Here is a 511,501-nt window from a genome sequence, read left to right as displayed (position 1 = left end):
ATTTGTAAATGAAAGGAAAATGGTACGAATGACATTGTAGATCACATGACACTGTCATCATAAATGAAGTATATTCAGGTTGCACTTGTACTACACACATGCATACTTATATAGAACATGCTTTCCTAACAATTGTGAAGTTCTTTCTTTAAATAATATTTATAATTTATCATAATTTATATTAATATTATTATTATAAAATGTAAAATGAAATCCTGTTATGCGAGGAATGAGGTATAAAAGTAATTGTAGAGTTGTCCTAAATCTAAACAGTGTTTCTCTTCTTTTAAAAAGAAGGCCAAACCTAGTAGATTTATGGCTTCAATATCTAATTTAATTGGTGTTATGTAGATATGTTTAAAGAGAGAATATGCAGCAAGTCACAAATCTCTACATATCTAACATAAATCACCTATCACATAGCTTACATAAAAAATTCAGACAAATGAGACACAACCATTTCTATTATTAATTCTAGTATATTAGCTACTTTGAGTTGGTTTACACTATTCTGACCTCATTTAAATCCATTACAAATCAACTGACCTCTGCTTGAGTTCAGGAGTGCTAATTTAGGCTCCCGGTCCGGAATCGCTTTTATGTATGACTCCCCAGTCCATGTACAGTATTCTTAGGATTAACTAAAGTTCTTTGTGGACAATGTTTTCCCTGTTTACCTCTGGGTGCCTTTACCAGTTGAAGTATTTCCTGCCAACTGCTCCTCGACCACAATCTCCAGCCCTTTTTATCACCAGAAACAGTAAATTTACTGATCGATATGAGATCACACACACTCAGCGCATTGTTGTTTTCATATACTCTCCATTAAATATTTGCACTTTACTTGTGGGTCTTGAATCAATATTGATCAATGGAGTAGTGAAAAATGTGACTCTTACCATTCGCCCAAAGGTGCTCATGTCAAGCTTTCTGTAAATATCTCTCTCATGTCTCTTCGTTGAGTATTCACGGAGTAACAGTTCATTTTAATGATGTGTTTGTAAATGAAGATCAGCGCAGACAAAGGCTGCAGAAAGCACACCTTGTTTGTTATCTTTATTTTATAAGTGCACAAAGTTTTGTTGTTATTATGTCTGTATCCAAAAAAAGTAGACCCTTTACAGATTCGATTGATGTATTGCTCTTATCTGTACGATTAAAACTGAAAGTGTAATTTAAGTTCTTTTCGGGGTTATCAGGAGAAAATGACTCAAAACGTGTATCCGCGTTAATCGACTCCAGAGGGTTAAACCAGTAAGCTCTATGAGATTACACCTCGAAATGCAGTACCCGGCAGTGTCTATGGAAACCACAGCGGCTGGAATAAGTTTCCATTAAAATGTTTACACAAAAGGCTCTTTTTTCAGTAGCAGCAGTTGCATCTATATTATTGCTCTGTAATAGTCAGCTGAACTTCAGACTCTCTCTTGCTTTTTCACCCACTTGTTCTTCTTCAGGATCAAGCATGTTAACTGATGAAAACTTATTGTAATTGAGATGTGAATGAGTGCCATCACAGTGCATCTAATTTCTCAGATCCAATTTTTGCTGCCCCCATGAATCACAGAACAATTATTGCCCAGGCCAACGACCTCAAATGTGTCTTAGTTTTTTTTTCTGGATCAATCTTTGGACCATACACCTTTTTGAACCATTCTGGCACTCACGTATGAGCGCTGACTGGTGGCATTGGACGGTTCCAATGTTTCCACCTGTGATACATAATAATAGCAGGACATACTTGAAGAGGGGTGCAATTACAGATGAGGCACATGCTGTGGACCATTAAAAAATGCAGTTAAACATACCTGCCACTCTTCTGCACTGGGTACTGCACTGCAAGGATCATTTCACACCATAAATACCCTTTCAGCAGCTGAGTTTCCCGGTGTACATGATTTACAGGACTTCTTTTGATTGGTGAGGGGGTGTTGATTCTCTATCTCTTTACAATAGGTTCGATCTGCATCAGTACCTGTAACTGTAATTACCATGCAAAGCAATAGAGGTGGCCTTGAGTTACTGCATCAGAGACATTGCAACACAGCATGATGAGATCCCTCTGTCCTCTCCCTGACCCAGCAGCACTGACGTGTTTGACCTCTCTGCTAATGTAACAAGGTAAAAGACATTTTTCACTGGAAAATAAAAACTTGAGTTCTGATTGGCCGAAAATGTATGATCAAAAATGTACTTATGGGAAAGATGAAGAAGAAATGAGGCAAGTTTACAGAAATCTTCCCAAAGGAAAAGCCATTTATTAGTCATGGAGCTTTTCTTAAAGAGAGTCTATGAAGAGTAAATCACAAGAATATTTGAAATTTGCCTTTTAAAAGATAAACCATAATTATACTGACTGCAAACTTTTGAACAGAAGTGTGTGTATTTGGTCATAATTCAAACACAATATACTGTACGCTTGCATTCAAAAGTTTGCAGTCAGTAAAACTTTTTTGCCAACACTTGATAGTCCACTTTAGGGATTCTACTGCCTATAAGTAATTTTGCAACTAACTAGCAGTCATTAGAGTATTAGTAGAATGTCTGCTTAATATTTGCTAACACTTTATTTTGTGGCTTCTCAACAGACATTCTACTGACTATAAGTAACTTTGCAAGTACGGCAACTTATTCTACTAACCCTAACCTAACAGTCTACAAATGTTCTAATGAGAGTTAGTTGACATGTTGCAAAGTTAATTACATACAGTATAGTTAGTAGAATGTCTAGAGTTGACTCAAAATAAAGTATAACCAATTTTTTTTTTATATAAATTAAGATTTTATTCAGCAAGGATGCATTACATTGAGACAGGTAATGTTTTTACATTATTACAAAAATATATATATATTTTAAATAAATACTGTTTTCTTTTTACTTGCAGTTCAAAGAATCCAAAAAAAAACAAAGAAAAAGAAGAAGACATTACAACTTAAATAATAATAAGAATTTTTCTTAAGCACCAAATCAGCATATTACAATGATTTCTGAAGGATCAAGTGACACTGAGAACTGGAGTAATGAGGAATACATTAGTTTAACTTGTATTAAAATGTGGTATTCTTGTGTTAAAAAATTATAATTAAAAAAATTGAATGCAACAACATTAATGCAGTATGACTTAAGTGTCCAAATACTTTTCTATTTGCATGAAAAATTACAGACTATGGATGCTTACAACCCACTAATGCCAATTTCTTTCCACTCTATTGCTTGCATCTTTGGTTGTGGTCACCTTGATCTCATTTTTGAGAATGGATGAGGAATCCCAGGCAATTTCTTTCTCAAGGTTGTTACAGCCTTGCAGTCAGGCCAAGACCTTGCACAGATACACAACAACTAATCGAATGTGAATGTGACATAAGTCTAAAATGACAGCAAGGCCAAGCATAACCTGCCCTCTTTCTTGTGCATTCAAAGAAAGTGAATGTAGAACTCGTGCAATCTTATATCACTCATGCAGTTTATTAGGTTTGATGCAGGAATTTAAAGGTTATATTAAAGTAAAAGACACCAGTTATTTTTTAACACTGCTACTTGACCAATACAATATGATGATATCTTGTTTATATTTATTTCAATGTACTATATGTATGGCAATAACCTTTTGAGGGACACCATTACATAACCCTGGATGCCATGGTATCTGAAAAGCCTATTTATTTCCAGAAACCCATACCTCACTGCTTGACTAAACTAATGAGATTACGGAGTATATTTTGAAGCATGAATAATTAAAAACTCCTGGTGTAATCCCAAAGGCTGAGGCACTATTGCCATTTCTGAATTCCCAAATCAACAGGAATCTCTGGGTATATTGTGTTTCAAAGTACTAAGTGCATAAACAGCAGATGATCATCTGTAATATTGATCATGATGATCTTATAATGTGCAGGACAATTGCTGGGTAAGTGCAAGGAGAAAATCCAATTTTAATACAAATGAGACTGGAAACAATTAGCTTTGGCTGACAATATTTCCGAAAACCACTGATTGATTCCAGTCCTGTTAACATATTGTCATATATGCATGCAGGTTGTTTATGATTTAATAAAACATTTATGGGCAGTTAATGGTGTGATTATACATAAACGTGCACTATACTTCCCACTAGATAAATGGATTGCATTTGCTTTTATCACAGTAGATTTATCCATAAAAAAACTTTACAACAGTGCAAACAAATTTAAACATCAAGACACAATGCCTTGGATTTGTTTGTCATTGTGTGTACAGCACAAGTGATAAAGAGTACATCTGGACCCTGGTGTGATGTAAAATGAGGTGAAAAAGACCGAAGGGCAGGCAGAATCTCTCTCAGCTCTCCACAGTGTGGGAGGACAGATAGACGCTCACTCAACAGCACTATGAACACCTAACACATTTATGCACACAAAAACACTGGGCCTTAGGACATGCATGAACATTAAACTCAATGAAAAATGAAGTGAAATGGCGAATGGAGTCCATTTCTATGCAATTTTACTGTGAAGGCAAATATTCTTCTTCATTTCAGCTCACTACAGATCAGTATTTCACTCAGACTCACAGGGCTTATGATGTTTAAACTCCTGGTGCCTCATTAAGCTCAGAAAAAGAGCTAGCCTTACATGAATGTAAAATGTATTGATGTCCTCATATAACACACAAGACCTACTAACAATAAAGAAGAATATTTAGGGATAAATAAATAAATGTTACATTTATTTTTTATTTTTATAAATTAAATAATTAATTATTGTGTATAATTACTGTGGTGGGGCCAGGGAAATTTAATTTAATTTAATTTAAGTATTTTAAAGTATTTGTTTACTAAAAAAATTCATTTTTGTTGTGGGGCAAGAGAAAAATATTATCAGCAAAAAAAAGAAAACATAGTAATAATAATAATAATAATAATAATAATAATAATAATAATAATAATAACTTATTCGCCTTCCAGTTGTTCCTAACCTGTATGAATTTCTTTCAGCTGTTGGACACAAAATAATATATTTTGAAGAATATGGCCAAACAGTTTACAGTAGCCAATTACTTCTACAGTGTAAAAATAATGATGAAAATCAATGGCTACCGTCAACTGTTTTGATACCAACCTTCTTCAAAATATCTTGTTTTGTTTTCAGCAGAAGAAACTCATACAGGTTTGGAACAACATGAGACTGAGTAAAAGATGACAACATTATTATTTTTGGGTGCAACCAATTCTATATTACTTATTTCTTAAACCCTTTCATGGCACTAAGCATCACAACCTGTTTCACAACACTAAAAAACAACCATATTCCCCACAGCATTATGACAGATGCCATACATTAGAGAAATCTGTTATGCAGTTTTACTTATTTATTTCAAATCACTATGAAAACCTTGCTGAGAAAGGGGTAAATGAGATTGGCTGTTAGTGCGTCGAAGAAATGTGTATAACACCAAGTGTATGAGAGCAGAGAATAAAGATGTGGTTCTTCACAGTACTGAAACCACTAGTTTGTGCAGTTTTTATTGCTGCATTGAAATGAAGATACAAATTGTGAAATGTATAAAGTTTGATCACAGACATAAATGGAAAAACCTCTAAAGACAAACAACACATGACCCTGAGACCTTCTAAAATTAGTTGTTTTTTTGACTTTGCATAACTTCATTATCTCTCCCCTGAGACAATATATCTCTTTGTCTCCAATTCTCACTCCCTTTTTACTGTCATTGATTCTGCAAACACAATCTGTCTCTCCGCTGAAGCAACCAGTAACAGTGAACCCTCATGGTGTCCACAACAGAAGACTTAAGCTTAAAAGCCGTTTATTTCCATTAAAGTAAGGTGTGTTTTTTTCATTAAAACCAACAAGGCTTTGGTGACCCTAACCCATAATTCTATATGACTGCCTCTTCGAATAACATTGTATTATTTATAACGCTATTAATTCTTAATGGCAGATAAAAGCATTGAAGTACCTCTAGAATGTCTACGGCTTTGATTCAAGGTAATTCATATCAATAAAAAAAAAGAAAGAAAAAAAAGATTAAACAGAATAATATACAGGTGCATCTCAAAAAAATTTGAATGTAATGGAAAAGTTAATCTATTTCCGTAAGTAGTTTAAGTCTTTGGTTCTTTTAATTGTGATGATTTTGACTCACATTTAACAAAATCCCACCAATTCACTATCTCAACAATTTAGAATATGGTGACATGCCAGTCAGCTAATCAACTCAAAAAACCTGTGTGGCGGTTTAAGACTAGGGGTACACTAAAATTTAGGAGAGTCACCGACAACGCCACCCCGGGGCCTCTTTCCGGGGAAATGCCCTTTAAACGAGAGCAAGGCTCAGAGGTTTGTTATATCAGAGTCAGGTATCAGACATGGGTTGAGTGTAAAACAAAAACTACTTTCATTAATGAGAAAAATATCAAATTTTATTTAACACGACAACACCAATAAATCAAAAGAATCTACACACAAAATGACACCAACGCTCACTTCAGGATGGGGCGCCTTGGCAGAAATGATACAGCAATCATACATGCACACACACTGCACACTCACGCCACACCTCACTGTGAGCACAGCACTCGAGCGAAAGAACCCACCACCGCAATAGGGAAGAGAGATCTTCTGCAACTAGCTGCCCCAATTCTGAAAGTAAGAAAAACAAAGTAACAAAACACACAAAATAAACCAATTATATCCACAACATTAAACGGAGCTCCAAATAATCTAAAACTATTTTAAAAGAGTTCACCACATCAGTTTGGCTTGTCGAATCAAGGTGCCACGTGCGGTCACCCGAAAATGCTAGTATGGACAGAAATAGGCAAACACAGCTAACAAGATCACAAGAAGAAAACACATTCTATAGGCTACCCTTAGGTTGCCCACACATAAGAAATAAACAAACCAAAAAATAGACTTAAATCACACAAAAAATATATATATATATATTTATGAATAATATACCCCACACAACTGAAATCAATGAAAAAAAAATATAAACCACACAACAACAATCAACTCACAAGAAAATCAAATAATGTTTAAAGAAAACAAAATGCAGGAAGAAATGGTGACAGTTGGCTGATCTAATATTTGGACGCCACTGGAGGCTTTCGATTTAACTTGGTTACCCACAGCACCTAAGCAATGATACAAGCACCCCGCCAACGGCCCGCAATCATCGGTCCAGCTGATGTAGTGCGTTCAACACCATGCACGTGACCAATGGGCGAGAGATCAAGCACAACGCGTCAACACGCGAGCTGAAACAGAGTTAATGATGCTCGTCTGCCGGTTCAATAGAGCAGACAAACTCGTACAGTCCTGTCTCAATTTGGATCCTGAAAACAGGATATAATTACTATGCCAAATCCTGATGATATCGAAATCGGCAGCAAAAATAATGCATAGAGGTTTAGATGAACCCAGAGCCCACTGTAACGTCCCATTGCACGTTGGCCCGCACCTTAAATATAAAGATATAACAAAATATGAATTTGGCCAGCCCAGCTAGTAGCAATCATTTGTTCGTAAATGGTGAAAACATCCGATCCACACGGCACCAAAACTGCTGTGTACTAAACACGCATCAAATCAGCGGCATCCCACAAAGTTCCCCTGTCCAAACTTTAAGAAGAAAACCCATGTAATCCCTGTGTGACAAGCCCACAAACAAATCATGCTACGGTCACTACCAACAGCTCTTACCCTACAAACATTCACGCGTCCCACCGGAAACATGGTGTCTCGCTCAAATGACCTAGACAGCACACACACCCATAGGAAAATCATGGGTAAGAAGACAATCACTGACACTCTTCACAAGAAGGGGTAAGCCACAAACATCCATTGCCAAAGCAGCTGGCTGTTCACAGAGTGCTGTATCCAAGCATGTTAACAGAAAGTTGAGTGGAAGGAAAAAGTGTGGAAGAAAAAATGCACAACCAACCAAGAGAACCGCAGCCTTATAATGGTTGTCAAGCAATATTGATTCAAGAATTTGAGTGGACTTCGCAAGGAATGGACTGAGGCTGGTGTCAAGGCATCAAGAGCCACCACACACAAACGTGTCAAGAAATTTGCTGGACCACAGACAATGTCAGAGTCATCTTACCTGGGCTAAGGAGAATAAGAACTGGACTGTTGCCCAGTGGTCCAAAGTCCTCTTTTCAGATGAGAGCAAGTTTTAAATTTCATTTTGAAACCAAGGTCGTAGAGTTGCTTGAAGTCCAGTGTTAAGTTTCCACAGTCTGTGATGATTTGGGGTGCAATGTCATCTGCTGGTGTTGGTCCAATGTGTTTGGCCAGCAGACTCACCAGACCTGAACCTCATAGAGAATCTAAGGGGTATTGTCAATAGGAAAATGAGAAACAAGAGAACAAAAAATGTAGATGAGCTGAATGCCACTGTCAAAGAAACCTGGGCTTCCATACCACCTCAGCAGTGCCACAAATTAATCACCTCCATGCCAAGTCGAACTGAAGCAGTAGTTAATGCAAAAGGAGCCCCAACCAAGTATTGTGTACATGTATAGTAAATTAACATAGTTTCCAGAAGGCCAACAATTCACAATTTTTTTTTTTCTTATTTGTCTAATGAAGTATTCTAATTTGTTGAGATAGTGAATTGGTGGGTTTTTTGTTAAATCATCACAATTAAAAGAACCAAAGACTTAAACTACTTCAGTCTGTACATATAGTATTGCCATTGCTTCATAAAATTAAGTTTGAACCACTGATGTCACATGGACTATTTTAACAATGTTCTGTTTCTGTCTATGCAGGGTCAAAAGCTCTCGAATTTCATCAAAAATATCTTAATTTGTGTTCCAAAGATGAAGGTCTTATGGGTTTGGAAAGTAGTAAATGACAAAATTTTGTTGTTTTTGGGAGAACTATCCCTTTAAATATGTATTATAAATGCCCACATTCATACACTGTAAATAAATAAATACATCCTGTTATATTTACAGCAAAAACAGAGGTCGCCAGAAATTTACTCTTAAAAAATATATAATAACAATTGGTGAAAATCTTTCAGTTATTATATCATGCCATATTGTTTCCTGTGCATTATACAACTTACTGTATTTATATTTTTAATAAATGATGATGTTAATTTACCAATTTACACAGACTGAGCAACTGCGGACGTACCAGTTGACATCACGGGACATACTGGGCCATCAGTACCGGGCTTGGAGGAGCAAGAGGGTCTGTTGGCTGCCTGGATGTCCAGAGCCCGGTATGTTGTGGCGGCAAAAGTCCTCTCTTCTGGACCTCCCAGCGGAGCAGGTTCAGTCCAAGTGGCGGCTCTGATGCCTTCGTTAAGGTTCCAGATGTTGGGACTGACTATGAGGGATGGAGGGAGTATCAGCTCTGGGTCTGTTGGAGCATCGAATAGAGCCAGGAGAGGGCATAGGCCTTACAGTTCTGATTTCCAGGACGGTAGGTGTAATGAATTGAACCTTCCTAGTCATCGGGAAGAAGGAGGCGGGAACCGGCGGACAATCAAAATGAAACTTTAATAATCACAAAATAAACAAAACAGTGCACCAGACCCTCACGGACGACTGGTGCGCTCAAATAAAAACCAAAACACAACTAAAAGCCCAGGCCTGGTCCTCTCTCGTCCTTCACTGTCGTCGCTCCAGTTTTATATCCTTCCATCTCCTCCGTGGGCCTCGAGACCGGCGGGTCGAACAGGTGTCGCTCATCTCCAATCACTCCACCGGCCTCGCTCCCACGTCCCTCGGCCCCGCCCCACTGGTCACATACCCCCATTGCCCCTCGCAGGCCGGGGGGTACTCCTGAGACTGCGCTCTACTCCCCCCCCCCTCCCTCCGGGGAACCTGGACCTGCGGGAACCTGGGGGTAGGACAGACAGACGAGGCGAGAGAAAAGGAGATGGAAGGAGGAGCGACAGAGACGAGAGAGGGGAGAGAGAAAAAAAAATAAAAAATTCCGGTTCCCAGACGCACTGCTGCTCGGCCCTCCACCAGCTGGGTGATCTTCTCTGCGATGCCTGGCGGTGGCACTGGGCGGCCCTCGGCGGACGGCACGACACTCCTCCGCCGCCCGGTGGACGGCGACGGCTCCTCCGGTTTTGGGCAGCCGGCAGGAGTCCCCCGTTCCCTGCTCCTCCCCGTTCCGGCAGATGGCAGCAGGCTCCGGCCACCTGGCGAACGGCGCCGACTCCACCGCTCCCTCACGGACGGCAGCCGCCCCTCCATATCGTGGGCGGCCGGCAGAGAGCTCGCCCGTCCCCGGCAACTCACTCCAGCCCACCGCCTCGAGCGTCCATGGCGGCACACTCCTCGCCAGCTCGATGGCACCGCGGATTCACCACAGCGGCGAGGGATCTTCAGCAGCGCGTCCCTCCTTCTCCCGGGCTTCGGCACCACTGTAATGAATTGAACCTTCCTAGTCATCGGGAAGAAGGAGGCGGGAACCGGCGGACAATCAAAATGAAACTTTAATAATCACAAAATAAACAAAACAGCGCACCAGCCCCTCACGGATGACTGGTGTGCTCAAATAAAAACCAAAACACAACTAAAAGCCCAGGCCTGGTCCTCTCTCGTCCTTCAATGTCGTCGCTCCAGTTTTATATCCTTCCATCTCCTCCGTGGGCCTCGAGACCGGCGGGTCGAACAGGTGTCGCTCATCTCCAATCACTCCACCGGCCTCGCTCCCACGTCCCTCGGCCCCGCCCCACTCGTCACAGTAGGTAATGTGGAAGTTGAACCGGGTGAAGAACAGAGCCCAGTGGGCCTGCCGGGGATTGAGCCTTTTGGAGTCATGGAGATACTGTAAGATTTTGTGATTGGCGATGACTGTAAACAGATGGTTGGCTTCCTCCAGCCAATGGCACCACTCTTCGAGAGCCAGTTTGATAGCAAGTAACTCCCGGTTTCCGATGTCCCTCTGCTGGGGACAGTTTCCTGGATTAGTACACGCAAGGCTGGAGGCGTGGAAGCTCACCTTACAAATAAGAAAGCACGGCTCTGACTCTGGTGGTGGGATCTGGGTGACACAGGATGGGAGCCATGCTAAAGGCCTGAGCTTCTGGAAGACTTTGTGGGTGCTGGAGCTCCAGGACAGGGACATTTGCATTCCCTCCTGGCTAATAGAAGACGCGGGCCCCATGGAGTTCCTCGTGAGTGGCAGGGACCAGGGGAAGTGGATATGGGAGTTTGACTGTTTGGGAGTTCAGCGCTCGGTAGTCAGTACATGGCCGAAAGCCCCTATACTTCTTGCCCATGAAGAAGAAGATTGAGGCTGCTGGTAAGTGGGATGGCCAGATGAATCCTTGGTTAAAGGCCTTCTGGATGTACTCCTCCATAGCCTTGTGCTCCGGGATGGACAATGGGTATACTCTACCCTTGGGGAGTCTTACTTCAGGCAGCAGATTGATTGCACAGTCCCATGGCCGATGAGGTGGTAAATGGGTGGCTGCCTGTTTGCTGAAGACATCCTGGAACGCCACATAATCAGTTGGGATGGAGAGAGTTACACTTGGCTCAGGATTCTCGATGCGCATGGAAGTGACCTGGCAGAGCGGGGATGGGTGCCGTGGATGTGGAAGTGCAGTGAGACAGTGTTGATGGCAGAATTTGCTCCAGCGAATCACCTCACAGGAATCCCATCTGATTACTGAGAGTGTTGGATGAGCCAGGGGCATCCCAGGATAATATACACTGTGGGTCCCTCCAGTACCAGAAATTGATCTCCTATTCATGAAAGAGTCCCACGTCCTAGTGGCTTTCCCAGGATCATCTCAACTCAGAGCTCCTAAGCATGGCAGTGGCGAAGCAACTGAAGACATTTTGCCCGAGGAGCATGAGTCAACCAGGGCTGAGAATGTAATAGAACAGGAGGGAGTGAATAGTTGGACTGAAATGGTTGATAGTGAAGATTACAGGGTCGTACCAGATGGTATGCACCACATGATGTGGGGGCTTGATGGGGCAAGCTCAGATGATTGGCAGCAGCACAATAGAGAAAGAGTCCAGGCGCAAGCCTGCTAGTGAGTTCCTACTGAGATAGCCGGGTTGAATCCACTTGCATGGGTTCTGGTACTGGAGGGCCGCTGGCATGGGAAACAGACTGGTGGGCAGCTTCGGTGGTATAACAAGGCGGTTAGGTGTTGGGAGATGCGGTTGGCCTTCAGCATGAAGCTATCCAATCCAACAGAATAGTCATAGATTGCCATCTGAGCACCGACAGGGGGACTCAATCCCTGCCAGTAGGTACTGAGGAGAGCAGCCTCATTCCATCCACTAGCCGCAGCCAGAGTTTGGAACTGCACAGTGTATTCATTGGTACTCAGGGCTCCTTTACGTAACCACATCAGCTGATCTGAAACAGAGAACTCTCCAGTAGCGAAGGCGAACACTTCCTTGAAGTGGTTAGTGAAAGCTTCGTAACAGTTAGTTATGACACTGTTGGCATTCCATATATCTTTTGCCCAAGACAAAGCACGACCAGACAGTAGAGAAATCAGAAAAGATACCTTGGTGCGATCAGTGGGGAATTTCTGTGGTTGCATCTTGATGTATAATGCCACTTGAAGGAGAAAGCCGCCACAACCAGCTGGTTCTCTCGCATAGGAAGCAGGCATTGCCATGAGACTGGCTAAGGCAGATTGAGGGTTGGGTGCTGGCGTGAGGTAGGCTAGAAGTGTGTTGACCAGCTCCTGCAGTAGATATGCGTGATTGGGATCGGGTGTGATTGGGACCAGGTGACGGTGATGATGGAGGTGGCTGTGAAGGTGATGATTAACTGACAGTGACAGTATTGTACAGTAAAATACATATAATTCTCAGTATATAGGGTGCAGGTGTTTGTTTGTTTTTTACATTAAATTTTTTTAATTGTTTTTACAATGTAGCCATAGGGAAATGCAGACACAATTTTGTGGATGTGTGAGTGTGTATGTCTCTATGCGGGTGTTTGGAAGGCTACCTGCACATACAACATTTACTCTTTCAAAGTTCAAACAGATCAGTTATTGTTTCTATCTGCAATAATTTTCTATTGGACAAGGTCATAATTTATTATTTCACAAGTTCAATAATTTGTTGTAGGTGAGGGGGTTGAAAGGACAGATTAACTGCTAAAGATCGCTATTGGACATACATTACAATACAATCCTGAATGCGTGGTGTCCATTACTCTCTCAAAATGTAATAAAGTGTAAAAGTAAGAAAGAAAGATAAATATTAAATCAATTAATGATTTAACAATAAATGCATCAGAGAGTGAAAGGGGGGTGACCAGCATTAGAAGATCACTATTAACCAGTGCCTGAGTCTCTGATATTCAAACAGATATTGGTTACACAGTATTTTAAGGTGTCCTTGTTACAGTGTAATTATACATTTAAGTACTGAGTAATATTAATTAACTACATGTACTGAGTATAGGGTTAGGATTAGGGATTGGATTAGCAGCTATCACTCTGCAGCTCTCATGGTTGCCCACTGAAGCTGAGCAGGGTTGTGCTTGGTCAGCACCTGAATGGGAGACCTCCTGGGAAAACTAGGCTACTGCCGGAAGAGGTGCTAGTGATGCCAGCAGGGAGTGATCTCCCTGTGGTCTGTGTGGGTCCTAGTGCCCCATTATAGTGACGGGGACACTATACTGTCAAAAAGCACCATCCTTCAAATGAGACATTAAACCGAGGTCCTGACTCTCTGTGGTCATTAAAAGTCCCAGGATATCTTTCGAAAAGAGTAGAGGTGTGACCTCAGAATCCTGGCCAAATTTGCCCATTGCCATCTGACCATCGTGGCTACCTAATCATCCCCATATAAGGATTAGCATCATCAATCTGTCTCCTCTCCACCAATAATATGGTGTGTGGTGGGCGTTCTAGCGCACTATGGCTGCCATTGCATAATCCAGGTGGATGATGCACACTGGTGGTGGATAAGTGCTCAGAAAAGCGCTATATAAATGTAATGAACTATTATTATTATTATAGGGTTACTTGCATGTAATTATGCATAATTAAATGTTATTATAATAGTATGTAACATGCTTAACAAGGACACCTTAAAATAAAGTGATATTCAGATATTTTCAATGTACGTTTCCTCTGTCTGTCAGGTTGTTTGGCAAGACTTCACAGGGATGATGGAACTTATCATCATGTTTTACTTCAGTAAATTCAGTATAGTACCACATGATTAAAAACAGACTGATGGAATCACTGGAGGCTTCGATGAATATGCCTACCAACAGCAAAATACCAACGTACTTGCATTCAGAGTGTCATGTGCATTCCACATAAACAAGGCCTCAACATTTCTCTCATATACACACTCAATCACACATGCTTCATTGGTAACGAGTAAGAGGGACAGTCTAATAAGAGGTGTGTGATCTCACTGAGCAACCTCATGGGTGTAATTAATGCAAATGGAACACACTGTACTGTAGCATACATAGAAAGAGAGAGGGGTTTAAAACACCTGGAGCTGCTGCAGCAATTCCATCACACCCGTATAATAACCCAAAGTGGAAAACTTATTTTAATTGTTCAAAAGAGGAACTGTCACTTTAGGATATGTAACCCCAGAACATTCAGACATAATGTATTGCTTTGATTTCTACATACCAACATCAGTAATGTTTTGCATTTTATTCCAGCAAAAGTTTGTTCATGGAGCCATTATACAGCTGTAGAATTTATATCAAGATGCAGTTTGCAAAAAAATAAATAAAAAGATAAATCTTGCAAAAAAATATTTGTTGCGAATATATTGTTGGGGTGAGTAAGATTTTTAAAGAAATTGAAACTTTTATTCAGCAAGGATTCATTTAATTGATAAAAAATTACAGTAAAGATATTTGTAATTTATTTGTTAAAGATCTCAATTTCAAATAAATGGTATTCTTTCAGAGAATATTGTATCAAGCTTTCCACAAAAATTTACTTTTAAATTTTTATAAATTATTGTTCTTTTGAACTTTCTGTTTGTCAAAGAATCCTGAAAATGTATTATGGTTTCCACAAAAATATTAAGCTACACCACTTTTCTCATCATGTGATACTGGCATAAAGACAGCTGAAAATGCAGCTTTTGCCATCACAAGAAAATATGATATTTAGAACATATTAAAATAGAAAACTATGGAGTCCCACACATGACATGCAAACAAAAATATATTTATAGTGGCCACAAATTAAGAATTAATTTTCTCATTTAATTGCTCAATTCCTTTAACTCTTTCCCCGCCAGCATTTTTGAAAAAAGTTGCCAGCCACCGCCAGCTTTTTTGTTGATTTTCACAAAAACGTCATGGCCCCCAGAATATTTTGTTTTTGGAATATCTGAACATGCAATACACCAAAATAAAGAACAGAGCTTCTACTGATTTAACTAAAATATTTAATCGTTTTATTCTAGCTTCATGCTATCTTTTTTATCAACCCTTGAATGTAGATAAGTTTTATAAAAAAAAATAATAATTAAATAAAAAGTTTGGGCAAAAAGCTGAGAAAATTAAGCTTTTATCAAATACTACATCTGGAACATATTCAGTAGGATGACATTTGATAATTGACTTGGGCCCGGTTCCCCAAAACGTTCTTATCGCTAAGTAGTTCTTAACCTATTCCTTAACCTCTCTCTTAACCTTATGGCACGGTTCCCGACACGTTCGTACGCTAAGTATATCTTCTGTAAGTCACACTTTCGTAAGGTTGGTCTGGACCATTCGTAGGTCTCTCTTAGCGTTATTTGAGCTCATGACGCTACTGTACAGCAGTCTTTAGAAACCAGCGCAGCGAAGTACAAGTCAAACTATGGTATGTTGACAATTTTGTGGCTCAACAATGATTTTCTGTTATTTTTTAAGACTCGTAATAAATTATGTTCGCAATGGATACAGGCCTATTTATGAAGTTGACTTTATGTGGTTACAGAACTAAGGTGGTAATTAGCCTAGGCTTTTTCGTAATGTAATTAAAGCGAATTGGCAATCATTTTTTTGATAATTAAAATATGGCAAACAATTTGGCTCTAAATGGCTAAGATCTTTAAATAGGTAAGCATGGTGGTGTCCAGTAAGCGACCAACTATGGCAGCGATCCAACATGTTCTTGTATTGAATCAAAGACGGAGCCGGACTCGGAGCCGTTTAGTCCATGTCAGTTTTTTTATTCGGCAAAACTTAAGCCCTTTTGACATTTTGCCTGATGTGGCTATATTAAAAAAAATCCCCTCCCAAGACAACTCATTGTGGAGCAGCTGGACCTTCCCAGACCTGCGCTGGCCAGGCTAACGCGGCGGAATTCTGCTTTAAGCCCTGAAGCCCAGCGCTACTTTTTTTTTTTCTTTTTTTTTTTTTTGCTACAGAGAGATTCATCGAGGTCGTGGGAGAGGGCTACAGCCTAATCAAGACCTCTGTGTGGAAGTGCGTCCACACTGTCACCAACGCCCTTCTGCGCCATGCCGGGGATTAAATCCTGGTGGATGGCACTCATCCCTATCGCCAATCCACCAGTGAATGATCAGGCGTAGGCTACTTATCGCGAAAGGAAGACGCGGCCATAAACGTGCAGGTTATAGTGGACCATAGGAGTGTGATATCTGACCTGGTGGGAAGGTCCAGCAACACTTCAAGTTCCTCTGACGAGAGGCTTGGTGCCCTTTTTTATGTTGCTTCCCCAGCATATTTTGTATCTAACTCTCTCTCTCTCTCTCTCTCTCTGTTCATTGTAGATAGGTTGCTTTTTATTAAAAACATAAACCAATTGCAATCAATACCGCATTAAACAGAAGTAACTGCAGCTGCTTGCCAATCAATTCTAATTGTAAAGTACCTTGCCATTAATATAAAAGTGTATTATATAATTTTTATAAGTCGTTTAACCCATGTCAAGAAGCGGCACAAGTGGCACAACGGGATGGATGATTAGCGAGGGATACCCGGTTTGTCTTACCGTCACAACATATCGTGTGAACATTACTGACCCTTTGATAATTTAATTTATAGTCTATATTTTACTGATAACTTAAACTATGTTAAAATAAATGTTACTGTAATAATTTGAGGAATGTTTCATTTGCATAGAACGTGTTGTCTTTCTTAACGCTGTATTGCACCTTCGCGTAAAGTGGAAAATCGATTCATGAGCAATCGATGCCAACAAATTCAGCACCCTGACTTTGGACAGCGCTCTTGTAACGTCGGACGTAAGAGGCAGCGTGCTAAGAAGCTCCCTAAGGGACACTTCGGGGAACACACTTAGAAACATAAACAACTTTGGTAAGATATATCTTTCGATGTCTTCTTAGCGCGCTAAGAGTGAACGTTATCGGGGAACCGGGCCTTGGTAACATTAGGCAGTTTTCATTTATATGCCGTTTATTGTTGATGATCACACTGTTTTTCAAATGCATATATGCATACAAACGAGCTTGTTTCTGTATCTTTCTTGCATGTGTTTTTGATTGGCACATCCCTTTCTAAAATTAACCATTCTTTTACTACAGTACTACAGTAAAAGTGTACCATTTGTATAACCACAGTTTTAATACAAAAAACATGGTTAAACTTACTGTAGCAAAACAAAAGATTTGTGTTTACCTTGGTTTAACTTTGTTTTTGTTTATGTTTTTATTTGTAATAAAACCATTGTTAATTTTCGCAAGGGATTGTAGAATAGCGCCCCCAAACGTATAAGAGTGAGAATGCGGAAACCCTGAAAATTCTGTGTGTGGCAGGGAAAGAGTTACTTTAGTAAACTGTGGACATGTTATACAAATTAAATCCCTCATTTTGATGTTATTAAAACGAGGATACAAATTAGTATAACATGGCCACAATTTAATAAAACGAGGGAACAAATTCTTAATTCACGGCCACGATTTAACTAAAACAAGAGTTAATAAAACAAGGGATTTTTTTAAAACTCGATTAATCAAATTGATGTAAAATATTTTTCATGCATATTGTGTGTAAATAGATATTTCAAACTGTAATAACATTTTATTATACTACTGTTTTTACTGTAGTTTTGATTAAATAAATGCAGCCTTTGTGAACATACATTAAACACACACACATAAAATTATATATATATAATTTTATGTGTGTGTGTTTAATGTATGTTCACCAAGGCTGCATTTATTTATATATATATATATATATATATATATATATATATATATATATATATATATATATATATATATATGAGCCCTGTGCAGCAGATATTGTAAAAGAGCTCACCTTCAGGTGGACTAAGAGGAAAAAGAGCTGACGTAGTGCACAGTGACCTCAGCTGCTAACTGTGTATGACGGTGTACAAAACTTCAGTGGCAATCTAGTGACCGTCAGCTGTATGGAGTCTTGCTGATCTAAATGAGAGGAAGCCAGGAGGGGAATGAACAGTGCATGAATGAACATGGTAGTAATAATGATAGAGAGTGTGTTTGAACAGAGAGAGCAGGATAGTCATATTAATGCACACTACCTGCTCATAACTTAGGTACTTATTAAAAATATAAATGAAAGTCAAGCTGGAATGACTGAGGAGGCATTTATAGAATGTGAGTGTGTCTTTGAGAGTATGTGCGAACTCCGCTACCTGACCCCCGCATCCAAGCAACCCAGCTACTGCCCAGGATGACCGCCCATGATGACGTGACGATGTACCTTCAGATGTTTGAGACTGTTGCCATGAGGGAGGCGTGGCCCAAAGAAGATTGGGCTCGCATCATTGCGCCCCTGCTCACGGGAGAGACTCAGCGTGCGTACTTCGTGCTCCCCCCGGAGCTAACACCAAGACCAAGCTCCCAATAACATGCGTGCACAGCGACACCAGGGAGGTGCCGGCGGGGCGAGACACCGTCACTGCACCGGTCGGCGCTTGGCCAATAGACGTTGGGCTTGTCCGAGACCTCCCCGTACCGGTCCTGTTGGGAAGGGACTGGCCAGGTTTAACCGCTGCCATCACCCAGCCCGCCAGCCCGTCCGGGAACCGCCCCTCCAGGAAGCCCCGCAGGAAGGCCCCGCGACGTCCCGTGCTGCTTGCCTCCGACAGTCCCAGGGACGGTGAGTTACCCCGCCCTCACCCTAACCTCTACTATGATCTGTTTCAGCAGGTGACCGGGGCAGGGGGTTTTTCTAGGGACCAGCACGAGGACGATCGCCTCAAACATTGCTGGGCCCAGGTCAGGGTCGCTGAGGGGAAGGAACTTCAGCCGGCCCCCCACCCAACACCACATTTCATTTTGGAAAATGGCCGAGGACGACGCTTAGGGGGGTGGAGTGTGACGCGTGTCCCGGGCACTCATCAGCGTCGCCCTGGCAACGGCGCAGACACACCTGCGCCTACTCATCACGGGCTGAGCGGCCACACCTGCGTGTCATCAGCTGCTGCCCTTTTAAACTCCGCAAGCAGCCACAGAGGTGAGAGATGTCTCCAAGAGAAACGGCTAACGTTGTCTTTTCCTTCTGCCCTAGACAGCAGCGTGTGACCACCAGCCCCAATGCCACAGGAGAGCACGGACCCACACTGCACTAGAGCACTTCCAAGACAAGATGCCGAGTATATTTAATAAATACACCCTTCGGGGAATTTACCCTCCTTCTCGTGTCATGTCCTACTTCACCCCGCCACACCGTATATCACCTAAGGCAAAACTGTCATTCATCAGAGGGACAGTGTGTGTGTGTGTGTGTGTCCATCAAGTGCACAGTTGCTGACATTGACTTTTAATTTGCTGCTGATGTATAAAAGGTGCTTACATACATGTCAACAGAGACTCAGCTCTTTATTTTAATTTTTTTCAGCTTTTTCATTTTTTCATACAGTGACATACAGAACAGACTGACAGGGCACATTTCAAATCTAATACAAACTTTGAAGCACACACATAGCACCAAAAGAGAAAAACAGAGGTTGGAAACATTGCTTTTCAACCCTGTACTGTCCACAACAGATCCCCAGTCAAACAAAATAGAAATGTAACACTTTCACTACATCAGCTCACAGTGTAGTGCATTGACTCTATCAGCAGTTAATACATAAATATAGTGTTTTTGCTTTCAATGAAGTGAATGTACTACATTTTAGTTTGATGGGTTTGTTTTTTTGTCTTTAATATTTTATTTTATATAATTATACAATATTATTATTTTATCATACTAAATTATCTTTATGAAATAGTTATGATACATTTATTTCCTGGCAACCTTGTTTTGAGTGTAAATCTTGAATGCTTTAGGATGGTTGCAGTATCAAATGTTTTCACTAGATGTCATTCAATTCCCATTTGTTTCCAATGTGTTATTTTTTTTTTCAAACAGTAAAAGTGTGACATTTTTGTCAGTGTCAATTATTTGTGTGTGTGTGTGTGTTCAGTTTCATTCAGCACCATTCAGTTGAAGTAAAAAATTCGTAAAAAAAAATTTGACAGAACAATGATGACAGAACAACACCAGAGGGTTAATAAATACACATTCACAAACTGTTCATGGCCCACAGTCTTGATTTAATCACTAGCCTCCTTTATTCACCTTGATATATTCCTGTGCAAATAACCTCTATATGCCTAAATTCTAAATATTTCAATTATATTGTATTCTGTCTAAATAAATAAGAAATACTTTGGGGAAAAAACTACATTCAACCATTTCAAATGCTACAAGTTAAGCATTACAATATTATAATGTGCATTCAAATATATAATCATGTATATGAAAATATATTAATTTTGAGATTTGCTAAAGATTACATTTAACAGCATTATAAAATTAATAAATTCAAATAAATTACGAGAGTTTTTAAAGATTAACGTTGTGCCCTTTACTGTTCCTTCGTGAAATTCCACAGGTGAAATCCAATCATTTCAATAGGAATTCACAAAACTGGTATTTTAGTGTGGGGGCATAAAACGTTCCTGTTGCAGATTTTGCTTATGTTCAAGTTGGTCATGAGAATATGCCACATTGACCAACAGAAAGTCAATGACAATTGACCATTTATTTCTTATTTTTTTGCCTGCAAAATTTAGCTGAAAGTTTGTTAACGTAACAGAACATTAAGTAAGTGTTAGATGACAAAGGCAGCAATGTTCAGCAAATACATCTATTAATTTATTTACACCACAGTGTAATATAGTTAATAAGTCTAATTTGTGTAGGCTGTTTACAATTTCCATGCAGCTTGGCGTAACAGAGAGTGTGATCACAGGTGTGCATATAATGAAGTTATAATGGCCCCAAATATGACTCATCCAATTAGAATCCACATTATAGTGTATTCTGAGGTCATAGGTAGGAGGACAAAATGTTTGCACACACTAATAATGCTATCTGAAGCCCATAATGAGTGGACATTTCCTGATGTATATTTACATGTTTAGTGAAGGACAATGAGAGAGCTGCATTAGGGATCCATCTGTTTACCTCGGTTTGCCCCAACCACCTGTGTTTAACTGCATAGACCACATTCCAAAAACACTATTATATCAAACACATATAGATGTATGCAGATATCATCTGTTTTGACACAGAATAACAAAGACATGTCCATGTTTGATAGACAGGAATAGAGAGAGAGAGGAAAGTGAGAGGAAACGAGAGGAGAGTGGGTGAAACAGATTGTGCTATCAAAGGGGATGGAAAGTGCTCAATGTGACGTTGCCCAGCAATGCAGAGTGGGACATAATAAAGTAGCTTGTTGTATGTGTATGTGTGTGTGTGTATGTGTGTGTGAGTGGGCAATACATATTTCCCCTCGCTCCTGACTCACAGCAGCATAAATACTGCAGGCACTCTTTAAGGCAAAGCTCTCATCTGTCCTCTGTCTCTCTCCTGCCCTTCAGGCCTGACAGCTACAGTCGCGGTCTCACACACATACTGAGGCATTTTACAGGTCAGTAGGATAAGACAAGAGTGCAAGAAATCCTCCAGTGCTTGACTGTATGTGTCTATATGTATGTACACTATAAACAGAAGTTTTTAAAGAATTAATAAAGAATTAAGAATTAAAGAATTAATACTTTAAAGAGTAATACTTTTGTAAGAGGACATATTTATTTAGCACCAAATTAGCATATCAGATTGATTTCTAAAGAATCATGTGACTTTGAAGACAAGAGCAACGGCTGCTGAAAATCAGCTTTCATCATCACAGAAATAAATGACATTTTGAAAAATATATCAAACTAGCAAAGAGTTTCACAAAAACTTCTCAGTAATTTCACAATAGTCCTTATTTTTAATCAAATAAAAACAGCCTTGGTGAGGTAATAATGGCTTCTTTCAAAAACAATACCCAACCGAAATTTCTGAACAGAGAAAAATTTATCTAACTCTTGAGCTCAAGTTTACCTACTGCATTGTTTGCCGTCACACAGGTACACAGAGCCATCCCCACCCATATATGGGGGTTCGATGCCTTGCTCAAGGGCACCTCAATACCACGACTTAGGTGCCCTTGAGCAAGGCATCGAACCCCCAACTGCTCCCCGGGCGCCGCAGCATAAATGGCTGCCCACTGCTCTGGGTGTGTGCTCACAGTGTGTGTGTGTGTGTTCACTGCTCTGTGTGTGTGCATTTCGGATGGGTTAAATGCAGAGCACAAATTCTGAGTATGGGTCACCATACTTGGCTGAATGTCACTTCACTTCATAGTAGAATGGATATTGTTACAGTCTATGCCTCCATCAATATCCATCTGCTCATTAAAACACCTTCTAATGACTCTCTATGAAGACCAACTGCTTTTGTATCCGTCAGTTTCTTCAGACCAAGTCTATTTTACTTGTACATAGGATGCTGAATGCTGACACTAGGTCTCTGCAGTGAAGGATCTGTCTTTGCCAATTTGCCTGAGGTGAACCCATTTAGACTGTCCTGGGTGTGTGAACATCTCAATTACCATGAGACGGTCAGACAGTTTGGTTAATAATTCACACACATCACACACTGCATTAGTCTGACTGAGGTTTGAAGTCACAACACTGACAGAAAGCTTTAATAACATTGCATAAGTTATGAGCTACAAAGCAGACGATTGTGAAATGCCATGAACAGAGATCTTTAAATGAGAAGCTTAAGCATTGGCTATTCCTTAGTATGCATGCCCTGGTCATTGAATGACAATGTCTGTGCATCTACTCTTGGGTTAATATAGCAGAGGTTATCTATATATGGGACTAATCCCATGTAGTCATGGAGCAGGAGAGAGGGTGAGAGAGAAGAAAGTCATAGACGAACAGTGAAAAAGGGAGGTGGAAAGAGAGACACAGAGTGACCGCCAGGTTTACGTGATTTGAAACTGATGGTTGCATTATTTATTGTGTTTAAAACCCGATGCCGTGATCACATCACTGGTAGACATTTTCTCCAACACCATTGCCTACTAAATAACATCTAGTCAGCATTGTTATTGGACAAACACAGTGCTATCTAATCAAGTTATTAATGGTTCTTCATACAAGACCCTTCGATCACTTTGCTTCATTCAGGCTAAACAGTGTGTATATATACATATAAATATGCTCAATATAGCCATAAATTAGCCTACATTACTGTTTAAAAGTTTGAGGTCATTCATTCATTTTTTTTTTATAAATGCTCACCAAGTCACATTTGATCAAAAACAGTAATACTATGTAGAACTTTCTAATTGTTAGGGTTAGTTTTTCTAGTAATGTTGCACAGATTTTCACACATTAGAAATTATTTACTAGCCACTATTTGATTTTGATTCGATACTGATTCATTTGTAATGAATCAATGTCAAATAACTATTGTGTTATATTGTCCATTTTGTCACTGTGAATTAAACAGGGAACCTATCAACCTGGCATATTACAAAAATAGGAATTAAAAAATTTACATCATCAACCAAACTGTGCAGCTCAATTGTTATTTATTTAATAGACAAGTGTATTTGAATGTTTAATTCAAATCATTAAAAAAAAGAAAATAAAAAAAAGATTTTGGTAATGCATTACCATTACCAAATTTGTTGGTAATAGATTATTGCGTGCAGCATGTGTGAGGTCAACTACAGATGTATTAATTATATTTATATATTCAATAAGGTACATATCCAATGAATCCAACTTGTGATTCAATTTCTAGCAGGAAATAAGCACTCCAGTCATTTAATCTGCACTTGGTTATCTCTAAAGCTCGCTTGATTTTGTTGTAGATCATAAAAGGTGACATTATGATGGCTTGCAAAGCAATCTGAAATCAGTCTTCTTTAAATGGTGCCTTCAAATGCTCCCAGTAAAGTAATTGACTGCCTGGGCAGCAAGGCAGCCAGACAGCTGCCTTCAGTTTCATATACAACCTGTGGCTCTGTTTGCTTGAGCAGCGTGACATACAGTTTCTGGCCAAACCAATGGCATGGATTTGGCTGTGACAATGGAAGATATGGGGGCTGGGGGCTGGGGGCTGGGGGAGGGGGTGGACTGCCTGTATTATTTTTATAATTCAGATTGATGTTGTTAGAGGCGCATAAATTGCACACTCATAAAATCCTGACACCCCAAATTACACAGGAATTAAACATCTATTATGATGACAAAAACTGCTAATCAATCAAAACCAGTAGTAGTTTTGAGTTATGTCATCTGAATGTTGTAGGACTGATACCATTCTGTCTATGTGACCCTGCCTCTCCCTTCAAGCCTGTATGAGACACAGGGGTGCAGAGTAACATGGAGTCACAAGTGTATCCCTTATCTAATTGCAAAGGTATTTAGGTATTTAACGGGGACACCTGGTGATTGTTCCTCAATCATTTATCAGCTTTCCAGGATGAATAAATAATCAGTGACTGGCACTTTCTTTGTTATTGCGAAACTGGCTCATTTAAAGCTGTAAAGGAATAGTTTACCCAAAAATGAAAATTTCCTGAAAATGTACTCACCTTTAGGCCCTCTAAGGTAAGGAGTTTGTTTCTGCATCAGAACAGATATGGAAAAAATTTAGCATTACATCACTTGCTCACTAACGGATCCACTGCAGAGAATGGGTGCTGTCAGAATGAGAGTTCAAACAGCTGGTAAAAGTGCCCGATATGCTCCATAGTCAAATCGTCCTGTCATGATATTATCATGCCTATTTATTTTATTATTTACTTAGTGTCATAGCTGGAGAGTAAAAAAACAACTCCAGGGTAATGCTATATGCAGCCAAATGTCAGTGTAATCTATGAATTAACTGTCACCCCGTCCCGTATACGGGACGCCTACATTTACTTCACTATATTACAATTAAATCTAATCTAATCTTGACAAACTATATATCATTGGAAAGGTCTAAGACTCCCAAATATTTATTTTACCAATTCTTTTATTAAAATGTATGTAGGAAAAGTAATAGATTCATTTGACAAGAGTGCACCCTCAAAAATCTACATTATAACAGGAGTTTTGACCTTTGTTTAAAAAAAGACTTCTTCGTTGCCTTTTTCTCTATCACATTTTAGAAATAATCAGAAATGATATATCAACTGGAAACTTAAAATCTCAAAATTTATCCTTTGAAACCCATTTTAAATTCAAACATTGCATTACCATGTAAATGGTACATCAAAATCATGTAACAAAATGTTTTCAGTCATGAATTATACAAATTTAGATTTGTATCATGCACATTCAAGTCTATCTTCTAAAATGTGAGTGACAGTTAACTACACATTATACCTTTTTAGTCAAGCAGCATATGGATGTCATGTGATAACATATTTTTAATATAACTGAATTTGTATTTAACATGATGATAATTTAATAAAACCATTTTAAGATACTAATTATAATGCTTACATTTCCACAGTTATTCAAACAGCAGAGACAGAAAACAAGCCAAGAACATTTTACATTATCAAAGAACGTCATCACTGACTTCAGTCTAGTGCGAGTTTATTCACTTAAAAAAAATAATAATAAAGAAGTCCATCAATTAGCCTCTTGTGAAGCAAAAATAAACATGGATGGCCTGAGCGTGAGTGCATTTTCCTTTTTGGGTGAACTACTATTCCTTTAAAGGAATGTGCAAGACTAGAAAGAAATGTTTCTTGTTGAGAGAGATTGTAAAGAGGTTTGTTTCATTATATGTGTGAATGCACATGGCAAATGTTTTATGGGGAAAGACACAGTAAGACAAAGATAATTTAAATGATCTCCAAACTCTAAAAATGACAGAACAGGCCACAACAAACAAACCTTCGAGGACCATTAGAAAACAAAACAATTGAGGGTTTGTGTTTTTGATGGGGCCTTTTTTTTCTTGATGAAAATAAGACTGGACAAGTCACCTATATTTAATGACACAGTGTAGTAAAACACGAACAACCACCATGAATGTCTTCTGTATTGCCCTGTCAGAACCATAAGTCAAACAGAAATTGCAACTGAACTGCAACTACAACCCAGTGCCCTGAGCAGAATGCAGGGGTGTAAATAAATAATAATAATAATAAAAATAAAAACTATGACAGAAAATAGATCAAATAGATCATGCACTAAAGTTCTTTCCAGTCAATATTATGAATTGTGTTCCCTCATGTGACAAACAGATATTAATCACCGGAGTTATATATATATTATTATTATTATATACATTATTATTCTTTAGCTTGGGTTAAACTAATTAATTTTACTTGCTTGGAAAAGCCGCTACGCTAATTATGTCTCTATTTGTTTCTCTGTTTTACCAGGATTTACACAAGCTTCAGTCTGGATCCAGAACACCAGAGAAGAGATGATGCCAACCCCTCAGAGGACCTCTGATGATGCTAACGCTGAAACAACATACAGAACTAACAAATTTTGCTATAAGTGTTATTGCATCAAATAATAATTGCTGTTAATAATATTCATCACCTGTTTGATTACTTATTACAATTTTTTCCCCGAACATTTCTGCCATATGCACATAAATCACTGATAAGCTACTAAATATTGTAGAAACTAAATTTTCTATAAAGTTGCTTTGCAATGATTTCTATGGTAAAAAGCGCTATATAAATAAACTTGAATTGAATTGAACAAGCTTCAAAATGGGGTGTGGCCCTTTTTTCCCCTGTCTATTAATGTATTCAAAGAATCATAAAAATGTATACATATAATAACCTTAAATAAACACCTCATCTATGTTTTTTTATTGTGAATTAAAATTAATTTAGATATTTTTGGCATGGCATAATGTATAAATGTCAGGGTGATACAACTGTCTTGATATCATAATGAAGAAATAAACCTGAATGAGTAGTTTGACAATAGTTTTATTATTTGTTCTTAAAAGATATAAAACTTGTTTCACTGCTTTTCATTCCTTGATGACAAGTGAAAGTTAGTTCAGGTTGTAAAATGTAATATGGATATAATAAATATATTCATAAATTAGTGATTAATTAAAACATTTTTTAAAACATTTTTACCATTATAGGTTGGTGGTTTTCACACACTGCGGCCAAGCAGCTGTGTTCAAACACCATATAAAAGTAATTTTTGCATTCTATGGCACCTTTAACATTCAAGGTGTTTGGAAAATGCTTATTTTTATTTGACGGATACCCCAAATGAAAATTAAAAATTAAAACCTTTTTATATGAAGAAGAAAATTATAATAATGATTAAGTTGTGCATGTCTACAATGGTTACCATCAGTGTTCGAATTGTGTCAAAGCTTTTGGGGAGATCCCCCCACCAAAACCACACCCCCTTCAAAAATAAATAAATAAATAAATACATTTGTTATTTCTTATCACTGAGAAAACATAACTTAATGACCATTTGTCGGTTCCAAGATATAAGCTTTTTCAATATCAGTAAATTAGGTATACCAAACAATCATTAATCAAAGAAGAATTAAATATCTTACCCATAGGCAGAGAGTGAACCAGCTACAGTATAAGACTAAAGAAGCCAAATGTTAGTGTAATCTATTAACTACCCACATCATAAACCCACCTGTTTAGTCAAGTACTGTACCTGATATGGTGTCATTACATATTTAATACAACTGAATTTGTATTTAAAGTGATCAAAATTTAATAAAAGTTACTAATTATAATTATTATTATTATAGCGAGTAAATTATGGAAAAAGCGAGAAAAGAACATTTACATGTAATAACACTGACTTTGGTCTTGCCAGAGTTTAAGCTCTCAAAACTCCTTTTATTATCACTGAAGCTGTCCATACACTTTATAATAAATTAATATATTACTTACATCATATGTTCATCTGCACTTTGTTGCTTGTGATGAGAGAATTCACAAGTTTCAGTCGGAATTCATTCAGTGTGCCCACGGACTGAACAAAACTCTAGCGTTTCAGCGATGACTCATCTGAACACATCTGATTGGCCGTTTAATTCATAAACTCAACAGAATCATGCGTGATTAGTTATAATGTGCAACGCTGTAAAATGCATTTTAAAAAAATCATATAACATGAGTAGGCCTAATTTAATACAGCAATTGACACTTTTCATTTAATTTCCATTTTCACTAGTTTCATGTTTAAAGTAGGTATTATAGTTTTATTGAAAAACAAGGGGACCCCCCCCCCCAGTTCATTTTTTGGGGCTTTATTTGGGGTCACTTAATGCTTATGGGAGGTCCGAGACCCCACCAGACCCCTCTAAATTATAGTAATTTACATTTACTATAGGCCTTATGGTTACACTACACTTTAAATATAAATGTTTATGTGAAACAAACAGGAATGCAAAAAGTACATTAAGAAAATCTTAGAAAAATTTAAGCTGTGTTTTTAAAAGGTTATTCCTTGACACTCTTTTATGTCACTGACACTGAGTAATATCCATGCAAATTTGTGTGTAGAGAGAGAGCTTTGACATGAAAGAGAGAGTTACGATAAATGATCTTCATGGGGCTCAAAATAGGGCGATAGACAGTTTATAGTCCACTCCAATACACTGTCACCGGGCCAATATGCCCTCCAGCCCTGTTAAGCCCTGTGTTATTTGAAAGCAATGTAGCCCTGTTATGTCAGAGTCTTACTAGACAGTGACTTTGACCATATGTCCACTTCCTACCTAAAGCATTAACTTTAAGTCCAGTACAAACCAGCATGATTTATTTATTGTCCGTTTATCCGAAACACATATGTGACAAAACTGCCTCATGATGTCACTGGTTTTCCAGCCGTGTGACCCATGAGGAACTCTTCCCCGAATACACCCCAGTGATGGAGAGCCAAAACCACAAACCAAACAACTAATAAATGAATAGACTAATAAAAGCTAGTGCAAATTCTTTGCTATTGGCTCTCCAGCCAGCTCCAACACCAACCAGCTTAGCCAGGAACATTCTGACGTTGATGACCAGCTGAACTTCATGGACCACATAACAAAAACCAATCGGTCATGCAGATTTGTGCAATAACACATTAGGAAAATTGGACACTTTTTATATCAGACCATGCCCCATAATTCCTTGTGCAGTCTCTTGCCAACTCTAGAACGGACTACAGCAATGATTGCACTTTTCTGAGCATCTCTGAAACCACTGCATATCTTATGTTACTGTCACCTAGGATTAATCGCTTTAGTTGCAGCATTCTTCTTCTTTAAGTCTCCTTGGATAAAAGTGCACACTAAATGAATAAATGTAAATTAAAAAAATTATCAGTAGAAATCAGAGCTTTTGACCTGGGGCAACCAATGTTCCTGATTTCCCTTTGGGAGATAATATAAAATGTGCTGAACGTTAATTAGAACACAAATGAGAACAATGGAAACATCTTCCTCCTCTGGTAACTTGTAATGTCACTCAGAGGAGAACACAATATGCAACCACATGTGGGCGAAAAGAGGAAGAGCGCGTCACAGGAGTTTTAAAAGACTCTTACCACCCACTCTCGAAACTTCTTTGTTTTTGATGAGTTCATTTAACAACAACTGTCAAAGAGAAAGGTTCGAAAATTCAGAAAGATTTGAAAGACAAGTAACAACATGTAAACTGAAATACCGAAAACAAACATAAAATTAGAAAAGCACCTTACACGTCCCAGGATTAATTCCGGCATTAAACCCGGGTCGGGGACCTAGTAACATTGCTAGGTTCAATCCCGGGATGAGCGCTGTGTGAACAAAAGCCAGAACTAATGCCGTGTCGTAGTGATGACGCACGTTATTGCGCGACTCTTTAAATGGCTGTTTTGAAGGAAGATCAACGTTCACGACAAAAAAATATGTGCAAACTGTAATGAAGTAGAGATCATTTAGTTCCTCACTTTCCGTGCTGACGCCGAGATCATTCGCTTGCTTCAGTGAAAGTATAACGTTTTCGACTCGTACATTACACATCCCGCCCTGTTGTCACGTGTCATTACGGGACCTTTACGGGTTGTGTGTGAAAGCACACACATATCCCAGGTAATCGCTGGCAGTGTGAAAGTGCAAAATCTAGCGACCTGGGAACAATTGCCGGAACACTTTACCTGTGTATTTGTCGGAATCGCAGTGTGAAAGGGGCTATATGGTATCAAATAAAATCCCAAAGACATACTGAATAGATTTGGTATGCGTGAGCAAGTCTCTTTGCGCTGTACTCAGTACGTACCTGTAGGCCATCCCAGTCCTGGTTCGGACCGAATCCTGTAATGAGAGTGTGTGTACGTTGAGGAACTCCTCCAGATGCTTTAATTCTACCTGAGAGTTGGAACGCAGGCACACGAGTGGGGGATAAAGTTTCCTTCCAACGTTCTGCTTTCCACAGCAGATCTGACCCCTCTCCTTCTGCCCACCCTTCAGCTTTGGAGCGGGGATATCAGGACAAGTGGCTTTGTACAAGTACATCTCTAATGCTCACGTCCATACAAAGTCCAAGCAGGCCCTAAGGAATCAACCTTCTCCTGTTTCTTCAGTATTCAGCCTTTTAGAAGAAACAAAACAGCTTAGATGTCCTCTTTAGCCAAGTTTCCCAGAGTTCTGTTGCTCGTCTTTGCCAGATTGAATTTGTCTCTCTGTTCACCGTATTGTCTGTTACACATCTGACTGCAGTCGATCGACTCTTAGTTTCACTCACTAATAAACGCCATGGGAATCTGGGACATTTTCCCTGCCTGTATCTCTCCCTCCATCCCTCCCCCTGCTCTCCCACCCTTTCCATCTCTGTTGCTCCACCTCTCTCTCTTTCCCTCCCTCACACACAATTTCATCCCCATACTATTTTCTGATCCTACTTTCATGCCTCCACAGATACAGTAAGCCTAGTCAACAGTCGACCTTTGACCCTCAGCTAGTGCTGGAACTACAACTCTGACATCATGTCTGTTCTAAAGGATTGTGGGAATGAGATGAAGACTTTCTTTCCCATATCTAGATATATCAGCATGTTTGAGCATCCCAGAATTCCATGGAGACAAGCCAACAAACACACTCAGAGGGGCAGTATTCCATACATGCTCACTGACAGACCCTGACAAAATCATACACATATCACAAATTCTGTAGAGACAGAAAAGTACATAATGAGGAATTGATGGATAGCTATGTCTATTTAGGATAAGAGGCTGTGGAAACTTGGTCAGCTACAGAAGTGTCAGCAGAGGAGGTGTCAGTTATGCTTTTGTTTAAGTTTATTTTTAGGTGACAGACAGAGTCCTATAAATAAGCCCAATGATTTTTCACACCTGCAGGACTTTCCCAAGAGCACACGAGTTCATGACTGAGAACAGATAACTCACTTACTGCCATCACAACATAAACTCAAACGCAGTGAGCAGGATCATTCCTCAATCACACTGATTAGGTTTATTGTGCAGTAACGACCGGTTGTGGTGCACAATACATCAAAACCATAATTAGTTATCTCCTTTTTTTTTAAGGATTTATTATTATTATTATTATTATTATTATTATTATTTAATGTGGTTATCAACCTGAGGGCTCACTAGTGGGACTCAAGATGACTTTCAAGTATTTCAATTAATTAAATTCTTATTAATATATTAAAATGCTAAAAAATAATAATAATAATCTAAATGCTTTTAAAAATTAAGATGAATGAAATTATTTTCTTATATAATAACAATAATAATAAATTGTAGAATTTAAGAACAGACACAACTTGAAACTTCTGAAATCACAAATTAATTGTGGTTAATTAATTTCACATATCATAATATACTTATATCATAATATACTCCCAAAACAAGCAACTTTGACGTAATTACAGCAAAAATACAGGAAATAGCCTATATATGAGCGCTTTCGAATAATTTGTGTATAAATAAATTGTTAAATTTAACATTTTAGTACGAAAGTTATTGGTGAATCATGACTTGGCAGCTTGGCAGCTCCATCTCCCCTATTAAAGTGACATTTTATCACTGCAGCCACTTAAATATCCTTAATTGCCTTTTATGGATTTTACCTTGAAGGTATTAAAACTTAAGAATTAAGATCAGTTACAAAATTTCTCCTGAAAAATACAAGCATAATTTGTGTGCCACAAATAATAATTCATCATTAAACCTTTATTAAACCAAATATTCTGTGAATAAATACACAATTTATATTACGAATGAAAATGTAAATAATTGCAAAAATAAATGAATGAAATAAAATGAAATATGTGCTAGGGCTTTGGCTTCATGTTTCAAAATAATGACAGTAATATATCATCGATAAATGCAAACTAAATGTATTTTAGTTCCTTATAAAATGTGCCAACTGAAATAAATTATGAAGCTGTAGTAAAATAGCATGAAGCATGGTAAGACTTAATATACCATGCTTCTCTCTCTTTGTCTGTCTTGGTCTTTCTCACGACCTATTTCATCAGATACATTTTCAGCTTTAAGAGAAATAGAATAAAAGGAGCCCAGCATTCTCGCATCCTACAGCTGCGGGGCTCCAGTTTTAAATCCTTCCATTAACCTTTTTTGCATGCTTCATTTTCTTAAAGACATAAAATGCAAAATCAGCTCAAGGACAGGCTTCTGAAGCTGGAAGATATAAAAGAGAGACATACACAATATGTGGACGAATCTATGGATGTTTTGGAAAAATCATAATGGCAAACGTCCCAAAAGAGAATTAGAACCGCATTACAAAATCCCCCCAAATACTTACAACAATCCCAATTATGGCATTCGTGCAGGAGATATCTAACAAACCAGCCAGTGCTGTATCATGAATTGAATTCCTCAGGAGAAATAAATATGGAAACAAATAAGTAGTGCTGGGCGGTAAACCGGTTCATACCGAAAACCGCTGTATATTTTCGTTACGATGTTAATCTTGAATATACCGCCATACCGGTGTATTTAATTACTCAGCGTTCGGAACGAACGTTATGCTTCGCTGCGGCCGCAAGACACTGTTTCAGACGGACCCTTTACAATGTTGCACTTCTAAGCAGCGACATGGTAAGGGTACACCATAGACAGGGGTACACACATAGACATGTATAGAAAGGCTAGATGGCTCAAGGCGGAGTCAGCTGTGTCGTCACTTGGCGGCCATCTTAGGTCAGGAGACTGCGCTGCTGCTCCCTGCTGCTCTGGACGGAAGGTGAGTGACATACGCCAACTAAAATGATCGTAACTTGCTGAATTCTTGACGGATTTACAAACGGTTTGGTTTATTACAAACCTTATTAACGTGGCTATGATTTGTGATGATGCCGATGTTTAAATTGTAGCTTCACGTTTTGAGAAACGCTTAACATTGCATGTGTGTTTCATGGCTGCCCTCTACTCTAAAGTGATACCACAGTCGACATTTTCAATTATTAACAGGTTTCCTGAGACCAACAACGTTTCTTGACAACCTAATCTTTTGTCTAAATGTCATTTTGTGGATGTGGTTGTATTTATTTGCTGGCTAGCAGTGAAGAGGTCGTAAGTGAGTCACCAAGCAATTGTAAATTGGTGGGAGAGGCAGGGTAAGTCTTTTGTCTCAACATAGCTTTGAGTTACACATGATTTCCAAGTGGTTTGGTTTCTTAAAAACATCTTTACATTTGGATTACTTTGTTGGTTTTTTGTTTACAGAACTTCTGATTACGCTTGTGGAAAATGAGAGGAGGAGAGGGAGGGAGCTGTATTGATTATATTGTATTGATGGAAAGAGTTTTGTGTCCAATTGTGTCAAAATGGTTTTTTTTTTTTGTATATTTTGTATATTTTTTTTGTAAGTTTTTTCTAATTGTGTGCCTTTGGACCTAAGTAAAAAAACAAAAAACAAAGACCCATCTCTTTTCTCTTTATTTTACAGAATGGCAACTTGAGACAGATTTATATTATACATAAATTTACACATGTATTTAATAATGTAAATATTAGTAATAAACTAAATTGCACTATTTCATGTTTCATGTATCTTATAAATATTGACATCATTACTGTGTGTGTGTATGGGTATACCTAGTACTTTACCTGTCTAGTCTACTTAATATACTATTTTCTTAATAAACTCCGTGGCTATAATTTTTCACAAGTATGCAGTTAAATAGCCGCATCCCTGAAGTTTATGACACACCAAGCCGTTTGAAAATTGGTTGAAAATTGAGCAAAATATAGTTATTTCAGCACTACATGCACAATAGACTTTAATGTTATAACTGGACGAGCGGTCCTGTCCTAAGATGGCCGCCGTGTGACGTCGTCGGGTCCCATTGGCTCTCAGCGCCGGTAAGCTATCTAGCCTTTCTATACATGTCTATGGGTACACTCAGCAGTGCTCTGGTGTTACGTTATAACGCCTGTTTCACACAGTCCAGTCGTATTAACGGATTCCAGCCGCACGAGGTTGCGGTCCGTCAGTGCGTTCAAACAAGGGCGTAGATTTGGTTTGGACATTGGGGTGGTTGAACGTTGTATGCTGCCCGTTATTTTTTTCAAAAAAAAAATTTTTTATGTGTATTGTTATTGGATAATTTATCCAATTTATCTGGCAACATGCTTTAACTGATTACAAATTCAACATATACAAATATGAAAGAGACAACATTTAGACATTTATTTTAAGATTTTTACATTCCACCTTAATGCATTTTAATTTTTTTTCTAAAGGGAAACACAACTTTAAAACATTAAAGGCATTAATGTATAGCCTAACTTTACAAAACTGCTGTTTTTCTATACTGTTTCCTATTTTATTTTATTTTATTGTATTGATTGAATGGCATCTTCTTTACCTGATCACCTGCTCCTCCTCTCCCTCTGCTGACTTTTCTACCCTGCAGCTACATTTACCTCGAATCTGTTATAAAAACATGTTAAGAGATTATACACCTCATAACGTTATGAAATTTGTGTATAATCATCATTCATAAAATTCTAACATAGTAGAGATTATCAAAAGAAAGAAATTAAGTATTGAAACCCGCCAGTAGGCGGCAGTGTTTCATTGTTTTAATGAGTTAGCCACTTAAATCGTTAATTCACCCAATTCGTTCAAAAGTCAGATTAATTTAGTAAGAAAACAAACACCGATGTGAATACTTTTGTCGTTGATAATTACAGACACTATTGAAAAATATACTAGCAAAACAGACAGCTGCTTTGGTAACTTGTTATACTGATAGTTATAGCTAAATACATTGCAATGGATTAGCTAGCTAAAATATATGTGGCGTGTACTAACTATTACACAATATTCTCATACCTCATTCTCAGTATGCTTTATTTTTTTTGCATCCCTCTCTGACCGGCAGTTAAATATAGTCCGCTGTGCAGCGCTTCTCTTCATTTTTTGCGTTAAAATTAACCGTGTGCTCTCCCATTCAAACACCACTCGCTTGTTTTGGTGAAAGTGCGACTCATTGGTTGGGCGTTACCAATCGGTTCAATGGAGGGGGAGTATTTTTTGTCTGATTTATTATGACATACTCATATTTGATTAGGAACAAAATTATTTTTACAAAAAAAAATGAATTCTATTTTTTCATATTATATTTTTCATTTGATCTACTGTGATTTTCATGTTGAAATATTGGGGGGGTTGTAACTGATGGATTTGAATATTGGGGGGGTTACCTCCCCCCCATCCCCCCCATAAACTACGCCCCTGCGTTCAAAGAGCGGTGCTCTGCAGTAGTGCAGCGATTGTTAACGTACTGAGTCTATTTTTGCTGTTCTGCAGGCGCTGAATTAAAGTGAAAGTGTCAGGAGAAAGCAGGCTGGATTCAGATGCGGGTAAACTCAAGGCTTTATTCGAAACTGAGGAGAAGAGTCACGGTTCACAGGTTACACTCGCAGTGACAGGATGAGTAGCAGATGAGTCACGTTTCACAGGTTTCACTCGCAGTGACAGGATGAGTAGCAGATGAGTCACGTTTCACTCGCAGTGACAGGATGAGTAGCAGATGAGTCACGTTTCACAGGAGTACGTATAACCGCCGGACCGGAGGGATGAACAGCTGGAAGCTACTAGGAGCTCAAGGCTTGTAAGAACAAGGGCAGAGGAATCAACTAAACACACTGGAGCCTGAGGACAAGACACGACAAGGTGAGTTCAAAGAGCTGCTAGACGATCGGAGCTATTGGTATGAATAACAACAGTCTGACAATAGACAGAGAAACACAGGGAATAATAAAGGGGAAAAAATTAGAAGGACATAGAGAACAGGTGGCGAGCAATTAAGGTTAACAACGGGGAAACAAGGGAGGCGGGGAAAACACAAACAGGCAGACGCGGTGAGCTGTCAAACCATCCCAACACACACACACCCACACCAAAAAGACAGGTGATTAGCCCCGAGACCCGACAGTACCCCCCCTCCCAGGAGCGTCACCTGGCGCTCTAGGAAGGGGCCTACCTCGATGCCGCCGGAAGTCCTCAATCAACGAGCGGTCCAGAATGTCCCGGGACGGCACCCAACACCTCTCCTCTGGACCATACCCCTCCCAGTCCACAAGATACTGAAACCCCCTGCCGCGGCGCCGCTCATCGAGTAATCTCTTAACCGTATAGGTAGGAGATCCATCCACAAGACGAGGGGGTGGGGGGGTGGGGCGACTGCAAGCAGGATTAAGGGGGGAAGAGAACACAGGCTTGACCCTGGAAACATGAAACACCGGGTGAACCCGACCAAGAGTAGGAGGGAGCTTGAGCCTGATCGCCACCGGACTAACCACCTTGGTGATGCGGAAAGGCCCAATGAATCTGGGTGCCAGCTTACGAGAAGGCGCCCGGAGAGGCAGATCCTTGGTAGAGAGCCAAACTCGTTGACCACACACATAGGTAGGAGGAGAGGACCGGCGACGATCAGCTGCAGCCTTGGTTCTGTCAGAGGTTTGGACCAAAATCCTCCTGACTCTCTCCCAGGTGCGACGGCAGCGCTGGACGAAAGCCAGGGCGGATGGAACCGCTGCGTCGGGTTCCTGTGATGGGAACAGAGGTGGATTATAACCAACAGCACACTCAAAAGGGGACATACCTGACGCGGCCGCAGGAAGGGTGTTATGGGCGTATTCTGCCCAGGAGAGCTGCTGACACCAGGAACTCGGATTGTTGGATGCTAGACAGCGGAGCATTCTTCCTAGATCCTGGTTGGCCCGCTCACACTGCCCATTGGTCTGAGGATGAAAACCAGATGACAGACTAGCAGAGGCCCCAATCTGTGTACAAAATTCCCTCCAGAACCGGGAGACGAACTGGGGACCCCTATCTGAAACAACATCCACCGGTAACCCGTGGAGACGGAAGACGTGATCCACCACCAGTTGGGCGGTCTCCCGGGCGGAGGGTAACTTGGGCAGGGGAATAAAATGAACCGCTTTGGAAAAGCGATCCACCACCGTGAGAACTACAGTGTTTCCCTTCGAAGGAGGAAGCCCAGAGACGAAATCAAGGGCAATGTGTGACCAAGGACGGGAAGGGATAGGGAGAGGATGCAGTAGACCATCAGGAGGGCGATTGACAGGCTTACTTTGGGCACATGTGGGGCAGGCCAACACAAACTGTCTAACATCCGCGGCCATAGTAGGCCACCAAAAACGCTGTCGGATGGCAGACAACGTTCTCTGAATACCTGGATGGCAGACTAACCTGGATGAGTGCCCCCACTCAAGGACCTCAGAGCGCAGCGCAGCCGGCACCGGCAACCTGCCCGCCGGACACTCTCCCGGCACCTGCACCCCTCGACCGGCCTCCTCAACTCACTGCTCGATACCCCACGAAAGGGCCCCGACCACCACCCCCTCAGGAAGGATGGCATCGGCCGCAAACTCCCCTCCCGGAGCACCGAACAGGCGAGAGAGGGCATCAGGCTTGGTGTTCTTTGATCCCGGCCGGTACGAGAGGGTGAAGTTGAATCTGGCAAAGAAGAGCGCCCAGCGGGCCTGACGCGAGCTCAGCCTCTTGGCCGAACGGACGTATTCAAGGTTCTTGTGATCCGTCCAGACCAAGAAGGGCTGCGCTGACCCCTCCAACCAATGACGCCACTCACCCAAGGCCAATCGTACCGCCAGCAGCTCTCTGTTGCTGATGTCATAGTTACGTTCTGCAGGGCTGAGACGACGAGAGAAGAATGCACAAGGATGAACCTTCCCATCATGGAGGGAACGCTGAGATAGAACTGCGCCAACCCCAACGTCCGAAGCATCAACCTCGACAATAAACTGGGCCTCCGGATCTGGAACCATCAGAACAGGTGCAGAGACAAAACGGGACTTTAAAATGTCAAAGGCTACCTGCGCCTCCCGGTTCCACCTGAAGGACACCTTAGTGGAGGTTAAGGCTGTCAGCGGTGCAGCGATCTGACCAAAATTCCGGATGTAACGCCGGTAGAAGTTGGCAAAACCCAGGAAACGCTGCAGAGCCTTCCGGGAGTCAGGGACCGGCCACTGGGCAACAGCTTCAATCTTAGCGGGATCAGGCTTGATCCCCTCCGTAGAAATAATATGGCCAAGGAACGTAACAGACTCAGCGTGGAATTCGCACTTCTCCGCCTTGACAAACAACTGGTTCTCTAGTAACCGCTGGAGAACCCGTCTGACATGCTGGGTGTGTAATTGGAGAGAAGAAGAAAAAATCAAAATATCATCCAAATACACAAAGACAAATTGATTAATCATGTCACCCAACACGCTGTTGACGAGTCCCTGGAAAACGGCTGGAGCATTGGTCAGACCAAACGGAAGAACCAAGTACTCGTAGTGTCCCGAAGGGGTGTTAAATGCCGTCTTCCACTCATCCCCCTCCCGAATGCGCACCAAGTGGTAGGCGTTGCGCAGGTCTAACTTGGTGAAGACCAGAGCTCCCTGTAATAATTCAAAAGCAGAAGACATTAAAGGTAGGGGGTACCTGTTCTTGATAGTAATGTCATTCAAACCTCTGTAATCAATACAAGGCCGCAGGGAGCCGTCCTTCTTCTGAACAAAGAAAAACCCTGCACCAGCGGGAGAGGAGGAATGGCGGGTGAGCCCAGCCTGAAGGGACTCACGTATGTACTTGTCCATGGCCTCTCTCTCAGGACCTGAAAGGGAATATAAACGACCCTTAGGCGGAGAAGAGCCCGGGAGGAGATCAATGGCACAGTCGTAAGGGCGATGCGGAGGTAGCGAGGTGGCCCGGGCCCTACTGAAGACCGCCCGAAGATCATGGTACTCCGCCGGAACACCAGTCAGGTCAGAGGGATCCTCCTGAGGAACACAAGACACAGAGACAGGACAAAAAGCAGCACCCAAACATGACACGTGACAAGACTGACTCCAGGCTAAAACTGAATTACTAACCCAATCAATGTGGGGATTGTGCTTGTGCAACCATGGGTGTCCCAGAATTAAAGGAGCCTTAGGGGAATCAATAATAAACAGTTCAATCCGCTCATGATGACTGCCAGCAATATAGAGGTCTATCTTAGGAGTGACGTGGGTGATGGTGGTAAGGGGACGGCCAGCTAATGACCATGCTGAAACGGGACTAACTAAAGGAACAAGTGGGATTCTCCAACGTTGAGCAGAGGCAGCGTCAAGGAAGTTCCCCTCAGCCCCTGAGTCCACAAGGGCGAGACCAGTGTGTAAACGACTCTGGAAGGAGAGTTGGAACGGCAGCTGAGTGCGTGCTGCAGGAGAGCTTGAGCTGAGAACCGTGCCCACCAGGACTCTCCTCCTCACTGGTGGGCCCTGGCTTTTAACGGACACTGAAGGGCGAAGTGGCCTCCCTTGCCGCAGTATAGACACGCCCCCGACGACAGACGCTCCTGCTTCTGCCGTGGTGTAAGCCGTAGACGACCCAACTGCATGGGCTCCTCCTCCGAGGGCTGTCGGCCGGCTGAACTGGAAGAGGAGGACTCTAGGTGGCACCACGGGGCGGGTGTTTGCCGTTGTTGGCGGCGCCGGCTAAGACGACCCTCAATGCGGAGCGCGAGACTAATGAGCCTATCCAATTCCCGCGGGAGCTCTATGGCCGCGAGTTCATCCGAAATGGCGAAATCCAACCCCTCAAGAAAACGAGCGCGCAGCGCGCTCTCATTCCAGCCGCAGCTAAAGTCTGGAACTGGATAGCATAGTCAGTGACGGAGCTCCTCCCCTGAGACAGTCGTGATAACTGGGCCGCTGCCTCGTCACCCTGAGCAGAGCGATCAAACAATTTGGCCATCTCTAGACTGAAATCCGCGAAAGTGGCACAACAGGGAGCCCGCGATCTCCATACGGCGATTCCCCATTCGCGGGCACGGCCCGAGAGGAGTGTAAGGACATAAGCCACCTTGGTCTCTTCATTTGCGTAACGCCGGGGCTGCAGAGAAAACACCAGCGAGCATTGGGAGAGAAACGCTTGACAGGCGTTAGGATCGCCATCGTAGACCGGCGGATTGTTGGCATGGGGTTCGGACTCGTGTGACATACTGGTGTGAGGAACGGGCCCCCGGCTCGTTGCCTCTCGCTGAAGATCGTCCACCCGTGTGAGGAGTTCGGAGACTCGGGCACTGAGAACGTCCACATCCTGCGCGGTGGTGTTGAGCTGGGTGGCATGCTGCCCTAACAACACTCCCTGTTGAACGAGAGCCGAGCGAAGCGGATCAGATCCCGCTGAATCCATAATCTGGTCAGACTGTTCTGTCAGGAGAAAGCAGGCTGGATTCAGATGCGGGTAAACTCAAGGCTTTATTCGAAACTGAGGAGAAGAGTCACGGTTCACAGGTTACACTCGCAGTGACAGGATGAGTAGCAGATGAGTCACGTTTCACAGGTTTCACTCGCAGTGACAGGATGAGTACCAGATGAGTCACGTTTCACTCGCAGTGACAGGATGAGTAGCAGATGAGTCACGTTTCACAGGAGTACGTATAACCGCCGGACCGGAGGGATGAACAGCTGGAAGCTACTAGGAGCTCAAGGCTTGTAAGAACAAGGGCAGAGGAATCAACTAAACACACTGGAGCCTGAGGACAAGACACGACAAGGTGAGTTCAAAGAGCTGCTAGACGATCGGAGCTATTGGTATGAATAACAACAGTCTGACAATAGACAGAGAAACACAGGGAATAATAAAGGGGAAAAAATTAGAAGGACATAGAGAACAGGTGGCGAGCAATTAAGGTTAACAACGGGGAAACAAGGGAGGCGGGGAAAACACAAACAGGCAGACGCGGTGAGCTGTCAAACCATCCCAACACACACACACCCACACCAAAAAGACAGGTGATTAGCCCCGAGACCCGATAGAAAGCGCATTGTTCGCGGGAAAAATGAACATGGGTTTTTAGCTAGGTTTAAAACAAGAGCACTTTTAAAAAAAGAGAAGAGCACTTTAAGAAGAGCACTTTTAGATAAACAAGGAAAACAATATATATGTTCACTTTTATGGAAGCAGAAAAACAAAGTTCATTGAGACCCGTGTGATTGCTTGTGATAAAGATTTAAATGCAAAATGCACGAGACTGTTTCTGTCTGTGGTGTTTTAATTTTAAATATTTTAACAAGAAAAGTAGGCTAATTTTCGTGTTTAAATGTTTTGCCGCTTGCTTGAGCAGCTTATACAAACCTAGAAGTAAATGCATGAATAATGCGTTGTTTATATTTATTGAGTTTAAACTAATGTCTATATGAAAGATTGTTACTGTTCTGTGATAAAAGACTTACGATGCTGAAAAAAAAAAAAAAAAAAAAAAAAATATATATATATATATATTTTTTTTTTTTTTTTTTTTTTTTTTTTCATGATATGAAATCAAAATAATGAACAAATGTTGTGTTTGTGGACTAAACAGACGCGGATCAGTAGCGGACTGCAAACAATGAGTCCGTGCTGCGGACTGCATATGCACCGCAGGCAGATTATGCATATCCATTTTATGCAAGTGCTGTCGGGCTAAAATTGTCGCCAAAGGCGGCAACACGAGCAATTTGCTCCAGCACCTTAGCCGCAAGCACTTCTTGAAATATCAACCAGCAGAAAATGCATTGTACACCTGATTATGCATGAAAAAAAAAAACCCGTCATAAACCGGAAAACCGAATTTTGAAAAAAAAAACGGTATATACATTTTTGGTCAAACCGCCCAACACTACAAATAAGACTACTGTTGATGTATATACAGCTATAAAAGGAATTAACTTAATGTAAATATAATAGATAATTTGATGAAAAATTTGATGAGAAATGTTTGAGTTCATATTGAAATCTCTCACTTTTGATCGCAGAGAAGTCTCAGTTTGCTTTCACTGCTGTCTAAGAGAATTCATCTCCTGTGTGATGTCAGTATACACACAGGTGAGTATGTCACTTATTCATGGAGTTTGAGGGGCTAAGGCCAGAAACGGTAATGACTGCTGTGTCAACATGCACAAGTTTTTAAACTAACCATTATTATTATTATTATTATTATGTTGAAAACAGCCAAATGTTTTTTTTCAGGTTCCTTTGATGAATAGAAAGTTCATAAGAACAGCATTTATCTGAAATATAAGTTATTTGTAACATTATAAATGTCTTTATCATCACTTTTGATCAATTTAAAGCATCCTTGCTAAACAAAAGTATTAATTTCTATAATTTCTCCACCCCCCCCCCCCCAAAAAATAAAAATAAAAATAAAAATATATATATATATATGTATATATGTGTGTGTGTGTGTGTGTGTGTGTGTTTATTTATACTGACTCCATGCTTTTGAATGTTACAAAAGCTTTTTATTTCAGATAAGTGCTGGTCTATGGATCTTTATATTCATCAAAAAAAAAAAATATATATATATATATATTTTCAGAGCAGCAAATCAGAATTTTAGAATGATTTCTGAAGGATCATGTGACACGACAGGCTGGAGTAATGATGCTAGAAAAATCAGCTTTGAAATCCCAGGAATACATTACATTTTAAAATCAATTAAAATAGAAAGTAGTTATTTTACATAGTAAAAATATTTCACTATATAATTGCTTTTGCTGTATTTTGGATCAAATAAATGCAGGCTTTGTGAGCAGAAGAGAATTAAAAAAATAAAATAAAAATTGACTGGTAGTGTATACATAAAGATTAATTTATTCCTGTGATGGCAAAGCTGAGTTTTTAGCAGCCAATAGTGTTCAGTGTCACATGATTCTTCAGAAATCATTCTAATATGCTGATTTGCTGTTCAAGATTATCAGTGTTGAAAAAAGAGTTGTGCTGCTTAATATTTTGTGTGTCTATTTATTTTAAATAGAAATATTTAGTAACATTATAAATGTCTATACTGTCACTATAGACAATTATTCCTTGCAGAATAAGAATATTATTTTGTGTGTGTGTGTGTGTGTGTGTGTGTGCGCGTATGTGCGCGTGTGCGCGCGTGCATCCTTAACTATATTGGTTATATCATTATTAATGTGCAGAGTCACATTTTTTTTATACATTTTTTTTTATTTTTATATAAAACCAAGTAAATGTAAATTAATAAACAATAAAATAAAAAATGTAAAGAAAAAATACATTTTAAAATTAAAAAAAAACTTAAATTAGGAGGGTTAATGGAGCATTTAAGCAAACTTTTCATAACTTATTTTTGCCTGATTCATTTAATTAATATTGTATTTCTGTCTAATGCATATTTTCAATTTATTCATAAAATTGGACTGAGATCAAATAACAACTGCAGTACCACCGCAGCCCACCGCTGAGGACCCCTGACTTTTTTGTTTTAATTAACAAACGTCAGTCAGCAACTGCTCATTGCAAGATTTCTTCATCATTTCATTATTATTAAAACTATAAATATATATATACAAAAAACATTCAGGCAATCATTATTTTCTTGTGCATCAATACACAGCATAAACAGCAATAAAAAGCTTCTGTGTTCATGTTTTTACAATTAAATTAATATTTACAGAGAAACATGGGAAGAGATAAAGATATATCTCCTACCTGAAACTTTTTTTTGCCTCAAATAAACAAAAATGCACAGCGGGAAGGATTTCACAGACACTAAATCCACCCACGCGCAAACACCTGACATAACTCACCGGTAAGGCATGCCAGTCTCATAAGCAAAACTATCTTCTCTGGCCCGGCCACACAGCTTCAAGTACCAGTTGGTCTCCATTTCCCTGATAAGAAACGCTTTCCTTGCCCGCAGCAGCGCGCCCTGCCGGAGCTGAGCATGACTATCACGAGTGCTCTCTTGACAGTTGCGGTGCCCACGGTGCCCTGTCAGAGAAGCAGCTGACTGTCTGCGGTGCCTGGAGTGCTCCTCAGGGCCCCCTCGACCCACCGAACTACTGCGAGCTGCAATCATGGCTGACAGGGCCCCCTCCCACCTTAGGAGCAATCACAGTACGCTGAGACTGTTCAATCAAAAGCTGAGTAACTTACTGACTGAGACTCACTCACGGTCAGCTTTTCATATATCTATGCATTTCTCAGTCTTCTTTTCCTTCTCTTTCTATGTGCGTTTGATCTTCTTCGCCAGCCTCTCTTATAACCTCCCTGCGTGCTGAGGATGAAACCAGATCTGGCTGAACTCTCGGGTCTGGCTGTAGGGCTGGGCAGGGCCAGGCTGGGTGGGCTGGGCATGGCAGAAACAAAGTCACCAGGCTAAGATTGGGTTTAATATGCCATGCAATCAAGTAAATGTTATTAAAAATCAGATGAAACCAAAAGTGGAGTTTAGAGGCTTTTTGCCCATGCTACTGTTCTTAAAGGTAACTAAATGAACATTTAGCGAAAAAATATTTATGGCGAATTGACCATACAGATTTTAAATAGGAATGGATTTATTTGACAATAACAATTAAAATAAGGAAATTAATCATTAAAATAAATAAATGATAAAGGCAAACTACATTTTTCACAAATATACAAAAAATACTATTTTAAAAAATGCCTGCGTGCCATGGTGAGAGAGAGAAGAAAATACAAAGTAAAACTTTTACATTTTATTAAATTTATGTTTAAAAATTTGTGTTTAAAAACTCCTAATAATAATGGGTCTGAATATATGATTTATATTTACAAAAGAATCCTGAAAGATAGAACAGTTTGCACAAAAATGTTAAGCAACTGTTTTCAGCTATGTTGATAAGATTTTTTTTTTTTTTTTTCTTGTCCACCAAATCACTTAAGACTGAAATAATGGCTGCTGAAACTTCAGCTTTGCCATCACAAGAATACATATAGCTTCAGTATAAAAGTCTTACAGACAGAGAAGATTGCAATCATCAAGCCATTTCATAGGCTCTACTTTCACAGGTCCGCGCCCAGCAGATCCCAACAAGATCTCATAATCTCCTCTTAGGTTGACTGCGGGTGCTCTGATGAAGCTCACTGAAGCTTACACTCACCAGACAAACAGAAAGTTAAAGCAATGATTAAAATTGTTACCTTTTTAAACACTGACTTTCTGTATTAAACCATATGGAATAGTCTCCAGGGTCTGTGCATAACTTCTGATGCCATAAGACCAGCAGTTTTAATCCTAGGAGTGCTCTGTTTCTTGGTACTTTGATTATATCATTCTCAACAACAGCACTGATAAGCCTCATAAGACATTTTAAGACTGCTGTAACTTGCAACCTATTCACTTTTACACAGACACACACCTGAACATCTATTTCCTAAACAGAAAAAAAGAGGAAATTGAGCCTTAGCATGTTTCATGCTCCGTTTGAAGCAATTACAAAAATGTGAACAGCCCTTTGGGTCGTTTATAAAACTAGGTAATATAATATTAATTATAAGTAATCTGCCTAATCAATTCATGCTTACCTCAAGGATCCAGATGAGATAAATATGGAAATCATTCAGCAAATTACTTGCTTCACCAGAAATGTGTCTTTCTCTGCCACCAAAACCAGCATAAAAACGAATCCTCCCTCTGATTATCAGAGTATGGTACCTTATTTCACGCTTGAGGAGTTTTAAAGCAACCTGAAAGTCTCTCACATGAAGATTACAAAAAAGGACCTCCCAAGACTCTGTTAATCAGTTTCAGCTATGTGCTAGCATGCATGCCAATGGGTGCAGGACATGAGTGATCGATGTTCTCTGCATCCATCAAATCTATTGTCAGAGGTGTGCCAATGCTGATACCAGAAAAACACAGGAAGAAAAGGCAAAGGGCAAAAACAATTTGCCGACTTTCTTGAGTTGAGATGTGAGCAAGTGACTAGCACAAACCCATAGCACAAACCCGTACATACATTATTCTCAATAATCTTGAGTATCACCTTACTAATGTTGATGAGTCACAATCACTTAGGAATTAATGGGTAATCAAATATGAATTTTAAAGTAACTCAATGCAACTCTTTAAGATATTCTCCTCAGCCCAGAGGCTCTGACGTCCTGGGTCACATTTCCAAAGATGAGTGCTATTCTCAAGGCTTGATAATTGATACAGGTAACTGATAATTGATACTGGTCTGGCTGATGATTGTGGTTAAGAGTATACAGTATGTGTGTGGGTTTTTGGTTTGGGCAAAGAGGTTTGTGAGATGGAAAGTGAGAGCTAGCAGAAGGAGAAGCTGAAGAAACCAGAACCCAGCAAAGTGGACCTTAGATGTGCCATGGAGGGGAAAACAGAACATGGCTAGGTCAGTCTTTGGCCCGATGACAAAGGTTAGAGAACGCCGTCATTCATGTCCGAAGCATATTGGACTCATCTCACACTATAGGCAAGTTTGAAACAATATGCTGAAAATGTACCGCAAAGACATTCACACACGAATACTCATACGGGGACAGAGGTGAAAGTATTCATGACCATTTGAGTTCCTCGTTCAAGACAAGGTAACTAAACTCCTCCTCCACCGGTAACCATTACGTCTCCATACATCCATCAAAACAGAGGTTACAAACTCTGCACCCGTTGTTACTGAGCTGACTCTGCTAAAGTTGCTGTGCCATTGCTCAAATGCTATCGTAAAGCCTGTTACTATGACAGCAAACATAACATAGATCACAAATAAACTCACACATGCAAACAAAAACCAAACAGTCACATTGTAGACCAGCTCTGAAAATGTATATGGCCCTAGAGACTAATCTAAAGAAATCTTCTAGAGTTCCATTCACTTCCACGGTCACTTTACACATCATTCTAGAAGATCTATCTGTTACTTCTCATGAGGCGTTAAAAGTTTTCCCTGAAACAGGGAGAAGGCATGTGTGACTTAATATGATTCCATTTCCCAGATGAATGGGTCTAACTTAAGGCCTCAGTGAAATTGAGAGATTAGAAACCTTTTTTCTTCGTAATTTTAACACGATGTCTTATGTCTTTAGGATATTGATTTGAAAATGTTATTAAATAGATGAAATGAAGACAAATTTACTTGATTTCAGTTTAAAGATATTCAGCTGTTAGAAGACATGGGAATTTTATTTGTACAAGACAAAGTTTTCTGCAAACATATATAATTACTACAGTAAATCTGCTAAAGTATTCTTAATTATTCTTTGATATGAAAAGTATGTGTATTATAAAGAAAAATTCAATAAGAAGGAAAAAAAACATAAACATACTAAACAAGTACTTTGCATTCACTCAGCAAGGACAAATTAAACGGATCAAAATGTAAGTAAAGACAATTAATTTATCTGTAAAAAAAAATGAATCATGTTACGGAAATAATTAATTACAAATTAAATTTTCCCCCATCAAAGAGTCCTGTAAAAAAAAAAAGGAAAAAAAAAGTGCTGCTTAAAAGTTTTGTGGAAACTGTGATACAATTGATCCCTTTCAGTCAGTCACTCTCAACGTCACATCGGTGACCGACAAATTGGGATCTCCTTTAGAGAGACCAATCTTCTTTTAATGTAGAATTAACGAGCCTATGCACATTGGCATGTGATTATTGCATCTAGCTGCCACTGATCACAGCATGAGCATAAAAAGGAAGCAGGTGCACCGCATACCAGCTTTTCACTTCGGAGCCGAGCGACAACATCGTTCTGCTCCTACCCAACTCCTTTGTGTGTGATGAGTTCAGCACACTCTAGGGAGCTTCTTGTGTTGGCGGACAGCTACAAATGGGTTGCCCCCATAAATTAAACAGCTATGAGCTGAACTTTGCAGGACAGTCGATTGCCAGGAGCAGGGTTGGGCACCCCTGCCGATATTGTTTGAAAGTGTTTTGATTCTTTATTGTTCATTCACAATTTATATTGGGGCTTCATTAGTTAACATTAGTTAACATAAACAATGAAGAATTCTTCTGAACATTCATTAATATTAGGTATTCCAATATTTAATAACACATTGTTAAAACTGAAAGTTGCAACTGTGTTATTTAATGAGCTAACATGAACCAAATTTTTTTTTAACAAAGATTAATAACTTATGTAGCTATTGTATGTTGTGAATTTTAATGCATTAATTAAGAAGAACTAATGAGGTCTTATTGTAAATTGATACATTGATCTTTATAGTTCTTTTGCACTTTAATGTAGCCGCACTGGGTTGTACATTATAATTAACTCAAATGATATATAGGGAATTTTAATAATTAATCAGGAATATGATTAATATATATATCTCATTTGACAGTTACATTAATATTATTGAAGATGAAAAATAGGTCAATTGTAAATATCAATAACTCATTGCAAGGCACTGTAATTTACTCATTGATATGTCAATATTCCATTCTTCATATCAATTATAGTGATATCTCTTACTGTGAATTACCTCAAATCAAACAGTGGTTTGTCCAGCAAACGGCCGTAAGATTAACTTATCAACTTTCAATAAGGTTATCACTTCTTATAATTCAAGGAAAAATAGTTTCTGGCTATGAAAACATTTTCCTATCCTTATGAAATTTTGGTTACTGAAAAATAACGAGCTTGTAGCTAAGATCAGACATTTCATTGACTCGTGATGTGAGCATTTTAGACAGAAGCAATCATGAATATATATTGGTTTTTAATAATTGAACTAATAATACATCAAACTACAAATCACACAGAGTAAATACGCGTACGACAATACAGACAGTAAACTTTGTACAAGATATAACGGAATCCAAATGAGGGAGAGAGAGAGAGAGAATGAGTGAGAGAGGATGAAGAGAGAGAGGTGAGAGAATAGGCGCGATCACAGAATTACGCGCTCAGTTATGCAAATCATAGACAGTAACCCTTGAAAGACAACAACGAATCAAATCACCTTAAAGAGGTAATAGACAAACTTTAAGCAGCATTCAAATCTCTCTAGAAAATAATACTTGCATGTGGTCTCTTTGTGATTGGGCGTGTTCTCTCGTGTCTTCCGGGGCTGCTGCGGAATCTCGCGATATTTGAAAGGTCCAACGCAGTAATGTTTCAGAGTTCGTCTTCCTCGCGTGGAGAGGCGAATAAGAGAATAAACTTAGTAAGGAAAAGAAACGAAAACAACAGAGATGAAAGCTCCCGAAAGAGCCATGAGAACGGCTGTTCTCTCAGCCGCCGTGCTGAGATCAGAGACGATAGAAGAGGACCAAAAAGCAAGAGGGACAAGAGAGGGAGGAACATCCTGGGTCAGTTCTACTTATGGAGTGACTGGTTCACGCCTCTGTTTGCGTCAATGAACTTCCGCGATCTGAAGCGGGAAAAACGTTCCTTTGTCTCTGGGGAAACACCCACTCTAATAAGTTATGGCTTATCAGATTTCAGCAGTGATATACTAGTAAGTTCGTAATTCCACATTAATACATTTTACATTAATTTCCTTTATATAAGTGAGTCCGTCAAAGCATGACGATTAAACAGATACCAAAAATAATATGTAAAGCTAGAGGAAACATAAAGTTTCATTCATATGCAGAAATACACATATTTAAAGTTTGATTAACACATGATAAACATTATACTCCAATTTGATTATAGAAAACATCTAATGCACCAAAAAGGGCAACACAGTCAATATGTTTAGAAATACGTTATAAAAAGGTACCAATGAGCTGGCTTTGCTGTTCTGTCAGTTAGGTCATAAAGTTTTACGACCTGGTCAGGGGGGTAGGGTTACAACTCATGATTCTATTTGAGAACATTAAATTAGGAGAAACATTTCCAATTTACAAGTCAGCAACTTATAATCCTCGCATAACACGATTAAACATTTTATGCAACACACATACCTATAAAAATACATCTTATTAAGGACTTACATAAAGAGCGTAAAGAAAAGTTTGTGTGTGTTTAGGAATGTGGGTGTTTCGTTTCTCCTTTGAGGCTGCTCACGTGACTGTGGAATTTATCATCCAGAGTGTCGTAAATAATTTAAATCCAGCCAGGCTGGCGCCAGGCCAGGCATTTAGTTTAGAGAGAGTTGGGTTTATATGCCTGAATTCAAAATCTACAAGCTTTGGGTTTGCATTGTTTTAGATTCAACGAACTGTGATTCATTAGTTAAGAACCAATGAATTGATGACTGCTCATCCGTTATATCCCCCCTTTTTGTCGGATGAAGTCCATGTGTGGACATCATCGGACGGCAATCATCACGATGGGCAGATGACAGGTGAATCATGATGGTCGTGTAGCAGGTGGATCATGATGGCAGCTGGTTCATGATGGCAGGTGGTTCCTGGAGCTGAGGATTCAGCTTGATGAGGTTTGGTGTGGTCTTTGACTTGGCACCCCCTTTCCGGGTGCAGTGTCGGCAGCAGTCCAGGCTCGGACCGCAGATGACGGGTTCAGAACAGGCTGTCGAGATAGTGCTTGGAGGGCTGTGTCGACGGGAACAATGTCAATGTGTCGGGTGGTACCTTTCGGTACTTGAATCCACATGCTCTGGTCAAGCAGGTTGACACGGGTGGCAGTGTCATGCTGGTCGTAGGTCAGTGTAGCTGTACGTATTTGAGTATTTGAGTGATATAGAGTATTGACGATCCATCTGTCACCTACAGTATCTGCTTGCGTTTCTGTGATTTGTATACGAGGCTTGGCTTCGGCAGGGCAGCGTGTGTCGCTGACCAGGGGTTGCAACCCACAGATTCCTTCAGCATTGTGTCTGAGGAAGGGTTTGCTAAGGCAGAGATAATGAATGTCTTTGGTCAAAGTGCACATGTGCAGGTTTGGGGCCAGGTATAGCTGTGTGTCGCTATCGTGGTAGGCCACCACATCTGGAATGTGTGTCTTGGTGTGGGTGTTGCTTTTCCACAACCTGATATTGACAATGTCTTTAAGTCTGTAGACTTGGCTTGACTCGCTGATGGGTTGGTTCAGGAGCACATCCACTTCCCTCTGTTTGGGATTGATGTGCAGTAGGATGGCGCTATCCAGAGAGTTGGCCAGGTGTATTTGTAGCAGGTCAGCTGGCGTGGTGATGGCGTAAGCCAGCACAGTTAGCACAAGGCTTAAGGGTATCATGTATGTTGGGGTTTTACCCGTGGTTAGGCTGTCATTGGAGGAGCTAACCTCCCACAGCATGTCTGTCATTAACGCTGTAACCAGCTGAGTCTGGGTAAAATCATTCTGAAAGACAGTAAACAGTTGTTTTCATGGAGTTTACGGTCTGGTTCGCTGCATCGACACTGGACATACCAATATTAAACAGAGTTCTGGCAGCAGCGGCGGCTCTGAGCAAAGCTCCCGGGAACTGTTTGGATCGGTGGTGGTGTCCACCTAACTCCATTTGTGTAACAGTTACTTTCTCATGTTGGCTGAACATGTGTTTGACATCGGCCTCAGTGTGAGTGAGGGAGTCCTCTCTCCATCGGACACCTGTCCAGCTGTGTTGGGTTCCGGTGCTGGGGTAATGTGCTCTGTCGTCAGTGATCAGGAGTCTCAGTGGTTCTCTCGGTGGCAGCTGTCCTCTGGTTGGCTGACAGCACAGCATGGCGAACCACAGCAGCATCCTGGTACAGATAACAGGGAGAGAGAGAGAGAAAGGGTAGGAAGAAACAAGCGAGGGTTGTCTTTGGTTGGACAGGGCAGTCTCTTTGCTTCGTGGGCAGCGACTGGGTTTAGCTTGCCCTGGCCCATGTTTTGCCACATCTTGCTGCTGGCATGACGCTTGCTTCAGTGTCTTGTCAGTGGCTCTGGTGCAGCGCTGTGCGGCACATGATGTGTCATGGAAATATATTGGCATTTTCCCCCTTTTGCTCCGTGGCATTACAAGCCCTGGCATTGTGATGTCAGACAGTGCACAACCCACAATGTTGTTCTGTGCACGCAGCATGTGCTTTGTATCATGCAGTGGTCTGGGGCATTGGTTGTCAGTGACTGTAGACTGCGTGCCAGGGTGGATGGAGGGGTCTGAGAGGTGGTTAAGCAAAGCCATTATGGAGGTTTCAGAAGCCCACATGTCCGCTATGTTAGTCTTTGTAGACAGCGGAGCCAGCGTAAGCGGTTCTGAGGTAGGTAGTTTAGCTAGTAAAGTTCTTATGCTGTGTGTAATCACTTTAACCTTGAAAGTGGGTGGGTGGGTTGTGAGTGACCACAGCCTGTTGTTTAGTGCGCCAAAACTTAAAAGTTTTATCTTTTAAGTCCTTGTCTAGACCTGGTAGCTTCAAGTGTCCTTTTTCCTTCTTACAGTACACAGCCACATTGTGTGTTTTTGTGATGTTATCACATTGCTGGAACAGGTGTTGGTGTTTGACTGGCTTGTTGTTTGCAGTTTTGAAACCATCCTGTTTACAGCACGGAAGCTGTAAACAGGAGCTTATAAAGAACTTGTCTGAGTCTTTGGCGATCTGTATCTCTCTGAAGTTCATGAGCATCTTGTAGAATTTGCTTCCCTTGAGATTGAAACCCTGTGTAAGGCTCCTCCGTCGGTGTGTCATCAGTCAGTTTGGTATTGAGAGGTGTAGCAGCTTCATCAGTCTCACTGACGTTCTGGTGGGAGACTGTGTATACTGCGAAGTGTTGGTCCTCTGTCAGATCCATTCTGCACACTTGGTCTTTGTTCACCGACATGAGAGATGTGATGACGACGGATTTGAAGGGTGCAGTGAAAACAATGTGTTGTTTGTACTCCCTTCGGGTATCAGTGCAGGTGGAATGGGCCCAATGACATGTAGTACAAGTTCAAAGTCATTAACGTCATGGCTCACTAGCCATCCCAGCCGGTAGGCCTTGGGAATGTTGATGTCAGTTGCCGTGCAGTTGTTGCAAGGGATGTAGACTACACGAGATGACACTTTAGTGAGGGGTGTGGCTTCAAGTGTGAGTCCGAGTTCCACACATTCAGGTGAGGGTTGGAAGAAACCCAGCATGTGGTTTAAGGTTTGACCACATCGCATGTTGAGCCGAACAGCGACCCCTTTGGTGTAAGCTGGTACCACCATACCCTGTTCGTTGACTAAGGTGCAGAGGAGTGAACTTGAACCTTGGTCTGCCGTTGGGGCTGTGTACCCATGGCTGGCTGCGGGGGTTCCTGTGACCTCTCTGACCTGGCAGTCTGGCTCTGTGGGAGTTCCTGTGACCTCTGTGACCTGACAGTCTGGCTCTGGCAACCTGTGTGGCTGAAGCGGGAGAGGTTCTCGCACTTGAGCAAAGACGTTTAGCTGTTTGAAGTTCAGTAAAGGGTCAAAGTGGTCTAGCAGGTCTTTGCCGATGAGAAATGTATGAGTGTTCATTGATGAGACATAAATAGGATGTACTAGACTCATCGGACCGATTGTCAGGTGAATGGAAGCAACCCGTTCAAACCGGATGTCCTTCTGGCTGTATGACTGTACATTCAGTTCACAAGTTTGAGGTGTAAGAGTTTGATCTTGTCTCTTCTTGTCGCTTCACAGTGGAGTGTTTTGAAAAGGTGAGATGAGGTAAGGTCACTGTAATCACTGTAAGGTCTGATCCTGTGTCGATCAGGTCTTCCATGCTCACTCCTTTTCAGCCCAGCCCCTTTTCGACAAGGCTGCCCAGGAATGTTGGCATCAGGGCAGGTGTGACGATCGATATGTGGTTAGGACCGGTCTCATGTAGCTCGCTGCGAAGGCAGGTAGTCAAAGCAGCATTTTCTGGTACCTTGGGTTTGTGGTACCTGGTGTGAGGACCTGTGCTGTCTCGTTCAGGGTGTGCAGCTATCAGCTGTGGAGCTTGGGTGATGCTGTCACCTTGTGATGTGACAGTTAGCTCTGTGGTCTGTGGATGACGAGCAGTGTTCTGGGTGCTTGGCTCATACAGATGGCAGTTAGACAGGGTGTTGGTTTCAGTTCTTATGCTTAGACATAAGATGTTTGGTTTGCCTTTCTTGTCTTCCTTGCGAGTTTTCATGTAAAGAAGCTCTTTCAGCACCCTCAGGATCTCTGCTGTCTCAGACGTGGCTGCCCTGTGTTTTTATGATGTGGGCTCAGGATTGAGTTTACCAGTGTCATGTCTAGATTGGTTCCACTGCCGGCTGTCGGGGCTTGTGTCCTGGACGGTGGGGATCGGCTCTTTTTGGGTTGCCGGTCCCAAAATCTTTCAGAGCGCTCGATCAGAGAATTCAAGAATCAAAGTTTGTAGCAGTTGCTGGTAGTCCGCTTTGACAGTCTCTGGTTGACGATCCAGAAAACTATGCACATCACGGCTGGACATGATTTTTAACAGGTACAATGTGTTCACAGCTGTCACGTTGGTGAAAGTTTGCAAGTGAAAGTCAATGTCTTGTAAATAAGCGTGAACGTCATGTCCTCCTGCAGGATCTGGATTGAACGTAGGGATGCTTCTGGCTAGCTTGTCAAGTTCTCGGTGAGCCGTGCAGGGTTTAGTGGCATGCGTTCTCTGGAAGGGTTCTCCCCCCTCCGTTGTTGACAGGTGTTCTCGTAAGCTGGCTAGTGATTTCTTGAGCCGTGGGCTTACACCCCCTTTTTCAGCTCTGGTTTCTTGGCTGAAAGGGCTGGAGTGGCGGGCCGGGAGAAATCTGTGGTGTGCGTTTCTCCGATCCAGCCACTCTGTAATCTGTCAGAATGTTTCAGTTCTGTGTGAACAGTGTCAAGTTCATCTTGGAGCTCGTCTCTCTGCAGAGTAAGCTTGTTGATTTTAGCTCGGACCGCTTGCAAGTGTGTTTTGCAGGAACAGGTTTTAGAGTCTCTTTCTTTCAGTTCAGTCTCTGCTCTTTTTAGGAGACCATCACCTTGCTGGAGTTTTTTGTTGAGTTCTTTTAGGGCTTCTCTCTCCAGCTGTTCTCTTTGATCTGTGTCGAGGCGAAGATCTTGCAGGGCATTGTGAAGTCTTTCTACTTCTTTCTGTAGCTCTGGATCTGTGTCGTCCTCTTTCTCGCGCTGGTTCTGGGTCTCGAGGAGGAGCTGATCAAGGCGACTCTGGGTTCGGGCCTGGTCCTTCCAGGCCTCCTCCGCTTGAAGCTTAAGCGTTGCTGCTTGCTGTTTAAGGTCGATGTTGCTCCGTTAGCTGAGCCTTGCCTGGGCGACGAGAATGTGAACTAGGCTTCCGAGGATCCTGGCGAGTTCTTTGTAGTAGTCGCTTTGGGTTGGAGCGTGTGCCATCAGTTAATCTAGCTCGGTGTCTAGTTGCTGTAGGCGCTGTAGATTACTAGCGTCTTTGGGCAGGAAGGGGGTCGTCACTGCTTTCAACCATGTCAAGAGGTGGCCCCCATGGACTGCTGGACTGGATGACTGGAACATCCTGGCTCACTGTAGGTGAGAAAAACACAGCACACACATAAAAAGACCAATGCAAGTCCGTTCTACGGTTAACGAGCTATATTCATACGGGCTGTGCCGTTTATGAGAATTTTGGGGCTAATTATGCAAACAGTCAGACAGTTCAGTAGCCAATTAACTTGGGTCAACAAAGGACCTGAAATGGATATTTGACAGTCAGTAGCCTAGCAGGTCGCGTGATGACACTGGCTGCTGGTTGTCGCTCTACTATTTAGCTTCTGTGGTGGCTCTCACAGGTTACTGTCTCTATGTGAAATGAAAGAAACAAATCACAACAGAACAAAGGATAGAAAAAGATCAAAGTGAAACAACACTTGAAATGAGATAAAACAATAGTAACATGATGTGTTAGTGAGAATAAGGAGGACTAAGCCTACTGCTAGTTGAGTGGGGCTATCTGGGTAGGAAACCTAGAAAGATGGTGTGGCTTGAAGAAGCAATGGGTCAAACACTTAAAAGATATCCAGGGGAATATCTAATATTCTGTGGCTTATAACAAGTGGATGGGTTTTATCACATTTGGTTCACCTGGGTGAATTGAAGCCATTCAGGTGGAAACCAGTGGCTTGGTCAACCTCTCCGTCGCTCCCCAAACACTCAACCGCAGTGTCCCCGGCCCTCCGTTACTCTGGCGTTGCGCCCTCTCAAACAGCTTGTGACTTTTAACACATCCTGGCAACACCAAGATGTCAACCGCCAGGCAGCACTGCAAAATTAGTCTGTTCCCTAGAACCCTCTCTTAAAAGAGAGTGGCCCCCGTTTTAGGCCTCGGATTAGGTACTTGTCCCAGTGAAGTGCCAAATTGCTGATGTCTCCACTGCATGCCGCAACGGACAGAGATAAAAGGAACCGAGTTTTACTCACAGCCAGTGTCGCTGGTCGGCTCCCTTGCTCACTGGAAACCTGAGATGACTGTCCAATCACCAAGGAAGTTCTACAATCAAATACACAAAGGATGAACAAAGGAAACTTAAAGTTAATTAAGGTTTGGTTTGTTTAACATCAACTGAGTAAATATATATGTAGAAATGAGAGGTAACAGCTTTACCTAATAATGATAAAACAACAACAACAACAACAAAATTATGATAATGATGGTAATTATCAAAATAACCTAAGCCAAAAGAGAGAACAAAAAGAATAAAAATAAAAATAACAAAAGACAGGAATGAAACACAGGAGAAGAAGTAGCTGGTTTTCACCACAAGGGGGAGTACTCCCTCTCTGTGCTTAACCTGGGGAGCAGAAAACTTAATTCAAATTAAAAATTCAAAACTGGTTTAAATTGAAATTTAAATTAAGCATGTAAGAAAAATCTAAAGGAAAATTAGAATAATATCCTCTAATAACCACTGATAACAGTAAGGTATCATTAATAATTATGAAGTTAATCAAAGAAAGGTTAAAAGTGGAAATATGCAATTCAAAACAGAATTGAAAAGAGAGCAAAGAGAGCAAAGAGAGCTGAGAGCTGAGAGTCGATTTAACAGGAGACTGCCACTAGATGGCTTACTTCATTCTAAGTGGGTCAATCAGTGGTTGACCTGAAACATCTAGATTTACACTATTAAACAATTAAATTTTAATTCAAATCATGTTTGAACCAAACTCAAAGTAAATGTAAACAGTCAAAGGAAGGAAAAATTGTCTAACCTGAAATAATATTTGCACGAGCAAAGCTGTAAATGCAAATAATTATTGAGAATTTAGACATCTAATTCAATAAATCACAAGGGAATAGAGATTTAGCAGTAAGCGCATTATCTGAAACGGCCACGAGATGGCGTAATTGCACTCATGCAGGCTGACATCAGAAGGCAGGGCGTAATTTTGAACTTCTAAACAAAGGACGCCCTCTGGTGTTTAGTAAGCGGAATTACAACCGAGCGCAAAAGTGTGAGGCATGATTCCTTTCGCTGCACAAACACACAAATGTGAACAACAGGAATTTTCCAACTGTGTTACTCCCATAAACATCAAAATAGCACTTATGATTTAAATGTTTTAGGTTTAAAATTGGGTAGCTAAGCCAATTTTTTATACCAGGAGCTTTATCGTTCATTTTTGAATATAACTGTGGTTCACCACGAATTCCATAACAATATTTAATAAACAAGGCCTATTAAACTGAATCTGAGGAACATCGCTCATGTTCATATTTACATATTGCAACTAATAAAAGAGATTTCTTCGTCTTTTAATTATTAATATTAAAATGTTCTCACTGCAGAGAGATCTTGGTCTTTCTTAGCAGGAGACTTTTAACATTATACTGTAGTTATAGTGTACATTTAAAGTTTGATTAACACACGATAAACATTATACTCCAATTTGATCATAGAAAACATCTAATGCACCAAAAAGGGCAACACAGTCAATATGTTTAGAAATACGTTTTAAAAAGGTACCAGTGAGCTGGCTTTGCTGTTCTGTCAGTTAGGTCATAAAGTTTTACGACCTGGTCAGGGGGGTAGGGTTACAACTCATGATTCTATTTGAGAACATTAAATTAGGAGAAACATTTCCAATTTACAAGTCAAAGTCAAAGTCACCGTTATTTATATAGCGCTTTAAACAAAATACATTGCGTCAAAGCAACTGAACAACATTCATTAGGAAAACAGTGTCTATAATGCAAAATGATAGAGGCAGTTCATCATTGAATTCAGTTATGTCATCTCTGTTCAGTTAAATAGTGTCTGTGCATTTATTTGCAATCAAGTCAACGATATCGCTGTAGATGAAGTGACCCCAACTAAGCAAGCCAGAGGCGACAGCGGCAAGGAACCAAAACTCCATCGGTGACAGAATGGAGAAAAAAACCTTGGGAGAAACCAGGCTCAGTTGGGGGGCCAGTTCTCCTCTGACCGGACGAAACCAGTAGTTCAATTTCAGGCTGCAGCAAAGTCAGATTGTGCAGAAGAATCATCTGTTTCCTGTGGTTTTGTCCTGGTGGTCCTCTGAGACAAGGTCTTTACAGGGGATCTGTATCTGGGGCTCTAGTTGTCCTGGTCTCCGCTGTCTTTCAGGGATGTAGAGGTCCTTTCTGCTGATCCACCATCTGTTCTGGATACGTACTGGATCCGGGTGACTATAGTGACCCTCTGATCTGGACACGGATCTGGTGGCCACGGTGACCTCAGAACAAGAGAGAAACAGACAAATATTAGCGTAGATGCCATTCTTCTAATAATGTAGCAAGTACAAAGGGTGTTATGGGAAGTGTTTCCAGTTCCGGTTTACCTAATTAATGCAGCCTAAAAATCCTTTAACGGATTTGGATATTAAAAGCATCTTAGTATGTTATGTGTATGCCAGGTTAAAGAGATGGGTCTTTAATCTAGATTTAAACTGCAAGAAGGTGTCTGCCTCCCGAACAATGTTAGGTAGGTTATTCCAGAGTTTAGGCGCCAAATAGGAAAAGGATCTGCCGCCCGCAGTTGATTTTGATATTCTAGGTATTATCAAATTGCCTGAGTTTTGAGAACGTAGCGGACGTAGAGGATTATAATGTAAAAGGAGCTCATTCAAATACTGAGGTGCTAAACCATTCAGGGCTTTTTAAGTAATAAGCAATATTTTAAAATCTATACGATGTTTGATAGGGAGCCAGTGCAGTGTTGACAGGACCGGGCTAATATGGTCATACTTCCTGGTTCTAGTAAGAACTCTTGCTGCTGCATTTTGGACTAGCTTTAGTTTGTTTACTAAGCGTGCAGAACAACCACCCAATAAAGCATTACAATAATCTAACCTTGAGGTCATAAATGCACGGATTAACAGTTCTGCATTTGACATTGAGAGCATAGGCCGTAATTTAGATATATTTATGAGATGGAAAAATGCAGTTTTACAAATGCTAGAAACGTGGCTTTCTAAGGAAAGATTGCGATCAAATAGCACACCTAGGTTCCTAACTGATGACGAAGAATTGACAGAGCAACCATCAAGTCTTAGACAGTGTTCTAGGTTATTACAAGCGGAGTTTTTAGGTCCTATAATTAACACCTCTGTTTTTTCAGAATTTTTCAGTCAGCAATTTATAATCCTCGCATAACAGGATTAACCATTTTATGCAACACACAAACCTATAAAAATACATCTTATTAAGGACTTACATAAAGAGCGTAAAGAAAAGTTTGTGTGTGTGTTTAGGAATGTGGGTGTTTCGTTTCTCCTTTGAGGCTGCTCACGTGACAGTGGAATTTATCATCCAGAGGGTCATAAATAATTTAAATCCAGCCAGGCTGGCGCCAGGCCAGGCATTTAGTTTAGAGAGAGTTGGGTTTATATACCTGAATTCAAAATCTACAAACTTTGGGTTTGCATTGTTTTAGATTCAACGAACCGTGATTCATTAGTTCAGAACCATTGAATCGATGACTGCTCATCAGTTACATTAATCTGTGTAAAACATTTTTCTATATTGCTTAATTGTATTTAAATATTCAGTTATTTTTGTTATAAGAAAAAAGTTATTAAACCTGTTCTTGTTACGTTACGCTGCCGGAAGGAACACGGAGCCGAGGATAAACGGAATAAGGCTTTATTAAATCCAACACAGGGGATATCCAACATGGAACACATAGGAAGACACACATAAGCGGTTAGTAGACCAGACCAAACTGAACTGAAAGGACAAGGCTTAAATACATGGGATAATTGGGGAAACACAGGTGGATGGAATGACTAAATTAACCGGGACATGGAACACATGGGGAATAAAATAGACACACCTGGGAACTAATCAAACCAAACACGGGAGACAGAAACTGAGTCACAGGGGCAAAAACACACTGAATGAGTCCAGGGGTGTAACAGTTGTACTGTATGTTCTACTTCTACAGTACATTTTTTTTTCTAACAAAATTTCAATATCGTGATAATACAGTGTATACAGTGATAAAACCATTAGAATCAGAATCAGAATGAGCTTTATTGCCAAGTATGTTTACACATATGAGGAATTTGTTTTCGTGACAGAAGCCCCGCAGTGCAACAGAATGGCAGCAACAGAACAAAAAACACATAATAAAAGAATTAAACATACAAATAAGTAGGTAAGGAATGACAATATACAAATTGACAATTGTATGGCAGGTATATTAGAATAAGCAGTTATGTATGTACAGGTATATCATGTGCAAAAATGTAAGTGTATACTAAGTATGTGTGTTAGATAAATAAGTGTATGTGTATATAAATAAATATATTAGCAATTAATCACAACATGAAAATTTGACACCGGCATATCCCTAGTCCTAATACCACCTCCACCCAGCATGGCGAACTGTGCCTTCCCTCCCGGGTCTGTAGGTACTCACCTGGCCTGTCCGGTGATGCTTATATGGCCTTTGGAGATCTGCCTTTGCCTTACACGCTACGGTGTTATTGCAGGTTCATCAGGCCAAGGCACTGATGGACCTGCACAAGGGTGGTCATGATCCGAAAGTTCTGAAAGAGCTCCGAACTGCTACTGACCTTGCGCTCTGAGTGATGAAGTTCACCGTATATTTTCTGGGCCATGCGATGTCCACACTTGTGATCCAGGAGAACCATCTGAAGCACTGAAGCAGACTGAGGTGGTTAATCACACCCTGCCACGGCGGGCAGCTGCTGCCTCCATCTGCAGCTGTCCACAGCGCCCCAGCCTGCTCGTCGCTGAGGGCAGCCCCCTGCATCTGCCCCACTCTCACATCGCATCTGCAGCAGCCTCCAGCAAGCGGCACCATGGAGCTGGATGTAGGCAGGCCCACCCACCAGTCCTGGCCCCGTCAAACATGACAGTGAATGGAAGAGCAAGAGCCCCCGGGACGGGTGACCCAGAGAGGGAGGAAGCTGCTCTTTGGGGGATGTTGTGAAGGAACTGCTCCCACCCCTCAGAGGAGGACCGGGTGGAGAATCTGGAAAATCTCAATGAGAGAGCAGTTTCCTCTGTCTCTGGGTCTAGGAGGGCACAAAGAGTCACTGAAACTATTTCAGAGGCTCCTGGGGCCTATGGCAGCTTCAGCGGCACTTACACCACTAGGGCTATTGCATATGAGACTGATTCAACATTGGCTTCATGGCCGAGTCCTGAGGTAAAACTAGCCTGTCACCAAACCTTCATCCTGTGGTCAGATATTATGTTCCTTCAGGCAGGAGTGCCCCTAGAACAGGTCTCCAGGCATTCTGTGGCTTACATGGATACCTTCACCACCAGCTGGGGGGCCACGTACAACAGGCACACAGTGTCAGGGTTTGGAAGGGTCCCCATTTGAAATGGCATATCAATTGCCTAGAGTTGTTAGCAGTGCATCTTGCCTTGAACCGTCTCAAAGGGCACTTATGAGGCAAGCACATGCTGGTCCGGATAAACAAAACAGTGACTGTTGCGTACATCAACCGACAAGATGGTTTGCACTCCCGTTGCATGTCACTCCCGTTGCATGTTGCGGCTGACTCCTAGGTAATCCTAAGGCCTTGGCCCAGCTATGGGCCCAAGGTTCCCACTACTCCCTTCAGGGATCAGGTGGTGAGCCTGCAAGCGCAACCTCTGGAGGAGGCAGACCCTGCCCTAGCTTTGTAGACCAGACATAAAGCTTTAGGCCCTCAGACCAGCTCTTTGTCTGTTAAGGAGGCCGGCAGAAGGGGAAGGCTGTCTCTAAGCAGAGGATTGCCCACTGGATAGTGGATGCCATCACCCTGGCTTATCAGACATAGGGTGTGCCCTACCTGATCAGGTTGCGAGCTCACTGTACATGAAGTGTTGCATCTTCCTGGATGCTGACTCGAGGTGCCTCACTGACAGATATTTGCAGAGCTGCGGACTGGGTGACTCCCAACACCTTCACTAGACTCTATAGCCTTTGTGTGGAGCCAGTATCCTCCTGTGTTCTCACCTCAAATGGGTAGAGGCTCTGAGAGGCCCGGTTAGTGTCTTACTAGGCTTACTGTAACTGCTCCAGACTGTCCGTACTGTGGACCCTGTCAAGCTTCTCCATCCCCTTTGCAGCCAGACATAGCGGAACGTCCGTCGCAAGGCCTTCACTCGATGAATCCTTGAGAACCAGTAGACGGCTGGGTTCCATATGTGAGACCTAAGTGGATCCCATATGTGTAAAGTCCATGGTATAGCCCCAGATACTGTGTTTTCCCAGCAGACTTCTGACATTTCCCATTTCCTAAAACACGTCCAGTCGCCACAGCTGCTGTACCACCCCTGAGCAGCCGGGTCACGGATTCGGCTCCTCAGTGAAAATTTGTAATGCGTTGCACCTGCTGCCTTTTTATGCTCACGCTGTGATTAGCGGTAGTTGGATGCAATAATTGCATGCCAATTTGCATTGGCTTGTTTTGTTTACATTCAAAGTAGATTGGTCTCTCTAAGCGAGATCCCAATTCGTCGTTCAACCACGTTACATCTCTGTTCCCTCCTTCAGGGAACGAGAGTTACATATGAGATATTTTCAGCAATGAAAAAATAAAATAATTAAATAGTTTATTGAGCATCAAATCAGCACATTAGAATAATTTCGGAAGAGTCATTTGACGCTGAACACTGGCTGCTAAAATGATGTATTATTTTTATTTCAATATTAACTTATAACAAAATACAGCTATTTTAAATTTTTCTATAATACTTAACTGTATAAAGTAAATATTAAATATAAATTCAGCCTTGGTGAGCATAAAAGAGGTAGTGTATGTACGAATGTATTTTACAAATAAAAATAAATATATGAATCTATTGATAATGGAAAGATCTACAACCACACAAGTTTACTTTGCTGTAATTTACAGACCACATAAACGTGGTAAATTTGTACATTTCTGTAAATGTGCCAGTTTAGACAGGACCACTTTGGCAAGTTTACTTGAGTTTATTGAACACAATTTATCTTTGGCGGTATGGTTCCTTATGGGGCTTCAGCCTGACTTGAAGCCTAAGTGATCTGAAACAAAGAAGACGACAACCAGAAGGTGCACGGTAATATGCTCATGCTTATAAGGGGAGGGAGGGAGGGTTGTGAGCTGTTTGAACATGCTTACCGAGCAGTGATGCCACGCATGGCCGTAGCCGAGCTTTGAAAATTAGTGAGGTCCAGGGGGTTTCTATAATAACCCCCTTATTATAGAATTTTGCTATAATAACCCCTATAAATACAACAAATTATATACTCTAACACTTGAAAAGAGACAGAAATGTAGATGTTTTTGGAGGGATGCTCATTTTTAAATCATACCCTATTTATTGCATCAAAGTTTGTTAATACTTTACTATATTTATGGGGTGGATAATATTGTCAGTTGTTTATTATTCATGCAACTGTGATGGGAGTGAACTATTGAGATGAATGCACTTTTGATCTACATTTTAATCTGTATATGATTGGTCCATTGATCATGTGATTTGTATTCTGCTTGTTCTGTTAACACATCTGTTGATGGAATAATCAGTGACCTAGTGTCATAGGTTGGTTACAAAAAGAGGTGGAGACTGTTGCCCTTTAAGACCGTGCTTGAGAGACTGACAGGTGTCTCGTTTGGATTGCATCACTACGTGGAGGGCGACGCCCTGTCAAGTGTTATGTGCTGTTGCTGGCATCTGAGAAGGAACACAAGAGCAGTGATAACCGAACATTTTACGGCTGTGCAGAAAACCGTGATTTGAAGTGTTGTGAAGACGTAGAGCAATCACAGGCGCAGCTCTTGGAGACGAGTGAGTCAGCGTGTGTTTGGAGTCGAGTACATCAGTGGCTGACTAGCAGAGTAACCACGTTTGTACAACTGTTTTGGAGACGAGTGAGACGGTGACGGAGGGTTTGTGCAACGCTGGAAATTGATTAGACTGGGTAGTGGGCACTGCTACCCAGTCATACTGTGAGTACAACCCCAGTTTGAAGATCGTTTGATGGATGTTATTGTGACCATTTTCGGCATCTAATTCCTAATAAATAGAGACTAGGAACTAATTGCCAGTGTACTAGCCATAGCTCTTAGTTTTCCTTTTTTGTAGTGGTGTGACTTATTTGGTTGCAGTGTATATTGGTTGGTGTGGGTATTTGTGTGCACAAGTGAGAGTGGTAGTAGGCTACGTTAGCTCTTGCTAACATTGGACTGGAGATACTGGTAGTTGTTTCTTATTTTTCTCTTTAGTACACGACTGGCTGGATCTGTGGAGACCTATGTGTGGTGGGACCAACCCAGGACATTCATTCGGCTGACCATAAAGACTTTATATTGGACTGTGCTGAGGACTACATCATTTTAATAGTTGTTTTACTATTTAGATAATTCTGATTTTATGGTTATAAAATATTTTGTAATTCAATCTACTACTGTTGAGTGTCAATCGTGCCCAGCCCTCAGTCAATAATTGAATTTGGTGAACTTGGGTCCTAGGTTTTTGTAAACAACCTAGGTGGCGTAGTCGGCTACTTTTTATGTAAGTGGGGTTTAATACTAACAGTGTTGGTGGTAGAAAGTATTATAATCGTGCAGCCCTTGAACCATCCCCCTTCGTGCCACGCCACATCTGGCGTAGTCGGCAGGGTGTTTCTGTGAACCTGTGTGAGGGACTGAGGACGTTTTGACACTCAGGTGGTAGATTGAACTAGGGTAAAAATGTTGATGCCAGTTTTCCCTGGGGCTCCTTGGGTTTCCAAATTTAGTGGGACAGGTGATGGTTTGAGTTATGGGGATTGGAAGGAGCAAATGCAAGGACTTTTAGAGGCTCAAGAAATGAATGAAGCAAAGAAAGTAAAGATTTTATTAGGTGCTTTGGGTGGGAATGCAAAACGAGAGATAAGTGTCTTGGCAGAGGAAGAACGTGATAAGTTGACCAAGATTTTTGAACCGTTAGATGCTCTGTATGTTGGAGAAACCCCCTTGCCTGTTCTCCGGTCACAATTTTTTAGCTGCAGACAGAAGTCAGAGGAGTCTTTTAAAGCTTTTGTTTTACGGTTGCGAGAACTCTTTCGGAGGTTACAGCGACGCAGCCCAGAGGGAACCCTGGTGGAAGATCAGCTGAAGGAACAGCTATTGCTGGGGATGGAGGATGGGCCGATGCAGAGAGCCTTGAAGACGTATGCCCGCCATCATGCAGAAGGGACCTTTGCTGAGCTGCACCAAGAAGCGTTATTGCTGGAGGTTGAGTATGGCCATGGGAGGTATGAGACCGCATGTGCTGCCATAAGTCAGCTTGATACACCGAATCCACGTCCATATAGGCCTGACTGGAAAGCGGAGTTAAAATGTGAAATTTTGGAGGAAGTCAAGGGCCAGATTCAAGAGTTGACTCAGGAGGTGGTAAGAGAGTTGAGGACTTCTAATCGTGCAGCCCCTGTAAATCCTGCATCTGTGCAACAGCCGGCTTTTTCTGTGCCTAGAAGGAGAGAATATCAGTCGATTAACCGATGGGACCCTGATGGTAGACCCATTTGCCGACGCTGCCAACAACCAGGTCATGTGGCCCGTCATTGTAGAGAGAACAGAGAGCCCAGACAAGCTTTAAACGAGAATGCCCTGTTGTAGAGGTCCAGACAACAGGGTTACGTGCTCCAATCGATAATCAAGAGGCCTATTCTTTTATTGATAACCACTCCTTTATTGCTAATTGTCCTATAGTGGCTGTTGTGATTCAGAACGTTCCTTGTAAAGGCCTGTTAGACACTGGGTCGCAGGTAACTCTAATGTGGCAGAGTATGCTAGAAGAGACTTTTCCTAGCTATAGATTGGGTGATACCCCTCTGTTGACACTGAGAGCTGCAAATGGTCTAGAAATCCCTTATGTGGGGTACGCATTGTTGGACTTTGAAGTGGCAGGCATCCAACTTAAGGGAAGGGGTGTTGTGATTGTCAAGGATGAATTTTCCACTAATCCTTTAATTATTGGAATGAATGTTATCTCCTCTTGTTGGAATGCTCTTTTCCAGGGCTCTGCCCAGTCTCTGTCATTTCAGAACCCTACAGAACAGCAGGTGTGGAAACAGGCCATGGCAACATGTCAACGTGTTGCTGCTTGGGCTCAAGATGATGGGTTCCTGGGCTATGTGTGGCTAGCTAGTCGTCGCAGGAGATGGATTCCACCCCAGAGCGAGGTCATCGTGTGGGGCCGTGTCCGAATGGGCCAACAGAACCGCAGTTACTGTGGATTGGTGGAGCCCCTGTTAGAGCTGGATGGGTTGGCTGCTTCCCGGACTGTGGCTATCGTTAAGGATGGTAGGATTCCTATCAGATTGTGTAATTTGCAGCCTTATAAAGTGTCCGTAGGCCGGTACCAGAAGCTTGGTCGGCTGTATGAAACGTCTGGCGTGGACATTTATGGCCAAAGAGATCTTGAGTTGACTTTGAGCACAGATGGGGTCGTCGATATTCGTGTGGTCGAAGCTGGAATCTCGGAAGATGAGGTAACTGTTGATGGGGTGAGTCCATTGATGCTCGGATCTGAATTAACTGATCAACAACGTCAAGTTTTTGATGCACTTGTGGGGAAGTGGAGTGGAGTGTTTTCTAAGAATGAGGATGATCTGGGGTTTAATGAGACTTAAGAAACATTGACCACCGTAAGTCAAGCTGAATGGTTTAGTACCCTTGATTTGGCGAGTGGCTATTGGCAAGTGGGGGTGCATGTGGACGATCGCCAAAAGACTGCTTTTACAACTCCGCTGGGGCTATTTGAATTCCAACGTATGCCTTTTGGCCTTTGCAATGGACCAGCTACGTTCCAGCGATTAATGCAGCACTGTTTGAGTGACTATATTGTAGATTTTCTGTTGGTCTATTTGGATGATGTTATTGTATATTCCATAGATTTTGACACCCATCTTCATCATTTGGAGCGAGTATTCCAGCGGCTGGCACAGTACGGACTGAAGTTGAGGATGGACAAGTGTCAGTTCCTTCAGCAACAAGTGAAATTCCTGGGGCATGTAGTGGACAAGACCGGCATCAGCCCGGATCCTGGTAAAACTGTGGCAGTACAAGAGTGGCCTGTTCCAACCACAGTTCGAGAGGTGAGGGCATTCTTGGGCCTAGCTGGCTATTATAGGCGGTTTATCTCCAATTTTGCTCGGCTGGCACAGCCATTAAATGCCTTGTTAGTAGGAGTTCCAGTCAACAAGAAGTCAAATAATCAGAGGATCGAGTGGACTGTGGAGTGTCAAGCTGCATTTGAAAAATTAAAGCTCTGTCTCACTCAGGCTCCTATCCTAGCGTTTGCTGATTTCTCTCTGCCATTTGTTCTTTATACTGATGCTAGTCACCAGGGGCTGGGAGCAGTTTTATCTCCGGTCCAAGATGGGCAAGAGCGAGTGATCGCGTACGCAAGTCGCAGCCTCCATCATGTGGAATGAAATGACGCTAATTATAGCTCTTTTAAGTTGGAGTTGCTAGCTCTAAAATGGGCTATGACAGAGAAATTTAAAGACTATCTGACTGGAGCAAAATGTACTGTGGTTACAGATAATAATCCGGTGGCCCACCTACAGACCGCGAGACTTGGAGCGGTGGAACAGCGCTGGGCAGCCCAATTGGCAAATTTTGACTTCACAGTGAAATATCGAGCTGGGCGTGAGAATGCTAATGCTGATAGTCTGTCCAGGTTCCCAGTAGATTGAATGGCTCCTATTGAGGTACGACGAGTTGAGGCAACAGAAGATGCCTGTCAGCCAGTAACTGACCTCCCAGATGTTGAAGAGTGGCGTAAGAGCCAAGGTGAAGATGAGGAACTTCAACAGATATGGAAGTATGTGGAGTCAAGTAGTGTACCTTCGACCATGGAGCGAGCCAATATGTCTCTAACGGTGAAACAACTACTTCGACAGAGCGTTAAGCTTGTGATCCAAGATGGTGTTTTGTATAAAAGAATGATCGACCCCAGTACCCATGAGCTGCATCTACAGATTATCTGCCCGGCATCTAGACGTGAGGAAGTATGGCGACGATACCATGATGCGTCTGCACATGCAGGAGTTTCACGGACACTTTCGAGGGTCAGACGCCACTTTTTCTGGCCGAAGATGGAGGAAACTGTCAAGGGGCCCACCTGGGTTGTGTCGCTTGTGGCCTACAGAAAGGTAAGAATGAGAAGGCCCCCCTTAATCCAATCCTGGTATCATTCCCCTTAGAAGTGGTCTCATTAGACTTCTTGACATTAGGCCGTCCAACCGATTCATGTCAAAACATTTTAGTCATTGTTGATTTGTTTACTCGTTATGCATGGGCTATCCCTACGAGCAATCAAACTGCTAAGGTGACAGTTAGGGCTTTGTGGGAACAGGTCGTCCAGACATTTGGTTGTCACTTAAGATTCCATTCTGATATGGGCCCAAATTTTGAATCCGCATTGATGAAAGAATTTTGCTATCTGTATGGTACAGTTAAGAGCCGAACAACCCCGTACCACCCGGCTGGGAATGGTAGAGTAGAGAGGATGAATGAGACATTGTTGGGAATGCTGCGTACGTTAGAGAGAGATAAGCAGGATAGGTGGCCAGAATTTCTCCCCGAGTTGATGCAGGCGTATAATAATACCATACATGGGGCTACAGGGTTTACACCTTCGTATTTGATGTTTGGTCGTTCCTTGCGGACCCCTGTAGATATGAGCCTTGGAGTGGGAGTAGGACAAACTAGAAAGGATTTGACTGGGTGGGTACAAGAGCACCATGAAAAACTGAGTTGGGCTTATGCGGTAGCAAAAAGAGCCATGGATAAGACTGCAATAATATCAAAACGGATCTATGATCAGGGTGCCAAAGCTACCCTGTTGTTGGCGGGTCAGCGTGTTTGGGTTCGGGACCGAAATAGACAGGGACGCGGGAAGTTGTGCAGTTGGTGGGATCCTACACCTTATGTTGTACTAGGGACTCTGGGGAATACGGGACTGGTGTATCAGGTGAGACCAGAACAAGGGGGAAAAGAGATAAGTTTGCATCGAAATGCCCTTAAGCTGTGTTCTGCTCCGGAAATAAGATACCCGCAACCTGTAGTGCCTGAAGTGACAAGGCGACCGTTGAATCCTATGCCTTTTAGCACGTGGGTTGCCTCAGAGCCTGATCATGTGAATGAAGAGAATCAAGTTAGACGTTCTGTACGTCCGAATTTAGGGCAACGTCCTTTGCGGTATAGATGAAGGGTTTTAAGTAATTGCAGGGACTGCTGACATTTTAGTGTGGGGGGATGTGATGGGAGTGAACTATTGAGATGAATGCACTTTTGATCTACATTTTAATCTGTATATGATTGGTCCATTGATCATGTGATTTGTATTCTGCTTGTTCTGTTAACACATCTGTTGATGGAATAATCAGTGACCTAGTGTCATAGGTTGGTTACAAAAAGAGGTGGAGACCGTTGCCCTTTAAGACCGTGCTTGAGAGACTGACAGGTGTCTCGTTTGGATTGCATCACTACGTGGAGGGCGACGCCCTGTCAAGTGTTGTGTGCTGTTGCTGGCATCTGAGAAGGAACACGAGCAGTGATAACCGAACATTTTACGGCTGTGCAGAAAACCGTGATTTGAAGTGTTGTGAAGACGCAGAGCAATCACAGGCGCAGCTCTTGGAGACGAGTGAGTCAGCGTGTGTTTGGAGTCGAGTACATCAGCGGTTGACTAGCAGAGTAACCACGTTTGTACAACTGTTTTGGAGACGAGTGAGACGGTGACGGAGGGTTTGTGAAACGCTGGAAATTGATTAGACTGGGTAGTGGGCACTGCTACCCAGTCATACTGTGAGTACAACCCCAGTTTGAAGATCGTTTGATGGATGTTATTGTGACCATTTTCGGCATCTAATTCCTAATTAATAGAGACTAAGAACTAATTGCCAGTGTACTAGCCATAGCTCTTAGTTTTCCTTTTTTGTAGTGGTGTGACTTATTTGGTTGCAGTGTATATTGGTTGGTGTGGGTATTTGTGTGCACAAGTGAGAGTGGTAGTAGGCTACGTTAGCTCTTGCTAACATTGGACTGGAGATACTGGTAGTTGTTTCTTATTTTTCTCTTTAGTACACGACTGGCTGGATCTGTGGAGACCTATGTGTGGTGGGACCAACCCAGGACATTCATTCGGCTGACCATAAAGACTTCATATTGGACTGTGCTGAGGACTACATCATTTTAATAGTTGTTTTACTATTTAGATCATTCTGATTTTATGGTAATAAAATATTTTGTAATTCAATCTACTACTGTTGAGTGTCAATCGTGCCCAGCCCTCAGTCAATAATTGAATTTGGTGAACTTGGGTCCTAGGTTTTTGTAAACAACCTAGGTGGCGTAGTCGGCTACTTTTTATGTAAGTGGGGTTTAATACTAACAGTGTTGGTGGTAGAAAGTATTATAATCGTGCAGCCCTTGAACCATCCCCCTTCGTGCCACGCCACACAACCATACATATTCCTGTTATTGTTTTTATTTATAACCATTGTATTGCTGAAAACTTTGTCTAGTGCTCTTATGAATGTTTATAGCATGATTTGTGAAAGGTTAACTACTATACTGAATGAATTAGCATAGATTTATTAATGGTTAAGGTCTGTGTATTTCATTTCATTCTTTACCCTAACTTACTTGTTCTACAGATCTCTCCCCTAGTGTTAGACAGCGTTTTGATAGCGCTGATAACGTTTGTGACAAGTAATATAATTTTTTTTTTCCTTACAGAATGTCATAGTTTGTCAGCAATACCCTGTCCCTGGACTTTTTTAGAGTCGTAGATCGTCACCTCTAGTGGTGCAGAAGATAAATCGTGTGTCCTACATATTTTGACGGGATTGACACTGGTTTGAATTCGCCTTTGGCCAACTTTTTTCTCCCTTTTCAAATCACATCCATTCACATGAGGAGTTTAGCATCAAAGTAGTCAATCAAAGAACAATTTTTATTTTTGAACATGAAAAATTTACAGAGGTCAGGACCTCGGTGACCTCATAGCTGGCTACGCCATGGTACCACGTATATATGTCCATGTCTAATTTAAGAATGGTAGTGATTGAAGCGATTTGACATCTGACGGCATCAGCTGGTCACAGCCTATGCCTCCGCGGCCTGACTGAACTAAAGCTATTCCATCTGATTAATTATTATAATTAAAGCTACAGTTCTGCACCCTGAGCGTAGCACAATCATGCACTGAACAGACAGCTATATGGTTTAATATCCTGCTCTTTCCTCCTATTAAAAGATGTTTTTCATCCTGAGAGTGAAACTATACATCACTTTAACATTGTAATGAAAGAGACGGGAAATGAAGCAATGATGAGGGAGAAGATACTGCGAAATACAACAGAAGCGCAGGGATGAAAGATAAATTAGTGAGCAATAACTTGAGCCATGATAATAATAATAATAATATTAAAGATAAGGACTGAATCACTGATGAAGGAGGAATTGCTGTTAAATCTTGATTGAAGTTAGAATTAAGTAGGGCTAAACAGGAAATCTTCTAGATTAAAATGTGTTAAAATCCATTTCTTTATATTGATCTTACTGATATATATCTGTGGTCTGTTCCTGAACTCTGGATCTGGGATCAACACTTAGTTTTTGCTGTTTGGCATTAAAATGACTGGTCGTGTTCTCTTCTGTAACACACAGAGATGCACACTGTGCTGTTTGAGTAGGGGTCAAATAGGTTGTTTAGTCTGATATAATTCACCAAACCAAATCATTTTGAGTGAAAATTGTCTTGGTCCCAAGGGCTCTCACTCAGCCAAGTGATTTTATTTCAATTGTGAAGGCTGGAGATTAAAATGAAAGGAGGGAGAAATAATGGAATGATGTCTGCCTTTTATCTAAAAGAGCCAAGGGACCAGCTTTATCTCTAGTGGATATGCTTAACAGGAAAGAAAAAAAAACAGCAGTTTCCTTAATAAGTGCATATTAGGAGGCATCAGAAATAGCACAAGAAGAGAGAAAGAAAATGAGCAAGGAATATGATTCTCTCTGTGTGTATACAAATGCTCAAAGCCTAGTCCTTCCATTCTAGAATGGTAAACAGATTCTTCTCAGCCACAGTGTAGCAAAGCTTTCCTGACAATCTGGTGTCTAATTACTCCAGTATGCCATTCTAACCAGACAGAACAGCTGTCACAGGCTCCAATTCTTTCCACACACACTTTTAGATTCATTCTGTACCATTTCTCACCTCCATGCACAATCCTAAATTAACACTCACCAACGATTTGGTTAGTAAATAAAACAGAGTTACTCAACCATTGGCCAGTAACTATTAATAAACGTAATAACTAAAAAACATTATAGGCCAGTGGATTGATTTGTAAGAAAGAAATTTGCTGAAACAAATGTTAAAACACAAGTAGGCCTGTGTTTAAAAACAATCATGAAGTAAAAGGCCACAAAGAACTGTGTACATGACATATTATACACATAAACTTACCAGGGCCATTTTTAGCCTTTTTAGTAATAAGGCAGAGGCCCTCATCAAATAAACATGTATCTTTTTACATTATTCATGTAAATTCATAATTTAATTTACATTTTCAACATATTAGGCACAAGATTAAGAGTAAATGTGTGTATTTTAAAACATGTATTTTTAAAACAAAACAAAAATATATATTATTTGCAAATTTAATGTTCAAAAACTGATAGAATAAGGTGATAAAGTGATATTGCTGTCACTGTGTTCTACAGCCTTTAGTAATTCAATATGATGTTTACCTGATTAACGCATATTGGTGATTAACGCGGAATGCATATTGTTATAATGAATCTGAACCTGAATAAAATACTTGATTGAATGTCATAATGTAACATTATGAGAGTTAGCTCAGCAATATTGAATTTATTTATTGCACTGTCACTGCCATCTGACATATCTCGTTCTGCCTCCATTTTATCTAGATATTTAGCCCACCTGAAAAACATTTAATATACAACACTTGAGCAGAGATGGTGTAAGTGTTAATGGAGGTTTCTCAGAACCTCTCAGCATTTTCTGTCAGCATAGAGTAGCACAAACTAACTGCCCAGCTATCAATCTGTTGTTAATGATGATTATCCACTTGGTAAATAATGTGTCTGTAAGTGTTGTGCGTTTTTTAACTCTGATTAATTCCCATCCTATCAGTTGAGGGGACTTAAGCTTGATGGATGATTAATGAATTTATTTTTAACATTCATCACAAAGTAAAGCAAAAGTGCCCTTGAGATTAGCTAGGTTTTTTAGATTTGTTGAACATCGGTTATAAAATAACCTGCACATTTATGGATTTCTCATTGACTGATTACCATACATAAACTATATTTGATTAGTCAAACTAAGTGTTAAAAACAGACCATTAACTCAGGTTAAAAAATTTGAGTTTAATATATTGTGCAAAATTAGCTTTTTGAGACTTGTGATGTGTACATATGTGAAAAGAAAAAAGAAATTGTTTATTAAGTAAATTTTTACACCTATTTTTTTTTAACCTTCCTGAGCACCATACTGAACACTATTACAACTCCTAATCTTAAGACATATATTTTTGACTCAGAGTACATGTATCATAAACATACACATCCGCATGCACAGTATTCAGTATCTGACAGGTTGGAGGGGAAAAAAACACACACACATTCACTGTGAACTTAAGGGCAACCCTTGACATGAATCACACCCTCCAAAATAGCAGCAAGTGGATGCATCCTAACACCTCCCACTGGACTGCATCCATTATTAATCTCACCCCTTTAATGAGTTGTTCACAAAGACCTGATGAATTATTAAAATCATACCTTGACAGGTTTGCGTTTATCACTGCTCAGTGTTTAAGCTGGGCACCTGGCCTTTCTGCCAAGACCATATTCAAGTATTTTCTTTACACCACAACCACAGTTACCAGGCACACACATAATATATATTAACTAATGACCCATTAAGCATTATATAAGGTTTGTTAATGATTTATTAATGTAAGTTATCATAAAAAGTATATCACCAGCTCTAGAAATCGTTTTCCAAGGGCACCTAGATCAAACCAAAAGGTTTTTTTCTTTAGGAGACTTGCACTTGGCTGTGTCTATTTTATACTCCCTGCTTTTTTTAAACACCAAGTATAAAAATAAATAAATAATACAAAATGAGCAAATGTTCTTTACAGTAGCACCTGCTACTGTGGGGTCTGTGGGGGGGTTTAATCACCAAATTATTAAAGAAGTCACTCTGTCACATAGTGTCTGGTAACTGAAACTAAATAAAAACAGCATTTTGAAACAGGACATTCTTGTAACTTTTATTTTATAAATAAGATACAGTAAAGAAATAAAGCAACACGCTTTTATTAATACTCTTTACATGCAATGCAATCAAGGTCTCTGTAGATTCCTGTTCAGTAGTGAGTGAACCTTTAAACAGCCCAAAACACACACAGTCAAATCTAGTTTTTTTTTTTTTTTTTTTTAATCATTTTCAAATTCACAAATCAATTAACAGCATAGTTTACAGAATTTTAAGTTTTACAATTTAGTATATATATAATTGTATGTTATCAAAACTATTGCAATAACTCTTTTATATAACAAATAGCAGTTACATTTATTGTGTCATCTCCAGTGGAAAAATAACTTAGTTTATGAACTTTCAATGCTTCCACCTGCTGTCAGACCTCAGCATTACATTTACCACTTTTTTGTTCATCCTTTTAAGACTAAAATTTGCCTCTGAAAAGAGATTTAATTTTGTAGTCAGTTTTCATGCAATTCCCACAACTAAGCTATCCTGAGTGCAAATTTTGCTCTTTTAAAGGGGTCATATCAGGTAGGAATCTTTTTCGTTTTCTTTTTCTCTTTTTTTCTCTCTTTTATAGTGTATCTGTTGTTTAAAGTACCGAAAATCTGTTTTTCCTTGACAATTTGAAATATAATTTGTATATGTTGTAGAATGAAAACTCTACAAAATTTATGAAAAAACAATAATTGTTTTAATTTACAGTATTAAAGTAAATATTTATATGGATTCATTCATTTATTACATTATATTATAAATTGGATATTTACATTTTATTTGGTTGCACGTCCTCTGTAGTTGGTACAATTGGTCTGCTCTTTAACATTTTATAGTGTAATTTATTGAAACTAAGCTCCAAAAATGAGCCTCTCTTGTGTTCTGATATTAGAAGAATACATTGGGATGTGACAGTTAAAAATTATTTCAGACTTGACAGCAAACCCACAGTTTGATAATAAAATTTCAGTAAAGCACTGTACCTCATTTCACATGCAAAGAGTTCACGTGCAAGTTTTAAAAGTAAAGCAGCAAGAAGATCATAGATGGTGGAATATGGTCATAAAAACTATGATTATCAAAAATTATGAAAAAAAAATGTATTATAAGTAGACACCATGAAAAAATAAATTATACAACCCCCTTAAAAGCCCTTTATTGTTATTCCTATTCGGTTTTTAGATCTGGCTTCTAAATGTATCTTAAAGATCCTTGAAATATGGCAAAGTCTGATATTCCCAGTGAAACAGTAGATAGTTTTTGGGGACTGGCTTCAATTATCTAGAGACAGTGTGTACAGTGATTTTTAGAGGAGCTGGTGGTGGCGAGCGATGCAGACCTTCCAGTGGTGGCAATGTCACGTGATTTGGCTCAGGTTGCTTTTTTGTTCCTCTCTGGTTTGATAAGTACCACATAGACCTTTCAGGCCAAAGCTGGAAGCCAAGATAGCGAAAATTTGCACTGCTACCATGAATTTCCCCTACATACTCAGGTAGGCGGGTTGAAAGGAGATCCAAATGATGAAAAACACCTGCATTTCAAATGTCACGCTCTTGCCCTTGTTGAAGGGGTCTTCCCACTTTCGTGCCACAAAAGCAAAAGTCAGCACAGTCAAAAGAATGTCATAAGCAAAGATGAAGCAGATGAAAATTATGTTTCCAGGGTCGCACTCCAGGATAATCTTGATGTTCTGGGTGGCTATGTTCTATACAGGGTGTGGTGGCAACAGAATCAGCCGCTTGGATCATGCACTCTAGCATCATCGCCCTCTGGTGCCCAGGATGTATGGGGCGATGACAGCAGTGTCGGGACTCTGCTCAGATGCCGCTGCTGCTGCTTTGATGGTTTATGACTCTGGCTCTCAGCATGAACAGAGCAGATTTGCCCATTATTGAAGAGAGGCTCAGGGCAAAGCCTACAGCCCAAGCCACCTGACTGGTTATGCAAGAACACATCTGAGGCTCAACAAGGAACACAATGAAGCAGAGGAAGCTTATCGCTAAACCTAGTACCTGGGAGATGCTAAGCAGTGGGTCATTGACATTCACCAAAGGAGTGTTAAGGTCCATCAATAAGATGATCGCAACGGCAATAGTTGCTAAAGCCCCAAAAGCAGCAATGGCAATCAGTGTGATCCCAAGATCCGCTTCGCGTTGTGGCTGCATAACCACCTCGGGCGTGCATTATTTTTCTAATAATTCAATGGCCCATCGTCAATTATTTTGCTTATACTACTGTTACCACACCTCAAGACATCGATCAGATGATATATTTAGAAGGATTCGTCTGGTTTTTGTACTTAAATCGCTATTGTGAGTAGGATTATTTCTTCCGCATCACATCCAATGCTTCTTTTGCTAGTTCTAAAACATCATTTTAAAGCTGGTAATGGAGGCTTGAGCCGCTGATAGCATTCTAATGCAGTTATTAATGAAGTTATTAGAAAGAGAGCGAGAGAGACAGACACAGAGAGAAAGAGAGAGAGAGAGAGCGAGAGGATTGTGTGAATTAGGCTATATCTTTGCGTCTCTAAACAGCACTGTCTCCTCATTAGTGAGAATTGTCGTGTGTGGCCTTTAAGTTGCTACACTATATAGGCTAACTGATAAAATCATCAGGGCAGCGCTGACAACACCTTTTTGTGCAAACTGCATGACCGTTATTACAGCTTTACTATATGCGAAGTGATATGGAACTGTAATGTGATCAGGAGAGCTGTTTGGAACTACGTTCGCCGTGTGTTTCCCTGAAAATAATTGCACACATCAGAACGTTCATCAGCCAATCAGATTCAAGCATTCAATGGTCCCGTAATATAAATATATATATATTAGGGCTGGACCAGAATATTCAAGTATTCAAATATTCGTTAGATGGGTTGGCATCCCCCACCCGCAAGGCTCAAATTTGGTAATTTCAGCACATTTGTCATTCTCAAATGGGCCACTCCTGTCTTTACAGTGCTCTAGGTTATGCATGGCATGTGCCACGGCATATACAGCCTTATACACATTATATGTAATCATTAACTGCGACACATCCGTGAAAGTATTATTTAACTTCTCTAGCATCTCTTCTCCAGTGCATCTCCTCATACCTCTCAATAACTGCCTATAGCTCATAGTACAGTTGAAGACAATTCCCCAAAACTGTTCTGTCAGAGTGTCTATATGGACTGACGCTCAGCAGATGCTATTTTATAACTGAGCACGAGGACATGTAGATCATCTAGAGGAGTGGAAAGACAAATTCAGCTCAGTTTAAACACTCAGAGATGTATTTTTTCTTGATGGATTTCTGATGTTATTAAGTAGTAATTAAAAGACGTAGAAAAATGAAACCTAAGAATACACGTCAATGAAAAATAAAAAGTCTTTTAAAAAATATAGTTTAAAACATGTGCTAAGTTCTTAGAAATGTACTCAAGAAAAGTATAAAATGAATGGCTCCGAAAAATTAATGTGGTATAACCATCACGTTTAAAGCAATAATTTTATGAATGTGAGTGTGCATCTTAATCATTGTTTTCATATACACTTCAATTCAAATGTTTGTAAGATTATTTAATGTTTTTGTGTTAATGTTCAAATACAGTGAAAATAGTCATTGGCCTACTCCAAAATATTAATACAGTAACTGTTTCCTATTTTAATAAAATTGAATATTTTAACATGATCCTTCAGAAATCATTATAATATGCTGATTTGGTGCTCAGGAAACATTTCTTATTACTAGTAATGTTATAAATAGAATAATAGAAAGGTCAAAGAGCATTTATTTGAAATTTTCAACAGTCTTCACTGTGTAACAGACACGCCAGGCTCCAACACCAACCAACCACAGCGCACTCCCTCACCTGTGTACTAATCACTCCCACCTGCTCCTCATCCACTGGCAATCATCACTCCCCATAAAAACCACACACACGCACCCAGTCAACGTCCAGTCTCATTTGCAACAAGGTCTAACCTGCATGCTTACTCTTAGAAATAATCTCTCTCTGCTTACCTCTCTTCAGCGATCTCCAGTATCCCCAAGTCTCCATCGTGTGCATGTGTGTGTCCACTACCTCCAGAGTCTTGTGTTCTCCACCAACAGATCCATCCATCACCACTACCTCCAGCACCATTACCTCATTGTGCACTACCTGCTCCTCTGCTTGTGCCATAATAAACCGTTTTCTCCTGTTATTCCAGCCTCCTGTCCCTGATTACCGTAACAGAAGACCGGACCAAGACCGATCGGCACAAACACAAGCCTCACTGACCCCTTCCAAGACCTCGTTGAAACCAAGCGTCGCACCCTCACTACTCTTCCGGCATCCCCATCACCTGCAAGCACTTCAGGTGACAACACCGCCACTTCCTCACCTGCTGTGCATGCCAGTCCCATGGCCAAGCCGGCGCCATTCCCTGGTTCGGCGGAGGATTGCTGTGGATTCCTGCTCCAATGCTCGCTGGTCCTGGAGATGCAACCGCACTTATACCCCACTGAACAATCGAAAGTGGCCTTCCTGATATCTCAACTCCAAGGTAAAGCGCTTCAGTGCGCCAATTTTATTTGGACACAAAATAATCCTGTTATCCAGTATTATTCTAGCTTCATCGACCATTCCTGAGAAGTTTTTGGCAGACCCGCATGGGATTCTTCCATTGGTGAGAAGCTTTATAATTTAAAGGAAAAATGTCTGTCAATGAATATGCTCTTAAATTCAGGACTCTTGCGGCCACTAGTGGATGGAATGAGCAAGCCTTGCTGACCACCTACCATCAGGAATTGGAACCTCGAGTGCGGTTGCATCTCGTTGCATAGCGAGATTCCCTGTTCCAGCCAAACTCTCCCCGGAACCTCTACCCATCTGCACAACCTCCATCGAGAGCCTTGTTGAAAGACAATCTGTTAACATTCCACCTTGTTACGACCCCTTCAGTGACGTGTTCTGCCCCAAAAGGGCCTCGAAGCTGCCTCCACACCGGCCATGGGATTGTGCCATCGATCTGTTTCCGGGTGAGCCAGTGCCCAAAGGAAGGATTTATCCCCTTTCCATCCCGGAAGAGAAGGCCATGGAGCACTACATCAAGGAGGTGCTGGCGCAAGGTTACATCCGTCCATCTACTTCCCCTGCTGCTTCAAGCTTTTTCTTCGTGGAGAAGAAGGACGGAGGCTTGTAGCCCTGCATTGATTACCGTGCCCTCAACAATATCACTGTCAAATTCCTCTATCCCCTTCCTCTCATCCCTGCTGCCCTGGAACATCTCTGTGGTGCCACTGTCTTCCCCAAGTTGGACCTCCGCAGCGCTTACAACCTCATTCGGATACGTGATGGGGACGAGTGGAAGACAGCTTTTATCACCTCTACTGGCCACTATGAATACCTTGTGATGCCGTACGGGCTAGTAAACGCCCCCTCAATATTCCAGGATTTCATCCACGAGGTGCTCCGGGAGTTCCTCCACAAGTTTGTTCTTGTCTACATTGATGACATCCTCATTTACTCCCGGAGCTCAGCGGGAACATCGTCGCCACGTTGCGGAGGTCCTGCAATGCCTGAGGGTCTTCCAACTGTACCTCAAAGCCAAGAAATGCTCCTTCCATCAGCCCTCAGTGCAGTTCCTTGGATATTACATCGACAGCAGTGGCATCCGAATGGACGAGGGGAAGGTGGACACTATCAAGAACTGCCCCACTCCTACCAGCATCGAAGAACTCCAATGATTCCTCGGCTTTGCTAACTTCTACCACCGATTCATCCAAGACTACAGCTCCTTCACCAACCCACTTACCAGTCTTCTCCGTAGTAAGCCCAAGTCTCTGTCCTGGACCCCTGCCGCCACGGAAGCTTTCAACTCTCTCAAAGAGGCTTTCACTACCGCTCCACTTCTGGTACATCCTGACCCAAATCGGCCCTTCATCATCGAAGACGGCGCCTCCATCAGCGGAGTAGGAGCGGTCCTTTCCCAGAAGCAGGGGAATCCCAGCCGCCTCCATCCATGCGCCTTCTTTTCTCGTAAGCTCAACCCGGTGGAGGTCAACTATGACATCAGTAACCGAGAGCTACTGGCCATCAAATTGGCGCTGGAGGAGTAGAGGCATTGGTTGGAGGGAGCCAAACACCCATTCATAGTTCTCACGGACCATAGAAATCTAGAGTACCTACCCATGGCTAAGAGGCTAAATCCAAGACAGGCCCGCTGGGCTCTATTCTTCACTCGCTTCAACTTCTCCATCTCGTATCGACCAGGGGCCAAAACATCAAGGCCGATGCTCTGTCCCGATGTCACACCCCTGAGGAAAACCTGGAAGAACCTGAAACAATACTTAGCGATAAGGTAATCGTCAGTCCTATCACCTGGTTGGACGAGACCCTGCCCTCCTCCAATCCCTCCACTAACACTCCGCCGGGTTGCCCCCCAGAACTGCAATACATCCACAGGACACGGCTCACTCCACTCATCCACTCTGCACACACTTCTCTTGGCACTGGCCACCCGGAGGTCAATGAAACCCTCTCGCTGCTGAGGGAACGCTTCTGGTGGCCCAATATGGCGTCGGACATCAGAAGGTACGTGCACGCATGTAAAGACTGCGCCATCTCAAAGAGCCCACGCCACCTACCATCAGGCAAGCTCCTCCCTCTGCCCGTCCCGAACCGCCTGTGGTCACACCTACTGGTGGACTTCATTACGGATCTGCCTCCCTCTGATAACAACACATGTATCCTTGTTATAGTTGACCAGTTCTCTTAATCATGTCATCTTCTCCCCTTGAAAGGTCTACCCACGGCCATGGAAATGGCCAAACTGATGTTCAACCATGTTTTCAGATACTTTGGCATTCCCAAAGACATCATCTCCGACAGAGGCCCCCAGTTCATCTCCTGGGTTTGGAGGGCCTTCCACTCACTCCTAGGTGTGGCCGTCAGCCTGTCCTCTGGTTACCATCCCCAATCCAACGGACAGACGGAGAGGAAGATACAGTAGATCGGCTGCTTCCTGCGTACCTTCTGCCATGGCCACCAGGACTCTTGGAACCAGTTCATAGGGTGGGCCGAGTACGCACAGCCAGACCCCTGGCGGCATGGTGGACAACTTGAGTATCTAGTGGACTGGGAAGGATATGGTCCAGAGGAACGCTCATGGGTCCCACGCAACAACATCCTGGATCTGAACCTACTAGACACCTTCCACTCCAATCACCCTGAAAGACCGGCTCCACGAGGAAGAGGACATCCACCACATCGTCGGGGTCCTCGGCCCTCAGGAGCAGGCCGTGGGGAGGGGGGTACTGTAACAGACACGCCAGGCTCCAACACCAACCAACCAAAGCACACTCCCTCACTTGAGTACTAATCACTCCCACCTGCTCTTCATCCACTGGCAATCGTCACTCCCCATAAAAACCACACACATGCACCCAGTCAACGTCCAGTCTCGTTTGCAACAAGGTCTAACCAGCATGCTTACTCTAAGCAATAACCTCTCTGCTTACCTCTCTCCAGTGATCTCCAGTATCCCCAAGTCTCCATCGTGTGCGTGTGTGTGTCCACTACCTCCAGCGTCTTGTGTTCTCAACAAACGGATCCATCCATCACCACTACCTCCAGCACCATTACCTCACTGTGCACTACCTGCTCCTCTGCTTGTGCCATAATAAACTATGTTCTCATATTATTCCAGCCTCCTATCCCTGATTACCGTTAACACACTGTCACTTTTAATTGATTTATTGCATCCACCCTTAATAAAAGAATTAATTTATCGGTAACACTTTCAATTAAGCCTTTATTTATAATACATTATGAGGGTATTCTTAAGGCGTTATAATGAATGCATTACGCATTATAAAAAAAAACATATAATTTGTTTTATCATCTCATGAATATTCATAAGAACAGTTTTAATATATTATAATATTTACTTATTTGTCGTTATAGCTTTTAAGAGTATGATACTTTATTACACAATGAACAAGTTGCATCAACTTTTACAATGGATAATACTTCTCATAGTTATAATGTATTAAAAGTCTCATATCTTGCCATTTTTCTGATGCTACTTTTCTGATGCCACTTACAAGTAGTAATAATAATACTAATAATTAAAAAAATTCTCTCAAACAGCCATAAGATCAGATATCAGATCAGATGAATGTGTAATATGACACATTTGCTTTGAACTACTTTTATTGTAATATCAGTTTGATTATTTTGATGGTACCCTTTAGACAAGTAACTCTGCAACTACATATCAACTAGCGGTCATTAGAGTATTAGTATGTCTGCTACTGTAAATATATGCTAACACTTTATTTTGATGGTTAACCAACAGATAAACTGACTATAAGTGTCTTTGCAAGTACGTCAACTTATTCTACCATACTAGATCCTTCCGTTCTTGAGCACACTGATACTCTAATGAGAGTTAGTTGGCATGTAGTTGCAAAGTTGCTTATAGTCGATTGATTAAGGGGACCATCAAAATAAAATGTACCATATAAAACATAGTTTGTTGTTGTTGTTGTTGTTGTTGTTTTTCAGTTGGAATATTTGTTATGTCTTGTCTTGTCATGTCTTGTTCCTGTCCTTTTTTTTTTTTACTCTGTCTCCCTCTGCTGGTCTTTATAGGTTACTTTCTCTTTCTCCAGCTGTTCTTCATCTTCTCTGACTACCTCATTTACACTCTTCCCACCTGTTCCCTTTTCCCTCTGATTATTTCTCTATTTCTCCCTCTGTTTTGCTGCCTCCTTTGTCAGATTCTCGTTTGAGTTTTTCTCGCAAGAAGCAGACTATCCTGTTTGTCTCCGTTCTACTCCTGTCTTGTCCTGTTGAGACCCGCCTGGTATGCTTCCTGTTCTCTGTTTATCGTCTTCATATTTGTATTCTGTCCAGTTTGCCTGATGCCAAGAGAGAACCATCCATCACTGTCTGCTCGCTACCCGCGTCCACTTTGAGATACCTGCGGACTGTCGCCGCCATCACTACAGACCCAGACTGCTGCCAAGATACTTTATTCAAGTTATCTGCTGTTATTTCTGTTTTGTTTGTTTTTTCGTCCCCTCTCTGCGGGTTGCTTATTTGCCTTCATCTCTCAGAAGAACATTTGAGTTCTACATTGTTGATTTACTGAGTTTACATTAAAGACTCTATTTTTGTTGAATCGCATTTGGGTCCTCTCTAACCTTCCCAACAGTATTAAGCTCACATCAGTTAATTAACATTAACTCCAAAGGAAACACTCAAATAACACTCAACATCTAACCACTCACAAGCTGTAGCAAGACACTGTGCAGATCTTAAATGAACAATGTCAAGATATGATACAGTCCATTATACTGTAAATAAAGTAGATGTAATATGGTGTTCATTGTGTGTTATAAATAATCATACTCTTAAACTTATAACCGGAAATACAACAAGTATTATGATGAATTATATTTGTTGTAATGATTATTTATGAGTTGATATAACATATTATAAGTTTTTTTAATAATACATTATGCATTCATTATAACGCCTTAAGAATACACTTATAATGTATTATAAATACAGGCTTCATAGAAAGTGTTACCATGAGTATCATGCCATTGCCCCCAATACAGTGGTAGTTGAAAGGTACTTGTGGGAAATAGTAGAGGCTAAGTATCCTGGCTGTGGATATGGACAGTTCAGAGCCTCCTCCCCTCTCCAAAGCAGAGAGAGGGGGTAGTTGGTAGTTGGGCACAGCCTCATCCTGGCCTGTCAGAAAGGTGAGAGTTCCCTCTAAGGCTTTGGAAATGATGAAGCAGTAGTCATAAATGATGTAACCCAGCTCAGTATCAGGTAAGATGTCATTTCTGTTGTTGATCTCATTCAGAGCAAACAACATGGTCTGAGCCCAGTGTAAAGTACAGAAGTTAAAGATGAGGGAGAATTCTCATGTTTAAATTAATTGTTAAAAATGTTGCCCAGACATAATTCACTAATAGTGCTAGACTGAATTACATTCTGTGTTTATTTCAATTTGTTCACTCGGGTTGCATGACTGAAATGTTTAAGTCTTCCATGTTCTTAAAATTTAATACATTTGCTTTTATAAATCTTCTCAAATTGTTTGTATGATCTTGTTGATGCTGCTCTTATTTCTCCTTCAATCTACAGAGGATACCATAACAAGTAACCCTCCAGGCAGGGTGATAAGCACAATAAATTTTACAAAAGGTTATTTTCCATTCATGTGTTTATGGAACATAAAAGAGGTCTCTCGGGAGGACTGAATTATTCCTTGGACAACAGTTTAATTAATTTTTTGTATGACCAATGATTTTATAATCGTTGCAATTACAAAGGAAAGACGCAATAAATGCAGTAAATAAAGCATTTGTATTTAAGCCTCTTTTCATTTTTAGAGACAAGTTACACATTTCTCTAATAATGACAAGCAAGTATGTCCTTAGTATACACATTTTGTTTGAGTGCACTATTGTGACAATATGCTTAGGGTACACATCACAAGATTTTGACAGAATAACTTTATTGCCCATCCAAAAAAAAAAAAGAATTACGTAGTTGCTGGCCAGTTTTAGCTTGTAAAATGTATATCAAATATAGCATTTTACCCCTTACAATCAATGGACTCTGGAGCGACTGTGGTGTTGCTGCCAGTTCCTGCCAGTGTCAACTAAGTGTTGATGAACGGGAAACATAAAGGTGCAGCTCAATAAATATGAATGTCGTGGAAAAGTTCATTTATTTCAGTAATTCAACTCAAATTGTGAAACTTGTGTATTAACCCTCTGGAGTCTAATGGTATTTTGGGGGCCTGGAGAAGTTTTGTCATGCCCTGACATTTGTGCTTTTTTCAGTTTCTTATAAATATCTAAATGAATAAAGTCTAATCTCACTGTAATCAGCACAAACTGGGCTATAATAATATGTGAGCAGTATGTATGTACATGATTGTGTTTTTGATTAAAAAAATCTTTTTATGCGTGGTTAGTGAAAAACTGAAAATATTAAATCACTTGAATAAGGCCATAAAACACATACAGAACATTGGTTCCCGGGACTTTTGAGAACTGGAGCTTGTAGCCTAGAATTTTTCTTTCTAAATTATGTGAAAATCATCTTGTTTACTCACTTACAAAAAACAATATATTGAGTTAAATTTTCTAAGACACTTTTTGTTGGTAAAAGTCATTTGTTACAGTTACATTTATTTGTTATATTTATATTATTTACATCAAGCTTTGGAATTGTATAGTATTGTATATTGTTATTGAAACTTCATAATGTTTCACTTGATTATACATTTAGTCAGGAATTATAGTTCGGAAAAAGTCTAACTAGTAAAATGTTTACACGTTATGTGAAAACTAGTACAAGTATTTAAATAAATAAAAAGAGACTTACTCATGTTTATGATCTCTGCTGAATAAAGTGCTTCATTCTTTTTTTTTCTGAGGAAATCCAAATCTCAAATCGTAAACCACATCACATCTTTTTGGGGTGAATTATGTCTTATTCGCGTTCAGTGTGGGGGCATGTTCACATTAGGAGATAATGAAGGGAGACGTGAAAAACGGACATCGTGTTGTTTTCATATGGATTACTTTATCACAGAATATTTGTTTTCGGCAGCCCTTGTTTAGTTTAAAAGTAAACATGTCAGGCTTTCTATAGATATATCTCTCATGTCTCTTTGTTGAGTATTCACTGAGTTACGGTACATTTTAATGACTCGTGTCTAAATGAAGATCAGTGCAGACAAAGGCTGAAGACAGCACACCTTATTTGTTATCTTTATTTTATAAGTGCACAAAGTTTTGTTGTTCTTTTGTCTGTATACAAAAAAGCAGACCCTTTACAGATTCGATTGATGTATTGCTCTTATCTGTACGTTCAAAACTGAAAGTGTGATTTAAGTTATTTTCGGGTTTATCAGGAGAAAATGCCTCATAACGCGTATACGCGTTAATTGACTTCAGAGGGTTAAATAAATTTAATTCAAACAGACTGAAGTAGTTTATGTCTTTGGTTCTTTTAATTGTGATGATTTTGGCTCACATTTAACAAAAACACACCAATTCACTATCTCAACAGATTAGAATATGGTGACATGCCAATCAGCTTATCAACTCAAAACACCTGCAAAGGTTTCCTGAGCCTTAAAAATGGTCTCTCAGTTTGGTACATAGGCTACACAATCATGGGGAAGACTGCTGATCTGACAGTTGTCCAGAAGACAATCATTTCATTCCTTCATAAGGAGGGTAAACCACAAACATTCATTGCCAAAGAATCTGACTGTTCACAGAGTGCTGTATCCAAGCATGTTAACAGAAAGTTGAGTGGAAGGAAAAAGTGTGGAAGAAAAAGATGCACAACCAACCGAGAGAACCACAGCCTTATGAGAATTGTCAACCAAAATCACGTTAAGTGAACTTCACAAGGAATGGACTGAGGCTGGGTTCAAGGCATCTAGAGCCACCACACACAGATGTGTCAAGGAATATGGCTACAGTTGTACAGTCCTCTCGTTAAGTGTAGTAAATGAGATGCATTTGACAAAGTTGTCCAGTAGAGGGCAGCATGGGTTTACTTATGTTACCTTTTCTCCTGATGAGTGTTGTTCCGGGGTTAGTAGGTCATCGACTGTGACGTTGTCGAAATGCGTGGTCCGCTCTGCATCTGTTAATAAAGTATAAGTAAAGCATCAAAGGATATTACATTAAGCCACTCCTGAACCACAGACAACGTCAGAGGCCTCTTACCTGGGCTAAGGAGAAAAAGAACTGGACTGTTGCCCAGTGGTCCAAAGTCCTATTTTCAGGTGAGAGCAAGTTTTGTATTTCATTTGGAAACCAAGGTCCTGGAGTCTGGAGGAAGGGTGGAGAAGCTCATAGCCCAAATTTCTTGAAGTCCAGTGTTAAGTTTCCACAGTCTGTGATGATTTGGGGTGCGATGTCATCTGATGGCGTTGGTCCATTGTGTTTTTTGAAAACCAAAGTCACTGCACCCATGTACCAAGACATTTTGGAGCACTTCATGCTTCCTTCTGCTGGCCAGCTTTTTGAAGATGCTGATTTCATTTTTTGGCACCTGCCCACAACTTCAAAAGCACCAAAAGTTGTTTAAATGACCATGGTGTTGGTCACCAACTCACCAGACCTGAACCCCATTGTGAATCTACGGGGTATTGTCAAGAGGAAAATGAGAAACAAGCTGAAGACCACTGTCAGAAAAACCTGGGCTTCCACCACCTCAGCAGTGCCACAAACTGATCACCTCCATGACACGCCGAATTGAGGTGGTAATTAAAGCAAAAGGAGCCCCTACCAAGTATTGAGTACATGTACAGTAAATAAACATACTTTCCAGAAGGCCAACAATTCACTACATTTTTTTTTTTTGGTCTCATGACGTATTCTAATTTGTTGAGATAGTGAATTATTGGGTTTTTGTTAAATGTGAGCCAAAATTATCACAATTAAAAGAACCAAAGACTACTTCAGTCTGTGTGCGTTGAATTTATTAAATACACAAGTTTCACAATTTGAGTTGAATTACTTAAATGAACTTTTCCACAACTTTCTAATTTATTGAGATGCACCTGTACATACTGCCAAAAACCACTGTCTTCTTCTCCACTTCCTTATAACCCCTCAGGTTGAATTTGGCCTTGAGTTTGCAGCTCCCCTCAGCAGCAATGGATTTGTAAAGGTAAGAAACTATACATAAAACCATCAAAATGCGTCCTTTAGAGCTCAGTCCAGTTAAATCCATTTTAAGAGTAGGAACATGTAAAAGACATGCTGCTTTGATGTGCAGAGGTACAGGCTGCTTTGTTTGGAAAGGTACAGCAGACTGAGCTCCAGAGGTCACAGGAGAGCTAATGGAAGATTGCATAAGACAAGTGATCAAATCTGCTTTCAATGTGAATTAACATCAGGGTCAGAAAATAACCAGGGCTCAAGCCAAGGTAACATTTTACAAAGTGACAAAATGACTTTCATTTTTCTTTTATTTTTTCCTTCATTATATTGAATTCTGTGCTAGGGGAGGGCGATATGAGCTAAAATTCATTTCACAATATTTTACACTGTCCAGGTGATATCGATATTATATTGCGACATGAGAAAAAAAAAATTACAGGCAAAATATTGTAACCTTATATAACTAGAATGAATTAAATTAAATTAAATTAAATTAAATTAAATTAAATTAAATTAAATTAAATTAAATTAAATTGTGCGTTTGAGTTGGCCAGTGGTTCCCAAACTGTTTCTACCGGGCCCCACCTTGTAGAGAAAAATATTTTCAAGGCCTTCTTATGCTCAAAAAGGTTACATTTATTTAGTAAAAATACAATTAACACTGATAATATTGTGAAATATTGTCAATTTTAATGATCTATTTGAATGTTTTAACATATAGGCTATTACTGTATTTCTATGATCAAAGCTGAATTTTCAGCATTATTACTCCAGTCTTCAGTGTCACATGATCCTTCAGAAATCATTCTAATATGCTGATTTGCTACTCAGTAACCATTTCTGATTATAATCAATGTTGTAAACATTTGTGCTGCTTAATATTTTTGAGGAAATAATTTTTTCACGATTCTCTTAGTTATGAATAACTTTATTTGGTTATTGTTCTTTCTTTTAGAGCGCTGCAGTTTGTCAGAAATAGAATGCGGCATCAGTTTACTGTCATGGCTTTGTTGTGTTACGTCTTGCTGCATCCACAGCAGAGAACTTTTGTCAAATCATGCCACTGACGTCTGATATAGACGCTTAGAGCAGAACAGTACGGAGCCCCACACATGGCATGCAGGAAAAAATAGTATGCTAAATCATTTGCACGATTTATTAATTCATTTCTTCAATTTACTAAAACGTGCACACGATTACTATTGCGTTCCCTCGATTTACTATTTCGTTCACTCAATTTATTAATTGTGTGCACGATTTGCTAATTCGTTCCCTCGATTTTCTTAATCGTGCGCATGATTTAGCAAATTGAGGGAACGCAATAGTAAATTGAGGGAACGCAATAATAATCGTGTGCACATTTTAGTACAGTGAGGGAACAAATTAGTAAATCGTGCGTACAATTTATTAATTTTTTCTTGCATGTCATGTGCGGAGCTCCGTAGAACAGAACCAAGCATCCTTCATTAATATTTCTACATGACTCCCTGAAATGCAACTCTGATCATCAATTGAGCCATCTAGTGGTTTGTTATTGATACAACTACAATTGATAAGGGAGTGCTCAAGGGGGTACTGCAAGTCATGTTAAGGTAATAACAATGTCAAATTAATATTTTGCACTCAATCAGTCAAGTGGCCGCATGATAAGTGAAAAAATTATACAGTGTAGTCTTTATCATCCTGCAGAGGTTTATTTTGCAAAATAATCTGCTGACTGTACACTTTCCCCCAGTTTGGGAACCACTGGAGTAGGTAATTTGCGCTCTGTTAATTTGGTCTGTTAGGATGCTCTATGTGTTTGATAACTAATGCCTGTGTAGTACAGCATTGCACACAGAGGACAAAAACGTTAAATCGTCATTTGTGTTCAAATTTGCAAAGCATACCAAATTGAACAAAACTATATAAAGGCAAAATCTGAATTCATAAAATATAACGGTATCCACGGTATAGCAAAATCCATATCATGGAATAACGTAATACCAGTAGTCACTTTCATAACGGTATAGCGCCCACCCCTTTTCTGTGTTTATTTAGTAATGTACCAATGCTTATGAAGTATAGATGGAGTAGATATCTGATATTGTCTCAGTTACGTATGTAACTCTCGTTCTGTGAAGGAGGGAATGGAGACGTCACGTTGGATGACAGACAAATTGGGATCTCACTTATAGAGACCAATCCACTTAGATTACAAACAAAAGGAGCCTATGCACATTGGCATGCAATTATTGCATCCCGCTTCTGCGTGACAGCACAGCGTGTGTATAAGTAGGCAGCAGGTGTATATTTGGGTTTTCACTGAGGAGCGGAGCCAGTGACCCTGCTGCTCAGAGCACAACCATCTAGGAGCATATGGAAGATTAGAGGTGACTTTAACCCTCTTAGAAAATAGCAGGAAGTCTGCCGGAGGAAACATGGGTTCTGAGGCTATACCATGGACTTTACACATATGTTATCCACTTAGGTCTCTACATATGGAACCCAGCCCTCTACCAGTTTTAATGGATTCATCGAGTGAGGACCTGGCACTGGACATTCCGCCATGTCTGCCTGCTGAGGTCTATGATATGTGACGGGAACGTAGACAATCTTGTCTGTTGATGTACACAACGGTCTCAGTGATTTTCCAAGCCAGTTGAGCCAGTCGTCGAGGTAGTTGAGAATGCAAACGCCCTGTCTCCACAACTTCTGTGGAGACATGGGGTGAGAGGAACAGTCCGGAGGGCAGGACCTTGTACTGATATGCTCGTCCTTCGAACTCAAACCGCAAAAATAATCTGTGGTGCAGAAGGAATGACACATGAAAGTACATATCCTTCAATGCCGGATGCACCCGAAGATGTCTTCCTGCGTCAACATCTTGAACGGTAACCGGTGATAGGCCCAGTTCAAGACACGCAGGTCCAAGATCAGTCGTAACGCACCGCCTTTATTGGATACAACAAAGTAGGGGCTGTAAAACCCCATCTCCATATCGGCTGGAGGGACCAGCGATCTCCACACACAAGACAGGAGCATCTTCCACCTTCACACAGGCACCCAGATAATACACAAGTTGGACCAGCGGGACAACCGACGAGGGACAGCGATGTGGAACGCAGGGACCTGAAGAACTGACTTACCTGGTTCCATGGTTTGGCAGAGGGTGCGTGAGTAGGGCCTTTGATGACGCTATCGAACTGCCCACTGCTGCCTGCTCGCAAGAGAGTGTTGGTCCGTCCGTGACTATCTATGTCCTCTTGGGACCCAGAGACAGAGAAAACCGCTCTCCTGTAGAGATTTTTGGAAACCAGATTTTCCACCCGGACCTCCTCCGGGGGAGGGAGAGGTGCATTCACCATCCCCCAAACAGCAGTTCCCTCTCTCTCTGGGTCGCCCGTCCTGAGGCCTCTTGCTCTTCCGCTCACAGCCAGGTTGACGGGGGCCTGGATGGCGCAGCAGTCTGCCTACGCCCAGCTCCACAGTAGCGCTTGCACAGTAGAGGCTGCTGCCAATGCACCACGGTAGTGGGGGTGGATACTAGGGCTGGTCCAAATAACATTTTTTGAGCCTTGAAGCCTCGTTAGTAATCAACACTGTATATTCGAAGCCTCTGTGGGAGGGGGCTGAACATATTCTTCTCTCAACACCATGTCTACACCGGACGACGTGCCATGACAAACTACAATAGAACCTGTTATGGTATCTAGACTGGATGCGGTGCGGCGTGGCATGGCGCGACAAATTCTAGACAGTAAACTGCTGCTGCGTTCTATTTATGATGTCCTGACACAAATTTAAAAAGGTTTTCAACGGTTGCTTTGTCACGCCCAGTGTAGACAGACTTTAGCTGTTGTAGACAGCTGGTGTCTACTGACGTCTGGTGTAGACATGGTGTAACAAAGGCAGGAATCTCTGTGTGTGTGTGTGTGTGTGTGTGGTGGAAGGTGTGTTGCTGCTGACCCAAGGCAGTGCAGATTTGCATTTTGGGGCAATATGGACATGCGACACATTCATTATTAATACAGTTTAATAAACTACACAGCACCGCGAGCCAGAAGCAGCACACCTCATGTGGGCAGGGCTTATATGCTCTGAGAAAGGACACTGCAATAGTGATACGAAACAAACAAGTCTGTTAAGAGCATTACTTTTAATATAGACAAATTATTATTAGGCTGGGCTGCTGTATGATTTTTTATAACTGCCGTTTTACACCAACAATATAGGCATACTACTTACAGAACTGAGGTGATTTTTCAAACTTGATGTTCTGTTGTGGGAGACCAGTTTCAAATAGCATATATGGCAAACTTCAGTTCTTGTCCTCACTAAATTTTTTAAGTGCTCCCACACAGCTGAGGTCTTTGGCATGTTTGTCTTCTCTTCTAGATGTAATGAATCATGACATTCATGACTTTCACTCAAAGGCGATTCATATTCAAGCACAAATAAGAATCATTTCACAGGGATGCAAGGTGTTCAAATCAAATGCCAACCCACCGAACCATAGTGGACACAGGGGGCCACCCTTGGCGACGACCAGGCTGGGCCACTGCAGCCGGCAGATTGGTGGAGGCAACAGCTGCCCACCTGGGCAGAAAGTCGGATCGGCTCAGTCTGCCACTGTGCAGCTGAGAACTGCTTGGCCATATTCTCGACTGTGTTGCCTTAAAGGCCAGTTTGGGACACAGGGACCTTGAGAAACTGAACTTTGTCAGCATCCCTCATGTCAGGGATCAGTTGTGGTTTGGGGTTCTTGTAGTACTTCCGGATCGTGACCACCCTCATGCAGGTCCGTCAGTGCTTTAGTCTGAAGAACCTGTAGTAACGACGTAGGATGTAAGGTGGAGGCAGCTTCTCCAAAGCCCATAAGCATCGCCAGACAGACCAGATGAGTACCTATAGACCCTGGGAGGAAAGGCACAGTTTGCCCTACCGGGTGGAGGTAGTATTAGGACACAACTGCATCACAACCGACCATTATGTTTTTTTCAGTTAGCCAGGTCATTGTAGAATATTCTAGTAGATTACTAGTAGATTATAGATTATTAGGTAAAATGGACATGCATGGAAAAATATATACAAAATATAAACAAATGGAGTATATTTTATTTTTGTCCATGGTGTGTATATATATATATATATTTGTTTATTGCATTATTAATATTTGATCTATTTCTCTCTCCAGACTTGTCCCTAAATCTAACAAGTGAAACTGAAGAAAGAAATAATTTCTGACAACATTTTAATTAAAGATTATTCTACTGACTGGGACAGTTACTGTAGAGACAGATGAAGGTGATGGTTCAATTTAATTGTGATCAGCATGCTTCAGCTTGTTCGGTGACAGCACTGGTGCTTGAACCTCCCCTGCTGTTTAGCTCTATAATAGACTTGATACTATATCTTTACTTTCCTTTTGGATCTTGCTGTTTGTGGATGTGCTTGTCACTACATGCCCTTCAATTAGCACAGCACACCTGAGCCCCATTCCCAAGTGATAGGGAGTAACACACACAAGCACAGCGAGTTCACAAACAAGAGCCTGCCACATTGCACAATAATAAGTGCTCTTAACACTTCATTGAAACATCACTAGTCATTACTTTAACTACTTGCATGTTTTAACGGGCCATTTTAGCTGAACATATTGTGTTAACAGAGGACCTTTGATGTAATATATGTAATATATATATATATATATATATATATATATATATATATATATATATATATATATTAGATATTTTCAACATAACCTGAATAGACTTGATTTTACACATAATGATAAATCTGGCAAATGCTCACTTACCTCAGTGCATGTTAGAACATCATAATGAATTTTCTAATAGAGCGGAGAAATCGGCAAAACAATATATTACACATGACATTACTTGAGTAGATGAATAAATATTTAAAAACATTTATTTGTTGTATGAAATGCTAATATAAATAGCCACAGATGAAAACTGATGCTGTGGGACTGTTTTTCAGCCAACTGTAATAAAAATGTGCGCAAAAGCATCTGAAGAATAAATGTAAAATATCTTTGGATTAAGAAATATAATAGTATATTGTGGGCTGCAATAGGAACTTGGTCCACTAGTGGGAGCATTTACCTTATTTTCTAATGATAAACACCTCATTTGCCACACAAGGACCGTAATTTTTCTTTTTTTTGTCAGGAATAATTCCACGAATCCCACGTGGATAATCAGGTAATTTGTGACAGTTTTGTTATTATTATCTGAAACTATTAAATATCATATTCATTAATTGAAACAAAGCTATAAAAAAATATTACATAAAAAAAATCAAACATGAAAATAATTGACAGCTAACTGAAAATTATAAGTTAAAGTACTTAAACTGAATTAACACTAACACAATAGAGGGAGGCGGGTTGGGTTAATATTACACCTTTTCCCTTTATGAAATATTTCAGATGGTTATGCAAAGATTTCTCAAAACATTATTGTGGTCTCTTACACCGCAATATCAATAAATCTCATCACATGCACGCATATACCAGCTTTGCACAAAATGTATATTTATATTTTATAGTATGAGATATTTTACATTTGTAATGAACTACACCAGAAGTGTGAACCAAATGCAAACTACTGTATATGTGATCAATCAATCAAAGATCTTGTGGTGAGAGAAATCTGAACACAGAGTTCTTTATTAAAGCTCAGTTTGCATTATACAAATATCAGTTTCAAACTGCATGCGGTGGCTTGGTCTGAGGCACAATACTAAGGTAAAACAGCATTGTTCAGGTTTAGACAAAAAAAAAGTGAAGGGTGGAGGGGAAATCAACACAGAATTGCATAAATTAAACTGAATATCATGTAATATTGCGGTTTACCCACTAGGAATTTAAATTTGTTAGTTGGATTTCTATTAGAAAAATATACACATGGCAAATGTGACACTGAAAAAAAGACATTAAGAACAACATTTGCGATTAAGACGAGAAGTTCATCTTGCATTGAGTTTTTGCTATAATGACAACAGAACGTTTTGAAATTAAATCTTTAAAGACAATAAATACCAAGCAAGTTATTCATACCACAACAATTCTCTACATCATAAATTAGACAAAGGGCTAGACACAGAACTCCATTTGAGCCCGATCAAAGCCCCCTCTCTCTATACATAAGAACAAGCTTCTGTTAATGGGGTGGAATATTAATAATGAGGCCACACACACAGGAGGACTCAAATATTGACTAACTTGTGGTCCAAATTCAGTTAAGCCCAACCTAGCTCAAAAAGACTTGGCGTTCTTTGCAGGATGATGCCCCTCATCTGGTGTCCGGTCAATCACCTATTCTTCCTCCTCCTGTAAATCTCCTTTCATTTGCCTTTGAAAACCCTATTGCTCTAACTAACACACACGCACAACGACAAAAAAAAAGAAAAGAAAAAAAAAAAAGAAAAGGCCTTTATTGGTGAAAATAAGTACACTGTTGATCTTAAATGTTTATAAGACCAGCCTTGGCAAACTCATGATGGTGATGTAAAATGCAGACATCAGTAATAACACACTTTCTCACTTATCACTTTTCAAATCTCAAAAATCATTTGCCTGAAAAGGCAGAAGAAAATAATTCACCATAAAATAGTCATATACCTGAAAACCGAAAAAAAAGAAAGAAAAGAAGAAAACAGGCACAAATTTCAGGAGGCCTCCAGATTTAGGAGTCTCCTACACAGCAAGACCTCTGTGATAAACCAACCAGTCCACAGCGCAAGACCGTCATTCAGCAAACTGTCTGATCTCATCTGTATTTGGCAAATAATCATCGGCTGGTCCTGTTTAAGGAGCTACTACTGCTAGTCTTTACCTGCCACTTCCATAGAAGGATTCAGGTAAGAAATCCAAACCGAAATCAACACTGCACAAACGGAGTCAATGAAAACAAGTTTATCTTAAAGGCAGAAAGCAGCAACACTTGGAGCTTAACCCTTAAATGAGTGGATTTGATTCAAAAACGGCTTTCTTCGTGTCATGCTGCACATGGACAGTCAACTGCCCTAAAATTATCTTAGACCTTCAGTGGCTACAACAGAAAGCATGGAGGAGTGACCTGTCACAATGCATTTAACAAAAAAAAAAACAAAAGTCATTGTATCATCATTATTATCATCAGTGATGAGGATAATAACAACAAATATAATACCAATATTACAACCGACCCCAGATAATGAGGCGGAACTGAAGTGGCGTTGTCAGTTTAACGCCAATCACAGTACAACCAGCCATTGTCGGGAATGTTCTGGTCTCAGTGGGACAATGACAGGGCGGCGTGACTAAAGGGGATGGCGGGAGTGGAGAAAAAGGATTTGGGGGGGAATGTAGCAGTACTGGGAAAAGGGGAGGTAGAAGAGGAGTCGACAAGGATAAATCAGAAGGTACAACAGTCCACTGTTCTACTCCCACTCGGTGGTTCCCGGTGGCTTGGACGTCAGGTCATACATCACTCTGGAGATGCCTGGGATTTTCTTGATCTCATTGACCATCTTGAGAACCACCTGTGGCCAGAGGAGCAAGGGTTAGTGTGTGGAAATGATGAAGGGTTTACATGTGTACAGAGGATGTGATCTCTCACCTCTTCAGGGATTTGGTTGTCTGGAGTAGCGGCGATGCCGGTCATGAAGTCACTGGTGATGAAGGTTCTGATGACGACGGACCGTCTGCAGGACGGCTGCTTCTGCAGCGGGTCACGATCAAAGTGCAGTGGAGTGAGGATGACCGGCATCTGGCTGATCTTACTTGAGTAGCCTGGATATCAAGCAAACATTGATACAAATGGATTTTTATATATATTGACAACTTATCCATTTATTTTTATTTGAATAGTCCTTAAGATAACAGTCTCAGGGGAGACACAATATAACAGTTTTAAAGATTTTTATACATATAAAAAAATAAATAAATACTGATACCATGTTAAAGTGCCCTTTTATGCCATTTTTAAGGTTTCTAATATTGTTTTGGGAGACTCCTCTAACAGTTTTAAAAGCTTGAAAGGTCAAAATAGACATTTGATATCACCTCATTTTCCAACGATTCTCAAATGAATCGTTCAAAGCATTTGTAAGATTAAGTTTCTCCAAACCCCTCCATTCCGTGAGCCTACTCTGCCAGTCTGTTGTGATTGGTGACAATATAGTACTGTCGCCCACACACAGAAAAAAGTGAGTGTGGGAGGTTTTTGAATTCAGTAAAAAAAAAAAAGAATATTAAGCAGAATAAATAAGAATGTTATATTTGTTATATTGAACAATATGGGTAATCAAATAATTGCTGGTCCCCAATCATCTCCAAAGTTAGAAATATATATATATATATATATATATATATATATATATAGAGAGAGAGAGAGAGAGAGAGAGAGAGAGAGAGGGTGAGATAGAGGTATCTCCGGTAACGGCTGTATACAAAGCAGCACTGAGCTCACAAACACTGATTTATTAGGCATTACTTGCAAGATGGAATGAAAATGGACATCGAAACAATTCTGAAAACAGCCGGTTTTTCTTCTGAAATACAGTGATATAAAAACCCCAGCGGCGGTTTTTGATTAATGAAACTTGCTGTGCTCATGTTTAATGAAGTCAAAGCTTTTTGGAAAATCTATTTGTGGCTGTCAGTTTTGATATTGTGGCACCCCGCCACAAATAAATAAATGTATAGGAAACCCTGTCGCGCATTTAACAAATTTTAGAATAAACAGACTGTTATCATCCACTGGTTTAATATTGTTGTCATTCTTGGTGTGAATAGCCTTCTAACACCCCAGTCAGCAGGAAGTGCTGATTAACAGTAGCTTCTTATATTCTTTTGTACAATTATTGTTACAAACTCTCACTTTACAGTCACATTTTAAGTGAGATTCATTTGCCAAAAAATAAAAATAAAATCAATGTAATGATGAATTTGATACATAGTATTATTCCTTTATTTGTAGATAGCCTATTCTTTATGTACTGTAGGTTCTATCAAAACATTCAAGTCTTTTAAACAGTACATTTGCTAACATTTGACTAATGTTGTCCAACCAAGCAGATTTTCCCCTCAGAGACGTGCGTGTGTGTGTGTGTGGTGAAAGTGTTTACACAGCTCTCGCAGTAGCCATAGCTGTGGTGGGAGTGTTTACACACATTAAGGTTAAGACAATAATGAAGCAGACAGTGGAGGCAGCCAGCTCTTACCGGACTCTCTTAAAATGGAGTGTGCTACAAAGTCTGCCTGTCTTAGTGTGCTGAGTACACCAGTGGTCAGGAAGGTGGGCGTGATGTCAGTGGGCGGCTCCTTTACGTGTGATCCGAAAACGTAAACAACTCTGAAAAGGAAAAGATGAACAAGGAATGAAAAAGGAAAAACCTTTATTTACATTAGAGACCAAAAAAGACACATATTTAAGGACTGCATGACACCACAATAAGTATATACTGTTCAAAAGTTTGGGGCCGCAAAGATTTTTACATTTTGAAATATTTTACCAAAAATATATTTTAAAGGAGACATCGGATGCCCATTTTTCACAGATTGGTATGATTCTTTAGGGTCTTCACAAACTGTCTGCAACACACTTTGATTAAAATTCCTCAGCAGTCATGTAAAACAACTCTTTTTTTCCTTGTCAAAAACCGCTCCATACACAGCGACCCATTTCGGTGCATGTCTCTTTAAATGCTAATGATGTGAAAGCAGTCTGGAGTAAAGTGATTTGCGCAGTCATAAATGCATTTAGGATATATTCTTGTCTACCTGCTGCGACATCTAAACAATGATGGACTGCTTTCAGGAGCTATGCTAAAACGGCAGTGTCAGTCAATATTTGTGGGAGGGACCTGTGCAAAGTCATGTCACTTTGCCCCGATCATGTGAACGGCTTGTTCTGAGAAAGTGCTTATGATTTGTGGGGATTTAAAAAATAATAATAATTTTGCATCCGATGTCCCCTTTAAAACTTAATTCATTCCTGTGACGGCAAAGCTGAATTTTTCCGCAGCCATTACACCCGTCTTCAGTGCCCGAAGATCCTTCAGAACTCATTTAAATATGCTGATTTGGAGCTCAAGAAACATTTTCTATTTTAATAAAACAGTTGTGCGGTTTAATATTTTTTGTGTAAACCATGATACATTTTTCTCATGAGTCTTTAGCCCCTTTCACACTGTGATTCCAGAAAATACACAGGTAGTGTGTCCCGGCAATTGTTCCCGGGTCGCTAGATTTTACCCCTTTAACACTGCCAGTGATTACCCAGAATATGTGCGTGTGTTCACACACAACCCGTAAAGGTACTGAAAAGACACGTGATATCAGGCTGTGACGTGTAATGTACGAGTCGAAAACGCTAGGCACGTTAACAGTCACTTAAGTTAGCGAATGATTTCAGCGTCAGCGCGTAAAGTGAGGAACTAACTGATCTCTGCTTCGTTACAGTTTGCACATATTTTTTTCGTCACAAACATTGATTTGTCTTCAAAACACTCACGCAATAACATGCGTCAACACTACGACACACCCTTTACGGCATTAGTTCTGGCTTTTGTTCACACAGCGCTCGTTCAGGGACTGAACCAGGCAATGTTACTATGTCCCCGACCCGGGATCAATCCCGGGACGTGTTTGCGTTCACACAGAAGGCGACCCGGCAATGTTCTGGCAATTTTCCTGGTCCGAGGTGCAGTGTGAAAGGGGCTTTTGATGAATAGAACATTCAAAAGAACAGCATATATTTGTAAAGGAAATCATTGGGAACAAATGTTATAACTATCAGTTTCAATAATGCCTCCTTGAAATTTCTGTTTATACGGCAGTGAAATTAGTCATAGCATAAATCCCTAGTAAGTCCTCTTTGCCACAGCTCTCCAATCTCATTTGCAATGGCATTTAGCATTGATCAATGACATCAAACCTGATGCGACGCGTCTAAATAAATGATTTTTAATTTAACAAGCACAAGAGAGTGTCTGTCTAACAGGGATGATTATCAGTGAATAATCCTATAGCTCCTTGCATGGTTGTTGTGAAAAGGGCTGGAGCAAAAAGTCAACCTGATGAGGTTACCTGTTGATGGAGTGACAGATCCGAGGGATGAGTCTGGTCAGGAACATCAATGAATCCCAGTGAGGGGCCTCTTTACTGCTCACCCCACAAACATAACTGTATGACCGGGAGTCACCCTGTACAGACAGATCATATGGAATCAGAGTTAGAACATATTCAACCTTCCAACTGCATCTAAAAAGATTCATTTTAAACATTCTTACTGTGGAGAAGACGCCAACTGTTAAACGATCAACCATTAACAACAACAGATCTTAACCATATGCATAAATACAGTGCACAGTATTTAAAACCTTTTGCCATCCTGCGTGTCAACATGTCCCAGCTCAGAGTCTAGAGACCACAGTAATTTTAGCACAGTGTGGTATAGCAGCAGGCCGTCTGTTAGAGGAACACCCAGACATGCATCATCAACCAATGTGGCGAGACTCTTAGTGTCCCTGTCTGAACATGTTCTATCTTATGGCTTCATCTCACAGAAGAAAAGCAGCCTCTCTGGCATTATGACTGAAAACTAAACAACAAGACCCGCACACAGCAGCAGAGGAATGGTCACTCTATAGACAGTACTGCTCTTTGACATTTTCATTTTCCAAATAACATCAAATGAAACAAAGCAATAGAGAGGGAATAAGCAACACAGTGTGTGTTTCAATGGGACTGCAAGCTCGAAGGGATAACCACAAAAATTTAGACACAGGAAAATATCATCACATGATTGGTGCAATGCAGCCAGACAGGTTGTTCTGTGTTCCAGACGGAATATATTTTCATTTGAGACCATATAAATTGCACTTCAAACAAATGAACAGTCCCAGTAATATATATATATATATATATATATATATATATATATATATATATATATATATATATATATATATATATATATATATATATATATATATATATATATATATATATATATATATATATATATATATATATATATATATATATATATATATATATATATATAAACTGTTATGTCAAAATAGCTGAAAAATTAAATTCGAATTTGCAATTAAATATTTTTAAAATTAGAATAATATTCAAATTTAAAATGCATAATTTCAGTTAGGGTGTTTCAGTTTTATTTTTACTGAATTTGTTTTTAACAACATAATTTAATAGAAACATTGTAAGTTACTAAATACAATGCTTACATTTCCTCAGTTATTCAAACAGCAACTACAGTAAATGAGCAAAGAACATCATCACTGACTTAAGTCTAGCAGAAGTTTAGACTTCTGCTAGACTTAACATCGCACGTACATCTGCACTTTGTTGTTTATAATGAGAAAATTCGCAAAAGAGAGCAGAATCCAGCCAGGGAGTGCAACCACTAAACGAAAAAACTATTTCAGCGATTACTCATCTAAACCCTTCCGACTGCCCATTGCATTCATAAACTCAACACAATCACATGTGATTGGTTATAATGCCCACAAGCATAAAGCAATACCTCTCTGATAAAACTAAAGATTCTCAAGATTAACATGAGATTTGGAGAAACTGTGCGTGTCATGTCATCTTTAATAGTTTTAGATCATAACACTGACACTAACAATAATTAAAATGGCAGCTGAGGTGAAAGAATGCATAGCTGGCAATGGTTTCCCAAATGCTCCCATTATGCCTTATAAGAAATGTGTTAAAAATCATGTACTCCGATAAAATAAGAATTGAGGCACATAGTAACCTAATAAAATAAGTTTTATTTTACACTGAAAGGGTTGCCTTATGGGGGACAATAACTTGAGCTCACATGACATTCCAAATACTACTCACTTTATCATAGTAACTATGTTACTGGACACTTTGATCTGTCTTTTGAGGCTGTAGCCCCTAGACTGTGGAACGCCCTACCCTTGTGCATCTGTATGGCTAATTCAGTTGATTCTTTTAAAAAGCAACTCAATTTGATTCTTTTAAAAAGCAACTCAAGACACCGTTATTTAAACAAGCTTTTGGTTGATTGGGTTTACATTTTTTTATTGACTTTTTAAGTGTTTTAAATTGTATCTGTTTATTAATAGGGCTGGGTTTAAAAAATCGATTTTTCGATTAATCGTTTTTTAAAATGTGGTCGATTCAAAATCGATTCTCAAAGGCCATGAATCGATTTTTCCATATTTATTTCCGCAGACATTGAACGCAAGATTAGCGTTAATCAGGTGCGCGTGGTCAGTAGGCTTCAAAAGCACAATTGCACATGTTCAGGCAGTGTGAAGAAGCTCATTGCCAATCGAACCTGTGCAATCAGTCAATAAAGAATATAAAGACAGCGATGTGCAATAATTCTGGGCAATTGTTTGTTCACATGTTTGTTGCAGAGCGGACCACCAGCGTGCGCTTTCGGAAGTATAAATGGAAGAAGTCCACGTCCGCGCTGGCCGTGTCTGCTGCGTCCGGATCAGTGATGCGCGGGTTGATCCAAAATGAGCGGGTGCCTGTGGTCGCCCGCAGTTACCCACAGTTATGAGTCATTCAAAAATATTTTTAATGATATTAAACATATAGACACATTTTTGAAAAACATAGGCCTACACTTTACACTGGCATGAAGATGACGCACGAGCTCAGTCTTCACGTAGAGATGGAGGCGGCAAAGAAGACTGCATGGGGAGCAACAGCGCTGTTTTTGGTAAAACATGATTTTGACGACTTCATTAAGTTTTGTTTTATAGAAAACTCTTTTTAAAAGATTTTCGTTTTGTATAAATTGTATCTTAATTTTGACCAATGTTTTATCAATCAGTTGTCCGTATTTAGTAATAAATAAAAAGCAAATATATAGCCTAGCAGACAATGTAATAAGGCGCCGGCAGGATCACTTGCATTGCATGTGAACTAAACTCAGCGTGTGCCTCACAGATTTGAGATATATTACAGACAGCTTGAAATGTCTTCTTTTAAATGAAAATATTCAAACCAAAATAAACGGGCTACTCTGATGATGTAATCCATATGAAATGTGCATTTCTCTCTGGCGTTCATGGCGAGTCCGCATCGTCAATTTCATCTTTGCAGCAACACAGAAAACACCAGTTTATTACTAAACAATAAAATGGCTCCTTGCATATTTTCGAACCAGCAGGCCATTCTGGGTTGAGCGAGACCCCACGGAATGAGCGAGCGGAGCAGGATATTCAGAAATGCGCTCTCCGCTCATGAGCTCTGATCGGAATAAACCCGAGCATCAGTGTCTGCTGACCTCAGCAGAGATATTACGATGTTACATACTTATTTTATTTCTTTGTTCAAACTTCCAAGTGGCCTATTATGTTAGCCATGTATAAATTATGTTAAAACATGTATAAATGACTCATTCCTGACAAAAGGCAAAAGAGCTGTTTGCGTGGTACATTTGAATAATGTCGGCTTGTAAATGGGTTTGGGCTTTTAAAAAGCTGTCAATCAAAATGTACTTGTCGGGCTCGGGCCGAAATCTGTCGGGCCTAACTTTTAGGGCCCGATTACAGCTCTAATAGAAAATCGAACCGAGATTCGAAATCGAATTGATTTGAGAGCTTGTGAATCGAAATCGAATCGATCTGGAACATCTGAATCGATACCCAGCCCTATTTATTAATGTGGTTGTTCCTTGTAAAGCACTTTGTGATTCTATCTGTGAAAAGCGCTCTATAAATAAACTTTACTACTTACTTTTGGATGTGGAATAAATTAATTAGGGCTGACAATTGAGTGCATTTCTCCAATGGAATCTGAAACTGATAACTATCTGTCAGCATAAGACCAAGGTGGCTGACATAATGGCCATTGCAACAAACCCAAAAAAATACTTTGAGTTTCTTATGCTCACATTATAAATATTCCTGAATGTGACGTGAAAGTAATGGCAGATGACAGTGCTTACCTGGACACCGACAGTTTTAATTGGCAGCAGAAAGGCATTCAGTGAATGAAGGCTGGTGATCTGCAGGAGTTTCTCTTCCTCCTCGTCTGATATGCATGACTTCACTCTCTGAAGAAGGGTGTGTGGCTGAATGGATCGACATCAGAAGATTGAGATTTTATAGGATGTCATATATAACACAGAGGGGAATCTGGAATGACTGTGTGCTTTCAAGTATCCTCTTTCGACTTAATCAGCAAACTTATAGATTTTTAAGTTGAAGATCAAAAATTTAAGGTCAGTGTCAATAATTCAGCTAAGAAATATGTTTAAACTTGCACGCACACACACACACCTTTTTGACACTGGCAGAGAAGTCTGTGATGATTTTCAGGATGTTGTTGGTCTCGGCGAAGTCTTTACAGATGTAAGGCTCATCAGCACATATCACTCTGATGGCAAGGCCTGGACCTACAACATACATTACACAGTTTCAGCAAAGGCCACACAAAGAACTCATTAATATACACATGTGCATCATACATTTAAAACATACACTACTGTTCAAAAGTGGTCTGTTAAAAAAAAAAAAAAAGTCTTATCAAGGCTGCATAAAAATATAATATGGTGAAATATTACACACAGTGGTTCAAATGTAGGTTCACTATAACTTTAACAGTTAACAGCAACAGTGCATCCCTTTGTTGAAGGGATGCACTAAATATACTACCCAACAACATGCCATTTATTTGAACTAATTATTAGTGAAAGTCAACCGAATAAAAACTTTAAGCAGAAACCGAGATTTGAATGTTTCTGATGGTCTTACCAGGAAAGGGATGTCGGGAGACGATCTCTTCAGGGAGCCCCAGCTCTCGACCTAGTGCTCTCACCTCGTCCTTATGGAAATCCTTCAGTGGTTCGATTACTTTACCCTGAAGGGCAAGGCATTCAAAAGAACCAGCAAACAACTGTTAGGATCAAACCATAATGGCGTTTCTCTAACTTGAAGAGACTCCCTACCGTGTTCCTCTATTCTAGCACACTGCAGGAGGCCACAAATATACTACAGCCAAATCTATTATAAAACAACTTTCCCTGCTTGAGTTTACCAACATTGACAAAAGAATCTGTTTAAGTGCATAAATACAGATTTTTTTTTTTTTTTTGTCTTATATAGAATATATATAAAAGTATATATATACAGTAAAGAGTTACGGGTCTATAATGACAGGTTAGGACATGTTGCAAGCAGGACTCAAACCTGCATCAACCATGCTGGAACTATGACTCAGCACACAAACTTGGTTGATGTTAATCTTTACCTCGGCTCTGAGTTTGCGAATGAGTTCTGTGTCGTTGTGGTGTGTTTTGATGACTTCCGCCTTCCCGCTGGCCAGGTGAGACGCGCTCTCAATAAGATCTGGCCTGAGCGTGCCTTGCGCCAAGAACACATCCTCTGGCTTCAGATTCATCTCTCCGATCACTTCATTTGCAACCTAAGAAAGAAAGCAAATTAGAGCCTAACTGCTCTGCTTCATACTATAGTCCATTATCTGCTACACATTCTCAGAGGACTTTAATGCTTCATAATAGGTTTATTTCACAGGCTAAGTCTAGTTTGATGTGTACACGAGACATTTAGGCGAATCAACGCTGAAGTCTTTAGTTCCCCTCACTAACATCATTACAGGACTTGATAATAATGACATCATCAATTCAGTTACTGGTCAAAACAGGGTGTGGGCACAGTCATCTAAAAACTAGAGCTACACACTTTTACAAAAGTATCCCCAATGATTTTCCGTTTCTCTTCTGGATTGGTGGTCATGTTAAGCGTTTTGCTGATGCGTTTCCTGGGTGTGCGATCCTCTTCTGATATTGGAAGGGTCGTTGTGCCGTTGTAAAAGGTGTGCGCTGCGTTTACCACTGTAAAGCAGGGACAGTGACATTTTAGTCTCAACATTGATGTGTTTTACTTGTTATTGACACAATATATAAAGTTACATAAACTTGAATGGGATAGTTCAGACAGAAATGAAGAATGCTGTTAATTGACCTACTTTCAGGTCATCTGAGATGTAGGTGACTTGTTTTCTTCAGTAGAACAGTAAAGAAGAGTTTTAACAGAAACCACGGTCCTTTATGGTTCATAAAATCCAAACGAATGGCTACCATCACTCTGAGAGTTAAAAAAAAAGGTATATCAGGCAACGCAAAATGTATACCCGTTGCACCTGACGATATATAGATGTTTTTATGAGAAGAAACTATTGGTCCGTGCAAGACGCTGAACATTATTTACAACATTATTATCTGTAATAGATAGCCTCAGGCACACGGTCCAAAGTGATATCTGATCCACAAAAAGAAACATTCTTCTGATACAATTAATACAATACAGATCATTTGATCAAAACGTACTCCCTACAGCAGGGGTTGGCAACCTACGGCACGCGTGCCAACAGTGGCACGCAGAGGGATAATCGCTGGCACGCAAGCAATAAGGAAAACTGTATAATGACGTACAGTTTGATGTAATAACTTCTCATAGTCACACAGCCTGTTAGGAGCTACAAATACTATTAAAGTGTGAGAATTAACTTGCATGGATGCACGTGCAAACACTGCACATACTAGGTGCTTCAGATCAAAGCCTCGGTCTAACAGCACTCGTCAATGTCAAAATGACTGAGATGGCCAATCAGAGCAAAGTAGGCGGGGTTTACTGTTCACAGAAGCAGAGCGCGTAGCGTCAGTTTAACGTTAAAGAGAGTGAGGTAAGATGAAGCTGCAAATCAATTAACATTAGTCAACTTTTAATAATACGTTTTACCATAGAAATGTTAAATGACCTAAAGCTATATACAGTGATGAAACATTTTCTGAAATATGGCCATTTTGAGAGAAAGAAAGTGGGGGGGGGGGGGGGGGGGTAAATTGTTTCCCTCTGCAGACAATGAAGCGATTTTGCCCCTTTGTTGTTGAGAAATATAATGTAGCGATTCAGTATCGATTAATAAAAGTAGCGTGACAACACTCTGAATGCTACTTTTTGCACAGCACGATCTCAGATCTCTGTGTGCGAGTGGTGTGTGTTGTGTGTGTGTCTGTGTGTGCACGTTCATCAATTAAAGCAGTGCATTAACGTTGATTAAACGTTAAAAAACGTTTTTTTTTATCGTATAATAAAAAATTGTGTATGTACCGTTTAAATACAGAATTATATCGGGGTGGGGGGGGGGCTGTGTTGGCACAGTGGTTAACCATAAAAATAAAAAATGGCACGTCATGCCGAAAAGGTTGCTGATCCCTGCCCTACAGTCTTGAAATGGGCCAATATTCCGGCTTATATGATCTTATATGCAGTTTTTTTCTAACTTATTGAGCACTCCAGTTACTCCAACAGCACACTGAACTGAGCATGCCTGAACCGAGCACTTGAATGAAGGGGCGAAATCAAAGTTTTTTTATGGTATGTAAAAGTTACTTAAGATTAGTTTATTCACTTATTATACTTTAGATATGTAAAAACATCAACATTTCTACATCATTATTGGGTGCTTTATTGATATACTTGCAGATACATTGCATCATTTGAATCAATGCATTGAAACAAACTATCCAAAAGAACCAGTTTGTGGAGAAAACTGACTTCCTGCGGATTACAGATAATAATGTTATAAATAAATTTCAATAAAGTTTCTTGCACAGATCGATTGTTTCACTTCCTAAGACATCTATATAGCATCAGGAGCCACAGTTATTACTTTTTCGACTCTCAAAGTGATGGTACCTGTTGACTTGCATTTTATGAATAACCAAAGACCATGGTTTCAGTTAAAAGTCACCCACATATTGAATGGCATGAGGCTGAGTAAACCGACAGCAAATTTTCATTGTTGGGTGAAACTATCCCTTTAATATTGGTAACAAATGATAATGCATACATAAACATTATTGAAAGAAAGAAAGAAAGAAAGAAAGAAAGAAAGAAAGAAAGAAAGAAAGAAAGAAAGAACTCAGTGAGCAGAGTACCAAAAGGATCCTTCTGAATGTTACCTTTGAGTTTGATGCCGAGTTTAGTCAATGCTTCCTCAACACTCTGACTCTCTCGCTTTCTCATGAAGCCGTTGTCGATGTGAACAGCAATCACTTGCTCCTGATTTAGGGCTTTATTCAGCAGGGCTGTGCACACGGTGGAATCTACACCACCACTCAATAACACCTGCACACACATAAACACACACATATGAGATCCTGACTCACTTTGAACTGTAACTCTAAACAAGACATCCAATAAGCCCAAATGTTCAAATACACCAAATAAACAGCACACCACAGATACATTTGGGGGAAATACACAGATATTACTATAATATTGGGCTCATTAATAGATTAAAAATCCAATATAATGCTCAGTTCATGCTCTAGAGAGAAGACCCACTTTGCAGAAGCTCAGGGAGGAAATCACCTTGCTTTAGGAAAGAGCACTTACTACCATATTTTTCGGACTATAAGTCGCACCTGAGTATAAGTCGCATCAGTCCAAAAATACATCATGATGAGGGAAAAAACATAAGTCGCACTGGACTATAAGTCGCATTTTTTTAGAACCAAGAGAAAACATTACAGTCTACAGCCGCGAGAGGGCGCTCTATGTTTTCAGTGGTAGACTACAGGAGCACTGAGCAGCATAGAGCGCCCTCTCGTGGCTGGATACGGTAATGTTTTCTCTTGGTTCATTTCTCTTCGTTCATGTCAAATTAATTTTGATAAATAAGTCGCACCTGACTATAAGTCGCAGGACCAGCCAAACTATGAAAAAAAGTGCGACTTATAGTCCGGAAAATATGGTAATTGGAATTTTTAATTAATTTAAACTTTTAGTTATATATTTTCTGTTTTTATTAAAATTTGAATTTAGTTATTCTGTTTCCTTTGATCGTTTTAAACGGCAGGTTGACGGGGTTTACGGTACTCACCAGAACTTTGGATTTGTCCACCTTCTCTTTGATCTCACTGATGCAGTTCAGCTGACGGTTCTGTACTGTAAAGTTGCTGCTACAGCCAGCAATCTCAAACAGGAAGTTGCGTAGCATGTCCATCCCCCTCTCAGTCAGATCGACCTCTGGATGAAACTGAGTGCCGTAAAGTTTCTTCTGCTCATTAGCAATGGCTAAGACAGAGATGAAGACGGGTAATGTCTTAAACCACAAACACCCAGAGCCATGACAATGAATCCAGCATCAGAAACACTTTTTTGTTTCTGATGCAGTGATTGTCTAGGAAATATTATTCAGGCTCGCCTACTCACCGGCAGCAATGTTTCCCGACTGTGCAACAACTTTGAAACCATCTGCTACTTTGTCAACACTGTCTCCGTGTGTCAACAGAACATGCTCCTCCTTTTGCAGCCCCCTTGAAACATGCAAAAGGGATTCATCTCAAGAAAACGATTAACTACTTTAAAAATCTTTACACGTGAAAAAAACTGACATAATAAAAGGAAAGAAAAAAACATTGTGCTATCTGATATAATAAAGGGACTTTTACCTGAAGAGTGAGCAGGAATTGTCCAACGTAATGCTGAAAACACCATCCTCCCTCACACTCTTCCTGTGTACTGTGCCTCCAAAAACTTTATTCATCATCTGGTAAACACAAAATAAATAAATAAATGCTGTTCTTTTGAATTTTCTAATTATCAACGAATCGTGAAAAAAATATTTAATGCACCACAGTTTCCACATAAAATATTAAAGTGCCCCTATTATGCCATTTCGAATATTGCCTTTCATATGCAGTGTGCAATGTAGCTTTCTGTGTGATTATGCATGATTATTTTAACTGCTTCATACTAATCCTGTATGAATCAATGAGAAATGCTGTGAAATTAAATGTCTATTATGAGAAAACAAGTGTTTTTTAACCTCACATGCATGTAAACCTGTTGTAGGAGCGGCCCAAAACCATATAAGGAACCCTAAACATGGCATAATAGGGGCCCTTTAAGCAGCACAACTGTTTTCAGCATTGATAATAATAATAAGAGATCTTTCTTGAGCACCAAATCAGTATATTCAAATGATTTATGAAGGATCATGTGACACTGAAGACTGGGTCAATGGCTGCTGAAAATTCAGTTTTGTAAGCAATAATTACATTTCAAAATATATTAAAGTAGACCATTTATGTAAATAGTTTTTTTTTAATCATGCCAACCTCAAACGTGTGATTGGTAGTGTATATTAGCAAATCTGATTTATGATTATTATTAACAACAATTATCATCGCTAATTCGCTTCTCACCTGCATTCCATAGCAGATACCAAGAACTGGTTTTCCGATGGTGAATATGGCTGGATCAAACCAGGGTGCATCTTCAGCATAAACAGAGTTTGGCCCTCCGGATATAATAATGGCCCTTTACATTGGAGACAATAATTTGATATACACATTATAACCCAATTTACATTAACCAAAACATAACTACAAATATCTCAAGTGGCTGAGAGAAATGGAAAGAGTCTGTCCATCTGTTGAATCACTGAGTCTAGGAAAGTTTTAATGCAAAGGCCAGATCATCTAAGCCACTTATCTCTCCAACTTGTGGGTTATTCCTTCCTTCTATTAGCCACATTCCGACTCTCAATGTTCACAGCTTCGGGAAAACACAACAGCTTTGTTTCCTTTTATGTCCTCACAGGTGGAATGCGCAGCACTCACACTGTGTTCTCTCAAGGACAGACCAACTAACAAAAACCAATATGGACTGATGCCTTACAAATTTCTAGAATAGTTGCAGGTCTTAAAAGAGAAGCTCTGTGATTTTAACTGTACAATAACAAAATTAGTTTGCAGTCCTCAATAACCCATACAAAAAAAATTCCCATTTTGCCACAAGTTCAAAATTTCAAACTAAGAAAATTTATCAAAACTACAAGCAATGAAGGTTTATCATTCTGATGTCTTCTGCTTTTAAAGGAAGAAGGTGTTTGATTCACAGAATCGTAGTTCAGTTAGGCCTAAAAAAAAAATTTGTTTGGTTCCGGTTTCCGACCGACCCTGTCAATTTATGTGCGACCCAAATTTATTTTATGAGACTGGGGAAGAACGGTCTTTCACACATCGTTAATTAAATTACAGTTTCCTTTAAATGCTGTTTTACACTTAAGTAATCCGTTAAAAACCATTAAGTATTGCATCAAAACCCTTTAACTGTCAATTCCTAAAGTGAGCTATAACTTAAGGTTTGGAAATCGTAACATTAAGAGAAACACGGGGGGAGGGGGGGGGGGGGGGTCAACAATATATCGCGGAACAGAGAGGGCACTGACAACATGCTGACAGACAGGACATTAACATTACCAGCTTACTTTTAATATGAAACAAAGTCTCATTTGGTTATTTCACCTTTCAAATGTGGTCATTTTTTAAAGAAATGTAAACAATAAATACCGTTTTGTGGCTCTTGAATGTGTCGAACAGATCGCTGTAAGTTAGATCATCAGTTAAAACTAACTGATCGTCTCTTGCTTCTAGTTAATTTATAGCATCAAAATCAAATAAACCACATAAATGAACATAACAAAGAATGTTGTTTGACTACAAAAAGATGTCTGTACACTCCGTTTTTCAAGTTCAAATCCTCCATGTTAATCTACTATGAGATCGCCTGTCAAACTCCCGCGAAGGCTTTTTGTGTGTGTGTGTGTGCGTTTTGCGTGTCTATGGCAACAACAGACTTTAAACGGGAATACAGAATCACTGTCGTAAAAGTACCGGTACACACATTTAAAATCAGCGCGCGTGTGTGTGTGTGTGTAAAACTGCCACTGGAGAAAAAAATAAATAAATTAAAAAAAAAAAAAATCCCTACCGACCAATGACCTCAACTGACAACCAACCGGAACCAAACTTTTTTTTTTTTTAGGCCTTACCAAAGCCAGTCGGTTACCATATCAAACATTTCTACTTTGAAATTCAATTAGGTTTCCCTGGCACATGAGAACCAAACAGCATCTACTACTACATCTATCTCATGACCGATGGGCTCACCTGAAACCCTGCTCTCTGATGGCGAAGGCTGGCGTTTCCAAAGGCAGAATCTCAGACTGGACCAACAGCTCTCGTACCCGCCGGTCAATCACTTTCCCATACTGTGCTCCTGCATCTAGGATCACCACGGCACCCTCGTAGGAACATAAACCATCTTTAGACTCTCCGATGATATCCAGCTGCAGATACACACACACACACACAAAAAGCACAACGAAGAACACACATTACCTCATACTCCATGCTAAGCAAGTAAAATGCTACTAATTCAATTTGTGATGCATTTAAAGGCGAGTGTGTGCATGTGACTGGAGACTAAAGATGTGCTGCTTCAGATAAATCAGTCACATGAGTCACGGGAAGGCGATGTCCTGTATAGTGCATTTAAGCATTACTGCCTGACCCTGCACACTGTGAATGAATGTACACACAGAAATGTTAGGGAGTCATTTCTAAAAATTTGTGATATCAGGCAAGCTGATTAATAGGCGCAAATTTGGTCATTTCAGTCCAGTTTGGTTATATTACATATAATTATGTCCTTATTAAGTATCTTATACAATTTCCGGATTCATATTTAAATATTAAATGTATATATATTTTATAAATACAAAACAGACTATAGTTGGTAAAATTATGTAGGTTTATGTATACACACAAATAGTAGAGGTGTAAAGTATTTGAGTAAATGTAATTCATTACTGCACTTTTTACTTTTACTGAGTGAGGATCAAAGATAAGCAACTTTTACTCTCTATTTCACTACACTTTTGAATATGTATCTGTACTGTTTACAATTGCAATTAAACATTATATGTTGCATGACACCTAGTTTTTTTCTGCAGCAGAATATTTTATTATCGCCTACAGGGCACTGAAAGTAGCTTATCTTGTGCGTTTTGCCCTTCCTCACCCAAACTTGTCAACATCATGGCGCCTTTACCTGAATGCCTTAGCAATTCAACTCATCCAGTAAAGGAAGGCTTTCACTTTTTAATTTTACTTATTCACACTTTTTAATTTTACTTAACATTCACTGTTCTTCTGTATACTTTTCCTGTATACGTTTCCTGTTATTTTTTTGTAAAATACAATAAACAAATTAAGCAAAAAAAATTAAAAACTCCATTATACTGAAGACATATTTTTGAAGGATATTGTTTTTGTTTTTTTATACTTCTAAAAAAGGGTGTATATACTTTTTACATTTATCAATAGTAGCAATTCCTGCACAAGGATCAACATTTTATAAATTCTTAAAAAAAAAAAAAAAAGCTAACACTTTGCAGTCAGATATATTTTACACTTTATTATTACATGGCCTCAAAATATGGGCTATCAAGCGTGACTAAGATGAGCAACTCCAGCAAAGGATCAAAACTTTTTAAATTCTCAAGAAAATGCTAACGCAACAAAAACAAATTGACGCTTGAGGGATGGACAGTGTAACTTATACTTGTACTAAATTATATATGGACACTATAGTCTTGAGCAATTATTGAAAATCAAAAATAACTTTTTAGATTGTAGATCAACTCCAAACACAATATCAGCGAAGTAAATATTGATCAGCTATTATATCAGTAAATACAGAATAATTACATGCTACATAAGCATACATATCTCACTATAGTTTATAAGTGCGAAACGCTCCCACGTGGTTTGTGAGTGCACGAAAACAGCCCTGCAGCACGAACCCAAAACAGCAGAAAACGCCGGTAAAGGGCGATTCAAGTTTTTATAATGAACACTTGAAAGAGTGCAAACATGAACTGGTAGTCATTTAATAAGCAAAAATAAAACAAATACCAATATCCAGTATGAAAACGCGCTGGCCTGTACACCAGTTACAGCTCATAATAGCATGTTAACACAGACCAGCTCAAGTTTTCAGTTTGCTCTAACGTTACTTAAATGTATAAAGGATAAATCTTTTTAGCTGCGTGAAACTCAACAGGGTTTCACGGGAGACTGTTTATTTCAGCCACAGCTCCGAACGCTCATTAGCCACGGCAGCTCAGCTTGTCACACTGATTGTGGCTAACTAGCATTAGCTTGTGCGCGCGAGCCAGGCTAACTGAACGCGCAAGCTGCTATTTCTTAGGGCTGCGCGCGGGTGAGCCTCTGAGCTTCGCCCGGGGCGAACACGGATCTCATACCACGACATCATTCAAGTGGAGTGCTGCAGGCATGGAACGAAAATAAAAATTCACCACATTACCAAATATCCCTTAATAAAGATAAAACGGTCAGCAACAGCCGCTCGCACTAAGTTTCTCTGCGCAGACAGGGCCTCGTTTGTACGGGAGTAACGTTACCAGTGGCGAGTACCAGTGATAAGCCCAAGGACGGGTAGAGCAGTTTGGGTGCTGTACATGCTTAGGTCGGCTTTACTGACCTTGCTCTCCCCGTTGCACAGCGCCATGTACGTGTGATGTGAAGCGGACAGTCCTGTCTTGCCGTGTTTGTGTGGTAAGCGTGTTCAGCAGCCCCTCTCTCTTCCGTGTGATCGTTGCCGGTGTCAGTCACTCGCCTGCTGGCCGCTTAGTAATGCAGCTCCGAGTCCGCTCCTCTGTTTGCTCGCGGTATGTGACTGCTGAATAGGGAGGAGTTTGACGTTGAGACTAAGAAAAGTTTCTGTTGGCGGGGGGAAGCCGATGGGCATGGGAGCCCTAATAACGATTTGTTTGATACTTTAGCATAAGAAATATTTTGGGGAAAAATACCCAAATAAATGATGTTAAGATCATTTGAGATTTGATCAGATCATACAGTATGACGAATCCATTTATAGGTTACAGTTATTGCAGGTTGTGTTGAGAAAGATTTCTGTACAAATACTTTTTTTTAATGGATGACATAAATTAAATGAAATATTTGGCCCCTAAATTTATATATATATATATATATATATATATATATATATATATATATATATATATATATATATATATATATTCAGGGCCTGGCATGGAGGCAATCAACCTGTCGCACTGCTGAGGTGTTATGGAGGCCCAGGATGCTTCGATAGCGGCCTTAAGCTCATCCAGAGTGTTGGGTCTTGCGTCTCTCAACTTTCTCTTCACAATATCCCACAGATTCTCTATGGGGTTCAGGTCAGGAGAGTTTGCAGGCCAATTGAGCACAGTAATACCATGGTCAGTAAACCATTTACCAGTGATTTTGGCACTGTGAGCAGGTGCCAGGTCGTGCTGAAAAACGAAATCTTCATCTCCATAAAGCTTTTCAGCAGATGGAAGCATGAAGTGCTCCAAAATCTCCTGATAACTAGCTGCATTAACCCTGTCCTTGATAAAACACAGTGGACCAACACCAGCAGCTTACATGGCACCCCAGACCATCACTGACTGTGGGTACTTGACACTGGACTTCAGGTATTTTGGCATTTCCTTCTCCACAGTCTTCCTCCAGACTCTGGCACCTTGATTTCCGAATGACATGCAAAATTTGCTTTCATCCGAAAAAGTATTTTGGACCACTGAGCAACAGTCCAGTGCTGCTTCTCTGTAGCCCATTTCCTGCACACGCCTGTGCACGGTGGCTCTGGATGTTTCTACTCCAGACTCAGTCCACTGCTTCCGCAGGTCCCCCAAGGTCTGGTATCGGTCCTTCTCCACAATCTTCCTCAGGGTCCGGTCACCTCTTCTCGTTGTGCAGCATTTTTTGCCACACTTTTTCCTTCCCACAGACTTCCCACTGAGGTGCCTTGATACAGCACTCTGGGAACAGCCTCTTCGTTCAGAAATTTCTTTCTGTGTCTTACCCTCTCGCTTGAGGGTGTCAATGATGGCCTTCTGGACAGCAGTCAGGTCGGCAGTCTTACCCATGATTGCGGTTTTGAGTAATGAACCAGGCTGCAAGTTTTTAAAAGCCTCAGGAATCTTTTGCAGGTGTTTAGAGTTAATTACTTGATTCAGATGATTAGGTTAATAGCTCGTTTAGAGAACCTTTTCATGATATGCTAATTTTTTTAGATAGTAATTTTGGGTTTTCATGAGCTGTATGCCAAAATCATCAGTATTAAAACAATAAAAGACCTGAAATATTTCAGTTGGTGTGCAATGAATCTAAAATATATGAAAGTTTAATTTTTATCATTACATTATGGAAAATAATGAACTTTATCACAATATGCAAATTTTTTGAGAAGGACCTGTATAAGTCGCACTAGACTATAAGTCCAGCATTTATTAAGAACCAAGAACCAATAGAAAACATTACCGTCTCCAGCCGCGAGAGGGCGCGCTATGTTTTCAGTGTAGACTACAGGAGCACTGAGCAGCACAGAGCGCCCTCTCGCGGCTGTTAGACGGTAATGTTTTAACTTTAACTTCAATGGTAAACAGGGACAGTGCAGTCAATCGCTTCTGTGTCATTGTCGTCCTGAGCTCATTCTTCACTCGAAAAAACATTCACACAAAATAACTTTCGATCCCTGGAACATTGTAGCTGAATTGTAGCTAAACGTCTAACGTCCTTGTCTTTCTTTAACTTTCTTTTTGCAAAACCACTCAATTGACGTTTGTCCATTTTGATTCATTTTCTGTAGCCGTTAAAAAATGACACATTTGCGCGTATTTGTTGTGGACCAACTCAACTCTGACAGATTGGGGACGGAAGGGGGGGACTGATAGTAGTGGTCATGTAATCTTTATTTATTTATTATTATTATTATTATTGCTAAGTTAGTGTTCATAAACGAGTTATGTATGGTATTTCAAGAATTTCAAGTTAATAATAAAACAATTTACGAAAAATATTTTCAAAGCTTGTGTAATGTGGTGCCCCCCTAGTTGTTGTGAATGGTTGGTGCCCCTGGGCACTGGCCCAAGTGCCCTTATGGATAATCCCATAGACATATAAATAACTAGACGCCTCATTGGCCGCTCTGAGCCGTTGCCGCGATACGTCAACGCATCCGCCATGTTACTGAGGGCAAGACTGCCTTAAAAAATACATGGAAGTAAACGGGGAGCTGCGGTTTTTTCTGAATAAAAACACGATAACGTTCACATTTATCAACCGATTTCAGGTTTGTGATCTACGTGCAGTTAAAAAAAACTTTGCCTCCAGTTATTTAGTTAGGTTTGGAAAATTATTAATTTTCGTAAGGAATTGTGAAAGCTCACATTTGTCTCACTTGTTGATTTCGTTGATTATTTTCGGTTTACAATTCTAATGTTAATTTAGTATAACTGTGACATATGCATGTAATGTAATTTGAATGTACATTCAATTAAATGTAGTTGTTTTATTGCTTTCTCTGTGTTCAATCCCAACATTTTTTTTTCTTTCTTGTGTCTCAGGTCAAAACACAGCTCATTCCCTTTGAAATACTGGGAAAAAATCGAAATAATACATCTTTAAACACGAATAATTTGCTATTACTGAGAAAACTGAATAAAACATGTACATACAAATCAAAACGTGTCACACTTGTAGTCTGCTTTTCATTTGATAGCACTTTAGCCTGGTTGGAATATGAGCAGGAATTCATTCAGGGCTGCTCTGGGTTTAGTACAAACACAACATTAGTCTGTGGAGGTATAGTCTTGTCTCTTGGAAATGCAGAGAACAGCTTTCCCAGCTTTCCTTGTCCTGTTTGCAACTGGCTAAAAGGGAAGAGAAAATAATAATAAAATACATAGAATCAGTTCACAGTTTTATGAAAAGCTATGAAATCCTTAAAATTAAGTGATGATAAACTTAATCGGTAACACTTTAGAATAATGGTCCATTAGTTAATGTTAGTTAACTACTTCAGTTAACATGATCTAAGCAAGAACAATACTTCTACAGCATTTATTAATCTTAGTTGTGTTAATTTCCACATTTACTAATGCATTATTTAAATCAAAAGTTGAGCTTGTTAACATTAGTTAATGCACTGTGAATTAGCATGAACTAACAATGAATAACTGTATTTTCATTAACTAACATTAACAAAGATGAATAAATACAGTAATAAATGTACTGTTCATTGTTTGTTCATGTTAATTAATGGATTAACTAACATTAATGGACCATGATTCTAAAGTGTTACCACTTAATCTTTGTAAATAAGTAACATTAACGGTAGTGATGCATTAGCTCCATCATTGATCTAGACAGTCAAATTGCTCACTGTACATATTGTGCTCATAAAACCATTTAGTTTATGATATAAACGTAAATAAGAATTCATTTAAACTTTGAATTTTTATAAAGTCTCAGCTTTTACTGCTAACTACGTTGGCGATATCGCTATTAATAGTCTGACACTAGTGGTTAATTAAGCTGTCAACATAATGTTAAAAATGACCAAAAAACATCGAGAAATAACGGTTGAGTCTTACCTATGTCTTACCTATGAAAGATAACACCCCGAGATCTGTTTTTATTATCGTGTGACGGTTTGTAGATGCCCAAGCTGCAGGTGAGTCAGGTATGTTTTCTTCTGTCCTGATGTGAGAGTTATGAGAGGTGCCCGCTCCAATATGGCGGCGACGTTGACGTGCGTCTAGGTATTTATATGTCTATGGATAATCCGGCTCTGTATATTATACCAACATAAATAAATTGGATGTCAATGGTAAGAAATACTGTTTGATAACCAACATAATTCAAATATTTAATTTTGTGTTTTGCACAGGATTTTCATGTTTGTGTGAACTGTCCAAAGACTATCCATTCAACAAAACACAGTAATAACTTGCAATTCAGTTAGTGAGTTTCCTAAGTCTTTTGACTTATAAAAAGAACTGGTTCACAAGAGTCATTCATTCAAGAACTGAACTAGCGCTGTATGGTTTTATTCATTAAATGAAGTTGCTCAGAGGCAGAGTTATTTGATGTTTCACTGCTAGATTCAGTAGATTTGGTAAATAGTCAGAAGTCTGATGATGCATGATGTTGCCGTCAACAAGCAACCGGTTGAGACACAGGGCCCGGGACTGATCTAAAGTATCCAGATAGAAATGTGTTACCCATCCTCAATGGGAAAGTGCCCAAGCAACATTAACCCTAAGACTTCCATATCAAACTTACTTATTCCCAACCCTAGTCGACTCATCACAGTGGCAATAGAAGAACTTTTTGTGTTGCAGACTCGTGTCCTTGTTAAAATTAAATTAATAAAATTTAATTGTCCAGTGGAAGTAATGGGATGTGTGTTTAAATTAAGCATTTAGTAATAAAAAAGAGCTTCATTTACACTGACATCTCACAATAGGAAAGATTTACTTCTACAGAATTACAAATAAAATCACATGTCATGCATTGTAGAATCACATGAAGTGTGTAAACTACATTAAGTTTTGTGTTCATGAACAAAACAAACATTGTAGGTTTCATTTTTATCGCCTAGATGCTTCCCGTTTAATGACGTTGACTGCAGTTTTGCATTACATGACACCTAGGCTATATCAGAATCAGAATGAGATTTATTGCCAGGTATGTTTACACATACGAGGAATTTGTTTTCGTGACAGAAGCTCCGCAGTGCAAATATGATAATTATTGTCAGTTTTGTAAGCTTTATATTAATGCATTCTTGTTTGGCAAAGAAAACAGAATTCAACAATTGATTAAATAAATGAATACTGGCCTAAATGAGTCCTCAGAAAATGGCAGTAATTCTGGCTGCAAATTGATAAAGTCTGAGTTAGTTTACACTCACATGTGTCTGGTCACATGCTTTTATTCAACATTTTCAGTCATGTGCATTTAAATCTTTTTACTGATTTCACACGGCTCCACACACTGCACATACAGTCACTCATTATCTCTGTAGAGAGGAAATGGGGGATGTCCTTTTTCACAGTGAAAGCATAAAATGGCTCATAAGAAAGAACATAAAGAGCACAGACAACCCACTGCTTTGTATAGGATCACATGGTTTTTAAAGATCAAAATTAGTTTAGTACAACATCCAGGTGTCATATAGCATAGGAGCACATACATTACATGTATCACTGAAATAAGGACAATTTATCCTTAGTGATCATTTGTATTTCTTGCCAATGCAGAGCACAGTGATACATGAAGTATATACAGTACAGATATTTAAAACTGACTATTTTACATTTTCAGTATTCATCTTTTCGATATGAATATTGAAAAGTTCTCAATTTTCAGCTCATTATTTTACTTTGTTACACACAGTGATGGGGTGCTGCGCCAGATGACCTGGCCTCCACAGTCACCGGACCTGAACCCAATCGAGATGGTTTAGGGGTGAGCTGGACCGCAGACTGAAGGCAAAAGGGCCAACAAGTGCTAAGCATCTCTCGGGGAACTCCTTCAAGACTGTTGGAAGACCATTTCAGGTGACTACCTCTTGAAGCTCATCAAGAGAATGCCAAGAGTGTGCAAAGCAGTAATCAAAGCAAAAGGTGGCTAGAATATGACATATTTTCAGTTGTTTCACATTTTTTTGTTATGTATATATATTTGTTATGTATATAATTCCATATATAATTCCACATGTGTTAATTCATAGTTTTGATGCCTTCAGAGTGAATCTACAATTTTCATAGTCTTGAAAATAAAGAAAACTCTTTGAATGGGAAGGTGTGTCCAAACTTTTGGTCTGTACTGTATATATATATGTGTGTGTGTATATATGTATGTATGTATGTATGCACACACACGAATACACTAATTCCAATAAACAGTTTGTCAATGGTTTAGCTTAATGAACAACAACAACAATAATAATAATAATAATAATACTGTATTCAGCAAGGATGAATTAAATTTATTTTAGAATCCGGAGGGAAAAAATTATCAAAGTTTCTACAAACGTATTAAACTGCAAAACTGTTTTTAACATTGAAAATAAGAAATGTTTCTTGACCAAACCTTAATTAACTGCATAAGAAAGTTCTTTCAATAAATAGATAAATCCATAAACTTTTCAAAGCTGCATGGGCAGAGTTTTTATTCTCTTTAGAAAAACGGTTTGTGAAATTAAGCGGAACTAAAAAACAGGCGCTGTAAGACACGTCAGCTGGAGCATTTCGGACACATTTTACAGACGCACCGCTCCGGCTTCCTTGAAGTTCCTTCTCATTTCAGCTGTCATTTTTTCTAACAGCGCTTCCCGGGGTCTTGTAAACTAGGGATATTATATGTTTATGCACAGATATTAGTGTGTCAGTAAGGCCCTGCTTATCTGAAGTCAAGGAACAGTGTTTTTATTTTTATTTTTCATTTTGTTCATTGATTTCTTGATTTGTCATGTGGAATGTCATCAAAGTGCAAGGTAACTTAACACCGAATCAGTGTATTTTCTGCTTCTATACCAACTCATTCTAATGTGGTTCTTTTGTACTGATTATGTTCGATAATCAAATTGTGTTGCATGATATTTGTTTTGTTTACTCAGCTTTAGGCGACAAGAATCAGACCTAGTAGTTATTCTTAATCTTTAATGTTTTTCGTTAATTGGTTTCACGTCAGAGAGCTTCTCTGGAGTGTAATACACATTTTTTAATTCTTTTTTATCTAGTCTTTAATTATGGTTTTAGAATATTATAGTAATACTTTTATAGTAAACCATAAAAACATTTTTAGTATTTGGAACAAAACAAATGCTAACCGAAACTTTTTTTTTTTTGCAAACCATTTGTATATGTATTTATCATCTTATCTTAACTTAACTTAACCTCTGCTAATGGCCAATACTTGGAATTTCTCATTTTTATTTAATAACTTTTTGTACTAAAATAATAAACTAAAACAGAAATAAAAGTGAATGAAATGAATGCATAGGCTTTAAATAAAATAAAATAAAACTGTCAAAAACTGTAAAGAAAAAAAAGAAAAGAAAAGCTAAACCTTAAAAAAAAATAAAATAAATAATAATAATAATAATAATAATAATGAAAGGATCTCAATGATACCAATATAACACTACTTCCAAGAAGATGTTATGCTATTCACTCATTGGTGCGGCTGGTTTAATAAATTCGTTAATTGTTTTTACACACAGGTGTTTTGAGGACATATCTGGACTGATGTTCAGCAGGTTGAGATGGAACTGTCTGAATGTGTCACACAAAAGTACGGGAGGCTGCGGAAGCTTGTGGTGTCCAGCTCTGATATGGATGAAAGGGAATCCATGCTAGAGGTTGAGTGTGACGAGGAGGCTCTTCTACCACAGTCAGTCAGGGCTGATGGACAAGCGAAAGCATGTCATGGGATCAAAGGAGAACTGGGCAATGTTGCCCTGTTATTGTTTTTGTACTTGCTTCAGGGCATTCCCTTAGGTTTGGCCGGGAGCATCCCTCTCATCATGCAGAGTAAGAACGTTAGCTACAAGGACCAGGCCTATTTTAGCTTCGTCTTTTGGCCCTTCAGTCTAAAGCTGCTCTGGGCTCCCCTGGTGGACTCTCTGTACCTGCGGCAGTTTGGCAGGAGGAAGTCGTGGCTGGTGCCCACTCAGTACCTGCTGGGTCTTTTTATGCTTTACTTGTCAGTCACGGTTGATGCAATGCTTCAGACAGATGGACAGAGTGGGCCAGATGTGATCACACTGACTGCAGTCTTCTTCATGCTGGCTTTCCTCGCAGCCACGCAAGATATTGCCGTCGATGGCTGGGCTTTAACTATGTTGTCCAGGGAGAATGTGGGTTATGCTTCCACTTGTAACTCTGTGGGTCAGACGGCTGGATACTTCTTAGGAAATGTGTTGTTTCTGGCTCTGGAGTCTGCTGATTTCTGCAACAAGTATCTGAGGTTTGAGCCTCAGGAACGGGGCATTGTAACACTCTCAGGTATATGCAACAACTGTTATTTTCTTCTTTTTTTAGTATAAATTAATATTTATGTTCAATAATAAAAAAAGTCACCGTAAGATCTTTGTACATTTGTTACAACACATTTTTTATTTTAAATAAGTCTTTTCCTGAAAATTGTCCCCCCACACCTTCCACAAAAATATGAAGCAGCACAACAATTTTACATTAATAATAACAAGAAATATTTCTTGAGCACCAGATCAGCCTAATGGAATGATTTCTAAATTATCATGTGACACAGTAATGTTCACAGCTGCTGAAAAGTTTAGAATATTGTATTTTTGAACATTGTTTTTAAATAATAATAAAAATAATATGAATTTCACAATATTAGATTTTTTTAAATTATTATTATTATTATTTTCCCCTTTTTAATTAAATTCAGCTTTGGTGAGCATAAGGCAAAGCCATTTTATATTTTAGTATATATATATATATAACTTATATTTAACTTAGTATGCTTTGTTCTCCTTCAGATTTCTTGTTTTTATGGGGGATTGTGTTCATGGTATCTACTACTCTGGTTGCTATACTGAGAAAGGAAACCAACAGACACCATCATACTAAGAAGCAGCCTAAAGAGGAGACGCAGAGTGTTATGGAGACCTACAAACTTTTGCTCCGCATTATTAAAATGCCCACTGTCTTTACCTTCTGTGTCCTATTGCTGACTGCTAAGGTGAAGTTATTTAACCGAGGCTTACTATGGTCATCATCTTCCGGTTTTATCTAGTTTGAATGCTGTAACGTTATAGCTATATGCAAATCAATGTATTTCTTCCCTCTTCCTCTCTACATTCAGGTCGGTTTCTCTGCTGCAGATGCTGTGACTGGTTTGAAGCTAGTGGAAGCCGGGGTTCCTAAAGAACAGCTGGCTCTACTGGCAGTTCCCATGGTGCCTCTGCAAATCTTGCTGCCAGTAGTTATTAGTAAATACACAGCTGGCCCACGTCCACTTGATGTTTTCTACAAAGCTTTCCCATTCAGGTACATACCCGTACTAAATCAACACATGCCCTGATTCTTGACATTAAGAGCGGTGAAGTACACATGAATTGACAGCCACATATGTAATCATTAGAGTATTGGATAGAGTAATAGGATGCCTGTGGATTGTGTTCCTCAAAGGCTGCTGATTGGTCTGGGGTACGCCCTGCTGGTCTGGTGGACCCCAAGTGTTCGGCAGGAGGAGGGCTTTCCAGTGTATTACTATGCTGTTGTGCTACTGAGCTATGCAGTACATCAGGTTAGTTTATATTTACTTGTGTGTGTGTGTGTGTGTGTGTGTATGTGTGTATATGTATATGTATATATATATATATACATACATATATATACACATACATACATATATATATGTATGTATGTGTATATATATGTATGTATATATATATATATATATATATATATATATATATGTTTTATTTATTTGATTAGTCAAAAAATCTTAATTGATTATTTGCAGTTATGCATGTACACATACATTAAGTGCTATATTACATTGTTCGATTTTAAAATACTCAAATTCAGACTCATTTGTATTGATTCGATGATTACTTAAAGGACTTGCTTAAAAGAACAGTATTTTGTGTATTTGTTGTAATGAAATGTGTTCATGTTGTTTAAGGTTCAAAAAACACATTATTTCCCACATACTGTACATTATTGTTTCTCCTCTATGCCCCGCCTTCTGAAATGCGTTGATTTGTACAAAGCTCATCGGTCTGAAAGGCGAGGTGTGCTCTGATTGGCCGGCTATCCACTGCATTGTGATTGGCCACATGCCTCAAGTGTGTGATGGAAATGTTATGTCCCTTAACATACTGTGATGCCGTCTGATGCAAGCTGATGCATTTCCTCGGCGACCAGCACAGATCAGCTCTAGGCATGACGAAGCGTATATCATCCTCTTTTGGAGGGCCAGACAAAGTACTTTCGCTTTTTTTAAACGAACCACACAGTGTCTCATCAACATGCTGGCGTGGAAACAACAATACTGAGAATAAAATTGACGCCTTCTTTCTTTGCATGAACATTTGGGCGGCGTTATGCAAATCTTTCAACATCGTGACATAGACATGTGGGGGCGTGTTAGAACGAGCCATTTTAGAAGGCGTTTTTTTAATATCTCTTTGGATTTGAGACTTTAGTCTTTGCAACTTTACATATCTTCTTTAAGCACCAAGAGTTTGTAACACTCCAAAGAGAAAGGAAAATTTAAATAGCATCATATGATAATGAATTGATCATTTAGACTGAATTCAACATACTCTTTGATTTTCTGTACTTCTATTCATTGTGAGATGTCTTTCTCCACTAGGTGGCACTATACAGCATGTATGTTGCCCTCATGGCCTTTCATGCCAAGGTCAGTGACCCTGTGATAGGGGGCACCTACATGACCCTTCTGAACACTGTGACTAATCTAGGATCAAACTGGCCCTCTACACTAGCTCTATGGCTGGTAGACCCTCTCACCTTTAAAGAGTGCCAGGGAGCCCCAAGGCAGACGTGCGGATCAGTTGAAGAAGCAGGCGTAAGTGTTTAATTCAATCATATTTCCAAGCATTTGCTAATTGGTGACACTTAACTCTGCCTATAATTTGAATCCGTTCTACTATTTTCTTCAGCTCTGTGTCAGAGAGGGCGGCACGTGTGTGACGACACTGGACGGTTACTACGTTGAGTCTTTGGTGTGTGTGCTGATTGGTCTCTGCTGGTGGATGTTCTTCGGGAAAAAAATGAAGAGGTTACAAGAAGAGAGCCCCGCTGCGTGGCATTGCAGGGTTGTCAAATAACATAGTCTGTACTGGACTCTGTCTCTTGTTTTAAAGTTACTTCATGCCTTGCCCTCTCTTTCCTTCTCTGAGCAACTACTTATTTTTGTCATGCTACAGCAGGCCTGTAGACAGGCTTTAAACTCTGAAACAGTAGAATGTACTTTACTATTACATTCTTAGCATATCTGTTCCATTATCCCCAAGAATCAGAGCTTTTATGCCAAATAGAGATCTGTAGAGATGGCACTAGCGTATGTGTGAAGTACATGACGGCATGACATTCACTGCTCAGCTGCCTTTTAGCATTTGTCTTAGAAATACTTGAGTTCATTCCTGTGCCTTGTGCTTTGCTTTTTATAATTATCATACAGGTTTCTCCAAAAAGACTGTGGCTCTTCTGATATCATACATGCCATAATTATGAAGAAGTAGTTGCTGCAAAATTCACGTTTCAGCTTTTTCTCCAGAAAGACTTGATGGTTGCACTTTATTTTATAGTATGTGTACATTTATGTGCTTATAGTGTACTTCCAGTGTATTTATCTAAGAAAGTTCTGGTAATAGAAGGTAACTACATGGGGTAGGGTTAGGTTTAGGGGGAGGTTCAGGGTTAGTACCTAGTTATTACATAATTATTGTAATTACTATAATAAGAACAAAGTATGTACATGTGGAACAGGACTGTAAAATAAAGTGCGACTTGATTCTAATTGAGCTCTTCAGGTGGAATGTACGTATTTATGCAGTATAGACCCAAATTGCTTCAACAATCAAATAACTGGAAAAATAAAAATGGAAGAAAGTTAACTATAACTTCTGCAAGAACAGGAAAAAAAATTATATAAAAAAAGACTGTATTTTCTTTTTTTTTTTTCTTTTTCTTTGTGTTTTTATGGCCAGTGAAGTTTGAATGTGTATAACTGAACTTAATATTCAGGAAACCTGCTGTGTCTTTTAAGAAACCACATTTTGTAAGCGATACCAAAACAAACATCAACAAAATGAATCAGAATTTCTATAAATCATTTAGACTTTTCAGCAGCGGAGAAGAAAGCCTGGAATGTACAATTGTAATGTTTGTTGACTGGAATATTTCTACGATCACCAGGGGTCTCATTTATAAAACTATGCGTAGGATCTTTACTAAAAGTTTACGTGCGCCCAAAAGCCAAAAATGGCGTACGCCAAAAAATATTCCGATTTATAAAACCGTGCGTACGCACACCTGTAAGCAATGTTCCCTTTATAAATCACAGATCACCCGCAGATGTGCGTACGTGAACCAGCCTCATATCCCGCCCTGTACACGCCCATTTTTAACCATAAATAGTCAATGCAAATCACCTCATGATTGCTGATCAGCATGTAAATGAGAGTGGAATCCCATATATACCTGGAAAACTGGCATGCGACCCGCCAATTAATTAATCCAAGAAAGTGAAAACGTGCATTTCTGTTAGCCTAATTTTAATAATGGCGACAGGTGAGAAAAGAGGAAAAAAACGTAATTTCTCAGATACTGAGATTGAAACACTTGTAGGGGAGGTGGAGGCTCGGAAAACTGTGTTATTTGGTGGCCACAGCAGTGGGGTCACTAATAAAAAGAAGCAGTGCGAGTGGCAAAGTATTGCTTCTGCCGTCAATTGTGTCAGTGGGACAGAACGGACAGTTGCAGAATTAAAGAAAAAATGGTCCGACCTGAAGGTATACAAATTTTTTTTTTTACCAACATATTACATTTGTGTTTTATTAGGCTATATACCTATATAAATAGCAATATTGATTTTCAAAAAGTTTTATTTACATGTGCTTACAGTATGCAAAATATGTGAAATAAAGATTCTCATTCATTCAAGGTGGAGGCAAAGAGAAAACTGTCCTCCCACCGCCAGAGCGTGGCTGCAACTGGTGGGGGCCCATGTACAGCTGATCTCACATCAGTGGACAGCAAAATCGCGGCTATAATTGGGGAGGTCAGCGTGTGTGGTATTGTGTCGGAAAAGGAGGGAGACACTGACGTGACTGAAACCACAGAGGAGCAAGGTTAAACCGATTTTTAATCATTAACGCTGTACATTTGAGTGTGTGGGGTGATAAATGGATAAATGTTGCCAATTGTTTGTCCTCCAGTCCTTCCGGAGTCTGAAGCTGTAAATGAACAGGAGGTTCAGGGTGAGGGGTTCTCAGATGCAGATGCACAGCGTCCGGCTCAAAGCAGTGCCCCTTCTGCGTCTGGCACGTCCAAAAGTGGTCGGGTACTCACTGACGCAGTCCTGCAGTTACAGCGAGAGACAATAAACGCTGTCAACAGGGTTGCAGATGAGCTACGGCAGATGAGAGAAGTGATGCAAGAAATTGCACAATCATTAAAAGATGCAGTTAAAACATGAACCTTGAGTTTTGTCTTTACAAACGCCGCATGACATCCTCACGGATTCTTGCACCTCGTTGATATCCCTCTTGTCGGCCAGGGGGCTGTGGCTCGGGGTCGTAATGCTGGGGTAGAGTGAGATCAGGAGGGAGAGGAATACCGTTTCTCAGTGCTATATTGTGCAAAACACCACACGCCCTGACAATCTTGCACACTTTTGCTGGATGGTATAAAAGTCTGCCACCCGAGGCATCCAGAGCACGCCATCTGCATTTCAGGATGCCGATGGCACGCTCCACAACTGCGCGGGCACGAGAGTGGACCTCGTTATAATGAGTTTCCTCTGCGCTCTGCGGGTTTAAAAATGGGGTGAGGAGCCAGCGTCTCAGGGGGTAGCCACTGTCGCCTGCAGGTTATAATTATATTAAAAACAAAATTGTTACGGTTTCTACTTTTTAATATTGTTAAACTCACCAAGAAGCCAGCCATCACGTACTGCGCCTGCATTTAGTCTGTTCCCTACACTGCTATGTGTCAAGATAAAGGAATCATGTGTTGAACCAGGCCAGCGTGCCACAATGTTTGTGAAGGTCATGTTGGAGTCACATATGATTTGCACATTAATAGAATGCACATGCTTTCTATTAACATAAGCAAATTCATTTTCAGATGGTGCCCTTATAGCAACATGAGTGCAGTCAATTGCGCCGATTACATTTGGGAAACCAGACATTGCTGCAAATTGCGTTTTAATTTCGGCCTGTTCTCGCACAGTGTAGGGGAACCTGATGTATCGACTAACCATATTAAGTATACCATTTAAAACGACAGATATTATGGCACTCAGGGACGGCTGTGATGTACCAGACCTATAGGGTGAGATGATAGATTCCAATATAATTATTTCATATACAAAAAGGTCTTAGAGACAAATTTGAGGATTACTTATAGTTTTTTTATATTATTAAATTTACCTGTCTGCCAATTCCCGCTGGAAACAGCCGGTTGCCAAGAACCCCAGAGTGGTGAGGACTTGTATTTGGACTGGGATGGCATGGTTCCGGCGTGTTGCCCTCTCTAATACTGGACCCAATTCAGCACATAGATCCAAGAGCACAGCTCTAGGGAATCTAAATCGGCTTATTAGCCAGTCATCATCATGGGCCAGGAAATCATCATGGTCCCTGAAAACTCGTTCTCTCCTTATTCTGCCATTAGCGTAATCCTCCAACAGTGCCAGGAGTGCCATCATGAAGCATTACATACCCGGGTCACCGGAGAATTTATATGTTTCTAGCAAATAGACTGATCGTTAACACCTTGACAAAATCACTTAATTAATTTGTGGGCGAAAATTTAAGACGAAAATGTTATAGTGAACACATTCTTCTTGACGGTTTTGTAATGAACACCGTAATAGTTAGGACCGATGATGAGTAGCGATTGTGCTTCATGACTGTATTTGCAGACTTTGACATTTTATGATATAGGCTATGTACATTAAGGAAAATATTTCCTTTTTACACTGTGTTCTGCAGTTCTCTAATAAAAGGGTATTTCATGCTATTCTGTAGGCTATCACATGTATCGCGCCATGTCCTCCTGTGCTCCCGTTGTGGACAATGTGACTGTAAGGCAGCGCTGATTATTATTTTATTTTACTTTTAATACATTTTGAATTACGTTTGGATTTTACTAGATGTATATAGCCTAAAACAATCGGCACAAATAACACTGTTGGATTTAATCTTCATGATAATGTGGATATAACGTATGAAATGGAGTGAAAATTAAATGTCATTCATTCTTATAATCGTTCTTCTCACATTTATTTTCTACAATCTAACTTCAGTTCACGACCTCACCATCGGTGTCGCCAATTCCCTTTGTCTCCAGAATGTGCGTACGCACGGCTCAAAGTTTGCTTAAAGGTGCGCACATTCTCCCGTCAAGTTTGTTTTTTATAGATCACAACCTTTGCGTGGGAACTGGCGTACGTACGTTTCCAGCCCCGTTTTGTGCGTACGCACGCTTTATAAATGAGGCACCAGCACTTTAACTAAAAGTTGGTTTTCAGTGATAACTAGGGATAATTTAAAGAGATTGTTGACCCAAAACGGACTATTCAGTCATTAGTTACTCATCTTCATTCTTTAAAACTTTATGACTCTTAATAAACACAAAAGAAGAGACATTAGGCACAGTTTAAATACTGTTGGTAAACAAACTGCTTTTTCCCCCTCCATTCTATGAAGTCAATGGCTGCTGGCTACTGTTTTTTTCCCAACATTCTTCAAAATATCTTATTTTGTGTTGAGCAGAAAAAAGAAATTCATACAGGTTAGGAACAACTTGAGGTTTAGTAAATGATGGCAGAATTTTCATTTTTGGGTTGAACTTTATTGCTTCATGTACTGACAGCCTCGGTCTCCATTCACTTTTACATCATCTTTGATCAAGACTTTCAATGATCAAGACTGTCATCCTGACAAATTTTCTTTTGTGTTCCATAGTGGGGGAAATCCAAATGAGCTATGTAAACTATCCCTGTAAAATACTGTACTATATGGATAAATATTTTACCTGCTGTCAATTTTTCTTCATGCAAATTTCTTTATATTTGTAATCTTCATTAAGTGTGTTCACCTTTTTGTTTTATGTCATATAGTGGGGAGAGGGTACAGCTGCAGCGTGACTTTGGATCTTTGTAAATACTTACTTTGTAAATGTTCCAAGGAACGTTTTTACCAACATTCCCAAACTCTGTGTAAAATAAATGAACGTTTTTTTATACAAATAAATAAAAGGAAATCGGATACATTTGTGTTTCATATATAAAACGGAAAACGCATTTCACTATTTTGGCCTAAGGCGGTACCCTTGAACAGTGGGCGTGGCTACATTTTGTAGTTCTTCCTCTATAAACAATATGCAGCCAGGCTCGGGTCCTGCAGATGTGAACCAGGAGGACAAGCCCTCTGAAAATTTGATTGCACAAATATCACAGTTTGCTGACGATAACCTAACGTTTGTCCGGGTAAGTTACCGATTGGAACAATAACGTTCCGTGTCATTTAATTTCATTTGAATGGCGTAGAAATATAAGACTTCCCATGCACTGAGGGAACTGAGCTTGGGGACTAACGTTACTTACTGAAAATGGCAGCTGCCCGTGCAAGACGCAGTAAATATTACACTGCTTTATCTTATGTTATGCATATTTTAATGTGCTCCCCAACAGAACATCAGCACGTGTCTTGGTCTCGCGGGTCTTCTCATCATAGCTAGGAGCATCAGACTGGTAAACACACCACACACACTCGATGACACGGTTTTTATTTCACACAGCTCCTGACAGTCCATATGTTAAAGTGCTCTGTGAGTTTAAATAAAATCTTAATGCATATGCTTTTTATTATTATTTATTTTTTATGTGAATGATTGATATTAGCTTGTAAACAATAACAACTGTTGAGCAAACAGGTAGCCACGCCCCAGACTCACACCATTGGTTGAGGTTGACAGAACGTTGTTTCCCGTTTATTGATTGGCTAACATTATTTTTCTCATCGTAACTGGTTTATTGGTATCTGTAAGGTGATAGATATACTACCAATATATACCCTATATATATATATATAATATTTTTAACTATGTTAATAAGAAATCATGACGGTGTAGTTATGGCATTCACCAGCAGTGGCTCCTGATGCCCTGGAACTATTGATGTGTTTTATTGTCTTGGTCATATTTTCCTGTCCTTGTTTTGCAGATTACAAAATTTGGCTCCGCTACTGATATTCCAGCACAATTCATCGAGAGAAACATCAGTGTCAGAGGAAGATTTAGAAACATTACAGAAAAAGGGCTCGAAGTGGAACACATTCCAATTTATGTTCCCTTGCTCAGTCGCCTACTTACTAAACGTAAGGAGCCACACAACTATGGAGGTAAATCAGTAGCTTAACTCGAGAGGTTGAAGTTCTGAATGTGAAAACTTGTCATATTAATATTTGTATTTGTAAGTTAAAATTTACACTCACAGCTCTGATGTGAAAAGCTGAATCTTTCAATTTGCACACACAGACAATGATCAAAAAACCCGTGTTTTGAATTGTAAGTTGTAGATTAATAGTCACAAATGTGTAGAATGACATTCACACAAAGAAAATGACATAAACACATGTTTACGACATATTTACTTTTGCACTTTACTTCAGTTTCGTTGCACAACGTCAAGTCGGCACTTACAACCTCTCAGATCTGGAAGTACAAGTTCAAATCCTAGTGCTCTGACTTTTGCTACTCTTTTTGCGGTATTCTGTTGCAAAACTCACTTGTGCACTTGTATATGCAGATGTGAGAGCGCAGAGCTGGGGGCGGGGCTTTGGTGCGAATGAAGACATTTTATTGCATTCATTTTGCCATTCAGGTATTATCTAGTAGACAAATAATGCAACATATTTTATATGTATATCCCACTGCATATCACTCTACCAGAGTTGCAATATAATGCTGTTTTTATTATTTTTATGTTTTGTAAAAATAATTGTAACTTCTGCATTGGGTTAAATTCCCAATTTGCTTGTCAGTAATGAACCTTTTTAAATGCAACATTATTATTATTTTTTTTAAAAATAAAAATCGAGTGTTTAATAATGTCTAAATGTACATTAAACAGCAAAACCTAAAAAATAAGCACTTATGACCAGAAATACTGTTTTGAGCAACTAGTAGAGCTAAATACATGTATTTATTAAACATCAACAAGACCATCTAGTGTTTAAGCAATGGAGTTGCATATTAATATTATCTTTCTGGCCACCAAATGCCTCTAATTTAAAGCGTGCCTCTTTGCACTGGAATTTAAACCTAAATACTACAGTTATTGTAGTGTAAATAATAACCATATTAGAAAATGTTATATTTCAAATGGTCATTCATGGATCATAATTATTGCGCATATTATTTAGTACCATGATCTCTTCAAATTAACTAAACAGGACTGAGTTATAGTGATGTGTCGTTCGTGAACGAATCGTTCTTTTTGAACGAATCTTTTAGGTGAACGAATCGTTCTCGTTCACGCAATCCACTGACTCATATTTCTCGTTCACTGAAGTTCCTCCCTACACAGCAGCGTGGCGCTATTAGCAGCGCATGCGCAGCTCGGTGAACCGGGTAACTGAACCATTTCATCCTGTCAAAGAATTACTCAACCTCGAGCCAATAGCCTTCGATTATGAGATGTGACAGAGCATGTGATTTGTTGAATGTAGTGAACGTATACACCCTTCAATGAACTAGTTTCATGAGTCTGAACGAGATCTAGAGCTCTTATCGTTCGTGAATGAAATGACTGAACTGGCACACATGTCGTTCGTGAATGAGTTGAATGAACGGATACGTCGTTCGTGAATGAAATGAACTGGTATAGCTTATCTCGTTCGTGAAGGAAATGAATGAGAGTAAACTGGGTTAGTCTGCCATTTAGCATGTCAATCTCGCAAAATGCAAAGAGCAGTTACAGGTACTAAGCACATATGCTTGTTTTGATATTTAGCATACAGAACTCAACGTTTAATCCCCGATTTATGAATGTGAATATATAATATACAACCTATCTGATCAAACAATTAAAATGCTAATTAGGTATGAAAACCTCGTGCTTTGTTCATCTGAAGAATAAGACTTAATATATTGAATGAGATTATGCACACATTTTTATAAATCCAGGTCAGTTTTTGTGAATAAGTGAATAGGTTTGTTAACTTAAGACAAAACACATAATACACCCTTTTTTGCCACCTGCTGGCATATTTTGTGTAATACGAAAACATGATCACTGAACGAATCAGTGAACGATTCTGAACGAATCATTTTGGTGAACGAACTGAAAATGAACGAATCTCTAGAAAGAATCATAATTTCCACCACTACTGAGTTAACATGTAGTACAGTTATTTTATTGGTTAAAAGTTACACTTAATTGTTTAGTCACATTTAACTGCCAAGGGGGAGTATGGGAACATAATGCTGTTCCATTTTCCAGTATAAAATGCTATTGTAAGGCATAGTCATGAGTCAACGTAGTTATCCATGCATAATCAATGCACTTTACGTGTCACAAATGACTAGAAATCGCTGCAAATATAAGGAAACTGCTGTCTGTCCCAATTAATACATTTCAAGCATATTGACAAAATGTTCAGTTTAGTACTATTGATTACTACATGAACCACGTGACCGCGTGGCGGTGAGATCAAAGCATGCTCTTGTACAGCGAGTTTACTCTGCAATATGCAGTGGGATATACATATAAAATATGTTGCATTATTTGTCTTCTAGATAATACCTGAATGGCAAAATGAATGCAGTGTCTTAAAATCCTGTCAAAGCTAAGGATATTCAGTGAAAAAAATTGGCGTTGTTCATTGGTCGGGCATCGACCAATAAAATGTCTTCATTCACACCAAAGCCCCGCCCCCAGCTCTGGTCTCTCACATCTGCATATATAAGTGCCGACTTGACGTTGTGCAGCGTAACTGAAGTAAAGTGCAAAAGTAAATATGTCCTAAAAATGTGTGTATGTCATTTTCTTTGTGTGAATGTCATTCTACACATTTGTGGCTATTGATTTACAACTTCCATTTCAAAACACGAGTGTTTTGATCATTGTCTGTGTGTGCAAATTGAAAGATTCAACTTTTCACATCAGAGCTGTGAGTGTAAATTTTAACTTACAAATACAAATATTAATATGACAAGTTCTCACATTCAGATCTTCAACCTCTCGAGTTTTGATACTGATTTACCTTTATACACAACCTCCTTTTGCAGTCCCTCAGGAAGACCCCTTAATTAAATGTCTTTTCAGTAGGCCTGCACTTTTATTTCACAGCTGTCACAGGGACCACTGTGTTCATCTGAACAGCTGGTCTCCATTATGACTCAATCTTTAAAAGCCCATTTCTCTTAGAAACAGTTTTATCGGTTTGTATAATTGTGGATCGCCTGCTGTGTCAGTAAGTGTAGAGAAGGTTTTTCTTTTTTTCTTTCTTTTTTTGTCTGTAGAAAAAAAGTGACTTTGCCTTTGAACTTGGATTCAATTTTAATTCACTTCTTGGTCTTTTAACTTAAGTCACTGAAGCACAAAATATTTCTCTCTCCCGTCGTCCTGTTGTTACACTTCAAACCCTGTGAAAACTCATGTTGCTTCAGAACTGAATTAAATTGCCACTGAATTGTCACCATTTGCACATCTACAAGATGATGAATTTCTATAAACCAGTTAGTGGAAAGAGGCAGTCAAAGTAATTCTATTATGGACCAGCCATGCCTTCAGAATGAGTTTAGATGTGATCTAAATGTGCCATACCAGTCACATATCAACTCCCTGGTGATTAGATAAGGAGATGTCACTGTGATTCACAGATGGCCTTGTTGTAAGCTTGTCCTCTTGGTGTTTTTGTACCATATGGACGTATCTAGCTTCCTCCTGTATACCACAGAGACTAATACTCAGGGTGACCTTACTGGTCTTGTTTACATAATGGTCCTCTCAGACACCGAAAATGATCCTTTCTTTAAATCCTTTAGAAGTCCTGCTGCTTTATACTAACTCCGTAAACTGTTTTAAAATCGTAAAAGCACTTTGAAATAGAGTCTTGTTGATACAGCGTTTAAAAAGGAGATCACAACTGACACTGGCTTCAGCAGGTCAGCCCGTGACCCTTCTGGATGTGCGTCTGGCTGGAGTGGAGCTGACCTCGGAAGGGCAGGACTGGATTGGTCAACAGTTGAAGCCAGCTGAGACGGTGTGGCTCCGACTGATCGCCCGACGGAACGAGACCCTCCACTGCCTAGTGTCAGTTAACAGGGTAGGTGCGATAGACCAGATTAGCACAGGCTCAGATGCCACCATGAAAGTTGTTAGCTTGACAAATGAGATGCTTTAGAAAGGGGAAGAAAAGACACATTAGATCAGTGGTTTTTAGCCTTTCTGAATGCAATGCCTCCCTTGTTCCAATTTTCAAAGACCTAATTATTTTTTTCCAGTAGTTTGTATCTTATCAATTCCTTTCTTTCTTTCGTTCTTTATTTATTTTACTCAAGCTTTTTACCTTATAAGTTATTTTAGAGCTTGGCATAGTTTAGGAAGATGTATATTCACTATAAAAATGAGATTATATTAATTTGACTCTTCCAGGTGTAGAAATTTGTCACTTTTAACCCTTTTAATATTCTTGTGTATGTAATTTAATATTCTTGTGTCCATGTTTTTTAGGACTGGGCTCTTCAAAGACAAAAAAAAAATTATAATAATAAAGTTGGGATCCAGTTGAAGGAATGAGTTAAAATAAGAAATATCTTGATTTGTTTTTGTTTAGACCATTTAATGTTTTTTATTTTAATTTTTTTTTATCGTTTTGAGGCCCCCAAATGGGTCCCAGCCCCGTAGTTATGAACCACTGCTTTAGATCTAATATCATACAAGTTTTAAACTATTAAATGTTTATAAACAAGTGTCATGGAACAGTCATGGAAAACTGGAAATGTCACTGAATTTCAAATGTGTTGTTTCTAAGGCTGAAAAAGTCTTAGAATTTTCAATTTGTGCTCTATTTCTTTTCTTTTTATTATTATTTCTATGTACGCTTTCTATAAAATTGTATAAAAAATATATATATATCTATAGTAATCACAAGCAACTGGAAGATCATGGAAAAACGAATGAAAGTTTAGTGAAGAAATGTAATAATTAAATGTAAATTATTACAATTGTAATCTAGATGTTATAATTTTTATGTTATTAGTCAATCTGTGCTTAAAAACACAGGCAAATCCATTAAATCAACTTCATCGCATTATTCTTTCAGGGCTCATTCTTTAACACCTGTGTGAATGAGGAACTTTTGAGGCGTGGATTGGCTAGGACTTCTCCTTTTGTGGGTCTGGACCCTCACTCTCGGATCTATTGGCATCTCTATAAGCGCTTTCTGAGGGCCGAGAGCAGAGCAGAGAAGAAAGGGAAAGGCCTGTGGAAGGAAGAGAGTCGCTGGGAGAGAGCTGCTAATGTCTTGAAGAATAATATGCTGGTCATTTCACTTAAGAAACTCTTCAAATGGGCATCATGGACTAAAGAGAAGTGAAATATTCCTTAATATTCAGAAGTTATTTTGTTTGAAGTATTTTATAAAGTATTAATTCTAAATGTGGTATGTTGCTGATCTCAGACCTGAGCTTAATGGATAAGGTAAGCAGCAATTAAACTTGAAATGATTCAAATCCCTGTGTGTTTTTCTCTTTATTTTTACTTTGACCTGTGAAGAATATATCTCTTCACATATTCCCTGTTTGCTCAACATGAAGACAGACGTTTCGAACACATTGCAGTGTTGTATAATCCATCACATTATTCATGCTGTCCTACACACGTACCGGTGGACACCATCGTTATATTCCTAACAACCGGAAAGCCTTTGATCTCCTCCCTGCTCCCATAAATCCATATCCCACAGACCTCTCGGTTTTCTCTTTCCCGGGGAGGTGGGGGAGTGCTTTGTCACAATGACATGGCAGTGGGGGTCTACCGATGCCCCCATGGAGACAATGAGGAGGAGGGATCCCCATTACTATAGAAACCTCACATTTAGAAGACAAAGTGCATCAGGGTGCCACCTTCTCAGGGTCCTAAAGGCCTTGGCACTTGGAGACAGTGATAAGAGGCTAGAAGAGGAAAAAAAAAACAGATGAAAATATATCTAAAAGATGAAGACAAAGTTTTAAAAGACAATTAATATTCAATAATATTATCGATTGAACTGCACTGATTGGATGAGAACAAAAATGGAACTGAATTGAGCTGGAGAATGACACTAACTTCACAGCTCTGACTTATTTATTTTTTTTATCTGAATTGAATCAACATTGAATTGAGTTGAATCTTGACTGTTGACGTCTGTAAAGCTGCTTATAGCTGAATTGAACTAATTTCATAATTATGAACTTCGTTGGTGACCATTATTGAACGAATCTGAAACAACATGGAACTAAATTGAGCTGAAGAATACCACTGTTAGTGAAAACTTAAATTAAGAAGCCCATTTAAAATGTCGACAAGATGTTTAAAGTGAATACAATACTCCAAAAATCTGGCGTCTGAACCTGAAAGAAGTTATTCTGGTTTATTCTTGTCTCCCAATTATTCCTGGTGGTTTCATTTTCTCTACAAAACGAAAAACAAATAACTCAAATAGAAGATGTAATTTCAGACACGTTAGACTCTAGCATCTAATGGCCCTCCCATTGGTTTTCTCAACAGTGAGAGTGCAGGTCCTTTGCTAGGGATTTTGTTTTCGCCTCAAATCTCAATGGCAATAGTCTTATCTACTCTAATGGGCACAAGGGGGAAGTTGCCTGCCCCCTCCTTTCGGCCTTTGTTGTGCAAATGTCCCTTGTGACTATGGCAGAGATGCCGGACTCTTATTGGACAGACGGTTTGAATTGAAAGGTGCATTGGTTATGAGACATTAGCAGACTTTGAACCGAGACTCCACACATGGGCGGTTACACAGAAAGACCTGTGGAAACTGTGGAAGGAGTGAGAGATGAGAGATGTGTGACAGGCAAATATGCCCTTTGTTTTCATGTGGGAAAGAGAACAGAACTCCCTTCTCATTGTATCAAATTCTAAGCTTGGAATTTTGAGCTCCTCAACTGAATTTACAAAAATCCCATTTTAGGTTTGTAGTAAACTGAAATGCAAATGTATTTAAACATATAACATCTATGAATAAAATAATTAGTGAATACATGTTTTATGTTTATATATATATTTTTTACATTATTACTTAGCTTGGTCAAAAAAAAGAGCCAACGTTTTCTAACAAGCATTTCTTATTTTTTTTATACTATTTTATTTCACCCTGTTTCTTTTTTAATATCACCTAATATAAGTATTAATTTACAGTAATAATTTTTGCTATTTATTTTTATTAGTTGTATTTTTAACCATAACTGTGCTGCAAGAAAAAATAAAGTCCATGTGTAAGTTCTCAGTGTTTGAGTTGTTTGTTGAAATATGACAATTAAAATGCATGCAGGAATGGATCAATACTGGCCAACTGAACCGACAGTACCGCATTAATTGTTGTTTACAGTCGGTCATTGTCAGTCCGTTCCTAAAAATCCGCACCTGTTTTTGCGGCTGCTCCTCTCGGCTGCGGTCGGTTAGCAGTCCGGAGCTTTTGAATGAGAGCGGAGACGTACAGTTAAACAGTAAACACTGCTTTACACGGGAAGGACAACCCTGGAGACGCGTGTGTAGAGGAAGATTTGTACACAGCGTTTCCAATGTTTCCACGAAAAGAGTCAAGACTGAGTTTGTAACCAAAGCGGAATTATAATCAAACTCTTGAGTGAAACCGAAGTAAGTGATTTGTCTCTGTTCTTTGTTGAGAGCAGGTGCACGTTTGAACGGTACCAGGCGGAAAAAGTTTCACTTTTTCCTCTTTTTCTTCTTCTTTCTGTTTTACTTTTATGAACTATCTATATTATGTCTATACTATATATATATATATATATATATATATATATATATATATATATATATATATATATATATATATATATATACTAAAACTACCGTTCAAAAGTTTGGGATCAGAATGATTCTTAATGTTTTTTAAAAGGAGTTTCTTATGGCCATCAGGGCTGCATTTATTTGATCACATGGGAAAAAAAATGTACTATTGTGAAATGTTATCATGATGCAAAATGTAATTTTTACATTAAAATCTAATTTATTCCTTTGATGTAGCTTTGCATCACAGAAATGAATTACATTTGAAAGGATATTAAAATAGAAACCATTTATCTAGGTGTGTGCTATTCCCTGAAGCCTCAACAATCACTGTTGCTCATGTTCAATATTTCCCTACATCAATATACAGACATTAACCAGACAGACTTGGACCTTAAATTATTATGTGTTGTCTTTTTCTTAAATCTGCCAGGTCTAAAATAAAGCTCAATAAAAAAGCTCAAAGATTGAACCGGGGTGAACAAGATGCCACCCTTGAGGTTAAACCCATAACTGATTAATCCCTTTGAAATCACAGTGTTTTTTTTAGCTTATAAAAGCAGAGACTTTTATTATATATTGATACGCTGACGTTATATTGGCTGAATGTTTATGTGACCTGTGCTTGGCTCTACAAGACGCCCCCATATAGAGAATCACATTCTAGTGAAATAAATATCAGACACACACTAGGTTTTGCAACCAAGACAGTCTTGTGTTTGTCACTGCAAAGAGCTTCTATTCAAAGTGAATGCATACTTCTGTGTATTGGAACGTGTGGGGTAAAATGATTCCAGTGTTTTCCAAGCACAGCGTATCATTTTGCTCCACTGCTGGGGTGTAGCGTGGGATGGCAAACAAGCTTCTGTGGAAGCGGAGACCTGATTAATTATTTACCCTTTATTTTCCGAGAACAGAAGACAAGACATGTTAAATGTATTGTTTGTGTTTTCAGTAAAGTTATTCATCGGCGGCCTTGAAACAGATCTCAGTGTCTGTCACTAGTTTTGGGTCAAAGTAAATGTGTCTATATAGATCAGTCAAAGCCAAGAATCTTTCAGACATTTAAAGGGATACTCCACCCTAAAATGAAAATTTTGTCATTAATCACTTACCCCGTCTTTTTTTGTCGTTCCAAACCTGTAAAAGCTCCGTTCATCTTCAGAACACAATTTAAGATATTTTGGCTTGAGACTGTCCCATAGACTGCCAAGTAAATAACAGTGTCAAGGTCCATAAAAGATATATGAAAAGTCTTCTTCAGAATACTCCATCTGCAAAATTGTTGAACAAAGTTGTTATTTTTGTTTTCTTCGCTTACAAAATGTGTTCCCGTGGCTTCATATAACCCAGATTGCATGTCTGATGGCAGATGGAGTATTCTGACGAAGACTTTTTATTCCTTTTATGGACCTTGACACTGTTATTTACTTGGCAGTCTATGGGATAGCCTCAAGCCTTCAGGTTTTCATCCAAAATATCTTAAATTGTGTACCGAAGATGAACTGAGCTTTTATGGGTTTGGAATGACATGGGGGTGATTAATGACAAAATTTTCATTTTGGGGTGGAGAACCCTTTAAGTGCATTAATTTAACCCATGTGCTTTTAAGTTCACTTAAACTTTGAAAACATTTCTTGCTTTTCTTGCATTTCTTTTTTCTTTAAGTTGTTCTGTTTGTTACTTGAGTGTTTGATTTTAAGCCAAGCAGATCAGTCATAGTTCAGTCATGGTCACCTTGATGCAGGCACTTCCTTGTGGCCATCATTAAGGTGCTTTCATGCCATGTTTGTATAACCATGAGTAACTATGAGATTCTGACTCATAATTTTCGGAGAACTCCAACTTGTTCCACCTCGCTGCTGTGAGGTCATACTGAAACATGAAAATGGCAGCGACTTTTAGCCCTAAAAATAAGTTAAACAGTTATTTCACAATATTTCTGTTTGATATTTCCCATAATTGTTTATTATTAATGGTTTAATAATGCAAGAGTAACCTGAAAAAAAAAAAAAACAGCACAATACAGATTAATATTATACAGTGTTGATTAACTGTTTATATGTTCTGTTACATTTTATCATGTTTAATATATATAAATATAATGTTTTTTTTCTTTGGTCACACTTTCGCTTGGGGACCAGTTCTCACTATTAACTAACTATTAACTATGACTTATGCTTCAATAAACTCTTAATTTACTGTTTTTTAACAATAAGTAAAGTTTAGTTGTAATATTTAAGTAGGATCTAAAATATGGCCATGCAGAATAAAGCATTAATGTGCTTAGAAGTTCAATAATAATAATAATAATAATAATAATGAATAGCCAATATTCTAGTAATATGCATGCTAATAAACAAATAGTTTTTGTTTCTAACAGAGATGCATGTAGTAAGTAGCCAGTGTCTTGTTCTCCAAAAGTTTGGTAAAGAGTGATTATAACCATAGGAGACCTTTTATACAGTTAACGTTCTGGAAATTCTATGCATAATAGATGGTATAGTGGGAGGGAAGGGGAAGTGGTTCCATGGGGGAGCAAGTGGGCACAGAAAACAAAAGCTTGGAGAGATAGACGTATACCAAGTATTGTTATGCTCTCTAAGAAGATGACAGAAGCTTGGGAATAAATTAACAACATTATTAGAATCTGTTAGAAATGTGTTTGTGAATAAAACACATTTTCAGATACAGATGATGATTAAGAAACACGAATCAGCAGTTTAGCTCTTTATTCTGCTGGACAGGGAGAGAGAGAGAAGCCGTCCAGGGCTCCGAAGAGGGGGCTTCTTGCTTTACAGTCAGAGGGGGTGTGGGGGTCACAGGGTTAGACACTACCCCCACAGTTAAATCTATTTTAAGTGCTGTCACCCCAATCCCAGTGCTCAAACCCTCTCATACTCACTGATTTATTAATGACCTTTCTTTCTTCTAATATAATTACTCACAGTCACATACGAGAATCACAATGGATGCAGGCTTAAAATGTACTCTTTAATCCTTGTCTCCATCTGTGCTTTGTATTGATAGTCCCTTTCACTATACATGAAAGCATGTTTTAGTTATTGGAACTAAAGTAATATAAAAGTAATATATTTACGATACATTTATTTCATAGTAAGTATAGTTCAAATCTATTAACATATAATTTACTGTCATATTGCTTGAAACTTACTGATATAAAAATAATAATTGCTGTAAATCTTTATTATGGCACAATGCACATTTCTTAATATTAAGCCTTAATGTGTTATAATGTCAATATTGATGAGGATTGTAAAATCTTTGAATAATATCGGTCTTTAAATGCAACATATTTAAAGTGTACTTGAAGTATACTTGCAATAGTTATATATTAGCACAATCAAATATTCTTGAGTATATCTTTAGTTAGACTTCTGCACAATTAAAGTGCATTAAGTAAAGAATTAGTTGTTCCAGTTTAGTTGTTCCAATTGCAGGGTATTTTTATTAAATGCATAAATATGTAATTATATTTGTGTTAGCATGAAATTAATGTATTTCAAATACATTTTAGTGTATTTGTTTTCCACTAGGGATTTGAGCATTATATTTCAGATTTCTTATAAAACTGACTTTATATATTATAATTAGAGTTTTTTTTAATAAATTCTGACTTTATATCTCACGATTGCAACTTTGTTTATCATAATTATGATTTATAAAAATGTAACAGTGTGACATTTTATATGTTAACTAAATACAACTTTTGATATCAGCATTGTTTACTCATTCTATGACCACACTCAAGAAAACGGAATAATTGTGAATTCATATATTAATACTAGACAGCTTTAAGATAAGATGTACCAAATCATATCTTTATGTTAACATACTTGACTACCTTTTGTTTGCAAGCTTTGATGCAGTCATCTTCTCATGGTGCAAACAGGAAATAAACTGCTCTGGTCATGTGACAATTTGCACTATGCAAGTGACAATGCAAATATTTAAATCAGACCCTTTATTTTTTTCCCCTTTTTTCAGGACATGCACTAAAACATCAGTCAGTAAGATTTTTAGAGCTTTATAAATGAAAACCGTCTTTATGTCACTATTGTATTTAGTTAACAACTACTTTAAAATGTTCACAATGACAATAGCTGTGGTTGAATTATGAAAGACACAGTCTAAGAGAAGTGCTGATGCATCCCAGATTCCCAAGAGATACTTAGCAGCTTAAATATCTAGAACTGTCTGTGATCCAGGTCCTTTAGAGTGAAATGTGTTTTAAGTGGAAGTGACATGGGTGACGACAGACAGAAAAGAACAGCAATCTGGTGACTTTAAAAGTCGTGTAGTGTGTTAGCGGCAGGCAAGTGTTTTAAAATTAAATTCAGGAGAAATATGTATATTATTAATTGTACCTAATTTCTTACTTGACAAGATAAACAATCTGTTGATGACTAAAGGAGTGTTTACACTGAAAAACCAAGTCATTTGGTTTTGATGAGAGCTTGCCATCGGAGCTGTCATTAGTGACGGAGACTGATAGTGATGTGACAAAGTTTTGCATATTAAATTTATGCAAATGTGCAGCGGCAGTTCGACTACCAGTGAGATCTGAATGGAAATGCCTACTAGCAACCAACAGTACAGCAACTTGCCAAACATACTGTGTCATGTGAATGACCCTAAAACCTTCTGTGATTTTATACTCAGAAATATGACCACTGTCCATCAAAATCCTCCTCAGTGATCCTTGCTACTGAAATGAGTCCATCCTTGATTTGCAGAAGCTAGAGACGCAGGTATAATCCAAGAAGGTTATATTTCCACTTCCAAATAATGGGACGCCACCTAACCAGATTGTGTTCCTCAGGGGCAGATGGGACTTTCTTATGACAGTACAAACAGCATGGTTTATTGAAAAGCCAAGTGCTCACATTACCACACTCTGACACTATAATCATTCTCAGTTTTCGCCCTCTGTGTGGATAATGCCTGGTGAAAGGGGCTGCTAGCCTCTGATCCCTTAGCTAATGTGCCTCAAAGTTACAGGAATACATTTTTCAAGCACATGTGACAGCTTTTGATTACCCTCGCATTTATATTGCAGCTATTCTGACAGTAAGCGACAAATCACGAGATGAGAGAAACCAGGAGAGCTGAAGCGAGGGGTAGACAGTATTTGAAACAGGTCTCCTGGGCTGTATGGGTTGCGTTTACCGCATGTTTTATTCGTCTTTGAGACTCAACATCGCCTTTTTGTTGATTTGTCTAGAATCCTGGCAGTGTGGCTATTCAAGAGGCATTTCTCTTCATCACCAGATGAGAATGCACATAGACTCTAGGGATGCTCTGAATATGAAATTGTCCCTGATTTTGACCTTCAGCCACATAGAAGCTACTTTTTTTTCTTTAAAATACATCCCATCCCATTCTGAGTCTCTTCCTGAACTGTCTGTGCAGTATTGTTTAAAAATTATATTTTTCATTTACATCTCTGTTACTTATCGTCCATTAGACGTTTATTTTGAATTTTTTTCTCCAGCAGCACCTGTTTGTCTGCGTGTTTGTCTGCTGGTGATTTATGGGACATCCTGAGGGAGAAAGTTCCGGAAAAAGCAAGACCCCCGTCGGCTCCTGCTTTAGTGTCTGATTTCAGCTTGTTTCAGGAAATTAGTGCAGACTGAGGCCAAAGGGTCAAACGCATAGACTTTGCGGGTGGTTAGAGTTAGAGTGATTACTTTCTGTTACGATCCAGCACCATGTGCTCTTCATTCTACCAATTATGGATAGCAGCAAACTGCATATTGTATTATTTATTTATTGTTTTAATGTGTGGAAGTGGTAATTCATCATTGGGGTTTAAACCCTAAGTTTTAGGAGTCTGATCATAAATTATTCTTGTCATCCTTACAGTAAAATGTTTTAGAATGGTAAGATAAAAAAAAATAGTTTTTATGTTTTTAAAAGAAGTTTCTTATGCTTGCTTTAGAAATACACACACACACACATACATTGTTAGAATGTTTGTATATATTGTATATAGTGTAGATTATTGTACGTTTAATGTTTGACATTTAAAAAAAATGTTATTATATTTATTATAGTTATATATTATAATATAATATTAATTGCTATAATAATTTCCTTTTTATTTAACTTTATTTTAGCTTATTTTATTTGTCTTTATTATATAGGATAGTTGAGAGCTGATAGCAAAGTACAAGGATCCACACAGGCAAACAGTACCACAGCTCTGGCTAAATTTTATCTTATTTAATCCAGTGTGATATTTTTATTTATTTATTTATGGGAAGCTAGGGCTTCCATTCCATTAGCAGTCTTATTGAAAAATGTGAAGAATATAGAGAGGTTATATGGCACATCATAATTTGCACCTCTGAGAAGATCTAAACTTACAATTTTACACCTATGTATTCTGCATTTATAATTGACATGGATGTGTAATAAACTCTCTCAGGGCACCTTCAGCCCTCTCAGTCCCTTTCTACCCAACACACATACACTCTCCTTTTCATCCTCTGCTTATTTGCCCATCTCTTTCACCATAATCTGTTTTGTAATCCCATCAGTACAATCAGTGTTGTAATTGTAGGTCTGCACCTGTCATTTTCAATCAGAGCGAGATGTGAGACTCGTGTGTGATCAGGCTTCACACTGAACTAGGGCTGAAACGTAACGTTCCTCAAGTAACTTGATTACAAAAAATGATCGAGGCAAATTCCTCTGTCTCAAAGCCTCTTTTTATTTATTTTAAATCTCACGTCAGGTTCTTTCGCAATGATTTTTTTACTGTGACACAACGCATTTACGCCACCCACAAAGCAGAAGGAGACACAAGCACTGCGTCCGAAATCGCATACTGCAAGGAGTCAGCAGTGTTTTGATTTGAGGGCGCGGGCACACGTAAAGAGATGCAGAAAACGCAGACTGAATCGCAGAATCCAGTCATAAAAACGTCTCAAGGTTACGAATGTAACCCTGGTTCCTTGAAAGAACGAGACGCTGCGTCAAGCGCTTTGGGGAACGTCCCTGACGAGACCAACTCTGAATATCGTGTGCAATCTTTCCAATGGAAGGGCGTGACATCACGGGCGGGGTGAAGTAGCGACCAGGAAGCTATAAAGGCACCTGCCATGCAGCTTGCTTCAGCTTCGAGTAGGGAAGCAAGCGCCAGCAAGGATGCTTGGAGTATGGCTCTGCGACGCAGCGTCTCGTTCCTTCAAGGAACCAGGGTTACATTCGTAACCTTGAGACGTTCCTTTTCAGGAACTCGAGCTGCGTCAAGCGCTTTGGGGAACGATGTGCCCACGCTGCCAGACTTCCAAATCCCTGCCTAGTGTGTATGCGAAGAGCACAGCTAAGACGAGAGAACAGAAGAGCCCGGAGTGGCTCACATATCAAGGTCATAAAATCTGGCAAATATAGAGGGCGTGGATCATCCTGCAGTGTTGCAGATGTCCAAGAGGGACACACCTGCTAGAGAGGCCTTAGAGGCAGCCATACCCCGAGTGGAGTAAGCCTTGGCTCCCAAAGAAGGGGAAGACCAGAGGACTCATTGGATACGTTGATAGCCTGGACTATCCAACGACTAAGGGTCTGCTTAGAGGCAGAAAAACCCGTTTTAGGAAGACCGTAGCAAACAAGCAATTGGTCAGATTTTCTCCACAGGGGAGCTCTGTGGACGTATGCGTCCAGCGCTCGAACTGGACACACACAGTTTAGCTTCTCCTGGTCTGGCTCCCGAAAGGGAGGAGGGCAGAAGGCCTGCAGTACTATGGGTTGTGGAGTAACAGAGGGAACTTTAGGAACATTACCCGCTCGAGGGTATAAGAATGCTTTGGCCATACCAGGGGCAAAGTCTAAGTAGGTAGGGGCCACCGAGGGGGCCTGAAGATCTCCAACTCTCTTTAGAGAAGTAATAGCCAGTAACAGGGCAGTCTTAAGGGTCAGATGTCTATCTGATATATCTTGAATTGGCTCAAATGGAGCTTTACAGCGAGCCTATAACACCACAACCAAGTCCAACGGGGGAATACGGGACCATACTGGAGGTCTCAGCCTCAGTGCACCACGGAGGAAACGTGTAACTAGGGGGTGTCTACCCAATGACTGACCGTTGAAAGGGACGTGGTAAGCAGCTATGGCCGCCACGTACACCTTTAAGGTGGAGTGAGTTAACCCCGCAAAGAGCCTAGCTTGGAGAAACTCAAGAACTGTACCAACTGGGCAGTTAACAGGGTCAAGCTGGGGGTCTCTGCACCATGAGGTGAAGAGCTTCCACCTCAGGGCGTACAGTTTCCTCATAGAGGGAGCTCTGGATTGGAGGAGGGTCTCAACAACCTTGGTTGAGAGACCGGAAGCTATGAACTGTGCCCCCTCAGGGGCCACACCCACAACTTCCACAACTCCGGGCGAGGGTGAATTATTTTGCCCTGCGCCTGAGAGAGTAGATCTGTCCTGATCGGAATCTCCCATGGAGAGCCGTCGAGGAGAGTGATCAGATCTGCCAGAAAGGGGCTAGTAATAGAAGACGGAGCCCGTCCCGGCGTACTCTCGCCAGAACTCCCGGGAGCAGAGTGATAGGGGGAATGGCGTACAGATGAAGCCTCAGCCTGGTCTGTACCATAGCTTCCAGTCCCAGAGGAGCTGGATGAACTAGAGAGAAACAGAGGGGACATTGCGATATCTCTTGAGTCGCAAAGATGTCCAAAAACTCTCCATATCTACTTCACCACCTCGGGGTGAAGCCCCCCCGGGCCTCGGCCCCTGTCTCGACAGTATGTCAGCTCCCACAGTCAACCTCCCAGGAATATACACTGCTCTGAATGAGAGGAGTTTGTCCTGGGACCACAGAAAGATCTGGTGTGCCAGCTTGTACAAGGGGCGCGAATGAAGATCTCTCTGGTGACTGATATAAGAAATCGCCAATGTGTTGTCGGTACGCACCAACACATGGTGACCTCTCAGGTCTGGGAGGAAATATTTCAATGCTCGATGCACAGCTAGCATCTCTAGACAACTGGTATGCCATGTCAGATGGCGACCACGCCATAGACCGCGGGCAGGGTGGCCACTCATGACCGCACCCCAACCGGTGAAGAACGTGTCTGTCACTAGTGTTACACGGCGACCAAGAGCTCCCAGCACCGGGCCCTGATTCAAGAACCAAGGTTTCTTCCACATGTCTAAGGTATGAAGGCATCGCCGCGTGACCTTGATAGTTCGTAATGGATTCCCCCTCGGGGAAAATCCCTTGGTCCTGAGCCACCACTGTAGGGGTCTCATGTGCAGGAGGCCAAAAGGTATCACATTGGTCACAGCTGCCATAAGCCCTAACAGTCTCTGAAACTGTTTGACAGTGAGTGACTGGCCTTCTTTGACTCTCTCGACTGATGTGAGGATCGACTCGATCCGAGCAGGAGACAGACGTGCCTGCATCGTGGTCGAATCCCACACTACGCCTAGATAGGTGGTTCTCTGAACTGGAGAAAGTACACTCTTCTTGGCGTTTAGTCTCAAACCCAGCTCCCCCATATGTGCGAGAACGACATCTCCGAACTGAATGCGATAGCCTCTTTCTACTGTGTGCAGGACCCATTGAGATACATTTGGCAGTATTTTCCATGCTGCTAACTAATGTACTAAGGGAATCAGTCTCTCGAGACTGACCTCTGGTGTAGGAGGCCCCCGAAGAGGCAGCGAGCGTCTCTGCTCCGCTACGCTCACGGGCGGAAATAACTGAGAGCAGTGCTCGCTGGAAGCCGCTGCACCCTGAATCTCTGGCAGGGTTGGCAGACCCACCTCCCGAGGGCACTGAGGTGAGACGGGCACCCTGTAATGAGGTGGACATCGCTTTACCCCAGTAGGGGCCGCCCTCTGAAGTCGTAACCGATATGCTTCATGACTTCTTGGCCGTGGACCTCCCAGCCTGAAGTACGCTCCATCGGATTCGGATTGGGCTGAGAAGTCACTGGCCAAGAGCGTTGCTTCAGCCTCTGGTCCCGAAGCGGGGAACACGGGCGGCAATGCTCTGTTTGTACGCAGAGGGGGCTGCTCCCGCCCAGCAGTCCCTCCAGTACATCTAACTTCATGAGTCAAATAACTGTCATTATATTCCTCAGAATTTAACGCAATCAAACAATCAGACAAGTAAATACGGTCTGGATTGTGATACAATACACATAGAAGTGATATATTGAACTTCTCGAAGTTAGATAACAGTCTTTAGATTCCTCAGAATCCAATGCAATCCAACAATCAGACAAGTAAACACGGTCTAGATTGTGATAAAGTAAAATTGTAGTGATATATTGACATCTCAAAGTCATCATATTCCTCAGAATTTAAAATAATCAAACAATCAGACAAGTAAACACGGTCTAGATTGTGATAAAGTACACATTGAAGTGATAGAACTAACTCCTCCTTATTAAATGGAGTTTAAATAACCAGACACGCGGTCGGGTATGGAAAAATTCACATCAAAACTGAAAATGATGTAATACACGCATTGCCTCGATAGCGCGCGAATAGCTTAGTCACACAAACAATATTTATAATAGGAGATTAAATAGCTGCTCATTAACGCTGCCCGTATAATGTTAGGCATAACACTGTTGTATACTGGTGCTTATGCAACTTTATGTTTGTGCAACTACAAGCTCGCCGACGCCCTCCGTGTCAATCTCCTCGGAGAAAGAAAGGCAGAGCGTCAAGCCCGATGCTCGGGGGGGAAGAATCGAAGCTCGGGCTTCTGAACCCCGCAATCGGGCAGATCTGGTGGGTAAGGTAGGAGATAAGGGCGTGCCCGTCTCCATTCCTTCCAGCAGATTGATCTGCAAACCCAACGAATGCCAGCGCCGCTCCGCCTCGGCGAAAGCGGGACCGGCATCGCGAGGAACGCTGGCGAAGGCTCACTTCTCGAAGAGAGCCCTCCGGGATCGAAGCGCTTGTGAAATCATACAGCAGACCACGCACAGACCATGTGTATCCCCGCCTCTAACGTTTAACTTTGTTGAGTAGGGAGGAACACACAATCTAAACGCGGTCTGGATTCACCCTTCAGATGCCAGTCTTAGCTTTGCTCTCTGACATACTATAGCTACTTAAAGGAGCTAATAGTGACAAAAGACAATAAATAAGACTGACAAGACAGAATGACATGCACACACAGAGCGCTTGCTGAAGGACAAGAAGCTGAAGCCAGCTGCATGGCAGGTGCCTTTATAGCTTCCTTGTCGCTATGTCACCCCGCCCCTGACGTCACGCCCTTCCATTGGAAAGATTGCACACGATATTCAGAGTCGGTCTCATCAGGGAAGTTCCCCAAAGCGCTTGACGCAGCTCGAGTTCCTGAAAAGGAACTGAATTTACAGTTTAACGCGGAATGGCACGGAATTTGCCAAATTTTGAATGAATTAATCAAAAACAGGTCATTGCACTTACATCAAATCACGATATGGACTAATATCAGTAAATATTAAGCCGGAACAGTCTATTTAAATATGAATCCTGCATGTTCTGCATGTCTCTGTTAATGAATGGAGCAGAAGCGCGTCTTCCTTTATTTACACACACTGAAGCGCGTGTGACGCTCGCGGTGTTTTCAGCGTCTGCTGTCTCACTAGGACGTGAACACATGAACAACATCTCCAGAACTGCTCTGACAGTCACTTCATGAGCATTTGACCGTTTGATTTGAGTAAAACTAGTGTCACATCACATACACAGAACTGTACGTCAACCTGTCAAAATAAAAGTCTGGTTAAAGACTATTGTTCAGCAGAATGTATCAAAATTTTTTTTTTAAGGTTTAATCATACAACATTTCTTCCATGTTTTATTTGTAATAGTAAATCCCCTTTGTTTACCAAAAAGTTAAGTTAATGTTCAATAATTAAAAGATAAATTAAATTAATGTTTTATGTGTTTAATGTTTAATGTGCATCTCAGAAAATGCTTTATTTAAAACCCCAACTGAATGGCGCTTAAATGCACGTAATTCATCTGTCAACTTTATTGTCATTGTTCACAGTACAAGTACAGACAGAGAAACAATGGGTAATAATTAAATGTTTATTTTTGATGTATGCATTGCATTCTATGCATTTAAAAAAAAAAAAAAAAAATTCTAAAAAAGGAAACTTTGTTGTTAATTTTAATAGACACAGAAGTCTTATTTTCTTTTGCATAATTAATATTGCACTTTAATTAAGCAAAAACACATTTTATCTTATTACTTGATTAATCGATGGAATTTTTGGTAGAATACTCAATTACTAAAATATTCGATAGCTACAGCCCTACACTGAACATCAACCTCTAGCTGTCATAGCACATGGATCAAAACATTTACCATTTAAATATGTCTTAAGGCATGCAAAATGCATATTTAAATTAAATGTTGGATGCCGTTTGATAAGCTATACTCTATATTTGGACAGAAATTAAACTTTTTTTTTTTCTCCATTACAGATTCCGCTCTCCATCCTCCCTGGATCCCATCATGAGCTACAGGAAGATGGACAAGCATGGAAGCCCACAGTATTGTCGCCATTTTCTCTCTGACAACAGCATCTTCCATGGTAGGAATGATGCGTATGATGGATATATCGTAATGCAGCATCGTTATACAGAATAATATGAGAACTGGGAATTTTGCGCTTCTCCATATCTCAGGAAATGTGAAGAGTGGTTTTTGATTACTTGACCAGTGACCACTAAATGCATTTGGGACTGGTATACACAAGGTGGTGCTGTATCTCATCATGAGAATAATAAAGCCCTTGTGCTGGATTATGGCACTGAAAGGAAAGGAAATCAGTCCTTCTTGACTTGATGCTATTTGTTTAAATGGGACTGAGTCCCCAAGGCCACATCAATGAGCACAAAACTGACAGCTTCACAGAAATATTATAGCAGTACCCACTACAAATAGCTACAGATGGGTTAAAAAAATGAAATAATTTGTCCAGCCATGCATACATGCAGATTGGAGAGACAGGAATACTGACAGATGTGCTAAGAGCCAGGCTATAAATTATCATTATTAAATGCTAAAGGTTATAGCCTACCTAACGCTAGATCACAGATCTTAATATGTTCATCAGATGCTTTAAATGACGTTTTGACCACATTTTCCTGTGACATTTCCAGACATTTCATTATATATTATTATTCATTATATATTTATTATATTAAATTATTATTTTATTATTTTTTATTATTTTATTTATTTATTTTTATTAAATTATTTATTATTATTTTATTATAGTGTTCCTGTAGCTCAATTGGTAGAGCATTGCTCTATCAAGCGCAAGGTTGGGGGTTCGATTCCCCGGGAACACATGATAGGTAAAAATTGATAGCTTGAATGCACTGTAAGTCACTTTGGATAAAAGCGTCTGCTAAATGCATAAATTTAATAAATAAATAAATAAAATAAATAAAAATTTAATATATATATATGTATATGTATATATGTGTATGTATATGTATATGTATATGTATATATATATATATATATATATATATATATATATATATATATATATATATATTTATATGATTTCCAGGCTTGGAAATGTAAATGTAAATTTCTATATTGAATTATAATATTTATAAGTTATGCCTCCACAGTGCTCAAAAACATAGAAATATCAATTAATTTAAAAAAAAAAACATTTTAATACATGTTAACTTCTATACATAAATATACACTACTGTGCAAAACGTTTGGGTTGGTAAGATTTTTTTTACATTTTTTTTTAAGTCTCTTATTCTCAGGCTTTTAAGACTGCATTTGCAGTGGAGATTAAAATTAGAAAGAAATCTATGAATACTTGATTTTTTTCTAAAAATATTGTTAATCTTCATTGCTCAAAATTTGAAGGAATATTAGCTGTTGGTTTACTGTTGTTATACTAACATGTTTGACAAAATAACCAAGGCATTTCAACAAAAACCTTTATTTTATGGAAAACACATTGATCAAAATTAGACAACAGTAACCACTGTTGCACCAAAGAAAATTACAATTCAAATTTTGGAGGGTTACAGCTGTCAAAAATAGTAGGAATCGTAGAGGCCCCTGCTTTGAATGACTTCAGCACATCTGCGGCTGCAGGGCATCACTAGTTTCTCACACTGTGCTGCTGTGATCTTGGTCCACTCTTCTTCCAGTTTCGTCCAGTCTGGTAACTGTAGTTCGTTTCCTAGCCATAACTTTGTTTCCAAAGATATTCCAGATTTTTTCATTCCGGTTTAGATAAGGACTCTTAAGGGCATTATTATTATTTCAGTGTTCTGACTTTCAAGGAACCACTTTACCCATTTTGTAGTGTGACGGGGCATTGTCTTGCATGAGAATTGCAGGCAGATTGGGAGATGATTGTTGGGAAGGAACTGCATGTTGCTGAAGGAGGTTCTGATAAACATTTGCATTCTCTCTGCAATTTATCTGTATAAGAGGCCCAACTCCTCCTCCACAAGACACTTCCTCCTCCTCCTTTCACTGACTTCTTTACGCACTTGGACTTTCTCAGTTTGATGCCTAACATAATGTTTCCCATCAGACCCAAATAAATGTAACTTGCTCTCATCACTAAAGTGAACTTTGGACCAGTTCTCCTCTCTCCACGCAACATGCTCCTCAGCAAAGGTGAGCCTAGACTTTTGATTCTTTCTGTTGATGAGAGGCTTCATCACTGCAGTGCAAGGACAGATGCCAAGAGAGATCCTTAAAGTGCATATTCCAGGTTAGAGTCGATGTATAGAAAAATTATGTAGGAACTAGATTTTCTTTAAACTTCTTTAAATTTGTTTTTGTGAGAGAATTTTACTTCCGCATCTGAAAACCGCCAAAGCCATAAGTAACGTAATGAGAGGGAGTGTTAGCTTACAAATATACACGTTAGCTAACGATATGTACAAACCCGATTCCAAAAAAGTCGGGACACTGTACAAATTGTGAGTAAAAAGGGAATGGAATAATTTACAAATCTTATAAACTATTTTATTCACAATAGAATATAGGTAACATATCAAATGTTGAAAGTGAGACATTTTGAAATAGCATGACAAATATTGGCTCATTTTGGATTTCATGAGAGCTACACATACCAAAAAGTTGGGACAGGTAGCAATAAGAGGCCGGAAAAGTTAAATGTACATATAAGGAACAGCTGGAGGACCAATTTGCAACTTATTAGGTAAATTGGCAACATGATTGGGTATAAAAAGAGACAGTGTCTCTCAGAAGTCAAGATGCACAGAGGATCACCATTCCCCCAATGCTGCGGCGAAAAATATTGGAGCAATATCAGAAAGGAGTTTCTCAGAGAATAATTGCAAAGAGTTTGAAGTTATCATCATCTAAAGTGCATAATATCATCCAAAGATTCAGAGAATCTGAAACTATCTCTGCGCGTAAGGGTCAAGGCTGGAAAACCATACTGGATGCTCGTGATCTTCAGGCCCTTAGACGGCACTGCATCACATACAGGAATGCTACTGTAATGGAAACACAACATGGGCTTATGAATACTTCCAGAAAACATTGTCGGTGAACACAATCCACCGTGCCATTTGCCATTGGCAGCTAAAACTCTATAGGTCAGAAAATAAGCCATAACTAAACATGATCCAGAAGCGCAGGCGTTTTCTCTGGGCCAAGGCTTATTTAAAATGGACTGTGGCAAAGTGGAAAACTGTTATGTGGTCAGACGAATCAAAATTTGAAGTTCTTTTTGGAAAAAAGGGATGCCATGTCATCCGGACTAAAGAGGACAAGGACAACCCAAGTTGTTAACAGCGTTCAGTTCAAAAGCCTGCATCTCTGATGATATGGGGTTGCATGAGTGAGTGTGGCATGCGCATCTTACACATTTGGAAAGGCAACATCAATGCTGAAAGATACATCCAAGTTCCAGAACAACATATGCTCCCATCCAGACGTCGTCTCTTTCAGGGAAGACCTTGCATTTTCCAACATGACAATGCCAGACCACATACTGCATCAATTACAACATCATGGCTGTGTAGAAGAAGGATCCGGGTACTGAAATGGCCAGCCTGCATTCCAGATTTTTCACCCAAAGAAAACATTTGGCGCATCATAAAGAGGAAGATGCGACAAAGAAGACCTAAGACAGTTGAGCAACTGGAAGCCTGTATGACAACCAGCCTTTTTGGACTTTAATGTATTAGTGTCATTGTAATGTATTAGGGTCATCCCTTTGGCCTTGATCTGGACTGCCTCCTTTTGCAAGGTTTCAGTCAACTTAGAGCGGCCCACCATCTTGCAATCTCAGTGAAAATTAGAGGAATGTTGCCAGTTAAATAGAGTTTGTCATATATTTAAGGAAATTAGCACCAGGTGCCAAATTAACACCAATAACTTCTTATGTGTAAGTGTTCTCTAATTTTAATCAGTGTTATTTTTTAAATATCTCAGTTAAGTTTTTATACTGTGCTTCAGAATACAATTTATTCATGAAATAACCTTAAAAACCGCCTTTACTCCTGTTAGGATAGGAGTTCAAATAGGACTAAGCAGTGACCTTGATATTTAAGAAATTGTAGGTTGTCCTCTCATTTTGATCTCTACTGCTTAAAATAATAATAATAATATTAATATTGTGACATATTATTCAAATTTGTAATAAGTTTTCTATTTTAATAAATTTTAAAATTGTATTAATTATGTTAATTTATATAATGTTCATTTATGTTAAATGATTTGTGCTGTGGTTCGTGATTCTTTAGAAATTCTAATATGCTGATATATATGTAATATAATGTGTGTGTGTGTGTGTGTGTGTGTGTAATCTTATAAATAGAAACATTATAAATGTATTTACTGTTACTTTTGGTCAGTTGAATGCATCCTTGCTGAATAAAAATATAATTTTCTTTAAAATGACTGACCTACAGACTTTTAAACAGTAGTTTCTTCAGCTAGAAATTAGTCTTTTAAGTGTGATCTCTATAAAATAGTTCACAAAAAATACTTAATCAGGCGCAAACAACTGGAAAAAATGTGTCTAATTGAATAAATGAATTAAAATTTAATTTATAAGTAGCACTTGAGACAAGTGCTTAAATTTTTTTTCGCTGATGGAAGATGCATCAGATGATTGAGTATTTATATGAATTGGGTTTGCTTTGGCAATAATCATTCTATATAAGTACAATCACCATTTAGACCATTTATATATAATCAGCATTCATCTGCAGTGACCCCTTTCAAGATCATTATAATCCGCATTAATACTTTAGACCTACCATACCCATATTCTAGTGCCATATATTGACATGAAAGAGATGCAGTTGTGTGGTGGTGTGTTTGTTCCTCTGAGACAGGCGCGATTGTTGTCTAGTGGCTGGGCAGTAGAAGCATGATGTCCATCAGCTCTGTGGGCTGCAGCCCGCCTGTCTGTCTGGTGTTTTGTCTGGCTCTTCTTGCTTGGCATGCCGGGTTGCACCGCTGCAGTGATTTACCCTCATTCATTCTTTAAACGGTTTCACTCCTCCCACGGTCAGAGATGGATCAGTCTGCCTGGAAAATGACAAAAGCGAGTGATTTAAGTTTATGAAAGCTGTGTTTGCTTCCCAATTCCACAGGTCCCTTTTTATATGGCACCGATTTCCAGTTTCCCCCTCTCAAATTGTGTCTCACTCTCTCTCTCTCTCACTGTTTTATAGTCATTTGCTTGCTCGATTGTCTCAGATGGCTAGTGCAATAACGATGAAGGAAAAAATAAGAATGAAAGAGAAAAATAAGGAGTAAGGATGAAGTGGAAATTGAGTTCATATGCATCACTAGAAAATATTACAGGTTTAATATGATATGAATCACTTGTAAAATAAAACCGAGAGTTGCGTATGTGTGTAAATTGATTATATGATAGAATAGTGCTTTGATTTCCCCAGCAATGCCTGGCCAGCCCAATTTCATATCGCCTCAGACACATTTTTTTTTGCCACACAATACACACATGAAGAAGGGTCGAGCCCAGACAATATTGATTGTATTATCTTAATTCCAAACCAGTTTACAGCTCTGGTAACATTTACATCACTCCACATCTATCTGATCTATCTGATTGGTTCATTTAGACTTTGTTTTTCAAGCTGCTCATGCCACACTCACTCATGCAACCCCATACCATCAGAGATGCAGTCAGCAACAATGTCCCATTTGACATTTAGCACTTTAAGGGCACTGAGACACATACACACACACACACACAAACAAAGTAAGTCTTGAACAAATCTGGCTTATTTATGGTAATATGAAACCCTCAAATGAATCGACGAAGAGATCCAGACTTGCTTATATTTTCTAAGGCTTTATTTCCACCTCTCACTGATGCTGTGTGATGGATGAGTGTGACAGAGGCTTCACAGTGAAGTGCTCACCAACTGAAACATCGAGTGAGCATATTTAACTTCGTACATCACACTGAGCATATTTAACAGCCATTTTGGTCTGGATAGAAGTGATTTAAATGTTTGTGAGCTATTATGGCTAATTTAATAATTGTGAAAAGGAGAAGTTAAAAGAACAGTTCAACCAAAATCCTTCTGTCATAATGTATACATTCCGTACATATTTATATATTATTTATACATTCATTCAAATTGTTCCAAACTCATTTGTCTTTCTTCTGTGTAAAACAAAGTAAGAGATTTTGCATAATGTTCATCTTGCTTGTTTCCATTCAGCAAATATAGTGATTGTGGCTGTTGCACTTTTGTGCAGTCAAACACTTTACACTAGATTTGACATCAGTCATATCAGAAATGTGGGGTCAGTATGTTTTTTTTTTTTTAAATTTTATTGAATACTTTTATTCAGCAAGGATACACTGACCAATTGTGTCAGTAATGACTTTAGGATGTTACAAAATAATATTATTAATAATAATAATAATATATATTAAATATTTTTTATGTGTAATAATATTTCACAATATTACTGTTTTCATTATATTTTTGATCTGATTTTTGATATTTTTGAGCCTTGGTGAGCAAAAGAGATTTTTCCATTTAATCAGTCAGTCGATATTTAAGACTAAATGTTCTGATTCTTATAGTGTCAAATTCATGGCTTCAAAAAATGTGGAATGTAGCAAATGAGCTGTATGGACTAGTTTTCTAATGCTGTTGTGGTGTATTTTTTTATTTTTTGTTTTGAAGCTTGACAGACACTATTCTTTAGTTGTAAATGAGCAGTGTGAACATTCTACAAAACACCTTATGATTCCCGCATAAGAAACAGTAGTGTATTTTATCTTAAACATTGCTCTAGCTACGCCAAGGTCAGGGGTTTGAATACGAAGGAAAGCAACAACGGATAAATGCAAATGCATAGCTTGAAAGCAATGCAAGTCACTTTGGATAATATTGCAGAAATTTAGAAAATGTAGAAAAAAGGTCATACAGTTTTGGAAGGATATTTTTTGGGTGAACTTTGCACTGAAGCATTTGAAAGCAAATGTTTACTTATTTAATTATTTTACAATTTGTGATAAATGTGTAATAGACCATTATGTGCCTGGGGAGTAAATAATCCATAGCTGAAAATCTGTTAACACTTACATCTCTCACATCATATTACCTCTCAGCACATAGTAAAATTAAAATTTCAGCACATAGATCAATGAGAAACACATTATGACATATTAATCTTTTAGAAACCTTCCACTTATCTCTAATAGCTCTGAACCGTGAGTCAGTGCACATTCATCTGCAATGATGTGATGAGAAAGTTCATTTATTATCCCAGGAACATGAGTTTAAACTAAATCAGATGGTGTTTTAATCGGTTTATTCTCAAATACCCGTGAAACAGGTTGATTTCAAATCAATTGGAACATAATTTATTAATCAGTGTCAAAAAGTGACCTATGTCTAGTTTACCTGAATTCTCTCTCTAACAAAAACAATAGTTACTGTTAGACCACAATGTTTCTCTGAATTACATTTTGCTGGAACAACAAATACTGGTCAAAGTTCATCCCAAAACGAAAAGTCTTTCATATATTCAACCCTCACGCTGTTCCAAGCTTGTAGGACTTTATTTCTTTACAGGAATTACAAGATATTTTGGGGTTAACTATTCCTTTAACTACCAGATAAAATGACGCGCGCCTCAGGTCAACTACGACTCAACAATAAATGTGCTTTTAGATGGATTTATAAGAAATTAAACTACGAGTTAGACTGCATGTTCCACTGACCCGTTAATCGCTTTCATAACACCCACATCCCCTCGTCTTCCCTCCTCCTTCCTGCTCACGAATATGTGCAGAAAAGAAGCGCAGATATGCTTAGTGAGAAGATCAGAGTCACTGAGAATGAGGCGAATCGAGCGCGAGTGAGAGAAGAGGAGCGCGCGCGCGCCTCACTGAACGGAGACTGGAGAGCGCTTTTCCGCGCACATAGATTACAGGAATCAATTGGATTTTTTTTTTTAATGATTCATTTAAAATTTATAGCCAGTAAATGTAACCGCATATGAACTCCTGATGAAGGGTGTCCTATTACAGATATGTTTAATGGAAGAGTGCAATGACACCTGCATTCCGGAGCGCATATTTTGTTTTCTGATCATGGTGCCGAAAGGGGTTCGGTCTTAATGCGGTGTTTACCTGTCAACAACTATAATGGCGGAACTGGAAGTTTTAAAAAATGCCAGTTTTGAGAAGGGTGAGTCATACATTACGCTGCTATAACATCAGTCACAAAACTGATTTATTTTCTAGCGTGTATACACGTTACAATGCAATTGTTCACTGGTTTTTATAATTGTCTGTTTTCTGATGGGTGTTTTTTCTTATGATAAGGTACTTAACTCAGGCTAACCAGTTAGAGTCTAGATTAAGTCTCATATGAAGCATTTTAATGTAAGTGATGTTGGCAGTGTGTCTTTCTGAGCTGTGCTTGGGTTCGTACACGCATGACTTTAAGTGAGAGGAGCTGTCCAGGGTTCTACATCGGAATGCTGTTGTACTCTGTGGAATGGGGTAAGAGATGCCTCTCCAAAACACGAATCTACAGGCTGTGGCTAATTGAATTTTTGCTATCTGTTTAGTTCTTAAGCTGCGAAACCTAATTTTCTGATTTTATAATAGCGGATCTGATTCGTGTTACTAATTAAACCATTACGGATAATTATGACGAGCATTTCCATAAGTATTTTGGAGCAATACAATAGAATAGGATTTTTACTCCAGCCTTAAAAGCCTTGTTTTATTAGGATAGGGTTAGTTTTTTTTTTTTTCCATCTGTGTCATGATCTGCAGTTAGATTGGGATTTCGAAGGCGAGGAACCTAAAAATCTGGCTGTGATTCTGGTATTACCAAATAATAGGATGGTGCTAGCAGTGCAAAGGTTATGGGTTCGATTCCCAGGGAATGCATTAAGTGATAAATTGGATACTTTCAAGGAAGTGTAAGTCACTTTGAATAAAAGCGTCTTCTTAATGCATAAATGTAAATGTATACATGCTGAAAACCTTTTATGATGGTACTGATGGCATGCTTTAAACAAAACAAAAACACTGTAAAATAAATTATTAACAAAAAAATGGAATATATATACAGATTTACAAATACATCTTGCTTCTTGCTCTTGTTTTTATATCAGAAACAGGGTCACACGTGGTTGTATTTTATTTCTTGATTTCATTACGAAATGAGATCAAGCATGTGTCTGAGAGAGGGGGGCAGTGCTTTAGTGGTGCTCTAGGCGAATATATCACCTCTGCCACTGACTACAGGGAAACATAATGCTTAATGTGATGAACTATAAAGGTGTTTATGAGTGTGTAAGCCATGATGAGAACCAGGGTCTCCTAGGGTCATTCCTTTGGTGCTTTCTGCAGTTCTTTTAGGCCTATGTTATAGAGACTTTGAGAAAGGATTTTAATTGTCATTAGAGATTTTGTGCACTATTCTTTATAATGGTGCCATTTATTATTAGTCACTTGTGTGAATATCAGTAAATTAATAATGCACAAATAAAGTAAATTTTGTTTTAGGATGTGTAATTGTAATATGATACAAAGAAAATTGTTTGTGGCACTATTAATGTGTAAAATGCTAGCACAGCAATAATAAAAGCTGTTTCGTCCCTATTCCACAGTGGAAAGACCTTGCTGTTCTCCTATATATATCATGTCAACAGGTTACTCTCGTTTGTAGGTTTCCTACCCCCCTGCAAAGAGAAAATAGGTGCTTTCCCTCTCAGATAATGATGATCCACTGCAGTATTGCCTTTATTTTCAGACTTTATCAACATACACCCGTCCCTTTCCCTTTCCTTTCCTTTCCTTTCCTTTCCTTTCCTTTCCTTTCCTTTCCTTTCCTTTCCTTTCCTTTCCTTTCCTTTCCTTTCCTTTCCTTTCCTTTCCTTTCCTTTCCTTTCGTGTCCTGTCCTGTCCTGTCCTGTCCTGTCCTGTCCTGTCCTGTCCTTTTCCCCATTCTGCACTGACTGTTGTTAAGCCTTTCTGTCTCTGTAGGTGTTTTGACTCAGTGTCTGTTTATTGAATTTTGTAAATTATAAGAGAGAAGCCTAATTATCCATTAACTTGGTGTAATAATGTTAACTAAGAGGTTGTTTTTGGGGATGTACAGTAAGTAGCCCCTGTCTTAAGTGATCCCTTCAGTGTAGCAAGCTGAAGAGAATGAACACGACTTTATATTTTAATGACGAATGTAGTCATAGGCCTTTAAGATCACCCACTCTGTATAAAAGAATATGCTTCAGTTGCACAATTAGCACCCATGGAGGCAAATTTCCATTCATTGCAGATCTCCATGGCCATTCTTTCTGAAGTGAAGAAGATAGACAGTTCACAGGGGTAATTGTTTCTGTTCTGTGAGATATCCATATCAGCTCTGCACCATCCTTGTGCTGGGGAAAGGGAAATGGCAAAGGGGAGGGGCTTTCCCAATTGGCCCAATACCTTAATGAGCATCTCCCCAAACACCAGCCTGCATAACAGTGCTTCTTTGATGTCAAAACTAGGAACGCACAGAGGGAACCCTGTCCGAGCAGCAGTCATAAAAGTTATTTTTGCTCTGATGGATTGTGGGGGCTCAGTGGGGGTTCCTGCTGAAATCGTGGTGGTTCAGTTTGAGTGAAGGCAAAAATATCATCATTGTTTCTAATTAAGACAGAGATGATGTGATAAGTGGTTAATTCCTCCACCATTTGGTGCGTGGATGTTGTGGATCTGCCGTTCTCTCAGGAGAGCTCTGCAAGGAACCAGTTTTCAATAGTGTCCACCAGGGCGCTATCATCGGTCTTTGATTAGTTCACATATTTCCCTCGATTTCTACAAGGCGTACCCCCAGCTTTCCTGAATGCCCTAACAGAAGGCTTTCAAATTAATAGAAGGCGAGAAATAATCTGTCTAGTATGTGATATTCGGCAGTGCAGACTTGCATAGGACACTTCTGTTAAGTGGATTGCTCAGCCAAAAAAAAAAGAAAGAAAAGTTCTGTCATTATTTACTTAATCTTCTAAACCTATTTGGGTTTCCTTTTTCCATGGAACAAATAAAAAGTGACTTTTTGAAGAATGCGCTATTCACTATTTTCAATATAATAAAAGAGAATGAGGACTGGAATTGCTCCAAAATCATAAAGAAAGTACTACAAAAATACTATGCATCAATATGACACCGAATCCTAAGTCTTCTGAAGCCATACGATAGCTTAATGTGACAAACAGAACAAAATGTATGTCTTTAGTCACAGAAAAACTTTGCTCTAGCTATCCTTGGCATGTTCATGAGTCATTTCAAGTCATCTTTTTTTTCACTGAATTGGTTCATTAACTTCACCAAAATGATCTGAAGCATGTTCATGAAACAGACTGATCTGATCCTCGAGCTTATCACTAAACAACAACATCACTGTTGGTCTGTTTCTCACACAAAGCTAACATATGCCTTCAGAAGATGGAATGTAGTACATATGGGCTCATTTTAGTTTATTTATTTAGTATATAGATTTCCACTTCTCTCTATTAATTATGCTTTATCATCTAGAATTTTGGCATGCTGATTATTTATCTTGAGAAAAAACAAAAACAAAAAACAAAAAAAAGTTTCAATTGACCATTATCTTACATTGGTAACAAGCCTACACACAGCTGTCATGCTTAGGGTTGCCAGATGTCGGGAGTTTAAATCAGAGCTTTTTCCCTTAAATGGATACATTTTCTGGCAAGTGTTTTACTCAATTTTGCCAACCATTCAACCATGTGCGCTGAAAACAAAAGTTTTAGAATCTCCGTTGTGATAGTGGAAAACAGCCAGTCTGAGTATCTTCATGAGACTGATTGTGCTATTTGCTGTGATTATTCTGCAAGCAAACCTTCAAGGTGACAAACTGTAATAAATGAAAGTATGAATATTGCCTGTATTGATTGTGATTATGATTGCTGAATAAGTGTACTTTTTGTTGTTGTTATTTAAAAACATTAACATTATTCCGAATTAGTATAAATTTCATGTTTTAGCTTTTGAGAGATGCTTCTTGTTTTTCATAATGTAGAAAGAGGATCTCAGGTCAAATAAACCCTATATGGATTGTCTTTATTATGTGCAATAATTCTGACGACATGTGAAGAGACATTTTTTAAATTAATTATCACATTTACATTTATATTTAATCATTTAGCAGACACTTTTATCCAAAGCAACTTACAAATGAGAACATTAGAAGCAATCAGACCAACAACAGTATACAAGTGCCATGACAATTCTCAGTTAGGCCCAATCCTAATTCTATTTTATACCCCTTCCCCTTCCCCTAACCCTCCGCCTACCCCTTCCCCTTGTCCCTTGAAACAGAGTGTCAAGGGGTAGGGGAGAAAATATTCCCCTAAGGATTGGGACACCACTACCATGACGTCACATGCCATCATTCGTCGTCTAGCTCTTACAAAACACACATATACTGATGTGCTGTTGTACATTAAAGCCTTTAATTATCGTTCTGTATTAATGAGCTGCTTACTGACACACACATCGGAAATCGCGCAGTTCACACATACAGGAGAAAATAAACTTGTCAACGCTGCCCCACGACTTTTATTAAATACAGTTTAAATACTGAATCGCTAAATTATATTTTCCAGCGACGAGAGGATACAATCGCTGTTTTTAGGTAAACTCACTCTAAAAAGATAAATGCACAGACGCGAATACACACAACTTCCATCTCTCTCTCTCTCTCTCTCTCTCTCTCTCTCTCTCTCTCTCTCTCTCTCTCTCTCTCTCTCTCTCTCTCTCTCTCTCGAATAGGCAATATTTGAGAAAATGGTTTAGCGATTTCTAATTATTGGGGGGATTAGTCTACGGCAGTTATCGCCCTGATCAGACATATGCTGTGGCACTATCATGCAGTCTGTAATGATATGACGTTAACAAATATTAGCGATTTTTTGCAAACATTTCTTTGAGTAACATGACCAGTAATATGAACTCACAGTTGAATGTAACATAAAACAAATGATTACTTTTTGTTAAAATCTTTATTTATGCCAAAAAAGCTTACATGTATGTGGCCATGTTGCCCAGATAATTCATACCCCTTCGTTTGAAGTGTGGTCCCGAAAAATCTTTGTTTGAAGAGCTACGTTTTGTTTGAACGTGCGAAACGGAGGGGTAGGGGAAAGGGAAAGGACTAAGGGGTAGAATTGGGATTGGGCCTTAGTCTAGCACAGAACACGTAGCCAGGTTTTCTTAAATATATCTTTTTTTATGAGAATATGATAGACGAGAAAAGAAAAGTTAAGTGCTAGTATTAGTTGGTTAAGTGCTGGCGAAAAAGATGAGTCTTTAGATGTTTTTTGAAAATGAGTAAAGACTCAGCTGTATGAATTGAGATTGAGAGGTCATTCCACCAGCTGGGCATTTCGAAACTTTTTGGGATAGCACCACAAGGTGTCGGTCACTTGCAGAGCGCAAACTTCTGGAGGGCGCATAAGATTGAACTAGTGAGTTTAGGTATGTTGGTGCCGTGCCAGTGGCCGTCTTGTAGGCAAGTATCAGTACCTTGAATTTGATGCGAGCGGCTACTGGTAGCCAGTGTAACCTGATGAGGAGAGGAGTAACGTGAGCTTTTTTTTAATCACAATTGAAATTTTGGAGCAAAATAATTTTGATTATCAATTTCACCATTATCATACATCCCCATAGTGCTATATTGTTATTCTAATCGAATAGCACATTTTTTTGAATTCATATGCAAAGAAACCCAGCAGTTTGTTTATTTACAGCAGAAATATGCAGTTGTCATATTATGGACAGCAGAGCACCCAGATTCTCCTGCAAAAATATTGTCCATTTAATCTTTCCCCTTTTCGTAAATCAAAAGAGTCTTTGGAGTCAAGAGAGTTTAAATGCCACATTAAGGGCCTTCTGCCTGCTGCGTCTGAGATGGACGTCTTCCTGCATCTGACCAGCGGTCAGGACACATAGGTCAAAAACCAGTGCCACGGACTAATACAATTTCATATGTGGATGAATTCATTTTCACTCTAGCATGTGGTGCTCAGAGGAGCGAGAGAAATGAGGACACCGAGAACTTGAAGATGTGAAGATGTCAGAGAAATGCATTCATATTGCAAATTGTGAGACTAAATGATTTATAGTGGAGGTTCAACTGATATCATGATGAGTGGAGGAGTTTTCAATAAATTAGTGACTTCCCTTCCAGTTCCACTCTTGCGCTCCATAGGTACAAAATTCAGTTTAAATTTAAGTTAAATCCCCACTCTTAGGCTTTTCAAAGACCTCACTTTAGATCTGTCTTTTTAAAGTTCCGTCTTTATTGACCCACATTGGCTTCTTTATACGTTAAAGTGGTTTTTATGTGCCCTGTGCGCCACGTGTCCTTTTGAATTTTGTGGGATGACACGCCGTTGTATTCGTGTTATGTCATACCATTAATATTATCTGTTTTCTCTTCCATCTCCATTACTTATGCTGCTCACTTTGACCCTCAAGGGCAAAAACACATCTGTTCAAAGCCCCACCATCATGCACATTTTCCCCACAACAATACATTAGCTATTTTGTATAAATCCCTGCTCGGTACTGCTTTCTACTGTCACAAAGGTTCAAAGGCTCCATGTGAATAACGTGCAGCATAGAAGATGGATGACCAAAGAGAGGGTGGAGTGGGCGTTAGATGTGGACATTCAGAGACAGATTGTGGCTCTCAGTCTCAAGGGAAGGAAGCAAGAGAGAGTCTTCAGGGATGACTCTTAGTTTCGAGTGGTCACCTTTGTGTATTAATGTCATGGGACCCTTCTTCCTGGCATCAGAGCGCTTGGCCATGGCCAATGTAGCATCTCTTTTGGCCCGTAGGTTCAGCCATGTTGGAGGAAGCGTGGCGGTGCCACAAAAGTGGCGTTTGGCATATATAGGTGAGAAGCTTCTTGTAAGTGTAAATGTGTGTGGGCGAATGCACAATATATTGGTTATCAGCTGATATTATAGATTTTTTTTGTACCAGTCGTTATTTGATATTTCATTGTTTATGCTAATTTCCCCTGTTTTTACAATTAGGATACCTATGCCATCATCTAACATTTACATTTATTCATTTGGCAGACGCTTTTATCCAAAACGATGTGTATATATACACACACACACGCACACATACACACACACACACACACACACACACGCACATCCTGATATTGCTGAGTTAGATGTGTTCCTAGGCCAACATATTTTGTTGACCCTAGAACAAAATTTTACTCAAAAAATGTAGTCTTGACCCTATCCCTACACCTAAACCTAACCTTAACCATGAGTAATCCTTAAAATCAGAGGAAATGATAGATGAATGACACTGATGTACAAGCACCTAACAGTGATTGTAAGCGTAAACTTCACAAAATCTATAAACGGTTTCTTCAAATCTGATTGGTTAATCACAATGTTGTTCCAGGGTCAACAAAGATGTTGTCCCAGGAACATGTCTCACTTGGTAAAATCAGGTTCTGCCACACACACACACACACACACACACACACACACACTAATCTGCTTATTTTCATCGTTGTCTGTATTTGTTTGTATGCATGTACTGCTCAGCCAAAGATACATGATGCAGAACTCAAAGTCATATTGCTCTTTATTGTTTTATGGCTTTCCAGCTGTTAGTTGGGCTGAAAGCACTAACCTCCTACTCCCTGCTCTGAGTTCTAACATTAGCTTTTATATGTTCATTAGACTGACATTTGTGAGCTTAAAGGAAAGTCAATTGGAAAAGAGCAAAAATGATGCTCTGTCTATTATCACCTCTCAGAAATAGAGGAAGAAATCTACTCAGGGATTCAGAGCTCAAGAGAGGGTATGAGAATTATGGCATGTGCATTTTTTTTATATACCTGACTGAATGTTTAGTGTGAAAGTATCTGTTTTATGGAACAGATGGCTTGAAGTGCAGTGTTCTCCTACAAATGTAAATATTAACCAGTGTTTCGACTATTTTAAACTCAAGAAAAGATCTGTGCAATGAAAAGGTGCGCAGTTTTTTTTTAGAAAAACCAAAGTATTTCCATGACTTCCTCTTTAAATGCTGCATTTGTTCCTGCATTTTGGATGAGTGCATATTTCTGTCCTGTTTGAGGTTGAGGTAATTAAGTGAAAGCAAAATGAGTTGTATTTTGATGCATGGGATGAGATTAAATTGAAGTGCTGGTAAGAATGGATAGCAAATCTATTATCAAATATTTGACTCTGAACAAAGAGAGTAGAGAGCTCGCACAGATTGTCGAGTATTTATAGCACAGACTGTGCACATGCTTTATTGGTGTGTGTGAGACATGTTCCACATCCAGATCCTCTTCCTCACAGCGCTCTGAGGCACTGTGAACGCTATGACAGTGCTGCTAAAGCATCTCGCCGACTTGGCTGTGGCTCAGATCTGCCATGTGGAGAGAGTGTGCTATCCTCTTCTGGTGGAAAGAGCATGGGGCAATATGTGGTTATTGCTTTGGTTATAATCTACTCTGATCTCTAATGATGATCTGGGTGATGATCAAGATAACAGCACTTATGATTATGATAAAAAAAGGAAAAGAAAAGATAACGGAAAAGGCTTTAAATGTACAATATGTAACATCATTTAGAAAATCGTCATTTAGCAAATTTCAGCACCTTACCCAGCTGACAATGTGCTCCCCTTCATCACAGTTCAGCAGTTCAGCCAGTGTGATGTGGAGCACAAAAGTTAATGTGTTGATGCATGTGATTCATTAAATATGTTGACATTATAACTGTTTCATTTTTTTTACCTATTTTTTTACACAGAAGGGACCTATAATAAAAGTCAGTCATTTACACACTTTGTATGGTGAAATATAACTATCATTGTAGCTCAACAAATATAAAGTAGTGTATTTTTGAAAAAGCATTAATGAGAAGACCATCATACTTCCGCAGTAAAAACATCTTTGTATTCATATGCTAGGAAAGTGTGGGGATATTGATTCATTGATAACTATTGAAGAGGCATTTAATTCAGTGCTTTACTTGTGTTTTTATATAGTAAATGCATTCAAATTATGTGAAAGACCAATAACTAACAATTTTAGTTAACAAAAATAATAATTGTCACGAGTCACCTATTCCCCATCAAGTGAAAGTGAAGTGAGGACAAGTATACCCCATACTCGGAATTTGTGCTCTGCATTTAATCCATCCAAGTGCACAAACACACACTATGAACACAAACCTGGAGCAGTGGACAGAGATATGGCTGTGGCGCCCGCGGAGCAGTTGGGGGTTCGGTGCCTTGGTCAAGGGTCTCACCTCAGTCATAGTATTGAGGGTGGATGGGGGTTGTGGTTATTCACTGCCCCCACGACAATCCATGCCAGACCTGAGACTCGAACCAACAAACTTTGGGTTACAAGTCAGACTCTCTAACCAATAGGCCATGATGCTATGATTTCAAGCGCTTTATCCTTGTTTTCCTTGTCTATTTGTCTGGTTTCTTACCTTGCCTTGTTTTTTCAACCTTGGCTTTATAATATGTTTTTGATTGTTCGCTGCCTCCCCTGACTTTTGCCTGTTTGTGGATTACTCTTTTGTCTGCCTCTGATATTACTGTTAGCTAGTTATCAACCCTTGCTTGTCTGACTAGCTTTATTTCAATAAAGCTGTGGATGGATCCCCAACTCCATCATCACGGCTTCGTTACAGAATACTGAGCCCCATGTAAGAGAAAGTGTGCAGCCTACAAAGCAGTGGTCTCAAACTCAATCCCTGAAGGGCCAGAGCTCTGCAGAGTTTAGCTCCAACCAGCTCCAAATCACACCTGCTTTGAAGTTTCTAGTAATCCTGATGACCTTGATTAGCTGGATTAAATAATTTTACTTAAATAATGATGATAACGAGACACACACACCTGAACATAATGATGAAATCAAATAAATAACCATGACAACTGAAAAGGAGCTTGAAACAGAGCAAAACTCAAACCGCGTCCATGAGGGTGTCAGACTGCTGTTATTTAGATCCATTATTATTTTTAAGAACTGTAAATGCACATCCAGAGCCAGCGCTGCAGGACAGAACAGTTTGTTCAACCTGTGCGCAGGTGTCTGAATGCATAATGCATGTCTCATCTTCTGTTTTGTGTTCCTGCTCTGATGATTCTGAACACACAGTGCTTTGTGATTTACGCATCACAGAGCCTGAGCCTCTACAACCCAATTATTCAGTGTTCGATATCTCCTTGTACTTCTCACCAGGCCTCTTTGATCCGAATGGCCGGCTTGGTGAACACATTTAGTTCTCCAATGCCTCCAATACCTATAAAGATACACTCTCTCTATCTTATTTACACTTTATTTCTCATCTCCCTCCTGTCATCTTTAACTTTCCTGGGTCACTACAGTCTTATAAATTTAATTTAGCACGGCTTTTCTTTTTGAGCTTCTGTTTTCCTCTCTGGCTGATTTGTGATGCTCTGCTAAGCTACAGTCCTGCCTAAATCCATCTGTCCCACAGAACAAATATAGGACTATAAGTATGTTCTCAGCCAAAAGCTTTGATTAAATAATAAAGGGGACTGCATCAAGAAATGGGGCATGAATAATTGAGATAGAGATAAATAGGATCTTACTTTTATAATGGTAATTTGTCTTGATTGATACTTAAAAGTTTCTTAATAATTCTAAAATCACTGAAACCTTTTTTACCACCTTTAAAGTCAACAAAAAAGAGGAGTTTGTAACCCATTGGTGGAGCTGCTTTAACTTAACAGGTTTAATAAGCAGCAAATTAGGAGTTTGTTCAGGGAAAACTCTTAGTTAATAGGGAATTATGTGTTCCCTAATCTAAAGTGTTAACATTAACTCTCTTCATTGTGATGTGATATGCATTCTAAAAAAAAGTTTTTTAAATCAGTATAATATATATATATATATATATATATATATATATATATATATATGCAATAAATAAATTACTTGTACTATTTACTTGTATTTAATTTACTTTAAAAAAGTTCTGCCCCAGAGTACAGCTAAACTGTCTCTTTGACTCATTATTAACATGTCATGAAGTGGCAGGGGAGGTTGGCATCCTGGAAGCGAGGGGCTCTTGTCAATCCTTCTCTCAAGTATTTGCACCTCTGTCTGCAGTCTAATGAACACGTTTCCTTCCCTCGAGATCTGTGCCGTGTCCCCACTGTGCAGAGCGCAGTAATGGGCCGTGAAGGTTTACTCAACATGAGACTAATTTGTTTCAAATGAGCTGGAGAGACTCATGGTAATAACAATGATAGGAGTCCAAAGAGGAGGACAAGAGACTTAGACAGAGAGAAGCAAAACGAGAGGAATGAGCGAGGGCGAGAGACCCTCATTAACGGTTTATTAATCCTGACCACTCATTAAAATGGATTTCTTAATTTAGAGATCTAATTGATGACCCTTAGATGTAGTGAGAAGAGCAGGAATATGTGCTTGTCTATGACCTTTGACCCTCTTGGGCATTCCTTCACACCCTCCAGTTTTGCTGTTTGTAATTCCCAATTAAGTTGCATGTTATGGCATACTAGGTCAAGTGGAGAACATGTATCCTCTTGTATACACAAATGTCGAGTGTCCTTGTGGAAATTGATGTACCCTTGGTTGTGTCGTTTCTATGTTTTTAAAATTCCAGTCACAATTGTTTGGTCCAGGGAATCCCATGAGTCTGTAACAAGAACACACAGTCCTCCAGGTCCTTCAAAACAAGTCTATACGGCAACCTGTGAAATACATTTGTGTGAGTGTGAGTTGCTGAAAGCCACCAACCATTTATCCAAAATTATAGTTTTGCTTGCTTGGGGAATAGCAGCCTAGAAATGTTCTATAATCCATATGTCAACATTTTACAAAAACGCTCACCAGGACTTGGAGACTAAACTAAAACTAAGATTGTTTATATGTTCCAAAAACATTTGCCACAAACTGCAAAAACCTGCATGTTTTAAAGGCAAACTCAAGCTGGTGAGCTGCCTTTGCTGTTTTCTGCCTGCCTTCTAAAGGCTAAATTCACGAACAGACGCTGTCCAATGGCAATGCCTAATCTAGTGATTGACGGCATTGGCTGGCATCTGTTGGTGCAGTGTGAATTAGCCTGAAGACAGCATCCTAACTGTGAACTTGAATAGTGGCTGATTTGAAATCATTGAAACGCAGACACAGTCAGATTTTTTTCATAATGATCAACACGATCTACCAAGAGCATCGCAAATTAGCCTTTGCTTTAAGACATGCTTTTTTGGAGATTTAAATAATGGCACAAATATCAGTAATTTGATTGCATTGTGTGGTTCATTTTAATAATATCCTCCCACACATATTGTGTCTGAAAGGGAAACAAATGCATATTCAATAAAGTCAGGTGCAAAAATAACTGTGAATAACATCTTTTCAGCATTAATTCTTCACTGCGCGTCTTTAGTAAATCCTGACAGTACTATTTTAACACCAAAGAACGATTTTTGCAGGTGCAAGCTTTGTGCTGAAGTATGGCCCTATGTTGTAGTTTGTTGCTGCTCATATCTGTATTGCAAATTTATGTTGAAACCCAGCTGAAGACATATAGAGTGACCCTGACGGAGAGCGAGAACCTGTGAGAGGGTTTGTTTAAGAACAAACAGTGTGTTGCAGGGGAATAGTAGAGCCACTGCTTTCATGAGAATCAAAATCGATAGTTTTTACTTTTCCAGTTCTAAAACTCTGGAACAACAGATGACTTAGAGCTGGGAAAATAAGATCTAAATATCTGGACTAGATGCCTCAAAGGCAAAAATGTGGATTTAAAGTATCTAGATAAAAAAATAAAATAAATAGGCTAGGCCAGGCACTTAATAAGACCAGAGAGCATGTTATTCTGTCACAATATCTTAATGTGCTTTGGAGAGTGACCTGAATATTTCATTATAAGAAGGGTTTGTTTGAAGAGGGTGTGCACTTAAGAATCTTTCTCCTTTTTTCTATCTCTGCCCATTGTTTTTTTAAGATTAACATGGAAGATATGTTGCTTCATCACTTCTAGTTAGGACACCCCACAGCCATGTTGAGTGACAGTAGAATTAAAAGTTTTTTCTGCACTTTGCAAAAGTTTGGGGTCAGAAAGAATTCCTTTTTTTCAAAAGTTAATACTTTTATTCAGCAAGTTCACTTGTTAATGTTACAAAAGATTTATAATTAAAACACATTCGGTTCTTTTGAACTTTCTATTCATCAAAGAATACTGAAAAAAAAAATGAATCACAGTTTCCATAAAAATACTAAATAGCATATTAGAATGATTTCTGAAAGATGATGTTACACTGAAGCCTGGAAATCTATTAAATTCAAAACAGGTATTACAAGTTTTAATAATATTTCACAACATTGCTGTTTCACAGTATTTTTTTTATCAATTAAATGCAACTTTGGTGAGCATATGAGACTTCTTTAAAAACAAAAAGCATACGGGCTTCAAGTTTTTAAACTGAATTTAAGTTGCTTCACTGTAGTATTTTTGACTTAATTTAGATGAAGCACAATTTTTATTTTTCACTGCAGATGGTCACAACAACCCACCAAGTTTCAGTGTTAGTTTGGACCCTCAATATGGATAGAGTCAGTCTTTTAGTGTAAATCTGTGGGATTTTTCTGCCAAGCATAGTCTTAGGAAAAGTAATAAAGTTTTTCAGTGTAAGGTATCAGTAGTCGTAATCTTCTTTATTGTCCCTTCACATGGATAGTTCTGCAACATCAACATCTCACTCATGTCCATAGCACAGTCAGTGCAGGACATATTACATCCCAAAGCTTATTACTTATGGTTAGGGGTTTGTACAGATCTCCTGAGCAAAGTAATAATATGTGGTGTTTTGGACAATATAAAAAAGTCAACCACTGGTCTTCAATCTGGGTGCAAAGTGAACATCAGTGTTTGGAGATGGTGAGAAACTAAAAGAGAGAGGGCAAAGGGTGTTTTAGAGGGGGAATAGAAAGCATTGTCTTTCATGGTCATGTCAAATCTAATTGGATTGTGGATTGTGTACCAATCTGTGAAGTGATGATAGCGAAAGTGGGCTGGAGGTTTGGTCGGGACAGGAAGAGGATGCTGCCACTGCCACTTAAATTTGTTTAATTGCTATGTTCATTCTATTTATTTATTTGCGCTATTTACACAAAGGTTTTGCAAGTTTGTAGGTGTCCAGCTACAGAAACCAATAATCAATGTAAAATATCACTAAATAACCGTCACTGTAAAAATTAAATAGAGAGTCAAAACAAAATGTTTTCAGACACCTTCAACATTTCTCAAAATCTCACAGTTTATTTGCTACACTTTCGATAATGGAAGCAAAATATGACAAGGGTTAACAAATTCATCTTGATAATGCCAGATAACTTTGAGAGAAAGGTATGTAATGGATTACAATCAGCCTGTTAGTAATGTTAGTATGACAATATTTACATAACTATCAATACTTTTTTGACCAATTACCAAGCAATTGTGTTCAGTCTGTGGTGTAAAAGGGTTGCATTAGCAATTAAAGAAAAAACATCCCATAACTGTCACCGTCCCACCTGTGGGACGCTTGGCAAGCCCTAAATAAAATCTCACAGGAACCTTAATTTTTTTCAAATCAACTTCAAATTTGTAACATAACTTATTTAGACACAAGGCTTTAATTTTATACCAATTTTAGAGTAAAACCTGTTATGTAAAATATTTATAATATATTAAATAAAATTAATATAGCGCATTTTATTTACAGTACATTTAAACTTCTATAACTTTTTGATACTTCAATTTTTAAAAAAAAAAAAAAAACACTTTTGTCAAAATCTGCAACTTTTCTTCATTAAAAAGAGACCAACCTTAGGTTTATACTCCAAAGTGTTCATAAATTACAGCAATTTAAGTTTGTATAGTGCACTTTAATGCCTATTTAAAAAATGAGGGGTGACAGTTAAGGGGGCAAAACATAGTCAGGTCAAAGTGACTGACAAATTTTTGGTCCCATTTTTTTTTTTTAAATAAATTTTACTGGTAGTCCACTGTATAAATCATTTTTGGATATAATATTTCACAGTTTACTTTATTTTTATGCCATTTACTTTGTTTGTATTCATGCCATGCTACCACTAGTAAAAAAAAATATCAAAAACTATATCTGGTGTCTGAACAATTTTTTGTTCGGTGTGGAATAATTCTTGTTAAAACTACAAAGTAATTCAGTCAAGAGCAGTGAGTGATTTTCTTTCATCCATTTTCTTGTATTAACACTAAGGACACTGACAGCAGAGCTAGTAAATTAGGCGTGGCCACTTTAAGAGACAATGCACCCAATATAATGATACACATCTGATTTCTATCTCCACTGTTTACTTTCACTTAAGACATAACTGACCTGTTTTTTTTTTTGTTTTTTTTCCTTGAGGATACTCTCCAAGACGGGTATTTTGACATAATTTTGTGCAAATTTTGGTGTTGAAGCACTTTGAGAACATTGTGCGTGGCTGCTGAAGTGGGCTCTTTAACATCTTTTTCTGTTTGTATGTTAAAACTGCGATTACGTGCACACTGAACACGGTTCGCGAGTACTCTTGTGTTTGAATGCTTTAAACTCTTTTGAATGTTTAAAATGGCAATGCTTAAAAACACGTGCAAATGATACGCTTTCATGACGATGTGTAGCAATGGCGTGTCAACTGTCCTGAGCATATTTTTTGGATGGCCTCAGTCAGTTGGTTGGGATCGCCGGGCGGGCCCCTATAATCATCACCACCTTACACCCTACTAGCAATAGCCCTATTAGTTAATAAAGTTTCAGAAATAAATGAAATTAATTTATTTCAATTAACATAAACAATTCTTAATCAACAACACTGAGCACATATAACATCCACTTAATTCTTCATTCATTTCAGTTAATGTCCTTGTCTTTTCCACAAAAGAAAGAAAATCATACAGGTTTGTGAATTTTTTTTTTCATTTTTCTTTTTCGTGACAATATAAATTTTTGCTTGATTTATGTTGTTTTCCTTTGGGTGTGAACCAAACAATTAAGTTGTTCTTTGTTTGGAAAGAGTGCATTCATTTCATTTGTTTTTTGTATAGATCACTTGTCGATATCACATTCCCTTTTTTGCTTTATATCATCCGAGAGCTTCTTCCTCCCACCACCCCCTCAGGCCAACCTGCTTCGGTCGTGTCAGATGGAGAACATACATGTGCTTCACGTACAAAACAGCATTATCTGCTTGATTTCACATTTTCGATTCTCCTTGGTGACTTCCGCCTGAAATAACGCTGACAGCATAAAGTAGTGCTTGAGATTTGTGAATTATGAATTGTGAATGTTTCACCATATACTCTGATGGAGTAGTGTCGATTTTGAAGGTAAAGCAACCATGCCACATACACACATGATGCACATGATCTCCTCTTGAGCTTGTCTTTGCAGCTCTGTTCTGCAGCGAGCAAGTTTTATTTAGAGACCTTCAGATCTGTCAGCCGATTGGTCCCAGTGGCCCTTTAGGGCAGGGAGTTGCCATCTCACGTACTCAAGAAGATGAGCTGGGTTGCAGCCAGCCTCTGCTGTGTTGCATCATTTTGGCTTTTGTTGGACTTCTCGCAGGCCTCTCATAGTTTTCAGCAAGGTTCCTAAACCTTTTTTTTTTTTTTTGTAATTGTGCAAGCTTTGACAGTTATCCAATTTTGTCATTTCCCACCACTCAGTGTGCTCCATAACTGCTCTACATGTGTCACAATTAAAATGACGCCCATCGTCACACTATCTAAAAATATCCATAGGGCTGTTATCGGCCAATTTATAACCTCCATCCATCAACTGTTACTTATTTGTATTGACAGAATCAATTTTTATGCCATTTTACATTTTCACCTCGCTGTTAAAGTGCGTGTAAGCCCACTCAATGTGTATGCGTTTGTTTATTTTGTACTTGCAGTTGAGCGATGCATGAGTGTGATGCAGTCGGGGACTCAGATGGTGAAGCTGAAGAACGGTTCTAAAGGACTGGTCCGGCTCTTCTATTTGGATGAACACCGTTCCTGTATCCGCTGGAGACCGTCTCGCAAGAGTGAGAGAGCCAAGAGTAAGTCAAACACACACAGATGTATGTAAAAATAACAATATACACAGCTGAAAGATTTTGTTTAATATATGTAAATGATGATGCAGTAACTAAAACTGTTATTATTTAAAACAAATGTTAATTGTTTAATTGTTGTTAATTGAAATAAAGCTACAATAAAACAAAATATAAATATTAGAAATGTTTTCGTAACATCTAACTGAAATATTTTAAATCGAAACGCTAACATTACTAAAACTAAGACTGAAATAAAAAATAATTAATAAGAAATAAAAAATAAACAAAACTAAATGACTAAATCTTAAAATAAAATTAAAACTATAAATTATAAAATAACACTGGGATGTGCAGTCATATGAAAATAAACCTTGACAGAGTGATCAGGAATTGTATCTTATTTAACTTTCATTTAACTACTAAATAAATAAATTAACATATTTTAGAATACTGATTTCAGGTAAAATTATATTCTTTGAGGGTAGGATGAGTGGAAAATGGAGAGAAATTAGAAAAAGGTAGCTAGAACAGTTATTTAAGAACAAATTCAATTAAACGCTTTAAATAACAATCAACAGAAGAAAAAGATTTGCAGATGCAACAAAAAAGAACTGAGTTTCTTTCTATATGTTTTATGAATGTATGGATATTGCATAAAATACTGTATGGAACAAGATGCACATAAATGTGCATAAAAACAACAACAACAACAACAACAGAAAAAAACAATGCAAACACATTTACTAAATAAATGTCATAGTCGGCATCAAAGTCATATGACTAGCCCTCTACAAAGTCTTCCTTTCGTATTTTCCCCCGAGATTTGTTCTCTAGAAAACATGCTGTGCTTCATTTGCAGTCTGTTTTTACGATATTCCGATTTTTTTGTCTTTACATGTATTAAATTCCCTATTGATGGAAACAGCTTGTGACAAATCAGAGTCGGAAACAATCTGCTTCCAATGTGTTCCAAATCTGTGGTTTACTGATCTCTTTCTCTGTCACTTTCTTGATTTATTTTTCTTGTTCACTCGCTCTCCCTTTCTCTTTAACTCCCCCTCTTTATAATCTCTGTGTATTATTTGCTCTCTTCTGCTTCCCCATCAACGCAGCCCATGTGATTTTGATATGTTAAGTGTCAGAGCGCAGCTCTCCTCTCTTACATAATGGCTGTGTATGAATCACGGGCCGGGGCTTCCAGAAACACGCCGCTCTCTCACCATCTGTGTCTGCGCTCCACTCTGCTTGTTTGGGTGAAGTGAATGCTGCATGAGCACCCCTTTTTTCCCTGGAAGAGTGTTCTGTTAGTGTACTGGAAATAGATCCTGTTCACTCCTCTCCATATTCACTGTAGGCTTTTGTTAACAGAGCTGATCTGACCTAGCCCAGATGGGTGGATTATTACACAGTATGGTTAAAAAGCTCAAGTGCTATTGTCCCCTCCATCTCACCCACTTTCTCCCCACCTTCTCTCTATTTTGCCACTGTCATGTTTGTGAACTGCTCTCATAAAATAAGCCTCTTTGTTAGTCCATTTGCATAATTTAAAAAAGGACGGATTGTGCCCTGCTCATTGTCAGATTAAGAGATCAGCACCAGAATCAATGGCTTTGATGTGACTTGGCTTTCTAGAACACATGCAGAGCTGTTTGATCAGATTGTTATCATGACAGGAAGTGTTAAAGATCTGTGTTAAAGGAGTAGCTCATTCAGAAAAAGAAAAAAAATCTGTAATTTTATATGCCATTCTAAATCTGCATAAAGTCTTCATACTGAAATCTAAAAAGATATTTTAACCAAAAACATGAAAATTATTTTATCATTTACTCTGGCTGATGCCATTCCTAGACTGTTTGACTTTCTTTTCTTTCTTTTTTCCTGTGGAACATAAAATAACATATTTAGAAAAATCCCTGTTATTAATATTATTATTATTATTATTATTATTATTTACAATCAAAGTCAATGGTCAGGATAACTATTTGGTTCTTCAGAAGAAAGAAAGTCACACTGGTTGGAATGATCCACTTTTGTGTTTCACAGAAATAATATCAGTATACTGTATGAGTTTGAAATGATGTGGTTGTGTAAAAAAAGACAGAATTTTCTTGTTGCTGTGTAATATCCCTTTGAAAGGGGTTTGCTAAAAGATTTAGAGGCTGGTTTGGGTATAGATGTTGATAAGACTGAAGTGGACAGAAAGCACACACTGCCTGCAGAGGTTGTCAAGAATTCTGCTTTCATGTAAAGCAACAAAACAAACACTACTGCCAACACTAAAGCCTGGATTCCCTTATGGGAAACCAAAGAATAGTGACTAATAATGAGAGCAACAGAGAGCAAAAGGCACTGGGAGAAAGTAGTGCTGAAATCTAATTACATATTGCTATGGACCAATGCTTAAAAAATAAGAGACAAACATAAGGAAGATGGGGGAGTTGAGGTGATAACTGTCAGGTTTTGCCACTCCAAGTAATTCCTTATTCAGTTGCCGAATCAGATAATTATCATTAACACAACATTACCACCTCAGTTTCTGTTCATTTCATTTGAAATTAAACTGTTCACCCAAGCAAGTCTCTTATTGTAGTGGAGTAATGTGGGTCAGATCGCTGCTGGCAAGGCTTTAGCTAATGAAAGTATCTCTGCGTGTTGGTCATCCATAGCTAGTGGCTCATTGTTTCAGGGGTTCAAAGATCATGTTCTTTTTTTCTCTCTCCCTTCCAGTCACCATCGACTCGCTCTACAAGGTCACAGAAGGTCGTCAGTCTGACATTTTTCATCGCCATGCGGAAGGGAACTTTGATCCGAGCTGTTGTTTCACTATTTACCACGGCAACCACATGGAATCTCTAGACTTGGTTACCTCAAATGCAGAGGAAGCGCGGACATGGGTGACCGGACTCGGATATCTGATGGCCGGAATCAGTGATGAGGATTCACTCGCCAAGAGACAGCGCACACATGACCAATATCCTTTACTGCAAGATGAATGATGGACAGATGGATGCATTTAATACAGCTACAGTTATCATTTACTCATCTCCATGTTGTTTTTCCTGGGGGCCACGAAAGGAGTTGTTTTGAGAAATGTTTAAGCTGCTATTTTCGAGCAACAAATGCATTTTCTCAATTATATACACTGCTGTTCAAAAGTTTCAGGCGAGTTAGTATTAACAAATTTTTTTGAAAGAAGATTTTTTTTTTTTTTTTTTCTCACTCAGATTTATTCTATTCAGAAATTTCAGTAGCCATTCATACTTTCACACAATTCTTCAGAAATTTTTATAATATGCTGATATCTGGTGCTCAGTAACCATTTATTATCAGTGTTAATAACAGTTGGCTGCTTAATAATTTTGCAGACATCATGATAATATATTATATATTATTAAAATTATATATATATAATTTATTTATTTTGATGAGCAGGAAGTTCAAAAGAACAAAATCTATTCGTAATATAATTATAAAAATATAATTTTAATATTTTTCTGTAACATTAAGAAGGTCTTTACTGTTGTTTTTGATCAATATAAAGCTTCCTTGCTATATATATATATATATATATATATATATATATATATATATATATATATATATATATATATATATATATATATATATATATATATGAGGAGGAGTTGAATACATTACTGGATACATAGATAGAAGCAGAGAGGGAAGGATAGATTTGTGATTGATTTTGACTGATTTATTTAGACCGATTTACAAAAGAGAGAGAGATGTACAAAGAGGGAGATAGTGTGAGCTTTTTGAGTCAGTCTGCCTGTGAGAAGTTCACTGCTTCAGGGAGTCTTCCTCTGCAGGAAGTTCTTGCAGAAGCACAGCCTCACATAAAAGGACTGGCCTTAGAGGAAGAGGAGATAAAAAGCCAGAGCTGCTCATCCTCTCTTCTCTTATGTTTATGTCTGTTATTCTCATTAAAGAGGCGTGAGTCATCAGGAGGCAGTCATTATAATCTCCCATAATAGTAGAAACACAGCATCTGGCTGCTGGTAATTTCCACTGATGCTTTTAATCTAGACGACAGTTCAACTATGACCTATTTTATTGTTGTCCTATAAGAGATGCTATACTATTGAATATAGACAATGAACCTTTATTTGGCCTGCAAAATTGTGTTAATGTGAAATGTCCGCACTTCGTGATTGATACTCCTTTCCAAATTTAAGTTTGCAATTCCTGATTTTAATCTTTTTAAGTTTCTTTCTTTTAAAAATTTTAAGTTTAAAATAGTCTTCAAATTGCATTTCTTGAGTAACTTATTTGATTCTGATCACTCTGATTCAGTGTTCATTCAGTGAAGAATTCATCAGAGTGATTCAAACAGTAACTCATGAGTTTTTCTGAGTGAAAAGTCGTTTGTTTAGGAATCAGACTACATTGTTTGCTCTGGATGCTTTCGATTAATTACAACGAATGTAATCGTTTGTTTGTGAATCTGACTTCCTTGTATGTTACTTTGTACAGCCCATGAGAACATTATTGTGTGCCATTGGTTTATGGTACACACCTTTTTTATCGTTCCACATTCATTTTAAGCTGCAAACCTGTAAAATATGTCTGAGAAAGAAAGAAACACTGTCACAGAGTAAAGGATTGATCTTGCAATTTTGAAAATCAATATCCGAGACTTTTCAAGTGCAGAAAATCTTTATTTTTAGCGTGCCCTATAAAGCAGCCAGATATTTCTATGACACACAGATTTACCCACTCAACACCCGCTGTTCAAGACATGCTTAATAGATCAAAGGAAACGGATTAACATTAAATGACGTGTAATATAAAACAGATATTCTGCTTCGTACAGCTCTGTTTAAATGTTAATGGTCTTCTGATTAGCCTTCCTCATCGCACCGCTGTTACCTGAATTGTCCGTTTGGATGACTTTCAAAGTCTGTCCTTTGTCTGCAGACCCTTCAAAGTAGTCTCTCTTTTTCCTTTCAGTCACAGAAGCGCTGCCTCTTTCCTGCCTGTAATTACATCCATCACAGGCTTTCTGCCAACTGTCATACTTCATAAAACCAGACTTCACTTCTTCCACAGTATAGATGTATCAGAATTCATCAAATTGATCAGAATTACATACAGTATTACATAAAGAAATGTATTATCCACAAGTAAGTATCTTGAATGTCATGCATTTGCCCTCTAACTGGATTAAGATCCAGGTCTTTTGTTTTCAAAATCTCATAACTTGGGGACTATTCACTTTATGAGACAAATAAAGCAACCCAATTGCACTAAACAGATGGGCTGACACATTAAAACAGAACTTTGCTTATTTCAACTGTCAGGATGGCCATTTTTCATGAAAAATCAATGAAAATGCCCACTTGCACTCACAATAAACCTTGCATGTCCTTATTGTGTGTTTGTCAGCTTTGAGATCCTCTTAGTTGTGCATTAGAGCAAATTGTGTTACATCTAGAGAAGGATGAGCTCATCCACTCCTCATGTGCACAGGCAGAAAAGTAATATAGATAATAATTTTCCTAATTAGGTTTCTTTTAAAGAGACAGACCACCCAGAAAGGAAAAGCATAAAGTTTGTGATGAACTTTTTCTGTTTACACTATGTTGCCATCCTGAAAATCTTTTGTCACACGTTTCAGTGTAAGTTGATTCTGTGGCTTCATTGTGCAGCTTTTTCCCTGGTGGTCTTTTCTCTTAACCTTGCTGTAAGTGGATGAAGCAGACCTTCGAGGAGGCTGATAAGAATGGAGATGGTCTTCTGAATATTGAAGAGATCTACCAGCTTTTACACAAGTTGAACGTCAACTTGCCTCGCAGGAAAGTTAAACAGATGTTCCAGGTATGTGGGGAAGATTGGAAAAGTGGAAGCCTTAAAGGGACAGGACACCCAAAAATGAGAAGTTTTCATTTAGTCATCAGATGTATATGACTTTATTTCTTCAGATGAATGCAGATTAAGATTTTAGTAATAAATACCTCTCTGTGAGTTCATATAAACACAATTTGAAGCTCGTGTGAGAAATTAACTAACGTTTACGTCAAATGTAAACTCGACCCTCTAGTAAAACTGTGTGTGACAAGTGACCAAGATTGATGGTTTATAGTTTAAAAAGTTTAAAATTGTAGTATTGTTCTTGCACACACCTACCGCTTAGCTTCAGAAGACATTGATTTATGCACTGGTAGTTGTATGGATTATCATCACGATGGCTGCATGTACTTTTTTTAGTGTCACTATTTGGGAACTATTAACTTGCATTATATAAACTCACAGAGATGGATTATTTTTCTAAATTTCTTGGTATGTTCATCTAAGAAAATAAAGGCATGAGGATGAGTGAATTTTTTGGAGAGAATTTTTGGGATGAGAGAATTTTTGGGGGGTCGACTGTCCTTTTAATGTAAATTGTGTCTAATATGTTGATAAGTCTCATGAAATTCAGTCAGTATTTCCATTGCTTTGTGGAAACTATGATATAATCAGGCTCAGGCTGTTCCCTCAAGGCAAGGTATAAATTATAATTTTAAACATCTCATTGTTTTCCTTGTACTATTTGTTTAGTAGAGCTGTGCTTACACTATTTTGTTCTATATTGCGCCTTACGATCAAGGTCAAGAAGTCGTATCTCCATTTTTGGTTCAGTTAACCTAATTTCTGTGAAAGTCATTGAACTTGAGCTAATACTGACCAGTAGTAGTTTTGACAGTAAAAGAGAGAAGGAGAATTGTGCAGAAATGGAGTATAATATGGATGAAAAAATAAAGACTTTTCACTTAAACTGAGACTGTTGTTCAAAAAGGTAAATTTATACTATTGTAATAGAACAGGCATGATGAGACCATTTATATTTTATATTTTAAAGGGGTCCTATTATGCTCTTTTACAAAGTCTTGATTTTGTTTTAGGGGTTTACTAGAACATGCTCTCATGCTTGGTATTTTTCACATAATTTACATCATTACAATACCTTTATCCCCAGCCTGGCACAAACGCCTTGATAAGTTGTTCTTTTTCGTCGTCCTGTCTGATGCAAACAACTAAACGTTCTAACCACAACCTTGCCCCTCACCACTCCCCAACCATATGAATTTCCGTAGGGGGAAATTATTTTAATGATGGGCCGCTTTGTGACATCACAAAACCCAAAATATAACACTGTAGTCCAAATGAGCCATTCAATGTAGTTCTCGAAAGGGATTTAAAAAACAACAACAAAATAAGACCCATTGGAGTGGACTTTAAGATTTGCAATTTAGTAGATTTTAATGCCCAAACACACACTATGCACTGACTGAAAATGAAAAAGTGAAAACGCATTATAGGACCATTTTAAACTTATCTTTCTTGTATGCATAATTATTGTAATAGTAGTAATTATAGTAAAGGCATTTAAGGAAATTTTCTCTTCAAAGCTTTGAAACCCATTATGTGTCTTTGCTCTTTCTCTGCATGTGTTCACAGGAAGCAGACACTGATGACCAGCAGGGAACACTGACGTATGAGGAGTTCTCTGTCTTCTATAAGATGATGTCATTAAGGCGAGACCTCTATCTGCTGCTCATGTGCTTCAGTGAGAAGAAGGATCACCTGACCGCAGAGGAACTTGGCAACTTTCTGCGAGTGGAGCAAAAGGTCAGTGTAACATCTCTTCCTGATCAGAACCTGTGACTTCTCAGATTCTACATTGTGTCTCTTAATTTACCATATTTATATGTCATTCTCATCTCAGAATTGAAGCTTGGATCCATGGTAAGGGCCAGTACACATATCACAGTGGCAATGTCTGTTTGTGATATTTTCACATGCTTTTATGAACATACATTACTGGAGAGGCTCTCTCCCTCAGCCTTTCATAGTGTTTTAAATGTAAATCCCATAAGCACTGTGCTGACTGATGTTCCAAAACCGCTTCTGATGTCTAGCTCTTAGCCTCTTCTATTTCCTCTCTTGCATCATACTGTGTCTTTATAGTGAAATGGTCCAAAGTTGCCTTGCCACTATTAGTCATGAGTTGAAGCACCTTTTTCATCAAGTTAAACTTTTATTTGACATATAATAATAATAATACTAATAAAAAAAATACAAGAATCTACTTAAGTCATCCAAGCCCATACTTCCAAACACATGTATCTTATGGCTTTATAATTCCTCCTGTTGGTTCTTACATCAAACACACACACACACACACACACACACACACACACACACACACACACACACACACACACACACACACACACACACACACAGTAATACAGAACTACTGTATACAACATATTCTATATTTAATATGAATATGTGTGTTCATACACAACTCTTTAAAAGTTTGGGGTCAGTAAGAGCTTTTTTACAGAAATTAATACTTTTATCAAGGACACATCAAATTGATCAAAAGTGGCAGTAAAGCTTTTTACATGTATTTTCAAATAAAAACTTTCTACACATTTAAAGAATTCTGAAATAAAATTAGCACAGTTTCCACAAAATACTAAGCAGCACAACTGTTTTCAAAACGGATAATTATAGGAAACGTTTCCTGTCAAATTAGCATATTGCAAGGATCATATGACATCTTGTTTCATGCATTTCTTTTCTGTTACACCCTTTTTTATTGTATTTTTTTCCCTCTTCCAGCTCAAAATCTGTCTGTGCTCTCGGGTTTTTTAAGAATCAGAAAGTGAAAGGCTCTGCCTCTCTATCAGCCATTATAATTGCTTTCCAGCTGAGGCTATGAACAGCCCCAGTGTGATGCTAAAAAAGCCTCTCTGTGCCCATGCTCCCTCTCTCTGCCCAAACACGGACCATGAAGCCCTAGGGGAAGTTGTGAAAAGAGGGAAAGTGTGCTGCAGACAAAACAGAAGCATGAAGTCAATTAGTGACAGAATGTCAGTTTGGAGGGTTTTTGTGATCCTACTTTAAAAGGAGGTGAACCTTAGAGACCAAATGATTGACATGTTATGGATCCTATATGGAAGAGTGACATGAGGTTTACCCTCTCTTTTCGTTGCTTCTCTGCTTCTTCACAGATGTCCAATGTGACCCCTGAGCACTGTGTGGACATAATCAATAAGTTTGAAGTCGCTGAGGAGAACAAGCAGAATGGAGTTCTTGGAATAGAAGGTGAGAGCTTTGTTTGGCCACACTCAGCTTTTCTTACTCTACTTGTTTTCCTAGATTTATTGGAGAATAACTCGATTATATTATATTCCTGATCATGTGTGTAATAATAATAATTATAATTATTATTATTATTATTATAATTATGCTGTAACCAAAAATTATTGTCCAAGCTAATCTCAGAACAGCACAAATCCAACATCAATAGTGCTTACAGAAGACACTGCTAAACCAGCACCAGTTGAACAGATCTGAGCTGTCATGAAATTGTGTCACGTTTATTTGTATGGCATGTGAGTCTGTATCTCCAGTAAGTGGCAACCTACTGTAGAGATTATGGAATATGTGACTCCAAAGCTGTGGCAGAAAGTATCTATGTGAAAGCTGTATTTTGGTACTTTCCATTGTTTGCTGACACATCCACTATATTAGAAATGCCTTTACCGTTTACATTTTACAAAGTGGTGGTTAGTGTGACAGCAGAGCAGGCTTTTCTGCTGTATTTTAAAGGTTCTGTTTGTAAGTAAGTAAAATTTATTTATATAGCACCTTTCACAGACAAGAAGTCACAAAGTGCTTTACAATCTGTTAATAAGAAGGATCAAACATGAATACAATAAATCTACCATAACACAACACACAGAAACACTCTTCACAAACATGAAATGACAAGTAACCACTGCTGTTAAATAAAAGTGAGTCCAAAAAGATGCGTCTTCAGATGTTTTTTAAAAGAATTGACAGAACCCATAGTTCTCAGTGCTAATGGAAGTGAGTTCCAAAGCCTCAGTGCCACAGTACAAAAAGCACGATCACCTTTAGTCTTAAGACGTGTTCTAGGGACAATTAAAAGGTCCAGACCAGAAGACCGTAAGAGCCGACCCGGTGAATGTTTATGTAAAAGATCCTGAATATAGAGAGGTGCCTGACCATGCAAGGCTCTATAAGTGATAACTAAAATTTTAAACTGCACTCTGAATTCAACTGGGAGCCAATGAAGGTCCTTGAGAACTGGTCTTATATGAGACCACTTACTGGTACCAGTCAACAGCCGTGCAGCTGCATTTTTGTACAACTTGTAGTCGCTCCATAGAAGACTTATTCAAACAAGTATACAGAACATTGCAATAGTCCAAACGTGACCAGATGAAGGCATGAACAAGCATCTCCATCTCTTTTCTTGAGACCACCGATCTAATCTGAGCAATGTTCCTAAGATGGAAAAAACATGAGCGAACTACAGACTTTATATGACTGTTAAAACATATGGCTCTATCCAGAAAGACACCTAGATTTCTTATTTCACTACAATCTGAAGTGGCTGAAACCCCCAAAACCTGCTTAATCCTAGGTATAATATTGTCAGGAGCAAAGATCATCATTTCAGTTTTATTCTTATTAAGTTGCAAAAAATTGTTTGCCATCCATTTATTAATGGAGACTAAACAATCCTGTAGAACTGACAGTTTATCTAGACTATCAGGTCTAAACGAAATAAATAACTGAATGTCATCTGCATATAAATGCTAAGATATTATTTTAAAACTATTAATAATCTGTCCAAGAGGAAGCATATACAAGTTAAACAACAAAGGGCCCAGCACAGAACCTTGTGGCACACCACAGGACAAAAGTACAGAATCGGACATAAAGGATCCAACAGATACCGAAAAAGACCTATCGGACAGATAAGATGAAAACCAATCCAGAGCCGAACCCGAAATACCTACTAAACAGCATAATCTATTAATCTGCAGTGATCCACAGTGTCAAATGTTGCGCTAAGATCTAACATAACCAACACGGAACATTTCCCGGCATCTGTGGCCATCAAAATGTCATTTGATAGCCTGAGTAAGGCGGTTTCAGTAGAATGATTTTTGCGAAAGCCTGATTGAAATTTGTCATAAATATTATGAGTATCCAAAATATCATTCAACTGCATTGCCACAACCTTTTACAGGATTTTAGAAATGAAGGGCAACTTAGAGATAGGCCTATAGTTGTTCAACGATGTAACATCAAGATTACACTTTTTCAAGAGCAGTTGAACAACAGCGTGTTTAAAACACCTAGGGACCTGGCCCAACTTTAGCGAAAGGTTAACAATTGAGACCAAACATGGACCAATGGATGTAATAGTTTCCATGACCACAGAAGCAGGCAAAATATCCGCCGGACTTTGAGAAGGTTTCATCATACAAACTATCTTTATAAGATCATTAAAGGATATTGACTGAAAAGAGCTTAAAATTGAGGGCCGCTCTGTTATAATTACAGAGGGGATAGCTGATGGTAAAATGCTAGCCCTAACAGCCATAACCTTACCCACAAAATGAGACAAAAAATTATTACAATCATCGTTAGAAAAAACAGGTACAGATGATGTAACAGGAGACACAAGACAATTAATAGTGTCAAACAAAGTCTTGGGATTCCTTTTACAAGTTAAAATCAATTTTTTTAAATACAGCGCTCTGGCCACCTTGATCATCTCATGTAAATCAGACAGTAACTCTTTAAAATACAGACGATGAACCTGGAGCCACGTAGATTTCCACAAATGTTCAGTCTTCCAACACACACGTCTGAGACTGCGAATTGCATCATTTATCCATGGTGAAGTATTAACCACGGGAATATGCCGATTCCTAAATGGAGCCACTTTATCCAGTAACAAAGTGCAGTGATCATTAAACAACTGTACAGAACTGTCAATGTCATTTAAAATAATAACCGAGTTGGAATCAAAAGTGGTCGAGAAACTCTCAACAGCAACTTGGGTAATCATGCGAGAACAAGACACCCGCTTGACCGGCAGTGGATTTTCGTTACACGCAAGATTAAATAAAACACATTTATGATCACTAACATAGACATCCTCTGTACACACATCGTCAATATTTAAACCATGAGAAAACACTAAATCAAGTAAGTGTCCTTTATCATGTGTAGGACCAGAGACATGTTGAACAAAATTAAAAGTATCCATTAAATTTAAAAAATTTAAAACAGTATTACATGCAGCATTATCCACATGAATTTTAAAATCACTGACAATAATAACTCTATTCAACTTAATGATAAAGGATAAAAAGTCAGGGAAGTCGTGGCCTAATGGTTAGAGAGTCGGACTCCCAATCGAAAGGTTGTGAGTTTGAGTCCCGGGCCGGCAGGAATTGTGGGTGGGGGGGGGTGCATGTACAATTCTCTCTCCACCTTCAATGCCACGACTTAGGTGCCCTTGAGCAAGGCATCGAACCCCAAACTGCTCCCCGGGCGCCGCAGCATAAATGGCTGCCCACTGCTCCGGGTGTGTGTTCACAGTGTGTGTGTGTGTTTACTGCTCTGTGTGTGTGCACTTCGGATGGGTTAAATTCTGAGTATGGGTCACCATACTTGGCTGAATGTCACTTCACTATTCTAAGTCGCTCAGAAAAGGACCCAAAATCCCAGGAGGCCGATAAACAAGAATACAATAAAAAGAATTTGATCGGGGGTGGTCACGTGACCCGGAGCAAGATGGACGCTTGAGACTTCGCTCCTTGCTAAACCAAGGTTTAAAGTTCTTTTTCTCGCTTGGCAAACGTCACTTAATCAGTTATTTTCTATCTCAAGTATGCCTAAACCTCCTCGTGACAAAGATTTTCCTATATTTTCGTCGTCTGGCCCGTCCACCGGGAAAAAGAAAGCGACGACTCGACTGACCGCGTGCTCCACTGATGAAGATGAGCATGGTGAAATTGACACGGAGGCCACCGAGCAGACTACCATGGATCAGATTTTGATTGAAATCAAATCCGTGGCCTCCCGTGTTGATAACATGGATGAAGCTGTCGAAGCTCGTTTGAATACGATAAACAGTGCTCTGGGTGACATTAAAACATCTATCACGTCAGTTGAGCTTTCTCTTTCCAATCTATCTAATCGAGCAACAGATTTGGAAAAACGAATGGATGAAGCCGAAACTCGGATCTCAAATACCGAGGATAGTCGCGACAATTGCGAAGCCCAAATATCAGCTATGCAAAAGATAGTGGATATGCTGCAGCTGAAGGTTGACGACCTGGAGAACCGCGGGCGTCTGAAGAATTTAAAGATCGTCAATCTCCCGGAGAAAGCGGAAGGCTCCACTTTACTCGCGGACTTTCTCCAAACTACCATTCCAACTTTAGTCGGCCTACCTGCTGACTTTCCTCCTCTGGAGATTGAACGCGCCCATCGCGCTCTGGTCCCGAGCCCGGACGCGAATAAGCCACCAAGAAGTATTCTTGTGCGATTTCTCCGGTACTCTCAGAAAGAAGCGGTTCTCAGGGCAGCTTTGAAGAAGCGCGACATCCTCTATAATGAATCCAGATTAAGGTTCTACTCTGACCTTTCGGCGGAGGTCCTGCGCAAACGTCGTGAGTTTGACTCCGTGGGGAAATTGATGGCCCGTCGGAATATGTATCGTGGCTTTGCCTACCCTGCGAGGCTTCGCTGTCTTCATAACGGGCAAATTCGTCTTTTTGATACCCCCGAATCAGCCGCTGCCTTTTTGGAATCTCTTACTTGAGGTATTTTTGCTGCTACTCTCGTTTGTTAAGGAGGATTATTGACTTGATCTACAGCGAGTCCCTTCATTACTTTCTAGTTTTTAAGACTAAAGGAGCCAACCTGTTTTTATTTACTCACTTTTTTGTATATTTATTTATTTATTTTTAAAGCCTGCCTGATTTAAAGTAATTTGGAATAACTAGGAGGTTTAATTAATCTTAAGTATAGCTTCCCATTTATAACATAGTTTTTATTTTATTCCTAAGGGACTCTCCTTTCCTTTTCCTCGCAGTGTTTTTTTTTTCTTTCTCTTTTTTTTTTTAATTCAGTCTCTTGGTTTGGCCGTTGTCTCTGGCGACTGAATTGTTATTGTGGTCACTAATTTGTGGATTTGTACTGATTATTACGTTCGTTGACTTCATTAAGGGGGGTTTTACTCTGTCGTTTGGGGACAGAGTGGGGGTGGGTACGTGCTGCAAGGTTTTCTTTGATGTTTTATGTGTTTGTTGTAAGCCAACTCTCTGTTGCCTTTTTTTCGCCAAATAAAATCGCTTTATCTTCGCGATTAATTCACACCTTTCATGGCTGGTTCACTTAAACTTATTATTGGAATGTTCAAGGGATTGGACATGTAATTAAAAGAAAAAAAATTCTAACTCATTTGAAAAAACAAAAACCTGATATAGTATTGCTTCAGGAAACAAAATTATCCGACGTAGAACACTCAAAGCTAGGGAAAGACTGGGTTGGTCAAGTCTACTTTTCTTCTTACTCACAGAACAAAAGAGGGGTAGCCATTCTTATTAATAAAAATCTACCTTTTATTTTAGAATATAAAGAATCAGATGCTGAAGGGAGATTTATTATGATCACAGGATCGATCCTCAAATGCCATGTAACAATTCTCAATCTCTATGCTCCAAATTCTGATTCGCCTAATTTTATAACACAGATGATTTTACTGTTCACTCATCATTGTAAAGGCTTAGGTTTTCTAGCTGGAGACTTTAATTGTATAATGAATGCCTCTCTGGACAAATCCTCATCTGCAAACGTATCAAACCCTAAATCATCTAAGATGCTCAATAATTTATGTTCTGACTCCGGTTTGATAGACGTATGGCGTCAATTAAATCCTAAAGTGAGGGATTATACTTTTTTTTCTCACCCCCACAATTCATATTCCAGGCTGGACTATTTCTTTCTCCCTAAACAATTTTTGCATGCAGTTCAGACTTGTCATATTGACTCTATTGTCCTATCAGATCATGCAGCAGTTTGTTTGCAAATTGACCCCGCCTTCAGTATTCCTAGATCTTCAAATTGGAGATTTAATACATCTCTTTTAAACAGTGATCATTTTTCATCTTTTGTTTCAGATAGTTTGTCTCAATTTTGGCTCGACGACAGAAATTCTCCTGTGTCTTCTGCCATAATTTGGGATGCAGCCAAAGCTACTCTACGCGGTCATCTTATTTCTTATACTTCCCACCTTAAAAGAGCCAAAGACAGTAATAGGAAAAATCTTGAAAAGGAGGTAACTAGATTGGAACAAATGCACAAGCAATTCCCTACAGTTTCAAATTTAAAATTACTGGAGAATGCAAGAACTAAACTAAATATGGATCATACCTCCCATATTCAGAAGCTTCTTCTCTTTACTAAACAAAAATTTTATGAATTTGGCAATAAATCTAGCCGGTTACTGGCATACCAATTAAATAATCAAAACAACGACAGGTCGATTAATATGATACGGAATATAAATGGTGTCACTTCTAGTGACCCTTTAGTCATAAATAGTACTTTTAAGGAATTGTATAAATCGCTATACAGTTCTGAATCAAAAGCGACAGACTCTGACATTGCTGCCTTTTTAAGTAATATCACATTACCGTTATGTTCTGAGGAGGACCGTTTTAACCTAAATGCTCCTTTTTCAGTAGAGGAGGTTTGGGCAGCAATTCAATCCATGCCAAATGGGAAGTGCCCCGGTCCAGATGGTTTCCCACTGGAATTTTTCAAAAAATTCTGGCCCAATATCCATCCGATTTTTATGCCTGCGATCAATGATATCTGGAAAGGTGAAATCCCCCCATCTTGGAGACAGGCTTCAATTAGTTTACTCCTAAAAAAAGATAAAAATCCTCTAGATTGTTCATCTTATAGGCCTATTAGTCTCCTTAATGTAGACTATAAGATAATGGCAAAAGTTCTGGCCTGCAGACTGGAATCAATTCTTCCTAAGGTTATAAATCCTGATCAAGCAGGCTTTGTGAAATCCAGGCATGGTTCGGATAATGTACGTCGTGCTCTTAATGCTATACATTATTTTAATACTCAGAAAAAGATATCAATGATATTATCTTTGGACGCCGAAAAGGCTTTTGACCGCGTGGAGTGGCCTTTTTTGTTTTTAGTTTTGGAAAAATTTGGATTAAGCTCTAATTTTATTAATGTTATTAAGCATCTTTACTCAGACTCTACTGCCTCCGTCAACACAAATGGTTTGATGTCCGAAGGTTTTTCAGTACGTAGAGGTTGCAGACAGGGATGCCCCTTATCGCCCTTATTGTTCACACTATTTATTGAACCTTTGGCAGAGTCTATCAGGACTAATCCTGAGATATCTGGAATTATAATTAACGGGAAAAAACACGTCATCTCTCTGTATGCAGATGACGTCCTTTTATATTTAGAAAATTTACAGACATCTACTCCTGCAGTTCTGACTTCCTTGGCTTTGTTCAGTACTGTGTCGGGATACAAAGTTAATATCGAAAAGTCTGTTTCTATGTCTTTTAATTACTTTAATAACCCTACAATACAATTTCCTTTTGAGATTTCTAAAAAAGGTTTTAAGTATCTTGGCATTCTCCTCACCCCTGATTTGAATAATTTATTTGAAGCAAATTACTCCCCTTTAGTTCAAAACGTTAAAAAAGATTTAGAAAAGTGGACCCCTCTGCCAATTTCTCTTCTTGGGAGAGTTAACGTCATAAAAATGAACATACTTCCTCGACTTAACTATCTTTTTCAAAATCTCCCATGCTATTTAGCTACATCGTTTTTTAAAACTTTGAATTCTTACATATCTCGTTATATCTGGAATAATAAGCAGCAGAGAGTTGGTCTTTCTAAACTTTGTAAACCAAAGGACCTTGGGGGTCTCTCCTTACCCAATTTTCAGCTTTATTATTGGGCTGCTCAATTCAAAATGATAACAAGCTGGGTTATGAATAAGCAGGATGCTATGTGGATTGATTTTGAATCTTTATTTTGCCATCCAAGAAGATTAGATTCCCTGTGGTTTATTAATAATATAACTCAGATAAACTCTCTTAATGATAATGTGATTGTCTATAATACATTACTGGTTTGGAATGATGTGAAAAAACATTTGAATATCCCCCAAACTATATCCATACACTCCCCTCTGGCTTTGAACCCAGACATTCCCATTCAGATTAGGAGCATTGGATTGCTGGATTGGAGTTTTAAAGGCTTGTCTGACTTTTCAGGAATGTTTACCTCTGAAACTTTGAGATCATTTGAACAAATTAGAGAAGAGTTCGATATTCCCTCCGAAGACTTTTTCAAATATCTTCAAATTCGGCATTTTATAGAGTCTCTTTTAAAACAAAATAGATTCCGATTTAAATTATCAGAATTGGAAGAAACCATACTATCAGTTAAATCGTTCAAAGGACTTATTTCAAAATTTTATGCCTTATTAACTCATTCTGATTCTTCAGTGTATGATTCTTTGAAACCACTATGGGAACGGGACCTAGGAGTTCTGTTTAATTCTGAAAATTGGACCAAGATCTGCGATGGTATCTTTCCAAAATGTACCTCAATTTCCATACATGAACAAAATTTCAAATTTTTCCACAGAATTTATTTTACACCTGTTCGACTGCATAAAATGTTCCCAGGTTGTTCCGACCTCTGTTTTAAATGCAAAGCTTGTAAGGGCACATTCTTTCATGTATTTTGGTCTTGTGTTCACATCCAACCATTTTGGAGAGGGGTCCACTCTGCAATCCAGGAGATAACAGGGAAACGGTTAATGTTATCCCCCTCACTTTTTTTGTTGAATGACATTCCTAAAGACCTTTTTGACTCGGACCTCAAATCTCTGTTTACTACCCTCATATTTCTGGCTAAGAAATGTATATTACTAAAATGGTCTACATCTCAGATCCCTACAATTTCCATGTGGATTTCTCAGCTGTCAACCTTTCATCCTTTGGAGAAATTAACTTATGACCTCAACCACAAACAGGACAAATTCAGGAAACTTTGGGAACCTCTTCAATCCTTCCTACACAAAATTTGAAATTTTATTTTTTAGAGATTTTTGGCTTCTTCTGTTTTGATTTATTATGTTTTTTGTTAACAGATACACTTGTACATTTTATTTAACTTGCAGCACTTGGGGTCTGTTTGTTTGTCTGTTTGTTTGATTGTTTCTGTCTCGGTTGTCTGTATTATTTGAAAATCTCTAATAAAAAAAAAAAAAAAAGAATTTGATCGACCAACCTTAGACATCTGTAATTCAAAGGACGAGTACGTGTTGGAGTTCATCAACTGGCAAATAAACTGATTTTTATAAACAACAGCAAGTCCACCCCCACGGCCCACGAGCCTTGGTGTGCTGATGAATGAACATTCCGCAGGACAGAGTTCAATCAAATGGGAAAACTCCATACTCCGTTGCCATGTCTCCGTCAACAACATAAAGTCCAAATTTTTATAAGTGAATAGTTCATTGAGCAGGAATGACCTGTTTCTGATTGATCGAACATTCAACAAAGCAATCTTAAGCGGTGCAGATCTACCACCTGGAGCAGAGACAGAGGTACGCAGCAGCGACCTCAAGTGCTCGTCGCACACACCGCGACCGGTCGAAGAAACTCTCAGGGGCAAAAGAAATGGACCACTGTAGACGCTCGGAACAAAGGGGCGAAGACACGGCAATCTGGAAACAACACAGCACTGCTCCAACTTCCAGAGTATCCTGAGATGCACCTGTCTCCCAGCCCTTTTTCCTCTCCTTCTCCTCGGCTTCTTAGTACGTCTCTCAAGTCCCTCTCCTTCCCGCATGCAGACAGCCGATGCAGGTGGACAGCGGTACAGGGTTGATTCGCCCAAGCCACTCCAGGTACAAAAGCCACCACACTTGGTCACAGATGAACGAATTAAAATCATCGTTTGGCGATCATACACCCACACGGCAGACACATCATAGGAGGACAAACTTAATAACAGCAACGCACATAAAATAATTAAAACAAAACGAAACGATCCTCCAGCCACAGCGGCAATGCCAAACACAGGCGCCATCTTGGACCGGTAGAGGATCTTCTTTGTGTGTGTGGTGTGAAATTTCATCTAATCTTTTTGAAGCTTTATTGATTGGGTCCATGAGCACTGTCCACTGATAGTGAAGCACTGGGTGCCCTCTTTTCCCTTAAGCTAAATAAGACACAGTGGCTCAGCTCTGCTTGGCTTTCTACTATAGCAAAGCTAGTAGAACTGATTGAACCTGCCTGCTGTGTGTGAGCCCTTAATAATCCTCTGGTCAGAAATCAGTGTAATAGATAGAAATATATCTATCTGTCTGTCTGTCTGGATAGATAGACAGGTAGATGAGGGAGCATTTTAATCCATCTTTTTTGTCCATTTTTGACTGCTTTTCTGATTTATTTGAGGTGAGGGTCTGTGGGTGGGTGTATGTATGGGACTTTTCTGACCTTTCAATATAATATTGCAGAATAAGCTTGTACAATTTACATGTGAATGCTGTGGGTTTGTGTAAGAGTCAGGACTTGTAAGAGAACATAATGTTTTTTTTTTTTTTTTTTACTTCAAAACAAACTCAGCCGGCAGTTTAAATCCCATCTGTTTAAGAATTAGGTCAGTAGGCAGAGAGGAAGTGGTCTATAGGGGCTTCTTACACATGGGCGTTTACACTGCGAAAGCGATCCAATCGAATGTGTTTTCGACTACCACTGGAAGTGGTCAAGCTCAAAACATTTCAGGTCCCATTTACACCGGTATTTGGCGTTGTACACTTGTGATTGGATAGAAAAAAAAAAAAACACCTTTATGTGTAAACGGGGCCTTCCTTCTGTCTGTCATTTTTATACATGGTATTTATTGCAAATTTGCATTAGAGTTTTGTTTATGTGTGTGTCACTTTCATAACTGAATGATGTTTCTTAGTGACTTGTTTTCCAGTAGTGACTTGTCAAGCTGAAACTAATTGATTCAGCACACGTTTGCTGCATACCATTCTCACACAGCTCTCTTTTTGTCTAAAAACTGCATTTTTGAAAGCGAGCAAGACATTTAGGCTTTTAAAATATCACTGGGTTGATCCCTCCAGTTGTTGCGCTCTGCAGTTTTGCCATCAACGCCTTTACCTGTTGTCCTCATATTTTCTTGGCAGAATTGATTGTGTAAGGTTGTAATAACTAAAATTTTAGCAGTGCATCATTAATTATTTGACAAAATTTTGAGCTTTTAAAAGACATGTTGCATGTTTTTTTTTGGTTTATTTTGATTTTGTAGCACTATATAATATACAGCTCAAAGAAATTAAAAATATACAGCTGTTTTGTGTCTGCTTTCACTATCTAGGGTTCACCAGCTACATGCGGAGCCCAGTCTGTGATGTGTTCAACCCTCAGCACAACGAGGTCAATCAAGATATGGATCAGCCTCTGTGTAACTATTTCATAGCCTCTTCGCACAACACCTACCTGACTGGAGATCAGCTGCTGTCCCATTCCAAGACGGACATGTATGCTTGGGTCCTGCAGGCCGGCTGCCGCTGTGTGGAGGGTAAGACAACTCTTGTGGATATATGTGTTATATATATTTTCCAATGTTTGTAAATAAAATATTTTTAGAACGCTGTTTGTGACTATGCTTTGTGTTACAGTGGACTGCTGGGATGGTCCAGACGGGGAGCCTATGGTCCAGCACGGTTACACTCTGACCTCCAAGATCACCTTTAAATCTGTCATTGAGACCATCAACAAATACGCCTTTGTAAACAATGAGTGCGTACTTCCTTCTCTCTTCAGTTTTTCTTCTCTCTTTTATAATAGTCGTTTATGATCAGCCGTTAGTTGGTGTCAGGAAATCAATCATCATTTTCTTTGTAGCTTTTCAAGACTATCCCTACTGGGCACAGCAAAGCCATTCAATGCTCATTTAAAACAGCCATACAGTATGTTCATCTTTTTAAAAATGTCAAAGTAATTTAAACTTAAACATTACAATAAATCTTCATAATACAAAATTGATTAAAATACTGCATATTTCAGTTAAACATCTTCACAGGGGAATGTCATGGGTGTCTGTGTTAGACTTCTGTCTTTTTTGTATGTTTAATAGTTATTCTAAAAAGCAATTCAGATGGGCTTGCAGACCCTATGATTGCTATATCTTTTTCATCTTACTATTACCAGATATGACACCCAATGGGGTGCATAACATAAAAATTGTGTTTAATTTGTTGTGGAAAATTGTTTTGTTTTTCAACAAAAAACATTCATCCAGTACAGTAATAATTAATGAGAACCTTCTGTACCAGTGCCTGGATGCTCCTAGAAAGCTACATTGTGTGTTTCTTTAATGGCGTTTTATCATTAAAAACCCACCTATTTCAGCTAATGGCTCAACATAATGTAGAAAATGAGCCTTTTAGCACATGCACATCACATGCAAATTACACTCACCAAATCCCATGACACCTGCTGAGACAGCATTGCTATCACTGTAGCCCTACAGGGCATCTTTTTATCTTTCCATTTCCATTTCTTTCAAATTCTTTGTTTTTTTTCATGGTGTGTGTACGTGTATGTGTGGATTTGTGTGTGAGAGGAATGTCATTCATAATTTAGGGCTTTTTAAACCCAGAGGGTTTCCCTGATTCTTAGTATCTGGCATTCAGGTAACGTATAGGATTTCTGAATCTAATTATGTCATTTTCGTGCACTACGTATGTTATGTAGTGGGACAATGATATTCATTCTCTGAGAAAAACATAATATTGTATGCAGATATCTATATTATCTTAATATCTACTACTTTTCAACTAAATGTATCTTGATTCAAGAATGTTTCCATAGTTTTATTCGGAAGCAAGCCACAAACACTGATTAAGAAAAAGATTTTTGCATTGTTACATGTGTGGAGTTTTTTGCATGCTTTTGGAAACACCTTGTTAGAGCAATTGTTAGAGTATGTAATGTCGAAATCTCAGACTATGAGTGAGAATAGAAACCAAAGTCAAATGTGATTTGTTTGAGTGTGTAGATGAAGTAAAAACAACAGCAAGAAAGCAAGTGGCAAGGGAAAGAAGGTAAAAAGAGAGACAGTCAAACAAAAGACAGACAGGCAGGAAAAAGGGAAGAGTGTGATGGGAAAAGAGAAAGCGCACATGACAGTGAAGACGAGCCAAGATGAAAGAAATTCGGATAAAAGGTTAATGTCGGGGGAAGGCTCTGGAGGCAGGAAGCAGTTGCTGACTGTTCTGGCTGTTCCCTGGTTTGTGATTACTGTCACCCTTATCCTTTCTCTCTTCTGTCTCCTGCTGCATCAGGTTCCCCGTGATCCTGTCCATAGAGAATCACTGCAGCATTCAGCAGCAGAAGAAGATAGCTCAGCACCTGAAAGAGATCTTCGGAGACAAGCTGGATGTGGGGGAGGCTCTGAACAAAGACCCAAAGCAGCTTCCCAGTCCGAACTGCCTGAAGGGCAAGATACTTATAAAGGTTTGGCATGAACTAAAGAAACCCTCATCTCCATTTCTGTCTTTACCAAAACCTGAAATCCTCAATTATTCTTTTCATTTTCCTGTTTTTTTCCCCCCACTGTTCTCTCTTTTCTTTCTATCTTTTGTTAAAACCAACTTAAATTTCCACATTGGTATGGACTAGTTAGTTCTGTTTTGGTGCTGGTCTAACTGTTGAACCAGCATAGTCTTGACCAGAGCTGGCCCTAACATTTTGGGGGCCCTACGCAGATTTTTAAAAGGGGCCCCCACCACCTATGGTTTCAGTTAACCACCTGCTCCCATCCTCCGATGTGCATATCCTGAATGATACCTTGTAGTAGAGTTTTAGAAAATTGTCTTACTCATATTTAATTACTTTCAAGTTATATATATTGCATGCAACATTTTTAAATTACAATTGTTCAGCTATTGTTTTAAAGGGTTGATTCATAGATAAATTAAAGTTCTGTCATTTATTACTCACCCTCACGTTGTTCCTGCAGTATGACAAATTCAGAGCACAAATTAAGATATTTTTTTTTTATGAAATCCGAGAGCTTTCTGACCCTGCAGAGACAGCAATGCATCTAAAACATTCCCAGGGCCAGAAAGATATATTATTAAAATAGTCCATATGACATCAGTGGTTCAACCATAATGTTATGAAGCTACAAGAATACTTAATGTGTGCAAAGAAAACAAACAAAAAAAAGACTTTATTCAACAGTCAACAATGCCTTTATTACCTCACTTGGCCTGGGAATGTTTCAGTTGCATTACTGGCTATGCAGGGTCAGAAAGCTCTCGGATTTCATCAATTTCATAATTTGTGTTCTGAAGATTAACAAAGGTCTTATGGTTTTGGAACGGCATTAGGGTGATTAATTAATTACATAAGTTTTAATTACATAAGTTTTATTTTTTGGTGAATTATCCCTTTAAGATAAATATATCAAAGATTATTGCTTAAAGCATAAACACCTGCCAATGAGTTATGAAAATTAGAATTATTAATTATTATATTATTTAGTCCAGATTAAAATGCAAAAAGAAAAAATATACATGCAAACAAACATGTAAATGAAAACATGTAAATACTGTTTTGACCTACTTCTCTGTGACAAGCAAGCAGACACAGAAAGTTGCGGTGCTTTATGTAGAGGGGTAAACATGCTAATCACAGTATTTCTGCTGTTCCATAAGTGCCAGCTCCTATCAGAGAATGAACTTGCATTTTGATTCAGCCTGTCTGCTGATTAGATCAATGGCAAAAATCAGACCGAATTGTGATGCAGCAAACACAAAGTGCTGACAAGTGTAACTGATCGATAATATATATATATATATATATATATATATATATATATAAAATATATATATAAAATAAACTAATAGATAACACAGTTATTGGCACAGTGTCTCACTAAATGCCAAATTAAATGTTGATGCGATGCAGCAACAGCCATTTCATCGTCAGCTTTACAAAATCCTTCACTTATCCTTATCTTGGTCACTTTCTTTTCTATTTTTCCTCTTCTCTGCACCAGATTGATAGTGTTGCACCACTTTGACAAGAGGTGGAGGCGGGGCCTTGCATAATTTGTAGGGCCCTACGCTACTTGCGTAGTGAGTGAATAGGGCTGCTCGGCTCTGCTGTTCACCAAAAATTACCAGTATGCTAGACTTTCAGATTCCAGACAAGTAAAATAGACCATTTACACAATGATTTTGAAATGTTTAAATCACTTTCAAAACAAAAATATAGCAGTTGGATAAATAAATACAGTTGGACAGACTTGTAGGACATTCAAGTCCACATTTTTATGGTTGTTGAGCCCTTAAATGATTGGCACTGAAAGACCAGCCAATTATACAATTCTGAACAGGGACAGCCAGAATGTGTGAAGGGAGAATGAGTGTTAGTTATAAAGAGATGAGCTGAAGTGAAGGAGTGGGGTTAGCTGTCTAGCGAGTTGGGAAAGACACTCACACACACACACATGTATATGTCTTTTATGGGGACTCTCCATAGGTGTAATTATTTATTGCTAAACTAATCATATTTCCTGTCCTCTAACCCTAATGTCACCCCTAAATATAACACTCACAGAAAGCCTCTGGCATTTTTTAAATTTAAAAACAACAGCAACACTGTTTTATTAAGCCATTTAAGTTATATGGAGACTGAAAGAGTTTACATTTTAATGCCCATGTTAACATTGTAATACCCATTTCATTATATATATATACAGTACAGACCAAAAGTTTGGACACACCTTCTCATTCAAAGAGTCTTCTTTATTTTCATGACTATGAAAATTGTAGATTCACACTGAAGGCATCAAAACTATGAATTATATATGGAATTATATACATAACAAAAAAGTGTGAAACAACTGAAAATATGTCATATTCTAGGTTCTTCAAAGTAGCCACCTTTTGCTTTGATTACTGCTTTGCACTCTCTTGGCATTCTCTTGATGAGCTTCAAGAGGTATCACCTGAAATGGTCTTCCAACAGTCTTGAAGGAGTTCCCGAGAGATGCTTAGCACTTGTTGGCCCTTTTGCCTTCTGTCTGCGGTCCAGCTCACCCCTAAACCATCTCGATTGGGTTCAGGTCTGGTGACTGTGGAGGCCAGGTCATCTGGCGCAGCACCCCATCACTCTCCTTCTTGGTCAAATAGCCCTTGATGCCTTCAGTGTGACTCTACAATTTTCATAGTCATGAAAATAAAGAAAACTCTTTGAATGAGAAGGTGTGTCCAAACTTTTGGTCTGTACTGTATATATATATATATATATATATATAATGTTCTCATAAACTATATTTTCAAGCACAGACCCACACACACACACATACACACATTTTTTTAATGATACAACTCTTGCATTGCTACTTTCTATACAACCAGCACCTCACTCTTCCAATACAAGAGTATAGGGTTGTTCAATTTGTTACAATAGCAAAAATGTGTTTGTGTGTGTTTTTTAAAGCCCTTTAAATGTTCCATGAGGATTTATACTTTGAAGTGCTCTATGGAACCTTAGTGGTGTTATGAACAATATTTTTATTAATAGTTTATTTTCTTTAATATTAGTGTTTAATATATATGAAATCATACTCAAAATATGTAACTTAAGCTACCAGTAGGTAGTTTAATGTTTTAATGAGTGAGTTTGTTCGGTCATTCATTCAACCAATTCATTCAAATGGCTGATTCATTCAGAAATTAAGTAAGTGACAGTAAAGACAGGTTATTGAATCATTCGCTTACCTAAATGCATTCAAAAATATGCATTCATTTAGTAAAGAATTATTGTTTTGTGTTGCTAGGTGATGCAAAACAGTTATGCTGTGGCTTTGTTTGGAACTATTTTAATTATATTTATCGATTATACTGTCAATTATAAATTATTGAATATACTGATAATATTGTGTCCAAAAACACAATGTTAACTTTTTATTCATTGAGCTATTGTATAAAATAAATATAACATTTGCAGTCGTGCACATATTTTTGCCAAACAAAGCAAAACCAAATGATAAAAATCCATTCCCAATTTTTTTTTAATCCCCAAAAAACCCAAATAGTTTCAATTATCAAGTAGATTTGACTGCTGATGGACTGTCCCGTATTTGCACTCTTCCACCCTGAGCAGCTGTACCAACAAGAATTTCTCGTAAGCAATGGAGGTGTTTTGTAGTTGGATGTAAAAGTGAACATGGGAGTCTTTATTTTCTACCAACATTAGAGCCACTGAGGACGCAGTGGATTGTTTTTGATGGTAATGCACCACATCTTTAAAGATGTTTTTTGTTTTTCTTTGGCCTTGTAAAGTAAATGATAATGAAATTTTCATTTTAGCTAAACTACTTTAGCTAAAATGAAGGGTGTAATTGGATGACAGGCGGTCAGTCAGATGAGAAGAGAGTATTACTTTGAGTAAATACCAACGTCACTGTGCCAGCGAGGATACTCTCTAAAACAGGTCAGGACAGATGGCACTGCCAGCCTGCTACTCTACAGGACCCTCCCAGTTGAGCAAACTGTGACGGCAGACTCTTAAACCCAGCAGGGACTCTTTGTGATTGGAGCACACTTGAGTAAATCCCCCCACACTTGAACACGGGTCTCCTTAGATTACACACACACACTTAATCATGTCACAATGTCAGCACCCTCTGCCAGAAAAGAGCACTCATTCTGGAAACTGTGGAGGTCAAAAGCACGGGATTGATTTTCCCTCCATCTTGTCCCTCAACCAACAACTGCTATTTCCCACTAGCCCCCACACAAATGTGTTTGTGAGAGAGACCTACAGACAAGGAGGAGACAAGGGTCTGTGTTTGGAGTTTTAGGATTAAGGACCCTTAAATGGCTTTCAGTGTTTCGAAGTGTAAATGAAGACCCTGTTTATCCTCAGGTATTCTAGATATTCAGTGCTTTATGGGTTATTGGATTCCCTTTATAAATGATTGCTTCCTACTGCTGAAAATTGTCTGAATTATGGGAAAATTGGTTGTGTATCTTATCGGGAATGAAACGACAGGATTACTGACTCAAACTAAAAGTAAAAATTCAGGCTTCCTAGAAAGAAAATGTTATTTTATTGTTATTTCATTGGGTTAAGAGTGCATACTACACTTCTCTTTCACCTGTGGTCAGCAGTCATTAGTATGGATTCAGTTCTGTTCTATCAATATCTGAGGTGCTGTGTCAACGCACACAGGCTCTAAGGTGTTGTCGATAGTTTAAAGAGAGGTGAAACACTATCTAATCCTCAGTAATGGGGTTGTTTGCTGACACTGTAAAAAAGGATCATGGAAACATTAATTCTTCCCTTTTTGTCTATAGGGAAAGCGTCTTCCTCTGTACTTGTCTGCAGATGCTGAAGAGGGTGAAGTGTCTGACGATGACAGTGCTGATGAGATTGAAGATGACTTCAAACTGAATAATAGCATGGTAAGACTGTAACACACACTGATCAGGATTGAGCACAGTGACTGATCACTAACACACACATACATACACACTCAGCAGAGTGATTTAATTCATATTTGAACATCAAATGTACATGTACATTTTTGTCCATTTGGATTAGCATTAAAAGGTAAACATTACCTTTTACATATGTACAACTTTACAGTATCACACTGCACTGATGCAGTGCCATAACGGGACTGCCAATCATCAGTAAATAATGGAGAAACCTGTTCAGTAAAGACCATTTTAATACAAGGTTTTGTTCATAAACAAATTACAGTCTTTGTATGGATGACATGACCTTCAAAATTCAACGAGTACAAACTGTTAATGTTGGCTCAACATTACCCCGATGAGCAAAACGATGTTGGATCGACGTTGGAGATCAATGTCCTTTCGACGCCACGAGAAACGTTGATTCTATGTTGATTCTATGTCAGTTTGTTATCTGGGCAGAGTTTGTACTCATTGAATTTTGAAGATCATGACAAAATTGAAAATATACTTGAATACATTTTTAAAATATTCTCAGTGAAGAGCTTCTTGACATGTCCAGTTGAATCAGACAATAGAAGAGAGCATTATTGTAGCTGTCTGTTATTATATAGGTCTGGAGCATAAAAAACACTTAAAATTAGTTGTAGTGGTTGTTGTATTTTATTAGCATGGCTACAGAGATGCTGCTATCAACAATATATATACAGTATATACACAGTAATAAAATGTTACACATACACTAAGAAGACATCCAAAAGGCCCTTTTTACCGCCACACGTACCGCCGCGGCGGCGGTATAAAGTGCATTTGCAGCCTTTGACCGCTCAGTGGCACTTTAACCACAAGTTATCAAACAAGCGCATCAAAGCACATTATCGCTAATAGACGTCAGTTTTGCCTCACTGATGTGTTAGATTTGATGGCTTCAGTCAGGGAAAATGAAAGAAAAAAAACTGTAGTTAAAATATTTAATATTTAATATCCACAGTTATGTGCATTTCTTAGAACGAATTCAAGCAGGATGTCAAGCCTGTGCCTGAACCTGTGATTATATTTTCTCTAATCTACATGGTATTAAACCATATTTTAGATTTGACACATTTAAAAGGTGTGCAGTATTATTTATATCATATTATGCGTTAAATTATTCAAAAGAAATTGTGGTTAACTTTGCATTGGAGCATTAAAAGTGGTAGCCTATTTTAGGGGGGTTGGCTACATGGATTAATATGCAAAATGTCAATATAAGGATTACTTTATCACAGAATATCTGTTTTCGGCGGCACTTGTTTAGTTTAAAAGTAGACATGTCAAGCTTTCTATAGATATCTCTCTCATGTCTCTTCGTTGAGTATTCATGGAGTAACAGTTCATTTTAATGACGTGTTTGTAAATGAAGATCGGCGCAGACAAAGGCTGCAGACAGCACACCTTGTTTGTTATCTTTATTTTATAAGTGCACAAAGTTTTGTTGTTATTATGTCTGTATCCAAAAAAAAGTAGACCCTTTACAGATTCCATTGATGTATTGCTCTTATTTGTACGATTAAAACTGAAAGTGTAATTTAAGTTCTTTTCGGGGTTATCAGGAGAAAATGACTCATAACGCGTATCCGCGTTAATCGACTCCAGAGGGTTAATAAAACAACATGCATTTTTGTTATTCGTTACCTGTCCTTTAACTTATTGGGAAAAAGACATTTGTCCGTAAACTGATTAAGAAATTGTTGCATGTTTAAATGTGAAGCACTGTATAATTTCGTTCCCATTATTTAGGCCTAATTTGCCTAAAACAAGAAACGAATAAAATTAAATGGTAAATGGTAAATGGACTGCATTTATATAGCGCTTTCAACAGACCACATGGCCATCCAAAGCGCTTTACAATTTGCCTCACATTCACCCATTCACACACACTCATTCACACACCACGACACACGACTGCGGTGTCAGCCATTCATGGCGCCATCCAGCTCGTCGGGAGCAGCTGGGGTTAGGTGTCTAGCTCAAGGACACCTCGACACTTGATCAGGTGGAGCCGGGGATCGAACCACCAACCTTCCGGTTTGTAGACAACCTACATGAACCACTGAGCCACTGCCGCCCCTGATTGAAAATTAAACCGGCACGATTAAATCTTTGAAACTCTAAAGAATTAATAAAACGTCCTCACAATTAAACTCAAGTTCTCTCATTATTATCAACAACATTCACACGAAGTAAAAAAAAAGCTTTAGTAATTGACAACTAAAGTAATTTTAAAGGGAACCTTCTTTACTTGTTTTTAAAGTAGGGTAATATCATATAGCCTAAAAAAAAATCCCTGTTTTTTTTTATTTTAGAAAAAAAAATCTGATTTATGATTTAAACCGATTTTTAAATCAATATTCAAATGACGAAGAAATTTTACAAAACAAGTTTTAATATATTTCTTTATCATTCATTTAGCAGTCAAATTTATAACTGCAACAAGATGATAAAAAAAACAGTACTGTTATTACCTTAATGCTGGAAAGATGCTATTTTTTTTTTAATACTAGCCCATCATGCATCTAACCATCCACTCAGCTTTAAGAGCTGTTCAGATTAAAACTGCAGCTCCGCAGTGAGTCAGTGTCATGGACGGAGGACCTGTTAATATTTTTTCTAGTTTATATTTCCATCTCGTTATGCCACTGGTTTAGATTTTTTTTTTTTTTTTTTTTTTTTTCTTATAGAACTTAATTGTAAATAGAGCAGTCACTGTCTGTGTCTACACCGGACGCGTCATGCGAGAGTTGTCATCTGTGCCCCACAGCGAAAAGTGTGTCTAAACTTGATGACATCACACTATAGTGTCAAATCATCTGAACACAGTGTCAGAACATTTTATCATAAACAGAACGAGCATCAGTTCACTGATGGGGATCGAGTCCAGTGTGTCCATCACTGTGTTCTGCTGTCTTTTGTTGGATCGTTCCACTTGTGTCCGGTGTAGACCTGGCATGCGTTTTTTATTGTTTTATTTGACAGCCCTGCTTGTTTTAATGTTTTTATTAAATATCTGTATTGACTGCATGGTCATATTATCGAATTATTTACTGCCATGCGACCTACAAAAGTAAAGCTTGGCGAGTCGATGAGCGAGCATTGCTGCAGGTTGATTGTCGGCGGATGTGCTGTGCTTGTGCAGCCGCGGTCGTCTTCATTTCGTCGGGTGAAACATCTCTCTCACTCCGCAGCAGAGTCTGTGAGAAGCAACAACTTCCCCTCCACGCGCTCTGATACCAGAAACATAACATAGCATATAAAATAATAATAATAAAAAAAATAACTGGAGAGTTTCAAAGTGGCTTAAGCTATTTTGTGTAAACTTTTTCCCCTATAGCCTATCACATGCCAAACTAATAGCATTGTAAGCATTACATCTTTAATTGCTGCTTTCTGCTGTGAAAATTTTGTTTGTGATGAAAATAACAGTATATTTTTGTCAGTTTTTTTATCTAAACAGATCGAATAACTTCAAGATTTCAAAATCCGATAGCATGCTGATAATGTAGCACTGTAAGATTACATTTGTTTGAACGCGTTATTGCAAAAGCGATTGTGTGAATCTGTTTAAATCATGCTTTAACCCGAAAATAATCAGTAAAAGAAACAGACAAACTCTTAACATCCCGCTCGACTCTTGCAGTCAACCTTCTGATCAAGCTAAATATGTTGGCTGTTGGCATGAATTTTACTCGTGATAAGAAGCTCATATTCAAGCGTTTGTGCAAAAATTATTAATGTGCATTAATGACAGGGAGGCGCCGTCTCATCACTTTAATTTTTCATGATAATGAATGTATAATTTTTTAATTAACATAGTATCGTTGTGTCTCACATAGGTACATTAAAAATATATCTACTGAAAGCTTGAAATGTTTTAGACGAAAAGGAATAGTGTAATGTGTGAATGTTGCATTTCTCTCGTCGTAGAGAGCCAGCACTGTGAATATAGCCAAAACAACAGTCGTATATAAACCGGTTCAGCAAGTGAAAGCCTCTGTCCATATGAAAGAGCAATTCACAGTTTTATCTCGACCCCCACATCCATGAATAACTACCCAAAACCCAACCCCCTCCAGCTGAACAGAATTCGGTCTGTGTTTTGGCTCTGAGGAACGGTGTGTTACTGGGCTGAAACATGCTTTCACTCAGCAGCCCTACTCTTTGTATTCATAATTTTCTCGCAGCCCATATTATTATTTTCACAAGACCATAATGACAATAACAAATCATCAATTAATATTTAATCATTATTTTACGAAAATCATTGTTATTTGTGATCGTGGATGTTTGCGGGAGGCTTTAAGACCAAGCGGAATCCTCTGTTCCCGCCTCACAGCGCACGGGTCTCGAGGCTGCACTGTCTGCGGTTTGACTTTACTGAATCAGATTGAGGCGAATACAACTTATTGATCATGAGCCCAGGGCCAGCGCAAGCTCAAATGCCGCTCTAGGCAGAGCACAATCGTGCCGCCCCCCTCACATTCACAATTAAGGATCCTTAAGATGCATGTAAACAATTTTTTTTAATCTATGAAATTACACTAAAATAAAAAAAATTTCATTCTGCAAAAAGGTGAAAAGGGTAGCCTACACAATACAACAGCTAAGTATAAATTCTGTTTTATAGGCTAATAGATAGTGTAAAGAATAAAACTAAACATGTGCACTCAACTTTTTAGCTCACAAAACTGGAGTTTTCGATTGTTTTCTTGACTGATACACACATTCACACACCTTCATTTCAGAAGCGTGCGCGTCGGGCTTTCGCAGCGGCAAACGCTTTGATTGCGTCCTCGAGTTTAACTTGTACTTCAGAGATCATTTTTATCAGTTTAAGCTTTGAGAAACTGCGTTCTCCATAGCTCACAGTGACAGGGAGAGTGGGAAGCACTCTCAATGCTACAAAAACATTTGGAAAATTGTTTTCCATCCCTTTTTCACAGATGAATTTAAGCGCATCCAGTAGTTTAGATCCAGCAACCAGGCGTCTGCCCAAAGCAGTCAGCTCTTCAAACAATTCATGCCCATCAACATCGCGCGAGTCTCCATGAGTCAGGGCCTTTTCCAGTCCTAAGCAATCCTGAAGGCTATTCTATTCTCCTTTTCTTTGAGAGATGCGATGTCATCTAAAAATCCAAATACGCGCCCATGGTCTCTAAGCAGCGAAAAGCGCTCTTCCACGTAGGCGATTGTACTCATGACCAGATAAATTTATTTGGTTTGACATTTTTGAATATACATTAAAGTATTTTGCATGCATATAGACTTACTAATAGGGCGCTGCCGTGCGGGAATTTTTATTCGAAATGTAAAGTTTTTTTATTTATTTATAGCTTTTATTTTATTTATACCTAATGTGAAACAAACAAATAAATTAATAATTCTCTCTCTCTCTCTCTCTCTCTCTCTCTCTCTCTCTCTCTCTCTCTCTCTCTCTCTCTCTCTCTCTCGCCTTCTCTCTCTCGCCTTCTCTCTCCGCCCTAGGCGGCTGCCTAGTTCGCCTATAGGCACGCGCCGGCCCTGCATGAGCCCAACATTTAGCAAGGCAGGAAAATTCTAACGGAAGGAAGACGTATATCATTGAGCTAATGCTGTTAAACAGAGAGAGAGAGAGAGAAACTAGTCTAGGGCTATTCTTAAACTTGGAGCTCATTATATTGAAGTAGCCTACAAATCCAAACAGCAGAAACGTTATGCATTTTATGAATAATGAAATGTTATGAAAATTATGCATTTTATTTATTCACACTGTATGGTTGAAATAATATTTTAGTTCACAACTTTAAGTTCCGTTGTTTAAAAAAATGCTTTATTGGCTAATGTTTCATAAACCTTCGGTTGCTCTAAAATACCATTGTTAATTTCTAAAATGTTTTGCCATTATTAATTTCACAGTATTTTTACCACCTAAATGACTAATCTTTAAAGTCACAATTCTATAATGGTCAAAATTACTCAGGCCAATGGTATTTTTTTAATGACATTATTTTATTATTATTATTATTATTATTATTATTATTATTTGAATAATTGTAGCTTACATAAATAGTAAAGCAAAACAAATATTCGGATTGTCCCTTATTTTTTCCCTTGTTTTCCTAAAGAATAAACGCGTATTTTTTACAAGAACAAACATGATAACATAATATTAATTAATAAAAAATAATTTAAGCAATTAAAACCTTTTTTTAAACTTGAATTTAAATACTATTAAACTAACTTTAAATTCTCAAGGAGTTTATAAGTAAGAAAAAAGTTCTAAATGAACTTGTGTTAACAATATAATTAGAACTAACAATATAATTCGATTTTTTAAAATGAACAATTCCTGTATAAAATGGGACAGCAACCTTTATATCAGTGGTTCTCAACCTTTTTTTCCAGCGGGCCACACTATGGTCCAAGTGCAAGTCTACGCATATAATTTAAATATTACGTCAACAATACAAGCCAACCTGATTTATAATATTATAGCCTAACTATTATGATATATAATCTATCACATTCATTGAAATAAACAATTCTACTCCCCATAAATAAAACACCTGATGCTGTCGGGAGCTGACCAATTTTGTGAGATTCAGCTTGAAAGCAATAACACAAAGAAGTTGCGATTGTAACGCCTGTGTTATACTTTCCGCATGAGCAATCCGGACGCAGACACGGCCAGCGCGGACGCAGACTTCTTCAATTTATACTTCTGAATGCGCAGGCTGATGGTCCGCTCTGCAATTGCCCATAATTATTGCACATCTGACTGTCTTTATATTCTTTTACTGACGGATTGCACAGGTTCGAGTAGCAATGAGCTTCTTCACTCTGCCTGCACATGTGCAATTTTGCTTTTGAAGCCTACTGACCACGCGCACCTGTCCGCGCGGTCGTCTGCTCAGACCCTCGGCACACACTCTCCAATGACGATAAGGATTGTTACATAGTGTATGGTGTTTCCATTTATCTGAACTTCTTCAAGTGAGTTGTGGAGCAAAAAAACAAACAAATGAAAATCCAGCACTTCTTCTTCAATACTGATACTGCGACTATTCACAGTTTGTACATGTTCATTCGCTGGCATTTTTTTAATTTCTTTTTTTTCTCCCTTAAAAAACAAATGTGTCCATTCTGGTACGCAATTTTACCTTAAAGGTAATTTACCTAATGGCTGTTGATGACTATTTCAATTGAATTCTGCCAAAGTGCGCGCTTGTATGTGTTCGTTAAATGCTTATGCCAGTGCTCATGTCTGAAAATAATATATGAAGAAAAAAAAATCACATAAAAACATTAGGATATAGCTTATATTTCATTAGTAGCATATTTTATTTTAATTGATGTAAATAATAAAATTTTAGAAAATTATAAAAAAAAAAAATTTATTCAGCATGTGGTTCGGGCCTCATTTGAATTCGTGACGGGCTGCGGGTAGAGAACCACTGCTTTTTTCAAACATTTTTAAATCGTCCACAGCTGAGTTTTGCGGGAGGCTGATCTGCGCCACATCGCGTGAAGTGAATGTAATGAACAAAGTCATTTTCAGATGCAATGAAAAAAAAAAAACCATGGATAACCTAGATTAGTCCCAGTTTTTCACTGATGACGTGTCCAAGTAGCACCAGAAGGTGTATTCAAACTCTAACCCATCTGGCACAGCCAGTGACCTCCAGGAAAGTCTGGATGACATCCACGAATAGAGTGGCGACGGCTGGAGAGACAGCAGACAGCTCGGAAAGATGGCAACCGGGGCAGGGAGGGCTAGCCCCCCGACCTGCAGCTCCTGAGAGGGAGCACCCACAACAAGCTACGAAGAACCCCACAGAAATATACCCCCAGGGATACCCGAGAGGGGGGGAGAATGAGCATCCCAATCGGACGGAATTACCGGTAACGACCCAAGCAAATGGACAATGGAATACGAGCGCAGTCTGTATTTGCGGCAAGGTCTGCAAAAACCTGAAGGGCCTGAAGATCCACCAGGCAAAGATGGCCTGCCTCAGGAGGGATCAAGTGAAGCTACGCTCAGGTACGGCAGCTGGGGCAGCAGTTACTGTCACGCCGGCAGCTGAACCTGGTGAGACGGAGGAGGAGCCGGGTCCGGAATCTCCCCACAGTACCCGAAACCTCCAAGCCACACAAATCCCCCCACCAAGCAGGAAATCGGAACACCGCAGGGTGAAGTGGCCTGCCGCAAACAATAAGGAGTGGCTTAAGCTGGACGAGGATGTAGACAAGTGCCTGGAATCCATCTCAAAGGGCAGTGTCGACCAGAAGCTCCAGACCATGTGTACCATCATAATGAACATGGGAGCAGAGCGGTTTGGTGTCGAGGAAAGAAGAGGAGATAGGAATCCAGCGAAGCTCAACCGGCGAGAAGCCAAGATCAGTCAGCTGAGACAAGAACTAAAATCCCTGAGACGTCAGTTCAAGATGGCTAAGGAAGAAGAAAGGACTGCCTTGTCAGAACTCACAAACATCATAAGGAAGAGACTGATCTCACTGAGGATAGCGGGACGGCACAGAAGGAAGGGCAAGGAAAGGGCTCGGAAACGTAGTGCTTTCATTGGCAATCCCTTCAGCTTTATCAAGAAACTACTGGGCCAGAAGCGAAGTGGCCACCTCGCTTGCCCGGTAGAGGAGATCGACAACCATCTCCACGCCACTTTTAGTGACACCTTGAGGGACCATGACCTTGAACCTTGCATGGATTTGGTGGCGCCACCTGAACCAGGGACCCAATTCGACACCGCTGAACCCACGCTGAAAGAAGTGGAAGAAACCGTTAGAGCGGCAAGATCCAGCTCCGCTCCCGGTCCCAGCGGGGTCCCCTATAAGGTCTACAAGCAGTGCCCGAAGCTCCTCAGACGTCTCTGGAAGATCCTGAAGGTCATCTGGCGGAGAGGGAAAGTCGCTGCGCAATGGAGGTACGCTGAGGGAGTCTGGATCCCGAAGGAGGAGGGCTCTTGCAACATTGATCAGTTTCGCATCATCTCGCTGCTCAGTGTTGAAAGCAAGATCTTTTTCAAAATCGTGTCCCAACGTCTGACAGACTTCCTCCTGAAGAACACCTACATTGACACCTCAGTCCAGAAGGGAGGAGTCCCAGGAGTACCTGGATGTCTGGAGCACACAGGGGTGGTGACACAGCTGATCCGGGAGGCTAAGGAGAGCAAAGGAGATCTGGCAACTCTCTGGCTTGACCTGGCCAATGCCTACGGGTCTATTCCACACAAGCTCGTTGAAACCGCACTGGTAAGACACCATGTTCCTGTGAAGATCCGCAACCTCATCATGGACTATTACAACAACTTCAGCGCACGAGTCTCTTCAGGCCAAGTAACATCCTCCTGGCACCAACTTGAAAAGGGGATAATCACTGGCTGCACAATCTCTGTATCTCTCTTCTCACTGGCCATGAATATGATTGTCAAGTCGGCCGAGGTGGAATGCAGAGGGCCCAAGTCAAAATCTGGGACCCGTCAGCCCCCCATAAGAGCCTTCATGGACGACTAAACAGTGATGACAACATCTGTTCCAGGGTGCAGGTGGCTCCTCCAGGGGCTTGAACGGCTCATCTCCTGGGCAAGGATGAGCTTCAAGCCTGCTAAGTCCAGGTCTCTGGTCCTAAAGAAGGGTAAAGTGTCCGACCGTTTCCGCTTTGCCCTGGGAGAGACCATGATTCCATCAGTGACTGAAAAACCAGTCAAGAGCTTGGGGAAGTTCTTTGATAGCTCCCTGAAGGACTCAGCTGCCATAAAACAAACCAAGTGCGACCTGACTACCTGGCTCACAGCGATTGACAGATCTGGCCTCCCCGGAAAATTCAAAACCTGGATCTACCAGCACGGAGTCTTGCCAAGAATACTCTGGCCCCTGTTAGTCTACGAGGTACCAACATCAACAGTCGAGGTTCTAGAGAAGTCTATCAGCCAGTTCCTCAGAAAATGGCTGGGGCTCCCTCGGTCCTTGAGCAGCATTGCCCTTTACGGCCATTCCACCAAGCTGCATCTTCCTTTGAGTGGACTATCAGAGGAGTTCAAAGTCACCCGCTCCAGAGAGGTATTGATGTACAGGGACTCCAGAGACACAAAAGTCGCAGCAGCAGGAATCCTCGTGAAGACCGGGAGAAAGTGGCAGACGCAAGAAGCCGTCACTAAAGCTGAGGCACGACTAAGGCACAAAACGCTGGTGGGCTCCGTGGCAATGGGACGAGCAGGTCTTGGTTGTTTTCCCAAGCCACGTTACGATCTGGCTCGTGGAAAAGAGAGGCGCAGACTGATTCAGGACGAGATACGAGCAGAGGTGGAGGAAGAACGTTACACCAAAATGGCCAGCATGTCCAAACAAGGAGCGTGGACCAGGTGGGAACATGCAGATCCACGCAGAATAACCTGGGCAGAGCTCTGGAAAGCAGAGCCATTTCGGATCAAGTTTCTTGTCCAATCCGTCTATGACGTCCTCCCAAGCCCAGCTAACCTGCACACCTGGGGCCTGGCAGACACTCCTGAGTGCAAGCTGTGCCAGAAGAGGGGCACACTGGAGCACATTTTGAGCAGCTGCTCAAGAGCGCTAGGGGAAGGGCGGTACCGCTGGCGCCACGACCAGGTGCTAAAGGCTTTGGCGGACTCCATCTGCACAGCGATCCAGCTCAGCAAGACCCAGGTAGCCCCCAAACAGACAATCACCTTCATTAGAGCTGGGCAGAAGGAACAATTCCACCGGCCTAGCTCTACGGGGGGGCTCCTCTCCACTGCTCGTGATTGGCAGCTTCAGGTTGACCTTGGAAGGCAGCTTAAGTTCCCAGGCAACATCACAGCCACTTCTCTCCGCCCAGACATGGTGCTAACATCTGAGTCTACCAAGCAAGTGGTTATCCTGGAACTAACTGTCCCCTGGGAAGACCATATTGAAGAGGCCCACGAGCGCAAGAGGGCTAAGTACGCAGGGCTCAGCTCAGAGTGCCGGAACAATGGCTGGAAAACTCGCTGCGAGCCAGTCGAGGTCGGGTGCCGAGGCTTCGCTGGCCACTCACTGCTGCGAACCCTCAAACTCCTTGGAGTGAAAGGACTGCAATCGAAAAAAGCCACCGCAAACATCTTAGAGGCCACATAAAGGGCTTCTCGGTGGCTGTGGATCCGTAGGGGGGATCCGTGGAGCAACATGCCACTTGGACACAAGCCGGGGACTGATCACCCCCGGCTGGGTTGCCCGGGTGAGGGTGTATGAAGATTAAAGACCCGAAACACCCTATGACCTCGGGTTTTTCACTGATGACATGTCCAAGTAGCACCAGAAGGTGTATTCAAACTCCAGGCTCTGTTCTGAAGTAAAATAATTATAATTACTGTTAACCAAGAGTAACACATTTTTAACACATTTTAACGGATTAATCGACTATTTTCATTTGCTGAATGTTTTCTTTATTTTTTATTTTTCAAACACGCTAAAAATTAAATAAAGTTTGTCAGAGGAAAAACAATATGAGTCGTGTAAAGGTTTCATTTTAACGGATCAATCACCTATTTTCGTTTGCTGCATGTTTTTTTTTTTAAACACGCTAAAAAATAAATCAGAGTTTGTGAAAGGAAAAAAATAGGCTGTGTGCGTTTCAGTATCGAGCAAAAAAAAAAAAAATCATAATTAACAATGTCAAAGTGCTCACGCCGAATGTCTGGTGAACGACTGCTGTTTCCAGTGAATATGGGCACCAGCACGCTCAAACAGCTGAAAAAAATAATACTTAATTTTTGGTCACACATAAGGCATAATTCATAATTCAAAAATGCTGGTAGTTTGAAAAATCAAGAATAATAACAGAGTTATTACTAATTATTGCTAAATGCTGGACCGTTCCCATTTCGCTCTGCATATGGAACCTGAAGATTTTTTTAAACCAAGAATGAACCGAAATTAAAATGAAATTAAAACATTTAGCTTATATATATATATATATATATATATATATATATATATATATATATATATATATATATATATATATATATGCCTTATATTTATTTACTGTTTAATAAAAATAGCATGCATATGATCCTTTGTGTTAAGGTCTTCTTTTAATTTTTGTTTAGTAGACTGTAGCCTAAGACTATCCTACATTTAAAAAATTAACAAATTGTAAAAAAAAAAAAATGTTTTTTTTTTTTAAATGTTACAATGTTATATCATAATGTTATTGTTGTTTTACTTCTTTTATCTCATTTTACAGTTACATTAATTTCGCAATCCGTCCCTTTGCGCCACCTGGCGGTAGTTTCGCGAATGATTTTAACACGCGACTGAAATACAGTTACCGCCGCGGCGGTACACGCGGCGGTAAGCCCCAGATAGGATGGCCACCTACTGTACATTAATACAGGATCTTAATGTTATTCATCCTCCTCTGGATGGTTCTGTGAACCCAGACACGTCAGCATTTGGCTTTCCATTGTGTTTGGAACTTTTTGACAACAGGTACAATACAGTGATTTTAGTTATCTCCACCATGGTTGATTGCATTGTTTTTATTTGCACGAGTGATATGAAAAACATTACACAAGTAATCTAGAGCGAGTGACGCGATGTGCATATTTTCTTAGTGTCTGGTGTGACTGGGTGTATGGTGTGGTAGAATAAGTCAACATTACCTTTTCACATGTTATGTTTTTCACTATTCCGCTACTCAAACTACTTTCACTTTCTCCATGTGCTGCAATGCAATCTTCTTTTCACACGTCATCACTCCTCTGCATCTTTCTCTGCCTCTCTATGAAAATCTCTGAGTTTCAATTGAGCAAGTATTTAGTCTGGCTGCTTCATCTTCCCAGTGAGCTGTTAGTCTCTAAACAAACGATCAATCACAGCCCGAACCCCTGGCGAGCTTGTGTTTGTGTTGATACACCTCTATATAGGCAGCAGAAAGTCTTTGTGATACAACATGGCCATTTGCCAAAATATCCATCCAGCAGTGCTGCCATTAACAGAGCCTAATTTACAATCAGTCTGCTGACAGATTTTGTCCAGATTTTGATGCTGAAATGGATATTTCGTGACTCATTTAACATCAAATTGGTTTCCTAGTTATTAATTTTATTATCATTATTGTTATTATTATTTATTATTTAATTTAATTTTTTTTTTACTTCTTGGATGAAGAATGCTTTAAAAGCATTTTAATATAGCCTTGAAAATATTCATGTTGTTTTGTTAGGAGTAATTAATGTTTAATGATCCACTCAGACAAGTCATTGCTTGTAGCAAAGGTTTCCATGCTTCATCTCATTACATACCTACTTAAACGTGTCAGGAAATTTAAGAAACATGCTGCCCCTGCTGTAAGTTGATGGCTATGTTATGGCCGCTATGGAGGAGAGATTTAAATCAACTTACATGTTCAAAAAATAAATAAATAAAATGAAATCAAACAATTTTTTTTTTATAATTGGCTTTTACAAAACTTAGGACTCATCCTTTATTGCTCTCTTAGATCAGTAGGCCAGGCTTTGATTTTCAATAAGATGAAACCATTGAAGTGAAGAGCGAGAGTGAGAGGGAGAACACACATTGCTTAGAATTCTTTCACACTGCATAAGAAGTGCATATTTATTTTGGTATTGATGATTGTAAAGAATGGTCCACTGAAGATTGAAGTGAGAGACCAAGTTTAGTTTATTTACACAAAGACAAAACCTAATCCAAAAAACTTGACTTGAACAGACTTGACTTGGCATAAACAGACTCACCAACAGCAGGCTTACAACATCAAAGCTAGACAAAGAACAAAGGCAACATGTGGGCTATTTATATAAAAAAATGAGGGTCACATGACAAGAACCAACCAATGAGAAACAAGACACATGACTAAGAGAAACAATGAGAACATTACACATGAACCAAGGAACTAGTCAGAACATAACACACAGACAATGGAATCACATGACAGAACATGACTGTGGCCAGACTACAAAATAAGACACGAAAACCATGAACAAGAAACAAATCCCAAACCCCACATTACATGCCCCCCACCCCCTAAGGGTGGTTCCAGTCACCCAAACAAAACCCAAATCCCACCAAGTCCAGGAGGGTGGTAGAGTGGAGGCAGAACAGGGAGAAGGATGAAGGGCCAGGCCCGTCAAGGGAAACTGTGGAACAATGGAGGGCTTGTGCCATTGAGCAGTGGCAGACTGTAAAGCACTGGAGGATCTGGGCTGTGGAGAAGTGGCAGAGAGTGAAGCAGTGGCGGGCCTGGACCATGGAGCAGTGGCAGACTGTGGAACCGTGGAGGGCCAAGCGATGGAGCAGTGGACCAGGATACTACCAGGTCAGAGCCAGCGGAGCAAGAATCCAAAGTGGAGCAGAGACATGGATAGACCACTTGACTGTGACACAGCAGACAGAGAGTTCTTGAATGGCCTCCTTGGCCATGGCAGGACAGTCTGTGAGTTTGTTAATGGCCTCCTTGGCCTTATTGGGGCAGACAGAGAGTTCATGGATGGCCTCCATGGCCGTAACAGGACAGAAAGTGAGTTCATGAGTGGTCGCCACCAACTTGTGAGGTTCTGCAGCGGACGCCAACACCTCTGGAAGCACTGGAGTAAATTCGTGGAAATGAGAGGCCTCTGGGGCAGACTCGTGGACAGGAGAGGCCTCTAGGACAGACTCTTGGACTTGGAACTTTGAGACCACTGTGTACATCTATACTTTATTTTTTATAAAATAACAATATTTTATGCACAATATTTCAGTCACACTACAATTAAACAATAACTTTTATCTTATTTCTTAATAGTTGGACAAAAAGGTGTCTTTAAGGACTATTGTAACACACTGCCTTAACCAATATAACCAATTGTATTTAACATTTTAAACATAAAATACAAAACTATATTAACGTTTAATTCCTTAAAACATTGGCAAGTAGTTCAGATAAAAAAAAAATATTCTTGCCTTAAAATAGACAATTTTCTTCTTTCAACAAACTCACCTGTATAGATTCTGGAGGGGTCAAGCAACTGTCCTTGTTTCTCTGTCAGTGATGTGACAGCCTGCCTTTCCTACAGACCAGTTAAAGTTAAGAACATAGCTGTAATAAATTAAAGAACTAAAATATGATAAAGTATGATAAGTACTTGGCGCAAACTTAGCTTTATTGGAAAATGATAATTCTACTCCGGACGTGAGCGGAGCGACACGACCAAAAAATAATAATTTATGCTGTCCATTTTTACATTTACTCATTTAGCAGACGCTTTTAATCCAAAGTGACATACAAGTAGGAAAGCATGTAACACACACTGGATCCTTACTTTATAAAGGCAGTTAAGAAGTTTATATCTTAGGTTTGCTGTGTGGAAGTCGTCTTAGAAACAATGGATGCTATTTTCCTAATGAATCTCTTCAAAATATTTATATAGACTACTTATACCGTAAGCTGTAGATTTTGACACCCTACTTTTGTGCATTTCAGTCCAACGGGCCCAGTCAGCACCAAGTAGAGTCCCACATCAGGAAGAAACTAGACTCATTGGTGAAAGAGTCACAGATCGGAGACAAAGAGGACACTGACAGTTTCTCTATCCGAGCCCTGCTCCGTGCCACCCATGAGGGCCTCCAAAAAAACCTGCGCAAGGTAAAGTAGCTCTTAATGTGATTCTACATTCTCAAGTCTGTGTGGACTCCACATTTTGTGGAAAGATAAAATGATGTGTGAAACTGTACTTAAATAAAACAATAAAACACAAACCCATCTCAGCCTCTAAGAATAAAAAGGGGGAGGGGGGGTATAAATAGTAAACCTAATCAGTGCACATAGTCTTGCAATCCAGAAAAAGATGTGGAGCATCCTTTGAATTAGCATTCGTTCCGCCTCTTTTCTTGCCCTATTATTAGACTTTGTACTCTCTAATGATGTGTCGTTTGTAATGCACTGAGGGATTTTCTCTCCCCTCCAGTGTTCCTGCAATATATTTATGAAAAAAAAAACCTGAGAACTGTTGAGTGAGCACTGAAATTAAGAGTCTGCAAATGATTTTAAGTCAATGTTGTTTTCATTTTTTTGAATCACTGCAAGTAAAAATGTCTCTCTGACCATACATGCCCACAAATACTCATTTGAACAGAATGTGACACTTGACTGTTTGAGTTAGAATTAGATACATTTTAAAGAAATCAAAACCCTTTTGTCATTCCAATCCCATCATTTTCTTTTTACAGTGGAACACAAATGTTTTGTAGAATGATCACACTAGCTTTAATCCTTATCAAACACAATGCAAACTGTCTTGAGGATTGCTACTGTAGGAAATTACAGGCAGGTGAGTTTGATCAACGTTGGAGCTAACCTCTACAGGGAAGTGGGTCTCGAGGGCTAGAGTTGAAAACCTCGATGGTTGACTGGGGTGCCAAATGGGTGCCAATGAGCACCCCAACACCTCTTTAACATGTTAATATAATAACACAGCATTTTATTAAATAATTTGTTAACTGGATTTAAGTGGCTAAATATTATTAAAAGAAAGGTTTTATGATTTTGCATCATTTAGTAAACTGATTTCCACAACCAAAGCTTTTTTTTCTTCATTTGTTAATTTATTAATTTAATTTACTTAATTTTAATAAAAAAATAAGCCAATCACCAAAATGGCAGTCGCATATAACCCTGGTCTAGAAGTCATATGGACTTCTTTTATGCCACCTATGATGATTTTGTCCATTTTGGAGCTTGACAGCCCCTGGTCATGCTTTTGTTAAAAACACATTTTGTTAAACATCTTATTTTGTGTATTATGTATTTTTGTATATGAAATGATACAATTCATACATGTATATGTATATGTATATATATATATATATATATATATATATATATATATATATATATATATATATATACATATATTGTGTGTCTTCCAGAATTCCAAAGATGGCATGAAGAAATCCCAGAGCCGCTCCTTCATCAGCAACCTCAAGCACAAGGTCAGAATAAAGACTTTTTTTTTCCTCTTTCTCCACTTTCTCTCTCTTCTGCAGAATCAGGACTATCCTATTCTCTGTCCTTCTTTTATGTCTGCAGTTTCAAAAGTTACTTAAATGTGTATTTTTTGCTACCCCGAGGCAGAGAGATTTAAAGAATCTTCCCTATTGATTGATAAAAGTGTGGAACAGATAATAAAGATGCAAACGTTCACTGCTGCTCTCAGAACAGTGCCAGCAAGCAAATCTGCTTTCTAGTCTCTTTATTTTAAGCGTATATTTACTGAGTTTAAATACAGAATTCATACATTAAGCACACTTGTTGACTTGATATCTGATAGTCACTTATCGCTCAAGATCACATATGATTGTGTATACAGATAATGACAGCACTCTGCATAAAAACTCACTGAAGGTGTTATTCGTCTCCATCTTGCTCCATATTGAATCTGGATGGTGTGTAATTCAACACCTCAATAGCAAATCAATGAAGCGAGTAAACAAGGCTTGCGGTCGCATCCCCACAAGTTTGATCATGGGCTATTGTTCTGGGCTGTCTACACTTTATTGATTATTTTATTAAAATGCAATCAGGGTTGTAAGCAGAATGCGATGTGGTTTCTTGTCTCGTGTAGATCACATCCATCTTCTCTGTCATTCCTACAGGAAGTGGGCAGACACAACTCTGGTGTGTGCGTGATTTTTCCTCCCACTCTTGAGATTTGTCTTTGCAGATGTGTTTTGTTAGTAATGAGTCTAAATCCTGTAATTACTCTAGCTGCTATACACTGCTCCTCATAGACCTAAAAAAGTTACATGATTTGGACACTAGTCACGTCTGGCAAGTATTCCTTGCTAAGAACACACACACTCACTCACTCACTCATGTGGTTATGTTAAGTGTGCCCTTTAAAACAGGCCAGAGCTATTCTTTTCCTCTCTGTTTTGTGTAGGAGGAATTTCATTACCTCTTATCCAAAGCAAAGGAGTAAACATTCACTCCATGTTCTTATTTAGCTTGCTGTGTGTTTGTGTGTGTGTGTTTCCACAGAGGCATTCCAAATCAAGGCTGAAATGTCAGAGTGTTGAAACAGATGATGACAGGCAGCAGGAGCCAACCGGTGGACAGTTTAGCAGGTGTGTCTTTCTGTATCTCCTCTTTTTTAATAAATAATGCAAATTTTCTGTTTAAAATGTATTTATTTTTACATAAAATTTTAGATTTTTTTTTTAAATAGCACATTTACAACATTTAAACTAACAAATTAACCAGTGATGATGGCAAAGCTGATAGTTTTTTTTTTTTGACAGCTGAAAAAAAGTGAGTCAAGCACTGAGTACTATATTAGAACAGGCATCACTCAACCACAACGATCCAAATCACATAACATTTAATTTACCACCCATGTTAATTGGCAAATAGACAAATAGTTTTGTGAATATTTAAGTCGCTATGATCTATAATGAGCCTAATTTATACAGCAAGCGTGTTTATGCTGAAAAGGTTTACACTGAAATGCACTGAAATAATAGCAAGCATGTGGTAACACTGTTTCGTAAATTCACTCCATAATGTAGAGATTGTTAGTGTGTACCACTAACTGGGCTGTGCGATTAATAGAAATCGAAATAAAATCGCGATGTGATTGTGCGTGATTTCTAAATCAATGAATTATAGCATGATTTTCCGTGGCCTCGGCATCCCGCAGTATGTTAACTGAACCAATCAGGATGCAGCGCGACTAAGTGGAGCGCGAGAACAGAGCAGACTGGGCATATGCCTAACTCCAGGTTCACACACTGTCTGTGATGATAGCCTTTTTTGTTTTTCGAGCCCATGTTAACGGATCAGAACGTTCACACTGCACGCAGTAAAAAGATGAGAACAGAAAAGGTTATAAATAGAAAGGTGCGAAAAGATTTAATATGATCTGAGCATGTGCATCTGGTTTTGTTAACAGAGCAAAGAAAATCTGTGTGCGAGCGGATAGATTCGCGCTCGCGCATGATTTTAATGTGCTTTTGCATTACAATAATGTGCTCTCGTTGCTGCTTCTGAACCGTGTACACATAACTTACTTTATACGCACTGCAGACGTAGTACGTGTGAACCTTGGGCAATAAATATATTGGGCAAAACATATAACACCTGAGGCACCGCTACAGTGATCTCTATGACCAATGCATGGCAAAAAATAAATAAATCCCTGAACACGGGTTTTATTTAATTTTTTAATTATTATTTTTTGCCACGTCTAGACATTTTGTTTGACATCTTTACTGAGTGATTTTTTTGACTTATGTCTGTTCTAGAGACATGTTACAACTTTTTGATAAAGCTCTCATTGGTTTTCTTTTGGAAATATGTTTCAAATTTATACTGAATGCATTTATGACTGTAAAGCATGTCTGTGTGTGTCAAAATCGTGATTAAAATTGAAATCGCCAAATTGATGAAAAAAATTGTGATCGTTTTTTTTTGTCCATATCGCACAGCCCTATTAGTGTCTTATGTTAATGACAGTTTGCCATCATTTGTAGGCTTATGGGCTACATTAACACCATGAGTAAAGTCGTTTGTAATGAAACCATCACTCTGAAAGGGGCTTTTCTTATATTTAATTTCTCTCTGATTTCCTAGTCTAAATATGTGCAGGAATCATGCAATGATTGATTAAACTGTGTGCTGTTAGTGTTTGAGCTTATATATGCATTTCAAACAGCATGTGAAGTGTTTGAAGATGCATTGAATAATCAGTTATGAGGACATTTTAATTCATTTATAGTAAATCACATATTAGAGAGCAGTTTGGGGTTGGTAATATTTTTATTTATTTTTATGTTTTTGAAAGAAGCCTGTTGTGCTCACCAAAGCTGCATTTATTTGATCAAAATTCAGTAAATATTGTGAAATATTATTACAATTTAAAATAAATGTTTTTTAACAAAAACATATTTTAACATGTAATTTATTCCTTTGATTGCAATGCTTAATAGTCAGCGGCCATAAATGCAGTTTCCAGTGTCATATGATTCAGAAATCATTGTAATATGTTGAAAATCATTGTGCTGCATAATAATTTTTTATATAAAATGTAATACATTTTTAGCTCTATTCTGATTAAGAAAATAGTTTTTGCTTGTAGTCCATTTATGTTGGTGTTTTTATCCATAATGGTTGTACTGTATGTCTGTGTTGTGCTGGACATTGATGTAATTTCTATCTTGAGAAATAAGCCATTTCTTTAGTCACCATTTCTTCTCATCTTTGTACTGTGTACCTGACTTGGAGCATGTCATTACATCTAATAGTCAGACATTTCACAAACTGCCTATATTTTGCTGTGTCTGTCTCTAGAGGTGGACGGAGAAGAAAAACGATAAAGCTGAGTAGAGATCTATCAGATCTGGTGGTCCTCACCAACTCTGTGGCCTCTCAGGAGTGTTTAGATGAGGGTGAGAAATGTTTTCTGTTTTACCATATCTGATTACTATGAAGCCCATATCCGCCACTGAATAAAAAAAAATAAATTAAAAAAAGACAATTGCCACTCACTATTCTGACTGTTTTTTTTTTCAGAATTGTGAGAAATTGCAAGTCATAAAGTCAGAATAGTCTATTGTAACTTTAATCTCGCAATTCTGACACAATTGTGAGGTTATATCTCACAATTCTAAGAAAAAAGGTCATAATTACAGGACATAAACTCACAATTGTGAAGAAAAAAAAGTCAGAATTGTGAAATAAAAAGTTGCAATTCCTATTTTTTTTTATTCAGTGGCAGAAACGGGCTTCTATAGATTACTGATCCCTGCTGTCAAGGTTTTTGGAATATAGATGTAAAAAAAAAAAAGAAGCTTTTTCTACAAAGATATATTGTGAATCCAAGAACATGCATCTAACCCAAGTTTTCTTGCACCGTCTCTATTTTAGGATCACCCTATAATGTTCTGTCGTTTAGTGAGACACGAGCTCAGCACCTGGTGCACCATCGATCTGAGTGCTTCTTGACTTTCAACCAACGACAGCTCTCTCGGATCTATCCCTCTGCCTACCGGATCGACTCCAGTAACTTTAACCCACAGACGTACTGGAATGTGGGTTGCCAACTAGGTGCGGAAAGATACACATATGTCCAAGCACAAAAATATGGACACTCATGACATTCACCTTGATACAAACATGAATACATAAAATCTTCATCTCTGTTGTTGCCTTTGCATATTTTCAAAAATAATTAATTTTTTCTCCCTCATCCATGCTCTTTGTATATTGACAAATAGTCACAGCTGGCTTACAAAAAAATAATATAAATAATTAACTGTATCAATGTGATAAACATTTCAATTCATTTGATATCTTATTTGACAGCGGGTATGCTTGTCCATGCAACATGCATTCTGTTATGCATATTCAGGATCCAGTCCAATTTCACATTAGTTTCACAGATTTTTGTAAGCAGACAAATTGACAAGTTGTGCAATTTACTTGTGCAATTTAGCATATGCAAAGTCATGTACGAAAATGCACATATGCACTTTTCACATGCACACATAAGCACTTTTCACGACACAAACACATTACATAAACACACATATAGTGGGGGTGCAAAAGTAAGTCTACAAGTGAAAGTGCATTAGTTTTACATTTCTATAATTATCTCTGTAATTTGATTTATCTTTTGCTACTGTAGCAGTGACAGTGTGTTCTAGTTTTATTACCTATGTCAGAAAAAAAAGTCCTCAAACCCTCGGCATGAGTAAAACTCTACATACTTTACAGAAAATAAATATATAATAATTGTAAGAAAAAAAATAAGTAAAAGAATTTATATATATACAGTAGCTTAACATAGGAACAACAAACAAAAGGTAGTAATAATTTATATTAACCTTACTGCCAGATGCCATTTGAAAAGTATCTTTATTAAAATTTCACCAGCCAATATCCAAATCTAGTTAAGGCACAGAGAGCACTTATCTTTCCATGACCACTAAGCTCTTAAAAAGTTATAAATTAAGGTTGCTAATTAAGGACTTTACTGGGTTTCACACTTTTACAAATTTCATGGGTCTATTAGATAACTTGTATCTTTGCTCCTCTAGAGTTAACATGTTGCTATGTTTGGACGGAGTCAGTTTTCCATTTATGTAAAATAACTTTTTTTTGCTAAGAGCACGCATAATGAATTGGCTTGTGCCAGATATTTATATTCTCTACTTTAAGTGTTTCTCAGAACACACGATTTTGGCACTGGTGTCGAAATAATTTGATATGCTTTAGATAAACTTTTTTTTTTTTCTAGTAAAAAGATTTGATTATATCCTGCCAGGATGGTTTTGCACATGACCAAAACGCGTGAGACCTTCTGAGTAGATTCTGAGATTTTACATTTGTTACATGTAGAGGATATAGGATATATTAGGATTTATCCTGTGTAGTTTGATTCCTTAATAATAAAGCCTATGGATAATTTTGAATTGAATTTAGTGCCTAGTGTTAATAGAGCACTTGTGAATAAGATAATTTTTCAATTAATCATTTGTCAGTCCTATAGCAAGTTCCTTTTTCCCCATTCTTGCTTAGTAAAATCTGTTTGTATTCACCCCATCTAACAAAAGGGCATAAAAAAAAGAAACAGCACAGTGTGCCATGAGCTGAGTTTGATAGATATGTTTTCAAATCCTGTGAAATATTTCCTAGTAAAATCTGTAATTTTTAAGTACTGTAAAGATATATATATATATATATATATACTTTTTTTTTTTTTTTAATTGATTAAATAAACCAGATGTATTGTCCTTATATAAATCTCTAATGGAAACTAAACCCTTTTGAGAAAACTTTATCTTCTAACCCCAGGAGAAAGGCATGGTTTTACAAATTGGGCTTTCCAGATACGCATTAGAAAGATCCAGAAAAGACTTAATCCACTTCAATATTTTAAGGACGTTAGGGAAGCTGCAATTCATATTTCTGTGGAAACAGTGATACTTTAACTACTTTTATATGATATTTTATTTTCCAAATCATTTGATGAATATACATTTCAAAGGAGTAGTATTTATTTGGAATAGAAATCTTTTGTAACTTTAGAAATGCTTTCAATGTCACGTTTGATGCATTTTGAAAATAAATAAATATACAAAAATACAGTTTGTCTTAAATTTGATGATGGTCAGTATCAAAAGATTGACTAGTGACCTAGTAACTATAGAAATAGCATAGCAGTTTTCATTTGGCATAATACCAGTTATTTGTTTTACTATTTTAGTGTTATACAAAGTGTGTACGATGAGGCAGCTAACAGAAATGAAGCAGCAAAAATCAGGTAGACAAGAAGAAAAAGGGTAACAAGAAAGAAAAAGATGCAAAAGGGGATGCATAGGCATTGCAAAAGCAGGTATTTATATGTGTGTGCCATCATAAGGGTCCAATAAACCAGAGTAAATTGGAAATTATGAAGCCGCAGAGTTTTGTATTTTGCCCCAAAATTGTTTATTGAATAAAATGTTTACCAGGCCATGATAAAACTTCATAGTTTCTTAGCCATCCAGTTTATTTAGCTTTACACAGATGAATAAATACATGGAATTATTTTGCTGAAAAACATTCTGAATAAATGAAGAAAGGATGGTAATATAGAAGGAAAGAGAGAAAAATGGACTCAAGGAATAATGTAATGAAGGTCTGGAAAAATAGAATGAAGGTTTTTCTATTGTTTAACCCACAGTGGCTTTAAACTACCAGACTGATGGCCGTATGATGCAGCTGAACAGAGCCAAGTTCATGGTGAACGGAGCCAGTGGCTATGTGCTCAAACCAGGCACAATGTGTAAAGGTACACATTCAGTATGCATTTAAAATACTGTTAAATTAAAATATACAACCACTGTGTTTTTGTCACTGAAGACTTAACTATAAAAAATACACTCAACTGTAAAGTTATTCTTGAATTACTCTAGGGAGTGTGTTGAAATCGGAAAATCTATTCTAGGCTCCTTCAACCCACTGAATGATGATCCGCTTCCTGCAAATCCAAAGAAACAACTGGTGATAAAAGTCATTAGTGGACAGCAGCTGCCCAAACCTCCTGATTCAATGCTGGGAGACCGTGGTGAGGTAAGCAGATGTCACCTAAGAGTCCATTTCGGATTCAGAGTTGAAATGCAGTTAATATATTTTACATTTGTGGACTTTATTCATAGATCATTGATCCCTTCGTTGAGGTGGAGATTATTGGTCTTCCGGTGGATTGCTGTAAAGAACAAACCAGGGTTGTGGATGATAACGGTACAGCTTCACTGTTTTTGCCTGGGGATTTGTTGAGCTTATTATAACAGAAATAAAATTTTGGGGCATTAACCTTTTTTTTTTTTTTTTTTTTTTTTTTTTACTTTTGGTGTGATTGTTAATGCAGGTTTTAACCCTGTGTGGGAAGAGACTGTGTCTTTCACACTTCACATGCCCGAAGTGGCTCTAGTGCGCTTCCTGGTTTGGGATCATGACCCCATTGGACGAGACTTTGTGGGCCAGAGAACCGTAGCTTTCAGCAGTCTCATGCCAGGTAAGAGAAATTCTATTGTGTGGTTGTCTCGTCAACTATGGGAACCTTTGGACCTGTGATTAAAGTAAGGTAAAGTAAATCATGAGATATATTATTGTAACCTTAGTGTAACAAAATAAGACCAAAACTGCTGTAATAAACTCCGCCCTTGGGACATAAAAGTGCCTGTAGTTTAAGAAACAACCATGTATGTTATAGTAAGTGTCACATTATCAGCTAATTTCATAAGTGATATAAGCAGATTAAAAAGACAAAAAGAAAAAAGACCACAAGTTGACTGACATATAGGCCTACTGAGCTAAAAATATCTCAATATTATTAAATAGCATGTAAAGTGTGAGGTATAGCAGCAGGTCCATGTGTCTCATAGTGGTGCCATGTGAAGCATGTCATTGGAGTAATGGAGGCCTGAGGTGCTGCCTTTAGAAACGTCTGCTGTCAAACTCTCTCTGCTCTCACACAGAGAGTCACACGGTCTCACCGATGGAAGACATGCTACTGTGCTAAAGCCATTGATGACACCATGTCTTTCTTATTTTTTTTTTCAGTTGCATTCACTCTCTGAATGTTCTCGCAAATGCAAATACCTTTCTTCCATCCCATTTTCAACCATTCCTCCTCTTTCCCACTCCTGCAGGATATAGACACGTTTATTTGGAAGGAATGACAGAGGCATCCATTTTTGTCCATATCACAGTGCATGACATCTATGGGAAGGTGAGCTTGTAACTGCACAGAGAGCTGTACCTAATTAGTCTGATAAAGATCCCCAGCCATTTCCACTGGGCATGTTACCAATTTAAATTCTACTCTTTATTTCTTCATGCGTTTAGTAATTAGATCAGTTCCTATTCATTACTAAAGCGACATTTTCCAGGAACTGGGGTGTTTTGATTGAATTAAAAGGTGTTAAGAAGCTCAGCTGGTTAGCATAACAATCTGTAATGCAAGCCGTTGTTTCCGTCCATTTCTACTGCAGTGTGACTAAACACGTGTGACTGTGACATTTTTTCAAATATCCATCTCAATACAGAAAAACAGATAAAAACAAAAACAAAATAGCTTTATTGATATTTTCCCCCGTTGACATTTTATTGAAGTTCCTCCAACCTTTTTACTTTACAGTGGAGTCCTTTAGTCCTCAACCCAAGCTATACCATAATGCACTTGCTAGGAGCTAATAAGGTACCCTGACTATGTAGTGTGCTGCATGGAATTGCATGAGCGTCTTCGAATTTGTCAATGTGACATCCTGTTCTTGCTCAGTGAACACTAAGCTGTTGTAAAAGTGCAGTTGTATTGACATGCCTTTTAAATTTAATTTTGTCTGTTAGTTTTTGTTTTGTAAGTAATTATGTTTTGGTCAGTTCTGTCCTTGGTTTTAAAGCTGGATTTGTTTCATCTTGTAAAAAATGTTGAATTTTGAAGGCTGGAAAGATGAAAGATGGTCGAATTTAATCATTAATGGTTACAAATGAATATGCTGCCATCTGTTGAACTTAGTCAGTAATTCAATGGTTTGTACAGGAGCAGCAATTCTGTATCTGTCTTGTTGCTGGAGTCCATACAAAGATTGTCATTGTGAGATTGTTGAAGTTAACTGTTTGAAATGAACATGGTACATTGCATGTATGTTTTTGTCTGTGAGGACTGTTTGGTTTAACCCGGCACCATAAAAAACACCATAAAAATAAATAAATAAATAAACTGGTTCATCATATAGAAGACACCCAAGGGTTTTTAGAATATCATATGCCTTCCGCTTTCTCATATTGATTTTACAGAACTAGAAAATGCAAATATATTATTTGTATTTTTAAAAAATAAGATCAACTTTTCAAAATGTAAATAATCATGATAATTATAGTCATTTTAAGAATATATTATTTTGTTCTACAAGGAAAAAAAAAATGAAATCATGTGTTACACATGTCTTTTTATTTGTAGACAATACAAAAACAAACAAACAAATAAAAAAATCGATATCTATATCATCAGTGCAAATAAGTAAAATAAAAAAATAAAATAAAATATATAGATAGATAGATAGATAGATAGATAGATAGATAGATAGATAGATAGATAGATAGATAGATAGATAGATAGTAGATTGTAGTTGTAGATGTAGTAGTAGATGTAGATTGGGAAAGAAAACTCATTGTAGTGTATCACATTAGGAAGTAAAAAATTATGCAGCATTAATCATTCACATAAAATAGCATTTTTTTGCTATGAATTTGGCAATGTATGCTGAATTCTCTCTCTGTTCCTGTCTGTTTTCCAGGGGCGTCAGCTGCGAGGTTTTAGAGGCTTATTTAATAAAAGTTCCAAGTCCTCAGTGGACACACATATTGGAGTTCCATCTCGTAAACGATCCATAACCGACCACCTTCTTCGAAGGACTGCCAGTGCTCCTGCTAAGGGCCGCAAAAAGAGCAAGATGCCATTGGCTGAAGCTACATGTGACAGAAAGCACAGCACTGGGGACTCTCAAACCACTTTTGTAGAGAGGAGAGTAGGGAACAGAAGAGCCCTCCAACACCGGCCAGCATCTATGCCTCTGGATAAACTCCTACACAGTCACCTCACCCTGTCCACCCCAGATCAGGAGGGCCCTGATCCTGAAGCTGACACAATCATTGGTAAGTAATTCCCTTGACATCCCCTTAGGAACTCTGTCTTAATGAATCAGAATGAACCCTGTTACATCTCAAATCCAAATAACATTAACAAAGCAGCTTTATGATAAGAAAGTTTTTTTTCTTTTCTTTTTTTTTCTTATCTTCTGCTATCCACTCAGGGAAGAAATTAAATGCAATTTTTTTATTTACATTTTTTCTATTATTTCACTTCTATTAATTAATTCTTTATTTAACATTTTCAGATGCTCTCTATTGTTTTGCAGTCCTTTTAAAGGGATAGTTCACTAACATTTTATTTATGTCATCATTTGCTCAGGCTTGTTCCAACCATGTATGACTTTCACTTATGTGCGGTACATAAAAAGATCGTAAGATATTCTGAAAAAGTAAAATTAATTTTTGGTGAACTATCCCTTTAAGTATCTCTTCTGGTCCCTTTGAAGTATTCAGACATGCAGGCTTTTCTTTCCTTAATACCTTAACTTGCCTTTGTCTTGTTCTGTCTTTACTGTTGTGCTTCTCTATAGTAGAAAACTGACTAGGAAAACCCCTAAAGGTAATCCACAAGCCATACTCGGGTTGACTCACCTAAACATTCCAGTTTTAAGCCATTGTACCAATGTTGTTAACCAACTTCTGTTTTATTTTCATAAAAAAAATTATAATAATTCAACAAATACCTGGATGTTTCCCCATTTACCTACACAGTGCCATTATCAAATTTCCTTCTCACAGTACTTGGCAGTACATTCCATTTGTCCTGTGTTTAGAGTGGTGTGTGTTGGATTTTGGTGTTTTAACCCTCTGGAGTCTAAGGGTATTTTTGGGGCCTGGAGAAGTTTTTTGTGCTTTTTTCAGTTTCTTATACACATCAAAATGGGTAAAGTCTAATCTCACTGTAATCAGCACAAACTGGGCTATAATAATATGTGGAATGCATGCATGTACATGCTTGTATTTTTGAGAAAATAAATGTTATGCGTGGTTAGTGAAAAACTAAAAATGTTAAATCACTTGAATAAGGCCATAAAACACATACAGAACAATGGTTCCCGGGAATTTTGAGAACTGGAGCTTGTAGCCTAGAATTTTTCTTTCTAAATTATGTGAAAATCATCTTGTTTACTCACTTACAGAAAAATATATATTGATTAAAATTTTCTAAGACACTTTTTGTTGGTAAAAGTCATATGTGAGTAGGCGTCAACTATCATGAATATCATTGTGATTTACACCTGAGAAGACAAAGGCCTGCATAATGAGCTGCATAATGAGCCATTCAGTCATCTGTGTCACTGAGAGGAAGGTGTTACAGGAAAGAGTGTGAGGACAGAATAAATCTATATAATTTTATGTTTGTAGTTTATTAAGAATATATTTAATTATCCCACAACATAATTTAATATCCACTTGGGGGAGCAGTTAAACAGTTTATTAGAACAATCAAAGCTGACTTTCAAACTTATTTTTTTGGCATCATTACTCCAGTCACACAATCCTTCAGAAATCCTTTTAACAATCTTATTTTCGACAAAAAAAAAAAAAAACATTTATTGTTATTATTATTATCATTAGTATTATTATTATTAATGTTGAAAAGAGCTGAGAATATTTTTCAGGTTTTTTAGGGGGAATAAATTGAAAGAACAGCATTGTTTTTACATTTGTTACAGTTATCTATTTGTTACATTTATATTATTAACATCAAGCTTTTGAATGGTATAGTACTGTATATTGTTATTGAAACTTCATAATGTTTCACTTGATTATACATTTAGTCAGGAATTATAGTTTGGAAAAAGTCTTTGGAAAAAGTCTAACTAGTAAAATGTTTACACGTTATGTGAAAACTAGTACAAGTATATAAATAAATAAAAAGAGACTTACTCATGTTTATGATCTCTGCTGAATAAAGTGCTTCATCCTTTTTTTCTGAGGAAATCCAAATCTCAAATCCTCAACCACATCATATCTTTTCGGGGTTAATTATGTCTTATCCCTCTCATCGCGAAGCAAACAGTAAAATAAAAAAAAATTGAAGAACAGTCTCGCAGCTTTTTCTTCTGTGTGGGCGTATTCAAGCCGCGCGCTTCAGTTTGAATCTGAATAGCGTTCAGCGCGGGGGCGTGGTCACATTAGATATAATGAAGGGAGACGTGAAAAACGGACATCGCGTTGTTTTCATATGGATTACTTTATCACAGAATATTTGTTTTCGGCGGCACTTGTTTAGTTTAAAAGTAGTTTAAAAGTAGACATGTCAGGCTTTCTATAGATAGAAATGTCTCTCATGTCTCCTCGTTGAGTATTCACGGAGTTACAGTTAATTTTAATGACGTGTTTGTAAATGAAGATCAGCGCAGACAAAGGCTGCAGACAGCACACCTTGTTTGTTATCTTTATTTTATAAGTGCACAAAGTTTTGTTGTTATTATGTCTGTATCCAAAAAAAAGTAGACCCTTTACAGATTCGATTGATGTATTGCTCTTATCTGTACGATTAAAACTGAAAGTGTAATTTTATTTCTTTTCGGGGTTATCAGGAGAAAATGACTCATAACGCGTATCCGCGTTAATCGACTCCAGAGGGTTAAGGTCATTAATGCTGTTTTTTTCTGACAATCCTGTAAAATGTTTTCCACAGATTCCTTCCTCAATGAGAAACCCAGATCGGTCTCAGTGGATCTCCTCTTTGAAACTTATGCCTTCAAAGAACCTGATGTCCATTCCCTTTCAGCTGACCACATTCAAGACAACATTGAGCCCAAAGATACAAAAGAAACCCCTTACCTGGTAATTGAGCGCAGCAGGGATAATCTGAGTGATTCTCAACAAGAACACAGAAGAGGTGGTCTCACCCAGACTGAAGCTGATAAATTATGTTCTTCCAAAGGGCCAACAGACAACTTGTCAAGTCCTACAGAGCAATGTAATGGTTGCAGTAGCTTACAGAGTGAAGGAAGTCATAAAAAATTATGCCAGTTGGAAGCCCCTAAAAAGAACATTCTTACACCAAAGGCAGCCACATATTCATCTACTTCCTCTTCTTCCTCATCTTCAGGAACCAACAACAAATCACACTCTCCTCGAATGACTCTGCCAGATGAGAATAGTCAAGTGTCCCTCCAAGACAGTGCTCTCTCTCGCCTTATTGATGCTGTCTCACTAGAGAATGAGTATGACACCTGTGGGTCCATTTCTGTTCTGATTGGCCAATTTGAGCTCACTGCTGAGCAGAGCTCCCTAATTCCATCCAACTCACAACCCATGAAATATTCTCTTCCTCCATTTGACCTTCCTCGTCTCAACAATGAGCTTTCCAGCACTCCACTAAAAGTTATCCAAAAATCTGTGTGCACAACCTCAGAGCTATCCGAGAGACCTTCTAGTCCTAAAACAACTGAACCTGCAGTCTTTACCATCTTGGATGAGGAGGTGCTTTCTCCTGTATCGACAAACAGTCTTTGTCAAAACAACTTTCGAAATGACTTGGTTGGTTCTCCTGTGGTCAGCCAGGGATCTTCACCCATCAAGATGCCTTTAGAATGGTCTGCACATGGAACTCTAAAGCAAAGCTATAGCAGCCAGTGCCATTCCACTGGTTCCTGCAGAAATTTTGAATTCGGAGGATACAGAGAATCCTCAATCAATAGCACAGCCTCAGACCGCTTCTTGCTGTGCCAAGACTTTACAAGCAGCAGTCTGATGGAGGTGGAGATCAATGTAGATGAGGATCCCTTAGACAACACATTGACCCCTTTGAGTCCTCTTCACGATTTCAAAAGTGTTCAAAGCTTAAACCAGACCTCCCCCTATCATGTACAAAGACTTGAACCAACCCACCTCCACAAACTCTCATACAATCCCTCTCCTGTTCACTCATACTCCACGGATACATCCCTCTCGCACAGACCCTACCGGTCTCCACACCAAAGTCTGAACTCTAGCACCTACCTTACTAACAAATTCCAGCCAAGGAAGCTTAACTGTTATAATGACTCCGGAAGATTTACACTTGGTGATCACAGTATAGATACCACAGAAGGAAGGCACCAGGAGACAAGAGACCAGAATAGCTTGGTCAGCAGAGCAGAGCATTTCAACAAAAACTCTTTGTCCTCAGAATATCTTGCAAAGACTCAAGGCTGTCAAAATTTGTTAAAGAGGGACTTGTACACATCTGTATCAGACTACAATGAATCGCAAGACTCTTATTCCCGGCCATCTCTGCAAAAACAGGCCTTTCCTGTACCTCCTGCTCAGATGTACAATGGGCTCTCTCCAGCTTCTTCCAAGTCCAAGAGCCTGGGAGACCTGACATCTGAGGACATTTCATGTAACTTTCAGAGCAAGTACAAGTCAATCAGCCGAAGTTTTGTCACTCCTGCAATGAAAGACCAAAGATGGATGTGTGGGTTATCTGGTCGTCCAAAGTCCTCTGATCCTTTAACTGAGCAGCTTCGCAAGCTTGTAACATTGGAACATGAAGACTACACGCATCCCCTCCCCTCTTGTACTCAAACCACCCCAAACCCTCTTTCAGTGCTTCCTCTGGTTTCTCAGAGCTCTGCTGATGATCCTGAAGACCCTCCACCATTTCTGTCAAGACGACTGTCGTCCCGCAGTCAAAGTCGTGTACGTCATATAGCCAATCGTGCACGTGAGAGACAGCAGGAGGCCTTCAAACACCACCCTGTTGAGGGTGACATGGAAGTAGTACTCAGCAATAAACCAGTTTCCTCCCAAAATCCTCCACCGAACAGGCACTCTACAGGGTCTTATATTGCTGGTTACCTGGACCATCTGGGTCATGAGGCCCGAGGTTTACCTGAAGGAGCCTGCTCCTCACTACGCTATGGATACGGAGATCGCTACTATAATGATGATTCTGTACTCCCTCCGGACTTCTCCAACCCATCAGAACCCGAGGTGTTCTTCCTACTTAGGCTTTGACCTTGCATCTCACCTGCTGTTTTTGACCGTGCATGTATTTCCTAGTAACAGTTGTACAACAGTGCAACTACTGTACATGTAGCAGGACACTACCAGAACTGTATAACACAGTCTCCTACTTGTGCTACTCAAGCTTTACAGGTGCTGGTCATATAATTAGAATATCATCAAAAAGTTGATTTATTTCACTAATTCCATTCAAAAAGTGAAACTTTTATATTATATTCATTCATTACACACATATATATTATAATTATATATCATATTATTATATATTATATATTATAATATATTTCAACTGTTTATTTCTTTTAATTTTGATGTTTATAACTGACAACTAAGGAAAATCCCAAATTCAGTATCTCAGAAAATTAGAATATTGTGAAAAGGTTCAATTTTGAAGACACCTGGTGCCACACTCTAATAAGCTAATTAACTCAAAACACCTGCAAAGCCTTTAAATGGTCTCTCAGTCTAGTTCTGTAGGCTACACAATCATGGGGAAGACTGCTGACTTGACAGTTGTCCAATTTTGCATTTCCTTTGGATATCAGGGTCCCAGAGTCTGGAAGAAGAGAGGAGAGGCGCACAATCAACGTTGCTTGAGGTCCAGTGTAAAGTTTCCACAGTCAGTGATGGTTTGCGGTGCCATGTCATCTGCTAGTGTTGGTCCACTTTGTTTTCTGAGGTCCAAGGTCAACATAGCCATATTCCAGGAAGTTTCAGAGCACTTCATGCTTCCTGTTGCTGACCAACTTTATGGAGATGCAGATTTCATTTTCCAACAGGACATGGCACCTGCACACAGTGCTAAAGCTTCCAGTACCTAGTTTAAGGACTATGGTATCCCTGTTCTTAATTGGCCAGCAAACTTGCCTGACCTTAACCCCATAGAAAATCTATGGGGTATTGGGAAGAGGAAGATGTGATATGCCAGACCCAACAATGCAGAAGAGCTGAAGGCCATTTTCAGAGCAACCTGGGCTCTCATAACACCTGAGCAGTGCCACAGACTGATCAACTCCATGCCACGCCACATTGCTGCAGTAATTCAGGCAAAAGGAGCCTTAACTAAGTATTGAGTGCTGTACATGCTCATACTTTTCATTTCTATACTTTCTTAGTTGGCCAGGATTTCTAAAAATCCTTTCTTTGTATTGGTCTTAAGTTATATTCAAATTTTCTGAGATACTGAATTTGGTATTTTCCTTAGTTGTCAATTATAATCATCAAAATGAAAAGAAATAAACATTTGAAATATATCAGTATGTGTGCAATGAATGGATATAATATACAAGTTTCACTTTTTTAATTGAATTAGTGAAATAAATCAACTTTTTGATGATATTCTAATTATATGACCAGCACCTGTTTTAAACACATTATTTTATATACATGTGGTCCCTGTCATGCTTTGAAAGAAATCCATATTGTTTAAAATGTGTGCTGTCTCAAGATATAAAAAAAAGCAAATAATTGAATTGGATATTTCTTGCAGACATTTGTTTTGTGGTTGTCAGCTATTTGTTCTTTTTTTAAACTTTGTAGTACAAGTCATGAAGGGGCTTCTCTTTTTATTAAGTCTTCCTGCATATCATGTTAATTGTATGTCTGTGTAGTTTGTACATATGTTAGTACTGTAAATGTGTGCTCAGTCAAAGCACGATTGGTTTTCATTTAACTTTTATCTACTGTGATGTTTTTTTAGCATGTGAATGGTGATTTTCAGCATGACTATGCACAGACCTGTAGATGCTGTGCTCTGATTTTGCACAGAATAATTCTGTTGTATTGAATGCAATACCACACATTTACCTGCTTGCTCTGACTTGCTTTCTATTAGTCATGAATTTAAAGAAGTTTGAAACTCTTCTTCATATTCTAAAGCTGTATGCTTAAAGTTTTATTTTTATAATTGCTTTGATACAGAGGGCAAAAATAACATTTGTTAGACTTAATATTTAGTTTTCTTTTTAAAGAGACAAAAAAACAAAGCTTTGTTTTTTTTTTTTTTTAATTCCTTTGTGCTTAAAGGCATCTAGTTCATTGTTAATTTTACTGTTGCTCATCCAAGATGAGTGTAAGCATTTTCCTACCAATGCAATAAAATTATAAAATGTTTGCTAAGAGGAAAATATATATTTTTTTGTGTTGTGGTTTCTCTTATCTGCCTCTGAAATAACTGTATATCCGTATTCTGTATAACTGTATATTTTTTTATTCTGCATTATTTAATTCTCTATGTTTTGCATTCCCCCACTGGCCTTGACATATGCTTACCTCCGAGAGGCAGATACCCATTTCTTTAAGGCTGCAAAAAGTTGTAAACTAGGTTGCTGTATTCCATGACAGTGTTAGTCTCTGAGTAATAACTGTTGTAGCGCTTTAGGTATAAGAAAAGTGCAATATAAATAATAGGTATTATTATTATTATTATAGCAAACACAAAAAAGGTCTCATGCTGATGTTTGTCTGGACTGTTTCATCAGGAAACTCAAGTGAGAGTTTGTAATTAAAAATCAGTTTGTCAGAGGCTATTTTGCAGATGGGGCTTTGTTGTTTTAAGTCTGAAGATAACTGTCTCACTGCTTTATGATTCTAAGAATACTGAATGTCCCTCTGCAGCTCTATCTAACCGTGAGCTCATCGGCAATTATTGTGTAATTGTCTTTAATTCTGTAACTCAGAGGAGCTGCAATTTGGCTTCATGTTGTTTTCTCTTGCCTTTGTTTTTCTACTGCTCGTTTGGGACTGTGGTCAAAAGAAATATCTCTTCTTGCTCTAAACTGATGCACAAGGGTGCAGGAAGAGCCGATAACACCAAACTTTGCAAATGTCTGTACAAGTCCTATCGTTGCTCCCACTTTCTGTGCTGGTGCTTCTACTGTGTGCAGTGTGCAGGGATGGAATGGGGTTTTCTGTGGTAGAAGACACTCTGCAGGAAAAGTGTGTGAACATGGACACTTCACAGAATTTAGACAGTAATGGTTTCTACCAGGATGGTGATGTGATTATCGGTGCTCTCATTAATGTACATAACCTGGCTGCAATCCCTGACCTGAGCTTCACCAGAAAAGCTAAATTGGCGCCATGCTTAAAGTAAGTGATACACCCTTTTTCATTTTCTTTCCTATCTCTCTCCACACCTGTCAAGTACATGGAGTCTCTGTATTGATGCTGTGTTTGGCAGAATAATATTTTATAAACGTATACTAAAATCGTTCTCTGACATTTTCCCTGCAGATGTAGGATTTTCATTTTTAATTAAATTTTATTTTGGTTAGTGCATGTGCACTACGAGTCAAATTTTCCAACAGTTAGATTTTTTTTTTCTCTTCTGTTCACCAAGCCTGCATTTATTTGATACAAAATACAGCAAAAGCAGTAATATTGTGAAATATTTTTACTGTTTAAAATAACTGTTTCTATTTGAAAGTATTTTAAATTGTAATTTATTCCTATGATTTAAATGCTGATTTTTCTTTCACCATCATTACTCCAGTCCTCAGTGTCACATGCTCCTTCAGAAATCATTCTAATATTCTGATTTGCTGCCCAAAAACAGCTGAGTAGAATCTTTTCAGGTTTCTTTAATGAAAATAAAGTTCAAAAGAAATGCATGTATCTGAAATAAAAATCTTTTGTAACATTATAAATATCTTTATCATCACTTTGATCAATTTAAATCTTCCTTGCTAAATAAAAGTATTAATTTATATAATTAAAAAATAATAATACTGACTCCTCAAGTTTTTGAATGGCATAGTTTCTTATGCTACAAAAGCTTTTTATTTCAGATAAATGCTGATCTTTGGATCTTTCTGTTCACCAAAAAATACTAAATATTACCGTTTTAAGTAATAATAATAATAATAATAATAGAATATTACACTGTTTTCTGAGGGAGCATGTGACACTGAAGACTGCAGTAATGATGCTGAAAAAATCAGCTTTGATTTCACAGGAATACATTACATTTTAAAATATATACAAATAGAAAGCAGTTATTTTAAATAGTAAAAATATTTCACACTATTACTGCTTTTGCTGTACTTTTGATAAATGCAGGCTTTGTGAGCAGAAGATAATTCTTAAAAAAAAAAAAAAACTTACTGTCCAAAAACTTTAGACTGGTAGTGTATGATAGCAGTAGCTGATGTCTAAGTTTAACAGGATAGTTAATGAATATTCTGTAACTCAGTTAAGTGCCTTTATGTGTATATCCAAATGTACATGTTCAGATATATTTAAACACAATGTACAATGTACAATGTTTATTGGTTTATTGATGTGGTTGCAGAATTACGTTTTTTAGTTTTGTTATTATTATTATTAGTATTATTATTATTTAACATTAACTAATATTTATAAAAACAAATCTCTCATTTCTTAATATTAATAATGAACCTGATCTAACATGAACTAATAATGAACAGGCATATTTTTATTTACTAACTTTAACAAAGATACATACATACCGTTTACATTGTCAGTTAAAGCTACAGTACTTAATGCATTAACTAAGGTTAACTAAGCAAGATTATTGTAAAGTTACCCATGTAACCCATATCAAGTTTAAACTTATCTGCAGTCACTTTTTTCATATCTTTTTTTTATACCTGTTAATTTCACTGGCTTTTATGTGAAGTATAATTGAACATTGAGATGTGTATATATATATACACACACACACACACACACACACATACATATGCATACATAATAAATAAATTATGTAATCAGAAAGAAGTGAGTGTATAAACATAACAATATATATGCATATGTATATACACATATACACATTTTTTTAATTATATATATATATTTTTTTATATATTTTAGTTATACATTGTGGCACCCCAGACATAAATGATGATGATGATAATAATAGTACTCTTTTTTTTTGTCCGACAGCAGACAATTTCCAGTATAATTATAATAATAATAATTTTGTTTTTAGTATAATAATTATTATTATTATTATTAAATGTAAATGTAGTTTTTTCTGTTGTCAGTTTTGAGGAAAATTCTGTGCAATGGGCTCAGGCGATTATATTTGCAGTTGAGGAAATTAACCGGAGCCCCTCTCTGTTGCCGGGGGTCCAACTGGGTTATCACGTAATGGATAGCTGTTCCCGTTACCCCCACAGTCTGACGGCAGCTATGTCAATGATCAGTGGAGGAAACAAAACTTGCGGCACCACAAGACCTGCCAAAGTCCTCATTGGAGATTCTTCTTCTACACAAAGCATTCTTCTGTCCAGGACCCTGAGACCCCTGCAGATTGCAGTGGTGAGGTTATAGCCTATTACCCATCAAAACATGTTAGATTGAATACATTTTTGGCTATTTTTGTGAATATGCTATATGACATTTAAATGCATGCTCTGTCAAATATAGCTTGACATTTTCTTTCAGATCAGCTACTTGGCCAGCTGCCCGTGTCTTAGTGACAGACAAAAGTACCCTAATTTCTTCCGCACTGTCCCTAGTGATGCCTATCAGGCACGCACCATGGCACAGATGGCTAAGCGCTTCGGCTGGACCTGGGTTGGAGCCGTGGTTGCCGATAATGACTATGGACGCGGGGCTGTGCAGGTGTTTGAAGAGGAAATCAAGGGCACGGGAATCTGCTTAGCATTTTATCACACACTTTACAGGGAGCAGTTAGCAAAGGATGTGGCCCGTGCCGCTGCAACAGTCCAAGCCTCCTCTGCCCGCGTAATCCTGGTGTTTTCTTGGTATGTGGATGTAGAGGTGTTTCTTTTGGAATTAATCCGTAGGAATGTGACAGACAGGCTGTTCCTGGCTAGTGAGATCTGGAGCACTAGCACCTATCTCTTGGCCAATCCCCAGCTCTACACCATTGCTAAAGGAACACTGGGTGTAGCTTTAAGAAGTGCGCCTATACCTGGTTTTGATGCACATCTCCGGCAGCTACATCCTTCCCATTACCCTGATGATGAATTCTTGAGGACCTTGTGGGAAAATACATTTGGCTGTAGCTTTATGAAAAGCTCTTCCAAGGCTATTCAGAAAGCCCTTCCTCCATGCAGTGGCAGAGAGAGTCTGGAGGTGGTTCACAGTGAATTTACCGATACTTCTCAACTGACAGTGACATATAATATTTATTTAGCTGTATATGCTGCTGCGCATGCACTTCATACTTTACTGGAGTGCACCCCTCCAAATAACTCTGATACTAAAATAAAACCAAAGTGTTCCTCTCCAGACAACATCACTCCAGCACAGGTATGCATCTCATTTGTCATTATTGATTTTATTAATATATATATATATATATATATATATATATATATATATATATAAACAAATATTTTTTAATTAATTATGGAAATTAAATTATAATTTCATTTTAAAAAATCTTAAATTTTTACATATTTATAAAAAATCTACTTTAATAAAAAAAACTAATTAAAGGCATAGTAAAAATAGAAAAAAGTATATATATATATATATATATATATATATAAGTATATATATATATATATATATATATATATATATATATATATATATATATATATATATATATAAATATGTAAAAATTAAAGATTTTTTTAAATGGAATTATAATTTAAATAAGTAAATAAAACAGAAGTAGGTGGCGGTAAATGTCTTAATGAATAAGTCATTCATTCATTCGATTCATTCAAAATAAATGGCTCTCTTGTTCATCCAAATTCTTCAAAACATTCAGAAACGAAACACCACTGTGTTGCTCTGGGACGCAGGTAATATTTGCGAGCAAATATTAAACTGATCAAAAACAGACAATATTGTGTTTAAATTATAACATTACCTTTTTTTTTGGCCCAATATCTGGAATTTTTGGGGCACATATTTCTGGACTATTTGTCAGGTCTGGGACGGGAGCATTATCTGCGTTAAAATATTGAAATCACATTATTTTTTCATAATTAATTAATTAAATTAACACATTAAACTGACAGCCCTATTAAAAATGTATGAATGTCATTACATCAGATGACAAAATGCCAAAATATTATCCTAACTGGCATATTTTAAAGAAAGCAAACTTTTTAAAGTCAAATCACCTTTATTTATATAGCGCTTTTACCAATACAGATTGTAACAAAGCAACTGAACAGCATTAAATAGGAAAATAGTGTGTCAATAATGCAAAGACACAGTTCATCATTGAATTCAATGATGTCATCATCCAGCTCAGTTCAGTTCAAATAGTATCTGTGCAATCAATTTAATGAAATCGCTGGTAATTAAGTGTCCCCAAGTGACCTTGGAATAAGAGAGAAACAGAATAATATTAGCGTAGATGCTATTCTTCTAATGATGTAGCAAGTACATTGTGTATTATGGGAATATTTCCAGGTTCCGGTTTACCTAATTAATGCAGACTATAAATCCTTTTACGGATCAGAATATTAGAAATATGTTAGTGTGTTATGTGTAAACCAGGTTAAAGAGACTGAGGTGAGATGGGTCTTTAATCTATATTTAAACTGACAGAGTGTGTCTGTCTCCCGAACAATGTTAGGTGGGTTATTCCAGAGTTTAGTTGCTAAATAGGATCTGCCACCCGCAGTTGATTTTGGTATTCGCGGAATTATCAGATTGTTTTGAGAACGCAGAGGACGTGGAGGACTATAGTGCAATAAAAGCTTTTTCAAATACTGAGGTGCTTTATAAGTAATAAGCAAGATTATTTAAACAATAATAAGTGTCATCTAAGTAAGCAAACTTTTCAATTAAGGCATATTTACTCACATTTATGCACTTTTATAAACAATACTTACAATCTTTAATGTTAAGTATTTGGTATTAGTTTTAAGAATCTCCATTAAGATTCTTCATTTTAAGTGGGTAAAATGTCCATATATTTATTTTTTTCATATTCATTTTATGGTTATTCCAAACATGGTTTTCCTGACATTTTCAGCTTTTACAGCACATTGGACAAGTTAATTTTACCACTCAGTTAGGAGAGGAGTTTTATTTCCAGGATGGCAGCATTCCACCGGTATATAACCTGGTGAACTGGCAGAGAGCTTCTGATGGTTCACTCCAGTATGTTTCCATCGGACGAGTGGATGGGAACCAGCTCATTATTAATGAGTCGGCTATTTCATGGCCTGGAGACTCTGGGAAGGTGAGATGGGTTTCTAATATAAATCTAAACAATTCTATAAAAAGGTTCTAATATATTGTGACATGTTCCCAGATACCTGTATCCTTGTGCACTTCTGAGTGTCCGCCTGGGACACGTAAAGCCATTAAGAAGGGTCTGCCAGTGTGCTGTTTTGACTGCCTGCCCTGTACGGAGGGGGAAATCAGTAACACTACAGGTCATTAATGTGCTCTAACACTAATTATTAAAGTCACCAAATACCATAAAGTTTTAATGTTCCTCTTTTTATTTTTTTCCCTAGGCTCAATAAAATGTTATCGTTGTCCCCAAGAGTTCTGGTCTAATAGTTTCAGAAATGAATGTGTGCCCCGCGAGACTGAGTTCCTCTCCTTTAGAGAAACAATGGGCATCACACTGGTAAGTGTTGCCATTTCGGGTGCTATCATTACAGCTACAGTGGCTGTGATTTTCCTGTACCATAGGAGCACTCCGGTAGTTAAAGCCAACAACTCTGAGCTCAGCTTCCTGCTCCTGCTGTCTCTCAAGCTCTGCTTCTTGTGCTCGCTGGTGTTTGTAGGCCAGCCATCGCTCTGGTCATGTAGGATTCAACAGGCTGCATTTGGGATCAGTTTTGTCCTGTGCATCTCCTGTATTCTGGTCAAGACAATTGTGGTTCTATTTGCATTTCACTCCACTAGACCTGGATCCTCAGCTCTTATCAGATGGTTTGGACCGAGCCAACAGAGAGGAAGTGTTCTGGTCTTTACCAGTGTTCAGGTGGTTATCTGTGCCATTTGGCTCTCCGTCAGTCCACCTTCACCTCACTGTAACTTTGGAATCCAAGGGTCAAAGGTCATCCTTGAGTGCACAGTTGGGTCAGTTGTGGGATTCGCCTGTGTACTGGGCTACATTGGCTTTCTGGCTGCTGTCTGCTTCCTGCTGGCCTTCTTTGCACGTAAACTTCCAGATAATTTTAACGAGGCAAAATTAATTACTTTCAGCATGCTGATCTTCTGTGCTGTGTGGATTGCATTTGTGCCAGCATATGTCAGCTCACCAGGGAAGTACAGCATAGCAGTGGAAATTTTTGCCATATTGGCCTCTAGTTTTGGACTCTTGCTTTGTATCTTTATCCCAAAATGTTACATTATTTTGCTCAAGCCAGAAAACAACACTAAAAGGTTTCTTATGGGAAAAGCATAATTATTTTCTTTTTTGTGATTTTTTTTCCTGTAATAAAGCTTTACTGAGTCACAGTCATGTTTGTTTCTGTTATTCGTATAGTGCAAGTGCTTCACAAATCCGCCCTGAAGATATTGTCCGATTTCCACTAGAATATTTTCACACCAGACAAAAGTAATCACACACTTATTTCAAAACCAGGTATGAATATGTCTTAAAATGTAGAATAGTTTTCTTTCACACAGCTTCTATTTATAAAGCAGAGTAGGATAATAAAAAAATGGTTAAGCAGTAATCAGAAAACAAGAAATAAGGCACAGGATAGCATCAAATCCCAGGACATGTGATTATGCAGAGATATACTTTCTGGATAATTTTGTTGTCAGTAACAAATCAATCTTATCCCTGCTATCAGCATTCACCCATAAAATCAATGCTGACCCAACATGTCAGTTTCAAACAAAATAATGGTTCGGATGACAACTGAACATTGCATTAATGTCACCTTGCTATCGGAGTTTGAACATCATAGAAAGTCAGTGGAGATGATGATATGAAAACCCCCACCCCACACCTTTTCCACAAGTTTTTTGATTGGATTTAGGTCTGGGCTCTGACTAGGCAGCACTACTTTGAAGGAAAGTTCATTTAAATTTAGAATAACTAATGGTAAATTATAACATTGATATGAGTGCAATCATTCTATAATAATGTCCAATAAAATACATTTAAAATTAAATCTCTCCTTTTTGCCACAATGACTGTGCTGCCACCCTAGGTGCCTATATACCTATTATGCACACGTTGACCCTGCATATGAAGGACATGCTGATAAAAAAATAAAAATAAAAATGAGCACATGACACATGACACAAAACACATGAGTAAATAAAACTGTAGTAAAAAGCATTTCTACCAGAAAGACTCGGAGAAGATATTGTAACAATTCATCCATTTATTTAAGACCCAGCAAGCTATATGGTTGTATTTGGCGTAGGCCCCATCCGTAAATAGCTGTCCGAGGGTACGGATTCGGTATTTCCTGCCTGAAGATGAAGGCAGGGGCGCAGCCGACCCCCGTGAGGTTTTAGGAGGGACCATCCTGGTGGTGGTGGGGTGGTTGGAGGGGAAGAACATCCTGCGGTGGTAAGGGAGATGCAGAGAAGAAGCTTTTTATTTGTGAGGGAGGAGCCTATCTTGGTGGTGGAGGGGTGGGTGGTGGTGAGTGAAGCGTTCAGCATCTGCAAACTCAGACAAGTGTAAGCACAGGTTCTTTTATACTTCTATCATTAGAACGTGATTGGACAATTGAGAAGGTAATAGGTGACGCTAACAATTGAGTCTTCCTGGCAGAACTTATGCTAAAGCTTTCATTTCTACCAGAAAGACTCGGAGAAGATATTGTAGCAATTCATCCATTTATTTAAGACCCAGCAAGCTATATGGTTGTATTTGGCATAGGCCCCATCCGTAAATAGCTGTCCGAGGGTACGGATTCGGTATTTTCTGCCTGAAGATGAAGGCAGGGGCGCAGCCGACCCCCAAAAACTAGTGGAATAATAATTCGATTGGAATGGAGCCTACCCCCAAAAATGGAAAATTAATATACTTGCCGGCTTTCTAGCTTGACGTACCTAAAATAAAAGAAGAAATAAAATAGTTAGCAATCAACGAGCATGCTAGACATGAAAACTTCAATACTTGTGGTTTGACGGTTTATAAAAGGGTTCCATTTAAAAAAAAAACACACATAGACTAGGCCACGCTGAGCCACGCATAGACAAGGCCACGCTGAGCCACACAAGACTAGGCTACGCTGAGCCACACATAGACGAGGCCATGCTGAGCCACACATAGACGAGGCCACACTGATCCACACATAGACGAGGCCACGCTGAGCCACACATAGACGAGGCCACGCTGAGCCACACATAGACTAGGCCACGCTGAGCCGCACATAGACGAGGCCACACTGAGCCGCACATAGACAAGGCCACGCTGAGCCGCACATAGACGAGGCCACGCTGAGCCACACATAGACGAGGCCACGCTGAGCCACACATAGACGAGGCCACGCTGAGCCGCACATAGACGAGGCCACGCTGAGCCGCACATAGACGAGGCCACGCTGAGCCGCACATAGACGAGGCCACGCTGAGCCGCACATAGACGAGGCCACGCTGAGCCGCACATAGACGAGGCCACGCTGAGCCGCACATAGACGAGGCCACGCTGAGCCGCACATAGACGAGGCCACGCTGAGCCGCACATAGACGAGGCCACGCTGAGCCGCACATAGACGAGGCCACGCTGAGCCGCACATAGACGAGGCCACGCTGAGCCGCACATAGACGAGGCCACGCTGAGCCGCACATAGACGAGGCCACGCTGAGCCGCACATAGACGAGGCCACGCTGAGCCGCACATAGACGAGGCCACGCTGAGCCGCACATAGACGAGGCCACGCTGAGCCGCACATAGACGAGGCCACGCTGAGCCGCACATAGACGAGGCCACGCTGAGCCGCACATAGACGAGGCCACGCTGAGCCGCACATAGACGAGGCCATGCTGAGCCACACGTAGACAAGCCGCGCTAAGCCACACATAGGCGAGGCCACGCTGAGCCACACGTAGATTAGGCCACGCTGAGCCACACATGACTAGGCCGCGTTGAGCCGCACATAGACGAGGCCACGCTGAGCCACACATAGACTAGGTCACGCTGAGCCACACATAGATGAGGCCATGCTGAGCCACACGTAGACAAGCCGCGCTAAGCCACACATAGGCGAGGCCACGCTGAGCCACACGTAGATTAGGCCACGCTGAGCCACACATGACTAGGCCACGTTGAGCCGCACATAGACGAGGCCACGCTGAGCCACACGTAGATTAGGCCACGCTGAGCCACACATAGACGAAGCCACGCTGAGCCACACATAGACGAGGCCACGCTGAGCCACACGTAGACGAGGCCACGCTGAGCCACACGTAGATTAGGCCACGCTGAGCCACACATAGACGAGGCCGCGCTGAGCCACACATAGACGAGGCCGCGCTGAGCCACACGTAGACGAGGCCACACTGAGCCACACGTAGACGAGGCCACGCTGAGCCACACGTAGACGAGGCCACGCTGAGCCACACGTAGACGAGGCCACGCTGAGCCACACGTAGACGAGGCCACGCTGAGCCACACGTAGACGAGGCCACGCTGAGCCACACGTAGACGAGGCCACGCTGAGCCGCACATAGACGAGGCCAACTAATTCATGGCACGAATTATAAAAACAGTACTTTGCATAGGAATTTACCTGAATTATTATTGCGGAGCTTGCTGGATGAGAAGGGGCAGAATTATTGCTTATTTGGATATTGTTATGGAAACACCAGAACCAGAAGAGTCATTTTTATAGTGTTTAAGAAAAGTGTAAAGAAGTTAGGAGAGAAGTGTAAGTCAGAGATACAAAGACCACGGACAGGATCAAACGTTTAGATGCTGAAGTGAATTCGCCTGGCCGCATAAATCTATAGAAAGCAGTTAAGAATACTGCTTCTAGCAGAATATTAGAGTATGTGGAAAAAAGGCCATTGCGTAGGAAAAGGATTCATCTTTGCAGAGAGCAGAGAGAAAGGCAACCTTTTGTCGGGGGAATTCGTGGAGGATTTAGCGAAGCATTTGAGCAGTAATCGAACGGAAGAATCAGTGAAGAGACTTGGAAATTCGGGATTAAAATATTTAGCATGAAATTGAATACCAGCGAGCAATCTGCGAATTGAGGAGATTTTTAAATTGCGATTTTTGAAATTAAAAACAAGGAACAAGCAAACAGTGGTAACCAGAATAGGAAATAAAGGAATCTGGAAGGAATAGCAAAACATTAGAAAAGAAGACCAAGCTGAAGTGTAGTTCTGAACATAGTTGCTGATAGGGGAGGGCAGGGTGTTGGTTCTGTATTGGCTGAAGGCCAAAGCCTTCTGAACGCATTTTCAGGACCGTGGACAGCGGCTGGATCGTTACTAGCAAGCGCTTTTAGGACAAATGAAGCCTTGTGACCGTGAGCGCTGCAGATGGCGCAAGTTAAGTTTTTTTTGGCCTCCGAAATGACGGACTAGCAGTTCGGTGTCGGTAACTGACCAGTCTAATCTTGAATTAAAAAGTGAGATAAAGGGAGGCAGATTTCGCTGAGGACATGTGGTACTCGTAAAATAGAGTTCCCCCGTATCTTTGACTGAAGTCCGCCATCATTGATAGATATAGAACTAGCTCTTCCCTTCTCTCGGGATAGGTTTGACACAGAATGTCTCTGTAAATACTGAGTGCAATAACGAATTCGCCAAACGAGAGATTTCGTTGTAAACGGGGATCGGAAGTTTTAAGAAGTTCTGCCACGTCAACCATTTTCCTGTCGGCAGCAGGCGAAAGAAACAGTAAGGTAGCAAGATTGATGTCCTTACCTTGGATGATATTGCTTCTTAAATGGTTAGAGACTGTTGCGGCGGCTGGTGGGACGAAACGCCTACCGAATGCTTGTGCTGGAGTTGCTCTGGAGAGGTTAAAGTTTGAGGAAGCCGGTAAAGCGGAGACATTTCGAAAAGGCGTCTGGATAGTGAATTGAGAGGGTGGCGAGGAAGCCGAAGTCGATGGCATGCTCCGATCGCCACTAAATCCAGAAGGGAGAGGACGAGACCTTGGAATAACTGAAGAGCGCACCCTTATTGGTATGCCGCGTTTTCGAGAGCTTTTGATATATTTTCGGAAGACCACTGAGCCCATGGTGAAGTGCAGCACTGTAAACGCGAACTTCGGCGAGCGGTAACAGGAGATGGCAGGACGATTTCATTGTCAGAATCGGAATAATCGCAAATATATTGCGAGTTTGATTTTTTTTTTTTTTTTTGGTCGGCCACTGAACACGAGCAACTGAGTGAAGCGTTCAGCATCTGCAAACTCAGACAAGTGTAAGCACAGGTTCTTTTATACTTCTATCATTAGAACGTGATTGGACAATTGAGAAGGTAATAGGTGACGCTAACAATTGAGTCTTCCTGGCAGAACTTATGCTAAAGCTTTCATTTATTTATTTATTACAGTTTACTGTTACTTTAGTGAGTATATCATGTTTCAATACAGTATGCAAAACAGGCATTCTATGAGTCATCTGCATGTACTGTAAGTCATGTGTTTTAATTACATACAATAGGAACACTAATGCATATGTCTACAAGCAGGGCATTGATGGATTTGAAGATTCATATACCAGAGATAAGCAGACAGAATATGAAACTATTTATTTGGTGTTTCTCTTCCCATGATGGCATTTTTAGTGTTTCTCTCTGGATGTAAAAGGATGATGTAGCATTTTGGGGCAAATATGGCCACCAATAATCCAAAACTAGAAGCTAAAATGGCAAATATCTCTACAGCCACTGCATATTTCCCTGGAGAACTCACATATGCTGGAACAAATGCAATCCACACAGCACAGAAGATCAACATGCTAAAAGTGATGAACTTTGCTTCATTAAAATTATCTGGAAGATTTCTTGCCAGGAAAGCTAACAGGAAACTTACTGCTGCTAACAGGCCAATGTATGCCAGCAACATAGAAAAACCACCCACTGAGCCAATAGCACATTCATATACTATTTTAGAGCGAGTATACTGGTTGTTTTTATGTGGTGTTGGAGAGGCAGTTGATAACCAGACTGCACATATCACAACCTGAAGTGCTGTTAGGAGCAGAACTGTGCATCTTTGTTGAACTGCTCCAAACCATTTCATTGCACTTTTGCCCTCTGGTCGAGATGACTTGAACACAGCTATTACCACCATAGTCTTGACCAGGATGCTGGAAATACACAGGACAAAGCTTATGCCAAACACAGCATGTCTTAATTGACACGTCCACAACTGTGGCTGGCCAATGAACAGCAGCACACACAGGAAACACATTTTGAGTGACAACAGCAGCAGGAAGCTGAGTTCTGAATTGTTGGCACGTACTATTGGAGTGTTACGGTGATGAGCGAAGACGATCATCACAAGACCAGAGATGCAAGTGCCAAGCAGAGATGCAGTGGTCAAGGAGATGCCCAGAGGTTCCTCGTAGGACAGAAATTCTACTTCTTTTGGGACACACTGATCATTATCTGGACTGGACCAGAACTCATCTGGACATGTTATACACTCAATAGCATCTGTGATTAAGTAAAAGAGAGAAAGTGAAAAAAGTAAGAGGGAACTGAGTTACATTCGAATTTTCAAACATTAATCTCCTCAATAAAATAGGCACCTGTTGTGTTTGAAATATCTCCATCTCCGCATGGCATGCAGTCAAAACAGCAGACAGGAAGGCCCTTGCGTGTGGCTCGTCTGGTGCCTGGGGGACAGCTCTCACTGCAAACAGACCTTGGGGGCTGAAAGAGACATCATCTGTTATCAGCCATGTGTTTCTCATCAATCTTGTCCTCTATTAATTATTCTCATTTATCCTATCATAGTATTGACTTTTATTTAGACTGTATATCTGCATAAAGGATGACATTAACAAGCAATGTTAGTTACTTTTTTTGGTTCAAAATTCCAGTATATTGCATCCTCATCCAGGGTTAGCACCATTCCTGTTGTTGCTCCTTCATTTACCACACCAACTGTGTAGATCCTTATCGATCCATCAGAGCTTGGCTGCCAGTTCAGCACATCATAGATGGGCAGAGCATCTCCATTCTTATCGAATGACACATGATCCCCAAAACCTGTGGTGAAGTTCACTTTCTGTAGGTAGTGAACCAGCTGCACAGTTCGTAGACAGGACAGGTGTTATATGTTTATCTGAAATTTGAATTAATATAAAGCATATATATTCCTTTTACACATAAAGCTGATCTATATGCCTAATTTTACTATACCTGCCAGGGTTTCAATCTGGTTATGTCGGCACATGTGTTCCCATTGAATGGTCCTTTCCCCTCTTCACACTGCATCAGGTCATGAAGTGCATGTGCCAGGGCATAAACTGCTTTATAGACATTATAAGCTGCTCTCAACCCAGAAACATCAGTGTATGGTGTATTTGTGGTGCTCAGATCCTCCTGTCCCGTACATATATTTTTCATTTGCTCTCCATCTTTCACTGTACCCCCAGTTTCAAATCTGCACCCGAACATGTTCTCCCAGAAGATCCTCAGCATATTATTTCTTGGTTCATTGCTTGGATGAATATGTAGCAAAAAGTCATGAAGCCCCTGGATCTTTCCACGTCTAACGGCAATGCCAAGTGTGCCCCCCAGGTATGGCAGTAAACGTGGAGTGTGATATACAGGTGAGGTGGCCCAAGCTTCACTCGCAATCCACTGTCTGCCTGTCATGTTCTGCAAAACCACTTCCTCCATCAAAGGTAACAAAAAGGATGAAGTGGAAAAAACAACCACTACTCTAGCTGTAGAGGTCCAAATCATTCCTATTAAATGCTGAATATCTCTGGGGTTGTTATCATGGGGCAGGATTTCAGAAAAAGCAACACAATGTCCAAACAGCTGCATTTCCTGATGGAAGGACTGAGCAGCGTAGATTCCATAGTCATCATCACTGTAGATGAGACCAACCCAGGTCCATCCGAAATGTCTCAAGATCTGAACCATAGCACGCACCTGAAAGGCATCACTGGGGATTGTTCTGAAGAAAGAAGGGTACTTTTTCCTGTCACTTAAACAGGAGCAGGTGGCATAGTAACTAACCTAAAAAGTTAGATGTTGAGAGAGGGTAAAAGACATAAGATATATATATATATATATATATATATATATATATATATATATATATATATATATATATATATATACAATTTTATTTTTATTTTTTTCATGCACAAGCAAATGATGAAGTAAATTCTAGAATAAACAGATTGAGAATATACATGGTTGAAAAGGACAACATTTAACTGAAAAGTGCAAAAATATGCATACAGCATGTTTGTACTTTTTTCATCCCATCTTACTATAGGTACTCTAAATAGTCCTAGAACACTGGAAATCGCAATAGAAGGAGTTGAACTTGGATCCCCCACAATACCAACTACTGGTGAAGGACCAGTGCAGTTGAGGTTGGAGAAGGACTTCTCAGTCCCACTAATTAGGGACATGGCAGCCCGGAACGCCATTCCTAGTCTCACACAGTTGTCATAAAGATGGTAACCAAGAGTGATGTTAGGCAGTAAGTTTGGATTCTTATTGATTTCATCTATTGCAAAAGCCATGGTCTGTGCCTGCTGGAAGCTTTCCATATCAAATCTAAGAAAAACAAAAGTTATATGTTGAAATTAACAGTGGTTTCAATTCAGATTTTTTTTTGTTTAATACGTCATTTGAGCAAGGCTGCATTTCAAAATAACTGAGGTTAAAAGAAGGCAAAGAGTACTGTATATTCACATTCCTGGCTCCAGACTCACTTTTCGCAGTATGGTGGATCTGGTACTGTTTTAAAGCTCAGATGTGGTAAAACTGTGAAGAAATGAACCTGAAACAAGCCTCCTAGTATAACATCTCCATCCTGGTACATGCCGTTCAACCGAAAGTGTTCCTGGAGCTGACATTTGTCTGATTTGAGGACTGAAGCTGCATGTATGCAGTTAGAGGACAGGTATAGAGAAATATACAGAGTGATCCACATCTCTTGCTTTTCCTGAGCCACCCACCCATTAAGCTCACTAATTTATAATAGATATTGTGTGGAGTGTTATTTTAAAAGAGTGGGTGGTGCCATACCTGGAAAACTGGATGCCACCTTCCAATCTCTTTATTATTTATTAAAACTTACAACTTTTGGATTTTCTTTTTGTTTACTTTGCTGTCAGGGTAGCTCTGATCTGTGCATTGTTTTTCTAAATCAGCCCTTAAGCTGGAGAAGAAAAAATAAAATTACTTCTGAGATCATTTAGAGATTAGGTGCAAAAAAAAAAAATACTTGTATCTATTTGTCCATTTATTCTGCTTGATAGTGATATTTCTCAGAATGTCCTCTAGATGTCAGGCATGCATTGGACTTCGGCTGAGCAATAAAAACAGAAACCTGTTGCAGTACCAGGGTAAAGTGATAGCATCAAATGGTAATACTAAGAAGAATGCTCTGTATCAATCTATGAATATTTTATGGAGTCTGTTAGGTAGTATCAAAAGCAACAAAGAATGAACAAGGTGCAGTTGTAAGCCTTTAATTCAAGTCAATTCCAATCAAGTATATTTGTATAGTGTTTTTTTTTCATTATACAAATGGCTGCAAAGCTACTTTAAGAAAAATTAAGTTTCTATAATATATTTAGTAGTAGCTTATCAGTGGTGACTCAGTTAAAGGCACAATATATAATTTTTTTGCTGCTAGAGGGCAAGTATTCAAAACAAACGAAGAAACAAAGGCGTAGTTTGATGATGCTGTGACTGAGTGTGGAATCATGGGAGTTCTTGTCTTCATCCCTACAGCCGATGCAATCCTACAGGCCTCGGGCAGAAATCATGTTCATGGATAAGCTCATAATTTATTAACGTAGTAGAATGAAGCAGGGTGAGGCTGAAATCCACTGATGCGAAACAAGGCTGCTGAACGAGCGTGACACATGGCTCGAAAGCAGCGGAGCTTTTATTATGCCATAGTCAACTGCTTCCACTCCTTCTGGTCGTGTGTATGTGGGGAAAAAAGCAGTGCTGTTTTATCATACTTGATATATTTGAAAGTTCTGTTATAATGTTACCCTGTGCAGCCGTCACCAATCTATTAAAACGCACAACATATTAAAGCGACTTTGGTGTTTGAATGTTTTCTACAAAACTAGAAATCGAGGGGTAATGAGGTCACTGGCTGGCGAAACGATGACACTTTTTGACATGGTCTGTGTCACTAGTTAAACTTGCTTATTTTCTCTGGATTTAAACATTATTAGAAACATTTGAATAATGTAAGTACACAAGTCAGCAAATTATATAACACTGTTCTAGTGGTTTTTGGATATTTTAATAATAATAAAAAAACTTACATATTGTGCCTTTAATTTGTTTTCTTGACAGACAAACATAAACGATTAAGCTATTATTAAATTAATTACAATGTAATGAATAATACTGTACAGATATTTAGCAAGATACTCCACTTTAGAGTTTTTGCGAACTAATGATCTATGGACATGGCTTTCCTGAGATAAATTTAGTTATGTGACATTGTTCAACAAGGTGTTATATTGACATTTTCAGCAGTTAAAACACTGATTATCTGAAACAAGATATATTTCAGTAAATTGTACTGTATCTTACAACATTTTCTTGTGATCTTTCTGATGTTTATTTAAGTGAATATTATGTTCATTAAATTCTATGGCTGCTTGCATAGGCAGAGTTTGAGGGCCACCCCAGACCAATTGATTTTTCCAGATCTATTAATAAAATAAATATTTTCTCGTTTTCTCATTTTATTTGTATTATCTTAAAATTTTAATGAGTAAGTTAAGGCTAAATTATTTTTAAATATTTTTTAAAAGAAGCTCTGTACTTTTGCAACTCTCAAAGTATCACTTGAGTGGACTCTCTTCTTGTTCTGTTACTGCTTTAGTCTGCAGAGATATGCTAAATAAACAAAATGGATATTCAACCATTTTTATTTATTATTATTTTTTTTTTATAAACCCACAACTTAAAGAGTGGATGTCTCTAACTCTGACGCTTCAAATATTTATTCTACTGTTGCTAATACTGATACAGCAAAAGAGGCAGATTCTTATACACAAGATATACGTTTTTATTCCATTCTTTGTATAGCCGAACAGTCATTGTTAATTGTATATGTATTTTTTTAAAATAATAAATTATATAGGCTATAAATAATTGAAATGTAGAAAATATGGTATATACGGTATGTAAAAAAAATAAATAAATAAAAATTGTGGTCTAACCCCAACCCTGGCAATAATGTGAAACTTCGCCTATGGCTGCCTGGTATTAAGGAGGTTAAGATAATCACTGCTGCTGCAATCTGTCATGCCACATTAAAGAGCATTAAAAGGCATTTATTTTGCAGATTGCATGATAAATTGGATAGAATTTGAAAGCTGAGAGTTTTTTTTCTTATCAAAAGTAACAAAAAAAAAGCTTCATTCTTTCATGTATAAACTGAAAACAACATTAAAACATTGATATTAGATAAAAGAATTGATCAAATGCATTGAAATAGATATATAAAACGCAGTGTAGTTGAAATGCTGCATTTGTATTGTTCATGTGACCAAAATAAAAATAAAAATTTACAAAGATGCCTAATACACTCCTAATGTTAATAATTAAAAAAATATAGGCATTGCAAAGATTTTGCTTGTTTGTTTACAGAGGTGAAATCCAAAATGATAAAGCAGTATCACATCTGAATTTACCGTTTTACACCACAGTAATGTAAAACTATTTCTTTTGTGTTTCTCTTCCCATGATGGCTTTTTTAGTGTTTCTCTCTGGATGTAAAAGGATGATGTAGCACTTTGGGGCAAATATGGCCACCAGTAACCCAAAACTAGAAGCTAAAATGGCAAAAATCTCTACAGCCACTGCATATTTCCCAGGAGAACTCACATATGCTGGAACAAACGCAATCCACACAGCACAGAAGATCAGCATGCTAAAAGTGATGAACTTTGCTTCATTAAAATTATCTGGAAGATTTCTCGCCAGGAAAGCTAACAGGAAACTTACTGCTGCTAACAGTCCAATGTATGCCAGCAACATAGAAAAACCAGCCACGGAGCCAATAGCACATTCATATACTATTTTAGAGCGGATATACTGGGTGTTTTTATTGGGTGTTGGAGAGGCAGTTGATAGCCAGACTGCACATATCACAACCTGAATGGCTGTTAAGACCAGAACTGTGCATCTTTGTTGAGCTGCTCCAAACCATTTCATAGCGCCTTTGCCCTCTGGTCGAGATGACTTGAACACAGCTATCACCACCATAGTCTTGACCAGGATGCTAGAGATGCACAGGACAAAACTTATGCCAAACAGAGCATGTCTTAACTGACATGTCCACAATTGCGGCCTGCCAATGAATAGCAGCACACACAGGAAACACAGTTTGAGTGACAACAGAAGTAGGAAGCTGAGCTCTGAGTTGTTGGCACGTACTATGGGAGTGTTATGGTGAAGAGCAAAGATGACCATAACAAGAGCACAGAAACAGGCACCAAGCAGGGAAGCAGTTGTCAGAGAGATTCCTAGTGGATCCTCGTAGGACAGAAACTCTACTTCTTTGAGGACACACTGATCCTTATTTGAATTGGACCAGAACTCATCTGGACACACTGTGCACTCAATAGCATCTGTGAGTAAGAAAATACAGAAAATTAGTTTTTAAAGGGATTTTAAGAGGAAATCACATTCAAATTCTATTGCCAAAAAATAATCAACTCACCTGTTGTATTAGAAATCTCTCCATCTCCACATGGCATGCAGTCAAAACAGCAGACAGGAAAACCTTTCCTTGTGGCTTGTCTGGTGCCTGGGGGGCAGCTTTCACTGCACACAGACCTTGGGGACTGAAAGAGACATCATCTATTATCAGTCATGTGTTTGTCTATCGTCTCTTTTACATAACGACAAGCATGGCCTTTCCATTAATGTTTTCTCATTTGTCTTTTCATAGCTATTGACTATTTTTAGACTATGTCTGCAAAAATGATGGCAACAAGCAATGCTAGTTACTTTTTTTGGCTCAAAGTTCCAATATAATGCATCATCATTCAGTGTGAGCAACATCCCTGTTGCTGCCTCTTCATTTACTACACCAACCGTTTGGACCCTTATCGATCCATCAGAGCTTGGCTGCCAGTTCAGCACATCATAGATGGGCAGAGCATCTCCATTCTTATCGAATGACACATGATCCCCAAAACCTGTGGTGAAGTTCACTTTCTGTAGGTAGTGAACCAGCTGTACAGTTTGTAGACAGGACAGGTGTTATATGAAATTTGGATTAATATAGTGCAAATATTTTGCTTTTCCACACCAGCCCTTCTATAAGCCTGGAGAGAATCTGAATTGTACCTGTTCTTACCTGCCAAGGTTTCAGGTTTGTTATGTCAGCACAGCTGTTCCCATTGAATGGTCCTCTCCCCTCTTCACACTGCATCAGGTCATGAAGGGCATGTGCCAGAGCATAAACTGCCTTATAGACATTATAAGAGGCCCTCAGCTCTGAAACATCAGTGTATGGTGTGTCTGTGATGCTTAGATCCTCCTGTCCTGTACACAACTTTTTATCTTGCTTTCCATCTGTCTCTCTACCCCCAGTTTCAAAACTGCACCGGAACATCTTCTCCCAAAAGATCCTCAACATATTATTTTTTGGATCATTGCTGGGACGGAGACGTAGAAGAAAATCATGAAGCCCCTGGATCTCTCCACGCCTGACAGCGATGCCTAGTGTGCCCCTCAGGAAGGGCAGTAAACGTGGAGTGTGGTGTACAAAAGATGTGGCCCAAGCTTCACTGGCAATCCACTGCCTGCCTGTCATGTTCTGCAACACAACCTCATCTATCAAAGGTATCAGAAAGGATGGAGTGGAAAAAACAACCACCACTCTAGCTGTAGAAGCCTGAATCACTCCTGTTATATGCTGAATATCTTTGTGGTTGTTATCATGGGGCAGGATTTCAGAAAAAGCAACACAATGTCCAAACAAATGCATTTCTTGATGGAAGGACTGAGCAGCGTAGAGGCCATAGTCATCATCACTGTAGATGAGACCAACCCAGGTCCATTTGAAATATTTTAAGATCTGAACCATAGCACGCACCTGGAAGGCATCACTGGGGATTGTTCTGAAAAAAGAGGGGTACTTTTTCCTGTTACTCAAACAGGAGCAGGTGGCGTAGTGACTAACCTAATTAGGGAAATGGAGAGAGAGGGGAAGGCATGAGACACAGAAACATAATAATAATAATAATAATAATAATAATAATAATAATAATAATAATAATAATAATAAAAACTTTTCTTACTATAGGTACTCGAAACAGCCCCAGAATACTTGAAATCGCAATGGAAACAGTTGAACTTGAATCCCCCACAATTCCAATCACTGGTGGTGGGCCAGTGCAGTTGAGGTTAGAAAAGGTCTCCTCTGTTCCACTAGTTAAGGATAAGGCAGCACGGAATGCCATACCTAGCATCACACAGTTGTCGTAAACATGGTAACCAAGAGTAATGTTTGGCAGTAGGTTTGGATTCCTATTGATCTCATCTATTGCGAAAGCCATGGTCTGTGCCTGCTGGAAGCTCTCCATATCAAATCTAAAAAAAGAAAAGTAAAATAAATGTGGATTTAACTGTTCTGGATTGATATGAGCAGTGAAAATAAGAAAAAGTCAATCAATGAAGGAGTAAAACATCATTTGAGCAATTAGGTATATAGTTTAAAAAATGTGTCTCTCCTCTATCCTTTCCCTTTTCCTTGTACAACTGTTCTTTTCCACTCAAAACTCACTGCTCACAGTATGGTGGCTCCGGCTCTGTTCTGAAGCTGAGCTCTGGGAACACTGTGAGGAAGTCAACCTCAAACAGTCCTCCAAATATAACATCACCATCCTGGTACATTCCATTCAACCTGAAATGTCCCTGTAGCTGACAGGTTCCTGTTCTGTGTATGTTGAAATAAGATGCTGAAATAAAGTTAAAAGACAAATACAGGCCGATGTTCCAAGTGATCCCCATCCCTGTTTCTGTATTTCTTAGTGTGCTTAATTTATGATGAAGTTTGTGTGGGGTGTTGCTTTAAAAGGGCAGGTGGTGCTAAGTGAGCATCCCTGGAAATCAGTATGTCATCAGCCCATCACTATATTCTAATATGTTAAGTAATGACAACTTTGTGAATTGCTTAGGGTATAACTATTTTTTAAATGGTTGTGGGGGAGGGGCTTATTTAGAGATGCTGAACTGAAAAGAAAATAGAGAAAAGGTTATAGCTTAGAGATGTCATTTGTATCAACTTGTCCATGTATTCTACTTGACAATGGTTGTCCTTGGAATGCCCTCTAGATGTCAGTCTTGCATATCAGTTTTGCTGTGCAAATTTTCTTTCTAAACAATCCCTGTTCCACCAGAGATGTATTATTATTATTAATTTTACTGCTGATTTCACTCACTGCTAATATAAATTATATATATATATATATATATATATATATATATATATATATATATATATATATATATATATATATATATATATATATATTAATAACATGTGTTTTTCTTGGTATTTAAATCATAACTGTATAGAGGATACACTTTTTTTGGCAATACTATCATCTTGATTGCACAGACACTGTTGGAAGAGACCTGTCCTGAGCTGGGCAAAAATTACAGTCTATAAAATGTAGGCGTATACAGCAATCATCATACTGAGTCCAAGCACCAATGGCTTATGTGCATGATTATATATCCAATACACACATATCTTAAAAAAATAACTTTTAACTTAACTTTTACAAGCTAGATAAAACTCCTATGACTATAACTACCTATTACTTTACATTTAATTTTCAATAATGTATAAACTTTAGTTCAATATCCAAAATTTTAAATTACAAATTGAGTTGAAGAGGAAAAGTAAGTTCATATAACTCATTTGAGCTAAAGTGTTTTACAGTGTAGCTGTCACAGTGTCTGGGTTGTGTTCCCTGGGTTTCCACTAGGTGTCCTCCTTTCTCACGGTGTCTGTCACCTTATCACTTCCTGTTCCCTTATTTGGTCACCTTCCTCCTGTTGAGTAATTGATTGTTCCCCACCTGTCTCCTGTTCCCTCATTATCCTTCTATGTATTTATACCCGGTCTGTCTGAGTCTGTGTTACGGAGTCCTTGTTTAATGTTGAAAGTTTATTCATGTCCGTCGCTTCTTGCCTTGCCTTGCCTTGCCTTGCCTTGCCTTGCCTTGCCTTGCCTTGCCTTGCCTTGCCTTGCCTTGCCTTGCCTTGCCTGGCCTTGCCTTGCCTTGCCTGGCCTGGCCTGGCCTTGCCTGACCTGGCCTTGCCTTGTCTTCGTGTCTTGTTTATGTATGTTTGGATATTCTGGTATTGACCCTGCCTGGACTGTTTACCCCTTTGGATTACCCTTTAATAAATGACTTACCTGCAATTGGTTCCCTCTCCTGTGTTTCCTGTAACGCCGATCGTGACAGTAGCATCATATCCTCTCTCCAGTACATGTTCGTTTCTTCTGATCAATAGGCCATATTGGACATCATAGTCACATTGTGTGCTGCTACATGCTACATTTTACTTGATAACATCTGGCTGCGACTTATAAACAATCATTGCCTATAAGTAACCTAATAATTAGAATTTTCTTTAGGATTTCCAGTGCGGTTGGATGCACTGATTACACACATTCTCACCATCACACCTTCGAAAAAATGAAGCTGAATACTCTGTGGAATGGAAGGATGCCAGATGGAAGGGTAGTGCAAGATATCTATGCCATAACGACCACCATATAAACACAAATTATTCAGAGTTTATTTGGTCATCTTTATGTTCTACAAATAAAAAAGCTATATTTTTTTTCTCTGTTTGATTTTAAATTTGGTATTTTTGCCATCTCCATTTAATCTGAAGTGGTGCTAGTGCAGGCTCTCCTCCCATTTTATGAGTCTCTGCCTGTTTGCTGTTGGCTTCTGAATAGAAGTTAAATGTTTATCATTACCCTTATTAAGAAATGTAACAAGTTGGATTAGAGAACATTTATTTATGTGAAAAAGCTTTGGACTATGTGGAAAAAGCTGCTGCACATTGAACTAGATATACACTGAAGTCGTGTAATGTTACTTTACACCCATTTCAGGCTTGAAGCTTTACCTGTTTGAAATGTTAAAATTTTTACATTTTTTTCTGCTGCCAAAATTATTTTTATTTATTTATTTATTTATTTATTTATTTATTTGCCCATGGGATACCTTGAAAAATTTATATTATTTAAATAAATTACATTTCTGCCAGATTTCACCTCTGCTAACATTAATTTTGAATTAAAGTATGGTGTTGTATGTGGAAGTCTTTTTGGCAGGAGCTGTTGTCATGGTGAATCATAATTTCATAGCACCATTGATCGTGGCTTTTCATAGTCAGGGTGCACGCGCTAAACTCAGTCATCCTACTCAGAGTGGATTGAACTAACTCTTTTCAGCCCTAACCCTAAACCGAAAACTCAAGAGTTTCCAATCTCAGGGTTAGTCAACTCAGAGTTCAAATTTTAACTCAGAGTTTGTTGAATCCCCTTACTGGAATTCACCCCGGAGATTAGAAAAAGCAACCACTGGGCAATAAAATATTCCTATAATGGAGTCTTGAAAGAGACTGCAGCAAGACAATAAAGATATATTCTTTGTTTCTCCCATCACATTCTCTTTTGACTCTTTTTTTTCTCAAAATTATTTTCATGTCTCATTTGTGTCTACTTCCATTTTTCCTAAGGAATTTTAGGAGAAACGTCTGAAATGCTGTTGATACTAAAACGAGAGATATATGAGAATCTCATCTACTGTAAGTCTCCTGAGCTTAGGAAAAGCAACCACTGAGCAATAATGCCCTACAAAGGAAAAAGACCTTAACTCGCTACTGTGTGAAACTGAGAAAAAATGACTTATACTTAATTTGGTTGGACATGTAAAAAACTTTAAAGTATGATGATTCAAATTGATTTATACCCCTATTTTGAATTTAATGTACTCTGCCTTTGTATTGTTTGCAAAACATGAGAAGTCAAAAGGCAAAGGCAAGTAACTTTCACATTATCAATGTTTGGTTGCTGATCATCATTTATCATCATCATAATTATTTACAAAATTGTTATAGTAACACCTGTATAAAATCTAGTGTTCATGGGCAGTCTCATATAGGCTATTGCATATAGTAATTTCTTTGTTGACCGTAACAAGCAGTCTAAAAGTTTGTGCGATATTGCCTATTTACACTAAGTGAAAATTAGTGTAATATATTTTCCAGTGTAACATATTTTAGTGTAACATATTTTCTTAACGATAGATGTTAATAACACCAAGTGAAAATAGCAGTATTTTTTTAGTGATATGCTATTTACACTAAGTGCAAATAGCTAGGTTCTATTTACATTATGTTAAAATAGCATGATATTCTGCTAATTACTTATTGCAAACAGTGGCAATTATCTGCACCTCAGCATTGTAATACATTATAAAACAGTATGCAATAACTTATTGAGTGTAACTTTTAATTAATTAATTAATTCATTTTAATATATAATATCATATCATATCATATCATATCATATCATATCATATCATATCATATAATATAATATAATATAATATAATATAATATAATATAATATAATATAATATAATATAATATAATATAATATAATAATAAATCAAATGATTAAATGGATGCCACCTTGGGACAAAAACCTCCCCTCAAACTGATGCTTTATTTGAAACTTTTTGATTATTTCCTTCATTTTTATTGAAAGTAAATGCTTTTCTGATGTGATTTGAAATTTGAAAAGGGAGAACAACGTTTGAACCCAAGTCGATTGAGTCAAAATGCATATGACACACACTTTACCATCTATGCCAATGAATCTGATGACTGATGACCGTATATTGTAATGCTGAATAGCGCAATCACATGTTGATGGATGGCGTTATTGTAAAGTGTTAGTGTTAAATAGTTAAACAGTTGCCCACAGGAAAAAAACAAAAAAACAAACAAAAAGACGGCACCCACACTTCCCGCGTCTATGGTTTCAAGAAAAGGTAGGATATGGATTTAATTGCGAACTGTTAGAAGGCTACTGATTTTAGGATTGATCATGCTAGATACAGCATTCGAGTCCACACATGTCCAACTAGAAGTGACAGCCTGATAAATAATCTGCATAACAAAAATAAAAAAATATATATATACTGTATGTAAAGGTTATTGCTGCCAAGGTAGTGCTTTGTTATATCGAAACTTTTTGGTAGATTGCAATTTATCTTATTTGTTTGTGTACACTGTAATTAAAATGCGGCAGACTTTAATGGACAGTAAAACAAAGGCAGAACACCATATAACTCCAAGCTGGCACCGCAACTTCATAATGACGCGCGACTAAACAGGCGGATCAAGTTGCAAGCCTTCCAGCCCCAATGCCCGCTCCTAGAAAGCGCCTTCCAGAGTGCCCTCTAATGCCCGCTCCTCATAAGTACCTTCTAGAGCTCCCTCCAGTGCCCGCTTCTCATAAGCGCCTTCCAGAGTTCACACCAGTGTCGGCCGAGCCCCCAGAGTTTGCTACAGTGTTGGGCCGGCCCCAGAGCAAAGCCCAGGAAGGGCTCTCGATACACAGTCAACCCTAGGATGGGCTCTTGTTCTCAAGTTAAGCCCAGGATGGGAGTATAGCCCATGGAGGGCTCCTGTTTCTGAGTAAAGCCCACAGAGGGCTTCTGATCCCCAAATCAGCCCAGCAAGGGCTCCTAATCCCTAGTTCAGTCCAGGGTGTGCTCGTGTTCCCGAGTATAGCCCAGGGAGGGCTCCTGATTCCTCGTTTAGCCCAGGGAGGGCTCCAGATCCTCAAGTATGCCCAGGGAGGGCTCCTGCACTTCTGATCTACCATGGCCACCTGGGTCTCCTGATCCGCCATGGCCACCTGGGTCTCCTGATCCGCCATGGCCTCCTGAGTCTCCTAATATGCCATGGCCATCTGAGCTACCAGCTGAACCTGAACCTGAACTGCCATGGCAACCTGAACTACCTGCTCTGCCATGGCTCCAGGAACTCTCTGATCAGTTGGTACTTTTACGGCACGGGCTGCACCTTCCGGGAGGGGCGAGTAATGTTAGAGTTATGTTTAGTTTTTGTCCTGTTTTCATTGTGTTTCTTGTTCCTGTCCTGATTATGTTAATTGTCCCAGGTGTTTCTTAGTAGTTATCCTCCTCACCTGTCTGCCCCTCATTATCTACACTTTATTAGCTGTGTTCAGTGTTCAGTTTAGTGTCCAGGCTACTTCCTCCATACTTGTTGGATGTTCTGTGTTACTGTTGTGGATTATCCCTGTGATTCCTGGATTAAAGACTTTTGCTTGTACTCCAAAAAAAAAGACTTTTGCTTGGAAATTGATTATGCTGATTCCTAAGAAAATACTGTAAATACCTTATTTGAGCGGAATTTTAATCTGTTTGTCAAAATATTTAAGGAGTTTTAACCAAATATATTTGTGAGGAACATTTTGGTGCTTATTAGAGCACAATGCTCTACAGTTGAGTACTGTACTACTGTAATTACAGCCTTCCTTGAATAATCTCCAGAATCTTAAATTTTTTTTTTATTTTGCTCCGTGTAATGCTGTTAATTATATTCCAACAAAAGCACTGTTATATTTAATGTTCAATGTATGTTATTGATTATTAAATTATGATAGTTGATTGACAACACCAATGTGCACAAAAAAAATAAAAATAAAAATAATGAATGTCAACATATATTTTTGTTGTCGAAGAGTCGATTGATCTCATTTAACGGGATGTAAAGTCGTGCAATAATACAACTTGATCAGCGTGGCAGCGGTAGGTCAAGACCACAATTGAGCCTGCCCAGATGCAGTCCAAGAGAAGAAGACACGGTTATGAGATGTGCAGACAAAGCTGAACCAACAGAGTGTTGGAAAGTTTTACGAAACTACAAACAAACAATGCTGTCATTTGTAAAGTCCCCGGTTACAACTAAGTTATTTTTTGTTCTTTGGTTAAGGGTTTACTGTTGGTGAACATTCCGACACTGCTGAGAGTGGCATTTAATTGAATGTGTAAATATGTGCTGCATGCTTTCTTTACTATAATGAAACAAACACCCAACAAATATGATCTGATAGCATCTGATCATTTAAACCAGCTTTATAATCGGCACTCCAGTAAAGTCACATCACATCATGTTTATTTATATAACACTTTATGCTATATGTGTAGACTAATATATATATATATATATATATATATATATATATATATATAAATTTTTTTTAATGATTGCAAAAACTGAATAATCAATCAAAGCCTACTGACTAATCAGTGAAGTAACTGACAATTAGTCAAAAGTTCACAATTTTACATAATAGAGATTTAAAACTATTTATTTTGTTTTTCTCTTCCCATTATGGCATTTTTAGTGTTTCTCTCTGGATGTAAAAGGATAATGTAGCACTTTGGGGCAAATATGGCCACCAATAATCCAAAACTAGAAGCTAAAATGGCAAATATCTCTACAGCTACAGCATATTTCCCTGGAGAACTCACATATGCTGGAACAAACGCAATCCACACAGCACAGAAGATCAGCATGCTAAAAGTGATGAACTTTGCTTCATTAAAATTATCTGGAAGATTTCTTGCCAGAAAGGCTAAAAGAAAACTTACTGCTGCCAATAGTCCAATGTATCCCAGCAGCATAGAAAAACCAGCCACGGAGCCAATAGCACATTCATATACAATTTTAGAGCGAGTATACTGATTGTTTTTATGTGGTGTTGGAGATGCAATTGATAGCCAGACTGCACATATCACAACCTGAAGGGCTGTTAGGACCAAAACTGTGCATCTTTGTTGAGCTGCTCCAAACCATTTCATAGCGCCTTTTCCCTCTGGTCGAGATGATTTGAAAACTGCAATTACCACCATAGTCTTGACCAGGATGCTGGAAATGCACAGGACAAAGCTTATGCCAAACACAGCATGCCTTAACTGACATGTCCACAACTGTGGCTGGCCAATGAACAGCAGCACACACAGGAAACACAGTTTGAGTGACAACAGCAGCAGGAAGCTGAGTTCTGAATTGTTGGCACGAACTATTGGAGTGTTATGGTGAAGAGCAAAGATGACCATAACAAGAGCACAGATGCAGGTTCCAAGCAGAGATGCAGTGGTCAAGGAGATGCCTAGAGGATCCTCATAGGACAGAAACTCTACTTCTTTTGGCACACACTGATCCTTTTCTGGATTGGACCAGAACTCATCTGGACAGACTGTACATTCAATAGCATCTATGAGTAATGAATGATAGATAGGTGTGAATTAAAGAGGTAATTACTTTCAAATTATGCTCAAATTTTGCAACAATAATTTCCTCACTTGTTGTATTAGATATTTCTCCATCTCCACATGACAGGCAGTCAAAACAGCAGACAGGGAGGCCCTTCCTCCTGGCTTGTCTGGTGCCTGGTGGGCAGCTCTCACTGCAAACAGACCTTGGGGGCTGAAAGAGACATCACCTGCTATATTTTTTTCTTTCTTTTTAAATGTATTGTATTTTTCATATCTTACATAATAAGTTTTCCATTAATTTATACATGTTTTCTTATAGCTTTGACTTGTATATAGAAACATATATCTGCAAAAGGGATGAAATTAATTTGTACAGTTTATTACTTTTTTGGTCTCAAAGTTCCAGTATATTGAATCATCATCCAGTGTGAGCACCATCTTTGTTGCCGCCCCTTTATTGACTACACCAACTGTGTGAATCCTTATCGATCCATCAGAGCTTGGCTGCCAGTTCAGCACATCATAGATGGGCAGAGCATCTCCATTCTTATCAAATGACACATGATCCCCAAAACCTGTGGTGAAGTTCACTTTCTGTAGGTAGTGAACCAGCTGCACAGTTGGTAGGCAGGAGAAGTGTTAAACACGCGCACACACACACACACACACACACACACACACACACACACACACACACACACACACACACACACACACACACATATTTTGCTTTTTCATCTTCACTTCTCCTATATGCCTGGAGAGAATGGTCACTTGGATGTCTTACCTGCCAGGGTTTCAGGTTGGTTTTATCAGCACAGCTATTCCAATTGAATGGTCCTCTCCCCTCTTCACACTGCATCAGGTCATGAAGTGCATGTGCCAGGGCATAAACTGCTTTATAGACATTATAAGCTGCTCTCAACCCAGAAACATCAGTGTATGGTGTGTCAGTGTTGCTCAGATCCTCCTGTCCTGTACACAGCTTTTTCACTTGCTCTCCATCTATTGCTCTACCCCCATTTTCAAAACTACACCTGAACATGTTCTCCCAAAAAATCCTTATTATATTGTTTTTTTGATCATTACTGGGACGGAGACGTAGAAGAAACTCACGAAGCCCCTGAATCTCTCCACGCCTGATAGCAATGCCCAGTGTGCCCCCCAGGATGGGTAGGAAACGTGGAGTGTGATATACAGGAGAGGTTGTCCAAGCTTCACTCGCAATCCACTGTCTGCCTGTCATGTTCTGCAAAACCACTTCCTCCATCAAAGGTATTAGAAAGGATGAGGTTGAAAAAACAACAACCACTCTAGCTGTAGAGGCCTCAATCACTCCTGTTATATGTTGAATGTCTCTGAGGTTGTTATCATGGGGAAGGATTTCAGAAAATGCAACACAATGCCCAAACAGCTGCATTTCCTGCTGAAATAACTGAGCAGCATAGATGCCATAGTCATCATCACTGTAGATGAGACCAACCCAGGTCCATCCAAAATGCCTCAAAATCTGAACCATAGCACGCACCTGGAAGGCATCACTGGGGATTGTTCTGAAGAAAGAAGGGTACTTTTTCCTGTCACTCAAACAGGAGCAGGTGGCATAGTGACTAACCTAATTAGTTATGGAAGATGGAGAAATAAATAATGACATGAGACAGAGAAATACAGTGATTATCATCAGTGCTTTTGATATATACATATATATATATATATTTTTTTTTTTCCAGACACAAGCAATCTGGAAAAAAAAGTACTAAAAACAAGTTGGCTAAATAACATGGCTAAAAAAACTCAAAACGCAAAAAATATACAGATAGTGTATTTTCTTTTTCTTTTTTTCATCATCTTACTATAGGTACTCGAAACAGCCCCAGAACATTAGAAATTGCAATTGAAGGAGTGGAACTTGGATCCCCCACGATCCCAATAACCGGAGGAGGGCCAGTGCAGTTTAAATTGGAGAAGGACTCCTCTGTTCCACTAGCCAGGGATATGGCAGCCCGGAATGCTATTCCTAGTCTCACACAGTTGTCATAAAGATGGTAACCCAGAGTGATGTTAGGCAGCAGATTTGGATTCTTATTGATCTCATTAACTGCAAAAGCCATGGTCTGTGCCTGCTGGAAGATTTCTATATTAAATCTGAAAAAATAATAATAATAATTATATATATATATATATATATATATATATATATTGGCATGGAGTAATAAGATATTAATCATTGACAGATTAATTCATACAAGCATTAGTAAACGGAAAATACATTTTTGATTAAGCATTACTGACAGAACCCTATTATGCATATTTAGTTAAAAGTATAGTGATTTCAATATATGTATATATTACTGATGTCAGCACATCATTTGAAGTTAGCTTAGGTGAAAGGTGAACATTACATTAAATATTATTATTATCATTATTTATTATTCTATTTATTTAGTTCTTTAGTCATTCTGGCCCCAGACCAGACTCACTTTTCACAGTATGGTGGTTCTGGCTCCGTTCTGAATCTCAGTTCTGGGAACACTGTGAAAAAGTGAACATGAAATAGGCCTCCAAGTATAAAATCTCCGTCCTGTTGCATTCCATTCAACTTGAAGTGTCCCTGGAGCTGACAGGTACCTGATTTGAGGACTGAATCTGCAGAAATACAGTTAAATGACATGCATAGAAAAATATACAGAATGGTCCACATTATCTTTCTGATCCACTCAGCCACTCTACTAACTAATTTCTGATGAAGCTTGTGTGGGATGTTGCTTTAAATGTGCAGCCAATGCCAAGTGGGCATCCCTGGAAGGCAGGACGTCACTCTCCAATCCCTCCCAACATAGTCAACAGGATTGATGGAAAAAGGACATTTTATGCATGCACAATTAACTGCAATTGATTGTCTAAAGGGAAACAATTGTCTGATACCAATGTTCAATTACAATTACATCTACTTATTTGTGGTTTCTTCTTGCAAGTGTTTTATGGATTTTTTTAAGAGTGTCCTCTAAATGCCAGTCATGTATGTGACTTTTTCTGAGCTATCAAATACAAAGGTATGAAGAATGTTATTCCACCCATCCATTCATTAATTCGTACACTTCCTGTTTGTTGCTGCCATGTGTTTTGAGTTTGAGCTCCATCAAGTAAATTTTTTATCGTAATTATTTTTTTTTTATCTTAAAATCATTTTCGTTTCTATAAAGTGCGAATAGATCCAGTGTTGTATTCTACAATAAAAAAAATAAGAGCGTCTCGTCACTAGTTTTATTTAGATTTTTGATTATTAGCTTATTGCGGAGACTGCGCCTGGTTTCTCCCAAGGTTTTTCTCTCCATTCTGTCACCAATGGAGTTTTGGTTCCTTGCCGCTGTCGCCTCTGGCTCGCTTAGTTGTGGACACTTCATTTACAGCGATATCGTTGATTGCAAACAGTGTTGGGAAGGTTACTTTGGAAATGTAATAGGTTACAGATTACAAGTTACCCTGTTTAAAATGTAATAGTAGTGTAACTTTTTCAATTACTTTATTAAAGTAATGTAACTAATTACTTTTGAGTACTTTTTGATTACTTTTCTAAATTTGTGAAAATTAAAGAATAATAAATGAAAGCATATACATCAACTTAAATACATTTATCTAATAAGCATGTGACGTATTCTGTGTACTAAACTCCTGAAACATTGGTGTTTTTTTTTTAAACTGCTGTCTCTTTGTATATGATGATAGTTTTCTCAAAATAAGTAAAATGCACATGAAGTGACAGAGCAGTTCTAGAAATTATGTTTATGTGCTCGTGTACTCCTATATTGAGGCGGCAGAGGTTGAAAACACTGCGAGCTTCAGTAGGCCTATGTGTAGTAAATGAAACCATGTCTTTGCCATTAATTTACAGGAGGGGCAGACTGGGAAAAAATTCAGACTGAAAAATTCAAACTCATACAAACAAATTTATGGACAAAACTATTTTGTTGTATGGACTTGACATAAAAAAGGTTTAAATCTTTAATTTGGGGACATACATACAACAGACACATACAGACACATACAACATAATTTAAAGTTCTCTCCTGAACTGCACCTTCACTTCCATTTTTCTCTTCAGTCTTTTTATTTTGCCCTGTTATCCATCTCTCTCATGACTTTAATACTCAAGATTGAACAAAACTATACTTTACAATACAATACTCTACAATACTACAATATCTTTATAGAAAAATCCTAATACTGTACACGAGTCCATTGCTTTTATAAATTACCATGCTTTTATTAGCCTATATAAAAGTAAAATAACCTTGTTTTGTTTTTGTTTTTTTGCAAATGGATATGTATTTATTTTTAAATAAATACATTTGTAAAATAATTTTACATTTTTGGTTACCACAGTTAAACAATAGTAACCATTTTCTCTGGATTTATAGTTAAATATTAAAATGTTAATTTTCGTAAGGGTTGTGGTGTTGTCTGTCGAAGCTCCCCCTAAACCTATTAAAAAAAATCTGATTTTTTTTCAGCTAAATTCCTACTGTAACATTATCCCCTTTGTAATCGTTAAAAATTTCATAAGTAACTGTAATTTAATTACTCATTTTTTCGTAGTAACTGTAACTAATTACAGTTACAATAATTTTGTGATTAAATTACGTAACGCCGTTACATGTAACTAGTTACTCCCCAATACTGATTGCAAATGTTTGCACAGATACTATTTAAACTGAGCTGAGATGATGACATCACTGAATTCAATGATTAACTGCCTTTAACATTTTGCATTATTTACATGCTGTTTTCCTAATTAATGTTGTTCATTGCTTTGACACAATTTTTTTTGTTGTTTAAAGCACTATATAAATAAAGGTGACTTGACTTGTAAATCTACTGTGGCATGTAATGTATATGAGCCAGTGGTAAACAGTTATGCAGTAGTTTTACTTTGTTACTGTACTTAAGTATCAATGTCTGATTCCAGAATATACTGATTCTTTTTAATGAACCTTTTAAATCAGTTCACAAATTGCACTAAACGATTCATTCACGGATTAGAATGATCCGATTGCAGCTGTTCTTGAGAAGACAAATCACTGATTCAAATGAACCATTTAGTGCGAGTCTCCAGTGAACTGAATTCACAAGTAAGAACCGGGAGACCTTGTGAGCGCACACACGCAACTGATGCTGCTAAAAGTAAGTTATTAATGTCGAATTATTTAGCATTTCCACCGTCGGGCCAGAAGCTCTGCTGCGCTTCACTAAAACCCGCCCTTTACACACTTCCCAGGAAAAATATCACGCAACTCCATCATTTCACCAACAAAGAGAAGTTATCAGAAAATGAATAGAAATAAGTCGCAGGAACAAGCGCGATCACAAAACGAACATGATAAAAGTGGACATTTTTTGCATGCTTTGTTAAATATTTAAATCCAAAAGCAACAATGTTTTACTATAATAAGGTGATGCATCATAATGAATTAATTTATCAGGATTGAAAATTAGTCACAGAAATAAAGCATTACGAACGTAGCCTGCTTATTCATTCGAGTCTGTTTCTATTTATTTGTAGTTACAGTAGCCTATATACGCATCACATTTAGAAAGAATGATAATTTCTATATTTTTATGAAAGCTCCCGAACAAATGACATAGTTTACGCAGAGATAAACTCTCGAGACAAGACTTATGGCAGATAAAATATGTTACTAAATAAATACACAAAGAAGCTGATTTCTTCAAGCGGTCACATTTACCATGTTTACTATGATAATGTAAATGCCTAGCGTGAATAGTCTTGTGCATTGCTTATAAATATTTCTACATTGTATGGTTATCATAATCCACATTGGATCAAGGTATTTCAAACACTCACTGTCGACTGAAAGTTAGTTTTGAGCTCAACTTATTTAAAAAAGTTTTTAATGCTGGTGTAAGCTGTTAGCGTTCTGAAATGATCCACGGCACTGACGCTCTCCAGATGCGAAGAAACTCAGCCTTTGTTCATAACCACTCCTCTAGCCCCAGCTGACCCACTTTGGCCCAAGGTTTTCATGGGACTAAAAAACCTAGGCTGTTGGCCCTGAGGAAGCACCGACGAAGCACGATCAAGCACATAAGCTTGTCTCGTAGACGGTGCTATCGCCGAAGTGATGGTGTCCAATACCTCTTGGGGTAGGTCACCAAGAACCTCCGCCTCAGTGCCCCGTCTCTTAGTCAGTAGATACTTGCTCAGAGGATTCCACCAGAGAGGGCTTTCACGACGAGCACTAGTTCAGGGAACCAGGTCTGGGTGGGCTAATATGTCGCCAAAAGCAAGACCTGCTCCTCATCCTCCCTGACCTTGACAGCATGCGAGAAGGCTCACTTGGGGAAACACATACTTGCACAGGCCCCGTGGTCAGCTGTGCACCAGTGCATCTATGCCTAGAGTTCCCTCGCTCAGGGAGTAGAACAACTGGCAGTGAAAGGTCTCTGGAGAGGTAAACAGGTCTATCTGAGCGCTTCCAAAACGTCTCCAAATCAGCTGGACCATCTGGGGATGGAGTCGCCACTCTCCTGGGAGCGTGGCTCGAAACAGCTCGTCGGCCACCTTGTCGGTTGATGTGCACAATGGTTGTAGTGTTGTCCTTTCGGACTAGCACATGCTTGCCTCGTGAACACCCTTTCAAATGGTTCAAGGCAAGGCGCCCTGCTAACAACTCTTTCCAATTGATATGCTAGTGCAGATGGGGACCCGTCCATATCCCCGACACTACATGCCCGTTGTACGTGGCCCCCCAACCGTTGGTGTAGGCATCCGTGTAAATCACGGCATGCCTGAAGACCTGTTCTAGGGGCTCTCCAGCCTGGATGAACGTAAGATCTGACCACGGGGTGAAAATTGGGTGACAGGCCAGTGAAACTTGGATGTACCACACTGCCACTCCAACCTCGGGACTCAGCCATGAAGCCAGTGCTGCAGCAGTCAAATATACTAAAGCCCAAGCGGTCTAAGTGCCGCTGAAGCTGCCATATGCCCCATGAGCCTCTGAAATAGTTTCATTGGCACTGGCGTACTGTCCTTAAATGAATTCAAGCAGGACAGCACTGACTGTTCACATTCCTTTGTGAGGCATGCTATCTGTTTGACCAAATCTAACTCCATATCGAGAAAAGAGATCCTCTGCATTGGGGAGAGTTTGCTCTTTTCCCAGTTGACCCGAAGACACAGCAGGCTGAGGTGCCAGAGCACCAGGTCCCTGTACTCACACAACTGATCACGAGATAGTTTAGAGATAGTTTAGGACACGAACACTCTGCTCTCTGAGGAGAACAAGAGGTGCCTCCACGACATTCGTGAAGACACGGGGAGACAGGGGACAGCCCGAATGGCAGGATCTTGTACTGATATGATAAACCGCAGAAATGGTCAGTGGCATGGAAGGATCGACACATGAAAGTATGCATCCTTCAGGTTGATCAATAAAAAACAATCTCAGGGACAGACACACCCGAAGATGAGTTACTGCATTAACATCTAGAATGGAAACCTACTAAGAGCCAGATTGTAAAATGTAAATGTAAATGTAAAACCCCGTCCTCATATTGGCTGGAGGGACTGTCTCTATTGCATCCTTGCCAGGAGGACTGCCATCTCTGCACGCAAGACAGGAGCATCAGCTGCCTTCACTGTAGTGAAGCGGAGGCTGCTGAACTTGGGGGGACGCTGTGCGAACTGAATGGTCTGCAGAAGCCAGTGAGATGAGCTGGGTAGCACTAGCCAGGCACCAGACCAGAGGAAATTCAGCATCGCATTAGTTTGTGCAGGCCATGTCAGTCAAGCTTGCATTAGCTGACAGTCAGCTAGCTTTTCCTGACATGTACCAATCCTGTCTTGACACCTATCACAAGCGGTCTATTTAAATTCCCATTCTTCAGTGTCTCTTCTATTGCATCGCTGCTTGCAAATCAAACTGTTGCAGCGTGTTTCAGAACTTCTTAAATCTACATATAAGATATGTGAATGCTCTTTTAATCCATGTCACTTTGTATATTGCCTGGGCTGCTAATTGTAAAAAAAAAAAAAATGATGTTAGCATATTTGCAGCAACATTTACACATCTGTGTTAATACACATGGAATAACACGCAGTCTAGAGCATGTAAACACTCTGAGGACATGCCAATATTTAACCCTCTAGGCCAGTGGTTCCCAACCTTTTTCAACTCGCGGCCCACACAACTAAACATATATGTTTGCACGGCCCACTGCAAAAAAATTAAAATTAAAATGAACTGACCCCACTATTGTTGGGTTAATTAGTACTCAGAAGCTAGTTAACTGTATTTATTGAATGAACTAGGGCTGTGCGATATGGACAAAAAAAAAATCTTTGATCAATATTGCTATTTCAATTTTAATCACAATTTTGATGCACACATATATGCTTTACAGTCATAAATGCATTTAGGATGAATTTGAAACATATTTCCAAAAGAAAACCAATTAGAGCTTTATCAAAAAGTTGTAATATCTCTAGAACAGACATAAGTCAAAATAATCACTATAGTAAAGGTTTAACAACATTTATAGACTTCCAACTGCCATGCATTGTTCATAGAGCTCATTAATTTTTGCGGTGCCTCAGGTGTTGAAATAGATTTGTTATACATTATACAGGTTCACACGTTTGCAGTGTGTATACAGTATGTGTTTGCGGTGCAGAAGCAGCAGAGAGAGCGCATTATTGTAACGCGAAAGCACATTAAAATAATGCACGAGAGCGAATCTCTCTGTTTGCATGAAGATTTCCTTTGTTCTGTCACAAAACCAGACATGCTTGCTCAGATACACGCTCCTCTCACTTAAACTGCATCCTGTGCGCTCAAAAACTCTCTCTATACTCGTGTGCTAGATATTAATTATTTTTGCACGTTATTATTTTTTAGCCTTTTACCGCGTGCAGTGTGAACGCTCTGATCCATTAACATGGACTCGGAAAAAAGGCGCATCACAGACAGAGTGTGAACCTGGAGTTAGGCATATGCCCAGTCTGCTCTGTTCTCGCGCTAGGCGCAATGCATTCTGATTGGATCAGATAGCATAATGCGGGAGGTCAGGGCCGCGGAAATCGTGCTATAAAGTGATTTAGGAATCGCGCACGCTCAAACCGTTATTTTATGACGATTTCGATTAATCACACAGCCCTAGAATGGACTGGAAATGAACAGAAAAGAACTCGGGCTGGCACCGCTCAGCAAAATGGGAAAACCAGATCCAGGCAGAGCTCGGCAGCGGGTAGACAGTTAGCGGAGCAAGCAGTCAGGAGGGAACATGTTGACAGCATTTATGCAAATTTGAATTTGTTGTTCTGTAGCATATGCAGCAAAAATATCTAAGATAAATTGGCAGTTTATTCTTAAACCAATCAGCGAGCTCGAATAGTGGAAGCATACAGTTTAATATTTATTGTTTGTTATTTAATTATATATATGTCACGGTTGGTAAACCGTGATCTCAGGGTTTTGCACTATGTGGGTGAAGTCTGTGTGTCAACACTGATTAGTTTGTGGGCGTCTCCACTAATTGTCATCAGCAACAGTTGTCACTCATTACTCATCCCTATATATTTGGCTTGTCTAACGTCTTGTGTTCGTGAGAGCGTTGTTTCATGTTTGTAACCTATGTTTGCTTTCTTATGTGTTTCTGCGTTGGATGTGTGTGTCTCCCCGGAACCCCGTCCACTCTATGCATATCACCACAAGCAACATTCCCCGCAGTTCCTGTGTCACCCTCTCCTGCTGCCAACTCATCTCCGCCATCCGGATACTTCACCCACCTGCACCATCCTGGACAGTGTATTCCTCTCAGCTTCATCTTTGTGTCTCATTTTCTTCTTGTATCATTGTCTTCATTAAACTGTGTTTAAACTCGCACTTGCTTCCTGCCACTCCTTCACCCAGTCGCTACAGAACGCTCTCACCTCAACATGGAAGCAGCGAGCACCACTTCAATCTCAGAATTCATCCACCACAGCGTCAACCACATGGATCAGCAGCAGGAACGCATTGTGAACATCGGACACACGATCCAAGCGCTGGTGACACAGGTGTCCGAGCTCACCCAGCAGATCCATCAGCTCACCTCTCCCGCTGCGCCCACTGCACCGCCTGCGCCGCCCGTCCCCCAGGAGGTCTTCCATGACCACTTCCGGCCAGAGCCGCGACTTCCGGCACCAGAGATTTACTCTGGTGAGCCGAACCTTTGCAAGACTTTCCTTAACAAATGTTCCATGCATTTTGCATTACAGCCCCGCACATTCGCGACGGAAGAGTCCAAGGTTGCGTTTGCGCTTACTCTACTCTCTGGCAGGGCCGCCTTATAAAGTGGCGACGGTGTGGGAGAATCGTCATCCGTGTTGCACCTCGTTCCACGCCCTCCAGTCCATTACGCCATTACGTCTCTCTGGAACGGGGCCGCTCGAGTCGAGAGAACATGGTCGGTCCTGTCTATGATCACGAACCCATGCAGGTGGGTAGAGCTTTGCTTTCCCAGAAGGAGAGAGAGAGGTGGATGTCCCAGGGACTGTGTTTTTATTGCGGTGGCTCTGGTCATTCCCTCCAGTCATGCCCGGTAAAGGAGCCAGCCCCGGTAGTAAGTTTGAGGCTACTATCGGGTGGGATCTCCGCCAGTAAGTACTCAACTACATCTTCGACTCTCCTTCCGGTGAAACTGCGGTGGGAGAACCATACTCACGACTGTCATGCCCTTCTGGACTCTGGAGCCGAAGGTAATTTCATTGACACTGTCCTTGCACGTCTCCTGAACCTTCCTGTCCTTCCTGTGTCTCATCCCATCCATGTCACCGCACTCAATGGCCAGGAACTGCCACACGTCACTCACAACACAGAATCCATAACTCTGCTCACCTCAGGCAACCACATCGAAACCATATCCTTTTACCTCCTGGACTCCCCTGTCGCTCCCATTGTTTTAGGTCACCCCTAGTTGGTCAAACATAATCCACCAGTGGATTGGGGTTCCAACACAGTCACTTTGTGGAGTGAAAGTTGTCATGAGTCTTGTCTGGTTTCTGTTTGTCCTGTTGTGCCTGTTTCTGTCTTTCAGAAGGAGACCATGGTGTTATCACCCATGTTATTGCCCGCAAGCTTTACTCTCTTTCTATTCCGGAGAGGGAGGCCATGGAGAAATAGATTTCTGATTCCTTGGCATCGAGGTTCATCCGCCCTTCCTCTTCTCCAGCGGGGGCAGGATTCTTTTTTGTAGGTAAGAAGGATGGTTCTCTGCGACCTTGTATTGATTACCGAGAGCTCAACAACATCACGATAAAGAATACCTATCCTTTGCCGTTGATGTCTTCAGCTTTCGAGAGGTTACAAGGAGCATCCGTATTCATAAAATTGGATTTATGTAATGCTTATCATTTGGTCCGCATCAGGAAGGGGGATGAATGGAAAACCGCCTTTAACACCCCTAGAGGTGTTAAACTTTGACTTTGAATATTTGGTGATGCCGTTCGGGCTCTCCGACTCGCCAGGGGTTTTCCAAGCACTCGTTAATGATGTGTTGAGAGACATGGTAGATCAGTTTATATATGTCTACCTGGATGACACATACTGATTTTTTCTTCATCTCTCCAGGAACATGTGCAACACGTCAGACGAGTGCTCCAGAGGTTACTTAAGAGTGGGCTTTTTGTCAAGGTGGAGAAATGCGTATTCCATGCACAGTCTGTCCCCTTCCTAGGGTATAGGGTCTCGTCCGAGGGAATACGTATGGATCCTGACAAAGTTAAGGCTGTGATAGATTGGCCATCTCCAGATTCCCGTAAGGCCCTACAGCGGTTTTTGGGGTTCGCCAATTTTTATCGACGTTTTATTCGTAATTTCAGCCAACTAGTCTCACCTCTGACCGCCTTGACCTCCCCCAGTACTCCGTTCAGGTGGTCTGATGCAGCCGCAACTGCATTTACTAACCTCAAGAGCCGCTTCGTTTCGTGATCCCACAGGGCAGTTCGTGGTGGAGGTCGATGCATCAGAGATGGGAGTAGGAGCAGTTCTTTCCCAACGTGCTGCCTCGGACGATAAGATGCATCCCTGCGCGTTTTTTTCACATCTGTTATCTCCTGCTGAACGCAATTATGACATTGAAAACAGAGAATTGTTGGCTGTCAAATTAGCTTTAGAGGAGTGGCATCACTGGCTGGAAGGGTCAGGGGTACCTTTCATTGTTTGGACCGATCACAAGAATTTAGAGTACATTAGAACTGCCAAAAGACTCAATTCCAGGCAGGCTCGGTGGGCACTTTTTTTCGGCCGCTTTGATTTTACTCTGTCGTACCGCCCGGTTCCAAAAATGTTAAACCCGATTCTTTGTCACATCTTTTTGATCCTTCCGAACGCCCGGTGACTCCCGAGTGTATTTTACCTGAGAAAATAGTCGTCTCAGCACTCGTATGGGAGGTCGAATCGAAGGTCAAGATGGCCTTAAAAGGGGTAACGCCTCCGCCTGGATACCCACCGAATTGTTTATTTGTGCCGGAGGAGTTACGGTCTGAAGTTATTCAGTGGTGTCACTGCTCTAACGTTGCTTGTCATCCAGGGATAAGCCGAACTAAGGGTTTAGTTCAGCAATGATTCTGGTGGCCACTTATGGCTCGCGACGTCCACGATTTTGTTTAGGCTTGCTCAGTTTGCGCAAGTGGTAAGTCATCTAACCGACCTCCAGATGGGCTTCTTCAACAGCTGTCTGTCCCTTCGAGACCCTGGTCACATATCGCTCTAGATTTTGTTACCGCCCTCCCGCCCTCTAATGGCATGACGGTCGTTTTGACCGTAGTGGACCGGTTCTCGAAGGTGGCACATTTCATTCCCTTGCCTAAATTACCTACAGCCAAGGAGACAGCGGTTACTGTCCTTGATCACGTCTTTCGGTTACATGGCCTCTCTGTAGATGTGGTTTCTGATAAGGGATCCCAATACATATCCAAATTTTGGAAGGAGTTTTGTAAATTGTTAGGAGCGACGGTTAGCTTGTCTTCGGGTTATCATCCCCAGAGTAACGGGCAGTCTGAGCGAGCCAACCAAGATTTAGAGAGAACGTTGCGATGTTTAGTCTCCAAGAATCATTCTTCCTGGAGCCAACAATTCTCTATGGTGGAGTACGCTCACAATTCGTTTCCAGTGTCAGCCACGGGCCTCTCTCCATTTCAGTGCAGCTTAGGTTACCGGCCACCGGTTTTTCCTAGTCTGGAGTATGAAGTCGCGGTCCGCTCCGCTCACGCATTTGTCCAGAGGTGCCACCGCACCTGGACCAGAGCCCGCGAGACTCTGCTCCGGATGAGGGAGCGCACTAAGGCCAAGGCCGATTGCCACCGTTCAAAGCCTCCCATTTACGTTGTGGGTCAAAAAGTGTGGCTTTCTACTAACAATATTCCTCTCCGCTCAGTTTCTAACAAATTAGCTCCCAAATTTATTGGCCCATTTCCTGTCACCAAGATCATTAGTCCGGTGACAGTCCGCCTCAAACTACCTCCAGCGTACAGGAGAATTAATCCCGCCTTCCATGTGTCCAAAATTAAACCGTTGTTTTATTCACGTATTAATCCGCCTACCCCGGTTCCCCCACTGCCGCGTCTCGTAGATGGGGAACCAACTTATTCGGTGAATCGTATTCTGGACTCGAGATGGAGGGGACGAGGATTCCAGTACTTGGTGGACTGGGAAGGTTACGGTCCAGAGGAGAGGAGTTGGGTACCTGCTAGGGACATACTGGATCACTCCCTTATTGATGATTACAATCAGCAGGTAGGCCCTTCTGGGAACTCGAGGAGGCGTTCTTAGAGGGGGGGGGGGGGTACTGTCACGGTTGGTAAACCGTGATCTCATGGTTTTGCACTATGTGGGTGAAGTCTGTGTGTTACGCGTCAGCACTGATTAGTTTGTGGGCGTCTCCGCTAATTGTCATCAGCAACAGCTGTCACTCATTACTCATCCCTATATATTGGCTTGTCTAACGTCTTGTGTTCGTAAGAGCGTTGTTTCATGTTTGTAACCTATGTTTGCTTTCTTGTGTGTTTCTCCGTTGGATGTCCGTGTCTCCCCGGAACCCCGTCCACTCTATGCATATCATCACAAGCAACATCACTTACCTTCGGCTCGGGTCCCCGCAGTTCCTGTGTCACCCTCTCCTGCTGCCAACTCATCTTCGCCATGCGGATACTTAACCCACCTGCACCATCCTGGACAGTGTATTCCTCTCAGCTTCATCTTTGTGTCTCATTTTCGTCTCGTATCATTGTCTTCATTAAACTGTGTTTAAACTCGCACTTGCTTCCTGCCACTCCTTCACCCAGTCATTACAATATAGTAAATATATTATTTCTTTTAATAGTAATTGGCGGCCCACATGCAATACCATCACGGCCCACAGGTTAGAAAACCACTGCTCTAGGTGCCACGGTCGAGTTTACTCGACAAGATGCGGCACTGAAAAAAACGGCCGATTTTGTTAAATAGGGTGTCAAATTTCATGCGATCTCCCCTGCACCAGATGGCAGCAGTGTTGGGGAGTAACTAGTTACATGTAACGGCGTTACGTAATTTAATTACAAAATTAATGTAACTGTAATTAGTTACAGTTACTAAGAAAAAATGAGTAATTAAACTACAGTTACTTATGAAATTTTTAACGATTACAAATGGGAATTACATTTGAATATTTACACACATCCACATACAGATTTAACTGATTTATTTCCCAAATTGCACTGACTATTCTGAGACATACCGCCCTAATAATTTCCGGGATCCGGAAACACAGTCTGGTTCGTAGAATCCAGTCATAAAAACGGAATGCCTAACGCGGACGGAATATGCCACATTTTGGATGACTAAATCAAAAGTAGGTCAGTACACTTGAATCAAAACATGACATGGACTAGTGTCTGTGAATATTAAGCCCCAAAAATGCAATATATGACTCCTGCACGTTCTGCGTGTCTGTGGAAATCAGGCGCGGGCTGGACACCGGGAGAACCGGGACAATTCCCGGTGGCCTGGCAGCCGATTTTGCCCGCTATTTTAATATCATTATTGTATAATTGCCTGCCGAATGTACTAAAGCGATCATTTGCGAATCCGCCGTTTGATAATTAAATCTCTAATAAATCAGGAAGTGTTAGTCATGACTCGCGCGCTCTCCGCGCCTCCGCCAAACGGTTTGGATCAGACTCAGAGTAATCAATTCGAGAGAGAGAGAGAGAGAGAGAGAGAGAGAGAGAGAGTGGACTTTGGAAGCGCACAGCTGGAGCAGAGAAGCAGAACTACTGTTCAGGGTTTCAGGTCAGTTTCATCTGTAAAGATGCTTTTTTTTCTTTGTTTTTTTATTTAATTAATCAAGCAGCAGCACGTTGCTCATCAGTCATCACTCAAAATACTATATAAAGGACATCATTATTATCAGTTGTAATGTTACAGTAGTAGTTTAGCTGAAAAACAATCAGCTTTTTTTTATAGGTTTAGGGGGAGCTACGGACAGACAACAACACAACCCTTACGAAAATTAACGTTTTAATATATTTCTATAAATCCAGAGAAAATAGTTACTATTGTTTAACTGTGGTAACCAAAAATTTAAAATGATTTTACAAATTGAGTTATTTAAAAATAAATACAAATCCATTTGCAAAAAACAAAACAAAAAAAAAGGTTATTGTATATAGGCTAAAAAAAGCATGGTCAATTTTTGTAAGGAAAACATGACTCGTGTACAGTATTAGGATTTTTCTATAAAGATATTGTAGTATTGTAGAGTATTGTATTGTAAAGTATAGTTTTGTTCAATCTTGAGTATTAAAGTCGTGAGAGAGAGGGATAACAGGGCAAAATAAAGAGACTGAAGAGAAAAATGGAGTTCAGGAGTTCAGCAGTTCAGGAGAGAACTTTTAATTATTTAGCATGTCCCCAAATTAAAGATTTAAACCTTTTTTATGTCAGGTCCATACAAAAAATAGTTTTGTCCGTGAATTTGTTTGTATGAGTTTGAATTTTCCAGTCTGAATTTTTTTCCCAGTCCGCCCCTCCTGTAAATTAATGGCAAAGACATGGCTTCATTTACTACACATAGGCCTACTGAAGCTCGCAGTGTTTTCAACCCCTGCCGCCTCAATATAGGAGTACACGAGCACATAAACATAATTTCTAGAACTGTTCTGTGTCACTTCATGTGCATTTTACTTATTTTGAGAAAACTATCATCATATCATATACAAAGAGACAGCAGTTAAAAAAAACCCCCAATGTTTCAGGAGTTTATTACACAGAATACGACACATGCTTATTAGATAACTGTATTTGAGTTGATGTATATGATTTTATTCATTATTCTTTAATTTTCACAAATTTAGAAAAGTAATCAAAAAGTACTCAAAAGTAATTAGTTACATTACTTTAATAAAGTAATTGAAAAAGTTACACTACTATTACATTTTAAACAGGGTAACTTGTAATCTGTAACCTATTACATTTCCAAAGTAACCTTCCCAACACTGGATGGCAGACATGTAATACTTCATCTCTGACTCAAAAAAATGTCATGCTTCTATACAAAATCTTCGAGCTAGTGTGCATTGAATCAGTGCGAACAAAAGCGGAGCTAGTGTGAGAGTGAGCCATTTTACCAGAGCAATATTGTCAACGTCAGCGAGTATTGACATTAGATTATTATTATTATTATGTAATGGCATCAATAAAGCTTCAATAAACCTGCAATGAAGTGTTGGGACTTCTATTCGCGGACCCTGATTCTGAAGGGAAATATCTGCTTTCAGAAGATGACGGTGATACTGAAAGTGAAAGTATAGCCCTACACCAAGCACAAACGATGAATCCTTTGCCCAATGTAGATGGTCCTTTGCCCAATGTCAGTGGTGTGAACAATGTTTCCCGGGGTCGGAGTTTTCATCGCGAAATTAGCAGGCGTGTAAGTGTTGCGGGGAATGAGGCGGGAGATTTTTACCTCTCTAGACATGTAGCTTTGTCTTCTGACCGTGTGTCTCTCCGCAATCACGGATACAGTATTGTAGTGGAGACTTTGTCTAATGTCACTGGGAATGTTAGACGAGGTCGAAGTATTCATAGGACAGTTAGGGGGCAACGTGGAGGCAGGGTGAGGAGTGGCAATGACAATGACAGTAGTCCGAGCTGTGCACACTCGGCGCGCACGAGGCAGATCAGGCCGCGCTGCTCGTAGCAGGAGCAGAGGTGATCTGACATGGGGCATAGCTTTTGAACTAAACAGGTTTTGTCTACTTGTGTATGTGTGTCATATGAATAATATATATGTGCCCCATACATGGAATCAGAGTGCCTGCTGTATGTAGTAAATTGAAAATCTCTACAGCAAAAGGCCAACCGCTACATGCATTCGTTTTGTTTCTACCATATATTAGTAATGATTTACACAGTTTGTTTACTACTTACTATTTACCTGAGCATTCAGTATTGTGCAATATAGCACACAGAAGGTGAGGGACATTTTGGGGGGAAAGAAGTGCTGCATTTTATCATTTAAACGTGACTTTTCATTAAAATTCTATAATTCAAGATGACCACCACCATATGACGTCATGATATGCAAATTAGATGGGAAAATGTTATCTCTACATAAACATTGGGTCATCCTTAATATTTTTATAAATGACAAAAAGTCTCTATGTTTTATAAATTTTAAGATATAGCCTTTTGAAATTAAGAAGTCAAAATCGAACATTCTAGCAAAAAACCTCTGCGCCTAAAAGGTTAAGGCCATGAGGACAGGTTTAAATGAAACAAGCATTCTTGTGTAGGCATTTCAATTGGAGTTCGCTGGATTCAGCTGTGTAATTTCAATGTCACGGTTGTTTATTTCTGAGGTTGATGTTTTCATTAGCTGTTTGAGTGTGCAATCGATTTCAGCTGCATGCAGCATCAGAAGCATGCTTTTATCGCTCTATAGCTTCTATACATATAAGAACGTAACATCAATGATAGTCATTCGAAGTATTTCTGCAGGGTGTATGCTTCCCCTGCCGGACTGCTACCCACAATTATGCAATTTAAAGCATTAATGCATATAACATGCTCCTCTTGCTGCTGCTAGGGGTCGTATGCTTCCCCCTTTACAATCACATATTTGCTTTAAGCATTTTAAGCAACCTGCTTGTTGCATATCCTCGATTGCCTAACTTCGGGTGACGCTTCCCCTTAATGGGAATATACATTTAAATTTGGATAATATACAAACTGCTGTCTTATTAGACTGTTGCTGCTAGGGGTGTATGCTTCCCCCTGTACTTTCGAATATGCTTCCTTACTGATTTGTGGTGATGCTTCCCACAAATTTCTGCAGGGTGTATGCTTCCCCTGCCGGACTGCTACCCACAATTATGCAATTTAAAGCATTAATGCATATAACATGCTCCTCTTGCTGCTGCTAGGGGTCGTATGCTTCCCCCTTTACAATCACATATTTGCTTTAAGCTTTTTAAGCAACCTGCTTGTTGCATATCCTCGATTGCCTAACTTCGGGTGACGCTTCCCCTTAATGGGAATATACACTTAAATTTGGATAATATACAAACTGCTGTCTTACTAGACTGTTGCTGCTAGGGGTGTATGTTTCCCCCTGTACTTTCGAATATGCTTCCTTACTGATTTGTGGTGATGCTTCCCACATAAATATAGTATTAAGGCAACATTTCCCATCACTGACCATTCAGATTGCATCAGTTGTGTTGGGGGGTTTTGGTCTATGGTTGTTTTGGGGATTTGTCTTGCTGCTCTCCCCGCTCTGTCCAAGCATGGCGGCATGGACACGGGCGTGTGGAGTATTGCCCAGAACATAGCCATACCACCAATAGTAACTGTATGCAATATAATTGTAAAGTTATGAAAGTGGTCCTGACTGAAATTCAGCATCACGTTAGTTCAGGCAGGCCACAACTTTTATTTCTTCCTTTACAGTTTACTTCATTAGAAGCATGTATGCATATAATGGTTCTGTTCTGTACCCAGGGGGTTTGTCTCGATGCTCCCCCAGCTCTGTCCAAGCATGGCTGCATGGACAGGCATGTGGAGTGTTGCCCAGAACATAACCATACCACTAACACTAATTGTATGCAATATAATTGTAATAAATATAGTTGACGAAAGTAGTCCTGATTGAACCACCTCCGTACCCTCAGTCATCCCCAGAGGGCAGCAGTGCAGAGAGCTCGGTATTGACATCTGGTTGTTGGGAGGAGCCCCAAAGGATACAACTGGTACAGACTGGCCCTCTTTGAAGAGGGCTCAGCGCTTTCTTTTGGTGGCTCAACTGGTTGCAAAGTGCTAGAGGAGCAATGGTTTCCTGAGGGTTGGTTCCCCGAGGGGTTTGCCACCACTGTATTCCTCAAATCACCCAAGCTATTGCTGGAAATAGCCCTCGCCTGGCAGCCGCCAGGACGAGCACTAGACCGCGGCAGAGGCAATGGAGCTCTGTCCCCCCTTTTTCTCGAGTAAAGAAAAAGTATCTCTGAGATGGTCATCTTCCCACAATGGGAACATGACTCATCCGCCTGCAAAGGTCACCTCAGCGTGTTTAATGCCCAAACACGTGAGGCAGCAATCATGACCATCACCTTTCACCAGGTAACGACAGCATCCAGAAACATATCTAAGCTCTTTTAGAGAAATTGCTCTTTCAGGGAAATACTCTTTTAGTGCTGAGGTGCACAGGGGAATGGCCACTTGCAGCACAACAGGGGGTAGTGCAGCTTAAAGAGTGCAACCCACTTGACACTGAAGTGCTGAAGCGCTGTACCGCCAAGACCAGAAGCTTCCAAGAGTGTATTGAACCTGTAGCTCACTGAAGAGACTTGGATGGAGCATAACGATGTTGTCGCATCACTCAAATGCGAAAAGCTGGTATGCATTGCACCTGCTGAATTCAATAATTGCATTCAAATGTGCATTGACTTGTTTAGTTTACATTTGAAGTAGATTGATCTCTCGAAGCGAAATCCCAATTCGTTAGTCACTGATGTGATGTTGAGAGTGACCGACTGAAAGGGAACAAATTTATTGTTAACCCAAAACTGCAACTTCCCACTTTATTTTGATTGAACTGTTGTCTGTATGTAGTATAAGTGATACACCCCACCATCTCTATGTAAATGAATATGAAATAAGCCAAATTAAAAAGTCAAATTACACTTCACATTTTTACAAAGATGGTTTTCATCATTTTAGGTAGTATGCTGATGTATGTTCAAGTGTTAATTTATCTAATAAATGTTTCTTTTAATTAGTTATTTAATGCTATAAACACACACACACACACACACACACACACACACACATATATATATATATATATATATATATATATATATATATATATATATATATATATATGTATATATATAATGTCTAAAATGTAAGTCACTTACACCATATTATCATAGATGATTCTGTATTGCACACTCCAACCTCGACTTGAGTGGGAGATGAAATCATTCACAGCGCACACTTGTTTACACATGAGCAAAGTGTTCTTTTTAGGAGTCTAACTAGCAAACGCCAGACCACTGATTCGTCAAACCTGCTTTCCTGCAGTCAGTGTTCTTCTGACTATTTAGTAGGAAGTAATGAATATAGTTAGTGGAACTAACAAAGTGCTCCTGTAGTCTACACTGAGCAACATAGAGCGCCCTCTCGCGGCTGTAGACGGTAATGTTTTCTCTTGGTTCTTGGTTCTAAATGAATGCGACTTGTTTTATATATATATATGTTATATGTTTTATATATATATGTTTTTTTCCTCATCATGACATATTTTTGGGCTGATGCGACTTATACTCAGGTGCGACTTATAGTCCGAAAAATACGGTAAGTATTTTAATGAAGTATTTTTACTTCATTACATTACAATGTAAAGACGAATCACAACCTGATCAATTTTACTTCTATTTTAAGCCACGAACATTGGATCTCTCTCAAAAACAAAGATATGAACACAAACATTTGTTTCAGAAACAGGAAGATATTTGGACGATGAAACTCTTGCTTACCAGCAAGTGCAGGAGGATGGAAGTCGTGCATGTACAGTCGTGGCCAAAAATATTGGCCCCCTTGGTAAATATGATCAAAGAAGGCTGTGAAAATTGATCTGCATTGTTAATCCTTTCCATTGAAGTCAGTCCTATTTGAAGTTCCAGTCACATCTGATAACTGAATATGCTTTAGTTTGTTTTTGGATGAGCTAGGATATTTTTTCTTGAAACCCTCCCAAACAACATGTAGTTATGTAGGTTCTGTTTGACATTTTTTTAAAGGTTTTCTAACCCCCGAGACTCAACTATTTTATGCAGTTCTCCAGCTGTGATCCTTGGAGAGTCTTTAGCCACTCAAAGTCTCCTTCTCACCGTGCATTAGGATGATATAGGCACACATCCTCTTCCAGGCAGTTTCATAACATTTTATATTGATTGGAAATTCTTAATTATTGCCCTGATGGTGGACTGTGACGAGTGGGGCGGGGCCGAGGGACGTGGGAACGAGCGAGGCCGGTGGAGTGATTGGGAAATGAACGACACCTGTTTGACCCACCGGTCTCGAGTCCCACGGAGGACATGGAAGGATATAAAACAGGAGAGACGACAGTGAAGGACGAGAGAGGACCAGGCCTGGGCTTTATTTTATGTTTTGGTTTTTATTTGTGCGCATCAGTCATCCGCGAGGGGCTGATGCGCTGTTTTGTGTTTATTTGGATTATTAAAGTTTCATTTTGATTGTCCGCCGGTTCCCGCCTCCTTCTTCCCGATGATTATGGAGTTTTGATTATTACATGGACATTGGAATTTTCACTGCTCTAGCTCTTTTCTTAAAGCCACTTCACTAATTTGTGAAGCTCAATTATCTTTTGCTGCACATCAGAAATATATTCTTTGTTTTTTCCATTTTGATGGATGATTAAAAGGAATTTGGGCTTTGTTTTCCCTCTTCTTTATATTTCTGTGAAACAGGAAGCCATGGCTGGAGTGCTCAAAATTGTGAATATGAATAGGAATATATTTAAGAGACATTTTACTCATAATAATTTCTAGGAGTGCCAATAACTGTGTCCAATGAATATTTGAGAAAAACCTTTATTTCATAATGATATTTCCCCCCATTTTAAACTCTTATTTTCCAATGAAAGGATTTTTTAAATAAAAGATCAAAAGGATTAACAATGCAGATCAATTTTCACAGCCTTCTTTGATCATATTTACCAAGGGGGCCAATATTTTTGGCCACGACTTTACTTCGGTCATCACACAAGGTATTATGATTACAGTATATATTGCAAATGTATTATTTTCTTATATTTTATTATTTCAAATTTAATCTCGTAAATTTTATTGTAAACAAGAAACATCAACCAGAATGGCATGTGGATGAAACAATGTGCATGCATGCTTTATATTAAAGAGCCAAAATATCCAAATACTATTAATGAAAAAGCCAAAGTTAGTATTGAGCAACAATTTTTTTTTTTTGCCAAAGTTGGTTTGGTGCAGTTTACTTAATTGCACAAAAATAAAGGTTGCTTAACACCATGAAGTGATTGATATATCATAAGTGTAGAACAGTCATTAACATGTTTATACAGCAATTACAAAGTATTTAGAATATATATAATGAAATATATAAATATAAGGAAATAAATATAAGGAAATTCAGCTTGACATAGCAAAATGTTTCTTAAATTACTGTATACTTATTTACAAGGTTGATACAATAGATGTGTGTTGATATTTGTGTGTGTGGTTGATATATTTTGCACTTTAAACAATACACATTATTTACACAGTAAAGATTATTTACACAGTAACAAAAAAGAACAAGTATTGTTACAGTGTTATATATATATATATATATATATATATATATATTTTTTTTTTTCAGAAACAGGCAGAAGTGTGGTACTATTCAAAGATTCTGTTGGACACAGCACTGTGTTGCAAGGTTTGCACATGACCCTTCTCTTCTGCCTTTTCTGTGGACACTGTGTGTGATGTCTGTGCTGGAGCCAGTGTACACTACCAATTTGATGACGTACCCAGTCAGAACATCACAGAGCATGAAGAGCTTGATTCCGAACCTTTTCCTCTTTGATGGAATGTACTGTTGAAATCCAAACTGGCCTTTCCACAGCAGCAATGACTCATCAATGCACAAGTCCCTCTGAGGAACGAACATCTGCCCAAAACAGATGTCCAAAACCTTATCTGGTGCTGCTGCACGAGCGCAAGGTATCTCTTTCCCAGCGCACACGTCTTTCTCTGCATCTGCTGTGTTCAGCGAGCGCACAGAGGAGCAGCACTTTCAGTTAAAAAATATATTCTGTTGCTTCTAACTCTCTTTTACATGCATGTATAGCCGAAATCACAGCACAACCATTTTCTTAATCGTATGTGCATTTTATTTCATTACACAATATCGTGAATAGGATTTTAGTGAAGATTAATATAATTGAGAGCTGGTTATGTAGTCTTAATGGCACGCATTTCAGTCATCATAATATTCATTCCATTGTCTGACAACAGAAACATTAAAATATATTAATAAAAACAGTTTTATTGAGAATTTGGCTGCATTTAAATGCAGTATGTGAGCACAGGGAGGCAATGCAACCCACAAATGACTTAAGTTGTTAAAAATCAAAATTATGTCATTAATAACTCACCCTCATGTCGTTCCAAACCAGTGAGACCTCCGTTTATCTTCGGAACACAGTTTAAGATATTTTAGATTTAGTCCGAGAGCTCTTAGTCCCTCCATTGAATCTGTGTATACGGTCTACTGTCCATGTCCAGAAAGGTAAGAAAAACATCATCAAAGTAGTCCATGTGACATCAGAGGGTCAATTAGAATTTTTTTGAAGCATCGAAAATACATTTTGGTCCAAAAATAGCAAAAACTACGATTTGATTCATCATTGTCTTCTCTTCCGTGTCTGTTGTGAGAGACTTCAAAACAAAGCAGCTTGTGATATCCGGTTCGCGAACGAATCATTCGATGTAACCGGATCTTTTTAAACCAGTTCACCCCTATAGTGCTGTAAGCCCTATAGTGATGTCATGCGCTGTTAAGTAGGACAGTAAGTGTAAGTGTTTGTGACGTAAAATAATCACATAAAGTGATTATAAACACTGTTTGAGTGAACGTAAATGACAGCCGCTCATCACCCTATTATGAAAACAGATGGCTGTGCGCATCTCATTCATAATTGACATTCTTCTGTTTATTTGCCCCATAAACATTTGTTGGTGTCCTTCTGTGACAATTGGAGCGTCCTTGACACAAAATAAGCACATCATGCGAATGCAAAACTGTCTGAGTGAACGTAAATGACATCCTCGCTGCCTATGATGAAAACAAAGACGGCTGCGCGCATTTCATTCATAAATTAATTTATTGTGCTTATATGCTACAGTATATAAACTTTTTTTTGTGGTACTTCTGTGACAATCTGAGTGTCCGTGGCATAAAATAAACATATCATGCAAATGTAAACACGTAAATGACAGCCCATCAGCCTAAAACAAATAGGCTGAGCTCGTTTAATTCATGCATTAGTGTGCTTATATGCCCTATTATATGTCTGGTGCTTCTGTGATAGTATAACTATATGTTACAAAATAAACACATCAAAAGCTGTTTGAATGACCAGCATTTATCATGGTGGCCTCTCTCTGTGTTGGCGCCAGAGGCCGATTTGAAATTTTGAATCTGGCAGTTATGCGAAGTCACTGAAAATTCTAAACCCCATATATGGGACCATACTCTCAGGGTCATGGAAATCCGAATACCATATATATGTGGGACCATACCGCTCAAAAGGTTAAATGCATACCTTGGGTCTTTAGCGACCCAGGATATGATTCTCTTCCTCCTTAATTTTTTTTTTAAGTTAGACATGAACTTTCTTAGTATTCCTCAATCTATTCATTATAAACAATATAAGAAGAAAAGAAAAAGTAAAATATAAAAGAACGCCTGTTTTCATCTTTTTTACTCATGGTGGCACTGTCTGATACACAAAGATGATGTGACATTTCACTGATGATTACAGCAGGCATAAAACAAATGAATATCATCAGCAAAAAAACTAAAGTGGTCTTCGGAACACAATTCAAGACATTTTGGATGAAAACCAGAAGGCTTTTGATTGTCCCATAGCCTGCCAAGAAAAATACATTGTCAAAGTCCAGAAAAGTATGAAAATCATTGTCAGAATAGTCCATCTGCCATCAGTGGTTCAACCAACGCTATGAAACAACAAGAACATTTTTTGTATGAAAAAAAAGCTCCAAATCCACCCCAAATAGACTCGTTTGTTTGTGCCTCGTTTGTGCTGGTTTGTGCCAGTAATATTTTCGTTTGTGCTGCTTCAGTTTTTAAAATATTAGATAATGAATGATAGACGGTGGCGTCACTCAACCCCACACATGCTCCATTTACCCAAAATCTTCTTTGATTGTGCTTCGTTTGTGCTGGTAATATTTCGTTTTTGCTACTGTTTTTTTTTTTTTTTAGATTTTTTTCCTAGTCAAATAGTCCCATGTTTATATTAAATAGATTAATATAATAACCTATGAAACCATCCTTTAATAAATTGGCATTTATAGCCTATTCCACGCTCACGCGCACATAAAGCTTGCCGCAAAGCACTGGAAAGTAGGCTTATTGATTGACTGCGAAGGGGGTAAAGAAGACATTGTAATTTGGGGCAATTTGAACGGTGGAGAGTGACGTCGATCACTTTCCCGAATCCAAAGTGTTATTTCTAAGGAAGAGGACAAGATACAGTGTTTATCGTAACAGCAAAAACGTGCACAAATCGAGCACAAACGAACAGCACAGTTTTGCAACGATTTGGACCATATGGGGTGGACAGTTATGTAAGTGAACTTAATTTTTTTTTTTTTTTACGTTTAAGAGGGGTTGCAGTGTTTCTTTCAACGGCACAAATCGAGCACAAACGAAAAACACCGGTTTGGTGCGATTTAGATGAGGTGGAGAGTGACGTCACTGTCCCGAATTATATTTGTTATTTCTAAAGGAGGGGATATAAATTTTGAACAACACAAACCAGCACAAATCAAGCAAAAACGAATGGCACCGTTTTGGAACGATTTAGATTGCATGTGGTGGAGAGTGACATCACTGTTCGTAAAAAGTTTATTTTTGTTATATAAAAGAAGCGGTCATAGTTAAAGGGTTTCTTTTAACAGCACAAACCGGCACAAATCGAGCACAAACAAATGACACCGGTTTGGAGAGATTTGGATGAACTGGGGTGGAGAGTGACATGACTGCCCAGAATTGTTTTTGTTATTTCTAAGAAGGAGAAATATATTTGACGTTCATTTCAACAGCACAAACCGGCACAAATCGAGCACAAACTAATGACACTGGTTTGAAGAGATTTGGACGCCATGGGGTGGAGAGTGACGTCACTGTTCGTAAAAGATTATTTTTGTTATATAAAAAAACCGGTCATAGTTAATGGGTTTCTTTTAACAGCACAAACCAGCACAAATCTGGCACAAACGAATGACACCGGTTTGGAGAGATTTGGACGCCATGGGGTGGAGAGTGACGTCACTGCCCAGAATTGTTTTTGTTATTTCTAAGAAGGACAAATATATGTCACGTTAATTTCAACAGCACAAACTGGCACAAATCTGGGGTGGAGAGTGACATCACAGCCTCCGAAAATATTTTGGATATATCTACGGAAGGAAAATAGATACAGTGTTTGTTTTAACGGCACAAATGGGCACAAATCGAGCACAAACAAACTGCGCTGGTTTGGAGCGATTTGGGCGACATGGGGTGGAGAGTGACGTCACACGGTCAAAAAAAGAATGTTTAATATCTCAAACACCAAACCAGCACAAACGTTTGTTTCTGCTGCACAAATCAGCACAAACGTAGCACAAACAAATGGCATAATTTTGGTGATTATTTCTTTTTATGGGGTGCCAACTTCACGGAGGTGGTCTCTTTACCAGTGTGACGATTGGGTGAAGGAGAAGCTGGAAACAAGTGCGAGTATGAACAATATTTAATGAAACAAAACAAAACAAACAAGAATATAAACAACGCTGGGAAAACGACAATCCAAGATGGTGAAGGCGGTGAATAATCCAGATGGTGGTGGAGAGTTGGCAGCAGGAGAGAATGGCACAGGAACTGCGGGGAATCGAGCGGAAGGTAAGTAGTGATGCTTGTGAAGGTGCGATGAGTGGATGAGGTTCCAGGGGAAGACACGGACATCCAAACGCAGAACAACACAGAAGCAAAGAACAGTTACCAACATGAAACAATGCTCTCACAAACACAAGACGTGAGACAAGCCATTATATAGGGAGAGAGTGATGAGTGACAGCTGCTGCTGATGACAATTAACGGAGACGCCCACAAGCTAATCAGTGCAGACGCGAAACACAGACTTCACCACAAAGTGCAAAACCCAGAGATCACGGTTTACCAACCGTGACAGTACCCCCCCTCTAAGAATGCCTCCTAGAGTTCCCAGAAGGGCCTACCTGCTGATTGTAATCATCAATAAGGGAGTGATCCAATATGTCCCTAGCAGGTACCCAACTCCTCTCCTCCGCACCGTAACCTTCCCAGTCCACCAGGTACTGGAATCTTCGCCCCCTCCGTCTCGAGTCCAGAATGCGATTAACCGAATAAGTCGGTTCCCCATCTACGAGACGCCGCGGCGGGGAAACCAGAGTAGGCGGATTAATACATGCATAAAACACGGGTTTAATTTTGGACACATGAAAGGCGGGGTGTATCCTCCTGTACGCTGGAGGTAGTTTGAGGCGGACTGTCACCGGACTAATGATCTTGGTGATAGTAAATGGGCCAATAAATTTGGGAGCTAACTTGTTAGATACGGATCGCAGAGGAATGTTATTGGTAGAAAGCCACACTTTTTGACCCACGATGTAAACGGGAGGCTTTGACCGGTGGCAATCGGCCTTGGCCTTAGTGCGCTCCCTCATCCGGAGCAGAGTCTTGCGGGCTCTGGTCCAGGTGCGGTGGCACGTCTGGACAAATGCGTGAGCAGAGGGGACCGAGACTTCAGATTACAGACTGGGAAAAACTGGTGGCTGGTAACCTAAGCTGCACTGGAACGGAGAAAGAAGAAGGATTCTTGGAGACCAAACATCGCAACGTCCTCTCTAAATCTTGGTTGGCTCGCTCAGACTGCCCGTTACTTTGGGGATGATAACCCGAAGACAAGCTAACTGACGCTCCTAGCAATTTACAAAACTCTTTCCAAAATTTGGATATAAATTGAGATCCCCTGTCAGAAACCACGTCTACTGGGAGGCCATGAAGCCGAAAGACGTGATCTAGGACAGTGACCGCTGTCTCCTTGTCTGGCGATAATTTGGGCAAGGGAATGAAATGTGCCGCCCGTCATGCCATTAGAGGGCGGGAGGGCGGTAACAAAATCTAGTGCGATGTGGGACCAGGGTCTCGAAGGGACAGACAGCGGTTGAAGGAGCCCATCAGGAGGTCGGTTAGATGACTTACATCTGGCGCAAACTGAGCAAGCCAAAACAAAATCGCAGACGTCACGAGCCGTAAGTGGCCACCAGAATCGTTGTTTAACTAACCCATTAGTTCAACTTATCCCTGGATGACAAGCAACATTAGAGCAGTGACCTCACTGAATGACTTCGGACCTTAACTCCTCCGGCACAAATAAACAGTGACAACTTTCACTCAACAATGTGACTGTGTTGGAACCCCAATCCACTCGTGGATTATGTATCATTAACCAGGGGTGACCTAAGACAATGGGAGCTACGGGGGAGTCTATGAGAAAAAAGGATATGATTTCGCAATGATTGCCTAAAGTGAGCAGAGTGAGGGGTTCCGTGTAGTGAGTGACGTGAGGCAGTTCCTGGCCGTTGAGTGCGGTGAAATGGATGGGAAGAGACACAGGCAGGACAGGAATGTTTAGGTGGCGTGCAAGGAGTGAGTTGATGAAATTACCTTCGGCTCCGGAGTCCAGAAGGGCGTGACAGTCGTGTGTGTGATTCTCCCACCGCAGTTTCACCGGAAGGAGAGTCGATGATGTTGTTGAGGACTTCCCAGCGGAGATCCCACCCGATAGTAGCCTCATTTTTACTACCGGGCTGGCTCTTTTACCGGGCAGGAATAGATGGTATGTCCTGAGCCTCCGCTGTACAAACATAGTCCTTGGGACCTCCGCCGCTCTCTCTCCCTCTGGGACAGCCGAGCTCTTTCCACCTGCATGGGTTCATGGTCGTCAACCGGACCGACTGTGTTCTCTCGACTCGAGCGGCCCCTTTCCGGAGAGATGGGATGGCGTGTAGGACTGTTCTGTCTACCCAGCCGAATAATCCGGGCATCAACTCGCAGGGCTAGGTTGATGAGACCGTTGAGTGTGGGGGGCAGCTCGAGGAGGTAGATCTCCTTCTGAACACGGTCGGCCAGCCCATGCAGGAATCGATCCCACTGCACCACCTGGTTCCACTGTTCACGCGGCCACCAGGGTGCGGAACTGGATGGAGTAATCCGTGACAGAGGAGGTCCCTTGATGTAGGTCTGAGAGCTGGTGGGTGGCTTCTCTGCCAGCCACGGCTCGATCGAAGCCCCTTCCTTATTTCCTCTGAGAGGGTGTGGAACGAGGCGTAACGTGGATGTTGGTTCTCCCACACCGCCGTCCCCCACAGGGCAGCCTTGCCGGAAAGTAGAGTCAGAGTGAACGCAACCTTCGATTCCTCGGTGGCGAAGGTGCGGGGCTGTAAGGCAAAAAGCATGGAGCACTTATTAAGGAAAGTTCTGCAGAAGGTTGGCTCACCGGAATAGTTTTCTGGTGCCGGAATTCGCGGCTCTGGCCGGAAGTGATCCTGGGGGGTCTCCCGGGGGACGGGCGGTGCAGGCAGTGCGATGGGCGCAGTGGGAGAGCACGGACACCTGTGCCACCAGCACTTGGATAGCGCGTCTGGTGTTAGCGATGCTCTCCTGCTGCTGATCTACGCTGTGGTGGATAAAGTCAGATAAAGAGGTGGTGCTCGCTGCTTCCATTTTGGTGAGAGCGTTCTGTGAATATTTAATGAAACAAAACAAAACAAACAAGAATACAAACAACGCTGGGAAGACGACAATCCAAGATGGTGAAGGCGGTGAGTAATCCAGATGGTGGTGGAGAGTTGGCAGCAGGAGAGGATGGCACAGGAACTGCGGGGAATCGAGCCGAAGGTAAGTAGTGATGCTTGTGAAGGTGCGATGAGTGGATGAGGTTCCGGGGGAAGACATGGACATCCAAACGCAGAACAACACAGAAGCAAAGAACAGTTACCAACATGAAACAACGCTCTCACAAACAAAAGACGTGAGACAAGCCATTATATAGGGAGAGAGTGATGAGTGACAGCTGCTGCTGATGACAATTAACGGAGACGGCCACAAGCTAATCAGTGCAGACGCGAAACACACAGACTTCACCACAAAGTGCAAAACCTAGAGATCAACCGTGACAACCAGTGCAGGGACTCATGTGCACAATCTAGTAATTCACTACCTAGGGAACTGACTGGGACGCAGTCTGCTTTGATAACAGCCTTGTGAAAGGATTTAGTTCCTCTCCAAAGCACCTTCACGACACCAGAAATGCAGTGTTATACACTCCATTTGAAAAAGCCTGTTTGTTAGTCACGTTTAATGTCGACATTTAACTTCACAGGACAATTGACAATTGAACACAAAAACCCATTCAACACACCCATGTTAACTTAAGCCTATTACTGTGATTTACATTACACGTTTTGTCATAGCAGGATAATCAATGGCTTATAAAAGAGAGACCGCACGATCTCTTCATATCTTTAAATATATATATATATATATATATATATATATATATATATATATATATATATATATATATATATAACCTTTATTTAAACAGGAAAAGTCCCATTGAGACACAGTCTCTTTTACAAGTAAGTCCTGTATAACACATTCAATCATAAGTTGCAAGACATTAAATCACAATATATAATACAAAGCAGATTTACACAAAATGTACAGAATATTTGCATGTGAAAATGCAATGAGTTTAAAATATGTAAACAAACGAAATAGGGGCTAAAAGTCAATATCCACCCACCGTTAATTAAAACAATTACACATGTCCATCCGCATATCAGATATTCTTTTTTTTTAAAGCATCTAAGTAAATTAGCGCACCAATCTTATGTCTAGACTGGAGTTCATTCCAGGACGAAGGACCATAATAAGACAAACCCCTCTTTCCTGCTTCTGTCTTCATTCTTGGTACCTTAAAATGTAGTACATCCCTAGATCTTAATTGATATGTACTTTGGGTACGAACAAATTTTAAGCAAATATAAGACGGCAAGATACCTAAAATTGCTTTATAAATAAAAATGTGCCAATGTCGCATCCTGCGCGATTTAAGTTACGGCCAATTGACCATATTGTATACCAGGGCTATTCAATTGGCGGCCCGCGGGCCACATGCGGCCCGGAAGCAACCTCCAAATGGCCCAGCCTGTGGTCCCGCCAAAAACGCACATCCCTATGTAAACTCATTCAGTAGTAGGCTACAGACCACGTAGCCTAGCAACAACGCAAACAATGCAGAGCACGTGCCGGTAATGTTAGTAGCCTAGATTACTATCAATATGTCTTTCTCAACATTGAAACGTAAAATTGCCAATGAAAACCGCCAGTTTAACCCTGCCTGGACTGACAAATACTTGTTTATTTTACCGCCACATCCAAACGCCAAACCGATGTGTTTAATTTGTAACGAGTGCGTCGCAGTATTTAAAGATTACAATGTGCGGAGGCACCACGTTGAGAAACACCAGACTTTCCGCACCAATTTTCCCGAGGGATCTCAAGAGAGGGCAGCAAAAGTGCAAAGTTTGATTGCATCTTACAACCGGAGCAGTACTACCATGGTGCGGTCATTTACTGCCCAAGAGAGAGCTACCGCAGCATCCCTTCGTGTTTCCTGGATTTTGGCAAAAAAGAAAAGGCCATTCACAGACTCTGAAACCGTGAAGGACTGTATGCTGGCTGTCGTGGATGAGGTGATAAATGATGATAAAATCAAAACGAGCGTGGTATCTGCTATAAAAAACGTACCCCTGTCAGATACTTCCAACATTCGTAGGGTTGAAATTCTTGCTGCAGATGTGTATGAAACACTGTTAGGAGACCTGGTGAAAGCTGATACTATGTCTATAGCAGTAGATGAGTCCACAGACAAAACTGATACTGCTCAGTTGTGCATATATGTCCGTTTTTTTGACAGCAAATGCTTCAGAGAGGAGCTGCTCTGCCTACTGCCTTTAGAAGGACACACAACGGGCGATATAGTCTTTGGGAAAATTTCTGCTTTTTTTAAAGACAATGGTCTGGATATGACGCGTGTGTGCATGCTTGTGACAGATGGGGCTCCATCCATGACAGGGAAAGTGAATGGTTTGGCAGCACGTTGGTCCGCTGTTGCACCTCAGTTGATCTCGTTACACTGCATTGTGCATCAGGCGGTGTTGTGCGCAAAACTAAGCGGGACGCTCAAAACGATCATGGACAACGTGATGGCTACAATTAATTTTATTCGCTCCACATCAAGCCTCCAACACCGCTTGTTCCGCATGCTGCTGTCAGAAATGTCTGCTGAGCACCACGACCTGCTTTTGCATAATGACGTGAGGTGGCTGTCAAAAGGCAAAGCACTGGAGCGTTTCTGTGGTCTCAGAGAGGAGATCATAACTTTTCTCCGCAACAGCAAGCAAAAAAAGGCAGAAACGCACTTGAGTCACATACTGGACGACAACTTAATGGCAGATGCCTGCTTTCTGAGCGACATATTCAAACACCTGAATGATCTCAATTTGGCACTACAAGGCAGAGACAAAACTGTAATCGACCTTGTGGAACAGATGCGCGCATTCCCAGTTAAACTGGACCTTTTCGCAACAGATTTGAGCACAGGCCGAATGCTGCATTTTCCGACACTCCTCAAATGCATCTCATCCCCCGCACAAATCACGGATGTGATGACAGAATTCATTGCGAGGTTGAAAATGAACTTTGCTGCTCGATTGGATGGACTTGTTCTGCCCACAGAGATGGCAGTTTTTGTCAGAGACCCGTTCACTGTTGCAATAGAAGGGGACTTATCCGCCAGAGCAAAGCTACTGGTTCCTTCCATTGACGAGGGGAAATTCGCACTCAAACTTGTTGACATGCGGTCATCTGTAACCATGGCACAGGAGCTTTGCACTAATGGGCCTACAGTGTTTTGGACTAAAGTCAACGTACATCAGTTCCCTAACGTTAAGAAAGTAGCGATCGTCATGCTCAGTATGTTTGGATCAACTTACACATGTGAGTCAAGTTTTTCACACATGAACTCCATAAAAAGCAACTCTCGTTGCTCCCTGACTGATCGTACTCTCCACCAATGCCTTCGGATTGCATTGACAACTTACGAGCCTAAAGTCACTGCTCTCGTTCAAAACAAAAAATGTCACTTCTCCCACTAAATTAGCTGGGTAATTGTAGCCTACATTAATATAATGTTGGATGTGTAACAAATGCATGCCTAATCACAAATGTGGTGATTTAAAATATGTTCCCTCAGTATGTGCAATATGTGCAGTAGTCCACCTTGTATTCATGTGTTAGTTATAGCCTAGTTGTGAATACTGTGCACTTTTTATTTTATGCACTTTGAGATGTTCCTGGGTCAAATGTGAGCAAGATGAGTATTTTGTTTCAAAAGGAAACTTAATGTTATTGCTTATCTACTACTGTGCAGTATTTTTTTATGCACTTTGAGATGTTCCTGGGTCAAATGTGAGCAAGATGAGTATTTTGTTTCAAAAGGAACTTAATGTTATTGCTTATCTACTACTGTGCAGTATTTTTTATTTTATTTTTTTTTGCACTTTGTGATCAGATAGGTCAGATATGTAGCCTAGGTAGGCCAAGGCAAGAGATGCTTAGGTCAGTTTTTTTTTTTTTTTTGTAAGTGGAAAAATTAGGGGCTACCTCAGATTCTGTTCAGTTAGCTCTTTTATTGTATTTGTATGCACCTTTTGATATGCAAACTGACCAAAGTTAAAAGAGAAACAATGAATAAACCTTACATGTATTCAATACATTTGTTTGTGTTGGTTTTGAAATGTGTCATTACGAGTTTATTTCGCCGCTGAAATAACTGGCCCAGCTAACCTTCTTGGTTTGAAAATCTGGCCCAATTGAATTTGTAATTGAATAGCCCTGTTGTATACGATGCAATGATGTGTCTGATAGCCAGTATTTGTAATGAACCTGAGAGCCGCATGATAAAGAGGATCTAGTATTGACAGAGTAGATGGACAAGCAAATTGATAGATTATATCCCCATAATCTATTTGAGACAGGAATAGTCTTGCAACCAGTCTTTTTCTTATAGTCCTAAAAGCAAGATTTTAATCTATATAAGAATGCCAGAGTAAATTTAAGTTTCATAGTGAGAATGTGTTCAATGTGTTTTTTAAACGTAAAACTTTATCAAGCCAGATACCCAAATACTTGTAAGTATCAACAAGTTCAATAGCTTCATCTTGGAGTGTCTTAATAGCATGAACTGGGTCTTTAGTACCTACGGGGGCAAATACCATTGCCTTCATTTTTTTTGCATTTTTAAAAGTAGCTTCAAATCAAACAAGGCAGAATGAGGCAAAATCTGACTGCAAATTCGCACAGGCAGTCTCAGGTGTAGAGGCACAAGAATGCATAATTGTCTCATCGGCATACAAATGATACTGTGAGTATTTTAATTCACTACAAACATTATTTATATAGACGATAAAATGCAAAGGACCTAAAACTGATCCTTGTGGGACACCCTTTTTTAGGACGACAGGATCAGATGTTACATTCCCATGTCTTACAATTTGCATCCGTTCAGAGAGATAGCTGTGAAACCAATTTACAGCTCTATGACCAAAACCAATATTCAACACGGTTTTGATTAACATGGAGTGGTCCACTGTGTCAAATGCCTTTGTAAGGTTAATGAACACAGCCATACAGAATAACCTTTTATCAATTGTCACTTTTATATCATCAATAACTTTTAATCAGGCAGAAACAGTGCTGTGTCCAGATCTAAAACCAGATTGCATGTTATTAAGAATATTTTGCGAAACCAGAATAGTTTTTAATTGATCAGACACTAAAATCTCCAAAACCTTAGCTATAACAGAGAGATTTGAGATAGGTCTATAATTATTTGCATCACATGGATCCCCAGATTTTAGTAATGGTGTGACGTAAGCCTGCTTCCAAGAAATAGGCACTGTATCTGTACAAACGGACAGGTTAAAGGTATAAGTGACTGGTTTCACTATAATTTCTGCTGCCATTTTTAACAAACCAGGATCAAGTCCATCTGGCCCAGCTGCCTTCTTGGAATCAATGCTCTGTAAAACATGTAAAACTGTCTCAGGTTACGAATGTAACCATAGTTCCCTGAGTAGGGAATGAGACACTGCGTCCTCTAGGGGTCACTTTTGGGAACACCTCGTCGTGACCCGTGTCTGAAGAATACATTGAAAAAACCACAAACATGTTGGCCGGCGACAGCCTCCGACATCACTACCGGCGCGACTATAAATAAAGCACCAGGAGAGCACGTCATACACTTCTTCGTCTGAAGCTTGCGTCCGAGGCATGATACCGAGCAGTACATGATACGAGCAGTCTCTCGTTCCCTACTCAGGGAACTATGGTTACATTCGTAACCTTAGACAGTTCCCTTTCGAGGGAACTTTGAACTGCATCCTCTAGGGGTCACTTTGGGGAACAGTATACCCACGCCGCCATGCTGAGACGAGTGCAGGCCAGAATCATGGCGAGCACTAAGTACCAACTCTACCATTTCCATGGGAGTTGCCCCTGGGACGTTTAGACGGCTGTCTGTGACAGTACCCCTTACGGCCAAAAGGCCTAAACTACATACCCAACCTAATTGTTAGGGCCTCGGCCCAGGGTAGAGCTGAAGGCCTGGGATCAGGAAAGATTCCTTTAAAGGGATATGGCTAAGAACCTAGCATTTCTACCAAGTCTTGCCTGTCACACAGGGGCTACCGCTAGCTTACGCATAAGCTTGCTGAAAGAGCTGTCAGCAGTTCTCTAGTAGCAACACCGTTTAGATAGGTATCCGAAGATACATAGGTGGAGTGGCGCCCAAGATGAACGGGGCTTTTACCAACTCAAGAAAGGGCATGAAGCAACCGCGCGAAGCCCTCACCATATAGGATTTTAGAAAGAACGCAGAATACTAGCGTGCGAACTTACCATAGCATGGATTTTCAAATACTGTTCTAAGGAGGGGCTCTCGTGGCACTCTGATAGAGCAGCTCATAGATGGAATGTTCCATCTCAAAACAGTATGATTGAGAGTCACCAACTCGATCTATGGAAACAATACTGGAGCACTCTGGGGAAAAAAGAGAGAACTCAGAGAACTCCAAGCTCAGAGTAGCGCGCTCATAGGCGACCCTTTTTTGGAAAAAGGGGAGCGCTGCAAAATTACCACGAGAATCACCCAAATAGCCCCTCATGTTGAGGAAAGCGATGCTTGAGGTGTATAAACAAATACACACTGGCTGAATGGAGCCCAAGGAACAAAGGTCTAATCATCTCAAGAAAGGGAACAAAGCGGAGCGCGTAACCCTTATCGTAAGGATTTCGGAAAGCTTGCAGAGTCTTGCGTGCAAACTTACCACTTACATGGATTTTAGAAAGTGCGCAAAGTGTTTACGTGCACACTGACCACCATGTGTTTTTGAGAAAGTACACAAAGCTTGGCGTGTGTACTTAAAGGTTCTTAAGCATCGCAGAGGCACTGAATCGCACGGGAGAGGCAAGCTCAATTTTACAAACCTCGGCGGGGGGAGCATCACCTGAGGCAGCATATACAAGAAGACTTCTGTAACTGCCACCTCCAGTTCCCGCTAGATGCGACAGCACCACTAAGCGGCCAGGAGACCCCTCAGGGTGACCTGGCCGGACATCCATGAAATTCCCTGCAGTGCTGTGCCAGGCCTAATGATCAAGGAGGCTCTCTCAGAAACCTGTGACCTCTGCCGCCTAATACCGGAACATGAAGTCGGATGGCTGGTGCTGGCGAGTGTTTAGTAAACACTGTAACTGAGCACTGCAAAGGAAACTCACAGGGTTTATTAGTAGACACGTAACCACCAGCAATTTAATACACATAAGTATATACAGAGAGGGTTTCATTTACTCACTCACCCTCCTGCACTGGAGCCCCGCTCAAGGGGCGCCTCCTTTTAGTCTGGACCATCCGTAGGGTGGTTGCTATGAACATAGAACCATAAAACATTATAGGTCCAGCATAGGAGACGGTTATGCGAGAGGTTTCCACCTAACCTCGATCAGGTGAAAAGCTGGTGGTTACAGGGGATTTAGGAAGGGGAGGATAAAAGCAGAAGTTAACCCTCTGAAGTCGATTAACGCATATACGCGTCATGAGGCTATTTTATCCTGATAACCTCTTAGACTCCAGAGGGTTAAAAATCCCCAAAGGGAACAAGTAGATACCTCGGTATCACAGACGAGAATGCTGCCTCGTCTAGATCACACCCCTTTAGGTTTTGCTTACCTTCTTGTGACCCACGATTCCTCTAACTCCTGCCCACAGGTGGAGGAGGAGCATGAGTTGCGACACTAGCCTTCTGTGCCCGTCTTTGATCCTCAGATCGAGACAGGCCAGGTCCCCTATGTTGTTCGGGCTCAGACCTGGACCTTTGTGGAATAAAGGATCTGAAAGCAGCAGAGTGCACCTTCGTCTCCCTGAACTTCTCAAATCGCCATCTCAACAGAAATACCGAAAAGTTCAGAAGGCGAAACGTGAGCATCGAGAAGAAAGCCTTTTCTTTCCTCCCGGTGTCTGCCAGGTTCATCCACAGATGTCTCTCCGCTGCCACCATGGCCGCCATAGTCCTGCCCATGGTGGAGGCAGCCTGCTTGGTAGCACGGAGAGAGATCCGTGGTGCGGCGCAGCTCGGCTACCTGATCAGAAAAAAGGCCCCTGCCCTTTATCCAGGTTTCTTAGCAGATCAGTCTGATATGCTTGAAGCACCAGCATCGTGTGTAATAAAGCCACAGCCTGACCTGCTACTAAGTATGCCTTGCCATTTAAGTGAGATGATTTTCTGAAGTGGCTTAGATGGCAAGGAGGGAGATTAAGAGAGGATGTTTCCCCTGCAGAAATAAAAAATTTCCATAGATAAAAATTATTTATAAATTATTTATTAAAAATTTAGCTCTTTCTACAGGGGGCATTCCCTCATAGCCGCTTTCGCGCATCACCTCAGTGTCAGCAGATTACTTTCATGCCGAAACCGATGGATGCGAGAAGAAAACGTCATCTTTCATTTCTTTTTAATCTCTGCATGGAGATCATGCAGAAATGAAAGGCTCACCTGAACTGGAGGGCTATGGTCAAAAGGTAATTTTCGCTCAATAACCTCCAACAGCTCTACATACGCAGTACAGGAGAATTGAGAAGGCTCAGCCTCAGCTTCTTCACCATCCCCAAATATCTCCTGCGTTTCCTGGGTAAAAACCCAGCAGAGCACTAACCTCAGTATCAGAAAGTGTTAATGATATAATATCATCCTCCCGAGGCGCTCTCTCGTCCGCCGCCTTTTTTTTTATTACAAGCGCGAAAGGGAAAGTCTCTTCTTAAACCATTCAGACAGATCCACCTGTATTCTCACGAGCTCATTCTACGTGCCTCAGCATGGACAGGTCCTGAACCGCGAGAAGCAGATGGCTGCCTTTTTTCCCCCTTTTTCCTTCAGAAGAGAGACGAACGAGAGCGGAACTTTTTCCATTGAAAAAACGCTCACAATGCACGCAGATTGCCTCCTCAAAGACATCACGTGCATGCTCTTCACCCTAACAAATGACGCAAAGATCGCGTTTGTCATCGGGTGTCAAATAACGCCGACACGGATGCACACATTGTCTAAATGCTTGCTAGTTGTCGCCATGATAAACAGAGAAAGATCGCTCTTACCGGTTCTTTCAGATGCACGTTTCAAACAAAACAGTCAGTGAAGACGAAGAAGATGAATCACGTGCTCTCCCGGTGCTTTATTTATAGTCACGCCGGTAGTAACGCCGGAGGCTGTCGCCGGCCAACAAGTTGGTGTTTTTTCAATGTATGCTTCAGACACGGGTTTTTGTCATTATTCACTTACCCCCATCCCGTTCCTAACCCATAAAAAATGTGTTTGTCTTCAGAAAACAATTTAAGATATTTTAAGAAATTGTGACTGTCCCACTGATTGCCAAGTAAGTTATACTGTCAAGGTCCAGAACAGTATGAAAAGCATCGTCAGAATAGTCCATCTGCCATCAGTGGTTCAACTGTAACGCTACGAATCGACGAGAATACTTTTTGTATGTGAATAAAATGTTTCTACATGTATTTATGCTTTGATTTGAAAGAAAACAGCTCATCCTTGTGGCACAGCTGACACAGAAGCCTATAGGCAATTTGATTAATGTGGAGAGACACAGAGGAGACTGTTGACAAAGGAATTGTTGAATAAAGTCTTTATTTTTGTTTTATGCATGTACAAAAAGTAATCTCGTCGCTCTGGGTTTTCTGTTTTAGAATGGGAGGTATGTCCAACCTGGTCAAAAGCAGATTTTCTTAGTTAAACCCAGAGTCTCCTCCACCTTTTTAAAGTGTAAGCAATGTTAAATTACCTTATACATTCATTTATTGAAATGGGCCCCAGATGGGTTGTATCATGAGAACGTCGATTCATGCATCAACAATAATCTTGCATTGTGTTTCTCTCGTGACCGCATGTTGGAGATGGATGTGGAAATGAAGGGGGAAAAAAAGTCAAATACATCAGAATCCAAATCTTGGTGTTTAAGTAGGCTGTGATTATTATTAATAATAATAATAATAATAATAATAATAACAATAATAATAATAATAATAATAATAATAATAATAATAATAAATTGGGGAATTTGCTTTTTAAACTTGCAGTGCTTTTATTGTACAACCAATATCTAAATATAGGACATTTTGGTGTTTGATTTTACTACCCCATATATATATATATATATATATATATGTGTGTGTGTGTGTGTGTGTGTGTGTGTGTGTGTGTATTCATAAAAAAGTGTCAAGTGCCAAGAAAAAAAAAATAATTATGTGACTCTACAATTTTCACAGTCATGAAAATAAAGAAAACTCTTTGAATGAGAAGGTGTGTCCAAACTTTTGGTCTGTACTGTATATATATATATTATACACAGAGTCGACACCGAAGACAATAGAGCCAAATCAGACAATTTTACACCTCAGTGACGTAAATCTATTTATTTAGTGTTTCTTTACCCATGATGGCTTTTTTAGTGTTTCTCTCTGGATGAACAAGGATAATATAGCACTTTGGGGCAAATATTGCCACCAATAATCCAAAACTAGAAGCAAGAATGGCAAAAATCTCCACAGCTACTGCATATTTCCCTGGAGAGCTCACATATGCTGGAACAAATGCAATCCACACAGCACAGAAGATCAACATGCTAAAAGTGATGAACTTTGCTTCATTAAAGTTATCTGGAAGATTTCTCACTAGAAAGGCTAACAGGAAACTTACTGCTGCTAACAGGCCAATGTATCCCAGTTGATGTTGGAGAATGACTCCTCTGTTCCACTAGCCAGGGATATGGCAGCCCGGAATGCCATTCCTAGAATCAAACAGTTGTCATAAAGATGGTATCCAAGAGTAATATTAGGCAGCAGGTTTGGATTCTTATTGATCTCATCTATAGCAAAAACCATGGTCTGTGCATGCTGGAAGCTTTCCATATTAAATCTAAGAAAAACAAGATAAAGAGCAATAATAACTAAAAGACAGAAGGCATTATTACATCATGTGAACAAGTTAACAGATCTAAAAATGGCAAGAATTTTTTATCATCAATTAAATAAAAAATATGTCTCTCTATATGTTCTTTTGTAGTTATGCTGTTATTCTGGACCCACTTACTTTTCACAGTATGGTGGATCTGGCTCTTTTCTGAAGCTGAGCTCTGGGAACACTGTGAATAAGTGAACGTCAAACAGGCCTCCAAGTATAACATCTCCATCCTGGTACACTCCGTTCAGCCTGAATCGTCCCTGAAGCTGACAAGTATGTGGTCTGAGGATTGAAGCTGCAGAGACATAATTCAGGGACAGATACAGGCAGATGTTTAGAGCTATCCACATCTCTCTGTTTGTGACCCATTTGCGGACTATTATATGATAAAGTTTGTGGGGGTGTTGCTTTCAAAGAACAGGTGGTGCCAAATGGGCAGAGGTGGAAAGTAACAAATTACAATTACTTGCATTACTGTAACTGAGTAGCTTTTTTGTGTACTTCTACTTTTTTTTATATCTGTAATATTACTTTTACTTAAGTATATTTTGTTTGAAGTTTTGCACTTTGCTACATTTTAAAACACATTCATTACGGAGTAAAAAAAAAACAACAACAAACTGCTCCCTGGATACTACTCCAGTAATTAATTGGCAGGAGAACAAACTGGTGCTAAAATCACAAGAAAGATGCAGACGGACAAAACAGGCATTAGTGGTGCAGACTCAGCTGAAAACGAAAACCTTGTTGTATTCTGCTGAAATTGAACACGAAGGAAAGGAAGTGAACCCCTGGCCATATTTATTCTCTATTATGCAGTGCAAGCTGTGTTTGCCTAGGGAGACCAAACAACATCAACCCTTCGCAAGCATGTATAGGTAAGGTAAATATTTGAATAGTTGCATTGGTGGTTAAAATAAAGCTTTGACAGTTTAGCAAATGGTTTTGCACAAATTAGCCAAAAAGACAGTGGTGCAGGGTGTGTTTTATTTTGTGTGCAATAATATCTGAATAGTTGTTTTAATGATGTGTAATTTCACATTATCAGTACTTTGAAAAAAAAAAAACCTCCTACAGACTGCCCTGGGGCCTGTACCATGAAGCTAGTTTAGCTGGCTAGCCAAGTAAGTTTCAGTTTAGCTTGAACCAATCCTGGGTTTTAGGTACCATGAAAGTTGCTTGGCTTTTAGCAGAATTCATTGCCTTGGTAACTTACGCTCCACAGCTAACCTGCTTCCTGATTTAGAGATCTAAAAACCAAAATTTTGTAATCAGCTTCAAGCAAAGTGAGACATCTCTGGTGCAATAAATCCACATAAATCTACAGTTTGTCATACTCCAAATTAAAGGACGCTACATAGTAAAACATTCTTAAAGATCAATTTTGTCTGATATTTAGAGATAATTATTTTTTATAATTACTCTATGATCTATATAATTATTATACCCTTAATCTATTACACAAGCTAGTTTAATTTAATAGTAAATATTAAGCCACACATACAGTATATATGTGTGTGAATGAGTGTGTAATGTAATTTCACATGTAGCTACTATATTAGGGGTGTGCCATACAATCCACGATAATGCCGTTTTAAATTTTTACATTATAAAAAAATTGCCATAACGCGATATCATTGATATAACGTTACCGACTTGATGACCCCTTAGAAAACATTACAGCAGTTTTTGTTGCTATTCAGTTTTTTGGACACGAAAAACTGCATTGTTGCAGTTTTACTGCAATACATCTGAAGTACTATTGAAATACAACTGCAGTAAAGCTGCAGTATTACTGGAATACAGCTGAAGTAGTACTGCAATATATAATACAACTGAAGTACAATTAATACAACCAAAATGCTGTACAATAACACTAAAATGCAACCAGAATATTTTAAATAAGTTTTATTTGCACACATATGCAATATAATGAATTACAAAACAACAGTGAATGTCTCAAACAGCAAAATAACAGGTTGAGAGTTACACTCATTACATCCCCATCAACACAACAAGTCATTACATCCCCATGCAATACCATCTGACGTCCCCTCCAGAATTTCACATATAAACAGAGTTTGTCTACGTGTTTATGTCAAGTACAGTTTTGGGTGTTTCATTTTTAATTTTATGAAAGCTTCAAGTGCAGTTAATTATTTGTACGTGCATTCAGATGATGACGGTGTTGAAGTTATTTTATTTGCCATCAATCCTGTCACAAAATAAGGTGAAAAGTCCTACACGACGGTAATAATTTGATTACATATCAATACTGGACTTCAGTAATGCAACTAAAAGAGGAATACTACATGTCTTAATTCAATTTCTGTTTACTTCAAATATAATCTCTGTTTACATGGTAGATTCTTAATCAGAGTATTGTCTTAATTGTGTTAAAATCTGATTATTTTTGTCCATGTAAAGGTACTCAGTGTCTTTGAACACTCCAGGTAAAAGAAGTTAAAAGGTTGGTTCACCCAAATCTGTCATCAATTACTCACCCTCATGTCGTTCCAAACCCTGAAGTCTTTTGTTCATCTTCAGAACACAGATGAAAATCTTTATATAGTATAATATATATAACTATGTGTACAGAGGTGTATAAAGACCTTTCTTAATGAACCGTTATGTTTTCATTACCTTAGATTGAGTCAAGTCAAGTCACCTTTATATTTTATAAGAGCTTTAAAAAAAATACATTGCGTCAAAGCAACTGACCAACATTCATTCAGTTTAAATAGTGTCTGTGCATTTATTTGTAATCAAGTCAACGATATCGCTGTAGATGAAGTGACCCCAACTAAGCAAGCCAGAGGCGACAGCGGCAAGGAACCGAAACTCCATCAGGGACAGAATGGAGAAAAAACCAGGCTCAGTTGGGGGGCCAGTTCTCCTCTGACCAGACGAAACCAGTAGTTCAATTCCAGGCTGCAGCAAAGTCAGATTGTGCAGAAGAATCATCTGTTTCTTGTGGTCTTGTCCTGGTGGTCATCTGAGACAAGGTCTTTACAGGGGATCTGTATCTGGGGCTCTAGTTGTCCTGGTTTCCGCAGTCTTTCAGTGATGTAGAGGTCCTTTCTAGGAGCTGATCCACCATCTGGTCTGGATACGTACTGGATCCGGGTGACTGCAGTGACCCTCTGATCTGGATACAGAATGGATCTGGTGTCTACGGTGACCTCGGAATAAGAGAGAAACAGACAAATATTAGCATAGATGCCATTCTTCTAATGATGTAGCAAGTACATCGGGTGGTATGGGAAGTGTTCCCGGTTCCGGTTTACCTAATTAATGCAGCTTAAAAATCCTTAAATGGATTTGGATACTGTAACGATATAACCTTTGTATTCATCCGGAAGAAGGAGGCGGGAACCGGCGGACAATCAAATAACATTTAATAAAGCAAAATAAACACAAAACAGCGCACCAGCCCCTCACGGACGACTGGTGCGCGCAAATAAAAACCAAAACACAACTAAAAGCCCAGGCCTGGTCCTCTCTCGTCCTTCACTGTCGTCGCTCCAGTTTTATATCCTTCCATCTCCTCCGTGGGTCGAACAGGTGTAGCTCATCTCCAATCACTCCACCGGCCTCGCTCCCATGTCCCTCGGCCCCGCCCCACTCGTCACATACCCCCATCGCCCCTCGCAGGCCGGGGGGTACTCCCGAGACTGCGCTCTACTCCACCCCCCAGGCGAGGCGAGAGAAAAGGAGATGGAAGGAGGAGCAACAGAGACGAGAGAGGGGAGAGAGGAGAAAAAAAAAATAAAAAATCCGGTTCCCAGACGCACAGCTGCTCGGCCCTCCACCAGCTGGGCGATCTCCTCCGCGGTGCCTGGCGGTGGCACTGGACGGCCCTCGGCGGACGGCACGACACTCCTCCGCCGCCCGGTGGACGGCAACGGCTCCTCCGGTTTTGGGCAGCCGGCAGGAGTCCCCCGTACCCTGCTCGTCCCCGTTCCGGCGGATGGCAGCAGGCTCCGGCCACCTGGCGAACAACGCAGACTCCTCCGCTCCCTCACGGACGGCAGCCGCCCCTCCCTATCGTGGGCGGCCGGTAGCGAGCTCGCCCGTCCCCGGCAACTCGCTCCAGCCCACCGCCTCGAGCGTCCATGGCGGCACACTCCTCGCCTGCTCGTTGGCACCGCGGATTCACCACAGCGGCGAGGGATCTTCAGCAGCGCGTCCCTCCTTCTCCCGGGCTTAGGCACCACTGTAACGATATAACCTTTGTATTCATCCGGAAGAAGGAGGCGGGAACCGCCGGACAATCAAATAACATTTAATAAGGCAAAATAAACACAAAACAGCGCACCAGCCCCTCACGGACGACTGGTGCGCGCAAATAAAAACCAAAACACAACTAAAAGCCCAGGCCTGGTCGTCTCTCGTCCTTCACTGTCGTTGCTCCAGTTTTATATCCTTCCATCTCCTCCGTGGGCCTCGAGACCGGTGGGTCGAACAGGTGTAGCTCATCTCCAATCACTCCACTGGCCTCGCTCCCATGTCCCTCGGCCCCGCCCCACTCGTCACAGATATTAAAAGCATATTAGTATGTTATGTGTAAGTCAGGTTAAACAGATGGGTCTTTAATCTACATTTAAACTGCGCGAGTGTGTCTGCCTCCCGAACAATGTTAGGTAGGTTATTCCAGAGTTTAGGTGCCAAATAGGAAAAGGATCTGCCGCCCGCAGTTGATTTTGATATTCTAGGTATTTTCAACTCGCCTGAGTTTTGAGAACGTAGCAGACGTAGAGGATTATAATGTAATATAATGAGGATTCAATGCTCATTCAAATACTGAGGTGCTAAACCATTCAGGGCTTTATAAGTAATAAGCAATATTTTAAAATCTATACAGTGTTTGATAGGGAGCCAGTGCAGTGTTGACAGGACTGGGCTAATATGGTCATACTTCCTGGTTCCTAGTAAGAACTCTTGCTGCTGCATTTTGGACTAGCTGTAGTTTGTTTACTAAGCATGCAGAACAACCACCCAATAAAGCATTACAATAATCTAACCTTGAGGTCATAAATGCATGGATTAACATTCCTGCATTTGACATTGAGAGCATAGGCTGTAATTTAGATATATTTTTGAGATGGAAAAATGCAGTTTTACAAATGCTAGAAATGTGGCTTTATTAGGAAAGATTGCGATCAAATAGCACACCTACGTTCCTAACCTATGACGAAGAATTGACAGAGCAGCCATCAAGTCTTAGACAGTGTTCTAGGTTATTACATGCAGAGTTTTTAGGTCCTATAATTAACACCTCTGTTTCTTCAGAATTTAGCAGTAAGAAATTACTCGTCATCCAGTTTTTATATCGACTATGCATTCCATTAGTTTTTCAAATTGGTGTGTTTCACCATGCCGTGAAGAAATATAGAGCTGAGTGTCATCAGTATAACAGTGAAAGCTAACACCATGTTTCCTGATGATATCTCCCAAGGGTAACATATAAAGCATGAAGAGTAGCGGCCCTAGTACTGAGCCTTGAGGTACTCCATACTGCACTTGTGATCGATATGATACATCTTCATTCACTACTATGATCTGATGGCGGTCATATAAGTACGATTTAAATGCACTTCCATTAATGCCAACAAAGTGTTCAAGTCTATGCAAAAGAATGTTGTGGTCAATTGGGTCAAACGCAGCACTAAGATCCAATAAAACTAATAGAGAGATACAACCGAGATCACATGATAAGAGCAGGTCATTTGTAACTCTAAGGAGAGCAGTCTCAGTACTATGATACGGTCTAAATCCTGACTGGAAATCCTCACATATACCATTTTTCTCTAAGAAGGAATGTAATTGTGAGGATACCACCTTTTCTAGTTTAGATGGTATAGGGTCTAACATACATGTTGTTGGTTTAGATGATTTAACAAGTTTATACAATTCTTCCTCTCCTATAGTAGAGAATGAGTGGAACTGTTCCTCAGGGGGTCTATAGTGCACTGTCTGATGCGATACTGTAGCTGACGGCTGAATGGTTAAAATTTTATCTCTAATAGTATCGATTTTAGAAGTAAAGTAGTTCATAGTTCATAGTAGTTCAAGTAAGTCATTACTGCTGTGATGTTTGGAAATGTAAACACTTGTTGAGGCTTTATTTTTCGTTAATTTAGTCACTGTATTGAATAAATACTTGGGGTTATCTCTAGGAGGAGTTCGTTAAAGTACAACCCCTGAAAATTGCAAAAACAACACCAATTTTGCAGAGAAAATTCTAAAAAACCGACTTCCTGTTGGGATTCGGATTTCGTACCAAGAGACTTTTTCGTAGGTATTGGTGTGTTACATGTGTGTACCGATTTTTGTACATGTACATGAAACATAGCTCGAGGCGCACTCTGTTGAAAGTGCATAGGTGGCGCTATCGAGCCATTTTGCCACACCTGATAGAATATTGGCCTACAGATCTGTTCAGGCTAGGACTCTTATCAATCATGTGAAGTTTGGGGAAGATCGGACATTTTATGCCTGAGTTACAACATCTTTTATTCCGATGGCGAGACATCAAACTTCATCACGGCGCCATGGACACGCCTTTTAATGAAAACTCAAGATCTTCACAATTTAACATCGCACAGGCCTTTAGATTAGACTAACCACAAAAAAGACACTGATGTCAAAACATTTCTAGGAGTAGTTTGTCGCAGTGTAAAATATGTCACTTCCAATTGCCAATAGGTGGCGCTATGACTATAACTGAATATTTGCATGTCAATCTGTTCAGGTTCGGAACCTTATCTAACATGTGAAGTTTGGGGCAGATTGGACATTGTATGTCTGAGTTATAGCAACTTCCTTTTTCATGGCGAAACATCAAAATTCGCCATGCCACCATGGACACGCCCTTTAACGAAACCTCAAGTCCTTCGCAATTTGACATCGCAAAGGGCTTTAGATTACACTGACTAAGTTTGGTGTTGATCTGAATAAATCTCTAGGAGGAGTTCGTTAAAGTACAACCCCTGAAAATGGCAAAAAAAACACAAAATTTGCTCATAATATAAAAAATAACTGACTTCCTGTTGGGTTTAGAATTTTGCTCCAAGAGTCTTTTTTGTAGGTATTGGTGTGTTACATTTGTGTGCCAATTTTCGTGCATGTACGTGAAACATAGTATATTAACAAAGACAATAACAAGATATTCACAATTCACTATCGCAAAGGCCTTTAGATTAGACTGACCAAAAAAAAAGGTTGATTTTATTAAATTTCTAGGAGTAGTTCATTGCAGCGTAAAGCATTCACGTCCTGTTGCCAGCAGGTGGCGCTATGACTATAACTAAATTTGGGAATGTTGATCTGTTCAGGTCAGGAGTCTTATCAAACATGTGAAGTTTGGGGCAGATTGGACATTGTATGTCTGAGTTATAGCAACTTCATTTTTCATGGCGAATCATCGAAATACAATTCTTCCTCTCCTATAGTAGAGAATGAGTGGAACTGTTCCTCAGGGGGTCTATAGTGCACTGTCTGATGCGATACTGTAGCTGACGGCTGAATGGTTAAAATTTTATCTCTAATAGTATCGATTTTAGAAGTAAAGTAGTTCATAGTTCATAGTAGTTCAAGTAAGTCATTACTGCTGTGATGTTTGGAAATGTAAACACTTGTTGAGGCTTTATTTTTCGTTAATTTAGTCACTGTATTGAATAAATACTTGGGGTTATGTTTGTTTTCTTCTAAAAGAAGAAAAGTAATCGGATCTAGCAGTTTTTAATGCTTTTATGTGGGATAGGTTACTTTCCCGCCAAGCAATACGAAATACCTCTAGTTTTGTTTTCCTCCAGCTGCGCTCCATTTTTCGGGCTGCTCTCTTTAGGGTGCGAGTATTCTCATTATACCATGGTGTCATACTGGTTTCCTTAACCTTCCTTAAGCGTAAAGGAGCAACTGTATTTATGGATATGCTAAGGAATTTGGATACATCAGGAAGATAACTTAAAAAGCAGTATTTTGTGGTAGAAGTGATGGTTTTCCATACTTGTAACAAGAAGTAGAATTAAAAATTTTGGCTATATGAAATTTGCACAAAACTAAATAATGATCTGAGATATCATCACTTGGCTGCATAATTTCAACACTATCAACATCAATTCCATGTGACAGTATTAAATCTAGAGTATGATTTCGACAATGAGTAGGTCCTGAAATGTGTTGTCTAACCCCAATAGAGTTCAGAATGTCTATAAATGCTGATCACAATGCATCTTTTTCATTATCAACATGGATATTAAAATCACAAACTATTAAAATTGTATCTGTAGCAAGAACTAACTAGGATGTAAAATCACCAAACTCTTTAATAAAGTCTGTATGGTGCCCTGGTGGCCTGTATACAGTAGCCAGTACAAACATAACAGGGGATTTATCATTAACATTTGATAAATGAGCTATTTCTGCCTACATACACTGCGGGTCCCCTTACATGGAAGTCGCCACCATGTTTGTACAGTAGCCCTAAACGGACAAACTGCTCTTCAGAGCGCGTTCCGTCACTTTGTTGTTTTTGCAAATAAAACACTGACACAATGATTAACAAGTACATTAACATTCGCAATTACATTGATTTATTGAATAATTAAGTAAATATAATTCCTTGATTTACCTTTGTAAAGAAATCTCATTGCTCTCTGCTGTCTTGACCGATGACATCTCTACCTGTGTCGGCCACCGTAGCTTCTCTAAAGGGAGGGGTGAGTGGGGGACTGAGCCATGGGTTGCAATTCGCAACCTCACCGCTAGAAGCCGCTAAAAATTAAACAGTGCACCTTTAAGTTCTGTGTGTTCTGTGCTATAGTAAGCATATCAGACAATGACCCACGTGCGCTACAGATTAGTACGGAAGCAGCTTTTCCTCTCATTTTTCTCTTATCTCAGCGGGCTGAATAAGATATATGTGAAGTCTTTTTACATCTCTCTAAAATGATAACTAAAATCAAAGCTGCAAGCAGCGTTGAACGGGCCCTCGCACACGGGCTCACCGGCAGTGAGTGGCTTTAGTAAAAAGGTGAACGTTGAGAAATAAGCATTTAAAGTCATAAATATAAGTGGAATATAATATAGTATATAGTATAATATATAATATTATAATAATATAGTATATTATATAATATAATATATATAATATAGTATTAATAGCATCCTTTAGCACATGATTAGCACACAATGACATATTTTAACGTGTTGCAAATAGTGCATAAAAGTGTCAAACATAGCACTTCCTGTTGCCAGCAGGTGGCGCTATGACTATAAACGAATACAGGCATGTTGATGTATTTAGGACAGAACCCTTGTCAAACGTGTGAAGTTTGGGGCAGATCGGATATTGCTTGCCTGAGTTACTGCAACTTCCTTTTTCACTGCATTAGTAGCATGCTTTAACACTTAGCTAAGTGTTGCTAGCATATTTTAGTATGTTTTTAGAACGTTGCCAACCTATTTAACACTGGTTGATGCTTTTTTTATTTTGCATGGAGTCCATAAAAATCTTAAACATGCCACTTCCTGTTGCCATTAGGTGGCGCTATGACTATAATCGAATACGGGCATGTTGATGTGTTCAGGAAAGGACTCTTATCAAACTTGTTCAATTTGGGGAAGATTGGACACTGTATGCCTGAATTACAGTAACTTCCTGATTCACTACAGTAATATGATGCTTTATCATTTAGCTAAGTGTTGCTAACATGTTTTAGTATGTTTCTAGCATGCTGCCATTGTATTTATCACTTGCTGGCACTTTTTAATATGTTCCTAGGAGACCATAACAGTGTTAACCATATCACTTCCTGTTGCCAGTAGGTGGCGCTATGACTATAACCAAATATGGGCATGTTAATGTCTTCAGTACAGGACTTTTGTCAAACGTGTGAAGTTTTTGGCAGATCAGATGTTGCTAGCCTGAGTTAGAGCAACTTCCTTATTCAATGCAATAGTTGCATGCTTTAAAACTTAGCTTAGTGTTGTTAGCATGTTTTATTATGCTTCTAGTATTTTGCAAGCCTATTTAACACTTGTTGATGCTTTTTATTATTTTGCAAGGAGTCCATAACAGTTTTAAACATGCCACTTCCTGTTGCCAGCAGGTGGCACTATCGTCGAATATGGGCATGTTGATGTGTTCAAGAGAGGACTCTTATTCAATTTGGGGCAGATTGGACACTCTATGCCTGATTTGCAGTAACTTCCTGTTTCACTGCATTAGTAGCATGCTTTAGCACTTAGCTAAGTGTTGCTAGCATGTATTAGTATGTATCTAGCATGTTGCCATCCTATTTACCACTTGCTGATGCTTTTTATTATTTTACAAGGAGTCCATAACAGTGTTAAACATGCCACTTCCTTTTGCCATTAGGTGGCACTATGACTATAACCAAATACGGGCATGTTGATGTGTTCAGGACAGGACTCTTATCAAACTTGTTCAATTTGGGGCAGATTGGACACTGTATGCCTGAATTACAGTAACTTCCTGATTAACTGCAGTAATATGATGCTTTAGCATTTAGCTAAGTGTTGCTAACATGATTTAAAGTTTGGGGCAGATTGGACATTGTATACCTGAGTTACAGCAACTTCCTTTTTCATGGCGAAACATCGAAATTTGTCAGGCCGCCATAGACACGCCCTTTAACGAAACCTCAAGATCTTTGCAATTTAACATAGCAAAGGCCTTTAGATTACACTGACCAAGTTTGGTGTTGATCTGAATAAATCTCTAGGAGGAGTTCGTTAAAGTACAACCCCTGAAAATTGCAAAAACAACACCAATTTTGCAGAGAAAATTCTAAAAAACCGACTTCCTGTTGGGATTCGGATTTCGTACCAAGAGACTTTTTCGTAGGTATTGGTGTGTTACATGTGTGTACCGATTTTTGTACATGTACATGAAACATAGCTCGAGGCGCACTCTGTTGAAAGTGCATAGGTGGCGCTATCGAGCCATTTTGCCACACCTGATAGAATATTGGCCTACAGATCTGTTCAGGCTAGGACTCTTATCAATCATGTGAAGTTTGGGGAAGATCGGACATTTTATGCCTGAGTTACAACATCTTTTATTCCGATGGCGAGACATCAAACTTCATCACGGCGCCATGGACACGCCTTTTAATGAAAACTCAAGATCTTCACAATTTAACATCGCACAGGCCTTTAGATTAGACTAACCACAAAAAAGACACTGATGTCAAAACATTTCTAGGAGTAGTTTGTCGCAGTGTAAAATATGTCACTTCCAATTGCCAATAGGTGGCGCTATGACTATAACTGAATATTTGCATGTCAATCTGTTCAGGTTCGGAACCTTATCTAACATGTGAAGTTTGGGGCAGATTGGACATTGTATGTCTGAGTTATAGCAACTTCCTTTTTCATGGCGAAACATCAAAATTCGCCATGCCACCATGGACACGCCCTTTAACGAAACCTCAAGTCCTTCGCAATTTGACATCGCAAAGGGCTTTAGATTACACTGACTAAGTTTGGTGTTGATCTGAATAAATCTCTAGGAGGAGTTCGTTAAAGTACAACCCCTGAAAATGGCAAAAAAAACACAAAATTTGCTCATAATATAAAAAATAACTGACTTCCTGTTGGGTTTAGAATTTTGCTCCAAGAGTCTTTTTTGTAGGTATTGGTGTGTTACATTTGTGTGCCAATTTTCGTGCATGTACGTGAAACATAGTATATTAACAAAGACAATAACAAGATATTCACAATTCACTATCGCAAAGGCCTTTAGATTAGACTGACCAAAAAAAAAGGTTGATTTTATTAAATTTCTAGGAGTAGTTCATTGCAGCGTAAAGCATTCACGTCCTGTTGCCAGCAGGTGGCGCTATGACTATAACTAAATTTGGGAATGTTGATCTGTTCAGGTCAGGAGTCTTATCAAACATGTGAAGTTTGGGGCAGATTGGACATTGTATGTCTGAGTTATAGCAACTTCATTTTTCATGGCGAATCATCGAAATTCGCCAGGCCGCCACGGACACGCCCTTAAACGAAAACTCAAGATCTTCGCAATTTAACATCGCAAAGGCCTTTAGATTACACTGACAAACAAAAAACAAAAATGAAATCTTCATCTCCATAAAGCTTTTCAGCAGATGGAAGCATGAAGTGCTCCAAAATCTCCTGATAGCTAGCTGCATTGACCCTGCCCTTGATAAAACACAGTGGAACAACACAAGCAGCTGACATGGCACCCCAAACCATCACTGACTGTGGGTACTTGACACTGAACTTCAGGTATTTTGGCATTTCCTTCTCCCCAGTCTTCCTCCAGACTCTGGCACCTTGATTTCCGAATGACATGCAAAATTTGTCCAAAAGTCCAGTGCTGCTTCTCTGTAGCCCAGGTCAGGTGCTTCTGCCGCTGTTTCTGGTTCAAAAGTGGCTTGACCTGGGGAATGCGGCACCTGTAGCCCATTTCCTGCACACGCCTGTGCACGGTGGCTCTGGATGTTTCTACTCCAGACTCAGTCCACTGCTTCCGCAGGTCCCCCAAGGTCTGGAATCGGTCCTTCTCCACAATCTTCCTCAGGGTCCGGTCACCTCTTCTCGTTGTGCAGCGTTTTTGCCACACTTTTTCCTTCCCAGAGACTTCCCACTGAGGTGCCTTGATACAGCACTCTGGGAACAGCCTGTTCGTTCAGAAATTTCTTTCTGTGTCTTACCCTCTTGCTTGAGGGTGTCAATGATGGCCTTCTGGTCAGCAGTCTTACCCATGATTGCAGTTTTGAGTAATGAACCAGGCTGGGAGTTTTTAAAAGCCTCAGGAATCTTTTGCAGGTGTTTAGAGTTAATTAGTTGATTCAGATGATTAGTTTAATAGCTTGTTTAGAGAACCTTTTCATGATATGCTAATTTTTTGAGATAGGAATTTTGGGTTTATCGTTTGCGCAAAGGATTATCTCATGTGTGGGCTATTAATCTATGGGTTTTTCCCAGAATTCGGGCCTATTTCTGTCCACAAGGTGCAATTTTCTTAAAAACTAATTAAATCTAATACATTTTAGCACCACTAATTAGTATAAACAAAAACAAGCCTAGACTTTTTTATGGCTGCTCTTACTAATGATTTTAATACATTTTATTGGTGTTTTGTGGTACATTATCTGTGTTTTGGTGTTGTCCGCCACCAGAGTTTTCACATGTCATACCATATGTCAAACATTTTTTATCACAAATTAATAAATAAAAAATATGCATATGAATTAAATGTTACCTGAACTAATAAACTACATGCACAGATTAAGCATATATATATATATATATATATATATATATATATATATATATATATATATATATATATATATATATATATATATGCATTTTGTACTTTATTTTGCTTAATTTCTACATGTCCCATGGTTTAGCCGTCATTACCAGCACACTCTGCACAAAGGGACTTTCCTACTTTTTTTTTTTTCATCAAAAGTTTATTTGGTAGCCTTGGTAAACTATTTCACAGTGGAGCACATGGATTTCAAGCTGCAAGACTGATCCCTTGATGTTCAGAAAAGTAAGTAAATCTATTCTTTATTCTTTGTGTTGGGCATGTACACTTATTATGTGTCATTACCATATGTGTTGCATTTCTGTATTTAAAAAAAAATTTTGATTATTTTTATCACTTTACTAGTTAAAATGGTGTACATTACATGTAGAAAGCTAGCTACTTTTTTTTTTACAAAAGTGTCATTACCAGCACAGTCATTACCAGCACATTACACCTTGTGCTGGTAATGACAGGTTGTGGTGGTTATGACGGCAGATACATTAAACATAACTGTTCTTTAAAGAATTTATGTTGAATATGTTATCTTTAATGAATTAATATACATTTACCAATTAAAAGACACTGTATTTTAAATTAAGTAATGCATTTGTTTTTAGAATACTAAATTAATTCATTATAATTGTTGTGTTTAGGTGTGACATGGCTCCAAAAGCAGAGAGATTGAGATTCCTTTATTTGTCATTTTCATGGTGTACATAAAACGAAATTGTTTCACACATCCACTACTCAGTAATTCAGTGCAATAGTAACTAATCAAAAGAGCACAGTTTAAACAAAAATATACAAAAAAATACACTTATCAAATCACGTTCTCTGGTTAAGCAGTCTACTAGCTGTGTCGAAAAAGCTGTTTAGTAGCCTACTAGTTCTTGCCCTGATACTTCTGTATCTTTTACCAGACTGAAGGAGTATGAACATGTCACGTGAAAAATGAGTAAAAGTCCTGATTATAGCTGTTGTGTTGTCACTGGAGGTTAGCTCATTGGTCAAATGGACCCCCATGAACTTGACACTGTGTACTATATCCACCTCAGAACCACTGATGGTCAGTGGGAGATGGTGCAGACGACTAGTCCTCCTGAAATCGACAACCATCTCCTTGGTTAAATTGGTGTTAAGGACAAGATTGTGTGTTTTACACCATGCTGTCAACTGTTCCACCTCCTCTCTGTAAGCCGACTTATCATTGTCAGTGATAAGGCCAACAACTGTGGTGTCGTCAGCGAATTTTAAAATATGATTGGTGGTAAAACTAGCAGAACAGTCATGTGTCAACAAAGTAAACAGTAAAAGGCTAAGTACACACCCTTGTGGTGATCCCTTGCTCACTGTGATTGTCTTAGATATTTTGTTACCTATTCTGACTGTCTGCCGCCTCTCCGTCAAAAAGTCCAAAATCCATCTACACATGCCAAAATCCACTCCCAGCAATAGCAACTTTTCAATAAGTTGTTGAGGTAGAATTGTATTAAAAGCAGAGCTAAAATCAATAAATAAAATTCTTGCGTAAGTGTTCCTGTTTTCCAAATGTGTCAAACTGGGGTGAAGCAGGGTAGATAGAGCATCCTCCGTTGATCGGTTTGCTCTATATGCGAACTGCAATGGGTCCAAACTGGCTGGGAGACATGATTTGATGTGCTTCATAACAAGCTGCTCAAAGCATTTCATAACTATTGGGGTCAGGGCTACAGGACGATAATCATTCATGGTGGCTGGATTTGGCGTCTTGGGCAGAGGTATTATAGTTGCACTCTTAAAACAGATGAGCACTATGGATTGGCTGAGGGAGATGTTAAATATGACTGTGAAGACATCCTTCAGCTGTTCTGCACATTTCTTCAGCACATAACCCGGGATGTGATCTGGACCAGCCGCCTTTCGAGGGTTGATTTTTGAGAAAACCCTTTTCACGCTGTCTGACGTCAGCTGAAATGCCTGGTTGATGGGAGGCAGCACATGCCTTTGTGCTAGTTTATCATCTGTAATCTCAAACCTAGAGAAAAAGGTGTTAAGATTATCTGGTAGAGAGGGATCATTTTCTGTTGTCCGGACAGTAGGCTTATAGCCTAATTAGCTGTCTGAAATAGGTAATCTCAGGAAGACACTTGTGTTCCATAACACATTAGTCTCACAGCTGCGACAAACCTACCATCAAAAGAAAATTAAAGGAAAACAAATCATGTCAAAGGTCATTGCTGGAAAGATTTGAAGAAGTACCGATTAGTGTATGCGGCGCACAAAGAACTTGGATTTCACAGCAGCACTAAAGAACAAGTTTGGCAAACATTATTTTAACATTGCACATCAGTACTCAACCCTCAAAGCCCTGAAGGAACATCTTCAAGAAAATGAGTTAATTCTCCATGTGGACTTTGCTGAAAATTATCAGTGCAAGTATTCTTTGGAAATACAGGCTGTACATTTTGGAGACTCTCATAAGCAAGTATCCCTACACACAGGAATTGCTTATACGGTTGATGATGCTCAATCCTTATGTTCAGTCTCCGCTTCAATGCGACATGATGCCTCAGCCATATGGACACATCTGAGCCCTGTACTCTATCACTTCAAAGAGCTCATCCCGTCTCTGAACACACTGCACATGATAAGTGATGGACCAACAACGCAATATCGTTTAAAGAAGAACTTCTTCGGTCTCAGCTCTGTTCCATTTCAGCTAGGATTTAAAAAGGTCACATGGAATTTCCTAGAGGCAGGTCATGGAAAGGGTGCAGCTGATGGGGTTGGCACAGCCTTAAAACGCAGGGCAGATGTTCTTGTTGCAGGTGGAACAGAAATTCCAGATGGAAGAATGTTCTTTGAGAAGCTGATAGAAGAGAGGTCAAAAACCAAGCTCTTCTACATCACAGAAAGTAAGAGAAGAATATGACAGATCTATATCAGATCAGCTTGAAACTGTATGTGGTACAATGAAAATCCACCAGGTAAGCTTGAGCAGACACCACACAAGTAGTACAACATTCCAAAGTGTTGGTTTTCATTTAGTTTATTTTGTGTTGTGTGAAATTATGACTGTTGTGCTTTTTGTTTGTAGATTTTTACCACCAAGTCCAGCCACATGAACTGGCGAATCCTAAACTGTTTCTGCTCAGCTCCTAAAGATTGCCTCTGCTTTGCCCCTGCGCCTGTGGTCCTCAATAAAGCACAGAAGACCACTATGAAGACAGAGCCATGCCATGGGATGCTCAATACAACGCCTGAAATAACCATGTCTTTGTTGGGAGAATGATATGTTTGTGGTGTTTCATTTTTTAAGCAATTGTTCACAAGGAACACAGTTCATGTTTGGTCTTCCATAATCAGATTAAATTATGTTTTGATGTTTAAACAGATTACTAGCTGGTCTTTTTGTTGTTGTTGGTTATTACAATAGCTTATGATCAGTGATTTGTCATCACCGCAACAAATGGTCATTACCAGAACTGCAATGTCATCACCATCGCCATACATATTTTTGCCAATAAATTATGTATAAATTACAAAAACATCCTACAATTATATATTTCTGACAATGTTGGACAGTCTAAATGATCACTGTATTAAAAAGTTTTGATATATGGCATTCATTTAAAATAAGCTTATATTCCAAGCCAAGATAGATTGATGAATCAGAAATTTAGATACTTGAATGACTATAATTCATCTTGCAGGTAAAAATAAACAATCCCATTAAGTTCGAGATAAAATAGATTCCGTGTGAAACCACAAAATGTTTTAAAAGCACTGATTTATCATTTAAGTTTTATTTTTTCATATATTCAATAATGTGATGGTAATGACACATTTACTTCACATAGTTAAGAAAATGGTAAAAAAAATAATAAATTCCCTTATCTTATGGTCTCAACCAAGCTCATAACGTCGCTCCTGACTTAAGGACTGATAATTTGATGTATTCCAATTAGTAAAATTTGGAATTTAAATTTTCTAAATTGCAGCAACCCAATTTTGCCCTTAATCTGAGAAATGCCCCTATGCGGATGAAATATTTTATAGGCAAATATTTTTCTGTAGAAAAGTATTTTATACTAATATTTTATAGGAAGTCTACATTATAAAAAAAACAAAAAAACACTTGCCAATACTGTAACCACAGTACTTCAGGCATGAAAACGGGTCAGGGGTGAAAAAGGTGAGATGGATATTACCCCTGTAGGGGAGTCCGGGGGCATGCTCCCCGTAAGAAAAATTTTAATATTCCATATTTTAAAGCATCAATCTGATGCATTTTGAGATGCTTTTTTTGCCGACCTGGGGAGAGCTGGAGAAACTTAACTTCAGCCATGATTATTACTTATTATTATTATTACGACTACTGTAGCCTACTGTTCATCAGTCAAATGGCGGGAGTGGAAGGGGGATCGAGCGTGAATTTTTATTGGTGTCGATTTTCATTCTCTTTTTAATGATAGGCTTTACGCATCTGTCAATCATCCCCACTTGCTATTTGGGGGAAGAACCCAGGGGCATCGGACTGGGGGTAAAACCAGTACTGATTACCAGGGCCCCAAAGGAAGAGAGGGCCCTTGAAAAGTCTGGAATATATTTTATTTTACCTGGATATTTTAATTTCCTAATTAAATTTCATAGTCAATGTCAGATGAAACATAAATTTTGTTTATTGGCTGAATAACTTGGTTGATTGACTGACGGTCTCATGATCCAGTCCCACTTGCTAATGCGCCAAATGGTTTAGTCCATCTGCACACAGTTTGTTTATGTTAGTTCAGAGTCTGGTGGAGTTCTGTAGAAATGTCTTCTCAAAGAAAGCCAAATCAGGCCACCAAAAAAGAAAGGAAAAACAGGAGAAGGAAAGAAAAATGAGGGAAACAATTGGTTACTGTCTGCTTTTCAAAGAAAGGTGAGCACAAACTAGAACACGAAATATATAGTGCTAAACTGCTTGAATATCCCATCGAATCCGCGATCGTTAGTGTTAAAAATTAACTGAGACAACCCATTGAAAGAGCATAACATACACTTTCAGATTGCAATTTAGTTAGACATGTAATCTCAGGTAAAGGCTACATAAAAAACTGTATACCAGCAATGCTGTTTGCATACAACACAACATTATAATAGTGTAATTTTGAAACATGCGTAATTTATACATTTGTTAATTTAATTGAATTTTACTAAGAACACTCCAGTGTCATATAAGCTATATGTTCCCGTTGTCTTGTTAATTCTGCAAATAAAATATGACTGAATCAAGTCTTGTTTGGTTATCATACAGTACACAGTTTGTTCATGTAGGGATTAAAAACTAAAATAGTATGGGGGGGCATGGTGGCCCATCGGGACTGCCTATGCAAAGGGCCCGGGATCTTGTGCAACGCCCCTAGAAGAACATAACGCTATGATTGGTCGAACTCTTCTTCTTTTGCTGTTGCTTCATTTGAGGTCACCGGGTTTTTGCGTAGTTTAGTACCAGCGTACTTTGAAGTCAAAATGTGTATCCGCTACACAAATTGCGTACAGGTTGGCAGGTCTGCTTATTGATAGAACGGTGGACCACTTTACCTTCTGCCTTGTCAGCCCCTTACCTAAAAATCTACCTACTCAAAAACACTAGCGTTAATAATTAATAATTTTCAACAGGAGCTTTAGCTAACATTGCATTCTCTCCTGCTGTGTTCAATGACTCAATTCATCAAGCTGCAGCTAACGTTATTATTGATTATTGAATTAATTATTGAAACCATCACTCACCAAATTCATTCAGGTAAATCGCAGAGACCACACGCACCTGTTCGCAGTTCACTGAATCACAGTTCACAGTTCACTGAATCCCGCGCTCCCTTCTGACACGCGCACCTGTTCGCAATTCATTGAATATGAATTCCCCCCACGTAGTTCACCTATTTTGGTTTCAAAACACAAATTTCGCAGAGAGGTGAGGGATTTCATGTATGGTACTTGCTATATGTTGCACAATACAGCAAAATGCAGTACAGAGCCAATACATGAAGACTTTAAAGTCCGCGTGAACAGGAAGTTTGCAACCTATTTTACTTCCGTATTTTGACATACTTCTGAGAGAAACGGAAAATTGAATGAGGAAAGCAGAGGGTGTGGTTTGTTTTTCTACCATGAACTGATTGGATGGTGTAAAGTAGGCATTTCCTTCAGAACGTGCCGTCAATGCTCACGGGGCACTGAAGGCCCATTCACATGCAGAGCCAGCATTAATGCTTGAAGGAGGGCATTTCTGAAGCTTGGTGCTAACACGACTGTCATAGTGACATCAATTGCATTAGTTTTCTGTGTTGCATGAAGGCGACTGGTTAGCATCTGCGCTAGGGTATTTGCATAAGGCGATCTGATTGGAGGACGCCTGCGTTGGCACTTGAAAAGTTAAAACAGTAGGCTTGTTTGAGATGTGCCTTGCCTCGCCTGAAATGTAGGCGAGAGTAGCTGGCTGCAGTAAGGGTAGGGGTCAAAAAAGACCTTTGAAGTCGGACACTTCCTGAATCTTGCTGTTTTGTCGCCTGCAAACGTCAGCAATGGAGGAAATCGCGTTTGCATTTTTTATCGCAGACGAAGTGGATGTAATCAAAATACCACTGTTTTGTCATCATGAGCATCAATTTCTTTGTTCTGCTTAACACAAAGGAGGCAATTTAGAAGGATGTTTGCAAACAAGCAGGTTTCTGCCACCATTTCCGTCCATAGTATTTTTCCATACTATGCAAGTCAAAGCTGTTTTGTAGCAAACATTCTTCAGAATTTCTTCCCTTGTTTTAAGCCAGACCCTGACACTTCTCAGATGAAACCACACAAAGATGAGGCATAATGGCTAAACAGTCAATTTAGATATGTATGTGTGCATGTATATTTTTAATGGATTGACTTATTAGTTCACACAAACATACAATAGAATAAAGTGAAAATTACAAGGAGGAATTCTAATTAAGAGACAAATAAAATATAAAATAAAATAAACGCATGTCCTAATTCTTAACTTCACTAGGCGTGTTTTGTTTTTGTTTAGTTCGCATGTAAATATAAATAAAGGAGTAATCTAATTCTTAGAATAAAGAGAAAATGTATCAGTAGACATTCTCAGCCAATGAGTATGAAGCTGTGTTGTCAGTCAGTCGTTTCCCATCATGCTTTTGAATAGCCAGTCGGTGGAGAGCAACTGCGCTCGACTGCTCAATTCGACACAGCCGCCTGTTGTTTTTTTTTTTTTTTTTGAGGTGTAAACCATTTTTAACATATTTTTTATAAAGCTTTATTAAATTCTTACAAAATACAGACAGCAAACTTAAGAACAAAATACAGATATAACATATAGTGAGAACAAAGCAAAAGAGAAAAAGAAAAAAAAAAGTATTTCATGTAAACAGTTTTAGGGATTTACAGATGTCAATAGTCCTTAGAGCCTTTGTGTTTTTTGACAAAGAGATAGTCATCATATATTGTTCAAGTTCTTTCTTCAGTAGAAAGAGTTCAGGCTTTCTATTGGTGAATTTGCTCTTGTGTATATGAAATTTTGCTAAAAATAAAAACAGATTTATAAAATAAAGGCATTTCCATCTTTGTGATTAAAGTGATGAAAACCAAAAATAACATTCTTAAAATAAAGGTGAAAATCAGAAAATACAAAATCAGTAATAAACTTTTGGAAGTCCCTCCAGAATTTGTAAGTGAATTAACATGAGCAAAATAAGTGGGTAAATGATTCAGGTTGCTCTTGGCAGAAAGAGCAGTTAACATTTATATTAGACTTGAATTTTGATAGATAATGTCTTGCAGGGTAGAATTTATGTATCAGTTTAAATGAAATCTCTTTAATTTTATTTGTTAATAAGAACTTCTGAGGTAAAGTCCAAACTTTTTCCCACTCAACATCAGCCACAAAATTAGACCAATAAAACGTGGCTGGTGAGATAGAAACTAGAGCATTCTGAAACATAGATCTTATCTTGGAGTTCAGACGCTTACCAGATGAAAAGCAAACCTTACCAAGAGAAGACTAACACACATCAGGAGGAATGAATTATAAGGGAGGAGAACTGTAGGAGCTCCTGAATAACATGCACAGACCAGGCGGGATAGCATCAAATACCACAGAAAATTCTCTAGGCGTTATTGGTACATTATATCTCCTGAGAAATTCAGAGTAATTGTACAATAAGCCATCTTCCTTGAACAGTTGACTAAACCAAAACAATTCCGTTGCTAAACCAATTATCCAAAAATAATGTTTTGTTTTTATAAACAATAGTACAGTTATTCCAAATAAAACAGCTTTGTGGAGAGAAATTATATTTGTAAACCAATGTCCATGCTAAAAGAACCTATTGATGGAAATGAGAAAGTTTCAGTGGTATTTTTGGAATGCTATAATTACATAGCAGCAGGAAGTTAAGGCCACCTAAATTTGAGAATACGAAATGAGAAATAAAATGCCAAATGGATGTGGGGTTTTTCAAGTAGTTTTTGATTTTGATTTTGAAGTTTATTTTGAAGGTGTTATTAAGTGCACCAAAATCGATAACATTCAAGCCACCTTTGCCACAGGGGCTTAAAGTGACAGATTTTCGTAGGTAGTGGGTTTTATTCTTCCATAAAAAAATTGTGTAAGATTTTGTTAATTGATTTACAAGCAGTGTTATCAACATGTAAAGATTGAGCAGCATAGGTTAGACGAGAGATTCCTTCAGCCTTTGAAAGCAGAACTCTGCCCTTCAAAGACAAGTCTCTCTGGAGCCAGTGATTAAGGATTTTTTGGGTTTTTTTTATAATGGGAGTGAAGTTTATAGTGCTTCTTGATTGCTCATTTTTAGTGATTTGAATACCAAGGTATGTAACATAATTTTTTACAGGGATTCAATGGATTGAGGCCGCCAAGCAGGCTTTAACAGGCAAAAGTTCACATTTATTTAGATTAAGGGAGAGTCTGGAGGCTTTAGAAAAGGATTGGATAGTGTCGACTGCCGCCGATACTTGAGATGCATCCCTGAGAAATAGAGCGGTGTCATCTGCAAGCTGGCTTATGAGTATTTCTCTGTTAGCAATGACCAAGCCCTTTAACGGACTAAGTTTGATGTGTGAACTAAGGAGTTGTACAGAAAGGAGAAATAGATACACTGACAGGGGGCACCCCTGCCTCACTCCACGCTTCAGGGAAAATCTGGGGGAAGTACCGCTAGCAATCTTTAAAACTGTCATCTTGCACAAGTTCTGAGTAATCCATTATATCTAAAATTAATCTTATTTTGTTAGAAATATGACGATTCTGCATAAAACCAGATTGACTCTCATCAATGACTGTATCTAAAATAGGTTTTACTCTATTTGCAAGAATCAGTGCTAGTATCTTATAATCATTATTCAATAAAGAGATAGGTCGCCAATTATCTAAGAGCAGAGGGTCCTTTCTTGGTTTCGGAATCAGGGTGATTAGTCCCTGACATAAAGTGGGAGGGAGTGCACCCCTATCAATGCTTTCCTTAAAGACTTCCAAAAGAAATGGGGCTAAGCTGTCAGAGAATTGTTTATAAAGCTCGGCAGTAAGGCCGTCTGTCCCGGGGGACTTGTTTAGCTTAAGATACTTTATAGCATCTGTGACTTCATTCAGGGAAATTACCCTGTCACAAAATTCACTATCAGCTTCACTCAGCTGGGTGATATTATTTACAGAATTAAAAAAGGAAAAAGCAGCTTGAGGGCAATACTTGGAAGAGTAAAGTAAACTGTAAAAATCTGCACAATATTTTGAAATGGTGCTCTGATCATTAGAAATTGTCCCGTTAATATTCAATTTTAGAATAGAATTAGTGTTGGATTGATGTTTCTCTAGTCTGAAAAAGTACGCCGAATTCTGCTCACATTCTTCAAGCCACTTTTTGCGAGACCTGACAAATGCTCCTTCAGCTTTGCGCTTATAAATCTCATCCAACCTATGCTGCCAGTCATTTAGTTCAGTCTTATCAGATTCGCTGAAAGCCTCTATCGATTTGGAAGTAAAAAAAGCAATCTTCTCTATTACCTCTGTCTCCTCAGTCCTTCTTCTCCTCGCTACCTCAATGCAGTATTTTCTAAAAAACTTACCAAGTTCATATTTCAGAAGCTCCCAGTTATTACAGAATATCTTTTCAGCTAAAGCTTTGCTCCAATAATGTTTTATCAGATTATGAACTTTGGTTATCACTTCTTTATGCTCGAGCATAGTACTGTTAAGCTTCCAATATGAAGACTTAGCACTAGTGGGGGAAGACAAAGGGACAGTTAAATTAATTGTTTTGTGATCTGAAAGTGGCGTAGGAAAAATATCTGTTTTAACTTACTTCAAATCTTTTGAAATAAGCCAATAGTCGATGCGCAAGTGACTGGTCTGTGTCTTATTGCACCAAGTATATGCTCTTTGAGCTGGATGCGAGTCCCTCCAGGAATTAGCCAAATCAAATCTTTGTGCAAATATCCTTATATGTGAGGTAGAGGAGTCTGAACTTCTAGAGGGCCATCTATCCATACTGTTGTCCAACACAGTGTTGAAGTCACCACCAAAGATTATGAAAGAATCTGGATATTTGGATAACCAGTACAGCAAACGCTCTTCCAACTTGTCAAAAAAGATATTATTCTCTGTTTGATAGTTGAAGCCATACACATTGACTAGAATATGAAAAGACTGTGCAGCCTCGAGTATTAAAAAAATGTAATGGCCATTTTTATCACAGTCAGAGTTCAAAATTTTCCCATTAAATCTGCGTTTCAGTATACAAACACCTGCAGCCCGCTCTGTGCCATGGGACATCCACAAATCATCACCCCACTGCGACCTCCAAAAAGACTTGTCTTGTTCTGTTGAGTGGGACTCTTGTATAAAGCAAAAATCTATGTTAAACTGCTTGCAAAAAAAAATACGGCTTTAAGTTTAATGTTGTTTCTTAAACCTCTCGCATTTAAGGAAAAAATATACAAAGACATAAGCATAATAATAAGATAAAAAAAGAAATAAATGAAAGCTTAGACCGAATAAGCGAATGAGTAGTTAAGTTGAAAACCTGTGGTCACTTAAGAGAGTACTGTAGAAGGTGAGAACTGCAAACCCTATGGGGAAATGTGAACTTAGAACATAACAAGAAATAGTAGTAAGTTAAGCTAATGTGGCATATGTACAATCTCAAATAATTGTACATTTGAAGAGAACAAACAATTAAACCTCTCACTCTTTATAGAAAGAAAAAACAAAAACCTTGCTCAATAAAAAGGCTGCTGTTCAGCTCTGCCAGGAGCAATAATCAGAGTGCTGCATGCCTAATTAAATTAAAGGGCATGTTTAGATTATCAACAAAAGTACAGCAGTTAAATTCTAATCGGCTCTTAGCGCGATTGCATACAAAATCAGGTAATAAAGAGAAAAAAAAAAATAGTAATGTGAGAGATAGTAAAGACAGCTAAGCCATATTTTACTCCAGTTTGTACCTTGTGCCATCACAGAACCAGTCACTGAGGTGGAAAAATTTATTTTCTTTTCACGAACGTGCGTCCTCCAACGAAGAATGCCAGCTTGTTCTCCTTGCGTGCTTTATCCACGGCTGGCCAGAGTCGGTTTCTCCGGGCGCGGTCATCAGCTGACAGGTCCTCCGCCAGCTTCAAGTTGTTGTCTTTCAAGAAGGTTGACTTCTTGGCAGAACGCCAGACAGCATCACGGTAAATCCTGGATGTAAATTGTATAATGACTCCTCTGGGTTGGTTGTTGCTGGGTTTCATGGGGCCGAGTCGGTGTACCGTGTCAACAACATCTGGAAGTTTATCTTTTGCCTCCGGTAAAACAGACTGACAGACCTGGATAACTTCTTGCCGCACGTCTTGCTTCTCCTTCTCGGCTAGTCCGTAAAGTTTAATATTCCAACGGCGCGAGTAGCTCTCAAGATGAGAGATGCGCCTCTCCTGTGCTTCGGCGTTTGTCTGACATTTTTCGACTTGCGTTTCCATATTGGCAACTCTGTCTTTTATGTCATTTATCTCGGCACAGACAGCATCAAAAGACTCTTTCACAGATGTGATATGTTTAGTGTTCTCTTGAACAGCCTTTTTCATCTCAGAGATCACTATGGAGTTGCCGCTAACCATTTTTTTGAGAGTATCTGACCTCAAGTTAATCAACTTGGTAAGTGACGAGAGTTGGGAGAGAACGGTAGATGCTTCTGTGTCCATAACTTTTCTTAGCTTACCAGCAGGAGAGGCACATGGTTTGATAGGGAGAGAAGGAAAGTCTTCTTCCATGAGGACATGTTGTGATGGGTCGGAAGTTGCTCCCAAATAGTCATGCATTGAGTCGATAAGAGTATTTTTAGCGTCGGCAGGCTTACCAGGAGTGGAAGTTGGCTTTGCTGGTTGGCTAACATTAGCAGGCTTGCTAACAGAGCCGGTATTAGCTAGCGACTTCTTGGGTTCAGTCTTTCTCTTCTCTGGTTTGCTCATTTTGGTCCGTGGACAACAGCCAAAAGTTGCAGTGAGCAGTAATTGTCAAAAAAAACTCAATAAAGTATATGTTCATCCAATTCAATATAATTATAACAGCTAGGTTTGCAGAGCTCAACCAGAAACGTCTGCTCAGAGCGCCATCTTGGCCCCTCCCCGACACAGCCGCCTCGCCATTGCGAGAGTTTTTTGGCACACGTCAGCATGACATCAGAGCAAGGCGGACGTAACTCTGATACTTTTCTAACCGGCATGCATCTCGCTGTGATCACCGGTGATCGGTTCTGCGCAGATTTTTCTCATCTCAAAGGTCCGTGTACTTGGTGGCCAATGGATTTTCATTTTAAAAGGAAAAAAACAAAAACTACAAAAACGGCTCGTGTCCCAATTTCCATTAGTAAATAGGAAAACAAAAAATGGAAAACAATCCATTTTTCTTTTTTTCTTTTGATATTAAAAGACGGAAAACGGAAAACAATCTCGTTATCCGATTGTGTTTATAGATGGAAATCGGAAATCAAAATACGTATAAATCCCTGTATCATTCGTTCTTTCGTTTTTCTAATTGAAACCAAAAATGGAAAATCTGTTTCCAAAACCAAAATGAAAAACGGATAAAGCTTAATTTTCCAATTTTCAAAATTGTGCTAATATCAAAAAGAAAAAAAAAAACGGATAACAAGAGTGTGTGTTTCACTTTGGTGTTTTCGTCTGATGCCAGTTAGTGACGGTCGTTCTTGAATGATTCGGTCATTTTAAACAAATCTTTAATGTGACTCGGGAAGAACGAGTCGTCTCGGGGAGTGATTCGTTCAGTCATGCATGCGCAAGTTTCTGTAGTTTCTGTAAAGGAATTAGTCTAGTTCACCTGGGGGGTGTTCCAGAAAACAGGTTATGTGACTTACCCGGGTAAGTTTAGGAGTAAGTAAGCAGATAACCTCTGCTTTCGGTTCCAAAAACGGAGGTAACTTTCGGGTTATGTAAGTTACCATAGCAACTGACTCTCTGAGGATAACCTGCTCCGGAGCAGGTTATGTTGCAGGGTTAGTTTGTTTCAGAGAGGTTTCCGAGCATGGCGTGCCCTTTTGATGAGGATCCTGTGGACGTAGAGGCACAGATTATACAGGGTTTTTTTTGCCGTGAGAGGGTGATAAGACCACGTATCGATGTCTTTTCATATTCTAATGAATATTTGGAGGAGCGCTATCGTTTTTCTAGGGAGTCATTAATTTATTTAACAAACCTATTAAAACCACACATCTTAAACGTGACAAACCGCGGGTCAGCGCTTAGCTCCGAACAAATTATTTGTATTGCTCTGCGCTTTTTTTCTACGGGGAGTTTTCTCTACAATGTGGGAGATGCAGAGCATGTGGGAAAGGCAACAGTGTGTAGAGCCGTTCGTACAGTATGTATGGCACTGAAACGGTTTCTACACACTTTTGTACAGTTCCCTGGCCATAAACCTGTGCGCTTTATTAAAGAAGAATTTCACAGGGTGGCAGGTTTGCTCTCAGAAATTCTACTTCAATTAAATTACATTTCTTAATATGTTTATTTTGACTGCACACACATAAAGGCTACACAGACTTTTTAAACTTATAATTAATCTTAATTTCAAGGTTCCCAAACGTGATTGGGTGCATTGATGGCACCCACATTCCTATTAAAGCTCCATCTATCAATGAGGGAGACTGTTTTAATAGGAAGTCTGTGCATAGCATTAATGTGCAGGTACTAGGTATATTTTGGCTCCTTAATATTGGTGTTACAAATAATAAACTTATTGCTCTCCACAGGTAATATGTGATGCAACCCACCTCATCATGTTGAGGCAAAATGGCCTGTACATGATGCCAGAATATTTAGGGAGTCATCTCTGTGCAACAAATTTCAACAGGGTATGTTTTGTTAGACAAATGCTTGTAGTCTTTATTACTTTTACAAAACACCTCAAACATTACAGGACACTTCTATGGTTACTTGCGTGCTACTTCACAACATTGGCACAATAAGAGGAGAGAGGCCCCCCCCCCCCCCCCCCCGTCCTGATGAAGAGGACCTAGAACACCACCCATTGGATCTAGCAGACCACAGAGATGGAAGAAGGCTTAGAGACATAATTTGTCAAAATCACTTTATTTAATGTGCTATTTCTTCATATCCTGAAATAAAATAGACATGACAGATGTGTATTTATTGCTTTACATTTTACATTATGTTCACATATAATTTTCACCTTAAGGCGATGCTCCAGTAGTTCGATTTCAAGTTTGGCCTTTTTAATGGCCAGCCTTTTCTCCTCTAGCTGAAGCTGTATAAGGTCCATGTCCATATCATTTTTTTTAATTTGCCTTAATAGATGGACCTTATACAGCTCCTTTGCAGACAACTGGGAAGCAAAGTAAATAAGACGGTTAAAGAAAACCTGCTACATAGTAACATTATGTAAATAAGGACAACCAGGGTCAAGTTCTTACACTGCTAAGATTACGTGTTGAGGTAGATGGACCCTCATCTGCATGTACATCCCCAGCTAGATTCTGTGACAGGACAAATGACACATTTCTCACTCCATCTAAAAAGCTATGCATTGTCCAGTATATGCATCATACCTCTGTGGGTCTCCCAGCACTTTCTAAGTCAGTCACAGCAGATGTGGTCTCTTCATCATCATCCTAGAGTGGAAATATGCAAGGTTACTTTGTCTGGCAGACAAAGTGAAAGCTCTAAAAACAACTGGTTCTTAAAATGCATCACTAACAATTGTGACAGACTGTGTGGTTTCAGGAGGATCCAATAATACAATGCGTCCATCAGCAACTGCAAAAAAAAAAAAGAAACAAATATACTCAATGTGTAAATTACTAAAATATGACAGACACTGAATAAAGGCATTAAGAACATGCAATAAAAAAATTACTGTATAAAGAATATGCTGTAAAATAGAATATGTATGCATAATGCACAAGTGAAACAATGACTGCATTTTGGAAGCATTTAGCCTTCTTCCTAATGACAAGAGTTAATGATTGTTTTGTCCAAACGCATGACTAAATAATCATAAGTACTAATATGGTATACCTACATTGTACCAAGTCACTTGAGTTGTCATGGGAGGAAGCGAAGTCTGACGAAGTGCCCTCTGGAATACCATTAACCACAGGGCGACCTTTATTAAGTTATAGAGCCAATTTCTCAGATGGGGTGAGAGGAGGTGGAGGTGGACCCCCGTCAGTTAGATGGGCCTCAGCCTTCTTTCTATTAGCTATATAGGAAGAATACTGTAAAAGTAACTCAAGACATTGATCTTAAAACCGTTAAAATAAAATATTACCTTTTTAGAGAATGTTTTTGTTTCATTTCGACTTGGGAAAGAGTTCTTTTGGCTCCAAAAGGATCACACCTTATAAAACAAGAGGCCTAAATATTTCTTGTCAATACACATTGCACTGTATTCTTAAGCAACTGATGTAGAGAAAAGTAAATGCTTGTCGAGTCATGCCACATGCTCAAAAAGACAATTGTTCAACTTACAAGCATATTTAAAATGTAAAAAAAAAAAAAAAAAAACTTTCACATTTACTCAGTTATTTTTTGCCAAGCCAATTGTCTTTCCCTCGCATATGCAGCTGTATTGCTTTTTTTCATTATAATGGGCTTGAACTCCTCATAAGCCAACATTAAAACTTCTAACTCCGCTTCGGAGAACGCGGCACGTGACTTTTCACCCTTAGTTTCCATGGTGACTTCTGAATTCGGCGTTCCATTGAAAATGCCTTTATATGTTCGCTGTGCGCGCGCATTAAATCGAGGTTATTAGCGGTAGGTTGATTAAACTAACTCAACACAGGTGTTTTGGAGCCGACATACCCTGAGTAAGCAGGCTTTGGTTTAATCAACCCAGAGTTCAGGGTTAATCAGATGGTAAGTTAACCCAGCTTTCTGGAATACACCCCTGTTTCAGTCAATGCAGTGGAAGCCGGAAGGAGAATTGATTAGTTAATCTCTTGAGTCTTTCAGGTTTTCGAATCGCTCCTCACGTGACAGACCCATAAGCTTTGAACAAAGACTGGAGTTACCCTGGCAACAAATCTCTGTGTACAGTATATTATTACTATTATTATTATTATTATTATTATTTTTTTTTTGTCTTTATGATTTTAAGTGTACTGCCTTAATGTTTTAATGTTTGTATTGTTTAATAATAATAGTAATAATAATAATAATAATTGTGAAGACTGTATAAAAGGCTTTATCCTATCATTCCTTACAAACAGGTGCCTAGTCATTATTATTATCATCATCATTATCATCATTATTATAATTATTTACTCTTACAGTTACTGCATTTCTGAGCTTTTTACTTCTTACAGTTTATAAATGTACAAATTTCTATCATAATGGTTATTTTATATACACTGAATGTTGTAACAAAGGTAATAAAGAGTACTTATTAATGAACACATATGATTATGGTGGGTTTAATTTCCTTGATTTCTCTTCTTTGAACAACACTTTCAAAATAAATTGGATTAGACAGTTTTTTTGTGTAATCTAAACTCAATATGGAATTTTATCCCCAATGACTACTTTCCCAAATTAGGTGGTCTCCCTTTCCTATTGCTCTGTATTCATAATATTGCTAGAATCCCTTACAATTTAACCAAATTTCATAAACAGGCATTACTTGCATGCATACGGTATTTAATTTGGAATTTTTTTTTGGTTGTTTCCTAGTTATTTAACTCGGAAGGTCTTATTTTAAGTCACAAAAAATTCTTATGTAAATATAATTTTCCAGTAACTCCCAAAGAATTCTCCATCATCATGGACGCTATTCCTAAAGTAGTTGTTATGCTTTCAAGGGACTCATTAGATCATTCAGCACTTTATCTTTAGAGTTGAAATCCCAGTAGGAAAACTATGCTTTTGTCACATGTGATGTGACATACAGCCTAGTATGGTGACCAATACTCAGAATTTGTGCTCTGCATTTAACCCATCCAAAGTGAACACACACAGCAGTGAACACACACTCAGATCAGTGGGCAGCCATTTATGCTGCGGCACCCGGGGAGCAGTTGGGGTTCAGTGCCTTTGCTCAAAGGCACCTCAGTCGTGGTATTGCCAGCCCGAGACTTCAACCCACAACCATAGGGTTAGGAGTCAAACTCTCTAACCACTAGAGGAATGTGTGTGAAGATAGAGGTCTCACAGGGTTGGAACGACATGAGGGTGAGTTATTAATGACATAATTTTGATTATTGGGTGAACTATCCCTTTAAACCATTCCATTGTATTTATAAAAATTGGGTCCAAATTATTTTAGAGATGAAAGATATCCTCTTTTCTGTCAGGGAAGATTAGCATCACATGCTAATATTGTGTTACCCTCTGTCTCGGCAGGGAAGTTTAGCGTAAAGTGCTAGAAGATTGTGTTATACTCTGTGTCGGCAGAGAAGAATTGTTAATATTTGGTACCCTCTGTTGATCAGAGAAGTTTTAGTGTTTTGATTGTGTGGTAAAACAAGAAACTCACAAGATGTTTAGAAAGAATGCTAGATTGATCCCCACAACTGATAAAGGTGGTCTCGCGACTCCTTTGTGGTCAGATAGCAAATTCAAATCACTGTTAGGAGTGCAAATTAACCTAATAGTCACTGAGAAAGTTAGACAAGAACTAACTCAGAAATATGATATTCATCCAGACAAGACTTGGTCTGTAGATGAGTGTAAAAAGGTACTAGGAGCATGTATTCGCAAGAACAATTTGAAAGGCATTATCTGCTGCCACAGAGAATTTGCCTTAGCGCTAGATACGCAACAGTCTCAGCTTAACTCAGAACTAGAGGAACAGAACAAAGAGCTCCGAGCTAGAGTATCCTCTTTGACTAAGAAGTTGAACCGCAACAAAGCTGCAGCAAAAACTGATGTGGAATAAGTTAGTCAGGCTGATTTTAGCCTGATTTAAAAACTTTCTTTGAAACAGATGTAGCCATCCAGTCAGTAACTGATGTGCCTGTAGATTCTGTTAAGGTATGTGGCGCTAGGAGGAGATCTCAGGGAATTGAGGGAACTAAAAGTGTTGCTCCCAACCCCACTGTTGTCCAGGTACAAACTGTTACCAAAGTTCTAGGACCTAAAGATATAGAGAGACTATCCCAGAGCTTACCCTCAGCATGCACACATTTTTCTGAATTTAGAAGAGCATTAATCAGCAAAATGCGTCTCTACGACATGTCGTTAGCAGAAGTCAAACAGCTGATGTCACAAATTCTAACTGAATCTGAATTCAACACCTTTTAGTCTGCTGTTACTTCTGAATTACAACATGTCATAAAGGCGATTTGCAGGAAGTTCTAAATTCTAAAAAATATTATGAGACCCAAAATAGACTGGTCTAGAATAACTAACTGTGTGCAAAGGAAAGAAGAAACTGTAAGTGAATCCACTAACAGTCAGCAGTAACTTACAGTGGAATAGTTGATGATCCTGAAAGTGTGCTAGATGACAAGGGACCATTAGTCCGCATCTGGTCAGATGGCCTTGTAGCGGAGTACAGAAAAGCCTTGCCATTCCTAGATCTCACTTGGTCTAACAAAACTCTCAGAAGTAATCTAGACAGTTTAGCTACATGGGAAAGAGATGTGGAGGTTAAGACAAAAGTGAGAGTAGCAGCAGCAGCAGCTACATTTAGCACAAGGAAACATGACCATAGATGGCCTAAAGAGAAGGCTAATGCAATTACTGTGAAAGATCAGGGAGAAAGAGTGTAGAAAGAAGTTGAAAGATAGTAGAAGAAATGCAATGCATAATTCTGCTCCTTCTCAGCCCGCCTACAATCCTGAAGTAATTCCTACAAAGTCCACAGAAACTTTAGGACAGCTTGCTCAGGTTCTTCTAAAAGCACAAAAAAGAACAGGAAAAAAACTTATTGTTGGGGCTGTGAGTAGCTACTTTTCCCCTGTAATCCATCACAATGACAAAATAATTTTTGTGGAAGGTAGCATACAAGAGAAAGAGATTGACTTTTTGCTTGATACAGGTGCAGAAACTACAGTAATTCCTATAAAATTGGTTTAAGGTTTAAACATCTGATACATGAAAACTAAACTTTGTTTAACAGGTGTAATAGGTGAATATTCTGTTTTGTATGAAACCCTGTCCATAGATGTACAATTAGGCTATACTACAAAATTGCTATGTGCTCCATGAAATACAAGTGCAATTCTAGTCATGGATCTACTCAGACAAGTACATCTGACTTTAGACATGTTCTCAGAATCTGCTAGCATAAAAATTCCCTCAGCACAAGTTTCAACCAATAATGTAATAACTCCTGAGTTTGCTGTCTTACAGAATCATCCAATTTGGGCTAAAGACAAAGAGGATTGTGGATTTTTGACAGGTGTAGAACCAGTAAAATTGACAGGAACTCCACCTCCTGTCACCAAACAATATCCTATCAGTAAGGAAGCTATACAGGGGATAAAACCTATTGTGGAAACATTGCTGAAGCAAGGAGTGCTAGTTAAAACAAACATTCCCTGTAACACCCATATGGCCCATCAAGAAATCTAATGGGACATGGAGACTCACCATAGACTACATTGTAGCCAATAAACATATTGATAAAATCACCCCCCTAGTGGCAGATCCATCTACAATTTGTAATGGCTTACCATTAGATTGTAAGTTTTTTTTTCTGTAATCGATATGTCTAATGGATTCTTTTCTGTACCCATGCACTCTGACAGCCAGACATGGTTAGCTTTTACAGTTGACTATGAACAATATCAGTGGACACGTTTGCCCCAGGGATTTCAGAATTCCCCAACTTTATACCATCAGGCTGTCAGACGTGATTTGTGTGACCCAGAATGTCCAGTAAAACAGTCCACTATGATTCAATATGTCGATGATATTTTGGTAGCCTCTACAGATCATGAGGTACATCAAACTGAATTGGCAGCATTGTTGGACTATTTGCAGAAAAGAGGACACAAATGCAGCTTTCACAAAGCTCAAATTGCTAAAAACCAAGTCAAATTTCTGGGTCAAACAATTGGTGCAGGAAATACAACCCGAATTCCGGAAAAGTTGGGACGTTTTTTAAATTTTAATAAAATGAAAACTAAAGGAATTTCAAATCACATGAGCCAATATTTTATTCACAATAGAACATAGATAACGTAGCAAATGTTTAAACTGAGAAATTTTACACTTTTATCCACTTAATTAGCTCATTTAAAATTTAATGCCTGCTACAGGTCTCAAAAAAGTTGGCACGGGGGCAACAAATGGCTAAAAAAGCAAGCAGTTTTGAAAAGATTCAGCTGGGAGAACATCTAGTGATTAATTAAGTTAATTGATATCAGGCCTGTAACATGATTAGCTATAAAAGCTTTGTCTTAGAGAAGCAGAGTCTCTCAGAAGTAAAGATGGACAGAGGCTCTCCAATCTGTGAAAGACTGCGTAAAAAAATTGTGGAAAACTTTAAAAACAATGTTCCTCAACGTCAAATTGCAAAGGCTTTGCAAATCTCATCATCTACAGTGCATAACATCATCAAAAGATTCAGAGAAACTGGAGAAATCTCTGTGCGTAAGGGACAAGGCCGGAGACCTTTATTGGATGCCCGTGGTCTTCGGGCTCTCAGACGACACTGCATCACTCATCGGCATGATTGTGTCAATGACATTACTAAATGGGCCCAGGAATACTTCCAGAAACCACTGTCGGTAAACACAATCCGCCGTGCCATCAGCAGATGCCAACTAAATCTCTATCATGCAAAAAGGAAGCCATATGTGAACATGGTCCAGAAGCGCCGTCGTGTCCTGTGGGCCAAGGCTCATTTAAAATGGACTATTTCAAAGTGGAATAGTGTTTTATGGTCAGACGAGTCCAAATTTGACATTCTTGTTGGAAATCACGGACGCCGTGTCCTCCGGGCTAAAGAGGAGGGAGACCTTCCAGCATGTTATCAGCGTTCAGTTCAAAAGCCAGCATCTCTGATGGTATGGGGGTGCATAAGTGCATACGGTATGGGCAGCTTGCATGTTTTGGAAGGCTCTGTGAATGCTGAAAGGTATATAAAGGTTTTAGAGCAACATATGCTTCCCTCCAAACAACGTCTATTTCAGGGAAGGCCTTGTTTATTTCAGCAGGACAATGCAAAACCACATACTGCAGCTATAACAACAGCATGGCTTCGTCGTAGAAGAGTCCGGGTGCTAACCTGGCCTGCCTGCAGTCCAGATCTTTCACCTATAGAGAACATTTGGTGCATCATTAAACGAAAAATACGTCAAAGACGACCACGAACTCTTCAGCAGCTGGAAATCTATATAAGGCAAGAATGGGACCAAATTCCAACAGCAAAACTCCAGCAACTCATAGCCTCAATGCCCAGACATCTTCAAACTGTTTTGAAAAGAAAAGGAGATGCTACACCATGGTAAACATGCCCCGTCCCAACTATTTTGAGACCTGTAGCAGAAATCAAAATTGAAATGAGCTCATTTTGTGCATAAAATTGTAAACTTTCTCAGTTCAAACATTTGCTATGTTATCTATGTTCTATTGTGAATAAAATATTGGCTCATGTGATTTGAAAGTCTTTTAGTTTTCATTTTATTAAAATTTAAAAAACGTCCCAACTTTTCTGGAATTCGGGTTGTAGATCTATTACTCAGGATCGAGCCGCTTCAGTCAAAGCCATACCTCCACCTACAACCATTAAATCACTCAGATCATTTTTAGGAACAGCAGGTTACTGTAGACCTTGTATTGAAGAATATGCCTTAATTGCTCAGCCTCTCTATGACTTGTTGAAAGGCCAGGTTAAAGATTCTGATACTGTTTGTATGGAAGAAATTCACCTCAAAGCTTTCAATGATTTAAAGAGAGCACTATGTCAAGCACCAGCATTAGGAATTGCACAATCTATGTACATGAATACTTAGGCTTTATGACTGCATATTTAATGCAAGATCATGGGGGCAGTTTATGCCCAATTCATTACTATCCGGGTAAACTTGACATAGTTGCCCAAGGCATGGGTCCATGTCTTAAAGCAGTGCAGGCAGTTCATCTAGCTCTTCAGGCTTCAACAGGAATGGTGCTAGGACAGACTATAAATGTAAGATGTCCTCATGCAGTGTCCGCACTAATGAATCAAGCAAAAGTCACTTCTGTCACCTCTTCTCGTTGGGGAAATTGGTTAACGACCCTCACAGCCCGGAACATTGTTTTACAGCATACACCAGTAACAAATCCATCCTCATGTATGATGTCTCCAATGACTGAAGTTTTGTTGGAGGATGAAGGTGAAATTACTCACGATTGTGTTACACTTACATATGCAGCTATGAGGGACATAACAGAAACTCCCATAGAGAATGCAGAATTGGAGTTGTTTGTTGATGGTTCAGCTCAAGTCATTGAGGGTAACAGACGAGCAGGTTATGCAGTAACTTCCACCACTGAAGTTGTAGCTTCAGGCCGTCTTCCAGATCATTTTTCAGTTCAAGCTGCAGAACTAGTAGCCTTAACTAGAGCATGCACGCTAGCTTCAGGATCGATTGCAAATATCTACACTGATTCCAGGTATGCTTTTGGGGTGGTTCATGATTTTGGTGTCATTTGGCAAACTAGACAGTTTCTAACTTCTGCTGGATCCCCCATTAAGCATGCTGGACTAGTAAAATATTTATTGTTTTCCATTGTTACGAACCCTTTTGTTAAAAGTGGCTACGTAAGGGTTGCACAACATAAAGAAGGACACGTGAAACACGAGTACGCTGCGTTGACATTTATTACTCACAAACCTATAGAAAACTCACGCAACACGCATCACTGACAAAGAAACATAACCTTCAAATAATAATCTAGGTAACCAATATTAACAAGACGAACAACAAAGTAATTTAACTAAAATAAAACAAAAGAAAGAAAGGGAAAACTAAAGAAGAGACAAAAGCTTGTTTGCTGGTTCTCCTCTCTCCTCCCATGCTCCGCTTCAACGTCATTATTATAGTGAGTAATCAAACGACTCCAACGAGACGCAGGTGTACAATGATCCACAGGTGTCATCCACCTAATGACAAACTCAGACAGAAAAACACAAGAGTCATGATGTCATCACTAGAGAGGAAACAAGACAGAAACTGTAACACTCCCCCACTTAAAGAAAGAACCAGTCTTCTTTTTAGACAGGTTCTGGATGAAGCGAACAGTAAGAGCAACCAAGAACATAATTACAATAATACAAACTTAACCACCTACATATAGATTAAAATATACATTTACCTAGCCCCGAGAAAGGGCATCTGCCACGATGTTGTCAGTTCCTTTCTTGTGATGGATTTCGAGATTGTAACATTGAGCCATTAACGCCCAGCGCATCAACCGTTGGTTATGATTGTACATTTTATTTAAAAAAACCAACCGATTATGGTCCGTGTAGACGATGACGGGAGTAGAGCTGTAGCCAACGTACACATCGAAGTGCTGCAAAGCAAGCAACATAGCTAGAGTCTCTTTTTCGATAGTAGAATAATTCAACTGGTGGCGGTTGAATTTAGCTGAGAAATAAGATACTGGATGGGAAATTCCATCAGCACCACTCTGAAGGAGGACAGGTCCAACTCCGGTCGCGCTGGCGTCTACCTCAAGCTTGAAAGGACGAGCCAGGTCAGGCGCGGACAACACCGGGACACTGCAAAGGAGAGACTTTGCACACAGAAAGGCACTTTGACATTCATCAGTCCAATTAAAAACAACTTTAGAGCTGCACATCTTCGTCAAGGGAGTGACCAAGTCGAGAAATTTTTACAAAAACACCTGTAATAGCCAGCCATGCCTAAAAATCGTCGCAACTCTCTCCTCGTAGTGGGCACAGGGTATGCAAGAATAGCGGTCACTTTTGCGTCGACCGGACGTACTTGACCGTTTCCCACCTGTTTCCTCAAGTGTGTAACGGAGGCTTTCGCAAAATCGCATTTAGTCAGATTTAAAGTTAAAGAGGCGGCTGCTAATCACCTAAAAACATTGTGCAAAGTAGAGATGTGCTCGGTCCACGTAGAAGAATAAACAACAACATCGTCAAGATAAATATTACAGTTTGGAACGTCACTCAACACTGTAGACATTAACCTTTGAAAGGTAGCAGGTGCGTTCCGAAGACCGAACGCCATACGCATATATTGAAAGAAAGAATCGGGAGTCACAAATGCGGAGATATCAGAAGCACGGTCAGTCAATGGCACCTGCCAATAGCCTTTTAAAAGGTCTAATTTCGTAATGTACCGAGCAGTACCAAGGTTGTCAATACAATCCTCTATTCGAGGCAATGGAAATGCATCCGGCACAGTAACAGAATTCACCTTGCGAAAATCGGTACAGAAACGGAATGAACCGTCCGCTTTAGGTACTAAAATGCATGGTGAACTCCACGGGCTATTACTCTTTTTGGCGAAACCATTTGTAACCAGATAGTTCACTTCACATTTCATGATCTCCCGTTTACCTACTGGAGAACGATACGCCTGCTGTTTTATGGGAAGTGCGTTACCCACCTCAATATCATGTTGAATGACAGAGGTACCCGTCGGAACATCACTAAACAAGTTAGGATACTCTTTGATCAAGTCAATCACATCCTGACGCTGGTCGCTAGATAAATAAGACAAATGAGATGTTAAAACTCTTAAAATCTCTGAATTCTTTAGAGGACAACCACTGAACATCTCCGTTGACATTTTCAACCCATCATCTACATCTTCAGCACCCATGGTACTGGAAAGCAAAGATACTCGTTCCACATTTGACACCGGTTGTACTTCACTCTGGGACACGTCAGTCCCCTCATCAGCCTTCTCAGTCCGTGCTACATATTGTTTCAGCATATTTACATGACACAAACGTGTCTTCCGTCGTCGTTCTGGGGTATGGACTATATAATCAGTGTCACTCAGCTTGCTCTTAATTACATAAGGACCTGCAAATCGCGCAGCTAAAGCAGAACCAGGCAAAGGAAGCAACACTAGTACTTTTTCTCCAGGCATAAAATTACGCACAACCGCGATCTTGTCAAAATGACACTTCATTTTCTTCTGTGAACGAGAAAGAGCTTCTTTTGCAACAGCACACGCATTTTGCAATCGTTCACGGGTACGAGAAACAAAATCAAGCACATTAGGTTTCTCAGTCACCCCAGTAGAGAAAAATTCATCTTTCAGTACTTTTAAAGGACCCCGTACATTATGTCCAAAGACCAATTCCGACGGACTAAAACCAAGTGACTCTTGTCGCGCTTCACGCAGTGCAAATAAAACCAAAGGGACTCCCTCATCCCACTCATTCCCTGCCTCCAGGCAATATTTTCGCAAACTGGACTTCAGCGTCTGGTGCCACCTCTCCAGTGCCCCCTGCGATTCAGGATGATAGGCACTGGATGTGACATGTGACACGCTCAAACCTTTCAACACATTTCGGAATATTTTTGACAAGAAATTAGTTCCTTGGTCGGTTTGAACAGTTCTCGGCAACCCGAATGTTGTGAAAAATTAGAGTTTTAGTGACGCTTTTGGCAGTTATATTCCATAACGGAATTGCTTCTGGAAACCGTGTGACAGCGCACATAATTGTTAAAATATACTGAGAACCGGATTTAGTTCGCGTCAGCGGCCCGACGCAATCTACCAAGACGCGTTCAAGCGGTTCACCTACAGCCGGAATAGGTCGAAGTGGAGCAGGTGGCACAATCTGATTGGGCTTTCCGACTACTTGACATACATGACAGGACTTACAATATCGAGACACATCAGCCTTCAACCCAGGCCAAAAGAAATGCTGGAGCACCCGATGGTAAGTTTTATTTATTCCAAGGTGCCCAGACCAAGGATGATCATGTGCCAAGCTCAGAATATGCTGTCGAAATTTCGAGGGTACCACAATCTGATGGACCACGTTCCAGTCATCCAAATTTTCATCATTCGATAATCGAGCATTCCAGCTACGCATTAACACAGTGTTGTTCCAATAGAACTGATGGTTATACGAAGGTGACTTTTGAGTGTCAGCACTTAAACGACATTTCTCTAACGTATGATCACTTTTCTGTGCTGCAGTAAGAACATCGCACGAAATAGGCAAAAATACGTCAGGATCGGGACAGATTTTTGGATCGAATTAACATTCACATGCTCTGTCACAGCATTCTTCTCAAAAATCTCTGCAAAAATAGACTCACCTAAATTCACTTCATTCTTACCGAAACTTTTCCCCTGAGCGCGTGTCATAACTGCACTGAAAGCAAAAACATTCGGGAAATGTTGTGCGAGCGCATCTGGTTGCTGATCAGTAACTGGGATTTTAGTAACATGCACAACTGGCATCACCTTTCCTCCAGCCAGATAATTTCCCATGATAAATTTCCCATCAATACCTTTCACAGGAAGGGAAGAACGAGCCGCTACATTAAAACATCCAGAAACTAATTCAGACGTCACCCAGACGCGATGAAGAGGGACAGTGATAAAACCCATTTCTATACCCTGCACGATGGTGCTAGTATCACATTCAGAGCTTGCACAAAAAGGCAAAATGTCAGACAGTATAAAAGACTGAGATCCTCCCGTATCACGTAAGATCTTCACAGCTTTCTGATCCTCAACACACCCAGTTAACGAAACATAACCGTCAAACACGAAAGGCTGAAAACACTCCTCAGGAGCTACTGACATCATGGTCTGTGGAGACACATTTTTTACTAAAACTGAACCGCAAGGTTGAGCTGAAAAATCCTGACGTTCATGTTTTCGTTTTAAAATTCGACACTCAGCAATAATATGTCCAACCTTGTGACAATAGCCACACTCTTTACGCATCTTCGGGCTAGATGGACTAGGCCTGACTTTAAAGTCAGAAGAATGAACTTCATTCTCTCTTTGTGAAGCGTATCCTAAATCACTCGCACGCTTTACAAACACAGGTTTATGAATGAATGCATACTCGTCTGCTAAAACAGCTGCTTGCTGCACAGTAGTAACCTTTTGTTCGTTTAAATATAAAGCAGTATGCTCAGGAACACAATTCTTAAACTCTTCAATGAGCAACAGTTCACACAAAGACTGATAATCCGCGACTTTACACGCCTTTATCCATCGATCAAAAAGAATACCCTTCTCACGGGCAAATTCGACATATGTCTGAGAAGCAGATTTTTTCGTTGAGCGAAAACGTTGTCGGTAATGCTCAGGTACTAACTCATAGGCACGGAGAATCAAATTTTTTACTGTCTCATATTGAACACTTTCCTCTAACGGAATAGATGCACAAACTTCTTGCGCTTTCCCTGTTAACTAACATTGTAACATTAATGACCAAACCTCTGTTGGCCACTTTAAAGCAGATGCTATCCTTTCAAATGCCTGAAAATAAGCTTCAACCTCTTTCTCCCGAAAAGGTGGAACAATTACAATATTTTTCGCTACATTAAACGAAGTCGAATGATCAAGAGAATCCGTTAACACAGGCAAAGAATTAACTATAGGTATCGCAGGAATATCTGGCACCAATGCAGCAGCTTCAATCTCAGAAGAACTAGGTCGATCTTTAAAAGCAAATTTTTTAGATCGTTTTGGATCATCTCGACCAGACTCTAACTGACGCATTTTAATTTTCATCTCCGCATCAATACGGTGCAATTCAAGCTGATGCTGCAACTCATCCTTCCGTGCTTGAGCTCTGTCTTGCGTCTCAAGCTGTAAACGAGCTAAACGTACTTTTAAACGCAAACCTCCCTGATGTACAGGTGATTCTTCGGTAGAGAGGGATAAAGGTTCAAACTTAGGCAAAGAAAGAGGGGGTGGGCCTACCTTCGCCCCACCATCGGCACACGGCGTAACTGGATTGCCAGCGAGAGAACGCAATGAGGTAGAAGAATGCAATGGGGGTTATTCCTCATCCATCACAGCTGCACCTGATTCTGCTGATTCAGGAACATCCTCCAATAAAGACAACACCCCATCCTTAATTAAACCAGTTAACAAACAAGCTTTCAAGTCTTTCTTAAGCAATGTTTTAGAAACAGGTATTTCAAAATGTTGAGCAATAAGGAACAAATCGTCCTTTCTACATGTTTCCAACACTGCAATGCTAGGTTGACTTACAAACGCATTTAAATCAAACTTCGCCATAATAAATTAATGAGCAAAAACAAACATAATAAATTAGTAGGCTATGAACGACTCCGGACCTAAACCTACCTAACCGAGACCTAACTAAGACCTCTCTAGTCTTCAGAGGGTACCAGTTAATAGGCAAGCCTCTCCCCCGGAGTACCTCCAAAAATAACAAACTAAAATAATAAAGAAAACAATAAATAGTAAACCGTAGTTAGAACCGGCGCTAAGCACGGCCCCCCTGGTTTACTCTACCTACCCGGAGATCGCCCAGCACCACCAACCTTTATCTGCTCATTAAACAAAATTAAAGTAATCAAATATCTCGACGAGCCCCCAATTTATGTTACGAACCCTTTTGTTAAAAGTGGCTACGTAAGGGTTGCACAACATAAAGAAGGACACGTGAAACACGAGTACGCTGCGTTGACATTTATTACTCACAAACCCATAGAAAACTGACGCAACACGCATCACTGACAAAGAAACATAACCTTCAAATAATATGAAGGTAACCAATATTAACAAGACGAACAACAAAGTAATTTAACTAAAATAAATCAAAAGAAAGAAAGGGAAAACTAAAGAAGAGACAAAAGCTTGTTTGCTGGTTCTCCTCTCTCCTCCCATGCTCCGCTTCAACGTCATTATTATAGTGAGTAATCAAACAACTCCAACGAGACGCAGGTGTACAATGATCCACAGGTGTCATCCACCTAATGACAAACTCAGACAGAAAAACACAAGAGTCATGATGTCATCACTAGAGAGGAAACAAGACAGAAACCGTAACATCCATGAAACTTTCAAAGAAATTAGCGGTGATCAAAGTGAAAGCACATTTCACAACTAACACTGCAGAAGCTAAAGGTAATGCTCTTGCTGATGTAGCTGCTAAACAGGCTTGTTCCTATGCAACTGTACAAGTGTGTTCAGATAGTATAGCACAGAAGACAATTTTGCCTCCTAAATCAATTATTGATCTGTACAAAGACACTCCTCTATCTGAAGCATGGACATGGTTAGACAAAGGGGCCACAGTGGATTCATCTGGATGCTGGACCAAAGAGGGGATGTATGTCGCTCCCGAATCACTGCTGCCATATTTTGCTCAACAAATACATTAAGCATGCTGGATTAATAAAAGATTTATTGTTTTCCATGAAACTTCCAAAGAAATTAGCGGTGATCAAAGTGAAAGCACATCTCACAACTAACACTGCATAAGCTAAAGGTAATGCTCTTGCTGATGTAGCTGTTAAACAGGCTTGTTCCTATGCAACTGTACAAGTGTGTTCAGATAGTATAGCACAGAAGACAATTTTGCCTCCTAAATCAATTATTGATCTGTACAAAGACGCTCCTCTATCTGAAGCATGGACATGGTTAGACAAAGGGGCCACAGTGGATTCATCTGGATGCTGGACCAAAGAGGGGATGTATGTCGCTCCCGAATCACTGCTGCCATATTTTGCTCAACAAATACATTAAGCATGCTGGATTAATAAAAGATTTATTGTTTTCCATGAAACTTCCAAAGAAATTAGCGGTGATCAAAGTGAAAGCACATCTCACAACTAACACTGCATAAGCTAAAGGTAATGCTCTTGCTGATGTAGCTGTTAAACAGGCTTGTTCCTATGCAACTGTACAAGTTTGTTCAGATAGTATAGCACAGAAGACAATTCTGCCTCCTAAATCAATTATTGATTTGTACAAAGACGCTCCTCTATATAAAGCATGGACATGTTTAGACAAAGGGGCCACAGTGGATTCATCTGGATGCTGGACCAAAGAGGGGAAGTATGTCGCTCCCGAATCACTGCTGCCATATTTGGCTCAACAAATACACAATTTGGGTCACAGTGGTCCAGCAACGATGAATCACAGGTTCTCAAATCAATGGTGGAATCCAAAATTCAGAAATGTAGCCACCGAAACAGTCAAGAGATGCATTACATGTCAAAAAAATAATGATGTGCCAGCAGCAGCTACAGCAGCAACACATACTCCAGCTCCACCAGGACCATTTCATCACCTGCAAGTTGATTACATATTATTGCCTCCATGTAAGGTAAAAACTGATGTTTTGGTAGTATTGGACAAGTTCTCTAGATGGCTAGAAGCTTATCCAACAGGGCATGCTACAGCTGCACATACTGCTAAATGTCTTGTCACTGATTTCATTCCCAGATGGGGATTACCAGATTGCATTGACTCAGATCAAGGTACACACTTCACAGGACAGGTAGTCCAGGAAGTGTCTAAAATGTTGAAAATTAAGTGGAATCTTCACTGCCCCTATAGGCCACAAGCATCAGGACAAGTTGAATGAGCAAACAGAACTATAAAATCCAGGCTAAGCAAAATGCACCAGGAAGGAGTACCATGGGTCGAGGCACTGCCAGCGGTATTGTGTAGTATGAGAGAGTCGCCAGATCTCTCGCCAGAGAGTCAACAGATCAGTAGGACTGAGCCCTCGTGAGATTATTACAGGATACCCAATGCAGATGCCAGGTGTGATTGATCTTAGAAATGCTGATGTACACATAGCCTCAGATGCCCTGATCATTTACTGTGAAAACCTCACAAAGGGAGTACAGAGTACCAGAGAGAGAGTTGAGTCGTGTTGTCAGACTCCACCAGAAGGGGGACACACAATCATCCCAGGTCAGTGGGTCATGATAAAGTCATTCAGATACAAGTCGTTAGAGCCAAAGTGGCACGGACCACATCAAGTGATGTTGATTACAGCAGCTGCAGTGTTTTGTCAGGGAAAGAAAACATGGATTTCACTTTACATTGATATTGTGCCTGATGAAGACCTGAAGGTCGAAACGTTGCTTGATTAAATTCCTCTGGAGGAGTAGTTTCAGTGTGCAGCCTTCACTTCTTTATAAGGAAAACATGGACTCATGTTTTACACTGTAAAGTTGTTCCTCCACCTAAAGGGATAGGATAGGACACATGGACCAGTGAGGAGCCCAGGAAAGAACCGAATGCAACAGGCTTCGGGGGCCGATCCTGTGGTGAAGATTCCCTTTTAGGCATTCCCCCACCTACTAGTCCATCCTTACCTCACTGTTCTTTAGGTGTCGCAGTAATTAAGAAATAGGCAAAGAAAGGAACAACAATAGCAGACTCAAATCGAAAAGAGGATACAATGCTAGTGTTTACAGTGTTTTTCTTTTTTTTACAACAAATGCTGCTCTGTTGTCGTTTGTTTTCTTTCTTACTCTGTGCAGATACCACTTGATGGCTGTCCCGAGACCCATACACACCGACCTCACCTGTGTATGACGACACCACCTTTAACCCTTGTGCATTGTTCAAATTCACTACCCTTTCATTATGTTTGGGATGAAAACATCCACTGAATTAAACTGCTGTAAAAATGTGTCAGATTCATATTTTTTCTAAATTTTTTTGCATAAATCTGTTAATCAACTTCAGTCCTAAAACTACTAAATGTTTTTGAAAAAAAATCCAAGATTTTAACTCTTTAATTGCCAAGTTCATAAATGATGTCACTGATTTGGGGAAAAAACACACAAAATGACTTACTTTCAATATAAATGTAATTGTGGCTGGATTTTTTTTTAACATGCCATTCGTCACTACAGACAATCAACACAGACCAAGTGCTACGTGCCAGTAATGATCACAGGTTACAAGAATGAAATTTTAAATGTTTACATTTGTATTATGTGAGAGTTATTAGAACTCTCAATGGGAGGACTGTGGGATTACAAATTTGTACTATGTTAAATCAAGTTTCCAATGTAATAGTATGTACTTTGTGTTTTTACATTTTGAGGTTAAGATTATGACATTCTGAGATGATCAAGTCAAGCAGACCAGGTTTCTGAGACATTAACCTTTTGTCTTCATGCACACCCTGAATATAGGGCAAGGTCAAGGCACAGCTGTGCTTTTGTCTCTATGATAATGTGAAGGTATCAGCGATACTGTCAGGCACCTCTGTATTTAAATGACACTGTTATACTGACAAGATCAAAGATGGGAAAAAAAGGCCAGTATCAGGCCGATCCCTGTATTGCATTTGCATGCTTTGTTTAGGTTGCTCCACATCTGTGTATCCCACCTCCTAGAAATGTATATAAACTACAATGTATTAATGACTAGTCAGACTTTTGATGATTACAGCGCCATGCAGAGCTTTCTCAATAAAGAATTCTGCTGAAGATTACCCAAGAATCTCCTGGTCTTCATTTCTGAGTTTCCAACAAGATGTAAGCCAGAGGCTTTAGAGAAGAGATGAAGAGTACATAAGGCTGCAGATATTTGCAGAGAGTCTTCTAATGCTGTGTTCACACCAAACGTGAATAGAGCGTCAAATTCCATCTACCGCGTCTAGTTTGCCGCTTGAACATTTTGAATGCATTCGTGCGTCTAGAGCGAAATAGACCTGCGTAGGAAGCAAAAGTTTGAAGCGAAATTGACGCGCGTCCGAGGCGAAATCCGCTTCTTGTGGGAGGGGCAAGTGCTAGGCGGTTGTCTGTTTGCAAGATGGCTGATGTTGATCGAGTATTCAGGGATTTTCCACTTTTTTCTGCACACGTCCTCTGAATAAACAGATTATCTTGTTAGCGAAAAGTAGCTGTAGGCTATAGTTACCGGATGATACTGTTCTGAAAAAAGCATCATTCGCGCGAATGAAGCGAATTCGCGTCTACCGCACCACGCTAAATGCCTCATTCGCGATGCGAGACCTCCAGATGCGCATAAACGCATCTTTACATTGACTTTAAATTGAAATCATTCGCGCCAGACGCTCTATTCGCATTTGGTGTGAACACAGCATAAGAACAGAACAGTATCATCCGGTAACTGATTAATGATTAACTCTGTATTGGTAATACTGATGCCTTTTAGATGGCTTTCTTTGACGTGCGAACTAAGAAATTGTGTCGCAATTAAAAAAAAGATAAGGAGATACTGGACATCCCTGTCTAACTCCACAGTTTAAGAAGAATCTGGGAGAGGTACTGTTACTCAACTTAATGGTGCTACTACTGTTCATATACAACATTTTGACAATATAACAGAAGGAGTCACCAAAACCAATTCTATTTAGTGCTTGAAACAAATACCCATGTTCTAATGTGTTAAATGCTTTATAGAAGTCTAAAAATAAAACTTTATTTTGGGAGTAAACATGAATAGTCCAATAGATCTAATATTAAGCGTATGTTGTTTGATATATGTCTGTTTGGCAGAAATCCTGACTGTTTCATCAATAATGGAATTTAGGACACATTTTAGTCTTTTGGCCAAAACTAAAGCTACAGTATTATTTTGTAGTCATTATTTAATAAAGTGATTGAGCGCCAATTATCAATAAAAAGGGGATCTTTATTTGGCTTTGGAAGGAATGTTTTCTCTATGCTTTCTCTAAAAACCTCTAATAGAAATGATGTATAATTAACTTATAGAATTCTGAGGTGAGCCCATCAGTGCCAGGAGATTTTCCATTTTTTTATTAATTACTTGCTTCTACAGTCGTGGCCAAAAGTTTTGAGAATTACATAAATATTAGTTTTCAAAAAGTTTGCTGCTTAACTGCTTTTTGGACTTTGTTTCAGTTGTTTCTGTGATGTACTGAAATATAATTACAAGAACTTCATATGTTTCAAAGGCTTTTATCGACAATTGCATGACATTTATGCAAAGAGTCAGTATTTGCAGTGTTGGCCCTTCTTTTTCAGGACCTCTGCAATTCGACTGGGCATGCTCTCAATCAACTTCTGGGCCAAATCCTGACTGATAGCAACCCATTCTTTCATAATCACTTCTTGGAGTTTGTCAGAATTAGTGGGTTTTTGTTTGTCCACCCTCCTCTTAAGGATTGACCACAAGTTCTCAATGGGATTAAGATCTGAGGAGTTTCCAGGCCATGGACCCAAAATTTCAACATTCTGGTCCCCGAGCCACTTAGTTATCACTTTTGCCTTATGGCACGGTGCTCCATCGTGCTGGAAAATGCATTGTTCTTCACCAAACTGTTGTTGGATTGTTGGAAGAAGTTGCTGTTGGAGGGTGTTTTGGTACCATTCTTTATTCATGGCTGTGTTTTTGGGCAGAATTGTGAGCGAGCCCACTCCCTTGGATGAGAAGCAACCCCACACATGAATGGTGTCAGGATGCTTTACTGTTGGCATGACACAGGACTGATGGAAGCGCTCACCTTTTATTCTCTGGACAAGCCTTTTTCCAGATGCCCCAAACAATCGGAAAGTGGCTTCATTGGAGAATATGACTATTGCCCCAGAGAATATTGCCCCAGTCCTCAGCAGTCCATTCATTATACTTTCTGCAGAAGATCAATCTGTCCCTGATGTTTTTTTTTGGAGAGAAGTGGCTTCTTTGCTGCCCTTCTTGACACCAGGCCAGCTTCCAAAAGTCTTCGTCTCACTGTGCGTGCAGATGCACTCACACCTGCCTGCTGCCATTCCTGAGCAAGCTCTGCACTGGTGGCACTCTGATCCCGGAGCTGAATCCTATATGAATCCAGGAGACGATCCTGGCGCTTGCTGGACTTTCTTGGACGCCCTGAAGCCTTCTTTACAAGAATTGAACCTCTTTCCTTGAAGTTCTTGATGATCCTATAAATTGTTGATTTAGGTGCGATCTTAGTAGCCACAATATCCTTGCCTGTGAAGCCATTTTTATGCAATGCAATGATGGCTGCACGCGTTTATTTGCAGGTCACCATGGTTAACAATGGAAGAACAATGATTTCAAGCATCACCCTCCTTTTAAAATGTCAAGTCTGCCATTCTAACCCAATCAGCCTGACATACTGATCTCCAGCCTTGTGCTCGTCAACATTCTCACCTGAGTTAACAAGACGATTACTGAAATGATCTCAGCAGGTCCTTTATTGACAGCAATGAAATGCAGTGGAAAGGTTTTTTTGGGATTAAGTTAATTTTCATGGCAAAGAAGGACTATGCAATTCATCTGATCACTCTTCATAACATTCTGGAGTATATGCAAATTGCTATTATAAAAACTTAAGCAGCAACTTTTCCAATTTCCAATATTTATGTAATTCTCAAAACTTTTGGACACGACTGTACAATCTCATTCGTGGTAATAGGAGCATCACAAAAATCTTGCTGTTCATTCTGTTCATCTCGGTGGCAAAATTTAGATGTATATAAATCTGTGTAAAATTTAGAACAGAATTTTCAGATTACTTTTTGATCTTCATTTAAGTTTGGATAGTGCACTTTAATGCCTATTTAAAAAATGGGGGGTGACAGTTAAGGGCTTAATACTCCATCAATCATGAGTTTGCCTATATTATTTGTTTTAGCTTGTTGTTTTTCGAAACGAAAAAAATAAGCAGAGCTTTGCTCACCTTCCTCAAGCCACTTTCTGTGTGATCGGACATAAGCTCCTTCAGCTTTATATTTATATAATTTATCTAATTGTTGTTATTGTTCAGCAAGTTAAGCTTTCTCAAGATAAGTCATATCTTCCACTTTTTTGGCTAAAAGACTAGCAATTTTACAGACAACATTACTCTTATTAGACTTCGTTTTAGAAGTCACTACTGGATTGTTTAAAATATTTATAGATTTTATATTTCGCTAACTTCCAATTACTGCAGTTGTTATTGTCACGGTTGGTAAACGTGATCTCTGGGTTTTGCACTTTGTGGTGAAGTCTGTGTGTTTCGCGTCTGCACTGATTAGTTTGTGGGAGTCTCCGTTAATTGTCATCAGCAGCAGCTGCCACTCATTACACACTCCCTATATATTGGCTTGTCTCACGTCTTGTGTTTGTGAGAACGTTGTTTCATGTCTGATCTCTGTCTCTTGCTTCTGTGTTGTTTGCTTTGGATGTCCGTGTCTTTCCCCCGGAACCTCATCCACTCTCCGCACTTCCACTAAGCATCACGACTTACCTTCAGCTCGATTCCCCGCAGTTCCTGTGCCATCCTCTCCTGCTGCCTTCTTACCGTCACCATCCGGATTCCTCACCACCTCACCGCCGTCTTGGATTGTCGTCTTCCCAGCATCGTGTTGTACCCTTGTTTGTATGTTTCATATTCATTAAACTGTTTAACTCGCACTTGTTTCCAGCTCCTCCTTCACCCACTCGTCACAGAACGTTCTCACCATCATGGAAGCAGCGAGCACCAACACTCTGACAGACTTTATGCACCACAGTGTCAAACGCATGGATCAGCAGCAGGAGAGCATCTCTAACACCGGACGCGCTATCCAAGCGCTGGTGGCACAGGTGTCCGAGCTCACCCAGCAGATCCATCAGCTCACTTCTCCCACTGCGCCCATCGCACCGCCTGCGCCGCCCGTCCCACGGGAGACCCCCCAGGACCACTTCCGGCCAGAGCTGCGACTTCCGGCGCCAGAAAATTACTCTGGTGAACCAGCTTTCTGCAGAACTTTTCTAAATAAATGTTCCATGCACTTTGCCTTGCAGCCCCGCACCTTTGCCACCGAGGAATCTAAAGTGGCGTTCACGCTCACTCTACTGTCGGGCAAGGCTGCCCTATGGGGGACGGCGGTGTGGGAAAATCAACATCCGTGTTGCGCCTCGTTCCACTCCCTCTCTGAGGAAATGAAGAGGGTATTCAATCGAGCCACGGCTGGCAGGGAAGTCGCTCACCAGCTCTCAGACTTACATCAGGGAAACTCTTCGGTCACGGATTACTCCATTCAGTTCCGCACCCTGGCATCCGCGTGCCAGTGGAACGAGGCGGCGCAGTGGGATCGATTCCTGCATGGGCTGGCCGACCGTGTTCAAAAGGAGATCTACCTCCTCGAGCTGCCCCCCACTCTCAACATTCTTTTTGACTTAGCCTTACGAGTTGATGCCCGGATTAATCGCCTGGGTCGTCAGACCAGTCCTAAGCGCCATACCATCTCTCCGGACAGGGGGCGCTCGAGTCGAGAATCACACTCACAACTGTCACGCCCTTCTGGACTCTGGAGCCGAAGGTAATTTCATCGACTCACTCCTTGCACGTCACCTGAACATTCCTGTCCTGCCTGTGTCTCTTCCCGTCCATGTCACCGCACTCAACGGCCAGGAACTGCCTCACGTCACACACTACACAGAACCCATCATTCTGCTCACCTCTGGCAATCATTGTGAAACCATATCCTTTTTCCTCATGGACTCCCCTGTAGCTCCCATTGTGTTAGGTCACCCCTGGTTAATAAAACATAATCCAAACGGTCACATTGTGGAGTGAAAGTTGTCATGAGTCTTGTCTGGTTTCTGCTTGTCCTGTTGTACCTGTTTCTGTCTTTCAGAAGGAGAACATGGTTTTGCCAAACGTGCCCGCAGAGTATCTGGACCTGAAGGAGGTATTCAGTAAGTCCCGTGCTGCTTCTCTTCCTCCGCATCGTCCCTACGACTGTGCCATAGATTTAGTGCCAGGTAAGTCTCCGCCTGAAGCCAAGTTATACTCTCTTTCTATTCCTGAGAGGGAGGCCATGGAGAAATACATTTCTGATTCCTTAGCATCTGGGTTCATCCATCCTTCCTCTTCTCCAGCAGGGGCGGGATTCTTTTTTGTGGGTAAGAAGGATGGTTCTCTGCGACCTTGTATTGATTACCGAGAGCTGAAGAACATTACGATAAAGAACACTTATCCGTTACCACTCATGTCTTCAGCTTTCGAGAGGTTACAGGGAGCATCCGTATTCACAAAATTGGATTTACGTAATGCTTATCATTTGGTCCGCATCAGGAAGGGGGATGAATGGAAAACCGCCTTTAATACCCCCAGAGGGCACTTTGAATACTTGGTGATGCCGTTCGGGCTCTCCAACTCGCCAGGGGTTTTCCAAGCACTCGTTAGGGACATGTTGAGAGATATGGTAGATCAGTTTATATATGTTTACCTGGATGACATACTGATTTTTTCTTCATCTCTCCAGGAACACGTTCAACACGTCAGACGAGTGCTCCATAGGTTACTTGAGAATGGGCTTTTTGTCAAGGCGGAGAAATGCGTATTCCATGCACACTCTGTTCCCTTCCTAGGGTATATTGTCTCGTCCGAGGGAATACGTATGGACCCTGACAAAGTTAAGGCTGTGATAGATTGGCCATCTCCAGATTCCTGTAAGGCCCTACAGTGGTTTCTGGGGTTCGCCAATTTCTATCGGTGTTTCATTCGCAATTTCAGCCAACTAGCCTCACCTCTGACAGCCTTGACCTCTCCCAGTACTCCGTTCAGGTGGTCGGACGCAGCTGAGACTGCATTCACTAACCTCAAAAGCCGCTTCGTTTCGGCTCCCATCCTTGTGGCCCCTGAACCCACACGGCAGTTCGTGGTGGAGGTCGACGCGTCAGAGGTGGGGGTAGGAGCAGTGTTGTCCCAACGTGCTGTCTCGGACAATAAGGTACATACTTGCGCGTTTTTTTTTTTCCCATCGATTATCTCCTGCTGAACGCAATTATGACATTGGTAACAGAGAGTTGTTGGCAGTCAAATTAGCTTTAGAGGAGTTGGGTCACTGGCTGGAAGGCTCAGGGGTACCTTTCATTGTTTGGACAGATCATAAGAATTTAGAATACATTAGAACTGCCAAAAGACTCAATTCCAGGCAGGCTCGGTGGGCACTTTTCTTCGGTCGCTTTGATTTTACTTTATCGTACCGCCCGGGTTCCAAAAATGTAAAACCTGATTCTTTATCACGTCTTTTTGATCCCTCCGCCTGCCCGGTGACTCCCGAGTGTATTTTACCTGAGAAATTAGTGGTCTCGGCACTCGTATGGGAGGTTGAGTCGAAGGTCAAGACGGCCTTACAAGGGGTAACGCCTCCGCCCGGTTGTCCACCGAACCGTTTATTTGGGCCGGAGGGCTTAAGGTCCGAAGTCGTCCAGTGGGGTCACTGCTCTAACGTGGCTCGTCACCCAGGGATAAGTCGAACTAATGGGTTGGTTAAACAACGATTCTGGTGGCCACGTATGGCTCGTGACGTCCGCGATTTTGTTTTGGCTTGCTCAGTTTGAGCCAGTGGGAAGTCATCTAACTGACCTCCTGATGGGCTCCTTCAACCGCTGTCTGTCCCTTCGAGACCCTGGTCCCACATCGCACAAGATTTTGTTACCGCCCTCCCGCCCTCTAATGGCATGACGGTCGTTTTGACCGTAGTGGACCGGTTCTCGAAGGCGGCACATTCCATTCCCTTGCCCAAATTACCGACAGCCAAGGAAACAGCGGTCAGTGTCCTAGATCACGTCTTTCGGCTTCATGGCCTCCCGGTAGACGTGGTTTCTGACAGGGGATCTCAATTTATATCCAAATTTTGGAAAGAGTTTTGTAAATTGCTAGGAGCGTCAGTTAGCTTGTCTTCGGGTTATCATCCCCAAAGTAACGGACAGTCTGAGCGAGCCAACCAAGATTTAGAGAGGACGTTGCAATGTTTGGTCTCCAAGAATCCTTCTTCCTGGAGTCAACAACTCTCTATGGCGGAGTACGCTCACAATTCGTTACCAGTGTAAGCTACGGGCCTTTCTCCGTTCCAGTGCAGTTTAGGTTACCAGCCACCAGTTTTTCCCAGTCTGGAATCTGAAGTCGCGATCCCCTCCGCTCACGTGTTTGTCCAGAGGTGCCACCGCACCTGGACCAGAGCCCGCGAGACTCTGCTCCGGATGAGGGAGCGCACTAAGGCCAAGGCCGATCGCCACCGGTCAAAGCCTCCCGTTTACATCGTTGGTCAAAAGGTGTGGCTTTCTACCAGTAACATTCCTCTGCATTCTGTATCTAATAAATTAGCTCCCAAATTTATTGGCCCGTTTACTATCACCAAGATCATTAGTCCGGTGACAGTCCGCCTCAAACTACCTCCAGCGTACAGGAGGATACACCCCGCCTTTCATGTGTCCAAAATTAAAACCGTGTTTTATGCACGTATTAATCCGCCTACTCCGATTCCCCCGCCGCCGCATCTTGTAGATGGGGAACCGACTTATTCGGTTAATCGTATTCTGGACTCGGGACGGAGGGGACGAGGATTCCAGTACCTGGTGGACTGGGAAGGTTACGGTCCGGAGGAGAGGAGTTGGGTACCTGCTAGGGACACATTGGATCACTCCCTTATTGATTATTACAATCAGCAGGTAGGCCCTTCTGGGAACTCCAAGAGGAGTTCTTAGAGGGGGGGGGGTACTGCCACAGTTGGTAAACCGTGATCTCTGGGTTTTGCACTTTGTGGTGAAGTCTGTGTGTTTCGCGTCTGCACTGATTAGTTTGTGGGCGTCTCCGTTAATTGTCATCAGCAGCAGCTGCCACTCATTACACACTCCCTATATATTGGCTTGTCTCACATCTTGTGTTTGTGAGAACATTGTTTCATGTCTGATCTCTGTCTCTTGCTTCTGTGTTGTTTGCGTTGGATGTCCGTGTCTTCCCCCGGAACCTCATCCACTCTCCGCACTTCCACTAAGCATCACGACTTACCTTCGGCTCGATTCCCCGCAGTTCCTGTGCCATCCTCTCCTGCTGCCTTCTCACCGTCACCATCCGGATTCCTCACCGCCGTCTTGGATTGTCATCTTCCCAGCATCGTGTTGTACCCTTGTTTGTCTGTTTCATATTCATTAAACTGTTTAACTCGCACTTGTTTCCAGCTCCTCCTTCACCCAGTCGTCACAGTTATCTTCTTCATTAGCTTTTTTCAAAAAATTTGTGAGAATGTCATCAATTTTTTAACTTCATTATATGCAAGAATTGAGTTATTGAGCTTCCAATAGGAGGGAGTACTATATGAATTCACATTAATTGAAATAGCAAATAGAAGTGCTTTTATGGTCAGATAAAGGTGAAGGAATAATATCAGTTGAAAATGTATTCAGCTCTTTAGAAGCAATGCGAGATTGGCACGAAAAAGATTTATTATTCCATGTGAATACCTTTAAAGATGGATGAGTTTCCCTCCAGCTATCAACCAAAGAAAATCTTTGCATGAACATATTTAAGTAGGAATTAGAATTACTAGATTTTGGGGGCCAATAATCAATATTATTATCCATAAACACATTGAAGTCTCCTCCAAAAACCAAATAAGAGTTGGGGTAGTTATTTAACAATGAAAGTATACTTTCTTCCATTCTATTAAAAAAAATCTTAATTTTCTTTTTAGGTCCATAAAGATTGGTAATAATAAACATTATGTCTGAGATTTCAGGTAAGAGGCAAATATACCGACCACTTGGATCAAAGTCAGAAAACAGAATTTTCCCCTTAAAGCGGTGAAGTAAGATACAGACCCCAGCTGAACTTGATGTTCCATGGGACATCCACAGGTCCAAGCCCCATTGTGATCTCCAAAAATTAAAGTCATCTTTGACTGAATGGCATTCTTGTAAAAAATAAAAATCTGAATTGAACTGTTTAAGGTACCAAAATATAGCTTTACATTTAGTAGTGTCTCTTAGCCCTCTAGCATTAAGTGAGTGAATAGAAAGAACCATAAAGGAAAATAAGGAAATAAAGAAAAAAATAATAATAAGCTAATACAAATAACGTTTTGAGATCGGACTAAATGTTACGAATGCGCACACACAAACAGAAAGATCCAGTTGCAGTGTTTTAACAGGAGGTATCCAAAAATCAATATCCAAACAGGCAAAAGGTCAATAACAGAAAGGCAGTCCAAAACAAGAAACACAAAAACACTAGGGAACATGAAAAAGCAGGGTAACATAAACCAAGGACTCCATGAAACTGATAGAAACGAACAGGGTATATATGGACAGGAGAAAACGATGAAGGTGGGAACAGCTGAGTGCAATTAACAGGTGTGCAATTACCAGTGATGAATCGGACAAATGTTTGTGGGAAATGTAGTACCTGCAGTGGGGTGACAATAAGGGGAAGTGAGACCACTAGTGGACACCCAGGGATACACACACCAGACATTGTGACACTAAAGAAATGTGCATAAAAACAAGCACAGCAAACAACAGTAAAAACAATGTACTGATGTAGTGCAGTAGCCTGCAAAAAATAGGCGTAAAAATTATTAACTTTAAAACAGTAGTATATAAGAACCCGTAACAAACTTGTGTCAAACAAACAAGTAGCATTCACGCATTTGGTTTTCTATTAAGCTAAACCCAGTGCCACTTTAAATAAAGTGCAATGCTAAATGTTATAATTAGGGTTAAACCCTAAAAGTAACAAAGTACTTGACTTGAGAACATAGTTGTTTCACGTCATATGCTCTATAGCTTATTAACATAAAAGTCCTGAATCTGCAACAGTGCACCGCGACAGAGTGAAGCAAATAAGCAATCGTAGAGGGAAACTCAGGTTGGTGGAAAAATATCAGTGCAAGTTTGTCCTTTGCTTCTGGTAAAAGCTGCTGACAGACCTGGATAACCCTCTCCCGAACATCCTCCCTCTCCTTTTCAGGGATCCCGTAGATTCTAAGATTCCAACGGCGTGTGTATCCTTCAAGATAGGATAAACGTTGTTCATGCTCAGATGATTTCGCATCAACCTTCTTCACTTTTGTCTCCATCAGACCGAGCTGGCTTTTGACGTCATTAACTTCGGCACATACAAACTCAACAGCTGTCTTTATGTCAGCTATCTGTTGGTGTTAGTCCAGGTGTTTTCGTTAACCGTCTCTTTCATACTTGCGATAGCTCGAGCATTCTCCGCCACCATTCATTCCAAGCCATCAGATCGATTGTTAATTAGAATCGAGAGATCTTTGAGTTGTGAAAACAAAATAACAAAATAAACATACTTGTAACAAAATAAGTTGTGTAACAAAATAAATATAGTCAATTTCAATTTCATGTATACTTTAATGGCGATGAAAATAACCTCTTTGCCATTAAAGTGAATTTACTGAACCTAATCATAGGAGCTTTATTTAAAAAATGCTCATTTAAAATAAAGTACATGCAATCAGACACACTTATGCCGCTTTTCCACCGGAATTACCCGGAACAATTGTACCATGAACTATTTTTCCCCAGGAACTATTTTCCCCCCAGACCTGTTGCTTTCTGTGTTTCCACCGCGGTCTAAAGTACCGGAAAGATTAGGGAAATAGTCTGGTGACGTCGGTCTGCGTGCTAGTGATGGGAAGTTCGGATCATTTTACAGACTCTGACTTTTGAGTCTCGTTCAGCAAAATGAACAAATCTTTTTTCAAGTCATTTCACTCATTTTAGCAAAATGTAATTAAAATGTTACGTGTTACTTCCCCAACACATCTAGTACTTACGCAAATGTTGATCACACTACAAACAATACAAAACTAAAATGCTATAATATACAGAAAAGATTAATTCATTCTTTACCTGGGTCGTCTGTTATTAGCTCACCTCACCTCTTGTCTGACAAGTCTTCGGATTTAAGTCATTCCTTAATCTCGTGATAGACCCATACACTAAACTGAGTGGCAACCTCCCGCTCTCTCGTGAAGCCCATACGGAAGTGACAAAAACTGCAATTCATCGACTGGCCGCTTGAGGCTGGCTGCAAAAGGGAGTCAATCCCATAGACTCCCCATGTCAAGATGCCCAACTTTACAGCAGATAAAAACATGTTTACAGCCTGGTGCAAAAAAAGATTTTGTTCTATATAGCTATATTTGCCCTTCAAAAGCGTTAGCACTCGTTAACTTGTCATTAGCGTTTTCATTCGAACATATCGCTGTTTTCTTTTCTCCTTCTTTTCTCCTCAGTTTTTCACAAGTTCATCAAACAACCGCAGTAAGAATATTTCATCAAACACAGTGAGTAATGGCTTCTCCTGCTATTGTTATTTGCACCTCTTGCCACATGTACAGTTTATCTATCTCTGTCGCTGATGAGGGATTCACATGTGATAAATGCAGGGAAATAGTTAGGCTGACAGAGAAAATTTCAGAATTTGAGACACGCATCCAAACTTTAATTGAGGACAGTTAGAATGTTTGATAATGTTTTCTTCTAATATTACTTCCTTGGTAGCAGAAATGGATCCACTACGATAATGGTTTCACTAAAAAGTCCTAATGCATGTTAGGGCTCTAGATACGGCTTTGGATGCGTCTAGCTCAGGGATTCCTGTACATTGTTCGGTTCCGGAAACTGCAGCAGGGCAACTGGGTGACGGTGAGGCAGCGTAGTCGTGGGTCAAAACACAGCTCTTCTGTTCTGATCAAAACATTAAACAGGTTCTCCCCACTCAGTGATGCACCCACTGAGAAACCTGATGAAAGTGCTCTAGTTATTGGTGATTCTATTGTACGGAACGTGAATATAGAGACACCAGCCACCATAGTCAAATGTGCTGGCCATAGTCAAAAGTGCTGGCTAATGCTAAACGTAAATACAGTAAGATTGTTATTCATGCCAGCGCTAATGATGTTCGACTTCGCCAGTCGGAGATCACTAAAAATTACATTAAAGAGGTGTGTGAACTTGCAAGCACGATGTCAGACACTGTAATATGCTCTGGTCCCCTCCCTGCTTACCGTGGTGATGAGATGCATAGCAGATTGTCATCACTCAATGGCTGGATGTCTAAGTGGTGCCCACAGAATAACATAGGTTTCATAGACAATTGGACGAGCTTTTGGGGCAGACCTGACCTGTTGAAAAGAGATGGTCTTCATCCCTCCTGGGGTGGCGCCACTCTTCTCTCTAGAAATATGGCAAATAGTCTTAGTGTTTATACTTGACTAACTGGGGCCCAGATCAGGAAGCAGACAGACTGGCTAAACTGACCGTCTGCTAGCTGCCTCCCGTCACAGAGGTCAGTTAATTCTCAGCACATAGAGACCTTTTCACCTAGATATCACACTATAGAGACGGTGTCTGTTCCCCCGAACTAGAAAATACAAACAACGTCCAAACCAAGTTAAGATTAACAATTTAATTGAGGTTCAACAAATAAAAAACAGAAGCAATATGGATAAACAAATGATAAAGCTTGGCTTATTGAATATCAGATCCCTTTCTACGAAAACACTTTTTGTAAATAATATGATCACTGATCATAATATAGATGTACTCTGTTTGACAGAAACATGGCTAAAACCTGATTATTACATTATTTTAAATGAGTCCACCCCCCAAGATTACTGTTATAAACATGAGCCGCATCTAAAAGGCAAAGGTGGAGGTGTTGCTTCAATTTATAACAACGTTTTCAGGATTTCTCAGAGGGCAGGCTTCAAGTATAACTCGTTTGAAGTAATGGTGCTTCATATAACATTATCCAGAGAAACAAATGTTAATGATAAATCCCCTGTTATGTTTGTACTGGCTACTGTATACAGGCCACCAGGGCACCATACAGACTTTATTAAAGAATTTGGTGATTTTACATCCGAGTTAGTTCTGGCTGCAGATAAAGTTTTAATAGTTGGTGATTTTAATATCCATGTTGATAATGAAAAAGATGCATTGGGATCAGCATTTATAGACATTCTGAACTCTATTGGTGTTAGACAACACGTTTCAGGACCTACTCATTGTCGAAATCATACTCTAGATTTAATACTGTCACATGGAGTTGATGTTGATAGTGTTGAAATTATTCAGCCAAGTGATGCTTTCTCAGATCATTATTTAGTTCTGTGCAAACTTCATATAGCCAAAATTGTAAATTCTACTTCTTGTTACAAGTATGGAAGAACCATCACTTCTACCACAAAAGACTGCTTTTTAAGTTATCTTCCTGATGTATCCAAATTCCTTAGCATATCCAAAACCTCAGAACAACTTGATGATGTAACAGAAACTGTGGACTCTCTCTTTTTTAGCACTTTAAATAAAGTTGCTCCTTTACGCTTAAGGAAGGTTAAGGAAAACAGTTTGACACCATGGTATAATGAGCATACTCGCACCCTAAAGAGAGCAGCCCGAAAAATGGAGCGCAGCAGGAGGAAAACCAAACTAGAGGTATTTCGTATTGCTTGGCGGGAAAGTAACCTATCCTACAGAAAAGCATTAAAAACTGCTAGATCCGATTACTTTTCTTTTCTTTTAGAAGAAAACAAACATAACCCCAGGTATTTATTCAATACAGTGGCTAAATTAACGAAAAATAAAGCCTCAACAAGTGTTGACATTTCCCAACACCACAGCAGTAAAGACTTTATGAACTACTTTACTTCTAAAATCGATACTATTAGAGATAAAATTGCAACCATTCAGCCGTCAGCTACAGTATCACATCAGACAGTGTACCATAGACCCCCTGAGGAACAGTTCCACTCATTTTCTACTATAGGAGAGGAAGAATTGTATAATCTTGTTAAATAATCTAAACCAACAACATGTATGTTAGACCCTATACCATCTAAGCTCCTAAAAGAGGTGCTTCCAGAAGTCATAGATCCTCTTTTGACTATTATTAATTCCTCATTGTCATTAGGATATGTCCCAAAAACCTTCAAACTGGCTGTTATGAAGCCTCTCATCAAAAAACCACAACTTGACCCCAAAGAACTAGTTAATTATAGACCAATCTCGAATCTCCCTTTTCTGTCCAAGATACTAGAAAAGGTGGTATCCTCACAATTATATTCCTTCTTAGAGAAAAATGGTATATGTGAGGATTTCCAGTCAGGATTTAGACCGTATCATAGTACTGAGACTGCTCTGCTTAGAGTTACAAATGATCTGCTCTTATCATCTGATCGTGGGTGTATCTCTCTATTAGTTTTATTGGATCTTAGTGCTGCGTTTGACACAATTGACCACAACATTCTTTTGCATAGACTTGAACACTTTGTTGGCATTAGTGGAAGTGCATTAGCATGGTTTAAATCGTACTTATATGACTGTCATCAGTTCGTAGCAGTGAATGAAGATGTATCATATCGATCACAAGTGCAGTATGGAGTACCTCAAGGCTCAGTACTAGGGCCGCTACACTTCACGCTTTATATGTTACCCTTAGGAGATATCATCAGGAAACATGGTGTTAGCTTTCACTGTTATGCTGATGATACTCAGCTCTATATTTCTTCGCGGCCCGGTGAAACACACCAATTTGAAAAACTAATGGAATGCATAGTCGATATAAAAAACTGGATGACGAGTAATTTCTTACTGCTAAATTCTGAAAAAACAGAGGTGTTAATTATAGGACCTAAAAACTCTGCTTGTAATAACTTAGAACACTGTCTAAGACTTGATGGTTGCTTTGTCAATTCTTCGTCATCAGTTAGGAACCTAGGTGTGCTATTTGATCACAATCTTTACCACGTTTCTAGCATTTGTAAAACTGCATTTTTCCATCTCAAAAATATATCTAAATTACGGCCTATGCTCTCAATGTCAAATGTAGAAATGTTAATCCATGCATTTATGACCTCAAGGTTAGATTATTGTAATGCTTTATTGGGTGGTTGTTCTGCACGCTTAGTAAACAAACTACAGCTAGTCCAAAATGCAGCAGCAAGAGTTCTTGCTAGAACCAGGAAGTATGACCATGTTAGCCCGGTCCTGTAAACACTGCACTGGCTCCCTATCAAACATCGTATAGATTTTAAAATATTGCTTATTACTTATAAAGCCCTGAATGGTTTAGCACCTCAGTATTTGAATGAGCTCCTTTTACATTATTATCCTCTACGTCCGCTACGTTCACAAAACTCAGGCAATTCGATAATACCTAGAATATCAAAATCAACTGCGGGCGGCAGATCCTTTTCCTATTTGGCACCTAAACTCTGGAATAACCTACCTAACATTGTTCGGGAGGCAGACACACTCTTGCAGTTTAAATCTAGATTAAAGACCCATCTCTTTAACCTGGCTTACACATAACATACTAATATGCTTTTAATATCCAAATCCGTTAAAGGATTTTTAGGCTGCATTAATTAGGTAAACCGGAACCGGAAACACTTCCCATAACACCCTATGTACTTGCTACATCATTAGAAGAATGGCATCTACGCTAATATTTGTCTTTTCTCTCTTTTTCCGAGGTCACCGTAGCCACCAGATCCAGTCTGTATCCAGATCAGAGGGTCACTGCAGTCACCCGGATCCAGTACGTATCCAGACCAGATGGTGGATCAGCACCTAGAAAGGACCTCTATTGCCCTGAAAGACAGCGGAGACCAGGACAACTAGAGCCCCAGATACAGATCCCCTGTAAAGACCTTGTCTCAGAGGACCACCAGGACAAGACCACAGGAAACAGATGATTCTTCTGCACAATCTGACTTTGCTGCAGCCTGGAATTGAACTACTGGTTTCGTCTGGTCAGAGGAGAACTGGTCCCCCAACTGAGCCTGGTTTCTCCCAAGGTTTTTTTCTCCATTCTGTCACCGATGGAGTTTCGGTTCCTTGCCGCTGTCGCCTCTGGCTTGCTTAGTTGGGGTCACTTCATCTACAGCGATATCGTTGACTTGATTGCAAATAAATGCACAGACAGTATTTAACTGAACAGAGATGACATCACTGAATTCAATGATGAACTGCCTTTAACTATCATTTTGCATTATTGACACACTTTTTTCCTAATGAATGTTGTTCAGTTGCTTTGACGCAATGTATTTTGTTTAAAGCGCTATATAAATAAAGGTGACTTGACTTGAGTTTATGACAACTGTGAGAGGGGTGAATTTTTTTTATAACTCATCTGTTTAAATTATATTAAGCCTTAAAGTTCTGCAGAATTAAAGGCATGGCCCCTAGAGTGACAGGTGGATTGCCAACCAGCTCCCGCCTTTTTGCCTATTTTTGATTACCCCAGAGTGACACGTGGTGACGCGCTGCAAAGATGGCGACGGCCCGCTCCGCCCACTTTTGGTTTAAAAAAACTCTCTTCGGAAACCTATGGGTGACGTCACGGACACTACGCCCATGTTTTTATACAGTCTATACACTAAACCAATGCAGACTGAACCGGAAAGAGAATTGATTAGTTCATCTTTCGGGTCTTCGGGTCGCTATTTCTGACATTTCTGTCACTGTGTTTTTGTTACTGTTGTGTTACTGAGGATCTGTGGTGTGTTAATATTTTATAAATAAATAAAACCCTGTTATAAATAAATAAGTAAATAGTAGTTTATAAGAAAATAAACACTAGGCTGAATAATAATGTAATAATCCAAGCCTACAATACAAAGTATTTATAGCCTAGTTTGTTCATCTTTACTCCAATTTTGAGTTTGCTGGTATAATAATTGCTTTTCCTAGGCAGACTTGACATATTGGTCTAATATATGTATAAGATGATTGCTCAAAAAGGACATAATGACATAAATTAAAAGTAAATAACATTTTGAATCCTAAACAAATAACACTACAGTTCTATAGTCTAATCTGAAGGGTGAACTCAAAAGACAAAAACAAAAACAAACAAACAAATCAAAATGATTTCGCCATCATATGGACAAATTTTAAAGCATAACCAAATTTTTACTACCACATTCAGTGTTATGGATAAGTACAATCATTACAGAAATTAAAAGCAACAATTTGAAACCAGAAATGCATCACGTAACTGTAAGCAGTGTTGGGAAGGTTACTTTGGAAATGTAATAGGTTACAGATTACAAGTTACCCTGTTTAAAATGTAATAGTAGTGTAACTTTTTCAATTACTTTATTAAAGTAATGTAACTAATTATTTTGAGTACTTTTTGATTACTTTTCTAAATTTGTGAAAATTAAAGAATAATAAATGAAAGCATATGCATCAACTTAAATACATTTATCTAATAAGCATGTGACGTATTCTGTGTACTAAACTCCTGAAACATTGGTGTTTTTTTTTAAACTGCTGTCTCTTTGTATATGATGATAGTTTTCTCAAAATAAGTAAAATGCACATGAAGTGACACAGAGCAGTTCTAGAAATTATGTTTATGTGCTCGTGTACTCCTAAAGTATATTGAGATGGCAGAGGTTGAAAACACTGCGAGCTTCAGTAGGCCTATGTGTAGTAAATGAAACCATGTCTTTGCCATTAATTTACAGGAGGGGCAGACTGGGAAAAAAATTCAGACTGGAAAATTCAAACTCATACAAACAAATTCATGGACAAAACTATTTTTTGTATGGACCTGACATAAAAAAAGGTTTAAATCTTTAATTTGGGGACATGCAAAATAATTTAAAGTTCTCTCCTGAACTGCACCTTCACTTCCATTTTTCTCTTCAGTCTTTTTATTTTGCCCTGTTATCCATCTCTCTCATGACTTTAATACTCAAGATTGAACAAAACTATACTTTACAATACAATACTCTACAATACTACAATATCTTTATAGAAAAATCCTAATACTGTACACGAGTCATGTTTTTCCCTAACAAAAAGTTATCATGCTTTTATTAGCCTCTATAAAAGTAAAATAACCTTGTTTTGTTTTTGTTTTTTTGCAAATGGATTTGTATTTCTTTTTAAATAAATACATTTGTAAAATAATTTTACATTTTTGGTTACCACAGTTAAACAATAGTAACCATTTTCTCTGGATTTATAGTTAAATATTAAAATGTTAATTTTCGTAAGGGTTGTGGTGTTGTCTCTCGTAGCTCCCCCTAAACCTATAAAAAAAATCTGAATTTTTTTCAGCTAAATTCCTACTGTAACATTAGATAATAATGTAACAACAGATAATAATGATGTCCTTTATATAGTATTTTGAGTGATGACTGATGAGCAACGTGCTGCTGCTTGATTAATTAAATAAAAAAACAAAGACAAAAAAGCATCTTTACAGATGAAACTGACCTAAAACCCTGAACAGTAGTTCTGCTTCTCTGCTCCAGCTGTGCGCTTCCACAGTCCACTCTTTTCTCTCTTGTTCTCTCGCATTGATTATTCTGATTGATTACATTGATTGAGTCTGATCCAACCCGTTTGGCGGAGGCGCGGAGAGCGCGCGAGTCATGACTAACAATTCATGACTTATTAGAGATTTAATTATCAAATGGCGGATTCGCAAATGATCGCTTTAGTATACAATAATGATATTAAATAGTGGGGCAAAATCGGCTGCTAGGCCACCGGGAATTGTCCCGGTTCTCCCGGTGTCCAGTCCGCGCCTGATTTCCACAGACACGCAGAATGTGCAAGTCATATATTGCATTTTTGGGGCTTTATATTCACAGACACTAGTCGATGTCATGTTTTGATTCAAGTGTACTGACCTACTTTTGATTTAATGTGGCATATTCCGTCCGCGTTAGGCATTTCGTTTTAATGACTGGATTCTACAAACCAGACTGTATTTCCGCATCCTGGAAATTATTAGGGCGGTATGTCTCAGAATAGTCAGTGCAATTTGGGAAAGAAATCAGTTAAATCTGTATGTGGATGTGTGTAAATACTCAAATGTAATCCCCTTTGTAATCGTTAAAAATTTCATAAGTAACTGTAATTTAATTACTCATTTTTTCATAGTAACTGTAACTAATTACAGTTACAATAATTTTGTAATTAAATAACGTAACGCTGTTACATGTAACTAGTTACTCCCCAACACTGACTGTAAGAGTAAATAATAACTATAATAAAAATTTAATAATAATTACTATGCACCCATTTGTAAGGAATGTTATAAATTAACTAATTACTCTGGCCAATGCTGTCACGTCACGGGACAAAAGAACGAACAACCCGAAGACCCGAGATGAACTAATCAATTCTCTTTCCGGCTCACAACTGCATTGACTGACTCAGGTGAACTACTACTAGCAGAACAGAACCTATAGAATATTGCGCATGCACGACTGAACGAATCACCCCCCAAGACTACTCGTTCTTTCCAAGTCACATTAAAGATTCGTTCAAAATGAACGAATCATTCAAGAATGACACATCTTTACGGCATGCGTATCTAAATACAAATTACGCTGATTTTAGACTTGCATCCTCGGTAGTTCAGACTTTGTGCATTCGACTCGGGAGTGTGATGTCCGTGATGACGCAAATCCGGTAATTCTGCAAACAGCAGCGTACTTGAAAACATAAGTCAGCTCGCCTTGGCTAATGCAATTTTCCTCACTGTATATTTAAAATAAAACAAATACTACTGCCTCCTTTCGTTTTCATTTAAACATAATAATAGCTGCAGAAATGTACTTAGTTCAGGGAAATGTGTATATATACAGACATTACAATGAAACTAAATATTATATCAATTAACCCACAACGAATTATATTTTATGTTTAACCACTAAAGAGACATCAGAGCCAGCGGCACATATCAGAAAGACTAGCCGAGGTGAGACTGCTCTCGGAGGATACATGAGCACTGAGCTGCCACTGATCGTGTGGAGCTAACCATCTCCGAAATCAGCGAAACACATTTTTAAATAGATGCTGTCTTTATAAATAAACCACATATTTGAGTTTTAAACAACTACATTCTCACCTGAAATACTTTTAAAATTACATTTCATGGCACAATAACAGTAATGTTTTGAAAATGATCCAAATAAATGGTAGTTGAAATCACAATGCTTCGTGAACACAATCAGCATGTTTAGCGCCCAAGTCCCGTCCCCAAAAGTTCCGGAACTTTGAAAAAGTACTACCTTGCCAGCAGGGACTTTCTGAGGGGCATTTTTTTAGCAGGAACTTTATTTAGTTCCTGGTTCCTGCGGTGGAAACACATCGAGTACCAGTCCAAAGTCCCTGGTTCCTGGGTAAAGTTCCAGAGGTGGAAATGCGGCTTTAGAAGTTTTCGCATCTTAAATCTGCACATGCATTTTAGCCAAGCGGCAACCTCCCGTTCTCTCTTGTGTAGCCAACAAGGAAGTGACTTAAACTGTAATTCGTCAACTGGCCGCTTGAGGCTGGCTGCAAAAGGGAATCAATCCCATAGACTCGCGAGTTAAAATGCTTTTACAAAATGTGTTTTAAACTTTACAGCAGAAAATAATGTTTACAGCCTGGTGCACAAATAATTATTTTGGTCTATATAGCTAATTTTGCCCTTCATGACAACTGTGAGGGGGTGAATTTTTTAACAACTCATCCGTTTAAATTATATTAAGCCTTAAAGTTCTGCATAATATACTTGAGTGATCGGTGAATTGTCACTGCTGTCACTGCGGTCACGCTAGGTGTGCGACGCAGCCCCTTCCTTTTTGCCCATTGTCGAATATCCAGGAGTGACGCGCGGTGAGATGCTGCCAATATGGCGACTGCCGGCTTCACCTACTTTTGGCTTCAAAAACGCTCTTCAGAAACCTATGGGTGACATCACGGACAATGTTTTTATACAGTCTATGATTTTAGCGTATAACTGAACTGCAGTTATATTATATCTGTACTTCTTACTGCAAATGGAGATGCACTTCATTGGACTGCAGTTTTACTGCTGTTGAACTTTAATGTACTGCAGTTATTTTTTGTAACCGATTGTTCGGCAGCCGAAATACGCAAAAAGACAAAACATGAAGTGATCAAATAGAGGCACGCACTAATGCAGCAAACATGACGGCACTGTGGAAGCATTTAAAACTTTCTGAGAATGATGCAGAAATCATTACAAGTACCGACAGTGAAAGACAGTTTAGTACTGTATCGCATGTCTTCTTTGAGAAGAGGAAGGGGTACTTGGTTGTTGCTGGTTACTGAATGATGATTAAAATCTTGATATGGCAATCGGTCTTTGTCAGGTGACGTCGTACTTGCGAGAAACAAAGTGCATTATGGGTATCGCTACCATTTGAAAGGTTTCAAAGCTGAGGCATTTTGTAGCTGGAGAGTAATCATTTTCACTTGCTTCATTTCAGTGAAATCTATTGGTTTGCTTCTGTTTCTCTAGTATGATGATTTAATTGGTCTTTACTGTACCTGTATGTATAAGTATATATATTTTTTTATTTTTTATTTTTTTTTACACAGAGGTGAAAGCAAAAACAATAGAGCCAAATCAGACTTCAACATTTTACAACACAGTGATGGAAATCTATTTATTTAGTGTTTCTCTACCCATGATGGCTTTTTTAGTGTTTCTCTCTGGATGAACAAGGATAATATAGCACTTTGGGGCAAATATTGCCACCAGTAATCCAAAACTAGAAGCTAGAATGGCAAAAATCTCCACAGCCACTGCATATTTCCCTGGAGAGCTCACATATGCTGGAACAAATGCAACCCACACTGCACAGAAGATCAACATGCTAAAAGTGATGAACTTTGCTTCATTAAAATTATCTGGAAGATTTCTCACTAAAAAGGCTAACAGGAAACTTACTGCTGCTAACAGGCCAATGTATCCCAGCAGCATAGAAAAACCAGCCACTGAGCCAATAGTACATTCATATACTATTTTAGAGCGGATATACTGGTTGTTTTTATGTGGTGTTGGAGAGGCAGTTGATAGCCAGACTGCACATATCACAACCTGAAGTGCTGTTAGGACCAGAACTGTGCATCTTTGTTGAGCTGATCCAAACCATTTCATTGCACTTTTGCCCTCTGGTCGAGATGACTTGAACACAGCTATCACCACCATAGTCTTGACCAGGATGCTGGAAATGCACAGGACAAAGCTTATGCCAAACACAGCATGTCTAAACTGACATGTCCACAGCTGTGGTTGGCCAATGAACAGTAGCACACAAAGGAAACACATTTTGAGTGAAAACAGCAGCAGGAAACTGAGCTCTGAATTGTTTGCACGTACAATTGGAGTGTTATGGTGCTGATAGAATATGACTATCACAACAGCACATAAACAGGTTCCAAGCAGGGAAGCAGTGGTCAAAGAGATGCTCAGAGGATCCTCATAGGACAGAAACTCAACTACTTTAGGGACACACTGATCCTTTTCTGGATTGGACCAGAACTCATCTGGACACACTGTGCACTCAATAGCATCTGTGAGTAGGTGAGAATTTTATATTCATTATATTCTTATATTCAAATTTTGCAAGCAATGATCATCTCACCTGTTTTATTAGAAATATCACCATCTCCACATGGCATGCAGTCAAAACAGCAGACAGGAAGGCCCTTCCTTGTGGCTTGTCTGGTTCCTGGGGGACAGCTCGCACTGCACACAGATCGTGGGGGCTGAAAGAGACCATCTGTTATTAGTCATTTGTCTTGAATCTTCATATAATAACAAGCTTGGTATTTCCATTAATTTATTCTCATTTGTTTTCTCATAGCTTTGATTGAAATTTAGACTTTATATCTACAAAAAGAATTCCATTAATATGCAATATTACATTTTTTGGCTCAAAGTTCCAGTAAATTGCATCCTTATCCAGTGTCAGCACCATCCCTTTTGTCGAATCTTCATTCACTACACCAACTGCTTGGACCCTTACTGATCCGTCATAGCTAGGGTGCCAATTCAACACATCATAGATCGCCAAAGCATCTCCATTTTTATCAAATGACACTTGATCCCCAAAGCCTGTGGTGAAGTTCACTTTCTTTAGGTAATGGACCAGCTGTATAGTTTGAAGATGGAACATGTATTACATGTTTATCTAAAATTTTAATTATCGTACAGCACATATTTTGCTTTCCACATTCAGGTCTTCTGTATGCCTGTAGAGAATCTGCAATATACCTGTGGGTCTTACCTGCCAGGGTTTCAGGTTCATTGTGTTGGCACAGCTGTTTCCACTAAATGGTCCTTTCCCCTCTTCACACTGCATCAGGTCATGAAGTGCATGTGCCAGGGCATAAACTGCCTTATAGACATTATAAGCTGCTCTCAACCCTGAAGCATCAGTGTATGGTGTGTATGTGGCATTCAAATCCTCCAGTCCTGTACACACATTTTTAATATGTTGTTCATGTATCTCAGTTTCAAAACTGCACACAAACATGTTCTCCCAGAAGATCCTCAACATATTGTTTTGTGGATCATTGCTGGGACGAAGATGTAAAAGAAACTCATGAAGTCCCTGTATCTCCCCACGCCTTATGGCGATGCCTAGTGTACCCCTCAAGAAGGGCAGGAAATGTGGAGTGTGAAATACGGGTGCAGTGGCCCAAGCTTCACTGGCAATCCACTGTCTGTCTGTCAAGTTTTGCAAAACCACTGCATCCATCAAAGGCAGCAGATAGGATAAAGTAGAAAAAACAACCACCACCCTAGCAGTTGAGGACTGAATAACTGCTATTATACGCTGAATATTTCTGGGGTTGTTATCATTGGACAGGATTTCAGAAAAAGCAACACAACCTCCAAACAGCTGCATTTCCTGCTTGAAGGACAAATAAGCATAGATTCCGTAGTCATCATCACTATAGAGGAGACCAACCCAGGTCCATCCAAAATGCCTCAAGATCTGAACCATAGCCCGTACCTGGAAGGCATCACTGGGGATTGTTCTGAAGAAAGAGGGGTACTTTGTTTTGTCACTCAAACAGGAGCAGGTGGCGTAGTGACTTACCTAATAAGAAAAAAAAGGGGGAATGCATGGAACATTGTAATTGAGACATGCAGATGCAAAAGAAATTGTTAGAAAAATACAGAGTGAAAAAAAGAGCAAAAAAAAAAAAACCTGCATATAGAGTATTTATTTTTTTTTTTCATCCAGTCTTACTATAGGTACACGGAACATCCCCAGATAACTGGAAATTGCAATGGATGGAGTTGAACCTGGATCCCCCACAATTCCAATGACTGGAGGAGGGCCAGTGCAGTTGAGGTTGGAGAATGACTCTTCTGTTCCACTAGCCAGGGATATGGCAGCCCGGAATGCCATTCCTAGCATTACACAGTTGTCATAAAGATGATATCCAAGAGTAATATTAGGCAGCAGGTTTGGATTCTTATTGATCTCATCTATAGCAAAAGCCATGGTCTGTGCATGCTGGAAGCTTTCCATATTAAATCTAAGGAAAACAAGATAAAGAGCAATAATAACTAAAAGACAGAATGCATTATTACATAATTTGAACAAGTTAAAAGATCTAAAAATGGCAAGAATTAACATTCTGGGGAAAAAAAAAATCTGTCTCTCTATGTTATTTTGTAGTTATGTTGTTATTCTGGACCCACTTACTTTTCACAGTATGGTGGATCTGGCTCTGTTCTAAAGCTGAGCTCTGGGAACACTGTGAATAAGTGAACGTCAAACAGGCCTCCAAGTATAACATCTCCATCCTGGTACAACCCGTTCAGCCTGAAGCGTCCCTGAAGCTGACAAGTATGTGGTCTGAGGATTGAAGCTGCAGAGACATAGTTCAGGGACAGATACAGGCAGATGTTTAGAGCTATCCACATCTCTCTGTTTGTTACTCACTCACCCATTTACGCACTATATTATGATAAAGGTTGTGGGGGTGTTGCTTTCAAAGAACAGGTGGTGCCAAATGGGCAGAGGTGGAAAGTAACAAATTACATTTACTTGCGTTACTGTAATTGAGTAGTTTTTTGTGTACTGCTACTTTTTTTTTTTAATCTGTAATTTTACTTTTACTTAAGTATATTTTGTTTGAAGTTTAGCACTTTGCTACATTTTAAAACACATTCATTACTAAGTAAAAAAAAAACAACAACAACAACAACAAAGGTCTCCCTGGAAACTACTGCAGTAAATAATGGGAAGGAGAACAAACTGGTGCTAAAATCACAAGAAAGATGCAGACGGACAAGACAGGCATTAGTGGTGCAGACCCAGCTGAAAACGAAACCCTGTTGTATTCTGCTGAAATTGAACACGAATGAAACGAAGTGAACCCCTGGCCATATTCATGCTATATTACGCAGTGCAAGCTGTCTAGGGAGACCAAACAACATAAACCCTTTGCAAGCATGTATAGGTAAGGTATATACTTGCATTGGTGGTTAAAATGAAGCTTTGACAATTTTGCAAAGGTTTTGCACAAATTAGCCAAAAAAAGACAGCGGTGCAGGGTATGTGTTTTATTTTGTCTGCGATAATATCCAAATAGTTGTTTTCAATGATGTATCAGTATACATATATATAAAAAAAGAGTGCCCTGTGGCCTGTACAATGAAGCCACTTTACAGTAGCTGGTTAGCCAGGTACGTTTCAGTTTTGTTTTTAACCAATCCTGGGTTTTAGGTACCATGAAAGTTGTTTGGCTTTTAGCAGAATTCATTGCCTTACTAACTTACGCTCCACAGCTAACCTGCTCTGGGGCAGGTTCTCTTTCTAACATTTGTTCGTTATCTCACTATGGGACCGCCTCAGGCGTGGCCGATCGCGGAAGCACCAATAACACCACGTCTGCCAACCATGGCAGACCAATCGCTGCAGCAATCAGGGAGTCCCGCTCCCTGTATATAAACCACAGCTACCTGCCATTTCGTCATTCTCGTTCTCTTCCCGTGAAGATTTCGGAAGCTGTCCTCAGCAGACTTGGAGAATTAAGTAATATATTCTTAATGTTTGTCGAGTGACCTAACACTTAGAGTAAGATAACTAACGCCTCAAGGCGAGTTTTCTACTTTAAGTTTCTCTACTTATTTTTTTCGAGTTTTTGGTGTGCTCACCACGCACCAAAAAAAGTAGGAAACGAGCTCTCTTTCACAGCACTGCTCCGTCCTAGCTGTCACGTTGTGGTGTGCTTACCGTACGAAGAGAGTGCAGGCTTCATGGCCACTGCAAAAGAGCCGGAGTGCCCCGGAGGACAGGGCCGTCCTCCTCATCTGTGTGCGTGCGGAATGTGAATTTCTGCGAAAGATTCACATGGTCTCTGCATCTCCTGCTTGGGTGCTAAACATGCTCAGGCAGCGTTGACCGACCCCAAGGGCTGTCCCCACTGTGCAAAGTTCTCGGTCAAAACCCGAGAGCGAAGGCTTCGCGTTGCAGTAGCTGGGAAGTCGGACCCATGCCTCTCTGCTCAACCCAGAGAGGAACCGATGGATTGTCCACAGGCCTCCAGCTCCTGGGGTGAGATGATGGAGAAGGTGTTACCCGTCCTTCCCCCGCTGTTTGGAGATCCGTTAGCGGGAGAGGAAGATGACGATGACGAAGTTTTATTGACCATCCTTGAGGACGAGGATGACGATGATGAAGATGCATTCTTCCCCCGATGCAGTCGCGTCCGCCGAGTGCACAGGATGAGAGCTCACCCTCCCCTGTGCAGGCGGAAACAGATCTTTTCGAGGTCTGTCGCAGGGCCGCGGCTAGACTGTCGATCGACTGGCCATCCTAACCAGCAGATAAAGGAGCTGAAAGAGACTTGTATGATGGAAAGAGACTTCCGTCACGTCTCCCTCCAGCAAGGCAGTTTATTCCAGCCGTCCCGGCTTGTGTGGCTGAAATGAAGAGGTTTTGGGATAAGCCTTTTTTCCCACCGAGTACCTGTTAAGGGCTTCTCGAGGCTAGATGTTCAGGGAATGGAGAATTTGGGGATGGCAGATCATCCCCCTGTAGAATCATCTATGGCGAATCATTTGCATCCGAGCCACAGGGCAGCGCTCGCTTCAACCGAGGCTTCATTGCCAGGGAAAACAGAGCGCTTCGCCGCCTCTGTTTTTCAAAAGATTTATAAATCCTCTGCACTGGCCGTACGTGCTTTGAACATGACGTCCCTCCTTACAGCCTATCAAGCGGAGTGATTAGAGGAGATGGGGCGTCAGCTGGACTCCGGTTCTCCCAACCCGGCGCTCTGGGAGGAGATATGCGTCATTGCAGATTTAAACCTGCGCACGTCCCGTGGAGCAGTTCAAAGTTGCGGTCGTAGTATGGGCTTAGCGGTTGTGGGAGAGAGATCGCTATGGCTGGGTTTGTCAGGCCTCTCTGACAAAGAAAAAGTGGAGTGTTTGGATGCCCCTATCGATCCGAAGGCCATGTTCGGCGCGACAGTAACAGCTTTGCATCAGCAATGTGACCTACGGAAAAAAGAGGGAGAAGCATTCGAGGTCTGTCTCCCCAGAAAGCCGGCAGCTAGTCCTTATCACCCAAGCCGTCTGAATTTCAAGGCCTTCAGTTAGAGGAGGTCATTCGGATTATCAACCTTCCCGTCCTGCTCCGCCACAACAGCCGGGAAGCGCGGGCCCTCAGTCAAAGCCTGGCCTCCTGAAACCGAAACAGCCACAGCAGCGAAACACCGGTCGGCCCCCCTTAGGGGAACAAAAAGAGGTGGTCGACCTGAGACATCAGTTTGGCAACAAGAAGGGTTTGGAGACAGCACTCAGGGTTTCTTTCTCCCATCCCTTCAAAACGATACCTTTCTGCCTCCCGCGGGGAAACGGAGAATGAATCTAAATGTGCAAAGTGTTCATGTGAGCAGTTCAAAGTCCAGTGTTCGTGGGAAAATGTCACATGTTCACCTGGCGCCCCCCAAAGAATTGTCTCTCCTCCACTTACGAGGTTGGTTCTGAGGGAGGAAAGACAAAAGTGTGTAAGCATCCCTTCACAAATAAAGTTTTCTCTGTTGCATCCAGGCCAAGGTCCGAGGGCACAGAGCAGGATGAAAATAAAAAGATATCACAAAAAAGAAAAACAATCACAAAAAATAACGAATATAACTCCTTTGACAGAGCGTTATTTCCCCCCCTTCGCCACTAGAGGGTGCAACAGCACCACCAGTGAGCGAAGCCGGGAAGGGCTCACTCGCTGCTCAAGCGGAGAACTGGCACGCATGCGCAGTTCATCCCTGGGTTTTAACCACCTCCTGTGTTCAATGGAGTGGTGATTTCAGTGGCCAAAGGGGAAGCAGCTCAGGTTTGAGAGGAAGAAATATCCTCTTTAATGAGAAAAGGAGTGATAAGAATGATTCCAATGGAGGAAAGCCAGATGGGATTCTACTCCCGTTATTTTGTGATTCCCAAACGAGGGGGAGGTCTCCGTCCCATTTTAGATTTACGGGTCCTCAACAAACACCTCATAAAATACAAATTCAAAATGCTTTCGCTCAGAACTTCGTGTCAAAGTATTCGTCAAGGGGATTGGTTCACCTCAGTGGACCTCCAGGACGCATATTTTAACATAGATATTTTTCCTGCTCACAGGAAATATCTAAGGTTCGCTTATCAGGGCACAGCGTACGAGTATATGAGAATCCCCTTTGGCATGGCTTTAGCACCCAGGGTATTTACCAAATGTGTGGAAGCGGCTCTGACACCGTTAAGGAATGGAGGAGTCAGAGTTTCATCATATCTGGACGATCTGCTCATCTGTGCACCGTCTCCGCATCATAAACCAAATGAAAAGTTGTCTAATTCTTTCACAGGAAATAGTCTACTTGGGTCTCAGGTTGAATTCAGTGAGGTTTCGAGCGTTCCTATCAGAAGAGCGCATCAAAAACATTTCTCAAATGCCTCTCCCTCTTTCAACGAGAGAGTTTAGTCTCTTTCCGAATATGTCTTCGACTACTGGGTCTGATGGCCTCAACAGTGTCAGTGGTTCCTCTGGGACTGCTGAGAATGAGGGATTTTCAGAGCTGGACAGCGTCACAGGGCATTCGCCCCATGAGCCATCTCAGCCGCAGAGTGCGAGTCTCACCAGAATGCATTATCACTCTCGGTCATTGGAGAGCCCCGTATTTTTTAGGACAGGATGGTCCTGTACTATTGAGGAAAGTGGTGACAACAGATGCATCTCTCACGGGCTGGGGGGCAGTGTTCGAGGCACTCTACATATGTACATTCAGAGAACACATACACTTCTTAAGAGCAATCAGCTGTTTGTCTGTGGGCTGATACTTACAGAGGAAGACCTATCTCCCGGTCAACGCCTTTCCCATTGGGTGGTGGAGGCTATCGTATTATGTTACAATAATTCGAATTTGGAGCCCCCAATAGGACTACGAGCACACTCTACTACATGTATGGCTTGTTCCTGGGCTCTGTTTAGAGGCATCTCTATTAAGGATATTTGCGCGGCAGCCAGCTGGTCTTCTCCGCACACATTTGCTCGTTTTTATAGACTGGATGTGACGGAGCCCTCTCTGGCCCATTCAATTCTAGAAGTGAATAGTCAGGTTGTATAATGCAATTTTATTAAAGGGCGAATTCCTCATATTATTGTGTTTTCACCACGGGAGCTATGATACAGCTATGATACAGATAATTACTCAGCCTTTCTTAGTTTGATTCGTCAGCATATCGGCAATACGGGAGTTGTCTATATCCCATAGTGAGATACCGAACGAATGTTAGAAAGAGAACGTTAGGTTACTAACGTAACCCCGTTTCACTGATAACATGAAGTGAGGTATCTCACAAACTTTGCCCTCCTTGCCTGTTCTGCATGGAGAAGAGATATGCAAGAATGACGAAATGGCAGGTAGCTGCGGTTTATATACAGGGAGCAGAACTCCTGATCCCTGCAGCGATTGGTCTGCCATGGTTGGCAGACGTGGTGTTATTGGTGCTTCCGCGATCGGCCTCGCCTGAGGAGGTCCCATAGTGAGATACCTCACTTCATGTTATCAGAGAACCGGGGTTACGTTAGTAACCTAACGTTATGGTCTGGTTTAGATATCTAAAAACCAAAATTTTTAAATCAGCTTCAAGTAAAGTGAGACATTTCTGGCGCAATAAATCCACTCCACCTAGTTTCTCATACTCCAAATTAAAGGATGCTTCATAGTAAAACATTTTTACAGATCAATTTTGTCTGATAAAAATGCCCCAGAGCATGCTTTTAATGTGAAACTAGCCACAGCTAGACAGAATTTCTTCTCAGACTTTAACATGTAAAGTCTGCCATTCTAACCCAGTCAGCCTGACATAATGATCTCCAGCCTTGTGCTCGTCAACATTCTCACCTGAGTTAACAAGACGATTACTGAAATGATCCCAGCAGATCCTTTAATGACAGCAATGAAATGCAGTGGAAAGGTTTTTTTGGGATTAAGTTAATTTTCATAGCAAAGAAGGACTATGCAATTCATCTGATCACTCTTCATAATATTCTGCAGTATATGCAAATTGCTATTATAAAAACTTAAGCAGCAACTTTTCCAATTTCCAATATTTATGTAATTCTCAAAACTTTTGGCCACGACTGTATATTGTTATTGAAACCTCATAATGTTTCACTTGATTGTACATTTAGTCAGGAATTATAGTTTGGAAAAAGTCTTTGGAAAAAGTCAAACTAGTAAAATGTTTACACGTTATGTGAAAACTAGTACAAGTATATAAATAAATAAAAAGAGACTTACTCATGTTTATGATCTCTGCTGAATAAAGTGCTTCATTCTTTTTTTCTGAGGAAATCCATTTCTCAAATCCTCAACCACATCACATCTTTTTGGGGCGATTTATGTCTTATTCCTCTCATCGCGAAGCAAACAGTAAAATAAAAAAACTTGAAGAACAGTCTCGCTGCTTTTTCTTCTGTGTGGGCGTATTCAAGCCGCGTGTTTGTAAATGAAGATCAGTGCAGACAAAGGTTGCAGACAGCACACCTTGTTTTTATCTTTATTTTATAAGTGCACAAAGTTTTGTTGTTATTATGTCTGTATCCAAAAAAAAGTAGACCCTTTACAGATTCGATTGATGTATTGCTCTTATCTGTACGATTAAAACTGAAAGTGTAATTTAAGTTCTTTTCGGGGTTATCAGGAGAAAATGACTCATAACGCGTATCCGCGTTAATCGACTCCAGAGGGTCAAGGTCATTAATGGTGTTTTTTTCTGACAATCCTGTAAAATGTCTTCCACAGATTCCTTCCTCAATCAGAAACCCAGATCGGTCTCAGTGGATCTCCTCTTTGAAACTTATGCCTTCAAAGAACCTGATGTCCATTCCCTTTCAGCTCACCACATTCAAGACTGTAACATTGAGCCCAAAGATAAAAAAAGAAACCCCTTACCTGGTAATTGAGCGCAGCAGGGATAATCTGAGTGATTCTCAACAAGAACACAGAAGAGGTGGTCTCACCCAGACTGAAGCTGATAAATTATGTTCTTCCAAAGGGCCAACAGACAACTTGTCAGGTCCTACAGAGCAATGTAATGGTTGCAGTAACTTACAGAGTGAAGGAAGTCATAAAGAATTATGCCAGTTGGAAGCCCCTTAAAAGAATATTCTAACACCAAAGGCAGCCACATATTCATCAACTTCCTCTTCTTCCTCATCTTCAGGAACCAACAACAAATCACACTCTCCTCGAATGACTCTGCCAGATGAGAAGAGTCAAGTGTCCCTCCAAGACAGTGCTCTCTCTCGCCTTATTGATGCTGTCTCACTAGAGAATGAGTATGACACCTGTGGGTCCATTTCTGTTCTGATTGGCCTATTTGAGCTCACTGCTGAGCAGAGCTCCCTAATTCCATTCAACTCACAACCCATGAAATATTCTCTTCCTCCATTTGACCTTCCTCGTCTCAACAATGAGCTTTCCAGCACTAAAAGTTATCCAAAAATCTGTGTGCTCAACCTCAGAGATATCCGAGAGACCTTCTAGTCCTAAAACGACTGAACCTGCAGTCTTTACCATCTTGGATGAGGAGGTGCTTTCTCCTGTATCGACAAACAGTCTTTGTCAAAACAACTTTCGAAATGACTTGGTTGGTTCTCCTGTGGTCAGCCAGGGATCTTCACCCATCAAGATGCCTTTAGAATGGTCTGCACATGGAACTCTAAAGCAAAGCTATAGCAGCCAATGCCATTCCACTGGTTCCTGCAGAAATTTTGAATTTGGAGGATACAGAGAATCCTCAATCAATAGCACAGCCTCAGACTGCTTCTTGCTGTGCCAAGAATTTACAAGCAGCGGTCTGATGGAGGAGGAGATCAATGTAGATGAGGATCCCTTAGACAACACATTGACCCCTTTGAGTCCTCTTCACGACTTCAAAAGTGTTCAAAGCTTAAACCAGACCTCCCCCTATCATGTACAAAGACTTGAACCAACCCATCTCCACAAACTCTCATACAATCCCTCTCCTGTTCACTCATACTCCACGGAAACATCCCTCTCGCACAGACCCTACCAGTCTCCACACCAAAGTCTGAACTCTAGCACCTACCTTACTAACAAATTCCAGCCAAGGAAGTTTAACTGTTATAATGACTCTGGGAGATTTACCCTTGGTGATCACAGAATAGATACCACAGAAGGAAGGCACCAGGAGACAAGAGACCAGAATAGCTTGGTCAGCAGAGCAGAGCATTTAAACAAAAACTCTTTGTCCTCAGAATATCTTGCAAAGACTCAAGGCTGTCAAAATGTGTTAAAGAGGGACTTGTACACATCTGTATCAGACTACAATGAATCACAAGACTCTTATTCCTGGCCATCTCTGCAAAAACAGGGCTTTCCTGTACCTCCTGCTCAGATGTACAATGGGCTCTCTCCAGCTTCTTCCAAGTCCAAGAGCCTGGGAGACCTGACATCTGTGGACATTTCGGGCCCTATTCTAACGATCTGAAACGCAAGTGTCAAAGCGCGAAGCGCAAGTAACTTTGTGGGCGGGTCTCGGCGCTGTTGCTATTTTCCCGGCGGGATAAATGGCTCTTGCGCCCGGCGCAAATCTAAAATGGGTTGGTCTGAAGTAGCTTCATTATTCATAGGTGTGGTTTGGGCGTAACGTGAAATAAACCAATCAGAGCATCATCCAACATTCCCTTTAAAAGCAGGTGCGCAAGTTCCATTATGGATTGCTATTATTATGGCGTATTTACCAGGCGCACGCCAGGAGCGGTTCACAGTCGAGGAGACTGATGTTCTTGTAAGAGCAGTGAAAGACAGAGAAGTTGTGTTGTATGGGGATGGGAGAAACCCACCCAAAACAGCGTCAGTTAAACAGGCGTGGGAGGAAATAGCCACAATTGTTTCATCAGCTGGCATCCCCAGGATGTCACACCAGTTCCGCAAGCGCTACAATGACATCAGAAGACGGGGAAAATCCAAGCTTGCCAGCATCAATCGGGCACGCCGTGTAACGGGAGGTGGATCTGCCTCTACTCAGGACCTGGCGCCAGCAGAGGACATCGCTGCGTCCACCCTCACCGCTGAAAGCGTTGAAGGATTTTGGGGCTTTGAAATCGGCACCCAATCAGAAACGCAAGCAGTCCAACCCCAAGGTACACAAATTCACATACAAGGTTTCTTATGAAAATATTTTAATCGTTATTTACATGAAAAACATTTAACGCAGCCACACAATAAAGAAAAACAATGTAACAGCTTCGCAGGAAGACCCTGGCCTCGCGAGCCGTGCGCACGGGCCATCTGAGGAGGGAACAGCGCAACCATCAAGGTCCAGACCCACTACACGCCATGGCAGCATTGCTAGACTGGAGGACCACCGGGAGCTGTCTGGGATGCGGCAAAGTGTGAATGGCCGTCTTGACCGGATGGCGATGTTGCTGCGGCCTCTCAGGCGCATCTACTTAAGCCTGGAGAGGATTGCTGCAGCCATGGAGCGTGGCCCTTCAAGCGCACCACCACCTCCTGTTGTGCCTCTTCCTCCTTCCCCCACTCCATCTCCATCCACCCGTTCCACCAGGCGCACATCGCGCAATGCCATTCCCGGAACCTCAGGTGTCCAATCCCGCCGTGGCGCACGTCGCAAAACTACCAGAGGAGGGAAAAAGAAATAAACTTTTTCTGTTTAAATATTTTTAACCTCATTTTCCATTTGTATTTTTTTTTTATCAATTACTGTTTGCTATTGATTTTTCTTTTTGACAAAATACAAAGATATTTCACAAATAAATACTTTTGAATGTTTTGGACTCGTTCTCTCTGAATCACGAGTATGGTTATATTTTTGCAATGTAGTATAACATTAGACCGAGATAAATTTGCTTACCTCACTATAGACGATGCAGCAGTTCTTCTGTCAAATAAGCTCTCCTCTCCCGTGCTGCTGCTGGGGCATTTGGGTTAAGTGGCATCGGCACATGCAGTTCACCATCACGTCTCCTTAAGTCCTCTAATATTTCCTCATCTATGTCAACAACACAACCTTGATTTATGGAAATGTTGTGTAAAACACAACACGCCACAAAGAATGCTGCGACCTTTTGAGGACTGTACTGTAAAGTGCCTCCTGATCTATCCAAACACCTGAAGCGCATTTTCAGTATGCCGAACGTTCGTTCAATTACACAGCGTGTTTGTGTGTGTTTTCTATTAAACTGCATTTCAAGAATTGTTGCTGGCATCAAATATGGTGTCATCAGCCATGTCTTTAACGGATACCCCTTTGTCCCCTAACAGCCACCCATCCAACGGGGGATTCCCCTCGAAGATGGCAGGAATGGTAGAGTTTGCCAGTATGAATGAGTCGTGGCTCGAGCCAGGATAATTCGCCAAGACATGGGTGATTTTACTATAAGCATCGCAAATGACTTGTACGTTGATTGAATAGGTTCCCTTGCGGTTGATGTATACAAGTGCGTTTTCTGATGGGGCACGTAGCTGCACATGGGTGCAGTCTATAACACCAAGGACACCAGGGAACCTATACTTCGCACAAAATGCCTGCTTTGCTCTTTCCTGGTTGTCAGGTGTGACGGGGAATTTGATGTATTCCCCAGCATGTCAGACTAGACCTGATGTAACTGCATGTATAGCCGAACTTACGTCAGATTGTGAAATGCCTCCAATGGAGCTAAGGGGGTGCTGGAACGACCCAGATGCATAGAAATGCAATGCCGCTGTAACCTTTACTGCCACGGGGAAGGCATAGGGACATTGTGCATCAGTCCCCAACTCATCTGCCAGGAGATGGCAGATGTCTGTCACAGCCTGTCGGGTCAGGCGTAGCTTTCTTATGCATTCCTCCTCACTGAGGGAGAGATAGGTCTGTCTGTGCCGGTATACCCTCTCCCTCCGGCGTCTAATTCGTTGTCCCAAGACATACTCCATCTCACTGTGCAAAAGAAAAAAATATGAGCAAGCTCAACTTAACTGGTAAGTTGAAGACTAAGGTTTTTAATGTACTTGCATTATGGTAAAGGTGATTTCACAGTCTTTTTTTTTCAGTCTTTCAGTTTTTTCAGTTTTTCAGTCGATTTTTTTTTCCTGGTTCTTGACGGACAAACCAATTTGTCAGATGTCCTTATATACATATATGTCTTGCCACTATTGGGCAAACAGGTCTGATCCTTAATTACTACAATTAGCCTGAATAAATTGTAAACTAGATTTATGCCTATTTTTTCACATCTTCGTGGCACACCACCAGTGTTGGGGAGTAACTAGTTACATGTAACGGCGTTACGTAATTTAATTACAAAATTATTGTAACTGTAATTAGTTACAGTTACTACGAAAAAATGAGTAATTAAATTACAGTTACTTATGTTACAAAGGGGATTACATTTGAATATTTACACACATCCACATACAGATTTAACTGATTTCTTTCCCAAATTGCACTGACTATTCTGAGACATACCGCCCTAATAATTTCCGGGATGCGGAAACACAGTCTGGTTCATAGAATCCAGTCATAAAAACGGAATGCCTAACGCGGACGGAATATGCCACATTTTGGATGACTAAATCAAAAGTAGGTCAGTACACTTGAATCAAAACATGACATGGACTAGTGTCTGTGAATATTAAGCCCCAAAAATGCAAAAGCCTATATGACTTGCACATTCTGCGTGTCTGTGGAAATCAGGCGCGGACTGGACACCGGGAGAATTCCCGGTGGCCTGGCAGCCGATTTTGCTCCACTATTTAATATCATTATTGTATAATTGTCTGCCGAATGTACTAAAGCGATCATTTGCGAATCCGCCATTTGATAATTAAATCTCTAATAAGTCATGAATTGTTAGTCTTGACTCGCGCGCTCTCCGCGCCTCCGCCAAACGGTTTGGATCAGACTCAGAGTAATCAATGCGAGAGAGAGAGAGAGAGAGAGAGAGAGAGAGACAGAGAGAGAGACAGACAGTGAGAGAGAGAGAGAGAGAGGACTGCTGGAGCAGAGAAGCAGAACTCCTGTTCAGGGTTTCAGGTCAGTTTTATCTGTAAAGATGCTTTTTTGTCTTTGTTTTTTTTTATTTATTTAATCAAGCAGCAGCACGTTGCTCATAAGTCATCACTCAAAATAGCCTACTATATAAAGGACATCATTATTATCAGTTGTAATGTTACAGTAGGAATTTATCTGAAAAAAATTAAGATTTTTTTAAAGGTTTAGGGGGAGCTACGACAGACAAACACAACCCTTACGAAAATTAACATTTTAATATTTAACTATAAATCCAGAGAAAATGGTTACTATTGTTTAAATGTGGTAACCAAAAATGTAAAATTATTTTACAATTGTATTTATTTAAAAATAAATACAAATCCATTTGCTAAAAAACAAAACAAGATTATTTTACTTTTATATAGGCTAATAAAAGCAAGGTTAATTTTTGTAAGGGAAAAACATGACTCGTGTACAGTATTAGGATTTTTCTATAAAGATATTGTAGTATTGTAGAGTATTGTATTGTAAAGTATAGTTTTGTTAAATCTTGAGTATTAAAGTCATGAGAGAGATGGATAACAGGGCAAAATAAAGAGACTGAAGAGAAAAAAGGAAGTGAAGGTGCAGTTCAGGAGAGAACTTTTAATTATTTTGCATGTCCCCAAATTAAAGATTTAAATCTTTTTTTTATGTCAGGTCCATACAAAAAATAGTTTTGTCCATGAATTTGTTTGTATGAGTTAGAATTTTCCAGTCTGATTTTTTTTCCCAGTTCGCCCCTCCTGTAAATTAATGGCAAAGACATGGTTTCATTTACTACACATAGGCCTACTGAAGCTCGCAGTGTTTTCAACCTCTGCCGCCTCAATATAGGAGTACACGAGCACATAAACATAATTTCTAGAACTGCTCTGTCACTTCATGTGCATTTTACTTATTTTGAGAAAACTATCATCATATACAGAGACAGCAGTTTCAAAAAACACCAATGTTTCAGGAGTTTATTACACAGAATACGTCACATGCTTATTAGATAACTGTATTTAAGTTGATGTATATGCTTTTATTTATTATTCTTTAATTTTCACAAATTTAGAAAAGTAATCAAAAAGTACTCAAAAGTAATTAGTTACATTACTTTAATAAAGTAATTGAAAAAGTTACACTACTATTACATTTTAAACAGGGTAACTTGTAATCCTTAACCTATTACATTTCCAAAGTAACCTTCCCAACACTGCACACCACAATGATTTCCGTCATCTCATGTGTTAATATTTTTTTATTGTAACAATTTATGATTTGCAAAAATAACTGTTGCATCTGTGTAGATTACATGAGCAAAGTGTATGCGCGTTGTGCACGCTATACATTATGGTCAAGCATGCGCCCTTAAAATAGCATAATGAACAACGCGCAACGCGCCACTGACTTTAGACTAGTTTTTTTCTGGTCAGTGGCGCAATTGTTTAATGGCACAATAGCACCAGGGATTGTTTGCGCCGGAACACGCCTCCTTTTTTGCGCTGAACCGCCCAGGGAGCGCAAGTTCATTCACTAGTTTAGCGACGTGCTTTTGTGGAGGGAAAAGCGCGCTTTTTTCGCGGGTGCAAAATAGGAATGACACATGCGTCGGTGTACAAAGTCAATTGCGCTGGGTGCAAGATAGGGCCCTTCATGTAACTTTCAGAGCAAGTACAAGTCAATCAGCGGAAGTTTTGTCACTCCTGCAATGAAAGACCAAAGACGGATGTGTGGGTTATCTGGTCGCCAAAAGTCCTCTGATCCTTTAACTGAGCAGCTTCACAAGCTTGTAACATTGGAACATGAAGACTACACGCATCCCCTCCCCTCTTGTACTCAAACCACCCCAAACCCTCTTTCAGTGCTTCCTCTGGTTTCTCAGAGCTCTGCTGATGATCCTGAAGACCCTCCACCATTTCTGTCAAGACAACTGTCATCCCGCAGTCAAAGTCGTGTACGTCATATAGCCAATCGTGCGCGTGAGAGACAGCAGGAGGCCTTCAAACACCACCCTGTTGAGGGTGACATGGAAGTAGTACTCCGCAATAAACCAGTTTCCTCCCAAAATCCTCCACCGAACAGGCACTCTACAGGGTCTTATATTGCTGGTTACCTGGACCATCTGGGTCATGAGGCCCGAGGTTTACCTGAAGGAGCCTGCTCCTCACTACGCTATGGATACGGAGATCGCTACTATAATGATGATCCTGTACTCCCTCCGGACTTCTCCAACCCATCAGAACTCGAGGTGTTCTTCTTACTTAGGCTTTTACCTTGCATCTCACCTGCTGTTTTTGACTGTGCATGTATTTCCTAGTAACAGTTGTACAACAGTGCAACTACTGTACCTGTAGCAGGACACTACCAGAACTGTATAACACAGTCTCCTACTTGTGCTACTCAAGCTGTACAGGTGCTGGTCATATAATTAGAATATCATCAAAAAGTTTATTTATTTCACTAATTCCATTCAAAAAGTGAAACTTGTATATTATATTCATGCATTACACACAGACTGATGTATTTCAACTGTTTATTTCTTTTAATTTTGATGTTTATAACTGACAACTAAGGAAAATCCCAAATTCAGTATCTCAGAAAATTAGAATATTGTAAAAAGGTTCAATTTTGAAGACACCTGCTGTCACACTCTAATCAGCTAATTAACTCAAAACACCTGCAAAGCCTTTAAATGGTCTCTCAGTCTAGTTCTGTAGGCTACAATCATGGGGAAGACTGCTGACTTGACAGTTGTCAAATTTTGCATTTCCTTTGGATATCAGGGTCCCAGAGTCTGGAAGAAGAGAGGAGAGGCGCACAATCAACGTTGCTTGAGGTCCAGTGTAAAGTTTCCACAGTCAGTGATGGTTTGCGGTGCCATGTCATCTGCTAGTGTTGGTCCACTTTGTTTTCTGAGGTCCAAGGTCAACATAGCCATATTCCAGGAAGTTTCAGAGCACTTCATGCTTCCTGTTGCTGACCAACTTTATTGAGATGCAGATTTCATTTTCCAACAGGACTTGGCACCTGCACACAGTGCTAAAGCTTCCAGTACCTGGTTTAAGGACTATGGTATCCCTGTTCTTAATTGGCCAGCAAACTTGCCTGACCTTAACCCCATAGAAAATCTATGGGGTATTGGGAAGAGGAAGATGTGAAATGCCAGACCCAACAATGCAGAAGAGCTGAAGGCCATTTTCGGAGAAACCTGGGCTCTCATAACACCTGACCAGTGCCACGGACTAATCATCTCCATGCCACGCCACATTGCTGCAGTAATTCAGGCAAAAGGAGCCTCAAATAAGTATTGAGTGCTGTACATGCTCATACTTTTCATTTCTATACTTTTTAGTTGGCCAGGATTTCTAAAAATCCTTTCTTTGTATTGGTCTTAAGTTATATTCAAATTTTCTGAGATACTGAATTTGGTATTTTCCTTAGTTGTCAATTACAATCATCAAAACGAAAATAAATAAACATTTGAAATATATCAGTCTGTGTGCAATGAATGAATATAATATACAAGTTTCACTTTTTGAATTGAATTAGTGAAATAAATCAACTTTTTGATGATATCAGCGCAGACAAAGGCTGCAGACAGCACACCTTGTTTGTTATCTTTATTTTATAAGTGCACAAAGTTTTGTTGTTATTATGTCTTTATCCAAAAAAGTAGACCCTTTAAAGATTCGATTGATGTATTGCTCTTATCTGTACAATTAAAACTGAAAGTGTAATTTAAGTTCTTTTCGGGGTTATCAGGAGAAAATGACTCATAACTCGTATCCGTGTTAATCGACTCCAGAGGGTTCAAAGGAGGGTGATGCTTGAAATCATTGTTCTTCCATTGTTAACCATGGTGACCTGCAAAGAAACGCGTGCAGCCATCATTGCGTTGCATAAAAATGGCTTCACAGGCAAGGATATTGTGGCTACTAAGATTGCACCTAAAACAACAATTTATAGGATCATAAAGAACTTCAAGGAAAGAGGTTCAATTCTTGTAAAGAAGGCTTCAGGGCGTCCAAGAAAGTCCAGCAAGCACCAGGATCGTCTCCTAAAGAGGATTCAGCTGCGGGATCGGAGTGCCACCAGTGCAGAGCTTGCTCAGGAATGGCAGCAGGCAGGTGTGAGCACATCTGCACGCACAGTGAGGCGAAGACTTTTGGAATATGGCCTGGTGTCAAGAAGGGCAGCAAAGAAGCCACTTTTCTCAAAAAAAAAAAAAACATCAGGGACAGATTGATCTTCTGCAGAAAGTATAGTGAATGGACTGCTGAGGACTGGGGCAAAGTCATATTCTCCGATGAAGCCCCTTTCCGATTGTTTGGGGCATCTGGAAAAAGGCTTGTCCGGAGAAGAAAAGGTGAGCGCAACCATCAGTTCTGTGTCATGCCAACAGTAAAGCATCCTGACACCATTCATGTGTGGGGTTGCTTCTCATCCAAGGGAGTGGGCTCACTCACAATTATGCCCAAAAACACAGCCATGAATAAAGAATGGTACCAAAACACCCTCCAACAGCAACTTCTTCCAACAATCCAACAACAGTTTGGTGAAGAACAAAGCATTTTCCAGCACAATGGAGCACCGTGCCATAAGGCAAAAGTGATAACTAAGTGGCTCGGGGACCAGAATGTTGAAATTTTGGGTCCATGGCCTGGAAACTCCCCAGATCTTAATCCCATTGAGATCTTGTGGTCAATCCTCAAGAGGCCGGTGGACAAACAAAAACCCACTAATTCTGACAAACTCCAAGAAGTGATTATGAAAGAATGGGTTGCAATCAGTTAGGATTTGGCCCAGAAGTTGATTGAGAGCATGCCCAGTCGAATTGCAGAGGTCCTGAAAAAGAAGGGCCAACACTGCAAATACTGACTCTTTGTATAAATGTCATGTAATTGTAGATAAAAGCCTTTGAAACGTATGAAGAGCTTGTAATTATATTTCAGTACATCACAGAAACAACTGAAACAAAGATCTAAAAGCAGTTTAGCAGCAAACTTTTTGAAAACTAATATTAATGTAATTCTCAAAACTTTTGGCCACGACTGTACAGCATACATATGCACATATAGTATTATTGTAAGGTATTGGGGCCTCATGTATCAACACTGCGTACGCACAAAAACACGGCGTACGCCAGCTTTCACGTTCACGGTCAGATGTACTAACAGTGAAATTAACGTAAGAATGTGCGTTCCTCCACGTAAACTTCATGCCTGGCGTACGTACATTTGTCGTGATTTTTGTCCGTTGGCGACTCATAGAGGCAATAAAGTGAAGTGGCAAACATTACACTAAGAATTGTTCTATTGCACCACCAGCTGTCAGATTGCTTATAATTTGTAATTGATAAATTATTTGACATATTATTGTCACACGAGTCTTATTAAAATATTCTATTAATTATGCAATTAAGTAACATATATAAAGCATGTGCAAATTGATAGCCTACAACCCGTCTAGCATTGGCAGTGTTGGCTTTATTAGAGGACATTTTCAATGGACGAATCCGGAGAGAACAAGTTTTTAGGGACCACAATGATTTTCTGGCCCACGATGATGACTGGCTTATCAGCCGTTTTAGATTTCCAAGGGCTATACTCTTGGAGCTCTGCGCTGAGTTGGGTCCGAATTTGGAAAGAGAGACAGTGAGGAGCCACGCATTACCCGTTCCTTTACAGGTGCTTACTACACTTGGTTTCCTGGCAACTGGTTCTTTCCAAAGAGAACTAGCAGACCGCTCAGGTATAAGCCAGTCGTGTTTGAGCCGTGCAATGCCAGCTGTATGGGACGGGATCATCCGCTTGTCTACCCGGTACATAACGTTCCCATACGATGCAGGTGACCAGCCAAACATTAAAGCGCAATTTGCAGCGATAGCCAGTTTTCATAATGTAATTGGAGCGATCGACTGCACACATATTGCTATAAAGGCGCCATCTGAAGAATTTGCATATGTGAATCGGAAACATTTTCATTCAATAAATGTGCAGATTATATGTGATGCACAAATGCGCCTAACAAATATTGTGGCAAGGTGGCCTGGGTCAACCCATGATTCATTTATCCTCACAAACAGCATGGTTGGGATGAGACTCCAAGCTGGCAGGGTGCGCGATGGGTGGCTACTTGGTAAGTTATGCATTTAAATGTATTGTTCTATCTAAAAGTTTAATGTTTGTGTGTGTAATTATTCAACTGCCCATCAGGAGACAGTGGTTATCCACTAAAGACGTGGCTGTTAACCCCCCTCACCAACCCACAAACTGACCGAGAGCGCAGTTACAATGATGCCCATTCTCGCACTCGGTCAGTTGTGGAGCGGGCGATTGGGCAGCTGAAAAGTCGGTGGCGCTGCCTTGACAGGACCGGGGGGATGCTGTTATACCGCCCTGACAAGGTTTGCCGCATCATACTGGCCTGTGGAGTGCTGCACAATGTTGCGCACAGGCATGGCATACACCTTGGTGAGGTGGGGTCACCGCTAGATGACCCTGACCCAGGACCAGTATATGTGCAGCACAATCAACAAGCCATTCAGGCCCGTCAACGTGTAATTGCGACAATATAAATGGTAGGCTACTCAGACAAAAAGTTTATTTTTTGACCAATTCTTTTAATGAATGGCTTATTTCTGTAAGTGCGTCAGTGACATTTTTTAAGTGACTGTTCATTTCTTCAATGGCCCTAACAATTTGTTGCTGTGACTCCAGAACAGCATGAGTCAAGACGCGACCAGATGGACGGGGTTCAGCACTGGGGGGAGCATTAGAGACCAGAGACGCTGGACTGAATGGGCTCTGGCTGCTCGGGTGGTGCGGACTCTGAGTGCGTGCCAGTGGACGTTTCTGCTGTTGTTCCTGCGGTTCCTAAGTCCAAATAAACACAGGCACATGTTAACTGTATTTGAGTCTGTTCCTTATTAATGGGTACATTACTACATTGCATTTTAAAATGAAATGGTGGCTGGTAGTCTATGTATCAAAGTTAAGGAAATAAATTTAAATTAGTCACCTTGCAGGCAGTCCTGTAGTATATCCGAGTCTCCTACATCAACGGATACGATTCCAGAGATTAACGTGTCTCCTACAATAGACGCAACTCTCTGATCAAAGGGTGTGAGTTCATCTGCCCCTGTACCACCGCCTGTTCTGCCCACACTTTGTCGGTGCGCAGCAGTTCTCCGCTTAACTTCCACCTTTATGTCAGACCATTTCTTCTTCAGTTCATTTACGGTGCGACTCTCAGATCCCACCACGTTGACGGCATCAGACAAACTCTCCCACTCTTTTTTCTTTCTTTTATTATTAATTCCAGAGGACAAAGTTCCAAATAAAATATTTTTTCTTGTTTCTACCTCTGTTAGTAGGACCTCTAATTCATTTTCAGTGAAATTTCGTTTCTTGCTTGCTTTAGCCATGTTCTAGCAGGTTTCTTTTGCCAAATTAGACTAATTACCATATTTAAATAAATTTAATTGAGGGAGGAGACAGGGTGTGGGGTTGTGCTCAATGTTTTAGTATGAATTCAACGCAAGTCTTTGTACATGAGGCCCCTGGTGGGGATATTGTTAACCAAAGCACACATATAAGTATCTGTATTAGAGTGAAACCAAAAACACTCTCTGTTGAAGAGGCCCAAAACATTTCATGACATTACTTCCTGGAAGTGTAGCTTTGAAGGCCATTAACACTACTATTGTTTTCCCCAGAACACAGGAGATACAGAGGACAAAAGTTATCCCAAATGCAGTGTGACGCAACATACAGGACCACTCTGTGGGCCGTCCAATGAAAGTAAGTGAACAGAGGAAACACAGAATCAATGAGAAGAGAAGCAGGAAGCTTAGTTCTGTGTTGGTGGCTCTTACTATCGGAGAAGCCCTGTTTTTGTAGAATATTTAAATTATGCTCAAAGCTGATAAAGAGCCAGCAATAGAGAAAGAAGCCAGTATAATCCCAAGGATCTCGCCCCAGGAGAGAAACTCCACTGGTTTAGGAAGACATTTGTCCTTCTTATTATTGGGCCAATACTCAGGTAGGCATCTGTGACAATCTAAAGAATCTGAAAGATCAAAAATCAGTGCATAATAGTCATTCATAAAGAACCACCAGACAACATATATTTAGAATTACCAACTCAGGGGATAAAGAAGGTTCATGATATCATTGACCCTTCTTCATCCCGAGTTGGTCATTCAAAAAAAAAAAAAAAAAGAAAAAGAAAAAAGAAAAAAAAGAAAAGGAAATGGTAAAGTCTGATAATAGCATGAAATCATTAACCCTTATTTTTTATATCGGTCAATCAATAAATACAAACAAAAAAATAATAAAACATAATAAATAATATAATTAATAAAAACTGCATAATATCATTGACCATTCTTTATCCCCAGATTATTATTTTATTTGCATATAAAAAAAAAAACAGTGCCCGCCACACACACACACACACACACACACACACACACACACACTGTGAGATAAAATGTATGCACTTGGCGCCTTTCGTAATATGACACATAATAATAGTACTTTAAAACTATATAAAGAAAATTAAGAAATTAAGCAAGCCGAAGCAATTACCACACTGAAATCGGCTGTTGCAATTATCATTGTTGCATTGTTTCAATTTCTTATGCCTCTGGCTCAAACACATTGAGTATCAAAAAACACAACATGCTATAAAAGAGGTCATGGATACAGTGTGATAAAGATAGCCAATCATAGCAATGGGTTTTTACTTTATGGTGTACAATTATTTCTCACAACTTTGCACAGTTCTTCAGTTGATTTTTTTATTTATTTTATTTTTTAATTGCTTTATTTTAGATACTCATCTATCAGTTGACCCATATATATATTCATGATTTATTTAGAAGAATGTCCAAAATACCTGTCTCATTGCTCATCTCTCCTTCTGCACAGTTAATACAGTCATAACAGCAGACAGGTCTTCCTTTTTTCACAGCCCTCCTAGTACCTGGAGGACATCTTTCACTGCACACAGACACAGGCACCTGCAGGTGGTAGACACACCATCAAAGTCAGAAATTAACAAAGGCTAAATATTTTAAAACTGACAAGATGGCCCAGAAAATATAGTTACAAAATGTGTCATAATGAATTGAATGGACTGAATGTGTGTTTCATAAGGTTCTAATAAAACACACACACACACACTGTCATGTTTAGTCATGCTTAGACTTGAGATGTATTAATAAGTACAGTACATGACAAAAATATAGTGTGTTTATATGGTTTAGTACAGAAAAATAAATAAAAATAAAATAAATGTATACCTTTTCACTGCCATCATACCAAATGATAGATTTGCTCAGACTGAATTCTTGGCCTTTAGGCTTGGATGCATCATATTGACCCACTGTAACAAAATCAACTGAATAGTCTCGTAGATTGTGCCAATTCACAAGTTCATATGTGGCCACAGGGTCTCCCATTAGTGTCAAATGAAACGGGATAATAATTTTTAGTAAAATTTACTCGCTTGAGCTGATCAAAAACCTACATGATGGACGTGGAAATAATAAAACATGGTATGGTTGAACATATTTTAGCTATAGGCCTTTGCAAAACGTAAATGTATACTGTGCACATAATGTACTACATGAAGAACATTCACTAACTCTTTTGTTTTGTAAAAGTCTAGTTATTCCACGATAAGAAACTTGCCTGTCGGGGTTCAACTTTGATGTTTTTGTCGCACTCCTTTTCGTTACAGACAATGCCATGGAGGGCATGAGCTATAGCATATGTGGCTTTGTACAACATGTTAGTGACGCGCAACTGGGACGTGTCTGTGTACGGATTCTGTAAAGCGCGCAGGTCCTCCGTGCCATCACATGCTGGCATACCAGCAGAAGAACCTGTCTGTCGTTTTAGACTACAGCTGAATGAGCTTTTCCAGAATTCTGCCGGCAGGGGAAATTTCAGCGCTTGTTCTGGAGACAGGTCAAGTAGAAAATTACGAAGACCCGGGATAACAGACTGGGGAATTGCAAAGCCTACAGCACCGATGCAAAAATCAAACCGCAGCATTTTTGGGTCTGTAACCCACGCCTCGCTGCCAATCCACTGCATCGGGGGAGGAGGCTGCTGGCTCAGCTCTTCTAGAAGAAATCTCATATCACCTGCACCCATGAAGGCAACTATAACACGAGCCGATGACTTGCGAATAACATCCGCCACTCTTTTCAGTTTGCTGTGCGGCTGGGTCCTGTAATAGGCCTCAGAATATTCCACACAGATTCCCTCATCCTCTGCTGCTTTCAAAAAGGAAGCCATGCCATTGTTCCCATAATCTGAATCACTGCGCACAGCCCCGATCCACGTCCACCCGAAATGCTTGACCATCCGTGCCAATGCTGCCGCTTGATGGTGATCGCTGGGGATGGTCCTGAAGAAAGTAGGATGCTGTCACTCAGACCAGGCCTGTCGCGACAAGGCAGGCAAACCAAGCAATTGCTTGGGGCCCCGAGCTGGCCTGGGGCCCCAAGACAACGACTGGTTAAGAATAAAATGCAACGACACTATGTGAGCGCTCCCTTTGATCGTCAATGCAGTAAAGTGTAATGACACTGTTATCAGGATCCCCCTCAAGGGGGCCCCTCTCAGTAGTCGCTGACAGCAGTCGGCCAACCACGTGATCTCTGCTTTCGGCAAAATACAAAACCTCCTCGGCAGTCATGAAGCGGAATTATGATTCAGGAAGCCAGAAGAGACAGAAGAGAAAGGAAGAGGAGGATAAGAAAAAACAAGATAGTGGTAAGTGATAAATTACACTGGATAAAATAGCTCTACTTGTCAGTCTTGTACAAATGCTGGTGCCTCGCGCACATATTCACTGGAAACAGCAGTCGTTCACCAGACATTCGGCGTGAGCACTTTGACATATTGTTAATTATGATTTTTTTTTTCATCGATACTGAAACGCACACAGCCTATTTACCACCTCATGAATAATAGTTAAGCTTCAAATGGGCAACATCACAAATATGGAAACGTTTGATTTCTCCCTATTGAGAATGCCAAACCTTACCTTATGCTTAGCTTTAAATTATTATTATAAAAGGGATGGAAAACAATTTTCCAAATGTTTTTGTAGCATTGAGAGTGCTTCTCACTCTCCCTGTCACTGTGAGCTATGGAGAACGCAGTTTCTCAAAGCTTAAACTGATAAAAATGATCTCCGAAGTACAAGTTAAACACGAGGACGCAATCAAAGCGTTTGCCGCTGCGAAAGCCTGACGCGCACGCTTCTGAAATGTAGGTGTGTGAATGTGTGTATCAGTCAAGAAAACAATCGAAAACTCCAGTTTTGTAAGCTAAAAAAAATGTGTGCATATGTTTAGTTTTATTCTGTACACTATCTATTAGCCTATAAAACAGAATTTATACTTAGCTGTTGCATTGTGTACCCTTTTCACCTTTTTGCAGAATGAAAAAATTAAAAACTCTGAAAACATGCTTGCACGTTTTTATTTTAGTGTAATTTCATAGATTAAAAAAAAATTGTTTACATGCATCTTAAGGATCCCTTATTGTGAATGTGAGGTGGGCGGCACGATCGTGCTTTGCCTAGAGCGGCATTTGAGCTTGCGCTGGCCCTGGGCTCAAGATCAATAAGTTATATTGGCCTCAATCTGATTCAGTAAAGTCAAACCGCAGACAGTGAAGCTTGCATCACTGAGCGCGCGGGACTCGCTGTGAGGCGGGAACAGAGGATTCCGCTTGGTCTTAAAGCCTCCCGCAAACATCCACGATCACAAATAACAATGATTTTCGTAAAATAATGATTAATTATTAATTGATGATTTGTTATTATCATTATGGTCTTGTGAAAATAATAATATGGGCTGCGAGAAAATTATAAATACAAAGAGTAGTGCTGCTGAGTGCAAGCATGTTTCAGCCCAGTAACACACCGTTCCTCAGAGCCAAAACACAGACCGAATTCTGTTCAGCTGGAGGGGGTTGGGTTTTGGATAGTTATTCATGGCTTGTGGGGGTCGAGATAAAGGTGTGAATTGCTCTTTCATATGGACAGTGTCTTATGAGGCTTTCACTTGCTGAACTGGTTTATAAAGGACTGTTGTTTTGGTTATATTCACAGTGCTGGCTCTCTCCGACGAGAGAAATGCAACATTCACACATTACACTATTCCTTTTCGTCTAAAAACATTTCAAGCTTTCTGTAGATATATTTTTAATGTACCTATGTGAGACACCACGATATTATGTTAATTAAAAAATTATACATTCATTATCATGAAAAATTAAAGTGATGAGACGGCGCCTCCCTGTCATCAATGCACATTAATAATTTTTGCACAAACACTTGAGTATGAGCTTCTTATCAAGAGTAAAATTCATGCCAACAGCCAACATATTTAGATTGATCAGAAGGTTGACTGCAAGAGTCAAGCGGGATGTTAAGAGTTTGTCTGTTTCTTTCACTGATTATTTTCGGGTTAAAGCATGATTTAAACAGATTCACACTCAATCGCTTTTGCAATAATGCGTTCAAACAAATGTAATCTTACAGTGCTACATTATCTGCATGCTATCTGATTTTGAAATCTTGAAGTTAATCGATCTGTTTAGATAAAATAACTGACAACAATATACTGTTATTTTCATCACAAACAAAATTTTCACAGCAGAAAGCAGCAATTAAAGATGTAATGCTTACAATGTTATTATTTTGGCATGTGATAGGCTATAGGGAAACATTTTATAAAAAATAGCTTAAGCCACTTTGAAACTCTCCTGTTATTTTTTATTATTATTATTTTATATGCTTTGTTATGAACATAACATTTCAAACATACTGAAATACTTTATTCACGGAGTTAAGGTGAAGCGTGTTTCTGGTAACAGTGCGCGTGGAGGGGAAGTTGTTGCTGCTCACAGACTCTGCTGCGAGTGAGAGAGATGTTTCACCCGACGAAATGAAGACGACCGCGGCTGCACAAGCACAGCACATCCGCCGAAAATCAACCTGCAGCAATGCTCGTTCATCGACTCGCCAAGCTTTACTTTTGTAGGTCGCATGGCAGTAAATAATTCGATAATATGACCATGCAGTCAATACAGATATTTAATAAAAACATTAAAACAAGCAGGGCTGTAAAATAAAACAATAAAAAACGCATGCCAGGTCTACACTGGACACAAGTGGAACGATCCAACAAAAGACAACAGAACACAGTGATGGATACATTGGACTCGATCCCCATCAGTGAACTGATGCTCGTTCTGTTTATGATGAAATGTTCTGACACTGCGTTCAGATGATTTGACACTATAGTGTGATGTCATCAAGTTTAGAAACAATTTTCACTGTGGGGCACAGATGACAACTTTCGCGTCCGGTGTAGACACAGACAGTGTCTGCTCTATTTACAAATAAGTTCTATAAGAAAAAAATAAAAAATAAAATCTAAACCAGTGGCATAACGAGATGGAAATATAAACTAGAAAAAATATTAACAGGTCCTCCGTCCATGACACTGAATCACTGCGGAGCTGGCAGTTTTAATCTGAACAGCTCTTAAAGCTGAGTGGATGGTTAAATGCATGATGGGCTAGTATTAAAAAAAAAAATAGCATCTTTCCAGCATTAAGGTAATAACAGTACTGTTTTTTTTAATCATCTTGTTGCAGTTATAAATTTGACTGCTAAATGAATGATAAAGAACTATATTAAAACTTGTTTTGTAAAATTTCTTCATCATTTGAATATTGATTTAAAAATCTGTTTAAATCATAAATCAGATTTTTTTTTCTAAAATAAAAAAAAAAACATGGATTTTTTTTTTTGGCCATATGATATTATAACGCATTCTCATCCCAAGGCGTCATATACTGACACTCTTGACATTTTGTCAACATCCTACGCATATGGCACCCTCTAGCGTCAATATGAGACACAGATTATGGGTTAAGGTTAGGGTTAGGGTTAGGGTTAGAATGCTAGGAGGCGCCTTCTGGCCCATTTTTATCTGCTTCTAATATTGACGCTAGAGGGTGCCATGTGCGTAGGATGTTGACGAAATGTCAAAAGGGTCAGTATATGACGCCTTGGGATGAGAACGGTCTGGAAATTACCCTACTTTAAAAACAAGTAAAGAAGGTTCCCTTTAAAATTACTTTAGTTGTCAATTACTAAAGCTTTTTTTTTTACATCGTGTGACTGTTGTTGATTATAATGAGAGAACTTGAGTTTAATCGTGAGGACGTTTTATTAATTCTTTAGAGTTTCAAAGATTTAATCGTGCCGGTTTAATTTTATTCGTTTCTTGTTTTAGGCAAATTAGGCCTAAATAATGGGAACGAAATTATACAGTGCTTCACATTTAAACATGCAACAATTTCTTAATCAGTTTACAGACAAATGTCTTTTTCCCAATAAGTTATGTCAAAATAAAGGACAGGTAACGAATAACAAAAATGCATGTTGTTTTATTAAAGGAAAAAATATATTTATATTTAAAATATAAATTAAAATATAGGCATAATATATTAAAATATTGACATTTTGCATATTAATCCATGTAGCCTACCCCCCTAAAATAGGCTACCACTTTTAATGCTCGGATGCAAAGTAAACCACAATTTCTTTTGAATAATATAACGAATAATTAATATAATATAAATAATACTGCACACCTTTTAAATGTGTCCAATCTAAAATATGGTTTAATACCATGTAGCTTAGAAAATATAAGCTCAGACTCAGGCACAGGCTTGACATATCCTGCTTGAATTCGTTCTAAGAAATGCACATAACTTCATAAATACCAAACTTTCATCTGTGAATATTAAATATTAAATATATTAAATATTTAAACTATAGTGTTTTTCTTTCATTTTCCGTGACTGAAGCAGTCAAATGTAACACATCAGCGAGGCAAAACTGACGTCTATTTGCGAAAATGTGCTTTGATGCGCTTGTTTGATAACTTGTGGTTAAAGCGCCACTCAGCGGTCAAAGGCTGCAAATGCACTTTATACCGCCGGGTATACCCGGCGGTAAAAGAGGCATTTTCGATGTCTACTTAGTGTACCTGCCTGACGGCAAATGCTGCTTGTAACGAACAGTTAGTGCAACTTTTTTTTCGTACGGAAGGAATATGGTTACTGTAATATGTTTTTTAACGGGATAAGGAAGACGCAGATCTGTTCCAGAATCACTGTTTATCCTTTTTAATGACATGACATTGCTGTAGCTTTGTAATATGTTTTGATGAAAGTGGCAGAGCAAATAGCATGCTCTACTATTCCACCGTGATAATCTATTTACCAAATGGGGGTTAGGAAAACCACACAATATATTCCGTGCATCAAACATTAGCTTGGGATGTTTTTAAGCATTGGTAGTGAAAGCAGCTGCCTGCATCTCTTCCCTTCTAATATCAAAATATGGAAATGCTAACATATCTTTAAGTTTTCGGTAAACTTTATAATAAGAAAAAATACTGTTTGCTAACAGTTAAATGACAATTAACTAAAGATTAATTAACTATCAATTTAGCATCTATTAATGATTGTTATTATAAAGTGTTACCATCTTTTCTTTCTCCCTCAAGGTGATTTGCTTAAATTTCTCAGCCCTCAGGCTCTTCCTAAGGATACCTCCACTGATGAAGGTAGAGTGAATTTCTCTAACTTAGTTAGCAACTATGGTTTTGGGAAACGCACCCCTGAGCTGTTAATAGTGACCTCTTTCAATATGCTAATAGTGAAATGGTAAAACGTACTTCACAGGTAATTTCAGATTTTTTTTTTTTTCAATTATTTTCCCAGCTACACCATGAACTTCATCCTCAACATCAACAGATGCATCACTTCTCAGTGCTGATGTTTCCTCTATATAGCACAAGGTACCACAAGCTCTATAATTATAGCTGATATCCTGCACAGCCCAGAGTTTAAACTGATAAGTGTGTGCTGTCATATTATTAGAAAAAAACCCAGAGCAAATCACTATTGAATTCCCACCAAACTATTTTTTCAAGCAGTATTTGCACTGTAAACCTTTTTTATTTATATAAAGTGTGGGTGAACTTAAACTGTATGGCTATGCTGTGGTTCCTGTAGGCTTTGCGTGCGTGTGGGGGGTCGGGGGGCCTCTATGTCCATTTTGCTTGGGGCCCCCAAATTCCTTCAAACGGCCCTGATATGAGTTTAACGTTACACTTTGTTTTATATACCCACCAGCCACTAGTGTTAAATGTTCTAATCTTCAAACTTAGAGGGTGTGGTTAATATTTCACATCAGTCATTGGGAAAATGTGTCTCAAGTGTATCAAGTTAAAAAAAACACCAAAATCATGACTTGTCTTAGATTCACCTGGCAACCCAAAGACAAATTAGTCAATATTAAAGCATGTTTATTTTATATTTGCTTTTACTTGGCATTTATAAGGCAAGGTGTACTCTACTCAACTCTAGTTTAGAGTGGTAGCTTTGAGTATGGAATTAGATTTGTACTGATAAAAATGAATATAATTTTTCCAGAAACAAGCGAAAATACATATTGAGAAAGAAGAAAAACTGAATACCAAAAAACTTTATATGGTCTGTAAATAAACTAGCTTTTATTTTATATTTTAAATAAGCTTTTATTCAACAGTTCTCTAACAATTTACTCAGTGGTTTAGCTAGCTAGTGAGATTTGGATCGACAGCTCCTTGAACCGAAGTAGAGACTGCAGTGGTATGGATTTTGGAGTGCAGTCTGGATGTTTGGGTAGCCTTTATTCTCATACCATACATTTATATGTATCTATGATCTTCATTATAATTATCATCCTCCTCAGCAGGACACTAAAGGCAGCCTGAGCTGAGGTAAGTCTAATCTTACTAAGATATCAAATAAAATAGATAAATGTTTTATTCTTTTACTGTATTCAACAGTTCTATCTTTATTTAGATAATTTGTTACTTAATGATCTTTGTTTCCCAAAAGCATTGTTAGCTACTCTAAGGTTGAGATTTACTTTTGTGATTTACATTGGTTTAAGATGCCTTTGAGAAACACAACCATGGTATTTATTATTTTTATTATTGTTGTTGTTTTTCATGTATTGTAAATTTTTTTCTTTTGTATGTCATAATACCATGTTTTTTAACTCAGGTAAAGAAATAAATAAACAAATGCGATGCATAAAAACGGCTGTGAGAGGATGCCCCCTGTAGAAAGAGCTTTCTTTCAGTGGGGGAGACATCCTCTCTTAATCTCCCTCCCTGCCATCTAAGCCCCTTCAAGAAATACATCTCGCTTAAATGGCAAGGCATACGCAGCAGCAGATCAGGCTGTGGCTTCATTACACACGGTGGTGCTTCAAGCATATCAGACTGATCTTCTAAGAGACCTGTATAGAGGTGAGGGCTTTTTTCCTGATCAGGTAGCCGAGCTTCACCTCACCACAGATCTCTCTCCAGGCTTCCAAGCAGACCGCCTCCGCCATGGGCAGGACTATGCCGGCCATGGTGGTAGTGGAGAGACATCTGTGGATGAACCTGGCAGACAATGCTCAGGTTTCGCCTCCTGAACTTTTTGGTATTTCCGTTGAGACAGTGATTGAGAAGTTCAGGGAGACGATCTTTCATTCCACAAAGGTCCAGGTCTGAGCCCGAGCAACCTAGGGGCCCTGGCCTGTCTCGATCTGAGGATCAAAGACAGGCACAAAAGGCTAGTGTCACGGCTCGCGCTCCTCCCCCACCTAGGTATCTACTCATTCCCTTTAGGGATTTTTAACTTCTGCTTTTATCCTCCCCTTCCTAATTCCCCTGTAATGACCAGCTCTCCACCTGATCGAGGTTAGTTGTAAACCTCTCGAACATAACATTCTCCTATGCTGGACCTACCGTATTTTCCGCACTATAAGGCGCACTTAAAAGCCTTTAATTTTCTCAAAAAACAACAGTGCGCCTTATAATCTGGAGCGCCTTATATACAGTGTTGGGAAGGTTACTTTGGAAATGTAATAGGTTACAGATTACAAGTTACCCTGTTTAAAATGTAATAGTAGTGTAACTTTTTCAATTACTTTATTAAAGTAATGTAACTAATTACTTTTGAGTACTTTTTGATTACTTTTCTAAATTTGTGAAAATTAAAGAATAATAAATAAAAGCATATACATCAACTTAAATACAGATATCTAATAAGCATGTGACGTATTCTGTGTAATAAACTCCTGAAACATTGGTGTTTTTTTTAAACTGCTGTCTCTTTGTATATGATGATAGTTTTCTCAAAATAAGTAAAATGCACATGAAGTGACACAGAGCATTTCTAGAAATTGTGTTTATGTGCTCGTGTACTCCTATATTGAGGCAGCAGAGGTTGAAAACACTGCGAGCTTCAGTAGGCCTATGTGTAGTAAATGAAACCATGTCTTTGCCATTAATTTACAGGAGGGGCGGACTGGGAAAAAAATCAGACTGGAAAAATCAAACTCATACAAACAAATTCATGGACATACTATTTTTTATCTATTTTAAATCTTTAATTTGGGGACATGCAAAATAATTAAAAGTTCTCTCCTGAACTGCACCTTCACTTCTATTTTTCTCTTCAGTTTCTTTATTTTGCCCTGTTATCCATATCTCTCGTGACTTTAATACTCAAGATTGAACAAAACTATACTTTACAATACAATACTCTACAATACTACAATATATTTATAGAAAAATCCTAATACTGTACACGAGTCATATTTTTCCCTTACAAAAATTAACCATGCTTTTATTAGCCTATATAAAAGTAAAATAACCTTGTTTATTTTTTTTACTTATTTTTATTTTTTTTGCAAATGGATTTGTATTTATTTTTAAATAAATACATTTGTAAAATAATTTTACATTTTTGGTTATCACAGTTAAACAATAGTAACCATTTTCTCTGGATTTATAGTTAAATATTAAAATGTTAATTTTCGTAAGGGTTGTGTTGTTGTCTGTCGTAGCTCCCCCTAAACCTATAAAAAAAAATCTGATTTTTTTTCAGCTAAATTACTACTGTAACATTACAACAGATAATAATGATGTCCTAGTATTTTGAGTGATGACTGATGAGCAACGTGCTGCTGCTTGATTAAATAAATAAAATAACAAAGACAAAAAAGCATCTTTACAGATGAAACTGACCTGAAACCCTGAACAGTAGTTCTGCTTCTCTGCTCCAGCTGTGCGCTTCCACAGTGCACTTTATTCTCTCTCTCTCTCTCTCTCTCTCTCTCTCTCTCTCTCTCTCTCTCTCTCTCTCTCTCTCTCTCGCATTGATTACTCTGAGTCTGATCCAAACCGTTTGGCGGAGGCGCGGAGAGCGCGCGAGTCATGACTAACAATTCATGATTTAGAGATTTAATTATCAAATGGCGGATTCGCAAATGATCGCTTTAGTACATTCGGCAGGCAATTATACAATAATGATATTAAATAGCGGGCAAAATCGGCTGCCAGGTCACTGGGAATTGTCCCGGTTCTCCCGGTGTCCAGTCCGCGCCTGATTTCCACAGACACGCAGAATGTGGAAGTCATATATTGCATTTTTGGGGCTTAATATTCACAGACACTAGTCCATGTCATGTTTTGATTCAAGTGTACTGACCTACTTTTGATTTAGTTATCCAAAATGTGGCATATTCCGTCCGCGTTAGGCATTTCGTTTTTATGACTGGATTCTACGAACCAGACTGTATTTCCGCATCCCGGAAATTATTAGGGCGGTATGTCTCAGAATAGTCAGTGCAATTTGGGAAATAAATCAGTTAAATCTGTATGTGGATGCGTGTAAACATTCAAATGTAATCCCCTTTGTAATCGTTAAAAATTTCATAAGTAACTGTAATTTAATTACTCATTTTTTCGTAGTAACTGTAACTAATTACAGTTACAATAATTTTGTAATTAAATTACGTAACGCCGTTACATGTAACTAGTTACTCCCCAACACTGCTTATATATGGATCAAGGTTTTGTTGACATTCCTTTTAGCACCGCTACATCTAGTGGATGCATAACGCAAACACAGTCAAATGTTTGACTACAGTATCTTCTATTCTATGCGCCTTATAATCCGGTGCGCCCTATATATGAAAACAGTTCTAAAATAGGCCATTCATTGAAGATGCGCCTTATAATCCGGTACGCCTTATAGTGCGGAAAATACGGTATAATGTTTTTGGCTGGTTCTATGTTCATAGCAAGCACCTTACTGATGGTCCGGACTTCATGGAGCGGGGCTCCAGTGCAGGAGGGTGGGTGAGTATGTAACCCTTTCTGTATATACTTATGTGTACTATTAAATTGCTGGTGGTTATGTGTCTACTAATAAAAAATGTGAGTTTATTAGTATCCTAATTTTAGATGACAATTTCAGATGGCACTTAGAGGCTTTTGCATCTGAACTCTTCATACATATATATATACCATTTGTTTGTCAAATAATTATCCTTTAGTCAATGTTATCACCATCATTTACCACTGGCATGTTACCTCTTTTCCTTCTCTCCTTGTTTTTTTCCACTTCTTGCAGCCAGAAGAAGTCCTCATGTTTAAATTAGCAAATGCACGATTAGGCGCTGTGCCAGTTTGAAAATGGCGGCCGACGCATCACGAGAAAAAAGAGACCACATCCAGCATGACGGGACAGGGGTCCCCCTAGGGGGGATGCAGATATATTGCTCCATGTTATATTAAAGACGTTTCCATTTGTTCAAATGGTCAGCTGTCGGGGCCCTCTCAAAAATGGGGCCCCAATTGCATCAAATCATGTTAATATTACAGAGAATTTAATTAGTGGTCTATATTGTGTGAATCCTTAGTCAATCAATAAATGTGAAACTGAGAATGAAAAACTCAACCAAGAGCTTTGCTTTTGCTTTAATTTCTGCAGAAAGTGATTTGGATTACACTCAGAGAGGGTCTGTGTGCAAAGAGAAAGCAAAGGGGTCCCAGCTGATTACTGATTACAACAGATATTGCAGAGAGAAAAGAGAATTGTGTTGTGTTTGCAGTGAATTATTAATGACCTCTATCATATTCTATCTCTGAAGAGCGTGAGCCCTCACAAATCATGCTCTGTGTGAAGTACAGTGTGGGGATTCAGAGGGTGGGGTGGTTTGAGTTCAAGATTCTTACGGCCTGGGGCGGAAAAGCTGTTGAGCAATCTGGCGGAGCGGGCTCTAATGCTCCTGTAACGTCTTCTTGATGGTAGGAGCTGGAAGAGACTGTGGGAAGGATGGGAGGGAGACTTGCTCTTTTCAGCCAGCGGAGAAAGTGTAGGCGCTGTTGTGACTTCTTGGAGAGTGACATGGTGTCAGTATTCAAGGTGAGATCCTCAGTGATGTGCACCGCCAAGAATTTAGTGCAAGCTGTCGATAGTCAATGGGGGGTGGTCAACAGAGCTTCTCCTGAAGTCCATCACAACCTCCTTTGTCTTCTCCACATTGAGGGACAGGTTGTTAGTGCCACACCATTCTGCCAGATGTGCCACTTCCTCTTTCTAGTGCGTTTCATCGCTCTTGCTTATGAGACCTAACACAGTTGTGTCATCCGCAAACTTGATGATGTAGTCTCTGGAATGGATCAGGCTGGGGGTCACCCTTTCCAGACCGCTGTAGAGATGCAGGGAGCGTTGCTGGGAAGGCATGATGAGGAACTCGCTGGGCCCTGGAACAGGGTATTCCCCTCATAGATCTTCGGGATTTCACTTCTATCTTCGCTCTGGATGGTAGCGTTCTTGCCCAGGTTAACTGTTCCACAACACCGGTGAGTCTCACCGTGTCCGGTAACCACAGGGAGACTATTTCTTTTTTACTTTTTAATTCCCCTGATACCCCTGTAGTTTTGGCCCACCCATGGTTGACTGAACATAATCCTCATATTAATTGGGCTAAGAATTCCATACTCTCCTGGGTCTGTCATGTCAAATGTCTTGTGTCTGCTGCCTCTCCCGTGTCTTCTGTTTCTGTTTTTCAGGAGGAGACAGGGGATTTGTCTGGGGAGTACTTTGATCTGCGGGTGGTTTTCAGTCGTTCCCGGGCCACATCTCTTCCTCCGTATCGGCCATACGATTGCAGCATAAAGCTTCTTCCGGGTACCACTCCTCCTCACAGGAGGCTCTATTCTCTCTCGATCCCGAGCGTAATGCTCTTGAGAAATATCTCTCAGAATCGTTAGACGTGGGCACTATCGTTCCCTCTACCTCTACTGCGGGGGCTGGGTTCTTTTTTGTAAAGAAGAAGGATGGCACGCTGCCCACCTGCATAGATTACAGAGGCTTGAATGACATAACGGTTAAGAACCGGTACCCATTACCCCTTATGTCATCAGCTTTTGAGATCCTGCAGGGGGCACAATACTTCACAAAACTGGACCTCTGCAATGAATATCATCTTGTACGAATCAAGGAAGGTGACGAGTGGAAGACGGCATTTAATACGTGTTCTTCCGTTCGGGCTAGTTAACGCCCCCTCCGTATTTCAGGCTCTCGTTAATGATGACCTTAGAGACATGTTTTTGTTAATTTACCTTGATGATATTTTGATTTTCTCTCTGAATCTCCAAGTTCATATGCAACATGTTAGACAGGTCCTTAAAGACACTTGAAGAACCTGTTTTTTGTCAAGGCAGAGAAATGAACCTTTCACGCTCAATCTGTCACGTTTCTCGATTCTGTTATCTCTTCCCAGGGTTTTAGTATGGACCCTGTCAAGATTCATGCTGTTACTGACAGGCCTAGGCCAGAGTCTCGTGTCGGTCTTAAACGTTTTCTGGGTTTTGCTAATTTTTATTGACGTTTTATTTTTAATTTCAGTCAGGTAGCAGCCCCCCTCACAGCGCTTACTTTGGTCAAGACTCAATTCTCCTGGACGGAGGCCGCCCAGGCAGCCTTCGAGCATCTCAAATCGCTCTTTTTATCCTATCCTTATCACCCCCGATTTAGAGAAGCAGTTTATCGTCGAGGTCAGCACTCCTTGGCTGATGAGCAGATTCACCCCTGCGCTTTTTTGCAGCATCGCCTTACCCTTGCTGAACTTGAATTATGATGTGAGTAACCGAGAGCTTTTGGCCATTCGTCTCGCGTTAGGGGAGTGGCAACACTGGCTGGAGGGAGCTGCGGTCCCGTTCGTAGTCTGGACTGACTATAAGAATCTCGAATACATCCGGTCAGACAGGAGACTCAATGCCGTCAGGCTCGTTGGTCTCTTTTCTTTACGCGCTTTGATTTTACAATTTCCTACAAGCCGGGATGTAAGAATCTAAAGCCTGACGCTCTCTCACGCCAGTTCCCTTCTTCTGAGTCCGTGCCAACTGATGAGGGCATCCTCCCTAAGTGAGTCATAGTGGGCACAGCCATCTGGGGAATTGAATGCCTTGTCAAACGCGCCTTGTCTCGTACTCGCACGCCTAGGCTCTGCCATAAGGGGCGTTTGTTTGTACCTCCATCCGCTCATCGCGCTGTTCTTCAGTGGGGACACACATCTAAATTATTCGCTCACCTGGGGGTCAGAGGTACTATTGCTGCCGTTCATCAGAGGTTTTGGTGGCCCTCCCGTGAGCGAGACATCCGCCGCATTATCGTGTCCTGTTCAGTCTGCGCCCAGACTAAGATCAGTTGTAGGCCCCCGGCGGGGTATCTAAGACCCTTACCCGTGCCGTCTCATCTGTGGGTGCAGATTGCCCTTGATTTCATCACTGGGCTCCCTCCCTCCAGAGGTAACCACATTGTTCTCATTGTTATAGATCGCTTTTCTAAGGCCGCCCACTTAATTCCCCTCCCTAAACTCCCGTCCACCAGAGACCGCCCTGAGACTGTCGTAGAACACGTTTTTAGGATCCATGGTCTCCCTGAGAACGTAGTATCTGATAGAGGACCACAATTATCCTCCCTCTTCTGGAAGGAGTTTAGTCGCTTAACAGTGCCTCAGCCAGTCTCTCCTCTGGGTTTCACCCACAGACGAACGGTCAGGCCGAATGCGCTAATCAAACTATCGGTCGGCTGTTGCGTAGTCTCGCATTTCGCAACCCCGCGTCTTGGGTAGATCAGCTTCCATGGGCAGAACATGCCTACAATTCCGCCCCCGCGTCTGCTACCGATCTGTCACCGTTTCAAGGCTGCTTAGGTTATCAGCACCCTCTCTTTCCTTCTGACACCGAATCCAAGGTGCCTTCCATACGAGCATTCATCCAGCATTGCAGACAATCTTGGAGAATGGTCCGATCCACCCTTTGTAGACCGCGCTCCGTCATGTGCCGGTCCGCTAATAAGCCTTCCCCTTCAGCACCCCTCACGTAAGCTGGCTCCAAAATTCATTGGACATTTCCGCATCATTATGGTTCTTTGCCCGGTCTCAGTCAGACTCAGGTTGCCTGCCAATCTCCAATGTGTTCATCCTGTGTTACATGTTTCTTGTTTGAAGCCTGTTATTCGCGCTCCCCCTCGTCCTGTCATGTCCCCAGTTCGTGTCGAGGGCTCTCCCATCTACCGAGTTCGTAGGTTGCTTGATGTTCACCCCAGTGGGAGGGGTCATCAATTTCTGGTTGACTGGGAGGGTTACCGCTCCCGTCAGTCCCCGTCTTCTAGCACCTTGAGGAGGGTGTACTGTCATGATCCTGGCTCTTTCCTTCTCTTTTCTCATCCCTTGCGTCCCTCTGCTGGATGTTTTATGTCCTACTTTCTCTTCTTTCACTCTTACCCACTATCTCTACCCCTCATTACCTTCAGCTGGATCTCATTCTATCATTTTACACCTGTTCTCTATCTGCCTCTTTTGCCCTCGCTATATCTAGCTCTCTTTTTCGTGTCTGTGTTGACGGAATATTGTTTGACCTAGATGCACGGAGCAGAGTATAACCGTGACTTCTCTGTAGTTGTTTCTTGTTGTGTCTAGTCTAGTCCAGACCTGTCTAAGTAGTGTTACACATAGAGCCTCAGTTTTGCTGTTGTGTTTACCTCTTCTGTGCTGTACCCAGCGTTCTTCGTTGAGGGTTGCAGAGAGCTTCTTATCTCCCCAGTACTCCAGATCTCTCTGTTCAAGAGCTGCCCGGATCTGCGGCTGATATCCTCTGTAACCGTTTTGAGAAAAAGCAGTCAAGCACCCTGAGTTACCTTTGTGAATTTTCAGTTATGTTTATCAGCCTTGCGGCTCATCCTTATTTGGTCATTAAAAAGACTGTACTTGCTTTCGTCTCTGGACCCCTCTGTCTCATTACAGTATACTAGTAATACCAGTACATTTTGACCTTGTAGACATTTTTAGGTCACCGATGAGGAAACAGGTTTACACATCTTACAGAATGATGTTTTCAATCATGGTGAAATTAGCATTGTTCTCCAGACTCTTTCTAATAAGTGAGTTGAAGTGTTGTAACTGTATAGTGTTGGGTTCCTCTTCAGGAACTCGAGCTGCGTCGAAAGCGATTTGGGGAACGCGTCCAGCGTACGCGACTCTGAATATCGTGCGTAATCAGTCCAATGGAAGGGCGTGACGTCACCGACGGGGTGACGTAAGCGACCAGGAAGCTATAAAAGCACGTGCCACGCAGCTGGCGTCAGCTTCGCGTCTTTCAGCAAGCGCTCTGTGTGTGAATGTCATTTGTCCATCTTGTGAGTCTTATTTACTGTTGTCTGTCCAGTTAAAAGAGCTCCTAGACATGCCAAAAAGCAAGGCAAAAGTTAAGCACTCTGATGGCGATTCCAAATCGCATTATAGGCTGTGTGTTCCTCCCTGCCCGAGATATATAATGGGTGGGGATACACACAACCTGTGCGTGGTTTGCCTGGGTTCGAAGCACGCTGAGTCGGCTCTCGAGGGGGCCGACTGCCCCCACTGCGAGCGAATGTCGGTGCGGCTGCTTCGTTCCCGGAGGGCCCTCTTCGAGGAGGGGGCCTTCGCCAGCGTTCCCCGCGGTGCTGGTCCCGCTTCTGCCGAGGCAGAACGGCGGCTGCACTCGTGGGGTTCGCAAGTCGATCTGGTGGAGGGAATGGAGACGGGCCAGTCCCTATCTCCTTCCACTTCTGCCAGATCCGGCACCCAATCCCTAGAGTCGGAAGCACGCACAGCGGTTCCTTCCACTCAGGGTGAGGGATCGACGCTCCGCCTCTCTTCCTCCGAGGAGGTCGATGTTGAGTCACTCGATAGGGATTCGCCACCCCACTCGCTACAGTATGAGGAGCTCTTAGAGGTGGTTACTCGCGCGGTGGCCAAATTAAGCATCGATTGGCCCGCCGAAAAGTCAACTGAACCGCAGAGAAGCAAGCTCGATGAACGCTTCCTGCACGCGAATCAGCCACCTCCAAGCCGGGGCCTTCCATTCTTTCCCGACCTGCATGAAGAGATCGCCAGGTCGTGGAAACGTCCATTCTCGGCCCGCCTCTACATCCCCTCCTCTGATTACTACGGAAATGTAGTGGGGATGGGAGAGCACGGTTATAGAGCGATGCCCCGGGTGGAACAGACGCTCGCGAGCTATCTGTCCCCTGGCGCGGCATTGTCTCTAAATGCCCCGGCATTGCCCTCAAAGCCACTAAGAACAACTTCGGCTTTGGTGGGCAAAGGGTATGCGTCTGCAAGTCAGGCTGGTGCGTGTCTGCACACCATGACGGTGTTACAGGCGTACCAAGCCGACCTGCTTAAGGAGCTAGACGAGGGAGAGGAGATCAAGTCCCATGATATCTCTGAGTTAAGAAGGACCGCTGATCTCTCCCTCCGCGCCACCAAGGAGACCGCCCGAGCGATTGGGCGGCCCATGGCAGCTATGGTGGCTGCGGAGAGGCACTTATTGTTGACCCTGTCCGATATGAAAGAGCGGGACAGGGTCTGCCTCATGGACGCCCCGATCCAGCCGACTGGCCTGTTCGGCGACGCAGTCAATTCTGTCGTCGACAGGTTCCAGGAGGCCCGCAAACAGGCGGCGGCGTTCCATACGTTCCTTCCTAGCCGCACCCTAGCTCCTCACACCGCGAGGCCCAGAAACAGAGCGTCGCCTCTCGTGCTCCTCCGCGTCGGGAACGAGAGTCTCAGCGACGCTCTAGGCCGAGGTCTTCTAAGCCCAAATTAGATCTAAGGGCAGTTATTGAAGCTAAGAAGTCCTCGGCCAAGAAACCCTGATGCCAAGGGCCCGGGGTTTCAGAGGGCAGCCTCCGCTGGGGTAGAACGGCACACACCGCAGTCCACGGTGCCCGTCCCGCCTCAGTGCTCTCTGGGGGTCGTTCTGCCAACCCTGCCAGTGCTCCAGGGCGCAGCGGCCCCGGGCGAGCATCGCTCTCAGTATCCTTCGCCCGTGCGCGTAGCGGGGCTGGGACGCTCGCCGCCCCTGCGGGGGTCTCTTACACCAGAGGTCAGTCTCGAGAGACTGATTCCCTTAGTAGATTATTTAGCAGCGTGGAAACTATCTCATTGGGTCCTGCATATAGTAGAAAAAGGATACCGCATTCAGTTCGGCTCCGTGCCGCCTATATTCAACGGGGTCGTTCACACGATAGTGGGCCCCAGGCAGGGTCTGGTTATGGAACAGGAAGTGGAAACCCTATTAGAGAAGGGGGCCATCGAGGTGGTCCCTCCTCAGGACAGGGAGTCCGGATTTTACAGCCGGTATTTCATAGTTCCAAAGAAGGATGGGGGGCTGCGTCCGATTATAGACTTGAGGGTCTTAAATCGTTCAGAATGCTCACAATCAAGCATGTTGTAGCTCAGATCAGGTCCAAGGACTGGTTTGTCAGGATAGATCTCAAAGACGCATATTTTCATATCTCCATCCTTCCACAACACAGGATGTTTCTGAGGTTCCCTTTCAGGGGCGAAGCCTACCAATATCGAGTACTTCCCTTTGGCCTCGCACTCTCACCCCGCACGTTCACAAAGTGTGTAGATGCGGCTCTGGCCCCCCTGCGCATGCAGGGCATCCACATTCTCAATTATATCGACGATTGGTTGATCTTAGCTCAGTCAGAGCAGATTGCGGTTCGACATCGAGATGTCGTTCTCGCACATATGGGGGAGCTGGGTTTGAGACTGATGCCAAGAAGAGTGTACTTTCTCCGGTTCAGAGAACCACCTATCTAGGCGTAGTATGGGATTCGACCGCGATGCAGGCACGATTGTCCCCTGCTCGTATCGAGTCGATCCTCATCTCAGTCAAGAGAGTCAGAGAAGGCCAGTCACTCACTGTCAAACAATTTCAGAGATTGTTGGGTCTGATGGCAGCTGCGTCCAACGTGATACCTCTTGGCCTGCTGTACATGAGACCCCTACAGTGGTGGCTCAAGACCAAGGGATTTTCCCCGAGGGGCAATCCGCTTCGCATGATCAAGGTCACGCGGCGCTGCCTCCGTGCCTTAGACATGTGGAAGAAACCTTGGTTCTTGAATCAGGGCCCGGTGCTGGGAGCTCCTTGTCGCCGTGTGACACTAGTGACGGAAGCGTCCCTCACCGGCTGGGGTGCGGTCATGAGTGGCCACCCTGCCCGTGGTCTGTGGAGTGATCGCCATCTAACATGGCATATCAATTGTCTAGAAATGCTAGCAGTTTATCGTGCACTGAAGCACTTCCTCCCAGACCTGAGAGGTCACCATGTGTTGGTGCGCACCGACAACACATCAGTGGTCTCTTACATCAACCACCAGGGAGGTCTGCGTTCGCGCCCTTTGTACAAGCTGGCGCAACAGATCCTGGTGTGGTCGCAGAGCAAACTCCTCTCATTAAGAGCAGTATATATTCCTGGGAAGTTAAATATGGGAGCAGACATACTGTCGAGGCAGGGGTCGAGGCCCGGGGAATGGAGACTTCACCCACAGGTGGTAGATCAGATATGGGGAGTGTTTGGCAGGGCTCAAGTAGACCTTTTTGCGACTCAGGAGACGTCACAATGTCCCCTCTGGTTCTCTCTACTTCATCCAGCTCCTCTGGGACTGGACGCTATGGTACAGACCTGGCCGAGGCTTCGTCTGTACGTTTTTCCCCCTATCGCTCTGCTCCCGGGAGTTCTGGCGAGAGTACGCCGGGACGGGGCCCGTCTGTTATTAGTAGCCCCGTTCTGGCCGGGCCGAGTATGGTTCTCAGATCTAGTCTCGCTCTTCGACGGCTCTCCGTGGGAGATACCGATCAGGACAGACTTACTCTCACAGACGCAGGGCACGATAGTTCACCCTTGCCCGGAGTTGTGGAAGCTGTGGGTGTGGCCCCTGAGGGGGCACAACTGTTAGCAGCCGGTCTCTCAACTGAGGTTGTTGAGACCCTTCTCCAATCCAGAGCTCCCTCTACGAGGAAACTGTACGCCCTGAAGTGGAAGCTCTTCACTTCATGGTGCAGAGACCGCCAGCTAGACCCAGCAAACTGCCCAGTTGGTACAGTTCTGGAGTTTCTACAGGCTAGTCTCTGCAGGGTTGACCCACTCTACTCTGAAGGTCTACGTGGCGGCCATTGCGGCCTACCACGCCCTTCTCGACGGTCAGTCTCTGGGAAGACACCCCCTAGTTACACGTTTCCTCCACAGTGCACTGAGGCTGAGGCCTCCAGTACGGTCCCGTATTCCCCCGTGGGACTTGGTTGTGGTGTTAGAGGCAATGTGCAAACCCCCGTTTGAACCTATTCAAGATATCTCAGACAGACATCTCACACTTAAAACCTCTTTTCTGTTGGCTATTACCTCTCTGCGGAGAGTAGGAGATCTTCAGGCCCTCTCTGTGGCCCCTTCTTATCTTGAGTTTGCACTAGGCATGACTAAAGCGTTCATATACCCTCGAGCGGGATATGTTCCCAAGGTTCCCTCTGTTACACCACGACCTTTAGTGCTGCAGGCCTTCTGTCCTCCTCCCTTTCGGGAGCCCGACCAGGCGAAGCTAAATTGTATGTGTCTAGTTCGAGCACTGGAAACATACGTCCACAGAGCTGCCCTGTGGAGAAAAACTGACCAATTGCTTGTGTGCTACGGTCCCTCCAAGAGGGGTTCTCCTGCTTCTAAGCAGACTATTAGTCGTTGGATAGTCGAGGCTATCAACGTTACCTACGAGGGTAAGGCCTTCTTAGCAGGTGTATCCATGCTGGACATCTGCAACGCTGCGGGGTGGTCCACGCCCTCTACATTTGTTAGGTTCTATGGCCTAGATATGCCAGTCACTCCAGGCACTTCTGTCCTCCTGTCCTGAGCTGTGCTCTTCGGATACACACCAGGCAGGGGTTTGGTAGTCTGGCGGCGTTAGGACTCGTTCCCCAAAGCGCTTTCGACGCAGCTCGAGTTCCTGAAGAGGAACGTCTCTAGGTTACGTATGTAACCCTAGTTCCTCGAGGGAACGAGACGCTGCATCTCGGAGCAATACCCCCGGCACCCCTGCCGGCGCTTGCTGGTACTCGAAGCTGACGCCAGCTGTGTGGCACGTGGTTTTATAGCTTCCTGGTCGCTTACGTCACCCCGTCGGTGACGTCACGCCCTTCCATTGGACTGATTACACACGATTTTCAGAGTCGCGTACGCTGGACGCGTTCCCCAAAGCGCTTTCGACGCAGCGTCTCGTTCCCTCAAGGTACTAGGGTTACATACGTAACCTAGAGACGTTTTTCTTGTGCATCAGCAAAAAGCATTTTTGTGTATTTGTTTTAGAGATTGTTTTGTCAATAAATGTAGAGGGTTTACCATTTTGTGTTTTTGCTTTGATTGTAACTAGGTTTTTAAGAGGTTATTATTATTATTATTATTTAATATACTAAATTTCAACATCATTGCCAGAGATATGACATTGAAGTTTATTTTAGTTCACATTAATTGCTTATTCAGAAGTACATATTTACCATATTTCAAATCACATATAAAATATACTAAAGTCCCACTTAAGTGGTTCAAAAATAATATGTATTTATGTGGTCACTTCGTTGTTCAAAAAATCACTCAAAAGTTCAACTTATTGCATTTAATATAACTTTAAAATGTGATAATTTTGAAATAAATTACAAATACAATGTACTTAAGCAGCAAAAAATAACATTTAATTTGCATTTATGTGTGTTCTTTTAAAGTATATTATTTCCACAATAAGTACACTTTATAAAATGTTATTTTTCACAAGGGAGTGCAGTCGTGGGTCAGCAGTGTGATGAGCAGTGGGCTGAGATCTCAGCCTTGTGGGGCACCTGTGCTCAGTGTGGTAGTGCTCGAGGTGTTGTGGCCAACACTGACTGACTGAGGTCTTCCAGTTAGAAAGTCCAGGATCCAATTACAGAGGGAATTGTTAAGGCCCAGCAGGTTTAGTTTGTTGATGAGCTGTTGTGGGATTATTGTGTTGAATGCTGAACTTAAGTCCATGAACAGCATTCTGACATAAGAGTCTTTATTTTCTAGGTGGGTAAAAGGCAGTTGGAGGGTGGAGGAAACTGCATCGTCTGTAGATCGGTTTGGACTATATGCAGACTGGAGTGGATCTAGTGTGTTGGGGAGGCTGGTTTTGATGTTATGCATGACTAACCTCTCAAAGCACTTCATCGTGATTGGGGTCAGTGCTATGGGTCATTTAAACAGGACAAAGGTGATTTCTTTGGTACCGGTATGATGGTTGTGGATTTGAGACATGTGGGGACGACAACCTGGCTCAGCGAGATGTTGAAGATATCTGTTAGGACATCTGTCAGCGGTGCAGTACAGTCTTTCAGTACATGACCAGGTATGTCATCAGGACCTGCAGCCTTGCGTGGGTTAATCCTAGATAGGATCTTCCTTACATCAGAGACAGACAGAGCACCTGGTCGTTGGGAGGTATGGGCAGTTTTGTGCAGGTGTGTCATTCTGCATTTCAAACCGTGAATAAAAGTGGTCGAGTGCATCCGGGAGTAATATGTTGTTATCACGTCCTTTGCGTTAGCACACGGGGGATCTAAACTGAGACAATATCAATAGCTTTATGTGCTTTACCGATGAATTTGAAGTCTTTATTTATTCGAAATATTCAAGAATAGATCATCTTTGGCTCGGTAAAGCAAGTTCATGATCCTATTCGTGAACAGATGATTCTTTTGAGTCAATCTTTTAAAAGAATCATTTATTTTGTTTAACGAAACCAGTGTGGAAACCAATGGTTCGCAAACTGGATAGATCTGAGGTGCAGGCAGGACTCGCAAAATCACTAGCCCGACATTCTGGGGCTATTGTGTTTTCCAGTCGGACTCCAAAATATATCTTGAATAGTGATGTAAAATTCCTAACTTGATTCATGTTGTTAACTCTTTTGTAGGTGTGAAACAGATCTTACATGATCGTTTGCACTTGTTTCTAAGTCTTGCCGATTCAACTGATTTAAACCATTCGCGCACATTTGGACAGCAAGCTTGTGCACACTCATTCAAAACACATGCTGAGAGCAACGTTTCAGACAATGCGCTTACACAGAATTGAGTCCTCTGTCGCATATCCTTGCTTCTGAATTAACACATAGACAAAATTATTTAAAAACAATTGTCTTTGCAAATATTCTCGTAAACACAGTCGGTTATGTCTTAAGTTAAATGTATACAGTGGATAAGAAATATCCTATGAATTATATTGGATCCTTGCACTCTGTCTTAAAGAGGCAGCAGCCTTTAAATGCCTGTTGTTCCATTAGTGGCACCTGCTGTCAGAGAGTGACATTTGTGTCTCATTCACAAAGGTAAAAACGGACCATTCTGTTTTCACTTCAGATTTTTTAATTATACAATCCAAATAACATGTATTTACACTGCATGAAAAGGTGCATTTCCGTACGGTTCACGTCAGTGTATAAACCCGTAAATGGAACAATTTTGTCAGTTTCCGTCTATGTGCTCTGGCGTTTCTTATTTCTGGACACTGTCAGAAATGGACTGTTTTGTGTGCGGCACTGATGGGCAGTAACGCGTGAGAAGTAACGTGTAACTCTAATCCGATTATTTTTTCAAGTAACGAGTAAAGTAAGGGATTACAATTTCAAAAACAGTAATTAGATTACTGTTACTTCCCTGTAAGTAGGCTGCATTACTGCGTTATTTAACATTGATTTTGTTTCGTGAGACTGTCTCGTGTTATGACGTGAGTCGTGAGTGACAATGACGTATGAATGCCGCGCCTGCGCCCGCACTGTCAGTCAGTGTAGTGTTGAACAAGAAGAGACAACATGGAGGGTGGAAGAGAGCAAGACCATGCAGCGTTTAATGCTTGGAAGTACCGACATTACTTTGAGTTTAACTCGGTTAAAGGTGACAAAAACATCAGCGTCCGCTGTACACTCTGCCTGGGAAGAAAACTTTTATCTACAGCGAAAAATTCCACCTCAAATCTGAGCAAACACCTAGCAAGCCAGCACAGGAATGTGAAACTTACTGAAAAAACCCTGAACCCCCAGCTGACATGACCGCTGACTACATCCAATTCCACCGGGCGAACCTCCGAGGGCCCTTCTCCTGCTAAACAGGTTAAAATAGACTTAAAAGCGAGTGCGACAGCACTTAGTGCCGCTGAACTGAATAAGCTCATCGCTGGCTATATTGTCGAGGACATGCTGCCAATTTCCACTGTTGACTCTGAATCGTTCCGACGCATCGTAGAAAAAATACCGCTCAAACACGGTGTCAAGCTGCCGCAGAGAAAGTCATTTGCAGTATACCTTGAGAGAGAATATGACATAATGGACGCTAATTTGAAGGCTGCACTCGGAGATGTAGACTTTGTTTCAACCATTGCTGACATCTAGACGGTGAATAACAAAAGTGTTATTGGTGTAACAGTTCACTGGATTAATTCCCCTTTACAGCGCAACAAGGCCGCCCTAGCATGTCAAGTCAAGTCAAGTCACCTTTATTTATATAGCGCTTTAAACAAAATACATTGCGTCAAAGCAACTGAACAACATTCATTAGGAAAACAGTGTGTCAATAATGCAAAATGATAGTTAAAGGCAGTTCATCATTGAATTCAGTGATGTCATCTCTGTTCAGTTAAATACTGTCTGTGCATTTATTTGCAATCAAGTCAACGATATTGGTGTAGATGAAGTGACCCAACTAAGCAAGCCAGAGGTGACAGCGGCAAGGAACCGAAACTCCATCGGTGACAGAATGGAGAAAAAACCTTGGGAGAAACCAGGCTCAGTTGGGGGGCCAGTTCTCCTCTGTCCAGACGAAACCAGTAGTTCAATTCCAGGCTGCAGCAAAGTCAGATTGTGCAGAAGAATCATCTGTTTCCTGTGGTCTTGTCCTGGTGGTCCTCTGAGACAAGGTCTTTACAGGGGATCTGTATCTGGGGCTCTAGTTGTCCTGGTCTCCGCTGTCTTTCAGGGCACTGATCTGGATACAGACTGGATCTGGTGGCTACGGTGACCTCGGAATAAGAGAGAAACAGACAAATATTAGCGTAGATGCCATTCTTCTAATGATGTAGCAAGTACATAGGGTGTTATGGGAAGTGTTTCCGGTTCCGGAACGGATTTCGATATTAAAAGCATATTAGTATGTTATGTGTAAGCCAGGTTAAAGAGATGGGTCTTTAATCTAGATTTAAACTGCAAGAGTGTGTAAGAGAATTAGAGGCAGGCACACCTATGATGTAATTGGAGCAGAGATTGAAGAAATCCATTCATCATATGGACTGCATGGCAAAGTTGTTGCCACTGTAACTGATGTAGCGCCCCCTACCTCCTTCTCTAAAGGTCTAATAAGGGACAGCACCAGGTTCAATAAACTAGTGCCTAAGAGATGTTGTATTACAAGGCCCCTCTGATGTCACTGAAATAAATACTTTTCTTTTGGGAGATTTACTCAAAATAAATCCCTATGCCTGTTAACTGATGAAGTCAACATAAACCCTTCTGAAAGAATAACACACTGTTAGAAGTACAAAACAAATAGAGGATTTAATTAGAATATAATTATAAAATGTTAACTGGCTCAAACAATGAATTTCAGAATTTCAGAAAGTGAATTGTTCACACAATCATACTGCATTTAAATCTGACACAAATTAACCCCTGAAGGGCAATATCTCGGATGCCAGACCTACTGAAATTAATCTCTAGGTCAAATATACTCAGTATAGCTTGAACAAATGAACTCAATAGGATGAATGCATACAATAACTCACAGAGTATAAAAACATATACTCTGAGTATTCACATATTATTTCAGAGCACTGAATAATACTAAATTAACCAATATACAATGCTGTGGGCCCACACATACCAGTCATTCACACAACCCACCCGGTTGCAGGCCTGAAACGTGGCTCGTGTTTGTGGTGGCCGGGAAACTGACAAATGGCCCCTTCACTCTCCTGAGCACAAAACAAATCAAACGGATACCTCAAATTCCACGTGAGACAATACAGCACTCCGCGAGTCCTGTAGCAGGCCTCGCGCCGATCCTCGTCCTCTCTCTCGCTCGTCAGCTGAATGAAACGCACCCGCACCCGCGCCGATCCTCGTCCTCTCTCTCGCTCGTCAGCCGAACGAAACGCACCTCCCACGGCACCAGAGGAACCCCAAATAACTTGGGTATTTGGGGCGCTATCTGTTCCTCAATGTCTCCGTCGATGAAAAAGGAAACAACGGCGATAACTGTCTTTAGTCTGGTAACTGTTGTTTTAGCTTACGCATTCAGATGCGCGGATATGCGCATTGATAATTCACCCAAACAGTCTATTCGCGCCTGACACGGCAGATAAACAACACTGGTACCGGCCTTAAAACACTCGCGGCAATCTCAAAGAAACACACACATGCGATTCATCTGTGTCAGTGCTTCACTTCTGATCTACATTACAGTTAAAGATCTTTTAAACTTGTAAATCATCAATCAAATCACTCTCTTACCGCAAACGCGTCTCTCACATTCACAGCTCTAACCTTATCTCCTTCTCAACTCCCGCACTTGACAAACTCAACCCTCGTCTCTACAACAACCACTCAAGTTACACAAAAACACCAGCGAGGACGGGACTTAACTCACATTAACCAATAAAATAAGAAACACCTAACATGATGGTTAAAGCCACGTTTTCCACATGTACACAACAATCAAACTTGTAATATGCATGAACGCTCTTAAAGGAACAAACACCTTTTATAAACTCTATATTGAGATGTATATTTAATTCACATTTTAGTTCTGGATTAGAACTAAATAAAAACTAATAAATTGAGATAACCCATAAAATGAATAATTATATTCTACTGGGTTACATGCTCCCCCCTTCTAAACATCTCATGACCCCATGAGATCACATCTCTACACTTTGACGGTGACTCTGGGCTCCATATGAACACTCACACGTGCACATTGAGTACATTGTGCCATAGGGTGACACCAAACTGTGCTACAGGGTTTCTTTTCTGATTTCCCCCTTTCAACATTTATGACCATTCCTCTATGAACAAGGGTGAAAGGTTGGTTAATGGGCCAGCCCAAACTTTCATAACTCAGTCTGACTACAGGTCTTCTATTTCTTTTGGGGCGGGAATGGACATGCTGTACTACCTCTCTGGCAGCATTAACTGTACCGGGATCTCCCCTTCCTTCTGGACTCTGATCTGGTAGTTCTCCATGGCCTTCTTCAGTGAACGTCAGTTCTGTAGCTTCTTCATGGGGTCTATCCAATTCACCTTCACGGTCAACTGTGTCCTCCTCCACAGCAGATCCATCATGTGCATCACTCTCTGGGATGGGCAGTCTCTCTACCCTATCCGGGTAGCAATACCACAGATTATCCTCCTCACTGTCAGACTCAGTCCTGGGTGCAACTTCACTCTGTGTCACATTCCTTCCTCTTAACTCTTTCCTATGTTTTCTCCCCACAGGTCTTGGCCTGGTCTCCTGTGGCACAGAAACTTTCCTTGAGACTTCAGGAACAGACAACCTCACTTCACCCCCAACAGGTAAGAGATGATCTCTGTGTAAAGTCCTTACACCTCCCATCCCTGATTCAGGTTTCAGACGATATACAGGTAAGTTCATCAGCTTTTCTATCACCAGGTATGGTACAGAATTCCATTTGTCAGCGAGTTTGTGCTTGCCAATCAATGCCAGATTTTTTATCAACACCCGATCTCCCACTTCCAGAGTATGATGTTTCACTTCTTTGTCATACAACCGTTTGTTCCTCTGTTCACTTTTCATGGCAGTTTCCGTTGCTAACTGATATGCTCTCTGCAACTCTGACTTCATTCTCTCCACATACTGGTGATGGTTACTGGCTCCCACCCCATCAGGCGACGTCCCGAAACACAGATCCACTGGCAGACGAGCCTCCCTTCCGAAGAGTAGATAATATGGCGAATGCCCAGTGGCCTCGTTCTTAGTACAGTTGTCAGTTGTACTAATCGATTAACGTGTTGACTCCATCTGCTCTTCTCTGCAGGATCCAGCGTACCAAGCATGGAAAGAAGCGTACGGTTAAACCTTTCAGGCTGTGGGTCGCCTTGGGGATGGTGGGGTGAAGTTCTTGATTTTCGTATCCCAAGCATTCTCAGCAGCTCCTTTATGAGACCACTTTCAAAATCCCGCCCCTGGTCTGAATGGATACGGGATGGTAGGCCGTAATGAACAAAGAATTTGTCACACAGTATCTTCGCCACTGTTAGAGCTCTCTGATCTTTAGCTACAAAAGCTTGGGCGTAACGAGTGAAGTGATCTGTGACTACTAAGACATTACCCAGGCCTCTTGAATCCAGTTCAATAGACAAGAAGTCGATGCACACTAAATCGAAAGGCCCACTGCTGGTCACGTGATGTAAAGGTGCAACCTTCTTGGGTAATGTCTTGCAGGCTATACAACGGCCACAATTCTTGACATAATGTTCAATGTCCGCAGACATTCTAGGCCAATAGAAGCGATCCTTCAGGAGTTCTGTAGTTCTCTCTACTCCTAAATGGCCTGAATCCTCATGCAGGGAACGCAGGACTTGAGACCAGTACTTTTCAGGTAAGACGAGTTGTTTTCTTTTCCCTCCCACAGGAACTTTTTGTGACACGGTGCAGAAGATGGTTTTGGATCCTCAACTTGGGACCTTGACGCTGTAGCAGCGCAACGGTGGAATCAGAACTCTTAGCGACGTTTAGTATTTTCCCACACTCCACATCTCTCTTCACTTTACCAATTACAGCATCCTCCTCTTGTGCTTTCCTTAACTCAACCTGTGTCAGCTGTTCCATAGGACAAATACCAAGGGCTGTAGGACAAGAGAAAACCTCAGGAATGCTCTGAGGTGACACTCCTAGCTGGTCTACCAATCGCACGGATGACTCTTCGCTATCCTCAGCTATGGCTAATTGACAGATGGCCTTCACCCCGGATTTAGTTATCTCTTTCCAGTCGGAATCATGGCTGGATTCACAGGGATAACGGACAGCACATCCGCGTCGATGTTGTGACTTCCGGGCTTGTACTGCAAACTGAAGTTATAGGTTGATAGAGCAGCTAACCAGCGATGACCTGTTGCACTCAACTTGGCAGTGGACAAGACATATGTGAGTGGATTGTTGTCCGTTTTAACCAAAAACTGGGAACCATACAGGTAGTCATGGAACTTGTACACAACAGCCCATTTAAGTGCCAGGAACTCCAGCTGATGAATGGGGTATCGCTGTTCGGATGTACTCAGTTTTCGGCTTGCGTAAGCCGCAGGTCTTAAACCATTCGGGTGTTCCTGATTCAGTACAGCACCTAACCCATTCATGCTGGCATCTACATGTAGGATATATGGCTTGATTGTATTGGCAAAAGCCAGTACTGGTGCATGTGTGAGGGAATGAATGATCTTGTGGAAGGCTGATGTACATGCGTCATCCCAGCGCTCTCCAAATGGTTTGAATTCATTGAAGTACTTCATTCCATTCTTTGCCTTCTTGTTGTGACCTGATGTTGGCGGATATCTTTTGGTGAGTTCGGTCAACGGCCTCACAATGGCTGAATAACCCTTTATAAAACGCCGATAAAACCCACAAAAACCCAGGAAAGATCTGAGTGACTTCAGGTCAGTGGGCATCTTCCAGCGAGTTACTGCTTCAATCTTGGCTGGGTCCAGTGATAATCCAGCAGCTGACACAATGTGCCCCACGTAACGGATTTGGGACTGGCAAAACTGGCACTTGTCAATCGAGACTTTCAGGCCACACTCTTGCAGACGGTCTAGGACTTTTAATAGTCTCTCTTCGTGCTCTTCAAGGGTGCGTCCAAACACAATGATGTCGTCGAGGTAGAATATTACTTGGAGAAGGTGCATGTCACCAACGGCTTTCTCCATTAACCGCTGGAATGTGGCTGGAGCTCCAGTAATCCCTTGCGGCATCCGCTCAAACTGAAAGAAACCAAGGGTGCAGATAAACGCTGTCTTCTCTTTATCTTCCTCCGCCATGGCTATTTGATAATACCCACTGCGGAGGTCCAGTACGGTGAACCATTTACTACCAGCCAAACAGTCCAGGGCGTCATCGATCCGGGGAGTGGTGTACTGATCAGGGACTGTACGAGCGTTTAGAGTGCGGTAGTCAATGCACATCCTGATTGCTCCACTCTTCTTCCGTGCAACTACTACGGGCGATGCATATGGACTCCTTGACTCCTTAATGATTCCTGCAGCTAACAGTTCTTTAATATGGCGTCGTACATCCTCGATGTCCGCTGGAGCAATGCGTCTGGATCGTTCTCTGAATGGCTTGCTGTCTCGTAGTCTGATGTGAAGATCGACCCTGCTGGCTAATCCAACGTCCCACTCATTGGTGGAAAACACATCTCCTCTGGCAGACAACTTCCGACGCAGTCTCTGTTCCCAGGCCTCAGGAATAGATGACTCGCCGAAATCAAATAACTTTGGGTCTATGACTTTGGAACTGGTGGAGTCTAAGGAAGGCACTGTGACTGTGTCTGTAGGATACACATGAGCGACTACTGTTCCTGAAGGAATAGAAATTTCCTTAGATGTTTCATTATGGACTGGGACTTGGATAGTATTCCCATCTACTGCGGAAGATGAAAGTACTAGAGGGGTAATGAATGTTCCAGCTGGAAGACTGTCCTCCTCAGCTGTGTCTACAATAAAGATCTCAGTTCCCAGAGGCTTGTCAGTTTCCATTTGACAGATGGCATGTACTTCCCCTCTGGGGGGAACCACACAATCACCAGGTCCTTTCCACAGCACTTTTCCTTCAGGCTTGTCAGAGAGTTTCTCATTCTCTCGCAGCTGGGGCAGATGAATAGCAGTGTGTCGGGTCTGGATTTTCAAAAAATAGTGCAACACTGGATCCCTCCATACCTTGACTGAGCACAGATAGTCGTTTGAAGAAAATGGCATTGGTACCAATTATAACTGGGACTTGGAGGGGGGGGGGGGGGTTGAGAATCAGGGCACACGAGGGACTGTCCAGAATGGACAGTGATTCTTCCACACCAGTAACAGAAGCAGGGAAGGTGACGTCGACAACTATATACCCCTTATATGGGTAACTAGTTGAACTTAGCCCCCATATTGACAATCCAGACAGGGGGTGGATGGGCACATCTGGAAGATTTCTGGAAAACCAGCTGTCAAACACGATCGTCACCTGTGATCCAGTGTCTAACAGGGCTTGACATAGGGACAAATGGCCCCTTCACTCTCCTGAGCACAAAACAAATCAAACAGATACCTCAAATTCCACATGAGACAATACAGCACTCCGCGAATCCTGAAGCAGGCCTCGCGCCGATCCTCGTCCTCTCTCTCGCTCGTCAGCTGAATGAAACGCACCCGCGCCGATCCTCGTCCTCTCTCTCGCTCGTCAGCCGAACGAAACGCACCTCCCTACTCGGGTATTTGGGGCGCTATCTGGTCCTCAATGTCTCCGTCGATGAAAAAGGAAACAACGGCGATAACTGTCTTTAGTCTGGTAACTGTTGTTTTAGCTTACGCGTTCAGATGCGTGGATATGCGCATTGATAATTCACCCAAAAAGTCTATTCGCGCCTGACACGGCAAATTAACAACACTGGAACCGGCCGTAAACACTCTCGGCCATCTCAAAGAAACACACACATGCGATTCATCTGTGTCAGTGCTTCACTTCTGATCTACATTACAGTTAAAGATCTTTTAAACTTGTAAATCATCAATCAAATCACTCTCTTACCGCAAACGCGTCTCTCACATTCACAGCTCTAACCTTATCTCCTTCTCAACTCTATCGAAGCGATATCCCATATTTGTCGGTCACCGACGTGGCGTCTCCGTTCCCTCCTTCAGGGAACGAGGGTTACCACCAAGACGGTTGCTGTTGCCTTTTTACGTAACATGTTGTTCTTTTTTTCACTGATCTCATGTTAACTAATGTCATATTGATGACTTTCAGGTAGAGACAGGCTGGTGACAGGTGATTTTCAGCTCGCACCGCACTATGGGTCAATTAACTATTAGCAGCAGTAATTAGCATGTTAAATGTAAAATGAAGCTTACTGTTTATAATTCTTATAATAATTATTATAAATCTTATAATATAATTATGTATTATAAATAATATATCTAGTATAATTCTTACAATACTTATTCATGTACACAATATATTTAGGTTTAAAACAACTTAAGCATACTCATATATAAACATGTACACTGCCATTCAAAAGTAATGATGTTGAAAATTCAGCTTGGCATCACGAGTATATTACATTTTAAAATAGAAAACATTTAAATTATTTTAAATTGTAATTATATATCACAAGATTACTTTTTCTTTGTATTTTTATTCAAATAAATGCAATTAACTATTTACAGCAATTTGTAACAAGGAGTCGGAGGCGTTCGGATCCATATGCAGCATTTATTAAACAGAATGGTCATACAGGCAGAGATCAGGAATGGCGTCAGGTGTGTCAGGGATAACCAGAATCGTAATCAGAAACAAGCAGGGATCGAGACAGGCAGCGGAGAATCAGAGTCGGAATAAACAGTCCAAAGGTCAAAACACAGGAATAATAAACACAGGGAAAACGCTCGGAAATGTCAGACTGGCTAAACAAGACTTCGCAGTGAGTGAGAGTGAATGTGCTGCTTTTATGTGTGTGTGTAAATGAGGTGCAGGTGTGGCAAGGAAATTGGCTGATGAATGAGGTGCAGGTGTGGCAGGGTGATTGTGATGCAGTGACTCATGGGTAATGTAGTTCGGGTGTGGTGCAACAGTATGAGAGGTGCTAGTGTCCAAGTGACATCTGGTGGTTGATGGGTGGAATGGTTCTGAGTGGAGTGCCCTCTAATGAAGTTCATGGGCACTCCATCTAATAATCGTGACATAGCCCACCCCCAAAGGAGCGGCTTCCAGACGCTCAAAACAATCTAGGAGGGCGGTGGAGCGGAGGCGGAACAGGGGGAGGGATGGAGGGCCAGGTCCATGAGGAAGTGCAGTGGACTGGGGCAGAGCAGGTGGAACTGGAGCCCTTCCTGGGCCTAACTCAGGAAAACAGGAGCCCCTCCTGGGCCTGGCATAGGAAACAGGGGCCCGCCATGGGCTTAACTCGGGAACGGGAGCCCGCCTTGGGCCTAAATCTGGAACAAGGGTCCAGCAAGGCAGAGCAGGTGGCGTGGCAGCCCACCAGAGTGGAGCAGGTGGAGCTGGAGCCCACCAGGGAGGAGTAGAGGACCACCAGAGCTGAGAAGACGGGACAGAAGCCCACCAGGGCGGTGCAGAGGACCACCACAGCAGAGCAGACGGGACAGAAGCCCACCAGGGCGGTGCAGAGGACCACCACAGCCGAGCAGACGGGACAGAAGCCCACCAGGGCGGAGCAGAGGACCACCACAGCCGAGCAGACAGGACAGAAGCCCACCAGGGCGGAGCAGAGGACCACCACAGCCGAGCAGATCTGGTCCTCAATGTCTCCGTCGATGAAAAAGGAAACAACGGCGATAACTGTCTTTAGTCTGGTAACTGTTGTTTTAGCTTACGCGTTCAGATGCGTGGATATGCGCATTGATAATTCACCCAAAAAGTCTATTCGCGCCTGACACGGCAAATTAACAACACTGGAACCGGCCGTAAACACTCGCGGCCATCTCAAAGAAACACACACATGCAATTCATCTGTGTCAGTGCTTCACTTCTGATCTACATTACAGTTAAAGATCTTTTAAACTTGTAAATCATCAATCAAATCACTCTCTTACCGCAAACGCGTCTCTCACATTCACAGCTCTAACCTTATCTCCTTCTCAACTCTATCGAAGCGATATCCCATATTTGTCGGTCACCGACGTGGCGTCTCCGTTCCCTCCTTCAGGGAACGAGGGTTACCACCAAGACGGTTGCTGTTGCCTTTTTACGTAACATGTTGTTCTTTTTTTCACTGATCTCATGTTAACTAATGTCATATTGATGACTTTCAGGTAGAGACAGGCTGGTGACAGGTGATTTTCAGCTCGCACCGCACTATGGGTCAATTAACTATTAGCAGCAGTAATTAGCATGTTAAATGTAAAATGAAGCTTACTGTTTATAATTCTTATAATAATTATTATAAATCTTATAATATAATTATGTATTATAAATAATATATCTAGTATAATTCTTACAATACTTATTCATGTACACAATATATTTAGGTTTAAAACAACTTAAGCATACTCATATATAAACATGTACACTGCCATTCAAAAGTAATGATGTTGAAAATTCAGCTTGGCATCACGAGTATATTACATTTTAAAATAGAAAACATTTATTTTAAATTGTAATTATATATCACGAGATTACTTTTTCTTTGTATTTTTATTCAAATAAATGCAATTAACTATTTACAGCAATTTGTAACAAGGAGTCGGAGGCGTTCGGATCCATATGCAGCATTTATTAAACAGAATGGTCATACAGGCAGAGATCAGGAATGGCGTCAGGTGTGTCAGGGATAACCAGAATCGTAATCAGAAACAAGCAGGGATCGAGACAGGCAGCGGAGAATCAGAGTCGGAATAAACAGTCCAAAGGTCAAAACACAGGAATAATAAACACAGGGAAAACGCTCGGAAATGTCAGACTGGCTAAACAAGACTTCGCAGTGAGTGAGAGTGAATGTGCTGCTTTTATGTGTGTGTGTAAATGAGGTGCAGGTGTGGCAAGGAAATTGGCTGATGAATGAGGTGCAGGTGTGGCAGGGTGATTGTGATGCAGTGACTCATGGGTAATGTAGTTCGGGTGTGGTGCAACAGTATGAGAGGTGCTAGTGTCCAAGTCACATCTTGTGGTTGATGGGTGGAATGGTCCTGAGTGGAGTGCCCTCTAATGAAGTTCATGGGCACTCCATCTAATAATCGTGACATAGCCCACCCCCAAAGGAGCGGCTTCCAGACGCTCAAAACAATCTAGGAGGGCGGTGGAGCGGAGGCGGAACAGGGGGAGGGATGGAGGGCCAGGTCCATGAGGAAGTGCAGTGGACTGGGGCAGAGCAGGTGGAACTGGAGCCCTTCCTGGGCCTAACTCAGGAAAACAGGAGCCCCTCCTGGGCCTGGCATAGGAAACAGGGGTCCGCCATGGGCTTAACTCGGGAACGGGAGCCCGCCTTGGGCCTAAATCTGGAACAAGGGTCCACCAAGGCAGAGCAGGTGGCGTGGCAGCCCACCAGAGTGGAGCAGGTGGAGCTGGAGCCCACCAGGGAGGAGTAGAGGACCACCAGAGCTGAGAAGACGGGACAGAAGCCCACCAGGGCGGTGCAGAGGACCACCACAGCAGAGCAGACGGGACAGAAGCCCACCAGGGCGGTGCAGAGGACCACCACAGCCGAGCAGAAGGGACAGAAGCCCACCAGGGCGGAGCAGAGGACCACCACAGCCGAGCAGACGGGACAGAAGCCCACCAGGGCGGAGCAGAGGACCACCACAGCCGAGCAGACGGGACAGAAGCCCACCAGTGCGAAGCAGAGGACCACCACAGTGGAGTCGATGGCACCGGACCGCAAGTCTGCTCGGGTGGGACTGAAACAGAGAACATTGACAGGTTAATAGCGGCCTCCGTGGCCGTGATGAGATGGTAGCTGGCCTCCTTGGCCATTACAGGGCAGGCGGTTAGTTCATGGAGGACCTCCGTGGCCATGACAGGACAGACAGAGTTGGTGGATGGTCTCCATAGCCCAGACCGGAATTAATGAGAGCTCATTGACGGCCTCCCTGGCCGTGACAGGATAGGACGAGAGCTCTGAGATGTGACGAGGCTCTGGGAGTTCGGCTGAGATGTGACGAGGCTCTGGTAGATCTGTGGTGATTTGATTGGGTTCATGAAGATCAGCGGTGATTTGATTGGGTTCATGAAGATCAGCGGTGATTTGATTGGGTTCATGAAGATCAGCGGTGATTTGATTGGGTTCATGAAGATCAGCGGTGATTTGATTGGGTTCATGAAGATCAGCGGTGATTTGATTGGGTTCATGAAGATCAGCGGTGATTTGATTGGGTTCATGAAGATCAGCGGTGATTTGACTGTGCCCATGAAGATCAGCGGTGATTTGACTGTGCCCATGAAGATCGTTGGTGACTTGACTGTGCCCATGAAGATCGTTGGTGACTTGACTTGGTTCCTGAGGATCAACGGTGACTTGATTTTGCTCATGAAGATCGTTGGTGACTTGACTTGGCTCATGAAGATCAACGGTGAGTGACTCTGGAGAGTTCACTGGAACCTGACTCGACTCTGGAGAGTTCACTGGAACCTGACTCGACTCTGGAGAGTTCACTGGAACCTGACTCGACTCTGGAGAGTTCACTGGAACCTGACTCGACTCTGGAGAGTTCACTGGAACCTGACTCGACTCTGGAGAGTTCACTGGAACCTGACTCGACTCTGGAGAGTTCACTGGAACCTGACTCGACTCTGAAAATTCAACGGTCAACTGACTCGACTCTGGAAGGCCAACAGGAACTAACCCTGACTTTGGAAGGTCAGCGAAGACTTGACCTGACTCTGGATGGTCAACAGTGACCTGATTGGACTCTTGTTCTGGACGGTCAGTGGAGACTTGACCTGACTCTGGAAAGTCGACGGGGACCTGACTTGACTCTGGAAATTCAACTGAGGCGGCCATCTTGTGCAGCGGTGTTGGGCTGGCGGCCATCTTGTGCAGCGGCGCTGGGCTGGCGGCCATCTTGTGCAGCGGCGCTGGGCTGGCGGCCATCTTGTGCAGCGGCGCTGGGCTGGCGGCCATCTTGTGCAGCGGCGCTGGGCTGGCGGCCATCTTGTGCAGAGGCGCTGGGCTGGCGGCCATCTTGTGCAGCGGCGCTGGGCTGGCGGCCATAACAGGACAAGGCTCAGGAGTGGTGGATACTGCAAAAGTGCTGTGTTCCTCCTCCACAACACCCACAGTATATGCAGAGCTGCTCAGTTGGAGTGCCAGATCAATATAATACTGCAGAGTCCAGTGAGGATCATGCAAAGGCATGAGTGAGCCAAGCGGCTCAGATAGGCCACCACGAAAAAATATCATCAGGCACATCTCGTCCATGATAGATAAATGGGCAAACTCAATAAAGTTCTTCACATAGTCCTCGATGGGCCTAATTCCCTGACGTAAACGCATAAGTTGGCTTACTGGATTCATGGCTGACCTGGATTTACTCCTTAAAGCTGCTGGATCCTGGTTTGGCGAAGTCTTCTGTAACAAGGAGTCGGAGGCGTTCGGATCCATATGCAGCATTTATTAAACAGAATGGTCATACAGGCAGAGATCAGAGAATGTGCTGCTTTTATGTGTGTGTGTAAATGAGGTGCAGGTGTGGCAAGGAAATTGGCTGATGAATGAGGTGCAGGTGTGGCAGGGTGATTGTGATGCAGTGACTCATGGGTAATGTAGTTCGGGTGTGGTGCAACAGTATGAGAGGTGCTAGTGTCCAAGTGACATCTGGTGGTTGATGGGTGGAATGGTCCTGAGTGGAGTGCCCTCTAATGAAGTTCATGGGCACTCCATCTAATAATCGTGACACAATTCATGAATACATTTCTAATAAATTTAATAGCATGCCAAGCATTTTGTATGTGTCCTTTCTTTCATGTTGTCCATGCATAGTCTCCACCATGGTTTGCTGTGCTGCATTGGGATGCTCCACTCGGTCAGAGAAAGGTGTGCGAATGTATGGCTTCCCAGCTGACATGCAGAGGAGAAAATAATGGTTGGCTCAAGTCAGCAGGAGCAATTTAAATATAAATAAAAATTACAACAACAAAAAATTGTTAGTTAATTATAATTAAATTTATTTTCACTTTTTTACATTGAAAATGATTTACTAGAAATAAGGAACAAGCAAAGCCTTGCAAAACCCAGGGAGCTGAGACTCATGGTGAGACATTGCAGGGAGTCATCAGTGTTTCCTATAACTGTGCATTTAACCACCATGTGATATGTACCGTATGTGGGTAGACAAAAAAAAAAGTTGTGTGTGGAAACTAAACTCAAGTCACTCTGCAGGCACATTTTGAGGCAAACCAATTTGTAATGACCAAAAAATTCAAGAGTAGGCTGAGACCAGATGCTATTCCCACAATCTTTGTACATCGTCCTGTGGTCAAAAAGAGTAGGGCCCTACTCCACGATGCACCCCTACACCTGTAAACATACAAGAAATGGCTGCTGATTACAGCTATATTATTTCAGGTGATACATATATAATAAGTACAAACTCGTACTAGTTGAAATAATATTTCTCATTTTGAAGTGATGTGATATATTCAATATTTAAAATTAGCAATACCATGTATTCTGCCTCTATCAGTTTCAAAGGTTGAGGAAAAAAAAATGAGGACACTCAGAGAAGGGAAAGTGACAGTGGAGAAATAGAGGACATGGCTAGAGAGGAGAGACAGGGACAGGTGACACTGCCCAGTCAGTCAGCAGCAAGTCAGCATTCGAGCGAACCATCAGCCAGTTACCTGGGTCTATTAAAAAAATTAAAGAGACAAGAAAAAAATCAAACAATGCAAAGGCAGCACTAAGAAAAATAAAGAATGAAAATGCAGCTTTCAAAAAAAAAATGGTCCCCTCAGCACTCCTGACCTGCATCCTCACTGATGCTCCATCACAGAACAGTCCAGTGGCACCACTAATCCTCCACCTACCAGCACCCACAGAACGTTACAGCATGTTACTTTTATACACTAACAAGTATGTAATACAGTAGTATTATATAATATAGAAAGGTTATATAATATAGACAGGTAATAGTCAATTAATCACAATGACTAAAAACACTCCACCCATGTTTTTGCAAACTCAATTCACTCTAAATTTATATCAATAGGGTGCATTCTATTAAGGAATTTAATACAAACAAACGTTATAACCTCATTTTTACCACCTCCACTCACCGCTGTCACACGTGATCAAACGTTATATTGAACTAACGTAATAGGCTATTTAACGTTATTGCTAATTCACACTTCGTGATTGTCACTCGCGTGAATGAGCACAGATTTGCCTGTGATATGGGGCATTTGTCGGCGATTTCTCAAAACCTGTCGGCGAGCCAAAAACTGGGCTAAAATCGTGCAGTCTGAACTCAGCTTTAGCTAACTTTCCCCACCCTGCAAAAAAAAATGTGTTTAGACTCCTTTTTTTCTAATTCCAAACACGATGGATGAAGCTGAATTAAGAGAACAGATTTTACAATTAATAGGGTGTTCGTTACTAACTTTATTTAGCTCCAATTCTAGCCTAATCTTTTAGTTATCTGATAACATCCTTTAAATCTACTCATTTAATGAGTTATAATCTACTAGAAGGTTTTAGTTTGCAATTTATTGTTGTTAAGATGTACTGATAATATACAATCTTATTATTTAAACGTCTTACCTTTTAAAAGTGCGTCGCAAACGGTTTGTTCTGCTGCATCTCTACGGCGCGGCATCAGTTTGCTGCTACTTCCGGGAACTATTTAGAGGCTCCACGAGCCGCCATTGCTGTAAAAAAAGCGTTCCATTGGAGTCAATGGAGTTGTCGCAACTCTCTCTCTATATGGCTCTGACTCACATTAACCAATAAAATAAGAAACACCTAACATGATGGTTAATGCCACGTTTTCCACATGTACACAACAATCAAACTTGTAATATGCACGAACGCTCTTAAAGGAACAAACACCTTATACACACACTATATTGAGATGTCGAGCTGCTCCCGACGAGCTGGATGGCGCCTTGAATGGCAGACACCGCAGTCGGTGTGTAAATGTGTGTTTGAATGGGAGAATGTGAGGCAAATTGTAAAGCGCTTTCGATGGCCACATGGTCTGTTGAAAGCGCTATATAAATGCAGTCCATTTACCATTTACCATGTATAGTTAATTCACATTTTAGTTCTGGATTAGAACTAAATAAAAACTAATAAATTGAGATAACCCATAAAATGAATAATTATATTCTACTGGGTTACACTGATAATGCATCTAATTTTGCCAAAGCATTCAGAGTGTGTCAGAGTCCTGTAATTTGGAGTCTGAATCTGAAAATGAAGAAGAAGGTGATGATGAGGAACCGACTTTTACAGATGTCATAGAAGCTCTTTCAGCTGCATCTGGTGATGGACAGTTTAGCCTCCCTCCACACTACAGTTGTGCATCACACACAATTAACTTAATTTCAACAAGCGATGTTGACAAACATCTAAATTCCTGTGCAGACACCAAGGCTGTATATAGGAGTAGTATTGCAAAATGCTCTGCTCTTTGGACTAAAGCAAGTCGATCAACATTAGCCTCTGAACAGGTGGAGGAAGTCAGCCGCAGGAAACTAATGGTACCCACATCCACAAGGTGGAATTGCCTGTATGAGGCCATTTCCAGAATCATCACAATTCCGATGAATGAGCTGAATCCCCTGTGTGTAAAACTGGGAATCAAGGGCCTTAATGAAAGGGAGTACCTATTCTTACAAGAGTACTGCACCATGATGAAGCCCCTGACCGTAGCACTAGACATCTTACAAGGGGATGAGTGCACCTATGGGGCTTAACTACCAACAATTACAAGCCTGATGTCAAAGACACTTGCCCTGAAAGATGACCTCTCTAGAATGACAGCCAGCCTTCCAAATGTTATTGTAAAGGATTATTATTTGATAATTGATTTGGGTGGATTTGTTGAATTTATTATACCATTCATGGTGGGCAGATCTTACACTTTGTTTGTTTTAAGCAGTGAGTACAATTATTAATTCAATCAGGACCACTTCCGTCAAGTATATTTATGACAATTATAATTCCATACAGTTTTGGCGGTATGGTTATGTTCTGGGCAACACTCCACACGCCTGTCCATGCAGCCATGCTTGGACAGAGCGGGGAGAGCAGCAAGACAAACCCCCCTGGGGTACAGAACAGAGCCATTATAAGCATATACAGGTCCTTCTCAAAAAATTAGCATATTGTGAAAAAGTTCATTATTTTCCATAATGTAATGATAAAAATTAAACTTTCATATATTTTAGATTCATTGCACACCAACTGAAATATTTCAGGTCTTTTATTGTTTTAATACTGATGATTTTGGCATACAGCTCATGAAAACCCAAAATTCCTCTCAAAAAGTTAGCATATCATGAAAACGTTCTCTAAACGAGCTATTAACCTAATCATCTGAATCAACTAATTAACTCTAAACACCTGCAAAAGATTCCTGAGGCTTTTAAAAACTCCCAGCCTGGTTCATTACTCAAAACCGCAATCATGGGTAAGACTGCCGACCTGACTGCTGTCCAGAAGGCCATCATTGACACCCTCAAGCGAGAGGGTAACACAGAAAGAAATTTCTGAACGAATAGGCTGTTCCCAGAGTGCTGTATCAAGGCACCTCAGTGGGAAGTCTGTGGGAAGGAAAAAGTGTGGCAAAAAACGCTGCACAACGAGAAGAGTTGACTGGACCCTGAGGAAGATTGTGGAGAAGGACCGATACCAGACCTTGGGGGACCTGCGGAAGCAGTGGACTGAGTCTGGAGTAGAAACATCCAGAGCCACCGTGCACAGGCGTGTGCAGGAAATGGGCTACAGAGAAGCAGCACTGGACTGTTGCTCAGTGGTCCAAAGTACTTTTTTCGGATGAAAGCAAATTTTGCATGTCATTCGGTAATCAAGGTGCCAGAGTCTGGAGGAAGACTGGGGAGAAGGAAATGCCAAAATGCCTGAAGTCCAGTGTCAAGTACCCACAGTCAGTGATGGTCTGGGGTGCCATGTCAGCTGCTGGTGTTGGTCCACTGTGTTTTATCAAGGGCAGGGTCAATGCAGCTAGCTATCAGGAGATTTTGGAGCACTTCATGCTTCCATTTGCTGAAAAGCTTTATGGAGATGAAGATTTCGTTTTTCAGCACGACCTGGCACCTGCTCACAGTGCCAAAACCACTGGTAAATGGTTTACTGACAATGGTATTACTGTGCTCAATTGGCCTGCCAACTCTCCTGACCTGAACTCCATAGAGAATCTGTGGGATATTGTGAAGAGAAAGTTGTGAGCCACAAGACCCAACACTCTGGATGAGCTTAAGGCCGCTATCGAAGCATCATGGGCCTCCATAACACCTCAGCAGTGCCACAGGCTGATTGCCTCCATGCCACGCCGCATTGAAGCAGTCACTTCTGCAAAAGGATTCCCGACCAAGTATTGTGTGCAAGAGTGCATAACTGAACATAATTATTTGAAGGTTGACTTTCTTTGTTTTAAAAGCCTTTTCTTTTATTGGTCAGATGAAATATATGATAATTCTTTGAGATAGGAATTTTGGGTTTTCATGAGCTGTATGCCAAAATCATCAGTATTAAAACAATAAAAGACCTGAAATATTTCAGTTGGTGTGCAATGAATCTAAAATATATGAAAGTTTAATTTTTATCATTACATTATGGAAAATAATGAACTTTATCAAAATATGCTAATTTTTTGAGAAGGACCTGTATAATTACAATTCACAATTACATGAGTTGTAAACAAAATGTCATAGAGACTGCTTCCAATGAAGACACTGTAAAGAAAGAACAAGTTAGATCGGATTACAGGTTCAGTTGGCGGAGTTGGGGTATGAGGAGGGAGTTAATTGCAAGCAGCAATGCGATGGAAGAGACACTGAATAATGGGAATTTAAATAGACCGCAGGTGATAGGTGTCAAGAACTGGATTGGTACACGTCAGGAACAGCTGACTGTCAGCTGATGCAAGCGTGACTAACATGGCCTGACTTAACTAACGCGATGCTCGATAATGATAGAATATAATAAAAGATGAATTATTTATCCCCTGTTTAATATCAGGGATATTGATGATCATTAATAATGAATATCAATCTTAACATCAATAGAAGATTGAAATAAAGAGGTCAAAACAGCCTAAACCAAAATTAAATCTCATACAGTATTGATATCACATGAGATGGTTTAGGTCAGTAGAGCCCACAAAATAGTTAAAATAGCCAATTTATATAGTAAAATAAATATATTCTTTGTTATATCATATTGTATTTTACAGGCCATCAAGATTCGTTTTGATGCTGTCCTGGATAGCCAAGAAGGACTTCTTGCAGTGGCCACTTGTCCCAAGTTCAAACTTCGATGGCTGAAAGATGAGTGTAGGAGAGAGCATTTGAAGGTGCTTCTGACATCAGAGAATCGTAAAACTGCTCCAGCAGCTGACAATGCTAATGTGTCCCAACTGCAGCCAGCCCAGCTGAAATGGACATTTTTGATTTTGAGAACCAGCCTACAGAAAGCTTTTCAGCAGAAAATGAAGTAACTGACTATTTAAGGTCAGGGTATGAGCTTGAAATTCTGAATCAGTTCCCGAACCTCAAAAAGATGTTCATGAAATACAATGCTCCAACTCCATCCAGTGCACCAGTGGAACGGCTGTTCAGTTTAGGTGGATTGGTGCTTTCCCCGAAAAGGAACAGACTGTGTTATAGGAGGTTTGAGAAGCTTCTGCTGATGCGATGTTTCACTCCGAAAGAAAACGAAAAAAAAAAAAAAACATAGGGCCATAAAAGGGTAGCCATAAAATTAAACTGGACTAACAGCCTTAATGTGGCATGCAACAGCATTTTCTGTTTTGGTAAAGTCATTTTTACTCCTCTCTGCAAATTTACTGTTAAAAGACATAAATGTTAATAATTTGGAATACAGTCAGGAGAGACTTTCATTTTAATTATTTTATTGCTGTTTTTTTTTTTTTTTTTTACATCTATTTGAATGAAGTATTTTACAAAAAATATTTTTATTTTATATGCTGGAATATGCAGTAATATAAGTTAACAGAAGAAGGACTTTATTTCGTTAATATATGGTGGAATGTGCAGAAAATAGGTTTAAATGTTCAACAATTTTCTTCAAGTCTGAGACTGTTGCATTTCATTAAATTGTTGCTTGATGCAATGTGCATGAAGTTAAAATATTGAAACTTATAAAACAAGTTTTATAAAAAGAGAATGTTTCATTTGATAAAATTTTAGATGATGCAATATGCAGAAAGAATAGAATTAGGCTGAAAGGTCTGTTGCTTTATAGCGTGTTCAGGTCGTGCATCATGTTTTTGAAAAGTAACATAGTAAAGTAACTAGTAAAGTAACTAATTACTTTTGAAAATAAGTAATCAGTAAAGTAACTGGATTACTTTCTTGGAGAAGTAATCAGTAATCAGTAACTAATTACTATTTCCAAGTAACTTGACCAACACTGGTGTGCGGCAGTTTTCCAGTCCGTTCACTAATGCGATAAACTCCCAGAAACAGACATAAATGTTTAGTCACTTACTGGTAAATCCACGTACTTCTCTGTGCATGACAATAATCTCCGCAAAATCCAGGCAGTTAAATTTCCATAAACGGACAATCGTGTCTTATTTAACGTCTATAAATTAATGTACACTTAATATGTTATAAATGCTACAGGCCTTCTATACAAAAATGTGTGATATGCACTTATAAAACTGTCAACAAAATCACAAACACAGCAAGGCATCAACAAAACTCAATTTTTATTTTTCAGCAAATGCAAGACTGCAAACATTTAACAGGCCTGCAAATATTATTAAACAAACTCAGCAGTAGAGCTGAAGATCTTTGCCCGAACCCGACGGGACCCGATAGGACCCAACGGGTTCGGTCGGGTTCGTGCTTAATTTATATCATCTTACGTGGGCTCGGGCTTGCCGAGCGGTTAACAAGTTATCTTAATTTAACTTGTTAAAAAAGACTTGTTTTATTGGTGCGTTGGTCTATTTATAGGCTAAATTAGCCTATGTCTATTTAGAGTGCTGCGATGTTAAGATGTTACAGAGGACTTATTTTATTTTTTTATTCCAACTTCCAAGTGGTCTAGTCTACGTTAGTTATGAATAAATTATGTTAAAACATGTATAAATGACTCATTCTTGACAAAAAAAGAGCTGTGTGTGTGCGCACATTTGAATAATGTCGGGCTGTAAACGGGTTCGGCTTTTAAAAAGCTGTAAATCAATGTACTCGTCGGGCTCGGGCCGAAACCTGTCGGGCTCGGGTCCTGTCGGGCCTAACTTTTATGGCCCGATTACAGCTCTACTCAGCAGGACTGCAACATCATTTGGATTGAGAAAACATTTTAAATATTTTGCAAACAAAGACACTTCAAGTAAATCATTAAACTGATAAAAAAATAAAATAAGTTTGAAAAGAAACAATAAAAAAATTTAAACTAACCAAAAGACAAAACACAATAATGAATACACTTGCAATGGACACTGCAAAGCCAGGACAGTGATTACTGCTCTCTCAATCAGACAGACACACACACACACCATCAGGACCATGCCATGTTTTTTCATTTAATTATGCCTTTCAGAAGCTACAGTTGTTACTGTTATGCTCATAAGTTTACATACCCCTAGCACAGAGATGAGCAAACTTGGTCCTGTAGGGCCACTGTCCTGCAGATTTCAGCTCCAACCCTGATCAAACTCACCTGCCTGTAGCCTTCTAGTAATCCTGAAGACCTTGGTTAGCTTCAGGTCTGTTTAGGGTTGGAGCGAAACTCTGCAGGACAGTAGCCCTACAGGGATGAGTTTTTCCCTCTGTTCCCTAGCAGAATATGTGATCATTTTAACAAAATAAGAGGGATCATAATATCTGCTAATTTTATTTAGCACTATCATGAATAAGCAATTTTACATAATATATATTTACATTTACTGATTTTATAAAAATGAAAATTTATAATTTATATATTAAAAAAAATGTTCAACAGTTTAAATACACTGGATGACATTTTTGTTTTGGGATAGTTTTTCATGAGTCCAGAGCAGTTCAACTGCCCGCTGTTCTTCAGAAAAATCCCCCAAGTCCCACAAATTATTTGGTTTTCCAGCATCTTCTGCATATTTGTCCCCTGTCCGACAATGACTAATAATTTTGAAATCTATCTTTTCACTCTGAGGAAAAATGAAGGACTCATTCACAACTATTCTAAAAGGTAAAAGCATTATTCACTGATGCTCCAGAAGGAAACATAATGCATTAAGAGTTGGGGGTGTACATTTTGAACAGGATGATAAGTCAATTTTTCTTGTTTTGTTTAAAGATCATATCTGTTCATTTAGTACTGCCCTTCAGAAGCTACATACTTTTGCTTTGCATACAGAAGTTACATACAATACTGATTTTCAGAAAAGAAAAAGTTTTCCCTGATCATAGTTCACACCCTGTCTCTCATAATAAATTGTGTTGCTTTCTTGAAAATCAATAAATGTGTTTACCTTTTGAAATAGTTGTGTATGAGTCCCTCAATTGTCCTCAGTGTAAAAAAATAGATCTGAAATCATACATTCATTGCTGGAAAGGATTCAAATATGCAAAAGATGCTGGAAAAACTGAGAAAGTGAAGGATCTGGAGGATCATTTAAACTGTTCAGGACAAAGGACTCATGGAACACTATCCCAAAACAAACATGAAACACTATATATTTTTATTTAATCAGCTATAATTCTGACTAGCAGACTAAATGTAATTAGTATTTATAAAATTATATAAAATTCCAGTGAAATATCAATACCCCTATCATCCTCTGCCATGTCCTTTCTATTTATCATGTAGAAACTGTCACCAGTGGTTCAAAGGGTCCATATTTTCACAATCTTTAAGATAAATGGTTGGGTCTGGGAGAGTTGAGTTCTCTGTTTTCCCAGAGCACCTGGCATCCGGCAGCATCAGGTAAAGTATGCCCTTCCTTCACCTCTCTGATGCGCTGTGTTTTTGTCTAGCTTGCAGTACTCTTACCCTTCTGATTCTCATGATCAGGCTGTAGGTTGAGCACCCTCTCTTGTTGAGATTTGGGGTTGTGCTCCCTCAGCTAGGTAGCTTACTGCTGGCCATTCCGGCATGGAATATGCTGAAGGTTGAGCCCCCTCTCTCGTGAGAGTTGGGTTGTGCTCCCTCAGTTAAGTAAATTTATTTCTAGCTGTTCCAGCTTGGAACATGCGGTAGGTCGAGTTCCCGCTCATTTGAGAGCTGGGAGTTTGTCCCTCCCCTCTGCTAGATATTTACTGCTAGCCGCTCCAGCATTGTTACCATAAATCAAGTTGATGACTCTGAAACATTGTTTTGGGATGCACCATTACATCTATGAGCTGCTCTATCAAAGTGCCACGAGAGCCCCCCCCCCCCCCCCTTAGAACAGTATTTAAAATCCATTTTATGGTAAGTGTGCACGTAAAGTCTTTGCACACTTTCTGAAATCCACACTGTGGTAAGTTCGCATGTAGTACTCTGCATTCTTTCTAAAAATCCTATATAGTGAGGGTTTTGCGCAGTTGCTTCGTGCCCTTTCTTGAGTTGGTAAAACCCCGTTCATCTTGGGTGCCGCTCCACCTATGTATCCTCAGATACCTATCGAAACGGTGTTGCTACTAGGATCTGTTGAGACAGTTCCTAGTAACAACTAGGACAAAACAAGTGAAATTTATGCTGCACTTTGAATATTATGATATAACGTTATTAACAAATGAAGACACACCATTTCTCCTCAGAGGCTGTCTCCAGTGTTTGGAGCAGAATGTGTCTGCAGATTTGTCAATGGGGAATATGTGACCAACTAAAGCACGCTAGCTAAACTAACTTTGAAAAATGTAACGTTACATAGCAGTTGCTAAGTTACCGGTTAGCAGTTTATCAAGATATCTAGACTAATTTTACAACATAAACCCACTCAAATACATCCATTACAACACTTAACATTAAGCTTTGGTAAATAGCTTATTTAAAATGTTTCTGTAAATTCTTCCTTACTTTCTTCTGATATTAACCTCACTGAAGACTGTGACCGTGCGCTGACTGAAGGAGCTGAAGCGGGAACAAACGGCTCGAAAAAACACCAGGCTATAAATAGTGGTTGAGAGAAATAATACAACATTGAACCAATTTTAATGTTATGTTCAGATTTTCAAATGGTTTATGAATTTATACTAACCTTTGTCTGATGTAAATTTATCAGAAAATCAGCATGCGCACAACAGCGAAGCACCTGAAGCGGGAATAAATGGCTCGAAACAATTTCATGCTAGAAATACAGATAAAAAAATATTACAACAACAAACAACGTTTAATGTTATGTTCTTGTAAACAACATCAAAATGGATTTATGTATTCACACTTACCGTCGTCTGAGGTAAATCTCTCAGAAATTACTGAACGCTGTCAGCAAGTAGCCCCTCACTGCAGAACACAAGCTCAACTGCCAGTGCGCCCGCGCAAATTCAAACAACAGCTTTGGCGGGATGGGTAAGAACAGTCGATTCCGAAAAGATTTGATTCAAGGGCGTCAAGAATTTCAGGTCTCTCTACCAACATAGCAAACAGACTTGGCCCACATGTGGCCTCAAGGTGGCACTGCTGGCCTCCTGTCAGAAATGGCATGTACCCTTTCAGTGAGAGCTGGGCCACGTGTGGCAATAACGGCATGGCGGGGATCCGGCAAACAACATGAGGGCTGATTGTTGGTGGGAGGAGTGTGGCCCAGATCAGTCCAGTCATATGTGACACAAATCAGGATCTGGCAGCATATTATGTGACCCATGATAAACAAGAAAAATACAATATTGCATGATAATGGTTAAATGATCACATACATTTTAATGAAGTGTAGTATTGTTAAAATGTAGTCTTTGAAATGGCAAGTCAAAACAGAACGAAACATTATCATTTCAAAATTAAGCAAATCAGTCAAGTGCATTAAACTACTTAATTATGATTTTATTAAATTTTATATTATTATTCTTGGTACAAATAATCTTAGAATCCTTACATGAAAAGAAAGAGAAAGAGAGAGATTATTTAACCGTTATTATGTAATATTTATTTGGTTTACTATGGGACACACACTGATGTATAATTAAGAGTGGGGGCATGTCATTTTTATTAGTATGCTGTCATGCACAAGCATTAAATAAAATGATCATGAAAGAATTTAATTTTTATTTAAATCCTGTATCCGTGTGATACTTGGTGTGAGGAACAGATCCATTCAAACGGCATTTATTGGCGATATGTATATACTTCCTCTGTAGCTATAGTAACTATTTGAAAATGTGCTGTTAAGAAGTTTTACAACAAGTTTTATAGCAGCGATATCAAACGCTCGTTGGCTCTCGCCGGTTTCGTCAGAGATTGTGACATGCGTGTTTCCGGTGATGCGTGTTTTGAATGAGAAACGCGCCTTGACGGAGTGGATCGGCATAGTATTTTCAGCGATTAACAACTTAAATTATGCACTGCTCCTCACACTACTATTATATTCTGCCAGAGTGGACTGCAACTGCAATGCATCGTCATTTGGACTACTGTGGTACTGCTCTTTGACATATCTGTAATAAATTCTTATGATTAAGTTACATGTGTCTATCTATTAAGTTTCTCTTATAGACTGTATACTTTATACAGTACACTCACTCTTTATTGGTTGATTTGTTCTTATAAAAATAAATAGAAAAAACAATGCAATATGTTTTTATTGCATAGTTACATAATGTGTGGGTTTTAAGTCTGATTTTCTATTCAGTTTAATGTACTTTATTAGCGTAGTTTGTGTCTACATTAAAGCATGTCACAAAATTAATAATTGCGATCATAGTAATATACAAGGTAATAATATGAATTATTAACATTCCCAGACAGCAATATAGTGTTGGCCCAGATCCGGCCCACATCTGGCCCGCGTGAAATCAATTCGGGTTGGATCTGGGCCAACACTGCTTGCTGTCTGGGATGGGTCTAGGCTATATAAGGCTCAGGTGTGGCTCAGATTTGGGGATTCTGGTTTACTTAAGGCTGAGAATTGGCACCAATAATAAAACCAGTTTTGGCCCAGTTCAGGGCCAGCTAAGGCAGATTAACTGGCTGATATTCGGGCCGGTTATGATCCGTGTATGGCCCGAGTCTTTAATCCAGTTCTGGGCCACTTCAGTGCAGTCATTCTTTGCGGTACTTGGGCCGAGGGAAAAGTCATAGTGTGGCCCGGATCTGAGACAGAAGACATTTGCTATGTGAGTAAATGTGAGGCCTGTGATGTTAGTGCGTGATATATTACTGTTCATTACCTCTATTACCAAACTACAACAAACCCCGAGAAACAGCACTACCGCAAATAGTGTGATTTTATTTTATTAATCTCACTCAAATTTTGTGATTCTGTTCAAAAGACTAGTTTAGATTCATTCAGTTTGGATTAATTTAAAATTACTGGATGATAACTGATAAACACCCCGAAAAAACACGACAGTGCTTGCTCCTTTAATTATGATATTAATCAATTGTAAACCCCCCCCCACCCCCCCCACCCCAAAAAAAAACAAAACAATACTGTACTCACCATGGTATCCATAAATTAACCATGGTACACTAACCATAGTTTTGCGTGGTAGCCTATTTGTAGTTTTTATGAGGGCTGGTGTACTGGAAATCTCTCAACACATCTAGAGTGTGCAATCAGAAATATCCTGTATCCGGAAATCTCTGTGCATCTCAAGTGTATGGTAATGTACGGACTCGGCATACTTGCCTGGGAAATTTTCGTACACGGGTCATAGACCTTAAGTGTCACTAAAATTTCACTTGTCAGATTTATCCCCAAAATTCCTCTTTTCATGCAGTGTTAGCATCTTCTTTGGGATAGTAATTCAAATGGTTTCCTCTGATTTAAAATAGAACACAGACAAAGTGTATGTTTATATGAAGATATTTATTTTAGTTGTATTTTTTTTTGTTTATTATTTTTTTCACCAAACTTCTCTGAGGCAAAAGAAACTTCTCAATTCTCAGTTTTCCCCGCCCCTTACACTTGAGGGGTCAAAATCCACAGTTCTCATTGGACAAAGTGACAATCTAAGAAAATACAACTAAACTGAAGTCCTTATATGACTTTTCTTCGACACATACACATGTGGAACTGTTTTAGAAAAGTCGTTAACATATACAAACCAAAGTTAAATTATGTAAATTTAATATGTAATAAAGAAATACTAATGGTGAAATTCTCTTTTGGCTTTCTTTTAAACACTCAGAACACTCAGAAATCCAAATATTTGTTCAGGGCTCTACATTCTCCCCCAAACCAAGAATCGTTATGTCCTCATAACGAGGAAAAAAAAAAAAGAAGTCCTTATATGACTTTTCTTCGACACATACACATGTAGAACTGTTTTAGAAAAGTCTTGAACATATACAATCCAAAGTTAAATTATGTAAATTTAATATGTAATAAAGAAATACAAATGACGAAATTCTCTTTTGGCTTTCTTTTAAACACTCAGAACACTCAGAAATCCAAATATTTGTTCAGGGCTCTACATTCTCCCCCCACCAAGAATCGTTATGTCCTCATAACGAGGGGAAAAAAATAGAAAAAAAAAATACATTTGCACAATGATGAAACTGATATTAACACAGAAACCCTTTTTTCTTTTTTCTTTCTTTTTTTTACTGTTACAAGTTACAACCCAATTCATTACCCAGTCACATATGCACAATACATATCTCTCCAGGCATATGAGCAAAATAAAAGCATGTACTGTATGAGTCAACCTATGCACAGTACAGATTCCTCATTCTGTCTTGGGCTTAAAGTAACTGCACAAGTACTCAACTTTCTTGATGGCATATTCAACCACAAATATGCAGGAGAACAGTATCTAACAGGGTTTACAGCTTTTGCTTGAGCAAGGACAGGCTCAACATTTGGCACCCCAAGAGTATCATACGTAAACCTCTTTGGCACAATTCTTGTTCTCTGAGACCTTCTACCAATTTCAGGTACATCATCAGAGATAGTTTGATTTACATCACTTTGACCCTCACTTACTAGGTCTGGCACAGGGCTGGTAACATTATCACAAAGATCTGACACTCGACTCACATCTTATAAATTGTCAGAGTCATTTTCTGATAGAAGTCTTGAACCATACTCTATAGATTCAACCATCTTAACTTATTGAGGAGTCTCAACTCTGGTGTCGGAGTGTTCCACATTCTCAGTAACCACAACATCCTTCTGAGAAATTTCGAAGAGTCGACTGACAATCTTCAGGTTCTGGAAACCATACTCCATAGGTTTCATCCTCACTGTCAGAACTCCCAGTGTTCTGATCAGCTCTGGTTTCTACTTCCTGCATTTCAGGTGCATCCTTAACTTCCTGTTCTGGACTCTGACTCTTTTCAACATCCTTCCAACATCCTTCCTTTCTGTTTTTGTGGCACTGTGAGGAACTTGTCTCAACTCCTGTCCAATAGGAAGGATATGATTCCTATGCAGAATCTTGACGGGTCTAGTTCCACTCTCTGGCTTAAGTCGGAACACAGGCAAGTTAGGCATCTGACTTTGGACAACATAAAGCTCAATTCTCCATCTGTCTGCCAACTTATGCTTTCCTTGTAGTCCAAGCTTTCTAATCACAACTCTATCTCCAGGAACCAGGCGAGAGTAATGCAGTTTCTGACCTTGTCTCCCGGTGCCGGAGAGTTACTCTGGTGAGCCAGATTTCTGCAGAACATTCCTAACCAAGTGTTCCATGCACTTTTCCCTACAGCCTCGCACCTTTGAGATGGAGGAGTCCAAGGTAGCATTCGCCCTCACATTACTCTCTGGTAGGGCCGCTTTGTGGGGAACGGCGGTGTGGGAGAACCACCAACCATGCTGCACCTCGTTCCACTCCCTCTCGGAAGAGATGAAGAGATTGTTCGACCGGGCCGCGGCCAGCAAGGAAGCAGCCCATCAGCTCGCGGATCTCAGGCAAGAAGATCAATCCATGGCTGATTATTCCAAAAAGTTTCGCACCTTGGCGGCCGCGTGCAAGTGGAACGAGGAGGCGCATTGGGATAGATTCCTGCATGGGCTGGCCAACCGTGTTCACAAGGAGATCTGCCTCTTCGAGTTGCCAACCAGTCTCAACGGGCTCATCGACTTGGCGCTCCGCGTGGACGCTCGGATTAACCGCCTGGGAGCGCAGACCAGTCACACATGCCTTCTCAGCATCCCGGAGAGTGGTAACTCGAGTTGAGAGAACATGGTCGGTCCTGTCATCGATCACAAACCATTGTATTAGGTCATCCCTGGCTGGTCAAGCACAACCCACGAGTGGATTGGGGTTCCAACACTGTCACCTTGTGGAGTGAAAGTTGTCATGAGTCTTGTCTTGTTTCTGCGTGTCCTGCTGTGTCTTTTTCTGTCTTACAGGAGGATACCACGGTTTTGTCAAACGTGCCCGTGGAGTACCTGGACCTGAAGGAAGTGTTCAGTAAGTCCTGTGCTGCTTCTCTCCCTCCGCATTGTCCCTATGACTGTGCCATAGATTTAGTTCCAGGGAAGTCCCCGCCTAAAGGCAAACTTTACTTTCCATTCCGGAGAGGGAGGCCATGGAGAATTATTTTTCGGATTCTTTGGCATCGAAGTTCATCCACCCTTCCTCATCTCCAATGGGGGCGGGATTCCTTTTTGTTGGTAAGAAGGATGGTTCCCTGCGACCTTGTATTGATTACCGAGAGCTGAACAACATCATGGTAAAGAATACCTATCATTTGCCGTTGATGTCTTCAGCATTCGAGAGGTTACAGGGAGCATCCGTCTTCACAAAATTGGATTTATGTAACGCTTATCATTTGGTCCGCATCAGCAAGGGGGATGAGTGGAAAACTGCCTTTAACACCCCTAGAGGGCACTTTGAATACTTGGTGATGCTGTTCGGGCTCTCCAACTCGCCAGGGGTTTTCCAAGCACTCGTGAATGACGTGTTGAGAGACATGGTAGATCAGTTTATATATGTTTACCTGGATGACATACTGATTTTTTCTTCATCTCTCCAGGAACATGTGCAACACGTCAGACGATTGCTCCAGAGATTACTAGAGAATGGTCTTTTTGTCAAGGCGGAGAAATGCGTATTCCATGCACAGTCTGTTCCCTTCCTAGGGTACATCGTCTCGTCTGAGGGAATATGTATGGATCCGGACAAGGTTAAGGCTGTGATAGATTGGCCAAGCCCAAATTCCCGTAAGGCCCTACAGCAGTTTCTGGGGTTCGCCAATTTTTATCGATGTTTAATTCGTAATTTCAGCCAACTAGTCTCACCTCTGACCGCCTTGACCTCCCCCAGTACTACGTTCAGGTGGTCTAATACAGCCGAAACTGTATTTAAGCCGAAAACCTAGAATACATTAGAACTGCCAAAAGACTCAATTCCAGGCAGGCTCGGTGGGCTTTTTTTCGGTCGCTTTGATATTTCTCTATCGTACCGCCTGGGTTCCAAAAACGTCAAACCTGATTCTTTGTCACGTCTTTTTGATCCTTCCGAACGCCCGGTGACTCCCGAGTGCATTTTACCTGAGAGTATAGTCGTCTCATTACTCATATGGGAGGTCGAATCGAAGGTCAAGACGGCCTTAGAAGGGGTAAAGCCTCCGCCCAGGTGCCCACCGAATCGGTTGTTTGTGGCGGAGGAGTTACGGTCCGACGTTATTCAGTGGGGTCACTGCTCTAATGTAGCTTGTCATCCAGGGATAAGCCGCACCAAGTGCTTAGTAAAGCACATCGCACTAGATTTTGTTAACACCCTTACACCCTCTTATGGCATGATGGTCGTTCTGACCGTAGTGGACCGATTCTCGAAGGCGGCACATTTCATTCCCTTGCCCAAATTACCTTCAGCCAAGGAGACAGCGGTCACTGTTATTGATCACGTCTTTCCGTTACATGGCCTCCCGGTAGACAGGGTTTCTGGTTTCTGACAGGGGATCCCAATTTGTATCCAAATTTTGGAAAGAGTTTTGTAAATTGTTAGGAGCGATGGTTAGTCTGTCTTCGGGTTATCACCCTCAGAGCAACGGTCAGTCTGAGCAAGCCAACCAAGATTTAGAGAGAGCGTTGCGATGTTTAGTCTCCAAGAATCCTTCTTCCTGGAGCCAACAACTCACTATTGTTGAGTACGCTCATAACTCGTTACCAGTATCAGCCACGGGCCTCTCTCCGTTTTAGTGTAGCATAGGTTACCAGCCACCTGTTTTTCCTAGTCTGGAATCTGAAGTTGCGGTCCCCTCCGCTCACACGTTTGTCCAGCGGTGCCACCCCACCTGGACCAGAGCCCGCGAGACTCTGCTCCAGGTGAGGGCGCGCACCAAGGCCAAGGCCGATCGCCACCGGTCGAAGCCTCCCATATACGTTGTGGGTCAAAAAGTGTGGCTTTATACTAACAACATTCCTCTCTGTTCCGTTTCTAATAAGTTAGCCCCCAAATTTATTGGCCCATTTCCTGTCACCTAGATCATTAGTCCGGTGACAGTCCGCCTCAAACTACCTCCGGCGTACAGGAGGATTCATCCCGCCTTCCATGTATCCAAAATCAAACCCGTGTTTTATTCACGTATTAACCCGCCTACCCCGGTTCCCCCACCGCCGCGACTCGTAGATGGGGAACCCACCTATTCGGTTAACCGTATTCTGGACTCGAGGCGGAGGGGAGGAGGATTCCAGTACTTGGTGGACTGGGATGGTTACGGTCCAGAGGAGAGGAGTTGGGTACCTGCTAAGGACATACTGGATCACTCCCTGATTGATGAGTACAATCAACAGGTAGGCCCGTCTGGGAACTCCAGGAGGCGTTCCTAGAGGGGAGGGTACTGTCACGGTTGGTAAACCATGGTCTCGGGTTTTGCACTATGTGGGTGGAGTGAGCGTGTGTCTTGCGTCAGCACTGATTGTTACGTGTGGGCGTCTCCGCTAATTGTTCGTGATCACCAGCTGCTACTCATTACCCTTTCCATACATATTGCCCTGTCTTTCGTCTTGTGTTTGTCAGTGCTACTTGATGTTTCTCTCGTTCCTGTTTATGTGCTTCTCGTCGTTGGATTGTCCTGTCTCCGGAACCCCGTCCACTTCTCCTCATCCCCGGATCTCACCACTCACATTCACGGCTCTTCCCCCGCAGTTCCTGTGTCACACTCTCCTGCTGCCAACTCACCATCACACCTTGGATCACCCGTGAGCACAGCCTCTTCCCAGATATCTCCTTGACCTTCAAGATTCCCCGTATCTCCTGTCTTTGAGTTCATTGTTTATTTTGTTATTTAATAAATGTATAAACTTGCACTTGCTTCCACACCATCTTGATAATCATTACAATGGCTCACACACTAAAAATCTTTCTAGGAGATATTTCCACCACTACCCCAGTAAAGGCACATTTCTCTTTCATTACAATATTTACAGTATAACTCCAGGTCTCAGATTTTCACTTAGTGCTGTCAGATTGATATTTCTTATTTGGAAATGTAAGTACAAAAAAAAACTGTTACTTGTAAACTTGAATTAAAATCTTTAGAATTTCCAGAGGAAAAACACACAAAGTTAACGATGGTAAATAAATGTGGATTTGTTATTTCCAGGAACTCTTTTTGTATGCTTTTTCTCTTTTTTCTGTTTTCTCTTTTGTTTATCACGTGAGTGACAAAATTATTCATTTCACACAGTCTCAACCTTATTAATTACAATAAACATCATAATCAAAAACAAATGAAATAAAATAAAATAAACCCAATGTCAATGTAATACTCTGGTTTTCACCTCAAAATTACCCAGGTGGGATTTGCAGTACATCTTTGGCTCGCTAGTTGGAGCTCTTTCAATGAAAAGTAAATGAAACTGTACTCACGAATCCAGGAGAAACAAGATTTCACTTGCATAACCAAAATCACTGTTAACAGTGCACGAGATGAAAAACACAGCCTCCGTGACACCTCCCCGCGGCGACATTGAGTGAATCCAATTAACTCCTCCCTCCTCGAACAGGTCAGATAAATCCACGAAGATCCTCTTCCATCTCCTAATCTTGACTCGACGATCTCTCAGTCTCGAAATGACTCACATGTGATAAACTCCAAACTACACACACCACCGTGATACTTTACTCCAAATTGTTAAAATAAACGCCGGTATCTTCTTCCGAATTTCAAATGAATAAAATTACTTATAACTGTAACACTGAACTTGGATAAAATAAACATATTATTCCGGATGATTTCTCAAGCTTAATCTAATTTAAAAAAAAACAACAACAACACACGTTGTTACGAACCATAAAACAGACATAGACTCGCATAGAATATCCTCATGCTGGATTTCTTCCGCAACAGACTCACGCAAGGCTGGGGTGTGTGCGGCCTCCTTTGAACTCTCTCGCAGCGCTCTCTCCTGTGGCGAGCTGCAAACTGATGCCTGATTCGTTTACACCGAAATAACTCACAGAAACTTTCTCCACCGAGCCTGCCGCTCAAACGTCCATGAACGTGATAGCTGTGAGTTTTTTTTTCCTTTGGTGAAAGTAACTTATTTTTTTCACTGAACTTCTCTGACGCAAATGAAACTTCTCGATTCTCGGTTTTCCCTGCCCTTGAACTTGAGGGGGTCAAAATCCACAGTTCTCATTGGACGAAGTGACAATCTAAGAAAATACAACTAAACTGAAGTCCTTGTATGACTTTGCTTCGACACATACACATGCAGAACTGTTTTAGAAATGTCTTAAATGAACATATATAAACCAAAGTCCATCAACATCTAACTTGCACCTGTATGTATACAAAAATCAGAGATCTCATTAAATGTAAAATTTAAATTATGTAAATTGAATATGTTATAAACAAATACTAATTGTGAAATTATGTTTTGGCTTTCTTTTAAACACACCTCAGAAATCCAAATATTTGTTCAGGGCTCTACAGGTATAAAAAAAGCTTAGTTTACTGTGGTAGCAGTCACATAAAGGCCTCCTTGTGTGAAGACCAAAGAGTGTAAAGACCATCGACTCTGCCGTGCGACTCCATCGAGCAGGGACACCAGCAAAGGATAAGTATTGCGTTTTATTTTCTCCTCTTTCCTACTAGTTGTTTTGCTTCTGTTTCAGCTTTTATAACCATTTCTTCAATTGTGTAATTAAATTGTTGTATTTTAGCATGTGTTTGGCTGTGTTATTTTTTAGGATTACTAATAAACTATACTGTTGGTGATTTGTGTTATTTGTATTTGTTATTTATTTTAATTTAAGTTAAATTATGTCTGAATTTATTTTGTCTGTATAGGTCATCCGGATGGGAGCATATGTTGTTCTAGAATTTGGATATACCTTTAAGCATTGATGGTGCCTTTCCAGATGTGTAAGCTGCCCATGCCACACGCACTCATGCAACCCCATACCATCAGATATGCAGGCTTCTGAACTGAGCGCTGATAACAACTTGGGTTGTCTTTGTCCTCTTTAGTCCGGATTACATGGCGTCCCAGTTTTTCAAAAAGAACTTCAAATTTTGATTCGTCTGAACACAGAACAGTTTTCCACTTTGCCACAGTCAATTTTAAAGCGTGAACGACTCTGAATATCATATCTAATCTGTCTTATAGAAGAGCATGACGTCACGGGCGGGGTGACGTAAGCGACCAGGAAGCTATAAAGGCACGAGCAAGGCAGCTGGCGTCAGCTTCGCGTTTTTCAGAAAGTGCTCTGTGTGTGGATGTCATTCTGTCTTGTCAGTCTTATTTATTGTTGTTTGTCACTATTAGCTCCTCAAAGAGTAAGAAATAGTCAAAGAGCAAAGCTAAGACGAGACATCTGAAAGGCGAATTCAGATCGTGTTTCAGATTGTGTGTTCCTCGCTACATCACGAGTGGGGATACACAATCTGTACGCGGTGTGCCTGCAGGCTCCGAGGAGATTGAAACAGAGGGCGTCGATGAGCTCACAGTTGCACAAACATAAGCATCATAAACATCAGTTGCACAGACAACAGTTGCACAAGCATCAGTTTCACAAGCATATTATGCCTAACTTTATAATGAGCAGCATTAATGAGGAGCGCAGCTCACGCTGTCAGCTCTCGGTAAAATAAGGGGGCTGACTGTGCTTCTTGCATATCTGGGGACAGGTTGAAGACGCCTCTGCCTATCTCCACCCGTGTTCCCTAGATCTAGAGTTCGTTCTCGAGGTTCGGAAGCACGCGCAGCAGTTCCTTCCCCCTCTGTGAACTCGCAGCTGCAGCTACTTATCTCCAAGGACATTAATACTGTTTGTGTGACTAAGCAGCTCGCGTGCAGCCGAGGCAACAAGTATATTACATCATTTTCAGTTTTGATGTGAATCTTACCAAAACCAGACCGTCTTTACTCGTCTGATTGGTTAACTGCATTAATTCTGAGGAATTAAATTCAGTATTTATCTGACTATGAGAAGCTAGATATGAAGTATATCAACAAGGCAGACCGTGTTTACTCGTCTGGTTGTTTGTTTGCATTAAATTCTGAGGAATATAATGACATTTATCTCACTATGAGAAATTATATATACTGGAGGGGCTGCTGGGCGGGAGCAGCACCCTCAGTCTATCGTCAGAGCATTGCCGCCCGCGCTCCCCCGCTTCGGGACCGGAGGCTGAAGCAACACACTGAACCAGGGTTGTCCCAGCCTAAGGCGGATCTGAGGGAAGTACTTCAGGCTAGGAGGTCCACGGCTAAGAAGTCCTGACACGTTTCGGTCACGACTGCAGAGGGCGGCCCCTACTGGGGTAGAGCGGTGTACACCGTTTTACACGGTGCCCGTCTCACCTCAGCGCCATCTAGGGGCCGGTCTGCCAACCCTGCCAGAGTTCCAGGGCGCAGCTGCCTCCAGCGAGCAATGTCCTCAGTATTTTCCGCACGCATGCGTAGCGGAGCTGAGATGCTCGCCGCTCCTTCCCTTAGTAGATTATTTAGCAGTGTGGAAACTGCTGCCAAATGTATCTCAATGGTCCTGCGCACAGTAGAAAAATGCTACCGTATTCAGTTCAGCTCTCCACCGCCGAGATTCAACGGGGTTACTCCGATGTTATTCGGCCACGAGCAGGCTCTGGTTATGGAACAAGGAGTGAAAACCCTATTAGGGGAGGAGGCCATCGAGGTGGTCCCTCCTCAAGACAGGGGGTCCGGGTTCTACAGCCGGTATTTCATAGTTCCAAATAAGGATGGGGGGTTGAATCTTACCAATATCGAGTACTTCCCTTCGGCCTTGCACTCTCACCCCGCATGTTCACGAAATGTATAGATGTGGCTCTGGTTTCTCTTCGCATGCAGGGCATCCGCATTCTCAATTATATCGTATAATTATATCCTCTGTTCTTCGCCCGCTGTCAGGAGCCAAGGCTCACTCTACTCGGGGTATGGCGGCCTCCTAGGCCTTCCTAGCAGGTGTGTCCATGCTGGACATCTGCAACGCTACGGGGTGGTCCACTCCCTGCACATTTGCAAAATACTATGGCCTAGATATGCCAGTCACTCTCGTCCTAAGCTGTGCTCTTCGGATACACACTAGGCAGGGATTTGGTAGTCTGGCAGCGTGGGTACATCGTTCCCCATAGCGCTTCGACATAGCTCGAGTTCCTGAAGAGGAACGTCTCTAGGTTACGTATGTAACCCTAGTTCCTCGAGGGAACGAGACACTGCTTCTCGAGGCCATACCCCCGGCACCCCTGCCGGCGCTTGCTGGTACTCGAAGCTGACGCCAGCTGTGCGGCTCGTGCCTTTATAGCTTCCTGGTTGCTTACGTCACCCCGCCCGTGACCTCACGCTCTTCTATAAGACAGATTAGACATGATATTCAGAGTTGCTCACGCTAAACGCGTTCCTCTTAACGCTTTGATGCAGCGTCTCGTTCCCTCGAGGAACTAGGGTTACATACGTAACCTAGAAACGTTTATGAGATTTGTAAATGATTCCATTCCTTTTGAATTGTTTTCAGCGTAAGTTTTGCAATTTTGTTGTATGCATTTGTCATTTTTAATTATTTTCTTTATTTTTTTTTTAAATGTGTATTTTGGTATTTATGGTATTTATAAAGTTTTACCTTTTAGTTTTGGATCTGTTTTTAGTTGATTTAACACTTCATTCGATTGCTTCTGTTGTCCTCATTTGTAAGTTGCTTTACAGATAAAAGTGTCTGATAAATTACTAAATAAATAAATAAAAAATACACAACATAATGTTCTTTTTAGCAACATCATATGGTCCCTCCATAACTGTCTCCGTCCCACCTGTGGGACGCTTGGCACTCTTTTTTGTTGTTGTCTTTTACTCAATAAAATCTTTTAGTAATCATCATAAATCATATATCATTTGAAAGCTTAGAAGCCCAGGATTCATCCATGTAAACCATTTTGAAAGCGGACATTGCTTTACCATGGAAATGGTACTTTAAAATCTAATGGCGGTCACCTCCCCCTTAATGGGCAGGGCCAAGTGTCATAAAACATAATGCATTACGGTCTTCTAGAACCAAAACTTGTTATAATCTTGGCAACAAACATATCATTGGAAAGGTCTGAGACTCAGGATTTCATATTTGGTGGTTATTTTGAGATAGAAGTCAAACAGAGAAATCTAGAGAAAAAATCATTAAGAAAAATTCAAAATAGTTTTGATGACTCCCAGTGGCTGTGTGTGGCATGACGCCCTAAATAAAATCTCACAGGAACCTCAATTTTTTCATATCAACTTCAAATTTATAACATAACTTATTTAGACATAAGGCTTTAATTTTATACAAATTTTAGAGTAAAACCTGTTATGTAAAATATTTATAATAAATAAAATAAAATAAAATTAATATAGCGCATATTATTTACAGTACATTTAAACTTCTATAACTTTTTGATACTTCAATTTTTTGAAAAAAATCTGCTAATTTTCTTCTTTAAAAAGAGACCAACCTTTTGTTTATATTCCAAGGTGTTCATAAATTACAGCAATTTTAGTTTGGATAGTGCACTTTAATGTCTATTTAAAAAATGGGGGGTGACAGTTAAAGGGTTAAAAAAAACAACATCAACAACAACAAAACTAACAAACAAACAAAAAAAAAACACTAGCTTTCTATTTTTTTTTTTTAATATTCGGTCTACTTGTTTTTCTTGTATGATATGTGTGTGTGTGTGTGTGTGTATATATATATATATTCTGCTTATTGATTAAATGTAAATGTGATGTAAAATAATTTATTTCACTGCCCTTAAATACGAGACATCAATATTTCAGGAATTTAGGACATAGAATACAACCCGAATTCCAGAAAAGTTGGGACGTTTTTTAAATTTTAATAAAATGAAAACTGAAGGAATTTCAAATCACATGAGCCAATATTTTATTCACAATAGAACATAGATAATGTAGCAAATGTTTAAACTGAGAAATTTTACACTTTTATCCACTTAATTAGCTCATTTAAAATGTAAGGCCTGCTACCGGTCTCAAAAAAGTTGTCACGGGGGCAACAAATGGCTAAAAAAGCAAGCAGTTTTGAAAAGATTCAGCTGGGAGAACATCTAGTGATTAATTAAGTTAATTGATATCAGGTCTGTAATATGATTAGCAATAAAAGCTTTGTCTTAGAGAAGCAGAGTCTCTCAGAAGTAAAGATGGGCAGAGGCTCTCCAATCTGTGAAAGACTGCGTAAAAAAATTGTGGAAAACTTTAAAAACAATGTTCCTCAACGTCAAATTGCAAAGGCTTTGCAAATCTCATCATCTACAGTGCATAACATCATCAAAAGATTCAGAGAAACTGGAGAAATCTCTGTGCGTAAGGGACAAGGCCGGAGACCTTTATTGGATGCCCGTGGTCTTCGGGCTCTCAGACGACACTGCATCACTCATTGGCATGATTGTGTCAATGACATTACTAAATGGGCCCAGGAATACTTTCAGAAACCACTGTCGGTAAACACAATCTACCGTGCCATCAGCAGATGCCAACTAAAGCTCTATCATGCAAAAAGGAAGCCATATGTGAACATGGTCCAGAAGCGCCGTCGTGTCCTGTGGGCCAAGGATCATTTAAAATGGACTATTTCAAAGTGGAATAGTGTTTTATGGTCAGACGAGTCCAAATTTGACATTCTTGTTGGAAATCACGGATGCCGTGTCCTCCGGGCTAAAGAGGAGGGAGACCTTCCAGCATGTTATCAGCGTTCAGTTCAAAAGCCAGCATCTCTGATGGTATGGGGGTGCATAAGTGCATACGGTATGGGCAGCTTGCATGTTTTGGAAGGCTCTGTGAATGCTGAAAGGTATATAAAGGTTTTAGAGCAACATATGCTTCCCTCCAAACAACGTCTATTTCAGGGAAGGCCTTGTTAATTTCAGCAGGACAATGCAAAACCACATACTGCAGCTATAACAACAGCATGGCTTCGTCGTAGAAGAGTCCGGGTGCTAACCTGGCCTGCCTGCAGTCCAGATCTTTCACCTATAGAGAACATTTGGCGCATCATTAAACGAAAAATACGTCAAAGACGACCACGAACTCTTCAGCAGCTGGAAATCTATATAAGGCAAGAATGGGACCAAATTTCAACAGCAGAACTCCAGCAACTCATAGCCTCAATGCCCAGACGTCTTCAAACTGTTTTGAAAAGAAAAGGAGATGCTACACCATGGTAAACATGCCCCGTCCAAACTATTTTGAGACCTGTAGCAGAAATCAAAATTGAAATGAGCTCATTTTGTGCATAAAATTGTAAACTTTCTCAGTTTAAACATTTGCTATGTTATCTATGTTCTATTGTGAATAAAATATTGGCTCATGTGATTTGAAAGTCTTTTAGTTTTCATTTTATTAAAATTTAAAAAACGTCCCAACTTTCGGGTTGTAGGACACATGCTTATTCAAAAAGTGTTAAATTTCCTATTTGGGCTTATGTATATGCATTATTATTTAAGATTAACAGGTTTTTTTTTTTTTTTTTTTAATTCCAGTGTTTCCTGACATAGCTATGCAAATATTTGTTAAACAGTTTCATCGCTACTAAACTGTTTATGGTAATGGTTTTAAATGTATATTTAATCTCAGAATGATCAAGTAAGTTTTGATTTTGTGGTTGCTGTGCTTTAAAAAAAAAAAAATTAATTGAATCTTAATTCAAGTGATGAAGGATTACAAAGGTTTGACCATAATTACTGTTGAGCACTACTGTAAGGTTAACCCTGTCTGGTTTAATTAAATGTTTGAAAATGATTAACAGTTAAAAACATTAGAAATTTTAAAAAGTAATCAAATGTAATCAGTTACATTACTTTATAAAAGTAATTGAAATAGATACACTACATATTACATTTTAAATAGGATAAGTTCATGTGGATACCAACCATATACTACATATTTACTTGCATGTACACACATAATGAATAATGAAATTCTTCATACACTGATATATCTAGATATACCTTAAACAAATTAATTACTTACAATAAACTAACATTGTTTTATTTCTGTATTTTACCTTTGACACTGTTTGTCAAAGTCAGAATATGATCTGTTTTTAAACTTGAGGATTAATATATATATATGCCACATTTGTCTCTACAAATTGACATAAATGAATTATATATATATATATATATATATATATATTTTAAATAATAAAATAATTCAAATTTATGTGTCATATAAACAAAGCATCAACCAACTTCTCATTCTTTCTTAGCAGTGTTTCATGGTTAATAGTGGGGCAAATCTTCCAAGATATGTCATTCCTATAAATTAAAGAGAAATTCAAAGAAGGAATGTGATATTAGAAAGATAAGCATTGACCTTTACAACATATAACCTAAGGGAAACAATACATAAATAAATAAATAATAACAAAAATACACACAACAAATATTTTTTCAACAAAACTCTTCATAAATGTGTTTTGCTGAGTTGGATTGACATTTTGAAACATTGAGGTTAATTTGTCTTTACAACAAATTATCTGTATTTATTATTTTAATTATGTTTTAATAATTGTTTTAATTTTTAATAATGACTTAGGATGGAAACACACTATGCAGCTTTCAAAATTGTTATACTGCTGTTCTTTTCACACTTAGGGTATTTTGAAGTTGCTGTGGTTTGCACATTACATGACAAATCTGAAACGGGGTCACAAAATTCAATTCAAGTTTATTTGTATAGCGCTTTTTATGATACAAATCATTACAAAGCAACTTAACAGAAAATTATGTTTCTACAATATTTAGTAGTTGCTTATAAGTGGTGACTGTCAGTTTATGTGCATATGTCAGGATTTTTCAGAAAAATTTATACAAGACGTAGTCAGCCAGACGATGAACATTATTAACAGCAATTATTATATGATGCAATCACACTTGTAGCAATATTTGTTAGTTCTGTTTATTGATTCAGGGTTAGCATCATCTGGGGTTATATGAGGGGGACAGCATCATCTCTTCTCAGGTGTTCTGGATCCAGACTGGACCTTGTGTAAATCCTAGTTACCACGGGATGTAAATCTCACGGCAAAACAGAGAAATAAATAGAGACATCATTAGCGCAGCTGCTAATGGGGTATGAGGGAGGACCCATCGTGTAGGCTATGTGGAGGGAGGGGAACAATGGCGCACATACATACATGACAAGGTTCTCTGTGCACTGGCTGACATCCTGGAGAGGGAGAGGCAGAAAAAGTGCCAGACCAGTACAAGGCCAAGGACAAGCATTCAGTTCATCAGAGAAGGGGAGAAACCAGCAGCCCCCAAGAAGATCAAAATGAGCCTCTTGCAAGCAGCACAATCCTGGGAGATGGGGGTGGACCTGGGAAAGAAACTAGTCTTCCCCCAGGTTGTGCAAACACTGCTGAGGCCGGACATGGTCTTATGGTCTGAGGAGGCAAGGAAGATAATCTTGATTGAACTGACAGTCCCGTGGGAAGACGGGTGTGAGAAGGCCCATGAGCAGAAAGCCACAAAGTATCAGGACCTCGTTGAGCAGTGCAGGGCCAAAGGGTGGCAGACCTGGCTATTCCCGGTTGAGGTCGGGTGTAGGGGTTTCCCGGCACAGTGGAAGACACTCACTGCTTTGGGTATAGCAGGAAGGGAGAGGAAGGCAGTTGTCCATAGGTTGGGTGAGGCAGCAGAAAGTGTGTCTTGTTGGCTCTGGAGTAGGAGGGAGGAGTTGGGCTGGGGGCCAGGAGGAGGAGGGCAGTGACTGGCCACCACTGCAGACCCACCAACTGGAGGGTGTTGTGGTTCAGGGTCGAAACACCCCATAAAAGTTGGACGCCACCTGATGACATCTTCTCCTGGCCAAATGCTACAATCATGCATTGCAGTCAGTGACTGAGTAAGATAGCATCAGTTCAGATGTTTTCAATAGTAAATCTAATGTGTGATTAAAACGATGAGTGGGCCCGGTAACAGTTTGCTTAACTCCAAAAGATTTTATTAGGTCAGTAAAAGCAAGTCCTAATGCATAATTTGTATTATCAACGTGTATATTAAAATCTCCCATAATTAGCACTTTATCAACTGTAACCAGAAGGTCTGAGAAGAAATCTGTAAATTCTTTTAGGAATTTTGTATACAGCCCTGGTGGTCTATACAAAGTAGCCAAAGCAAGAGACACAATAGATTTATTTTGCATATCTGACAGTGTAACATTAAGCAGAAGTATTTCAAATGAGTTAAACCTGTATCCTGTTTTCAGGGTAGCATTGTGAATATCACTATATATTGTTGCAACACCTCTGCCACGACCAGTCTGACGAGGCTCATGCTTATAACAGTAGTTTGGTGGAGTAGACTCATTTAGACCAATATAATCATTTGGTTTTAGCCAGGTCTCAGTCAAGCAGAGTACGTCAAAGCTATTATCTGTGATCATTTCATTTACAATAACTGCTTTGGGTGTGAGTGATCTAATATTTATGAGCCCAAATATGGAGCGAATTTTGTGCCATAATTAAACAAACAAATCCAGCATTTTGCAAACAAACTCGATCTGCTTTGCAAAGGAAAACTCGACTCGCAAACAAACTCGATCTGCTTTGCAAAGGAAAACTCAACTCGCAAACAAACATAAAGCAATGTTCAAATACAAAGGTCAATTTGAGCGAAAACGCAGTTGAGTAATATTGTGTTTAACAAATATAAATAGATGAGCCTAAATTATATTTCACAAATAAATACAAACCATCCAACAAATTGCATGTAACCTTTGAACAAATACCAAATCTAGTGCATACAAATGCATACCTGTCTGTGAAACAGTTGGCTTTTTATGAGATCTCTCGGCTCGATTTTCTCACACGCGCCCAGGCAGATTTTCTCACACACGTCCAGGCAGATTTTCTCACAAATGCAGTTGAGAAACTTCCTCTTCCAAAACAGTAGATGGCGCTAAGCTAGGGGATTAACCCAGCAAACAGGGGACTTCCCCCGGACGCTCTGAACTTCCGTTTAGGTCAGCAGTATGTCCGCTTTATAACGTTCGCGGACGGATTTGGTCCGCTGTGTAATGTTTGCATGCGGACGTTTTGAGGACATCCCGTTTTAGTCCTCTTTTTGACGTTCACTGACGGACGTTCGTTGGAGCCAGTTTGTGAACGTCCCTCCCAGCTAACAAAAAAAGGTCCCCAGGATGTCCCCTAAATGGCCTCTCTGCGAACGTTCTCCGGACGTCAGCGTGTAGGGTCCCCTTTACGTCAAGCGGATGTTCGTGAAGACGTCCTCCGGTCATTCACGGGGAGGTTCAGAGGACGTGCAGCGGCCATTCGGGACGTTTAGGGGACTTTCACTTTCCATCCTCTGAATGTCATTTTATTGTACTTTTAGGCTAATCAAAGACAACAGACACATTGTATGAAGCAAAATACGTTTATTTTAATTGAACAATCATAAATTTGCAGTGCTCTTTTTGTGTGTGCGTGTGTGTGTGTTGGTGAATGGTGTGTCCACGTGTCTCTGGTTGTCAGCTGTGGTTAGTCGATGGCATTTCTTCCCATTGTCTAGGACAATGTCTAGGACTATCCTTTATCCATTGGAAAAAAATATTTGTAAAGACTACTGACAGTTTAGACAAAGCGGTCCAAAGTTTAGCGGACATTTACCATATGGAAATTCAATATTTAAGTTCAATATCTGTCAATATTATATACGTTTAATCATTTCAGCTTTACAAGATAACATTAGCTTCGAAAGTGTTTACATAGCCTAACCTCAGCAGCCGTGAGGGACAACTTCAGCAAAGGTTTAATAAGGTAAACTTCATCTATTGTAAGCATTAGGAGATAAACAGTAATTACGGTAGCTATAATGTCTAATAATATAAAAGTATAAATACCTTTTTGACCAAACAAAAGCGAAAACTCAAGGCCATCACCATCACAGTTAACTGTCACTAGCGGCTGAGCGTTGCCATGGATACATGCCGCGTGTCCTAAACTAAAGTGAAGTCATTCGATCATGGGCTCATTTGATCGACACCTGCTTGGATCCTATCTCCCAGTGTGGCTTACTTTTTCTTTTCTTTTTTTTGAGCTGCATGTAGTATAGCAGTCTTAAATGTTATAATTAAAATAATATATTTCCTAAATAACTTTTCTTGACGGCTTCCCTAACATTTTAATATGTAAATGAAAATAATTTATTTATTTGTCTTACCCGTGTTATTTTCCACTTTGTTTTCTTCATGTTTTCCTTGGCTGCATTCATCACTCCATAACATTCTAGTAGAGCTCCTGGGATGTAACCTTATTTTCTTTATTCATGCATAAACCTAATTGTAGCTATATGTTCAATTATATTATTGAAGGCTATAATGATTTTGATGTTTAAATGCTGAAAACGTTTTTTTTTTTTTTTTTTTTTGCATTTTGCATTTTGCATTCTGTCATTGTTACAGTTTTAAAAAAAAAAGATTATTTTTACAGGGAAAGATACCCTTTAAAATCCAATATGGGATTATATTTTAGTTTAATTTGGTCAACTGTCTTTGTCTGAGTTTCAAGGTCTCAGGTCAAGTGTTGGGAAGGTTACTTTGAAAATGTTATAGGTTACAGATTACAAATTACCTTATTTAAAATGTTATGTGTAGTGTAACTGTTTCAGTGACTTTATTAAAGTAATGTAACTGATTAAATTTTATTACTTTTCTAAATTTCTATTGTTTTCAAATTTTAATTATTTTAAAACATTTAAATCAGGCAGGGTTAAAGTTACAGTGGTACTCAACACTGATTACTGTCAGACTTTCAGAATCATTCTTCACTTGAATTAAGATTATAATAATTTAATTGTAATGTACAGCCACCTCAAAATAGGACATCTAACAATGACAAAAAAGGCAGTTCTGATAAATAAATAAATAAATACATAATAAGCATATACCGTATTTTCCGGAATATAAGTTGCACTTTTTTTCATAGTTTGGCTGGTTATAGTCAGGTGCGACTTATTTATCAAAATTAATTTGACATGAACCGAGAGAAATGAACCAAGAGAAAACATTACCGTCTACAGCCGCGAGAGGGCGCTCTAATACTGCTCAGTGCTCCTGTAGTCTACACTGAAGACATAGAGCGCCCTCTCGCGGCTGTAGATGGTAATGTTTTCTCTTAGTTCTTGGTTCTAGAAAATGCGACTTAAAGTCCATTGCGACTTATATATGTTTTTTTCCTCACCATGACATGTTTTTGGACTGATGCGACCTATACTCAGATGCGACTTATAGTTCAAAAGTATGGTACATTAACCAAAATAGCAAATAAAACAGTTATGGAATAAGCATGTGTCATATTCTGTGTCTTCAACTTCTGAAACATTGGTGTCTCATATTTGTATATGTGTCAAAATATTCAGATGTAACTCCCTTTGTAATCATTAACATTTAGAGATGTAATCATTAACATTTTCTAAGTAACAGTAATTTAATTATACTTTTTTTCTCAGTAACTGTAACATACAGTTTCATTTTCATTTCAGTTTCATGAATACAGTTTCATTTATTTTGCAATTAAATTACGTTATTTAGTTACATAGTTACTGCCCAACACTGGTCAGTTCTGAAGATAAAAGATAAAGGACTGGATTTTTCAAGTGTTGTAATGGAAATGGCACATGAGGGATGAAAGTGACTAGCTAAATAAATCCCCTAGCTTAGCGCCATCTACTGTTTTGGAAGAGGAAGTTACTCAACTGCATTTGTGAGAAAATCTGCCTGGACACGTGTGAGAAAATCTGCCTGGGCGCGTGTAAGAAAATCGAGCCGAGAGATGTCATAAAAAGCCAACTGTCTCACAATCGTAACAAACAGGTATGCATTTGTATGCACTAGATTTGGTATTTGTTCAAAGGTTACATGCAATTTGTTGGATGGTTTGTATTTATTTGTGAAATATCATTTAGGCTCATTTATTTATATTTGTAAAACACAATATTACTCAACTGCGTTTTCGCTCAAATTGACCTTTGTTTTTTGAACATTGCTTTATGTTTGTTTGCGAGTCGAGTTTTCCTTTGCAAAGCAGATCGAGTTTGTTTGCAAAATGCTGGATATGTTTGTTTAATTAAGGCACAAAATTCGCTCCATACCCTAAACTTTAAAAAAAATCTTTTGTTTATTTATTTTACATTTTTCTGGTTTAATCACGGTAAGATTTTTTCTAGATCCTACATTAAATTTATATTTTGTGCTGTATATATTGTGCTGTCTCGATCACGCTCCTGAAGTCCCTCTTCACTGTCTCCGTCTGCCGCAGAGTGGTGCATTAACCCCGACGTGAAGCAAGATTGCGCTGGGGCTCTCGTCGGCCTTCAGGATCGCAGGTATCTGCGCAGAAACATCAAGAACACGAGCACCAGGGAAACAATGAGTATGCACTTTACCTTCGGCTACCGTAGCACGGACGTGTCAGATGATGGAGTCTCCGACGATCGCAGCGTCGCGTTCCGTCTCGCAGAGGGGAGCAAAGCGGTTCCGGGTGGAGATCTCAAAGACCGGAGGGGGAGAAGCCAGGGCCTGGCTCGCGTCCTCTGCTGTGGATGGACCCAGGGTCTGTGGTGTCCCGGCACCAGAGTGAAGGACATCTGGGAAGATCTCGTCCTGGGTGCACCGGGCCTGTGCAGAGAAACACACGGAGTAGAGGTGGTGGGACTATTAGCAGCGAGTTGTATACTTACCATGGACTTGTGAGTATCAGCCCGGGAGGATTCCAGCGCGGCTCTCCGCTCTCTCAGCTGGGCCTGCCTCACCTCCAGGTCACGAATCTGCTTCTCCACGGCCTCCAGCTCCAGAATGTGTCCTCACTGGCAAACAAAGGTAGACATACATCCGCCATTAAAGCAAGTAACCGTGAGTAAAGCAGTGGTAATGTGGGTGAATAGAGTATTAGCAATGCAAGCGCAGTTAGCAGCAACCACGCTGCCGATGCTAACGATCAAAATAAAACTAGTGATAACGAGGCACTCTGATTGTTTCTGATTGTAGAATATGATTAGAGCAATTAGAACAATTATTGACAATTTCAATTCGGAGAAGAAATTTGGGGCAAGTAATTGAGATGCAACGTCACATCACATGTAAACCCATGAGAGTAATAAACAAGATCCTTGGATTGACTTCCCCCCACCTAGCAGAACCAGACTGAAATTCCTAATCGGACCTATTAACCTCTGGTCTCCACAGAACATCCTTATGTTGGCACAGAATGGCACAGGAACTGTCTTTTATAGTGAACTCAATGAACTCAAAAGGACTTCTAAAGGAATATCAGTCCATTGCTTAAAGGGTTAGTTCATTGAAAAATGAAAATTATGTCAATAATGACTCACCCTCATGTCGTTCCAAACCCGTTCGTTATCTGGCTCGGCTCGGTGTTCATCTTCAGTTCTCTCTTAACAGCAGTTCAGTCAGTGTACTGTTTGAGTAAATTAATTACTCCAGGATATTGGTTTGTTTTAACTCAGAGGGAGTCTCAGCCACATTAAAAAGAAGTTAACAGCTAAAGTCATTTGTGGATTAATGCTTATTGGAGACACGAACCGTTTCAAATGATTCAGTTCGATTTGGTGAACTGGTTCAAGAAGATCCGGTTACATCGAGTGATTCGTTCGCGAACCAGATATCACTAAACTGCAGTGTTTTGAACTCGCTCACAACAGAAGAGAAGACAATGCTGAATAAAGTTGCAGTTTTTGCTATTTTTGGAACAAGAAGCATTTCGATGCTTCTAAAATTCGAACTGACCCTCTGATGTCACATGGACTACTTCAAAGATGTTTTTATTACCTTTCTGGACATGGACAGTATACCATACACACAGTTTCAATGGAGGGACAGAAAGCTCTCGGACTACATCTCAAATATCTTAAACTGTGTTCCAAAGATGAACGGAGGTCTTACGGGTTTGGAACGACATGAGGGTGAGTCATTAATGACATAATTTTCATTTTTGGGTGAACTATCCCTTTAACTCCATATCATTTATGAAACCCACACATTTGACTATCATGTTTCTAATCACTTATTGTGTATGCCTTTTAAATAACTATTGAATAGTTTAAGGATTCATATTCATAATCATGTTTAGTATGTATGCGTTTCAATCTGCTTGCTTGAAATGTTTGTAACCATCAGTTATTTGTCAAATGTATCATATTCTTGTTATAGAAATCATGTCCAAAATTATACCCTGCAAGAGCGGGAAAATTCGGACCACGTGCTTGATAAGATGATCTATGATACCTCGAGCAAAGACAATATCTAATTGGTCAAGACAACATTTAAGGTGTGGCCAAAAGGCCTGTTTAAACACTCAAGACACAATCAAATTCTGCTGCTAGCGTTTGCTTTTCAGCTGCTGCTTTTAGTCATGACTTTTAACTTTCTTTGAGCGTGGTTCTAGCGTGCTTCGGCCTGCACGCCTGCTGCTACTTCGCCACGATGAGAAGGAACACCACCTAGTCTCGTCAAACTTTACTTCAACTCCGCATCGTCAGCCAACGCCCAACCACGGGCTTCCTAAGACGTCACTTCAACAACTACTGAACTTTTGGCCAATCAGCAACCTCGGGAAACCCCCTTTCAACGACAACAAAGGAAACCCCCTTTACACAGGCAACTTTACCTCCAGACTAACCCAGATAGCAAACTGACTCCGCAACGGATCCGCCCCAGAGGTATCACAAGCTCCAGAACGGATCCGCAAAACGGGTCCGGAACGGAGTCTACTTGCACAGCGCAGCGGATCCGGAACAGATAAGGATTGTTTATCCAGATCAGATCCGGGGCAGACCTGCCCCGTGTCCGCCGATAAGGTAGTTAATCCGCCGCGGATCCGATCTGGACCCGCTTATTAAGTGGGTCATTTGGTCTGGATACCTTTCAGATCACTCTCGAACTAGTATTCTGGCCACAACTCGCTACACAGAAATATTTCAAATCTAAATGGACCAACATCAGATAGACTGGATTGCTCTATAAAAGCTTGAATATTTAATGTCTGACTTTATTAATATTAATAAAACATGAAATCATTCAGAACTTTAGCCAGTTACAATAAAACTATAAAATTAGTCTGTAAATGTATTTACAATCTGTAATTACTGTTATTATTTTTATACTTTATTATGTACATTAATAGGTATTGAATATAATTATTACAGACAATGAAATGCAACCATAAATTGTACCAAAAAAAATTTATTTAATGAAAAATAAGACTTTACAATATTAAGAAGAGTAAATATTTGAGCAACATTTTTTTGTTGACAGTTGTACTGCTTACAGCTTTTTTTTTTTTTGAAGAAACTGGATTTCTTTTAATTTTCTTTGAATAGAAACAAAAACAATAGAAAACATTTATCTAAAATAGTAACCTTGTACCTTTATTTTATTGTAACCGTTCAAAACACTGAAGGTAACAATGAAACTCTGAAAAACTCTACTGCTCGGTGCTCACAGTGGGACGGTTCCTTGAGTTTCCCCTATCAGCTGCCAGGCTGAACCACCGTATTGTGTGTTTTGTGATTTCATCATCAGTGGCGGCACGTGATACATGGCTCTTTCTCACAGCACCTGTAATACACAAGCAGATTTTCATTTAAAAAATTAATTCACATTGAAGCTACCAGTTTTTTTTTTAAGGATACACATAACCACTGCCTTTAAAGCAAGTGTACAACCTGACATTTATTAGGTACACTATGTAACTTTTGGCACTCTAGCGTAGGGCTGAGCAGATAAACGATATTATATTGAATTGCAATAAAATATATGTTGATAATGATGAGAAGCCCTAGGCATTTATACTCAATATGGATTAATATAAGAGCCAATCATACAGCAGAAATATGTGACAACAGCCAATCAGCATGCAGCTTTAAACATTCACGTCAAAGAACAAAGTCAATCGCAAAAGCTTCCTAAGTCGATGAATCAGTATATCATGTAAATTAATGTGGCTGACTCCCTGATCAGTGCCCTGACTACTGAACTAGGGAACTGATTGAGACGCAACCATAGACTTTACTAGGGTGGGTCGCCCAGGTATATTTGGAGACACATTTATGCTTTTATTACTTTTATCCTCTCAGACTTTTGTATCCGGCCAAGATAATGAAACCATCTGCGATTGATTAACTAGTGGAAAATCTCCCTTCGCCCTACGTGTTTCGTACCTGCTCGTTATGTGTGCGTCAGAACTGTTTGCTCCCGCTGACATTCCCACATTTACTTACACAGGAGGAACTTCTTGGGCTCCATCTGGCTGAATGCTTTTTTCCCATTCACGCCCTTCCAGTTGATCCTCCTCCCAATGTCATCATGGAACATGCGGGAAAGGATGTTCCACGTGACACGTTTTGTGTCATGGCCCCCAACAGTTGCAAGGGAAGAAATCTAAAATGTAACAAAAATCCTGTCAATTTACTATATATTAAATGGTTAGTTCACCCAAAAATTTAAATTCTGTCTTAATTACCCTCATGTTGTTCTACACCCGTAAGGCCTTCATTCATCTTTGGAACACAAATTAAGATATTTTGATTAAATCCGATGGCTCAGTGAGGCCTGCATTCAAAGCAATGACATTTCCATTCTCAAGATCCATAAAGGTACTAAAAACATATTTAATGTGAGTTCAGTGGTTCTACCTAAATATTATAAAAGCAACGAGAATTATTGTGCACCAAAAAACAAAACGACTTTAACAATATTGTATGAGCCATATTCATTTTGTATTATTTATGTAATTTTTTCCTGTGCCACTAGGGGGGTGTATGTGCTTTGTGGCTCAGCTGATCTCGGATCAGCCTGGGTAGATCATTTAACTCAGAGGAAATCCAGACACAGGTGTTGCTGATTGGGAAGCAAACAGTTTTCGATTGTGCCTTTGTGCCTTGTCTTTGTGGTGAACAATTCGGTTTGTTGTTTTTGTTATATGTATTATGAGTTAAGATATTGCCGCTGTAAGATATATGGAGGAAAATAAACTTGCTAGATAATACTTGACATTACTGAAGATTCCGTTTGGTTTTGTGTGAGGCAATACAGGCACACGTCAAAATTTAATCCACCATATTAGCAACCAGTACTAGACTTCGTTTAGGACTTAGTCAGTACATTTAGGTCGAAAACTGCTTCATTTGGATAATCGTTCATCGTGAGGAAGCGGACCTGTCATATTGTGGATTTAACGGTGTTCGTTTGGAAACCACGCATGTGAGGTGGGCAAATGTTTGGAGTTGCCGATTGCTGAAAGGAGCTGCACTGGAGCGAGTTAAAGGGTCACCGGAATACCAGCATCATCACATCGGGACATCATTCTTCAAAGCCGGCCAACGCTCTATTGGGGTACGTGGTGATCAGCGCTGATAGTGTGAATGGCCATGGTTATTTGTGTGCACACATTCGAGTAAAACCAATGCATTGGTAGTAAACTCGCAACCATCTAAAAATAACTTTGCGCGTAGACGAGTTGTTGCGCAACACAAAACTATTTTGTGGGCTTATTAAATAATAAGCCAATTCACTTTGCGTGGTTATTATGGCTGAAAAGGAAAAAGGCCAACTTGGACTTGAGACTGAACTTTGTGTGGGTTTAGGGGTAAAATCTGTAACTGAAAAACGTGTGGTTAAATTAACACCCAAAGCTTTGTTGGAAAAAATAAGCACTTTAGAAAAGGAAAGAAAATCTAAATTTAGTAAACTGTCGAATGCAAAAACATCTATTGCTAAATTGATGGTCGATAAAGAGCATGTAAGTGAGGTTGAAAATGAATTTAACACGTTCAATAAGTTGTGTGACGAGATACAGCATGTACATGCATCTTTATTGGGTTTATTGCCTGCTGATGAAGCAAACAAACATGAAATATGGTACCAAGCTAAAATGTTGAGTATCAATGAGTTTTTTGTGGGTACAAATCAATGGTTGTATGACACTAAAGCTTGTTCAGTTACCAAAGTGGATGATAATCATGATGATTTGCTGGGTCAAATTGCAACTCAAAATGTTGATGTCGATGCTGAAAATGGAAATGAGGTTGATGCCAGCAATGGAAGAAGAGCTGCTGGTGGAAAGGATGAGGAAGAGGATGATCAGATTCAACCTCAAGACAGCATTTCAAATGTGCAGTCAAGGCACCATGGCTCAAGTAGCGGATCCTCCAGTAGCAGATCCTCCACTTCTTCAGCCAGACGCATGGCGAAGGCGGAACAGGCTGCGCTCTTGGCTGGAGCTTCTGCCTTAAAGGATAAGCATGCATTGGAGGAGCAGGAGCTCATCTTGAGGAGAAAAAAGGAGCAACTTGAACTGGACATTGAGATAGCTGCCACTTCTGCTAAGCTAGCAGTGCTACAGGTTGGTAGCAGCGTCCATTCAAGGCAATCTGATAGAATGGCTTCCTATATCAGGAAAGGGGCTAGATCGAAGCTCCCGCTCACCTCTCTTAATCCACAGGCCTCAATATTTGTTCCTCTGCCATCACAGCGACATGCATCTTTACCACTACAAAGCAATGCTTCACCATTAGCCACACCAACTATCTTGCCAAAGCCAACTGTCATTCAAAGCTCTCAACCCCCTCAGTTACAATCAAAGACAACCTTCAGTCAAAGCTTTCATCCCACTTTAGACCAACAAGTGTTTCAACCCCTGCAAAGCCAACATCAGACAGCAGGTCTCTACAATTTGCTGCAACAACAGAATGACATAACAGCTCTCCTTGTCAAAATGCAAACGTCACAACTGCTGCCGCGCCGAGAAATTCCTATTTATGATGGAGATCCTTTAAGGTTCAACACATTTATAAAGGCGTTTGAACACTGTGTGGAAGCAAAGACCAGCTGTAAAGGAGACTGTTTGTACTATCTTGAGCAATTTACTATGGGGCAGCCAAGGGATATTGTGCGCAGCTGCCTTCATATGACTGCAGATAAAGGATTTGATGTTGCCAAAAAATTGCTCAAGGAGCACTTTGGAAATGAGTTTAAGATAACAGAAGCCTACATGGAGAAGGTCACAGGATGGCCAAGTATCAAAGCTGAGGACCCCAAAGCACTCAAAGCTTATGGACTCTTCCTCCGTGGGTGTTCCAACGCTATGGATGATCTTCAGTACTTGGAGGAACTTAACATGCCAGCAAACATAAAGATTCTGAGTCAGAAGCTTCCATATAAACTCCGAGACAAGTGGAGAGCAAAGGCATTTGAGATACTGGAGAGAACTGGTCGAAGAGCACGATTCTCAGACATTGTGGAGTACATCGAGCGCCAGGTTAAAATCACTTCAGATCCAGTCTTTGGTGACATACAGGACACTTCACCTGTTATCAAAGGAGCTACAAAAGCAAGCAAGTTACAAGTGAAACCCCAGCTGGGAAGAAACAGCTTTGCAACACAGGTGGTCATTGAGGATGGATACAGTAAACCAGATATTTACAAGAAGGAAAAGGCTCAGAACAAAGTGACATCCTTTACCAAGACTGATTCTATTTCCTGCCTGTATTGTGCTGCTGGTAATCATGTTTTGGAACAATGTTTTAAACTGGGAAGAAAGACACTATCTAAAGAAGAAAGGTTTGTGTTTCAGTTGTCTGTGCACAGGACACTTGAGTAAGAATTGCGACAGGCGCATCATTTGCAACAAGTGCAACCGAACGCATCCCAGTGTTTTGCACATAGGAGAGAAGGAAAGGGTTGCTCAAAAGGATCAGAAGGATGGTGAGCAGAAAATTGCTGAGCAGTCAAATACTTCTGACAGATGTACAGCATCCTCTGCTTGTTGTCTTACAGGGGCTGGTCACTGCAATGGAATTCTTCCCATTTTGCCTGTTAAGGTGAAGTGCTTAAAGGGAAACAAAGTTATTGAAACCTATGCTTTTCTGGACCCAGGGAGTACAGGAACTTTCTGCACCAGGAAGCTCATTGACAAGTTGAACATGGAAGGACGCAAATGCAAGATTCATATCCGCACCTTGGGCCATAATAATGCAGTAGAAAGCTCAGTTGTTGACGGTTTGGAAATTTCAGGATTTTCTGGTGAGTGCTTCTATCCACTTTCCAAAGTGTGTACCCAGAAAGAGATGCCTGTCTCTACAGCCAACATAATCAGTGAAAGGGAGCTGAGAAAATGGCCTTATTTAGAGGATGTAAAAATTCCCCATATAAATGCTGATGTTGACCTGTTAATTGGCACAAATGCCTCCAAGTTGATGGAGCCTTGGGAGGTGATTAACAGTTGTGATGGTGAAGGACCCTACGCGATCAGAACCCTTCTGGGATGGGTAATAAATGGTCCGTTACGGGGAAGTAGCGACTGTGGAAGTGACCACCCTTCAGTTTGTGCCAACAGAATTGCCATTGACAGAATTGAAGAACTGTTAACCAGCCAGTACAACTACGACTTCAATGAGCAAGCTTCTGCAGAGCAGGAAGAAATGTCAAGGGAAGAAAAGAAGTTTGTGGAGATAATGGAAAGCTCTGCTCAGCTTCAAAACGGACACTACACGTTTCAAATGCCTTTCAAAGGGAAAGATGTTTTGATGCCGAACAACCTCGGTGTTACCATGCAACGTGTTAGTGGTCTAAAAAGAAGACTTCAGAAAGACGCAAGCTTTCATGAAGAGTACAACAACTTTCTTGCTGATGTCATTAGCAATGGCTATGCCGAAGAAGTGCCGAAGCATCAGTTGGAACCGCCAACAGGGAAGGTGTGGTATATCCCACACCACGGTGTGTACCATCCACGGAAAGGAAAGCTACGAGTGGTGTTTGACTGTGGAGCAGAGTACAAAGGGATCTCACTCAACAGTCAGCTCTTGCAAGGACCGAACCTCACCAGCTCGTTGGTTGGAGTTCTTATGAGGTTCAGACAGGAACAGGTGGCCATAATGGCGGACATAAAGGCTATGTTCCACCAGGTTAAGGTGGCAGAGAAACATCGGGACTACTTAAGATTCTTATGGTGGCCTCAAGGTAACCTGGAGCAAGGTCTTATAGAGCATCGCATGACTGTCCATTTATTTGGAGCGGTTTCATCACCCAGTGTCGCCTGCCTTGCTCTTAGAAAAACTGCTGAAGACAATCAGGCGGACTTTCCAACAGAAGTGATTGAAACGGTCAACCGAAACTTCTATATGGATGACCTACTGAAGAGTCTACCCTCTGAAGAAGATGCAGTCACCATGGTTAAGAACCTTATAACCATTTGCGGCAGAGGTGGGTTTACCCTCACTCAATGGATTAGTAATAGTCGAGAAGTGCTGCAAAGCCTCCCAGAGGATCTCAAGTCCAAGAACCTGCATGAGCTTGATCTGGACAGGGATAAGCTGCCGTTGGACAGAGCTTTGGGTTTGCAGTGGTGTATCGAGACGGATACTTTCAAATTCAAGCTGAAAGTCAAGGAGAAGCCGGCAACCAAGCGAGGCATGCTATCTATCATCAGTTCCGTCTACGATCCATTGGGGTTCCTGGCACCTGTAGTACTCCCGGCCAAGCTGTTGTTGCAGGGGTTATGCAGGACAAAATGTGATTGGGACGATCCAATACCTCCAGCTTTCCAGCAGAAGTGGAACAAATGGCTGACAGATCTTGAGAAGGTGGCATATTTCAAGATCCACAGATGTGTGAAGCCTGCAGGATTTGGGAGGACTGTCAGCGCCCAATTGCATCACTTCGCCGATGCGAGCGAGAACGGCTATGGTACGGCTACTTACCTGAGGATGCAGAACATGGATGAGAGGGTTCATGTTACTTTCTTATTTGGCAAAGCCCGAGTAGCCCCCCTAAAGACTGTTACCATTCCCCGTTTAGAGCTCACCGCTGCCGTTGTTGCAGTACGAGTGGACAAGATGCTTCAATCGGAGCTCCAGTTTCCACTAAAGAAGACTTGCTTTTGGACTGACAGCACCTCAGTTCTTAAGTACATAAAGAATGAGGACCGAAGATTTCAAACCTTTGTAACAAACAGGGTAACTACCATCAGGGACAACTCGGAAATTGAGCAGTGGAGATACGTTCCCACATCCCTGAACCCTGCTGACGATGCTTCACGTGGACTGAAGGCAGAAGATCTTGTAAAGCAAAGATGGATAGAAGGCCCGGAATTCCTACGGGAACCTGAAGAAACGTGGCCAACATTTCCTGTGGATACAAGTGTCACTGCTGATGACCCAGAAGTAAAGAGAAGTCTGACGGTCAATGCCATACTTGTTTACACCAACGCCACATCGCAACTGATGACCCATTTCTCTGATTGGCAAAGATTGAAAGTTGCAGTTGTGTGGCTCATTAAGCTGAAAGGAACTCTGCTCAAACTGAAAGAAAAAAGAAAAGAGTTGGAGCGTGCAAACACCAGTGCTATTGGAGCAGCAAGGTTGGATGTGCAAAAGGAGATGCAAGCTTTCTCAACATCTCTTGGGAATCAGAAGGTGACGTTGGAAGATCTCTTGGAGGCTGAGACCTCCATAATCGCTTTTTGCCAGCAAGAGAGATTCCCCACTGAATTTGCTGCACTAACCTCCGGCAAGCCACAAGTGCCGAGAAGTAGCAGCATTCTCAAATTGGATCCGGTTCTAGAAGGAGGACTTCTACGAGTTGGGGGACGGCTGAAAAAGGCAGCAATCCCTGAGGACATTAAACACCCCCTCATCTTGTCAAAGGACCAACATATCTCCGATCTTATCCTCCGTCATGTCCATTTACAGCTTGGACATGGAGGTAGAAATCATGTTCTTTCCGCTACAAGGAGAAAATACTGGATCACAAGTGGACCTACTGCAGTGAGGAAGATCATATCAAGATGCCTCATTTGTAAGCTCTATGGTGGAAAAACTGGTGAGCAAAAAATGGCAGACCTGCCAGAAGAGAGAGTGGTTTTCTGATCTACCGCCGATCACTAACGTTGGCGTAGATTACTTTGGGCCAGTTGACGTGAAAAGAGGGCGTAGCATCGTGAAAAGATATGGAGTAGTATTCACTTGCATGGCAAGCAGGGCTGTGCACCTGGAAGTAGCCTATTCTCTTGACACAGAATCGTGCATCAACGCTTTGCGAAGGTTCATCTGTCGAAGAGGACAAGTCTCGCACTTGAGATCTGACAATGGCACCAACTTTGTGGGTGCGGAAAGAGAGCTGCGAGAAGCCTTAGCCTCTTTGAATCATGACCGCATTGAAAGAGCCTTGTCCAAGAAGGGAATCAAGTGGAGCTTTAACCCTCCAGCTGGGTCACATCACGGTGGCGCATGGGAGCGCATGATACGGATGATCAGGAAGATCTTGTGCTCTGTGCTCCGTCAGCAAACCTTGGATGACGAAGGGTTCCATACCGTGCTCTGTGAGGCTGAAGCTATGCTTAACGATCGCCCCATCACAGGACTGTCAGAGGATCCCAACGATCTTGAGGCGTTGACGCCAAACCATCTGCTACTCCTTAAAGGAAAACCAGTTCTCCCACCAGGACTGTTCGACAAAAGGGATGTTTACGCAAGAAGAAGGTGGAAACAAACCCAGTACATCTCGGATCTCTTTTGGAAGAGGTGGATCCGCGAGTACTTACCGCTTTTACAGGAGCGTCAAAAATGGAACCAGGAGAAGAGGAATTTTGTTCCTGGAGACCTGGTCATGGTTGCGGACTCCACAGCACCACGTGGGTCATGGATGTTAGGAAGAGTCCTGGAAACCTTTCCTGATAAAAGAGGTCTGGTTCGTGTGGTTCGTTTGAAGACCAAGACAAACATCATTGAACGACCCATAACTAAAATATGCTTGCTTAATGAAGCTAAAGAGTAATTGGTTTCCATTTCATATAAGCTATATTTTCAGTATTTATGGCTCTTTTTGGATTTGGTGTAATTGCTCTGGCAGACGCAATTAGGGGCTGGAGTGTATGAGCCATATTCATTTTGTATTATTTATGTAATTTTTTCCTGTGCCACTAGGGGGGTGTATGTGCTTTGTGGCTCAGCTGATCTCGGATCAGCCTGGGTAGATCATTTAACTCAGAGGAAATCCAGACACAGGTGTTGCTGATTGGGAAGCAAACAGTTTTCGATTGTGCCTTTGTGCCTTGTCTTTGTGGTGAACAATTCGGTTTGTTGTTTTTGTTATATGTATTATGAGTTAAGATATTGCCGCTGTAAGATATATGGAGGAAAATAAACTTGCTAGATAATACTTGACATTACTGAAGATTCCGTTTGGTTTTGTGTGAGGCAATACAGGCACACGTCAAAATTTAATCCACCATATTAGCAACCAGTACTAGACTTCGTTTAGGACTTAGTCAGTACAAATATAGTGATGGGCTAATTTCAAAACACTGCTTTGGATCTTTACAAATTGAATCAGTAACTCAGATCTCCTATCAAACGGCTAAACTGCTGAAATCACGTGACATTGGTGCTCCGAGTCACTGATTCGATTCATAAAGCTCTGAAGCAGTGTTTTGAAATCGGCCCATCACTATATTGTAGGAAAGTCGTTATTCTGGTTTTTTGGCGCACAAAGTGTTCTTGTCGCTTTATAATATTACGATTGAACCACTGAACTCACATGTACTGTTTTAAATATGTTTTAAGTACCTTTATAGATCTTGAGAGAGGAAATGTAATTTCTTTGAATGCAGGCCTCACTAAGCCATCAGATTTAATCAAAATATCTTAATTTGTGTTCGAAAAGGAACCAAGGTCTTACGTCTTAGTAGAACGGCATAAGGGGGATAACTGAATGACATTTTTCATTTTTGGGTGAACTAACACTTTAACAGAGGGAAATAAATGTCCCCTGTGCCATATATTTGATGTTTAGTGTATATAACAGCATATATATTGACAGTTTTGGAAAAACTGCACTCAAAAATACATCTGGTACAGTTTGCCCAAATTGCTTAATTGGGACCAACTGGTAGTGTAACCTTAAGGCTTGTGCACACCAGGGCGATTATTGCGCACATTTATCGCCAATGTTTAATTCCTCGTGACTAAACAAAGGGCGCTAATGTGAGTGTGCACACCAACTTGCAAAAATGGCAGGCTTAAGTTTCTGCTGAAGTTACAGTAAAACCCGACTTGGTGACGCTCAAGCACAAAACGGTCTTGCCGAGCACACATTGATACCTATTAAGACGACAACGAAGAGGAATCAGTCGATAGATTTCCTCATGTTCTCCTCTTCTCTTAACTATGAGATGTATCCAATATCTGCATCTTTTCTGTCATCTTTCCTCATTCAACAGAATAAATTCTTAATCGCTGGAGCTCCTTGTCAGCAGACAGTTATATAGTGCAGGCTGTAAAGTGTAAAGATGCGCATTGCCACCTTGTGTACCAGGGTATTTCTATTTTTCAAAAAGCCCTTCTACTGTCAGGGAGTGAATTTGCATGTTCACTTGGGACATCACCAATGAAAATTGCTTGGGCATGAACACAAAGACGCACTGAAAAACGTCATGAAAAATGCTTGCGATAAGCTTGCGCGATAACCGTCCTGGTGTGCACAAGGCTTTATGCTTTGAGCCAAAATTAGGGTTTGCTCCCTTCGTCACTACACCTTTAAATCAGACCCATAAGTAGGGGAACATTTGCACTACACTACTGTGTAATGCTTAGAGAGAGGTGATAGCTATCCAGGTTCATTTAAGAGCAAACCTAATACAGCAAGCTACTTAATAGACATATGACTTTCTGATTGGCTGAAAGACCATTAAACATTTCTAAAACTGCTGATAAAAATTTGTTAATCACATTAAAAATAATTAACACAGCATGCATTTTTCACTCCCTAAGATTAGCATGCGCTGTAAAAAATAAATAAATAATAAATGCTAGAATGTAATGTACATTTTCAGTGTAATGAGATAAAAAATTAAAAAAAACTCACCACACTCAACTTTATTTGATTATTTGCAGGATTTCTGAGCCACTCCTCAAAATTCTCCACTTCCTCCATTGATGTTAATGGAAAATCTACTGGGTTGTCAGGCATTTCCATGTCTTGGCCTGCCGGGTTCAACTTGCTCGTCAAATAATTTACTTTAGTAATTATTTGCTCCTGCTGGTGTTTTATTAATTCCAATAAACTCATAATGTGGACTTCTGCAGCTGTAAAAAAATAAAATAAATAACTAATTAAGGCATACATTCAACTTAACAGATAGAAAGAGAAAGTTATTATTTTTTTTTTTTAAAGAGGCCTCAAATAATTTAATTTAGGCTTTTTTTTAACTCTGCTGGGAGTACATGTGAGATTTTTGAGCAAACAACTTTTAAGAAATTCCTCAGATTGTATTTAAAATGCTGGAAATACATTGTTTAAGAATCATAGGGCTGCAATAATCAACAATGTAACTTTAAATCAGTAATTCAGGGATAACAATAGTCTTTGCTTGTCCATCAATTTTTATAACTCCGTCATAACAGCCAATTAAAACCTGGCGTTAACATTTTAGGGGTCAAGAGCCCAACTAAAGCAAACACTGACCAGTATAATGGTGACAGCTTCAGTGTTAATTTAACACTCCTATTTTAACACCTCTACACTCTTGAGTGTGGTCTCACATGTATTCCCAGCAGAGTTAATAAGAGTTTTTTGCTGTGTAAGACTACAATTAAAAAAAAAAAGAGTTGACAAAAGAAACACTATTTGAGTCTTATATCGGATGAGGTATTGCTCACCAGAGCAGGCGATACTGTTTGATCCACATCTTCCCCCCCGCCAGGTTGGTCTGTAGACCTTTCTTGTAGAAGGGGTTTCTTCTACAAGAATTCATCCTTTGCCTTTTAACTGGCAATTATAAAAAAAAAAAGTAGAAAAAGAAAAAGCTGATAAGCCTCTGTAACCTTAAAGGTTTAGTTAACCCAAAAATGAAAACAACATGGGGGTGAGTAAAATGATTTTTTGTTGTTTCTCATTGTCTCACAGCACCAAAACCATCCCTATGAGGTAAAGCAACACATTTCTGAACAAGCTCTGAAGCTTTAACGCACTTGAGTATATCTGATGTTTGTGAAATGATATGAATATTCAGATATTCAGAATTGAATAGGTAAGTGAAGAACAAAGACTTCTCTGAAAATTATTTGTATACTACATACACTCCATCACTGCATTCCACAATGTTATCTATAATGCAAATCTAATTTCCAATGACAAACACGTTATCCCCGGTTGAAAGTTTAACTGTCCACTTGTCACATGCCATCTCACCATACTGAGCTTTCACTGACAGTCCATCTACAAGTGGCCCAACAAAATGCTGTTTTTTAAAAGAGGCACCATTTATAGGAGTCTCAGTAATTCTCATCTCTGACAATCGACGAATAATTTGGGCAAGGGGAAAGTCTGGTTTTCTAACAAGCCTTTTTAGCTTGTTCAGGTAACTTTCATAGGGAAATGCAGAAAATGAGTCAAGACAACCATGTCGTTGTACTTCATCTGCCAGATGAACCAAAGAATGTACATTATAAACAAGTTGATCTTTGCCATATATTTCACCAAAGTGAGAAACAAAAGATCTAAGCAAGGTGTGAGCATACTGTGTGTGGCAGGATAGTCTAGGACTTACTAAAATAGCAATACCAGAGAAGAGTAGCATGAAATTGCTGTACATATTTCGGTCCAGAAAGGTACCTAACACTACAGGTCCGGTGTACAGCAGAAACTGCCTAAATTCAGTTGCCTTCCAGCGATCTAACTCCCTCAGCGATCTGGGCTTTCGGGCAAACTCCACAGGAATATAGGAACGCATTTCTACTAGTTTAGCAGACATTCTTTCTGCTATGTTTGCAGGTACTCTGAAATTCAGAGGACCTCTGAGCCAAATATTCAACAAGCGCCTAACCACACCTAAACAAACCAAATGCATATAATCAAGAGGGAATTGTGAAACCATGCCAACACTACTGCCATGAAATGGATGTGGCCCCTCATGATGATGACTCTCATCCACCATGTTTTCAAAAGAATCATCTGTCCTTAGAGCATAGTCTGTATATGGGTATGTCATGCGTCTATTAAAGTATTTTCCAGGCTGAGAACATTTGTCACAACCATGGTAGCCATTGTGGTTCTTTGTGTTTTTAACAAAGGACCTGGCTGGTGCGTCACAAATCACTGTGTCCAGTTTGAGCTTCAATGTCTTACCCTCTATTTCAAAACCTCTCTCAAGCTGTTGTAACTCAGCAACAAAATCTCCAAGAAACTCTTTTGCTGAGCTTGGTTTCTTTGGTCCACAGAACAAACCTATCACTACTGGTTCTTTCATGGGAACACTCAGTAGCAGACCAAGGATGGGCCACAGTTGCAGACTAGAGCTCTTGAACAAAGGAAGTCCATCTATGTTTATTTGCAACTTCAAACTGAATGCGTCTGCCAGTGTGTGTATGTATTTAGACAGCGTATTCCTAAGTGATGACAGAATACCAAAATAGTGGTATTGTCCCCCAGCCCTTTCTAGAATAGTGTACTTTGTCTTAGTCTTAAGGAGGGTTCTAGCATCCTTTGGAAGATCAGGATGGCAAATGCGAAGTAGGCACAGTAGTGCTGTCAAAGCAACCAAAGAAATGCCAAGTGTATGGCCCAGTTGGAAATACTGTCAGAGAGTGAAAACGTCTCAGGCCGTTCATCTTCTGAATGTTCTGAATCAGATGTCTGAATCGGCCTATCACAGCTGCCAATCACGAAACCCTCATGTGTGTCTGCATCTACCTCCATGCCACCTTCCTCCTCACTAAAGACTAGTCCAGTTGCAGTGTCTGAATAAGATGGATTGTGTGGACTTTCTTCAAAAAGCTCTCTATTGACATCTACAAGGTTCCTCTCTGTTGTCACTTTCAAGTCAGTCACATTTATGTAGTCATCCCTAATTTGTTTAAGTCGTTTATCTACATCTACATGGGTCCTCCGTCTTAAGGTAGAGCTGGAGACAGGAACAGTTTTTCTGTTCATCTTATCTAAAAGAAATGTTACAGAAACAAAGACAGATTGCAACCAGTGAGTTGCGAAAAAGAACAAACATTTGTGTTTTCAAAAAAAAAAAAAAAATACAGCAAGACTTGACAATAAGGACTGCCCACATTAATTACATGTTAAAAGCTGTAGCGGGCAGTCCTTATTGTCGAGTCTTGCTGTATTTTTGTTTTGTTTTGAAAACACAAATGTTTGTTCTTTTTCGCAACTCACTGGTTGCAAATAATAAGGACTGCCCGATGCATGAAAGTGAAACCAATAAAGTAGGTTGTAAACCTAAAAAGTAGGTTTTTAAACAAAAAATTATCTGAAAATTCTTCGTATACTATGTACACTCCATCACTGCTTTCCACAGTGTTATATATAATGCAAACCTTGTTTCCAATAACAAACACAACCTAAGAAACAGCCTAAAACTTAGGTTTTTAAACTTTTAACCATGTATGAATCTTTTGAAATCAAATGGCACGTGTATTACATGTTAAAAGTTGTAGTGTGGACCATTATCAGTAGGGCTGGACAATTATGACCTAAAATCAAAACCCCGATTAATTACAAATTTTACCTCAATTATTAATTAATGATTATTTTATTTGTTTGTTTTGCCCTAATAGTTCACTTACATAGTTTGTACAGTAAATTTGCTTGACTATTAAAGATGGGATATTTTTTTTCCTTTTGAAAGAGTGATGACATGACATAGCTCACTTTCAGCAGTTATTTTATCTATGGTTCATAACATTTCTAACAGATTTCTGCTCGTTGTAAATCAGATAAAAATAAATTAGCACAGTACCAGTACATAATGAGAGTGATTGCTTGTGTGAATTAGTTAAATCATTTCTTTATTAATTGTGAAGATGTGGGTTGATAATAGATCCTTCAAAAGTAGAAAAATATATGCTATAATAACTTTTGAGTTTCTAAGCTACTTCAGTGATAAATCACAGGACAGCGCTGACAACTAGTTTCTGTTTTCATGCCACAATGCAGCTGCGCAAGCACGGTAGCTCGATATAATACACATCGGATCATATGTCTAAATTGGCAAACCGTAGGCTAATACACATAAACCATAATACACATACAACTGACAGAGTTTAGTGACGACGCAAGGCTCTGTGTTTTATGTCAATTTTTCGATTAATCGTCCAGCCCTAATTATCAGTATTTGACAAAATAGCTGGCTAAATCAAGTTTAAAAAAGTTATTAATCTTACTTTAATCAGATGTTCAGTTAAGATGACATCGAAAGATGAAATACTCCAAAAAACACACTGGTGGCACTTGAATGAGCTGTAAGCTGCAACAGAACACACACACACACACACACACACACGGTAACTTATTAATTATGAATTAATATGGTAAGAAATAATGGTATGAATCTTTTGAAATGGCACATTTATTACATGTTAAAAGCTGTAGTTGTGGACCTTTATCAGTATTTGACCAAATTAAGTTTAAAACAGTTTTTAATCTTACTTTCCTCAAACGAATGATGAAATAGAAAGAAGAAATACTCCAAAAAACACACTGGTAGCACTTGAATGAGTTGTAAGCTGCAACAAAACACACACACGGTAACTTATTAATTATGAATTAATATATGAAATAATGATCTGAAACAACATAACATGAGGTGGAGAGTTATATGTAAAAAAAAATAGACTCAAACAACTAGAAGTTCAGTGAAAGAAAACAGGTAAGTTAACGTTAGGCCTAACATTAGCTTATCTCGCCTGCTATTTTACTTTGAAAGGAGTGAAAATTTGCGTTTAGGTCGGTTTGGACTGAAACCTTATTTAAAAAGCTCATTAAATCACCCCACCTCATAGAAAGATAAAGAAATTCTGTCCAAATAGCGTTTTACTCAAAAGGTTATTTGCCAAATTACTTTTCACTCAAATCTGAGTTAACGCTAATGACACTGAAGAGCTAACTTGGCTACAGTCATTTTTAAAAATTACAAACATTCAAAAAAAAAAAAGCAATTAACGGTAAAGTTACTGGATACAACTGTACAAATAAAGCATATTTTAACTATTCTTACCGTGTTCAGACTTCACCGACCTGTCGGCTCCAGCTTTTCCACGGTGAGGAGAAGGATTCAGTGACGACGATAATTGAAAAAGGCGCGTCCGGTAAGTGAATCCGCCCAGCGTCTGTGACGAGCACGCAAACTGGCAGTGCGGAGGCGGGGCATATTCTGTGCGCGTTGTCGAATTGAATCCGAGCGTAGAGCGGAGCAGGCGACTTGAAGGCGGATTCCCCCCCGGAGTCTGTTGCTATCTGGGAAGCTGAATTGGTGTATCTAATATAATTTTAACCTCATTGAGGAACTCAATTCGAGGGTTAATTAAGTGATTGATGGCTCTTCATGTCTATGCAAATTCACGTATTGCTGTAAACTTGGGATTCCACATTTTAATTCTTTTAAACTCATTCTTCCCTAACGTTCTATCTTCCTGCAACTTGTGTGAATGTGAGTGTGTGTGCTTACGTGTTAGTTTATATGTCTTAGATTTATCTAATAAAGACTTATTCATATTGAAAAGAGAAGTATCTTGTGTTTTGTGCTTACTGTTAAGTTAATGTCTTAAACTGCCGATCTCATTACGGTGCTAATTAATAGTGTTTTCACTATATTTTGGATATTAATATCCAGTGCAGATTTGATGTTAAACAGCTCATTCAGTAAATCGCAGGGCGCCTTAGTGATCAACCATGAAACAGTGATTATGTTCAAATTACCTTTAAAATCTTTCCTTTGAGCTAAATTTACCTGTTTCCCTTACAATGGGCTCAGGGATACTTCCAGAAAATATTGTCGGTGAACACAATCCATCATCCCATTCGCCGCTGCCAGCTAAAACTCTATAGGTAAAAAAAGAAGTCATATCTAAACATGATCCAGGAGCGCAGGCGTTTTCTCTGGGCCAAAGCTCATTTAAAATGGACTGTGGTAAAGTGGAAAACTGCTCTGTGGTCAGACAAATAAAAATTTGAAGTTCTTTTTGGAAAACTGGGATGTCATAGTCATCCGGACTAAAGAGGACAAGGACAACCCAAGTTGTTATCAGCGCTCAGTACAGAAGACTGCATCTCTGATGATATGGGGTTGCATGAGTGCGTGTGGCATGGGCAGCTAACACATCTGGAAAGGCACCATCAATGCTGAAAGATATATCCAAGTTCTAGAACAACATATGCTCCCATCCAGACATCGTCTCTTTCAGGGAAGACCTGGCATTTTCCAACATGACAATGCCAGACCACATACTGCATCAGTTACAACATCAAGGCTGCATAGAAGAAGGATCCAGGTACTGAAATGGCCAGCCTGCATTCCAGATCTTTCACACATAGAAAACATTTGGCGCATCATAAAGAGGAAGATGCAACAAAAAAGGCCTATATTATATATATAAGCCTGTATTAGACAAGAATGGGACAACATTCCAATTCCTAAACTTGAGCAACTTGTCTCCTCAGTCCCCAGATGTTAGCAGACTGTTATAAAAAGAAGAGGGGCTGCCACACAGTGGTAAACATTGCCAGGTCCCAACTTTTTAGAGATGTGTTGATGCCATGAAATTTGCAACTTATTTTTCCCTTAAAATTATACATTTTCTCAGTTTAAACATTTGATGTGTTATCTATGTTGTATTCTGAATCAAATATTGAAATTTGAAACTTCCACATCATTCATTCACAGCATTCTGTTTTTATTCACAATTTGTACAGTGTGCCAACTTTTTTGGAATCGGGTTTGTAGATATATTATCTATATAAAAAAGAAAATTTAGAACAATTTACATGCAGGAAAAAAAGGATCTTGTTTGGAAGAGGGAAGAGTGAGGGCCAAAGTGGAGAAGAGAAAGGAGAGAAAGTCTGGTTCATTCCCTGCAGAGATTGCTACCTATTTTTAAAAACTAATCTTGAGGCTCCAATTGTTCCAAATTAAGCAGAACTATGCTGTTTTCATAAATTAATTTATGTATTTGATATTTGACAATTTATTTCATCTGAGGCGGCAACTTCTGCAGTAGAGTGACCAGACTCAAGAGGAAGAGCTCATCCTCTGAGCTTGGAAGCGGTGCTGGAGCTACAGGACAGGTAAGGATTGCTTCTAGGTGCTGCCGCTCCACATCTGATGGCTGCTCCCTAGGCCTTCTCTGAGCTTTTCTTCTCGGTGGTGCTGTATCAAATGACAACACATTTTGTACAATGAGAAGGCAGAAAAGGATTAAACTCATTCACAAACCTTGTGTGAGGCTATGAGTGCATACTTTAAATTTAATATGCATGTAAACATGGTCAAATTGCCTGTACACACCTGTGGGTACAGCAGCAGATGTTGAAGGGCCGGCAGGGGAAGCAAAAGCAGCAGCAGGTTCTGGCAGAGGGGACCTAGGCTCACTGCCATCAAAAGAACCAGTTGGCTCTGTCATGACCAAATTAAATATAAATATTATTATATACATAAATATTAATAACTTTACACACATTGCACATTACACCAGACAAAGAGAAATTAAGACTTTTCATCATAAAAAACAACAACATATCTGCCCTGTTGTGTTACTTCACTTGTCAACACACCTCCTGTCTCTGAGTGCCCTGCGGCTTGCTTGTGTGTAGCCCTGGTCCTCGGGCGTTAGCATTCGTTAGCTTGTCATTAGCGTTTTCATTCGTACCTATAGCTGTTTTTTTTTCTCCTCTCCTCTCTCTCGCTCCAGTTTTTCACAAGTTCATCAAACACGGTGAGTAATGGCTTCTCCTGCTATTGTTATTTGCACCTCTTGCCACATGTACAGTTTATCTATCTCTGTCGCAGATGAGGGATTCACATGTGATAAATGCAGGGAAATAGTTAGGCTGACAGAGAAGATTTCAGAATTAGAGACACGCATCCAAACTTTAATTGAGGACAGTAAGAATGTTAGGGCTCTAGATACGGCTTTGGATGCGTCTAGCTCAGGGATTCCTGTACATTGTTTGGTTCCGGCAACAGAGCCCCTGCAGCAGGGCAACTGGGTGACAGTGAGGCAGCATAGTCGTGGGTCAAAACACCGCTCTTCTGTTCCGATCAAAACATTAAACAGGTTCTCCCCACTCAGTGATGCACCCACTGAGAAACCTGATGAAAGTGCTCTAGTTATTGGTGATTCTATTGTACGGAACGTGAATATAGAGACACCAGCCACCATAGTCAAATGTTTACCGGGAGCCAGAGCGCCTGACATCTTGGCAAATTTAAAAGTGCTGGCTAATGCTAAACGTAAATACAGTAAGATTGTTATTCATGCTGGCGCTAATGATGTTCGACTTCGCCAGTCGGAGATCACTAAAAATAACATTAAAGAGGTGTGTGAACTTGCAAGCACGATGTCAGACACTGTAATATGCTCTGGTCCCCTCCCTGCTTACCGTGGTGATGAGATGCATAGCAAATTGTCATCACTCAATGGCTGGATGTCTATGTGGTGCCCACAGAATAACATAGGTTTCATAGACAATTGGACAAGCTTTTGGGGCAGACCTGACCTGTTGAAAAGAGATGGTCTTCATCCCTCCTGGTGTGGCGCCACTCTTCTCTCTAGAAATACGGCAAATAGTCTTAGTGTTTATACTTGACTAACTGGGGCCCAGGTCAGGAAGCAGATAGACTGGCTAAACTGACCGTCTGCTAGCTGCCTCACGTCACAGAGGTCAGCTAATTGTCAGCACATAGAGACTCTTTCACCTAGATATCACACTATAGAGACTGTGTCTGTTCCCCGAACTAGAAAATACAAAAAACGTCCAAACCAAGTTAAGATTAACAATTTAATTGACGTTCAACAAATAAAAAACAGATGCAATATGGATAAACAAATGATAAAGCTTGGCTTATTGAGTATCAGATCCCTTTCTACGAAAACACTTTTTGTAAATAGTATGATCACTGATCATAATATAGATGTGCTCTGTTTGACAGAAACCTGGCTAAAACCTGATGATTACATTATTTTAAATGAGTCCACCCCCAAGATTACTCTTATAAACATGAGCCACGTCTAAAAGGCAAAGGGGGAGGTGTTGCTTCAATTTATAACAACATTTTCAGGATTTCTCAGAGGGCATGCTTCAAGTATAACTCGTTTGAAGTAATGGTGCTTCATATAACATTATCCAGAGAAACAAATGTTAATGATAAATCCCCTGTTATGTTTGTACTGGCTACTGTATACAGGCCACCAGGGCACCATACAGACTTTATTAAAGAGTTTAGTGATTTTACATCTGAGTTAGTTCTGGCTGCAGATAAAGTTTTAATAGTTGGTGATTTTAATATCCATGTTGGTAATGAAAAAGGTGCATTGGGATCAGCATTTATAGACATTGTGAACTCTATTGGGGTTAGACAACACGTTTCAGGACCTACTCATTGTCGAAATCATACTCTAGATTTAATACTGTCACATGGAATTGATGTTGATAGTGTTGAAATTATGCAGCCAAGTGATGATATCTCAGATCATTATTTAGTTTTGTGCAAACTTCATAAAGCCAAAATTGTAAATTCTACTTCTTGTTACAAGTATGGAAGAACCATCACTTCTACCACAAAAGACTGCTTTTTAAGTTATCTTCCTGATGTATCCAAATTCCTTAGCATATCCAAAACCTCAGAACAACTTGATGATGTAACAGAAACTATGGACTCTCTCTTTTCTAGCACTTTAAATACAGTTGCTCCTTTATGCTTAAGGAAGGTTAAGGAAAACAGTTTGACACCATGGTATAATGAGCATACTCGCACCCTAAAGAGAGCAGCCCGAAAAATAGAGCGCAGCTGGAGGAAAACAAAACTAGAGGTATTTCGTATTGCTTGGCAGGAAAGTAACCTATCCTACAGAAAAGCATTAAAAACTGCTAGATCCGATTACTTTTCTTCTCTTTTAGAAGAAAACAAATATAACCCCAGGTATTTATTCAATACAGTGGCTAAATTAACGAAAAATAAAGCCTCAACAAGTGTTGACATTTCCCAACACCACAGCAGTAATGACTTTATGAACTACTTTACTTCTAAAATCGATACTATTAGAGATAAAATTGCAAACATTCAGCTGTCAGCTACAGTATTGCATCAGACAGTGCACTATAGACCCCTGAGGAACAGTTCCACTCATTCTCTACTATACTGTAGGAGAGGAAGAATTGTGTAAACTTGTTAAATCATCTAAACCAACAACATGTATGTTAGACCCTATACCATCTAAGCTCCTAAAAGAGGTGCTTCCAGAAGTCATAGATCCTCTTCTGACTATTATTAATTCCTCATTGTCATTAGGATATGTCCCCAAAACCTTCAAACTGGCTGTTATTAAGCCTCTCATCAAAAAACCACAAATTGACCCCAAAGAACTAGTTAATTATAGGCCAATCTCGAATCTCCCTTTTCTGTCCAAGATACTAGAACTATACTTGTATCCTCACAATTATATACCTTCTTAGAGAAAAATAGTATATGTGAGGATTTCCAGTCAGGATTTAGACCGTATCATAGTACTGAGACTGCTCTCCTTAGAGTTACAAATGATCTGCTCTTATCATTTGATCGTGGGTGTATCTCTCTATTAGTTTTATTGGATCTTAGTGCTGCGTTTGACACAATTGACCACAACATTCTTTTGCATAGACTTGAACACTTTGTTGGCATTAATGGAAGTGCATTAGCATGGTTTAAATCGTACTTATATGACCGCCATCAGTTCGTAGCAGTGAATGAAGATGTATCATATCGATCACAAGTGCAGTATGGAGTACTTCAAGGCTCAGTACTAGGGCCGCTACTCTTCATGCTTTATATGTTACCCTTGGGAGATATCATAAGGAAACATGGTGTTAGCTTTCACTGTTATGCTGATGATACTCAGCTCTATATTTCTTCGCGGCCCGGGGAAACACACCAATTTGAAAAACTAATGGAATGCATAGTTGATATAAAAAAACTGGATGACGAGTAATGTCTTACTGCTAAATTCTGAAAAAAAAAAGGTGTTAATTATAGGACGTAAAAACTCTGCTTATAATAACCTAGAACACTGTCTAAGACTTGATGGTTGCTCTGTCAATTCTTCGTCATCATTTAGGAACCTAGGTGTGCTATTTGATCGCAATCTTTCCTTAGAAAGCCACGTTTCTAGCATTTATAAAACTGCATTTTCCATCTCAAAAATATATCTAAATTACGGCCTATCATCTCAATGTCAAATGCAGAAATGTTAATCCATGCATTTATGACCTCAAGGTTAGATTATTGTAATGCTTATTGGGTGGTTGTTCTGCATGCTTAGTAAACAAACTACAGCTATTCCAAAATGCAGCAGCAAGAGTTCTTACTAGAACCAGGAAGTATGACCATATTAGCCCGGTCTTGTCAACACTGCACTGGCTCCCTATCAAACCTCGTATAGATTTCAAAATATTGCTTATTACTTATCAAGCCCTGAATGGTTTAGCACCTCAGTATTTGAATGAGCTCCTTTTACATTATAATCCTCTACGTCCGCTACGTTCTCAAAACTCAGGCAATTTGATAATACCTAGAATATCAAAATCAACTGCGGGCGGCAGATCATTTTCCTATTTGGCGCCTAAACTCTGGAATAACCTACCTAACATTGTTCGGGAGGCAGACACACTCTTGCAGTTTAAATCTAGATTAAAGACCCATCTCTTTAACCTGACTTACACGTAACATACTAACATGCTTTTAATATCCAAATCCGTTAAAGGATTTTTAGGCTGCATTAATTAGGTAAACCAGAACCGGGAACACTACCCATAACACCCTATGTACTTGCTACATCACTAGAAGAATGGCATCTACGCTAATATTTGTCTGTTTCTCTCTTATTCCGAGGTCACCGTAGCCACCAGATCCAGTCTGTATCCAGATCAGAGGGTCACTGCAGTCACCCGGATCCAGTACGTATCCAGACCAGATGGTGGATAATCACCTAGAAAGGACCTCTACAGCCCTGAAAGACATTAGAGACCAGGACAACTAGAGCCCCAGATACAGATCCCCTGTAAAGACCTTGTCTTAGAGGACCACCAGGACAAGACCACAGGAAGCAGATGATTCTTCTGCACAATCTGACTTTGCTGCAGCCTGGAATTGAACTACTGGTTTCGTCTGGTCAGAGGAGAACTGGCCCCCCAACTGAGCCTGGTTTCTCCCAAGGTTTTTTTCTCCATTCTGTCACTGATGGAGTTTCGGTTCCTTTCCGCTGTCGCCTCTGTCTTGCTTAGTTGGGGTCACTTCATCTACAGAGATATCGTTGACTTGATTGCAAATAAATGCACAGACAATATTTAATTGGCATCACTGAATTCAATGGTGAACTGCCTTTAACTATCATTTTGCATTATTGACACACTGTTTTCCTAATGAATGTTGTTCAGTTGCTTTGACGCAATGTGTTTTGTTTAAAGCGCTATATAAATAAAGATGACTTGACTTGACTTGACTTGACTCATACCCCCTCTCCATATTGCCGCTTGTCTCCCACGGGGAGATGAAGGGGTTGAGGAAAGACAGGACCGCAGAGTACTTCCACTTTTTCCCTGACCCTGCTGCTGACCCACTCCTCTTCTCTGTCTCCTTTCTCCTCTCCTTTAAATATGTGTCCCTCAGACCCTTCCACTTCTTTCTGCACACTTCATCTGGATAAACACATCAACTCAATATGTATATATAGCTTAAATTGAGTGTTCAAAAAAAGAGCGTTTTTGAGTAAAGAACTTACCAGATTGTCCGACCTCCTCACTCTCTTTTTTCCAAACAAGATCCTTTTTATTCCTGTTTCTTTAGAAGTATGAAGTGTCATACAGCTCCAGGTATCCACATAGAGCGATAATGACTTTGTCCTCCATTCTTGTTTCGGATTTTCCCTGCACTCACTATGTTGTAATCATGTCACTTACTAGAGCAAGCACCTGATTGGTTAACACGGTGCGCAATTTCTCCAAAGTTTAGATTTTTCTACTTGCGCGATTCAAAACACCCGAATCGCATCATAAGCGCCGCATCGCTCATTCACGTGAATCACACCGCAGGTTGTGTATTCGCGTCTTTGTATTGTAACATGTAAATCACTCCCGCTTAATGCTTCATTCGCGTCTGGTGTGAACGCACTATAACACACTAATCAGAGGTGGAAAGTAACGAATTACATTTACTCGCGTTACTGTAATTGAGTAGCTTTTTTGTGTACTAATACTTTTTAAAGTATTTTTTTAAATCTGTAATTTTACTTTTACTTAAGTATATTTTGTTTAAAGTATTGTACTTCGCTACATTTTAAAACACATTAATTACTGAGTAAAAAACAAAAAACAAAAAAAAAAAAATCGCTCCCTGGAAACTACGTCAGTAAATAATGGGCAGGAGGGCAAACTGGCGCTAAAATCACAAGAAAGATGCAGACGGTCAAAACAGGCGTTAGTGGTGCAGACACCGCTGAAAACGAAACCCCGTCATATTCTGAAGTTGAACTCGAAGGAAATGAAGTGAACCCCTGGCCATATGTATGCTCTATTATGCAGTGTAAGCTGTACTTGCTTAGGAAGACCAAACTAGCAGCTTATAAAATCTCGACAAGACATCAACCCTTCGCAAGAATGTAGAGGTAAGCTAAATAATTGCATCGTTGCATTGGTGGTTAAAATGAAGCTTTGACATTTTAGCAAGAGGTTTTGCACAAATTAGCCAAAAAGACAGTGGTGAGGAGTGTGCTATATATATCATCTGCGATAATATCATATTTTTTGTTTTAATGATGTGCGCGCTTATAGTGCGTTCTTTCACTGTGTGATTCAGTCTCCTAAAATGCATTTAGAATCATAGGCGCCGATACCGTGGAGCACCCACGGAAAATACCGAGCACCCACGGAAAATGAGCACCCACGTGTGCCAGTGCCAGACTGCCAGTAGGCTACATTTATTTAAAATTAAACATTGCAGTTGGCGCTATGAAGCGTCTGCCACACTGTGATTGGTTATGTTGTTGTCAGTGTCAGTGACATAACCAGTCGCATGCATGTTCCATATCCTATCCACCAATCACAGCGTTTCTGAAAACGTCCCATCCCCCACTTTACAGTGCCGTGCGAGTATGTAATCATTTACTGCTTTCCGTAATCACTAATCATTAATCAGACTAAAATGGACAGATTTGTTATAAAAAAAGCCAAACCTATTAATATTGATATATCGACATTATTTTACTGGATCTAGTGGCTTTGGCTTTTTGTGAATAAACGTCCAGTATTTTTTCTCTTTCAAAGTTTTGTCTGTCATGTTCTTCCACCTCATTTCATACCCAGCAGTACGTTAATATGTAAATGTTACGGTACATTCCCTAGACTCCTTAAAGTTCGTAACAGGGTTTAAATGGGAACATTTTTCTGCTCAAGTATAGGCCTATATACGGTTTAAAAGAGGAAAAACTAATGGACACAAAAGTAGCCTACTTTTGGACAGAATACAAGTTCTTTGTTAAATACATAAAATAAAAAAATATTTTTTTAGCCTATATGAATAATGGATTCGAAACCTCAAAGAAAAGCCATGCCACTATCAAAAGAAACCTCGAAACATAAATGAGGTAGACATTCCCAGAAACTCATTATTTTAGTCGCAACAATCGGTTAATGGAAACGCTGTCCTTTCGCAATAGTCTTTTAATCAATATTTACAAAACATTAATTTCCCAAGAAGCTGAACGCATTAGCGGTTACGTGTCAGTTAAACTTTTCATCTCCAATCCTGTTTGTATTTTTGAGAAGTGACGCTGTTGTGTGTGTTTGTATCGGCCGCTGTCCATTAGCCTAAGGTTCTGAAATGCAATATTTTTTTAATAGCCTAGTCTATTTTTTAATTTTTTAAATGGCTTGCGCCCTTGAGCACCCACGGAGAAAAACATAAATCGGCGCCTATGTTTAGAATGATCACAAAATTGAAGATATAGGGGCAGAAAATTCACATATTTATATAATTTCATACATTAAATCAAAATCACACAAAGAATGCCGTCTTTTCCTCCAAAAATCATCATGAATATATACATACATACATATATATATAACAGTTCAGTAAACAAGTTAATTAAGAGACTTGCGTTTTAGACACCATATTGCCTTTTTTAGCTCTATTTCTAAAACAGAAAATAATTCCAAACACAGCCACCAAAGCACAGTTTTGCGTCTCTGAGCAACGTGACAGTGTTTCGTTCCTGAATGAATCAACCGTTTAAATGATTCGGTTCAATCGCAATGACTCACTTATTAACAGTGACTTGCTGACACATACTGGCCATTTTAATATCACATTTAAAGTATCTTTTGATTTTTTTAAATAATTAATTTCTTATAATTTCAAATGAGTATTCAACATTTTATGTTTTGTATATCAAAACATTATTCATGCATTTGTAACTGCAGGTTAAATGCATTCTTGTCCTGCACTAGTGTAATAGATCTAAATGCCACTTCCAATGAATCTTCTGCATTTCCTCTGCATTAAAAGATGAGTTTGTTGATACTGATTTGCCTGGTAACAGCCCAAATGTTTTATTATTCTAAATAACTGATTCCTTTAATTAAAAACAACTAGTTTGAGATTAATAGACCTATACCAGGGGTGTCAAACTCAGTTCCTGGAGGGCCATAGCCCTGCAGAGTTTAGTTTTAACCCTGCTCCAGCACACATATCATGTAGTTTTCAAATAAACCTAAATGATTAGATTAGCTGGATCAGGTGTGTTTAATTAGGGTTATATCTAAACTGTGCAGGACTGTGGCCCTCCAGGAACTGAGTTTGACACCCTTGGCCTGTCCCATTTTTGACTCCCTCCCACTGTTAAAATGTAACTAAGTAATTTTTACTCTGAGTAAATTTTAAATGAGCTACTTTTTACTTTTACTTGAGTTGATTTTTAGACTGGTACTTTTACTTGTACTTAAGTAAAATTTCATTAATGTAATGGTACTTTTACTTGAGTAGAATATTTTTGTACTCTTTCCACCTCTGACACTAATACACTTCTAATATCCAAATCTGTTAAAGGATTTTTAGGCTGCATTAATTAGGTAAACCGGAACCAGGAACACTTCCCATAACACCCGATGTACTTGCTACATCATTAGAAGAATGGGATCTACGCTTATATTAGTCTGTTTCTCTCTTATTCCTATGTCACTGAAGCCACCAGATCCAGTCTGTATCCTGATCAGAGGGTCACTGCAGTCACCCGGATCCAGTACGTATCCAGCCCAGATGGTGGATCAGCACCTAGAAAGGACCTCTACAGCCCTGAAAGACAGCAGAGACCAGGACAACTAGATGAGCTGCAGAGACAGATCCCCTGTAAAGACCTTGTCTCAGACGACCACCGGGACCAGATGATTCGTCTGCAAAATCTGACTTTGCTGCAGCCTTGAATTGAACTGCTGGTTTTATCTGGTCAGAGAAGAGCCTGGTTTCTCCCAAGGATTTTTCTCCATTCTGTCACCAATGGAGTTTTGGTTCCTTGCCACTGTTGCCTCTGGCTTGATTAGTTGGGGACACTTAATTTACAGCAATATCATACAGCGAAATGCATCAACTTTGCAATGTGGATCGCTGGATCGGCTTTCAATGTTGATGAAGCGGAGTACTGCCCGTGGTCATCTCATGTGGTTGCTGCAAGCCCAACGGACGTTCCTTTGTAGAATTTGCCAGCCTCAGCGTTCTTAAGCCTGCCCACCTCTGCTCACTCAAGCCGGCCTCTGCTCACTCTAGGCCACGGCTCACTCTAGGCCTCCATTCACTCAAGGCTGCGATGTGTGACGCTGTTTCATTGAGAAAGCAAAACTACTTTGTTTGGCCTTCCAAAAGAGGACATGACTAGAAATCATGTTTAAATCACGTTTATAATGGGTTTTAAGTTTATGTCTCAGGACAGGGCATCACAATATGTTAAGAGATGTAACATTTCCATCACACACTTGAGGTATTCGGCACTGGATAGCTGGCCAATCAGAGCACACTGCGCTTTTCAGAGAGATGAGCTTTGTAAAAATCTACGCGTTTCAGAAGGCGGGCATAGAGGAGAAACAATAATCTATGGTATGTGGAAAATAATGTTTTTTTGTTTTTTTTTTTACCTTAATCCGTATAAACACATTTCATTACACCAAATAATGTTCTTTTTAGCATACTAAATATACTATGTATATTCATACTATGTATGATTTCCTCCCATACAGCAAAATGTGGCATAATGGACTAAGATGATAAAGACCAAACTCAGTATGGCTATCTTCATTACTAAAATGATGTATTGTCTTTTTCTTGCAGGATCCTGCACCTAAAGTAATTTTAATTGTTTAAACACCACAGTATCTTGTCTCCATTGGCAACATGATGTCGCAGGTAGCGGAAAGTGCAATATTCAATCAAAAAGTAATCAATAAATATAACAAAATAAAAAAGGCTGCAAGTGATGTCACTAGTGGAAGCGCAAGTATCTGAGAGTGGAAGTCAGAGAAGTCTGAATTAGAGGTCTTCACGGGTCAAAAAATTCGTGCCCGAACCCGAAAGAGACCCGTAATGTACTACACCGAACCGACCCGGACCCGTCTAATATATCAAAAGCTGGACCCGGACCCGTGTAGATCCGAGAAATGCCTACCCGGACCCGACCCAGACCCGTAGTTATTTGAAAGCTGGACCCGAACCCGCCGGGAAGACACAGACCCGACTGGACCCGACTGGACCCGACTGTCACATATTCCACCTTAAATTGCTATTACAAGTCAATAAACCTGTTGCGAAAAATACTGCTTTTTGTCTTACCTAATTTAAAGAGCCGTAGTCTCTCTTCCTTGTACCTGACTGCCTGTGATGCATTGCAATCCTCCGAGAAGAAAGTTATTCATGTTATTCCTCTCTTTATTCCAAGTCCAAGCTGAATCCACTCATTATTTCAGCTTCAAAAGTCCACTTGATGTCACGGTGACGGATGACAAATGCTACTGTGCATCTGTACATTCTGACTCCAGTTAACTCGCATAATAACCTCAACTGTTTGCCCTTTTGAACTATAATAACGATCGCTCGTGCAATGCCATGGCCACTGACATTATTTATTTGCTATCATCTGATCGCTGTGCTCTCTGCTCTGCATCGAGTCTGAATCTGACCACTAAAACTTTAAGATTAAACGGTTCATTTATAATATTATAAAAATGGGAGAAAATGTAAAACGCGGTTTGGTGCTCGAAATGTCCCTCACTGGTTGCCATAGAAACATGAAATGCACTAGAGACTGCACATGCGTGCTAGCTGTATCAACCTAAAATATGCTTTAACGCAATTTGAGCGTCGTAGAAAACATTAATGTGACAGTTCACCTCAGATTGTGTTGCTGATTTGAAATATATATTAGTGTGTCATGTCTGCAAGCATTAATACCGTGCGTGCACTTGTATTAACTCTGAGTCTGCAAGCTCTACTTCTAAAAGCAGAGAGAGAGAGAGCGATCACTTTTTTTGGCTCACTCTTTTCTTTTCCTAATTTTACAAGTTGCAAGTTACAAAAAACACAAGCAGTCTTTGATCACGGCCGGGTGTTCTCCGAGTCTGATGACTCGGATCGCACGGATATTACACACAATGTTAAACATACCCGGGACCCGAGGTAATAGATTCGGACCCGACCCGGACCCGGCTGATGATTTAAAATATAGACCCGAACCCGTACGGGTCCCGGGTCGGGTCCCGGGTCGACGGGTCTCGGGTGCACTGTGAAGACCTCTAGTCTGAATGTGCAAGTGCATGCCAGACTCTTCTCAGAACACTGAGAGCACATCTATAAAGTTTTTTTTTTTTTTTTTTTTAGCAAAAAGGAATTTTAGAAAACGTATTAAATACAAGTTAACCAAGTTAAAATTTTCATTTTCATAGTGTTTATCTTGTTTGTCTATTTGTATTTTGTTATTGTACTATAGGAACATCACAATATTTTGAGATAAATTGGTGTCTTTTATTGTGTTTGTGATGGCTAAGGCCACACTTAATAAATTGACTATTTTATTTCAATTGTTATATTTTCTTTTTTAATTTATTTAATTTCTTTGTAGGAGATATTATTTTTTTTTATTTTTTTTGAGGGATTAATTGGTTTGTTTGCTTGTCTATACATTACTATTCATTTATTTTTTGTTTCTTTAATATTATTTACCCAAAACATTTTGTGTTAGAGGGGCATGTTGTCTGTTTACACGCATTAAAGATTGAAGAGCGACACAATTCATTACTAGATTTCATGCTAGTGATTGAATAAACCCACAACTAGACAAAGTTGTGTTTAATTTATTCGTTTATTTTTATTTATTTATTTATTTTGAACAATTGTGTATCTTACACGTGATTCTGCCAGGATCCATGACTGCAGCATGGAACAAACACCTGTTGTCTTTTATATCCTTTGCTAGGAACTAAGGGAAATGTAGTTTTGAGCCTTAACTGGGTTTGGTTTGTTTGTTCTTTGGATGTGTTATGTATAAAGGCCATTTTTTGTGTTTCAGTTTAGTTTCATTATTGTTTTATGTTGAATGTAATTTCATGTTTATATAGTTTATTTGTACATACATACACACACACACACACACACACACACACATATATATATATATATGTGTGTGTGTGTGTGTGTGTGTGTGTGTTTGTGTATTTATTCCCCTTTCTTTGAGGTTTAATGTACTATATGTTGAATTGAGATCCTGTAAGACCCTATAAATATAAAAAGTTTGATTTGGGTTAAAGTGTTAAAATTTTCTATGACTGAGTTAGTTCTGGTGAGCAATCCCTGGAGAAATATCTGAGGCCCAGGACTCAGTAATGTGCCGATATTTCATTTATTAGTAAGTTTTCTTTTCCTTTCTGTTTTCCCATTTCCTTCTGCACCTTCGGCATCAGTACATGAGTGTGGCAGTTAATAAAACTAAAATTCTAAAGACTCCTTATAGTGCTATTAGCAAGTAATTCACCATTTTTCCAACTTTCATTACCTTTTTTTTCTCTACTTTAATCTACATTTTTATATTATTATATATTGTAACTGTCTCATGTGTGGATACAAAAGTGTTACTCATTTATTTATTTATTGTTTATTTTATGTAAATTTAATACTTGTTGATGTTTTGGTTAAAAGAAATATATTTTTTAATATATGTAATATATGTTATATAATATATAAAATATTTGTTAGAATATTTTAAAGCAATAATATAGATATGAATATACTGTATGAAGTACACGATTAGGCAAATATGTGTATTTATAAAAGTATATCATGCACACTTAAAACACAAAACATATCAAAATTATATTTATTTTTTCCCCCCGAAAAATTGCACAATATACCATATTTGTTTATGCATATACCACAAACATTTTAAAAAAAACATTTATTTCAGTGGGGTGACAGTAAAATCTCAGATTGTGTGATATCTGATTTTTTAATATATATATATATATATATATATATATATATATATATACATAAATGAGAGTTGTGTGTATGTGTCTCAAAGGGCATTAGTTGATACTTTAGCCATTAAGTGTTTTTTGGTATTCTGCTCTGGTCTAAAGACAATAATAAAACACTTAGGAGCAAAAATACAGAGAATCAGACCAAAGCTTGAAGCTAAAATTGCAAATATCTCCACAGCTACAGTGAATTTCCCAGGAGAGCTGACATAAGCTGGAATAAATGTGATCCATACAGCACAGAATAAGAGCATACTGAATGTGATGAATTTAGCCTCATTGAAGTTATCAGGCAACATTCGGGCTAGAAAAGCTAAAACAAAGCAAAGGAAAGCTAGCAGGCCAATATAACCTAGTACAGCCCAGAAACCTATAGCTAATCCTAAACTGCATTCTAGAATGATCTTTTCTTTGTAGTGTTGCATATTGTTATAAGGAAAAGGTGGGGATATTTTTAGCCAAAGTACACATATAAGGACCTGAACAAGAGTGAAACCAAAAACACTGAGTCTCTGTTGAGGAGGCCCAAACCATTTCATGACATTACTTCCTGGAAGTGTAGCTTTGAAGGCCATTAACACCACCATCGTTTTCCCCAGAACACAGGAAATACAGAGGACAAAAGTGATCCCAAATGCTGTGTGACGTAACATACAGGACCACTCAGTGGGACGACCAATGAAAGTAAGTGAACAGAGAAAACACAGAGTCAATGAGAAGAGCAACAAGAAGCTCAACTCTGAGTTGTTGGCTCTTACTATCGGAGAAGCCCTGTTTTTGTAGAATACTAAAGTTATGCTTAAAGCTGCTAAAGCACCAGCAATAGAGAAAGCAGCCAGTATAATCCCAAGGATCTCATCCCAAGAGAGAAACTCCACTGGTTTAGGAAGACACTTGTCATTCTCATTATTGGGCCAATACTCAGGAAGGCATTTGTGACAATCTAAAGAATCTTTAGAAGATGAAGAGATCAGTGTATAACAGCCATTGATGAACCATGGGAATAAAATGGAGATATATAGGTTATCAGACTATACTGTTTTAGAATGACCCAATCATAAAGAGTCAGTGACATGAGGTTAATTGTTTGTATTACATATGAATGTATTTTACATTAAAATGAGTGACATGTTATTTTATTAATTTCAATGTGATCCATATTTTAACTTAACTCACACACACACACACACACACACACACACATAAACTATATGGTATAAAATTACTTATAAGAAACTTGCATCTTTTTTTCTTTATTTTACAATTTCATATTTTTTATTTTTTTGACCCAGAAACATTTACGATTTGTTTACAAGAATATCCAGACAAAGTACCTGTCTCATTGCTGACCTCGCCATCTGCGCAGTTAATACAGTCATAACAGCAGATAGGTCTTCCTTTGTTCACAGCCTTCCTTGTACCTGGAGGACAGCTCTCACTGCACACAGACACAGGCACCTGCAGGTGACAGGTACACTCAGCAGACTAAGATATTAACCAAGGCTCTGGGCAAAAATGCTCTGAAAGTGACAAAATGGAACAGATGTTTGAAATTATAGGGTCAAAATGTGTCATGGTGAATACCTCTGCTTTCATTTCCTTTTAGTGTAGTTCATAAAATGTATTATGAGATTCTAGGTCATTTAAGAAAATGTAGTGACCAGTTGCCATGCTGTAAATGTGGTCTGAAGAAAGAGTGCTTTTTAATGTTTATAAAACAAAGTGGTTTATTTTATTCAATTGTTTTAATTGAAGTACATGACAACAAATAACAGTATATGTGTGCTTATATGGTTATAGGTATGCTCCCAAGAATACCCCCAAAATAAATTTCAGAACATGATGAGATTTATAAATGGACAAGAAAAACACATTTTATACCTTTTCACTGCCATCATACCAAATGATAGATTTGCTCAGACTGAATTCTTGGCCTTTAGGCTTGGATGCATCATATTGACCCACTGTCGCAAAATCAACTGAACCGTCTCCCTGAAGCTGCCAATTCACAAGTTCATATGTGGCCACAGGGTCTCCATTGGTATCAAATGAGACCGAATAATTATTTTTAGTGAAATTCACTCTTTTGAGCTGATCAAAAACCTGAAAAAAAAGAAAATAATAATACAATTATATATGTATATATATATATATATATATATATATATATATATATATATATATATATATAGTCTGGTTGAATACGTATTTCATAGTATGCCTATATTGTGAAATAAATAAACAACAACAACAACGCTAATACACGATAAGAAACTTACCTGTCTGTGCTCAACTTTGATGTTTTTGTCGCAGTGCTTTTTGTTACAGATAATGCTGTGGAGGGCATGAGCTATAGCATATGTGGCTTTGTACACCATGTTAGTGACGCGCAACTGGGACGTGTCTGTGTACGGGTTCTGTAAAGCACGCAGGTTCTCCGTGCCATCACAAGCTGGCATATCAGCAGAAGAACCTGTCTGTCGTTTTAGACTACAGCTGAATGAGCTTTCCCAGAATTCTGTCAGCAGGGGAAATTTTAGTGCTTGTTTTGGAGACATGTCAAGTAGAAAATGACGAAAACCCGGGATAACAGACCTCGGTATTGCAAAACCCACAGCACCGATACACAAATTAAAACGCAGCATTTGTGGGTCTGTAACCCACGCCTCGCTCCCAATCCACTGCATCGGGGGAGGAGGCTGCTGGCTCAGTTCTTCTAAGATAAATCTCATATCACCTGCTGCCACGAAGGCAACTATAACACGAGCCGATGACTTGCGAATAACATCCGCCACTCTTTTCAGTTTGCTGCGTGGCTGAGTCCTGTAGTAGGCCTCAGAATATTCCACACAGATTCCCTCCTGCTCTGCAGCTTTCAGGAATGATGCCATGCCATTGTTCCCATAGTCTGAATCACTGCACACAGCCCCGATCCACGTCCATCCGAAGTGCTTGACCATCCGTGCCAATGCTGCCGCTTGATGGTGATCGCTGGGGATGGTCCTGAAGAAAGTAGGATGCTGTCGTTTGTCACTGAGACACGCGCATGTTGCGTAATGACTCACCTATGGTGAAGTAAATAAATAAATATAATCAAACACACACAAACACACACACACACACACACACACACACACATATATATGTGTGTGTGTGTGTGTGTCAAACTTTGCATTTACTGCATTCATCTGTTGTATGTGACTCAAAAATTAGTCTACAATAATTATTTTATATTTACATTTTTTTCTTTATTTATTTCTTTATTGTTATTATTTTCTTCTAAGAAGATTATAAAATACTTGTTTTGCGCAAGCACCTGTGGAATTCCAAGAGGACCCAAAAGTCTCGAAATGGTAACAGCCGGAGTGGAAGCAGAATCTCCGACTAGTGCGGTTACTGCAGCAGATTTTGCGCAGGAATCAGTGTCGTTAAACACGAGATCTAGTCCGTTTGCAAGCTGCAAGGCAACTTTAATTGCCATCGGCACAGATGCACAAGAGTCATATATGTGGTAGCCTAATGAGATGCCCGGTAAGAGATCGGAGCTGTTGTTGATCTCTTGGACAGTGAACTGCAAGGCACGAGCAAAGCGCAGCTCTCTGAAGTCCATGCTGTTAAAGTATACACACAATAAAAGTTTTTCATGTTGGCTTCTAATTAACAAATTTTACTTAAACGAAACGAAAGTTGTGAAGACAATTTCAGCACAGCCTGTTTAACCCATTTTTCCTGCTCTGTTAAGCACATTTAAATTAGAATCAAACTCTGACCTTCCACTGCACTCTAGTGGTTGTGGCCGTCTAGTATAGGTGTGTTTCTCTGTCTTCATATAGTAATGAATGGTGAAAGCCCCTCCAATGATTAAGTCTCCATCCTCCAAGAGATCAGGGGGTTGAGGATCACCTTGGAGAATGCAGGTGCCTAAGTTAACCCCACACACAGCAGGGCAAAGGCTGGTAATAAACAGTGTCATTGTTAATAAAAGATGAGCATTCATTTATCCTGCTATGCAAGCAACCACTCAAAAATGTGAGTTTAACCTTACACCTTGTTTTATACATCCACCAACCACTACTTTTATATGTTCTAAGTCTTTACTGGAACATTTAAGAGGGTGTGGTTAATATTTCAAGTCAGTGAATGAGATGATGTGTCTCAAGTGTATCATACATTTTCAAAACAGCAAAATCATGACTTGCCTTCTTTTAGATAATCGCTCAACCCCA

General features: G+C 40.0%; 11 protein-coding genes, 1 long non-coding RNA gene and 1 pseudogene across 16 annotated transcripts; 5 read left to right on the top strand and 8 right to left on the bottom strand.

Moving 5' to 3' along the window:
• Nucleotides 1-76,476: 76,476 nt before the first annotated feature.
• LOC132155513 (vomeronasal type-2 receptor 1-like) lies at nucleotides 76,477-88,954 on the bottom strand (annotated as a pseudogene).
• Nucleotides 88,955-95,524: 6,570 nt separating this feature from the next.
• On the bottom strand, nucleotides 95,525-115,499 carry LOC132155993 (GMP synthase [glutamine-hydrolyzing]). Its single transcript, XM_059564796.1, has 16 exons — nucleotides 115,282-115,499; nucleotides 112,884-113,062; nucleotides 111,135-111,249; nucleotides 110,379-110,476; nucleotides 110,140-110,243; nucleotides 109,808-110,001; nucleotides 108,885-109,050; nucleotides 106,600-106,751; nucleotides 106,148-106,321; nucleotides 105,652-105,757; nucleotides 105,178-105,293; nucleotides 104,844-104,969; nucleotides 100,964-101,079; nucleotides 99,097-99,227; nucleotides 97,491-97,663; nucleotides 95,525-97,413 (listed from the first exon to the last, which is right to left on the bottom strand). Exons 1-16 carry the CDS (start codon nucleotides 115,306-115,308, stop codon nucleotides 97,312-97,314), a joined length of 2,079 nt encoding a protein of 692 aa, XP_059420779.1. The 5' UTR covers nucleotides 115,309-115,499; the 3' UTR covers nucleotides 95,525-97,311.
• A 6,429-nt stretch (nucleotides 115,500-121,928) lies between these two features.
• LOC132156003 (acetyl-coenzyme A transporter 1-like) lies at nucleotides 121,929-371,285 on the top strand. 2 transcript variants are annotated; one of them, XR_009437370.1, is made up of 8 exons: nucleotides 121,929-122,148; nucleotides 122,878-123,661; nucleotides 124,162-124,364; nucleotides 124,488-124,672; nucleotides 124,814-124,931; nucleotides 126,006-126,221; nucleotides 126,316-126,913; nucleotides 371,273-371,285. XR_009437370.1 is itself a non-coding variant. In XM_059564807.1 (7 exons), exons 2-7 carry the CDS (start codon nucleotides 122,920-122,922, stop codon nucleotides 126,481-126,483), a joined length of 1,632 nt encoding a protein of 543 aa, XP_059420790.1. In that variant the 5' UTR covers nucleotides 121,929-122,148; nucleotides 122,878-122,919; the 3' UTR covers nucleotides 126,484-127,464. The 2 variants fall into 2 exon arrangements, 1 of the variants encoding a protein (XP_059420790.1); XM_059564807.1 differs by lacking the exon at nucleotides 371,273-371,285 and having other exon boundaries at nucleotides 126,316-127,464.
• Nucleotides 131,731-138,124, top strand: c18h3orf33 (c18h3orf33 homolog (H. sapiens)). 2 transcript variants are annotated; one of them, XM_059564795.1, is made up of 5 exons: nucleotides 131,731-131,873; nucleotides 132,078-132,137; nucleotides 132,609-132,762; nucleotides 136,556-136,716; nucleotides 137,716-138,124. In XM_059564795.1, exons 1-5 carry the CDS (start codon nucleotides 131,766-131,768, stop codon nucleotides 137,986-137,988), a joined length of 756 nt encoding a protein of 251 aa, XP_059420778.1. In that variant the 5' UTR covers nucleotides 131,731-131,765; the 3' UTR covers nucleotides 137,989-138,124. The 2 variants fall into 2 exon arrangements, with proteins under 2 accessions (XP_059420778.1, XP_059420777.1); XM_059564794.1 differs by having other exon boundaries at nucleotides 136,553-136,716.
• Nucleotides 160,781-237,891, top strand: LOC132155994 (1-phosphatidylinositol 4,5-bisphosphate phosphodiesterase eta-1-like). The gene is made up of 23 exons (XM_059564797.1): nucleotides 160,781-161,126; nucleotides 177,925-178,071; nucleotides 180,796-181,039; nucleotides 183,777-183,906; nucleotides 185,530-185,700; nucleotides 187,095-187,188; nucleotides 198,370-198,573; nucleotides 198,674-198,794; nucleotides 200,342-200,513; nucleotides 205,373-205,480; nucleotides 220,989-221,150; nucleotides 222,434-222,496; nucleotides 223,545-223,630; nucleotides 225,852-225,949; nucleotides 226,428-226,607; nucleotides 229,228-229,335; nucleotides 229,492-229,616; nucleotides 229,703-229,787; nucleotides 229,915-230,061; nucleotides 230,699-230,778; nucleotides 231,187-231,246; nucleotides 232,346-232,703; nucleotides 235,348-237,891. The coding sequence occupies exons 1-23, from the start codon at nucleotides 161,084-161,086 to the stop codon at nucleotides 237,654-237,656; spliced, it is 5,295 nt and encodes a 1,764-aa protein (XP_059420780.1). The 5' UTR covers nucleotides 160,781-161,083; the 3' UTR covers nucleotides 237,657-237,891.
• LOC132156005 (uncharacterized) lies at nucleotides 233,267-389,738 on the top strand. Its single transcript, XM_059564809.1, has 2 exons — nucleotides 233,267-233,494; nucleotides 387,617-389,738. Exon 2 carries the CDS (start codon nucleotides 388,345-388,347, stop codon nucleotides 389,383-389,385), a length of 1,041 nt encoding a protein of 346 aa, XP_059420792.1. The 5' UTR covers nucleotides 233,267-233,494; nucleotides 387,617-388,344; the 3' UTR covers nucleotides 389,386-389,738.
• LOC132155635 (extracellular calcium-sensing receptor) lies at nucleotides 240,294-247,138 on the top strand. Its single transcript, XM_059564369.1, has 6 exons — nucleotides 240,294-240,755; nucleotides 242,672-242,948; nucleotides 243,075-243,908; nucleotides 245,599-245,808; nucleotides 245,881-246,004; nucleotides 246,089-247,138. Exons 1-6 carry the CDS (start codon nucleotides 240,490-240,492, stop codon nucleotides 246,988-246,990), a joined length of 2,613 nt encoding a protein of 870 aa, XP_059420352.1. The 5' UTR covers nucleotides 240,294-240,489; the 3' UTR covers nucleotides 246,991-247,138.
• LOC132155633 (extracellular calcium-sensing receptor-like) lies at nucleotides 252,259-255,642 on the bottom strand. Its single transcript, XM_059564368.1, has 6 exons — nucleotides 255,422-255,642; nucleotides 254,972-255,263; nucleotides 253,884-254,711; nucleotides 253,540-253,767; nucleotides 253,268-253,391; nucleotides 252,259-253,172 (listed from the first exon to the last, which is right to left on the bottom strand). Exons 1-6 carry the CDS (start codon nucleotides 255,640-255,642, stop codon nucleotides 252,259-252,261), a joined length of 2,607 nt encoding a protein of 868 aa, XP_059420351.1.
• On the bottom strand, nucleotides 258,408-261,713 carry LOC132155995 (extracellular calcium-sensing receptor-like). Its single transcript, XM_059564798.1, has 6 exons — nucleotides 261,487-261,713; nucleotides 261,002-261,293; nucleotides 260,056-260,883; nucleotides 259,704-259,931; nucleotides 259,414-259,537; nucleotides 258,408-259,321 (listed from the first exon to the last, which is right to left on the bottom strand). Exons 1-6 carry the CDS (start codon nucleotides 261,711-261,713, stop codon nucleotides 258,408-258,410), a joined length of 2,613 nt encoding a protein of 870 aa, XP_059420781.1.
• Nucleotides 268,136-302,029, bottom strand: LOC132156001 (extracellular calcium-sensing receptor-like). Its single transcript, XM_059564806.1, has 6 exons — nucleotides 302,014-302,029; nucleotides 270,904-271,166; nucleotides 269,838-270,665; nucleotides 269,435-269,662; nucleotides 269,138-269,261; nucleotides 268,136-269,049 (listed from the first exon to the last, which is right to left on the bottom strand). The coding sequence occupies exons 2-6, from the start codon at nucleotides 271,159-271,161 to the stop codon at nucleotides 268,136-268,138; spliced, it is 2,352 nt and encodes a 783-aa protein (XP_059420789.1). The 5' UTR covers nucleotides 271,162-271,166; nucleotides 302,014-302,029.
• On the bottom strand, nucleotides 309,863-379,136 carry LOC132155512 (extracellular calcium-sensing receptor-like). The gene is made up of 3 exons (XM_059564303.1): nucleotides 379,010-379,136; nucleotides 310,251-310,416; nucleotides 309,863-310,076 (listed from the first exon to the last, which is right to left on the bottom strand). Exons 1-3 carry the CDS (start codon nucleotides 379,044-379,046, stop codon nucleotides 309,863-309,865), a joined length of 417 nt encoding a protein of 138 aa, XP_059420286.1. The 5' UTR covers nucleotides 379,047-379,136.
• LOC132155999 (extracellular calcium-sensing receptor-like) lies at nucleotides 379,010-510,304 on the bottom strand. 3 transcript variants are annotated; one of them, XM_059564802.1, is made up of 7 exons: nucleotides 509,555-510,304; nucleotides 509,157-509,378; nucleotides 508,610-508,733; nucleotides 381,089-381,254; nucleotides 380,627-380,918; nucleotides 380,263-380,473; nucleotides 379,010-379,133 (listed from the first exon to the last, which is right to left on the bottom strand). In XM_059564802.1, exons 1-7 carry the CDS (start codon nucleotides 510,233-510,235, stop codon nucleotides 379,051-379,053), a joined length of 1,779 nt encoding a protein of 592 aa, XP_059420785.1. In that variant the 5' UTR covers nucleotides 510,236-510,304; the 3' UTR covers nucleotides 379,010-379,050. The 3 variants fall into 3 exon arrangements, with proteins under 3 accessions (XP_059420785.1, XP_059420784.1, XP_059420786.1); XM_059564801.1 differs by lacking the exon at nucleotides 379,010-379,133 and having other exon boundaries at nucleotides 379,428-380,473; XM_059564803.1 differs by lacking the exon at nucleotides 379,010-379,133 and having other exon boundaries at nucleotides 380,269-380,411.
• Nucleotides 440,119-441,924, bottom strand: LOC132156007 (uncharacterized). The gene is made up of 2 exons (XR_009437371.1): nucleotides 441,737-441,924; nucleotides 440,119-440,823 (listed from the first exon to the last, which is right to left on the bottom strand). It is a non-coding gene; the product is annotated as an uncharacterized LOC132156007 (long non-coding RNA).
• Nucleotides 510,305-511,501: the final 1,197 nt, after the last annotated feature.

Source organism: Carassius carassius, chromosome 13 (genome assembly GCF_963082965.1).
Source record: "Carassius carassius chromosome 13, fCarCar2.1, whole genome shotgun sequence".
In the NCBI taxonomy this organism is placed as follows: domain Eukaryota; kingdom Metazoa; phylum Chordata; class Actinopteri; order Cypriniformes; family Cyprinidae; genus Carassius; species Carassius carassius.
The sequence above is the reverse complement of the archived record's forward strand: the minus strand, read 5'-3'. Positions and strand labels throughout refer to the sequence as shown.

Excerpts from the sequence above, each read along its gene's own strand:
- LOC132155993 (XM_059564796.1), bottom strand. The coding sequence starts at position 115,308 with ATGGCGCTGTGCAACGGGGAGAGCAAG. Across the intron at positions 109,051-109,807 it reads TGGACAAATCCAAAGTTCTG|GTGTTATTGAGTGGTGGTGT; the intron begins GTGAGTACCGTA and ends ATGTGTGTGCAG. Across the intron at positions 106,752-108,884 it reads ACTCGGCATCAAACTCAAAG|TGGTAAACGCAGCGCACACC; the intron begins GTAACATTCAGA and ends CCTGCTTTACAG.
- LOC132156003 (XM_059564807.1), top strand. The coding sequence starts at position 122,920 with ATGGAACTGTCTGAATGTGTCACACAAAAGTACGGGAGGCTGCGGAAG. Across the intron at positions 123,662-124,161 it reads GGGCATTGTAACACTCTCAG|ATTTCTTGTTTTTATGGGGG; the intron begins GTATATGCAACA and ends GTTCTCCTTCAG. Across the intron at positions 126,222-126,315 it reads GATCAGTTGAAGAAGCAGGC|CTCTGTGTCAGAGAGGGCGG; the intron begins GTAAGTGTTTAA and ends TATTTTCTTCAG.
- c18h3orf33 (XM_059564794.1), top strand. The coding sequence starts at position 131,766 with ATGCAGCCAGGCTCGGGTCCTGCAGATGTGAACCAGGAGGACAAGCCC. Across the intron at positions 131,874-132,077 it reads ATAACCTAACGTTTGTCCGG|AACATCAGCACGTGTCTTGG; the intron begins GTAAGTTACCGA and ends GCTCCCCAACAG. Across the intron at positions 132,138-132,608 it reads TAGCTAGGAGCATCAGACTG|ATTACAAAATTTGGCTCCGC; the intron begins GTAAACACACCA and ends CTTGTTTTGCAG.
- LOC132155994 (XM_059564797.1), top strand. The coding sequence starts at position 161,084 with ATGGCGGAACTGGAAGTTTTAAAAAATGCCAGTTTTGAGAAGG. Across the intron at positions 178,072-180,795 it reads CAAGAGTGAGAGAGCCAAGA|TCACCATCGACTCGCTCTAC; the intron begins GTAAGTCAAACA and ends TCTCCCTTCCAG. Across the intron at positions 198,574-198,673 it reads CGGCTGCCGCTGTGTGGAGG|TGGACTGCTGGGATGGTCCA; the intron begins GTAAGACAACTC and ends TTTGTGTTACAG.
- LOC132155635 (XM_059564369.1), top strand. The coding sequence starts at position 240,490 with ATGTCTGTACAAGTCCTATCGTTGCTCCCACTTTCTGTGCTGGTGCTT. Across the intron at positions 240,756-242,671 it reads AAATTGGCGCCATGCTTAAA|TTTTGAGGAAAATTCTGTGC; the intron begins GTAAGTGATACA and ends TTCTGTTGTCAG. Across the intron at positions 242,949-243,074 it reads GACCCCTGCAGATTGCAGTG|ATCAGCTACTTGGCCAGCTG; the intron begins GTGAGGTTATAG and ends ATTTTCTTTCAG.
- LOC132155633 (XM_059564368.1), bottom strand. The coding sequence starts at position 255,642 with ATGTGGATCACTCTGTATATTTCTCTATACCTGTCCTCTAACTGCATA. Across the intron at positions 254,712-254,971 it reads GACTATTTAGAGTACCTATA|GTTAGTTACTATGCCACCTG; the intron begins GTAAGATGGGAT and ends CTAACTTTTTAG. Across the intron at positions 253,173-253,267 it reads AGATATTTCAAACACAACAG|ATGCTATTGAGTGTATAACA; the intron begins GTGCCTATTTTA and ends ACTTAATCACAG.
- LOC132155995 (XM_059564798.1), bottom strand. The coding sequence starts at position 261,713 with ATGGGGATCACTTGGAACATCGGCCTGTATTTGTCTTTTAACTTTATT. Across the intron at positions 259,932-260,055 it reads CAAACCTGAAACCTTGGCAG|CTGGTTCACTACCTACAGAA; the intron begins GTAAGAACAGGT and ends CAAACTGTACAG. Across the intron at positions 259,322-259,413 it reads AGAGATTTCTAATACAACAG|ATGCTATTGAGTGCACAGTG; the intron begins GTGAGTTGATTA and ends TCTTACTCACAG.
- LOC132156001 (XM_059564806.1), bottom strand. The coding sequence starts at position 271,161 with ATGGCTTTTGCAGTTAATGAGATCAATAAGAATCCAAATCTGCTGCCT. Across the intron at positions 269,262-269,434 it reads GGAACTTTGAGACCAAAAAA|CCCCCAAGGTCTGTTTGCAG; the intron begins GTAATAAACTGT and ends TGTCTCTTTCAG. Across the intron at positions 269,050-269,137 it reads AGAAATATCTAATACAACAA|ATGCTATTGAATGTACAGTC; the intron begins GTGAGGAAATTA and ends CATTACTCATAG.
- LOC132155512 (XM_059564303.1), bottom strand. The coding sequence starts at position 379,046 with ATGCCATGTGGAGATGGTGATATTTCTAATAAAACAG. Across the intron at positions 310,417-379,009 it reads TGATATTTCTAATAAAACAG|CTTCAATCCTCAGACCACAT; the intron begins GTGAGATGATCA and ends ATGTCTCTGCAG. Across the intron at positions 310,077-310,250 it reads GATCCACCATACTGTGAAAA|ATTTAATATGGAAAGCTTCC; the intron begins GTAAGTGGGTCC and ends TGTTTTTCTTAG.
- LOC132156005 (XM_059564809.1), top strand. The coding sequence starts at position 388,345 with ATGAGCTTTCCAGCACTAAAAGTTATCCAAAAATCTGTGTGCTCAACC.
- LOC132155999 (XM_059564801.1), bottom strand. The coding sequence starts at position 510,235 with ATGGTCAAGCACTTCGGATGGACGTGGATCGGGGCTGTGTGCAGTGAT. Across the intron at positions 508,734-509,156 it reads GGTATGATGGCAGTGAAAAG|GTGCCTGTGTCTGTGTGCAG; the intron begins GTATAAAATGTG and ends TGTCACCTGCAG. Across the intron at positions 380,474-380,626 it reads GGATGTTCCGTGTACCTATA|GTAAGTCACTACGCCACCTG; the intron begins GTAAGACTGGAT and ends TTTTCTTATTAG.